At 39.0% G+C, this 576,716-nt stretch overlaps 22 protein-coding genes and 1 long non-coding RNA gene across 63 annotated transcripts; 13 read left to right on the forward strand and 10 right to left on the reverse strand.

Annotated features, from left to right (window-relative positions):
- Positions 1–16,530: 16,530 nt before the first annotated feature.
- Positions 16,531–47,331, reverse strand: CEP152 (centrosomal protein 152). 4 transcript variants are annotated; one of them, XM_090148914.1, is made up of 28 exons: positions 47,143–47,330; positions 46,490–46,612; positions 45,781–45,881; positions 45,220–45,286; positions 44,675–45,019; positions 44,031–44,202; positions 43,570–43,710; positions 42,196–42,335; positions 41,722–41,922; positions 39,312–39,459; positions 37,823–37,914; positions 37,007–37,170; positions 35,854–36,061; positions 34,347–34,460; positions 34,101–34,231; positions 33,808–33,936; positions 33,531–33,666; positions 33,106–33,285; positions 32,250–32,522; positions 31,734–31,802; positions 30,739–31,386; positions 29,582–29,747; positions 28,205–28,384; positions 27,708–27,789; positions 27,519–27,625; positions 26,833–26,989; positions 26,435–26,581; positions 16,531–16,585 (listed from the first exon to the last, which is right to left on the reverse strand). In XM_090148914.1, the coding sequence occupies exons 2-28, from the start codon at positions 46,574–46,576 to the stop codon at positions 16,531–16,533; spliced, it is 4,440 nt and encodes a 1,479-aa protein (XP_090005040.1). In that variant the 5' UTR covers positions 46,577–46,612; positions 47,143–47,330. The 4 variants fall into 4 exon arrangements, with proteins under 4 accessions (XP_090005040.1, XP_090005041.1, XP_090005039.1 ...); XM_090148913.1 differs by lacking the exon at positions 16,531–16,585 and adding an exon at positions 21,891–26,176 and having other exon boundaries at positions 26,439–26,542; XM_090148915.1 differs by lacking the exons at positions 16,531–16,585; positions 26,435–26,581; positions 26,833–26,989; ... (1 more) ...; positions 27,708–27,789; positions 28,205–28,384 and adding an exon at positions 16,794–17,313 and having other exon boundaries at positions 47,143–47,331.
- Positions 18,889–20,450, reverse strand: LOC149916270 (uncharacterized). The gene is made up of 3 exons (XR_016470392.1): positions 20,198–20,450; positions 19,886–19,943; positions 18,889–19,155 (listed from the first exon to the last, which is right to left on the reverse strand). It is a non-coding gene; the product is annotated as an uncharacterized LOC149916270 (long non-coding RNA).
- Positions 47,332–48,972: 1,641 nt separating the features above from the next.
- On the reverse strand, positions 48,973–77,284 carry SHC4 (SHC adaptor protein 4). 3 transcript variants are annotated; one of them, XM_031587631.2, is made up of 13 exons: positions 76,953–77,282; positions 76,022–76,624; positions 70,320–70,390; positions 64,535–64,598; positions 63,592–63,711; positions 61,990–62,043; positions 59,197–59,248; positions 58,510–58,636; positions 56,444–56,621; positions 55,334–55,394; positions 53,869–54,048; positions 52,112–52,365; positions 48,975–51,409 (listed from the first exon to the last, which is right to left on the reverse strand). In XM_031587631.2, exons 2-13 carry the CDS (start codon positions 76,580–76,582, stop codon positions 51,254–51,256), a joined length of 1,878 nt encoding a protein of 625 aa, XP_031443491.1. In that variant the 5' UTR covers positions 76,583–76,624; positions 76,953–77,282; the 3' UTR covers positions 48,975–51,253. The 3 variants fall into 3 exon arrangements, with proteins under 3 accessions (XP_031443492.1, XP_031443491.1, XP_090005043.1); XM_031587632.2 differs by lacking the exon at positions 53,869–54,048 and having other exon boundaries at positions 48,973–51,409; positions 76,953–77,284; XM_090148917.1 differs by lacking the exon at positions 76,953–77,282 and having other exon boundaries at positions 76,022–76,942.
- Positions 77,285–82,547: 5,263 nt separating this feature from the next.
- Positions 82,548–105,448, reverse strand: SECISBP2L (SECIS binding protein 2 like). Of its 3 annotated transcripts, none has more exons than XM_031587635.2 (18): positions 105,212–105,448; positions 96,775–96,953; positions 95,147–95,471; positions 94,480–94,615; positions 93,822–94,051; positions 93,708–93,732; positions 92,856–92,971; positions 92,475–92,606; positions 92,022–92,105; positions 90,911–91,078; positions 90,622–90,763; positions 89,693–89,862; positions 88,361–88,493; positions 87,472–87,634; positions 86,542–86,762; positions 85,784–85,938; positions 85,089–85,308; positions 82,548–84,623 (listed from the first exon to the last, which is right to left on the reverse strand). In XM_031587635.2, exons 1-18 carry the CDS (start codon positions 105,227–105,229, stop codon positions 83,950–83,952), a joined length of 3,291 nt encoding a protein of 1,096 aa, XP_031443495.2. In that variant the 5' UTR covers positions 105,230–105,448; the 3' UTR covers positions 82,548–83,949. The 3 variants fall into 3 exon arrangements, with proteins under 3 accessions (XP_031443495.2, XP_031443493.2, XP_031443496.1); XM_031587633.2 differs by having other exon boundaries at positions 92,856–92,989; XM_031587636.2 differs by lacking the exon at positions 105,212–105,448 and adding an exon at positions 102,285–102,431 and having other exon boundaries at positions 92,856–92,989.
- Positions 105,449–112,798: 7,350 nt separating this feature from the next.
- On the reverse strand, positions 112,799–134,745 carry COPS2 (COP9 signalosome subunit 2). Of its 4 annotated transcripts, none has more exons than XM_031587638.2 (13): positions 134,239–134,745; positions 124,647–124,760; positions 123,571–123,648; positions 122,862–122,987; positions 121,394–121,483; positions 121,204–121,281; positions 120,137–120,311; positions 118,941–119,119; positions 118,720–118,772; positions 116,299–116,396; positions 114,787–114,869; positions 113,931–113,989; positions 112,799–113,552 (listed from the first exon to the last, which is right to left on the reverse strand). In XM_031587638.2, exons 1-13 carry the CDS (start codon positions 134,743–134,745, stop codon positions 113,408–113,410), a joined length of 1,785 nt encoding a protein of 594 aa, XP_031443498.2. In that variant the 3' UTR covers positions 112,799–113,407. The 4 variants fall into 4 exon arrangements, with proteins under 4 accessions (XP_031443498.2, XP_031443497.2, XP_031443500.1 ...); XM_031587637.2 differs by having other exon boundaries at positions 121,394–121,504; XM_031587640.2 differs by lacking the exon at positions 134,239–134,745 and adding an exon at positions 133,709–133,866.
- Positions 134,657–184,480, forward strand: GALK2 (galactokinase 2). 4 transcript variants are annotated; one of them, XM_090148920.1, is made up of 11 exons: positions 134,657–134,796; positions 136,920–137,008; positions 138,128–138,251; positions 142,925–143,015; positions 145,845–145,991; positions 158,304–158,402; positions 160,984–161,136; positions 162,713–162,799; positions 166,043–166,253; positions 175,415–175,616; positions 182,036–184,480. In XM_090148920.1, the coding sequence occupies exons 1-11, from the start codon at positions 134,744–134,746 to the stop codon at positions 182,241–182,243; spliced, it is 1,464 nt and encodes a 487-aa protein (XP_090005046.1). In that variant the 5' UTR covers positions 134,657–134,743; the 3' UTR covers positions 182,244–184,480. The 4 variants fall into 4 exon arrangements, with proteins under 4 accessions (XP_090005046.1, XP_031443501.1, XP_031443502.1 ...); XM_031587641.2 differs by lacking the exon at positions 162,713–162,799; XM_031587642.2 differs by lacking the exons at positions 134,657–134,796; positions 162,713–162,799 and adding an exon at positions 135,002–135,189.
- A 6,423-nt stretch (positions 184,481–190,903) lies between these two features.
- Positions 190,904–255,520, reverse strand: LOC149916271 (protein FAM227B-like). Its single transcript, XM_090149281.1, is given in 4 exon segments — positions 190,904–191,071; positions 191,988–192,106; positions 252,975–253,109; positions 255,340–255,520. Coding segments are annotated over 4 exon segments (603 nt in total).
- Positions 218,947–249,168, forward strand: FGF7 (fibroblast growth factor 7). 2 transcript variants are annotated; one of them, XM_031587643.2, is made up of 4 exons: positions 218,947–219,171; positions 220,040–220,278; positions 246,385–246,488; positions 246,947–249,168. In XM_031587643.2, exons 1-4 carry the CDS (start codon positions 219,008–219,010, stop codon positions 247,139–247,141), a joined length of 702 nt encoding a protein of 233 aa, XP_031443503.2. In that variant the 5' UTR covers positions 218,947–219,007; the 3' UTR covers positions 247,142–249,168. The 2 variants fall into 2 exon arrangements, with proteins under 2 accessions (XP_031443503.2, XP_090005052.1); XM_090148926.1 differs by having other exon boundaries at positions 218,952–219,171; positions 220,084–220,278.
- Positions 255,521–258,472: 2,952 nt separating the features above from the next.
- LOC116225321 (protein FAM227B) lies at positions 258,473–343,888 on the reverse strand. The gene is given in 15 exon segments (XM_090148927.1): positions 258,473–258,897; positions 260,304–260,348; positions 260,697–260,761; positions 261,411–261,660; positions 263,284–263,376; positions 265,387–265,460; positions 267,535–267,580; positions 272,523–272,659; positions 282,514–282,677; positions 283,973–284,104; positions 293,410–293,498; positions 294,027–294,121; positions 296,484–296,605; positions 342,992–343,094; positions 343,571–343,888. Coding segments are annotated over 5 exon segments (504 nt in total). The 5' UTR covers positions 263,335–263,376; positions 265,387–265,460; positions 267,535–267,580; positions 272,523–272,659; positions 282,514–282,677; positions 283,973–284,104; positions 293,410–293,498; positions 294,027–294,121; positions 296,484–296,605; positions 342,992–343,094; positions 343,571–343,888; the 3' UTR covers positions 258,473–258,804.
- On the forward strand, positions 264,372–270,148 carry DTWD1 (DTW motif tRNA-uridine aminocarboxypropyltransferase 1). 6 transcript variants are annotated; one of them, XM_090148925.1, is made up of 6 exons: positions 264,372–264,584; positions 264,742–264,883; positions 265,721–266,007; positions 266,737–266,880; positions 267,439–267,712; positions 268,450–270,147. In XM_090148925.1, exons 3-6 carry the CDS (start codon positions 265,750–265,752, stop codon positions 268,677–268,679), a joined length of 906 nt encoding a protein of 301 aa, XP_090005051.1. In that variant the 5' UTR covers positions 264,372–264,584; positions 264,742–264,883; positions 265,721–265,749; the 3' UTR covers positions 268,680–270,147. The 6 variants fall into 6 exon arrangements, with proteins under 6 accessions (XP_090005051.1, XP_031443506.2, XP_031443507.2 ...); XM_031587646.2 differs by having other exon boundaries at positions 264,445–264,637; XM_031587647.2 differs by having other exon boundaries at positions 264,445–264,637; positions 265,744–266,007; positions 268,450–270,146.
- AFG2B (AAA ATPase AFG2B) lies at positions 343,873–350,399 on the forward strand. The gene is made up of 8 exons (XM_031587648.2): positions 343,873–345,044; positions 345,551–345,736; positions 346,343–346,501; positions 347,012–347,221; positions 347,607–347,834; positions 348,339–348,473; positions 349,116–349,241; positions 349,831–350,399. The coding sequence occupies exons 1-8, from the start codon at positions 343,980–343,982 to the stop codon at positions 349,981–349,983; spliced, it is 2,262 nt and encodes a 753-aa protein (XP_031443508.2). The 5' UTR covers positions 343,873–343,979; the 3' UTR covers positions 349,984–350,399.
- A 250-nt stretch (positions 350,400–350,649) lies between these two features.
- Positions 350,650–354,243, forward strand: COXFA4L3 (cytochrome c oxidase associated subunit FA4L3). 3 transcript variants are annotated; one of them, XM_090148929.1, is made up of 5 exons: positions 350,652–350,870; positions 351,012–351,100; positions 351,797–351,857; positions 352,496–352,586; positions 353,711–354,243. In XM_090148929.1, exons 1-4 carry the CDS (start codon positions 350,829–350,831, stop codon positions 352,562–352,564), a joined length of 261 nt encoding a protein of 86 aa, XP_090005055.1. In that variant the 5' UTR covers positions 350,652–350,828; the 3' UTR covers positions 352,565–352,586; positions 353,711–354,243. The 3 variants fall into 3 exon arrangements, with proteins under 3 accessions (XP_090005054.1, XP_090005055.1, XP_031443509.1); XM_090148928.1 differs by lacking the exon at positions 352,496–352,586 and having other exon boundaries at positions 350,650–350,870; XM_031587649.2 differs by having other exon boundaries at positions 350,654–350,870; positions 352,496–354,243.
- A 9,726-nt stretch (positions 354,244–363,969) lies between these two features.
- On the reverse strand, positions 363,970–377,835 carry SLC30A4 (solute carrier family 30 member 4). 2 transcript variants are annotated; one of them, XM_031587651.2, is made up of 7 exons: positions 377,382–377,835; positions 372,740–372,886; positions 369,114–369,267; positions 368,663–368,870; positions 368,279–368,384; positions 366,945–367,079; positions 363,970–366,290 (listed from the first exon to the last, which is right to left on the reverse strand). In XM_031587651.2, the coding sequence occupies exons 1-7, from the start codon at positions 377,758–377,760 to the stop codon at positions 366,136–366,138; spliced, it is 1,284 nt and encodes a 427-aa protein (XP_031443511.1). In that variant the 5' UTR covers positions 377,761–377,835; the 3' UTR covers positions 363,970–366,135. The 2 variants fall into 2 exon arrangements, with proteins under 2 accessions (XP_031443511.1, XP_090005047.1); XM_090148921.1 differs by lacking the exon at positions 372,740–372,886.
- Positions 377,836–378,913: 1,078 nt separating this feature from the next.
- Positions 378,914–384,159, forward strand: BLOC1S6 (biogenesis of lysosomal organelles complex 1 subunit 6). The gene is made up of 5 exons (XM_031587652.2): positions 378,914–379,404; positions 379,741–379,885; positions 380,944–381,031; positions 381,979–382,065; positions 382,847–384,159. The coding sequence occupies exons 1-5, from the start codon at positions 379,353–379,355 to the stop codon at positions 382,964–382,966; spliced, it is 492 nt and encodes a 163-aa protein (XP_031443512.2). The 5' UTR covers positions 378,914–379,352; the 3' UTR covers positions 382,967–384,159.
- A 2,668-nt stretch (positions 384,160–386,827) lies between these two features.
- On the forward strand, positions 386,828–399,590 carry SQOR (sulfide quinone oxidoreductase). Of its 6 annotated transcripts, none has more exons than XM_090148931.1 (10): positions 386,828–387,353; positions 391,682–391,933; positions 392,254–392,424; positions 392,928–392,981; positions 394,649–394,843; positions 395,766–395,975; positions 396,476–396,659; positions 397,604–397,671; positions 398,602–398,780; positions 399,146–399,590. In XM_090148931.1, the coding sequence occupies exons 2-10, from the start codon at positions 391,700–391,702 to the stop codon at positions 399,201–399,203; spliced, it is 1,353 nt and encodes a 450-aa protein (XP_090005057.1). In that variant the 5' UTR covers positions 386,828–387,353; positions 391,682–391,699; the 3' UTR covers positions 399,204–399,590. The 6 variants fall into 6 exon arrangements, with proteins under 6 accessions (XP_090005057.1, XP_031443513.1, XP_031443514.1 ...); XM_031587653.2 differs by lacking the exon at positions 386,828–387,353 and adding an exon at positions 387,584–387,699; XM_031587654.2 differs by lacking the exon at positions 386,828–387,353 and adding an exon at positions 387,806–387,986.
- Positions 399,591–400,054: 464 nt separating this feature from the next.
- LOC116225330 (nicotinamide riboside kinase 2-like) lies at positions 400,055–402,593 on the reverse strand. Its single transcript, XM_031587655.2, has 8 exons — positions 402,286–402,593; positions 402,039–402,129; positions 401,794–401,839; positions 401,486–401,672; positions 401,228–401,299; positions 400,632–400,738; positions 400,334–400,425; positions 400,055–400,229 (listed from the first exon to the last, which is right to left on the reverse strand). Exons 1-8 carry the CDS (start codon positions 402,309–402,311, stop codon positions 400,224–400,226), a joined length of 627 nt encoding a protein of 208 aa, XP_031443515.1. The 5' UTR covers positions 402,312–402,593; the 3' UTR covers positions 400,055–400,223.
- A 462-nt stretch (positions 402,594–403,055) lies between these two features.
- LOC116225331 (CDC42 small effector protein 2-B-like) lies at positions 403,056–409,277 on the forward strand. 5 transcript variants are annotated; one of them, XM_090148938.1, is made up of 5 exons: positions 403,056–403,396; positions 403,978–404,481; positions 405,915–406,089; positions 406,538–406,657; positions 407,274–409,277. In XM_090148938.1, exons 3-5 carry the CDS (start codon positions 406,036–406,038, stop codon positions 407,346–407,348), a joined length of 249 nt encoding a protein of 82 aa, XP_090005064.1. In that variant the 5' UTR covers positions 403,056–403,396; positions 403,978–404,481; positions 405,915–406,035; the 3' UTR covers positions 407,349–409,277. The 5 variants fall into 5 exon arrangements, with proteins under 5 accessions (XP_090005064.1, XP_090005065.1, XP_090005063.1 ...); XM_090148939.1 differs by lacking the exon at positions 403,056–403,396 and having other exon boundaries at positions 403,404–404,168; positions 404,277–404,481; XM_090148937.1 differs by lacking the exon at positions 403,056–403,396 and adding an exon at positions 403,404–403,618.
- A 7,983-nt stretch (positions 409,278–417,260) lies between these two features.
- Positions 417,261–444,998, forward strand: SPPL2A (signal peptide peptidase like 2A). 4 transcript variants are annotated; one of them, XM_031587659.2, is made up of 17 exons: positions 417,261–417,448; positions 419,981–420,100; positions 421,251–421,433; positions 422,116–422,205; positions 425,253–425,386; positions 427,590–427,741; positions 430,955–431,051; positions 431,283–431,384; positions 432,038–432,119; positions 432,443–432,517; positions 433,241–433,297; positions 433,455–433,508; positions 433,927–434,026; positions 434,910–434,987; positions 435,231–435,391; positions 437,514–437,547; positions 442,032–444,994. In XM_031587659.2, exons 1-17 carry the CDS (start codon positions 417,395–417,397, stop codon positions 442,061–442,063), a joined length of 1,605 nt encoding a protein of 534 aa, XP_031443519.1. In that variant the 5' UTR covers positions 417,261–417,394; the 3' UTR covers positions 442,064–444,994. The 4 variants fall into 4 exon arrangements, with proteins under 4 accessions (XP_031443519.1, XP_031443521.1, XP_031443520.1 ...); XM_031587661.2 differs by lacking the exon at positions 433,455–433,508 and having other exon boundaries at positions 417,263–417,448; positions 442,032–444,993; XM_031587658.2 differs by lacking the exon at positions 437,514–437,547 and having other exon boundaries at positions 417,380–417,448; positions 442,032–444,998.
- A 9,000-nt stretch (positions 444,999–453,998) lies between these two features.
- TRPM7 (transient receptor potential cation channel subfamily M member 7) lies at positions 453,999–507,220 on the forward strand. Its single transcript, XM_090148930.1, has 40 exons — positions 453,999–454,131; positions 474,755–474,834; positions 477,118–477,156; positions 477,656–477,854; positions 479,535–479,748; positions 480,233–480,357; positions 480,919–481,090; positions 481,650–481,824; positions 483,041–483,164; positions 483,999–484,071; positions 484,320–484,420; positions 485,062–485,196; positions 485,334–485,387; positions 485,921–486,061; positions 486,598–486,732; positions 487,330–487,610; positions 488,071–488,299; positions 489,466–489,621; positions 489,743–489,886; positions 490,463–490,591; positions 491,350–491,637; positions 493,090–493,264; positions 493,802–493,934; positions 494,747–494,931; positions 495,674–495,806; positions 496,258–497,390; positions 499,015–499,091; positions 499,981–500,040; positions 501,025–501,106; positions 501,410–501,480; positions 502,005–502,042; positions 502,729–502,754; positions 503,051–503,101; positions 503,191–503,256; positions 503,909–504,192; positions 504,446–504,528; positions 504,852–505,057; positions 505,704–505,755; positions 505,844–505,950; positions 506,993–507,220. Exons 1-40 carry the CDS (start codon positions 454,129–454,131, stop codon positions 507,121–507,123), a joined length of 6,090 nt encoding a protein of 2,029 aa, XP_090005056.1. The 5' UTR covers positions 453,999–454,128; the 3' UTR covers positions 507,124–507,220.
- A 233-nt stretch (positions 507,221–507,453) lies between these two features.
- Positions 507,454–515,436, forward strand: USP50 (ubiquitin specific peptidase 50). The gene is given in 8 exon segments (XM_090149282.1): positions 507,454–507,494; positions 510,235–510,259; positions 511,325–511,602; positions 512,199–512,284; positions 512,287–512,390; positions 512,722–512,831; positions 514,221–514,348; positions 515,162–515,436. Coding segments are annotated over 8 exon segments (1,047 nt in total).
- A 562-nt stretch (positions 515,437–515,998) lies between these two features.
- Positions 515,999–538,999, reverse strand: USP8 (ubiquitin specific peptidase 8). 5 transcript variants are annotated; one of them, XM_031587664.2, is made up of 21 exons: positions 536,504–538,999; positions 533,478–533,585; positions 530,336–530,489; positions 529,800–529,944; positions 529,136–529,221; positions 527,669–527,813; positions 527,295–527,352; positions 526,408–526,552; positions 525,932–526,094; positions 524,991–525,135; positions 524,604–524,824; positions 522,871–523,443; positions 521,559–521,648; positions 520,854–520,934; positions 520,218–520,480; positions 519,433–519,645; positions 518,849–519,059; positions 518,438–518,674; positions 517,668–517,810; positions 517,152–517,284; positions 515,999–516,951 (listed from the first exon to the last, which is right to left on the reverse strand). In XM_031587664.2, exons 3-21 carry the CDS (start codon positions 530,437–530,439, stop codon positions 516,766–516,768), a joined length of 3,342 nt encoding a protein of 1,113 aa, XP_031443524.2. In that variant the 5' UTR covers positions 530,440–530,489; positions 533,478–533,585; positions 536,504–538,999; the 3' UTR covers positions 515,999–516,765. The 5 variants fall into 5 exon arrangements, with proteins under 5 accessions (XP_031443524.2, XP_031443525.2, XP_031443526.2 ...); XM_031587665.2 differs by having other exon boundaries at positions 533,464–533,585; XM_031587666.2 differs by lacking the exon at positions 533,478–533,585 and having other exon boundaries at positions 526,408–526,549; positions 536,504–538,997.
- A 74-nt stretch (positions 539,000–539,073) lies between these two features.
- Positions 539,074–558,065, forward strand: GABPB1 (GA binding protein transcription factor subunit beta 1). 3 transcript variants are annotated; one of them, XM_031587669.2, is made up of 9 exons: positions 539,074–539,222; positions 544,947–545,054; positions 545,944–546,111; positions 546,567–546,761; positions 547,323–547,434; positions 547,811–547,924; positions 550,382–550,567; positions 551,336–551,451; positions 556,255–558,065. In XM_031587669.2, the coding sequence occupies exons 1-9, from the start codon at positions 539,220–539,222 to the stop codon at positions 556,405–556,407; spliced, it is 1,155 nt and encodes a 384-aa protein (XP_031443529.1). In that variant the 5' UTR covers positions 539,074–539,219; the 3' UTR covers positions 556,408–558,065. The 3 variants fall into 3 exon arrangements, with proteins under 3 accessions (XP_031443529.1, XP_031443530.1, XP_031443531.1); XM_031587670.2 differs by lacking the exon at positions 539,074–539,222 and adding an exon at positions 539,261–539,453; XM_031587671.2 differs by lacking the exon at positions 539,074–539,222 and adding an exon at positions 539,942–544,629.
- Positions 558,066–558,162: 97 nt separating this feature from the next.
- Positions 558,163–571,387, forward strand: HDC (histidine decarboxylase). The gene is made up of 12 exons (XM_031587668.2): positions 558,163–560,857; positions 562,124–562,296; positions 562,814–562,927; positions 564,047–564,169; positions 564,969–565,103; positions 566,050–566,193; positions 566,438–566,504; positions 566,787–566,949; positions 567,058–567,148; positions 568,310–568,408; positions 569,086–569,187; positions 569,374–571,387. Exons 1-12 carry the CDS (start codon positions 560,830–560,832, stop codon positions 570,130–570,132), a joined length of 1,998 nt encoding a protein of 665 aa, XP_031443528.2. The 5' UTR covers positions 558,163–560,829; the 3' UTR covers positions 570,133–571,387.
- Positions 571,388–576,716: the final 5,329 nt, after the last annotated feature.

The raw sequence follows: 576,716 nt of genomic DNA on the forward strand, positions 1-576,716 counted from the left end.
GCATGCTCTGCTAAGGCTGACTTAGAAATCTCAACAAACCCACCACCACCATGGAATGTAGGAAACTGCAGTTCTGAATGAAACATCCGGGGGGTGTTGGTTAATAGTCAGAACTCAGTCCCAGATTAGATTCTCCAGACAAGTAGATACATATTAGAACCAACCCCTTCCAACATACAGAGAAAAGACAAAACCAGCAAAAGCAACCATCGTGGACTGAGAATAACTGATATTTATGCATTCAGTTGCTCTTCACTTATTAGCATTTTGGCAGAAATAGCTGAGCACCAGCACGCCTGCCAAGCCACTGCCAAAGGTAATGCTGAGTGTGCTGCTGGTGCAATGCCTTAGGGAAAAAAGGCCCATGTCAGACTCACTGGTATGAAGCTGTTTGCAGCTTAAGTATAACGAGGAAATAAAATGATAGATGCTATTTTAAAGAAGATGTTTAAATCTCCTTTTATAGTATTATTTGTTTTACATATATATACAGCACACGTGCAATATCCTTCTAAACATTCACAGAAGCATATAAGCTACTCCAGGAAATGCTGTAGCTGCATCTGCTTGGCACTGTAACAACATTCAAAGTGTTTTGGCTGATTTTTATCATAAAGGAAATCGGCAGTCATTTGATTTTGGCCATTCTGGTGTCACTGATTGACGTGGTAACAGGAAAACACAGGTACAATATAGACATGCGGTGACATAATAGGAGATACTGATGAAAGAAAGAAGTAATGCTGTTCAGAGCATAGCTGTTTGGTGTGTCTGAACAGGCCGGAGACAGTAACAGCCCAAACCCTGTACCACTGTTTCGTGGGTTGTACAGAATATTACTGATTTGTAGTCTGCATCACAGAAATATGAGCGAGGTCAATAAATCTCAGATGTTCATTTTCCTGCTACAATCGATATGGATAAATAGGGATTTGATGTTTCATGCTTTTTTTCATGTCAGCCTACCACAAAAGGATTTTACAGAGCTGATATTTTCAAGCCAACCTTATTAAAGTGACAATATAGCACTGTGCAAAGGATTTTGCATTTCCTTAGCAGTGGCAAAGTAAAATTCATTTAAAATAGCAGAGACCAGGTGTTAGTAACTCTTCTCGCAGCTCAGAAATCTCAAAGGTGCAGAGCATTGATGTGCAGTTCTCTTCCTCCACCTACCTGCACGTACAATGAAATCTGACCATCTACTTCATGAAGATAAAAGGTCAATATCTTCAAACCACACCATTGCAAAAAATAAAATGCTGTTAGATATCTACCAATTATGTTTATAGAATGTACCCATAAGCAAGTGTAAGTTATAACAGGAATTTTGGTTTACTATCTATTCTAATGTTCTCTTGTTTGCAGCGTGCTCAGTTGCAACAACTTTACTTTTCTAGATGAAGAAAGAAAAAATGTTCACCCTATATACCAGGCTAAGAGGATGATTTTCTCATATCTTTGAGGACATTTAATGATGTATTATTTGGTATCTTGCATGGCTGCAGAAATATGGATTACACTATATGAAGTAATGTTACATGATATGTGGGCTGTCCGTTAATTAATCTAGTGAAATATGCAGCACATCATCAACTTGTGATGTGTCATTTTAAATAATATGTTTACATACTAGAAGTATTTAAATTATTCACAGCTTTAAAATAGTGCCAACCTGCGTTCTTCAACCGCTAGAAAAATACACTGTCACAGGCAAAAGATTTACAGCAATTTCTGCCCTTTGCTGCTAAGCAGAATTATGAATAAGGGTTATCCACACACTTTCCTACAAGCACTTGAGTATGTTCAAACATTCTGGACTTTGAAGAACATCTACACAAGTGGATTTCTATTCAGCCTCCGAAGTACTCGTACACTCACAAGTTTCACTCAAGAAAACAAAGCAGTAACTCTGATGATCCAGTTGATCACTGGCCCTAATGGCAAAAAGCTGAACGCTTAGATTAACTGGGATCGAATCCAGAACTGAGAGATGCTGGGAACAAAGCATATAGCATTATGGTTATGTGCCTAGAGGGATTTGACATCACACATAATCAACTGCTTATTCGAAATGTCGATTCTTCCAGCTGATTGTCAGTGACAGTCCCAGAGGATCTGATAGCATTTCTTGGAGGTTGAGGGTGGTATGGATTACAACCAGAGCCCAAAAGCAGGGGAGAATAATCATAGTTAAGTGAGTTATATCAGGGAATGAAGACAGACCATCTTTGTATCCAAGCTGATACCCAACTGCAGTGATCCAAAATATTTACATAGCAACTCCCCCCCACCCCTCTAACCACACACACCCTTTAAAGCAAATCAGGTGCATTCCTCTAATAAAAGATACTTAGCAAGCCATGCCACAGTGCACTGCCTCGTGCTTATAAGCATCACAGATAGAAATACTTCATTCTATACTGTGACTGCATTACTTACAGACATACCTGTTCATCCTGCTATTCTATCTTCATAAAACCAGAGAACTGAAGTTTTTGGTGCCAGTGTTCTGTGTCCAGCAGCAGTGCTATGAAGCACCATCCTTCCCTTTTCCTGCCCTTCAGTGAGCTGGTCCTTTTCATGTCAGGCAAACATCCCTCCCTCTCCTTCTATAGGATGCTTATGAGAATTTGCATATTCATTAAACATTTATAGACATTAATATTGGTTTGAAGTTTGCAAAATATATGTATACATATGTATATATCTTACTGCATGTAAGTACTATGGTAGAGCTGGGAGTTTATTTCAATTCTATGAATTCTTGCAGTATTTTTTAGATCTGTAAACTTACCCACATGAGGAAAAATAAGTAATGTCCATTGTACGTATTTCTTAATAAAGAAAGCCTAGATTAAGCCAATACAAACAAACACTGTGGGAAAATTGTGGTGTGTATATATTTTTTTTTAGGTACATTATAAGCACAGTGAGTGATTACATCCAGACAAAAGTTGAGACCAATTAACTGGTTTAAATCTAAATTATATTAAAAAAAAAAAAAGTAACAAAATAAAACAAACTATCAGCCATTTTTCTTAATGCTTCTTGGTCTGATTAGCTGTGCTAATTAGCTGTGAAATCCATTAATGATAGGTCTGGGAGGGGGGGGACAAATTTCACTCAAGACTTCTATTTTTACAAAATAAATAAGTAAGAGATTTACTCTGTCAACTTAGTTTATAATGGAGGAGAAATAAATCCAATCCCACATCAGAATGTAAATTCATAAATTGATAGACTGTGTGATACTAAAAGAACTGAAAGAAGGGCACTTTTAGTGCAGACACTGGGGGTCTGTGTACCACTGGAGAAATTCTGGCTTTTTACCTCAGCTGTATCTTAGATGACCATAAAGCTACTAATTTCATACAGGTTTGGTACGTCTCTCTCCTGCTTATATGTGTGGAACACTTTTAGTATAGAAATCATCATCTTAAAGAAAACAATTCTTCTGATTTACAAGAGCAAAGCACATTTTGGTATAACCCCACCAAAATTTGGACAATTCAAAGAATGAGTGGACTTGTCTCCACAAGGGTCTAAAGGAAATGGATGACCTTACTCTGCTAAAACACCAGGATTTTTAAGAATCAGTGACAAAGAAATCACAAGGAGACCAGAAATGCCCTGATTCAGACACACGTTTTTCTCAGGACTGCTTTAAGGAATTTTCAGTACACATTCATAGATATTTTCTTTCTAAAACTGCATTTTAAATCAACCTTCATCTAATAAGAGTGACCCTGTTATACTACATCTCCTCATACTGAAGACATATGAGATCACATTAACAGCTATTCATGTGCTCTGAAGAAAAGCTAAGTGAACTGGAAGAAAACCTACAATTCCTATTCTGTCTTCCAGGAAGGGGAAGCACAATCTGGTTTTATAAGACTAGTGCTGAATAGAAATACAACTGAAATATAGAGGAAAAAAATAATTAAAAAAAAAAATCTCAGACCAATACAGCACACTTTGACATACATTCAATTCCACACATAGAAATTTTAAAATAGCAGTTGTTTCTTTGATTTAAATATGTAACAGCCTTAGTGCAAGCAGAGGAAATACACATTCTTGTTCTGTCAGCTATAACTCTGTCAAATTTAATGGGAATTTTGCCAGAGTAACAGTTGCAAGACTACTTCCCTCAATCTTACATTTGTCCCAGGTGACCTTTTAAATCCCACCTGTAAGCACAGAAGTAAAGTGAAAGAAATTTCATGGCTTAGCATGAAATGTCAACTGCTGGGTGATTTTCCAGGCTAAGGCATTGAGCAAAACGGATACAACTTTTTATGAGAATTAGTTCATTCCAAGTGGGTGGAAATCAGTAACTAGCCTCTTCTTGTAGATCTCATTTATTCAGAACTCCCTACTGACTCAAACAAAGACAGCTGAATCAGGCCCTACATTCCTTCAGACATTGTGTCAGCAAGGGATTGGGTGTCTCTGCCTCTGTTTTCCATCCCAGTGTTCCTCTAGCTATGAGATGTCTCAGTTGATAGGGAGTTTCCCCATGATGCAGTTGAAATAATAAAATAGGTAATAGGAGACCAGGGATTAGAGTCCGAACCCACCACATGTCATATTTGAGAAATAATACTATGATAGCAATGCTTATGGATTCTGTGCAGAATCAAACACAAATGTATGCCGTGGAGCTCATCTGGTACCAACGAATGAGCAGCGTGTTCAGGCCTAACCCAGCAGATTCCTCAGACAATTCCTCAGCCTCTCTGGGACAACGTATTGCAGCGTTTGAGGACTCTCATTGTTGTGAATTTTTCCCAGTGCTCAGTAGGAGTTTCTATTGTTAAAACTTCTGCCTGTTGTTTCTTATCTTCTCACTGCTCACCACTCAGAAGAGTCAAGCTCTTTCTCCTCTGAAAACTGCACTGACGTTCTCCTTAACCTGCCCTCAGAGGTCACTTCTTTAGCTCCTAACCATCCGTCTCCCAGATGCCAAGAGGGGAAAAAAATCACTTCTCTCCACTGCCTGGTTACGTTCCTGCTAACGCTCCTGTCTGCAGTTGGTCTTCACTGCGAGGGCACACTGCTGACTCACGTATGATAGTGATTAGTCTCCAGCCAGTGAAAAGTTCAGTACAGCTCTGCTCTGCTCTTTCCTTTGTTCAGTAACTTTCCAAAGGCTGACTTCATTTCCTCAGCTTTTCTAGATACCAGTCAACTCAGTGAGACAACCTCATCTGGAGTCTGGGACTTCTTACTGGACATAAAATTATTCTGGGACGTTTTTTCCTCCATCCTGTCTGTCTACAGTGCTAAAACTCACTTACTGAGACTCAGCGCGGGGGCTGTTTTACCAGGCTCATAAAGCATCAGCAGGCGGCCCTCATTGTCTCAAAATGCCTGTCAGCTGCGAGGTTCTTTATGCACCACACTGGATAGAATGTAATCCAATTATTAGCACATACTTCCTGAATATACTGCGTACCACGCTGCAGTGCTGTTACATGGCTGTATTCATCCCACAGAAGTCAATATGAAATTTCCTGTTACCTTTAAAACTCTTTCATTTCGCTATCAGCCCATTCCCATTTATGCACTGGCTCAGCTTGCAACAAGCTGATTGTGTTCTAAAACAAGTAGCTACAAAGCGTATAAAGCAAATGAATCAGGTTGCATTTCATGTTAAGGAAACATAGGAAATAATAATTGCAGTTAAGTCAAAACCGTATTATTTTTAAAATGAACCAAATGAAGTTAAGGAAACCATTTGAGTAGGAAGCTGCAATAGATTCCAACTACTGCAGCTCTAATTGGGAACAAGATGGGACGCAGGAGGAAACCTTTGCATGCTTTTCTTTTGAAATCCCTTTTAGGGTTTCAAAAACAATTAGGGTTAAAATATATGGATAATTTAAAATTCATTTTTTAGAACTCCTGAATTGTGAATAAATTGCACCTGTGTTTCTAGTATAAATTACTCAGACGTAAGTAGAAGAAGAGTTTCTAACAACAAATACATTTAAACCTTATTTTGTTTGTCCTCTGCAAATCAGCATTACCATACAGAGAGGAGTTCAGAAGAGACTGCACTGTTGCATATATATATATATATATTTTTAAAGGGACAGGTTTCTGACATTGTAAGTTTTAAATAAAAACGTTGAAAATCATTTCTAGCAATGTGAAATCCTTCCCATACCAACAAAAACACCACATAACTTCAGAAAAACAAGAACAGAAGTCATACAGGCACGCGGTCAAGTAGAGGAAATGTCATCTGACACCCATAAGGGAGAGCCAAGGAAAAGTACTTATGGGTGGGAGATGCTTGGGAAAATGGGACCTCTATCTATCCATCTATAGATACATGGATATAGGGTAAGGCTGACTTTTCCCACTCCTGTTTGTCACTAAAAGGAAGGAAGTCTAATTTTATGGATAAAACAGTGGGTGGTGTAAATAAGGAGATTCAAGCTGCCTTTTCAAGATAAGTTAATCTTCCAGAGACTCCAGTCTGGACGCATTTTATGATAAAACTATTGGGAAAACAGAGTTTCTCTGCACTGCAGTGAACTGGAGAAGCTTCATTTGGCAGTACGAGCCCAGTCCAAAGCCTGAGATCATTTTTTTTCCCCTTCATTTATTTCAGTGGACTTCAGAACATGCCCTTACTGCAGTGTTGTGAGCACTATTCCATCAGTTAAACTTAGATAAAGCGATGGAGTTCCTGACAACATTACATGGATTCTGATGCATTACGGAGGACTGGAAACAATTCTTTTTGTACAGTTGGCTACGATGCCTTTTCTCCTTTTCAGAACACACAGTCATCACCATTACTTGGCTTACAGATGAGGCTTTTTACTTATGTGGCTGAGTTTTTGTCACTAATAGTGAAAGAGCAACAAGATCTTGCAGTTTTGCTGGCTAAATATTCAGATAACGCATGATGAAAATAAATCTTTGCAACGTTGTGCGAAACAATAAATTAACACTTCTTGAATTTACTCCAACTCATAAAAACCAAGTCTTCAGAATTCACATACGTATCATGCTCTAATACACAAGTTCAACAGTAACAAATTCAGAGCTTTATGTGTTATAAAAACAACTGCGCTATTATATCAGTTCATTGGATCCCTGACATGCATATGTGCTGATGAAGATCATTCTCCATGGGAGGCTGGAAAAACTTGTTTTTCCAAGGGAATCTCAGCAGCTGAAATATTTTCAAGAAAGGACTACAATTGATGACTGAATCCCATAGCATGAAAAAGATTAGCTCTATGCTTAACCAAGTAACATTCTGCAGCTCTTCTGGCATATCTGGGCCTATTTCTGTGTTCTCTTAACTCTAACAGAAGGACCAGAGTAGAAAGAAAACCTAAATAACATCTTCCATTTGTGTTGAATGTAGGTGGGATTGAGCCCAGGCAGACTCTAGGAAGTACAACAACGCATTAATTCAGGAGTAAAAAGCACGCTGACGTAAAAGGCATAATCTGTAGGAAGGAGGCATCAACTGTTGGGGTTGGATGTTTTGTAGAGGTCCCTTCCAAACATTCTGTGAATCTGGTAGGAACTCCTCTACTAAATCTAAGTCTGCCCAAAATAAATAGGAGCCCTTCTTACCTCACCATCTACCTGACAAGTGGATTCTTAGCCGAGATGAAACCTTCTTGAACTATTAAAGAGATTCTGAGAAGGTGACTGAGCACTAGAACAGGTTACACGGATAGACTGTGGAGTCTCCTCCCTTGGAGATATTCAAAACCCTGTAAAACTGACTCCGGCTGGTCCTGCTTAAACAGAGGTTGGACCAGATAACCTCCAGAGCTCCCACACAAACTCAGCCATTATCTGATCTGACGAGTAGGGTTATAGGGATGGTGAGCTTCATACTGGGATACATCCAACCATTTCTTCTTTGATATTTCTACTATGGTACAGTAGATTTTCTCTCCTTTGGAGACCTGGAGTCTTTGAGTCTGAATCCACACTGACCGAGATCCCACTTCCCCCTAAGCACAGAGACACAAAGTTCTACTTAGACTCACATGCTAAGTTGCAGAGCTCTTAAATGACCACATTTGCTTTTTGCAGGAGGGTAACTGAAGCATACACATTCCTGAAGTTGAAAGCCTATGGAACTCCTGCATGGATTTGATGCAGAGAGCTGCAGAAAAGAGTAACATCAACACCAAAGGAAGCAGAGACATTTCTTTGAACTATCAAGCCCAAGTGCCCACATTGCAATGTTGGAGTGACACAGCTGGGAAATGCCCTTCATCCCCCACAGGATTGCCAAGTATCACACAGGACACCCAAAATGGCAGTGGATCCTTCTCTATGCAGGCTTATGAACATCCTCAGGCAGAGCCTGTTAGCTCATTTGAGTAAAAAACCTTCTCCATCAGCTGCCTGCTGCGTGCTTTCTACAGCTAAGGAGATGACTTTATATAACAATACATATCTTACCTGCTTCCTACATGTGTACATGTGATTGATTTTGATCTTCTTTGACTGTTGACTCTGCTGTCCAAGAGGAGAGTTGAGAACAAGTTAAACTCTTTGGCTGATGAATTGATCAAAGGGACTGCTCAGACATACAAAATGATAAGTAGACTCAAAGCCTCCACTGGCTCAGTTCCTGTTTATTAGAACTATCTGTTAATGACCTAAAAGGGAACAGCATTGAGAAATATAGGAAATAGTTTCCCCAGCTATTGGTTATAACAACATGCATCACTGACAGGCAAAACATCTCTTGCAAGCACAGAGCAGGACGACAAAAGTTAATTTTTATGATGGATTTTATTTTCAGATTTGGCTTCCTTCCAGCTTGGAAGGAAACTGAGATATTTAAGTTTTCCACAAAAGAAAAATCCTGGAGGAAAATTTTAAAAAGAAAGCCAGGTTTGTATCTCCTGTACTGTTTCATTTTGATTTTGTCTTTTTTGAGGTTGTAAATTTTACAAACTAAGACTGATTTTAAAACAAAAGATTTCACTCACATAGTAGTAAAATGTGTTCATGTTTGGAATGCTGCTGGTATTTTTCCATAGCTAATACGAAGACAAATACAGATTTGTGATGTATTTTAAGATAACATTATTTTCTAATTGTAAATACTCAACCTTTTCTTTATTGACTCTACACCCTTCTTTCCTTTTCTTCCAAATCATACTCCAAGAAAAAGAAGAGTTCCAAACAGATTGTTTGAGAGGAGCAGCTAGCTTCTGAAAAACAAATTCTCTATGTACATTGTTCTTAATAAATTTCTGAGCAGAAAAAGGAGAAAGGAGCCATGCATCTTATGTTCTCCAAGCATACTGTATTAGCAGCTCATTTACAAGCCTTTTAAACACAGATCCTAGAACACGAAGACAAATTTGGCAAAAAATGTAACTGCTGCTTAACGAAGCCCGTGCTGCATACCTCCATACTGTTGATTACAAAATCAGTAATATGAGCAAAGAGCCAGGGGGATTATTGAAAAGTAGCAGTTTCCATTCTGATGCTGCACGTTCTCATCTGTTTCCCAGCTAGTAGAAGCTGCATCCTACACAAAGTGGCCAATTGGCAAGCTTAAAAGGCAGATCCCAGTCATTCAACAGCCTCTGTATGTCCCACAGCTTGCAGAGGCTCAAATGACATTAGGTGCACAATAAAACTGACATATCTCACGGAAGAAAAATAGAGCACTACAGATGTGATTAGTTTCTGCTGGTGTTTCTACATCCCTGTTGCAGTTTGAGTCACTAATGTTGAAACTAAAGTCCCTTTGAAGCAGGTTTGAAGGCGTATGGAAAGAAATGGTTTAGTACACAGCTTTAAAATGTTTTAATGCATGTTGATTTTAAAGCTGTGGGTGCAGACTGGGTTTTAATAGAGTCAACATAAAAAGAACAGTTTAGTTTAGGGAGTTACATTGGCGAGTGCCTGGTTTCACTGCAGGAAGAGATAACAGAGCAATGACTAGTTAACAGTAGACTTTTTTTTTAAATAGATTATTAACATCATCCTTAAATCTATTGCGATTAGATGTTATATAAAAGTACATATGGTATAAGACCACTAGAGGGGAGTAAAGTAACTTAAAAGTGAACATTTCCTCTATTCAGTATTGCTGTATAAATTGCATTTGCACATGCTAATTAACAGCTATAGTAAAACTAGAGTATTAAAGAATTTGCTTAACATTCTAAAGCAAAGTTGATTAGATAATTACAGTACTTCTGTACCATTGTCCTCTCTCACTAGGCTGCAGGCTTGACAGGGAACATTCATCATCTGGATGAAGCCAGAACACCAGGGATGGCATCCAGCCAGAACATTTGGCAACAGACATGAATTTCTTTACTTGTATTTGGATTTACAAAAACGTATCATTACATGATGGAAACAGACTTATTTTATCAAGTGTTAAAAAGCTTGCTTGGTAGGTAAGCATATACAAGAGGCAGGAAAACAAGAATCTTTGTTCTCACATAGATCACTGCTCCAACTCTACACAACACTGAAATATTTGCCCAAGCAATGAGAACAGAGAGAAAACCATGATTAATTTGGAAGTGTGAAGTACTCTGCAACAAAATGCTGGGTGAAATTCTCACTGCAGCTGCAAGTAATGTGCTCCTGTATCACTGCCAGGTTACCATCGTCTCCATTGTAACCCATCTACACTGTGGGAGACAAGACTGCGCAGTGAATCTGCACAAAAGAACAAACATTTAAAATAAAATTCAATGGGAAATCTTAGCAACTCCCACAGAACAAAAGGAAACATGAGAACAGAGTTCCAAGAGCAGAAGAATGGCTTTGACAGCATATTTTAAGGATGAATGACTGAAACATATATATGTGTCTGTGTATCTGAATACTTCAGGGAAGTATACCCAGCTTGAGATTTTATGGGAAAAGAGGCACTATATGGTAGCAAGCAGATCTCCAAACTTCAGTGGGAAGTACCAGCTTACAACTGAAAAGTAAAAAAAGAGATGAGGGCTGTAATGAGATATAAAATCCCAAAGGTGCTAAGCAGAGCCTGGAAACACAAGCCAGAGTTTTCCTTTGTGGCATATCCACAGATTAGACTTACTGAACGTTGATTTTATCATAGCAATCTTAAAATACATCCATAATCACAGACGGGGTGTTGTACAAATACTGTAGTAACTCTGCAGAGGAACTGACCAAGAGTTGAACGAGTCTGAAGACTGTCAAGTCTGGTTGGACCAACACTGTTGAGTCCAACATTTTTCCCCATTGACTATTTGTGGTCCTTCAGACTCCTCCTACATTAACATGCAATAACAGACCTATATATCTTAACAGACATCTTATACAAGAAAGATTAATAGAAGTGTTAATTGAAAGAAAATTGACGAGACTGATAACAGTTTTTTAAACATGCAGATAAAAGAAATCCCTACTCCACACCTTTGGTACATTGCAGAAGTAGTAGTGGGCTTAAAGTAAAGAAAAAGAGCTCAGGTAAGACACAAAGGGAGTGGAGAATTAGACTTCAAGCATTAAGAATAATGAGATACTAAAAAAGATTTGTCTGGGTAGTTGTTCAGTGTCCATCACTGGAGCTCTTGCACAACATAATGGACAAACAACCATTAGGACTGGCATAAGCAGAGCTGACTGCACTGTGGCAGGAAAAAGAATGGTATGTCTTCTTTAGAAAGCTAAAGGTAGAGAAGATCTGTGGTATTACATAATAGTAATTCATGAATATCACATATGAATCAGATAAGAAAAACAGTATCTGTCACTCTGGTGAAGAAGTTTATGACAAATCAATATTCCCTCAGTGGTCAAACAACAGGACAGAGGGGAAAACATTCTTAAAAACAACATGATCTTCAAGCAGAGAAAAAAAAAAGTCCATGCAGAGCCAAAGGGAAACAGAAGCTAAGATTAAAATTGATGAAGAAACAAAAAAGTGGCAAAAAGAGGCTGAGTGCAAAGGCAAATAAAACAGGCCAATGTAATGACATTTTTCTTTTTTTTTTTTAAGAAAAGACAAGGGGATAAACTAAACTAGAACAGATCACAAATGAAAGAAGTGTAAAAGCATAATAAAGTCATCAAGTATTTAAAAGAAAAGTAACTTAGTGTGTAAAGTTCAATCCTACAATTTAAGAGACCCGTTTTTACATTCCAGGCTTCTGAATTTAACTTAAAAAGCTACCTCACCTCTCACAGCCTCAGTTCCAACTCCTAACTACTCTTCTGCACAGGAACTTGCTGTGGAAGGAGACAAGGTTTCAAATGTGCACATACGACCACAAAAAAAAAAAAGTGGGAATTCAAGTCTTGTTATTGCTAAATCCGTTCTGAAGCATTTTCATTAAAAGCTACAGATGTTGCTCAAAGATGCCACTGTAGAGATGAAACACTGAATGTATCCTCAAAATATGCATGAGTTACAGAGAAACGCAGTTACCCAGCATCCCTGTTATAGATATCGCAGAAATACATTTTTCATGTATTTGATTTGGGAGCTGAGGTCCCACGGTGATGAGAACAGTTCTGCATAACTGACAGCTCTAGAGAAAGGCAGTGGTGAAGCAGGTCAATTACAGATACCAGGAGGAAAGCAGGGGGTGGTTGTTTCAGGAAGCACATTTAACCATGCAAAAGATGAGAAAGATTTACATAAAAGATGGATTCTAATTAGCATCTAAATTGAGTATGAAAAAATGCATCTTGGAAATATCTATTCTGTTGGTATTTTAGTATGAAATTGAGTGACACGTTTACAAACAGGTTATTCTAAGAAAGAATGTACAAACATACTATAACTGCAAGATAAATCACCTCAGTAAAATACAAGGAACACAAACAGCAGCAGGAACAGAAGTACCACTGCACTGTGCCACTTTGGGGATGAAAGTATTAAACAGGGCTTGAGGAAAATAGAGCTGAACTGCAACATCACTTGAACAAAACCAGAACTCTGGCTACCATACAGTACATGCAGTATTAAAACAGGGAGACATCTGAATGAAAAAGGCATAACAGCACATGAAGAATTCTTGAACAAAACAGATAAGTCATTTCAGAGTATAACCCACTTTGTGAAAACATACGGCCAATTTATTTTAAGATATTTTGTGGCTATGCATAGTTGAACCAAAAGTAACAAGTGCTACCGCATACATTACACAATGGTACATCTTGCAATCCTAAAGCTGTCAGCTGTTCAAATTCAGGAGTTGCCACATCCTATGCTAACTTGTCATTGCTTCTTTTTTCCTATGGATGTCAGGAGGAGGACCAAGCAATTCTTTTGGGACCTGCTGATTCTTAGGCTAAGTATTTCCTTGATCCTGCAACATTACTCACCAGGTGCTGCTTGAGTATGGAGCTTCACTTCAGGCCTCTGGAGTTGATTTTCCTTATGGAAAAACTGAAATTCCATCAGAAGCCTCAGAATTCTCTGGAGACACACAGCAAATAGGTGAGCAAGGTTTTAACTGATTATTGTGTATTCTCACACATGCATTGATGTTCAGGCCATTCATGTTGCATGAAGCTAGGATGCGATAAAAATAACACAGCAACCACCTAGACTTAAACGTTACCCCTCTTAGTAGCAGTGATTAGAACAATTTTTCTTGCCCCTCCCCTCCTTCCTCTTTCATCAATCTGCTTAACATCTTCTACCTGGTCCCACAAGAGAGGATGAACACGTGCAGGAGAACCTTTCCTTACAACACATAAAGGAGCATCCTGAAGAAACAACATTTCTGAACTAGCCCAGGGAATAGCTTACTGTGATAAATTGACTTAAACACCTGTTCAAGTACCACTTAAACAGGAATAAACATACTTAATTTTTTGCCTTGTGCTTGTGTGGGGGAAATGTTTGAACAAACCAAAAAAGCCACTCAGTATTGAAAAAAGAACCTCCCCATAGGTTTAAAGGACAACCAGAAAAAACTTTTACCCTGCACGCAAGGCCACAGTTATTTCCTCAGCTTAGAGATGGGAATTTGGACCTCAAACAACCACAGCTCATGTTTGTATAGGCACAAGCCATCTCTCATGGCCTCATTTCGCTCCCACTGACGATGACAAACCCCTCCTTCACCAAAGGGGAAGCGGGGCTGCATTTATGGGCAACGTTAAAGGTCACCAAGAAATTTAGTGCTCTCATTCGACCACCTGACCAAGCCTCCTGTCACAAAACAGTCTTGCTGACCAAGAACCATAATGCATTCTGCCATTTCAGGCCAGCTGGCCTGAAATACAAACAAGCAGCACATTTTTGTAAAGGAAGCTAAACACATTTTTCTCCCTAAGATTCCTCCTGGATCTTACGCTCTTTTCCTCTTAAAGGAAAAAGTAAACAGAAATCTATCAGTTGAGCACACACACGTGCCATGCAGCAGTGTCTAATTGAGTGACATTGGTCATGTAATGGACTCAAGAAAACAGTTTTTCTCCATTTCTTTTAGTTTTGGTCTTTTACTCCTTTCAAACCAGGAACTGCTGAAGAACTATGCTCTTGGCTTGTTAGCAGCTGTAGCTCTTTTTGTATTGAAGATATTTCCATTGCCTTTCATAAATTATCTCCAAGGAATAATAATGCTTTCTGCAGTAAGAAATGACTCTATGTAAGGATGCTCTGCGTAGTATTTATCACTTCAAAAATCACCGGAATTTTTATTCCTAATATGAATATTTGAAGTTTCTGTTTCAGTCTGCATTGTATCAAATTATTGTTTCAAGTCACATGATACACGTTTCTGAACACCTTTATCATTAGCTTTTTCAGGTGTATTTTCACCACAAGATTTGCTTTCCATATGGTTTGACCTAGTTTGAGACAGACAATCATTTCTTCAGTACTCTACTCCAGTAGGCAGGTCAGAATTTAACAGCAGAGCTAGAACAGGAGGGAAGGAAATAGATGGAATGAAGGAAATGTTAACAATGGAAGAAAAAAATAAAAGGGGACGTAGGTTGAGCTTTTTTAAATAATACACCTGCATTTTCATCATAGAATCACCTGAGTTGGAAAGAACTTTTAAAGGCCAACTAGTCCAACTCCCCCATAGTAAAAAGGTACACCCACAGCTAGATCAGGTGCTCAGAGTCCAGTCCAGTCTGACCCTGAGTGTCTCCAAGGATGGGGAACCCACTACCTCTCAGGACAACCTGTTTTGGTGCTTCGCTACCTTTACTGTAAAATAACTTATTCCTTATACACAGTCTAAATCTCTCTTTCAGTTTGAAGCCATTTCTCCTTGTCCTATCACAACCCAGCTAAAGAGCCTGTCCCCTTTTTTCTTAAATCCTCCCCGTTGATACTAAAAGGCTGCTATCAGGTCCACCCAGAACTGTCTCTTCTGCAGGCTGAACAGCCTCAGCTCTCTCAGCCTGTCCTCACACAGGAGGTGTTCCATTTCTAGGATCATTTTTGTGGCCCTCCTCTGGACGCCCTCTAACAGACCCACATTTCTCCTGTACTGAGGGCATCTAGATGCAGTACTCCAGATATGGTCTCACCAGTGCAAAGTAGAGGGGCACGATCACCATCCTTGACCTGCTGGCCACACTTCTTTTGATGCAGTCCAGGATATGATTAGCTTTCTGGGCTGTGAGGTCATGCTGCTGGCTCATATCTAGCTTACCATCCACCAGTACCTGTAAGTCCTTTTCCATAGGGCTGTGCTCAACCTTTTCATCCCTTGTATTGATAGAGGGAGTTGCTGCAACCATGTTTGCACTTTGATTTGTTGAACTGCATGACAGTCACCTCGGGTCCACTGCTGAAGACTGTCTAGGTCTCTCTGGATGGCATCCTATCCCTCAGGCATGTTGACTGCACCACACAGCACGACATCATCCACAAACTAGCTGAGGGAGCACTCAGTCCTACTGTCAGCGTCACTGATGAAAATATTAAACAGCACTGGTCTCAGTACTGACCCCATGAAGGACTCATCATTGATCTCCATCCAGACATTGAGCCATTAGTCATCACTCTCTGGGTGCAATTTTGCAACTAGTTTCATGTTCATTGAACAACCCAGCCATCAAATCCATATCTTTCCAATTTGGAAAGGACATTGTGAGGGACAGTGTTCAAGGCCTTAGTGAAGGTAGATGGTATCAGTGACTTTTTCCTTGTCCATTCATGCAGTTATGCCATCGCAGAAGGCCACTAGGTTGACCAGACAGGTCATTGGTGAAGCCATGCTGGTTATCCCATATCACCACCATCTCTTCTGTGTGTCTTAGCACAGCTTACAGAAGGATCTGCTCCATGATCCGTTCCAGCACAGAGGTGGGGCTGACAAGTCTTTAGTTCAGTGCACCATTCTTTTTACCCTTCTTGAAAATGGGTACGACACGGTCTTTTTTTCTGTCACCAGAGAGTTCACATGACTTTCCAAACATTGCTGAGAGTAGCTTGATGACATCATCCAAATCCCATACAAATCCGGGATGCAACTAATTGGTTTCTCAGGTGGTTGCAAACCTCCACAGTGCGAGGAACATGGTTCCACCTACACCCAACTTACAGTGTAATTACCGCATGCTTTTAATAAATATGGTAAAAAAGCAAACGGATAAATAACCCAACCTACTTGAGCAGGTAGTTTTGCACTGCAATGTGTTTCAAAGAGGTGTTTCAGGTCTTTTAGCCATTGTAACAAGCTTGCTGGCAGCATTCATTATTTTCTTTTCCGCTCTGCCGATAACCAGAGAACATGAAAGAAAATTAAAGATCACCCTGCACCTCCATCAGCATTTAGCTCATGGAAAACACAAGGTGCAGGGATTTGGGACGAATGCTGGTTGGCACATCCAAGGCTTGTACCATCTGAGAAACAGAAATTAGTGCAACAAAGCAGGGACAGCATGACAAGGCTTCATACCACACAGTGAAGCTTGCCCAAGACTATGGCAACATTCCCACCAGTAAGAAATCAATTGGGCATTCTTAGGTGACCTGGCTGTCAGACTCCCAGGCAAGTTAACTGAAGAAGGAAAAAGTACCAAGTAAATGACTTCGCTCTCCTAACCTTTTAACCGAACCTCCTGTACTTATTCTTCGTCTTGCTCACAGCTTTAATGCACTGAGCACACACTTCTTCCAGAGATGCTCCTTTCACAGAGCAACAGGATCTACGTGCTTTTGAGACACTGCCCTTGGATAGTGACCTGAAAAGCATACAAGTCACACAGTGAAAGAGCAGCCTAGACTGTAAAAGTCCTGGCACACAGTCTCTTTCTTTTCCAGCTCCTGGCTGCAGTGTTTGCAGCACAAAACTTCCTGAGACCAAAGGTTCTTTCTTGCTCCTTGCTGATCTGAAACAGAAGATACTAGAAGTCACCCATCACTCAAGGGTCCCAAATGAATCATATTCAAGCTTGCTATTTCCACTCTACGCTAAGGAAGCAAACCGTGTATGAGTCCAATGTAAGGAATCACAACAACCTGGATGCCACTTACAGAACCTGCAGCAGCTCCAATCAAGTCACACAGCCTTCCCAGCCTCAGCACGCTCCCATCAACAATCAGGTGCAGAGGTCTCAAAACAGGCAGCAATCCGACACCGGGAGGCTGAACTGCCACTTATCTATCCCCTTACTTATTTATTTTTAAAGCCAACAGCCAAGCAGGGCCTGATGGAGACAGCTGAAGGAAACTCGCCCAGCTGGGAAGGCTCACACATGGCTGCACTGAGTTAAGTTAAGAAATTTACAAAGACTGGGCTACTTCCAGGGGAGCAATGGCTGCTTCCTACAGCCAGCACAGGGAGCTCAAGAGCCAGAAGGGCTGTGCTGCCTGCATTGTTTTGCATTTAATAGATGGTTTGTTATTTTGGTGGTGAAGGAATTCAAGCCGCGTTATAGGCACAAAGCCAAACACTCTCTGGGGCTTTCTCCCTTCATGTTTTTTGGTTGCACAACAACTCAAATAAACTAAAAGCCCCAGAGACATTGCTCTGCCTCCCATGAAGCTCTTCCCTAGCTATGCAGTCCCCAGTCCTGCCATAGTGCATGGGACAGCTTTGGGAAAAGCTACAGTGCTCAACTATCAGCACACTTCAAGGGCTGAGAGGGAGGTTGGAGCAGGGAGGAGGAGGAGAGAAGCATCACCCAGGGGATTGTGTGTTACCTGGCTGACGAGACATCTACAATATTTGCTTCCCAGTTCTATTTCAAGCTCTTTTAAGACCTCTTCACTTTCCACTTTTTCTTTCAGAATATTCTGGATCTGCAGCTTCTGACACTCAGCAACAATCCTTGCTAACTCTTCAGTTGAAATATCATTCACACATTACTCTGTTTGTATAACCACTGCAGTCCTTATGTTCAACCACAGGTTGTTCTTTTTTTTTTTTTTTTTTTTTTTTTTTTTAATTTGTTGAAGCCTACTTTACCATTCTTCTTATGTTTGCAGTGACTTGTTCTTTCTACCAAGGAAAAGAAAAAATGATTTAGGACAATATCCCTACTGTCTGAATATAAATAGCATTTCACTGGCATTTAATAACAATAACAAAAAACAGCTTAAACCAATAACCTTGCCTGACAGCTGAACACCAAAATCACACCCCGTGAGCAAAGAGTTTCTTCCTTGCAAGACAGGGCTCTACACTGCCAAAGAACACCACAACCTAAGCCCCTCGAGGCACATTTTAGCATCCCTGACACTCCTTCACTCCCCTGCACTCTCCTAATTACACCTCCCACTATGCGTTTGTTAAAGGAGTTTATTTTTCTTCCTCCTCCTGGCTTGCCTCCATTGGGAAGCACGCAGAACAGACTTTCATGAGATGACTGAACCAAACAGTATAGAAAGCAGAGCCATTCACTCTCAGAATGAGGTAGATAGTATTTTTTTTTAAAAAAAGGTTAGTTAAAATGAATGTTTGCATAAGTTTATCATATATTTAAGTCCTCCTCCTGAAAATAAATAAATTCAAATTAAATCAACAGTAAACTTGGAATTCCCTGTGATATGCTGACACCTCTTCTTCCTTCTCAAAGTGGACTTTGAGTAATGAAACTTCCTTTTCAGCCTGCTCTTTGTTTTCTTTCTGCAATTGTCTCTTTATTTTGGTAATAGAATTGCTGCATTTCTCCTTAGGCTCACTCCTCAGAATATTAAGATAATCTTCCTTTTCTTCTAGAAGCTCATCGCTGTGGCAGGCAAAAATGAATAATAATAACAATAGGGTTTGTTTGTTTGTTTGTTTTAAGAAAAGGATAGTAATTTGAAGTGTATATATGCATAAACCTACCATACATGCATACATACAAATCCTCCTCCTGAAAATAAATAAGTTAATCAAATTAAGTCAATAAAAAACTTGAAATCCCTTGGTACAAACTCCACATCATAATAATCATCCATTTAAGTAAAGAAGAAACCAAGTCTACAGTTACTGCATTCTTCCAGGCATAACAAATTGCTCCAGTGCAAAGCAGTGAGAGCTCATGAGATACATGGTACGCTCCTTGGAGTCTGTCCACTGGTTTTGGCAACAACACTTTGATTGAAGATTTCGACTGCATGAAATGGGTGACTTTAAGACTCAACACTAGAAGTTATTAATAGCTGTTACTCTATTACTCTTTAATAATTGCAAGGTGGTTTGGTTTTTTTCCCCAAAATTGGAAAAAAGAATAAAGAAGAAATATACTGCAGTGGAAATATACAAACAGTATCACTTGGAGTCCCCTTTCAAAACTGAGATTTTTTTTACCATAATTTTTTCTTCCTGGGGTTTTACATCATCAAATGAATAGCAGAGCACATTGCCTACATTAAAACTACTTCTTCAGTGAATTTCAAGAATATTTAGTGTATTTAGTGTATTGTCATCAATGAACAGTTCTTACTCGTACATCATTGCTTACACAAACTTACATTTTGAATATCAGTTATTATAAGATGATTGTTCTGCTTTCCATCTGGCTTCCAAAGCCTAGATTTAGAGAGAAACAAGAAGTTTAGTTATGGTACCTAGGACCTCAGGTTAAAAAACAAAACCAAAAACCTACTGAGGCCCACTTCATTAAATTAAGTGATACCTACTTTGTCTCTCAGGGGCCCCAACCACACTGCCAGTGGCAGTACAGCACCCCTTTTATTTAGATTGCTCTCCTACACACAACCAGCTGAGATTTGGTTCCACTCTCAGAAGTACAATTTAAGCACTAATAGAGCAAAAAGCCTTACTGCTCTTCAGTCTCATGAATGCTAGTCTGAATGCTTGGAGAGCTGGTCTTCACTGTCCTCCAAGAGCTGCTGCAACCGAAAAAGAACAAACAAGGTGTTAACTGCTTTTCAAATGAGTGCATACAACTTCCTTCAAAGATAGGCAGGCACAGATGAAACAGACTGCCTGCACAAAAATCATGATTTTATTTCTGCACTGAAAAGACACCATTCGTTTACAATGCTGGAATTCACTAAAGAGATTTACACCACGTAATGCTTATAAGACTACAGTTACTAACCTAAATATTTTTTCCTGGCAGCCTCTTTTTAAGAAATGAACCTCACCAAAAAGAGGTAAGGGAAAATTTACCAGATAGATGTGTCATAGGGTGGACAGCTTTCGAAGAATAATCTGCAAAATTACCATGCTGAAATTCCTCCCTGAATAACATGCAAGAAAGGTACTGAGCATTCAAAACCTGCTCTCAAGAATCTGCATTAAAATCCAGATGAGAACACACAAGTCTGTTTTACTACACAGAAGTCATCACTTAAATGATTCACTGTCTGTGTGTTCAGAAAAGCCATCAAGCAACTGGACCCAAACAGAGAATAATGCTACCACTTCCAGTTCATCAGCCCCAAAGCAAGATAACTAGCACTCAAGATTATTGTACATACAAGGACAGAGTGAAGTTAATATTGCAAGTGAAAAATAGATACTCTGAGAACTGTGGTTACAAAGGGGATATTCTGCATCAGTACCCCGATGTCACTTGTTCTTACAGATGGCAGGAGTGGAGCACATTAAGTAGATCTCCCAAGGGAGATGACTTAGAAAGAAAGAATGAACACTTAATATTTTTGGCAACACCAATCTCTTTCAGGTCAAATGCGCCATTCCACAGAAAGAAAGCAGCTAAGCATGAAATATGTGTTAGGTGCACCTGAGCAGAAAATCTGCCCAGTGTTCACTGGTGTGTAAGAAACAAGCAGGTCATGTTAGATAATAACTCCTTGGCTTGGAACTACATTTTGAACTTTGCTGAGGGCAAAAACAACTGTCTCAGACTGCTTGATTGCACTTACTAGTTCATATGGACTTGATAGGCAATATGTACAGTGACAAATTAATAAACAATTTCAATTTAATAAATTAACAACATAAACCAAGATTAAGTAATTTAATTTTCTTCTGAAAGCATATAGCAGTCTGTTGTGGTTTAGCCCAGCAGGTGGCTAAAGCACCACAGCACTCCGCTCACTCCCCCGCCTTCCCAGTGGGAACCAAAGAACATTTAACTGCTGAGAACTCACAGCTTTTGTGCTTCATAGAGTTATTCAGGGCTGATAGAAACTTATACAGTGCTTTCAAACTGTCAGGAGCACATCTGAATCACTGCACCAAAATAAGACGACTTCATTTGTTTTAAAATAGTTGCCATCTTTGAGAAAACAGGAGCACTTTGGAGGCATCATTTATTCAGGATCAAGAAGCAAAGCTATAAAAGGAACAAAAAAACCAACATCTTCAGTTTGCTGACAGACACTGTGTTCCAGAGCAGCTTAACCTGCCCTCCAAAAATTTAGTCAGTTCTTTTTGTCTACAGAAGTTATTTTAAGAAACAAAGAAAACAACAATAATTGAAATAAATAAAGACAGACAACTTATTAACTGACTTGTACCAATTCCCATACAGAATGCAGCTCTTCTCTCAAATTTTCAGAGAGGCTTTGATATGTGGCCACATGCACAGCTTCTTGTACATCCCAGTAGTCCTTTCTGGCTTCTCTATTTGACAACTCAAGAACTACACAATGTATTCAGTTATTATTTGCAGTATTGGTACCACAGCCCCATTTTTCTCTATCCTGTCAAAGCACGTGTTCACTGGTGCAAAAACATCAGCTGCCACATGTTAAATACTTTTCCTGATTTTCAGTTGCAATGTCTAACACGTCATCATCTACAAAAAGCTTATCTTAATGGTATCAACATTCTCAAAAATTACTTCAAATATTCTCTAAGATGCAACTCAAAAGGTGAAAGCATTCCCCTAGTACATAAATCTCTTTAATTTTCAACAAAACAAAGTTTTGCTGCGACTAAAAAATTACTGCAAAAAATCTTGGAATGAGTATTGATTGGGGGCACACAGCAGAGCCTCCATTCAGTGAACTCACTAAAAGTCACATCCCCACTTCTACTATTACTTACTCATGAAGATGCACAAAACACTTTACTGATTATGATTACAGAACACCTGAACATTTTTCAGTAGACAACAGCAATAAAATTCTACAAATGTACTTCAATTATTACACATCCGTTTTTATTTGGGCATGAAATCACTCAACTCCCCATTCCATCAAAGCAGCCAACCTTCTAGAGAAGCACATTTTCTAGTTAACTCAACCACCACATAATTAAGACACAAAAGGCCCCTCTGGTGCCAGCAGTGTCATCTCCTGCCAACCCCAGCACTCCAACACCTCCTCCAGCAGTCACCAAAGGTATCAGTTCCACAATATGGACTGTTTTGGTATACACCCATTGCCTCTTGTCACACCATTAGGCCTAAGAGAAGCCTGGCTCAGTCATCTTTCCATCCTCCTTTTACATTCATTGATGAAATGATCCTTGAGCCTCCTCCTCTCCAGGTTAAGTGGCCCATCTCCCAGACTTCCATCACAAAAGAGATGCTCTTCTCAGCTCCCTACATTTATAACCCTACCTCCACACACATGTGGGCATGATCTCTCTGCACAATAATTATTTCCCTACAATTATTTCACTGCTTGTTCTCCATTGTGAATAAAAGCACAAAGTTTTCAGAGAAGACACTTTTGGAGCTGATACTAGATCCCCCACCACATTTGCAATAGCATATTTACAAGTTGTACAGTTGTTGATTTACCATACATTTCTGTAAATACTTGTCTTTACATTAATCTCTAGAAAGTGATTCTTTAATCACCTTAATCAATTCCTTAGAGCTCGGGGAGGTTACCTAGTATGAATACCACCCCATAAGAAACAACTCTGTACATTCACATTAAACACACTTTTGCAAATTGCCCGTAAGAAACAGAAATAGAAGGAATTTCTTCTTAAAAAACTACACTATATTCTTGTAGATATTAAGCATATGTAATTTATAATCTGAATTCAAGGAGGGTGCCTTATTCTTTTATAAATTAACTAGATTTTCAAATGAAAGACAGTTGTTGCTTTGATAATGATAATACTTAAGAAAAAAAAAGTGGAAAAACAGCAGATTCAGAGCTCTCTGAAGCTGTCAGTGCAGCAAAGGATACAATAAACATTAGGTTAGCAAGGAGCATGTCTTTTTTTGCAGATGCATACTTTCTTCATCCAGCAAAGGTTTCTGGCCTAGCCCAAGGAATGGGTTAATCTGATAAAGTGGTTTAAACACCTGTTCAAGCACCACTTAAGCAGAGTTTACGCATTATGTTTTTTTTAGGAGTTTCTTTGTTGTTAATAAATCTTGTGCTATTTGGGGGAAATGTTTAAGCAAACCAAAAAAGCCACTCAGTATTGAAAAAAGAACCTCCCCATAGGTTTAAAGGACAACCAGAAAAAACTTTTACCCTGCACGCAAGGCCACAGTTATTTCCTCAGCTTAGAGATGGGAATTTGGACCTCAAACAACCACAGCTCGTGTTTGTATAGGCACAAGCCATCTCTCATGGCCTCATTTCGCTCCCACTGACGATGACAAACCCCTCCTTCACCAAAGGGAAAGCGGGGCTGCATTTATGGGCAACGTTAAAGGTCACCAAGAAATTTAGCACGCTCATTCGACCACCTGACCAGTCACAAAACAGTCTTGCTGGCCTGAAATACAAACAAGCAGCACTTTTTTGTAAAGGGAGCTAAATGTTTTTCTCCCTAAGATTCCTTCTGGATCTTGCGCTCTTAAAAACTGAGAAGATTCTGAGATGAGACAGTGCTCTTTGACTGTGAAAGATCACATAAGCGCATTCTTGTAACAGCTAAACATTATTACACATGAAATGTATACACACCTCTTATAAGGAAAATATTCAGCCCTCTTTTACTGCTACTGATATCACAGAATAATAACAGGCCAAGTAGACTGTCTTGTTTAGTTTTTTTTTTTACTGTGTTCTGTATTACTGTTGGTGTGAATTGCTGACCAAAAACCAGGCAATTAATTGCAACAAGCATTAACCACACTAGGCAAGCAACACAAATGAAGCCAATAAAGCAAGCAATATAATGCTTGTTTTTCATTACAGTATCCCTAGAAAGTAAAATCGTACCCCAAGAAAAACAATGCATTTCATGGTGCTCTTAAATTCAAACAGGCTCCTAAAGGCAAGCTTTTAAACCATCAGGAAAAGAATTATTACACTTCCATTTTAAATTTGTAACTATTTAAAGAACATCTGCAATATGTAGTTACCTTCATCTGTATCTTCCTCTGCCCAGTACAATCTGTTTTTTGCTGCACTCAAAAGAAAATACTTGAAATTTCATTTATGATAATATCAGTATTTATACTTATTATGAAGACATACGCAGGTCTAGAGAGTGTCCTTCAAAATAGGTAGACAATTGAAAAACTCATTTCAAACAACACCTCTCATTGAGCTCTGAAGGAATATTCATAACCATTTCAAAAGATTACCACAAGCGACAGTAGGTTTGTTTTATATAAACACTGTACACTTAATTTAATATAAAAATAGATTATTTTTAATAAAAGTACATAATACACTACAAACAGCTATGAAAGCACTGTTACAGAGGTAAACAAAAGTCTACGTTAATATTTCAAGTGATTGCATAGAGTTTCTTCATGCAACAGTCTAAACTGTAACATTGGTCATGAAATGGACCCAGTAAAACCGGGTCATTTCCTTTCTTCACACTCACATTTATACTCACTTGAAAGGGAAAAAAAATGTGTTATCACTGATATTGGTTCAAGTTGTTTTTTTTTTACTTTACTTTAAGTGGGCTACCAGAATCAGTGCCTTGCTGAAGAGACTGGGAATCCCATGCCATTCTTTTCAAAGCATTGTTGCAGTATCTTTCTGTATTTCAGATTGGCAGCGTATTAGTTTGCGTGTTAGCAGAATTTGATTTGTCAGACCCAAGAGATGAAATACGATCCGAGTTTGACCTCAGTTGGTCTCTACTGCAAACTATAGTGCTGTTTTTTACATTGAGATTCTTGACATTGCCATTAGTGAGTTCTCTCCAAGTACCACCAAAATTTTCATGTCCTTCACAGTACACACTCTGCCTGTGTTAATTAGTAGTGGGCTCTTCTTCAGGATACACTGCAGACTTATCAGAACCATCCAGATGCAAGCTTCCACTCGCAGAACTCCATTCACTGCAGCTTCCTTCATCCCTCTCAGGAGTTCTGGGAAAATCAAAGTCCTGAATTCTTTCATACGTAGTTTGCCAGGTCCCACGTGAGAGGATACATTTATCATCTTTCAAGGTTTTTCTTTCATTTTTACTCTTAAGCACGTGATGAGCTGACCCTGAGATGGCAGGGCCATTTTTAAGTCTGGCTGTATCTACATTTTCTAACTGTCCTTGACAAGCAAATGAAGGGACATTTGGATTTGCAAAATTACTAGCTGCACACAAAAGTTCTTTGTCTATGTTTACAATGGGGCTGCATTTTTCTTCTATATTTGGAAGAATCTTTGACAGTCCATCGCTTTCAGCATTAACAAGACGTTTATAGATATTCCTATTCTGAAGATGTGAAGTATCTGTTTCATGAAGCGTATGTTGTGTCTCAGTTTGTCTTGCATCAAATTGTTGTCTCAAGTCACGTGGAATGTATTTCTGAACAACTTTATCGTTAGCTTTTTCAGGTGTATTTTTGCCACAAGATTTGCTTTCCATATGGTTTGGCCTAGTTTGAGACAGGCAATCTCTTTTTGAGTATTCTACTCCAGTTGGCAGGTCAGAATTTAAGAGCAGAGCTAGAACAGTAGAGAAGGAAATGGATCAAATAAAAGAAAAATTAACAATGGAAGATTAAAAAAAATAATAATAAATGAGGGAGGGGGTATTGGCCCTTTTAAAATATAGATCAAACAGCATTCTCAAAATAAGCAGCCTATGCTTACGTATCCATTCACAAGCTCATAAATACTTTGTGCCTCCCTAAACACCTGAATTTTAATTACTATGCACATTACATCTACGCGGTTAAGAAGAAAATAGACAAATAATCCAACATACCTGAGCAGGTAGTTTTGCACTGCAATGTGTGTCGAAGAGGTGTTTCAAGTCCTTTAGCCATTGTAACAAGCTTGCTGGCAGCATTCATTATTTTCTTTTCAGCTCTGCCGATAACCAGAGAACATGAAAAAAAAATTAAAGATCTCCAGACTCTGCATTTTACATAAAAGTAACAACAGCAAAAGTCAAAGAATACTGAGAAGACAAGGTGTCAGACAGCTCAGCAATTCTCTGCCATCAATCTCAGCAGTGACTCCACACCTATCTCATCAGATCAGGCCTGACTACCGCTTGCGCCAACATAGGATGAACAGTGCTATTGGACAAACAATGCTATACTCAAGTTGACACGATTCTTTCAAAATCAAAGATATCCAGTCATGCTGGAGCTTACCCTTCCTGTTTCCCATTATCAGTAAGAAGCTGTTGAAGACATGTCAAGTAGTACTTCCGCATTTTCCGTGCTGTCTCCTGGCGCTCTCTAAGAACCTCTGACTTAATCATTGCAGCAGCTCTCTCCTTACTTTCACGGATATAACACAGCATATCACCTACAGAAACATACTGCATTAGGTACAGCTCTGCCACAGAGGGGAGAGAAAGAAAAACACCACAAAAAGGACTGCTGAGTAGACCTGCAGTGAGGGCCAACATTTACCAGCCAACCTCCTGCCCAAATCCACAACCTGCTGTGGTCCACAGGCTTCACATTGCTGAAAGACCCAGAGCCAGCCTCTACAAAGCATCGGACACAACAACCTAATTGGCTCACCCTCCACCTCCATCTGCATTTAGCTCATGGAAAACACAAGGTGCAGGGATTTGGGACGAGTGCTGGTTGGCACATCCAAGGCTTGTACCATCTGAGAAACAGAAATTAGTGCAACAAAGCAGGGACAGCATAACCTCACAGTGAAGCTTGCCCAAGACTATGGCAACATTCCCACCAGTAAGAAATCAACTGGGCATTCTTAAGTGACCTGGCTGTCAGACTCCCAGGCCAAGTTAATTGAAGAAGGAAAAAGTACCAAGTAAATGATTTTGGTCTCCCAATCATTTAACTGAACCTCTTGTACTTACTCTTTATCTTGCCCACGGATTTAATGTATTGAGCACGCATTTCTTCCAGTCCTTTCACAGAGCCACAGGATGAACAGGCATTTGAGACACTTCCCTTGGACAGCAACCTGAAAATAATACAAGTCACAAGGCCTAAGAGCAGCCCAGACCTTACAAACACCCCCTTGTTCATATTGCTTTTTGAAATACCTTGGTGACGTGCCCATGTCTTTCAGTTTAGCCTTCATCTCAGTGTTTTCTGCAATTAGAGATTCCACAAGCTTCTCGTTTTCTAGAAAAAGCCAGTAATGAACCATAAAACAATGTACTTCCCTACATTCAAACAGAGTTCAACATAAAACATCACAAACTGCTGCCCTAATGTAGAAGACCTTAATGTCAACAAGCATTCCCAGTAAACAATCAGCTGTGCCAGAGACAAGCATATAGGAATCGAACACAGCACATTTTGCAGAAGTCTAAGTAAATGAACCTACTGGACTTAGCTTGAGCAGAACAACAACATGCAAGGCCCAAAGCAAAGACTCAATTTACAGCTATGAGAGCAATGGTTCCCATTTCACTTTGTTAAAGCACGCGCAGACACACCATTACATCCACAGAAAACTATCGAGCAAGAAAGGAGATAAATGCAGCCAGTCAGGCCAAGACATTCACAGTTTTCCTTTCTGACTCACCATCCTTACCTTGGACCTGCTCTGACATTGCTCTCTGCTTCCTTACAGAGAGATGAAGACGCTTCTGAGCAGTCTCCAACTCTCTTTTCAAGTCCTGGCACACAGTCTCTTTCTTTTCCAGCTCCTGGCTGCAGTGTTTGCAGCACAAAACCTCCTGAGACCAAAGGTTCTTTCTTGCTCCTTGCTGATCTGAAACAGAAGATACTAGAAGTCACCCATCACTCAAGGGTCCCAAATGAATCATATTCAACCTTGCTATTTCCACTCTACGCTAAGGAAGCAAACCGTGTATGAGTCCAATGTAAGGAATCACAACAGCCTGGATGCCACTTACAGAACCTGCAGCAGCTCCAATCAAGTCACACAGCCTTCCCAGCCTCAGCACGCTCCCATCAACAATCAGGTGCAGAGGTCTCAAAACAGGCAGCAATCCGACACCGGGAGGCTGAACTGCCACTTATCTATCCCCTTACTTATTTATTTTTAAAGCCAACAGCCAAGCAGGGCCTGATGGAGACAGCTGAAGGAAACTCGCCCAGCTGGGAAGGCTCACACATGGCTGCACTGAGTTAAGTTAAGAAATTTACAGAGACTGGGCTACTTCCAGGGGAGCAATGGCTGCTTCCTACAGGCAGCACAGGGAGCTCAAGAGCCAGAAGGGCTGTGCTGCCTGCATTGTTTTGCATTTAATAGATGGTTTGTTATTTTGGTGGTGAAGGAATTCAAGCCGCATTATAGGCACAAAGCCAAACACTCTCTGGGGCTTTCTCCCTTCATGTTTTTCGGTTGCACAACAACTCAAATAAACTAAAAGCCCCAGAGACATTGCTCTGCCTCCCATGAAGCTCTTCCCTAGCTATGCAGCCCCCAGTCCTGCCATAGTGCATGGGACAGCTTTGGGAAAAGCTACAGTGCTCAACTATCAGCACACTTCAAGGGCTGAGAGGGAAGTTGGAGCAGGGAAGAGGAGGAGAGAAGCATCACCCAGGGGATTCACATTTCCTCAGCAACTAAACTCTTCCTCAAAAGAACTAGAGAAACTATCTTGCCAGCTGAAGAATCATTCCTGACACAACAGTGCCCTTGATTCAAAGGCACAATTCCTTGTATTGCCTGACAGCTGCAGCAAGCAGTAGATTTTGGACTTCAAAGCTCTGCCTTAATACTTACCTGCTCCAGTATACCATTTAGTCCTCACCCTGCTCACCAGGCTCAGCGCTGGCTTGCATACAAACTTTTAATCATCAAAGCTGAAATTGTTCCTCTGTCTACAACCTTACCATCAGAACAACTCCATCTCCCTCTATCATCAAGTTCACAAGTTCAAGCCTATTAAGCCTAATTGGATAACATACAGCTCTGTCAGAGTGAAAACAAACTCAATACCTCCATCTGTCCCACTTTTATGCCGTCTCCTCAGCCTTCTTTGTGTTTCTGCTTGCTGTCCAATGTTGTAAAAAGGGGATCTTGCCATGTCCCCAGTTTCTCCATCACCTCCTTGCATGCAGGAGCACGTTTCTTTATTTGCAATATTCAGTAGCTTTTCATTTTTCTGCAATTGAAAGAACACTGTCTGAAAATCCAACAAAGAGCCAAACAATGTGTTCCACAACATACTACTTATTAAAGCTAGTATGAAGATGAACGAGCAACCCAAAGGACTGTATTAGTTCTGATTCTTGCACCCCAGCTGAACTAGAACTGAAGAGAGCAACTTGAATAGCGATGGAAACAGGTACTCTTGCATTGAGAATGGTTACTAAGTGTAATTCCCTGTAATAGCACTACCTGAGAACACACAGAGTTTGACTTTGGAACAGCAGTTGTGTCAGAACAGAATATTCAGAACAGAAAGAGTCTACAGAAGGCGTAGTAGTGGATATCTTTTCAGGAAGCTAAAAAGTACAGACAGGGCTCTGAATATTCTGCATCAGACGAGATGTACACTTTTAAATTTGGTTTATTTTTATATTAGCTTGACTTTCCCTGAGGGCAGTTAAGAACATTAGCCAAAAGTATGCCACTGCATCCCTGAAGATGAGTTAATGAGTAGAAATGCAACATCCAATCGTTACTGTACAGTTCTGAGTTACACTGAACTGTAGAGCAATGCCTCCACATTTATTTGCCTGTCCACTCTGACATATAGAAAGAAATTTCTGAATCACAGTACTATAAACCTAAGAAGCCACTATGAGTTCTTAAGATGCTCCTAACTTAAGACTGTGGATGCATGTCCTTAACTGATCAATGTGTGCATTAAAATATATAAATAAATAAATCACACTCCTAACCTGGTTGTCTTCTATTACAAACATTGAGAGTCTCACAACCGTACCTTACCACATCCTTTAAAATGCTGGCCATGGATTTAGCCCTCTCTCAGAGCTCTAAAGGACTTGTTACAAATGACTGCAAACGATGGATTCCCCAATTCTCTGGATCAGGTGGATTTTACATAGTGAGGGAAACAGGTATGAATCACTCATCTGTTTTCTCACATCTCTTCTCTAGCTATTATTTATAATTCCCTGAAATATTACCTCTTTCCACTCTTGCTCATGCTTTTCCAGAATTTTGTAAACTGTCCTTCTGTAGGCCTTTTGTAAGCATGCCTTCAGTTTGTCCTTGTGATGATTTAATTCAACAGGAGCATCAGAAATCCTCTCCTTCCAAGAATGCTGACTATAGGTGCTTTTAACTAGCTCTTCATGGACTTCTCTCAATAAACACTCAAGCTCAAGCAGAGTCTTCTCCTCGTACCGATTAATTTCATCCTGAAGTCTTTTTGTTTCCTGAGCCTCCCAATCTCGCTGCTTTTGGTCTAGTAACATCTTCATTTCTGCCTCCTTCTGAGCAGAGAGATCATTCACCTGCTTTGCAAAATCCTCCTTTGTTGTTGCAAGTACCTCTTTAATCTTGTTTCTGTGGTCATCTAAGAACGATCGGTAATCTCTCTCATTTTGCTCTTGTATTTGTGCAATTTCTTCTTGCTTTTCTTTGTTCCACTGAGCACGGGCTTTCGCTACTGCTGCTTTGATAGTCACAGGGATTTCTTCTTCCTTTAGCTCTAATTCTTTCTTGAGAGAAACTACCTTTTCCTCAAGTTCTCTAATTATCGATCCAGACTTCTCTGTATTCTCATGCTCATTCTTCCATTTTTCTTCATCAGGAGAGAATGCCAAAGCCAACTGGTTAACAAGTAAAATAGAGTCATTATAAAGATATAAATGGCATATATATTATATAGCTATACACACACACACACACACACAAAAAAAATAAACAGAATATATATAGTTCACTGAGAAGTTCCTACAGCCTTTAATAAAAACATCATTATTAATGCAAAAATAGAAAAAAATATCAACGTAATACTACACTAGAAACATCATTGCTTGCTAATTCCCTACATACATGCATTCACCCATTCTATACAAGATTTGGAAATCCTATTCAGAGCTACACTTATTTTCCGCTAACAGCTTTGCTGCAGTTTCAGTCTGTTCCCTGTTTCTTGTTCTGTCTCTAGATTTACCTTGTACTCTTTGAGGTCTGTTAATTCCTGCAGAGATCTGGCATGTGCTTGGGTTAAAGCTGCCTCAACCTATAAAAAGATTAAAAACAAGAGTTCAGTTGGGACAGCTCATGTTTAAAGAAAGTAATACAATCAGACTAGCCACACCTAATGGATTTCCAGATGCAAAAGAAGATACCAAAATGATGTGGATTAAACTATCTTCTTTCCATTAAAATGGTGTAAACAAAATTCAGCTTTTCTCAGTTATGTTCAAAATTCCTGCAAAGCTCAACCAGCTGTGGTCAAGTGATAAGTAAAAAATTAGAGCTAGAGAAAAAGCTATATGATTCTAATTATTATTTCTAATATAATGAATATCAACTACTGAGCATGAAGAAAATTAGAGGAAAAGCATATTTTCTAAAAAAAAAAAAAAAATAAGGTTGCCCAGTGGCGCATATAACTAGACCCATTCAGCATACTGGCACATGAGACTTACACAAACTCCAGGCAAACAAGACAGTCATTTGTTACCTGGCTGGCAAGACGTTTACGGTATTTACTTTCAAGCTTTATTTCAAGTTCTTTTAAGGCCTCTTCAGAGGCCTTTTTTTCTTTCAGAGCCTTCTGGATCTGCAGCTTCTGATCCTCAACAATCCTTGCTAACTCGTCAGTTGAAGCATCACTCACACATGTTACTCTATCTGTTTGGCTGCTGCAGTCCTTACATTCAAACACAGTTTTTTTAACTTCTTCCAGCCTAGTTTGCCATTCTCTTTCTATCTTTGCAATGATGTCTTCTGTCTTCTAAGAAAAAAATATAGAGATAGATTTAAGACATACTTCCCCAGCATTCTAATATAAATAGAATTTCAATAGCATTTAACAAACAAAGCATTAAAGAGCATCAAAACCTAAACCCTTAAAGTGGCACAATACCTGGACCCCTCATCCCCCACTTCCTCCTGCACCCTCCAAATTACACCTCCACTGTGCATTTGGTACAGAAGGAGCTGTTTATTTTTCTTCTTCTACCTAGCCTCCATGGGGAAAGATGTGTAACAGATTTCCATAGGAGGGCTGAGCCCAGCAGAACAGAAAGCTGAACTTTTGACTGTCAGATTAGGGTAGAAAACTCCAGTATGTTACAGCTGTGATTACATGCTGCAGTGTTACTTTATAAAACCTAATTTTCCAAAGATCACAATCAACTGTAAAACCTACAGACTTCAGAGGCTTCTGAAACAACAGCTCCTCATCAACCACTTCAAATGCCAGAAGAGCAATACATAACACTACCATGTATACTTAGAATCCTTCTCCAAAAAATAAATAAATTCATCCAGTTAAATCAATAAAAAACTTGACATCCCCAGTATAAGCTTCACACCTCTTTTTCTTCCTTTTCCCAGTGCACTTTGGCAAATGCAACTTCTTTCTCAATCTGCACTTCTTTTTCTTTCTGCCACTGCCTCTTTGCTTCAGCAATAGAATTATTGTATCTCTCCTCAAGCTCACTTCTCAGAATTTTAAGTGATTCTTCTTTTTCTTCTAAAAGCTGTTTCTTGAGCTAGGACAAAAACCACCAGTAATTAATAACAATAATAATAAAATAAAACAGTTAAAGCAAGCCTTCACCAGTGAATGATCTGTCTTTAGGAGCCAATATTTTGGGGAAGGAAAAGGAGTAGCTGCAGGAAGAGTTACCAGTTCTGTATTTTAAACCAAGTCTCTGCACTGAACCATTACAAAGTTGGAATACACAAGAGTGGATTTATCTTAAAAATACTTTAGTATGATATGATGCATTAATACCTTATCTTCTTTTATCTGCTGCTCATGTGCAAACATCTGTCTTAAAGTAGTTTCCAAGGTGTCCTTCTCACCACAAACTGCAATGTAACATTCCTTCACTGTGGTCATCTCTCTGTGCAGCTCCTCTATGGTAGCCCTTCACAGTACAAATCACACATTAGCAATCCATCTTTAAACTCACACAGGATACTGTTTTGAAAGACCACTTTAAAAAGCACAAAGGTCCAGACCTCAAGCACAAATGTTTTACAGCACTGAGAAAACTGAAAATGCTTGCCTCAGCTGCGAGACTGTCTCTTCATAACTCTGAATCAGCTGCTGTTTTTCTGCAGCATACCTCTGCATCATGTCTTTCTCAAACTGGGCTTTTGTATCCTCATGGTGTTGCTGATATGTTCTTTCACACCTATGATTTCAAGAAGGAAAACACTGCCTATGTGAAGAATCCTCTTCAAAATGGGGTTCAGCTTTTGTTTCAGAAAGAAGCTACATTTCCAAAACAGACTCTTCTCATGAACACATGAAGGATCACAGTTCACAAAAGGAACTAACAGTGTTAACGGACTTAACCTGTCAATGGCTTCTTGTTTATCCTCATCAAATTCTTGAACCATCTTTCTCATCTGACAGCAGAGATCCTGGTTTGAGCTTTTCAGTTTTTCCTCATTTTCTTTCAGTTCTTCAATAGTCAAAGCATGGTTCTGCACAAAAAGGAGTAAAGTAGCAGGTGAATTTTAAGGCATCTTCTATAATTGCAAGTTTTGGGTTTGTTTTTTTTTTTTTTTTAAATAGGAGTGCAAAGCATTTTTGTCTCACCTGAATTTCTTTAAGCAAAGTTTCATTTGCCTTTCTGAGTCTCAAAACTTCTTCCTTAAGATTATCAGAATCTAACAGACTGGTCACCAAAGCATCATTTTGATTTGTCACTGGCTAAAAAATAAAATTAAGATGATAACTTCCAAAGGTACGCACACTCTAGAAACAGATTCCTCAAAGAGTTACAACTGTGTTTTACTTACAGAAAGCAAAAGCAAGCAAGAAGGAAAGTACTGCAGTGCAGTAACAGTATCACTGTTGCCCTTCAAAAGTTTCATAATGCTATTCCTAAAAGTATATATTCGACATTGTGTTTGTTAGCTGACTGCTGTTATCCAGCTGAGAGACTACACCCTGAAGCAAAATGTATTTCTGACCCACATCCAGGTTAGAACACATAGATTACAAAAGTGCATGTTACAACTCCAATCACATCACAATTTGAAGTTAACCACGTGGTCAAGAGACACACAACATTAAAGAGATTTTTCATGGATCACAGATTTGTCTGAGTTGGAAAGGACCTTTAAAGATTATCTAGTCCAATCCCTGCCATAGATAAGGATACTTGCCACAAAATCAGCCCCATCTAACCTGACCTTGAATACTTCCAGCAGTGAGGCACCCCCAACTTTCGAGCAGCTTGTTCCAGTGCCTTGCAACCATCATAAAGCAAAGATTTTTTTTTTTCCTTATATGTAACTTAAATCTATTATTTTCTCAACTCAAAACATTATCCCTTATCCCATCACTACATGCCCTTGCAAAAATCTCTCCATCTTTCTTATATGTAACACTTAAGTACTGAAAGGCTGCAACAAGGTCTCCTTGGAGCCTTCCTTTCTCCAGATTTAACCCTGGCTCTCTCAGCCTTTTTTTTCCCACAGAGAAGCTCCAGACACAGGTGCTCCAGCTCTGAACGTTTCTGTGACCCACTCTAACAGATCTATGCCTTTCTCGTGCTCCCGGTCCCAGAGCTGGATGCAACACTGAAGGGGAGGGGTCTTACAATGGTAGAGTAGATGGTGAACAATCACCTTTCCTCAGCCTGCTGGCCATGCTTCTTTTTATGCAGCCCATGAAAGGACTGATCAAATTAAAGAGCGAATGCCATGAGAAAGCAATCTGTTTTACATCCTATCAATTACACCACCACTGGGATAAAGAAAACCTACTGCCCCCAGTGAAATTTAGGTTTAATTAAAAAAGCACAGTGGCTTACTTGCCTGCACTATCAGAACTGTATCAGAACTCACTTAAAGAGACATATTCTGACCAACTTATGATATTCAGTTTCTTTCTTTCTCACCACAGATACAAAACAAGGTATCACCAAAACAACAATATCTCCCCTAAGATCAAAGTCAAATCTACTTAATTGCTATGAATTGCTACATAACTTTCATTAATTTTTTTTGTCCCGTTTTCATAAGAAATTTTAATGTTGCTTTGGTTTACTAAACCACAGTACAAATTACAAGGACTTGAAAAATGTGAAAGAACAAACCTCCAACTCTTTTGATGCTTTTTCTGCTTTCAACAACTGCTTGAATTCCTCTAACTTCTTCTGGCAATCTTTAAGATCATTTTGTAATTGAGTAATCTGGTTTCTCTTCATTTTATTACTGCTCAATAAGCGTTCCAGTTCAGCTTTTAATTCTACAATAATTTCATCTTTAGAGAGTTCTTTATCCATGTCTCTGTTCTGTATTATACTATTAGGGAAAACATAACCAGTTCAGTATTTAGAAGACATAATACTTATCCAGAAGTCAGTCTTAGCAAGAAGAGCAAATGATACTACCATAAATACAGAAGTTCAGCTCTAAGATGTAAAACTAAAAAGAATGAGAGAACATGAAAACAAGAGTCTCATGCTTTTTCATTAAGCTGCAATTAATGTACACAAAACACATTCATTCTGCTGTTTCCCCCAGAAGATTCATTCTCATAACATGACACAAAGTACTTCAAGTACTTCAAGATGACTTGCTATAGAGACAGCATGGGCATGAAGTAGTCATATGGAATCTTTGAGCAAAACCATTCACACAATCCATACAATTGGTAAAATAGTTATCAGTAAGCTTAATCCATGCAAGCAGGAAAAGAGAATTTTTTCATGTTAAAGATATGTCTGCCTGTTGTCAAGAAATTCAGTGGCACTCCAAATGCAGATCAACTACTCAAATATATTGCTACATTCCCTATGACATATTTCAGATTTTACAAGAAGATTTAATGAAGCAGAATTCAAGTCCTGAAGAATACAAGAATCTCATGCCATGCAACAGACTGCTGCTTAAGCATCATAAGTGAAAAAAACTCCTTACTTTGTTGCACATGTTTTAATATGCTTTCTACTGAACTCTCCTGGCAATTGATAAAAAAAAAAAAAAAAAAATCACTCCAGAAACACCAAAAAGGAATCACACTCAAGGAACAATAACATACTCCTATGAAACCTGAGTATGCATTAAGCAGTGATGAGGCATTCAATGTACATTTTAATTCAAATTCCTATTTCCCCAATTACCTGGGGATACAAGCAGTATCTATTACCAAACAAAAAATAGGAAGTAAAAAATTGAATTTACACATTACTTATGTAAGTTATAGAAGATTTTAGATTTTTTTTTCCAATCAGAATTACTCAGTACCTGCAGAACCTTGAATTATTCATGGTGACTTTTTTAATCCCCAGATCTACACAGGAATCACTGAGGTTCATATGCAGCTCTCCCCCTGTATCATTCAAAAATACTCCAAGTTTGGCAGCAGATTCATACAAAGTTATTTCTTCCTTCAGTTCCATTAATTCATCCTTAAAAGAACAGACAAAAAGTTACAGAGCAGAGAAACTCCAAGCAAATGTATCAAGGCTATGATACTTACAAACAAATACATGGAGTTATTCTTTCTATACACTAGCTATTTTCTTGAATGTTCTTTTTCCTTTTTAACACCAATCATTTTGATAGCAAAGCATAACATACAACAACTACAAATTAATCAGTTAATATTTTCTGTTGCTCAGTACATTCTATTGATCTTACATGAAATTAAATATTACTACTACTTGTGATGCCCTGTTGTTCATTTTACCATACAAAAAGCATACACAGTTTATTTCTCCAGTATCTATTAGGGTTCCTTGCTTTAAGACGACAGATTTAAAAGAGATCACTAACTAACATCCAGTGGTATTTAAGAATATTTCTTCTTGATGGCACATCAAAAAATTTCAGAAAATAAAACCCACAATCTTCCCTATAGGCCAACTTATGACATTCCCAACACATTGAATTTATGTGCTTCCTTTTCCATAAGCGGGTCAGATGCACAATTTCAGACTTGTGCCTACACACACACACACACAAATATATATAGGAAACCATCAGCCTGTCAGCTATAATGTGCATCTCTCTAAAACCAAAACCTAATTAAAAGTGAAATATTTAATAAAAGAAATTAACCTGCAAAGCCTTGTTCAGGTTATTGCTTATCATGTGCGCAGACTGAGCCTGTTGCAACTGAAACCGTAACTGATTTGCCTCCTGTATGGAGCCTATTGCAGGGAAGAAAAGAAATAAAAACAGAAAAACAGCAAAGCATAAATATGCAAGAAAGACCATGTGATCTAAAAAATAAAAATAATTTAAAAAAAATACAAAGAACAACAGCAAGAATATTCACTGCACCAAACAGGTGAACTTGGGCTACTACTGTTCTCCAATTTAAGTGACAATTTGAATTCAACTTTGGGAACTATGCTGGCTTAATTTTTTCAGAATTTTTATTGTAGCTTTAAAACAAATACCATGAGAAGTGAGATGTGCCAAAGGTTTGCTTTTCTGTGTAGCTCATTAGAATTAAAAAAAAAAAAAACAAAAAACGAAAAACCACAAAACTGTGCAAAGTTAACAGGAACAGGACAGCCTTGGAAAACAGGATACTTTTGGGTCCTCCAGAGATAAGGAATTTTGTTCTAAGAGTTTGCCAATTCATTATTGGTGTAAGGCTTTTGATGAATAAGGCATGGAGGAAAAAGTCATGATTTTCCAGCTGGCAGTTACACTCTTAAAAATCATTTATATAGTTTCTACGTTATACAGAGCTAATAAGTTTTTTCTCCTTCTCCATCCCCACCACCATGCTCTCTCTGGAGTGACTTTTCTTCCAGATTACCACAGTTCTCAAGCAGAACATACACTTAAATCCAGGATCTGGTAAGAAAGGCATTTCAGTAAGTTATGTTGTCCTTTCCTAGAAAGCAAACAACTATTAAAGTACTTCCATATCTAACGGGAGGCACAAGACATAACGAGCAGAAAATTCTACACACTGTTCCTACTGATAGAAATTGTCAAGAAGCAGTCTCCAGCTATAAGAAAAGTTCTTAAACATTTGCATTTAGAATGGCAAGTCATACTGAATTTTTTATTGTACGACAGTAAAGCTCTGCTTCACAAAGACCTAACTAGTGAAAACCACATCATGGTTGTTCATGCTGAAACTTCCCAAGAATTAAAAGCTTTAGTTCTGCAACTACTGTATTTTTCTACACCAGCTTTTATTTATTTGAACTACAGAATTTGTGAGTAGACATCTACTTCAAATGAAACTTGAAAAGGCATGTAAGAAAGATGAATAAATAGATTTTAACAACACAAAATAACATCTACCCAAGTTTCCACTGATTTAATAATGGATATGTTTTAATGTGCTTGACAGTACAAGGTACTAAGCATGCAAAGGCAGAAATTGCCAGGTACATGCTGACAGATCAGCTACTATTGACCAATTCACGTCAGATAACACTAAAGTATTTCTTAAAATACTTTTAAATGAAGAAAGCATCTGTGATAGCATAACATTTGTTTAGTGGTCCACTATACATTTAGCTTGATGTTGAACACAGACTTGTTTCTGTAAGGAAAGATATGGTGTGAAGAAAAGACTTACCTGTTTGCAGTAAGTTTGCACACTGCTTTTGGCTTTCCTCAAGACTTCTCGTCAACCGATTTATTATTTCAGTTTTTTCACATTTGGTTTCTTCCAGCATTTTTTCAAGTTCCTTAACACGCTCTCCTAGATTTTGGCAAAGCTCTTTCTAGGAAGAAAAATTATTTTTATTCATGCAACAAACACTGAACCATCCAAGATAGACAAGTGACCTCTCAGAGCAACTAAGTTTCCACAAAGAAACACTAAGTATACCCATATAAGAACAAACATGGATGCAAACTGTCCTGTGCTTCCTAGAGCAGTATGTTCTTAGCACACAGATAGGCCCTGTAATTATGACATGTACTTAGTTCTCAGTCCAAGTTTAAGTCAACAGAGCTTAAGCCAAGTCAGTAAGTTTCAATGCAGTATAGAACAAGAAATGTAGTTTTTCACATGATAGAAAGTCTTCTGTATGGCAATACTTAGCTAGGTGTAAAGATGAGATATTGTACCTCCTTTCAACTTTTTTTTTTTTTTTAAACCAGGAGCTCGCTATAAGCAGTGCTTTCTCTTTTGCAAAATAAGATAATTAACTTTCCAAATGCACAGCCCATTTTCATGCATTTTTATGTTAAGATTCAAAACTACAGGCATAGAATGAAATTTCTTTAATTCTATTTCCTTTATATGAAAGAAGACAATTTATCAAAGTTTGACTAGAGTGCATTGTTTGAATACATGAGGGCAGCTCCAACAGTAATACCTATTTTATTATAGGCTTACAGCAGAGGCAGATGTTGGTGACATGGCAGTTGAGGTTGAAACCCCCTGCCAGTATTCCGTTACATTTTGTTATCATGTGACAGATAGCAGCAGAGGGGCAGTATGGCAAAATGGCATCTGATGTGGAAGAACATATAAAGCAAAGGTGTGTCACTGAATTTCTCCATGTAGGGAAAAAAAAAATAAAATAAAAATCACAGCCAGTGACATTCATTGACACTTGCTTAACATTTATGGAGAACAAAACAGTGGATGTGAGAACAGTGAGTGCTGCATTTCAGCAGTAGCAACAGTGACATGAAAGACAAGCCATGATCTGGATGGCCATGCATAGCTGTCACACCACAAAACAAGGAGCATCTCAATCACATCATCAGCACAGGATAGTGGTTTACAACCAGGGAACTGTAAACGGAATTGAACAAATGCATTGGAGTCAAAAGGTGGCAACTTTAGAATACTGCAGAGTTTGCACCACGTAGGTTCCATGGATGCTCACACAGGAACAGAAAAAAACACCATATGCAAGTTTGAAGCAATATGAGGCTGAAGGTGACATTTTCCTGAATCACATCATTACCAGTGACAATGCATACATGGTGTCACCACTACAAGCTAGACTCAAAAGAGCAGTCCATGGATGGGGGAGATCTGAATTCCCCATCAGAGAAAAGGTCTGAGATGCAACACTTAGCAGGTTAAGTAATACACACTCTCTTTTGGGATAGGAAAAGGGTAATCATTCTGGACAAAGCACCAAATCAGATAACAAAATCAAAGTACTGAGTAAGCTGAAGCTTAGTAAGCTCTAGCCATGCAGAGAAAAAAAATAATAATAATAACCTTTCCCTTGCAACATGATAACACCAGGCCCCATTCAATTTTGAAGTTGGTTGAACACATTGCCAATCTTGGCTACACTGTCCTACCACACTCACCACATACTCTGGGCTTGGCACCTTCCAACTTCCATATGGTCAGGCCAATGAACGTGGGTAACATTTTCCTAGCAATGATGCCATCATAGCATCTGTGAAACAGTGAGTCACCTCCATTGGAACAGATTTTTACAAGCAAAACATGTAGTTGCAGGCAGTTCATCACCTGCAAAAATGCATAGCTAATGGTGGCAACTATGTTGAAAAACAGCATTTGGTAGCTGAGAATTTGCTCTACCAAAGTGGTGTTGTGCTCTCTGTATCTGCTATAGTTTCCATGGAAATAAACAGGAGACATTACTTTCAGAGCAACCTGTGTTATTTTATGGCATAGCAGATGGTTACTGTGTATCAGATAACCACATGTTGCATTATTATAAAATGGACTCTAAGTAGTATTTCTCTTTCCCAAATTCCCAGGTACGCAGTTCAAGACTATGCATGGGAATAATGTTCAGGAGGGACATTAAGACAATGAAGTCTTGCCTCCTCTGGTAAAGCAACCTTCTTTGCATTGTTACATAGGCCGTTGCAACTTCTAACTGTTTAGTGATGTTTATAAACACATATCACACAGGCTTCATAAGACTGAGACTTGCACAGTATTTTCTTCCCCTTTAGCTAACACCTTCCATATGGAGCTCTTGAGATTATAAACCCAGAGCATTCAGAAGAGTACTAAGTACCCTATAATAATTTCTCACCTGCTCCTGTAGCGCAGATTTTGTAGTATCAAGTTTCTGCTCTAATGATAATACTTGCTTCTCGTGCTTCTGTTTGAGTGCTGTAACAATAGCATCATGCTGTTCTCTGGCTCGCTGAAGAGTGTCTGACCGCTGAAGTTCTAACAGCTGCTTCTGCATGCTTTCCATGGCTACTTCTGCCACTCTGGATTGCTTCAATATCTGTAGGAATAGTATCAGAGCAGCTCATAAACATTTTACCTTTTACTCCAATATTTTGCGTGTCAGTTCAGTTCTTTTGTGCAAGAGTTGCTAAAATTCTTGATGCTGTCTGGATTTGAATACAAACCAAGTTCCACCAATACACCCCATTGATTCACCCGCAATCATCACACACTGCACGCCAGGAAACTGGCACTCACTTTTAATGTGACTGCACTACAAATATTCTGTAAAGATCTTTTACAATAAACAGTTCAATAATACATACAGTACCTGCTCCTCATTGGTAGTAAGAGTCTGAATTTGAGTTTCAAGCGCCTTTATTTGGCCTTCAAGATACACTTCCCGTTCTTTTCCATTCTGATAGAGTTTTTGAGATTCATGAAGACTAACAGCCAAACCTTCCTTTTCACCTTTAGAGAGAAGAACAATAACTGTGTGAGAAACACAGCTGAACACCCAACAACTTCCTGGAACATGAGTGTTCAACATCCCTGCTCTACAGAACAATCGTCTGTGAGCCTTCCATCTCATACTGTAGGCAATAAACAGAAGACAGAAAAGTTCATTTGGGCTCTGTCCACTGATAGCTGGATGGACAGTGATATAGCACACTCAGAACTCTCACAGAAACAAGTCTTATTCTGTTAGCATGAGGAACTAGCATGATCCCTTAAAACTTATAAAGGGAAAAACAATTCCTTTGAAGGAACAGTCAAGGCATCAAAATGGTTGACAGCTGAAATCCTCCCTCCTTTGCTCCTTTCACACCCTGAAAATTACATTCTTAATTCCACACGCTCATGGTCCTTCTTTGTGTACTCCTATATGAAAACTGAGGCAAAAATAACCACCAATCTATAACATAGCTTTGATCGTTTTGGAAGTCTTTCTCTATAAAGAGAGGAGCTTTTGGAGATGGTCCAGAGGAGGGTCACAGTGATGACCAGAGGGTTGGACTACCTGTCCTACAAAGATGGGCTAAGGAAGCTGGACTTGTTCAGTCTGGATAAGAAAAGGCTTTGAAGAGGCCTCATTACAGCCTTCCAATATTTAAGGGGAGATTATAAACAGGATGGAAACCAACTTTTTACATAGGTAGATAGTATGAGGGCAAATGGTTTCAAACTAAAGGAGTGGAAATTGAAATCAGATGTCAAGGGAAAGTTTTTCCACAGGGAGGGTGGTGAGGTGCCACCACAGGCTGCCCAGAGGGATCCTGGAAGTCTCTCCCAACCCAAGCTGTTCTCTCACTATGAAATTGGGTTGTTAAACCAGACACCAGCTCCCTTCCCACAACAGATGCACATTTATCCTGCTTTTTGGTTGTTGTGCTATTAGCACACTACTTAGGCAAACTTATCATTTTTCTGCATATTTGTGATGCCAAACACATGGGAATTCTGCAATACGATGGTGGTCCTGAGAATAATGCAGAAAAAGTTAGGACAAGTTAGGCAAATAGGCACCCATCAAAGGAATTTGTTTCAAAGGAATGATGGAAAAGAGAGGTAGGTCCACAAAATCCCAAATCAAGTTTATGAAGACATTCAGTTCTTGGAGAGGTACTACCTAAGTCAAAGTATGAGAATAAACAAGTTAGATATGGATAAAATCTAATAATCAGATATCAGTACAATATTTTACCTGTGACCATTGAAAGCTGATGGCTCAAATACCTAATCTGCTGTGCACTCTTTTCTAGCTTTTCATTAAGTTCTTCCACTCTTCTCTCTCTTGCTTTATTTAGAGCTTTAAGTTGAAGAATCTGCATATTCTCAGAAGAATCTGCCAGAAGTTCAAACAGAGTGTACTGATAAGTTAGTGCAGTCAATTAAACAGGTTGGGATCATAAGCAATTCTTGACACAAAACAGCTTTTCCATAAAGAGCCAAATTCACTGTTAGTTCAGAGAAGTGCATTATTTTCTACCCATGTTTGATTCACATCACTCAAATTGCTCTGTTGGGTTTGAACTCCATTGTTCAGAGAAAAATAAAATAACATATTTATGATCAACATCTGATATGTATAACCTGCTGTTGATTTCCAGTGGACTTTTAACACAAGCTCCAATTCTCTTTCAAGTCTATATAGAAACTGCTTACTTTCATCATTGCCTGAGAATTCATGCTGCAAATCTTCAAACACTTCATTTCTTCTCATTCCTTCTTGGGTTACTGGAATTTTTTTATGAACGTCATTTTGGTAAGGTTTATACATCACTTTGTAAGATTCTGCTGACTGGCCACTAACAGCTTCAGATGTAACAAACGGCTGCTGTGACAATATATAAGAATAAAGAAATGAGACCTACAACTGTAGATTCCTCAATTAAAATATTTTTCCTTTTTGTTTTACTGGTTGACATCAAGAAGAGCTTTATAGCTCCTCTTCTCATTTACAGGACTCTATGCAGGATATCATTCAACTGTAATAGAAATCGTAACGAAGGATTCTGCTTTAGCCTTCAATTTCAACTGAGTAAACACATGCTTCAGTGCATCACATTCATTCCTCCTCATGGACTTCTGGCTAGCCAACGTGAGGAAAAAAAATTGTAACATGGACATATAAAAATTCAGATGTTTAACACTTTTCTGTTTTAATACACAAAATTGACTACAGAAGCCTTATATTATTGTTTCAACTGATAATCACAGATTAAAGGCATCTGGAAATATTACTATCAGCAGCTAAAGCCTATGAAAACTTTCACCAAGTCAGAAAAATACATCAGTTTCTAAAATACCTTAAGATGTTCCTTTGGAGCATCAGGAAAGTTTATTATTTGATTCTGTTGACTGTTAAATTCTGGATTATGGCCATTAGTGTATGGTCTGAAGTTCTCAGGAAGATGATATAAATTGCTCTGTTTGTAGCAACCTGGAGAACTAAATCCATCTCTATCAAGATAGACATCGTCTGGATCTTCTTGACTGTTCTGGCCAGAGTAATCTTCTTTCACATCATATAAATGTTTCATCTGCTCACTATTATGTAGGCCATTCCAATTCTTGGCATGTTTTTCAACATGGTCATTTTGCTGGTCACACAAGAATTGGTCAGGGTACAGATTTTGTCCTTGCTCATAATCCTATAAATGAATAAGAAAATTAACATTTGCTCTCTGAAAATTCAAAATTTTTCTAACTCTCAAGGTAGAACTACTTCAGATGAATAGCAGAGCATGCTGCATATGGTAAATCTACTTCTCCAGTGAATTTAAAGAATATCTAGTACGTAATCATCCACAAGTACTCTCTATTCATTATATCACAGTTTACACAAGCTTACGTTTTGAGCATCAGCTATCAACAGATGATCATTCCACCTTCCATCAGGCTTTCGACCTTCCTGTGATCTAGAAAAAGACAAAAAGCTTAGTAATGGTACTATAAAAAAACACCAACACAACAACAACAAAAGCCCACTTCATTAAATTAAGAGGTGCCCCAACCTGCAGTACAGCAGGCCTTTTACTTAATTGCTTTCCATACACCTTTTTTAATAGGGTGTATGATGATAGAACAAGTGGAAATAGCTTCAAGCTCAAAGAGAGTAGATTAAGGTTGGATAAAAGGAAAAAGACTTTTACAGTGAGAGTGGTGAGGCACTGGAACAAGTTGGCTACAGATGTGGTGGATGTCCCATCCCTGGAGGCTTTCAAGGCTGGATCAAGCCCTGACCAACCTGATCTAGCTGTGCGTGCCCCCATTCATTGTAGGGGAGTTGCACGAGATGATCTTTAAAGGCCCTTTCCATCTCTAAGAATTCTATGATCAGCTGAGATTTGGTTCTATTCTCAAAAGCACGACTTAAGAAATAATTTTAAAAATGTAGTACAAAAAGCCTTACTGCTCCTCAGTCTCATGAATGCTAGAGTCCGAATAGCTGGAGAGCTGGTCTCCACTGTCCTCCAGCATATCATGGGGAAGGTCTGTCAACAGCTGTTGCAACTGAAACAGAACAAACAACATGCATTCAACTAAAGTCGGGCAGACATATATTAAATAAGCTGCTAGCACAAAATCCTGTTTTTCTCCCTTCATTGAAAAAGAAGTCACTCGTTCACAGCACAGGAACTTCCCCACCAGGAATCACAGACTATTTATTAACCTAGGGATCTTTCTAGCAAATTTTTTGGTGCAGATCTTTTCCTAGCAAGAGATAAGTGAAAGGCCACCATGTAGACATAGTGAATAGGGAATGAGGAAGTGGTTCTTCATTTTTTTTTCTTAGATTGTCAGATTACAGTTGTTGCCAAGTAATTACAATACATGAAAAAGCTATGAACAATGCAAAAAGTAGGTGACAGTAGCTTTCAGCATTCTATCTACTGCCTGGGCAAGAGATGAGCAAGGCCTTCCAGCCTCCACATGTAACATTGCAGGGCTCGTTAGATGCATCATCATCTCATCTCTTCAATTTTTACATCACTCTGCAAAACACAGCCCGCACTGTTCTACATTCTCTTTATAAGAGTAAAACGTAAATTAAAAAATAAGAAGGACAAGAAATGCTGGGATACTAGTTACACAAGCCTTCAGATAAACTTTTGTTTAACCTCTTGCTCTCTCGCATAGTCCTCTTGGTCATAGTCGTCATCTTCATGCTGAGTCTGTAGAGCTCCACTATCAAAGTCGAGAGACATTGTGCTCTAACAGTATTTTCCAGTACCCAGGAAAACCTATCACAAGACAGGAAAATATCACACGTGAGGAAAAGGAATGAAATACATTCCAAAAAGCTCCTAAATTAAGGAGCCAAACAGACAAATGTTTTTTTGAAAGTAACGCTGCACGTTACATGTATCACCCGCTTGAATTTGCTTTCCAGTATGAGCAATACTTCTTATTTCTAAGAATTCACCATTTAAAGCCAATTACCCGGGCGCTTTCATCACGAAGTCGCTATACCTCTCTTAAGACACTCGTGCTTCACTTATTCCTAGGCACCGATCGCGCCCTGCTCCAAGCAGAAGCGCGCTACAGCTCGGCGAAGGGCCGGGCCGCTCCAGGTGAAAGCGCTTCGCGGTGAGAGCCAGCAAGCCCAGCATTACTCGGCACCGGCTCGGGCCCGAGGCTCGGTTCCGCCCCGCAGGCCGGCCGCACCCCGAGGCCCGGCTCCCCCTCAGCGCGGCGCCGGCGCCCCGCAGCCACGCGCGGCGGGAAGAGCTCCCTGCCGGGAGAAACAGCGGGCCCGGCCGCCGCCACTCACCTGAGGCGCGGGGAGAGACGGCCGCCCGCTTCCCCTCCGACTCGACAACGGCGGCTTTTCCGCATGACAACCGAACGTGCGCCCGCCGCTCTGACAGACAGCCGCGCGCGCCAACCAGCAGCCGGAGCAGCGCCGGATCGCGGCGCAGGAAGAGGCGAGAGGCCTCCGCGCGGCGCCCCGCCCCAGCCGCGCTCGGCTGCGCTGCAGACCCGCCGGTCTGATTGTTTGAAAGCAGGCGCGCGTGGCCGCGGGAACGGGTCCGGTGCGCTGATTGGCTAAGCGGCCGACCAATGGCTGCGGCCTGTTTGCGGAGGGGCGGGCTCTTTCCGGCGATGGGGGAGTGCGCGCGCACGGCGGGCGGGCGGCGGCGCCATCTCGCAGCGGGACGTGGCGGTTGCCGGGCAACGGCGCGGTGGCGTCATCGGAGCGGTGCCCTCGTGACGTCACAGCCCGACGGGACGAAGTCCCGCGATCGTGACCGCGTCACGATGCGAGCTGGCGGCAGAGCCTAAGCGTTTCTCACCGTAGGGTGTATTTTGAGGGGCTGCTGTCGCCCCGCTCCTCACACAGCCACGAGCTGACGCCCTGTCCCCTCGCCGTGCTGTGCTGGCAGGGTGGCGGTGGCACAAGATGTCCGCGTTGCCAGGCATTGTCACCTGAAGCCCTGGAGGGGCACGGCCAAAAAGTGGCTGCGCTCAGGGAGCTGTGTGCAAGGAGTCACATGGCCTCCGGGCCTGGCCACAGTCTATTAAAAAACAAAACAAAACAAAACCAAGTTTCTGTGAGGTCACAAACTCCTTATGCAGAATAGCCTGCAGCAAACATCCAAAATAAATTTAAAAAAAAAAAAAAAATCACTTTTTTTCCGAACAATGAACGCTTTGTTCAGCGATGAGGAAAATATGTAATAGCTCCATCTGGTGACACTTAGCCTCAGCTGTAAAAAGCATCCTGCCCAGCAGCTGAAAATGGAAGCTGGGGTTGGGGAGAGGCGTCTCAGTCATTTCTTGTAGTATTTTCATTGATGGAAGCAAGCAGATACGCGTGTTAATGTGTTTCAGTGAAATTTATAGGCGCTTTGAAATGGAATTAACATGCTAAGCCTTGTAAATGGGGCTTTATAGGCAATATTAGCTGTTTTTCCCAGGGGTGCTAGTAACCATTACAACAGAGATTAACCAATGCTTGCAATTTCCTCAGCGTTTCCACTAGTAGTTTTAAATGAAGTCTAAATGAAGTTACTTTAAAAAGAAGTCTGTGTGTGCCAAAAGTTCAGAGTAATCTCCTCAAGATGGAGATTTTGGAGAAGTTTCCACAATTCAGATAATTTTTAATTTGGCATAACTGCACGGGAGATGGCATAATTTACAGGAGGCGATGCACAGAGGAGATAAGCAGCGTTAATAAGCAAGTAGAGGCACATAGGTGTTAGAAACTGAAAACCAAATTCCTGATCTCCACTCCAGAAAAAAACAGATGCAACCCACAGAGGAACCCACAGTGCAGCAGTGGACGTGGCCTGAAGGAGGCTGCAGCCTATGGAGAGCCCATGTGGGATTAGTTCAGGAAGGACTGCATCCCACAGGGGGGACCTCATGCTACAGCAGGGGCAGAGAGTGGGGAAGAAAGAGTAGCAAAGACCAAGTGTTATGGGCTTATCACCGCCCCTGTTCCTCTGTGCCATTCAGGAAGGAGGTTAGAAGGGGTGGACGGTGTTTTTGTCTTGATTTTAGTTCTCGCTTCTATAGTCTGATATTAATAGACAACAGATTGCATCAATCTCCTTTACGCCGAGTCTGTTTTGCCCACTACAGTAATAGGTGAGTGATCTCCCTGTCCTTATCTCAACCCACAAGCCCTTTTTCTATCATATTTCACTCTCCCATTCTGTTAAGGAGGAGTACTTAGCTGTGATCAGTGTTAAATCAATCACCACACTGTTGCACCAGAACCCAGTTAATTCACTCTTCTTCCCCTTTTCCTTCATAATTTTGCTTCACATACAAAAGATTCAGGAGCAACAAAATAAAGATTCTGGTCTTACTTTTGTTTCAGTTTGTGGTATTCATAGAGCGAGACTTTGACTGTTACACAGTGTTCCAGATGTCACATGAACACTCTGGATGTTTTTGCACTGGTAGAGTGAAAATTGGTGGAGTGAAAAAGTCCTTAAGTCAGTATCTTGACTGCCAAATTAATACAACTTTGAACTCAAGCTATCCCAACTTGAAACAGTATTATTCTAGTCATCAGTAGCTGTGATTTGTGTTATAAAATAAAGTTCTGCACATTTGCTTTCTATGACCTGTCATAAAATTCACCTTCGATGTAAACATCAAAGCCACCTTATGCAGGTCTTCCTGTCCCCTTGGCGTTCCACAGAAGTAGCTATTTTTGCTTCACTTTGCTCAGTGAACTCACATCAAGCATTTTATACTATATGAAGTTTGGCAAGACCTAAGAATAGAAAGGAAACTTAGAGTTTCTGACCATCTGACCTTGCACTGGTACAAAACTTTAGCAAGAACTTCTGTTAGGGGCCTATTTTTATTTTTATTTTTTCTCCTCAAAGAATGAAACATATTTTGTGCCTATTAGCTGAGGAAAAGAGTAAAGCTGATTATGGACTGCTCTAAATGTGGCTCTTTACATCATATTCTCTAAGAAAACTTATGCCCTCAATTTTTATTTTTTTTTTCAGTCCAGATGACTCCTTTTGTTTTCCAGAGGACAGAGCTCTTACTATACTGTCCCATTTAACGTGAAGATAACTTTTTCTTAATAGTCAAATATTTTCTTCCACTAATTGGTCAAAAATTGTCTGCCTGATGGAACTATGTTGGTAGGCTAGGAGACAGAGAATGTCCCTGCCAGTGCCAGAAGACATTACTTATCTTAAACATACAACTTTCTCAGGCTATTACGTGGACTTTCAGTCTAATTTCCCAGATTCTTCTTCCCTTTTCTTCAGTTACTTACGAAATCAGTTTCTTCAACAGGAAGCCCAAGAAACCTCTGTGAACTCGGAATATACGAGTGTTTGTATTGAGATTATTTATTGTGACCAAACAATAGATACGTTTCCTTTAAAAGACTTGAGGAACAATTGGACTCTACATGAATAAAGGGAAAATCATATATTGTGTTGGAAAGAATACTGAATAAGGGCACATGCAAAGTTCAAACAGTCTTTTAAATAGTTTTCTCTCAAAATGTATCATTAGTTTTGTTCGGCTTTTCTAGTTTGTAAACAACTATGTAATCAATGAAAATATATTTAGCCTACCTTTAAAAAGAGATGACTCCGGTATTAATTGGTAATAATAGTAAAATTTTATGCAAGACAAAAATATTAGGATCTAGCATGCTTGCCCCTTAGTAAGTTCTATTCCAAAATAATATTACACATATCAATTTCAACTTTGTAAATATTGCATAATCTCAGTCTTTGACTTGTCAGACGGTGATAAAAAATAATCAAGAAACCATACAATCTTTTTGTATTGTGAACACCATTCATTTCAAACATTACTTGCTAGTAAAGTGCTGTTACAAGCAAAATGAGATTGTTAGTGTCTATCGAAAGCAGATGATATTTTAGTAATATTCAAATTGCATTTGTTTTGGCAAATAGCGAAAAGGTTAGACATGTTTGTTTAACCATCCAAAACTAATTCAGTATAAATAATATTGGTTTCCAATAACTCTACCCTAAAAGGCACGTACTAATGTTCCAGTAGTTCATTCAAGTGAGCTTTTACATGTAGAGGTTTGATTGTGCTTTTAAATAGTTACTGATTCAGTATGACCTTGAAAGTGACATTTGTGCATGTCTAAAATATCCTCTCACAAATGAATCTCACACTCTGAAGGTGTAATTTTGTTAAGATTATATATATCTATATAACTATGCTTATTGATCTCTATAGATCTACATAGATATACACATATACATATATTCATATATACACACACACAAAAGGATATCTTCTGGAACAGCAGTAGAAAGTGCAGTCTATTCTTTTTGAATTGTCTTCGTAATATGAAGTTTTATAATAGTCAATGAAGTTTCCAGATACAAATTGTCTTGGGGTTTGTGAGATCCAAAGAATTATTTGTGATAATGCAAGTGTCCCATATTACTCTCTTTCCTTACAGGTTGTTTCAAGCTCACTTCACTTCCAGAAGAGATGATTGGCAAATTATTTTCCATGTGATATTGAATAAGATGACCCACGCTATCAAATATGTGGTCTTTGGTTCTCACCTGATGAAAGAAGGAAAAGATTGTATTTAAGGTTACATTCTGCTTATAAGTGGTTGGATGCGAGCCTATTCCATTAAAGTCAAAATGCATTTAAGCCACTGAGCTCAATGTAGCAGCATCATTAGGCTGTAGACAGCAATTCAGACCTATCCTTTGACTCATCAAGAGACTGGATGTATAAAACTAGGCTGGTTCTGCTAAAGAGAACAAAATAAACCTTTTTTTTTCCTCCACAGGAAAGAGACATTTTTCCCTAACTCCTACTAAGAATTTATTTTTTGATTTATGTCTCATTTGAGGATTTTCACTTAACAGTGCTCTTATAGCTCCAAGCAGAAACAAGTAGAATTCAGCTGACATCAAGCCAGCTCTACATTTTCTGTATCTAGAAGTACGTTACTAATCAATTTCATTATTTAATGAAGGGCTATTTTTCCAGCAATATACTGACAACTCAAAGGATACATTAAGTGTGCACACTAATTATCAACACCTGGAGTAACACCAATATTTAAGTACCTCACTTCTATTTCCATGGTGCTTCAGTGCTTATAAGTTCTTGAACTTTAGAAGCTAGTGAAGTCACCCACTGGCTCAATTTAAATTAACTTGAAGAAATCAGATCAATTCCATGTCCAGGAAAGCACTTTGCAGTGAAATAGCTGAGCAGCTCTCAGGTTTCCATATATGAAATGTTCATACCTTGCCCTCAGGATCCACCAAGAGAAGATGCTTTGCTTGCCCTCCCTGAAGTCCACTGAGGACATACTGACCAGGTGACGTTGTGCTCTCTCGCACCAAAAAATCCCCATCGTTGACTAAGAGGCTCTCTGCTGCTTTCCTGTTTAATTTGCCATGGTAACAATCTTCATTCCTTAGCTGTTGTTTTATTTGTGGCAGAACACAGAGACCAGCTGTGTTGCTTGTGGCACTCTGCTGCACAGTTTCTGGTAACTCTGAAATGAAATGAAAGGGAACATACTGAACACTTCTCCTAGAACTTTATCCTAAAAGGAAGAGAGAGACTATTTCCATAGCCTTTAAAAAATTCTAATGATTCCGTCTTGAAGCTGTGATCAGACCAACCTTGCAGACTGCAACAGTATTCAAACATAAATGCTCACAATCCTCAAGTGCATTCTGTAAAATTACCATATGATCTCCTCCCCTATCTTAGATGGATAAACATTGGGTTGCTAGGCAACAGGGTTTGGAAAACATGCATTTTTCTGATGCTCTACTGTTTTGGTTTTGTATTTCTTTGGTTCTATTAAAGTCAAATCTTCCCTGTTTAAAAAAAAAAAAATAAAATCAATCTTTTCTTTTTAGCCTTTAAGATGTAGTCTTTCCTTCTTCCTTAACAAGCTCTGAAGAGGTTGTCATGGCTCATTGGGAGAATCATGTTGAGTGGCTCCAGCTATGTGCAGGAATGTAAGACAACATGGCCAATGTAGCCAGAAGGATTACAGCATGATGCATCTGCTGTGAAAAAAACGAACAATTACTGAATGTACTAACAAAACTGGGTGGTTTGGGATATAGCCAGTCAGACTGCAAATGATTCACAAGCAACAATTTTTCTAAGGAAAATAAAAAGGATACCACTTCTTCAATGAAATTGTGCAACTCAAGGGTCCTCAGGATATAGTCAGTTCCTTTTAGAGCATAATGCATGGCTGGGTTAGAAATGTCTCAATGGTTACAGATTTCCTTTACAGTGGATATGATCCAGCCCTCAGCCCCCTCGTTTGTGTGTGGAGCCAACACTGACAGAGAAAACACTCAGTAGGAAACCATAAGATGTGATTAAATGAAGTATTTCCAATAATGAGGATAATCAGCAGCAACTACATAGCCACCTAATGGATATCCACCTCTGGCAGTCTTTAAATCAAGACTTAATTGGTCATACATTTAATAGATAGTACTGATCAAACAATCTGCTTTAGATGCTATTGGATGAGATTCAGTGGTCAGATCACTTGTGCAAGAATTGAGAAAAGGCTGTCCTCACGTTCCTGCTTTGACCTTGCATGCTTATTGCCTGTGAAGCAAAAGCATTTGAGGTCATTTCCAGCTTAGAGTGGGTGAGATATGACTGTACACGAGAACCCTCTTCCTTGAGGCACAGTATAGTCCCAAGCTTTCATAGTATCTTAGAGACTTGTTCATTACCAGCTGAGGAAAATGTGATACTACTCACTGTCACCAATCAACTACAGAAGATAGAAGGTTATTCCATATGCTCATTGTCTGTACTTTTCACCTTTAATCCCCTTTGTCTTGAATTTAAGAAACAAACAAAAAACAAAAACCAACAAACAAAACCCACTAGGAAGGACTGCACCCCCACTTTCTGTATTTCTTATGAGGAAACCAAACTCTTTCTCCATGCACACGGCTGCCAAGTTCCCTCTTTTCAAAGCTTAGAAAGACGCAGCATCACAAGAAGAACCTACTTGTGTGACTCAGTGGGCTGCCAGGGATCTGTGTTGCTGCTGTACCCCGGGCTGTACAGACTGCAGATTGCAGGGCCTGCGTGTTGATGTAACATGGATCATCAAAAAGATCTGTTCTGTAGGCAGACTTCAGTAATGTTGCATCTTTCTTTGTCTTCTGTGATCTTTCACCACAAGAACCTGCAATTAGTGTATAGTCTGCACAGATGCCTTTTTTATTTCTAAACTCAAAGTAACTGCAAAAAAATGAAATATGAATGTTGCTGTTCTTGTATATCCCATAAAAGTCCTTTGGAAGGAAAACAAAAATTGGCAGATGAATTGTTTTTTCCTATGGCACAAGGTACGCTATTCAGAGTTAGAATGAAATTTTCGAAGATGTTCCACACTGGTTCAGTTCTGCTTTAGTTAATGTCAGCACTAAATCCCCTGCTGATTGAAAAGAAATTAATACATATGACTCTACAGAGACACAAGCTGTATGCATTGTTTGTTGCAAAGCCCCTTCCTTCCCCTCTGTACCACAAGCTTTGTGGGAAACTGAACAATTCTCTCTTGCTATTCTGGTGGAGCAGAGAGAATGGGGAAGTCAGAGTTTTGTGGCACTGCATGGAGAGCCAAAGCCACATCTGTCAGGTTAGAATCCTAGCCTAGAAACAAGTTAACAGAATATTCCCTGCAGGATATGAAAATAATGCCACTTCAGCTAGCCAAATAGCACACATATTTTTGGTCTTTAGCAAACATTTTAGTCAGAGATCTATTCATTTATTCTTTTATTTGTTCACCCTCTCGTTGCAAGAATCATTTGGTTCTCCTTTCCTGAAATCAGAAATAACACAAGGAACTGAACCACCCTCCTTCAGCAGTGTAACCCGTCTCTTTATAGCAGTGCAGGTGGGTATTCAAGAAGGATGTCACCAAGCAGAGGAAGAGATGAGTTGGGGAAACAAACTCAGGGCATCAGCTGTAGCAAATAAAGTCCAGAAGGGGATGGAGGGTGGTGATCCCCTGGGGTACCAGAGAGCAGGTTTCTCTAAAGTGAGGCTGATACGGGCCACAGAGCTCCCCAGGGAGAGGGATGGGCACAGTTAAACAGACAAGCCACAGACTCCACTGGAACAGAAATTCAGTATTTGTAGGGGGAAGGGATATCTTCAGAGACTGTTACAGCAAAGAAATATCTCCTTCTTCAAGGCATATGAAAGAGAATTAAACAACAGAGAGCTACTGTACAGTATCATAGCAAGTAAAATGAGTAATTCTGCCAGCAGACACGACAATGGATTAGTGCCCTTTTGAAAATCTGTAAGGCTTTCTTGTCTGCCCTCCATCTAGGAAACCAGAAGTGACCTATTCAGTGACCACTTTTCAACACTGTATTGAAAGCAAAGGGGCATCCCTCACAGCCAGCCTGCTTTGGTTACTTCATGCATGTGCATGTGAAGGAAAACAGAGCACATACCCATGGTTTTGCTTTCTTCTGGGCAATTTTCATATATGTTGATGAATGTCGGGCTGCCTGTCTGCAAAGAAATTGTAAAAATGGTCACATACAATAGTTTCTTAGAAACCTCACGTAATGTTATAACATCTGTGCACCAGTTAATTGGGATCCAAGCAACTTAATTCTTCATAAAAAGACCAAAAAACTTTCCCATCTCCTACGGTAATATTTCACCCCATGGAAAGAAGGCAAATGCAATTACGTGTTGCAGGATAATTCCTTGTGACTCTGGAGAGCTGTAGAAACAAACTCAGGATTGTGGAGACTACCAAGCCTACAGCAGGAATTTAAGATAACACTGGAAAACAGATGGAGCACAGGACAGAGCCTGGGAATGGCTGCCTCCAGAGACAAACCACACCTGGGAACAGCAGCCTCCTGAGCAATACCAACCAGATGCCAGGAGGCATTTTTGAATGTGCACCCTGTAAGCAAAGATGGTGCCTGCTTCACTGAATGAGGAAATGCTGGTGTTTCTAGGAACAAACAGAGCGGACTTTGAACTCTGTACAGCAAGTCTGAACTCTGCTGGTTTTACTTCCTAATGGTTTTCTATTCCTGACTACCATGAGCAAAAGCCATTTTTTTTCCTACCATTTTTTGTAGCTCCTGCAGCTCAATGGAGTCTCATCAAAAATTCCAGACATAACTAATGCTGCATATACACTGCAATCAGCTAATAGCGTATGTGTAGGTTGTAGAGCATAATGGACAGGAGGAAATATTTATTGGATCACAGAACTGAGAGTCAGAAAGTCCCAGATTTTGTAAATGTTCTCTTAGACATGCCATTCAGGTCTGTATCTATTTCCTTCTCACAGATAACAAGTTAACAAGGGGATATGACTCCATCTCCTAAAAGTACTCTAAGGACAAACCAGTTAATCTTCTGAAAGTGCTTTGGGACTCAATTATGTACTAAGCATGATTAAATCTTGCCTAAAAAACCCTTTCCCAGCATAGTCAGAACCTGGTTCTGATGTTAACACCATGCTTTACACCACTGTAACATATTATTATTCATTTCCATAACAGGCAGTGAATAGTTCTATCAGAAGATATACTTACCAAGCAGTGCTGCTTTTTGCACTGTATAAAACAGCCAGACCTTTGGTCTGTTGGCACTTTCATTCGCATGTCTAATACTCCACCAGTGGGAGGCTCTTTCCCTGGAATTTCGTTGTAATATTCATGATCCTCCCTCTCCTGTAAATTCCCAGCTGATCCATCAGCACTCACTGCCTCACTGAAACAAATGTGGAAATAAAAGCAACTGATGTTATCGACTGCTTTCGAGTGTAGGCAAACATCCCAAGCGTTCGTGCATCACACAGTGCACAGATCAGCCATACAAAGGTCGTAACGGAGTTTGGGCCTCAACTGTCAGAGTTGTTTACTTTAATTCTCTCCAAATTAAAAACGGAATCACCATGGTTCAGGCTTCAGGGAGATTGTCTTGGCACTAGACAGCCCAGGTCCCTGGGATGCCAATGTGCTGTTCACAAAGGTATCCAAAATGTCAACCATAAGAATGATTCTTCTGGCTTCTTGTCTCAACTATATAAATCTAGGGATGGGGGCAGGAGTGGGGGGTGACATGACTTACAAAAGAAAATTAAAACCTTGTGTGGCATTTAGGAAGACAAGCCTGCAACTGTTTCAGAAAAACAAACATTGCTACAAAAAATGTAGTCATCCTAAATGGAATGCACTCTGATTTTAATAATCAGAAACAATACGACTATTCAGTTTCAGCTTGAAGAAAACAGTGAATGACACAAAGGATGGTACCCAACGTTTTTCTTGAGCTAAAACAGAATGATGATAGCTTAAATGTACAGCTGATACACTGCAAAATAACTAGGTGCTTCCTGTACTGTCTCCGGTCCCGAAATAAAAAGCTCATCTCAAATCTTACTTCTCTGTTTAACAAGAATATAATTGGATAAAAGACCTCGAGCAGGAAAGAGATAAAGTTCAAGTAGTTGATTATGTGATATGCAGTGCAAGTATTTGATTATGTGATTCATAGTAGTTGGAGGTGGGTGACTCATTCACACAGCAATATCCGAGCTCTGTCTGAGGACCATTCTCCAAGACTGGCTGCGGTTGCAGCTCAAGGAGGGAATTAAATTAGCATCTTCCATTTCTCCTTTCTGTGATTTACTCCTGGCATAACTTTGCAGAGTTTCATAGCAAAGACTCTTCCTGTGGCTATTGTCTCCAGGGTAAACTGAGTATTAGCAGTGGAATGCCAAGAAACACTATATTACAAAATAAATATAACCTGGAGGTGGTACTGCTGCCAAGGAGTAAAACCAATTTTACTGCATTGTTTCAGGCACTGTACCAGTGACACTGCCTGCACACTGATTCTGGTTTTCAGGAAGCAGCTAGGTGGTTTTACAGCTTTACCTGTTTCTGAGGGGTAGCAAGGGATCAAGTTCTGCATCACTAAAGGAAAAATATGGCTCCTTAGAGAGAGCCGTATGTCAGACCAAGAACTGTGTGTTCAATGCACTGGAAATGGGGAACTGCAGTCTGAAAATTAACCTAGGTCCCACAGTTTGAGCAATGGGCTGAAGACAAGACTTCATACTTTAAAATGCCAAGTGGTGGCTGTGTTGATTTCGGTATACGAGGCTGACTCAACTCACAGCAGGTGGAACTGCAGGCCTCTGCCAGGTCACGAGCAGAACAGCAGAGAGGTGAATTACAACTGCTTGCATCCCCAGCACAGACTTTCCACAGCTGCAGCGAGCTTAAACTTGGCACAGCTCAGGACTGAGCTCAGTGTGCACCATATTTATAGAGCAAAACTTATCCACTTCATTTACCCTCCCCAAGTAAGGACAGGATAATTTGAAGATTTGTTCCATTTGCTTTCATCACTTGAAATACAGCAGTTTTAGCTAAGCACCTGTACAAATGTCACTGGAAACAGTGCCATTCACTGGAATAAGCTAATGTTACTCTACTACTCTATGTACATACAGCATGTGTTACAGTTAGCATACGTCCAGAATGCATCACTTAAACATGTTATTTATGGATCATTGTTTGGAGTGCAATTGTTCTCTCAGAAGTCCTGAAGAGAAGAAAACTGTCAGTGAAGTGACTGAGAACATGCTGACCTTCCATTAGAAGTCACCAGGCTGGATGGGTTCTTCAGGTACTGTTTGAACCGGAGCTCAAAAGCCTGCCCTATGGTGTTTATCACCTCCTGTGCCATCCCATTGGGACACTCCAGTATGTGGCATGCTGCAAAGAGACACCTTGCTTTAATTAGGTAAATGTCCTTTATTTAAAAATCAAAACAAAACAAAAAAAAACGGAGTCAATCTCTATTCTTTTCAGCAGAAAAGTTGAGCATGAGACTATCTAGGCAGCCTTAGGGCATTAGTTAGGACTGAGATTATTTGACGTGCGAAAGAAGTGCTCTGAATATATTTAAGGCATAATATCAACTCAATGAAAGAAACTCCATTTCTGATTCCTGCACAGAACACCCCTGTGTCTCCTACTCAGGCAAAGCAGAACCCCCTTCTGTCTGTGTTGGGAAAGACCCTGTCCCAGTGCAGAGCCAGCAGATGGCACAAGCTTAGTCTGACCTACAGATCCCCATTTAATGGCACAAAGAACAAATGACACTTAGAGCCACAGCCTGCATGCAAACTGTCACCCCATCCACACAGCAAAGTTAGAAATTGTATAGAATCTTGAGCTGCTCAGTAACTCTCATCACAAAATTCAAGCAAGTCCTTGGTACAGATAAAGCAATTGTAAAGACATACATAATGATTTGAAAATTGCTTCCATACCTCTCTGATTAACAGGATCTTTTGCTACATATGCAACATAGTCTGTTGTATCCTTCAGGAAAGAAGAAAACAAACGTTTTTAAAATTATCATTATGAACGACCTTATCACCATAACAAAGCAACTCAGTACACAGACAGATATTCTTAACTTTAAAAATAGGTTTCAGGAAACGTGGAGGTGCTGCACAAGGGAATAAGGGAAAGATCAGTGATGCAGTGGTGGATATTGACATATATTGACACAAATAATTGTGCAATAATGCTTGTTCTTGTGATAAATGCAGGAGACCATTTCATGTTCTTTGGGTTTCCAGTAAACTGTGTTTTCATACTCTGCAAGGGAGAAAAAACTCAGCTGGTGCCTCATCAGCAGAGAGTGCTGAACACATCAGGGCAATGTGACTTCCAGCCACATCTTTTAGCTGGAACAGCCCTCACTGATGTCCATGGAATACTTAACAGTGTGAAAAGAGACCAAGTAAGAATTTTCACCATTTGTGGCATTGAAATTGATTTCTAAAGGCATCTTAGAGAAAAGATGATATTTAAAATATCGCAGAAGGCAAGAGGGATTCCATCTCAACCACTGCTGCCTATGTCAGTGTGGTTAACATCAGGTTAAATTACTCCGGATCTGAAGGCCACTGCTGAGATCAGACAACCTCAGTATAAATCAGTTGTCTGTTACAGATTCTTTTCACAGCTAGTGCCGAAATAATAATCACTTTTTCTTGTGACACTGAAATGGGATCTGAAATAGACAGATTAACATTTCTAGTCATATTGCAAAAGCAAAGAGTCACTTGATAATTTGGCGTTATAGTAACAACGGTGAGGTAATGAATAACATTCTTTTAATTATTAAAGATGTATTTTGTTATTTTGGATCTTTATGGGGATGGGGAAAACACAATTGGCAGCTTAAAGGCACGGCTCTCGTGGGGAAAGATGCAGTCAGCTGGCAGGAAACAAAGGCCCCATTTGCAATATGCACAAGAACAACCATTTAATAATTCACAATGAATGACACAGGAGGCACATCTTAGGTCAGCAGATCTTGTCCTAGATCATTCAAAAAAAAAAATAAAAAAAATCTCCCAAGGTAATATCATTAAAGCAAAGAAAGCTAAATATTTCTCATGCACTTAGAAAACTCAATTTCCTTTCTTTTCCTCCCAGGTTTTTCTTAAGGTTTATAAATATTTTATGATATTTTACTTTTAAAATAAATTAGGTCTTGACTGTAACTGGAAAACTGAAGCAACTGGAGCAGTACCTGCTATTTTTATACCTTTACAACACTTAACTGTCTGCATGGATGACTGTGCTTTAAAATAAAGCCCCCTACAGAACAGAATCCTGCCATTCCTTAACAGTGCAGAGCAACACAGAACTGTGCTCAGACCTTGAAAGTAGGGACAGTTGGAGAGACATGTCCTATGGAAAATAAAGCCGGAAATATATCCCTGCCTGAATTATGCTGAGATGTTATATAAAGACAGATTTAAGAGAGCCAGCATCTAGGGCACAGTACATACTTCAGAGACAGGACAGTTCAAGGATATACATATAAACTATTTAACTATCAGGAAAGCTGGAATTTGAAATGAAGCTTTGTGATGCTCAGCACGACAGCGCAGCAGCACTTGGAGCTACCAGGAAGGGTCTGCAAAGCCGAAGGACTGTATTGCGCAGTGCAGTGTGTTAGGATAGCATGAGCACCTCGTGGGGAAAGTCAGACTTCTCAAAACGCCTTGGTTGCTAGTGGGATCCTTACGGATCTCATTCTTTGGCACCAGCTCCATGCGGTGCCTCCCTGCTGGGTGCAGGACTGGCAGTGCAAAGCCTGCACACGTGTTCCTTCCCCCCATCCCTGCTTCCCTCCCCAGCTCCAGGGAGCTCCTGCTCTCAGGCAGCTTGGGCAACACCTCACCGAGCAGCTGGGCTCCTTACATCACCCCATGGCCCTCCACCCATCACACAGGGCTGATTCTCAGCTATTTTCCCTTGCCTGGTCCTAAATCCAAAGAGGCAGATTTGTCATTTTCCAGTCAAAGCTAGATCTGGCTTCCACTCCTTTGTTTCATAACACAAGAACAAGGAGACATTTATCAAAACTGAAAGGCAGAAAATTCCAAACTGATTAAAAAAATACAGTTTTCATAACACACAGAGTGTGAAATTCAGAACGCTGGGAACTTGCTGACACTGGGGAAGGGAATAGGACATGTTTATGAATGACAAATTCCTCACAATAATTTCAATGAAAGATTTGGAAGAGGAAAGAAAACTTCTTGCATAATAACATCAGTGAGTTCATAACTATTACAGTGGGAGAAAACCCCATATCTGCACGAAAAATAACGTCATGTCCATCTTACAGGAACTTGGTTTATCTTGAAATTCATCTAAAATTTAGAGAGGCTGATGCTGACCTCTTCCGTAACAAGGCATTGGATTACAGGGACCTCAGAACTGATGCAACTCCCATGTTGGTATATTCTTATTTTCAGGTCCCCAGGTCTGTGGTCTTGTGAGTGACCTTAGTCTCACTGATGGGCAGTGGGAACAATAACTCTACCTAGCTATCAAATCCCCACTGAACCTCCATTGAAAAACTCCTCTCCCAGACCCCCTATCTATCTATTTTAGACTCCTGGTCATGATGCAGAAGCATGGCATACTCTGTTAGTGCTTGCAGATAAGAAGGAACGAAGTAAAGTATTTGCAGGTATTTCTATTCTCATAATAATTTCATTATACCTGCAGAAGTCTTACAAATCAATACTTACTGGGTCACCTCCAGAAGCAAATGAGATGGACTGCATGTGATGGTTGGCAATAATCTGAAAAGCATGACAAATTAGTTAAACATGCTCACGTGCATTTAGAAAACAGCAGAGCAAGCAATTCAGTTCATGACAACCCCATCTATTAATAAACACATGGGCATATCATTTGTGAAGGAAGAAGCTAAAAATAGGAACATTTTTGGAGACTACCCGTTCATGTTTGGTAATATCTAGATCCTGAAAGGGTTTTCAGAATGAGTTCAGACACCATTTCTAACCCAGTGAGTACAGCTGCCTACATGAGAGTTTCATAAGAGAATAATGGAAGATACTAAATGCATTTATAAATTCTTGAGAAATTAATTCAGTTCAAAATGACCAGTAGTCTTATTTAAATGCACGGTGTATGTAACAGTGGCATTTTTACAAGCTAACAGTGCCCACTGATACTCAGACCATCTTCTCTCCCAGCAGTAGCACCACACTGTTATGTGGCAGGAATTTTGCTAGCCAAATCAAGCACAAACTTTGTTTAAAACACTCCTTCATCTCTGGAGACAGGCTGTTTTTTATTATAAAATCAAGTGCAAAAGATTATGCAAGTGGGAATACAATGAAACATGGTGGCAGTGCAGGAATGGAACAAACAGGATTTTCAGCTTGGAAAGGCCTAATAATGAAAGACCTAGGAAGAATTTCAAGACAGTCCTCCGAACACCTGTGTGTGTGCTAACAGGACACGTCAGTGCACTTGGAAAGAGATCTGTCTGTTCAGATTTTAGTCCTGTATCAGAAAAGGAAGAGCTGAGAGGGCCAGACTTCAGTTGCCAGCTCCCAAAGCTTCCTCTAGTATAGGGAAGCTGCTTGCTGTAGCTGAAAGGACAGGAGACATCAAGCCATAGGCCCTCCCAGTCCAGGAAAGCCACAGGAGCTTCCCAGTGCTCAGGACAGCATCAAATCAGTTCAACAGGTCCTCAGAGCCAGTGAGCTGGAACTACCTCCCTGCTGCTCCCCTGCTTGTAAGGAAACCCACTGCTGGCCTGGCAGAGACCACGCTGGAGCTGAAGGAGGAATTTGGTGGAACAGCACAAAGCTCCCAAACTCATCTGCCAAAGGAATGCACTCCAGTTCCAGAGCAGACCCAGACTCCCAGGACTGTGCCCCTGCAGAGCCCAGGGAATCTGCTCAGTATAACTGATGATGCACATATATTACCCAGCTGTAATGTAGCTTTGAACAACAGCAAAGCTAAGCTCTAACTCATTTTATATATATTTTTTTTTACTGTAAGACTGTCAGAAACCCTAGTCAAGATTAGCACCTTGTTTACTAGGCACTGTACAGAGAGTGACAGAGAGAGAAACACTTTGCCAAGTGCTTAGAGATCCCTGGATACAAAAGACACCATCACAAACAAAAATATATGTCACATATTGAATTTCCCCAAAATGCTCCCATTTTAAAAGTCAGCCTTAATGGGCGTCCATGGGAAAACACTGGGTGCTGCTTTCTGATCAAGCACCCTGCGTATCCTTCAGATGTCACAAAAAGAGGAGAATATGGTAGCAAGGATAGAAAGACCCTGGTTTACATGTAGCCTACCTGCTGCGTGTCAGTGTTAATCAGTGTGAGGCTGTTTGTTGAAATGGTCAGCTTTATGTTCACGCCAGAAAACTGAAGGTTACTTTTGCCAAGTACAGAAGACAGAAACTTAACTGGAGGCTTTAAACACAGAAACAAAAGAAAGACATTGTCAGCTGGCTTGGCTAGCAGCAGAAGTATATCAGAGTCAAGTAGAATTTTACAGCATCTTATTGAGAATGTAATTGGAACAAGGATAACGGCTTGATTATGACAAATAGACATTCTGACAAACATCAGCTTTGAATCACACTTGTATAAATGCTTTTTACGTCAATAATAGGGAAAAGAAGTGTTAAAGAAACAAAATCTCAGAAAGTTACACGTTATAGCTAGCTAAGGAGTTCAGAACAACTAATTTTGCCAGTGAACTCTGCTTCATTTCCTGAGGATGAAGTAGATCAGGAAATCTTTTCGTGTATTCTTCAGCAGTGTGTTTGCACACTCTGAGTCCACACTTACTGAAGGAAACCAACTTCCCCTAACACTGCCCCACAGCAGCGCTTCCACTGCCCCCCTCTGCACGCCAGCCGTTAAACAAATGACAGACCCATTCAACGCTGCCTCTCTCCTTATTTGCAATACAAAGAACCATCAGGTAGCCTTCTGATGAATTAGCTCCCTTTCATTATCCAAAAGGCCTCCTACACTTTACCGATCAGAACCTTAAATCTTAGAAACCGCTGAGCATTGCAGAGGTTGGTAGGAGCAGAGCTGTAACCCTGGGAGAGGAAGGTCTTGCACAGCCCTGCCCCCAGAACACAGCAGGCCAAGCTCTGCAGCACGCTCAGGTGAATTAACGCTCACTAACTCCAGCACGGCCTGAACCTCGTTGGGGAATCACGTATCCAGCTTATCAGAAGCAGGTACAGAAGAGCAATTGTTCAGCTGAGGCGCTACTTACCTTCCGCTTTTTGATCGCTCCATTTGTACCTGATACAGCTTCACACAGTCGGCTTATTGCTTCCCTACAAACAGAAAAACACAGCACAAACTGTTGGATCATTTAACATGCATCAGCTGTAACGGGGCCAGCAACCTCGTGATTTATTGCTGTAATTCCACTTAGAAACACTTAAATCTTCTGCTAAGTCTTTCACAGTTGTTTTTTCTTCTTTCTCCCTCTCAGCGTTAAAAAGAAAAACCTATTTAATGAAACACAATAATTCACCAGCCTGCTTTGGATTCATTCCTTTTCTTCATAAAATATACGAGTGTCACCTAATGACAATTCTTTGTTCCTAAATAAATAAATAAAACCAGCTAACCACAATGAAACTCAAAGGACCTCATGCCTTCGAGTTCTTTCTCTCAGGAAGGCTGGCAGGCAGCATTCCTACCTGCCTTAATCCATCTTCCTTAGAGCACCAGGGGTGTGCTGAGTAAGCCCAGCTGGAGGCCCTTATGGGCTTTCTGGTGTTCAGGGAGGTGGGGGGGGTTTCTCTTTTTAAAAAAATAGAAAAGAGAGAAATCACAGAAGCAATGTTTCACCTGCACTTCAGCCAATTTCCCACCCTTTTATATCACAAGAACATTCTTGCTGCCCAGCCTACGCTGTTTCGGAGTTGTGATTGAACATTTCCCAGTACTGCCCTTGCTAGGCGTGACAGTTCTTCCAGCATTTGATACCTAGGCTGTGCAGAGCGTGTCTCTTTGCCAAGCTGTGACATTCTTGGCCAAACCATGGGTTAGATAGCTACAGCAAAGAAAATGCTCTGAGTGTCGCTGCCAGCAGTGCTGTATCCCTCTGGGCAGGAGGTTTTTCTCTGGGAATGCTGCACAGACCTCCTCCCCCTTTTCAAGGTGCACGGTTTGTGCAGCCATAGCTGGATTGCAAAGCTGCTGCTCTTAGGCAAGGGGTTCTGTTGTAGTGCTTTGTAATGCCACAGCTCAGAGGAGAGGTTAGGAGGTTCAGCTTCTCGACATTTTTGCCAATCAGAGCTCCTAGCTCATCTCTAGCAGGGATTTCCCAAATCAGGTATCCTATCCCAGCAACTCAGTAACCTCTATAGGTGCCTCTCACCTCGGAAAGCAGAAATGTAAGGCAAAATGCACTGATGGGCTGTATCGAAGACAGCCATATTTCTCACTGAATGTAACTGTTACAAGCTGCATCTCTTTTCCAGGCTTCAACAAAGCAAGTTCTGATGTATGATCAGCCAGGTGATGCTTCCCACAAACAGAGCAGCATCCTGAGGGCAGTTAGCACAGCAACTGGAAAAAAAATCTTTTATTGGCAGCCATCGACTTTTCCCTGACTTACAGTCATTGTTTTGAAGCCAGTGGAAAAATGGTGACCAACGGGGTTGTGGTGTGCTCAGCAGATTTCCTTAACATTCCTGGACATCCTGGAGATGAGGGAAGGTCAGCTCTGCTGCAGCATGCCACGGATTCCAGGATCCGATCCGACAGTCTTATCTCAATAACCCAGCAATCACAGGTGTTGCTGGGGCAAGTTTTCCATGTGCTGTCCCTGCAGGATGTCCTGGAGACACTGAGCCAGGCTGGCAGGCAGTGGGCCAGGTAGGCCCCATGCTGCAGGACGGCTGGAGCAGGTGGGCTGCCAGCACCTGTACCTAAAGCACTGGGCAGCACTGATGTTAAAAGGAGGCTTCCTGTCAGAGAAGGTCCTGAGAAATGAAACCTGGAGCCTGTCAAGTGTCAACAACAGCAATCTGAGTGAAACCAGCTGGGAAGAAGAGCAGCAGCATAGTGGACTGCATGAGATAGATTAGATTTAGTTTACAAACACAACCTTTTAAGCACAGCCTCTTTTTTTATCTTTTTAAAACAAAGCACTTTCCCCTACACAACCGAAAACATGAAGTGAAAGCCTGCCATCTCTCTCGTTTAGCTTGGTGATATTATTTCGATGGTAGAAAGGGCAAAACTAACCGAAACAGGAATGGCATCCTGCAGGATGATCTTGCAGATTCCAATGATGTATTTGGAAAATGAAAGCTCATCTTCTCATTCAATATTAAAGGAAATTAAAATCAGAGACAAGACATTAAGGCTACCTGGAGCCTTCAAGTCTAGCTCTACCTAGAAAGAAAACCAGAAACTGAACAAACTAGAAAAACAGGGAAGTGTTCTATTGTGGTGACAAAAGAGTTCCCAAACACTTCAAGCATCCTATATGGAATACTCAGTTGCAGACAAAGCTGTCAGCAGCAGATCCCATTCTGGTACAAGCACACCTTGTGACTGCCCAGTTCACCCCACTGCTATGCAACTGTTCAACAAACAGGAACAAAAAATAGGCAAATCATTTCTAATTAAGTTTCTATTTCCTCTCTTTCCTAAGGGAAATCATCTTCTCACAGCTGTTCCTTGCTTCATATCATCAGATGGTTTTCCAGATGACTTAATAGACCTTCTCATATATTAAAGGGGTGAAAAGCAGGCATTTGACAACACCTTGCTGATAGTACTGAACATCTCTAATTTTCAGTCAGTTCCATGGGGCAGGTGGACCAGATCTGGAACCTGCACCATATACTAGGAAGAAAAGAAACTCTGGAAATATCCATGATAAACTGAAATTGGATTTACTGTATCCATGCCTTCTTCCTGGAAACATGCTCTTAATTCATTCTTACAGCCATTCACTGTCAGTCACTTGCTTGGGCAAGTCTTCTAGATCTGCCAGACAGCAAATACCTTTGTAGGTCTCATAGCTAACCTATGGATGAACATGCAGCTCTGTGGCTTCTGGGATTTGCTTCTCCATTTTCCATATGCCAATCAGAGGCAGCAGCAGCAGATGTGGCCTTGTTATTCCAATCCTGTTGCTCTTGTCCCTTTCTCTCCTCCTCGTCAAACATCCCAAGGCAAAGCACTTTGGTTTGGTTTTTTTTTTCCTTTAAATCACACTGGCTGAGAGAACTCCACTGTTGCACTCTGCGGCAGCTCCTCTCACCTCTGGGAGCTCCAGAACTAAATGAGGAAAGCCATGAGGAATTTAAATCGATTTAGTTTAAGGCAAAGAAAATCTTGCTCCTCAACAACTCGGCAACTTCTGCCATTTGAAGTGAGGTCCCTGCCTGCCAGTCCTGCAGTGTCCGTGCAATTACACACACTGACCACTGGCAGCCAACACAATTTTTGTTTCCATAGTGAATGGGAGAGATTTGGGTCAGCTCCTGTGCTGGGTGAGCTGCACAGCTGCGGGGCTGAGCCGTGGAGCCCCGTGCAGCCAGCCAGTGCTGCAGGGAGGACAGAAGGAAATTGTGGTGGCTCAGCAGCCAGCAGCAAGGTGGGCAATGAGAGGTGACAAAGACAGGTGCCCCTTTTGGCACCTGTGAGCCTTTAGATCATCTCAGCAGTACACTCAAACCCAGATTTCATCCTCTAGGGCTGCACCTCTGCAGTAAGCCCTGCCACAGAGGAGGGACTGGTGCTGACAGAGAGGCACTTTGTTGATTGTTTCCCCAAATGAGAGCAAAAGAAGAGCAAGGGGCTGATGTAAGCGAGCAAACATGCTGCTGGAGATCTGCTTTTAAGCATCGAGGGCTCTGCCTACACCATCGAACAGAAAGGGATTGTGTGTCTCAACAAAGTTGAAATTAATCTTCCAAACAAAGTCAGCTTTCTTCAAGCAGCCATCCCACCAGCCCTTTGCAATGCCCCTCTCCCCAGCCATGCTGCCTGGCCATTCCCAAGTTGGAGAGCTATTGCCCAGACCTGGGACACAGAATCCCTTTTCCCATACATGCCTAGATACAATCACTGAGCTTGATTTAACATAAGTGGGAGGTGGGAAAAAGAGCCAAAGGGCTCTGGCAAGGGGAGGGCATGCTGGGCTCTGGGCAGGCATGGGATGGGCAGCAGGACACCTCCAAGCACAGGGGCTCCAGTTCCACTGCTTCATCAGAATGCAAATGACCCATGGTGTACTACAGCTGGTGCAGAAGGGAGAAGGGACTTTGTTAAACTGACCTTCCTTCTACATCACTTTCAACCAGAGCACGACCCTTTGTTTAGTGAAATGTCGTCAGAGTAAAAATATGTTTTTATCCCCAGTAAAAATAACACAGATTATTAAAATGGAATCATTTCAAATAACTCCTTGACTGTTGTGTTGTGGAAGGCATCCATAAAGTGACTCGCCTGGGAGAACAATGGGAGAATAATCGGAGTTATTGTCACCCAGTCAGGATGTAATCGACCGAACTTTAAAGTTAGCATGCACACAGCCCTTCAACAGGCAGTTTGCAAGCAGCTTAAGTTTTGAATTTCTCATACACAAAAGAGTCTCCCAAGGTCAACAGTGGCATGGGTTTTTTTTAGGTGGTGGAACTATTTCCATTGTTAAGTTCTCACATAGTCCTGGTTAACAAAACCTGATCATTTGGGTCAAATTTAAGTTGGCAAATTCTCTTTAGGTAGTAATTCATATTCAGTATTCTCCAGATAGTCTGACCAATGTAGCAATGTGCACAGACCCAGCCTTGCAAGTGGGAGGTAACCTCACTTCTTGGCTGGTGCTGTTGAGGAACACAGTGCATGTATCTGAATTCACCAAACTGATTTATCTGAGCAAAGTCTACTGTGTTTCTTCTTTGGGTTGGTAAACAATTAGGCAGGGGAGTGGAACTATATTTGTATCTCAGGCACTTCTTCATAAACGGATGCAGGAACTGGGTAAATGCATGCTTGTGCTGACTAAATGTAAACAACTGCTGACTTTGAATCTAAAACAAATCTGACTGCTTTAGAGTGCAGTATATAAGCATTTAAGGAGTCAAGTTGTACAGATTCTTCCTTTTAGCTGATAAGTCTGGGAGACAACAGGTAGATGTTTAACACTTATCTCGTCATGCACCTTTCCTGCCTCCAGACTCTGATATGAGCACTTGAAGAAGCAAAAGAGCATCTGTAAATCATCTGCCAGCAGGAAGGAAGAGCCAGGCAGCCACAGGAACCCTAAACCACACTTCTGGCATCCTCAGCATGAGCCGAGCCAGAAAAAAAGGCTGAGGAGGAGGAAACACGGACACAGCTGGGCAGAAATTCTCTGCAAAGAGCATTTGGGGCCAGGGAGCAGGGAGCTGTGCTGCAGGACCACGGGTGCATTCCAGCAGCCCCTTTGGAAAAGCACTCGTGCTTCCTCATAAACACAAGGATTCTGCATACAGGGCAAGACTAAAGGTAAAAATAAGGCAGGGTTGTTCTCTTCTGGACATGCCAACAACCAATTGTGAGACGACCTCACTAGATGGAGGGACCCACAGCACCTTGCATCAGGTGTGAAGCAGGGAGAAGGCAGCAGAAGAGATGCCTGGAGCGCCCAGGCTGTGCCTTGGCCACAGCAGCAGCAGCACGGCTGTGGCACAGCCTGCATGTTCACCTCGTGCCCCAGGTGAGCCCAGGCTCCTGGCCCAGCTGCCACTACCAAGCACCAGGTGTGCCTGTACCATGCTGCGACTGCAGGGGGATTCTCTCTGCATCCAAAACAAGGGCTGGGCAATAAATTCAGTCTGTGGCTGAAACGATCAGTTTCACAATGGAAACAGCCTATTGTAATGTCCACGTAATTCAAGTCATCGCTTGGGAAAAAGCAAAGCAAACCATGCAAACTTCTATTCAAAAGAGTTTGAGGGTTTGGCACGCAGTGGTGGCTTTATGCAGAAATCAGAGCTCAGGCTTTTCTTTCTTGTGCTGAATTCCCATTCAGCAGCGCCTACCTGGTGACTTGTGTTCGTGTGCCAAAGTCCAGGGACCTCATTGACTGCAGCACTTCAATACAGCCCATGTACTGTGGAGAACAAAGAGAAACAAAGGATGGCTACGTTAATACCTGCAGAACAGCTGAGAGGAGGTCAGAAAAGAAAGCAAGCGTGATTTCAGCCCACTGAATTTATGCAGAACTACAATCTATGTGGAAAATCAAATCAGCCCTTCTAAAGCAGCTTCCTAAATAGATCAAGGTTTACTGAAAAGTGTGCAGAACAGCAAGGAAGATACCAGCAACTTCAACAACACAGTACAAAAAAGAGATGAAGCCCTCGGGGGACACAAAGTCCAAACCTTCCTCCTTCCTAATTCTGCTCATTGTCACTGATTAACTTGTGCCACTGAGCTGGGAGGAACACATCGATGCCGCTGTGAAATTCCCCCATGTGCAGAGGACATGTGCAGGACTGCTGCACTCAGGGGCCCTTTGGAGCAGTGGGAGGCATTACCAGGCATGAGGAAAACCACCGGTCCCCTGCTGATGCAGGTCTGATGACAAATAACCAACCTCTGCAGAAGATGGAGGAGGCAGACTTGCAATTCAAGCTCTTAGCAACAGCTCTTTAAGAGCCTGCACCACAAAGTGACTGCTTTAAATTAGAGGCTGAGTCCCACCTTTCTGTTGTATGGGGCACAGCTGAGGGCTTTTTCTGTACTTATTTGGGATTTGCGCAGGACAAATTTTCAGAAACATCAAGTCTTGGACGATCTGTGACCATACAGAACCCTCTGACATTTTGCACAAACCTATGGAACATTTTCATCTCGATCAAGTGCACCAGGCCAACTCTAGCCACTGAGCTTACTTCTCTCCAAAACATTTTACTCATTCCTTTATCATTTCTGCTGATAGCCATCCCTCTGCTATTCAAGTGCAGGTCTCTGCTTCCCACCTGGCATCCCCTGTTTGACTCTGCAACAGTCACCTGGGAACAGAGCATCCTACAACAGCCCGGCCCCACTGAGCCCTCCTGCATGGAGTCACAGCCTCTGGGATCCATCACACAGAGCCCCAGGCAGGGGCTGCATGCCCTGTCCTCTTGTTTTTCGGACAGAAGCAGCACTGTGTGCAGAGAAAGGCACCGGCCTGTCTGTGAATGGATTCTCCTGCAGTGCTCAGAGATGAATGCAGGTGTCTGCTCCAGCTTTACAGACCTCCAGAAATGACTGTGTTAAAAAGAGAACGTGTGCGCGCAGTCAAGCAGGGATTCCACAACAATGGTATTATATCCCTGTTTTGGTTTCTTTCCAAATAGCAATGCAACCCTTGGGAGAACTCCAGAATTAGGTCAGAGCCCTGGAAGGACATCAATAAGAATCTGAAGGGTTTGCAGAACTGCCTCCCTAATGAACATTTAATGACTTTGTAAAGGACTCTGAGAGCTATCTTACTTGTTAAAGATATTCCTGCTTAACGGGAACAAAGCAAACGTGGAAGATATGCCTCAAGCCTCAGCTCACAGCACGGCAGAGACCTCTGGTCCTACAGGATAAGGTCAAGCATCCTGTGAGCTGGCGGGGTGCCCCTCGATCCTTGAGAACAGCAAGATTTAGAGGAGGAGGTGAGTCATGCGCTGATAAGCGAGTCCCTGCTGCATCCTGAGCAGATGCGTGGGAAGCTGCTCTAAGCAAAGATGAAAAATCAATATTAGGTTTTTGCATAAGTGACCCTGAGTGAATCTGAACTTATCAATGATTCACAAAAGGCTTTTTTTTTTTTTCCTCTCTTCCTTTCTTTAAAAGCCTGAGTAAGGAAGTGCATTAACACGGCACCTCACTGTATCCCTCATTTATTTTATCTGAATGAGAACGGTCAGTAAGGCTGAACCCCCACATCGCTGGGCAGGGGGAAGCAGTGGAGCTGGGAGGAGGGCACTGTGGTCACAGAGCTGGGAAGAAGCCCAGGGAGCACTCAGAAGGGACAATGGGATGCTGGAAGCCTGGTAGAGAAAACCAAAGATATCTCCAAGGAAGAAAAAAAGAAGTGAAAATTACACAAGGGTGATTAACCCCTCCACTGAAGAAAACACCAACGCAGAACAGAGCCAGCTGCTAAGGACCTGACCTCACTGATGAGGGTGGATGCTGAACCCACAGATGCCTTGCCCAGTTCCTGTAGCAGTGACCCGTGCCAAACCGTGCTCCCATCTCCCTGCAGTGGGATGGGAGCGGCTGTCCTGCAGGAGCTCCGTCCCACAGCATCCAAAGGGGAGGGAGAGCTGGGGATGGATTCTGCTTCCCTACACTGCCGGGGCTGGGAGAGAAGGCTGCTTACTGAAGATGCACATCTTTTCATCTCTCTCTGCAAGAGATGATGGAGAGTGACTGCAGACAGGATGAGGGACTGCGTGGGAGGAGATGTGAATGCACCCGGCAGGGCTCGCGTGAATAAGCTTTTGAGGCACCCTCTAACACAGCCCCACGTCTCATTGCATTCCTTCCCACAACGCAGTGAGTGGCTCCGGCTTCAATGACAGCCAGTGATTCACCAGCAGCAGCGATACAGCTCGTGGAGCTCCTAATTAAACAATACAGCTGCAGCCTCACGATTTGACTTATTAGTTAACAGGCATTAATTCACGTGTAATGCCAAGGGCAGCTCCTACAGACCCCACAGCCATCGAACAAAGGATCCAGGTGGCAGGATTTGCTAGTGGAAGCAATGGTGCTGCTATACAGCCTCTAACCAAAGGCATGTTAGATGCTGCTTGGATTCCCTAAAACATTACAGCTACCTGGGCAAAAAAAAAAACAAAAAACAACAACCATTAAAAAAAAAATCACGAGCAGCAGTATTGTGTGCAAATGAGGGTGGCAGGAATCCTTCTCCCATCCAAGCACTTAATTTTCCCAGCACCTGCTTTAACAAGGCACTTTTGAAGTAAGGGGAAAAGATTTCGGAGCCTCCCACCCCTCCTTCCTCCAGGGCTGCCAGGTGGGGAGCGGGGAGCTCTGCTTTGATTGCTGTGAATAACACCTCGATGCATGGGGCCATGCAGCAGCCATGAGCACGTGGCACCCACACACCATGGCAGGGCCTGAGAGCACAGGCAGAACGGCCTGGAAAGCAGTCTGGCTTTTGCTAAACAGAAAATTTCCAGGAAGGGTCTGACCCTTTCATTTGTGAGTTTTCAATTTTTAATTCCCCATCCCTGGAGGCATTCAAGGCCAGGCTGGATGTGGCTTTGGGCAGCCTGGTCTGGTGGTTGGCGACCCTGTGCACAGCAGGGGGGTTAAAACTAGATGGTCATTGTGGTCCTTCTCAACCCAGGCCATTCTATGATTAAACAAGTGTTGAGAAAAAAAACAAAAAGGGAAAAGCTCCTCATTTTATGTATGTATGTATATATATAGACATATGTACACAAACACATTTTCAATGAGTGTATACCCACAAACATATACACATGCACACTTTCCCTTTCTTTTCAGTTTTGATCTGAAAAACCCATCCCACACCACTGCACCAGGACAAGGGCTGTGGCAGATTTGGTTCAAAGAGAACCCAATGCAGCACCTGCAGCTGTAGCACACGTGAGCAGCCCACAGAGAACTGCTGCCCTAATGCAGAGGCGGTGACAGCTGTGGGATGAGGGCTGCCCAGCACCCCAAGCCCTGCTCACCGCTCACAGCTGTGGCTCTGCAGCCACGAACCACCAGAGCTGATCTCCTTCCTGCCAGAGAAGTGCAAGAACAGCCAGGCCCTCGCTCTGCTCTTAAAGACAGCGGTACAGGGATGAGCTCTGTCCTGGCTCCTGCTTCAGTATTGCTATTTGGGCTCTTTGGTATTCACACAGGTGGGCTGTAGGTGCAGGCAGGTAGGGGGCTCAGCATCTTGCACAGTCCAGGTGATGTGAGACACATGTGGAACCTCCAGCTGCTGTGCACAGCTGCAGTCACACCACAGGGCACACAGGGAATCCCACTGCTGGCATCTCTTGAAGCAACACCTGGCAGACAATTTCTGCCTCCTTCCAATTTATGTGTGACCACTTTTGATGTAAAGCTTCTTATCACTTCAGCAATTACTGTCTTTCTGAAATACCTGGTCAAAAAGCCAACGGGTTTGGACACAGCACATCAGGATGTGTCTCAGCGGTGCTCCTGCAGCCCTTGGGCTCCTACAGCAGCAGAGCTGCAGGAGGACATCTCCCTGTCGTACTGGGAGGCCCCTAACAGTCAGCCCTTCAAAGATATTTCCCTGTGAAACAGCCTGACCTCCACAGCAGGAAAACACCCTGGAGCAGCAACCTGAGGAGCAGCAGAAGGGGGCAGCCCCTTCACTACTTCTCCGGACCTTCCTGTGACGCTGGGCCTTGGTTTTGCTTCTCCTTTTCCTTTCTGGTCACCGTGGCTCCCAGCAGGTAACACTTCACTGCCTCTGCCCACGAGCCCACACAGAACCTGGGAAATCCCCCTATCAGGGGGCATCGCAGCCCTGTAGGAACCTCAGAGCCTTGGCTGTGACTGACACCGTACAACAGGCAGGTGCCACAGGCTATGCACTGTGACACCACAACACCAGCACACCACCCACCAGCATTGAGAGCCCCAGCAGGCACTGTGCTGTCATGCTGTGCCACCTGTGTGCCCATTAACCCAGTCAGCCACCGCTGGTGCCAAAGTACCAAGTGCCCATGTCAGCACTGGGCCTTACAGGAAGCCAAGCACAAGAGGACAGGCACAAGGGTAGCTCAGAGAAACCCACACAGTACAAGCTCCCTCCTGCTGCTGCCTTTAACAAGACAAATGAAGATGACTGCACTCTGACTTCCATTTCCACAGCTGATGACCTGACTGATGTCCATCCCACAGCTCCCACAGCCAAAGACCTCACCCACAGTAGCTGGCCTGCTTGGGAAGGGTGGGCACAGCCACGGCCCCATTTTGTTCTTTTCCTCTCTGACGTGCAATGTCAGAGGTTTAGAGTGTGGAGAAGGAAGCAATGGCCATTGGCTTTCCAACTGGCAAGGTCTGGGCACAGAAGTAAAACATCCAGAGAGGAAAAACAGAAAACAAGAAAGCTTCTGGGTGTGACGTGGGTGGAAGAAGCAAAGCCCTGAACCCGGGGACTCACCCAGCAGCACAGTCTCCTCAGCCAGCAATTGCTGACAGCAGCCAGCACCAACAGTGACGGCACAGTGTGAGAAACACCCGGAGCAGCTCCGGTCAGGTGTCCTCTGGAGGAACAGGCAGTGCTCTCTGTGCCCAGAGCAGTGGGTGCAGCCCACCAGCACAAGTGGAGGGCAGCCTCGGCACCCTGCACCACGCAGAAGGGGCTGCAGGACCAATGCTGGGCCCAGCACTGACAGATGTCACAGTGTGAGCCAGCACCTGTCTGGCACCGGAGCTGCTGGGAAGGATGGGATCTTGCCACAGTCCTTCCCCTCCAACACACGTTTCAGAGTGACCTCATTTGCAGCACAGCTCAGCTGCGCTCCTCCAAGAGCCTAAGGACAGACTATGGCAATTGATGTTGTCTACCTCTGGGGATAGCTGTGCTCCTTTTAACTCCCTCGGGCCCTCAGCACAGCCCTACATCCATCATTAAACATCAGATACACAGGGTAAGTCGGTGACCAGAGGCTGCAAAGATGGCAGTACAGCCTGCAGCCCCCTGTGCCAGCGCCCGGTCCCCGCGCTCAGTACTCACCCTCACACCGTAGCTTGTGCCCGGCTCCTCCGCACTCTCCCCGCTGGGCACGAGGCTCCCTCCCAGCCTGCCCACCGCCTCCGCCGCTCCCCGCCCGGCGCAGCCGCCCGCGGGCCTCGGGGTCTGGTGTGGCCCCTCCGTGCCGGGCTGAGGGTACGAGGCCGAGAGGCAGCCGAGCTCAGGCGAGGAAGGGCCGCCGGGAACGGTGACGCACTCAGTCAGTTTGGTCCTCGGCACCTCCTTGCTCCCCAGGCAGAAGCTCTTCAGGCCGGGCAGAGCGGAGGGGTTGGCGAGTTTAATGTTGGCCATGCGCGGGATCAGCGCGCACAGCGTGGTGCAGGTGTCCTGCGGACCCAGCGGGACGTCCTCTGCCAGCAGGCTGGGTGCTGAAGGGTGGGAGGAGGAGGAGGAACCTTTGATGTTTTGCGGCCCTTCGTCCAGAGACGTTACGGAGTCGTTCCTGAAGCGGCTGTACTTGGCCCTGTGCAGCATCCCCGGGTGTCGGAGCAGCCCCACGTACAGGACGTGTGCACCGAGGCTCTGCGGGCCGCGCTCTCTCATAGCCCTGGCAATTCGGTAACCGGAGCCTTGGGCACAAATCGCCTTTGTGGATAAATCAGACGGAAAGCAGGCAAGTCAAACAACGTTAAAAACAGAAACGTGACAGAGATTTCTGCCGATTCCCTCCCAAGCAGCGTATTTTCCTCGATGCGGGAGGCTTCCAGCCGCACGGCTCCGTGCCGTCCCACGGGCAGCGGCGGCCCACGCCCAGGAGTGCCACCCGAGCCCCTGTCCCCCCCTGGGACCGCGCACCGGGCGCTCACTGTCGCTATGTCACCGCCAGGTCTTGGCCGCAGCGACAGCCCGAGCGCGATCCGGGCAGAGCAGAGCAGAGCAGAGCACAGCAGGCGAGCCCCGCGCTCAGCCGCACCTCCAGACCATCCCGAGCCCCGCCAGGTGCGCGGCTCTCGGTGCCGTCATCCTCAGCTGCCCCCGCGGGGAAGCGGCAGCCCCGCGCCGCACCGCTCCTGCCCGCACACGCGTAAAGCGGAGCCCTCCCAGCCCGCAGCAGCTCTCAGCCTCGGGCTCGCCAATTCTTGCTCCAAAATCCTTCAGCGCCGGACGGCCGCGGGCTCGGTGCAGCCCCGCGCACGCCGTACCCTCGGCACGCAGCAGCGCCCGAGCCGCTCCCGCCACGCCGAGCCCCGGGCGCCGCCGCCGCTTTTATGAATGAAGTTTTTTTTTTTTTTTGTGAATGAGCCTCGGCGCGTGCAGGCGGGCAGCGCCGTGAATGGCGCTCGGCGGGCGGCCGCGGCCCGGCGGCCCCCGGGGTGCTCCCGGCAGCCAATCGCCGCCCGCCGCCGGCTCACGCGCCCTCAGCGCGCGAGTGCGGGGGGGCGCGAGGCGGGAGCGCGGCGGGGCCGCGCGCGCCGGGACTCCGCATCTCCTGCGGCGCGCGGAGCGGTCACGTTGCTCCCATTGCTCCCGTTGCTCCCGTTGCTCCGCTCCGTGCTCGAGGCTCGGGGCGCTGACGCCTTTGTGAGCGGCGCTGCACCTGCAGCCCTGACCTGAGGGCTGAGGGCCTCCGAACGGTGCTGCCCCGAAGCCGGTGAGAGGGGCGAAAGGACGCCCCTTCTGGGGTAGGGCGGGAGGGGACGTTAGGAAGGAAAAGAATAACACGGCGGCCCGTCCATCACCAATAGCCTCAGAGCTGTAGCCCAGGCACTGCACGGCCGCAGCACCAGCGGCCCCGCAGAGCTCTCGGGGCCCCGGCTGCAGGCAGCGGCGTGGCGCGGGAAGGGGCTTTTTTGCTTACGGCAGTAGGATGCACATACAAGCGTGAGAACAGAACCAGCAAAGAGCGGCATTGTCCGAGGAATATTAGCCAGGGAGGGGGTGGAGGGCAAAAGAAGAATGCCTTTGTCGATTAAAAAGCTAATTTTCTCAGGGCTACAAACAAGATTTCTGCTGAAGATGCTGGGAATCCAAGCTCCAACCGCCCTAAGAACAAAGCGCCTTTAAGCACCGGCACAACCGAGCCTCCAGAAGCCGGGCCTCTGCCTTGTGTGAGGCCCACACGAAGCCCGTGGGCGCCGCTCACGCTCGGTCTGGCTGCCTGCGTTGCTCAGGGCCTCCGAGTGCCTGCACTCTTCTGACCCCATCCCACAGTGCTGCCCCGCGGGGGAGCTGCCCCGCACCCACTCTCATGGGGCTCGGAGGCAGCAGCTCCGTGCTTCTGAGCCGGGCCTGCACAGCAGAGCTCTGCACCTCCCTCAGAACATATGTAGCAAATGGAGGATTCCCCCCACCCCATATAAATAGCAGCGGCAGTGTTAATTCATGCAGACGAGCACCGAGCTCACACTGCACACATCCCCCTTGACACACATGGCTGCAGGCAGAAAGGAGCCCAGCACTGCTTGCAGCCAGGTGTGAGAAGCTGCAGGCAGCTCTGCAGTGTGCTTCTGTGCGTCCCACTGCTCTGCAGCCAGTGGCCACGGCCTGGCTCCAGCCCTGCGGGAGGAGGGAAGCAAAGGCAAAGCTCAGCTAAGCCCAAAAAAGCCTCAAGCTGAATCCCTGCAGAATTCCCCTCCCTACAAACAGGTTTCAGCAGCACAGAACTACAGCCAGCTTGAAAGGAAGTTGGAAATGATCACGCTCTTATAACATCAGGGGGCTCAGTATTTATGTGCCAGCACACAGGGAACATCAGCTCCTGTCGCATAGCTTAGAAGTGTTTTTCCAGAGGGCAATGCACTGGCACACATTTGGAAGGAACAAACGCAGCAGCACCACTGGGCCATCCTGCACTGCCTGTCAGAGCCCCCAGGCTGGGCACTGCGCTGCCATAGTGAATCTAAAGGGAAGCTGTGGTACAGGGACAGTTTTATTGCCTTTTCCTATGAATGTACTCCATCCCTCCACCATCAGCAGCACTCCTCCATGGGCTCAGCCCAGTTCTTGTTAACCACAGCTTCACCTCACCACCCCTAAGTGCCCTCGTGGTGAAGAGGCAGCGACACCTCAGCTGAAAGTACCATGCTGGAGCTGACATTGCAAATACGGGCAGTGCAGCCCCCTCCATGCCCCGATCCATCCCCACAACATGAAGGGCAGTGATGGCTGCATGCAGTGTGGTTTGGGTCAGGTATTTTCACCCATCACTGATGAAGACCCATCAGCACAAATCCGCCATGTGAGAGCTCCCATTGCTGCAAGTATATTTGCACTTAAGGCCTTCAGTGCATCACTGACAGAATTTTTTTTGCGGTGGTTGTTCTGCTCTGTGCACAGCGCTGCAAAGCATAATCCCCACTATGGTGTCATTAAAAATAACCATCAGTAGAAGCTGCTGAACATTTCTCAAACAGGGACAGAGAGGGAAACGTCCGTAAGGCTTTATGGTGATTAGCCTTGTTATTTCCATAGTACAAGTTACACAGGTTTCCAAAATCTGTCTTGGGTTGAGAAGATGTATGCAGAACTCAGGTTTGAGGAGCGATTCTGAGAGCAGCATTGCCTGCTCTCTAAGGTTTGTCACAGCAGCACTTTCAAGAGAGGACAACTGCAGAAGCAGAACTGAAAGAGGAGGCGAAGGCACAGAAATAGAAAACTCAAAATTACAGGATGAAGCCATGTCCTTTCTGAATTGCTACAAATATTCTCACCCGTAGGAGTTGCAAAACCAGCTAATGACACCGTTAGTAGCGGAAGCGTGAGCAGTGCCAGTGAGTCACTGCAGAACAGGGGGCAAGGTGCTCCAACACCCTGCTGCTTCCCAAGGTAGTGCAGACACTGAGAGAGCAGCAAAGGGAAGGTGACTCCAATTCTGGGAGTGCAAGAAATCCTAACTTGGGGGGAGGTGACTGCGGTGAATTCCTCTTAAGTAGGAATGTTACTTTCACTACCATATCCTGGACCTACGTCAGCCTGATGATCTCTGCGGGACGGCAGGTTCTTCTGTATTACATTTCTCTGCTTGCTGCACAGGATGCTGTGTGACAGAACGGAACTGAGCACCGTGCTGTGGGAAATCCCCCGCTCACAGACCACACAGAGCTGGGTGCCAGGGCTCCTGCTCACCACCCCAACCCGCCCCACCTGACCTCAGGAGAACCCAGTTGCAAAAACGACACATCACCCAAAGCCATCAATTTCTACAATCATTTTTATTAGTTATGGAAGAATCCCCACTAGTATTTACATAGTGCAAAAAAGCTGTTATTACTCCAAAAAGTACGGTAGACAGAACAATTATCCTTCATACAGCAAAAAAAGAAATGGAACAAACCCCTTCATATTGTATTTTATAATTTTTCTACTGCTTTAACCTAAGTATTACCATAAATCTTTTAAGACATTAAAGATTAAACAGCTTTCCTAATTAGACTATTTAAAAGTAAAATATATGAACTATTGAACATTGAGAAGGTGGGCTGTGCCAACTGCATTTCTATTTTCACTGTTACCATTCATTGGAGTGGAAGCTTGGGGTTGAACATTCTTACATTTCCTTACATAGGCAGGGTGGGGCAGAGCCCTCTGTTACATATTTTTATGGCTTACATCTGCTGGTTTTTGTTTCATCAACTTATCGCCACGTCTCGCCTTGACATGGCTAACACTGAAACCAATTCAGTGGTTCCATTAGTTGGCACAACTTCACAGAAAATACTTAGTGACAGTTTCAGCAAACAGCAGCTTCTCAAACAATAATACTTTTTACAAATGCGTTTAAGGTAACATCATTAAATGTAAGCTCGTGTTAAAGAACCAGACAGAACCACACTGTGTAAGCTCCCTCCCACCCAAATGAGCATTAAGGACCCCTCTTACCTTTACCATAAGAATACCAACAAGTGCATCTTTGAACATTTTCTATAATTTTTAACACACAGGTCAATACCCTCAGTCACTGCTCAGCTCCAATTGTACAAATACCCACACGCAGTCTGAGCAGAAGTGTCAGACTTCAGCCAGTGGCAGCAGTGCTCTTCAGTGCGTGCTGACAGGATCAGGTCCTGAACCTCTGTCATTTTTACTTGGCCCAACCAAGGACAAAAGCTCTTCAGTATTTTTCCCTTTCACATATTTGCAATCCACATTTCATGTCAAGAGATACTTGAAGTATTTATATAAATAGGTTGCATACATAGCCATCTCTATCAGCTTTAAAGATCCCTACCCCTACCACAGATACATTATTTTTGACTTTACCAGATAAATTAAGTGGTGAAATCATCTCTATAAAGAATGTCTTAAGAAAAGTAGATTCATTTTCTGGATAATCATTTTCACAACAAAAATATCTATATACCTATAACTACAGAAACACCTTCTCTTGGGAACCATAACAGCCTGTATAATAAACTGTGTACTTGTATACCAAATAGAAATTCAGCTACTTTAAAAAAAAGTCATGGTACTGTAAAACATTTTTATGCTTTTTTTTTTTCCCCCATTCCGGTGGCAATAAAAATCAAAGTTACCACAGTGAGATACTCTTCTCAAGTGCTTCAAGTGGTAAGGAACTTCCCTAAACTTAGATGCAAATGGATCACTCCCAGAGGAACTGCAGTTTCATTCCCCATTATTGCTCATTCCCAGCTTATCGAAAAGGAAGCACTAGGACCTGTTTCCTTTGCACCTTCTGTTTGCTCCTCCAAGGGTGATCTGCCACACTGAAAGAGACTAGTTCCTTATTTGCTGGCAAGTTAAGAGATATTAGAAGTGCTATGTCACCTTCAAGAACTATTAAATCTGTAGCAAAACTGCAGTTAAGTAGTGGGCTGAATATTACAAGTTTTTTCTTTTAATATATATAAATGTCAAAAAATCTTAAAATGACAGTCCAAGTTCAAAAAGACATACAAAAAGATGCATTTGATGCTAATACTTCAAGATCAAAAGTCATTTGAATCACTGGCACTGAAAAAGCAAATGGAAAAGTTACAAACATCTTTTTTTCTCTTCTGATGTTCTGCTTTGCCCTCAGTGTATACACCGATCCCAGCTGATGCTGAGACGTGCTTACACATCCAAGGGCAAGTTTTGCTTGTCAGCAGTTCAAACACCTATCATTTCCTAAAGCAAGAACTCTTTGCAAACATACAGACAGAAGTCTGCCATACAGAGAGTGAGAAGTTTAACATTCAGGAGGCGTCAATCCTCAGTCTTTGTTTTCCTACAAAATGCCTGTTCTAGCATCTAGGAAGATTACATTAAGGAACTAAGAACACGACAGAACAGCCAGTTGTCCAAGCAGCTCTCTACACTGCTTATGTACACAGCATTTGCTATGCCAGTATCTATCAAAGCTTTATTTACATAACACACAGATTCCATTATTCTCATTAGCATTCAAAAACCCAGGGGCAGACCATTTCTAAACCCAGAGTCTTTTTTCCCAGTGCAACTCAAGATGCCAGCACTACTACTACCACAAGCGCTGGTCCCACGTTAATGAGTGTAGAACACCCAACTAAGCCAACTACTTTTGTGTTTCTCTTTCAGCTAATCCAGAGGGTTTAAAAAAAAAAACGCATTTTGATACAAGTGATAAAGAAAAATGAAGTGGATTTAAAGTGTATTCATGTGAATTACTCTTTGGCTATTCTTGTAGTGAAGCTCCTGCTGCTGGCAGTTTCTTGCCAATTTAATACAAAGATGAAAAACTCTCCTTGCATGCAAATTTGAACATACTCCAATCTGAAATAGAATCATCACCAGTTAACAAATTTCACAGAAAAATCTCTACAAGTGTGTGGTTCAAGGTGGGGGGTGCTTCTTTCTTGTACCTCAGAGCCACTGAAACACCTCCCCAGACTGCAGAGCACTTCCCCCTTTCCTGGGATAACAACTTCCTTTTTTACTCTAGAGGTCAACTCCTAAGGCTGCCACAAATGAGAACAGGCAGAAAGAGGTCACATTTGGAGTACAAACTGTGAAGATCCATCCTGAATTCAACAAGAAGGTGGCCAGGATCAAAACATGCAGATGAACTTATCAGTAAACTGAGCCACTGCATCATTTGTTACATAGGTTACAATATGCAGAAACAGCTTTCCTGAGGTAAGTCAGAGGAGAAAAAGGAAGTCATCAGTTTATTGAAAGCCCTGGATAGGGATTACAGTTAGTGATCTACTCTATGGTTTGGCAGACAGCAACTGCTGAGAGCATGGGCAATTTTCCTTTCCTGTTCTTATGCAATATTGCCAATTCATAAATAAAATAATAATAAATACAGTAGTTATATCCCTCTAGTTCAAAGTTTTTTCTGAAATCCAAAGTTGGCATAGCTTATCGTAATCATTTCATCTAATCAGCAGCTTTGTGACAATGCTTTCACCAAGGCCAACAAAGAACTTGCATTTATGTCAGCGTAAGAACCACATATAGATTTTCTCTATTTACTTTTCATAAAGACTACAAATGGGTTTTTTTCCAGATTTTTTTTTTTTTGAAAACAAACACCTAAATCCTGCTTCTATTTCTAGACAGAACTAGAAAAAAAAAATCACAGCCAAATACACTGACACACCTGGCATAACACCAGTGAGAAGCACTGGTAACTTGTCAGTCTTAAAATGCACGTTATCTCTTTGAGAATGAGCTAAATGGTCACATAAAAGAACTCTGCTTAAAATTGGTCAGTTGTAAGAAGTTTCCTTTTACAAGATGTCAAGTGATTACTTACCAAAAGATTTTTCACACTGTTTCTATTCTGGGAAATAGATAGTGATTAAAACCTAAGCTCATTTTTAAATCAAACAAGTAACAGACAGCTACAAAAATATTGTGAATTAAATAAGCATTAGATGTTTAACAGTGCAAAATGTTGAGATGAAGCATACAGAAGAACGGCTGCAACTTTTACAACAGTTAGTTTTAATACAATTTCTAAAAAGTTCCTGAGTTGCTGCTGATTTTTACGGCATGTAGATGGAATCTGTATGTTCCTTGTTCAAAGAACCACAGATGGTGGGCTTATGCTGAATGTTACTTCCATGCTTATCGTTTGTCCATTCCTCACTATCAACAGCTGGATCGACCTGCTCAGAAGTCTCTATTTCTTCCTCCTCGCTTTGTTCTGCATTGTCTTCTTCAGCACCACTAAGGGTCTTCCCAAGCTGAAGAGTCTCCATAGTTCTCTGGGTCTCTGAAACCCAAGATTCAATTCTGCTATTAAGCTGAACCTCTACAGAAATGGGTTCGTGGGCATAATCCTCATCATCTTCCTCGTCTTCTTCATCCTCCTCTTCTAGCATTCCTGGTACAAGAGTACTGGTGGTACTGATCATGGAGGAATTCAGAATATCTCTGCAGCTGCCATCCAGTGATCCCGTCTCTGTACTCTGCTGTGATGCCCACTCCAGATTGTCATCTGGTTTCACCTCTTCTTTCTCACCTGGTGTGGCTTTTCCATGACTTGTTGCTGAGGTAGTGCTGGTTGTAGCCAGGGGTGGCTGTTTATTAAGGGGAGATTTTGCAATTTGACCATTGCCAGCTTTTTCTGGTACTGCAGTCTTGGATGAGGATTCTCTCTCATTTTCAGAGGTTTCTAACCCATCTGATGTCTCTACCATATTTCTCCAGTTAGTTTCTACAAGTTTCAAAAGAAATTTGTGTAGGAAACAGATTAATATTTTTTTTTAATAGAATTATTTCTTCCAAGCATCCTGGAATTATTTAAATAGCATTTGGAAGCAATCATTTTAAATATTATTCTGCATTTTCTGTAAAAATTTTAACTAGATAATCAGTTGTGTTTGGTACAGTCTTACTACTAGGCTTTCCTATGCAAGTTCAATAAAACTTGAAAAATCTACCTCCACCAATGCAAGTTAGTTAATTTAACACTTAGGAAGAGTGGAACGTACAGTTATTATTTCCTGTATTGTTCAGGAGAAGTGACAACATGAATCAATTTTAGTATTATCCCTGACAGCTGTAGACTACTAATGAAGAAATGCTGTATTTTTAGCTGCATTTTCCTTTAAGTAGCATTTGGAAATCTCCAGCTTCTGGTTACAGAAGTAATTTTTTTTTTTTTTTTTAAAACACTTACCATATTCTTTTTCGTTCACTTCAGATATGGGTTCAGAAATAACACTACAGAATGAGATAGCACTTGCTGCAGAGGGATTACGAGAATGACCCATGTGATGAGGTGCCTTCTTGACATTCTTCAGGGCTTCTTCTGCCTGTTCCTGTTCCATTGCAGCAACCATATCTCTGTATGCTTTCCTGGCCTCTTCAGTCAGTGATACCAGCTTATTAAATAAATCCTGAGTATGAAGACAAGGTGGGATTTGTTTACTTTTTTCACCTTTTTTAGATAAATCAAATTTCTGCTTTTAATTAACAGTATACCACGTAATGAAGCTTAAGCCTACTAACACCAAACACCTTTACTTCAACCAAGGACTAGCTCTGCATTAAATATAAACACCACTGCCCATTTACAAGGCTTTAAGATGTCTTTACTTGAAAAATACTGTTTTCTTTACAATCTTAAGCCTTCCAGAGAATTTCACGTGGTCTTTTAAGTCTACAGGAAAGTTACAGAGCTGTCATGGACAAGCGTTTCAATACACTGGCTTTCAGATATGAGAGAAAAACTGAATTTCAAAAGAACAGAAAAGAGATCAGGTCAAGGCCATTATCAAACGTGTTTGATGTGCTGCTCTCTGTGCTAAAATAATTCTCAACTATAAGGAACGTAACTGTTCATTCCAGCCACATACTAAGTGAATTACTCACCTCAGCACCTGAGTAGTTGAAGATACCCACTACACTAACAGGAACCAGCTTGTTCACACAACGACCAAGAGCTTTACGTCCAAGAGCAAAGACAAATGGAATTTCTTGTTCCCGTGCCATGGCTATTACATTATACAGAGCTTCATCCAATCCACCTTGAAGAAAGAAATTTAACAAGTATCTAGTCAAAAGTCACAGCATGGTGACACAGTCTGTATCCCAATTTTAACTTAAATTAGCCAGTAAAACTTCAAGAAACACTATCATAAACTACTATGTACTACAGGATAATGAACTGTAATCTGAGTGCAGCCAGTGAACATACATCGGGGTGCTTCTACTGTCACAGCTCTCTTACTGAACAGAGCTTTGCTCTTCTGGTACCTCAGAAAACTTCTATTTGTATTTCGGGCAGGGGCAGAAGTGTCTTGATGGCTAAAATATTTCCTTTAGAGCAATACACAATTCTCCTTAAGAGGACCCAGAGCTCAAGATTTCAAGTATATCATAGACACACTGGAATCAAGTTGAAGTCTACTGCACACATTATCCGCTCATCTTCAGCTATTTCACTCCTCATGAAGAAGTTTATTTCCAGAACAGAAGAGAATGAAATAAATACAGACTGGCAATTGCACAATTGATTCTAAAGTGTTACATCATGGCACAGCAACTGAAAAGTGGTACTAACCTTGCTAATCAGTGCTACACAGTGACACAAGAAAACCATAAATGAGTTTTGTTTCTATAATTTATACCTTTTGACTGGATTTTTTCACAGTTGGGAGATATAATTACACACTTGATCTTGTTTAGCTTCATATGCTTAGTAACCTCACGCAATCCCATCACAAGCCTTCTCCTTGCTTTAGCTCTCATGGGATCTTTTTGATAAATTCGTTCCTGGAAGCTGACAAGCTCTTGCAATAACAGAGTCACACATTCATCAATTTCTTTACTCAGAACTTGGTTACAGTATCTGTCAATTCAAAAGACATCAAATATTAGTATAGCACATACTCAGTTTCCGCTGAGTCTTTCTTACTAAAGAATTGTATTACTTCAAGATATTTGAAGAAAAAATAAAGAAGCTATTTGAAGTTGTTAAAAGGGACTGGGAAAAAAAACAGACTGCATATGCAAAGTTTAAAAAGTACCTTGAAGAATAGTTATTTTTTCTAGTAACATCCCTTGCCTCACAATGTTCAGCAAAAGTATTAAAGTGCATAGAAAAACTCCAGGAAGTGCCAGAATTACTCTTTTCCTTAATTTAATGATCTTAAAAATAAATACAAAATTAGTAAATAACATAGGAAGAGCAAATACTACAGTATTTTCAACATTTGTAAATATTGCTCCTCTTTTCCACCCACAAAGCATACCCAGCCCTCCTTTTAAAAATTTCTCAAGATTACTTTCATCTAGTTTTTGTTCCAGCAAAGAAACTCCATGTGTGTGTATACATACACAATATACATCCACATATGCATGTAAGTGCATATGTATTTACACACACCAAGATACGTATGTAGCTATTTATCTATAGGAAGACAAAGTAGCAAGAAAATACTTGCACAGACTTGCACTGATTAAAGACTAGTTTACATTGATTCACTAAATCTATCCACATTTAAAAACGAAGGGGACCTAAAGTGAAAAACTTAAATTCAATAATGCAGAGCTCTTACTCTCTGAATCTCTTGCTGTGGATTTTGGTTATTGCAGAAGATGCCATGGGACTACCTATCCCAGAACTAGCAGGTGAGCCTTGGGACACCGGGGTCATGCAGTATGGAGAATTTTGACTTGCTGGTGAGAGTGAAGTATCACTGGGCATACTTAGCCCCGTTTCTGAAAGACAGGTTTGAAACACAAAGACGTCTTCATGTAAAAGAAACAGCATTACAATTCTTATGTGCCTCTCTCACTTTCTCCACATTATATTCTGAAAACACTAAACAATATTTTTCCCTGGAAGAGTAATTGAAATGTGGCAATGAGACATAAACACACATCAGACACTCAGCACCAGCTCTGAAGCAGTACACTGGAGTCCTGGTAGACACCCTCCCTCCCATCGCCAAAAGTCTCCTCACACCAAGAACACAGAAAATTCTTCGGAGCATTCCAGCTGCTTACAGCTCTTGCTGTAAACTGACAGTCCAGATACCACAGTTTATTGACAAGTGTTTTCTGTACATTAGAAAGTTATGTATATTTAAAACTTCCACACCTGGATTACTTCTAGTTTGCAAATAAAACCTAAAAAAATGTAATAAACATAGCATCTATTTATTAACAGTGCTAATTAATTCCACAGGTTTCAAATAACCATTCTAGCTAAATGAGTGAGGATTGTATGGAGGTTGTGTACCTAGAATATACACTGCACGAGTTTTCCACAACTGAGGAGAAGATAAGACATCTCAGGAAAAAAAGATCTAGCTTCTAGTATTTCATAATGCTAGAAAAAAAAATTACAAGAGAACACCAATAGACTGCATTGCATAAAAAGAGAAGATGAAGTAGGTTAGTCAAGGTGCAGGGGGAGAAAGCAGGAGCAGAAGGAAGACTGACCTTCTTGAGAGGCCAGCTCCTGAGACTGATCAGCAGGTAGGCTTATATGAACTTCTTTCTGCTCATCAGATCCCAAAATGCTATGATCTACTGATAATCGGCCTTTCTTCTCTTCTCTCTCTTTCAAGATGATCTAGGAACAAAACCAACAACATTTAGAAGCAATGACCTTTAAAGAAAAACAGCCATTTGACTGACCAAGGCACAAAATAGTAAATGTATTTCAAACTTTCCTATTCATACCAGGATAAATAAACATGAAATCATTTCAGCTCTCTCGTGGATCACAAACAGTATTTTATTCTAGCATTTTACAGACTGTATACTCCATTCTCTCATACTTCCACATAAGCAGTGCTTTCAACAATTTTTATTGCTAAATACTTGTACAGCTTCTTTCCGGGTACGTGATACTACGAACTCCTAATCCCCATTTTTTGTAAAGACATCTTATGCAAGAGTAAGAAATGTCTTTAAGCAGCATCACTGTATCAGACAGAATTCCTCTCTTAAATAAAAAAATGTGTAAAGATAACAGCAGTATATCTGTGGTGCTTATGACAAATAAGACAAAGGCCTTAATAACAGATGCTTAAAAACATTTCTGGACAGGTATTTGTGATTTACTTGAGTTTGAAGTTCACAGCTAAGTCAGGAGAGAAGAGGAAGAAAAAGATCAGAAAAGGAAAAAACAGAAACCCACATGCAACTTAATCACAGCCAATCTTTGCACAACACAGCTTTATCAGATTCTAACTACTCATGCTGTAAGGTGGTCTTGAAGTTGCTTGCTCTGCTACAGGTCTTTACCATTTCCTATTCTTTATTTTTTTCTTATTGTCTTTTATTTTAGGGCTAGTTTTTGTATTTTACCTTTTAATTTCAGCATATACTTCATTCTCCCTGCATGCACACATACATAAAAAAACAATTAGTTCCACATTCACTCAAAAAAAAACCAAACATGTTTTGCTTCAAGTTAGATACACTCCGCTAAAAAAACAGGGTAGGGAAATTTAGTACACTACATGTAGGATTCAGCAACATGGAAACTATGTGAGTGTTTCCATATGTTATAATGCTTATAGTTTAAAAAAAATCCTTGAAATCCCTATTGAGATAAGTTTGCATGCCCTCACCTAGCTCCAGGGCTAGAAGAGTTATGTACTAGTGTACTACATGCCTAAGACAAGGTATCAGTGTAACAAGAAACAGAGAGAAAAGGTCATGATTCCTTACCCTACTGTTATGATCACTAGTTCTTGGGTAAGAAAATAACAGTTCTTCTTGAGTGCAGATGCGAGTCAGAACACACTATGGCTGATCATTTACCTTTTTAAGTGCTGTAGGGCGTTTCAGTTTTGAAATCTCTCTCTCTTTTCCTCTTTTCACTTTTGGAGCAGTTGAATCCAAAGGATTAAGGCAACCCATAGATGGCTGTCCCTTTGTTAAAGACTTTCTGTTGGCAGACTCTTTGGAATGAAAAGGAGCAGCACTGCCAACTAAAAATGAGAAAGATGTTAGTTTCACTAGAAGACATGTCAGCTTTTATTCAACACTGCTTTCAGAATTTCCACCGATGAATTCTTAAAAGTAAATTTTCCTTCCTTGGAAAAAAGCAGTTCATAATGACAGGAAAATTACATCATTTGACATTGTCACTTCCAGATGGTTTTAAGCTTTCTTTAGTTTAGCCTCATGTTTTCGGAAGTTACGGATTCCAGGAAAATAACTACTTGATAACACTGATAATGGATCTCTCAAATGACTGCATGTAACATCACAGTAGTAAGATAAATTGCAACTATTTATCCAAACAGTGCCTTTTCCTTCTGCTGTCAGAAGCTTAGTTAGCTGAAGGATAAAACAGATGAGAGCGCAGCACGAAATTAACTATCTTCCATTTCTCACAGAATACAATAAATACAGTCTCAAATGAAGATATTAACCATTCTTTGTTGAGCTGTTCAATATAACTTTACTAACTCTAATGTTTGAACACAGATGAAACTCAAAGCAGGTAAATGAAGCAACACACATGGTAACTATGCACAACAATGGACTCTAGGATATCTACTACTGCTCAGGAGTGAGATTCAGGGGTTACAATAGATGACTATGAAAAGTGTCAGTTCTGCGCTCAGCAACAAGCTGAGAAAAAGCTATTTTTTGTGTTAAAGTATGACAGGAAAAGCATACTTAAGAGAACAATCACATTTTCAACTTATATTGTCACAAAATGCATTTAGTGTTAGAAATACCTGTGTATGAAAGAGGTCTGGTATTGGTGATCTGACGTGCCTTCATTGCTTGCTGCTGCTTTTCAAGAGCTGCCAACATGTCCCCTAAATCTAACTGGACAGGAGTCTTGCTCTTCTTTCCAGCAGCTTTTGATAAAGCCTCCTGTAGGACAAACATCACATGCTGATAAATAAACAGCACCTGCAAAACTGTCTTTGAAAAGAGATTCTTGCTTTTCCAGAAGGAGGCAGCTGCTAAAAGATACTCCTATCAACTGCATGCATGGGAGAAGGGCAGAAAACTACATACCTGGAGTTTTTTCTGTTCCATGCTTATCTCTGAATACTCCTGAGCTGTTGCGAGTGCTGCTGCCAAGGCCTTCTTCTTCTGACTTTTCGCACGCTTTGGTACAGAAGTTGTAATGGGAATTGGAGTCTGGACTATACTGATTGGAGAATTCTCTGGTAAGTCATCTAACTGAAACGTTAAGACAGTGCATACAACACAATTAAAGACCTATCTCTTGAAGACCACAGAAAGCATTAACATGCTAGAAGCCAAATGAGTAATTATTTTAGTCATCAGTAGGACCCAATAATTAAGTTCATCTAGATGACCCAAGTAAGGTAAGAAAACTAATAAATCTTAGGTATTTATTTTTGATAGGAAATTTTTTTTTCCTATTTTTTCCAATTATCTTCAGAGTGCTTTCCAGTCTGATTGCTAAATGAGGGTGATTTTTTTCCCCACTCAAAACATTTCATGCAGGACTTGCTTTTCATGGACAGCAGCCAAATAGGTTAAGTAGTTTACACAGATGTGAAACAAAACATTTAAGTAGATCACATAAGTGTTGCAGATATGCTCTTTTATTTCTACAGTCTCAATGCAGATGTTGAGCTTATTTTCCTTTCAGAATAATCTAATCAAACTAACTACTTCAGGAAACTGAAATACTATGTATTTGAAGATTTAACAATTCCACATCAAAGCATCAGTCCCATCATTCCACATCAATGCAAGTCCCTCAAGTCAAAAAATAACTAGGATGTAATCTAGGTATTAATACAAATAAACCCAGATAACCCTCAAAATCAATCTCAGGAATCCTTTTGCATGTACTATTCACTCAAGATTTAGCATACAATTTCAGAAAAAAAAAACCATGAGAAACAATCAATGAAGATATATATCGTACAGTTTCTCTCATTAACAATCTCATTAAGGCAAGTTCTACGCTCCATTTTTTTTACACATCTAAAGCCAGTAATGCAAATATCTTAAGAAGATCACAATTGAGACATTGCATAAGTTTGTATCTTTTTTAAAATGGATCTCTATTACTATTACAGTATTTTGTTTCAAAACAACTTCTGCTAATTTAAAAATAATTTGCTTTTGTTTTAGAAGAATTACTTACTACTTTGGGTGAAATCTTCTGCTGGATGTTACTACTTTTGCTGTTGCCACTGTCACTATTTAGTCCTGGAAACTCATCTTCATCCTAAACAGTAAAAAAAATAATAAGAGCACAGAACAAGAAGCCACATTAAAGTACCAACTGAAATAGCTGAAAGGACAACAGCAAGTTTAATCTAATGCTGAAGACCCACATAAACTAGATGCACTTGAGACTGACACAGAAAATGACAGAAGTAGTTAAAACAGTTCTGTATCTGTATAACTTTTTTTTTTTTTAATTATTACCTCTTCAAATAAGTTCTGCTATATTTAGAAAGGAAAAAAAAAAAATCACAGAACAGTAGTTTTTATTCGCAGGCCGAAACAAAATTTTGCAGCTTCTCCTTTTTGATAACATCACTTGTTCTACATTTATCTCACTAATGCATTAACAGTTTTCATACAACACTACCTCAAAATACAGAGGCTCAGGACTCTGCTCTGCTCTACTTGACTGACTTGTAGTTAGAGGCTTTTCATGTCGTTTCTGCAAATTCTGTCTCCTTTCTGAAGACGTGCTGTGGCCTCTGCATCTGAAACCAGACTACAAAATAATGAAGGGGGTTGGTATTATGCAATTTCAACTTCTCAAGACACGTGTATGCATGTAAGACATTCACATTTGTTAACTAGCAATGAAGAAGGCATAGTTTATATGGAATTATACTTAACAAGCTGACTATTTTAAACATTAAAAAAGCATTCTACAGTTACCATTGAATCTATTCTCAAATTCCTTATTTTCATATTACAAGAAAGAGAATCCTTAAGTTTAGAACCACTAACAACATACCTGTGAACTATTTCTTTGCTCAGCTTGTCTTCCACCTCTAATAAATGTCTGTGTTTTCTCAATCCAAGGCTTTTTTTGAGTTGCCTGGGAATTTACGTTAGTCCAACTTACACCAGCTGAAAGGAAAGTGCCAGCTATAAAAAAAATGAATCACTATGACAGAGTACACCATAGTGACATGCATGGAACCAGAGCCAGGAACTACAATCTGATACAAATACAGTGCTTCGTGTAGTTCTAAACTTCGTACAACATTTATTTCTGTAGCTATTTACAGAAGGTACCTGAATCACTTTTATGGAAGAGTCACATGACAGATATTCAAACTGTCATTATCAGCAAGCAGTCAGATAAAGGAAATACTGAATGAACACCCACAGCAATTTCAGTCCAGCCATAAATAACAGCCACTAGCATTATCCACTACTACTGAACTAATCACATCTGTTCATGTCCTTAAAGTATGAGTGCTTCTCAAATAGAGAGTTCTTTACTTCTCAATTAAGAGCAACGCAATTACCATCCATATACGAACTGAAATCCAATAGAGTAAGGAAGTATGAAAATAAAGTACGATAAAATTCATGCAAGGCTGTGCTTCTTCCACTGCAAGCCCTGGACTTTTTCCCTCCTTTGAAGAGAGAGGGGTTTTTGATAAATTATTAGTAATAGCTACTTATATACTTCCATTCAACAAATCAACAAGGGAGTATTGATGAGAATGATGGATATCACAGTAAAGACAAATCTTCAGAAGTATCTGATGAGTTACAGCAGAGCCCTGGAAGCAGACCATTCCCAACAAGACAAAGCAAAAATAAAACATACACAGCTCACTACAGAAATGCTTACTTGTATTTATTGATGGCTCTCCAACCTGAAAAGGAAAAAAACTGTTTTAGTAGTCTCCTCCTTTTGGTCTGCAGGATACAAATATAGTTAAATTACTCATTTATGTCTACATACATTCATTGCACAAGAATCTGCACTTCTTGAAGTCACAGCTGCAGCCTGGTTATTGCCATGCTTAGGACTACAATAGCCACTATCACTGTCAATGTCTGCTTCACTTGCACCCTGCTCACTAGAGGACTCTGCAGCAGGGTGAGAAGCTCTTCTACGTCTGCCTTTTGACTTCCAAAGCATTGTAGAGGTGCTCTCAGAAAGTGACTTGTTGGCTATATCTGAAGGAAAGTCTACAAGACAGATTAAACAAAGTAATTAGTTATAAAGACACAAAAAGCCCACATGATAAGAACAAAAGGAAGAAACAGTCCTTGCACATGACAAAAAATTCCCTTCAATTTTAATGACACCACCTTTTTTTTCTTAAACAAAAAAAGATATCTAGATCCAACTCCCTCAACAAGATAAAGGTGTTGTTGGCAATAGCAACATCTCTGCAGGAACACCACATCATTACAACACTGTACTCTGACAGATTGAAAAGATTGCTGCAAATACCAGCAGCCTTTCTTCATTATCTTCTTGATTTACAAGATATCTCTCTCAGAAAGTACTCCTTAAAAGAAGATGGATCTGTTTCAGAAAGATTGTAGCTGAAATATAGTTCTAGTTATCTTGCACTCCCCTTCTCCCGAAAAACAAACAAACAAGGAATTACCTGTCTGCTGTGATGCATCAACCAACAAAACAATCTTTGATCTGTTCTCAGGACCTGATGAACTTGTCTCCTTTTGAGTGGCTACATTTTTCACTGGAGGACGTTTATTTTTTATGTGCATCTGTAACTGCTGCTGCTGTTTTAAAAGATTAGCCAAGCATACATTAAGCCACACTGTTTGTCTTCATAGTTGTAATCAAGCTAAACAAAGTTCTAATGCTCCCAACAGAAGCCACACATTTGAAGACAAGGGGTTAAAGGAAATATTCATAAAGTACTTCTAACAATCTCATACATTGGATTTATTCACCTTTTCAAAACATTTTCTGTAAACTTTTTTTTTGCTACTTCCACATCCTAACAAAAGGTAGAAGTATGAATATATTCTGTTCTCTTGGGACATAACTCAACTCGGACCAAACAAGCAGTAACAGTGGGAACTCCCCATATTGCACTTACAGATTTTAAGCTCACCATGTATTTTAGCCCCAAAATATCTCCGTATACAGTTACACAACACTCCAGTTAACATCTTTTCTGCCCACCTTCTCTTCCACTGATATTCTTCCATAACTGCTCTTGCTCAAATGAGAAGCATGTTTCTGCACAGGTACTTTATTTATAGTTTTACTTTTGCCATTAAAAAAACAGACTGTGCCATACTTACTTTTGGTATGATTGGTCCCCTGTTACTGCTTCTGCTTCGCTGGGTGGATATTGGGAAGACCTGGCCTGATGGGTTGGGACGCTCGGTGCATTCTGTAGTAACTGTATTTACAGCATTTGCTGTTTGAAAGGGTGCTGAATAGGGAGGAGGAAAAGGATGATAGAAACCCATGACCTGAGCACAGGGTGCTGGCATCAGCTGATAGTATGTATATTCTGTAGAAACAGGTGGTTGAGCAGATATTATAGGATAAGCAAGGTACGGTCCTGCAGGATTTGGGTTGGGTTGCTGCCATCTGATGTCATTGTTATATAATGGAAACTGTCTGTAAAAATTCAAAAGGAAAGAAAAAAGATTGCTCAGTAAGTTTTTCCCTGTCAAAAAGATTCCGCACATCAGAAAACCACCACTCTTAGGAAAAAAAGCCAAAACCATTTCACAGACCATTAGTTTTTAGTAACTGAACTTAAATCTTAAAATTCCAATTAAATGATGTTCAAATCTCCAATTACATTAAAGAGTAAAAATATAGTTTTGTTTAGAAATAAGTTTGCATGTGACAAGATAATGTTAAATTCAGAAATCAGAGCTTGGCATTTCTCTTGAGAAATTCTTGGAACCAACTACAAACTAAAGTTTTTCAGCAACTTTAGAGGCAAGCTTCCACAGGTAAGCTAGCAAAGAGATGACAGTGTCATGCTTGTTAGCTTAAAATACCTGAATATTTGGCCCTGAATAAGAGGAAGCAGTCAATTCATCCTTGCTCAAAATGCCTATGAAAATGCAGGCCTTAAGAAACACCTGTAAAAGCCAGCTTCTATTTGAGAAGCTCACTAGTAAATGAAGTGTGGGTATTTCTTCCAGCGTTTATCTGAGATACAGCATACCACAAGACCACTCCCAGGGAAGCTAGAAGCCCAATTACTGTCGCTTCACACCTCAAGAAACGAGGAGACCAGTTACATAGAGAACGCCCAAATACTAAAGAAAGCAAATGACAAGTAAAGAGTCAGGATAGTTTTACAGATTGCTGTGGGCAGTTGCTAAAGGATTCTTTTTGTTTTTACCTACGCAAATGCAGCAGTACTATAGAGTGCTATCCTAAGTAAACACTGAGTACACTTATCAACATCAACTGAAAAATACATGTGTATTTACACAATGAGCACAAAATAAAGAACACTACAATTATGTATTCAATCAAAAACCTCTGAGCTAGAGTGATGAGATCTTAAACTCAATGCATTATAACAAGTTATTCAGGAAACTGGATACAGCTACATTGAGTGCAACAGTGTCAGGTGTTCCTTCATAGCAGGATACCAGTTGCACACCTGGAGCCTTGCTTCAGAAGTAGAGATTCAAACACAAATCTCCTGACTGCCTTGGAAGGCAGCAGACAAAAGATCTGTATCAAACCCCCAAAGCAAGTGAAAGGAAAAGAGAAAAGAACACCAATTGAGGAAAGCAAAAGGAAGCAAACAAGTGAAAAACATTTAATCCTCACTAATGAACAGGGGAGATTAAATGCAGCAAACAATGAGTATACAAGCAGTTGTCACTGACTTAAAATTTCAAACTCATTCACAGAGTTTTTCTTCCATTAAAACCACAACCACATGTATTACCTATTGGATTGATTTTCTTGTACAAATGGATAGCAAGTGATCAGGTAGCTGGGGATAGGAGTTGGTTCCACGCCATTAATTCCTCCACTGTCATTAGGAAGCGCCATTGGGATCATTAGTGTTTCTGGACCCTTCTTTTGAGGAATAAATGGTTCTACTTCAGCTGACAGCTTGACATTCTGAGGAAAGAGAAAGTGTTGTAATTAAATACAGAATTAAATCATTTAGGAAAACTTAAGATTCATAAAGTTGAATGGCAATCATCACAAACAGCAGGCAAAAGGGCGACAAGGCTACAAGCCTTCTGCAGTCAACTGAAAGAGGTGGAGAACAGTTGGTAAGTGGTTGTTAGATCCTTCCAGTCAACATAGGCTGTAACACAAATCAACATCTAGCATTTATATTAACCTTTACAAAGTGCTGTACAAACACCAATTAATTTAAAAGGAACTGAAGTTCTGATCTTGCAGAGGAAATGCTAGTCTGAACACTGAAAGAAAGAGACTTGCACTGTAGGCGGAGCACAGTTGTGTAGGCTTGCATAATTGAATTCAACATATGGAAGATGTAGTAATGCCTGGTGTGCACTACCAAACTGACCGTGTTCCTAGGCAATTATAGAACAGACTTTTCAGCCATCATACGTTTACTGCTAAAATAGATGGAATGTGTGTGGGGTTTTCTTCTGTGATACACCATCTGCACAATTTTAACATATTTTAAAGCGTTAGAAATATGATTACATTTTGTCATGATAAGAGAATTAAAGACTGCTTAGAGATAAGTTTTAAACTGTGCTCTCAAAGGAAAAGACCACCCCCAGCCCCAAATTCATCCTTAACAGCTTCTACAGCTTTTTTATGCACAGCTTTGGTCTGGTAATAGATTAGCTGGATCCTATGTTTCAACAATGACAAACGCTCCATTCAGTCAGCTAAAGAAGCCCTACTCTGAGATGCAGAGCCATTATAACCTGAAATTCCATATTCTAACAGAAGTTACATTTAGCCAGAAGTGATCTAATTTTCCAAACTTCTCAGCTTCAATTCCCTTGTCTCACACTAGTTACCAAGTCACTTCTTTCTAAAGCAGGCAAAGGCTCCACAGCTGTTTCTTTCCTTTGTCCAGGAAACTATTCCAGAAGCTCCACACAACCTGTAGGAGGACATGCTCTTGTTTTAAAAGAGGTGAACCCTGGAGATGTGCAGTGGACAATCTTACGTCCTTGCCACTATATGTTCAACACCCTCAAAATCAGGTAAACAACACTTCTGAAAACACCATGACAAGTAGTCACAACTACCTTGCGATTCTCAGTTCACATCTTTGCTTTGTCAGTCCCACAATCCATCTAAAGACATTTCTGTTACTGCCCAGAATCTCAACGTAATAGCTTGTTTTAAAATTTATTTTTGAAATAAAACACACGTGCAAATCACATGCTTCCTTTATCAGCATGGGGTGAGGAAGTAGGGAGAAGCTGGAAGGGGAAAGTCCAAAAGCATTTTGAAACTGCAGTTGTCTGATGTCAGTAAGGAAGTTGTTCTTTTTCTTGATGAACAGGCACTTTTAACACAGACTGAACAGGAAAGACTCCCAGCTTAAACATTTGTTTGAGCAACGATGAAGTCAAGACACTTAAATAGAAGAAAATTTAATTGATCAGTAAAAGGTAGAAAATCATAACTAACAAAATGACTAAGATCCTGTGTTGCACTGTAATTTACCAAACAAATAAGCTGAAAAACAGCAGTTACTTAATTACTTGGTCACAAAGAGAACTGAAAAGAAGTTTGGACAGTAAATGCTCCAGGGCTTCACTTAGGTATTAAGCTTACTCTCAAGTCATCATAACTGCCAGCACTTGGTGCACCACTTTTATTATATTGAAATATTTTCCGTATGTGTACATGTAAAACTTAATTGCAACATGGGATGTCTGAATTCCCCGCTAATTTCAGAAGAATTCTGCTCATTGAATTCTGTTAAACTCCATTTGACACCCAATGCTACGTAACTGCAAACACAGCCTATAAGAGCCACTGTAATGACTTGCTTTTTAATACGCATTTGATACCCGTTGAAAAAGTTTGGTTCCTGTTCTGCATCTGCCTGTTTATTTTATCCTTTCATTGTCAAATCTGCTCATTTATAGTTCTTCCATGAGATTTTATGTAGTTTTAGTTCAAATTTCACCATTAGCTAGTTCCTGTATACACCAATTCACTTATCTGCAGAGCCAGGAGGCAACTCCCAGGTGCAGAAGTGCCCTGCTCTACCCAGGGCTCCCTCTCAGGCCTTGGGCTTATCACTGAGCTCACCAGTGACTCACATACCCACCTGTGAAATCCCGAGTCATCTGCTTCAATACAGCATCACACAACTATTTTTTTTATATACATACATAGAAAGTCAACTGCTTTCAAACAGTGATCATGTTGTAAATGACTGAAATACCAACACTCTGAAAATGAAGAGATTTTTTCCATGACATGTAAAGATAGCCCTGCAGAACTGTTTGCAATAGAATTCGGTTGTGGGCTGGCCTACAAAACCAGACTGCATAAGTGTTAAAGCAACACAGCTAAGGCTATATCATCCATAGAAGATTCAAGAGCATAAGTAGGATGAGCTCTGTAGAAATACAGAACTTTTACAAAGCACTGGAAGCTCTCAGACAACTACACCTAACCCGCTGCTCAGTGCCTTCCAGCTGCACACTGACTGAACTTTGGCCAGAACACCAACTGTAAACCACTTGAGAACTGACTAGGAGAACAGTCAAAACATCTGATATTTGTGATGCAGGTCATACAAGATTCTCTATTTTAAGGGGCTTCCCAGTCTGCTCTTTCCCTACGTTGTTTTGGCAGACTGACGTGGAAATACGAGAAAAATGACTAGTATTTAATAACCATTCACTTGTAGAGCTCTCTTAGTAAAGCCATCTCTGTGATAACAAATCGTATCATCATTATTACTCTCACAAGGGAGCAGTCTTTCACATTTCACTTTTAACAATACTTGATAAGTGATCAGCACAGGAGCTGAATGACTCCATCAGCAACACTGCCACAGCAAAGGCATTTCTTGCCAATTGGCAAAGATCAACCCTACCTGTTAAGGTACCAATAGTTTTGAACAGAGGCTTTAAATTATGCTGAGATTGCAGAATTCTTGATTATTCTAGCTGTAATATTTTCAAGACAATGCATTACCCAAACTGCTTCTGCAAAATTATAAAAGTTACCTTAGTTTTCCATCCAACTACTTCTGATCAAATGTATTTGATTTCTTTATCTCTTTACTGGAAAGACAGAATTCTCTTTTCAAATTTCTTCAAGGGTAGCAGGGGGAAGGACTTGGGTATTCCATAAATCTAGCAAAACAAACTTATTTTGCTCCTTCCATAAAACACTGAGATACATGCACTAGAAGGATAACTTCAATGTTTCCTTCCCATTGCCCTCTCTCTCTTATACATGTAATATTAATTATTGCTATGATAGAGCAATTGGTTACTATATTTGCTACACAGCTTATAAAGTATTGATCTTATTTATAGTACTGAGAGAAAGAATATCCTGTAACCATGAACAGGTAAGGGCATTTGAAAGTTAATACCTTTTTTTGCCTACAGAACTTTAACAGTGTGTTAAAATAATCCAAACAGTCCAGAAGTCTCTTACATGCATTATACTATTAGCCCTTGCACAATCTGTACATGTAGACTAATTATATCAACATTTCTAAGATGTTTCCTTCATCCTACTGAAGCAACTGTTTTTTTTAATTTTGCATTTATTCTGCAGACTACGTATACATATGTTAGCAAAATAGCAATCTTAGCCTTAAGAACGTGTTTCAAAAATCCTGCAAGCACAGAATAAAAGACCCCTTTTTGAAGTGGCATGTTGTTCCATAGGTAAATCTAAGCAGACAAGCCAAAGAGCACAGAGATGTGCAGTACAGCAATTCCTCGAAGCTGGCAGTCACACTGCACAGAGCAACAAGTGCAGATGCACAGAACCCTGCAGGACTGATCACAAAGCTGACCTGCAGCCAAGAACAACAAAAGGTACCGACAAGAAAGATGCCAAACGCTAACAAGCTTTTGGTAATCTTTACAACAGAACACTTGTGATACTATTTAATGCTATGATTGCTCTCTGACCATTTACCCTGCAGCCAATAGAAATCAGCACTTTGCCACTGACATCAGCAAACAAGGAGCTGGGCCTTACGTAGTTAATATTAAAAAAGTATGTTTTGATCAGGCAATCCAAAGGCAAACATTGCAAGACCTAGTTTTACTCTGGCATGCAACTTTCTTATGTTTATTCAACCTTCCACATCATGAAATTGAACAAAGCTTTATCGAAACTGACCTTTGATAACTAAACTTGTTTCAGCATGACTTTAGTTTATATTTAGAATCCTCAGATTTTCACCCACTTGCCTATCAACAGAAACACATTCCTTCAAATGAAACCAGGACTCACACAGAAGTCTCTTCTGTAGATACCCCTAGCTTTAATTTGTAAAATGCTTTGCACTGTCTCATTACATATTTCAGTCCAACAATTACAACTCTTTCAAGACAGCGTATATATTGAAGAGATCCTTTGTTTCCTATATAAAAGCTACTGTAGTCATCAACAGCTGCAAAGACAGAGGATGACACAAGCAGGAACAGACTGGTAAACTTTGTTCTATAGTTATAGCACTGTATGCTTAATCTTAGAAAAGTTTTTGTTCATTGTATTTAATGCCATTCAGCACTCTGCGTTAAATGGGAGCACTGTCAGCTTGCTTTCCTACTGCAGAACACTTGGGTATCTATCTTACCATTTACAGGGTGAGAAAACAGACACAGATGCTGCATTTCAGTGGGCTAGAATGAAATCAGCTGTTTTACTGCCACAAAGTCTGGAAACTAGAAGTCTCATCACAAACATAAGACAGAAAGCATAGCTCAAATAACTGCTTTTAAAAACCCTGTTTCTTAATTTTAGATCTCAAAATCCAACAGTACCACACCAGGTGATATTTCATTTATTTTAGATAAACTTTACCAATATGGAAGTCATTGTTTCTATAATTAGCTGCTTCTAAGTGGCAGATGCTTCAGGAATGGTAAATATGCAGTCTGACTGGAAACACCAGCAGTGCCGTTTAACAGCACGCACCATTCCATCCAGCCTTATTTAAACACAGTAATTTTGATCCAACACTTTAAGCAAATATACTATTGAGTTGGTCTTTTCCCTAAGCTCCCATACACAACTCTCTTTCCTTTCACAAAAGAAAATACCCTTATTCAGAAACAACAAATTATGAAGAACTAATATTTTAATGGCACAACAGGACAAGTTAGCTTTTGTACCATTCAATAACAGAATATGCTAGGAGAAAAAGTGGGAAAAACTAAAATACAGTACTTGTAGTCACAAAGGTTGTCCAAAAGATAAAAAGCTACAAACAGGATCCTCTTCACTTATCATACTTACAGCACTTAACAGTGCACATCAGCTTCTGAATTCATGCTGTCAACATGAAGTGGGAGTAGGAGTGCCTTGCAGTCTGCACACTGGAGGTGTCAGAGCAAACCACTCACCTGCCTGCTTCCTCACCACCACCAAACAGTCAATGAGAAACATCTGTGATCAGAAGACCTTCATGTATCACAGCATTAATATTTTAAATGCATTGAGAAACACATTCTATAACAAAACAAAAGCCCTAATAAAATCCAAATTCTTCTGTACTTCCAAGGTTCAAAAGAAAGAAACATGCAAAACCTAGGACCGGGGAAAACAGTTCTTTTTCAGTCTGCCACGAAACAGACGGAAATTAAATAGGATAAAGAACATGCAGATCTAGACTGACTACCACAGCAAGCACTTTATCAGGCCAACTGTTGAACGGTCGAGAATAACAGAGGCAAGCACACCGGGCAGTATTTAAGCAACAGCAATACAAAACACAGGTACTTGATTTTGCAACTTCACCTAATTTCTCAACCGCATTAAAGAATCAAACACCTTAATCACAGGGCTAGACAAGTGCCTAGCACTTACAAACAAGGCACAGCAGTACCTGCAGAGGAGAAGTGGGTTCTCTACCATGACCAGCTCAATAGAAAGACTGCTGAAGGTCACATACTGCATTTTATCTCACATGGAGAAAGTCTACATTTAACCATTGAAACTCATCCACTTCTAAACAGAAAAGGGGTCAGTTCACAATAAATACTACTATAAAATATTTATTTTTGAGGGTTTTTTTTTTTTTAATGTTTTCTTCCCCATTAGCTGCCAAAAGATCACTGGGCACATCACAACAAGCAAAGCCACACCAGAATGAAGGTAACAGATGTCAGGAGCAGTGCGCAGTGACGCTATTTACTCGTACAGGTGCCCACATGTTCTTGGTGCACAATGTCTCATCCGGATTTACTCATCCAGCACCCAAAACTGTTCAAATACATTCCCCACCAAAGGCGCCAGCAATCCTCCCTTACTCTTGAAATAAGAATTTCTACCATGGCACGGTATTCCTACCTACCCATGTTCTAATTCCACAGTAATTATTCCTATCAACAGGAACAGTTACTTTATTGTGGTTGGGTGAGTAATCTGGGGGAAAGGGAAGAAGAGAATTAGAAAAACTGTTATCGTGCTTTGATATTCCTTTATCAGATGTCACACAATACAGGTGCTGAAAGTAGACCAAATGGAAGAAATCATAGAACAGCCCCCAAAACTGATGCAATCTTACCCCACAGTTACACTGATAATGGAGATTACAATCTATCTCACTGCACTAAAGGTAAAAACTCAAAGCATTTAGGAACCTCTTAACTTGTTGCTTTTTTTCTCCTAATTATGCAGTAACAAGGCAGTTGAGCCATTTTAAAAACTTAACAGTTATTAATTTGCCTGTCTAGAAGCCTGACTAGTGGACAAGGAACTAACAGAGCTAGATATGCTGCAAGCAGAACAAACAAGATGATGGTTCCTGCTTCCGAGAGCTCAAGTTGAGGTATTGCAGTTAAGATAACTACACCATCAGATCCAACACCTTACACTGTAAGAGCTCATGAAAACTGAGAATCACTATTTCCAACAAATAAAAAGAACGGTTTGATTGTGATACGAGTATAAACCTTACAGTAATGGGGCAAGAAAGAGTTCAAGCAACAAAGAATAAATATTTCACAACTCTACCACAGTCCTACTTATGGTGGAGCCAGAAAGGAAAAAAGTACAACATTTTAAAATTAAGAAGATGAATTAAGTAATGTATTGTTCTCTACATTTTAGATCATTAAGACAACACACTGAGAGCCATACCATACTTCTTTAGAAGCAAGAACAAAATGAAAAGTGTTATATCCGTACAGTGCTCTATTCTAAGCTCACGTTATTTACTTGACTCACACTACTACTAGAAATCCCTGGATATAGCAAGGCTCAAAGTGACAAAAAAGGAACATCTGAATTCAACATAAGAATTTCCAAAACATTCTGCTGAACTTGGAGCCTAGAATTACAACGAGGCCACAATGGAGGGCAGCGCTCACTTCAGACGGACCATTCAGATCTGCCTCCTGACCATGGAAGCTCTCATTGTGCGCACGTAAACAACCACACAGACACTTGTGTTCCAGCACAACCTTCTTTATAGTTAGAAGTAACGCAGACCAATCACTTGGAGAAGAGCAAGTTCACTATTACAGGAAAAAGATGACTTCCAGAATTAGTGCCCTATATGCCCAAATCTCTCCCCGTCAGCAACACCCCGGTGCTGAAAACCTCAGCCAAAGCCCCGCACGTATTTCCATCACTCCAACAAGTGCCAGGTCGCACGCACCGCAAAGTTCTGGTGAGCACACAGCCTCGAACCACCCCTCACAACCGCAATTATTCCACAAGCTTGAAACCGAGTCTATCTATAGAAACCCGAGGGGGAGGCCCAAAACAGAGGGCACGGCCCCTCTCGAACACCAAGGGGTGAATCCCACGGCCCTCGAGTTAACGCGGGCAGACGCAGCCCGGGCTCCGGAGGCTGAGAAGGGCGCAGCCCCACGCCTCCCGCAGGCCGGCGCCCAGCCCCGGGCCGGCAGGGCAAAGGGCCGCGCCACAGCCGCTCCCAGCCCCGACCCGGCCGGGGGGCTCCGCCAGGGGTGACCGCCGTCCCCTCCGGACCCGCACCCACCTCAGCCGCCGCCGCCGGTCTCCGCAGGCCGCGGGCCGCGCCCCGTCCCCGCGCACGGCAGCCCAGGACGGCACCGGCCGGGCCTGACAGCGGGCAGCCGCCGCTCCCTCCCGCCCGCCGCTGCCCCCCTCAGCGCGGCGCCGGGGCGTCGCCGCCACCTCCTCCCGCCGCGGTTGTTTACGGCTCCCCAGCGCCGAGCCCGCCCCCCGCACCGCACCTTGTCGGCTTTGTCCATGGCTCCAGCTGGGCTGGGCGGCGGCTCTAATAAGGGCGGCGGAGGCTCCCAGCTGCCTCCTCCATGGCGCTCGCTCCCCGCACCGGGATCGCCGCGCTCCCGCACACGCCCAGGGCGGCGCTGGCACCGCGCGCAGCTATCACGGAAACCGAGCCCGGCTACGCCACGGCCGGGGGCGGGGAGGGGAGGGGGGACGGCGGCGGGGCGAGGGCGGCGGGGAGGGATCATCTGGGACGGAAGCCGGGCGGGCCCAAGCCGCGCAGAACGCCTGCTCAGCAGCGGTGTCCTTGAAATTATCTGGAGCGGTGAAGGGGAAAAAAAAAAAAATACAAAACCCTACCATTTGTTAAGAGGGAAAAAAGCTAAAAATGTGGCTGGCACAAGTGACCTGAGCATAAAGATGGGCTGTGAAACACTCACACCGGGGTTGGGCTCACCTCAGCCTGGCCAGACATCAGCCGAGCCGGGGCTCCCAGATGTGGGCAGGGCTCCTGGACGGAGCCAGGGCTTCTAGGTGAGAACAGCACCCTGTCCCGGCCTGGCACCGGCAGCTGCTGCGGTGGGCCGTGCAGCTGCCACATCGCTACCTTTACACAGGGAGATTTCAGGGTGCCCATCTTTGGGCTTGTGTGACATTTATGTTGCTGCCTTGATTTCTACCTGAGTCGTCCTGAGCCATGGGACCACGTTCACCCGCCTGCTGACCCACAGAGGATGGGAAGCAAGTTCAGCCTCACAGGGCACCTGAGGGATCGCACGGTGCAATCGCACTCGTGGGCTCGGCCTCGCCACTGTGCTGTTGCCTGGGGTTTAGTGAAAGCCGAGCACTGTTTGTTCCCTTCCTGCTTTGTTTCTGGTGTTTTTATTGAATCCAGAAGGGAATTGAGTAATAGACTCAGTGCCTATGTAGAAGAGAAAACACAAAGGGTAGTCTGAGTGCTTCCAGTTAAAATACGTTTACAAAGTGTACTAATGCAATAAGCAGGCTTCTGACTGAGCTGGGTTCTGGTGAGAAATAAACTGTATAGCCAAAGGGATAAGCAAGCAAGCCTGTGTCTTAATTTGACAGAATTAAAACTGAAACCACCACTGTCTCTACAGAGCGATCTTGGTAGAGCTTCTTCAGCCTTTCCAGATTTATATTCAGTATGCAGTGTAACAATTTGTTAGACTTCATAGAAGTTTATTTGTTGGATTAGTCCATATAATCTCTTTGTATATAGTGGTGCTCCATTAGAACTTTCTGACATGGAATTTTGAAGATGGTTATTACATTGCAAGATAACATCTCATCTCGCAAACTGATTGTATGAATATGGAACTTGCACAGAGACTGTCACTGCCTTATGTGCTATTTCACAACAGCAGGATTGCTGTGTTACTTTTACCTGGATGCCTGTAACGTTACCTAGATTCTGTCAATTAAGTCCTCATGGGGTTGCAGCCAACAAAATAATAATTCCTGTGGATCATGAGGGAAATGCAACATTGTAGTCCCAATGAAATGTAACCATAGAATTTCTGTCCACTTCAGTGAGCTCAGTGTTTTACCACAGATGAAGAGAACAAGATGGCTGCTCCTGACCTAAAACTGCTATAGAAGCTGCAGCACTCGTACACTGGGTTTGCAATTCTGTGTCTCAGCACTTTCCTTGATGAGATTAATAGAAGTCTTCATCAACAGACACCAGCTGTGCACAGCTGACCAACAGGAATTGGTAGCATGTAATGGGCTTCAGCAGAATGAACACTTGTTCCTAACCTTAGGAAGCCATTTGAAAGTAGCAGTACTGATTGAGGTCATGATGTTATGCTCCCAGGGGCTTTTACACAATGACATTTGTTATTTCAACACAAGAAGTCAGGAAAGTAAAACCAGGGATTAAGCTGGTTATATCAAGAACTTTCAGCTGATGCAATTGAACATCATTTCATCAGTCACTCATGAACTTACATATGAGATGTAAATCTACAGGATAAATAAATAATTATGAAACATTAAATAAGCAACCTAATCTTTAATCTCCATAAATCAAACAATGACCGAAGTGTATTTTATTCCCAATAAAAGAATGTGTTTTGCTTATTTTTGCAAAATTATACTGACTTTCTTAAAACCTAGTCGCTTTTCATGTCCTCAGTAATGTGGGAGAACTGTGAGCCGGTCTGGAAAGAAAACAGTGAAAAAATCCCACTGGAACTAGTATAACAATTGTCTTCTTGTATTGGTACACCAGCATTTTGGTGTGGAATGCAGCTTAATTTGTCCAAATTGGTGCTGACCATGGAATATATATTATGACATTTGTTTAAGATACTTGCTGTATTTTTAAAAAATAATGACTCTTTATGGCAAGGCTGTTCTTTATGAAATCCTTCTTTTGTTCCCAAGATACATACCAACAGAAAGGTCACACTTGAAAAGGCTGTTATGCATACTTGAACAACAGTAACAAGAAGTTCTAAGATCTAAATTGGGCAGTGATTAAATAGACACAAATCTACAAAATCTATACAACATACATAGAACAGAAGGTTATGCTGGCTGACCTAAGTGGCCACTTGAACTCAAGTCTCCCATAAAAATTAACTCTGTATTATCACCCAAAAGAAAAACATGTGAAATCACTTAGAACCAGTTATGTTTGATCCTCTGTCCACAGCTATTACAACTACACCAGGCTGCTATCTGGTTACACCATCATCATCTTGATCAAGTGTTGTGTAAGTGTACTCAACAGTGTTACAGTCTGTAAAGAAGCAAAAAAACAAACAAAAAAAAAAAACAAACAAAAAAAACCCTCAACCAACCAAGCAGCCAAATAAAATAACTGCTTAACATACTAGTAACTGCAGCAGCTGCTTTTGAATATTCAGTTCTATGGGTCCAGTTCTCAAACGTGTCCATTTCTAAGCGATTATTGCTATTTTTATTGCAACATGGAAGAAATAATTGGGAAGCAAAAACGATGCTTTAATCTAGTGGGTGCTCACTGCAGTTTGGTAATAAACTATTGGGTTTATTGCTACATTTGCAGGATGAAGTTATCATTTCTGAATACGGTGGAGGACACCAACCAAAATGAAGACAATCTCAGTACACAGAAAAATAATTCAACAAGGAAGTCTAAACCAGAATACCTTAGCAATATGGAAAGGTACATGATAATGACTATGTCTGAATCAAGATCACAGAACTGTAAGCAAGTCTAACAGCATGTATGTGGTCACTCATGCTCCCTACTTACATAGGGTTTATTTACATCCAGTGGATAGAAAGTCCTGCAGAATGTTTAAGGATGCGATTAAGCACATCTCAGTGAAATCAAGGCAACTTCTTATATTGAAAGCTGAATCTATGTGCAAACTTAATTGCACAGTAAAGTACGAAATAAAGGTTGCTCAATAACAGCCTTCCACCTCCGTGGTCTTAGCAGGCTCAGCCTGAGCTCTGCAGCAGAATGACCTCAACACCAAGTGCAACCAACACTGGGTTTGGAGGCTGCCACTGGAAGAAGGGGAGAGGCAGCAGGAATGAAGCTGACTCCACAATGATATAGCTCTACTGTACTGGAACTATAGTCTTCAGAAAAATTACTGAAAAAGACTAACACAAAAAACAAACAAACAAAAAAACCAACAAAGTATAACTTGGCAAACAAAACATTTGCATCTGACATGGGGAGATAAAACATGTCACATCCTGCACAGGTAGCCAAAGGCAAACACAGCAGTGAACACTTCGAAACCAAAGTGGGAAGGTGAGCTGGGAGCTCATCTGCAGTCTGAGAACGACAATCTGATAGCAACATGCAATTGATTCCTGGCAGCAGTCAGAGTGAGCAAGGTGGCATCAGAGCCAACCAGGATGGATCCTGCCTTGCAATTCTTTGTAGCACGGCCAGGAAGGGAATTAGCCTTCACTCTTGCCATAAGGCAAGTTATTACATCTAAAATTTAGTGCTAAATATGCAATTATTATACTGCAGTTGTAGTTTGCAATCTACCTGTGCACTGATTTAGAAATATTTAAGGAGGCAATAATCCTTTTTGTAAAGATCTTTATTAACACAGCTATTTAGCCGTAATGCAGTATTTTTTAAAATCTAGTTCTCTAATTTAGGTACATTCTGGCTCTGAAATGGTATGTTTAGCAATTTGAAAATGAAGTAACAGCTGAACTTCTATAAGTCAGTATTGACACATATATAAGGAACTTTAGCTCAACTAATCGCTGTATGTCTACAAAAGCCTGTGGTACTGTCCAGAATGGTATCATTTTACTGTTAATCCATGCAAACACCATTCCTGCTCAAACAAATTAATTCAGCTTCTCCTCCCAGCCAAAAAAAGTAAATGTGAAAATATGATTTTCAAACAAAATTTACAGCTGACCATTTCTGAGTAATTACAAAAATGACAGTGTTAACAGACTTCAATCCAAATGCCTTTGTTATATTATTCTGCCAGGTGCATTTCAGCTGCCTTGTCTTTTTTTTTTCTGTTTTTTTTTTTTTTGTTGTTGTTCAATAAGCTTCTAAGCCTACTTAATGTGAAAAGAAATTAAAATCCTCACCACGTCATGGTTTCAGATCCAACTCAGAAGAGAACCTTCAGAATTGAATGAATTCCTCCAAAGTATGTTTGCTAAATATTAACAAAAATATCTAACATGCATGCAGATATAGCACCCAGATCCTCTAGGATTTCACTTGCATGACGCTCAGTTTTAATGCCAGCAACTTGAGTTGCCAGCAACTCAAATGAGGGGTTTATATGCACAGCTTAAGCACTATTGTAATCTTTTATAAAAGAACATTACCGTTTTCTTTTGTAAATAGATAGTTATTGGCACTAGCTAAGGCACCGGTTTATCTTGTACCAACAGCAAAAAAAATATAAAACCATCCAAAATTGTGACAATTAATGATATTTGCATAAATTTAATAATTGGAACTGAGACTAGAGAATGCAGTGAGGCCACTAGTCGAACCTGCAGTGCAACCTTTCTCAAAAAAAAAAATAAAAAAAAATTGTTCACCTTCTTCCTTTCAATTGTTTGTTCAGTTTTCCCAAGGAGGTGGAAATTACATCAGAGATAGATCTACCACTTGGGCTATGGCAACTACTAGCACTTACTGGTGTAGCTTCATGACAAGACAACCCCCCCTCCCATAGTCCCAAAGATAAATTTCATCTGTGAGGTTAACAATGACGTGAACACAAAAAGATACAGATTATATAAGCCTTCATTGTGTATCTGGAGCTCATACGCAAAGTAAGAGCTAAGCTATGAGTGCCAATAACAATTTATTAGAGGTAGGCTGATATTCTTCACTTTAAAAACACAGCTCTCACTGTTCAAGCTAGTAGTCCTTCACTAGATAGTCTATTCCTAATATAATTAGTATTTCATAAGCAAAACCTTACAAAAGGCAACTGCCTCTGCAATACATACCTGGGACGGTAAAAGTTACATCACTTGAAACAGACAAAGGTGGGAATACTTGCCTTTTTTTTTTTTTTTTTTTTTTTTTTAAACTAAGTTAAGCACAGTTCTTTTTTTCTTCTCTCCTTCAGAGGAGAGTGGTTGTTCCTACCCACAGTAAGGGTGGCAGGAAATGGCAGAGAAAGGAGACATGCTGAAATAGCTGTTGAGGTTTCCTGTCCCAATGGGAAGGAGAAACTTACCAGGCTGCCTATCCATATGAAAGCCTCTGGATCTGTAGATTTCAGGAGACTTTCAGAGGATGATGCTGACCACCTGTATCACTTATTATGAAGCATTATACACCAATTGGATTTTGCAAAGTTCAATTTGACACTGCCAGACCTTAGTGGAATTTTCAAAGGAAAAACTGATATACATCACAGCACTGTAAGGAAGCACAGTACAAATAACATCCTTCAGTAAGTGTTACCTATGGATTTTATGAAGGTAAAAATCTTTGTTTCTGCCTAAAAACCTAAACTCAATTTACATTCATGGTTTGAGTGGGTAAATTAAAAACATGGATTTGTTAAAAAATGCATCAGTGAAGGAGAAATCCAAGATCTAGCACCATGCTATTCATGCAACACGTTAAGTTTTAATGTGTAAACACAAGAAAAAAAAGAAACCACTCACTTCGACAACTACAAAGCAAAATAATTTTCTAAGGGAAGTAACTATCCTTCAAATGAAAGCTACTTTTATCCCATTTAATTGTATACTGTTACCATTTAAGTCCTGCTCTAGAACATTTAGTTTAATCATGCTGTCTTGCACATTCATGACGGACATGTCATTATAGGAGCTTTTTTTTTTTTGGTGCTAATTGCTCTATTTACATATTTTTCCTTCCACCGTACTAATGACTGTATGTGGTACTGCTTTGTGAAAGACTATATCTTACCCTTAGCTTTAAACAGGAGGACTTGATGTTATCTCAGACAACACTAAACAAGCTGCCACAGGAAGACAGGTTGATGTGGCAAATACTACAGCTCAGTATTTAAATGGATGAATCTCAAATTTTAGGACATGAGAGGCATGTGTCTACATGTTGTAGGACTTCAGGACTTCAATAGACTACAGTAAAATCAAATAGTTGGGAAATAATGTATTCCGTTATTACCAAGTTTACTGTACTGAGTTCCCTCAGAGTGTCTTTTTGTATACACTGAATTTGGTCAAAGACATCACCGATTAGGAAATGAGATACCAATCTCTTAGAGAGCAACAATCTCTTTGAAACTGTTATCCTTTGATAAGGGCAACAAAGCTTGTGAAGGGTCTGCACACAAGTCTTAGGAGGAGCAGCTGAAGGAACTGGGATTGCTCAGTCTGGATAACAGGTGGCTCAGGGGAGTCGTTATTGCTCTCTACAACTCCCAGAAAGAAGGCTATGGTGAGGTGGGGGTCAGCCTCTTTTCCCAGGTAACTAGCATCAGGATGAGAGAGAATGGCCTCAAGTTGTGTCAAGTCAGGTTCAAATTAGACATTAGGAAGAATTTCTTCTCAGAAAGTGTGGTTTGGCATTGGAACAGGATGCCCAAGGAAGCAGTGGAGTCACCATTCCTGGAGGTGTTTAAAGGAAACGATAGATGTAGTACTCAGGGACATGGTTTAGTGGGCAATATGGGTGGCAGGGGGATGGTTGGATTAGATCTTAGAGATCTTTTCTACCCTTAGTGATTCTACAGTTCTTTAATCAGAGTCTGCATTTCTATTCCCAGGGTACTGTCTGGAAAACTTGTATTCTTAAATACACCAAAATAAAAAAAGACCAGATTTTTGATCAATGCCAAATTAATGTTCACCAACACCAACCAGACAGCAATAATAAGTTTGGTATATTGCAAGATAAAAATCAGTTAACTTAAACTGCTAAATGCCAGTTTTTGAACTTCTTAGTATTTATGTTTAGCTACTTCAAGGAAAAAAATAAACAGCACAGATACCAAAGTTTAGACTTAAAATCTCCATACTGTCCTTTGTCAGTGAGGCAAAAATGAAATAATCCGTCTTCCTTTAAAAATAATGAAAGTAAAATCAAGTATAATGAAAGAACATCAAGAAACAAACTGTACAATCTCTGAACTGCACTGTTTATTTTGCTGCTTGAAACCTAAGTGACAGTATGCCACTAATTATGGGGTTTCTTCTAAACCTTTACTACACTGCAGGTACAGAAATATACGGACACATTTTTGGAGATTTGACATTTTTCAAAATGCAGCAAACATTTCAATTTATACATGAGAAAAGGAAGTGTTCAAAAGGGTATGCATTTCAAGTTATTGCAGGTTATTTCTGTGAGAATTTCTGCAAGTAAAACATGTTTTAAATTTAACCAACAGTAATGTGTCAGTGTATTTAAAATCATGACAAAAATCTTCTCTCTGGTCATTAACTGCCCTTTGACAAATAACTAGGATGTTGTATGTTTAGGGCAAGATGTCAATACAGCATAAATCCCGTGGCATTTTGGTTTTCTTCTGGAGATTAAAGCTGTTTTTTTTCTTGGGATAAATGCAGCAGCAAAACACAAACCAGCTGATCAAAAAAGCACTTCTGCCATAACTCCAATAATTTCAGGGCACACCAACCGACAGTAGTTTTGCCATTCCCAGTTCTTTTAAGGTTTACATCACTGCACTGTTGCCTTAAGTACGTTTGTAAAAGCTTGTTTTCTGTTAGGCCAGTTTGCTGACTACAGCCTGGTTGAGAGAATTTAGTTGGTTGGTCCATTTATCTAACGCAGTATACCGTGCACCACCTCTCTTCTGATGATCCAGTTCTAGGAGCTGGTTGACTTGATCAATTCGGCCATGTATAGTGCTGGAAGGGAACAAATAAATAGCTATAGTCACTAATGCACATAGCAATAGGAGCTAACAATAATCAAGAGGTAAAGTAAGAGGTCTTCTTACATAAGAGGGAGACACTGCCTGTTTAGTTGTCATTATGGCTAGAAAGCAAATTAAGTCACTGAGCAATTAATTCATTGGACAACCTGCCTAGCCGTGTAAAGTTCTTTTGGCTCACAAATTACACACATACTTTGCTTGTAAGCCAAGCAAACCAGTAAAGTCAGCATCATTACCTTTTGGGTTAAAAGTCAAGCAGTACTGTTATAAAGCACAGAAATGTTGTTTTATTGCTTCTTATATACTTTGATTATTTTAAAGATCAGTAAACAAGAAAAAGAATACATACTTATCCAATATGCACTGCACAAGCAAGCTTTCCACATCAGCTACATCTATGTTTAATTCCTAAAAAAAAAAAAAAAAAGAAAAAAAAGAAAAAAAAAGATACCATTGTGTTGGTATTCTGTTTTGCAGCATTAAATCCTTCCAGTGTTTATTTGCATATATATAATTTGGTTAGATTTCTGTTTCTTACTGTTTGAAAAAAATAATTCACTAGTGATCTGTCAAGCAAAAGATCTCCAGCCAAAATAAACATGGCAACAATCTAGAGATCAGTAACCTCTCAGAAAAGGCTGAAGAAGATAAAGAAGAATTTTTGGAAGCTTCAGAACAGTTCCTTCGTTGATTGTATTTAAAATAAATACTTTCTGTTTGTTTTGTTTTAGATTTTGTTCTTTAGAGGTTAGAGAATGAAATCAATAGTTCCAGTCTTATAATTTGTTTACTCTGTTACCACAGTTTTCTAACTTTCATAACAGATATTTGAAAATTATCTCTTGAACCAGAGAGATTAAAACTTGGATTTTTATATCCATAAAATTTCATAAATATGCAAATCTAACATTTTATATTTCTCTTCAGAAATGTTCTTTTCTACACCATGTAGAATACAGTTACTGTGTACCACAGAAATATATCATAGTACACATTATAAAAAGCATTGGGAAGATGCCTAAAATTTACACTTTCACACTACAAAGCTGCCAGCAATACATCAGTATGACAATTTACATTACATTATATATTTACAGTATATTTACAATACATTATATTTTAGATGTTCTATTCCTAGAATTGAAGTGCTTTTATTCACAATTAATCATTTACTTAAGCAAATATAAGGCTCCACTCACACATACCTTAGAAATAAAAGGAATATGTATTCTTGTGTAAGGCTTAATTAATTTTATAAGCACTTGTGTTCTGATGTTTCGCAAAAGCTCTGTAAGAAAAAACAGAAGTATAATAACATCAGTACCTATTAAATGAAGATACAATGAAGAAAGAAGGCCTAAATACTGTGATGTAGGTGGTAGGTCGCAGGAAAGCACAGCAAAATAAAGATCCTTTTTTCTCAGGGGACAGCATGGCAATACATAACTCTAGGATAGAGTTGGATAGATAAAGCTGAAAATCCTTTAAATGGAGAGCAATATATTCGTTGGTAAAAACTTGAATTATTCAAACTAGCTGTATGTCTGCCCCTCTAATTTGTGGCTGTATTGTTTATGTTGTACTAAAGTAAAAAAAAGGCAAGCTTAAGGCTCTGAAATGGAAGCCTGCATACATTTAACTTAATGAGTTACATTCATATTTTAAGTCAAAGGTCAGAGCCTAATGGTATCATTACAATGAGGAACAGAAGAATGATAAAACATAGCCTGTATGAAGTGACTGATTGTGGATAGGTACGATACCACAGTCAATGTTAAAGAAAATTTGTATAAAATGAAAGCAGGAATTATCATTGTAAATTAACAGAAGCTAGATGGAGCCTTACCTAACTGACAACACCAGGACATTTTATATGATGTTACTGAACATGAGATTTCTCAATAAAACAGAAAATATTAAAACAACAACAAAAGGTACATGAACTCTGTAACTATGAACATACAGTCCATATCACTACAGACTGAAGAAAATGAGTATCTTTTTCCCTGTGTATCACTAGCAGATTTCATGTAAGGGGTGAAACTCAAATTCCCTCCAGTCCTTGAATTCAATTGTCCTCCTTTTTTTGCCTTCCAGTTCTGTTAGACTCCTTCATTAGGCATTCTTTTATCTTATCTCACTGAGTTTCCTTACAAGACTTTGAAGTTCACCAGTAGCCTGTACGTAACAGCAGTACAGGTGTTATATTTAGTTTCCTCTGCTGTTTGCCATGTTCTCTTTTACAAACAAGAAGTGCAAGAAAACCAGGTCTTTCGATTTAACTCTCTCTCTCTCGAGTAGCTACCCAGCTAATTGATCTGGCAATACCAGAATTAGTTCTACTCTTGATGAAAACAAAATAAACAGTTGAGACTGGACACTACGTTCCAGGGGAGAAGCTTTTAAAAATCTCAGATACGTGACAAATGCAGAGAGTAACTTTTTTTTATCATGTTAATGGAACTGATAGCCATGTGTTAGTGCACTTCAGTTTTTTTTTTAAATATAGATAACTATAAATTCAACCATTGTTTTCAACATACACCTGGATGCATGTTGATCCTGATCAATATCAAGCTTGGAAACAGTAAAGGAATTGTCTGTTGAGTAGCAGTAACAAAGAATTCTCATTTTGTTGAAGAGAAAGTAAACCATAAAAGTTTACCAAGAAATAATAATAATAATAAAAAAAGGACTGAAATGGCCTGGAAAAATACCTTCAATGTGTTCCCTTATGAAGGGATCATCCATGATGTTGCTGTGATTTGTTTTCAGAATCTTCTCAAATTCAGTAATGTCGTTATTCTGATAGGCACTTCAGAAAAAGTGAGAGATTAAATTAATATTTTTAAAATTAAAACCAGACTCATTAAGGCTTCATTCTTCTTAAAAAAAAAAAAAAAAAAAAAAAAAGTATTAAGCATTGGTGAAAAATAACTACATTCAGAATCCTTATAAGGAAAAAAATATTTCAAGATGAAATGCTCCAGAAATGACCTTTCTCTATTTTCAGTTTAGCATTTTGTTAGCATTTACAAAACTTCACTAAGAACATTTAGTTCTTCTGTAAGCGTACTCTGTTTTCCAAATCGTTATACTTGAAAACAAAATAAACAGAAAGCCCTAAAGCCTAAAACCAGCCAATTTTGGACAGTATAATTACTTGAAATTTGGCTTAATGAATCCTTATATTATCTAAAAACAACTACAAAATAAGTAAAGAGATTCCAGTTGTTGTTTTTTGTTTTGTTTGTTTGTTTTTTAATTCTTCCTAGAATGTCTTCATTAAATTGAATTCTAAAAATACTGGAAGATAGAAGAAATGCCAGACTTATCAGGACTAATCATCACTAATTTTTGGCATATTACTGTTTAGATTCTTATGTATAGTGAATTTTTAGTTTAATTGCTCAATCTTGTTATCCAAGAAAAGGTTACAAAAACAATGTGGATTCAGACACCAATTATTTTTCAGTAGAGGCATCTCAGCATCATTTAAAGGTAGGAGTTGTAACCACTGAAACAACATTTGTCTTGGAACATAATCATCTTACAATTCAAATCTATCATCTTTTCTTAAAGGAACAGTCAGCTGCAACTGGGACTACCCACCGAAACAATGATACTTAGTTAAGTAAGCTACAGGTTAGCAGTATTTAGCATGAAAGACAAACTGATCGATACAGGCTTCCAATTTCTGCTTAAGATCTACACCAAACATTTTATGAACAAATTCTAATTTGCATTTATGGTCTCTGCACGTTTTCAAACGGTAAGAATTGACCAAAGAAGCCACCCCTTATTATCATTAAAAGGGTAACACAAAGACCAGTGACATTCAAGGTGGAACTTCAGGTGTTTATGAAGAGTTATGAGTGGACTGGACTGTATCACATGAAACCAGTAACTGCACTTCAAAATTAAATGGCATCTCAGTTAAGCGTATTCTATTGCTTATTTCAAAAGTCTCTTTTTACCATATGTAACACATTCCAGTTACCAACGTAGAGTACAAGAAGAATTAAAAACATAATTGTAGTGCTTGGAAATGATTTTTATCTTCTGCACATTTCTTATCTTAATTGCATTATTAAGTTTATAAAAGCAATTATACTCAAATGTCAAGATAAAAGATAAAAATTAGGAATATGAATAAAATCAGTCTGGGGAAGGCCATCTGGAGTTCCTTCTGTCTCAAACTCACACGAAATTATGAAAGCAAAATAGAAAAGACATGTCTGAAGTGGAATTAATGGAAACATTCCCTTAATGAATTGCCAAACCATTTACTTATCATTATGTCAATAACGGATGAATATCCTCACTTTCAGAAATGATTTGTATGCATACACTGGTGCAGCACCACAGCAATATCACAGCAAGGTGATATGAGACTGTGTATTTCAAGATGTGAGCAAGCATTACTGCTTACAAGTAAAGGTGGGAAGCTTTCCTATGTGGTGCTTTCTTTTTTTTATTATTTGATAAGGCAAAGAGCAGATGGAACAAGTTAGCTTCATATAGCACAGTATACAAAGGCTGCCTCGGTTCAATTTATTTTCCATGATGATGTCAATACCCTAAAAGTTCTCAGTTGGCAGCTGTCTCTAAGAGGTAAAGAGGCATGCTTTTGATCTTCATGTGTATTTAAAGGATGCCAGAGAACACCTGAAAAATTAATTTATATTCCTAAATTATGAATGTCCTTTAGTAATCACGAAACATCAGGCATCCACTTATTCTACTGGCTTTAGCATGAGATGCCAACCACCTCAGTTTATCACAAAGTCAGCCAAGCCTGGAATTCAAGTCACAGCACTAGGCAACAAAACTTAAAGGGAATTTGCCATTGCAGAAAAAAAAACTCAACTTAGCAGAAGATAACAGATTCCATATCCCTACCTGGTACAGTACAGATATCTAGGTATGTCATGGCAAACAAACGTTGCTTAAAAAAATAATAATAATAATAATAATAATCACAACCACAAACAACCAATCTACAAGTACTTTCCCAGTAACTGTTATAAAGTGTTAGCTGTACAAAGAAAAGCCACCACCAAAAAAAAATTATTCCATTGCTGTCTGGATACTACAGGTGTTTTTTTAAATTTTCTCTGGAAAAATTAAAACCTTACCTTACTAAATTCGTCATTGCTAGAATCTCTGGATCATTTTTGTATGGTTTAGCCTACACAGAACAGAAAGCAAAACATGAATGTTCAGATTTTAAATATTTTTTATTCCACTGTCATCTTTTGGATAACATTCCTATAAAGTCAGAAAAGAAAAAAAAAACGACAAAAAGAAAAAAAAGAGGCAATAAACCTAAATGATTTAATCATATCTTTTGAAGTACCTCCTGAGAATCAAACGGATTTATTCCAGACTTCATCAGCATGTTTGCCAAGACCAAGTATTTTAAGCAAGTGGTTCTTCTGGGGCTCCCTGATTCATCATAATTCTTGAATGCTTCAAAAAAATCAGTATGTGCCTTTTCAAACTCTCCTTCTCTTAAGTGCATTTTGCCTCCACATTCTGAAAAGAAAACAGAGATGAAAAGAAAAAGGAACACTCTGTGCTTGTTGCTGACTGCAATAATTGTACTCAAGAGTTCCTCACTATTTCTAAATAGATTACTGAAATATTTTCAGGAGTCTTTTCATTCTCCAAAAAATCACTAGGAAAAAAACCCAAACACTAGAACCTTCACATAAAGATTTGCCATTTGAACAAACATCTTCTAAAGTAGAAAAATACAAAACCAACCCACACCATCTAAATCTAAAAGAACCCTAATCCTCACAGTCAGTAATTATTTTAACCTTTTGTTAAAATATTGTAAAAATTGAATTTATTTCAACTTTAAAGGTAACGTACTTTCTTTATTTCTGGAATTTCCTCAGTATGTTGAGCAAAACTATACATAAAGATTGAGAAACACTTCATTTCCCTTCATTTCTGAAGTACCCACTACTGCCAGATTGCCTGCACGACAGTAAGGAAGAAGGCACACCAGCACTGTGGAGAAAGTTGTTTTTCTTTTTTTCCAAAGAACAATTTTCCACAGAACAATTTAACTGTAATTCACCTTTACTGATAGTACCATTTTCAAACATATCTTAAAGTTCTTCAGCTTCTGACAAATCTTAGTGGGGCAAGACAGTGCACAAATTTACAAAAGGTGACTACAGAAATAGCAATCTGCCAAGTCCTGTGCCTTTGTCCTTTGTTGTCTGCCATCAGTTCGAACAGATCAGGTCTTCCCCATGTTCTTCTATTGCTTCACTCCTACCCTCTATGTAGTCAACTGTCCTGCCTGGCTGAGCAGTGCATCTGGTGGTTGGGCACTACAGTAGCAAAGCTGGAAGTCCTACAGAAGACAAACATTAAACTAGACTATAGTCACAGCACTTGTAGTCCTTTATTCCCATTGGGTTTCCCTGCCTACCAACCTACAGAATCCCTTGTCTTTCTAGTTCAAGCTGAGAAAATACTAATTATCAGATTTTCATTACACTACTCTGCAACAAGTTAAATGAAAGATTCACTTGCCTCTGATAACTCCCATGATCAGTGGATGAGGAATAGCTGACTTGATGTGCAATGACTGTTCGTATAGTGCTTTAAGTTTTTTGTTATTTTTCTGTGCTGTATACATTTGAATTTCCAAAGCATAAATTTCCAATAGTTGAGTACCTTTTTTTAGATCATCTTCCCCATCATCAGTCTAGGACAGATTAAGTAATAAATAATGTGAAGTTTTCAGAGAACAGCAATTTCAATTTTATACTAATAGAAAACTTATTAGCAAATACTGTCAGTAATTTTCTGTGACAAAGATTTGCCTAGAAATTTGCAATACTGATATGAATACATATATAGAAAAATCTAATACTGAAGGAAGTTACAGCAGGCTGAATTCCAATGCTTTTTCTTTATTAAAAGGCAGTATTTTTGTTTAACTGTTTTTCTTATAGCAAATTAGTTCCTGAGTTTTACTCTTCATTCTTTTCCTCTTTTCTTAAAAAAAAAAAACACCAAAAAAACCCAGACAACCAAACCACAACAGTCACTTCAGTATACAAATACAATGATTGATGTAAATAAATAAATTCTTTTACTGCCTATAACAGAACCATTTAACAGGTATTTATAACCTATTTTCTAGGATATAGGAAGAAAAGGGGACAAACAGGCAGAGCAGGCTGCATGGCTGTCTTTATTTTTCTCCCCCTTCCAAATCAGAAAATAAGTGCTGTAGTTTCAGATTGCAATAAAGCTCCTTTGGAATCTTCACTGTTTTTGAAACTAAACGTCTATGGTTTTAGATTATTCCTACATGCTTCTTCTTGCACCTGACTAAAATGAAATTTAATCAACAGTAGTTGTGTATTGCTTTTTAAAAATCATCCTTAAGCAAAGGATTTAACTTTTAGTTTTTTAACTTTTAGTTAATGTTATTAAACAAATAGCAAATGAGAGCAAGCACAGAATTTCCTTTCTCTATACTAAAAAAGCTCAGCAACACATCTCAAATACCAACAAAAGGTATATACAAACAAACAAACAAAAAAATCAATGCTGTTTCCCAAGCTAAAGTGATTACAGTATTAAGGTACCTGGCATGACTGATGCAGCTGGCGTAAAATCTTTTGTAACTTCCCATATTCTTCCCGTTCTAAATATAATTTGCCAAGCTGTAATAAAAAAAAGTTAAAGTACTAAGATCTATTAAGATTTCATAATTATTGTATAAGTTTAGCTGAGGGTATCACAAAGAAAAGCAAAAAAATGAGTTACTTATTTTACCTTTGTATTTGTCTTAAACCACAATCTATCGTTCTTAGCATCTTTCAGAGCTTCAAGTGTTGTTTCATAGAATTCCTGAAGCAAATCCATCTGACATAAAAAATCAGAATTCTATAATTGTAAACAGCAAATTTGTACCTGTTAATAAAGTTAATCTGAGCAAACTAAAACTGCATGCTTGAACTTCAAAATAAGAAAGATCTGCATCTTATTGAATTGTAAAGAGCTTCTTAAATAACAAAACTAAGTAAACTTGCTTTCATTATATCAAATAAATAACATTAGGAAGTAGTCACGTTTCAAAATTTGCAGTCATCTTTCATGCTAAATGAAAGTGAAAGCTACCTTACAGAAACTCATCTTATATAACCAGGCAATATAAATTCTTACATTGTGTAGCAGAAGACGAACAATAACAGCCATTGCTGCTACTTAAAAGAAAAAAAGTTATATATCAAAAAGGAAATAAATTTCTAAAGAGAGAAATGTACAAACGTGCCCTCTTTCTAAACTACCGACTCTGAGTGACCAAAAGCTCTACAGCACAAACTATTGATTTGCTTAAAAAACAAACAAACAAAACCCCAACAACATCCAAAGTGGAAATTTAAGTACCGAGTGTGACATTTAACAAAGGTTCTACAGAGAATGCATTAGTATTGTTTACAGATAGTATTCTTTTTGGGCAAACAAATTTGCAGCTATTAGTGAATTTGAATTGAAGTTAACAGTTCCAGATAGTCCTTCCAGATTTGGCTCCATGTGCACTTAGAGCAAACTTGCTGACCTCTGCCAACAAGGTTACAGTCCAAGCCAATTCTTTAGACTTCAAGAGTAAACCGAATCATTCATCTATTAAACCTCCCTTTCCTATGAGTGGCAGGACAGGAAGGTTTGTGATGACAGAGGAATCATCCCTACTGACCAATGATCCTCCACATGCAGGTATTGCTTCAAGGTAGAGCTCTCTCTTAATCTGTGCCACATCATAAAAGAAAAGGAGCTCAGCTGTGTATCTGTAAACATGTACTTAACTTGCAGAGAATTCTCAAAGATAAATTATATTTAACACCAGCATTTCACTGCAAAACTCCTCAAAGTGCTTCCCCCAATAGTAAAATACTACAAATTTTAATTGGAAAGGCAAAGTGTGTATTCACAAAGCTAAAAAATGTATTTACTTATCAGCATAGAAATTCCAATTAAATAACATACACACACACACACCAAAAAAAAAAAAAAAAAAAAAATCAATCTACTTTAATTAGAAAGACAAATCTATGAAAAGTTGTGTGTTGACAGAATCCCTCAGATGTGGGAAGTACATTCATAAAGATAACTTCATACTGTAAATCCTCTCTAATACAATTAAAAAAAACTCCAAAAAACAGAGCACCATATACAAAGAAGTCCACAGCTAAGAACGCAAGAAGGAAAACTACCAAAATGAAAGAACTGATGATCTAACCTGTTTTGAAGTTGAGATATAATCAAGAATAGAATTGATGGATTTTTCAGAGTAATTCCTTGTGACTGCACTTCGTATGTAAGTCAGTAGCTGTTTATATCTGTTCATCATTTCAGGAAAGTTAGTCTATGAAGAAAAACACAATTACATCATTTTTGCCTTAATGATTAAAATCTGGGTTACATCTTGCACACACACATATAGGAAACAAAGCCTAGCAGACAGATTATGCGATTGTGGTTGCTGTGAGGAACTTTTACTTCACTGCTTTATTCTTAAGTGGCAAAATTAGGAATAACTTGAGTAAGGCCCCATAAAATAGACATCTAAAATATTTGTCTCAATTGGGAAAATAGAGTTGGCCGTACAACTGTTTGAATTGTTGCATATGCACCATAAAACATTTTTCACTTATTTCAACTGGTGAAGTACATACATGGAGATACAAGTATTGAGATACAGTGTTAGCAGTCTGAAATGGCTTGATACCCCAGGATAGCAATGGCTGAGCCTCAGACTCTCAAAAGAGTCTTAGCAAACAACTGTACTTATTTTACATTCATTTTGCCATTGACTTGCAACCACCACATATACTGAAGACTACAAAAAGAAAAGTTATGTCACAGTCATAATTTTGAATAAGACTATAAGGCCTCCAGATCAAATTTGTATTTATGCTATTTATTCAAGCAATAGCTGTAATCCCTACCAATTTAAAGTTTATTTTAATCATCTGTTTCAGAGCTTTGAATCCCCATTCTCCTTTTTCACCTTCGAGCTCCAAAACCTGAAATAGAAAAATTTTTTAAACAGTATTTATTAAAATTTTATTGAAACGTGAATTGACTTGCATCCCTTTTAAAATGTACATATCCCATAAAAGCATTTCCCCCCACAACGTCATTCTGCACAAAGTAGTGTTTTATTCTCTCCTGTTCTTCAGTTCTACTTTTTCAATATTACTGAGGAAATTAAGAGAGGATACAGGTCTCGTAAAGTTTCACAGCTGATGCATGGATGGCAAATTGTTATTTACAGTCGTGCTGCTGTTGTCTAATGTCAAATACTAAACTTTACTGCTATTCCATGAGAACACACAGACAAAGTTGTAACACACACCGAAACGGACTCAAACTATGCTGTAACAAAATTACTTAAAAAGTGTTCACTTGGAATTGCCATATATTCTTCACACATCATGAAGATTTCTAGGCAGGAATCTTTAACGTAGCATAATTAACTGAAGGATTTGCAAATAAACATTTTATAAATAAATAAATACAATTTTTCCAAAGTCATCTAATGTATTGCTTCCTGGTGACAGACTGAAGACTTAAAACTAACACCAAGGAAAGAAACTCTACGTCATTCAGAATTTATACATGCAAACCTTGGATGCAGACAGCAAACCAAAAACAATACATTATGTAAGACTCTGGGGAAAATGCCAAGTCATTTAAAAAAGAAAAAAAATAGGATTTGTTTTTTAAACTTGGCATACAAAACAACACTTAGGATTAATTAACTGACTAAATTCTGAAGATTGGTGCTGTAATTAAATAGGACTCTTCTGTCCTATGGATGCTCCCTAAGCATGATCCTGAAAGGAAGTCAGCCAGGAATCCAAGTAGGCCAATGATAAGCTTAGCACATTAGAAAGTTAAAATATAAACATGACCCCTGTAATTCCAGAAAGTAACTCAAATTGTAAGCAAGTATTTTAAAATACCGTACTTGCAGGCTAAATAATCAATGTAAAAGAGATTAAAATATATTTTAAAAAACCTTCTGAAAACTGCTTAGTGCTGCTTTTGGATCATCTTCCTTCAAGGCTTTGGAATTGTAGTATTGATTCTCCAGATCCACATTGGGTTCAGAATTACTGTCTTCTGAATATTCCTACATTAAGTTAAAAAAAAATAAAGAAATTAGGATTTGGAACATTCACTGAAAAAGAATAACTAATAGTGAGATGGATTGTTCAAACTGACATGGAATGACTACATATTAAAATCTTTAGTTCCAAAGCCTAAGTATGAACTCTGATGATGATGTTCTCTCACCCCATTAGCAGGCCAGCCTCCCATCCCCCAACACTTGCTGCTCAACAGATTTGTTTCCAGACTAATGAACTCACAGCTCCACCAACTTTGCCTTTATGACAAGAACAGACTGTATTATTAAAATTCAACTAACTTCGGTGTTTAAAGACAGACACCTAATAGCATGTGTCATTTCTGTATGGGGGAAGCAAACATGCTGGCCAAGGCTGCCAAGAGGTGCCCCATTACATGACCTTTGCTATCTGCAGGGAAGACGCTGGCTGAGCTGCTGCTCAAATAATGATTCAGCAACAGAGGGTATAAAAAGCTTCTGTGAATCTCCAATCCGCCTTTTCACATCCTGAAGATTCATCCTCATTTCAGGAAATGGTAATGGTAACACCAGCTGTTTCTTCGCTGAGAAGCAGAAACTGATTGGGAAAAATGCTAAAAGACTGCCAGTGCAGGAAAGGATGAAGCAAAGGAACAACAATTCAATCAAATAATTAGCCACCACTCACACTAGCAGCAAGTAAATTGTAAAACTTACTTCTAACGTTACTTTTTTTTTTACACTAACAAAGTCAAATCTCAAATCATAATTTTGAGGTTTACATAAGTCAATGGTATCTGACAACTTTCAAGCCAACTTCCTTCTAAAGAGTGCTCAGCTACCAGCAGATGAACTGTTTAAGAGAATCTGTTTAAACCACAAAAGTTACTGCCATCAGAGTAACTTTCCCTTTTAACAATATAAAACACGAATTTGGTTGCCCTTCTTTTAAGCTGGCATTTCTTCTTTTATTGTACTTGTTCATCTGCACTAAACATATTCTTCCATCTATTCATATATTGTTAATTGCTCCTTCAAAACTACAGAAGTTCTATAGAAGTTTTAAGTTCGCTCTCTAGTTTCCTTAAATTCCGATGGAAAAATTATGGAAACTCCCCACTGACCCAAATGTTAACAAACACAGGCCTTGTGGAATTTCTCCTCCAGCCTTCAGAACACACAGCTAACGTTTCCATTTGTTACATGGTGACAAGTTGCTCACATACGCACTTATTTACACTTACCCCAAGCACAGCACTCAGTAATAATCAACAGACTGAAAAGGCTAACAAATTCTGCCAGCCTGTTTTCTGAATTCCCCTGCTTAATACTGACTATTCCAGAGAAAACAGTAAACAAGTAGTTTATTTCATTGGTGAGACTTTCCTTCTGGTTTGCTTATTTCTACCAGTTCTTCACCCTATTGATCCAATGCTGAAGGAGCGACTGCAGGAACACACGAGGCCACCAGCTGTGGCACCTTCTGAAGGCTCCTACTGCCAAAGCTTAAACAAGCTGGCATTTAAGATGCATGCAATCAGTTGATGCCCTGTTTATACTAAACCTGAACAAACAGGAATATTTTTGGCAGAAGTATCTATTTATAAAGATAAAAGGAAGGCAAACTGAATTAATTCATTTTAGGAAGCTACGTGCTCTATAAGCCTACAGCCAGAAACATCTATGTTTCCATCTGGGCCCTGGCAGTGATTCTAGGTGTGGGCTCAAGCACGAAGCCCCTTCTCACATCACTTTTCTTAATGCTACTTAAATATTCCATAAAACTATTTTCATTCTTTATTATGTATTAATATTCTAATAAGTGGTAATTTTAGAGATTAACTTCTCCTAATGGAATCACTTTGAAATGCATCAAAGGAAATGTTCTACGCTCTCATCACTACATTTTTCCTTTACTTGGATGACTCCTCGCCTCATATTAAATTTACGATCTTGATATTGCCTCAAAGCTCTAAGGGAGACAGAGCTTTCTGATCTCCTGAAAAGCACTCTTCTTAATGGCACACACTCCTGAAAACAGCTGGTGGAGGCCCTGCATTGGAATCCTTCGCAATCTAAAAGTGAGAATTCACACTAGAGTTCATGCTGGAAGCAGTGCTTGCTCCTGAATGTGGTTCAGCTTGTTTTGAAGTAGTTTGCTAGCAGGACGCATCTATCTGTGAAAGCTGCCCTAGGGAGGACGTGGCACAATGGGTTATGTACACCCTGACAGGTATTCCAGACAATTTAGCTCCTACAGGTACACCCACAGGTTTGCCTGCTATTTCATGTGAATTAACCTTACTGAACACTTTCAGAGTAACAGCTCTTACAGTTGTCAGCAGTAGGCATTAAGTACCACGCTTTAAGAAAGACAGGAAAAATGCCATCCCCACATAATGAGTAAGGGCACTTAGCATTCTGTAAAGCCAAGGAATAACACAATAAAATGCATTTATTGGATGCTGAACTTAACAACAAGATGATCAAGTTTCATTAATACTTGTATTATTGTTAACAGCCTTAGAGTGAAAACAAAAACAAACAAACAAAAAACCCAGCAACTAAGGCACTTACTTTAAAAGGTCTATTTACAATCAATGGTTGTGAAGAAAACATTTAAACCATGCTGAACTAAGTATGAAATGATAGAATGAACCTATAGACAATCAGAACTAAGAAGATCAGCCATTAAGATGCTACATCTTAATTTAAACATCAGTGTTATGCTGATCAATTCAGAAGGAGAAACACTGTCTTCTTCTGATGCAGAGACGGTTTAACGGTATGGAATGAATGCAAGAACATTCAGCCTTTCCCAAAAGCAGAAGTGTGAAGCTGTCTCTTCAAAGTTCAGACTAAGAAAAAGATACATTTTCTTCTCAATGTCAGAACCAGAAACTTTGAATTCTTTACATAATAAATTCAAATACTGAAAACCCAACCTTTCCTCACCCTCTGACTGCCCTGCATTCTACCTGAACTTCCCCAGTTCAACACCTTGCATAGTAAAGGACGTCCATCTTTGTAACTTCCAAGATACAAAAGCACTCGTGTGCTACATTTTAGCTCCAGTCAGTGTTAAAAGTAAGCCTAAGAGTTTTTCAATGAAGATCTTGGTAATATTTTTAAATGGGCATTAATATTATCACAACAAATAAAGCAAATGAAACCTGACTATGCAGGTTTCTAAGAACTGATCTTAGAAATCCCCTCCTGTGAGGAACAAAACAAACAAGTGCTTTATTAATTATTACTCGTGAGATTATAAAGCCCTGATACAGCTTAAAAAGACCTGCAGCTAAAAAATAGCTATGGTATTACTAAGTATTGTCTATAACTGACATTTGTAGTGGAACAATCTGATCCTATCAACCCACTTCTTAGTGAAGAAAAATTACTATGTCAGTTCATTTGTAATGTAGATAAGACCTCTCTGCCAGCGATGCAGTTCTTTAGTTTTAATAGAAGTTATACTGGTACCAAGGAACTAATCTGATTTACAGGTCTTCACTGCACTGAGTTTTTACCAAATTCATCTCATCACATTTTTAAAAGGCTAAGCCTTGGCTTCTAAGATGAACACATGCAGAAGACAATTCACCCGACAGCTTTAAATATTGTGTTTACAGCACAGATTCATTCTCAATTTCCCCAGCAGCAAAGGCAGGTTGAAATTAGGTTAGTGCTTCACTACCCTCTTTTCATTTCTGCTCCCAGCACTCCCTTTCTCCTTCAACATTTTATGTTGTGTAAGTCCTGGATGATGCCTCACTCTGCCTGGGCTCAGAGAACAGGTCCACTGATGTTCAGTGGCCAGGGATGGTGAGAAAATGAGCCGTGGTTGCAGCGGGAGCCTCAGTGAATGCAGGCTTGAGATTCCAGCAAGCTCCCGAAGCACAGTCCTGCTCCTCGCCGACAGCATGCACACGAGTCTGGGGACCTTCACTCCGCATCCATGACTTAACAGCTCTTCGTGGCACACAGGCAGCGACACACTAACCTGACAGCTAAGTGTGTACAAAACCAAAGAAATTGGCATTTTGTGAAAACAGCCTTTAATTAGTTACTGATTTTCCTCTCTTGCCCAAGGCACTTCTCTACACTCTACTTGCACAGGTGGAGCAACAATCTGAGCTTTTCCTTCCTATACACTGCTCAGCTAGCTGCATGGGGACCACACTCCTGCTCTGCAAATCTGTTTTTGAAAAAGGGAAAGTCGCTGTGTGGAGAATTACTTTCCACACACACACACACACAATACAAAGACTTTTAGTTCTTTAGTTCTGTAGAAATGTGTCGTTAAGCATTGTTAACAACAATGTCCTTCTTACTGTCATTTTCAATTGCTGGTAACTTTACCAAATTTTAACCATTGGACTGATTCAAAGCATTCTTTTTTGTGAAGTTCAATTGTTTCTGAGAACAAGTCTGGTAAAAATTTGATTTTACTTCAACTAACTCTGTTTCATAACCATGGCATTTAGGAGGTCTACAACTCATTTGGAGCGAGGATCTGGTATTTCACAACAGTGCGAGTGATGTGGGTTCGGTTTGTTGCTGCTGTTGCCCTTTGATTTTGTTTTGTTTTGTTTTCCTTAAACACAAAAATGCCCAAATGAGGCCAACTGAAGAAAGCCTTGAAAATAACTACTCAATACATTATTCTCTTAGCTTGCCAGCAAGATTTTTTGAACATTTAATCTAAAATGAACACAGAGCTCAATGCACCCACCCCAAGAGTGATCAACCAAATACAGTGGTCCTCGGCACCAGGGTGACAGGCAAAGTACAGTTTCTATGTGCATCTGCCAGAGTGGGCACTTGGATATAAAGAAATAAATGAGAATGGGGGAAAAAAGGAAAAGAAACAAAAAACAAAAGAGAGAAGGAGGAAAAAACAGAACAAAGCATGAAGGTAAAAACAACAATGATTTGTGCCACAAGTCTGCAACTGCTCAACCACGCCATTGGCAGCCCTGCTTTTCTTTCCTACATTCCAGGTCTGTGAAATCCTCTGCTCCTCCTCGCTACCTCTGCGAGCCATCCAGTGCCTGCTGGCTCACACCACAGCGGGTAACAGCCCATTACTGACACCAGGAATAATTAGGCTGTGCAGCCAGTCATTTGCAATGGGGTCAGTACAGCTTTACTGAATGACTGCTTCTGCCTTTGTGTTATCTTTTCAAGCAGAACTTGAGAGATGAGCAGAAACGAGACAGGAGACTGCAGAAAGAAAAAATGGCATTACGACACGTAAACTGTATCTGAAATAAGTGCCTTTTTCCCTACTGCTATCACACAGCTCTCCTCTAATTCTGGGCATCCTTTTCTAAGAAGCTGGCAGCTAATTTCCTTATGTTTAACACTGAACTGCCCCTCAGGTCCTGGGGAGCTCACTTCTCAGCAAAGTGCTAAATACCTTCTCTAAAACAGTAACCATAATAATAATCAGAACTCACATCAAGCTTATCATGGTTCACAAAGAAAGAATTTACTCACTAGTTATTCTCATCCTCTTTGACATCACTATAAGACATCATAGTGATGAGAAAAATAAACCCTAAATATATTGATTCTGTGCTTACGAATGAATCTGAAGAGAATGCATAAAATAGAACATCAGGACACACACTGAATCCACATAAAATATGAAATGGTAATGAATTCAAAGAACAGTGAATCCCATGTCATTTGTGAAATGCACTGAATGCTTTTTTAAAATCACATATTAATGTATTTAAATATAACAAAGAAACAGAAGAGTATCAACAGGACCTGCCCAATTTGATATTTCCCTAGTTATGCATGTTTGGTTTTGCTACCTCTTGTTTGCATTATATACTGACACATATATACAGCTTTTTAAATGATGAAACACAAGGACTGGGAAGAGGTGACTATACACGCAAAATTTCAACTCTACCTATTAAAACTACATCAAAGTAAGGCAGAATATTTTCCATCTGCTGATGAGATTGCTTATAAAGTTTGATAGCATACAGAAATTTCTTCTGAAACAACTTATGCTTCCTAGAGCTAAAAAGAAAGAGTGAGCCAATTCAAGTTCACTACCTGTCTGACAGCCTGAAATAAAACGTACAACTGCAAACTTCTTAATATTGCCACAGTCTGAAAAGGGAATCTGCATGTTCCCTGTATCTGAGCCACACTGATCCTCATGAATCTGTAACAACTTTCCTGGAACGAGAACAGACAGCTCTTCATGAATCTGTACAGAGCTCTTCTGCTGAAGTCACTGAAATAATACAACAAACATAAACACACAAAGTTGCTCAGCAAACAGATTTGGCTACCTTCCCCTGATTAATTTTTAAATTGAATTTCAGCGCACAATAAGATCTCTCATTAACAGCATCACAGACAAATCCTTCTGCGTTTAAGGCAAAACCAAATTAAAGAAGAGGGATTACAGTAACTGTCAATGTGCTGTCGTTGTGCCTCGAATTATCAGTTTCTAGAGGAGGGCTGAGTTCAGCATCAAAGTCAATTCTAAGCTTGCTGTCAGGGACTGAGAACAGAAATGGTGGTTACAATGGTCCTTCCTTCTTCCTCCACCCTTCAGCTGAAACAAGTAAAATGAACTTGGGCTGAAATCATGTAAGGCCCCAAACAAGCAATTAAAATTCAGTGGCTTTCCTAACAACCAGTAAACATTATCCTGTTTATTGAAGCATAAAGTGCAATAATCCGTGTTATAATCAAAGCTGTCAGCGTACATTATTAGCAAATTCTGAATCTAGCTTCATCCACCCATAAATAATTTTTTTTTTCTTCTGATCTACAGATCGCCAACAGATAAAGTTAACTTCTATGACTGTGTAAGGTCATCTACAGGAAAAAAGTTCACTTTTAACCCAGCAGAACTAAGCAGAAATAATAGTAATGTACTGTTATTGTCATGTAATAGGACAGCCTTCAGTTGTCTGGCAGTGCAGCAATTGCTCTGATTATACAAAACTTACGATGAAGTTGGGAACGAGCTCAGCCTTCAGAATATCAGTTCACGTTTCAGTTCGAGTGCAAAACATTTGCATAGTTCAGGAAACATAACTGACTGTTTCTATACAGTCAGGTCAGAGCACATTTAAAGAGGAAAAGTCATAATCACCTCTGACAAAATCAAAAGTTTTTAGGGCTTTTCTTTCCTCCTTGGACGTCTGATGTACTGCATTGTGACAACACAGCTGTGTGTTCCTCTTACCAATAATTCTCCTCAATTCCTGCCTCTCTTCCTACTGGTAACAAAATACTAACACTCAGCTGTGCTCTTTTGTTTTCAATTCTGTACTATTCTGTACATTGCCCTGTACTGTGCTCTTCTGCTTCTAAACTTCCTGCAGCAGCACATACTCTGAAATGAGAGCTATGTCCCCTCGTATAGCCCTCTGTTCATTATTCATATCAACATGAAAAGAAGAAACGAGTCCCTGTCTTCATAAGAGGTTTATTCAACCATTTTCCAAAACACTACAATTACAGTCTCAAGCATGTTTGAAAACAACATCCAGTCACAGTTTGCTAGTGTGAGAACAGAAACTAGTTCAGCTGAAGTATCTTTATTCTTAAATTCTGGGTTTTCTTTCCTTCATCCATTACAAATCCAAGCCAAAAGAAAAAAGAAAAAAAAAAGTTTTATTTAAAGATGCAGCTTAAGTATTCTTTGACATTCTACCTGAGAGTTACACACTGAAAAGAAGTAGATATGCTCTGAACTACTATCAGCAGTACTTGTAAATTCCAGTCTAGAGACAATTAATGACAATAGAAATGTTCAGTAAGGGGCCACAAACAAGAAGCTTTTCCAGTAATGAAGAAAGCACTTAACATGAGAAAAAGCATTGAACCAGCAACTATCCTAAGGAAAAACTGACATAACACGCACGTTGTGAGCACAGAGCTGCACTCAAATACAGCGGGTGGCTGCATTTAGAGACTGAAAAGTGTACCTCCAATGGTTTCTCTACACATCCAGTTCTCACGTTACGTATATTAGACACAAACTCTGCTGTTTACTGTTCATTTGACAGCATCACATGAGAAAATAAACAGTTTAAAATTGGTCAGCAAATTTAACCATAAAGTCTCCCATAAGCAGTGGTGTATTCAGTGAAACTGCAATGCTGCAAATATAGGTTTAACTGAAGTAAATGACCTATCGACTTGCAGTCCTCTGCTACAGAGGTTTTGGAGAGTGTCTCAGTTCTAAAGAGCCACGCAAAGTTCAGGAAAGCAAAACAAACAAACAGAACAACCCAAATGAAAACCAGAAGAAAAACAGCAGAACCTCAAGCCCCAGTATGTGATGATGATAACAACTGTAAATGACCAGAGAGCCCAGAACATATTTTGTTTTGAGTGACCACTATTTAGTTTATTAACCTATCTCAAAATGTTTTTTTTGTCGTTGTCGTTCCCTCGTTTCAAAAAAGTGCTTTAAGCAAAGGAGAGCCCATAGAACAAAGCAATCCCATCGCATCCCCATTTTTTTTTCCTGGATAAATCGGTCCGTCTGTTGCTCACCGTGAGCGGCCTTCTACTGTTATTTCCGTTTCAACCGTAAAAGCTTAGAATGAGACCTGATGTCAAAAGGCCACTAAACGCCCCACAACCAATCGGACTCTCTGCAATTAGAGGAGCGAGCGGCTCGGCGTCAAAGCGAACACACCAAGTTTAGGACGGGCGCACCCCGGCGCGCTGGGGCCGCCGAGCGCCGCGCTCCGAGCCGCGCAATTCCGCATGCGGACACCGAAGCGAGCACCGGGGCCCGGCCCCGCGCCGTCAGCCCCGCCGCCCGCCGAGCAGCGGCCCGCACTCGGCGAGCCGGAGCGGAGCGCGGGGCCCGGCAGCCGCGGCCTCCCCGGGGAGCGCGGCCCCTCCCGCCAGCGCGGGGCAGCGCCCGAGGCCGCCGAGCCCGCGAGGTCCCCGCGCTCCCCGCGTCCCGCCCTTACCAGGTCGTAGTCCTCCTCATCATCGCACATGAAATCATCCTCCATGTCAGACATCTTGGCCGGAGGACGGGCGGGGGGAGGAAAGCGGCCGGCCCCTTCTCCCACAACCCCGCGCGGCGCCGCCCAATGCGGCTCCACTCCGCCCGGAACCCGGCGCCGCGCAGGGGCGGCCGGAACGCGCCGGGCGCCGCCCGGCTTCCTCCGCGTGCGGCGGGCGGGGCCGCTGTGCGCCCTGCCGGGTGTGAGGGCGGCGGGCGCCGCAGCGCCGGGCTTGAAAGGCGCAAACTGAGGGCAAAAAGGAAAAAGAGCCTCAGAGGGCGCGGAGAAACCGGGGGGCCAACCCGGCGCTCCGTGTGTCTGTGGTGTCACTGAGCCCGGCCGTTTGCGCTGCGGGCTGCCCTGGGGATGTCGGCCGCTCTGTTTGTTGTTGTGTGTTTTCGTTTGGGGCCGCTTGTCCTTAACGCCTCCCTTCCGGCTCTGTGACCCTTGCTGACCTGAGGTGAAAAAGCGCCTCAGCCAGGCCTGCTAACCTGCGACATCTGGGCGCGGCGCGGATCGCGACGTGCTTTTCCTCGGACCGAGCATTTGAGCCTTCCTGAGGTGCCGTGCGGGGCACTCGGACAAAAGCGGCAAGCCCGGGGTAACCGCCGCCGAGGGGAAACGGCCTGAGGCGCCCCGGCCGAGGCGAGCGGCACAGCCGCGCCGCACAACCGAGGCACAAAAACGACGCCGCGGAAAGGCGCCGCCCGCTCAGGCGGCGTTTCGTTACACGCGCCGGAATCCCGGCTCGCTTGGCTCGCGCCGGGCCCGGCCCGTAATGCCGATCGCTGCCAGCCGAGCTCCCATAGAACCGGCGCCACGCGCGCCCTTCCCGCGCCGCGGCCGCCTCGACACCGCGCCGCGGGGGTCGCGCGCCGGGAGCGGAGGAGGCCGGGCCGGCGGCTCCGCCACCCGGAAGGACGGCGTCCGCCCGTCTCGTGACCTCCGCGGCGACCGCCCGTCCGCCTCCGCGCGGGGCTTCGGGGAGGGGCCGGCATGGCGGCAGACGCCCCCGGCACCGTCCCGGTGCAGCTGGTGGAGCAGCCCAGGTGGGTGCCGGCCGGGCGGCAGCCCCGCTCCCGCTTCCCGCCCCCCGCTTCCCGCCCGCAGCGCGAGGCCGCGTCCGTAACGGGGGCGGGCGGGGCGCGTGAGGGGAGAGCGGGGCGCGGCCGGTTGTGTCATCAGCCTCGGCGCGGCGGAGCCCGGGGGCGGCCGGGCCGCGTGGTCATCGGCGGGCGGCGGCGGGCCGCGCGGACCCCCGGGGCTGCGGCCACGTGAGGCCTTTCAGCGCGCTGGCCGCCCGCTGCGTCCGGCCGTGCTGCTGCGGCAGGAGGGAAAGCACCCTTCTGACGCTTGTCGGGGTTTGAATCACGCGGAAAGCAGTTCAGCGTTTCCAGAGTTGAACGTGTGAAGCTGTGAGGGATGCGTTTGCTTATCCTGATGTAGGTGCTTACATTGCAGCACACGTGTTGCAACAAGAAGGCCGAAGCCCGGGAATGGCCTTTCATGAGTGGTTGTAAAACCCACGTCAGAAAACCACGATCAGTCAGCGCTCGGATCGACGTGCCCCTGTGGCTGCTCTGCTTGGTGCTAACAGCACCCTACACGTATCTGTGACACAAGCATACTGACAGAATAACATTAACATCTAGAATTCTGCCAACTGATGTACTTTACCATGGACTACAGCGTTATCATTCATGTGATTTAGAAAAAGGGATTGTACAGTGAAATGGCAGAAGTTGCAGCTGTTAGTTGGAAGTGATAAACTAGTCAATATTAGGGAAGATCGTAAGCAAATCAAAGAGGGAACACAGTTTTGTTGCTGGGCTCCAAGGCAGAAAAGTGCAGAAAGATCTGTTTGAAAGCTCACAGCAAATATTGTTCTGTGGCTTTTCACCCAGAGAAATCTTACAAAACATTGGAATATATATACTGGGACAATAACACAGCTTTGACAAACAAGTACAAACTAAATAATTGACTGTGAAATTTTGTAACATCTGTTTCTCATTGTTGTCTTCTTACTTAGCTTTGCATTGACCAGGCATCCAATTCCAGTTTTAATCTGAATGTAGAAGGTTCCTGTTAAAGGATTTTTGTTGGTACACAAAAAAATTAAATAAATGCTATGTGCTTTAAAGTCACTAGGGTAGGACCTGTTCCAATGATTAGTTTTATTCTTACTGCTTTATCATTTTAGTGTCTAGCTTAATGAAAGTTAATGAATCAATGTGTAAACAAAATTGCATTAAGGTAGTTTTGAAGTGCATCACAACATCAAACCACTTATGCCTCAGTAAGATAATGGCTTAATTTCATCTCTGTCTCTTTTTATGCACTATTCCTGCACGACGCATGGAAGCATCCCAAGTTTGCAAACACTGAGTGGAAGTTAAATATCTTTACAGTCTCCTGAAAGACAACAATATTTCAAATCTTTCTCTGTTCTGGAATTTTGATGCATCCGGAACTTCTAAGTGGACAATCTTAAGAACCTTCTGTTGCTGTAAAACTGTAAATACTGTCTGAATGAGGCACAGAGATAATCACGGGTTTGGAATTTGAGTTCTGCATATATGTATTGGTACTGAAATGGTGCAGAGTCTTTATGAAGTTTGAAAAAGTCAAAACGTAGAAGAAAATCTTGCTGAGTATGATCAGATCCATTTCTGAAGGGAGTGCCTCTGTGTTTGTTCTTGTGACAAGCCCTGATGCCACGTATGAGCCATCAATCCATGTTACCAGACTGCTGTAAAATAGTTTTAGAGAGCTGTGGCATAGGAAAAGTAGGTGAAGGCCATGATATTTGGCTGCCACAAGCAACAACCTACTCTGCCTTTGGCTTGAGACAAGCTAGACAGGACTAAATAAAAGTAAAGCCCCTTCCATCCTTTTCAAGAGGACAAACAAGCAGTAGTCACCTTTGGACTCCTGAATTTGTTATGATTACTTGTATTTTAAAACAAATTTCTTACTGATTCAGAAGTCATCTCTGTAACTATGTTAGGTGAAGAGCAGGAATAAACAACTTAATGTTGCTCCTGATGTAACGGAAAAAACTCCATGTACTTCAAAAAGTTGCATCAAATTTACTTTAGAAACAATTTAGGCTGTAGACTTCCTTTTATCCAACTGTTGTCCCTCTGAAGGTTTCCAACTTGCCTTTCAGATTGCTGAAGCTGAAGGAGAGTTTTATAGCAAAATTTGGATCAGCTCCCAAGTTTTATGTTCGTGCACCAGGGAGAGTCAACTTAATAGGTAAAAGAGCAATATTAATCTTTTGTTATTTTATCTGCTATCACAAAAATATTGCAATTTAAAACATATAATCTAAAATATTTTTTGTTTTTTTTTCCTACATAAGTTGCTTAAGTGACTTCAGTTACCACATATAAATAGCCAAACAGCAATATATCTATCTGATAAGGCATGAAATGATTCTGCCATGATCTCTTTTTCACTCAGACATAGAGATGTATCCACTAAACAGCTGGTTGTGATTCACTGGCTGCTTGGAGAGACACTATTATTATTTATCTAAAACTTACCTTTGTTTCTATGGCAGCCTTATTTTCTTTAAATTTCTCAATCCATGTTAGGTTTTTGCTTTCCCTAGAGCTCAATTTCTTGTATATTTATAAAGTAACCATATGCATTTGAAGACTTTGTAAGTTAAAGAACTCTAGAAAACAGAGCTTTAAAATTAATTAGTCTTTTGTGCAACTAATGATAGTTTTTATCTTGGTGTTCTGTGTACACCTAAACAGCATGTGTTAGCTGTCTTGTTCATAAAAGCACGCATTCACTACATGCATTTCATGTCTGAATGCTACCTTGTGTGTTGTATGTATCTGTGTTAGTTATTATTTAAACATAACTATAATTTTCTTGGAAAAAAGTTCAGAAATTTTATGGAAAGAAAGGCCTCCACTAGCTTTATCCAGCAGCTAGTGAATCTGCCACATGTGCAGAGGAAAGCACATGCTGGGAAGTCGTGTACTGACTTTATCTCTTCCAGTCATCAGTTAAATGTCACAATTAGAATTATTTTTTCATACTGACACAAAAGTGTACAAATAATGTAGTTGTTCTCATTCTGAACAATAGTATTTGTAGAGGCCTTTAATTTTCATAACCCAATGTTAAAAATGAAGATTTGAAAATAGATGCAATAGATAAAGTCACTAAAGAGCAAAGAAATACAAAATGGAGGAAATATACCCCAAACTATCAGATGTACTTTAAATAGTAAGAATTGAGACCATACTCAGGAGTTGTCTAATATAGTAAACAACACTGAAGTCTATACAAGCCCTGTTTCTGTTACTCTAGAAAGACTTATGCAAAAATATCTTTAATTCTCTGTCTCTTTGTCAGGAGAACATATAGACTACTGTGGTTATGCTGTGCTCCCTATGGCTATAGAACAAGATATCTTGATTGCAGTAGAACCTGTAAAGACTGAAGTTGTGCAATTGGCCAATACAAATTCTTCGTACTTGTAAGTAATTGCTTTGTTTATTCACTATTTCTTATGAACCTCTTTATGCAAGTGTATCATAGGTTAACTTTTCAGAGTTTTGACAAACTTAGATTGCAATATGGAGTTTAATTGTGTACGTGGAGTGATACAATCAAATGGACTCCAATTCGATCAACGCTGTACATATTAGTTTAGAGCAATAAGTTCACTGCCCCTGTCTCCCACTCATTTTCAATCACTCTGGAAGTGCAACCCTCTCCTCTATTAGCTCATCATTCTTGATGTAACCTTCTCTACTGGCAGCCGTTCAGTTTCTCCTGGGGAAGGGAGTGAAATGTTTTGTAATCAATTACTGCATATATAAGCTATCACTCCCTTGCTCTGGAGAACCTGGGGCTGTATTTTCACAACATGAGGGCTTTAGCAATGATCCTGGATAAATACAGTATATTCCCTCTTCCATTTCATCCACAGCTGCTTGTACACAGAATCATTGAATAATTTAGGTTTTATGGGCCCTTTGGAAATCTGTGGCTGACTGAAAAGTTACAGCAGGTTGTTCAGGGTGCTGTTAATTAAAGTTCTGAATACCTCCAAAGGTAGAAACTCCATAACCTCTTTGAGCAACCAGTTTTCCAATTTGGATGCTCTTGTTGTGAAGAGTATTTTTTTCATGTCTAATTGTATTTTTTTGTTGCTGCTGTTTGTCTGTTACATCATTTCTCCATATATGTCTGAGAAGAGTTTGGTTATATCTTCAGTGGAGCCATGTGATGAGTGGGCAAAGACACATTAGATTTTTCTGTAGAATTTTCTTCTGCAGACTGAATAAAACCAGCTGTCCTTGCCTCTTTTTATAAGCGATGTGCTACAGTACCTTTGTAACCATCATGATGGCCTTATGCTGCACTCTGTACAGTTTGCCAATGTCTTTCTGTTACTGGGAAGCCCCCAAACTGGAGAGAGTATTCTAGATACGTGCTCACAAGTACTGAACATATGGAAATATTCCTGCCATTCCATTCAGTTCCAGCTGCATTTTTTCCACTTCCTTCTTTGTAAAAGAACTGATATTTTTGTGGTTGCTTGATAGTTCAGATCAGGTCATTCATCCAGATGAAATTTCATGGGCATTTTGCAAAAATTAAATCAGCACCAGCTTCATTGGTTTAAGCCAGTAGCAAATGACTCCTTGAAAGCACACAGCGTATGACAGCACAGGGACAGGAACACAGTGCTAAGAGTGGCAAGTAGTTATGTGTGTATTCCTGCTTAAAGCTGAAATCTTACAAAAATATGTTCTGAACTGCCACTTGCAAGTTAAGCAGTTAAAAGGAATTTTCACTTCCATTCAACGTATAAATATTCAAATACTTTACCCTCACTTTGTGGAGTATATTTTCACAATACGACTGGGCTGAATTAAAGGTTTGCCACTCCCAAGTGAGTATGCCCTGGTTTTGTTTATTTTATCCCCGGTTTCTGTGTCTGCACTTCTAACATCAATACACCCTCTGACTTTTACCAGGTGAAATACTTCTCTGCCCTTAGGATAAAGTGCACTCACCCATTTTTTTGCCTGGCTAATTTTCTGTCATTTATTGCGTTGAATGGTAATGCACTCAGCACAAAAAGCTAACTCAGGGCTAACTGTGGGAACATGCAGTGGTGAGCAAGGGGGAGGGAAACTGAGTGGAACTTTTACCTCTTAATAGAAGAAACCTGCTATATTGCAAAACCATTCTGCAAGACAAAGTTCCAGGACTGCAACAGCTTTGATTAGGGAAAGCTGTTATAAAGAATAGTAAATAAAGCAGTAACTAAAAGGTATATGTTTTTACATGGTCTTTGAGATTTGGCACATTACACAACAATTGAAATGGTGTTCAATAGCACACCAGTGCTACCAGTGCTTTCAATTGTACATAAAGTTCCTAACAGATCTAGAATTACAGCCTTTGTATTCAAATCGTCTGCATAGTCACTATTTTTATATATCTGCTCTGGTTTCAGTTTGAAATCATACATTTTAAACCATAAGCCAAGAAGAAGTATCAGAATATGGCATTAAGCATTCTCTATTTTGTTGAGACACTGTTGCATAAAAACAAAGTGAAAACATGCCCATAATTTCATAACAAATATTTTTCAACACTTGTAATGTTACATCATATAACAAAATTGTTGACAGTGTATCTTTTCCCCAGACTGTTGCACTGGCATAAACCTGTGGTGAATGCCTTCCACTAACAAGGACCAACCATAAGGCTCTGTAATATCACTGTTATCTATTTCATTCTTGGTTTTGAACTGGTAAAATATGTAACAGTTCTGTAGCTCTCATCCACTGCCATAGCTGGTGTTAACTTCAGGAAAAACAAAACACTGTTGTGTTTGCTTTTCGTTGTAAAGCGTCCCAACTGATCAAATGATTGTTAAATATTACTTAAATTAACAGTTAAAGACATTTGAAATTCTGGATACTTTCCTTTCACATAGCATCTTTTTAATTGAGAAATACACATACAAAATGCCTTCAGAAATATCAAAGGATGATAATTATCCATGAGTTTCTGTCTCAGTATGACCTGAGAATCTTCTTTAAAAGGTCAGATAAACTACAAAACATTGAGGGTCTGTGAGAATGCCAAATTGGTCTTCAGTACTAAGGATTACTTACTAATCAAGGAAGGAAGAACACATCACCCACGTGTTTTTTTCACATTATTTAAAAAACCGATCGCTTCTAATTATGCAGACCAATTAAATGTCTCTATCTAGCACTGGAGGAGGGGATCCTCATGTAAAATAGAAGGTGTGGAATAAACAATATCAGAGTATTTTTTTACCTTAATGGTAAATTTTGCTTACCTTTTTTTTTTACAAAGTACTTATATCAAGCTCCTACCTGCCAGTATGAGGACAAAAGGCAGGATTGAAGATTTACTGATTTAAGATAAAGCTTGGACGTTTAGGAATGAGCTTTTATAACAAATGAATGTGATAACAAAAAAATAGACTTCAGTATTCTGGGGACCTTGCCAGTTCCACATCCTGTGTTTGTATGAATTATGTGCATGTGAAACTTGCCAAATTCAAAGCCAACTTTTCTTTCTTTTTCTGTGTGAGAAGATTTCAGAACTATGCAAAATGCATTTGAAGAAGTCATTATTGTAATTTATCTAGAGAGCCGGCAACTATATCCCATAGTGTGTTCATTTTTGTTCATTTAAGCTTAACTTTGACTGATTGTATAAAAATAATTATGCAGATAAAATATTTTAGAACTCTTTTTCAAGGAAAAGAGGACTTCAAATTCATTTCCTTTTAATCACTCCTACACATTGTTTTCCATCATCTTTGCTTTTTGAAAACAACCATCATTGTGTAAAACGAGCATAAGCAAGCATAGGATTATTTTGTTCTTCATGAATTTTGACAATCAATCGTATTTTACTGTACTTTGTTTTTTTCCTTTTGTTTAAAAGACATAAGAAAAACAATTCTGTTTTATTATCTGGAAGACTGCTCCAAACACACATGAATCAAAATTGGAAGAATTTACTGCTGCTCTTGAACTTTACTTGTATTGTAATTGTAGCACTCCTTTTCAGATCTTCATTGCTCTGCAATTACCAATAATTTGCACTTTTCTTTGTACAACTCCTCAGTGCTGCACTGTTGATGAAGTCCTGTAAGTGGCACTATTCTGAACCCTTCTGATTGAAAAAGAGCAACTTATTAAACTGTACAGCAATTTCTGATAGCTTTGTACTGTACTGAATATAAGTTGATACTTGAAGTGTGAGATCCGTAGGTTGTATGCTGGCAGCTAGCATCAGACTGTAGGTTAGCATGAACACAAAAATTGCAGCCTGCCAGGTTTGAATAATTTTTTTTATCTTTTTCTAACATTCTCAGTGCCTTTACTTTTTCTTTGCTGGACATTTGCTGTACTGGCTTCAGGTAGATACAGTTATTGGGCGTTTGACAATACAGACTTGTAAACAATCTGCCTTTTGTGATGATTAACACATGTATCTCCAAGGCACATCACTCCATGTACATTTCCAGAGAACCTATCTGTAGCATTGGTTCCTTTAGCAACATTCAAGTTTACCATTTCAACACTTTCAAAATTCTTTCAAAATTCGGTAGGAAAACCATTATCAGTATTATCCTAGAGATAGATAAAAAATCCTGGAAATGGATAAACTGTTATTTTAATTAAATCCTGTAACATACATAATAGAATTTTGCAGCAATATGCCCATTTTAGTGACCTGCCATTCAAAGCAAATGAAGATGAATTCCTGAGCAAGGATCACAGGAAAGCCTGAAGAATATTTATCTCTATTCTAGGTTTGACAGGAGTGATTACTTAGATTTATGTTTTTCAAAGAGATTCAAGAGAGCTTATACAAATGTGATGGAAGGCATGCTGCCTTGATTAAGGGTGCTAAGGGCAGTTTATTTTCTGAATTTATGAAAAAAATATATATATATTAGAGAAAATTTTATACTTCTATCTAAAATACTTTAGAACTGTCTGAAAAACCAAATGTTGTACTGAAACAAATGATTAACATAGAAATGCTTTTGTGCATCAGCAGGTGGCAGTAATAAGCCATGACTTTTTCACACTAAAGGTACTGACAAGTTAAAGCCACAAGGTTTTTCTGTTTTTGCAGGGATTTCAGTACTAGTGTCAATAACATTCAGATTAACAAAACCAAACCTCAGTGGCATAACTACTTCTTGTGTGGACTGAAGGGTATTCAGGTAAGCCAACTTCATTTAACTTACAAAATTAATGCAGAAGTAAAATATGAAAAGTGTATCTATTCACCTTCAACATACTTCCCTGCGTTCTCTTTTTTTTAATATACAATTATTTGAAGAGAAGATATGAGTGGTTTTGTTCTAAAATATTGCAGACTGCTATATTCATATTTATTACATGCATTATTATAACAAATAGTTTCTTATTTAGTAAAGTCATGATCAAACTCATGAATCAAGATGGCATTTCTATATTTCAGTGTAAAGAAGAATGTTTCCCAGTGGAATCACGTTATTAAAGTTTGCTTTTGAGAGGTTCAGAGGCTTGTCTGCCAGGACACAAAGGTCATATTTTAGTCCTTTTCCTCTCATGGAAACATTTTAAAAGACGCAATTAATTTCCATTAATGTTGGAAACCTACAACTCATGCTCAGCAATGGAGTGAAGCTCATACAGTAGGCAAAAGAAATCATAAAAGTAAATAAACTGCATACAGAAGGAATAATCCAGTAAGAATCATCACTTATTCAAGACTTACAGTGTGAAACCTGAATGGGAATTTCAAAATTTCCTAAGTGAGTTAAGAGTACAGCTATGCAGGAAACGGCACACGTACGGTAAAGGCTGGAACACTGAACAGACAGACGTTTTCCTGTCTGCTCACTTGAGTTTTATCTTCTCCTCTGTGAGCTAGCCTGTCTCCGGACTGCCTTGAAGACTGAACTGCTTGTGAAACCAACTGCTGATCGTCAGTATTGTCCTGGGAGGCAGCCTGAACTTAGAACTGCGGCTTCTTATAAATCTCACCTGCCCTTTGCAGGTGATTCATGGCCCTTTGAGTTAAAAAACACAGTAACTTCTCAACCTAGTGTCAGTCCAGTGACTTTTCTGGAGGGGCAGATGGGATAAACAGTGATGGCAAGGTCAGGTATCCACAGCCAGCTCAAATTATGGAAAAATGTGCTTTTGAAACTTGCCTCTAGATGGGCCATCTAAGTTACCCCACAGGATGGGCCATAGATAAGCTGCAAACAGCCAAGAAAGCCTGCATCAGACCTGGCACTTACATTTTCCAAAGAAGATATTTGAACCAAATCTCTTTATCATTATCCACAGCTCCTAAGTAGACCCCCCCACCATGTTTAGCATGCCCCTGCCCCCCATAAATTACTTACATTCGCAGTAACATGAGTGTTCTCAATTTTGTATAGCACAGTAATATGCATTTAAATTGCATTGAGTCTAGAAGTAGAGATACAGATTAAGTTTCTTTGCAGTGTATCTTTTCTTGTATTAAGGCTAGCATGACGAATTGACTTGTTTTGCAGTCTGCTACTGAGATTTGTTTCCTAAGGACAAACTTTTACACTTGAAGGTTAATTTGCAAAGCAGGTTTTCAGACTCTAATGCTGGCAGAAAATAAGCACAAATGTTACAGACTTAAGAAACACTGAAATACAAGTATTTAGAGGGTCCAGCGGGATAATCTGTTTATATTAAGTTGAACATGCTATCCTTTTGGGACAGAACTATTGCAGAACTTGGCAAAGTCCATTTTCATTTTTGAGACTGAAGTACATTTTCTATTTAAACATCGCGTGATAAGTTTGCAAGCTTGATTCACATTCAAGACAGTCCAGAAACTGTGGATCAGTTTCTGGTTACTCAAGCATTTTCTGTTTTTGAACAAGCCTGTCTAGTGTTCTTCATGAAGGGCAGAAGTAGTATTTCAGGTATGAATTCCCTTCTATTTGTAGAAAGGGATATTTTAATCTGAAGCGATAGCAGAAAAGATTAAAGGAGGTGCTTTGTGTTTTCTGATCTCTACCTTTGGTATTTATGGTTAGGAAAAGTAGAAATCTTTTGAAGGTGGGCATTTCTGTACAGAAACACAGCCATTTCTCTGCATTTCTCTGATCATTGACAGTATTTTTCTGGTTATTATAACATAGTTTATCAACATCTAAATCTGTATCAGAATGTAGCTATTCATATATCCTCTATATATATTCAAACATTTTTTGTATGTATTTTGCATGTTTTCTTCAAAGTAACGAGTAAAATTTTAGCTATGGTAAATTAAAAAAAAAAAAAGTAACTAAAGAGTAATGAAAAAATATGTGCACAGGATTTATGACTTCTCTGTTGAGTGTATCATCTGTGATAATTTATTATGTATGTAAAAATGTTTCACTATTTATTCTAGAAATAGCATGACAGATACTATCACTGCTGGTTCCTTCCAAAGCATAACATCTTTCAAGTACCACTGTGGTTTTCTCAGTGCCAGTACCATGGGTAACTCAGGAGATAGGAGTATTTGCCTTTGAACTCAGGTAAATGGCTACTAGTTCCTGATTAGCATGATGTGGCTCTCTAATACCACATGCCTGAAGTAAGGCATGAAGTGGACTTTACACATTTCAGGATGCATAAAGTGAGGAGCTAAGGAGAAAAGGACAAAAGTAGAGGTAACCTCTGGTACTGTCACCACAGCAGCTTAGAGCTGAGCCAGTGCTGTAAAACCCACCCACGAAGCTTGGTAAATTCTTGGACATTTAGCCCACCCTGAATTCTGCTTGGGGTACAGTTCTGTCAGCCCATATATGTTTGTGTACAGGAATTGCAGACATACCTTTGGCTGAAGCCCTACCATTGGCTTTGTTCTTGAAGAATAGAATGAAAATTTTGCTTTATTTTGAAGATACCAGAAGCAGGTCCTTGGTTCCAGCAACTTAGCAGAAAGATTCTCTTTCTAAGTATCAGATAATTGCAAGCCTGAGCCTGTCTGTACTTGAAACTGAGATTGTTTATTTTTTCATTGTTAGGAACATTTTGGTCTTAATAACCCAACTGGAATGAATTGTCTGCTAGATGGAACCATCCCTCCAAGTTCTGGTCTTTCTAGCTCCAGTGCTTTGGTGTGCTGTGCAGGACTCGTGACCCTAAAAGCTAATGGAAAAACCCTCTCTAAGGTAATTTACTGTAAAACACAAGAGTGTCAGCAGTAAAATTCTACTTAAAATTAAATATTGTTAATGCCTGTAAACATTAAAAACACGATGCAATTGTTTTTGCAAAGAGTTGTTGGATATAAACTTAAGATATTGCACAATTGAGCAAATATCTTTGGCCAAATTTTGGCAGGATTTGAATTTGGCAAGAAAACAGGCTTACATTAAAGCTGAAAAAGGAGCATTATTGTAAGCCTGTGTTTTGGACAACCATCAGGTCCATGCCTGGACCAGATGTGCTATCTGCAGGCCAGGACTGAGGATATATGTGCTAAAGGATGTGGACCACACCCCCGAGGCCTTTACCCTCTCCCTGAATGACTTTTCATGGCTCTAACAGCAGAGCATCTGTTGGAGGCCTGTGGAACAGTTTTTTGGTTGTTTTTTGTTTTTTGTTTTTTGATAAATTATATAATCAGCACAAAGTAGAGGTAAAATTCTTCCATCTGATTCTCCTTATTCTTTTCACAGTTTTTTTGGAATGAACATTCTTATAATCCAAAATGTATTCCTCACTTTTTTAAACAAACATTAGTCTAAAAACAAACCCCAAGTATGTGACCTGTTACCAATACAAGTGCTAGCAGAATTTGGCTCATGTCATAAAAATTTCTGGAGGAGTCATGGTCCTTGAAAGTGCCGTATGGGAATGAAGTTCTCTCCAGTAAAAATGTCTGGTTAAGTGAAACTAGGATCTTAAATTAGAACATTGTCAGGAAGAGAAAAGAACAGATCTAAATATGACTGTTATGCATATTTTTGCCTATTGTCTAAGTCAGAAATTCCCAAATTATGGTATGAAGCCAACTCAAAGTGGTACACGGTGATGGCAGCTGTTAACTGTGCCTGTATACAAGCACTTATCTCAGCCATAAGGTGAACAGTTCCACACAAAAAGTTTTTTCTGATCAGTTGTGGCTGGCTTCTCTGTGTGGTTGTAGCTCCAATAATCTGCTCGGCATTAAGTTCTCCAACTCACACTGCACAGCTCAACGTGGGTGCTTCAGGAAGGTATCAAGTAGGGCTAAGGCAGCATGAAGCAGAGTAAATAAGGTGGGGTGGCTTTCCAAGAAGCAGGATGCAGCCACAGTCACTGTCACCTTGCTTTGTGTTGGTGCTATGTATAGTCAAAAGGTAAGTAAGGGATTAGATATTTAGCAGAGGCTGTAATTTGTAAGGTGAGACACAGTGCAGCGGTAGATGAAGATATGCAACTGGGGATCCTAATTTGATGGGTGAGAGGTTTGCAGGAATAGGTTGGAGGTGACAGATGTGCTTCTTTTATACATGTATATCTGGCCTGCCAAGAAGCTTCTGCTTTTGTGTAGGTGCTCATATCACAGGTCAGCAGCATCTCTGGTGGTGGTAACCAAATGAGCTAAGCTTGGGAACTCCTGATCAAAGTCACTGGAGAGCATGTTTTCAGAGAGAAACTGGGTATCTGCAAAGTCCATAAAACTGACAGAGGTTAGAAAGCCCAACTTTTACTATGTAATAGAGATCTATAACTGGAAAACCAGAAGCCAGGTTTCATTATTCCAAGAAATATTGCAGAGCTTTCTTCAGAGAATAAATGATACAGTGTGTATCTTGAGCTGAATTTACCCAAGGCCTGTGAGTAATCAGTGGAATTATTTCAGACTTGTTCTAAAAAAAAGGTGCAAAACTCTCTTTAGCATTTTTATAGGAACTTGCAGAGGAACAAAAGGAAGACAGGGAAACACTTAGTGTTTCCTTGTCCTCATGTGTCCCAAAATCTCTTTCACTTGCTGGTTGAAAAAGGTGCTAAAAGTTAATGTTGTGTCTCAAATACAGTTGTGCATACACAAGAGACACAATCCCACATTTTTGCCAGGAACTCCTGCTGTCTGCAGCCAAATATTTTGTACCTGTGATGAAAAAGAGAGCAACTCATCTACAGATGAGGATTCCCAGTAGTCAACATAGCAGCAGTCAAGAATGCATCCAAGGTTTTGTGTGCTTAGATAGACACAGAAGGAGACTCCACCACTTCCCTGGGCAGCCTGTTCCAGTGCTCCATCACCCTTACTGTAAAGAAGTTCTTCCGCATGTTTATATGGAACTTCCTATGTTCATAACTGCACTGTATAAGGCAGTGCTTGTGGGAGTATAAATTAGAGCAGCCTAGGTCTGTCAGCCCTCAGAAGCATAAAACGTGCTCTGGTGACTTCTACGGTTCCTAATGCATCCTGTGTCAAATGTAACCCGTGCAGGATCCAGGAATGCTGTCTGTGTATTGGCTGGGAGCTCTCCCATGGCAGTGGACTTCTTAACTGATCAGAACTGAGGGCAAGAAACCAAATCAGAACCTTGCATTTTTAGGGCTCTGGATATCTGTTTGCTTATTTTTATGGAAGAAATAATCACTTTACCTCTGCCCCTCAATTTATTTTCAGATACTTACATTTTCAAAAGTTGTAAATAATAGTATTTATAAGTAATAACATTTGGTCATTGGGGTGTACTGTCTTAGTAATTTTATGAGAAAAGATTGGCTTTTTACCCCTCATTAGTCTGATGAACTTTGCAAAATCTTAATACTACGGTCCACAGCAGCAGGACGTAGAACTTTTGGCTTTGGAATCAAATTTGGCTGAACGGTAGAGCTTCTGTAGCCAAAAGTATGAAAAATTGACCTTTTACTGAATGGAACATTTATCTGTTTTGCTTCTATGAAACTATTTTTATTAGAACATTTGAGTTATGTGCTCTCTTTCCTGATAAATGTAAGTTTTAAATAGCAGCTGCAGAGTAAAAGTTGTTGAAATTCAGAGATTTTATGAGATAACACTTCCAGTGTGAAGTCTGGGCCTAGGAGATTAAGAGGCCTGAAAAAACCAAGCCCCAACACAAAAAATATTGTAAAAACATACTTAGAATTTCATGGTGGCTTAATTTAAAAATAGCACATTTTGACATTGGAAACAAAATCAGGAAAAAAATATGCTCTCTAATTATTGTGTGTAGCAGTCTGCAATAGGGCATTGTTTCAGTCTGCGTACAGTATTTTTTAAAAAACCCATCACACACATACACAATAGTTTAGGGAAAATACTAGTCTAAGACAATTCAGCCAGATGTGCAGTGCTAACCAGTTGCAGCAGTGCAATAGCATTCAAACAGCAAGATGGAAAATTTAGAATGTGATCTTTAAAAAGAATCCATTTTCCTTCTTCAGACAGGATACCGGTCTGAGACTGCTGGCATCACTTAAACAACGGCAATGCTCAGTACTAGCATTTGATTTTAAAGTGATTTTTATTTTACTGTTACAAAATCAATCTTTTGTATATCTTTTCATCGAGAAAAAATACTTTTTGTAAAGGAAACAGAATAATGCTCTAAGTTGTCCCAGCTTTGTGTTTCACGGTAGGAACTAATGAGTACAGAAAATCAGTTAGTACTTTTGAATAATTAGATTTACTTGAAAGATGTGATGATAGCATTGCTGTCCAAATGTTAAATCTTTTGGTCCTAAGTTCTCTTCAGGCACCCTAATATTTCTTTTCTGTTGCTCAAGCCTGGGCAGCTGTGCACACACTTATTGCGAAAAGTACATCAAAACTAAATAAGGTTTATTTAATTTAATGTAAAACGTTGAACATAGGAAGTCAACTAGTTGGAGTGGGGGATTTTCAAAATACTCAACACTGACCTGTATTTAAACAGTTAAATTACCTGGTAATGTCATTGATTTCAGTGGGAGAAGAGAGGGGCCATCAACTCTCTGTCTTGTTCCTGAAACCTGTGTACAATAAAGGAAGGATACGATAATTTTTCTGACACACTATGTGGTTTTAATATCTATGTGTTTAACAAGAAAATCTGAATATTCATATTGAGAGTGTGACTTTGAAGTTAATAATGTGTGCTGATAATTCTGATTAGGATCATTTTATAATGTTGCTGCACCAAAAATGTTTGATGAATCCATACTGAGGTTATTTCTATAAGAAACTCAAGTTGCTTACACAGAAAACGGTACGTAGCTGCTGTATTTCAAAGCACTGGCAATACTGAGAAATGCTAAAGATCCATTCTCCCTATGGATTTAAAAATCAAGGTTCTTTGTTAAATTTGACTCTGTGTGCTTGTAATCAAGGGGAAACAAAGTACTTCATAGCAGTGGTAATCAAAGGCCGTAATCTCTCATCAACCAACTTGATAATCTTTTATTTGAGCATGTTAGAGGGCAGAGAAAGTCAAGCTAAGATTGCTGTGGTTATGAGGACATTCAGATGCTATCTGACAAATACTTTCCTATTTCTGAAAAAAAGTATGCACAGTTGCCTTGCAAAACATATATGAACTTTAGCTAATTGGGATTTTGTATGCAAACTGGAAGCAGATGGTAACTTCTATCAGGCTATTCCTAGTCAAGAACAGATATTAAAAATAAGGACATTCCTGGTAGTAGAAATAACCTCAGAATTGGAACATCACTCTGTAATAAATGGTGCCGTATATTTCAGAAGGTATTTCATGCATATATACACAAATAAAACATGCAAAGATTGAAAAAAATATCATATCTCACTTGACTTTAAATATGCCTTAAGTGACAGAGAATGTTTTCTTACACTTAAATGGTGTCTTCTCACCTTTCAGCTCAATCCCTGTAGGATTTCATAGAAAATCCACTGGGTTGTAAATTTGCCATGAAATGACCTCCAAGTCAGAGTTGTAAGGGGAAGTAGCAGAATGAGTCTGACTTTTCAGATGAAACCAGACAAAATATTAATGAGTACCATTACTGTATTGCCACAGAGAAACCAAATGTACATACAGGACTTTTGGCTCTATAGGTATTGAAATATCAAATTAGTTAAATCTCCTCGCTGAATTGATTTTTTTGATCACTGAAAATGTCACTTTAAAAATAACTCTTGAATGTATTTTCTCCATAGAGCTTCCCTTCATGAATTGTAAACTTTAAAATTGGTCTTTCATTTTAAAGATTAGCAATCACAATTCCTGTCTTGTTACATATAGAAAATGTAGCATGTTTAACTGTGGCTGGAATGAACTTACAAAAAATCACTGAGGTAGATGTAATTTAATACTATCATTTTATAGAGAAGGCTGCTTTATTTTGGTTGCTGTCATTCTGGGTTTGTATATATCGAGTTTCTGCGTAATGTAGGATAAGCTGTTCCAACAAAGTACTAAGCAACACTAATTCTGTTTTACTAACAAATATATGCCTGTCTCCTACTCACTAATTGTCTTACTCTTTCAAGGGGTTTAATCTTACACAAGTTTACTTCTTTAAAGGTCTGTGTGAGATTGAAAGGGATTGATCACTGGTATGGAACATATTGACAGTGACAGTTATATAGGGACAAATTCTGTCACAGTTTACATACTGTCCAGACCCATTGCACTGAGTGAAAATCAGAGCAGTTGGCCCTTGGCCTCTTTGGGAGCACGGGGACTATTAAAGTTGAAACTCCCTTATCTGTTCTCACTCAGATAATTCTTTAGGAGGATTCTATTTTTGGGAAAATGTTTGTAAGTGAATTTTGTTAATTTTTATTACACATTTTATACCTGAACACCATTTAGGCATTCGTGGACATTATTAATAGCATCAAATTGAAATAAACTAAACTAAATTATGGGACAACAGAGAATCAAGCGAGCTGTGTTGGGTGGTTTGTAAGTTATCACACAGCTGAATGGTCAAACATAATACAGTGTTGGATCGTGCCTGGAAATAGTCAGAAAAATACTTTTATCAGTTCTTCAGCATTTTTGAAATACTCAGTTGAAAATTAAAACCTGAATGTCAGGTGTTTCATATTGAAAAGTAAACATGCAGAGAAAAATACACACTAGTGAAAAGTATCACTTTACTGACAATCCACTTTTGCCATTAAAAAAACAAAGAAACTAACATAATGCAGAGCTATTGATGAGTTCTTATTACAAGTAATCTCTCTATCTAGAGTAACTACACATAAGTCTACTAATAATAAAAAATCACAATCCTTCTTTGTTGGACCAAATTATATACCCACTAATATGATTTCCTAGATAGACTTTCTGCACTCTGGATAGGAAATCTTGTGACTCAAAGATAAAACAGGCTTAAGTGGTAGTAATTTCTTTCCTTGTAACCCAAGATTGACTTGCTCCTTATCAGGGAGAACCTTAAATTGTTTCAAACAAAAAGCAGAGGTAGGTAGTAGAGCTCTTAGATCAAAGGCATGGCTAGGCCTGCACAGGGAAGCCAGTTGCCTGATAGACAAACTTGTAAGTGCTGCCTCCTGCAATAGGATACATTCTGAGCATAATTTAGAATTAAGCTTCTGAAAAGAATGAAGAAGAGAACAGCCTGAAAAAGATACGTTTTATGTATTGTTAGTTTTCACTTTTTCCAAGTGCTCCAACTAAAGTTGTCTAAAACCTAATGGTTCAGTTTTTAAACTCTTGAGAGACAGCAGCTTCCTTAAATAGATTACTGCTTTAAATATACCTTAATGCTCAGTGGTTTATCGGGTAAGTGAGTGAAAAGTATGCACTGACTCTACTCTGACTGTTGTTGCTTTTTATTGTTTTAGTTAAGCATATTCTCATTTAATGTGCTGTATCTTTTATGTTGGATAAACAGCAAAAATGTTAAGCTTAGTATCTCATGTAACTCACTGATACTAAACATTCCCCACTCATGCACAGCCAATCTGGCATATGTACTTGCCAACAGATATAAAAGTACTGCTTGTGTTTGTGTGCATCATATTGGGTCTGGCTTCAAAAGTTGCAATATTTTGTGTTTCCTGACAGATCAGCAGAGAAATTGCAAAATTTAACTACTACCAGCTACTACTTCTGCCATGTTATGCTCATCCCTTCTCACATGTTCAGAGCCTAAACAGACCAGCTGTACAAAACAGCTCGATATTTAAGTGCACACAGCAGGTATAGGGAAAGGGACTTTGCATAGTAGTGGCTGACATGGTCACAAGCTCAGTGAAAGAGGTGCAATAATAGTACTGAACTGGGTGAGGCTGCATTATCCTATGTCTGCATAAGAACATATTGACACATTTTTTGTCGCTCATTTGCCACATTAAAATTACAGAGGTGCAGTGAAATTTTGTCTCTGATAATCTTAGGAAAACTGGAAGTCTGCCTCTGTTCTTTCTTAGAAACCAAGGTAATAAACCTGAAAAAAAGTTCAGGGAAAAGTCACGTGGATGATTACAGGACAACAGAATTACCTGAATAAAAGTGCTAGAAATCTTGGAAAGATTGTGCTTTAAAAAGAGGTGAGAGAAGTCCATAAAATATTAATGCAACTGATGTAGTGGATAGGAATCAATTGTTCATTGTCTCTCACAGTGTAAGAGCCAGAGTTCAAATGAAGCTAGCCAGGAGCATGTTCAGCATTGACAAAAGGAGATGCTTCTTTACCTGAGAAGTTGTGGAAGTCTTTGTTACTGGATGTTCCACGTGGGAAAACTTTGGATGGGTTAGAGCGGAGTCTGGACAAGTTCATAAATAAGAAATCCATCACTGGTTAGTAAGAGTACAGACCTCATGTTCAGCTCAGGAAGCTGCTTATCAAAAAATCAGGCACTGGCAAAATGTCTTCTACACTCAGCCTTTGCTCAATACTAAGAGCCCACTTTCAGATACAAAATACTGAACTAGATGCGGATTTGGTCTGATCCACTGTGGTTTTTTTATATTAACATATGTTATATTTGTCTGTATTTTTATTCTGAAACAAGGTTTTAAATTGGTTTTAGCTAACTGAAAACCTGGTAGTAACTCAGGAGCATTATGTTATACTTCTTGGCCAGTGTTAGGGTTTGGGAGGGAAAGAGGAAGGGTACATTAAATATATTGCTTTACTTGTTGAATAGTGCAGGTGACAGCTTAGGATTTATTGTCTATGTGATATATATTATTCACAAATGAAGTTCTGGTCTAGTCTGTCTTGTTAGAACAACTTTCCTGGGAGAATAATAAATCCAGAGGGCAGTAGCATATGGATCACAGAACAGTTGGGACAAGGAATTTCTGATTCATCTGATGAATTAAGTCATTTGTTTTTAGTTGAAATGTTGCTATTCAGACCCAACTGTACTTTGATTTCAGTATCTTTTTGATCCACTTTTCATTACCATCACCTTAAAAAGATTTTAAGCCCAACCAGCAGACATTTCCCTGATACCATTTTCTTTAGAGAAATAAGCTGTAGTACTGGAAGTGGGGAAGTTTTTGAATTCTTATTTCAGCTTTGTGACTGATTCACATGACTTTGAATATATCATGTAAATATCTGTACTGTGTCTAAATTGAAGATAACAGGAATTATAGGAATGCTTTTAAGGTAAAGTATGTAAAATTCTATGAAGACTTAAATTAGGATTTATTAGTGTTTTTGAAATAGTGCTTGAGGGATGGGAAGATCATGCTCGTGTCTTAGGTGCACAGAACTATTTATATTTTGTGGTTAGCAGAAATTGACCTCACGTATGGATCAGAATACATGGGATGGAAGTATAGTCTGTGTGCAGATGGGGTTTAGTCTTTCAACAGTATTCCTTGTAGTACCTCATGAAGAAGAAATGTCTGCTTTTGCCAAGCCCTACAAGAACAGCTGATCAGGACCTATTCCTACTACTGCAGAAATCAGTAGGAACGGAACTGTTTATTTTATATGCATTGTAGTTGGTTTTTAGCCCTAGTGGGGAGCAGCTGCTGCCTCTGAGCCACTGCCTGGCAGGTGGTGCTGTGGTGTAGCCTGGGGTGAGTTCCCCCAGACCTGGCTGTGAAAACACCAAATTAACTCCACAGCAGCTGTGGTACAGCCAGGGGAAAGAAGGTCATGCATGCCTAGCTACTGTTCAGACATACACTTGGGATCTTGAAAATTACGCAGTGAAATCTGGGATCTGAGAAATTCTGTATTTTTACAGGTGAGACCTACCTGTAGTGAGAGATGAATAACAAAGGATTGAAACAGCCCCTGCCCAAAGTGTGGGTGTTGTGAGTTGAATAGAAACAAGGCATTGCTCTGAGACAGGCACACGTTAGTTCCTCTCACTGCAAGGTTCTGGCACTTTTCTTCCTTCCTTAAGTCAGAGAACTCAAGTACCAAGATATGCTCTTTTTTTTTTTTCTTTTTTCTTTTTTCTTTTTTTTTTTTTTTAGTTTCTAGGAATGATCAAATGTATTTATAAGAATCCCAAGTAGAAATTGCTAATTACCAAGAAAGGGAAGGTACTGCTCATTTTATTGAGGAAGTAGAGCCATGATGAATTAAAAGGACTTTTCCTGAATCACAGGAAACTTAATGTGGAGCTAGAAATTGAGCCCAGACTTCCTGAGGTTCAGTTCACTGTTTTAGTCCATCCTTTTCCAAGTATCAAGTATGTACACAAGACTCTCCAATTTAATCTTCATATTAGCTTCCAGTGCTACAATTCAGTTCCTCTGAACTTTGCCCTCTCATTCATTTTAGCAAAAAGGCAAACATTTGGCCATTTGTTTCAATAGTGAGTAGAAGCTGTTTTATATACAGATGACGCTTTCCCCTCCATTCACATGCTTCTCATCCTAGTATTAGAAGGCCTGCTTGTGTCAGCAAGGGCCTGTTTAAATTAGAAACCAAATTATGTTTCAGGGAAGCCTTGGGCTGTGTTGTGGAGAGGGTTCTTCTCAACCCTTGCCAGTTACTACTTGGTGGTCCTGCCAATCCTTGCTGAGTTTCAAAACAAAAGTTGCTCAAGCTCAAACAGCACTGTTAGTCCAGCATACACAGCTGGATGGCTGGTGAGTTGGGATGGAGCAAGGCCCAGTGCTTAACCAGGGACAGCTCACCAGGCCATGTAAAGGGACAGGAGAGTGGCACTGTCCTAATTGTTAACATTCCTCCTCTGTGAGACTTTTCCTGATATTTATTTAATAAACCCAGGCTCATAAAGTCTGAACGATTTAAGCAATCAAGTGGTTGCCAGTTTGGATTTGTATATGAAGCTTACATGCAGCCAGGCTAAGAGAAGGCTGAAATGCTCCTCTTCTGACTTCTGCAAAAGCAGCTGAGCCCAAGAGTGGAATATACAGTGGCAGTGCTTTAGGAGATGTGCTTCAGGCCAGGTTTTGCAAAGCCACACCTCCTATTTAATTGTACATCACCAGTATGCTGGTATGGTCTTTTTCAGCCACCGTGAAGAAGTTACTGTTACTGCCAGTGAATAATATTCATCAACTCCAATTTGATGTCTCCTGCCAGTTGCTGCAAAAGTCAAGGATGTGGTAATGCTCTGTTCTCAGAGACAGGTTCTGCAGAACTGTCTGAAATATGCCTGCATTTCCATGTCCCAGCAACAGATGCTTGTAAACAGGCACTCCTTCACATGTAGGAAGGAATTCATCTAGAGACTGCTTTGTGTAAATGTTTATTTTTCCTTTCTGTGGAACCTTGCTGAGAATTTTTGCATAAATTGGAGAAAAAAAGCATCATCACATGCATTACCATTGCAGAATTATTTCCAACTTGTAGTGAAGCAGAGACAAATGCTGAGTGGACGGAGAGGTCTAAAGTTCAAACTGGAAATGGGACTTCTTGCTATGGATGTGGCACAAGAGAGGAAAAACAAATGCTGATTAACCTGATCTTCAATAAAAGACAGAGAAATTGTTTTCACTAAAAAGTAAAAAATTAAAATGAGTAATGTTTTTGTATGTTAGGAAAAAAAGTATGATCTCTACTTCAGTTCATTTAAAAAATACACAAAGGAAAGGCAGCACAGAAAAGAAGAGCATTTTTGCTGCTTGTACTTCCCATTTTTTGTCATTAGTGCTCTTATTCTTATGAGTGGTCCTTTACCCTGTGCAACATCCATATGAAGTGAACAAACTCTTTTGGTCTTTTCACCTGTATAAGGGGATCTGCTTAAACAAAAACACCAGCATGAGTCTCTGATGACAACTCAAACTCCCTTGATGTTTGATTCAGAGAGATGTAGTCTGCATAGTTTTAGAGTAATTTGTAAATGTTCTTTTGATAACTTTTGCTTATCAGTTTGAGGTTTATTGACCATAACTGCATTGTGATCTGAGTAAAATGGTTGTTACTGCATTTGCAAGCAGCTCAGCCTGATTACACTGATCTAAGCACCACATTTACAACTTTGTCTGTGGTGCCATTACAGAAATTAAGTGAGCCAGCAGAAGGCACACTGCATGTATCTCACTCTCAGCATGCTGATTTACTGCCTCTGTCTGCTGTCTTTTACAGTTCTGTACTGGCTAATGTCCCTGCCTTGCTGGTTAGCTTGTTTAAGTCGTGTGATGCTTCATCTGGAGTGAGGAATCTGAATCTGACTTTGCCACCAGACTGAGAAACAGACAGCAACTTTATTTCAGAGTTCTTTTTTCATCTTTCCTGTGGTTACCTTGCACTTAGAAAAACAAACTGGTACAGGTCATGGTACGGGGATGTGTGTGCTTTCCTTTGACTTTCTTCATTCTGAAAAAGTCTGTTCTTCAGCTATTCTCCACGGCTTCTCTGGTGTTCTGTTTTGACTTGGCCTGATGGCTGAAAGCTTTCCTGTAAATTATTACTTTTGACAGTTACGATAGTGATATTCCACACTCCCATAGTATCCTCTGACCTGCAGGGATCAGAATGCACAAAGATATGCCTAAAATGTCACAAAAGAATGTGAATCACATATACTTACAAATTATGTCAGATAAACAATGTAAGCGGAGTACAGTATCTCAAAGAGAAATGACAAGCATCACTGATTAGAGTATTTACAGTGAGAAAGGGTTTCTGAGTTAGGTTCAATCCATAACTTCTGATTGTTGAGTCGGTGCATTAAAACAGTGTAATTTGCCATAATTCTGTAAGCTAACAAGATAAGCACACATATGGATTCAACTAATAAGTCAACAGAATATTAGTTATTGGTGTGGAGGAGTGTGAAGTGAATGAGGAAGGTGGGTGAGGACAGCAACTAGTGTTAAGAATCTAAATAAAGTTACTCTGAAAAGCTGGCTGTGGTGGGTCCAATGGAGGCTGCATAGTTGATTCTCTTTTTCTTTAGAATAAAAGGAAAAAGAGGCCATGTGGCATCCTGGTTCATACCAGCTTCTACTACTCAGTGTGAGAATTGTCTCAGAGCTGTCATTATCTCCTTCACTTTCGCTCTAGTTCATATGCAAGCAGTGCAAAAGTATCACCATTAATGTTGGCTGAAGGTTCATACTTAATGTTTGGTTTTTTTTCAGGTGGAACTTGCAGAAATTTGCACCAAGAGTGAACGTTACATTGGCACAGAAGGTGGAGGAATGGACCAGTCAATCTCTTTTCTGGCAGAAGAAGGAACTGTATGTGAATCTTTGTAATCTAAGCCAACAGTTTAACATTAATTAATGTAAACAACGTCTTCATATGTACCTAACAGAAAGACAAGAAACTGGAATACCTTGGCAAACAGGATAAGCACCACTGCAGATGAAATAGGAATGACATGTATAATCTTGTGTGCAGTTGAGTATGACAGTTTAAAGGAGTAAGATGGTAAAAATTAGAAACGGAGAGAAGGAGAAAAGATGTGGGGAAACATGCATGAGGTCCAGATTCCACACTATTCAGCTAATTGATCACTGAACTTAGAACACTTCCCATATAATGAAATCTGAATAGTCGGTATGCCGTGTATTCAGTGCAAATGGGATAATTATTACAAAAATGCTTTCTTGAAACTTTTTGTAACCAAACATTTCTAGGAAGTTTTGCCAGGTCAAGTTAGAAAGACAATGGAGATTTTTTCCCCAGTTCTGCTAATTCCAGAATTGGCTGAATTCTGTCGTAGAAGGTATTTAGCTGTCTTAAACACAGTGACAGAAGGTGGACTAGCCACAACATACAGGACCTGCCAAGTTATACACAAGAGCTTGCAGTTGAATTTACAATGGTGTTCATCCATGGTTGCAGAAGGCACATAGGATTATGAGTGTTCAAACCTAAAGTGTGTCAAAATACATTTTCTAAAAATAATGTAGCCTTTCATAGGAGACCTTTACTTTGCTTATAAAGTAATTTTATTATCTGTACAGATTTTGTGCCCTAATGCTGTATCTTGAATGAGTTTACACAGAAAATAAGCTATTTTTGGTGTAATTCATCATGACATATTTCTTTTCAATTTCACATTACCTGTGCCTATGCTACACTTTTCCTTCACACCTCATACTGATCCTAGTAAACTAAAGGAAGTTGCATATTTTCCTGGCATACACACAGAGGATCATGTAAGGGGCAATTTTCCTGTTGTATATTGGTGGTGGTCAACAAAACAGAGGAAAGATTAAAAGAGAAATTGTGAACCAAGCAGAAAACATCTTTGCTTCAGTACAGTTGCAGATGAATTTCTGGCCACCCATTTCAAAGAAGTTACACTGGAACTAGACAAGTTGGAACATTGGCTGAAAAATTTAAAACGTCACCTTGGAAAAACAGTTTCTTGGAGGGCGGTATTTTGAAGCTCTGTAAAATACTGAATGAACAAGAGAAGGTAAATTGAGAATGCATTGTTTTTCGTAACCAAAGAACTAATAGAAACACAATGACATTAACAAGCAGCTTGTTCAAAAACAAACAAGGAAGTTGTTTTTTCAAAGCATTCATTGTTAAATTGAGAAATACCATACATTCTGGAAGACAAAAGTTTAAAAAGGGTTCAAAAAGGACCTTCTTGGATGTGCTAATAGAGCATTGGCCTATGTGTGTCTATTAAACAAAATGTGATGAATCTTCCAGTAGAACTGCCATAACTTTTACTTATGGGAAGCTGGAAAAATACATCAGAAGAAAAAAAAAAAAGATTGCTTTATATATGTCTTATTTTCATTTTCCTTCTAAATATCTATTTAAGGCTGCTGTCAAAAACAGAAGACAGGACCAGCTCAGAGGTACATTCTGAACGTAGTAGTAGCCCTTAGAGGGTATAGTGAAATGTAAGCAAGCCTGTCTGTCTTGATAGTAATTTTGTGACGTGGTCCAGAATCTCAATGGCAGGGAGTAACGCACGTAATGTACAAGCAGATTTGTCATTGTTTATTCAGCACTCTGGCTGCTCAAGGAACTCTCTGGGGCTGAAAAATGCCAAAACCAGTAAAGACATCCTTGCTTGCAGAGTTACAGTCTATACTAAGTAGCGAAAGCAGGGCACATGATTTACAACTTCTCCTAATGAGAAACCAGATGTGAATTTAATCTCTTGATTACATTACATCCTGAATTATTTAATTAATGGATGCCTAGCTTATTCCATGAAAAGGTCACAAAATGTTGGGAACATCTTGCACGGCCTATGTGAAGCATCTGTGAGGCAGGACAGTCTCTTATCTCAGAAGAAAGAAGATAGTAACTACTTTTAATATAGTTTTATTTCATTTCTCTGATTGTTGGTATGTAACATGATCACCATCTCCAGTCAACCCTACAATTTTGGTAATATGTTGTACCCCAGTGAACTGAATCTTTTTGATTTAGTGGAAAAATAGAAAAATAAGGGGGAGGGAAGGGAATGTGAAGCTACTTGATTCTAGTAGCACACACATTAGCTTCAGCCAGGTCTGGTACTTTTCTGTAGATCAAAGGAAAACTGTTGTCTTAAACAGGCAAGAAAAATAGGTTGGGTGGGGTTCTGTGAAATGCTGAAGAAACCCAAAGACTTAATGGAAACATTTTAAAATCCAACTACAAGGGAAGGGGTTGAAATGTATGTGCAACTCAGCCAATGAGGTTAAATCTCTTTTCTTGCTGTTTCATGTCAGTTTCCTTCATTAACTGTCCCTGGATTTCCAAGAGAAAAAACATGCAAATTTGCATTTGATTTATAGAACTAAGTGCACTGTTAGCTAGTAGTAAATTAAAACTAACCAGTCATTTTTCTTTCGATAGGCCAAGTTGATAGAGTTCAGTCCTCTGAGGGCAACTGATGTTAGACTTCCAAGCGGAGCAGCGTTTGTTATTGCTAACAGTTGTGTTGAAATGAATAAAGCAGCAACTTCTCATTACAATATTAGGGTAATGGAGTGTCGTCTGGCTACAAAGGTAACGTATGGCTTATGTCAAACTCTAATGAAACCTTCATCTAAATATGTGCTTTTCTCCACTTCTGACCAATCATATCTTTACTTTAACACCTGGCTAGATGCTATGTTAAGTAGCATTTTTCTTTCCAGCACCAGACACTTCCATCTCTGCAGAAACAACTCTGCCGAGTTTAATGGAAGTGCAAGGACTATGCCCTTATATAGAAGATTATGTGATTTTAATTCTATTTAATTTATTTTGTGTTATATTTGAATGGAGGAAATAAGTCTATTTTTCAGCAAAAAATACTCTGAGTTAATGAGATAGACTGTTTCTAATTAAAGCTGAATAATGACAAATAATGGAAAGCAACCAGTGTGGTCACATGTTTACATGTATATATGGCAATAGATGTGTATTTTCGAGGATTTAGAAGACATCAAAGCTACTAGCTGGAGGCCTGGAAGTAATATTGGAAATGCTGAATAGCAGCGTGTATGTTAGTGTAAAACCCAGCATTTAAGTTAAACTGCCTGTTTACAGTTGGCAATTATCTCTAAAATATATGGAATCTGAGCATGACAAATCTAAGTTCTACTTTAATTGTGGATTTTGTAGATCATACATTTGGGAATATGAGCATGTAGGGTTTGATTTGAGTCTGATATAAAAATACAGTGGATTTTTTATTAAGTTAAATGAGGAGTAAGCATAAAGATTCACTGCAATTATAGCCCACATGGAGAGCTGTGTTAAAGAAACAAATTTGGGTCACATAGAGTAGATGAAAGTTTTAAAAAATACAGTGTGGAACTCCTTGTCACAAACCATTAGGCCAAAATACAGGTTAGACTCTAGTGCTCAATCTAAACAAATGGGTACTTTAAGCACCTGTTGGCAGAATGGTTCTGTGAAAGAAAATACCATAGTTAATATTAAATAATGAAAAAAAAAACGTTGAATAGCTTAAAAGATACTGACAAAATGTAAAGTAAAATATGATAGTTGGGATATTTTTACAGGAGGGAAGTAAAACAGGAGGCTTTTAAAATGGGATTTCAACTCAATATGAAAAACAGCTACATTTTAGGTGTATGTTAGATATGGTAAAAATAATAGCACCGATGAGCACATTTTAAGTTGTTTTCATTGAAGTTAATAAAAACTTTAGAAAACTGAAGATAAGGACCTCTCTATGTGCTAGATCTTGCATAACTGATAAACATCAAATTTAGGATAACTGAGTGACTGGATCTCTTAGGAAGAGTTTATTTTGGAAATTATTACACATAAGGCACAAAAAGCCTTTGGAGATGATATGTTTTGAAAGGCAAACTGTAACCATAAATGCCTTAAGTTGGAAGACCTTTTAAGGTATTGTTCTATATGCCATTTTTTGCAAATTGAATCACAGTTTTCTAAATTGCTTTAAATCATTGAGTCTCTTTATTAAAAAGATGGCAAGGAAAAATTTTAATTTTTTTACACTACTGCTAGCTATGATGCAGTCTTTAAATGTGTACCTTTAGCAGATCCATAACTTTAAGTAGACTAACAACATACACCTGTCTATTTTAAAACATATGCTACCCAGATGGAAAGTTGCACACACTACAAAAATATTTTGAGTCAGGAAAAGACTGTCTTTAGGAAGAGGTCACAGTGGGGTGAAGGAGGGCAGGTATGTAAGTGGAAGCAGGGAAGTCATTTATGCACCATTAAGCTAATGGAAATATGAAATAACATTCTGGGCTTCACAATTGTGCTTTACAAGAAATTCTCATTGGGTTTTTCTAGGTTGGGCTTTTTTTTTTCTTCTTCCACTTTAGGTCATTCTAACATTTCTTACTTGTTTGCAGGAAGCTCTCTGTAAATAAAGATGCCAACACCATGTATGTCTTCTGGCACTGGTGCAGAATATTTTGATATCAGTCTGTCTTACAGTAAGCATCCTGAGCATCCTAACCTGTCCTTCTCAGGCTCTGCACCCTTCCCTTCTAGACTGTCATTCATTTGCTTACTTCATTTGTTCTGGGGAGCATCTTCTTTTTCCTTTTTTGCTCTCATCTCTCAATGCTTTCCTGTGCACCATTAAACAGTATGTTTAAAGTCAATTACGTTCCTTAGAACACTCTCAATTCTACAGGAAATTAAGTTGTACTTTATGTATCAGAGCACTTGTGCAGTACACACTGCAGGATGACTGAACATTAATGCATGCTCTGCAATCCCCGTGCTTTACAGTGTGTGGTTCACTTCAGTTTCAGCTAGAGTGGAGCCAAGAATTTCTGCAACTAGGATGCCATGTACTTATTCAGCTAATGTTTGCTAAATGTGGAAAAACACTCAGATGGTATTACAGAAATGTAAAGTATAAGAAAGGGATGTTGCTATATAAGGGCGAAGCATTCCTATACTTACTCTAGTCAGGCTTTCTTTTATTTATATTTGTCCCATCATTCTCTTAGTTAGTACAGTGCTCCAGTGTGCCTGTGTTGAACAATAAAAGACAATGATGACTACAGATGCTATATCCTGACAGTTAAGAGCCAGCTGGATGCTGTCCACATCTTTAATCCATCTAGTCAGAGATCAGCAAGAAAATATCCAATTCTGGGATTAGTACTGGGTTTACTTTTGTACATAAAATAGATGGGACTGTTCCCATCTCTGTTCTGCGCCCATTACAATTTGAGCTGCTGCAGATACATATTTGTTAAAAACAAAACAAAACAAAAACATTTCTTTGCTCATAACAGCAATTACAATGCTGTTATAGTTGAAACTTTGTTATAAGCAACATGAAACTTTTCCCAGCAAGGCCTGCTCACGGAGCTGAAGGGGTCAGTTTCTGTTTGGAACATTTTACCTGTAAAACTCAGTGTAGTTAGCTTTTCTAAACTGCAGCATCTCCACTGAAGAATAAAAATGACAGTAGATGCGACAGAACATGTGACAAATACTCTAACTGGATTATTTATTTTACAAGTAGAAACATTTTTCTTGCCTTGTAGAACATCATATTATTTTTTTCTAAATTCTTATTTCTATTTAACTTCTGATAATTAAGTCCAGGGGTTGCTGAACATTAGGATTACAATTATTAGGGAAAAAAATTTCATGCGCTTAGCATCTTGAAATACTTTTAAATTCATATCATAAACACACACCAACACAGGAGTTACCAAATATTAAATAAAATAACTGAAGCATTAATTGTCATTGTAACTGATCCATAAGTAAGCTAACATACCGTTATGTTGAGACTATAGAGTTCTAGAAGCTCAGTGTCTTTAAAAGTAGGCCAGAAACAACTAAATCAGTCTTTCACAAGAAGACTGTCTCACCTTCATTTCTGCGTTAGTCACTACGCACCGCTGCTTCTTTCACTACCACTGAACACAAAACTGTTTTAAATGGTGTCAGAGTCATACGATTGGGATTTTGATTGGATTTTGTCCTGCCCTATTAAGTTTCACATAAATCTTAGCAAGTCACTAGATGGCACCAAAAGTAGTTAACTTTTATGTAACATAATAAAGCAAAACTGGAAAAGTTCCTGCAACAGTACAGCTGGAGGAGAGCAGGAGGGTGAGAATCTACAGCAGATAGCTGGGCAGTAGATCTGCTTAAACAACCACCTCATGCTCCAACTTCAGACAAAGCAATGTAGATGCTTTTCAGGCATGTATGTGAACCCCCTGATATTTTTAATACAGGAAGTTACACATGTGCTAAATTGCTTTGCTGGACTGAGACCTAAATGATTTCAAACCAATCTTACTCAAACCCACTGTTTATTGAAATGAATAACAAGACACACTGGGTGAAGTTTGGGCTCTGTTGATGAGAAGTTTTAACATGGATTTGAGTGGAAAAAGGATTCCATTCTCTGATTTTGTTGCAATGCTTTAAACTCTCTGCAAACATTCAGCCTGATCTGGTACACATAGAAGCATAAATCTCAGTTAAAATGATGAAGAATTAGAGGCAGTGAATGCAGTCAAATGATACTGGCACTTTTCTGCTAATCTATCTCAGTACTGATCTGTTGATACTAGGGTGTTGGGCTCCCACAGCGACCACTTAACATGATTCTATCATTAATAATGTTAAGAACGTTCCACCTCATGAAAATATGAGGCAAGTTGTTTTACTTAAGTTTTTTCATTAGACACAGGGGAACATCATCGCATGCCGCAACTTTCTAGAGAAAAACCTCTTTGACGTATTTCCTTTTAGGATTCTGGTGCATTAAAGTAACTGCCTTCAACTGCCAAGAAGTCAGAAAGATACATTATGCATGACCTCGTTATCTGGAGTGGAAAAAACAAGTGTACCTATGACTAGTTAGCACAATGGAAATCATATAGGAATGGAACAGATTCCAACTAACACATCATAACCTTCTTATAGGGCTCAAAACTTTAACTTTTATGTTTAAAAAATGGACTTATTTAAGTTTACATTGAACGCTGCAGAATGGGAAAGGCTATTGTTAATACTCTAGTACAAATATATAGTTTATATTTTTAGGGCTATTATGAGAACAGTTTGTAGCGTCTTCTTAGAGTTCAACTATAGGAGCATCTTAGTTTTCAATGCTAGAACAAATTACAACAGTATAGAAGCAGATTCCCTGGGGACCTGCACTGTTACAATACTGTAGCATTTGTATCAGCAATAGTCTGAATGTGGCTTCGAAAATGACAGCCAAAGAAAAGGAGGAATCACTGATTTGATATCATACGACATCTCACTCACAGACCTTTTATAAATAAATATCTACTGTGCAAGGATAGAAAGTGGCTATGGATAATTCCCAATTAATACGTGAAAAGAGCACGTGGCTCTTAAAGCTGCTAATGGGCAATTTAGTGTTAGTTTTAACCTGGGAAGCACAACATGTTTTTTTAAATTTCAGCTTCTCTCAAAGTCAAAAAGTTTGGACTGGAAAAAAATGCTGAGACTCCAAGATGTGCAGGCCAGCCTAGGAGTTAGCCTGGAGGAAATGCTGACCATTGTCGAGGAGGTATTACATCCGGAGCCTTACAGCACAGAGGAAATTTGTAAATGCCTGGGAATTAGCCTGGAGGAACTCCGCTCTCAGATCCTGAGTCAAAACACGCAAAATGGTAAGCATATATGAAATACTGTTCTTTGCTTTACAGTGTTTGTGTTATATAAAATAGCTCTTCATTAATAAGTGGTGCACAAGTCTCGCCAGAACACTTCTCCAGAATCTTGAGAATCTAAATAGTAGAATGGGTACACAATGGAAGAAATAGCAGATTAGATTTTAGATTAGTTTGTACTAGTTCAGAGTCTAGATAGATTCAAGAAAAAAGTCTTAAGTTAGGCTTCCTTTTTAAGCCGAATCTCTAACAAAACCAGACATTTTGGCTGGTTACAGCATCAATCAAATAAGTCCTGTTTTCTCTCTCTCAACTGGTGTTCAGGGCGCATAGGTAGAGACTGTGGTTCTATTTTTGAACGGACAAATACATTATCACTTCATAAAACCTACATGAGGATCACAGAATCACAGAATTATAGGGGTTGGAAGGGACCTCCAGAGATCATCGAGTCCAACCCCCCTTCCAAAGCAGGTTCCCTACACCAGATTGCACAAGTAGGTGTCCAGCGGGTCTTGAATATCTCCAGAGAAGGAGACCCCACAACATCCCTGGGCAGCCTGTTCCAGTGCTCCGTCACCTCACCGTAAAGAAGTTCTTGCGCACATTGGTGCGGAACTTCCTATGCTGCAGTTTCTGGCCATTTCCCCTTGTCCTGTCTCCACACATTGCTGAAAACAGTCTGGCCTCGCCACTCTGCCCCCCACACCTTAGATATTTATAGACCTGGATCAGGTCCCCTCTCAGTCTTCTTTTCTCAAGGCTAAACAGACCCAGCTCACTCAGCCTTTCCTCATAGGAGAGACGCTCCAGGCCCTTCACCATCTCTGTGGCCCTCTGCTGGACTCTTTCCAAGAGATCCCTGTCTTTTTTGTACTGGGGAGCCCAGAACTGGACACAGTACTCCAGATGAGGCCTTACCAGGGCAGAGTAGAGGGGGAGGATCACCTCCCTCGACTGCTGGCCACGCTCTTTTTAACGCACCCCAGAATGCCATTGGCCTTTTTGGCCACAAGGGCACACTGCTGGCTCATGGCCAACCTGTCATCCACCAGGACACCCAGGTCCCTCTCTGCAGAGCTCCTCTCCAGCAGGTCATCCCCCAACCTGTATCAGTGCATGCAATTATTCCTCCTCAGAGGTTGCAAGTCTTCTAAGTCACTCTTTCCTGAGAAAGAAGTTCCTGTTACTGTATATACATACATATCTATCTATCTATATCTAGATATAAAAATGTTGGTGCAGGTAAACAATTTACTATGTAAAGTATTTCCCATATATTCTTACACATGATTATACCATGTAGTCTTGATTATCGGCACCAATGACTTCTAAAATAAAGCATTGTCTTAGATGTATATAGTAGGGTTGCTAATAGTACTTAATAATAGAGCATTTATGAAATCGTTAATTCATAGTCATTTCCAATTTAGATTAGAATCTTGCTTTATGAATTTTAAATAACCTAGACTTCTTTGTTTTCACTCTGTGGCTTTAATGCCAACACTGTTTTCCACAGCCAAATTATATCCTTGCCAACACTGGTTTCAGGGAGGTATATATTTGTTGCATGTAAATCAGTAACATATATATACATACTGATGCATATATTTTAAAAATATGCACATCTGGAACAACTGTAAATGTTGGTGTAGGTATAGAAATACATTGACCAGGAACCAGGTCCTGAACCTATAACCTTTTTTGCAAGCCAGTGATATCAGAGAGCATAAAATTATCTTAGTGTCTAATTACGTTGCCAGAGGGGTACAGCATGGAATATGGTGTCTTAACCCAGCTCATTACCTTCATTGGAAGAGCTCTGTTAATTCTGTGCTGTACATGCAAGAATAGACTGATCTATGTGTGTGCACTCGGCAACATTTTCATGGGAAACTACAAAGTTCTGAGCGTTCTAAAGTTCTAACTCTCCCCTTTATGAAGATGTACAAAACTCACAAAGATGTTTATAATTCCTATACCTGGTTTATAAAACACAATTCTACAGTTCTGTTGAACTGAATTGTTTTTTACAGATTGTGTTTTTCTACACCCCTTCAGAAAAAAAGGTCTGGATAAGAAGTTGAAACACAAAAGCTACAGAAGAAACTGAAGGAAATGTTATACTGGGGCTCTGAATAGTGTTTGCAGATGTTTGCTGAATGGAATCTCTTAAACTTGTATGACCATGATTTCATTTGATAAGGCCAATTACAATGGGTTATGCTGCAAGTCTCTTTGCATGTACAATATAAAATTAAATAAAAGATTTCTGTAAAACTATATACAAAAAAGAAACAAGACAGACAAAGAAATAATCTAAATACACTGTTGTGTTTTTTGTTAACACACTGGACAAATTGCATTTTATGTTGGCTTTGGAAAATCAGAGAGTGTTTGACAAAAATATTTTTATCTCCCCCCCCACTTTCCCACTGTTCTTTAACAACAAAGCCTCGCTTCTTCATGTGAGAAAACCTACCAATAAAGTAAGTCATCTCTGCAGATGACTTTGAACTTTTGCTCAATGTGAACAAAGAGCCCTAACAGTTAAAGGTACCTTTAACTGTTTGTAAACAGTTTCCTGTTACAGGATTTCAATGTTAAGTGTAAAATATTTGCATAAGAAACACCCGGTAGATCATTTACTGGATCCTAAGTTTTCTCTGTGGCTGAATTAATTCGTTTGTATTATTCAAAGCCCAGAGCGAATGTTTCGTACAATGTGTCTCATGCTTAAGGATATGAAAGTGCTACATCTGTTACTTTAGCCTGAAGTCAGCTTTCCTTTGTCTGCTCCTCCAGTGATGACACTGTGTGCTTGTCCAAACTTCTGCATATATGTAAGGCTGACCAAAGAAAAACTCCAGATGCAAAAGAAAAGCTATATGGACAGGCTTTGGGCAACTCTCAAGCTGTGGCTGGATAGACAACAACTTTTAATCTCTTTTATAGGCAGGTACTCAAGGATTCCTGCAGGGTCTCACTGCACAGCTCACTTGTTCCCCAGGTTTGGAGAGATACAGGTGCTGTATAATCTCTATAAAGCCTCATGCAGCTGTTCCTTGGCCAACTCACAATCCTGAGTTTAAATCCCCCTTCCAAATGTTTACACATGGATTGCACTTGTGGCTTCTGAACATCTCTAGAACAAATAATATTTCTTATATTCGAAGGTTCGCTATACCATAATTTTGTCTTGGAGTTGAAGGCTTCACAGAACATTTAGTGTGTGGTTATTGTGGGACGTGAAGTATTTATAAGCCTCACCACAAAAGGATACTTGCTTGTAAAACAATGTATTCCTTTAACTATTAGATGTTTTTTCCTTCTTAGGAAGGAAAAATGAGGAGTTATTTTTAAAACATTTTTTTCCTTTTCACATATAAAATTATAATCTAATTTTGATATTTAGACCTGGGAATGAAATCATTATCAGAATAACAGGTATCTGTTTACCATCAAGATTTGGCTGTGTAACTGCCCTCTTGTTTGTCCCCTGGGAAGACAATGGATCTAAAACCTTACTGTACTTGCAACGGGTGGTGTTTGAATAGCATTTCATTCCCACTGCCAAGTCATCTGTATTAATGGTGATCTCAGTGCAAGAACAATTTTTACTTTCTTTGTGCAGAAAATAACACATGGCTTTATGTGAAGGTGGACACAGATGTGCTGCTCAGCAATTCATAAAGCTCTGTCATGTGCATCAGTGGAGTGCCCTTGTCTTACAAGAGCAGAATTTATCTCCACATTGGTGAACCTCAGAGCGCTTCCTAGCTTGGGGGTTGGGGTGACAGCCTCGTCCTGATCCACATCATGGAGGAAATTGAGCACATACCATTCTCCTTCCAGAAAGACATGGATTGCTTGGGATAAGCCCCAGCATGTGGCTGCTCCAGGCAGACACCATACAGGTAGAAGCAGACATTTTGGGTGGGCCATAGGTTAGGCACAGGCACTGAATAGTCTAGGTTAATTGCAACAGTTTTACTAAGCCTCACATTTCCCTGGAGAATTACTTTAGGCTGGTAGTTACTGCTCTCTTAGAGCAGGTGTCTGCTAAATGGGTCACTGAATCCAGCAATGACTGGTCCTTTCGTTTATTTTCAGAGAGCCAGATTACAAACAGTTATTTGAGCAGTCCCAGCAGAATAACTGTTCCCCACTTTGAGGAGGGGGTTCACAATCTGGCTCAAATTAAAGCCATCTGGCAGCATTTTCTTATATACATTATGAGCCAGAAACCTTCATCCTCTTCATGTTCAATCAGCAGGATGCCTAACAGAGAAAGGTACAATTCCATGTGAGTAACGCTGGTAGAAACTGTCCCCTACATGATTTTGTATTGGTGAATTTTTCCTGTTGTAAATTTCTAACAGTTCCATCAGCCATGTGTAGCTCATTAATCTACGCTGAAGCAGATCGTAAGAACTGCCAAAGCAGCTAGAAAAAAATACACAGCCTGAAGAGGCTGGTCTTTTGCTAAAGGTCAGACAGAATTGTACAGGAAGCCCCTGAAGAAAGGAATCTGCTGAAGTTGAAGTTACAGCAAATAATGTGAGTTGCTGGGAAGCCACAGTGTTTAATTATAAAGAAAAAAAAAAGCATCTAATTGGAGAGTACAGGTTTACACAGTTTTCATTAAGTTTAAAAATAATATATGACCATACAGTTGTAAATGCACAGTAAACTTTTCTCTTACATTTAACTAACATTTGCTTGGGACAAATAGCCCAAGATTTTTGTTTGTTTTAAGAGACTTTATATGGATTTTGGACAAACTTCCATTAACATTAGTCAGTTGTCTCTTAACAAATGTCAAGGTTCTCCCTGCAGTGTGAAACATTATTGCACTGGAAAATGTCACTGCTTCTTTCAAGGGCATTTAGTGGCTGTAAGGGGAACTGGATCTAGCTGCTCATAGGTCCTGTGTAGAGGAGCAAAGCGAAGGTGCACAGAGTACACAGAGGGTCAGCAAGAGTTCTGACATTCTGAAAAACAGAAGTGGAGTGGTAACACAAAGCAGTTAGCAGTGGATGAGATTCCTTGAGGATCATGTCTGCTTTTTTTTGCAGAAATGCAATTAGTGTAGCAATGACCTGAAGGGGGGTTAGTGACAGTGACTGCAAGTGAAATGTGCTAAAAGCTTTAAAACTGGTCTTATTTTGACTTCTTGTGTTTATTTTCTCTGAGCTATATGTGTTCCAATTCATAAAAAGCACAGCTCACCTTCACTTCAGTCCACAAGAAACGTTTTTTACATGTGCAGCTGATACCACACAAAATAAATCAATCTCTATATTGTCTCTTCTGAAATAGACAAAAAAAACCCCAAGGTTCTGGTCGTACCAGCATGCCTAGGTCTAAAATCAAACAGCTCTCTCTTGCATGACAGTGACACAGAAAGCAGCAGACAGAAAATACATGGTGATTTTCAACAAACAACTTTTGACAGCATGTTTCTAGTAAGAGGCTGGATCCTTAGCTGATACAAATCTCCATCACTGCAAATGGTGCTACATCACTTTAAACAAATAGAACATCAGAACTGGATACTGCACAGATCCTTTTATGGGAGAAGCATTACTCTAGACGCGTGCTAGACAATTGCTCTCATTCCAGCGTGGCATAATGTCACTGCAGCAGGGATTTTACATTCCTCTCCATTCACCAGAGAAATGGGTATCAGATGGCAATTCAGGCCTCAGGTGGGACAAACAGTTCTGCAGGCTGCCCTTCCACTGTTAGGAGAGCGAGCTGAAGATGTCTGCACCCCTCATTTGGAAATTAAGTGGGAGAAACCAGGACATAATAATTTGCTGTATTAGGAAAATATATGTACATTTTCAGTTAGGTTAAGCACCTGATTTCCATAAACAATAATAGATTTAAGGATCAAAATGCTTTTAAGAATCTGGCACTGCTTCCCTAAACCCTGCTTTTTTGCTGTCCTCTGAGCCCAAGAGGGCAAGAGCTGATAACCTAGTCCTGAGTAACACTGCATGCTTTACTTCTAGGTCTTCAGTTTCTCTTCTTTCAGAGCCCTGCAGCCCTAGCTCAGATATAAACTAATCATTTGTGTACACTTAAATTTTCTTCGAACCGTGACAAAATGTGGCTTAGGAAATCTCTCTCTTTTAATTGTAAAAGATGTGGTAGTTTTCCCATGAAGCACACAGATTTTGATCAGCTCCCGCACCCTTCTAAAATCATGGGTTCCACAGCTCCTTGGCACGGCCTATCAATTCACTTAGGTGGGTCTGATATACACGCAGTGATGCAAGAAAGTTCAAATATAGATGTAATTTCTGGAAATAATGTGTGCTGTACTATCTTTTATTATATGGAGATGGTTTGTTGGACTGCCCATCCAAAAGAGATCCAGAGTTTCTCTATTACCAGAAGCATTTGGTGTTGATAGCCGAAAGTATGCGAATTGTTTCATTGCTTTAGAATAGGACTTGCAGAGAACAGAAGTGTTTGCTGTCCTGAAGAAAATTCTACCTGAACAGCAAGTATGCTGCCAGAGAGAAAAGCAAACTATACTAAACCTTTCCAAACACAGACATTGTTTTCTGAAATAAAACGCTGTCTGTAAACAACCAACAGCTAACATAACGATAGCAGACTTTACCCAATACTAATTCTGTAAATATCCACAAAGGACAAGTCTGAAAATAGCACACAGCCACTCTTTCTCATTTGAGAACCGCTTGCCAGGATCGCACTCACACTGTGAGAAAGCCAGTGTCGAGGCAGCAACTTCTCCCCTACACCCACTGACTCTCCCCCAAGCGAGCGCTGCCCAGGGCGCAGCTCAGACCTCCGGCGCACCGCCAGCACACGGTGCCCACTGCAGCTCCATCCGTAACACGGCCAGCACAACACAGCCCCAGAGATTTTAAAGGTAATCTGGCCAGTCGAACATTGCTCTACCAAAGGGTGGTCTCTGAATCAATCACAGCTTTTGGCAAGTCTCTTGCCTTACAATTGAAAACAGACACGTTTTCAGTTCATTCTTTGGGTTACTACTGTTCAATGGTGATTTACAAGAGAGTGTGAGCTATGGCAATCTCTCACGCAACTTTAGATATTCCCTAAATGAATGCACATTTAGAAATCTCCTTGCTTTAAAACAATGGCTTATAAGAAAAGCATATTTAAAGAGACACCATCCTCAAAAAATGCCAAGCAGCCTTTCTAACATAACAAACACCAAGGCATGCTCCACAGAACTCAGCACCAGTAACTCCAGCAGTAACAAAACCCAGTGTGATGAAGCACACCTCTGAGCGGGAAAAGAGAACGCTCTTCCCCTCACATACTCACAAGATGTTTCTTGGGGCACCCAATTTTGTCGTTTCTGTTCTGTTCATTCTGTGAAATGCAGTAGGAAGGCCTGCTCAAAAAGCAGGTCAGAGCGTTTCTCAGTTGCAGGCTGCATTAAGTTACAAAATACATAGCACTAGAAGCATTATCACCAGTAGCAGAAAACTCCTGTCTTCAATATTTCTCTATCATTTTAGACTGTTTACGTCTCTCTCAGCACTGTATTTTCAGCATTTACAGTTGTGATTTACACTTATTCTGGAAAGATAAAAAGAGGTCATACAGACACTGTTAAGTTTTAGTAAGGGATGCAATCTGGAGAGCACGTATGCGAGTCTTCACACTGGACAGAATTTTATTTTCAGTCTATCAAGAAAGACTTGAGTGTACAATTGCAAATGTTGATTGCCACAATCACTGAAGTGGTTCCGGAATTTGACTGTCTCCAGAGAACAGCCCAGCAGGAACTGCGTGTGTCTGGGTCAGAAGGCAAGTTCCAAATCTGGGGCTCGTCTGTCTCTGTTTGCCCTTTTACCTCTGTTGGAGTGTTTCATCAGCCATCTTAAAAAGTGAGAGGCACCAGAAACCAATAGCAGGAAAGGGTCCTTATTCTGGAGAACTGACATGTAGAACCAAACTGAGGGATACTCTGAGGTGCCTGAGCTGCAGTGATGAAACATACTACAGCAGGTGTTCCAAGTAAAGATTTACGTTCACTTATCTAGAATTTACAACCCAAAAAGCTCAAGTAAACCAATTTTATCATCAGTTGTCGTACATGCTTCTGTAATACTTCTTCAATAGCAGTTACAAGTCCATGGTATTAAAATAAACAGAAATGTACTGAGCAAAGAAAAACAATGACCTACAACAGCCTAACCCTCCTGTAAGTCACAGTAGTTTGATGGGCTTTTAACCACAGACATTCATTCCCTTTACTGCGCCTCACTGTCCAGGCTTGGCAGGAGTCCCTGCCTTGATGGCCACACAGGTTTGAGCTCCCTCCCACCCATCCCAGAGGAACTGCTCCATTTTTCATGGCATGATTACAAAATGTTAGCCAAAGTCTTTGCACCAGCCTTTGATCTTAGCAGGTCAGTGCGAAGAGGGACTTGTTTGGGCTTCCCTCTTTATGTCTACGCAGGCAGCACTGACACTGGACACTGGTAACATACCAAAAATAAACCACCAAAATCAAACTGAAAGCACCTGCTTCCTTCAGCATACCATTAACGCAGAATTATTTGCAGTCAAGGTGAGACTGCACTGTGGAAATTAAAGAGGGCTTCCTTACCGAGGCACCAGGAAGAATGAATAATGCCATTTTAATTAATCTCAGTTTAAAAAAAAAAAGAAAGAAAGAAAAAGAAAACCCAACTCTTAAAAAAAAAAGAAAAAGAAAAAAAAAGGACAGGTCTACCTGCACTGTTAAATAATTGATGCAGAGGAGGACTGGAGAAGTTGCACACAGCACCCAGGCCAGCAGGTGCAGGCATTCTGCAGGGCACCAGGCACCCTCCAGAGCTCTCGTGACTCCTGTATAGTTTGAATCTCATATTTTTAAAATGGCTTTCTGATATGTGCATAAAGTTATAAAACTAGGAAAAAACACACATTATATTTTGATGAAATCTAAATACCACATTATTTGGGCTTTTAAAGATGTGGGTGAAGTTTTGGCAGAAGCTTTTGGCAGAGTTTCAGCATAGAGTGTTCTAATATGAAATATTAATTCTAAAAATAATTCTTTTACTATGTTTTTATATTTCATTATTCCTTTTCTAGTAAAAATTGATAACTGTGCTACTTCGTATTTTCATTCTGTTTAGTTTCCACCTTCAAGTTATACCAGCGTGCAAAGCATGTGTACAGCGAAGCTGCCAGAGTGCTGGAATTTAAGAAGATATGCAGCGAAGCACCTGACAATGCAATCCAGCTGCTGGGAGAATTAATGAACCAGAGCTTTATCAGCTGCAAGGAAATGTATGAATGCAGCTGTCCTGAACTGGATCGGCTGGTAGACATCTGCCTGTAAGTTCTGACCACAAGGAAGAGTAATCCCTTGTTGAGAATATTGTTTGAAATGATGAGAAAAGATGACATTGTTGGCTATTGCAATTTTAAAATGAAAGTATTCTTGTCTCTTATTACAAAATTAATCTCCTGCAGGGACATTACATGGTCAATTGTTTCCCTACTGACATCTGTGTAATACTTTCAGATGAAAGCTGCAGTTTATGGCTTTATTACAGATTTTGCTTTTGGATTGATTCATCATCACAAGTGTTATGTTAGAATGTGTCAGCTATTCGTTTTTAACTTGTAGAAGTCATAACTGGTTTTCTTTAAGCATCAGCTTAGTTGCTTTATTTGAACCCTCCCACTTTTCACATATTACTTAACCATTTCAGAACTGTCACCATGGGACTTCTAGAGCATAAGTTAACTGCTAGGCTGCTTTGAAATCGTAATGGTATATTGTTAAATGCCACTGCATTTTTCCCTTTTTACTTGAAAAGACATTTTAACTAATGCACCAGATAGGCTGGAAAGTTTAAATTCATTTAAATGATGAGCGTGCTAACCAATGCAGTGACTGACACAGCTTCACCTGAGCCTTCACATTATTCAGCCTCCATCCCTGCCCCAGCCTCATTCATTTACTGCATTCCCTCACTCAGTTTGGCCGCAGTAAAACAAGATCTCTCAACTCTAAAATACATTCCCTGTCATTTGCCCCTTCTCTTCTCTCTTTACTCCTCCCCAAGAAGCAGACCATTATTTTCATAACTCTTCTACAGTGGATGATAACATCTGGTATAATTGTGTGAAAACAGAGAAAGTAAAAATGAATACTTAGTACTCACATTTGATATGGTATTTCGTCCACACCACAGCAACAGCACAAAAGGATGCACACGCTTCACTTAATTCTCTTTTTTTTTTTCTTTTTTCTGGTATGTTTAAATCACAGGACAGACAACTTATGCTAACTTTGATCTAAATTCAGTGCCCATGAAAAGAAATCAGTGGTTGGTAATCAAGGGCATACGGGAATAAATAGCTGCCCAGCCAGGCCATCTCCCTGCTACTTTGTCCCTGCCACTGCTCCGGCCATCTCTCCTAGCTGCTGCCCTCATTCATTTCATCACAGATCCTGGAGATGCCACCTCTGTACTTCTGCTCACCTTTTACTTTTCCTGTTCTCCATGGAAAAGGGCATGCATAGTTTGGGAAACTCTGCCCTAAGAGCATTAAGAGGTTACTGCTGTTCCAGGAAATGTAGTGTGCCATAAGTGTTTGCAAGCCTGAGGTCAAGGAATGTTACTTCCCTGTTGTGCAGAATTAGAGACTATAAAAGTATCATATCTTTTCTCCAAATCTCTAAATCTTTGAGAAAACAGAATCTGTTTCAGTTTAACATTAATAAAAGGAACACCTTACCATTTAAAAATGAAGGTTACAAAAGCACTTCCTTACCAGCAGTCAATTATATATATATATATATATATAACTAATACTCATCAGTCTGGCTTATAATGAAAATACGAATTTTACAGAGAGGCAATATGCCATATGCATTCTTACTTTTATAGTCATACACATTTATTAAGTTGTAATACCCATTTACCAGGTTTGTAAATTGATACAGTATGATACTGATTATTTAATACACCAGGTTAGTCTCATTAATTTGGCAGACAAGACGGAAAGCCAAAAAACCACAAACTTAAAAACCAAATGCAAGACTTTTGGACATTCACAGATTGTTTTGCATGTGGGATGCATATGCTGTTTTGTGATAAAACACAGAAGTCCTGATAGCCATTGGACAGTCTGGTAGTAATTTAACAACATAATTTTTGTTCCTTCTCTTGGGAGCCATTCCTGTATGCAGTGCACAGGCCGTGTTCAATCTGTTATATCACACGGCAGTCACATAACAGAATGAGCTCTGACAGTCCCTCAGTTAGTGAGGTGATTGCAGCATGGCTGTCCCAGCTACTCAGGGCGGGCTGTCTCCATAGTCAGCTGAAGACAGGAATTGTGCTCTATGGAGTTATGAAAAAGCATGGGCTGCAAAGACCAGATCTGGTACCAGCTATGAGCAGCCTATTCTGTGACTCCACAGACAGAGGAAAAGCCTTACAAATTAACCCCTGTGTTATTGTTAGTTACAGTAACTTCCCAATAGTGATTTCTTGGTCAGTGGTACCGGATAGCTGAGCTCTGCAAATGTAACCAGCCACGTCAGGTATCTTCACTAAGGTGTTCTAATAGGGCAGGTTCTCAGAAATGCTGAAAGAAAACTACCATTTCAAGTAGGTATAAACTAACAAGTTCTACACTACAGCATGGAGTTACCTGTGCTACATGGAGTAGGCCAATACTATGTTTGGAGTAGTGTACAGCAGAACGAATCCCAATACAGGGATGGAAATTCTGTTTCTCATTTGTGCTGAGCTCTGTGCTTTCACAGCTCTGCAGCCTAGCTTGGGTATCGTGCCACTAGCTTGTAGGCAGCAGCACCAACAGCCACACACCAAAAGGAAAGGAGTATGCAGTCAGGATTTCACTAAATTGAATTGAAATTAATCAGACCGTTTCAGTTCCATGGACCAAAATATAAATAGCAAGGAAAAAAAGTGATGTGTGTGCCCATGTTACATCAGGTTTCTAACTTACCACCAGAAATGCCCATGGCTAGTGTGATGGGCATAGCTGCGTGCCACAGCACAGTGCCATTTGAACTGGTATTTTTTAAATGATTGCAACTGTTTTTTATTATATTCATTGCAAAAACCAAATAAATTATTAGTTTATTCTTTACAGTGGGATACCATCACGGATAGTCCTTAAGAAATACCTCCTGTCTTAGAAGTTTAGTACTCAATAATGACTTTCTGATTAGAGTTGTAAAAGCATATAGCTATTGTAGATGCACACAGCTTAAGCCAGCACGTCATTTTGAAAACTATTGGGAAAAAAACTCAATTTTTCTCAAGTTGTGCATTAAAAAACGAAGGCATGTAAAATCTCTAGTCACTCTAGGAAACCTTGGCTGATGTGACTACAGGAATGGCCTGCAACTACATAAATTACATTCTTTACTTCAAATGATATACAGCTGCCCTGTAACTTTAAAAAGCCCTTCCAAAAATACATTCCACAGAATTGCCCAAGTCTACTGCTGCTCTCTCCTTACAAGGTTTAAACTGTGAAGAATAATCTGCATATCCAGATGTTTTCTGTTTTGCCCAGATCTTTATGTTTTACTGTACAACATCTGCCAAGAAGGAAAGGGATCCATACTTGCTGTGGTTTGTAGTGCTGAAAAGCGTAACCGCCAGTGGGTCAGTGTTTTATTCTTCGTGCAGACAGAAGATTTGTACTTTGTCTAACCTCTCTCGTGCTATTAATAGCTGTTTTACCTGTTGGCCTTTTAAAACACAGGTGGTTTACTAAACAGTTAAGGGACAAAAAGCTGAAACTGAGCTTGCAAATTCCTTAGGTGCTTTCTCCCAGACTGTTTGAATACTGCAAATAACTTTCATTCCTCTATTCTCCATCTTTTGGAGGTATAAAAGCTGATAATTTTTGTTACCTGCCACGCCTCTTCCAGCTGAAGATGGCCGGATCCTCTATGATCACTTTTTAAATGGTACAGTTCTTATGTTATATCCAGGTGCATTATTTTCTTAAGCCTGGAGCTATGATACAATTTGAAAGATAACTAACAAAAACAACCAACATGTTTGCAGCATTTTCAGAGACAAAAAAACCAACAGAACTTAAAGGTGTTACTCGAATGCACGCTGAGCTACAAAACAAGTACACACCACATCAACCCTTAATTAATACTGAAATCCCATCATCACGGTAACTCCATGCTTTCTAAATAGCTGGTTCACAAATGTGAGCATTTTGAATTAACATTGCTCAGTGTTTTACAGCTCTCCCAACAGAACTGTTTTTAAAATGTGGTACTTCTGTGTCTTACCTATCACTGCTATATCCCAAACCGTGTGACTTCTATTGCATTTGTTTTCACTCATACGCACACAGTTCTCTCTTTAACCAGTGAGCACTGGAACAAGGTAGATAAGCTCTTCAAGAAGCATAAAGGACTCAGCTGAGTGCCCCCAACACTGGATGACTGACATCCATGGCCTTTCTTTACGTGCTTCTTCTCACTTCCACTACTTGTCCTTCTGACTGCCCTATAGCCCAGGCGGTGCATTGGGTAATTTCCCACATCTTAAATCCACTTTGCCCTCTGTGTGGGTGAGTGCTCCATCCGCAAGATTATTGTTGAAAGAGTCACTGTTTGCTCTTACTGCTCCTTTCTTCATAAATGCATACTTTAAATGCTGGTGCACAAGAAAAGAATGTGCGGCTATGAATCCTACTTTACCAGAAGAGTCTAACACAGGACTGAGCCGAGTGAGAATCAATGCAAGAGGCAGTTTCAGACTTCACTTTCTCATGTGCTTCCCCAGCATGTGCAGTATTAGGTGCTGACCTCTGCTCATCCCAGGTGCCCAACATCCAGGTATCAGACTGCCAAGGCCCTCAGTGTTACGCCCTCAGCATCAGATCACATCACATTTGAAACTGGTAGCCACAGTATTTTGAAACACAGTGACTTCAGCTCTGAAACAGGCGTATTTTCTGCCTACATAATGCTTTATTTCAACTAAGTATTTTAAAATGACTCAGTAAAAATGAGGCATGATCATGACCGCAGAGAATTATGAAATCAATGAAAGGTTCAGAACAATTCTGAAGGGATTTCAGTTGCCCACCAAAATAAAAGCCAGACACCATCTGAAATACAATGTTCTGACTGAGGTAACAGACAGAATGAATACAGACAGCTGATTTACCGCTTTGAAAAGAGGATTGGGCTTTACAAAGTCAATGGGAATTTCCCTATTGATTGCAATTGAGACTGGATTGGATCCTGCTCATTTTAGGAGGTTGCTCCATGGACCATAAACTACAAAAAATTGCATCAGAGAATGAGTGGCTTACAGGAATAATAAGTAAAATAAAACACCAACAGGAAATAAAGAAGGAACATAAAATCGAGTCAATATGCAGGGTGGCACCACACAGACACACTGAAGAAAGTGTTTCTATTCAGGAAGATATGTAAGCATGTTTAGAATGAAACACATATGCAAGTACTTGCTTGAAATATGACCTAAACTTCTACTAACCCAGCAGTATACCACATTCATTTAACATAAAACGCACATACAAAAAATCACTACAGCCTATTTGGAATGAGCTGTCATTTTCTAATTGTCATTGTTCACATGATGCTCACTCTCCTAAAACCAGTTCTAAGGCCAGGAAGTCTCACAAAAGCATGGATCTTAGAATCACATCACAAGTACTTGTTTGCAAATCAGATTAGACCTCCCACAAGAATAAAGATTTCGAATGAGTTTTCTAAACCATCCCTTTCTGTGTTAGAAATGTCCCAAAGAAATTCATTGGCTGCCATGTGGTATTTTCCTACTTTTTTGAATCTAACTAAAGATAAGCAGCACACGTCAGCAAACTAATGAAAGTAATTCATCCAAATTCTAATGAGGTGGCATCTGAATGTTGCACAGTGATGGCACAGGATTTGCTGCAGGACATTTCTAGCAGGCTTGTATCTTGAGACTAGGAATGGTTTATATTTCCAGTGTTTTATTTGTCATTGTTCCCTCTCCTCACCCTCCTTATTAAGGACATTTTTCTTCTCCTTTTGACAGTATATTCTTATTTTACCTTTACTGCTGCAAAATCTCTTAAATTCACGTGGCTCCTCTAAAGATGGATACCTATCCCAGTCCTTTCAGCACTGACAGATGTTTGACTCTGCGTATGACTTCTGAGGAGTTTCTGAACTCTCCTTTTCTTGACTGGCCCTCTCAGTCGTCCTGCGGAAGAAGCCTGTGAATCTTCAGAATGTTTTAGATCTGTCCTGGAAGAATAGAGCTATTTGTCTTTGACACATTAGAAAATGGCTTGCATGCCTACATCCTGTGCAATTAGCTTATGAACCCTCTTTTGTTATTTTTGTCATTTATTTCTGTTTTCACTGCTGATGCCTTATGAATGTTGCTAACAAAATCCCTTTTTCTTCCCCTGCTTTCTTCATCTCAGCTGTGCTGTGATCCTTAGAACAGCTGATGTTGAAGCACTGTAAAAGAGGATGACTCAGAATTGACAGAAATTACTACATTGCAGTTTAAAGGGTTAGAATTTTGTTGTCCAAAATGGTAATTACGAATTGCTGGACTATCACGTGCAACCAAGTGAACTTCAGCAAGTCAGATGACACTGGTGTATTTTGAGTTCAGTATTCACTAATTTTCTATAGGAATTTTATATATGACAAATCACCCCCTTCTGGTTTATTTTTCATTATTTTTTCTATTATTTTGTTTTAGGCAATCTGGGGCCGTTGGGTCACGTCTGACTGGAGCTGGATGGGGCGGCTGCACTGTGTCAATGGTGCCTACTGACAAGCTGAATACTTTCCTAAAAAATGTTAAAAAAGCTTATTACCAAAATGATGGCCAAAGGTTAGCACTGGAGAATAATGGTCTCTTTGCTACCAAACCTGGAAGAGGAGCTTTGGTTTTTGTTGAGGCCTAAAGAACATAAAAATTGTAAAGAAACTATGTAGAGCATTTATAACTGGCAGGACTTCCCACGCCACAATAAATGAAAGCCTTTTCTGGGTTTTATTATGAGTAGTTGCTATTATCAGAATATATTTCTGAAGAAGGAATTAATCAGGAACAATGATTACAAAATCTATTTTTCCCAATATTAAGATATTTTTCAGTGTAAATGCTAATTTACCAAAATCTATTGACACACTGTGATTGAAAAAGTGATGATTGTTTATTACAACAGATCTTTTCTTTTCCTTTTTCTGCCATAAAAGTAAGACCAAGTAGAGCTGAACTATTCTCCTGAAGGGTAGGAGCCTTGCCATGTGTGCAGGACTGCTCAGTGCTTACATCAGTGGCCAGATGTTGTTTCTGGAATCCTATGAAAACAGAAGATTAACCTGATGAATCAAGAAAAACAAGAACGGATGGGCCTTGCTGCACATGACATGTTTTATGCTAGTCTCAGATACAATTATTACTGTTGCAATTAATGACAATATTGGAGAGGAACTGCGGGCCAAAGAAAACATTGGGAACACATTGTGTTAAGAAAGAAACCTTAACTTCTAGCTATAGTTCTGTATCTTGGTGTAATGGTGACTTATGACTGTGTCAGTAAGAATGCTGTGACCTGTACAACAGGACAGTGTCTTACCAAATCAATGAACAAAGAGCAAAGTAAAGTTTGGCTCTGAGTGGTCCAAGTACCATATACTCATTGTTCAGTCCTAGCTGCGTGTTCACAAGGTAGATGAATTTCCATTTTCAGGCAAAACCGCTATGGAGGATTAAATATAGCCACAAACTGCACTTTCCTTCAATTCATGCAGTGCCTGAAGGCTCAGGTTGTAACCACAAAGCACCGGAAGCGAAACACCCACAGTTCAGTGCCCTTCTCAGTAGGAGAAATGATAATGGTCACACAAAGAGGTGATGTACATTAAGATCTACCTCTGCTTCCAAACAGAAGATCAGCTTCCTGTGCCCTGTTTCACAGCACACTAACTGGCACTTCTCTGCTATCTACAATGAAAATGCAGAAGTTTTGCTCATGTCGTAACCCTTTCAGCCATAAAAGTCATAACATGTGCATATTTTTATGATGCTAAGCACATGTGAATGTCCAGAAGTCTGCATCATATTAGAGATCTCTCAGAAGAGATCATCTGTACATTACCCACACTAAGTCAGGCCAAAAATGAATTCTTAGAGGCTACTAATTTTGTGAGAGGACTCTGCCAAATTTGAGTACAGTAGATGAACAAGAGCCAACGCAGACAGCCAGATCTTTTTAGGAATCTCAGAGGGGACATGTAATGGCAATAGTATCACTAAAGAAGATTTTTGTATTCTGACAACCAGGAAGAGTGGAACAGAGAATGCTGTAGATCAAGCAAATCTTGAGAGAAAAGGACAGAGTTTGGGCACAAAGCAGAGAAATGAAGAGATGGGATTTAGAGGGAAGACAGTTAAAAGGATACAGTTGGGAAGAGGAAGGCAAGGCATAAGGGAGACAGTAAAGAACAGGAGCTAGAATTACAGAAAGGTTTACTCTCTAAACATTGCTAACACTATCAATGGAACTGTAATATCTTGTAGTCCGTTTGTAATGTACAGCAGATGTGCTGCGTTTGCAACCAAAGCTGTAAACATAAGACTCCAAAAATGAAATAACTATTGGTAAACACCTTCAAGAAATTCCAAGTTAACAGAGAGATTTCGAGGAAAAATAAAGCCATGGCTTTACTACCACCTGTCTTAATAAATACCATCCTTCGTTTGAGTGAATTCCTCCTTATTATCCTCTCATGGAAACGGCGTACAACACAGTGCACACCAATTCATTCAGTAATGCATCTGAATTGAGCTTCAGCTGTATTAATAGAAGCTCTAACCACTGTATGAGAAGAACAAAGATATTTTAGATGCTTTTCTATTTCTTGAGAATGTCACACACTGTCATGGTAGCTTCCCAAAAACATGTGGGCAAGTTTATGGGCTGCAGTGCATTTCTGTGAATCGTATAAATGATATTCTCATAAACAAAGAAGAGGAAAGCAGAAAACTGGCACAATGTAAAACAGTAAAAAACGAACCTTCTAAACTTCTGATTCATTTCTTTCCTTTCTCTTTTAATTGCTTCAATGTTTTTACCATAATTTTGCTGTAATCTGCAATTAATAAAAACAATTTTTAAACAGAAAATTGAATGAATCCATGTCTGTTTTATTGTTATTTGCTTTTTAAATCTTTGAATACTTTTTTTTTTATATAATTGTTTTACAAGGGAAAAAGAGCATAAGAATGAAACACCAACAATGTGTAAAGTAAGCAGCAGAACTTCGGTAGCTTTTCTGAGAGTAAAGCAAAAAGATTTCAGATGAGAATTTTTGCACATAAAGCAGCAACATCTGAGCACGTTAAGACTTTCCAGATCTGTATTTTAAATCACTTTTTGTTCCTATATCTCTTTTGCAGTTAAAAATAAAATTATATAAATAATAAAACTTAAAAACAAAATAATAACACTTGGAAAACAAATGAAATCCAGTGTCAGAGAACGGATGTAGAGGTGACTCATACTACTAGCACAAGCCATGATTATCACTGGAGTGTGATTTCTTTCATTGTAACGTCTGACTGTAATTCATTCAATCATGTGTTTAATCTTACTGTGCAGTAAATGGGCCCTAAGCCTTTCCAAAAAGAATTTGGAATAGAGACACTGTCAAACATCCAACTGCAGCAACTCTGCCTGGTGCCATATTAATACTCTGTAGTATCTTAATCCCATTGACGTGTACTTCTTCATCTCAGTATTTACTGACTCCATTATCTTTATGTAGGGATACACTCGTGATCTCAAATAGAAGAGTAACTTTACTGTTCACTTGATGGGAGTGGATCACGACTGTCTGTTTGACATTAGCTTCCTGGGAATTGCTCTGCACACAAACGCATAAAAGTACTTGATTAAAATGTAATATAAAGCAATTACTTGCATAACACCTTCAGGAACATTAGTTTCTAAATGAACATGATCTGAATGTCAGCTTTTATGTTAGTAACTGCTGTGCACTTACTCAGTATAATCCTTCTGAAATTCCTGAGTCCATGTGCCCCTTTCATAACATCTTGATAGGTCAGAGCAACTGCTGTGCTACAATTTCAGTCAAAAGAAAGGTTTGTGTTTTCAGCTTAGAAGTTGTTTGTGTGCTCAGGCCCAAGCAGACACAGCCATACACACGCTGAACAATATTCACAAGATCTGTTCTAAAAAGAGATACCATACAAAACATTCCTTATGGATAGGACTGAAGCAGTGCTTCCTAGTTCTTGGGACTATTGTGCTTCAGCAAGAAGAAAGAGCTCTATGAAAGGACTTAATGCTGCAGCAACAGCATGAAAGCCAGACTAGGAAAGCTTAACGTCACTAAACCTGCGAGTCCTACAGCAAATTATATTAGATTTCAAGTGCTAATTTTGAGAGGGAAGCCTTGCTGTGGACAAGTCACTGGTTCACACTGTGGCTGCAGTGCAGAAAGCAGGATGAGGGGATATGAAACTGGCTGAGAAGTGCTCCCTGTGAAGCACTGCCAAGCAGTACTGCTGTCACATATGCACTACTGCAGCTCTTCCAGCCTTGCCAGGCTTTTTGCTGCATGGTTGGAGATTCCGTATCACATAAAAGGAAGACAAAAGTTGAATGGCATTCTTGATCACCTGTCTTATAATTTGCCCTCTGGTTTGGAACTTGTATCAAGAGTAGTTAATAGGATTCTGCAAGACACCACCATCACAGCCTGTGATAACAGCACTGCATTTACTAAGGAAAGGAATCTTCCACCGCCCTATCAGCAGGACCTCACGCCTCTGCAAGCTGTGTCACCACGACTGCACTGCTCATTCTACGATGGGAGGACCATGCTGTAAATGATACCCTAGGAATTGGTGCTCTTGGGGCAGATTTTTTTCCCCTCAGGTCGTCCACTCCTACCAGGAAGGCCTGTAAAGGAACGTTTCCTGGAACCACTTTGGTCTCTGCAACACCGAGTTCAGCAGAACCTGGCTTCGACCCCAGCCCATCCGCCCTAGTGACCACTTCATTCTGTAGGGTAACACAGAGCACAAGCTTACATGTAAGACTGCCTTACCCAGAATCTTACATGCTGTTAAGGAACACATTCCAAATTTATGCTATGTGAAAGACTTACTAATGGAAAAACTGCAAAAGAGTGTAAAAAAAACCAACAAAAAAAATAAGTGAGAAGACACTGAGAAGCTTTCGGAATTAACAGACAAATAAATTGTTTGAAATCCATTTCCAGTGGCAGCGTTTCCTGCAGAAGCAACAAACTAGATGAGGATTTATACTAAAGCATTTGGTATATTTATTGGATTTTAACTCCAATGCATTTAGAGAATTGCTATTGTCTCCTAAGCTCTACTCCGTTGGCCAAAATCACACATTAATATTAAAAGAAGAAAGAAATTCTCTCTCCACAAAAGCATGCCTTTCTGCACTTGGCACACAAGGCTCAAATAACTCAATAAAGATTAGATGTACTTCAAACCGAAGCACACTAGTGCCCAAGCAGCTGTCGTCTTTCCAGCCAAGCTGCGTGTGATTTGGGATGGGAGTAAGCATATGCTCTATTAGCCAACAACTGAGCCAAACGTAGTTGTTTTTTTAAAACCAAATTCATTTTTCAAGTAACGCTGAAGCAGGTTTGTGTGAAACTCTGATTGCAGAACCCAATAATTATGGAAGGCTTTTTTTTGCCAGATATCATATAATGGAGGATTTTCTAAATGTTTGGGTTTGTTTTTTTAAAATTTTCCAGCTTCTTACCTGTCCCTTACATGTCATACACATGTCTAAGGTTGGCTGAGCTGCTCTGAATTCAAGGGGGGTTTTGTGTATGTCTTTCCACTGATTAAACAGCAATAGCAATAGAATTAAATCATTAAATGCTGAAGAGTTTTCCATTGTTTTTCTCCCAGTGAACATCCATCCTTTGTTGTAACCATTCCCTTCTTGTCCAGGCATCCATCTTAATTCTTCGCTGTACAAAGGTCTTACAAGACCCTCTCTCTGAGGAAGGATTCAGAGAGCCACTTCGAAGCAGCAACAGCAGCTGCACAAATTATACATATATTTTGAAGGTCTAAGCCTCATTTTATGATATTAAAAACATTCAGCTCTAATTTTCATAGCTGACTTAGAAGGTCAAACAAGAAACAGAAGCTGAAGTCAGACCCCAAAGAGTGTAGAAAGGCTTTTGCAGAACTTCTGCCTGAAAAACTTAATGCTCCACAGTTGAATCATGAACTTAATCAGAGCCAAATACTATGAATGGAAATATTGGGGGACAAAGAGTTAATGATCGATGTAGATATCTCTACTGAGCTGCTTTAAGTCTGTTATAGGCAGGCCTGGACCCTGTAAAGATATATTCAGTTACATTCCTGTGTAATTCTGTGTAGAGCACATCCAAGTGTAGCAGCAGCAGAACAGATGATGTGCTTTCAGAAAACCTTTCCTATTTTTTTTTCCATTTCCGAAGGCCTTTTGAGAGAATGAGAGGAAGCCTGGGCCTTTTGTTTCTGAAGATCTATCATCTGATGATGGCCAATGGGGAGAGAGTGGGGCACTGTCAGAACTGATTTTCAATACTTCCTCTAGAGGGAATATGATGGCCCGTGTAAGTGGCTTCAGAAGTCAGACTTACAGGCCTCTCACTATTGTTGCTGAAAAATTCCACAATTTATTGTCTTGCCTGAAATTCATAAAGTATCCAACTTCCTTGACTACGAGATTTTAGGGTGCTGCCCTCCAAAGCTGCTTTCTTGTAAGCCCTTGTTAGGGGCACAGATCAAATGGCCGAGCTCAGCCTCAAAGGCTGAGAAAGCAGGACGAGGACCACCGAGACAGCAGCTCCACGTGGCTGGACAGGCAGGGCTGGGACTTCCTGGGGACTATTGGAAAAGCAGTTCTGTAGCCGCTTCTCTGACCCACAGGCTGTCTGAATACTCTATCCGAAATTCTTTTCCACCACAGAACTGTCAATACTACGAAAATAATTTGTTGGTTACTCATAATAAATTGAGATTTCATTTCTGAAGATGAACTCTGTGACCTGTGTCAGCTAAGTAAACACAATTTTACGGACAGAAAAACAATGATTTGTGAGATTTATTGGTGTTAAACAAAACTAGCGCACAAGAGGCCTTGCACAACCAGCTCTTGGCAGCCTCCTCTCTCCGTGTGCTGAATGAGTACACCCAACAAGAAAAATCTCTTCAGATCCTCAGAACAGGGCAAAATCAAACTGTGAGGCCAATGCCAAGAGATGCACACGAAGAAAACTGCAGTGCACTTGAGTCGGTGGACGTGAGATGGCTGTACACATCCTGCGCTTCTGTTCCATCACTAACAAAAAGGCAGCGATTTTGTAAGCCTTTTCATGCAAGCCTAAGGGGCTTCGTTAACAGAATCTGAATCTCAACTATCTGCTTTAGCTCCCCTAATGAGATCTTTTTTTCCCCCTATGTAGGTGGTCTTTCATTTCTTAAATGCAATTAGCATACAGTTGTTGCCTGATGTTTTTATTTATTTTTGAAAGTGCCGACTACTGGACTTAGTTTCACAGTTATAATGTTTCCAGAACTGACTTTTGTGCTCCACAGCCTATTTTCAGGAAACATGTTGTAAGAGGAATGATATTTGGAACTCTACTTTTATGGTCGCAAACACTTCTCCGGTTTGTTTTTTTTTTTCCTTTATTTATTCATTTATTTATTTATTTTTTACTCCCTTTGTTTGTTCATTAGGGGCCACTTAATTCCTAGATGTGTTTTTTGGAGGTAAGTGCCTTTCCTTTGAAATCCATACACTAAAACAAAACGTTAAAAATACGTCTTTAGACAAGATACTGGACTTCTTTTCTGTGATTCTGTGCAGTGTTCTGACAGTGCACTGAAGTTTGAGAATTTGTCCATATTTAGATTTTCTCTAGACACTTGATGACATGTTCATTAGCTGCCTTTAGTTCATTACGGAGAGGCACTGAAGAACCTTCTGTTTAGCTGTAAAATGAATACAAGGTTTCAGACTTTTAATCAAACTGTGAAAATTTTCAACCTCCTGTGTTTTTTGGTGTTGGTTTTGTTCTTTTAAAAGTGACACAGATGAGTTCTGTGTAGTGCTTTCAACTTTTAAGTTCTATTCCAGTCCTGCTTTCTGTGATTCATGAATTTATAACTCGTAGTCACGAAAAAGAAAATGGAACATTTTTGAAAATCAACATCAAGCATATTGCAAATGACAATAAACACGTCAGCAAACATGGGTATACTAACAGTTTATGCTGGCTGCTTTGCTAATTTGTTCATTTTACATAAATGGACAAATTATAAATGCCCACTGTGGTCACATTAAAGGGAGAATGGTGTGGAAATTTCTATTCTCAATCAACCCATAAAGAAGTGGACACGACTTATTTTTAGACATAATTTTGCTGTGAAGAGTCACCTAAAATCTGCTGAGAAAAACAATCTGTTTCACAAGACGTCTAAACTTCTCTTTTTATCCCATTAGTCAGCCTAATAACGAGTTTTACAATTCTTTCCTTGTAAAGTTTGTAAAAAGAATTTGACAAATATAAAAAATAACACACTGAGAACTTGAAAAGAACTTTTCCAGTCTCCCATACGATGATTTGCTAAAGGCCACAAAGTTAAACTACTGTAACGGAGAATCTGACACCTAAATTCATGGAAATCCTGGGAATCGTCCTCTTGTAACAGAGCTTTGGCAGCGTTCTTCAAGCTGTGATTTCCCTGCACTGAACACCTGGTTCCAAAAAGCAGTGGCAAACTGCACGCACATGTTGTGCACAAACACCTCTGTACACAGAGAATAACAATCCTGAGAATTCTCAACAGAAAATATCTGATGGGAACTGCAGTAAATTTTAACTGGATGCACAACTTCATATACATCAGGAAGAACACAGAATCAATTAGGAAATCTCTGATTTTGAAAGGCCCGGAATATCTGTGCTACACAATAGATAAATCCCCTCTATGTTCAGAAAGATAAGTATGTCCAAATTCTGAACAGACATTAAACTTCCCCAAGATTTATACAGGTTCAGATGCACAGCAGGCAGTTCAGAGCGATAACAGAACCGAGTCAATCCATAAACCTAGAATCCAACTATCATAGGAGCTCCAGTACATTTGGTGAGGTCTGATTTACGTTTCTCATTCAGCCCCATTCTCCCCCAAAAACAAGAAACATAAAATAACTAAGCTGAACTGCAGTCTTACTGAAGACACTTTAATACTTATTTTAGGTTAAAGGAATAATAAGATGAAGATCAAATCTTTTTGTTGTATTTCTAAGGTTCTCTCTTTCAGGCAAAACACTTGCCGAGACCGTCTGCATTACTGTGGTCTGCCTCAGTCTAGAAAAGAGAAAACCATCTCAGCTGTTGTGAGCATACCAGAAAAAGAAACGAAATAAAAGGGTGAGATTTTAGAAATGCATTCTTCTCCTTCTTGCCCCAACTGGTTTAAGCCAATTTGGCAAAAAGTTTTGAAGAAAGGTCTTAAAATGCTACATTTTGGGAGTCAAAAAGGATTTGGTCGTTTGCAAGCTTTAGTACGATCAGTTCTGCCACTCATGGAATGTGAACCAGCATTATCTATTTTATGCTTTTTCAGACAGTAGGAGACCAGAGGACATCGGCCACAAAGTCTGAAGAGCACATGCTTGCATTCTGAACCAATACAAAAGGACTAAAAATGAGAGAAAAATCTGTAAAGCTTATTTCAAACTATCTGCAAATAATAGCAGAAGAGAAGAGAAACTTCTACGTATATATTAACAAATATCTCTGCTGAAAATATGCTGCTTAAAGGAACTGTAGTTTAAAGGAGTGCATCATTATACTGGTGCTAGCCATCAAAATAGGGACCAGAAACTGACAAAAACTGGTGATGTTCTTATCTCAGAGGTTTTCTCTCTTAAGCAGGAAAACTGCAGACTACAACAGGCATGAGACCAGGTCTTCTACATAGAACAGACACACCTGCAAGTCATCTTGAATTATTTTAAATCAATGCAGCATTCTACACAAACCAATGTTAAAAAATAAAATACAAATCAAGGTGTATGATAGTTCATTGAGAATACACCCCGTAAATCTCATTGTAAACTGCAGTTCACCACATTAGAGATGTCCCCATAACCTGACTCCTTAACTCTCGTGTAAAGCTAAAGTATTTTCCATTCATGAACACTTGAAAGCCTTAAAATGCAATAGAAAGGAGAGCTGAATTAAATAAGATACGATACAACCTAGCATAAATACATTTAATAAAGGGGAAATCCAACATAATGCAGCAGGATTCGAAGCCACCAATAGTATCATCTATACAACTTCAAGATTACATTTCTCTGACTTTGTCTTTTTTAAAAGCAAACCACAGCTAAGATCAGTAGAGAAAAATCCTCTCATATTTCAGCTCATTTTCTCCAATTATACATGTTTTCTCTCTATGATCATCTATGTTCTGTTGTTACCACTACGCAGATCACTGTTGTGTAGACCATTTTATTAATGTAGCTCATAAATATTAACAGAAACATGGCTCTTGTTAGCAAGCTACCCTCAGTGTGCTCCTTTTAACATCAGAAGTAAATAAAGCAAACCTCTGTTACAGTTTCAGATTCCTTTGGCGTATCATTTATATGTTCACAGTCCTCACTTATTTCTTCATCTGCCATATATTTCCTATCTTCAAGCAGATCTTTGCAAATTATGTCCTCTGCTAACAAAAACAGAAAGAACATACTGTTCCATTTACTGGCCATACGTAGATACTGCTGTCTTCCTATTCTTCTGACATCCTTTTTCAACATGCAGCATTTTTTGCTACTACAGGATACACATCACACTCTCTGTGAAGTGTTTAGCAAACCCATTATCCCTTTAAGACACCAAAATGTATTTTCCATACTTTTTTCCCTATTAAAAATTCTACGCCAAAGAGATTTCACTGCCGATAACAAATCAGTTAATGCAAAATGGCACTGAGTGACTACATCACTGGAAACATACTGATCTGCCAATTCACTGGAAACAAGACAACATCTTACTAATGGCAGCAATAGAACATGGATCCCTAGCTCCATCTCGTATGTTTTAGAGAAGTATTATTAATAATCCTAGACTGCTATGCTAAGGTGGCACAAGGTGGAGAGTAAATATCCAGTCTCACCAGACTGATGCCCTGCTCAGGTGCAAAAAGAGGCTGTAAAACATGAGTGTGTGAGTATTCAGCTTTGGGCAGCTTGAACAGGAAGCTGCTAATGGAATTTTGACTGTGCACCCTGTAGAAACATTACACTTCATGTAATGCACACGTTTTCCAAGTGCAAACCTTATGTATTGCAAAGCTCCCTTTATCATTTTCTGTGGCAGAAATAAATAAGACGACTATTGACAAACAGAGTACATAAGAATGACATGCTGAATTTTTTTTAGATAGTTCAGTGCCCTCATGTCCATTTAGGAAAGCTGCTAAGGAAGCCATATGCTTCTTGAAGGACTCTAAAGCAACTCACAGTTTTACAGTAAATAGTCAGGCATCCATGAAGACAAAGCCAGATCTTAACTGGGCAAGTACGTCTTAGCCACAGGTTATAAAGCAGACACAGATGTACAAAACTATCAAGACAGGAAAACAAAAGTTTGGAAGAACAGTGAGAAAAGCTTTACGTTTTTGCATAACAGGAAATCCACTGAACAAAATAAGAATTACAAATAACCACTAACATGCCTCATTTGCCTTAAAGAAATACAAAAGCTCCTAAAATGAGAAATAAAATCACCAAATGAAAAGAACCACAAAGTGAAGAATTTTCTTTAAGAATGAAAACAAAACAAAAACCCACCAATTTCTCTTTGAACACAGCTACTCAGTACTCAGAAAAGATGATGGAGAGCAGGACGAAGAACTGCCAAGCAAGAAGTGAAATGAAATTATCTCCTCCGGTTCTGATGTTAGCAGACAAATGCCATTCAAAAATGATTTCCTGCAATGACAATTATCTCACAGGCCTTCAGAACAACTCATCTACTCACAAGCAGATGTGCAGAAGAACGAGGTTCCAAAATCCTGAAAATTAGCAGAAGGGGAGGATGATGTATCAAGCACATCCATATCAGCTAATCTGAATTCTGAGAAAGAAAATACAATACTAATAGGAAGAATGGTTACATAACACTGAGATATGAGGTTTATGGGCATCTGCTCAAACATCCACGTCAGGACCTTGTGCATCAGGAGTTTACTTTCTACCCCAGTAGCACACACAGATCACACAGAGTCATCCACCTTCTAAATGCTACTGCACATAGCAGGGCTTGCAAGAGAGACTTGTAGAAAATGAGAAAAAGGACTGTGGGTAGTGAATGTGACTTTTGGGCATCACATCTCAAATCCGCAGTTACTGGAAAGTATTATTTATTTTAACCTGTCCTTTTCTACACTGTTACTGCAGAAGCTCAGTAATAATTTCAAAGGATGTCTGAGTTGTCGTAGCAAAGCAAGGATTCTGGGACTGTGAATAAGGCACCGTACCCAAGTGCAGAGCTTCAAGGAGGTGTGAATGGAGCTCTAGCTAGGTCTAATCATCAATGAAGAAAACTATTTTGATTGTCTCGACAATTCTTTCTGTGGCCTGTCAGTTAAGTCCACATCCCTTCTGCACAGATATGTACACTCTTTATGTCTCAGATTTAAAATCAAATGAGAACATAATTGAAAAGGCTTGGTTTTACAGACAGCTTAAGACTTTCTGAAACCAATAAGCACAGCAACATTTTAGCCCTCAGATATGAATTTAGGAAAGAAAATGAAGAAGTTAGTCTCCAGACTCAAAGTGAGTATGATCTGAACCCTGTTCACAAAAAGGTGGCAGACGTGTGCTATCTGGGAATGACATCTGTGTGCCATAAGTGTGCCACTTGCAGAAGTGACAAGCACAAGCAAAAATACTCTAATGGAACCACGCAGCAACAAGCAGATGGACATGGGCCTGAAAGGCTGAGCCTGAGAATTCACCTGACGTTGAAATCAGATTTTACTGGTGTGCAGTGCCTGTGAGGAACAAATAGCGTCACACTGGGAGTAGGAAAGACTGGGAGCTCTGAGGGTGAACCAAGGCCAGAAGTTACACTGATTAAAATCAGGAGGGATTTCAAATCCTCGTGGTCTCCTGCCATAGAGTAAAAGATTAGCAACTGTAAAGTACAATGCCAAAACACTGGACGGGAGGAAAAACAAGAGAAAAATGATGCCAAGCACCACAAGGACACTCTCTCCTCCTACCTTGATCCCCAAAGGATCCCACTGTGCTGGTGCAAGTGAGACAGAGACAGACAGTGCACATGCCAGCTCAGTAGCCCAGCAAGAAGATGGAACACAGCCATGGAACAGCCACATCTCAGAACGTGGCCGAGCCCTGCAGCCTGAGATGGCAGCTGTGAGGTCTTTGTTGACAAGATTTCAGTACGTGCTGAATGAACGCGTATCTGGCAGGAACAGGAAGGAGTGAAGCATTACTGCTGATAACGCTCACTCCTTTACTGCAGTGACCCAGCTCAGCAGCACTGTCACATAAGCACTGTCTGAGGCCACACTTACATTAATCTCAACGTCTGTTGAATTGCTAGCTCTATTCCTGATAACATCTCATTACAGCTGGATTTAAACAACCTCACATCTGAAAGCTGATGTATTCTAAACTACATCATTTGATTTAATTAAAGTACAGCTCCTTCCCACAACCTTTTCTCATTTATGCTACACATGAATGCTAGGTACTCAAGCCTATGAGAAATCTGCCCTCACACCACGGTCAGTAAGCCAGCAGGGCTTTTGCAACTCCTGTCACCTCACCCATGAATCCTTAACAGCAATGTGAAATTAATAGCACAGCGGGTTATTCCTCCTCTTTCAACATTCCTCCACAGTAGGTAGGTCCAAAAGCCATTTCAATAGAGGTATTAAGAAGGAATTAATCACCAATAATTAAACAAAATTAAAATTCATTTACAGTCCACTGATGGACAGTATAACTAAAAGACAATATACCCTTAAGCACCTTTTTATTGCTGACAGTAATAGTTGGGTTAGAATTAGCACAGCATGGTTTTTAAATCTCAAACTGAGACTGCAGAGAAGGCAGTTAAAAAAGGGTTGTTTGTTGGCGGGTTGGTTTTTTTGGTGTGTGTTTTTTTGTGTTTTTTTTTCCCCTTAACTTGCAAACTGAGCAAACTCTATCTGGAAGTCATTAACAGATAATAAACATAACCTTCCCCCACTCACTCCCAAGATGCCATCTCAAGAGTCACTTTTCAGAATACAGTTGTATTTTTACAACATGTCATCCTACAGAGAAGAGCCCCACAGACATTCATTTTATCTGATTTCTCCCTTACCGCTAAGGAATTAGTGCATTCTCTACAGCAGGACTCAGATCCTGGCAAGGAAAACGAAAAGGAGTGAAAGGAGAAGGAAGTTGGAAAAGAAGTAAGAGACATTCAGGAGTAAGTTACATCTTTGCAAAATTCTCACACTGATTCTTCATTTTGACAGGTCTTTAGGCATAGCATTCGTACACGTTGGATGCATTTAGCGTGACAGTAACTCCATGCTGACTGGTTTTGTTTCATCGTTGCATATGCTAAATCTTTACAGTTCATAGAGATAATAGTAATGGTGGCAGATATGAATCTAACACACACACAAGAGGTTTCTGGTCTGCCACGTTGCATTTACAGATGTGTAACTACAACACAATAGTGAAAAACACAGAACTATTATCTGTTTTAAAAGAAAATCGAAATCATATTTTAAATTTTGAATCAGCTGAAACAGATTAAGTCTTGCTGTTTTCATTAACATCTAGCTGTTAAGATTATTACAGTTTCTTTTTTACGGCTTTTTTTTTTTTTTTTTTTTTTTTTTAAAGTCCTTCTTCCAGAGGTCTGGATAATGAAGACCTTACACAGATGAAACTCTCACCATCAAATACTATTTTGTCTGGATGGAGTCATTGCTCTTTTGTTACAGTTTGTGCTCAGGTGTTTTGCAAACGATCACCGTAATCTTTCAAACTTAAAAGTTAATTGTTCTCGTCTTCAACACCAGTGAATTGTTAGTGACTGCCTAAATTAAGGCTTACAAGCATAGCTATCAGCAATTGTGAAAAGTGCAGGACTTTCTCTAGTTTTCCAGTCCTTTGTGGTTTTGTGAGCACAGACATTATTCTTTTTTGGAAAGAACTTCATTTCAGTCGTCTAGGTGCAAACAGAGTTGTATTTTAAATGTAGTGTGTAGAATTAGTTTAGTTATCCCTTTTCTTTAGAAACCCACCTTTTGCTTTTCTATATGCATCTCTGTAACTGTCACTCTTCAAATTAACTTCTCAAAATAAAGTTAAAATATGTTAATGCTGTTTTATTTAAACTTGCCTCAAAAATTCCTCTGATGGTGCTAATTATGAAAGTTCTATAGTTTTTGGAGCACCCTGATGCCTCTCAAAAGGTCTCTATGCTTGTTTGTGATTCTGAATGGAACCAAACATCGTATTTCAAAAAGATTCCCATGAAGTGTCAACTAATACAGTTTTGAAAGTCAGTGAAGTTTGTGCATGTACGTTTGTACATAAGTATATGCGAAGTATAGAATCGGAACAAACGCCCATTTTATATTACAAGCATTACAAGCATTTATATTACAAGTATTACTGTACTGTGAAACTTCAACAGATATATTTGCAACTTAGTCTGAAAATAAGGACTTCAGACAGCTTCTCATTAACAAATACTACATGTTTTTGAGATGGAGGAGAAGCAGAATGCATACACATTCGGAACAGTGGAGAGGTTAACATTTTCTGTATGGCTCAAAATTATTTGCCAACAAATTCATGTTAAACGGACTCAGCTTGTAAATGAAAGTTGGTTTGCGTACTGAAATATGTCACTAAATTCTCTTCAGGATTACAAAATTCATTCTGAAAAGTGAAAAAATATAGCAGGTCGACTTTGAAGAGTGCAGCAACAGTCAGTCTCAAACCGATATCTAATACAGCCAGACTGTTATCTCATAGACTTGGTGATAAGCAGAAAGACCAGCTGTTCCTTCTTAAGAAATTAAAGAAGAAATCTTTAAAGCAATCTTTAAAAGCACGTTTGGAGATTTTTAACTATTCTCATTCCACAGAGCACCTGCATCCTTTTGGTGCTCAAAAGCAACTACCATACTTGGCATGACAACCTCCCAGACTAAGCTGAAATCTGTTTCACTGTTTGATCACGATTGGCAATGCACTAATATCCAAATAGGCTCAGAGATGCACCTCTTTTCACTCACTATTTCCCAAAGAAATAATTTGAAAACAGTACCATTAGTAGGCTTTTTAACTGTTCTGTTAACTCTTGCAAGGAACCTCGTGACTGAGATTTGTGCAAGTTCTTGAAAGCCAAGGCAACATGGGAAAAAATCAGTCCAACCTTTGCCTTTAAAATAAGAAACACCGCCTCTGATTAGACAGCAGTGCTGCTCTTTGCTCAGATGAAGTGTGGCAATTTCTAACTTTTGAAGTTTTCTTTTCCAGATGTGAATGAATTACAAATAATGCTTTTCAAAATCTGACTTCAATTTAAAAAGAAGGAAAGAGAAGATCCTTTGAGAAGTGGTGCTCCTGCCATCGTGGTCAAAGGGTGTGAAGAAGGGTTTCTACGGAGGAGAGTCTGTTCCACCTCATTGAGATTCATAAGCCTGTATTTTGTCAGTGAGGAAAGATGCACAGCTTATCACCTCCCTAATTAAAAAAAGGAACTCAAAATCAGGCACGGTACAAACACAACGAGACCTGTTTCAGTGAACTGAAATTTTCTACCTTATTGGTCCTGTGAGCCTTGGAGGAAAATGGATTTGTTAAATAAAGGAAGACCTGGTGACCCACAGAAGATTGCAAGGAAAGATATCCAATACTAAAGGGATTAAGCACAGCATAAGCAGACCACAAAACAACACATCAGACAGAGACTGGAGATCGAAAAATTGGACACTGAAGAAGTCAACGATGGAAAGATATTTCAAACTGTTATCTAAATGTCATTATAACATCAAAATTAAGAACAGAAGAAGAAATCAGATATTTCCACTGACACTTCTCAAAAACTTGCAGAGAACACAAGAAAGATGTCTTTCTAGGCAAGCCTGTGGAGTTAAGAAGTGTGGGCTATAAGAATGGAATTAAAGAATTAAGAAAAAAAACAAACAAGATTTGCTATTGATTCTTCCTTATTTAAATATAAAAGAAATCTATGGATTAGACTTCCTGATGTCACAAGAAAATTTTAAAAGACAAAATGAGAGCCTGTAAGAATATCAGAGAAATAATTACTGTATCTGATATACACATAATGATTTAAATTCCAACTTCTCTGAACAGGAAAAAAAACAAGACAACATCTGGATGATTTCTTTGTATAACAATGTAAGAATAGCTCCCTCAGTCAAACCAAAGGTACACGCAGTGCAATATCCTACTTCCAACTCTGACCAATATGAGATGCCTGAAGATGACTGTAAGAGCATGGCAAGCACAGTGATATTTCCACAGAAGTCTCTCCCGGCCACAAGCATTTTGTGGCTCAGGAACCATAGAGGTGGTGATGGTATTTTAGAGTTCTCTATGACATTTTCTACTAACCAACTCTGGAATCTTTGAAGTTTTAAAAATGTGGTATTTAACAGCGTCCTTTGGTGCTTATGAAAAATGTATGAAGAGCCATTTCTATTTTGTTTTCTTTTTTTAAAACTTTAATCTGATGTTCTGCAAGTCTCATTTGTTTTAAAATTAGAAAGTAATCAGAGAACTCATAACACATAACATCTTGCAATAGATAGCTGAAGGCTTTTGTATATTAAAACATCTTGCAAGCAGAAAGCTCAGATGACATTCTGCGAGAAGAAACTGAGGTTCCTTTTCCCAGTTCTGCTCATTTAATATTCCCAAACTACTGCATAACAATTCCTATTTTCTGAATTCAATATTTTCAAGTATATATACTCTAACAAAAACTTCTAATATAAGTTTTGTAAAACATTTTATATTACATTCTGAGAGATGATTTTACAACACAATTTAACCAGATGAAGGTCAGCTGTGCTCCCTCTTTTCTTTAAATCATTGGAAAAATGAGCTTCTTTACAGACTACTTCTTTACAGATACCAAGATGTTCAATAGAGTGCACTTCACATCTCAAACCTTAAATAAAACAAGTGCACCTCACTTGCCTCAGTCCTTAAGCAAAACAGATACCTTAAGGTTAAAGTAAACAACTTTTCTCAGTAGTGATGTATTCAGACAACATCAGCATACAGCTACTGAAATTCTGCTCTCGGTAGAATTCTGCCCTAGTGGAAGGAAGATGCAGAAAAAGCAAATAAATTCTACCAGAATAGCAGAGCAACATATTAACATTGAAGAGTTCTTACGTGCTGAAATAACATTTGAGAAGTTTAGTTTCCATGATTAGTGTTAGCATCTTCAGAAGCACATTTAGATAGTTCCCTTCTGCTGATTGCAGGGCACAAGCTTCCTCATCCATCAACTTGTGCAAGTATATGCAAAAAAAAAATCAGATCTCATTTGTACCCTCTTGTGCGCCTGCACATCAACAGAACATCACAAGTAAGGATATGTTTAGGGCTTGTTGTTTTTGTTTTTTTTTTACATGTGCAAACTATTACAATAGCGTTAATTTCTCTCTTCCTCAGATTACTTCAAGCATTCTGCTCTGACAGCTTTAACATACCAGCCAAACTGTCTGGTTTCTGATTTCTTTGCTTTAAAGTATTTTTAATTAAATTGCATTATTAATATATTTGGCTGTGACTGCAACTTGCACTGTTACCACTGCCACAACACCTGGTGTGCCGGACACGCTCCCAAGTGGAGAGTGGTTTTAAGAACAGGGACGTGGTTCTGCAAGAAGCCTGAAGCTGTCAGACACTGCAATCTATACACAGCATAATGTTTAGTTATTCACATGAGCAGTTCATTATCCTTACCTCACAAATAACTGTTTAAGCAGACACATAATGGCTGTTTATCCCTTGATCACACTGGCAATATCAGTAATAACTAGAAGTGCATACAGTTTGCAGTTAGCACGAAGTGTGTTGAATCAGCTGCTTCTGGTGAACAAGCAATGATTTGGGGAGTTCCCGTTCTTTCAATATTATTTATTGTATAGCACCTTCAGTGTTAGCTTGGAGGTGATTAAGAATTACAGTTAGGAGGCAGCATGGACATTTTCCAGATAGCTATATTTTGTCCGTAGAAAATAGAGCAGTAACAACAAGAATTTTAGAAGTCTGATTGTATCAGCTCAGATACAATCATTCTCAATATCTTGCTAACATCTTACCTCACCAATCTCTTAATGTGTAGTGGGAAGGGACGACATCTGCTGCTGCTAGCTCAATGACCTGAAAGTGTCTTGAATAGGATTTAAAATATATCGGCTGAGAGAAGACAAGCAGGCCACCCAGAAAGACCAAATGTCATGACTGGCCTCCAGAATATTTCTCCTCTTTTGCAGTGCAAGGTAATAATTTGATCAGTTTGGCTTTAACATCTGCTGCTGGTTGAGATCTCTGACAGGCTTTTCCAACTGAGATACATTTTGAACATTATTAATTCCCATGACCTAGTGTCAAAGTCTGATAGAGAAAGTGATCTGGTTGCCTTATCTTCCAGTATTTAATAACAGTACTGGGTAGAAACAGCTGGAAACAATATCACATTAGCTATAATAAATTTTCAGAAGACTTCGTTGAAAATAGCTCAGATCTGGTGGAGCCAAATCAGAAAACAGCCTTATAAACCAACAGCATGTAGAGGAACAGCCACACGAGCACACTGCTCGAGATGCTTCCCCAATCAGGCTATGCAGGACACAATCGGAAGTAAACTGACATCTTACAAAGTCATATGGAAATCCAGGTACAATTTTGTCCTAAACTTAAAATCTCATTTTTTCCTCAAATAAAATAAAGTCATTTATTTAGTACTCTTTAAGCTGTGAATGGGCTCTGCAATACCTCTTCACATGCAGCTTCTGTTGATTTTCGTAGAAGCTTTGCATGCAGAAACTTAGAACAAATTCTGAGCCTGCTCTGATACCAATCACAAACTGCTTTACTGAAGTTTTTACTCTGCTGTTGTTTTCAGCTTAAATAAAAGCACTTAACCACAAAAAATATTTTTGATCATTTTGCTAAAAAAAAAAAAAATAGTGTCTACACAATCATTAGTTATCATGGCATGTCATGAAGTACTTACAAACGAAAGTAGAAAAGGAAGAATTGAAAGTGAGGCTGTATCTATAGCTAATAGTAAAAAAACAAACAAAAAAACCACCAAACCCAAAACACAAAGAACACAATGTCCTCCACTCCCCAGCTATTCTATGAGATGGGGCAAATTATTACTGCATGCACATCTAGGAAATTCCACTAGTGCTGTGTGCACTGTCAGAGAGATTACATGGTTGATGAATGCTTCCAGAACCTTTCTGCCTGCACGTTGGAAGAAAACAAACTCTCCTTATTTTCAGCTATGGAGATGCTAGCTGAATATGTGAACAGCCTTGAGCAGTATATTTTAGGGAACAGAAATTGGCTAAGTACACAATGAAAATAAATCTGCTCTCTTTTTTTTATTCATCACCAAAGAATCTAACTCGAAATGTTTTGAAATTGCAAAACTGTTGTGTACTGCAACTGTTCTCTAATTTAAATACTTACACATTACTAAAAAAAAATATTTTCATTGCACATCTAGGTGAGGAAATTTTTCATTCATATCGCATTTCTGCGTGGAAGAGTTGAATATATGTATGTATACACTTTATCTGCCTTTCTGATTAAATACTGCATGTAATTATGACTAACAACAGTAAGAGTATTGGCAGAAAAAAGCTGATGGTGGCAAACACTTGAGAAATGGATGTTGATATCTCAGTCACTCAAACTATGCACCCACCACCAGCAGCCAAACACAGGCACAAATACTGTTTGCCATTACTGCTCTTCAGATTTCAAGATACACTTAGCTGAAAGAGCAGATTTCCAAGAGGCTTTAGGAGTTCAGTTTGCTTCCTCTCCCCCCAATAAATGATTAAATATTTCAAGGCCTTTCTACCCTCCATTCTGGTTCTAATTATTACACTAATTTTGAATACAGCAATCAGGTGGTGATGACCTGATAAGCACTTAAATATGTTACCCAATATTTCTAAAATGGAGCTGTAAATTTTTCTGAGATTCTGACATGAACACATTAAAATAACTAGGAGAACACATCACTTTCCTGAAATATACAAATTTAGCTTTAATACTTTAATTCCTATGTAACTCGTTATTGAATATTGACATCAATACGTGAGCAAAAATAATACACCCATCTGCATCAGTATTACTGGATCTTGTGCTTGAAAAGCGTTAACACTTAAAATAAAGCACTAATCATATTTGTGTTCAGTGTCTAACTAAAGGAAAAACACTTTAACCAGCAAAGATTTACACACTTGGAAAAGACAATGTAATGGCTGTGACAATTAGCAGCTTAATTAGTCAGTTATCAGCAGGGAAAACACAATTCCCTAGAGAGGAAAAGGACTCCTCCCTTTGAGCTCTGCTTTGACTTGGACACACATTTCAAAACAGCAGCATTAGAAAATGCTTTTACCAAATGCTAGCATCAGTACCAAGAAAATAAATTAAAATCCATCACAATAAGACTATGAATGTATCCATACAAGTTTCGTTACACTGAACTGCATGTACTTTTCATTTCCCCAAGTTTCTTCTAAATGACTTTTCACAGCAATTCAGGATATCAATGTAAAACTGAAAGCAATTACAGTATGCTGATTATACAGTAGCTGATAATATTCATAAAAGCCTTTGGAGCACAATCATTCGTATACAGTTAATATACTTATGACTCAATTTTTGTGAGGCCCTTTACACAGCACATTTACCTACCAGAGAAAAGGACTAGCAAAGACATCTCCTTTCACCTATGTATGTTACACCAAATTCACCTTCATGCACATTACTGACATAGTTTTCAGCTAACCAAGTTGATGGTGAGTGGAGGACGTAGTAACTCATTCGTATTATTTCCTATCTGCTTAGAGTCAGTCTGTTTTATTGTGTTGAGGAAACTAATGCTATAGAAAGATAGGCTGTCTTCTTTGTTCTCATTGCTGCACTGGTCACTATCAGGAATGTTACTGGGTTAGATGTGAACCTGTATCTTCTTCTCACAGTTCCCAACTTTTATTTTAATACTCAGGAACCCTCTCTTTGTCCTTATTTCTGAGTTGAATGGAAAGTCAGAACTGAAATCCTCCCAAAGATGGGTTATAAACCACAGATGATCCTTCTTGGTTGACTTGATGATCTTTAAGGTCTTTTCCAACCTGAGCAATTCTATGATTCTTTTCCCCCTCCTCCAGATGTCAGTATGCAAACCTGCATCTTACTTCCAGTTACATAAAATACATGTCAGCCATATTTTTAATTAATAAAAATGAATGACTAAAATTATGAGTAAGAAATAATTTGAGCTTTTCACTACTTTAAATCACAGCTCAAAAAAATGTGGTGCTCTCTGTGTCTCTCAATGCACTGATCCCTGGTGCCCAGAAGGCACTAGAAATTAAAGTTTATTTAAAGAACTGCCTGGGTGCCACACACACAGATGTATTCTCAGAATAGCAAAAAGCTTGAACAGGTGCAGGCAGGCAGGGAATTGCGTGTGAACTGCAGGCATGTGGTGAAAGATATAGAAAGAGCCCAGCTCTAAGATACCAGGCACATTCCTACATTTTGAAACTCCATCTCTAAATATTCAGTTTTCACATTTACACCTACCTTTTTTAAAAAACAAAGAAGCAAAACTGAAACAAAACAGAATGACTCATCTCTTCAAAAAGGTCCTGGAATAATTTATCCCAGCAAGCAATACAATCAACTGAATCCACACCACTCTCAACTTATTTGTTACTAATGTAAATAGATTAAAACCAGCAGAAAAGAAAAAAATACAATATTTTGCTGGGATAAATGTTCCTTACTCTGTGAGCGTGGGCAAAGGTGGAATTTAACTTCAGTTACACAAGACTTCCTATATTATGAACTATGCAATAAACGTGCAATGAATTCTCTATCAACTTGAATTCCTTGGACTAAGTATAAAAAATAATACATCGATTTTAGGAACTCATTCTAAGCCGATGTTTAATTTTGAGGTAAATCTGGTTTATTCCAAAAGCAGTTAAGACGGATTGATTTCTGACAGCTGTTACTGTTTGAAACTTTAATATCCAGGAATTTTTTTATATTGATTTGAAAGGGCGTCTGTTTCTAGAATATGTAAAGTTTTGATAAAGCAGAGATCATTTCTCTGCTTTCATTTTGTACAATAAAGCTGCTCTTAATATTCTTATCTTCTAATATTGATTGCTAAATAGAGTGACTTTATCATACCATCAGTTTTTAAGCAAATCATTGAAGTCAGATGGGTTTTCTATTCCAGAATGGAGGAATCATATGATCCAGTATAATCTCCATCTTTGTTGCAGTGAGAAAATAAAACTAATGATTTTTATCTATACAAGATGAAGAAGACTGTATTAAATCATATTTTTAAGTAGTATGCTTATTATTAAAAGTGAGAAATTATAAATTTAGCTTTAGTGAATTAAGTAAGTTTCATTCTATTACGGATTTGGTAATACTAACCTTGTTTGATGAACTATTGGAGATTCATGCCAAAGATTTTTTGCAGCCTCTCTCCCACATGTATCTTTTTTACCCATCTATGCTGGAAAATTCCAGATCACTACTTTTGTGAGCCCTCTGTTTTGCCAGCCAAAGGTGTCATGGTTCAGACAGAAGGCAAAAATTGAACTGCCTTCTCTAAACAAGACAGCAGCATCTTCCAAAGTGGAAGGTGGATCTTGTGATTGGTAGTGGGAGAAGGTGGAAAGGATGCATGTTGACAAAATTTGGCAGGAAAGAGAGCACTTGTTCTGGTACTGATGTCCAGGATAGAGCTGTGAGAAACTACAAGCTCGAGTTCCAACTAGCTGAGAAATGAAATGGTGGGAAAAATACAATGATAAAATATTGCTCTTAAAAATCAAAGTAGTTCTATGACCCCTCATCATTTACCAAGATTTTATCTCATTCTGGGAACGTGTTTTATGTGACAACACATACTCTGTTCCTAAAAATTCAATAATAATACAAGGAAAATCATGTGCATGTATTGGCTTTTTTGTTGTTGTTGTTACCTACACAGTTATGCTGTATTTTGAAAGCAATTACACAGCTCGTGTAGAAGTTAAATCATAATGCACGCAGGATACATTCCAGAGGAAAGAACTTGCAGTCAAAAGAATATGGAAGTTAAACAAAGAGCACTGACAGACAGATGTGCTTCATATTCGGGATATAATTTCAACACTGAAAGCAGTAGTCAGTGCAAACCATTTATGTCCTGAAAAAACTCCCAGGTTGGAAACTCGGTTTAGTACTCAAAGATTGAGATTGGCTATTCAGGAAATCTAAGTATGCCAAAGAGACAGTGAAATTGGATTCTCCACCCCATTCCTTCAGCAGAAGCAGAAGTATTTTTGTCTCAAGAAAATACTTCCAAATTGGAACGTTCTAAAGATGAGAACAGTTTATGAAATACAGCTGAAATATCTCAAAGAATAGGAATAAAGGTCAAGCAAAATCCAATTCACCAAAGTAACAAATCAGAGAATCTTCCATTATTTTATACTTTTCCATTATTTACAATTCTGTAATTCTACTCCCCCTCCCCACTACACAAGAAAGTATCTCTTAAAGTTTTTTGTTTTTATATAAATAACTGTCAAAGAAATATAATAGCTACAAAATAAGATGGTTCTAAAGGAGCTTTGTAAATAGTGGCTAGTAATATTTCCATTCATCTACCACTGAAATGCATCCATGTCTGGCAGCAAGGTGGGATCACTTCAGACGTGTGCAGCAGAAACAATCAGTTCAGTATCAGTGTGATGAATATTCTACCTCATAGATGTTATAAAAAATTGGACTCAACCAGCAGAAGGAACTGTATCATTCTAGCAAGTTACTCCTTGATGCATAACGCCAAGGAATGGCCGTTTACAATCTCTTTCATGTAAATGGGAAGTTAAAAATTTAACATTTCAACAGCCTGACTCTGTTGCAGGATAATGGAACAAAGATATTCAAAGTATTTCTTCGGCCAACAAAATTGCAATAGCATTCATGCACTTGTTTCTAGATTATTTAAAAATGTAAAACAAAAGCATCAAGCAATGAGAAGTATTGTGGCTTTTCCAATTTAATGTAGACACTGGATATCCATCACCCGATATTCTGACTTGAGATATATCTATACAAATGTATCTATATATATAATCTATATGTATAGATTATTTACAGAAGTTCAAATGAAATTCTAAATTTTTCTGTTCTGCAAGTTCTAAAGACTCCACTGCTTTGCTTTTCATATGATTTGCTCCTTTAAACCTGTGGAAAAAAAGAAAAGCTTATTTTGCCCTCAGGAATGATATCATGGAAGTGTTAAGAAATTAACCATTTGTTGCTCACTTTCCTATATTAAAACTGGCAATTACAAAATAAATTAAGAGTGGTACTTCTTAATAAATTAGAGACACCAACTGCTGAATTTCATTTCCCTACCTCCTTCATGCTCTCCTACCAGGAGCACAGACCTTTAGAAGAATTCCACTGATGGTGGCTGCAGTCACATTGCTCTCAATTTAACTATTCCTATCTAAAAAAGAGAATTTGCAAAACTTTAATTTTTTCTTTTTATTCCAGGCTTTAGCTTTCCTTAAAACCAGGTTAGAACAGAAAGGACTACCGGTCACGAGCCACAACTTTCACATGGAATTTTAGTCTCTAAAATAATTAATATCATCCTGCCAAGAATGTCACTCCTGATTGAATCACACTGATATTAAATTGGACCATCAATTTTAAAATAGACCACATCCTGACCCAGTGAGGAACTTTACTGAACCAGAGCGAAGAAAGAAGCAGGAATATATTACAATGACAATTCTAAGAAATATTATGAAGGCTTTATGAAAAGGTTTGATATTCCAAAATTAGAGCTTACTCAGCTCAAGTACACATTCTCTCCACTTGCCAAAGTTATTTCTAAAGGAGAACTTCTTCAGATTATCCTGCAATAATGTGAAAGCCTAGCATGGAGATGGCACCAGTGGTCATACCAAGGAAATATATGAAATATAACAGGGAGCTCAACACTTCAACAAACCTTACCATCTCACATTAGGTGTTGGAGACTGCTGTTTTACTGACTGTTACAAACTCATAAGAATTTCAAAGGTATCATGTTTCAGCATTATGTAGATGCTTAAAGTACGTATGTATGCATGCATGACTCCAAGAAATGATAACAGTCTCTCCTTATTGTTGCTGACTCAAAGAAATATGGAAAAAAAAAACGCTACCACCTGAAGGTTGTTTGGCACCCTAGCTGAGCTGCTATCACACAGCCTTGTAATAAAATAATCACTGTCACTTTCTGGCAGGCTCAGTGTATAGGCCAAGTACTAAATCAATTAACAAAGTAAAGAAAAAACATGGCTAAGACCTCCAATTCTCCAATCATCTCTAAAAACAAAAGTTCACCAGTAAACAAACACAGGGGCTGCTTTACCAATTTTCTTTTTCAACAGATTGCTTTGGTTTCCACAACCTTTGGTTTGGCACTTTCCATAAATACTAAAACATTCAGACATTTAAAAAACACCAGGAATTCCTGACGGTTCGCAGGGTTTGTCTATGTGGATGTCAGACATTTCTCAATTATTAGGACACAGAGTGAGTTTAATCTACAAAGAGATCAGTTGGCCTACATCATTAACACACTTTACAAACAGTGGATAAAACAGTTTTAAATTACCAGAAGTTGCATCATTATGGATTATTATTTTAGCATTGTTAGTCTTCTATAATATGATGTTGCTCCCCCTGGAATACTGATTAAAATAGGAACCAGATGTGCTTTTCATGACCAGATCGAAAAAGATAAACATCCAGAAAATCAATTCAAATAAAAAAGATGCCCTGAGGGCATTTCTCAAAACTGAAGAAGGAGAACATATGTATCTTCAGAAAGGTGGGGCAGGAACTGCAAAAAACCCTCAAAACCAGACCTCTCCTCTTTTACAAAAAGACCTAAGAAACACGGAACAATTCTGGTCCTTCAGACACCTATTTTGGTTACAGTCCAATGCACCATTATCTTAAAGCTCTGTCTACTGAAATGAAGAGAAAAAAAAAACCAAAAATCAGTATTTTCAGTTTTGCTTACAAATCTACGGGAAATAAAGCTCATAGAAAAAAAAAAAAAGAGAGAGAGAAAAAGAGTGACTGCTTTATATCTAGATCTCTATAATTTACAGTAATACTGCTTTGGTTTACTAGCCTGTAAATATGATACAAAAGTTCCAAAAATAATCTCCCGCTCCAGAGAGCCACTAAATGGAGGCCTTATCTTCTTGCCAATCCTGATGGGAACTCTTTTTGTGCTAAATGCAAGCTAGTATCTGGAATCATAAAAACTGTGACTAAGACATAATGGCACTGTTTTGCAGAATAGACCAGCTGTTTTCTCCACATGCATTAGAAAAGATCAAGATTTCCATTCACAAAGAAACAAAGATCACCCATCACAAAGGGAACTTCAGGATCAATCTTCAATGCCTAAGTTTCTACAACAGATTTCAGTGTGACCATACTAAAGCCAGATACTTTCCCCCCTACATCTCTGCATCTAGGAAAGGATCCAAAGACCACGCAAAAAGGGAACTTCTCTACCTCCTTTGATAAGCATGCAGTTGAATGGGTTTCTCGAGCAGGAAAACAAAACAAAACCACCAACAACAGCAATACAAAACAAATCAAATCAATGTTTTTGTCCCTTATCTACCTAAATTTCAAGAGAACTAGAAAAGAGTCCCAGGTTGCTACCACCCTGGTTACCTCAGATGAGAGGAACTTCCACTGCGAAAAGCACAGGTCTTGCAATTGGATCAGCTAAACTTGACTTGAAATAGTTTATAAAGAGAAAATATTTCTGGCTTCTATGAACAAATACTTTTTGCATGAACAAAGCCTTTTCCCTGCATAATGCTACAGACTTTAGAAGTCTTACTGCACATCAGTAGAGTCAAAATACATCGAATATTCAATATATTTACACTAAACCTAAAAATGATTCCACACAGTAGAGCTTCATACATATTTGATTTGTCAGATTATGTTATTTCTTTTCTAAGTTTTGAAAGAAAACATTAGACAGGAGGAGAAGGGATTTGTATGAGAAATTCCTTGATCCTTCCCTGCACTCTGGTAAAAGGACCCCAGGCTATTTGAGCATACCGCCACAGAATCCCCTATTTTGTAGCTCTTGTTTCTTTTGACTTACTTTATACATTAGGAGTTCCTTACTTTCTTCTTTCCCAGTATTTTTCTATTATTTCTCCTCTTTCAGTGAATTTAATGCCATTTAGTTTTCTTCATCCTATAGCTGGCTCTCTATTCTCTTCCAATGCTAACACCTGTAGGTACATTAACAGGCCACTTTGGATACTGAAGATGCTCAACTTTCTCCTCGTGCAGAGGCTCACCAAGCTTACCGACTCAGACAATAAGCTGAACAAGAAGAATGTGGATGTTGGAAAGACTGATATTTGATCAAAGCTGCATTCTTTTGAGACATCTGCTGTGTCTGAGATAAGTGCCTGTAACTATTACAGAAATTGTTTGGTTAGAAGAGTCTAAAGTAAAGTTATTCGCTTATCACATTGTAGAAAGAGGCAGAAGCACCTTGACTCAACGCTGCAAACATCCCTCTGAAGGCATAAAAACACTTCCACAGTGCAGAATGTTTCTAATAGAGTAAATAAGCTTTTGCATATTTTTCAATGTTTTGTGATTCTACATTTCCTACTGCTTCACACTACAAATTGTGGAAATCAACAAGATTGAGTTTTCTTCTGATATCAGAGTAGTTGATACTGACTGCAAAATCAAAATCTCTAAGTCTGGTAAATACAGCATTAACATTGTTTGTGCAAACTTACTTCATCTTCTGTGGGCATAATCAAGTGCTCTTTCCACAGCAGTACAAATAGAGATTGATCAATCACAGAATCTCACAGAATCATAGGAGTTGGAAGGAATTTCTGGAAATCATTTATCCACCTCCTGCTAAAGCAGGCTCTCTACAGTGGGTTGTGCAGGCAAGCGTGCAGGCAGGTTTTGTGTACCTCCAAAGATGAAAACTCCACAAGTTCTCTGGGCAGTTTTTTCCAGTGCTCTGTAACCCTCAAAGTAAATAAGTTTTCCCTTGGTATGGAACTTCCTGTGTTCCAGTCTGTACCCAGTGCCCTTATTCTGTTTCTGGGCATCTCAGTGAAAAGAGCATGGCCCCATGCACTTGACCCTCACCCATTTAGGTATTTCTGAGCACTGGTAAGATCCTCAGTCAAGATTATTTTCTTCTTGATGCTGATGAAATGTCCATTAAAGTCATGTTGGTTGCAAGGCCATGGAAAAAAGTAGACAAGTAAAGGGCATTACTGACAAAATTTCACAATCCTCATACTAGGATCTAAGAATTGTAACAAGGTTTTAGAATACTTTAAGATAACTATCTTTTCTTCCACAAGCTTCTCAGTCAAGAAGAGATGCACATTTTAGGCACCAACAGGATTTGTCAAGAAGGGCACAGACCATTACTTGCATAGAAAAATTCATCTGTAACTAAAGATTATAGAATACATGGTAAATTTGATAAACTATTCACCAGAGACATCTTAGAAACCAAGAATTTATACTAGATGCTGCCAATGTATTCTTCATTCCTAACAATGCTATGAAACAAACAAACAAACAAAGGCATGATCTTCGGAGAAGGATTTTATTGCAATGTGGTTAACTAGCAAAAAACTGACTGTTAAAATTCTTTCAAGTAAAGAAATAAATAAATATTTGAGAAAAGAGTGATTTTATCTTCTTACTCTGTGTTTTCTTTGAGAACTGGATTTAAAAATAAAACACACTCAGCTGGCTCCCATGTTCAGCACAGTAACATTATCACTGGAGCTGATACACCTACTTTCATCTTTGTAAAACATTTTTTTCATATGTATCAGAAAAACCAAAATCTGGTTTGTATACACATGGGAAAGTTTTAAAAATGATTTTCAGGGTACTGGATATTTACAAGACGTCATACGCACTTATTTTTTGTGCTCATAGTCTCCAAAAATCACATCATTCCTATACGAATAATGAACATTCTTATGAACATCATCTCTCAAACATGATGCTTTTTTTTTTTTTTTAAACATATGCCACAGTTTTATCTGTAATGGAGGAGGAAATTTAAACATTGAAGCAGAAAGGTGGTAGTCATACATTCTTTGTAGTCATACAAAGTCAGTTCAAAACAATGTTCTTTTAATACAGAAAAGATCTGCAGTAATGCATGGTCAAGCATGGCATAGCCAAGAGATGCAACACCTAGAAACTAGGCAGACACTTCAGATTCATTTACTCCAATATCGTAAGTTGATAAGAAAAGCTGCCACTGCACTAGACAAATTGCTCTCAAGGCATCAAGTTCTCTCTCCTCTTTAGTACTAAAGTTTAAAATGTAGCCTGCCATGGGAGAGAACAGAATATTCAGGTGACTTAGTCCTCAGTTGGTTTCCCCTCTGCCTCTTTATCACCTCCCAAACATGCTGCATTCCAATTACACTTAGCAGTAATATTTAGGTTTGAGCAGATAAAATTTATCTACAATGGACAGCCTTTGTCAAAAGTAAGTGCAAAAAAAAAAAAAAATTGCAACTGAAATGCTATTAAAGCATAGAAATTACTAATTTACTAACTCTATATTACATATACTAATGTAATAATTTGATGAGCAAAGCAAGCCAGGAGTGAAGAGGCAGATCAGACCTATATCAGTTCTGATTCAGATCTGTTTTAAAGCCTGTCCTTCATCAGCTGCTGACAAAATTCTATCCTTGCTAATGCCATAAGCCCAGCAAATGACTACTTAACAGTGTAACAGCTGCAGTGGGAAACATTTAAACCTCAAGAAAGTACAGCTGTTCACCAACAGAATGGATCACTCCTTGAATGTACAAAAGAGCTACGTGTATAAAGAAGCAGGACAGTACCTTAGAATAAAAACTACCATTCTAGGAAACAAAATGTCACATCTTGTCTAAACTCTCTTTCTGGAGCTCTGAAAGGAACTCAACAATTCTGACATATTCTCCACGTCCTCTGAATGCAAAGGCATTCTGAAAGTCTACTCTGCTTGTTATATTCAAGCCACAGAAAATCTGGTCCACCAGTCCATACCCATGCTAGATGCCAGGAACCATGCTGACACACCTGCTGTAACCCTGCACCTGTGCTTGGCATCAGAGTACAGATGACAGCATCTTTACATTCTCCTTTCACACTCTTATCAAATGAGTGCTCTCACCCGAAGCTGCACAGATGTAGTAGGATGTTGTGGACTTCACCATCGAAGAGGGAATGGAGAAAAGTGGAGAAAGTGGTGGAGTACACACTGTAAATCAATTATTAACACAGTTTCTTTATTAAAGGCTCTCTTAATAAGTTCACTCAGTTCTGCAAAAGCTTATTTGTCATCCCAATGGTAAACAACTGGAAAGTACCGTAACTGTGACTGAACGGTGTCCCTGTCTCTGACAGATATTTAATAGCATACAATTATTACAGATAATTGCTCTTTTTTCTAAATTTACTCATGCGTTTTTAAGTCCCTGCAAACAGCATAACCTCGCAGGGGAACAGGGCCCTTTCCTCCCCTCTCACTGTTATTTTGCTATTTAGAACATATGTAAAATAACACAGCCAAATAGTTAACTGAAGGTTAGGAAAGGTCTTACTGTAGCTATTTCCTGAACTCAAATATTAAAAATAGTACTAATCCAGTAGCCTTTCTGCCATATACAGTCCCATATTTTGTTATATTGCATTTGTTTTTATTGATGATATCAACCTTCTTAGTTGCCTACTTTGAACAGAAAAAGGCAAACCACTGAAGAAAAGTCAAGTTAAAACTTGACTTAAAACACCTGCAAATAACATAAAAGAAGGAATCCATGTTAAAGCTCGGGTGAAATCCTGGACCTGCTCAAGGAGGTTGGCTAAGATATAGCCATGCCCCTTAAACTGGAGATGTCATAATTTACATCAGTGTTACTCTGTACAGTGGCACCTTCAGTGCACTGTATGGGCAAGTGTTTATTTGAAAGTCTAAACAATATAAACAGTATACTAAATGAAAATATATGAATGATGTGATTACCCACATAGATATTTTCTATTCCTTTTGATGTTCATTTATAGATACATCAGTTACAGATCTTGCTGTTAGGTGAGTCTCAGTGAGAAGACTGTCTTTTCAGGAACTGCATGAGAAAAATCAAGAATTTGAAGAAAGAAAATACGCTTGGAAGAAAGGGAAAAAAACAGAAAACAAAAAAAGAATGAAACATGTACTTTGCAAGAGCAAAGGCTAGGAACAAACTCCAGAAAACCCATACTACCTACTCAGAATACATTAATGTGATTGAAAGCCAGATGTTTAGCTGTGTAAATCACTGCAGTATGATAGAAATCTGACTCATAAATCATTCTAATTTACGTAAGAATATATTACCCATAATTTTATATCTTTAATGTCCATTTAAAATGTAACTATTAGTCAGGAGATGACAAGACACTTTATTACTTTGATAATATTAGTTTGACAGTCTCCATGAGTATGCAGTATGATACAGACTTTAATCTGTGTCATCATTCTCTTCCTCACAAGTTCCCTCCCTAACTTAATGCACCAGATAAATTACTGGTGTTTTGTGCCCTTGGAGTATGTTACCCCACAGCACCAGTAATTTTTCAACATGGAGCATGTACGTGCATGTGATTAAGTTTTTAAAATTCCATCCCAGGAGTGCTGTTGCATCCAGAATACTCAGCTGGAAGCAGTACACTTCACATCTATCACCACTCTTTGATTACTGAAACTGCCAGCTAAAGCAGGCTAGAAGCAAATTGAAGTCCCTCATATTTTGGGCCACACCAAAGATTTGCATTGCAGATTCATGACCAACCAAAAAACTGCTTCTGTGAAAACCTTGGTTCCGCTTTGTGTTTTGGAAGTATTCCTGTTATACTTTCCTTGCCTACTGACTTACTGTCTCTGTATTTCGGTCCCCATCCCTCGCTCAGATTTTTGCAGTAGCCTTTCTGAATCAACTTCCTCTCTTCAGTGCCAGTTCCTCCTTCCCCTGCATGTTCCTAGCAGAGTTCAGTCCCACTCTCCTCATTAAATCCTAGTGCTCTCTCACTCAAAGCATTTTATCACAAATTCAGACCACTTGCTATCTCTACTCCACACAGCCAGCTTTCAGATTACTTAAATACTACAGATACATACCTATTAGATTAGCCACTGTTAAGTGACATTGCAAGTCCTTCAATTAAATACAAGTATATATCCATATAATTGCTGTATGTTTTTACTAATCCTTTCTTTCTGACTTGAACTGGTTATATCTTCACCTATCAAAGGTGCAGTGCTTAATGCACCCCGTCTTACTATGAGTAGATGCCAGAAGGTAGTTACTGGAAATCTACTAACCACAGTATCTTTATTGTGCTTTAATCAAAGAATGCAAATTGTGGTTAAAAATCAAAGACAGGACCATATAGTTCACACAATCTAGTTCCTTTCCACAATGAGATATTAATTAGAAATATAAAGAAATATTTGAAAAAGAGGATAACTTTTCATTCTCAATCAACCTTTGTTCAATGAGGTATATATGCAGCATTAGAAGATGAATGAAGCCACAGTTAGAAAACTAAGAAAAAAATAGGCTGGAAAATGTCCTCCAAGTCTGCCTCTCCAATTGAAAGGAACTAAAATTGTTTTTTAATATTAAAAGACTTGCAAATAGACAGACTAATAATGGGTACATATTATTGTGGCAACAAAGTTTCATTCTTGCTTTAGACTTCATTCACAAATTATATTTTTGTTACTGTTAATAAAATGTTTAGCTATCAAGTAAACCGCAATAATTAAACTACGTATGGGTCAAAAGTGGCTGGCCTGTCTGAGTACTTAAAAAAAAGAAACACAAAAACACACTGTGCGTGTATTTCAGTCTTGGATATCTGTGCATAGCTATACTCTGAGTTAAAAGCAAAGTTTGAATAGATCATTTCATATTTATTGCTAATAATATAAAATTTAATAATTACAAGTGAATTTCATAAGACATTTCCACCCCATTTCAGCTATTGCTACAGGGTCCTAATATCCAGCTTCTTAGGTTAAAAGTCTGACAGTGAGACTATCTTCTTACTGCCTCCAATTCTGAGACATTTGGCAGATGTTCTAAAGCAAATTGGAAATGGATTGGGGAACAAGGAGCAGTAGAATATCAGGTATGTGTTGCCCCGAAGGCAAGTTGGACAAAATGGAGAGTTTTCTTGTTGTGATTTTTTTTTTTTTGTAAACTGCCTTTATGACCCAATGCAAAACTTGGATGGCACATATTACACAATTGCACAATTTTCATAACTAAAAGCAAAGTTATTTTCACTTTCTTCTTTCCGGTATGTGCACTGCCCACAGCACTGCTGCAAGCGAAGCCAAGTAAGCACGAAACAATGTATGAGTTAATGGAGGGCAGGTTTTAATATTAAAGCACATTTTGCCAATTTTCACGTGGCCACGATACTTCGATTTATTTCTTCAAATACACTCTTTGCTAGAGAAATACAGAACTGCTAGCATCTCAGGTCAACAATTTCTCTGTATCATTACAGACTTGCTTGGGATTCGATTTGCAAAGCCCTTTGTGTGCAAGTTTGCAAGAAGCTAGAGGAAAAAGTGCCAGTCAAGCTAAATATTCCATAGAAGTAAAATAATTTGAGAAGGTTATTAGTTGTGCTTGACTTAAAAAGAAGCGAGTTAATTCATGCAACAAATCATGACTTGCATATGCAGATCAAGATGGCATCCTTTCATTAGAAATTAAGCAGTTGTACTTGTGCAACAAGACAAATCTGTGTGATTAAATAAAAATACAGTAAAAAGATTTTTCAAAAACGTTATATAATTAGAAAATGTGAGAATGTTGAAACTATCAGCAGTAATTAAAGAATAATTACATTGTTCACTGACTAAGCTTACAGCTTGTGCCTTATTTAAACTTCTTTTATTCTAAACAAAACTTCATAAAGATCTGAACTGAAACACAGCATAAAAACATACAGAAAATGGTTTATTTTTCAGACTCAAAAGAAATACATGTCTATGGCTGGACCGTGTGCAGTTCCAGCTTCCTAGATCTGAAACCTCAGGTACATATCTTTCTCCTGTAACTAACTATCAGAAACAGTAAGTTAGCAAGGAAATTATAAAATTAAAACTAGTTTGGATCTGAAAGTGAAAGCTGCTCATAAAAAAAAATCCACACAGAATATTTTCAAAACCATTTCTACTTGCATCCTACTTTGCTGAGTAAAACACAGTTTACACGTTACCTTTGGTAGCATTCTTTTTAATACACAACAGATAAGCCTTTTGAATACCACAGATTTTTTTCATTGCTATCATTCTGTAGTCAGACTGTGGAATAGATCTGAGAACACACCGATATAAATCCAGCAAATGTACTGGCAAAATTACAACTGGGCTAAATCATTGCAGCCCCACTTCTGGTCAGAATGGTAGACGTGGGTTGACAAGACACAGAGTCAAGGCGGAAACAGCTGTAATCACAATTTACAAGGGTTAACTTAATGAAAGTCTCTTTGCGTATCTACTGTGGACATTCAGCCTTTGGATGTCACACAGTGTCATGCACATACCGAGCCCTAGCTGAACTAGGAAAGCTAGGCTGAGTCACAGAATATGGAGAACAGTCCAGTATGCTCACATGGAGATACTAAAAAGTTGATTACCCTTGGATTGTGAGTGAAAACGGTTATAAATAAATGAAATTAGTGACAAATGGGATTAATCCAAGGGAGCACTAACAAGGAAGTTGAATACTTCATGGAAGTAAACAGCTCATTCTCTGTATTAAGGAAAGGAAGTGTAATACAAGGTCAGGTAGTCACTTCTACCTTTAATGTTTACTTAGGATCATCCTCATAAAAACCCCTCTGTCACTTGTGTCCCCCTTACCACAAGGTGGCACATATGTACTCTGCATGGTCTTTAGCTGCTTCTGTACAGCATTTCTATTAATTTCTAAGCAGTAACCGTTATCCATTTCTATAGAGTTGCCTGAGCGGCAAGGGAAGCAAAGCAGGTAATGAAAAACTGCATTATTACATCAAGTATAGACAACTAAATAATTACTGATTCATGAAATCCAAGCTTTCCTTCGTACAATTATCTACAGAAGGGTTTGAGATGTATTCTCATTACGAGCGCAGAAGTTAAACAAGATAGAGGCATTTTAAAACCTAACTTCTGTAAGCTTTAAAAATACATTCATCAGATCCTCAACAGATTTTACAGGTGAAGTGGAACACAGACTTTGGATAGCAGACTGATGCTACAGACAGATACAAACACATCAGCAGAAAGCCAGGAACACTGACCCATTACTCCTATTCTGGGGAATGGAAGTCTGCTGGCCATCCACTGGCTGGTGCAAGAGAGTTTTACTTGCATTGCTAGAACTTCTCCTTCTCACATTGCAAGTTTCAGGAACTAATAAGCACCTATGCTAAGGAAGGCTGATCCCTAATAGCACTTTTCCCTTGATGTTGATAAAGATTGTGCTTTGAACGTCAGTCTTTAAAACATCCAAAAATATTTTCATTTTTCCCCAGTGGAAGATCAAGTAAAATCTCAGTGATTTTTTTTGTTTGTTTGTTTCTTTGAAAAGAGTGGTCCCTCTTTTCAAGTCTATGATATAAAAGCAAGCAGCGCAATTTGTAACACAGCATACTCTCTCCACAGTACATAATGAATACACGTTTTCTGTGTCCATCAGAAAGGCAATAAGCAGAGTATGAATCCACTGAGCTGCAGAAAAGATTCGAAAGAAAACTGAAATAAGTGTCTGTGTCTAAAAGAGAGCAGAAATATTTTTTAAGACAGAAAAATACTGACCTAAACCAAAGCACAGAAACACTAACTAGCACGCAAAGCAATTCTATCCACACATCATGGGATCTGTGTTTTTAGAAAGTAGATTCTTGGAGATTTGAAGTATAAACTATGTACATAGCTCCCTCTGATGACCATTGGACACGATACAATGCAAGCCTCCTTTTATTTTTGTTCGTGCATTCAACTGACAGCTGACTGGTTAAATTCTAATTGCTTCCAAGTGAGGTCAGCAAAGGTATTTATCGAAAAGGACTGAACAACAGGCTCTACACACACATGCACGCACACGCATATGCACACATCTCTCCAGAGTGTTGATTTATGGAAACAATTATTATTTTGGTGGAGTCTTTCTGAGCTGAGAAAGTTTGTAGCTGCAGTGGTGTGTCTCATGTTGCAAAAAGCAGACAACAGAAATGGAATACTTGGGTATCCAGCTCTTATCAACAGGAACAAGTAAGTTATCTGTCCTTTACGAGAACGTTTAACAGTTTCTAACAGTTAATAGGCTTTATCTTTGTCTGTATATGCTAGGTGCTAAAGAGCATTAAGAAAACTGTTCATATTGATAAACTAAAAAAAGTATATAAGGAATAAAAACACAGGCTAGGACTGAAGTCTGTCTTGAAATGCAAACTATGGAAAAGTTACCTGATAATCGTGCTAATAGCAAAGATATATGCATGAAGTAATCAGCAAATTTTACCATGCATGAGAAAGTATTTCTACTTTATCAGTAGGGGATTTTCGGAAGGACTTAAGAGTGAAGATAGAACAATGTTTACAATCAGTTTAAATGCCTGTTTACGTAATAAATAAGTTATGTGAAAGATATCTATTGTATATACATTTGTGTATTTGTAAAAGTCAGCTTGGCATGTCATACATTTATGTAAAGTACCTTTCAGTAGCATAATGTATCCTTGCACGTCTGTAACAATTGAGCATAAAGACTTACACATGCACCTTTTCTCACAGATCTTTTACTTTCAGTGCAAGCAGCAAATTCAAGTAGTACAGAAGGTTACAGCAACAAAGGTTTTTATAACTTGTGTCTTTAAAGGATATTCTGACTGAAGAGATATTTAAGAAGCTCTTCTATTTCGCCATTAACTATTAAGGAATAACGATCAGAATTCTAGAAGAGGGAACAATCTCATTTAAATGAATCTGTAACTCGTAAAGACAGAAGGCAGGTCGGTGACCTAAGAGCAACAGCCTACTTGAGATTTAATTTTCATTATGTTGTTCATGAACACCCAGAACACTGCACTATAATGCACAAATGGATACTGACATGGATCCTGCCAATTTTGCTCTACAGATCATACTTTTACATTATCTTTCTAATGGGCACTATATCTTTAGCTTGCAATGACATGACTCCAGAGCAAATGGCTACAAATGTGAACTGTTCCAGCCCTGAGCGACATACCAGAAGCTATGATTATATGGAAGGGGGGGATGTAAGAGTGAGAAGACTTTTCTGTCGAACTCAGTGGTATATGAGGATTGATAAGCGAGGCAAAGTAAAAGGGACGAGAGAAGCAAACAACAACTACAGTAAGTAGTATCTTTGCTTTTCCTATTTGACTTTTTAAGAATTTACGCACCATTGTTTCCCTATTCTTGATTTATAGTAATTTCAAAAGAATTTTGTACAGTGTACTGACCATTGTATAAGATGAGTTTGCCAATTAATTCTACAGCAGGACATTTGTTATTGATTTTGAAATGCGTCATTTTAAATACTACATGGTAGATCTGCTTATGTATTAGTTACAGCTGGTAACTATTAGCAAACAGAGAGCCTATTTTAACAAGTGAATTAAGGTTGTAAGTATGAAAATGTATAACCACAAACTCTGCTCATAAAATACTTATGAAACATTAACCTATGCTTATACAGTCTACAAACTACTTAAAAGTTTGCTATGTTTGAGTTAACAATTAAAATATATGCAATACTAGAAAGTTCAATGGAAAGAATTATGTAAACTGTCTTGCAAAATCTTTCAGAGAGCTTGCCAAGCCAGGGATCAAATCTATTATAGTTTCTGCAGTTCATTATTACGATGATCATGATGATCAAAAAATATTCTCTCCTCTTTCTTCCAAAAAGATGACTCATCTAGAGAGAATGGACATATAATATTTTGCAAAGCTGTAGCAAATACAACTTCAGTACAGCAATTCTTTTGCCAGTTCAAATCTATATTTTTCACACATACACTATATATCTCCCATTAATGACTACTGATGGCATCAATTTTACAATCACTATTTTTCATATCTTGGCTTTCATGTTATTATACAGATTGCATACTTAAATGAATATGACATCTACTTTAAAAAAAAGTAATGTCTTAAAATACAACAATAAAACACAGAATTATATGGCATATTTCAAAATAAAATTAGAAGGCAGACATGCTGGTCTAGTGTTTATATTCATCTGAAAGATCAAATTTCTTTCCAATGTGATGCTATTAAATACAGTTTTAATATAGGTTCCTCATACCATTGCACGAGCAAAATAAAAAAAGTAAATTAAACAGCCAAACTATAAGAATTATAGTGCAATTCATCTTGCAAGTGAAGCTGACACTTCTATCTATAAAAACAGCACATTTCAATGCTAAGCACCTAGACAGTGGGTTTCAAAATTTATTTATTTCATGACTGCATTAATTACTTGTCAACTTGAGCATTTAAAGCTTCATTGAGTAACATTACCATTTCTTTTAAATTCTGTTTCCATATGTCTCTTTTCTTCCTGTCCTATTATGTAGTGAACAGCTATATTGCTCTGAAAGACAACACATGGCCAGCAGCCAAATAAATTATTTGGTCCATATTCAAGAAGACTCCCATTGAGTTTCAGGAGGACATTGTTACAATAGGGATCCATAGTGCTAGCTTGGAAGTGAAACGTAGCTCTCAAAAATAACTGGAAGAACTATTACTGGTGGTTGAAACAGTTGCTTCTGATTTTCGCAGAGAAGCAAATATCGGCTGTATCCATTTTTTTTTCCTATTTTTATTTACAAACAAGTACTTAAAATATTATGGCAGCACATAGAGCTCAGTAGTTACATAAATTTGCCTTTTGTGTTTCTAGACTGCTTAACTAAGAACTCTTTAGTAATTTAGCATTATTTCAAATTCAAGTAAGGTTTCTCAATTATCTGCAGGATTCCATGCTGCTGAAGCATACTAGTGATATCCTGAAATGTTTTGTAGTAAAAGCAGCAGAGGATACCAGATCATCATGTGTCAAAGGCAAACCACTTTCTCGTAGAATTCCTGAGCACTTTATGAAGATTTACTGAGGGTAATAAACAGCTACAAATTATAGAAACACAACCTTGAGTTATTATACGCTTACTTTTATATTTAAAAAAAAAAAAAAGAGAGAGACAAAACCAAAACACTGAACTCTTTCTGGTAAACATAATGAGCATCAGAAGAAAATCAACACTTGAAAGGTTTATCTGGTAACTGAGATGCACTGTGATGAAATGTCATCAATAAAATTACTAAAGTATATGGGAAGTTTCTCAACATCTTAAACTTGGGTCCCTCTCCACAGTTCAGCTATTGTACAGTAGGAAATAGTATCTGTTTCTGTTAGATAAGTAGAACAGGGAAATATAGACAAAGGGAAACAAAAATATGAGCACTGAATTTCTGAGAAACTCAAAAATTTTGCCTAGTTTGTTTGTTTTGCCAGATACTCTAGTCAACAGTAAGAAGCCTTTCTGAATATGTGTTTATGGCTCTACACTAAAATATGGCTCTACACATAGAGAAAATGATGGGGGGGGGGGGGGGCGGCAGGGGGGAGAAGAGGAGAAGACAACCTGAACTAATCTGCTTTCCCTAAGCAATTGTTTTGTTTGGTTAACATCAGCAGATTAAACTGGCTATTTCTGAAAAGCATCATTTGCAAATTGTATCCATTACTAAACTGGATTATTCTGAGTGTTCAAACATTCCTGCTCTGTGAACTCTGGTTCTGGAAGTTTTATATTAGTAAAATGTAAATCAAACCTGTCTCTTAGGATGGAATCCCAGTACAGTTGCAGCCAAATTAATCAACAGGTATGAAGAACTGCTCTGAGAAGCATCTTCAAATTTTATCCTAATTTGCCACTAACACATTCTCTCTCCACTGAATCATCACTAACATGGACTACTAAAATGAAAAAAAAAAACAAAAAACAAAAAACATTTTTCAACCAACATTAAAGAAACTGCATTGACAGCCTTGCAGAGTCAATGACTTGTTTTCAGCCCACAAACTGTGGAGCATGAATACTGTGAATTGCAATCTTCACAATTAGAAATTGTGAAATTAGAAATGTCTGTAGAATGATACCTTCATCATTCTACCTGATAACTTGGGTAAGTGCCAAAATTCACACAGCTTTTCTCAGTCAAGCCTACATAGTAAGAATGCAAAGATGGGGAGGAATTAGGGCTTCAAATTTCTCAAGTAACTTACAGAATAAATATGCGCCATATACACAATGCATATTCTCTAAAAGTAACAGCTGAAAAAAAAAATCTTAAGATGTTAATTTAAAAGCTGATGCATTAAGGGTGTGTGGATTGAAATTCCATTACATAACTCTGGAATAAATCTCAACTCACTAATAGTAATTAACCTGTATTCATCATTCACTTGTTTCAAATTGCATTAGAAGTCAATTGCTTAGTTCAAGAAAGGTGTGTACTGTATCAATGAAAGCAAACTGATGAATCCCATAACAGTGATGACCTTGTTATGTACCCAAAGAAAGTTATTCTGTGTATGTTTAAGAAAGCAAAGGAGCCTTTTGGTGGACACAAAACTGGTAACTCAAAAGTAAAATAAACAAATAATACAAGAGTAAACTTAGTAAATTTTCACTAAGTGGAGGAAATCACTTTGCACCTCACAGAAACAGCTCTGCTTTCAGACTGAAGACTAAAACACAGAGTGAGAAGTGTCACACATTGACAAAACTAAAACAAGAATTTTAGATCAGCCAAAAGATGAGAGCATCCAGAAAAATCTGTCATTATTCATAACACATTTACCTCTGACAATCACTAATTATACTTTGCCCAAGCATAAACCATTGGTTTTATACTGAAAAGTAAATTTTGTATCTTGTTCACATAAAACAATCTAAGCAGGCACTAAAAACAGACCTCCAGAATTAATGACTGAAAGAAGTGAGTGATGGAGCAGATCATGGAGATAACACAGCATTTTGTTAACGCCTCATCTTTGACAGAAAATAACTCTCTCCTCCATACTGCTTAGTTTTTAATTCGAGTTTGTGTCTACGAATTTCATGAGATTTTATTTTTGTTCATAAAAAAGGAAAGCAAAAATCAGAGTTCATACTGACTTTATCCAAGAGGATTTAAAACTACAACTGGATGATGCTTTAGGACTTTCCACGCTCTGTTGCCTTTGGAATCTCATTTTAAAGACTTCAAAGGGCCTCTTAGTTACAAGAAAAGCCTTCCCGGAACCTGAATCCTAACATGTCTGATCCTATCATATTCCATGTGCACTCTAAACCCAGAAAGTGTCTGTTTCCTCCTCTTTTCAGTGGGTAAAGAGGACCAAAAACATGAGGAGAAAAAAAAAAAAGATAGCCTAGTGATATCTAGGCACGAAATGGCTGCAATCTCTATTCAAATTTTTATCCTAAAATAAACTTCTATTGGAAAATTATTTCTATTTTGATCAAAATCCAGAATCTCGTAGTGTTCAGCAAAATTAAATGAAGTCTAACTTGGTTTTGTGCAAATGTAATCTGTTGACAAAATAAACCTTATCTGCATCTCAATGATTAAACATTCAAATGTGCCTAGAATTCCAAAGTATTTTCAATAGTATTTTTTATATGCTTCTTGGGCAAAAACAGGTACTGGTATGCATACTGTGCTTTCACATCAAATTTTATTTCTATTGTTTATATACACATTAAAGAAAGGAGAAGGTTCAGTATTTGAAAATTGAATCCTTTAAGGCAGATATTAATGTACCAGATTCATTTGAGGTTTATTGTGCTCCAGCCATGCAGAATGCCTGTCTTTACAACTGCATTCTTGATTTCTGAAGAGTTTGTTGATTCAACCAATATGTTGGCCTAAGTAGAAAATAAACCCTCACTCATGTGAAAGTTATTTTGCTTCATATTAGTATGCTGCTAATCTTTTTAATTACTATAACAGAAAGATTTCATTCAAATAGCAATTTCTGCATATCTTTTAGAAATAGCCTACAATGCAAGTGTGACTCTCTAATGGGGTATTAACTGGATCAAAATACAAAAAATATCTTTAGATCTTCCCAACCTCTAGCTCTTTGTCCAGCACTAGTGATAATTACTGACCCTGAAGTTGAAACCTGTGATAGAGAGTCTGCCTATACTTTTATCCATACCTCATTAGAAAGGCCAGCTTTTCACCATCAACTGCTGCTGATGACATGTTTTAGCAAAGATGCAGTTAACAGAAACATCTGAGATATGTCTGTCCTCCAGCTTCTACTGACTTTTTGCTAACAGTGCCCTCTGGGAGAAGCAAGGAGTAAAAATGAAGGGAATTAAGTCTTGAACCTCTGCAGCAAGGTTCTTAAGAGCTCAGCTATCAGTGCTCAGATCTAAGCTCAACTGAAACAGTGACAGGGGTTCTAAAAAGTACAATCAGAAAAGTCTTTATTACTTTTCGAATTTACCTCTTGAATCTATCTGCATCATCTTGTCCATTCTGTAGCATTTACCACAGAAAAAATAGTAGCAGTTTATATTCAGTGTTGTTCCCACTCTGAGCACAAGGTGATTGCTTAAGTTCTGTAAGGAGCTCTGGGCTCAGTGCAGTCAACAGCCTCAGGAGCTCACATATACCAACAAGGCTGTACCTATCTGTGTGCTTCAAAACCAGGGGATGAGCTAAGAGAAATGTGAACAGTGGAAAACAGGCTGAACCTACATCTGTTGTGCTTGAACCGATTCATTTGACTTGATATCTTTATAATTCAGCTGTGATGCAGTTTTTCTGAATCACTCAACACAGGGACTTATCAGAAATGTGCAATGTCCCATTTTAAGGGAACCATCAATCAAACCCAGCAGCTTACTGCAGAAGTAGTTGACAGATAAATTGAAAATGATAAAATGAATTCCTTCTAGCCCACATCTTTTCCTCCATTATCTATAATTCCTCAATGGAAAGAAAAAAAAATGTAATAATCAATGCCGTATGTCACTAAGCATGTTAATTATCCATCCTATAGAAAATTTACTGAAGTTGCCCTGACCTGAGGCTCAAGAAGCTTGAAGCTAATCCAAGTTTTTAAGCAACTTGCTTACAAGCTCTGGGAAAATTCTTCTAACTCTCCAGGCCCTTGCACACAAAAAAAATAATAATTCATCTATGTGTAAAAGAGCTTTAAAAAAAAAAAAGATCCAAACCTACAAAAATATTGTGCTAATATTATAGACAATAAGTACTTTTATAATAAAGTACAGATTCATAGAATGGTAACTAGAATAAAAGTCAGCAGCTCGACAGAGAAACAGAACTCAAATCTTAATAAAGCAAATTTGCATATTGGTAAATAGAATTTGGTAGAAAATTTAATTTGTTATACCACATTTGCAACACAAAACAAAAATCAAGACATATCCCTTCACAGCTTCCAGCTTTCTGTATTGTTTGAGTATTTTAATGTGATTTTTTAGATTTCGAGGATCCTGGAATACTGTGCAAAGTTATTTCTTCCCCTGTATTTTCCTTAAAACTCAGAAAGATCAAGACATCCTAAAGCATGCAATGATACTTCTCCACATTGCAAGATGTACCAGCTAGTCATATATTTTGGAACACTTTCTTCATGAAAAATGAAGAAGTTCAGGCCAGTGAAGGCTGTTACTCTCCTTGGGTGGCACAATGGTTTCATTGCATAATTGACTGCCTATGACTATATTTGGCAACAGTATTTCAATTGTTGGTTTTTTTTGTTTTTTTTTTTTTTGACCTCTGACTTTATTTTTAATTTTTAATTCTGGATATGAGCTGATGGAAAGGTCAAGTTAGCCTCCTGGTGTATGTAATTTAGAAACATTATTAAGAAAAAGTTAACAGTGAAAATTCCTATGTCAGTAACAAAGGTTAACAGTCATAGCACTGAATTGTCACACTTCAAATCTTCCATAACACATGACATCATTTATACAAATGGAAATTTTTTTTTTTTGTAACAATTGGTGTTGAAAAGTTGGAAACGGATATTCACAGATGTGGCCCACAACTCCATGCAAGCACACAAAAAGGCAATAAAAATACCAATGCAATCAATACACTTTCTTGGCTATTATGTAGCTTTGGAAAGAACAAATGAGATGAGGATTAAATCATAATGGATTTTGTTTACAGCATTCACACGCTGCCTCTGCCATGAAACCAGTGCTTGAACACTTCATCAACAGAAGACTAAAATCTCCTAAGCTGAATTAGTCAAACAGACAAGTATATCCCAGTTAACAACAGCAGAGCTATGTCAGTTTGTTCCAAGCAGGCACTTGCTCTTTTCATTTTCTAGTGGGAATCTGACAATTCAAACTAAAAACAACAGACTGAAACGATAAAAGAATCCAGATATTCCATTTAAAAACCAACATTTTACATCTGAATGCTATCCTTCAAATTTACTTACAGACGGAATGCTGATAGACGAATACAAAACTAAATGAAAACACAGATAAGAGATCTATTTCATGGAACCTACTACCAAAATAACTTCTGAAACAGGGAGAATAATAAACACTACTCAACTTCATCACTTCAATATTCTGTAAAAACCCCTATTATCTATGAGGAGGCTTGTGTTTTTTGGAGGAGTCTCTTAGCATTCTTAGCATTACTACTTCTAAAGTTTAATAGTATATTTGTCATATTCCACTTCTATTTTTGCTAAGATGGTTTGCTTTCATCTGAATGTGTTAATAGACACTGGGAGGTGCTATAGACTATAAAAAGAAGCTGATCAGACTTGTCCTCAGTCATTTTGTTACCAGCAATTTTGATATTTGTCTAATTAGAAAGTAAAGTCTTTTAAAATAAAACCAACCATGCTAACAAGACATGCTAATATGTTCCTTAACAACCTGTGCTAACTTTGTAAGTTTTTATTGTGATGTTTAAATGTCAAGTGTGTTTTCATATTTCAATCAGAGGTGGCTGTTCAGAGCAAATACACAGATATAGTTCTGTTAAGGACAGAAATGATTAAGGGTGAACACACAGTCTAGAGCTGAAGATACCGGGATACTTACAGTCAACAGGAAGTTTTGAAAAAGTTGCATGTGCATCTGTGCTGGGCTCAAATCCCAAGGCTGCACAGGTGCCACAGTTCTGTGGACTGTTTGTATGCACAGCTGTAAGCAACGTGGTGGTGAATGTGAGGTTCTACCTGCTAGTCAGGAATGCATAAATACCCACTATCCGAGCTTTCTGGTTTCTTGAATAACACACTTGCAAAGCTGCAGGATGATGATAGATTTGCATTTGAGTGGTCTATACGAACTCTACTGGGGACAATGTTCAGGCTTTCCAGCTAGCCACTGAGCAGCTGGTTTTGGGAGAAAACATGGGTGTAGCTAATAAGAAAAGAAGGCAGCACAGAGCAGGAAAGAAAACAATTACATTTGCTGTTCGTATAGTTTCTGCAACAAAGATTTTCTGAAAACAGCAGTTGTATTACCTGATAGAAACTTGCAAGGAAAATGGAAAAGATAACTGAATCCCAGAGGATGCAGCCACTACCAATACAATTGAAAAATGCAGCTTTCACCAACAAAACTCTACTATGCTAATACATTTCCGTTGGTTAGCCTACGGACATCCAAGCAGTTGATCACATATTAGTGAGATTTTACAAGGATTTAGGAAAACAGGTCTGTAAATCCAGCAAATAATGACTCAAGCAGTGAGACATGCTAGTTAGGGCCACTTTGCAAAACAAACCACAGGTTTTCACCGTGAGAAAGGACACTACAAGATCCTCCTAATTAGCAGTCCTTCAAGCTTGCTTATACAGGGAAACTGCATCTGAGAAGACCTGAATTCACCATGGACGTGTAATTTCCCAGCACTACAGAAAGAAAAATTGTAATACTACCATGCTGTAAGGACAGGGACAAGCACCTGTGTCCACAGTGAGATTTATGTTATGTCCACACAGCGCAGTTGCTTCTATTAGTTGAGCACATCTTATCAATATCATTCAATAACACCAAATTGGTGCAAAAAAAGAAAACCCCTACAACATACTAAGCACTTGTTGACAACGTATGAGCTGCAAGCGTGAAAAATAATTAAACAATATTTGTGGATAAAGTAATGTTATTAAGCAAAAGCTAAACTGGATACAACTCTTAAAGGCTACATTCAAACTACAGGTGAAAAAAAGCCTTTTTCCTATTTCCAGTAGCTCCACTCTTCTAACTGAACCTTCTACATCTTTAACCGACCATGGACATGCTGGCCAACATTTCCAACACAGTTTTAAAACCAAAAGGAAGGTACATTACATTCTAGGGCAAGCAAGCACTTCCTTAGAACACTCTAAAACACCGTATGCAAGTCAGATCAAAATGAATGAAGTACACTTCATCTCTAAATTACAATTTAAAAAAAAAATATTCAAACACTCAGGAAATAAATACTAGCACTCACCTCATCAGGTGAAAATATAAGCAGTATGAAGAAAATCACAACAGGAAACAAAGGGAAAGCCTCTTCACTTTAAGGAACTCTCCTTACTCAGTGTCGACCAACTAAATTGTGCCAGCTGTGCATCTTACTAAGGTAATCAGTACACAGGTGTTCTGAGACTTCTACTTGTTCACGTCCTGCTACCCCTACAGCACCAGTGCTGCTATTCAATCTGAGCATGTGCTCCAGCAGTTGTTCTTACTGGGGCTGTAAAAGACAAGTGGTCTGGCTTATTATTCTACCTTTTTACCAGTGTGAAGCCATACATTTGGGTGAACAAGTGCTGGAGTTTGTACTTAACATTCATTAGTTCAAAGGAAACCAAATGATACAGGAATTTTGAGTGTAAGCTGAGGAGAGCCTGCATAAAATATAAAACTAAATGGCAAGAATCCTAGGCCACTTACACTTGTCCCTTTAAATGCCTCATAAGTTGAGCAACAAAAATAATACAACCATTAATAAAACCATTCTTTGAAATTAGTACACACCCACTTCAATCAGAATTTTCAAACAAGTAAACTGGTGCCCAGACTACTTGATTGTAAATATCAAACTAAAATGACTTTGTATGACTTCAATTCTGTCTGCTTCTTTGTGTGACTTGAGAAATTCAGAAATGCAAATAGCTGTCATGCAACAAAATTAAAGAAAAAAAAAGATTGCTACATTTTTCTAGGAAACTATTACCACATCTTTCAAGGAAATCATGCTCTGCTAATTTTTTTAACTAAGTAATCAAGTGTTTTGAATTTGAATTCATCTATTTTAATCATGTTGTTCTAGGGCATGTTCTGAATGATTTAATGACAATTTGTGCAATGGTACTTTCATCCAGATGGAACACTGGAAGCAAAACTAGTCCATACTGTGATGATAAAACGAGCACCAATGAGACCCAAAGCAGAATTTTTCATGTGATTCTGTAACACGTTTAATAAGGTGGTGAACAGCCCAGCTCTGATCCAACCAGATTATTTAAGAGAATATGATGAGAGTTCCAAGGCCTGTATTATTTAAGCAGAAAATGATCTAGTGAGAGAAGAGATATTTATCATAATCGTTGTGGGAAAATATTCAAAATTGTTTATTATTTGGAACATAATAAATACTTGTCTTTGTCAAAAGATTACTGAATTTTAATCCCAATTTTCTTCTTTTACAACAAAAAACAGAAGCAGGTATTCTGTACATATCTTATCCTTTTTGGGTAAGATGTGTGGACATCTCAGAGACAATTTTCTAGAAATGTCCACAAGCACTCAAGTGACATTTCAAGTTACATTTCCAAAAGGAATACTTACACCTAAACCTCATAGCATATATATGATGATTTCTAAATTACCTCAAAACAAAAAAAAAAAATCACCATTTCCTTTCTCCCTCTTCACATTAGCTGTTCATTATTTTTCTGTCTGTGATACCTTTCTGTTCAGGGTATATGAGAAAGTTAACAAACTTTAGTTTTACACAATCACACAAGAAAGTAACTGTTCTTAGTTCCCCCAAAGAATTAGCTATGTCTATTCCAAAACTAGAATGTGTATTAATCCCACTGCAGTTGATGAAAGAAAACGCATGGCACTCTTGCCTGCACGCAGCACTACAGATACTGATAGTTTGGGATCACAGATTATTATAATGCCTTCTCATTCGTACGTCAGCAACACAGCTATGAATACTTTCAGATGAAATCAGCTCAGTAAGTGGAACTGCCAGTTATAGTTCCTGTTCGCACATCTAGGAGCTAGCTACAGCTCCTCAAAGAAGTTTGCTCTTTTCCAGCTCCATACCCATCCCAGTGGGTCTTTCTTTGTTTTCCTCTTAGCCTCTGTTGGAGAATTATTTGTATATACCATCTATGGTAATCACATGTGCTGCAATTTATCACAGTGGTATTGTACAAAAAGCGCCTGCTTTGAGCTGTGCCAGACTGTGCCATGTTTATTTCATTAATATAGGTTTTGGCATGAAAAAATACTCCTTCATTAATGTGCATAGTATTTGATTGAAAACTCAAAAACACAAAGATGTAATCAACATGAGAAAGTAGTCATTGGGAAATACAGCATTAACTTTCTTTTCAACATATACTCAAGACACGGGTGTTCTATTCCTATTGACTTATGACAAACCATAAAGAACTATAATTAATAGCCTAAATAGCTGCTTTTGAGAGTGAAAAAAAGAGTACTGTACAGCTGTGGAGGAGTTAAGTTACTGACTAGTGGAAAAGCTATCTAGTGCTGTGATTCATCAGGAAAAGTTTGCTCAGGAGTTGAAAGATCCATATTAGGAGAGAGAAAAATACAGATGGTTTGTAAAAGCCTGGCTCTCCTGAAATCAGTCTAAGTTTTGTTATTGATGCCTACCAGAGGGCAATTAAAGGATGCCAAATAGTAACTCTTGCTTCTGCAATTCCATGTTCTTTTACTTCAAAATACTTTTTTGTAACATCAGTGGTACAGATTGGGCATAAAGAAAAATGAAATTCTTGTTCCATCATTAATCTCTTCCTGACTTTCAAGTCAGAATTATTTATCTGTATTTTACCGACAGCTATCACAGAGTAAAATTCCTATTTCTATCTACTCTACAGAAGGTACAGGCTTAAGGGCACAATACATCATGATATACTCAATTTAGGATGTTCAACTTGAAAAATAGTTACCCATTACTTCTCAGATTTATGCGCAAATAGAAGATAGAAATAGAAGTTTATACTAAGTGTTTTGGAGCTATATTAAAACCATAGACCCACATATCTATACTGAGTAGAAAGTAGTTGCCTTGCTTACTCTTATATTTAAGTATATATATTTAATAGTAGAATTATAAAAATCTATTTTTGCAGAACCTATTCTACAGCGTGCATTGCATTCATATATGAATCAAGAATACATTGATAGTCACAGAGGAATTCACATCTCACAAAAAGAGGATAAGATGCACTTTGTTTCATGCTGTGTGGTAAAAACAAACCTTCTTGGTCAGTTTTGCTACTTTATCTCCAGCAGCGTTCTGTTGCAGTACAGCTGGAGTCACAAATATTTTAAGAAAGAAAAGGTTTATTCACCACATTAACTGCTTGGAATACCCATAATTGCTTTAGTTAGAGCAAAAGCATATCAAATTCTTTACCAAGAACAAGTTTTTTGTATATATTTTAATACATACAGAGCCAACCTCTGTACAATAGAATTTTGTGGTCTTCCAGGCTTCTATTGAGTCTAATATTACACAGTAACTTTTATGTTATGAACGCCAGGTAAGAATAGTGCCATACAGAGAAGAAATATTCATAGAGTATTTATAAACAGGCAAACTGAATCTCATCAGTTCAAATTTGTAAAAACTTGATGCAAATCCTCCAAAGAATAAAAATGTGAGGAAAACACTGTTTGTACATATACCTTCTGCTACTCAGCCCATAATCTGATAAATCCACTGTCATGTGAACTCTCTTGCTCTGTGATCCTGTAGAAGAAATCGCTGCCATATTGCTTTACTCCTTTACAGAGAACATTCTAGTTTTCTTGCTTGAACAAGGTCCTAGCTGAAAGTCATTTTCAAACATCTACATTTCATAGACCAGCTGCTTTCCAGATTTTAAAGGAGTCCATATAGTCTGCTACAGATTGTTTATGTATCCCTTCTATAGAGCCTGTCAAAACTTCGTGACATCAATGCATAAAAAAGCAAAATAAGAATTATATGAATTGTCATAGAGAAAATAAAAAGTGAAGCATTCCCAAAAGCCCCTGTCTGAAGTTGTTATCAAATGCTTGAGTGGTATGAGATCTTCCATTTGTCTAAAGATCAAGAGGAAAGCCTGTCTTTATGCTTATGCCAGTGCACCGCACTGTAGTCTATCAAATAGGCTGTTTGATTATTGTCAGAGATGGAAATTTGGAATGCTGCCAATATAATAATATGGCTGTTGGGATGGATCTGAATTTAAGATATTAAATATTTTAACAGACTGGTCACAGACAACTTTATTATAAACAGTGTAGTGATAACGTAGTACCTGTGCGTTGAGAAACACGACAACTGCTGCAGTTCTCAGGTACAGAAAAGCTCACATCTTTCCTTCTGCAGTTCAGGGCCTATAACGTATTACTTATTTGGTAAAGAAATTAAAACATTTCTTTCACATTTTAAATAGTTTCCTATGGCTACCTGAGAGACTACTGCTAAAGCAGACCAATTTTGCTCATGTTTTAAAATTGAACTGAATAGTGTTGGGTTAATTTCTATCAAAAGATTCTTTAATCTTTCTAAAGGACTTGGTCAAGGTGTTTAAGGAAGGCAGAGTGAGGCAGCAGTGTGCACAGAAGATCCCCTCTTAAACTGCCCTGTAGGGTGGCTACTGGGGTAACAAAGAACAAATGGCTGACAATGCAAGGAAGCTTTCCAGCTTCATAGTTTCCCTTTCAGATGTTCTCCTTACGTACCCTTTGCCGACTTAAATGATTATAATGCAACTGAAATAAACATAACTACACTGATTTACACTTGGGGGTGTAACAATTAGAACAAAAGCTAGAGAAACAGCATTGTGTATGCAAACCAATAACGCTTAACAAAAATGTGCTTTCAAGAAACTCTTCGTGTTATTTGGCTAAGGCTATGCTCTGTTAACTGTTTAGTCTGCTGTCTTAACTCCATGACATTTCACAGTTTAGCTGGGACTGATAACTTCTCTTGAGAAAATAACATTACATTATTACATCACAACACACTGGAAGTAGTTCTAGAGCCCATTTCTTCTTCTGGGGGTACGAGTTAACTCCAACTAAAATGCTGACCAGTATTTCCACGTTACACTTGAGAAAAGCAGAGCGCAGAAAGGCTGTAAGGCTGTGCACCAGTGACAGATGGTGCAAGGTGCTTATTGCTGTGTGCAATGTGATGAACGATCCCAGTTGCTACTGGAATTGGGTTTCATGGCCATGACCACCACAAGTGCAGTTACGACAGAATCTTTCTAGAAAAGAAGATCTGTCAGCACATACTATGAAAATGAAAATAATTAGCTATACACCCCAGGCATGTGTGCACAAACCCATCACATTTCAGAGTCTGCTGCGAATAGCCACAGATGGCATTATAAGGAATCCACTTTGGGAAATACATACATGACATTAGCTGCAATAGTTTTCTCGCTTACTTCACGATAATTACACATGTGGGCAAAACTAAGTGTATGCATAACTACTTCTGTCAGCAAACTCAAAATGGTTAACACCTGATTTCCCCTACATCCTAACATTTGATGTGAAGACTGAAAAAAATTATAAATGACTTTGAAACTGGATAATTCAGCTGCATTTAAAAGGCAGGTTACAAATCACACCAATAAATAAATACATAATAATTGAGACATTTGGCTATAGCTCCCACAGTATATTTGCTCTGGCGACACTAATTGGTCCTGAGTCAGAGAAACAACTTTCCCCACTGCTGCTGCAGCTGTTTTTCTCAGTTTTGCTGTGGAATCATAAAGCTAGAAGAATACTAGAGATTAAGATGAGTAAAGTAACTCATCCATAAACATCTGGTCATGTAAATAAAAAGAGAGGTTTTTAAAAACCTGCCTGTGTGTAAATCAGTGGCAAATATCATACTGATTTTCATAGTCAGCTTGATATACTGGACAGAATTTTTAGAGTAGTGAGTAACTAGAAGTAAATTAGTGTTATCAGATGAAATGAAGACAAAGATTTATTAAGCTATTTTTTTTTAAAGACAGAAAGACTGTTGGGTAATTAACACACATTTTGATCCCTAACGTGAGTTAAGACAGAAGAAATATCAGGTATAAAATCCTTATTTATTTATAGGAATTAGATTAGATCATATGATCAGTTTTGACTCAAAGTTTGAGTTTGTTGGTTTGTGGGATTTCTTCCTCCATTTTTCTTTCCATTAGCTTACATTTCAGTGTTTGCTCTAATATATTTTTTCCAAATTCAACCAAAATCTAAATTATTTGTCGGCAGCAAACAGAACAATTTGAGACACCACATCATATAAATATATGTCCAGCAATGTTTTGAAGGCAGAAAGAATGAGCCAGATGGTTTCTATCACTCCCCACTCTGGTACAGGAAGGAGTTAGGATGGTTTTCTTCGCAGCTTCTTACATTTTGTACCTTGAAAGGAATTATATACTGCTTGCTTGAGTTCTTCTGGACAATGTAATTGATGTAATTAGATGTTTGTCTTAATCTGTTCCTACCCCAGGTAGCAGATCCAATTTGAAAATCTAACTGAAATGGATTCAGTTGGGTCGCATTGGCCCTATATTTAACTTCAGTACTTAGAGTACAAAAAGAGGTATCTCTACCCCCGGAAGAGATTTCAGTGTTTATGAATTAAATTTTCTTAACTGTGTGAAACAAAATTGTTCAGTCCAAAATTAAAATCAATTTAAATTACTCATCCCTATGCCAGCAGCTCTTCAGTATAAAATTAAGCTCTAGAATACTGTAGCCAGCTTCTTCTTTATGTGTTCACTTTCTGAGTTTTACTGATTTTAAATAATTCAGTTATTAGCCACATCAGGGAACATTTTTACTATGGAAAAAAATGCATTTCACTGTATATTTAAAATAATAATATAGTTTTCTGCCCTAAGACTGCCATTATGATCCTTCTGTGAGCGTTTAAGAATGGATCTCAGTAATGTTTGCCAACAATGTACAGTTATAAATATTCCTGAGAGAATAGGAGGGGAATTTTTAGACTCTTTTTGTTCCCAGCATGCAGCTATGCTATTTGTTTCCCAAGCCCACGTCAGGGACCAGAAAAGCTGGCACAGAAATGGCTGGAGACACTACACTATGCAGAACAAAACAGCCAGTCCTCGTGAGTGAGGGGATACTGCACACGAAGAAGAGCAAATTCTGGTTCAGCTGTATTTTTGCCTCCTGTAACTGGATGAGCCCAGCAATGCTATGATACATTTATGCCATCTTTCTGACTGCCTGCAGCCACCTTATCTGGGTGATAAGCTGTAACATCACATGAAATGCACCTGGAAATGAAATTCTTCAGAGCACAAAACAGACAAGTAATCAATTTCTTATACGAACAAAAAATATGTGAATATGGATTATTCTTCTTAGAAAAACAGATGAAAAACTCTCCCCATGAAAAGACAGGACTAATTTTACATCAGCTATGATGGCTAATTCTACACAGGAAAGGGGAAAGGAAATTTAACCCGCAGTGACACTGGGGAATATTTCCAAGACAGCAGCTCTTTATTACATGAAAACATGAAACAGGATAGTGACAAATACTGAAGAAGAAGTTGATTTATTTATAGACTTTTGCATTATATAAGAATGTGGAGAGACAGGACGCTCTGGTCTAAAGTAGAATTTTATAAGTTTTAGATTAGTAATATAGCAGAAGGGACTGAAGCTCTGAATTTGAGAAGTTTTGTATCACTAAATGAACACATCTCATTTTGCTGTGAAAAGGCTAATCAGCAGTTTCACACAGTTTTGCTGTTCTGAAGCTAGATCCTAAAAGTCTCCAAAACCAAAAGAGATTGCTTATTCTAGTGAAATTACCACAGGAGATTTAAATACTAGAGATATCCTTGATGTGACTGTGATTTGTTGTTCAGCACTAAACAATTTTTATAGTGCTTGGAAACACTTACAATTATTTTGTAAACAGGCATTCCATTATCCTTTTTTCCATTTTTAATATCAATAAATTGTTAATACTGTAATAAAAGAGTGCTTTTTCAGATTGGGAATTAAGATTTGGATTTTATAGGACACTATTAACTTAAAAAGATACACTGTTTTTTCATTGAACCATACATTTAGCTCCAAGGCAATTTTTATTGGAGGGAAATTTAGTTTCCAAAACAAAAAAGAGAAACAACAACATACTATATGAGAAGCTGAGCAATAAAATATTTGTATGCACAGTGGAGATCAGCAAAATTGAAGGGTTCTAAATAAGTTTAATGAGAAAGTGAATGACTGATTGGGACAGCAGGTTATTCCACTGTCAGTACTACATACTGCTGTTCACAATCAGGCCTTGCAACTGAAATGTTCCATAGTTTTACAATCTACAACAGAGAAAAATGTCACATCCTTTTGATTTTAGAGATCAAATCAACAGAAAAATTGCAAAGAAAGTGGTTGCAAGCACTAATGTTCCCAAGAGATGTTTGTAGGAGAGGTGATTTTAAGTCTAATAGCTTAGCTCAATTCTTATTATGCTGTCATTCAGAATGAAGAAGAAAGCATTTGATTTGCAAATCTGACCCACCAACATTAGCAGAAAGTCAACATAAAAACAAAGCAAAACATACAGCAGAAGGGAAAATACTTTCAGAAATCCTAAGCTATTTCTCTTCAGCAGTAATTCACTGCAATGCAGCTACTGAAATCCACACTACTCCACTGCAGTACTTAGTGGAGGTAAGACTTAGTGAGTGTTGCAAAACAATGAGCACTGTTTCACATTTATCACTCACTTTGAAAAGTAACTAGAAAATGTATTTTGGCTTTTAATATTTCTTACTGCAGATCAAATATGATAAGTTTGTGAGTAAAAAGGCTAGATATTCAAACCAGACTTCTTGTGCTGTGATACCAGTACTACTTATTCAGACGGCCAAATTATACCTTTGATGATGCATGTGAAACTCCAAATACTTCACACAATGCAGACTTAAGAGAGGAACTTAGCTTACTCCTTCCTTTTCTGACATAATGGTAAACACTCACAAGTCCAAGTACATATTTTGTAAGTAAAATAATGACATTTCTAAACAGTTATTTTAGGAATACTTCTCTATCATTAATCGTGATCCTTTAAACAACTACGGTTTTCTTGCCTGGAAATTACAAAGAGAAGGAAACCAGGAGTTCTAAGTGCTTTGGGTATTTGCCCATGGTATCCAGATGTCTGGAACATCACTGAGGCAGTAGCTTCAGCTGCTCCACTGAAAATTCTTGACAGACTTGTACAATGTTTATGTGCAGGCCATTTTTATAGTCATGTGCATATCTAGAATGCTTCTGATAGTCTAGGCATGCACAATAAATGTATGCATGGATATGACACAAAGTCTCTAAATAAAAACTTCTTTAGTCTTTCATCTTGGTCTCTGCCATAATAGCAAAATATGTTACATGTTTCTGCCATAAAATCCATATTTTGACTATCACAGGGAGAAGCAAGTACATTGCAGTGAAAAAAAAGGGAAGTGATAGTGAATATACATACTGCTGAGACATGTCTGGCACCTTGCTTTCTGTTACCATAAGTAATGGTTTATCCAAAGCATATTTACAGACAGAAAATTCCTGAGAAGGGGGGACAATCTAATCTCTGCTATGAAAATGTATACTTTTTTGACCTATTTCTACTTACAGAGCATATGATCATATGTTCTACAAGGTACCACCTAGTAAACACTTTCCCTCTCTTGCTAAAGAATATAGAAAATAGAAAAGAAAATTTGACATTCTGTCAGTTATAATTTAACACCAGGGGATGGTAGAAAAATAACTAAATATTACAATATCTCTTAAATCAATAACATTATTTGTTACCATTAGATTTGAGAGAGAACGAGGTCACACATTTGCCTACATAAATACAAACTTTTAAATGCATAAGTTTAAAAATAGTATTAGGAAATAAAATAACTTAAGCACAGTAATACTTCATACATACACTCCCATGGGTTACCATTTTTTGAAGCCAATGACTTATAAAACTACCTAACTAAACTACTCATATGCTTTCAGAAATCAAGTACCAACAGATTTCTCTGGAAAAGCATTTCAGTGCAGTATGGCAGCTGATGAACGTATTTATCGTGCTGCCTCACACAGTGCACACAGGCACTAGCAACACTGAGAATGCTTTCTGAAATTCTTTGTGATTAACCATAGTGATTTGTATTTTCTTGTTTTAGGAGGTACAAACAAACATTAAATCAGTAAAACCCAGATCAAAAGAACAAATTGCATTAACGACTGTCTTGTAAGCAGTGAGTTCATTCTTCTTGGCCTTGAATCATTTTTCGAAAAGTCACTTGAATTCATAAATATGTACTCCAAATTTAATTAGAAACACAAGTCAGACTATCTTAAAAGTTTCATTTTGTTTTGACTTATTCTCCATCCAAGTTTTTTCTACCTTCTGTTTCCCCATTTGAAATTTCATGTTTTATCTCAAAATGATCCTGACTCGGAAAGGATCCACAAACACATTCGTCACAAGTTTTAGCTGTCAGTGCCAGCCTCCTTCCCTCAAAAATTAGCAATAGAATGCTTTTTCAACTTTGGTACTCAGGTGCCAGTTAAGTACAATAAATATATATATTATTTTAAAAAATATATATTTTATGTAAGTATTCTAAAGCACTTACAACATTTTTAAAAATAGGTTTAGATATATTGTTAGCTTTCTGGAAAAAAAATAGTAGAAATATAAAATAACAACTAACAACTGGACATTTTATTTTGCTATTCTCTATTAAAAACCCTATTTTGCCTCTTCTTCCCTTCTTTTGAGCATTTAGAAGAGTACAGAAGTCTCCATAGCAGTAGGCAAAAACATCTGTACCGAGCAGAACAGGAAAATACTGGGATGAAATTGCTGCTGGCCTTGCTGAAAAATCTACTGGATGTAAACACTTCTCTTTGTATTAATGCCTAGAGACATTCTGATACTAACAAATAACAGTAGTAGTGACCAGAAATACAATGGAACACTCAGAGGATCCCACAACATATGACACATTTGGGAAAAGAGTCAACTGATGGTAGACTGAATACAACGTTCTCTAAAAGCTCTTCAATCTCATCACCCAACATTTTGGGGCAGCTCCCTAGCATGTGAAAAGATAACTTGCTGATTATTTTTGTTCTCTGTTCTTTAGCAAAGAAACCCAAGGCGATTCAAAACAAAACTATCAAATAACACCAGAAAGGAAAAAGAAAAATCTCACAGGAGAATGCTCAATTCTGTACTAGTAATGTAGCTAAATGCCAATTTTTCTACTTAAATTTCCAGCCCAAGGCACTGTCCTGTTCGCCAAGTGACAGCCATGAAATAAGTTCCCAGGTACACAAGTATATGTATAAAGCACTGAGCAATTGCCATTCTAGACCAGAACGCATTTGTCTCCAAAAACTGAAGTATTCCACACACTAAAACTGCTGTGTTAACTTACAGGGTTGCTTTCTGTCTTTAGTTTTTTTCTACTGGATTTTGTATCAACTGTCTGATGTCCAGTGGTTAAAAAGACTGCTGCCAGCATCCATAGTCAACATCCTCTAAAGAGAAATCATAGCCTATCTCAGATGAGTGTCCTTTAGGTACACCAGACAGATTTTCAGGCTCTGGCAACTTTGAGCTATATTTGATACACTGACCGTACAACCGTATAAAATTGTGTGGAATTTCATGCTGATTTAATAGAAATTACAGTTGTTTTCAGTTTTACATGCCCATTTTCAGTTTTGTTTTATTTTTTTTTTTTCTCTTTCTGGCTCTAATTTGATTTCTTTCCCAGCTAATTTGTGGTGTATTCAAGTCTTCTTTTAAACCTTTCCTAAATTTTTACATGGATTCTTCAGACAAGGCAATTGGAAAACATAGTTTACATTTTCATTTTTAACTCAGTCCTGTGTTTGAAGTTTCACTTGTGAACTTACTATCATCATCATCTTAATAATTTAAGCATGTCTTTAAGTAATTTTGAAATTATTAGAATTTTAAAAGCGTACTTGGATGAAACAATTCTCAAAACCTACGTACAAGAATTTTCTCTTTCCTCTCCTGGCTTGGTGAATTCTTCTTTTTGGTGAACACAGATTGTAAGGATTAGAACTTTTTACTTCAAAAGGAAGCCTCAAAGAATGGACTTGCTGAAATAAGACAATGAATGCTGTACTATCATGTTGAGGAGAAGAGGTTATCCTTAGCAGAATTTCTGACTGTCCATTTTAGTTCTTCATAATTTCTTTGAAGCATCAGGTGCTAAACTAACATTTGGGAACAGATGATGACAGACCACGTGTTAGACAGCTCACTATTTTTTCTAGACATTGTGGTTTATATACACTTTAGGTATAAAATTGCCTACAAAAAACAGCACAACATAGTAGGTTTTCTTTTACTACCACTTTTCTGCAGTTACTGAGATTTACCTACTTCTACTGACTCAGCTAACAAGAACTAAGCAGAAAAACTTAACTTCACAGTGGAGGACCAATGAAACTAGCACATTTTCTTTCACATAAATTCATGTCTTAAGTATTGTTAAAAATGGTTCATTAGAATGGTAAGAATTGCTTGACCGAAATTACTATCCACATAAAGCTAATAAAACTTTAGGGTAAACTGCTGTATTGTTGCTGATTTTAAATTTAATAATAACATCAGTTACTCAAAATCAAAGACCTTCCAGCATTTATAGAACAATGAGATTTCTGGGTTACTTTCCAGTAAAACAAATGTTCTTCCTGGTTTGTCCTATCAAAGACTTAATAGTGGTACTGAATTTCAAAGCAAAAAAGGAAAGAAAAAAAAAAGGTGAGTTTATAAAACAAGAAAGAAAGAAAACCTAAAAAGGCCTCATAAAAAGACCTCATTCACAGACTTGGCTAAATGTAATAATGAGAACTGTATTATAAACTATAAATGTTAAGAACATAAGGATAGCCATATCAACTGAAATGCTGATTTATTTTTGCTCAGCATCCTTTTTGCAAGAATCACCAGTTACAGATGATTACAGAACTGACAGAAGAAACAGGAAATATCTGTAGTTGACCAAAATTCTGTTTGAACAGCTTTCTTAGCTCATGACACCTACTGGTAGCCCAGGTTCCTATCCACAACAAAAAACCTTAGTATCCATTTGCCATCATATAATTTCTCTTGTAGTAATGGAGTATCAGGAACACATAGAAAAGAAAGACAGACCAATACAATTATAATGCCATATACTGTAATCTTGATATCTTCATATCTTGACTTAATACAGACTCTGAATGGAAATTAAATAAGGAAGGACAACTAAAATGCATTTTCTCTATTTTATGGATGTTATTTTATTTTTTTGTATATCCTCTAGCAATTTCCTACTCTGGTGCTATAATAGAGAAATTCATTTTTGTATCTATATACATTATAAAATTATAATCTGAAGAGACAGTGATTTAATTATGCATTTCTCTTTAACCTCAGAGTTTGTGTTTAAATCAAGTTGCATATTAAAAAAAAATAAACAAACAGAAAAGATTATTGGATGTTTTCACAGTGATATTACATTGCTTATAAGCATTATGATTCCTTTAATTATTTAATAGGTGTGGAGGGAAAAACTGGTCACCTTATGTCTTGTGTGCTCAGAAGCAACTTGTAAAGCAATAAAAAATGTAATGAAAACTCTGTCCATATTAAATTTAATATTACTCAAAAATCATTGCTCCTGGTCTGTGGAAGGCCTTTGATATTAAGCACAAAATTCAATCATGTGACATAACTGTAGTGCTGGTACAGATAAATGAATAAACCTTCAGCGTATGACTTCCCAACCTGATCAGCTTCTTTGCATGGTTTCTATATAAAGGAAAAGTTTTTGATTTCTTAAGTGTCCATAACATCTTGTAATGAACAGAACAAGTGAAATCCATACAAAAGATAATATGTAATGTCTTAATTTTCCAAAAGTTTACTAGAAATCTTTCCCTTCCCTATGTGATTTAATTAAAAATTGTGATTAATTGTAGTAATGATTTCTGAAACAAGTAGATGAGTTACTGAGGCAAAGACTCTAGAAGGAAGGAAGGTTTACAATATGCTGTCATCTTGCTAAGGAATTTCAGTCATATGTCTTAAAACAGAGTGAGAAGCTTAGTGATGATTCAAGTTAAAAAGTATATGTGAAATGCTGCCTCAGAGACCTAAATCTAATAAATGCTTTGCTAGAAAGGGAAAATTTCTCTTTTGGGGATTGGTTAAGACACAACAGAATAGCAATGATCTACAACTAGGAACAGAAAAATGAGTACACGCACATTCTGTGACAGGCCACGAGATTCTTCAAAGAGAATCATGAATATACAAGCAGAGAATCGTGAATATACAATCACTGTTTCCAGAGAACTCTCATTGATTTCTTTTCTTTGTCTTGAACGTTGCCAATAGTACAACATTTTTAATGTGACACAATTATTGCATAATTACTTATGTCATATTCCTTCACTAAAATTTATGGAGAGATGCACAGATGGATAGAATACTTTAGAAATGTGCCATTCAAAGGCTTAAGAACATCTTTTGGTGTCTCATCATCTCTGAGTCAGGGTGTCAAATGTTATTTATGTGAAGCTAGCCCTAATTCTGGAGCACACAATTGCTTACAATTTTGAAAAGCGTACAATAATATAGCTAATAGCATCACATATGCATAATTTATGAATGTAAACTTGTCTTTAATTATAAGTACATGGCTTTTTATGCACAAATTGTAAAACAAATACAATGTAGAGCCCGTTAACGATCTCTGAGTACATCTATCACATAAACTGTCATTTCAAAGAATGTACAGAATATAATTTTGATAGACAATGCTTGTCATTCAGACTTTCTGTGCAAGAGGATTTTAAAATCTTACTGCTTCCCTTATTTCTATCCTGAACTCATCAACAGGAAAAACTATTCTGAGTTTTATTTAGATGGCGTTAAGCGTCCGCATAAAAGACATTTCTATCTGAACTGAATATAGAGTAGAAAAACAAATACCCAAAAATGAAATAAAGTAATTCCTACAGGTTAGTATGTCAATATCTACTTCATTTAAAAAAAAAAAAAAAAAAAAAAGCTAAAACAACATAAAAATTCTAATAATAATATTGCCTTAGGCAAAAGCTTTTGGCACTTCCTTTTTAAAGCAACAGTATTTCTTACTCCTGTAACTTCAGCCAACAGCAGCTTACTCAAAGAAATCTCCATTCCTATTAGAATGACTTGCTTTACAAACTCATTCTGAATCTTTCATTTTTTTTTCAGTTCCGTATAAATAGAAAATTCAAACATAAACTTCAAAAAAGAAAAAGCCCCCTCCTTAAGATAATGGCTAGCATAGGCAGAAGAACACATGGATATAAACTGTCGCTGAAAAAATGCAGATTGCAAATTACTACAGAGTCTGTAGGCATTAAAATGAAACAAGCTCTGGAACAGCCTTTGGCGGAAACACTGGGGGCAAAGAAATAACAACTCCAATTTAGTATTGGCAACATTTATGACAAGAGAATTATCTGATGCAATTCCCAGACTAGCAGAGCACTGGACTTGATGACCCAGAGATCCCTTCCACTCTCATATTCTTTGTTTGGAGAGATGCAGATGTTCATCTGTTTTTCAGCCTTGCTGTGGTTTCTCTCAAGTGAAATTTAAATGAAAGTTAATATAATTTTCGCAAGTTTCAGTTAGAATTGCCCTTTGTTAGAATTGTTGTTAGGCCTGCAGCACAGTGAAACTTCTCAAAGACTTCTGAAAGCTTTACTTAAAGTTGGCTTACACTAAGAAGTATAACTGCTCAGAGAAATGAATGCCCAGCAGGGCACACACCAAGAGAAGAGGTAGCTGGTCTACTGATGGGGAAAACAGGAGTGAAAAAAAGTAATAACAGGTTAGGACTGATACAGTGGTAATATCAAGGAAGGGAAGAAAGCATGACAGCAAGAAAAAAAAGCAAAAAATATTAAGATATAGAGAAAGTATAGGGAAAGAAATATCAGCAGCATTCATGCCTTAACAAATAACTATTGACAAAAATATTATCATGTGAGGTAGCTGAAAAGACTCCATAGAAATTTGAAAGGAAAGGTTTTGTTCAAGAGTAAGTGACAAGCTCACACAGTTCTCTCCTCCTCCCTCACTCCTCTCCCTGTCCTTAGCTATTGAGTTTCTGCCTATAGTTGAAATGGCTGTGAAGGATTCCTTTTCCTACCAGTCACAATAAAACACTACTGCATAAAGTCCTGTATGTGACCCAACATGGAGAAAACCATCTGAAACTCAGAAATGTAAATCTAAACCACTGCTTAAAACAATAGCAACATTTAAGCTTGAAAACAACCTGACATCCCTTAATTCCTTAATAGCTTAATTTAACCTTAATATACTTTTACGTTGCAAGTAACTTAAATGTATCATAGTGACTATAGAAAGCTATTGCTAATACACATCAGCCAGATGAAGTATTACACAAATATATAGAAAAACACTAAAGTTTTTCTGGTTTTGAATAAATAAGCTCTCAGTGCAATTTTTAATTATTTTCAAATACAGGTATCTTTGCCCATTCCTATCAGTCATAAAAGCATGCAAAGATCAAACAAATACTTTATCTTACATAAGACACTGTGGTCTGTTTCCTATCACTTGCAAGTTCTAAGGTTTACACTTGTTCATTTGTGATACAGCTACACTTGCCTTCAAAATAAAGGCTTTACACAAATTCTTTGACCCTTGATGGCGACAGATGTAATTCTTCTAAATGAAGCCCAGAGTCTGATGCGCTCTAAGATACACTGATTCTTTGAAAATATAAAAAATTTTCATATTAGCATCTCAATTTCAGTAGATATTTAAAATGTATCATACAAATTGTAAGTGGCTGTGTGCAGACATGATCACATACAGAAAATTTTAAAAATCTTTCTTCACATGAATAAAGGAATAAATATTTTTCCGAATAAATGCAGATACGGATTTTCATTAAGCACAGAATTATACGTGTTTAAATAAATCATACAGGTTGACTGGAAAACAGATATTTTGCATCAGTGTGATTTTTCCTGTGTACATTTGCAGGTATTCTAGAAATCCGAACAGTGGCAGTTGGAATAGTGGCAATCAAAGGAGTGGAAAGTGAATACTTCCTAGCAATGAACAAGTCAGGAAGACTCTACGGAAAGGTATGGAAGCTAAATTCTCCTCAATCATGTAAGCAACCACCACGCTAACTTCTCTAACAAACATCATGAACTATCTTAAAAACATATGCCATATTTTGTGTGAAATAGTTTGTCTGAAATAAAGTCGTACAAAATTAAGATGTACCCCATGTGTGTCTGACTTTCATACTCACTTTGAAAATTCAGTGTACTTTTTTAAAAGGTGAAACGTTAACAGGGAGTATATAAAGTTCAAATATTCAATACTCAGGTTTCAGAAGCATAATTTATTTGTTATCACTGTTAATATTATTATTTGATTATTACTAATATATCAATTTGTTTAATATTCATCATATTAAAAACGTTTAACTTGTGTGATGAACCTTTTTCTCCCATCTCCCCCAATCTAAGTATCCTCTGATTGCATTTAAAAAACACTTGTACTAATTTTATTCTAAATTATTTATTCTCAACAGAAAGTATGCAACGAGGATTGCAACTTCATAGAACTAATTGAAGAAAACCATTATAATACATACGCTTCTGCAAAATGGACACACAAAGGAAAAGAGATGTTTGTTACATTGAACCACAAAGGTGTTCCCATGAAGGGTAAAAAAACGAAGAAAGAACACAGAGCATCCCACTTTCTTCCTCTGGCAATATCCTAATCTACATGATCTGTACAGAACTAGTTCCAGCAGGAAGATTATTTTTAAGAAGATTATTTGACAAGGTATCAAGAGAGGCTGGAATACTACTGAGAAACTGAACAAGCTGGACTTGCGCATTTATGTTTATTTTTAAGAGACTACATGGAAAAGATTTGAAAATATACACAAAACCAGATTTCCTAACTAAAAGCTGTAAAAAATTCTAAAGAGTTGTACAATCATTATCTTAGTCATTTTAACTGGGTAGTTTCTTAAATTAATTTACCCTGAAGAATAAGTCATGACTTGATTATCTGATAATATTTAATTTAAATGAAAAAAACCACACAAAAAAAAACCAGAAAACAATCTGCTTCTTAAATATGGCTGCTATAATAATAATAAGCAGATGATAATGTTGTGTAAAATATGTCAGACTTTAAGGCTGCTGGAACGAGTTGTCAGATTATCAAGTCAATAGTAAGTGTGGAGGCTGAGCAGTATTTTAAATACTTCCCCCAAGAAGCCGATATCCTATACATAAACTATATGATCAGAAAAATATATAATCTTGTAAATGTCTATTGTTGCATTCAGATAAAAGAGTTAGTTTGGAAAAAATAAGTTTACTCTACTACAAAAATGTTCCTATCTATTAATGAAACAAATACTTAATGCTGCTCTAAAAGATGTTTCAAAATAGTGTATGTAAAATAATAGGAATAAATAACGTACTTCATCTCACTTCTCACAAAGTAACAATTTATATAACGACGAAGCAAAAATTCAGACATATTAAGGTATTTTATGTAACATATCCTATCTTTTGTATAATTCCTGTTAGGGCATACGGCTTTTAATATTGTTCTTTTTTTTTTTTTTTTCCAACCTTATACATGCTTTTTCTGTTGTTACAGCATTAAACTTTATTTTAAGTTGTATTTGAACTTTATTGTTTTAAGTTATTTTAATGTTATTTATAAAAAAAAAAAAAAACTTATTAAGCTGCATCTGTTTCATATGCTTTTAATTCTAAAGGAATAACAAAATGGTCTGGCTGAGATGCATGAATTTTTTTCTGTGACCAGACACAAAGTCTAGTACACAACCCTCTTGCCAACATACGTTGGATGGCAGACAAAAACGACAGCCTGCAGCAAATCGCACAATGGACATCTCAAAGGAAACAATGCAAAAACGTAAAAAATCTTTGCCACACGCTCAAGTTGATTTAATAGCAGCTCAGAGTTATACTAGGTAAAAGAAAGTTGCAGAATAAATCCTCAGATGGTGGAACCGATCCTCAGAGAACAGTGTAAGAACCCATATGACTAATGTGAAAGACCAGCCAAGATCCACGTGACGTGATGAAGAAGAGATACATTACTTTTCTAGGTATGAAAGTGTTTAAGTAAGCCCTACATGACTGGAAAGTTACTTTATTCTGTTCAGTTTGCCTACAAGTTTTCTCAGCATTGTGATTTGTGCTCAAAGATCACCAAAATTTAGCTAAAACAGCTGTTGCATGATCATTACCAACTTGAGATGGAGTCAAGTGGAATTAATGGACTTAAGTGCTCTACTTTTCAGCACAGGTATCTAGACACAAGCTTTTTTTTCTACATATTGAGACACCTTCTTTGTAACTGCACTCACAAAACTGCCTGCAACAATTCTCTTTAAGAAATATATATATATATATCCTGTAACAACTATTTGCTTATCAAATACTATAACTTGGAAGTTACTTGTGGAGTTTGACTTAGTATTATCAAAAATTGAAGTGTAGATATGAACCAGACCATGAAGAAAATCTGTCAATACAACTACATGGGTAAACACTCACTGTGCTTCTGCTGCTTGATCTATTGCTTGTTCAGGGAAAAAATAGACTGTACTATCAAGGAATACTTCTTGCTGGAAACTGTCTGCACTTCTCTGTGAATATATTAACACTGAAATAAAGTCACTATTCACAATTAACATTAATATACTAGCAAAAGTTTCTAGATATAAATTAGCTTAGTTGAAGCTTTGAAATAAAAATGGAAAGAGCTACATCTCCCAAAGATTGTGTTTTAAAGCTCAACTGAAGTTTAAACTTGTGTGCAAGTATGTATGTTCATATGCAAATATATGCAAAATAGTGCTTAAATTAGATACAGATAGGTTCTTCTAAAGATCTTTTGATTATGTTGTTCAAGAATATAAGCACACAGTCAAGCAATTCTTGAGTCCCTAAGGTAATTTGCACATACTGATCTACGTTGTATACAATGGACTATTACACTACCATCCTTATTAGTTAAACCAAAGCTGGCTTACATTTTATTGTTATATCTGACATATAGTCTACAGGTGAATGGTTTAGGAAAAGATGCCCAAGCTCAAATCCCTGCAGTAGCACAGAGTCATACAGCCTAGCATGTTGCAATACCTTCCTTATGCTGACCTAGCAATGGAGGTGTTGTAATCGAGAAAAAAATCAGATTTTTCCCTTTTTTTCATGGTTTCTCTTCAATTATTTTCTGGCACTTTAACAAACAGTCTTAAAAGCTAAAACACATCCCAGTTTGTTCTATTCCAGTACAGAGTGGAAAAGATTAACAGAAAGCAATATAAGATCCATCCAGTGTATCAAATCTGAGAATACCTTTAATTTAGAACTGTCTTCTAAGCAGAAATCCAGAAACATTTAAACAGTCTTATAAAATAGAGCTGCAGAATTTGATTAGAAAAATTTGCAAACCAAACTGACTGCAAATTGATTGATTTGCAAATCAGTCATATAACAATTAAAAACCACCACGTGTTAAAACCTGAGCTCTGTAAATGACTTCACAATACCTGTCTGAGGAAAGCTAGCTTGTAAATCTCAAGCATTCCAGACTATTCTAAACCTGCTTACACTCCAAACATAAAAAATAGGTGGTTTTCTCCAACTCTGTTTAGAAGGCAGATGCTAGTTTACCAAAATAGGTTTATTTCATTATGAAATGCTTTTACTAAGAGTCTTGGCACTTGACAAGACTGACTCATAATATAGAGGAGAAAAAAAGAACTAAACTCAGAGAAAATTAATTCCTGATGAGAATTAAGTATAATGCATATACTTGGCACAAAGTTTACAATGTTTTCAAACTGAAGCCCAATCACAGATGACAGAATGGTCAAGGTTGGAAGTCACCTCTGGTCCAAAACCCCTTGTTCAGCAGGGCCACCTAAAGCAGGCTGCTCAAAGCCACATCCACATGGCTTTGGAGAGTCTCCAAAGAGAGATACTCCAAGGAGAGTTCCATTGCTCAGTCACCAGAACAGTAAGGGTTTCCTGATGTTAAGATAGAACATATGTTTCAGTTTGCACATCCTGCCCTGGCACTGGGCACTACTGAAGAGATTAGCACCAGCTTCTTTGCATCCTCCTTTCAGGTTTCTACAAATATGGATAAGATACCTTCTTACTTTCTACTTCTCCAGGCTGAAGAGTCTCAGTTCTCTCACAATTTATTATTACCTTGGACAGCATCAGTTTTGAATAGACATAAAGCAAGTCATCAACTAGTGACTGCTGAATTATCATGATTAATCTACTGGCCTTTGAAATTTGGTTCTGCTATAAATTTCACACATAACTTTAAGAAAGCCATTGTCAAAGTCCTACTCCCTACGTAAGTAAAAGAGGTACAAGCCTGACGCATGCTGCTAATACATTAAACATACTTTCATGCTAGTTTTAAATCACCATAATAATCTCAGCAGGGCACAAGTCAGTAGGGGGGATATTGCTGGATTTATGTCTAAATTCACAGTGATTTGGTCACAACACAGGACACCATATTGTCATGGTTAGATTGCTGTCTGTGTTTAAGCAAGCTAACAAAGTTAGCTTGTTTATGTCTAACTGAGTTGCTGTAATATTACTGCATAGCACAGGAACATTACATGAGACCTCCAGATGAAATTGAACATGTGGAAACCATGGATGCTCAATTCTTGTATAAGATACAACACACTGACAGCTAACTTGCCTGTACACCCTTTTCCTAGTGATTTTACGGGACATTATACACCAAAAAGGATCTGGGCAAGTAACAAGCTTCTCAGTGTTCATAAATGAGAACAAGAGACTATTAAACAAAACTGAGAGTGCCCTGAGAGCCTAAAGCACTGTGGTAGAGCACAGAATAGGATAATAATAGGAAAACTAAAATAGAAAGGCTTCTCCTTTTATTATATTTTCATAGGAAAAAAGAAGTCATTCTATCTTCTTTTGCAAAGAAGCATTAGGACCACAATAGCTTTAGTGACTTCAAAAAAGTACTGTCAATGAAACAAACTCAGGCCAGAAGTGTTATTATAACCAACAACTGAGGTGATTTATTGAACCTGCTCTGCAAATAACCACTTTCTACTGAGTTTCATATACTTATTTTTCATGTACTAGCAAAATACTGTAATGACTGAACTTCAAAAGGCAAAGGAAACCTGATTATACCAGAAGAAAACCATTGGAATTTATAAAAATCATGCAAATGTTTCCACTGGCTTTTGGTTTTGTAAAAGCATATTATATTTTAAACCCAAATGTTCCTCTGACGATTGTTTTCAACAACATAATACATTTCTGTTTCTAAAACCTGTACTGCAAATAGAGTAACAAACAAAAAAAATGGATTTTATAAACAAGATTTTCCTTCCCAGACTGTAACACGAAGAGAGTAACACTGACTTTCAATTTAAAAGAAACAGTGGTTGTTTTTTTTTCCCCTTCAATTATACTTGAAAAGAACTACTAAAGGAAAAAAAGGAACATTATTCAGGAAAGCTAACAGGCAGTATATAATGACAGTGAACTAGTTCGTTTTATTAAGCCACAGAGGTGTGTAGCCAATCCACACACAGATTCTGCAAAGAATTCATTTGTAGAGAACAAATCCTTCAGTGAGCTCTCAAGAGCAACTCTTCCTTGTTGCTCATAGCGCACTGCACCCATAAAAAATCACACAGTTGTCTTACGTCTACATTACAAGAGCAAGTTTGTGGGGAAATGATGGCACATGCTAGAAGACTTCCTTGCCTCAGATATTTCTGCAGTATTTCACTAATTTAGGATTTCCTGAGTACATCATGCTCCATTCTCTCCTTAACATTAGTAAATATGAGAGAAGCCTCTATCTTTTCCTAACCATTTAACTGTTGGGAAAATCTGTCAGAGCAGTATCCTTGAAAACGGTAGAGGCTGGCGATCTGCACGCAGACCTCTTATCCCATTCAGGTTGATTCCATCACTAAGGAATTTCTGAATTTTTTCTTCAGCTGCTCTTTAAGAACTGGCAAATTTATAAGTTTTCGCACAGATGTTTTCCTCTGAGTTGTTTTACAACAAAAATCAAGTTTCCTTACCTCGATCATGGTGGAGTGATCTAAATCCACAAAAGCACATAATCACATTGAGCACATGAAAAAAATGATAGGAAAAAAAAAAGGCAAAGCTTTGGGGGCAGAAGGAAGACTAAGAGTAGCAAGAAAAGACTGGCAGAATAAAGGAGGAAGAAAAACAGAAACTTCAGGACAGGGAAAAAAAAAAAGAGGTAGAAAACAGAATGCAACTCAGAATGAAAATGAGAACCCTGTGCTAGAGAAAGCAGTAGCAAAAGAACAGCTGTTAACAGGATTAGAGGAAATGACCGATCAATTTATTTTTAACTGCTATGACATTTTGATTCTGTGCAAAAATAAAGTGAAAATATTACTAATAATATATGTTGACAATTAGATTTTGCAACGTACTATAAATTACATTACAATATGTATAAACATAAACGTGCATTGTGAGTGTAAAAATATTTACAAGACTTACGAGCTGCTGTGGCAGATTCACTCACTGGTACGTCAGCAGTAGCACCTTTACTGTTACGAATTACAGTGGTAACCTTACAGCTTTCAAGACTCTATTTATTCCATACATGCTTCCTTGGTTTTAGATCTGAAAAAAAAATAAAATAAAATTTAGAAAAATATTGATGGTACTTTGAAATGTGCCCTGTGATTCATCCCAATTTAAATTAAAATTACTTTCTCGTATCCAGTGTAAACAGTGTTATGCTTATGGTCAACCTTAAGCTAAGGAACAAAGCCCAGTAACTGAAATAACTATATTCATATATTTAAACTCAACCAGTGTCTTCACAGAGATTTTTTTCTATCTTCCTTCTACTTCTGCTTCATTTTCTACACGGATAAATATCCTTACTTTGTGGTTCTTCCAATTCCAGTAATTTAATACATTTGCATATTTTTTGTGAGGTTGTGAATTATTCTGGCAGCAATACATAATTTACTTTAGTCAGTGGCTTTCAGTATTCATTCCAGTAGAATTCTGCACAGCTCCCACACTATAAATTTCATGCAGATACAGAATCTCTGCCATAACAGCAATATCCTTGTTGGTTTTTTTTTTTCAGTCTGACTAAATTTCAGTTAATTCTATCCATTATCTATTTTTACACATTACAGATTTTACTGTGGGTTTATGCAGCTCTTTCAAGTTAAAGGCCCACTTGAGGTTTGGTGCATATAACCTTGAAATATGTAAACCTTCTCCAAATTAGATTTTTCAGGGTATTTTTATTTCTATACATAATTTTCTCTGTCTGTAACTAAAAAGAAAATTCTGCTCAAGAAACGCTGACTGACATAGAGAAAGGTTTTGAGAAAATATTTTTGTATTTTGTGCCTACTTCAAAAACACATTTCTATTGCATTTGTCAATCAGCTTCAACATACAAGATAATGAATTCCACATTGCCATGAAATCTAAATAAACAAGAACTAAAGATAGAAATCTGCTCTAAATCTAAGTTTTGAAATGGATATTAAATAATGTGTACGATCTAAGAATCATAAACACTGTTAAGACATGGTGATATTTAATGGTAATGCCATTTCCAAAGGAAGCTTCTAGGACAGGTACAGTCAAGAATCCTGTACGCATATTTATACTTTTCTTCTGGTTTGGGGTTTCTAATAGAGAAATAACTTCAAGGCCTCCTACAAATAATCAATGGGGAAGACCTCCTAGTCTTCTGTTTAACCAAAAAGCAACCTATGCTTACCATGTTCAGCAGCTTTCTCAGAAATACAGTTTTTCTTGTGCTTTACTTGAATTATATGACTTCTATCCTGGCTGCATTTATGTGCTTACTGTAGATTCTTAACAATAACTCTTCTATACTGTATCACAAAGAAAGCACTGAAATGATCAGCATTCATCAGTTCAATTATGTCTCCAGGTATGATTACATCCTCGCTGGCTAATTCTATAATATTTCAGTACTTTTACAGCTACAGGAGCTATGCCAGAACAGAATCACTGCTGTAAAGCAATAACAGGACTGGATTAGAGCATATATGTAATCTTCAAAATAGTATACTTTCTTTTCAGCATTATGCTGATAACCACCAGCTCTAAAGAGATTATCAGTTGCCACTCACTTGGACTCTGAGACACACAAGCTTTGAAACACTCAGCGACATCAGAGCTCTCACTACACTCATAGTTCTAATGCAACATTCATATGGGGATTTTGCCCCAGAAATAGCTTAATTTAATGGGGAACAATTTTTAATTCTCAATCATCTGATACAGAAATAGTTGCAAAACTGTAGCTTAATTGTATTACAATAGAAAGATAGAAAGGTAATCTGGTTGTCTGAAATTTCTCATAATTCACAGCAAGACTTCATCATTATTAAACACTGGGAGGTCATGCCCAGCTAATCTCACTGCTCAAGTAAATAATTAGAATGCAGAATGCTTCCACAGTATCAGCTGACAACAGAATACTAAACTAAATTGCCAAGGCATTGATACAGCACAGCTTAGCAATCAAAGTATGTTGCAGACATAGTTTGATACATTTTTGGCAAAAGCATTTTGAAAGGTCAAATCCAGTTTTATTTTTTTGACTAAAGAAAGAGAAATAATGCCAGAGATAAACAGCTCAGATTCTTTGTTTCCTTTCCAGAGTACTGTTTTACAATGTTTAATCATATTCATTTGCCAACAATCAGAAGAAAGATGTTGCCAGCTTTGACAATAGTATTTCCATTTTTTTTTATATTCATGTATCTTTCTACAAGGGGGGGAAAAACGGAGCTATAGATTCTCACTGAAATGAAATCTGGTGGTCTGGACGAAAACAGAAAAACAGTACCTGATATCCATTGAAAAATTAAGTCTACCAATCCGTCCATAAAATCATCATCAAATCTTCTAAGGAATTCAGGAAACGCTTCACAGAAAGTGATGTAAAGTATTTGTGACAAACAATCAGGATACACCAGCCAATACGAGAATAACACTGTATCTAACAGAGCTACGAAAAGAGCTTTCATACTACAATCTTTTTAGCTAATGTAAAAATACTCATTTGCAGTAATTGCAAAGTCATCCTTCTAAAAAAAGAATAGTGCTCCCTTCTATTACTTGTGTGAAACATCAGGCAGCTGTACCAAGTGAATGCACTTCTCTATAATGTGCTTAGCCAATATCAAAGCTCCCAGTTAAGATGGAATTGGAGGGCAGTGATTTAAACAAATTATGTACTTTCAACAAGACACTAAGGCCTAAAATTAGGATAAAGTATTCTTTAATGATATTGAGCTGATCATGGTAGCTAATTAAAAACACGAAATTTACAAATTTCTCATCTTTTAACACTGTTTTACTACTCACACATTATATGAGCCAAAAAATCAACTTCGTGACAAAGAAGTGATAATTTCTAGATCCCCTCAATATTTCTGACTGCCCTCTCTCTTCTTGCATACATGCACTCCCTTGTGCAGCCAAACACTGTCAACCTGGATATGTGTAAATTTGTTTATGTGACATGCTAATACTTTTATGAGCCACAATACAGCATCTTTCTGTATATATACAATACTGAAATATATTCTTAAAATAATTCCACTTCTTATTCTAATATTTTCTTCTGTACTGACAGATTTTTTTAAGTATACTGCAGTAGATCCTGATTCAGAAGCATACTTAAGAATGTCTATTATTTGAAGCATATGTGGTGTACCAGCCAGTAATTAAGATGGAATCTAAGTGCTGTACTGAATTGAAGCCAGTGTATATAACCACAATCTCCAACCATTTGAATATTTTCCTTCTCTTCTTAATAAAGAACACAGTGATCACCTGAGGTAATAGAATATATACATTTTTAATCTATATTCTTAACCTAAATACTGCTAAATCATACCTTATGCAAGTCCTAGCATCAATACACAAAGTAAGCAAAGTATCACAAACAATTCTGATCTAAATGCTTATTATAGGCATCATGCTATAAACCTGCTAACTAAATTAGCTGTTTGTGTGTTCAACTACTGCTGTTTAAAGTTATATGTCAGTTAGTCTTCAGCCTGTAATTGATGTACTGGTCTTCATCTATAACCAATTTGAAGAATCTACAGCTTACTTCTTTGATAATAACAGACGTAGGAATGCATCAAATTCATTTATACCTTTAAACTTTTGGAGGAAGCAGCACGAAAAAAAAGAAATCCTGAAATGCTGCAATAGATAATTTCGAGAGAAACAAGTTTCTCCAGACTTCAAGAACTTCCTTCTGTCAAACCAACAATGAAATATTTATTATGCTGAGTGCTGCAATTCTAAAATCTTAAAACCACAGAACAAACTGAAACTAGACAAGGACAGGAAATGCAAGGATTTTCATTTGGAACACAATCCAGAAGAAAATGGGAGCTTTCTTTCAGATTGAGGAAATACTGAAGGAAAAAAAGCTTGCAGGGAAATATTCAGCTTCCACTGAGAACAAAAGCAGATTCTTTGGGCACCTCACCATTAGGTCATCATAAATGATGGGGAGACATCTGCATTTGCTGGTTACCAACAACTCTCTCAGCTCTTCAGTGTTTTTTTGTTTTATTCTGTTTGAGGGTTTTTTTTTAGTTAATTTTCACTAAAGTTACCACAAAATGTTTAAATATATAGAGTTAAAACCACAAAAACTAAGTTACACAAAATTAACAAGGCAGCAAATCACACTTGTTGCATTTAAATTTTAAATTTAATTTAATTTTAAAAATGCAAGAGCACAAATAGTGTAACTAATCCTAGCAACAAAGCAGATACAGGTACCAGATAAATTTCCATTTGGACACAAGCACCGATTCAAAGTTGTTCCAGAACCAGTGCAGAAGTGCTAAAAGGTTTTTGATATTACTTGTACCTTGGCTATCTGGCTATGTTTGCATATATTTAAGCAAAAATAGCCAAAGTTCTTAAACCCATCAAAATTTACCAACACTTGCTGAACATTTATGGAGACCAACATTGGATGTGAGTGCATCCCAGCAGTGGTGGCAGTGACACTGGGTCACCTCCACAAACAGACTTTCCCAAGGAAAATGTAACCCTGGGTCAGCTAACAGCTTACAGGAACAGAGATCACCATCTAAGGCTGATGACAAAGACAGCAGAGACATAGCTCTAAATTATCCCTATCTTTTCAACCACGGATTAAAGTACTGGCCATGCAAGAAAAGACCATGCCTTTTCATTTGTCTGCTAATGAAGTAACCAAAGAATTTGAAGACACTGCTAATTCCCACTGAAATAAGTAGAAAATTAGAATAGAAAGGTTACAATTACAATAATACTTCAAACTGTCAACTGCAATTTTCCTGGCTCATTTAGTCCAGATGCAGGTGTGAAAGCTGTAACTTCAGACAGAATAAGGATCCCTGATCAGTAGTAAAAGATGAGTGCACACATACTGAAGGAATTAGCATAACAACAAATAAATCTTTCTTCGCCTAATGAAAAAGAGCCATTAATTAACAGGACACCGAGAAGCTCCTGAATACTGTCTTCATTTTTCTTCTGTGGTCTTATGAAAGAAATAAGGAATATCTGTCTCCAGGTGGGAGACATGAGCATATAGTAGCAACATGTGTGGTGAGGCCCTGTTTGATATGCTAATGCAAGATCAGTTTCATAGCCATGAGGTTCATGCCCACCAGCTACAGAATACGAGCATATGATCACACAGAAGAAATTCATCTGGAATTCATTTGCATAATAGCATTCAAGTGTTTTACATACTTGCTGCAAATTCATACTTAAACAAGATTACAATTCCTGCAGTAATTAGACTGAGGTGTTACAGGCAATCCTTTCTCTTTGTGCATAATGTTCAACCATTCCCTGAGTGCTATGAGATACAAGTAGTCAATGATACAGTAAAAAAGCAAACAAAAAAACCCATGTAATTCAACATGATGTGTAACACACATGCCAAGGAGTCTGTAAAAGAAAATTACATGTTCCCTGAGCTTACTTGGTTTTTGAAATTCTTTTTAAGTTTAATATGAATGTTAGATTACTTGTTTCACTACTTTAATTACTGGCCAATTGCAGGACACAGGACAGGGCAGCTAGAAGAATTCTTCAACAATAATGAGTTAAAACTAAACAGTTCCTAGATCTGGCAATTTTGTAACTTCAATCAATGCTAATAGTGATACTAAAACCTGTCTGAAAGTGGAACATACGAAGATGAATGAGTCAAAATATTTTGCATTACTCTTTATTGGCAGCTTGTGATTAGGATATTGAAGCAAAGAGTGCATACTTGGCAATATCATTCTTTTATAACTAAGTCTCGAAGTTTTGAAGCTTCCAAATGTCTTGATAATTCTAAACGTTGGTTTTTGAAACGAGGGTAACTACAGCTCTAAAAAGAAAAGAAAAATCTTCAGTAACTAAAGCTGATAATTACGTTCCCTCAGTGATGCTGCGCTGAGAAAACAGCATTTCAAACTTATAAGCAGTTTTTTTCTAAATTAAAATCTACAAAGGATTCTTCAACAGTGCTGGTGACTCTATTTTATAACACTTTCTTTTGTAATTGTTTTCTTTTTTTTTTACCATAAGTCTGTCAAAGTACATGAAATGATCGCTTCAACCTTTGACACACTTTGTATCTTGCAAGATTTCTCAAAAAAAATATTTTCTATTAGAAAGAATGAGTAAACCCAATTCAATTTTTCATACTTGCTGGGCTTTTTGCTTCTTTTAACCTATACATATTATTTTTTTCAATTTGAGATGATACTGTTTCTTGGCCATTTTGGATATATTTGGCATATTTGCTCCTCTAGTAGTTTCCAGTCAGGTACAAACTTCTGACTGGCCATACAGCATATATAGTGACTTTCAACATTACACTATGTGTAAGAGTCTGCCCAGTGAGTAGCATTGGTTTGAAATGAGCTGATTGAGTTATTTAAGGTATTTTCTTTAGGCTAGAGTGTCCAATGCAGAATGTACATTGTCTGTATTACCACCATAGTTACTTGCTTTCTTACCAACTGATACCAATATTACAGGAGCATTGGCTAAATCAGGCTGGAAGGGACCTCAGGAGAGAGACCAGCACAGGTTCTCAAGGCTTTATCTTGCATTTTCAAAAATGAAGACTGCACAAGCTCTTAGAGAGATCTATCCCATTGGCAGATACATAAGGAGCAACCGTGCTTTGTATTTATTATACTTCCAAGATGTCCCACAAGAATCTAGCAGAGAATTTGTTACATTTACATATCTCAATAGTTTCTTTAACTGAATCTTTAGTTGAGTTTTAGTAGACCAAATAACAAATACAGTATAGTCTTTTAGGTTTTGCATCACTCAGCATATTAACTCACTAGCTTATTAGTAATTTATGTCTTAGTTCTAAGAGGATTCACATTAATATTAAAAAAAAAGAATGTGATTGCGCTTAGCATCCAACCATCATTCAAGACATACCAGAGTCAAGATATTCCAAACTATGACAGACATCTTTTCTTCAGGCCCCCTTTCCTTACTGGAAAGTCACAAACGACACTCCCAACAGTTGATGATAAAATCAAATGAATAAAACTACCCAGTATATTTATACTGTATTTGGAATTTCCATTATGAAATACACCTAAATTCAAGTAGTCTAGAAAATTTAATACTGAATCTTGAATGAATCTCAGTTTTTCTTCCCTTGGGTTGGTATCAGAGGTATTCCTTTGACTTACAGCTCAAAACATGTTTATAAGAAAGAATGCCATATAATTTTAAAAATGTAATTAACACAATAAAGCTCACCTCTACATTTCAACCCTTTGACTCCTCAGTAATGCGTTTGGCAGCCTGGAAGTTATTAAGTTCACAATTCAAAATAAAGGTTATTCCACACAATTGAATAAGTAATATTTTCAGCTAGGAAAATTCATACTATGAACTTTGAGTGTGATTTAGATTAAGAGCAACTGTCTAAAACTGAGACTTTAGGTGATGTATATTACAAAATACCCTTAGAGATATAAAGAAAAAAATACTTCAAATGTGGCTGTTTGTTTTGTATAGTTTTTTCCCCACCCCAAAAATATACAAAGGTAAATGTAATCTAACTTCTAGATCCAAGGAAAAGACTTGCAAATTTTGTCTTCCTCATCTAACCCACAAAGAGAACTAAAAATACATAATTACATAATATACCTTTGTTTTCCTCGTCTCACTTTCCCAAGTCAGAAGCTCTGAATCAATTTGCTCAGTAGAAATCTCTTTAAAAAAATTAGCAAATGTATCAAGAAATAGAATCTGGATTGATGATTGTAGGGACTAAAAGCTCTAATCAAACAAAAACTTTTCATTTATCCATAACTATGTCTAAATGCATACATGCACAAAACAAGATGCTGCATCATCCTACTGCACTACTGCAAGGACTGGAAGACTTGAAAATCACCATTTTTGTCTTTCTACACGTCTCATCCTTACTTTATAGGGACACCAAGATCTGTGGAGTACATGTTTTCATAGACACTTTGTTACGTCTGAAACAAAATGTTGCTATAATCTAGCCAGAACTGGGACTTCAGCTTGTTAGGTTTTTTAAATTATAAAATTCATACTTCGTACTTGCAAATGAGGAAAAGCTGTAAACACTTCTCTGGAACAGTATCTGTGTTTTAAATGGTACCTAGGAAACTTCAAACATGCACTGTTTACTTAAATTTCTGGAATTTTGCAAACTCTAAACCTACAAATTCTATCTACATTCACATTCATTTCTTTTTTTTCTATTAGTCTACACTGTTACCAAGAAGTAGGCAGAAATCACTAGTTACGTACATCTATTGAAGGCATTAGGGTTTTTTTTCTCATTTTCTAACTACAGTTTCTACTTTAAAAATGTGAAATGATTATTACTCTGTTCAGGGGCAATTAGCTGTTCTTCTAGAGATGCTGGTCCACACTGTAATGAAAAGATTCTTTCAGCATGTTTCTCTAGTTCAATAAGGCATGTATTCATTCTCCTCTCCAAATCTGAGAGTGAACTGACGGTCAGTGGAGCATGTTCATACAGCCTCTTAGAGACAGCGCTGAAGGAACAGTCTTTTCTTAAGTTATCCACCAAAGAATAAGGCTCATCCAAACAGACATATCTTGGCCAGTCCTTCTGCAATCAGAACACATCAAAAATAATTATTTCTGAACACGATATAAATGGAAAGATTAAATTTGGTAACCTGTGAAATTTATTCTGGATAAAGAGTTGCAATACCAGTATAAGCACGTTTTACTTACAGTTTTCTAGAACATCAGATCTTGGCAACATCGCTAACATCGACTGCAATTTCCTGCTGCTCCATGTGCCACATTCAGAGATGATTATATCATCTCAAAAAGAGGGAAAAACAGAAATAGGCCAAGGAGGCCCATTATAGCATATGCAGAGCAATTAAAAGCACTATAACTTTTTAGTTAGAAAAAGAGATAACTCAGGGAAAAAAAGGGTTGTTATGTTTCTAAAGAGACAAATAAAATCATGTGCAATTTAAGTTCTCTGAAAGGACAGTAATGTCTTCCATCTGTTGAGAACAGCCTTGGAAGCGTAAGAAGAAACTGCTCTTTGCTCAGTGAAGAATTAAAACTAGTAGCTTAAACATTTGAACAACCTGTTGAAACCGATTTTAGTCATTTGAAGTCAATCATCAAATTGGTTACTTCCCTGAAATAACTTTGTGTTAATATGGAACGATCAATTTGTTTTTAAAATCCCTACTAGAGCTGAAAAACAATGACATGTTCTACCACAATAGCTGGACAGAAAAACAAATTGTTCTCTCCCTTCTCCCTGCCAAATCAAATGAAGAGCAAACCAGTAATACATACAAGCATTTCAGGATAGAAAAGGAAAAAGCAAATAAAACCAAGTGAAAAACTAAAATATATTAATATTTTGTTTTGATATTATCCAGAATTATAATGTTTCCATCCAAAATTATAATGCTTCCAATTTTATATCAGATTGTTTCTTCAAATAAATTGTCCTTAAGTAAAAATTAAATTCTTATAATGAAATGTTCCACTTGACAAAACATTTTTAAACATTTTTCTTTCGTTGTTTACATGAGATAAAAAGCTTTGGTTCAGTGAAGAGGAACTATTTTCCTCATAGCTCTGCAGTTAGAGGCTTTGAGTGAGTCAGTACTTGCAGATTATGTAGGCAGGTCAAAAGGAATTTTCTGTTTCCTTCAAGAATAGTGTAATTTTGAGGAATCATTGGTATTCACATTATATTAAATTATTTAACAAAATATAAAAGCATATTGAAAGATTTCCCTTAAATGCTTCCCAGTACAAGAAAAGAAAGCAACCTCATTAAAAAACAAAAGTAGCTAGCTGTTCACCCTGCCATACTCATAAGCACATTTTGCCTTAGGGTTCAGCACTTTGTGTTATGTTTGTAATGCTGTGGTCTGATCAAATATTTTAAATAAAGCGTGGGTCAGTGTCATCATTCAAGCATGCTTCCAACAATACAAGTGCTTACAGCAGACAAAAACTTCCTCCGTGGTTTACCTTTCTGGAAAAAGGAAGCTAACAGAAAGGCCACTCTTGATGGGCTGCCATTGCTGCAAACCTCTTATTTCCAATGCCTGAGGGTTTAGGAAATACAATCCGTGTTCAAACTCAGTTCTCGATATTTACATTCACGCGGCTTTGCTCACGACCCCACTTCTGTGTGTTCACTCCGCTGTACACATGGGTTATTAAAATAACAAGCAGTCAGACTCACCAAGTCCTGAGACCGTAGGAATTCTTCAAAAGTCAAAGGAGGCTTTTCCATTTTTGACTGACATACAGTAAGAATTGTTCTCACCAGAATGCCCTAAAATCCATAAGACAACACATGTGAGCATATATTTAAACTCTGGATTATCAAAACTTACAATTAAGGCAATCACTGTAGCTTACACACAGCTCATTCGTAGTCATTTCTGCAAAAAGCAGAAGAATCACATTCCTAAATGTTAAGAAAGACGCTAAAGAAGAGACAATCATAAAAACAGAACTTCCCTTTTCTTCTAGGCATATCCATGCAAAGTAGCAAGATATTTATATCATTTATGTACTTTTAAAATATATACAGGGAAAAAATGTGAAAGTTGCATCACCAAGTAGGTCTGCTCTGCTTTTATATGTGCCGGTTTTGTTTACAAATTGGAAGCAACGCGAGGATTGTAAACAAGCAGAAGTCTGACAGAAATCAGTCGACTCGCACATCCCAGGTCGAGCACAAGAAAAAGCTCAACTTACACTCTTATTTGCAAGCACAAACAAGACGTAAGAAATGCTAATTCTTGCCCTAGGGCTCCTGCAACTAAGACACCACAGACTGCCTTTGGCTCAGTCAAGATAAACAGCTCTTATACCAAAATTACAGCTTTGCACAGGCAGCTCAGCCTAACGGCGCAGCGGTGACCACGGGACGCCACAGCAGCGCAGCGCCCGCACTCAGCACGAGCTGCGCGGAGAAGCTTGCAGCCCTGTGGAGAGAGAGATGAAAAACAGCAGCAACGACAAAGAAGCACCGTGACAAAATTCTCCAGCCCTCGGCGTCAGCCGTAAGCATGGCGTTACGCGCACCGGGTGGGAAAAAAAAAAAAAAAGTATGGGGTAGAACACGCCGAAGAGCTGAAGACGGGCGGCCGCGCGCTGCAGGCCGGCGCGTGCCGTTGCTAAGGGCCCCTGGCAACCATTTCCCGCCAAAGCGCGATGCCGCCACGTCCTTCCGGCCCCGCTCCCGCGGCGCGCAGCCCGCCCTTGGCGTTCCGGGGCGTTCCGGGGCCGCGGCGCGCGCTGGGAGCCGGCCCGGCGGGGCGGGGAGCGGCGGGAGCTGCGCGACCCACGGCGAGGGCACGGCGGGGACGGGGGCCGGGCGGGCGGCGGGAGCCGGCGGCTCTGCAGAGGCCTTTGCCGTCGCGGAAGCGGTGCCCGCTGTCCTGCGGTGCGGGCCGGGTTCGGCCTTTTCGCTCCCAGCTCCCGAAAAGCAGATCGCAGCAAGGAACCTGTCTGCGCCTTGGGATTGACTGTTCAGTGGGTTTTCCTGACCTTTAAAATGTTAAAGCTTGTCGCTGCGGGAGGGAGAGGTATCGAAGCATGCACAAATATTTCATTTCTCCGGGATTTATTTTACATTCCTATCGTAAAGGAACGCTCGCTGAGCGTTTTATCTTTGTTGTTTTTCAATTAGATTACGCTTGGTTTTATCGAAACGGCTTCCTTCGGACAGCTGGGGAACTGCTGTTGGTTTGCTGTCGTTAAGCGGGGCCGTTGGGTTACTTCATTTCTCAAGTGCGATCCCCGACATGAAAGGCAGCCTCGGTTAGGCAGAGGTAAACACGGGATCACTGCTCTGTGTGCGTGTGCAGCTCGCAGCTCCTGCAGGCGGCTCCTCCCGCACGGGCTGAAGAGCGGCGGGACCGAGGCGGGCAGGCAGCGTCCCTGGAGCTGCGCACAGCTGTTGTCCCGCCTGGGCAGGCAGCGCTACTCAAAGCGAAGAGGAAGCTCTGCACCGACCGCTGAGCCTGTCGTGAAGAAAGCCTGCAAAAAAGGCTGTTCCCTCAGTGTTCCTGAACAAAACGTTCAGCTGCAGAACGAGTTTAGACCGTCAGTGCTTACCAGCTAGCACCACAGCCCTGTTTTAGCTCTTCTGAAGCGTTAATCTAGCCTCAGGCTTTGTTCCTGGAGCATTTCCTTTCTCTCACAAAGCTCTGTCAACAAGAATTTAATTTAGTTTGTTTGCCTGCCTGTGCACAATACATTTCAGCACAGAGATCCCAGTCTAGTTACAGTTAGATTTCACAGCTCTCTGTCCTGTAGACGTTTAATTCCTTACCAGTAGCCATGCTGAAAACTGATGGGACTGCTCCTGCAGTATCTGTTGTTACCTTGTAGACACATATCCTGCCCCTAGGAAAAAAAAAAAGTGATTAGGCTAAGTTATCTGGGTAAAATGATGAGCATATGTGCAGTAACAATACACATCTCAAGTTCTCTCTGGCTGTTTATTTGCTCCTGAAATCTGTTTGGAGTTCTTGGTACTGCTATAACTGGGTCAGATGATTGTGCTATTTTTTGTTATAGAAAATACATTTGTTGATAGGATCATATGTAGGATCATATAGAATAATCTCTTTACAATTATACTGTAACGGATCTTTATTTTACAGGTAAATCACATTGTCTCTTTCAGCTAACCATGTCTTTAAATTCGTCTACAATTCTAAATGAAGAAAACTCTCAGGGACCAAAAAGAAGTCTAGAACAGCAGACTCCATCATCATTTCAAGATAACCCGCTTCAAAAATTACAGTTAGCATCACAGGAAGTACTTGAAAAGGCAAAAAAAAGTGGGAGATCAAAATGCCCACGATGCAGTAGCTCAAGGATGTTTTATTGTTACACATGCTTTGTTCCTGTTGAAACTGTCCCTACCACAGAAATCCCAACAGTGAAGGTTAATATTTCTTATAAATCTTTTATAATATTATTGTGTCTTTTAGTTTCTAGGGACATAAAACAGATGGTCTGTGATCATTTCTTTTCTAATTCATTCTTTACCAACAGTAATTTTTAACACAGAAGTGATAATGAATGAATAAACTCCATTTAGATAAAATTATTGTTCTTATTTGAAAAATTACATGCACAGGCACTGACAGTGTGCCACTCTTCACATAAATGTTTATGTGCCTAATTGTTAGGAAGATAAGCAGAAGTCACTCATAAGTGTTTACTTCATTTTTAAAAGTACCTTCTTTACCTTCATTCAGCTTATAAGAATTCTGACTTGTACAAAATGTACTGTGAACAAGGTATGATTTGTCCATAACCAAGGGTGAATATGTAATACAGATGAGTATATATTTTAAGACCATTATATTGCTTAAATTAAGCCCATATCTTATCTATCTGTTGATACTATTTCTCAAGCTTCTTTAAGCACATAGTGCTACAGCATTCCAAATTGTATTCATTGCATACTTAGGTATTTACATGAAGTCAGAGAATGTGACAGGTGCTTCTTGTCACTTGTGTCTGGTTTAGTTCTAAACATGAAAAAAATAATTGTAAACTATTTGAAAGAAATATGTCTTAATTACATATGCATAAGGATTTATCCTGAATTTTGTATAAGCTTTTGTATATGTTTTTTATAATATATTTTTTTTCTTCATTGCTTTAGCTACCTTTGAAGATTGACATTATTAAGCACCCAAATGAAACTGATGGCAAGAGCACTGCTGTGCATGCTAAGCTCCTGGCACCTGATGATGTTACAATTTACAAGTACCCTTGCATTCCTGAATACAAAGAAAAAAGACATGAAGTAAGAAATTCCATGTAAATAACAGGGCTTCGCACTGGGAAAAAAAAACAGAGCTATCTTCCATGCTTCCTTCTGCAACTGATACCACTCTCCTCTGGGAGAGAATGGGAAGCACTATTCTGTTAATCCAGTCCATTCCATCTTGAACATCTCAAAGCATGGGCCTACAAACGTATAATGGTTATGGTCTGTCCTGCAAAGCTTAAAGATATTGCAGCACCATCTAAGCACCTTAGGCAGCAGATAATGTGATACCATGTACTGTAAGAAGTGTTATATCCAGATACTCAAAAATACTCAGATGGGTATTCTGCTCATCCTAGTCAGCATCTGCCAGATTTAAACATCTTTAAAGTTGTCTTTATTCATTATTTTAATGCAATCCTTTAGCTTACTAGAAAAATACGTATATAAAATATTAATACTTAAAGAGAAACTCTCCCTCTCTACTGACTTAAATGCTTGTGGGCGGGGATCGAAAGTTTCTATTCTTTAATTAAATAATTGTTATTGTTTCATTAGCATATTGCTCAGATCTCATTTATTTTCTTAATTTAGGTGGCACTTATCTTTCCCGGCCCCGATTCAGTTTCAGTAAAAGACATTGCTTTCCATCTCCAAAAGTACTCCAGGAAAGGTGTTGGTGACACTTACAATGACGGTTCCAAAGAGCCATTTCTTAAGAAAGCAAGAGTAGAACCTACAGAAGAAAAAGATATAAATGAATGCATCTCAAACAATATGAATGAAAGCACTAAACTGAAGAAAATAATATTTATTGACAGCACCTGGAATCAAACTAATAAAATAATAACTGATGAAAGACTTCAAGGTAAAAAGAAAAAAGTTGTTATTGCTACAGAAAAGGTTAAATGAAATACCTGTATATAAAATCATAAAAATTCCCTACATCCACTTTGGCTGATCAATCTCTTGTCCTTTTCATCTCTCACTTTACAGTTTGGGTGACAGCACGCTAAAGCAGACTGCCCAGAAAGATGGTGGAGTCTCCTTCTATGGAGATGCTCAGGACCCATTTGGACACCAACCTGTGTGACATAGTGTAGGGAACCTGCTTTAGCAGGGGGTGGGACTCAAAGATCTCTTAAGGTTCCTTACCACCTCTGCCATTCTGCAAATCCAACTCTGAAAGTTACTCATAAAATTTGGGAACACAGAAGATTAGGGAGGGGGTGGAATTCCTGCCTCAAACAGCATTTTCAAGCTGCTACTAAGACCTCTTCAGAAAATTAACAATATAGTTATAATAACAACATGCACAGTACTAAGACAATAGAATTCCTAACTACCATAGGCACGAGCCATAATTACTCATTACTTAACATTTTCTGCTCTGGAGTTTCTTGACTTGTTCCATCAAATTTCAAAGTGAACCACAAAGAAGATATTGTCACCATTTTGCAGCTGAAAAATGAAGGTGGAGGAGGGAAATTATTTGCATATAGCAGGCTAGCAGCAAAGCCAAAACCAGAGCAACTGAAGGCTTGTTCGGCATCCTATCCCCTAATCCATCTTCTCTAATCCATGTCAATTTTTTGTTCTTGACAGGGTTACTACAAATTGAGTTGAAAACAAGGAAAACTTGCTTTTGGCGTCATCAGAAAGGAAAGCCAGATACATACCTTTCCACAATAGAAGCAATTTATTATTTCTTCGTGGATTATCACCAGGAGATTTTGAAAGAGAACTACAAAGGACAATATGATAATCTGCTTTTTTTCTTTTCATTTATGTACACATTGATTAAAAATGCCAAGTGTGGCACAGGAAAAGAATAAACTGTCTGTCTATAGGTAACAACCTTTTATTTTTTTTCTTTTGTAATGATGATCTATCATAATAATGTAATTTTACCTGACTGAAATCTGGAAACAGATGGTACTCTTAGTCATGGCTAAGGGTTTTCCTCTAAAAGTAACCTTATGTGTGCATCACATGTACACATAAGGCTGCAGAACTACTCAGATGAGCAGTCTGATTTAAATTATTTGAATAGAATTAACAGTTTACTGAATACTGTACTGTAGTGTTTGAACCTGATCTGCTAATCACAATGAATTTCTTCAGGTGGGGATTGGAGAGGTTTGGCCTTTGTCCCATATGGATCTAACTCTAAAAAAGGATTTTGCATGCTAGCTTCTTTAATTATTTATGTTTTGGATGTTTCATATGTTTTATCTAGTCAGATTGATTTCAGTTACATGACCTCAAAAACATCCTTAAGTTATTAGAACAGTATTTAATAGAGGATTGGGGACAACAGTAAATGAAAAGCCACATTGAGTAAGTGGAGTATAAATTACATGCTTGATGACTGACTCCAAAAATTGTCCTTGTTATAGAAAAGTGATCTCTTTAAATATCATTGTACTGTGCATGATTTCTATAGTACCATTCACGTACTGTTGTATTAAAATTATTCTCAGTTTTCTGGATAATTGTAGACTCCTTCAAACAGAATTCAAGTGTCAAGTGTATAAGTTCATTATTGTTTTGGCGAACACTAACTTCTATCATTATGGGATATCATGGTAAAATTTTGTAGATGCCATCTTCTTATATTCTAAGCAGCAGAAAGGGCTCATTGCGCACTTGGAGTTATCTGAAAATGTAGATCTTTTTTCAGGACCTAAGCTAAATATACAGAGACAAGAAATATGATAGATTGTGGTTCTGACCTCACCATTCCTGACAGGACTTCCTTAAGTTAAGCAGACTGAATCCACTGTGTTATTTCTTTTGCAACACTGTGCAAATTCGCACGGCATAAATAAGACTGTCTTTTCTGATTTAATTTTTGCTGGTATGCATAGGACTGCTGGCAGAGTCATCATGTGTGAGTGTTTTTGTGTGTGTGCCTTTGCCAAGCGCTAGCAGTAAAGGTAGTGCTGGCAAAGGTACTGGATCTGTTATTTTATGAGCAAAATTGTACAAATATATTTTTAATCATACTAAGTTGTTCTGCCAAATAAAATTATGTTGGTAAAAATTATAGCCTTAAGATATTGACAAATGTGGTGGAATATAAGGTGGATACATATTTCTGATTTCATAAGCTTTACTGACAAAAAACTAAATCTTGTCAAAGTGACACAGATTGAAGAACTATAATAGATTATTTTTTAACAGAGGTTCCCAAGTTTGTTGTATATTTTCCTCCAGAAATCTGATTAAATTATCATCTGTACCATACTCTCCAGAAGAGTGCCCTCATATCCTAGTAAGCATAGAGATGCTACATTGAAAAAAAACTTCAAGAATTTTTTTTTTTTTTACTATTACACAGGAATCCATGCAGAATCAAACAACTGATTTGCTGTATATATATGTATATATACATATATATATATTTTTTAACGCATCAAGATATTCATGAAATCCAAGTAAATACTGCTTTAAACAAGCTACAAATATACTCCCTGCAGGTTGTACTTCAGATTTGTAATCTCATCTGCAGAGGTGAATGCATATAAAATCCCATCTCAATGGACAGCCAAAACATATCTCCATATGCAAGAAGAAGTGTCAGTTAAGTTATATGAGCGCATATGAAATATGCAAGTTACAAAAGCACTGCAAGAAGCATAGGTTTGAAGTCAGAATAAGAAAAAGCGTTTTTAAATGTGTGTATTTATGTATATGCATGAGTATATAAATATATACACATACATTGCAAAACTGTAAATGACATTGTGAGTTCATGTGTACCAAGCAGTTAGAAAAATCAGTCATGTCTCAATGCTACTGAAGCAATACATTTCTTATTCATTTTATTGCTACTGAGAGGTTACTGGGGCTTTTTACAATGATTAATGCTATCTCTTTTGGTTTGAATTTTGATAGTTTATTGACACCTTTATCTGTTCTTATTTTGTGATTTAAAAAATATTACAGCAATCTTCAAAGTGATTTTAAATCACACAAATTTGAGATGAAAACTTTCATTCACTTCAGGCAAACAAAAATAAAATGAACCCGCTGACCTAGTGTTTTACAAGAACCAGAGAGAAAAATCTTGGGGGGAGGGGAAGGTACTTCCAAGACACATTTCCCCGAAAACATGTTTTTTTTATTTAAGAAGTAGAGGTCAGATAAAAGCTTATATAAGCTGCTCTGTTACTTTCAGAAAATAGTTTCATAAGGTTAAAAATGGCTTCCAAATTTAAGTTTTCTGTAGCTCATTTTATTTGAGCAATGGGAATTAAAATTAATTTACTTTTGAAATAGATTCTTAATTCCCAAGTGAAAACAATGTGCAGAAAGGATTTTAAATCTGGACTCCGCATCCAGGAATTGGTTCAGGTTCTTCTTCATCTACTGTGACTCTTGCATTACACTGAGGTTCTCCTCATACCAAGTGATACAAGCACATCTAATATCCATAATTAATATGTTGATATTCCTGTGTAAACCTTTTATAAGGCAAGAAAAAGGAGGTTATTATCACTCCTGCTCCAGGTCTGTTCTGAGCACCAGATGTACTTCCCCATCTTCTGCTCTCCCTTCTACAAAAAGATTTTAATCCTCTATTTAATTTCAGAACTGGTATAAGCCAAACATCTAGGTCATCAACCTCACACTGAAACTGTCTTGATACCTCTGATACATTTTTTCAACTTTAAGATTAATGAATAGTTTTTTTCCACCAAATGAAAGCAATCAAGTGGTTAATCCTTTCAAGTGCAATTAGCAGCACTGACTTCCCTGTTCTTTAAAATGAAGGTCACTGGGAGGTAAAGGCCAGTTCTGGGCCTTTCCTTTCATATCAGAATACCCCTTCACTAACTATCTCTTCTCTTTCCAAAAACATCAGAGAGTAAGGGGGAAAAACAGGCTTCTTCTTCCATTAGCAGTAACTTAAACAGCCATAAGTTAAAGGGGGAGGAAAAGGAAGAGCATCTCTATCTATCTCCTTTCACAACAGAAGACATCTGGCCTCCTGTGGGGAGGCCCCAGATAACAAAGAACCTGTCATTACAAACCTCTGAGATGTGTTCAGAAAGCCATTTTACCTGCAGTCTGGCTCATTCATTTCCTGCCACTGAAGCCATCTGCTTTTGCTTATTGTGGGTATTATTGTTCTTTGTTTGGCCAGGAGCATGAAGTGGCTTCACTTCAGCATGCCTGTATGCTTGGTCAGAGGAAAGATTTAATCCTTTTCTCAAAATGAGTAAGGAGGAGCTGCAAAAAACAGTTCCTTTCCTGGAAGGTAGCACAAAGTCATCCAAGCTTAGGTTGAATAAAAGGTCATGTCAGTGCATGGGGTAAAGATATATTGAGATTGAAAAGAGATGACAACTCTGAATCTACAGCAGAAATGTTCCAAAGTACTTGTAATCCTACCTGATTTAAGCTCTTTGCCACTGCTTCTGGCAATTTTTTTTCAGCTCAAGTCTCTCTGGTTTTTTAGTTTCACTTAGGCTTCTGCAGATGCATAATTATCCATTTGTACTTTCCTTTTACACTTAGTTTCAGTATTTACACTCTGCTTTTATCTCAATGGTTTGCTTTAAAATTTATGTCTCTTAGCAAATGAAGATCTTAGCATTTTATATATTTATATAAATTTATATTTATCTGTTCATATAAAACAAGTTGATGTGAAAATCCAGCCCACCTACCTCTATGGTAAGTTTTCCATCACTCTCAGGTACCACTACTTCTGTGTCTGAAAGGGCTGTGCACCAGCAGAGATCGTCCAGATCGTTTTGCAGCAAAATGGTGAATGGGGCAATGTAAAAACAGGAAAGCTCTCCTGCTAGAATGAAAAGACATGCCATTAAGATACTGATCTACTGATACTAAAATAGCAGGTTGCCATTAAGGTACTGAATGACTGTCAACATAATCTCTAAGTGGCTATCTCTTGTTTTAAGAGGCAGTATTTCAGTTTAATCCCAATATTTAAAAATGAACACTGATTTTGGTTGGTGACACTTTGCAATACCCACATTCAAAGTGTTTACTGTGAAGAAAATACAGCCTTCTGCCTGCTCCCTTGTTGTGAAGGACCACATGTTACTGCCATGCTTAATGGCTTCTCAAGGTAAGTCAGATGCAGTAGAATTTTCAAAATTATGTAACACAAGCTTTAAAAACACCCATTACTGTATGGTGTCTTCACCACTACCTGCCAGAGGAAAATATGAAATATTCCTTAAGCCTCACAGCAAGAGGTGGAAACTGGTTCTCCAATGCAAACTAACTTTGCATTTTCACCTCACTGAAAATGGAAATTTGTCTAACTGCGCAGCATCTTTTCTGCAGAAGAATACTACTCTGAGTTACAGCAAAAATTTGATCAAGCTAGAACTACAGACTTCATATCAAATGTTGCTGCTAATGCTAAATAAAAATACTGTATTTCAAAAACATTAAAAAAATACTTTAAGCTTCATTTTTGTGACTAAATTGTTTGCCAAACACAGCATGAATTCTGGCTGACCTGAAGCTCTGTTTTCCAGTGATTGCAGTGCAACTGAAACATTCTATCTAGCTTTTTCTGTTTACAGGCTTTCGGACAAAAGCAATGCTGCAGTCTATTATTATTATTTACAGCAGACAAGCAAGCTTCAATTTTCAGAAACTTCATGTAAAGCACCTCAGTCTACATATTCAACAGAAGTATTGTGATACTTCCTCTCAATCTTATAAAAGTCTATTCACAGTTGTTGGCTTCAGTTAGTATATCTATGTCAGTTAAGAGCACAAAAATGCTTGCATTCTTTTCAGTCAAAATTGTGTTGGCAAAAAAACATAGAATAGAAATCTTTGTAGTGCCAAATGCTTCCTCTTTTCCTTGAATATGGCTTATTCTATCTGGGGAACTGGTTCAAACTTAATGATTGGAGCAGCTGCCAGGGTATTTGACAGTAAAACTATATTGCTGAATTCTTAAATGCACAATGTCTAATACAGGCACAGCCTAACGGTGACTTCGCTCGTTATAAAAAGAGAACACATTGAAAAAATATATTAGAGTAAGAAACAAGATAATCTTGAATCTTTTCTAGTCCACGAAAGCTTAACACAGTACATTCAAGAAAGGAAGACAATACATGATACTATAAACTCCTCAATCTATGGATGGTCCTATGGAAATGGATGGGATTTCTTTTCCTAGGACCCTGCAGTATTCTGTTTTCTCTCCATAGAGAATGGACATTTTCAGTTAAACTTGTGCTTATGTATATTCATCTTGCATATGAAGTGTCAATTCAGAAAAGACATTTCTTGTTTATCATTCAACGTGTTGGCACTTTTCTTGTGAGCAAGAAACATCCTGTAACTAACGCTGTAAGAGTTCTGCCACTGTTTTCTAGCAGCCTTTTCACTTTCCAGAGTTGTAGTACTGGCATGACAGCAGTAATAGGACTGGGATCTTCCAGTGCTGCTGAGCTCACTGGACCTCTTGCACCAATGAACAGAGACAAATATGCATCTGAGACAAAAATAAGTACAATAAAATGTATCACTTATGAAAGAAAAGCCAGTGTTTCAAGTTATCAAGACAACACTGAAGTACATTAATCAAGCATACAATAAATTATGGCAGTTTGTTGTTTCATCTAAATAAAAAAAATTAGGTCCATGTGTTGATATTCAAATCTAGAATCACATCATGGCAGTTACGTATGCTAATATTAATATTTTTTGTACCTTTTCCATGTAAGATATGAAAATAAATACTCTTAAGAGGCAGTCTAACACAAGGCCCTTGTGAGACTAAGTAGAGCACATATGTGGAATCTGAGGATGACATCCATTATGTTATAATACATAGTTTATTTCAGTACTCACTTTTGCTCCAAATCTACAATCTCTATTTTGCTTAGTTCCTCAGTTCCATGGCTCTGTACATGAGAAGGACTGAATTCACACACAATCCATTGTAGGTCCAGAAATTAACATTTTCAGTAATCCAAGAGATTCCACAGCTTGGGTTCAAACGGTAGAACAGAGCTCTAAAATTTGTTAGTAATTCCTAAAACTTACAGCCGCAGTTCTCATGTTTAGCTAGTATATTTCTATGTTAACTCTACTAATAAAGAAATGGGGCTTAGTTTGAAGGTACAACAGTGCCAGTAATAGCAACTAGATTACCCTTATTCTCATGCTCATTGAATCCATCAAAAACTCTTCCTGGGTTTTTGAAAACTGACATTTGCAAAAGCAGCAGTGATTCTCTGCCAAACACACTTACCCACACGCCTGCCAATTCCTTTTATTTATTTTTTTAATAGTTCTACACATTTGCCCAGTAAAGTCAAGCTGCCTTGTTCTGTTCATTCTCCTAGAGTCCTTATTAAATCAACATCACGTTCTAGTTCCCATTCCTCTAAACCTTTCCTACCACCAGATCACACCACCAGTGACAGTTCAGCAGTTTCATATTTGAGCACAGGTAGAACATCTAGTCAAATAACATCCAGTCCTAGAATCTCATTGCGTGTCCATTTAACTAATTTGATCTACAGCTTATAAAAACCTACAAGTGTAGAAGCATATTTGTGTACCAGCAAAGAGAATTAAACATGATTAAAAGTACTCCTAACAGACATTCTTACAATGAGAGAGAGAGAAAAAAAAGAAAGGGCTGAAATATTTTTAAAACTTTTTTAACCTTATCCTTATTTCTCTACCTTATCCTTACCTTTTAATAATTATCTCAGAAGTTACTTGAGGAAATTGTTCAATGCAGAAGGCCCTACATGGATCACTCGTGGAGACCATCTGACATGTATATTATACAGACAGAGCACAAAAATCACTTAGAGCTGAAGGCAGAGTTTAAATCTACGGCAAAATAAGGATTGTTTTGAATAGCTAAGTTATGGTTCAGTCAATATGTGAAGGAGCCACTCTACCGTGGAATACAAAGGGAACACAGGAAGCGTAAATTTCTAATTTACTCATCTGCTCAAGTAAGTGTCCTTATTGTTACTGCATTGATAACAACAGGGAAAAATAACTCTGAAAAACTTATTGATATTTTCACTTTGATTTCTATATTTTATGAAATAGTTATATTCTCCTTCTTCAGTAAGGGTTTTTATCTTGTCAGCAGTGGCATATTTGACCTTGTCTGACCAAAGGCCCACCTGAACCATTACGATTATACAAAAGCAGCTGCTCATTTCCCCAGAAACACCACAGAGCACTGCAGTAACATATTCCACTGACATAGTAACTAAAGAAAAACAACACAATTCAGATGAGGGCACATGAGCAAACTACATTGCAAAGAGGCAGTTTAATCCAAAACTTAAAATGTATATGCATCCATGTTAGTTGTTGTTTTTGTTTTGTTTTGTTTTTGCTTAGTGTTGCTCGTTTATTTTGCTGGCTTTATTTTAAGAGAACTGAAAAAGTTACAGATACTGGCTTCAATCAGTTTCTCTGTAGAGCCACATTTCAATCATTACCTCCACACATGGCTGGCTATGGCTCCCCGGAGCCTGGCAATTAGAGAGAGCAAGGATATTCTGGCCACACCATTTTTATACCTTCTGGAAGAGCCCTCCAAGTGACTGAGAAGCATGAGCCAAAGGAATTTAGTGTACCGGTACACAGAGAACAGCCTTCAGTTATAAGACAACCATAGGTCTGCTTTGAGAAACTGGGGTCTGATAAAAGCAATCTTAAACACAGATGTCTGTTTTCCCTGGTGCTTCGAAGAGATTCTAAAATGCAGGCAAACACAACAGCAAACTTGCAGTGTTGGATATAATCACACAAGCAGATTAGCTTCATTTACAGCAGTGAAGCTACACCTATTTTAGAAAACTTGATGAAACACAGATACATCATCTTGCCTTTCCAAACTGGGTTTATAGGATGGACAGTGAGTCAAAAAACTTAAAATTGCTGAAAAAAATGACTTTGAACTCTTGTATTTATTGTCTCAGAGATACCATAGTACTATGTTTTACTATATTTAGCTTACAAATCCTCTTTTATGAACTACCATCTCTGATTTTGCTTGGACCAAAAGCATTTGAGTTTCAATCTCACCCTCTATGCTGGGTTCAGTGAAGAAGAGCAGCCCTAAAACAAAGTAGTGAAGAGTTCTCACATGAAATAAATACGGCTTGCACAAGGTGACTCAAAGGTGCTGCTGCCTATATGGCCTCTGGAACCTCTGGTTTAATAGTCAGCAGCCTCAGAGCCATTTTGTCTTTCTCTGGAGATGCATGTGATCTATATCATCAGGAAGAAATGGCCTTACTTGTGCATCATGGAATCTATTTAGAGAGATTACCCATCTTCACAAGCTCAGGATTTATACAGCAAAATAAATAAATAAGTGAAATCTAAAACAAACAACTAAGTGAATATTAAAACCACAAATCGTTAGCACCCTGAATATTGCTTTTTTGTCGTTGGGTTGTTTTTGTTGTTTCCACCCCTCTGCTCCCCCCCCATGGTTAACACTGCAGTGTTCTATTTAGAATTCACTATTTTATTGCACATAAATCCTTACCCTTTTAAAAATAATTTCTTTAATCTTCGGGGGAAGAGATATAAACATCTTGACTAATAACATTTCTTGTACTTGAGTGTTTTCTGTTGGACTTTTTAATGCGGCTTTTCAAAAACAGCAGCACTTAACATTACTCTCCATAGCATTCTGCTTTGCTGAAGGAGGCAATTTGGCAGTTCTCTTCTATTTTCTCCCTACCATCTCCTCTCCTTTCAGAGGCCCCTTGTCATGATGACCCATCCATTTGGCTAAGGGCTGCATGCAGCTGCATATGAAAGAAGCCAACTGTATTCTTGGGTCAGCTGGGGAAATTTGCTCAGTTACAAATGTAGGTACATACCAAGCTTTTACCTGCTGTAACTTCAGGGAGAAAAGGCCAAGGCCTCAACTCAGGTTCCAGCTGAGGCACAAAGCAGATCCACTGGCTACATTGCAAATGCTCAGCAGTTTCAGAAAATCCAAAGCATAAAAACTGTTTTATTAAAGGATTTTCTCCTACATATATGGAACCACAGACTTTTGTTCACTGAAGTCCATGAAGTGCTATAACGCTTCGCAGTTTATTACAGTGAAGGAAGAATGATTAACTGACATGTTAACTCACCACCTATGCTATCCTATAGATATGAGATGTGCAAAGACAGAGCTTGTGTAAGTTCCAACAATTTGCATAGGTTTACTTCCTGCAGCAGGTGCTGGGCCATATCCCTTCCCCCAGTGACATTTGGCAGAGACATGCCCTAAACGTGAATGTATCAAATGAGCGTATGGGTCAAAAACAATAGTTTTGATTGCATTAAAAGAAAACCAAAATAAATAGTTTTCATGTAGTTTGTTTAGGAAGGCAGACTGTATTATTCTTCAGCTCATTAAACTTTACTTTAACAAGCTGTGAAGCCAATACAGTGATGGTTCAACAGTTCAGTATTGCTTTTTTTTTTTTTTTTTTTGCAAAGCTTGAGCACGTCACTTGGCATAAAAATCACATTTTGAAGCTTTTGAGAAAAATCTTGTTTTTCTTCCATTACAAAAAAATCTTCCTACCCAAACTACCTTAATACTTTTCCTTAGCAAAACAAAGATGTTCTTTGTTTAAATAACATCTCCCTTCTCGCTTGTTATGAAACAGCGCATTTCTCGTTTCCCCAAAGGTGGTTGCTGGGTGAGATCTTAAGTAAAGACCATCCGGTTTTTTATTATTATTTAATAAATATTAAAGTATAATGTTGGTTTTACCAGTAAATCATATAGCTATTATTTCTTCTAATTGCTTTTAAAGTTCAAGTGCACTAGGAACAGTTTGCATACAGAATGGCTACAACTCCTGCAAAACCACACAAGCTCTTTGATACGAGACCTCCACTATGATCTGACAGCATCAGCTCTCATAGGCAGTAGTTGAATCTCAATGCCCATGTGTGAGTATGAGTATCAGTCCATGCCCATTCCACCGTGCCTAAAACCAGCAGGAAATGTCTGCAAGTTTACACAGTATAGTGAAGAGCCATGTGCAAGTGCCTGAGCTATTAGTAAAATTACTAAAAAGCAGGATAAAAATGTTCAAGTGCTGCTCTAGTACACTTGTACTGCTTGCAATCCTTATGTTAGCTAGACAGCTCTGCACAGCTCCAAGCCCTGCACACCAGCCATCCAGTCTCTGGAAGCATCTTATTTTCAAGTTTTCAAAGTCTGTGCTCTAGACTCTTACAAAATAAGGGTCCAAATTCATAGTACTTCCTTCCTTTCCCACACGTCGTGTGACAGGAGCTCCCTCCAGAGGAACCAATCAAGGTGCTTTTAACTGTGAAGAGCTGTCAGGAAGAAATTCTGCACACACAGTTCAGCCAGTATTTTCTTGTTGTTTCACTTAATATCTACAGGCATACCTGTCCCACCTAAGTTACAGTCAGCAACGCTCCCTGCAATTTAGTAAAAACTAAAGGGAAGAAAAATGAAATTTGTATACAATTCTTAAAATATTTTTTTTAAGTGGAACAAAGACAAGTTGATTCATACACCCAGTTAGCAGAAATTGGTTAACCATTTTCACTATTCACATTTTGAGCTTGGTCTAAAATCCTATAGAATTTTTGCTGAAAGGTTATGCAGACATTATGGAAGCTGAAATCATTTGTTACTTTGCAGGATAAAACTTATTTCTTTCCTAAACTGGCCCATAGTTACAGCAGTGGCTAGGAATGCATATACATCTGACTAGTTAAACATCCACAGCTTATTTTACAGCAGTACTGCTGGCTAAAAAGTTTTGGATCTCTGAAGTGTGGTTTGTGGGATCCTGCAAGGCCTTGCAGACTTGTTAGAGAATTTCTATAGGGCTAGATAAACATTCTGCAGAGCGCTTTGTTGATTCCTCATAATTTATGCCAATTTTTTCAGTTAACGTGCAAGATTACATTATGGCTAGCATTCAGCAAGTGCTGGATATGAATGCAAAAAAATCTTACATTACTTTTATTTGCAAGTAAAGAGGTTCAAGAATTGCTCTCTTGTTCCTATTATCGTAATTGAATATAATGTTTTATCACCAAATCTGCACAGTAATCCAGCAGTATAGCTCAGATCAAACAAATAAATTACCATACCAGCCACTGATGCTGTCAGGAAGTCAGCATCTTAAACTTATGGTGCCCATCTAGAAGCATTGTCAAGTTCAGCAAACCTGGAAGCAAGTTTGGCTGCTGTATTGAGTTTAGCACTAAAATATTTTGATGTCAATGCACTGGAAAATAACACAAGCTGTAGATACAGAATAAAAATACTGAAGATACTGGTCTCCAGGGAAAAACTGGTCTTCCAGTTTAGCTGGAAGAAAAACATATACTGCAGATGAAAGACAAATGTAGGATTTTTTCTTTTTTAAGAAGTTCTCAGAAATGAAAGTGCTTCAGTTCCTGCCATACTCCACAGTTCACAGAATCACAGAACGGTTAAGTTTGAATAGAACATCTGGAAGTTATACGGTCCAACCCATCTGCTCACACAGGGCACCTGGAGCAGGCTGCCCAGGACCACGTTCAGGCAGTTTTTGAAGATATCCAAGAAGGGAGACTCCACAACCTCTCTATGGAATTTAATTGAGTCTCAAATTCTCTCACAAATCCAGCAATAAAGATCCTTAAGACCAATATCAATCTATTTCCCAATCAGTGCTAAAGTCAAAATCACTATTGTTCTCTTCTTTGTTTTCTAGGGGAGTGATCTAAGGAATTTCATCCACAGTTTCATACAACAGAGTGATTACCTAACAGTTTCCATCAGTCACTACACAAGCACTGAAACAAACACGCCAGCATAGTGCCCAGATTTTGAGAACACTGGCTGAAAGGTGAACATCAAGGCTTGGATATGCAATCACGTACTCAACAGTACATGAAAAACCCACTGACAGACAAAGCAGGCTGAAACGTAGCTACAGTCTGAGGAAGATCAGACATTTAAATTTGTTTCGCAATGATAAGACCTGCAAAATGAAATGATTTAGATCCAAGATAAAGCAAGCATCACATCGTGTTTCATACTCAAAGTATAAACAGACTGTTGAGCAAGAAAGGACTGTTTACTTCCTAATGTTGTTTTCCTTCCCTACAATGAAATAGAAATATAATAGTTATAGGAAAATTTAACCTAATTAAGTATTTTCCAAAAATGCATTGCTAGAACATTTTAGGATGACAGTTTGTAAGAAAGTAAGCCAGAACTGTGCTTTTGAAGCAACAGCTTTTTATGTAGGGCAGAGTTTTGTGGATGCATCCATCTGAGTTTCCAAACACATGTTCCCTACAGGGAATCAAGCATGCAAAATGCCTCTAGAAGCATCAGAGAAGTAGCACAATTCTAATAGACAAAGTGGCTAAAAAAGTAGTGCCTTTCCCTCTTCTCTCTTACCAGATTTCAACCTCAATTTTTGAGAATTTCTATGGGCCTCCCACAGCATCAGATAGAATATCCTCCTCAGAGAATCAGCATTAAAGCTGAGCTTTTCAAATATTTATTTTCCTTTAAATTCAAGTTCACATCAACTGAAGCAGTTTACTGCTATAGATACTTGTGCAAGCACTTCTGGTGAGGGTTTCAGTGCTCCTGCTGTTGCTTGCACCTGACCCTCCAGCAATACCAGAAACTCCAAAGGCAATTCCCAAGTCCAGAGCAGAAGCTCTGTGGCTGGATGACCCTGGCAGCACACTTGTGCAACACACATCTCAGCTGAAATACATCATCCAAAAAAAAAAAAAACCAACCCAACAACAACTGTAAACAGGTGTACAGATAGCATAGATATGCTTCAAGCTTTATTCTTTGAAAAGGAATATAAGGACTCTGAAAGACTAAGAAATAATAGTTAATATTTTACATTTAAGGATAAGAAATTTCTTGCTTGTTAATGCAAGTGAATATTCTTCTCTGATTATACAAATTCTGCACAGTGCTTCTTTCAATATTTTCTGGTTTCTATATTTCTTTATGACACCAACAGAAACCATGGAACTAATTAGCATCCCAGCAACTCAGTTCCAGGATCCATTGAAACACATTTGAGTATGTTTTTAATTATCACAAACATTGATGTATTGTTTTCTAATATTAGTCTACAATGCCTCAATTACTGCCTTTTTCTTTTTGTTCTCATGCTTAGTTCCTCATATCCTGTCTTAAGAGAAAAATACTTATCATATTACTTCAAGCTGAAAGATATCTTACCTTTGGCAGATTTGTGCTGGTCTGGACAAATGTAAAACTATTTTATTAAGATCCTTTATAAGTAGAAAGAGGCTTATTTAAGTCAAGCTAAATACAAACTTCCATTTTGTATTTTGAATTTTATAATATTTTGTTACAAAAACATCTTGAAATTCCTCTATGACCACATTTAGTGAAGTCAGCCTTTTTTCTGCTAGTTAAAAGGTATGAGATGACTTTATTTCAAATAATATATTGACTATTAAGCTGCATTGCTGAATGAGTTGAAAGTATATTTACTATACTATTTTGAAATATATACGTTTATATGAAAGCATACAACTGATAGGTTTAGCCATTCAACAATACCCTTCAAACATTCACAAAGGCCAAAGATCATGCACTGGCTGATATCTTCAAGAAATACTTACAGGCTTTTCAGATGTCTAATTCCAAAGACTGAAGTGTGACAAAAGGCAAAATGTCACCTAAAGATACTAACAACACTCGAGTTGAACCAAATTGGTAGATACTGCATCCTGAGAAGATTTGGTATTAAACAGAATAGCTGAATGATTGTATAGCTGTGGCTTGCCTGTGGGAGAGAAGCAACAGAAGGAAACAAGAAACAACAATCTTCCCAGAACACACCTCCGAAGTACTCAAGTATGTGTTTTTACAAGAAAAGAGAAAAGAGATCAGCTTCAGCAAGCCCACACTTTATCTTAAGGGAGCAACACAGCATACTGTTTTGAACTAGTATTCATCTGATTGTTAATCCAAGCCTCACAATTAATCAGGTAAAAGTCTAGGAATTAGTAAATCCATAATTTGTGTGTAACGCATAAATTGAAACTATATGCTACTGTTTTCAGTATTTACTTTTTGAGGCACTTACTGCATATAAGATTGAATTAGTTACTTCAGTGTGTTATAGTTCAGAGGGAAATATTTTACTTAGGTTTTTTAAAATATACATTACTGTTCTATTGTGTCAATATAATACCATTACAAAGAATGAAGATTCCATACAAAAATGTAAAACAGCAGTTTGGCAGATAAGTTTTGTTATTACCAGTATCAACTGCCACATAACCTTCTTACAAGTTCCAGGACATACATTAGATTTTTCTTCAGAGATGATTTCGTATTTTAATTAATAAATAAACAGGAACCAACTTTGAAGAATAAAGAAATGTGACAGCTCACTTCTTGCAGAGTTGGTACTGAATGGTTCGACAGAATGTCGGAAGCCTGAAGGGCAGGTGAGAAAACCAGTTCAGGTCTGATTATTATCAGATTGTTTTCTTCCTCAAATACTTCCTTTCTCTGTCTTTACTAAAGATAATTGCCAGTGAAATTCTGCCTCTCATAAGAAATAGCTCAGTTTTAGTAAGTTTTGAACAACGCACGTATCTAGAGGCAGATTTAAAAATAACCAGTAAAAGTAAACAGGGTGACTTTCCTGATGTTTTTATGCTAGATACAGATTGGTACTTCTGCAATTTGTTATCACTTTCTAACTGACTGAATACCATGGAATTGGAAATGCAAAGCTGTTTTCTCTTGAATTAAGCATAGCAAAGTCACAAAAGAATATGCTCTAATAAGGACAGTAAAAGACAAAAAGTCTGTAATATTGTCTCCCTGGCCCTAGGGATAAGATATTTCATGACCCTAAAAGGGATGACAAGTATTTGCCCATATAAGTGAATAATTTTCCTAGTTGGTCTGATTCTGCACATGTCCCTTGTTCCTCACTGCTTAGAGCATTAATGTCTCAACCTGAATCAGGCCCTTTACTTGCTGGTGTGATGATCTTTATTATCCAAGACCACCCTGCTAGTTTTGGATTACTTATCTATTAAAAAAAAGAAAATATTGACTAACCTGTTCAGCATTACATCCAATGGATTAGGTGTGATATCCTCTTCTAAACACTGCTTCAAGGAGAAGGCAGAGATAGGAAAAATGCAGGTGGTTTGAACATGTGCAACATTCGCTGTGTAATTAGGAAACTACCTGTTTGGAAATAGATTTTACACGTCAGAATGAGCAAGTAAACTCTGTGAGGGCATTTTCTTACTCTGCATATCCCTTTGTGTTAAAACTGGTGTGACTGTCTCATTTTGTATTCTGCATCTTATTTCAGTTGCAAATGCAGTTCTAATGCTGTGTCAGACATTTTTCTTTCAGTAGAAACATTCTATTTCAGTAATGACTTGTCCTTCTGTAGATGGCTTTCTTATTCTCTTTCAAAGTCAGGCCTTCCTGATTGATTGCATTTCCTGATTTTGTAGCATGATGTTGTGTATGATATATTCATTTTTTTTCCATGTTCTACTTAGAAGTCTTTGAGTTGACTGTAAATGTTTTATTATTTTACATTGTTTATGAAGTTTGCCTCATCTTTCTTCAGAGCTACAGAACTTCATTTTAGATTATGTGATCTGTTTTCTGTTGTCTTTAGTTTTAGAAGCTCCCCTATTAAACTTTGCAATAAGTACCAACAGTCTTTCATCTCCCATTATACAGAACCCACCCCTTCTGTTGTAAGCTGCATTTATTCCATAAGACTCCCATTTCCTAATAAAACTAAACACTTTTTAACTCCTACCCACGCAGATTTTATCCCTACACATGGTTTGTGAAAGTATTCTGGAATACAAAGATTGTCTTTAATCACTGAAAAAAGACAAAAAAAGCTGTGGATCCAGCATCTCTTTTCTTTATCCTGTCATTGGCTGAACACAGTTGGCTACTCAAAACTCACTGAATCTGTCTAGTTAGTTTATAAGGTCTGTTACATTTACACTTGCAAACAAGATGCTATGAGTTCCTTAGCCAGTGTGACAAATATAGTGATTGAAAGAAAATAACAGATAAACAGGTAAACAAATTATCTAGAACTAGAGAGGCTTCCAGCTGGAACCCCATCCGTGGAGGGGTAATCTCAGTGCAGATATGATCAAATTAAAACAAAGTGGGATTTGTCGTCATTAATTTTGTTATACATAATATCTGGTCATCCTATTGCTCCCAGAAATACATATATTTAATATAGCTGCTGTGGGTATAAACAAGAAACTAATGTTTATGTCAGCTTCCCTATATTTAAAAGCAGTGATCATTACACAACCCTTTGGTTGGCAGTAAAATTCCTCTATATGAGCACACATCTAAGTAAAGATGAAAACAGCACTACTTTGTACCTGGAGCAAAAGTTCTGGGACACAACCCCTTATCTTATTTGTAATTCATTTTGGGTAAGCCATTAATCTCTTTCTGTTCCCATATGTTTCTCCTAATGAAATTCAACTAAAATCTGACAGAAGGAAGCACAAAAGAGAAGAAAGAAACAGCACATTTAATAGAAGTTACATTTTTAACTGATATGAAAGGCAAACAAAGGGCAGATGGGACTCCTTGGGTAATGTGATAAGCACTGTTTCAAGCAAGAACAAATATGGTCATCGTTTCAGTAAAAGCAGGATTAGGAGAAGCAATAAGTCAATCCTAAAATACCTGCCAAGCCTATTAAAAAACGAGACATTGAGAATAAATACTTTTCTTCATTAACAATAAAAGAAAACCAGGCACAGAATCCAAGCTTTCCTCTGATTGAAGCTGTGTTACTGACACTCATGGCAGCAGAAGGCATTTCCTGCCCATGTTTCTACATGCAGAATTTGTATACCTCGTTGTTGCCAGAAAACTAAGTTTGGAATAACAAAATCATTGTCAACCTGGGGATGAAGTGGGGACACCAGAGTCCAGCAAGTGCATTTGGGACTACAAAATAATGTTTCTTAAAAATAAATAAAGAAATAAATCCACTCGAGCAAATATGGAAAAACAGTTAATTAAAAAAGAAACAAAATAAAATATGTCAAATTCCCTAGTGACTTCTCACAACCTTTACTGCATTAGTAGGAATACAGACCACAGCGTAGCATCTGAACACTATTAAAGGATGCAGACCACACAAACAGTTCAACAATGCTTCCTTGGGATAAAATATTATTGCTCCCAGTACTAGTCTTTCTGACCATATGTGCTGGGGGGTTTAAGGAAATGTTTTTCCCACTTTAGGAAAAGACTAGATCATTTCATTAAGCCAAAAATAAATAAATAAATTTTGCTTGGAGACACATTTTGTCATCACTTGCACAGTGTTTTGTTAAAAGGTACCCAAGTAAGCACTGAGCAAAATCAGTGTAGCAGTATGAATTTCTCTAATCAAGAGAAAATCTAAGGCAGAAAGAATATCAGCCAGGCTCCTAGAGCTCACAGGAGATAAATTTTCAGTTTGATTATCGTTTTGGGAAGCTGTTATAAAAACTTTAAAACTTGTCCACAAATTGCCTAACAATAATTAAAGAAAATAGGTCTTAGCACTAAGGTATTAAAAGAATACTTTGAAACATTCCAAGTCAGTGACTGCAGGTGGAGGCAGTACAGAAGGTCCTTTGGATGCTACACATAATTTAGATATGGATTGTTCCCTAACTGAAGCAGTCTTCTTTCTCTTCTTTATTCCTTTAAGAACAACCTCTTGTATTAAAGGAAAAAAAATGTTTTTCTTGAACTAATAGATATTTTTACTGTTACTTACTTTGTAAAAAAGTTTCCAAGGTCATAAACACTTGAAAAGGTGAGCTATCTGTATCCTTCCCTGTTTACATTTGCATTGCTCTTTTTTCCATTCTATCATTGTTTTTAAAGATAGTTAAATGTGAAAAGCATAATCTTGTTTGTGAGGAAAATGTTATCCAACATAATCAAAACCTTGCTATATGATTCATTTTCCATTTCAGACATATATTTCAACACAGACAGTGACATCTGGAGTTATACAGTACGCACAGGCCCTGATCCAAAAGCTTTTGAGAACAGACTATGTTAATTTCAATTGGCCCCGGATTGGGTCCCTAATCTATATCATATTGGCTCTTTATTGCATGTATAATTAACATCAGAAGTTTCTTTTTAACATAAGGTATACAGCGATTCACCAAGGATCTTAAAAAGTTGAATTTTAAGCCTTTCATTCAATTGGTAAGCAACATGATATATTAGTAATCATGGCTTACCACTGCCTGCTACTTTTCAATGTAAAGCCATACTACCTTTCAGGAGCTTTCAGGAGCTCTTTTTTTTTTTAATATTAATTTAATATTTTTTTAATATTCTTAGCATCATCTAAATGCCACATGGACTACAACACATAAAGGATAAATGAATTTCCTTGCACCTTCTATAAAAAGATACAGAAATGGTCACAGAACCTTAGAACATCCTGAGTTGGAAGAATGCGCAGGGAGAGCTGAGTCCAATTCCTGGCTCCACAAAGGACTACCCAGAATTCTAACCATATTTCTGAGAATTATTAAAATGTTTCTTGAAATCCAGCAGTCTTGGTGCTGTGACTAATGCCCCAGAGAGCATGTTCTGGTGCCCGTTCACCCTTCTCAGTCAAGAACCTTTTCCTAAGACCCAGCCTAACATATCTCCACGTCATTCCCTTGGATCTTATTCCTGGTCACTAGAGAAAATATCTTCCTAGTTCATAAGAAAGTGGTTTTTATAATTCTTTTTTCACCCCCCTAATGGGAATAGAAGGTGATGTTGTTTGAAAAGACGACTCTGGAAATCATTCTCTACCTTTCTGTTACATCTGTTAAGATGGATTTCTACAGTATGTTGCGTTTCCTTATGTTATGACAGACTGATCCTTCAGATAAGGTAGTCATGATTATCATCTGTTCTTCTGAAATTAGTGGGATATAAATCAAGTAAATGCAATGGTATTTGAGCCTTACTTGATAATGATGATTATAGCCCCTTGTCTATAAAATAGTACTGTCAGTTGTAAAAAGTATCTTGGTGTTCCTACCATACCAAATTCCTACCAACAACCTCTACTCCCACCCCTCAAGGCTAAAATAAAAAACCCAAGTCCTTTAACAGTGTAAGGATTCTTTAAAAGCTGATCTCGTAAGCTTCTCCTTACAAACACTGGAATTACTGTTTGACCAAGACAGTCTGCTAATGTTTGTTTAGCAGGAACGTACTTGGGTTTAATACTACCTGTGGGTAGATATGGACTCAATCTTAACTCACCGTGACAACAGAAATTAATCCTTGCTCTCTACTATATCCAAAATAAACATAACTCATCAAGACACTGTTAAGAAATATCTGCATACAGAAAGTCACAATCACGTATCTCAGTTTTCATATATTTCAAGGCCACCTCGCAGTTTCACTGCCTATCTAGCTCTCTCCCCCAGAATAAGTGGCCAAAGGGTAGATGGTTACTGCTACTACAGAGACTATGCAGAATGTAGTCTAATGTTGTCATATCAGGCTTGAAATCCATTTCATATTTCGAGGCTAAAAAAATGCTTGCTTCAATAGAAAGCCTGTGTCCTTATAAGCAACAATGCTGTACCTCTCCCATCGTTGGCTGAAAGACAAAGTAGTACCAAACTATTAAGTACTGTATCTAGTACTTAAATTATTCAAAATCTTTTTGAGTCTCACATGCAGCTCAGCTATTCCACTGCACCTTTGTTCAGCGCATTCTGATGAATCCATAAGCAAGCTGGCCAGTTCTTATGGCACAGTTCAGTAGCTCAGCAAATGGGCTGATTCTCACTAATGCATTCTTTAAAAAACAGGAGGTAAGTGTGCAACATTGATTTTACACTACCAGTATTTTTATAAACTTATGTTAGTCTTATCAATGCCTTGTCAGTGCTTGAAACACACGAGAACCTCTGTTCACATTACCAATGTAGATATTGAAAGACAGGCTTTCATCGAATATTGAAACTCACTAAAAAAACCTCTGCTTTCACATAATATTTTATTTGGAAAAAAATGTTTAACTGGTGTTGAAACTCACCTTCACCACCAAAATTTGTCTAGTGACAAGATCAATAGTTCCATAATCTAAATCATCCTTTTGTTCAAAGTGAAAATATTCTGTCAGGAGAAACAACTTTAATAATTTCAAGATGTTATTGGAATAAATGCTACTGGCTTGAATAGCCATTCTACTTGGCAAGTTTGTGTAACCAGTGTTCACCACACCCTGATGAGAAAGAAAAATAAGTAGTTGTCAAAGCTTTCATGTATTATCTTGGAAACATTTCACATGTTCTCCGCAGATTCAATGCCTGTTTTATACATGCTAGTAAATCAAATTTGCATATTACTGTAGACATGAGTTAGTAAAGCTTTGTTTCACAAGTTAAGGGTTCTGTTTAAAACTAATAGCTTACTCCAATGCATGGCCAAAGAAAGTCAACAGTTTTGTCAGGAAGCCAGAGACTAAATGAGCAGAGAGGCCAGTCAGGGAACTAGTTACAAAACCATATGGTGCTTATTTTTGAGAATAAGAAATCAACTACTACTTCAAATTTGAAAACACCTCATGACTGTCTGATAAGAGTCACATTGTACCGTGTGTTTCACAGTTTAACTGTACTCTGCTCAATCCCAAACAAGGAGATATAGATACCTTTAGACTTAAATTCTTTGCAAGTACATCTAGAGAAAGATCAAGTTTCTTTTACATCCTTTCATATTATTACAAATGCAAACCATCAAAAAAAACCAAAAGAATTCTAATGCCAAGGTATGAAAACAAATCATATTGAATTCTGATCTTGAATACTGTGCCCTAAATGATCATTTCTTTTCACTGCATCATTCCAAAATGGCTATATTGATGCGGCAGTTGCCAGTTCATCCCAATTTACAAGGTAAAATTGAAGCGCTTTTAGTTGGAAGGTTCTTTTCATCTAGCTTTCCAGAACAGGACAGAGTATTTATTTACTGTCATGAGGAAAATACAAAATGAAAGCTGCGAGTATTCTGTTATTACTTTATGCCCATATTCACAAGTTGGTTTCTAATGAGATACCTTGCCTCAGAAAAATTCTTGCATACTTACTGAATTACTGCCATTTTTATTGCTTCAAATAATGGCTCTTTACAAAGGAACACAAATGACAGTACTGCAAGAGAGAAAGGTTGCAGCATTACACTTATTACTAATGAGGGTAAGGCAGAAAACTACAGGTGCCTAGAAGGTTTTTCTTATTGCGTATAACAGAATTTGAATTTTATGCTGCAGGAATCTCACAACTTTGGTAAGTTTTGCCACTCTGTAAGCTATTTAAATGAATAGGTAGAACAAATCTTTGAGCCCCACACAGGTCTTCTGCATGCCTAAAAAACCTTTTGCAACACCAAAGCAGAGCAATGTGGAGCATGAAGTATAGAAAGAAAATCTAGGCAGGGCACATAGGGAAGAGATGTAAGCAATATCCAAGCTATTGATTATACACAATACTAGATAAGCTTTGGCAGATACAGCCTGAATGAGAACAAAAAGTAAAAGGAATATTTAAGTTTGGAAACAGATGCATGAAAATTAAGTATTTCAAAATTTCAACAGAAAAATAATAAAGATTTCTTTCCCTTGGAAAAAGACAAAAATGTTTTTTTTTTTTCATTAAATTAAAATAATAATTGCAAAGTTCTTATTACTTCTGCAAAGTGTAGAGTTGGAAATTATGCAAACTTTGCTATTTTTAATCAAGACCCAAAAATCCCGATTTAAAAAAAATTTGGCAATTAATTTAGCAAAAATCTCTAGAGACGCAAAATCAAGGGACAAAAATCAAGGTTCATCAAACAGAGCATCACTTTAAACTTGCAAGTTTATGAACAGTCTTGATTTCAGCACTTTTATTATGTTTCTCAAACCTGCCAGCATGTTTTGCCTTCTAGAATTAGATCATTACAGAAAAATAACCTTCCATTTAAATAAGAAAGTTGTCCCTGTAACTAAGTTGGAAATGTAACACCTGAAGGACATCATGAAAGAGTAAGCTGATTACACCTGCATATATTTTTAAAAGAGTCTCACACTTAGGACTGCACTGTTTTGAAGAAAAGAAAAATTGTATTACTTGAATTGCTTAGATGGCATTTCAATATACATTGATTCAATATAATATTCTGGCAGTAGCAAAAAAAATTGGAGCTTTGTAATACCGTTATACACTGCATGACTTTATCAGATCACATCCAAACTTAATCTTCATCTAAAAATGATAACCTTGAGTTTAATTCTACCATGCCTATTGTAAAATAGTGACACAGGATGAGATCTTTTAAAAATATTGAAAACAAATGTCTAAATTGAATTCCCTCTTCTGTAGTTGGAATGCTCAAAAGTCTCGCTAATAAAGCTCTAAGGATGATTTCAAGGGTATGTTTGGTATTATTGTTAAAAAATGATGTTACCATGCTTGTAAAAGTCATAACACATGAAATATTCAAGGATGGAATGGTGTCTGGATAACATTCTAATTTGTGGTTTCATTAGTTAAGAAAGGAAAGACTCTGCTTTAGAACTCCACAACACGTTGGTAAGAATGCCATGACAGACATACAGTGTCTTCAAGGAAAAGACTGTCTTCATTATTATAACACAGGTTACTTTTCCTTTTTTACAGTAACGTTGGTATTGTTTATATTTCCCCTGCACCTCAATTTGCTGATTTTTAATCTACACACCTAACAAATGTGAAACTCTCCAGGATAAGTCATTTTTTTGGTTTACCTTCATCGTAGCTCCCTAATTACTTGTCATTCTTTCAACGATTCCATCATGCTGTTAGTAATTAGAATCTTAGCACTATTTTCCAACTGCACATTTACAAAATTAAATGAAACAAGATCAATAATTCTAATTAGAAAAAAAAAGGAGTAATTGGGTAGATATATAGTACATGTGACTTCCTCCAAAAGAAAACAAGATAATAATCACATTGTGTCTGAATATCTAGATACATGCTTAATTTGGTATGCATATTATGTTAGTATGGACATATGTTTATGCTCTGCAATAGTTATAAGTAATATATAACTTGGTATAATGGTATAATATCCACCTCTTTAGGTTGTTTGGCAAACATAAAACCAGTCCTGCTTCAAAACATTCTTGGGACATTTCTTTTGAATAACTTCTAATACTCTTTTCTGTTTCAGCAGTAATTCCTTTTAAGGTTCTTCTCAAAGGAGTTTGAACTGCTCCAGTGCTGGAGGCTTGTGCAGAAAGAGTGGAGATTACAATCATGGGATTACATTCTGTTTTTCTAAAGACAGTCGTTGAAGTATTAACAGAGGCAAGGCAATGATGGTTAACAGATTCTCTCATCATAACCGATCTGTTAAAGAAAAAGTGACAAACCCATCAATTCTGCATAAGAAATAGGAAATCAGGCTGCGCACACTCACCAGCTTTACCTAAGCAGCTTTAAAATTTCTATTTGAAAGAAGAATTTCAAAAACAAAATACAGTTAATTTCTTAAATTCCAAAATAATTATCTGGGTGTTTATTTTACTAAAGAAAAGCTGAAGTTAATTAGTCCAAACTAGAAAAAGGCTGTTTTTGTTAAGAAGTCATTTTAAGGACAGACTCCTTAAGCACTATTTCATCATAAATTCTCCATTGGAAAACCTACCTACCTTCTGAAGTAATCACAGTTACTGTTCTCTTAGATAAATTAATTAAATTCTGCAGCAACTAAATGGCACATTTTCTCGTTGGAGATTAAAGTACATTATAATCCATTATGAATTACTCAAGTGTTTTTACACTGCTTCAGTTTTCTGCTACAGATACTGTGGTAGTCAGTCTGTAATAATTCTATGTTTCAAGTTGAAATGCTACTCAAGACAGAAGACCTGAGATCTATAAAGAGGCATGAGGAGCACTGAGGAGACAGGCAGCTGGGGACACAGATGCTCTCGGAAGAAGCATTGCACACCAGAGTGCAGCCCTGAGGGATGAGCTGCTCTGGGGTCAGCCACATGGGGCTGCAGCCTTTGGGCAACCCTGGTAGACCAAACTGGTTGCAGGTAACCTCATCCTCAGAGGAACTGAGGAGGATCAAAGGTGACGTGGGGAAAACAAGGGAAGTTGAGACTAGGAGAGGAATGGGAGGAGGGAGGTTTCTTTGGCTAAAGTTGAGCCCGAGGACTGGAAAATAAATGCATTCAAGTGTTTAAATAATTTCTTCCTTTTTCCCAAATACCCAAATAAGCAATCAGAAGTTTATGTTAATTAGCAGTACATTAAATCGTGATAAAATTCTTGAAGTCAAGACTTTTGTATGTAACACACACGTGTACCTGACAAATTATTTTCAAAGGACATCATTCAGTACAAATAACTGCATACATTTGACTGTAATATTTTATAGTGTTAAGCAGTATTCTAGATTCTAAGCTGTTTTCTTACTTTATCCTCTAGTGAATCCTCTCTAACACCCCTCACTTTGTAGCTCCTGCTGCAGCCACCTCAGTAATGTCACCAGCAATTATCAGCATCTAGAGAGATCAAACAGATAGTAAAGTGCATTCTATGTATGCTTATTCCATCATATGCTCTGTTTGCAATATGCTTTATCTTCAAAAGCACCTTAGAGTATAAGCAGCTACAACCTTCAGGGAAGCAAAAAAAAAAAAAAAAAAAAATCTTTTCTCAACAGTGCAACATAGTTAAACAGCTGATTTTAGGCAGTAAGAGTAGGTGGTCATCCATACAATGTGCCATATTTAAATAAAAATATAGTTAAATAAAACATCACTAGGGCCCACTTTCCCATTCCACAGCATATAGACTTCAACTCTGAAACTTCAATAACAATAAATGCTAATCCTGATTTGATCAGCTACATAGTGGTTCTCCTTTAATATAGCTCTTCTCAGATATAAATTCTGACAGGTGCACTGAAATAGATATCAGAATGCAGAGTTCAGCCTCAGAATTAAAATTATATATATATTGCTTGAAGATTCTTCATACATGTTTTCCAGCACAAAAATCTACTGTGTAAACATCTGTAACAACTATACCTTCACAAGCAGAACTTGTCCTGACAGCATTATCTGACCAGTAAAATAGCAGCCAAAATGGTCAGCAGACCATACAACCGATTTCTATCTATAACCTAAAAACAAGAGATAGTAAGTAGTTATGTTCTTAAAAGAGAGAACACTCAAATACCTGCATCAAAACTGTGCACACAAAACGTTACAAACTCTAGAGCTCAGATGTCAGTACATAAATTACAGAAGCAGAGTCAAAACCTCTTGAGGTAAATGCAGAAACCAAGTTAATTAGATAATTAATAGAAGCCTCTCAAACAGTAACTATAAAGGACAGATTAAAGCAATAAGTCTTGAAACAATACATTGAAGCACCATTCCAATTTATACCAGTAGTTTGGAAATTTAATGCTTGATGAAGAACAAGTGCTGGGAAAAGAACACATATCAAAGGTGTTGGGACACAGCACAGGTAAAGTACTACCTGAATCTGCAATATCTCAATTATTTTTTATTCTGCAGAACAGCTGATATGCCTATACTTGACTGTCATCCCACTTCACAGAATGCAGACATTGCACAGAGCTGCTCCCAGCTATTCCAGGAATTCACAGAATAGATTCCATTGTTAAAGTAACCAGTTGATGATTATATGAACTTTACATGAACTAGGAAAAAGGGTAAACCTTTCAATTACCTCCAAAAGGAAGCAAATGTTTGAAATGTGTAAGTTCCATCCATAGATATATGCATCTTAAGCACTCTCCTGTAACTTATTCTTCCCAATAAGCTATTGCTGAAAAATCTTTTCAGTTTATTGGCTTTTGTTCAAAGAACAGGAGGTAGCTCAGAAAATATTCATTAAATTTTTTTCTCATCTTTATTTTCAGTCACTATATGGACCATACTGGAATAAAGATCATATAGAAAAAAACTAATACAGCAACAACATCTAATACTTGTCTTGACTTTTTGTTTGATTGTTTGACTTACTGGCGAATTAAGGAAAGAATTCCTGACTACTTCACAGTGCTGCAAATACTTAGTATTTTGAAGGGCGAGTTGAGGGCTGTTGTTTCATAGAATGGCTTTGATTGGAAGGGACCTTAAGGATCATCAAGTTCCAACCCCCACTGTCAAAGACAGGGTTGTCAACTGCTAGATCAAGTATTAGATTAGATTGCCTGGGATCCCATCCAACCCAGCCTTTAACACCTCCAGGAATGGAGCATCCACAACCTCTCTGGGCAGCCTGTGCCAGCACCTCAGCTCTCTCACTGTGAAGAACTTCCCCCTGACATCTAATCTAAATCTCACCTCCTTTAGTTTAGTTCCTCCTCCCTTCAAAATTTAAAATAAAACTAAGATCAAGAATGAAGTAAAACTCTTAAACCAAAGAGTAACAGATATAAAATCAAATTCACGTAATTGAACTGACTATTATAGCTAAGTGCACTCAGTGCAACATTTGATTGTCCAGATACAGATGGCAGAGAAGTTGGCCACAGTCAGGTCTGCAGGGCAAGATAAGCAGTCATTCTGTGAATTCCTACAAAACCATACAAAATAAACAAGTACAAAGTGATAATTCATCCCCATTTAAGTTAATGGCAAAATTTGTACTGGCTTCACTGAAATGAACTTTTGCCCAGAGGAAAACAAGAGATCAGTGAAAATTAGTTATTCATCATGTCTTGCCCTGAATCAACGTGTATTTCTGTATTAGTAAAAAAATATTTTTCTTCTGTGGGTACCATTTGTTTAATAGTTGCAGACATACAGTTCTGAAATAATAACTGATTTTGGTTCAAAGAAAAATGTTAAAAACAAATATTTCAAGATAAGTTTATATAAAAAAATCAGCATTGTTTAGAGCCCTGTGTTAGAAGCACTGGATGGAAATCAGAGAGCTTGACACTAGGTTAATTAGATTTGAATCGCTTCACAGACAAAAGATAGAATGCATAACAGGAAAATACTATTCATCCCTGTAACCAGATTGATTAAATTTACTAGAGTTGTCATCAAGACCTTTTGGAGATTGCATTCATGATTTTGTTTATGGTTCTGTAAAAAGTAACAATATTGACTGCTGACATTATCACGGCTTGCAATTTTTTCCCCCTTAATTTCACTGTAGCTGAATACATAAGAACTGATGCAACTTCATCTCCTTCTGAAAGCAAAACAAAACAGCAACAGCTGCTTTTAGTAAGGTAGGAAGATGCATCTCCAAGGCACATCTTAAGTCATGAGGTTCAACGTCCTTCAAAGGCAAACGCCACAAAATCTTTGCCATGAACTTAATTTGCCTTTGGAGATATGTAAGCAGGAAATGTTTCCTACTGTAGGCCTTACACAGATACCAGTGAAGGTACAAATCTACTGAACCAAATTTTAATGGTGTGGAAGATATTTCTTTATCTATACTTAAATCCATTTTTCTTCATCTAACATTAAAAACTTAAAACATAAGGTACTAACCTTATCTGCTCCCTACCACAGTCTTCACACAGCATGCAACTCTCTCAGTGTAGAGTGCGAGGCTGAAGGTCTCAAGAGAAACACTGGAAACTGAATCCTCATTGGAAACAAGGGTGATAACACTGTGATAGTAAAATAGGAAAAAGTGTAAAATGGCAGGGAAGTCTAAATCTATATTAGCTCACAGTTCTTTGGGATATCTAAGCCTGCACATACACAGCACAAAAGAAACATGGAAATGAGATAGATTCATAATCAAATTGAAGCAGGGACAGAGTGAAGGCTGATGTGAGTACTTATAGTACTATTTCAAGTACTTACAGACTATTTCAAGCAGTAGCAGCATGAGAATATAGGTATTAGAATAGTGCTCTCTCTTATCAACAGCTTAGCTTTCACTTCTAGTGTGAGAATGAAGGCAGAACAAACAGCAGCTCTGCAAACTGCAGTAAGTGCTGAGACACTGTGTTGAGCAGATATTCTATAAAGCAATATGAGATCTTGGTTTGAATTGTTCAGATTCATGAAAGCAAATTAATGGTTTGATTCAGCTCAGTTCTTTACACGTCCCCATTGCTGTTTTGTTAGAACATTAGCTTCTGAGTATCAGACCACTCTAATTTCAGATTAAAATTAGGCAAGGTTTGACAAAAACCTTACATAAAAATACAGGTTTGATAGAGTTTAACCAAGAAGTTCAGTTTAGTGGTTTTCAAGAGATATCTATGTTCTGCACAAGTTTTGCAGAAGAAAGAAATTTTTGCATGTCTGATAAAACAGGAATGGCCCAGGGACAGGCCAAGCATCCTTCCTCCTGTGAAGAACTTACAACCTTTTTGGATACGCAGAAAGCAGAAAAGAAATGCATAAATGCTATAGATGCTATACACGATGAGGAAAACACTGGATGACATTCATACTATACCTCCAAAATGGGATGTTATAGTATCATAAGAAATATAAAAGATGCCTACAGATGACTTTTGAACAAAACATCAGTGGCAAATAAGTGGCAGTGAAAATGCCTTGTTCAATGAAGCACTTCTGTTTGTTATCTTTACCAAATTGTTTCTGCTTGAGATTAACTGGTTCAAATTTTAAACCATTTCGATATATAGTCTATGTACATAAATAATTGACACAGAATTTAAATTAGGTTTTCTTAATGAGTTCCTTATATAAATCTAAATGGCCTTGAAATAATTTCCAAAACTGAATTGTTTCAAAATGTCTCTTGCACTGAGTACTGACTCGATGGTTTGGCCAGTAATGCAATGGCACACCACGCACAGAGCTGAAACTCGAAACTAGCAGGGAGAATATTGCACCTTCGCTTGTCAGAGGCTGTAAGTTTAGTAGCAGTCGCAAATTCTTTTACTCAACTCACACTGTCCCTCAAAATAAGCACATCAACTTCAAAGACAGCTTGGAGTGGAACCCATAATCCCAAAGATAATCCTGTCTGCATTTTGTGACCGGTTCACGTTTTCGTTTGCAAACAAACTTATGTTACACTTCTATTTACATAAGAGATTATCATAGAAAAATAACAAAACGTAATATGTTAAAGCTATGACAAATATAACACATTTATCATGCCACCAATTGCATTTCTTACCATACATTCTCCTGGTAACACCCACAACCGGGTCTTTACAGCGTACACCTACAAAATAAAAGACAAATACAAAGACTTCTCCCTCTAATTCATAGTCACTTAATTTTTAATCTGGCCCAAGTCCACAGATAGCATTTCAACTTTCAGTGAAAGTCAGTATATACAAGTTATAGAATCATAGAATCATTTGAGTTGAATGGCAGCTTTAAAGGTCATCCTATCCAACTCCCCTGCAGCGCACAGGGACACCTACACCTCATTCTGGTTGCTCAAAGCCCTGTCCATCTTCACCTTCAGTGTTTCCAGGAATGGGGCCATCCACAACCTTTCTGAGCAATCTGTTCCAGTGCTTCACCACTGTTATCATAAAAAATTGTTTTATTTAATCTAACCTAAATCTCCTGTCTTTTAGTTTGAAACCATTTCCCCTTGTCCTATCACAACAGACCACGATAAAAAGTCTGTCTCCTTCTGTCTTATAGCCCTCCTTTAAATAATGAAAGTCCACCATCAGGTCTCTCCAGAGCTTTCTCTTCTCCAGCCTGAACAGCCCCAGTCATCTCAACACCTTACAGATTTTTGAAAACTCCATCCATGTATCAAATCCAGTAAAGTTTTATGCACGTAAGTAATCCTTACAGAAATATAATCCCTGGCTGACCTTAGTGGGTTTGTTAGCGTGAGAGAAGGTGGCAGGATTGGTCTCTACGTTTTCATAAATAACATAGAACATCTCCAGATGAACGTTCCGCTGTTAGTTTTTATAGTGTCTTCCACAGCCAGCCCACATGGTCTCACAAACACATTTGTAGCTGCCAAAACAATAACAAATTAAAGTTCCGTTTATAAAAAGGCCTTGGCCCAGGCTCTGCATATACAAGTTCACATGCTGTTTACTCTGAAAAAGGTGTGGAACTGACCACAATGAGGTGACAACCCCAATTCCACTCACACATGAGGTGGGAAAACCAATAACACAACTGCACAATGAGGAAAGGACACTTTGTTTTTCCTGGCTCACGCGTGAACAAGCTGTGTTGTGTTAATAAAGAAATGAGGTCATTTTGTAAAGCAGACTGTAGAACCGCTGCCTCTTCCCCCTTTGTACATATCTACATGTAAATATCTATTTATGTATTTCTACATAAATACAGGGTTTGATCAAAAAGCAATGCCTCCTATTTTACTATGTTGACCTACAAAGCAGAGGCAGATAGCAGTGGTATGGCAATAGAGACTGAATCTTCCTACCAGTAGTGTTTTGTGCTCTTTGTATCTGTCCTAGTTTCCATGCAAGTAGGAGACAATACTTTGTTTGACCTACATGTATATGTGCACATTTCCATGCTATGTTCCATGTTGTTCAATATACAACTGCACGAATGACCACACATTTTAATTCATTCAGTTGACAGTTTTGTTAGTCAAGAAAAAAAGCCCTGTGGATCAGCGTTCCACAAAACATGTATGAAGGAAGGTTCATGATCTTACCTTATTTGCACTAGAATTTGTAACTGAGCATCTCCAGTTCTTCTTCTTAAGAAATTTCATATTTTACACGTCTAGAGCTTCAGTAAACATGGTATGGCAGGTGTAACTTAATTGCCAGGTAAAACTTAAATGCCAGAGTATCCTAGATGTAGTTCTAAATTCTTCATATTCTTCTACCTTGCTGATTACAGGATTACTTGTTTGTGTAGTAAATGTACACGTTGTCAATTTTAATAAAAACACTGCCAGATTAGAAAGAGTTTCATATTAATTTTTCAGAGGCAAGGCTAAAGGAACCAGGTCAGTAGGCAATACTGCCAGCTCATGTGCACGAGACAGATTTTATTTGAATATCAATTCCTGAAAAAGTCTTAGTAAAGTGGTGGAAAACTAAAGTCTTACACAAGAAATAGGAGCAGCATCTCAGTACTGACACATTCAAAGGCGGCTGCAGATGGTAAATGCATAAATGGAAAAAAGTTTCCTAAAATATGAAACCTGCTGGCTGTTGTTTGATTTTGTCTCTTTTTTTTTTATTAAAGAATATATTGAGGAATTTTGACCATTCAAATCTCCAGCATTTCTTCATACTAAAATAAAATAATCAGAAATGATGAATAAAGGCACTTTTATATATGTTGGCTGGCCACCTATGTATAACTGATTTTTATTTTCTGTCAATTTAAGAGGTGCTGGCAAAGGAACTTCTGAGATTTTTATTTGCTTTGGTTGCTCAAATAGAAATTAAAATTCCTTATAGTATAACTTCCTCTATAAATCAAATAGGTTACAGGTTTTCTAGAAACTGACATCACTGTCAGAAAATTACAGTCAGAAGCACCCTACTAAAAAGGCAAATAGGTCAACCTTTATGTGCATCTCTAATGCATTCGTGCTGTCTGTATTAAGTATATTAAATAAGCTATCACAGAATTTGTTCAGAGATCTGCAAATTGGGATTCTTCACTTTCCCAGATAACTGCTTATCTTGATAAAACCTTTTGAGAAAAGAAAAACATACAGAATTAATTTGGGGCTCTTACCATTAGACTTTCATCTTTACCATCAGACTTTCATCTTTACCATCATAGTTGTAACGTTATGTTCAAGGTAATCTAGGGATAAGGCATGAACTTTGTAGAGTCAGATTATTAGACCAATAGGTATAGCTGAAAAAATGAACACCCAGACACTGACAACCCACATTTCAGTCTGAAATAGAAGCAAAGCCCATGCAAATGTTTGTGTATTAAAAAAAAATCCTAAAGAGGAATCCTAATCTCTAGTGATCACTTCCCATAACTTAGTTTTAAAAAATCTTCCATTGTTTCACATACATACAGGTTCTAATAAACATGATGCAAAACTGAACCACATGAACACATATACAAATGCAGATATGAAGTACTATTTTGCTTTTAAATGCCAGTAATTGCTGCTATGTTTCTACTGTACAAGAAGTGACCTTTAGATAGCATTTGAATTTATATTCAGATACATTCTGTTAAAAAAAAAACAAGACAAAATTTGTCTTTGTATTCACCATTATATCAGACATAACGTATGTTTTGTGCTCTGTCAACTTCACAAGGTTTGGAAATTGCTTAGATTGCCATCCAGTTTCTGGGTGTACTATCTCAAAACTAACACTGAAATAAACACTGAGCAACTGAAAAGGCAATGCACCCATCCTGTTTACTGTAGCCAAAATAACATTCTTCAGTGCCCGTTTTGTTGATCCAGCTATCTTGTAAGCATAAAAACATTAATTAAAAAGCTACTTAGTTAAACCAGATCACACCTATTTTGTGGCCAAAAAACATATGCTACATGGAGATAGGAAAGAAGGGAAAAAGCAATCAGTTATCCTTTGGAGGAATGAATGTCTGTGAAAAAAAGGAAGCACACACTGAAAATAATTGAACAATGAGTACTACATATAGTACATATAGCATTCTTCATCTGAAAGAACAATGTGAAGATACAAAGCTTTGTTATAATACAACATCCCGACACTTAAGATGTCATACAGTAACTTCTTGAAATGTTAATTTAACATTCTTAATGCACCCGTGTTTCTCTAAGAACCTATGAGTACATCCACAGTGAAAGTAACCTCTTAGAGAGCAGTATTTCTTCATAAGGATCACCAAAAAACCATGGACAATGATTCTGAACAGAGATTTTAGACATGCGTTGCATACAATAGATTACTCAGCCAACGGAAGACAGAACCAGAAATCAGTCTGGTTTGCATAGAAATGGGGAACTCTTGACCTACCAAGTATGAGACTTGGTTGTGGTTTGGGTTTTTTTTGTTTTGTTTTCCAATTATTACATTGGAAAGTCTGAGAAGAGCCTTGACCAAAGACAAACGAATAGTGCATTACTACAACATAACCACATCCTGTGTATTATTGTACAGTCTAACTTCTGAGATGTTGCGCATATATTTTATGAAAGTGAATTATAGCAAGTTTTTTGTTTATTCTACAAGTAACTTAGCCCTCCAAAATATTTTAAGTATACAGATTTCATAGCAAATGGTCAAGTTAATATTTCCTGTGGGTGCGGTGATGATACAAATATGTTAAAACCAAAAATATAACTTGCTTATCCACTATAAATTCAGTGGAAAATTTTAATATAAATCAAAATGAAAAAACAGTGCAAAATGAAAAAACACTGCATTATTTGATACAGTGTGCAAATGATGTTGATTATGTATTTATTTTTAATTTACCCTAATTTATAAGCAACTTTTGGCTAAAGCTGTTATTTGGACATCCAGAAGCTGCTAAAGGTACAGCAAGGTTACAGGATTGAGAATGGAAACATTCCAATGAGCTGTACATCCTATCCATGTTTCTACTGACATCATCTTTTCCTCATTCTCAGGTTATTTACAGTATTTCCATCAATTGATGTAAATATTTTACTTTAAGGAATTAATGAGCAAACTTGGCACAGTTCATCTTTATTTTATTTTAGCTAGCACCCCAGATCTTATCCAGATGTATACTGATACATCATACAGCTATGTATGTATATCACAACTTAAATGTACATTTTTTCACCTGGTAAGCTTTGTTGCATATAAATCATCATCACTAAAGGTGTTTCTTGCTTTGAAATACATAAGAACCATCAAACATTTCCATATGAAAAAGTTTTGCCAACAAAAATCACATTTGCAAGATTGAAACCAACTGTTAACCAGCAAAATCAATAAGTAAATAAACCAGTTTTTCATGGAATCTTAGGACTTGAAAGGATTAACAACTTCCTCTAGACCTTCTACCTCAAAATAGTATAAGGTCTACCTAAAAAATTGCTGGCAATGCCAAGAATGACTATTCCACCACCTGAGAAAACATACAGTTCTCTATTCTCTTCATTTACCAATCATCTAATTTGATTCAGCTACAATTACATATACCCTATTCACAATTGACATGAAAAATCAATTTCTGTTTTCAACAGCTTTTTACATACCCGAGAGATGATATCAAAGTTCAACTTTCAGTGAAGAATACTCAGTTTCACCTCTCTTTCCTTTAAGTCATGCTTTCAAAACATTTAATTATTCTTCTCAGTATTCTCTTTTCTATTGAGGGTCTGCACTGACCCTCAAACGTAACAAATAAAACCAATCATACTAAAGTTGAGGATATACTGGTCTTAACAGACCGGATAGATTACTTGATATTGGACTATCTTTTTAAGCACCTTGAATAACGTCTCCTTTTCTTTACAACTTCATTCCCTTTTAACTCACATTAAAATTTAACATGCTATGGCACCAACATCTTTTTCTATAGAACTGTTACATGCTCAACTGTTTCCATCACTGCATTTAGGCAAGAAATCTCCTAGACTCTGAGAAAAGATTTAAAGACACAAACGGGTCTTTAAACCTTCAAATTGAATCAAACCAAAACTCTGGAAAAAAAAACAAAACCAACACACTCATGTACTACATTTACTAAGGTGAGCCTTAGTAAAAATATCCATGTGAAGCATACTGTTTTTTCTAGCGTTCACCAGAAGCTTTCCAGTACTACGTAATAGTAGAAATTGTAATCAAAGATTTAATTGCTGCACTTATTGAAAGACATCCCCTTCTACAGACATGGAAAGGTTATTTCCCAAGGCTCAGAACACTAACATATTTTCACAATTATTCATGCTTTTACACAATCCTTGATTCTCTGTTTTCTGGAGCTGTGCCAGCAGCATTAGGAGCTGTTTCCTCTTCTAAAGTTACCACTGTGTGACTTTTGGAATATGTACTGCAGCTGCAGTTCAAAGTTTTCTCTCAATTCCTCTACCTGGTTGCAGGAGTTGTGTGTGGACAGAAAAAGCTACAATTCAAGGGATTCAGGGAATACATCTCTTTGCCTTCCCCCTGCCTGCCAGATCAAACCACCTCAAAAGCCAAAGCTATCTACTTTTTTCTTATCTACTTTTCAGCATGAGGAGATTGCAATCAGCTTTTAATTTATCAACAGTAATAACTAGACTACCAATTTTCAGCTGAACAAGAGGTGTATATAGAAGATAGCTAAAAAATCATAATGATTACAATGACATGAGCTAAGGGGCATTAAATGGAAGTAGCAGACAGCAGGCACAACAGGGAAAAGAATATTAATTTGTGAAACTCCGTGCTGCAGAATATTGTAAATGTTGGAAGACAAAGCCTTTGACAGGTATTAAAGCACAACCTTTAGTTAAGAAAGTCCATCAGCTGTAAATTGTTGGAAGTGAGGAAATTAATGTGAGAAAGCAACACTACACACTTGCCCTAGCTTTATAGTCTCTATAGCTGTTTGTTGTTGGACACTTGGGACAAGGTTCCTGACAAGACAATGTAATTTGTCTGGCTTGTTCGGCCATTTTTAAGACCTAGTAGAAACTTCCAAACAGAGTGTGGAAGATTTTACCCAAAGAATTTACAAGAGACAAAACTGAATTCTGCCAACACATGTACAAAAAAAAAAAAGTTGTTAAACTAACAAAGATTGAAAAGCTGACTTTTTTCCTATAGAAATATATTTTTCACTAAGAAATTTGGAAAGGAAGAATCTTAAGGCTCATCAATAAGGATGATGAAAAAGATTAGACATCATAGTTCTTTAAGTCATCATTCTCAAAATATTTGAGGTACTCAAACAGACAAAGATCAGGATTTGTGCATTAAACAGCTCTATCATCTCCCCCTCTAGTGTCCCTTAGCAACATATTAACTTAAAACATGTTCAGCTTGCAAGGACTCCACTTTCAACCACTCACAGAATGGCCAGGGTTGGAAGGGACCTCAAGGATCATGAATCTCCCACCTTTCTAGCCTCTTGAGGTCCCTCTGAATGGCATCCCTTCCTTCAACCGTGTCGACTGCTCCACTCAGCTTGGTGTCATCAGCAAACTTGCTAAGGGTGCACTCGATTCCGTCATCGATGTCATTGATAAAGATGTTAAAGAGCACCAGTCCCAAGACAGACCCCTGGGGGACGCCGCTCGTTACCAGCCTCCACCTGGACATAGAGCCATTGATGACCACTCTTGTCTGCGGCCTTTCAACCAGTTTCTTATCCATCAAGTGGTCCACCCATCAAATCCACATCCCTCCCATTTGGAGATAAGGATGTGGTGGGGGACCATGTCAAAGGCCTTGCTTAAGTCCAGGTAAATGACATTGGTCGCCTTTCCCTTGTCCACCGATGCTGTCACTCCATCATAGAAGGCCACCAGATTGGTCAAGCATGACCTTCCTCCTGTGAAGCCATGCTGGCTGTCATGGATCACACGCCCATTCCTCATGTGATCAAGCATGTCATCCAGGATGATCTGTTCCATGATCTTCCCAGGCACAGAGGTGAGACTCACCGGCCTGTAGTTCCCCAGGTCCTCCTTGCTCCCTTTCTTGTAAATGGGAGTGATGTGACCCTTCCTCCAGTCATCCGCGACCTCACCTGACAGCCACGACTTCTCAAATATGATGGAGAGCGGCTCGGCAACCACCTCAGCCAGCTCCTTCAGAACCCTGGGATGCACGCCATCTGGCCCCATAGACTTGTACACATTCAGTCTCATGAGGCGGTCTTGGACCTGCTCTGTCCTCACAGTGGGGGGGGATTTACCACCCCCATCCCCACCCAGAGGTGTAGGGATGCAGGGCTCAGGGACGTGAGAAGTACTGGAATCCTGGCTGCCAGTGAAGACTGAGGCAAAGAACTCATTCAGTACCTCAGCCTTCTCTCCGTCCGTTGAAGCCAGTTCTCCTTTTACATTTACCAAAGGAGGTACGCTCGCTTTGGCCTGTCTCTTCTGACCAATGTACCTGTAGAAAGTCTTCCTATTGTTTTTCACGTCCCTCACCAAGTTCAGTTCCACCTGCACCTTGGCTTTCCTGATCCCACATCTACAAGTCCAGACGGCATCCCTGTATTCTTCCCCAGTGACACACCCTTGTTTCCAGAGCTTGTACGCACCTTTCTACGCCCTCAGCATGCCCAGCAGGTCCTTACTGAGCCATGCCAGCTTCCTACCTCCTCTGCCCACTTTCTTGTTCAGAGGGATGGAGAGTTCTTGCACTCTCGGGAAGGCATCCTTGAAGAGTAACCAGCACTCCTCAACATTTTTGGTTTTAAAGACAGCATCCCAGGAGATCCCGGCCAACAGTCCATTGAACAGCTTAAAGTTTGCTCTTCCAAAGTTCAGGATCTTGACGCCACTCTTCACCAGGTCCACATCCCTTGAGATCACAAACTCGCTCAGGGCACAGTCACTGCAGCCCAGGTTGCCTCCAACTTTAACACCATTAATGATTTCCTCCACATCGGTGAGCAGCAGGTCCAGCAACGCTTCACCTCTGGTTGGTCTGTCCAACACCTGGACCAGAAAGTTATCATCAACACATTCCAGGAGCCTCCTAGACCTCTTGCAACTCACTATGTGGTCTTTCCAAGAGATATCCAGATGGTTGAACTCCCCCATCAGGACAAGAGCCCGTGAGCACGAAGCCTCTCCCATCTGAAGCAAGAAAGCCTCGTCAACAGTCTCCCTTGATCACGTGGCCTGTAGTATACTCCTATCACCAGCTGGCCTTTGTTAGACCCATCCCTAATTCTAACCCACAGGCTCTCAACCTGATCCTGACTGTTTCCTCAGAGGAAGCTCCTCACAGTCTATCCACTCTTTGACATAGAGGGCAACTTCCCCACCCTTCCTACCTAGCTTATCTCTTCTAAAGAGCCTATAGCCCTCAACAGTGGTATTCCAATTATGGGAATCATCCCACCATGTTTCCGTGATAGCAACAAGGTCATAACTTTCTAAGCACGTCACGGTTTCCAACTCGTCCTGCTTATTTCCCAGGCTGCGTGCATTGGTATAAAGGCACTTCAGCTGGGCTTTCCATCTCACAGCCTTTATAGAGGATCTAGGTTCCCCTAGAACAGCAGCATCCCCAACACCCCCTTGCCCCAGTCCATCCCTTTATACTTCACCCATCAGGCTCGGCACGAGCCCTCAAATGACCTGCTCAACCCCAGCAGCCCTGATTTTGCCCCCTTCCCCCTTCATATCTAATTTAAAGACCTGTCAATGAGTCCTGTTTCAGGTTCCTCAGCTAAGATCCTCCTTCCCCTCAGAGACAGGCTACTTCCATTTGCTGCCATCATGCCAGGCGCCGAGTAAGCTTCCCCATGGTCAAAAAACCCAAACTACCCACTCTCGGCCCTTTCCACTGCTTCCTAAATCACCTATTGGTTTCCTGAGGAAAAAAGCCCATATATCAAGCATTACAAAAAGACAAGAAAATAGGTTATGTCTTTAAAAAAAAAACAAAAAAAAACAGGAAATTCCAAGACAGATTTTACCTTGGTATAAATGTCTATCGGCCATCTTTTTTGGTGAATATACTTTATTTAGGGGTAGTAATGTCAGTGCTTATCTACACACACCTTAAAACCACAAAGAGAAGACCTTTAAATCAGAACACATGGTTGGTTCTGTTTTCTTTCTAAGTATAAAGCAGAAGAGTATAAAATGATATAGCAGTATGTCTCAACCAACTTCAAAAATGAAAAAGATCATTCAGTGTAGTAACTGATAATTCTTTCTTTTTCGTAGTTAAATTTTTACAAATCTCAGTAGTTAAAAAAAGTAAATATTTTAATACTTAGGTATATTATATGTAAAAATCACTGTTTTCTTAATTTATAAGCTTAGAAAATACAAACTAACCTGAGCAGAGGATTCACAGAAGACAAACTAGAAATCCACCAATGGGAATGCATAGATTTCATGGAAGAAATAACACAAATACTGGCACCTTTTTAAATAAGGATACCTGCTATGAACAAGCTGGGGCTCCTGAAGCACTGGGCAAACAAAGCCATTGGCCAGAACTGTTTCTATTCCCTCCTGGCCACTGATGCCAAATCCTGTGTGCACACCTGAAAGCAAAGAGAGTAAATGTACAGCTACTGAATAGCTGAAAAACACCTGTCAGCTTATTCAGCTATCTTATAGACAGCATCAGGCCACAGATACAATTTCTGACAATGGAAAATGTTGTCCTAGACTAAAACAAACATGAAATAGAAGAGGGAATGGTCTCATTAACACTGGCACTCAGTGTTTATACAGTCCTTCCAGTGTCAGTAGGTTAAGAAACTCCCTGTGCAAACTAATTATTTTATTGTGGTTATTATATAATCAACAGTTTCTCTTCCTTATCCTTCCACATCCCTTTAATTTTTTTCCTTTTCTATCGTTGCCTCTAGAAGACCACTTCCCCATCCTCCACAGCAAAATAGATAAACAAAGGCATTATTACATATCACTAGCCAAGTTTTTCTGGGTTTAGATAGCAACAATAAAACTGTTAAAGTAAGTTGATCTGTTGTAAAATAATTTATTCTGTGAATATTCAGTGGAATCCTTTTCTGCTGTTTTCCTACTTCATTAACATGCCATTGGAACATAGGGTTCTGGGAAGTTACAGGACAAGGCTATTTACAGAAAGATGAAAATGTGAACATGAAACAACCATTATAAGGAAGTTATCTTACTATGAAATTTTACAATTTCCCATCAATTAATGAAAAAGTTTTTTTTTATTATATAGTCTCGCATAACTATTATATGTTAAAGAAGAATTAAGGAAGCACATAAGTTGCTCTTAAAGTAATATCACCTACTTATTTCCACAGAAACTACAACAGATGCAAAGAGCACACAGACCACTATTTTACTGCGCAAATTATCAGCTACAAAATACTTTTTTCCAAAATAGCCATCCGCACTAGCTATGCATTTTCTCTATGTTCAACCTCTACTGCCACACCAGCACTATCCACCTCTGACATTGTGGGCCATAATAACAAAATAGGAGGCGTTACCTTCAGAAAAGTCTTCAGACAACCAACTTGTTCGAGTCCTTCAATCATGTTCTATTATTAGTACTTAATGCAAATATTTTTTAACTATAGCAGCAACCATGCATTTTAGGAAAAAAAACATTTGGAGGGCATTGTGAAAAAATACACTTCCCTACAAATTTGAAAGATGACTAATGTTATAGGACAAGAAATCCATCAGGACCTAGTAAACACAAAGATAACATCTTCCTGAGAAAGAGGAATAGAGCAGACGAAGCAGTGCAAGCAATTTTGAATGGTCGCCTTATTTCTTCTGCTCTTTCCCAGGCATCTGCTTTTGGTCACTACTAAAGATAGGACCCTAGATTAGACATTCAGTCTGATTCAGGTTAAGTTCACCTCACACAAACAAATATATTTCTTTATCACAGTTCCTTTCAAGTGACAAACAGTGGTAGCAAGGCAAGTCTGATTTTTCTTCATCTTCAGAAATGGAAGTGTTTATCATTTTTCTCAGTAACAGGGCTACTATATATCAACACTTTACTTTCCAAATTTGCCATTACTTTTGATAATGCTGTCAGTACCTTCATCTCTTATTATCATCCTGTGTTTCCTAATCAGCCCTACAATTCATGCATTTTGTAAAGGAGTGACTTACCAGCACATCAGTTTTACACCTGTAGTCAACTTGCAAAAAATTTCTCCTAATTAGTTCTAATAGCAGAACCCTGGAAGTTTCTGATAAGCGTCATGGTTTTGTGATTTTTGGTTTTCGGTATTCCACATCATAACATCATGTGGGGCACTGGGAGTTTAACTGTTAATGCTCAAGTTCTGGGTACCTGCCCGGAAGAGAAGAACTACGTTCCCCAGGGGACTTTGTGGTCACAGAGAGGAGATATAACTCCTGGCAAGGTCACCGGATGCGCTCTTCTTCGTCCGCTCTTCTTCGCTGGCTCTTCTCCCGTCTCCCTGCTGCTCAACTGGACTGCACATCTCACCTCAGCACTTTGGTGAGGCCTATCCACCTTTCGGACATTCTGTCTCTCATTATATTTATTAGTTTCAATTCTAATTATATTGTATTATGGTGTGTTATCTTGCATTCTGATACTATATTTAGTAAATTAGTTTGTTTCTCCTCAGATTGTTGCTGCTGTTTTTAATTATTTTGGGGTCCCCTGTTCCCTTTTTCTGGAAGCGTGGATTTTGCAAAATCCCTCTGCCCCACTAGTCACAAAACTGGGCTGAACCAGCCCGTAAACCGTTGACAGCAAGTCAGCTGATTTTGCAACTGCTATAACGAGATGATGTGATGTTGGTCATTTCTTGCATTTAACGACTGGGGTGTTGTCTTTTCCAGCAAAAAAAGTCAAAGGAATTTTTAAGTAACTGAAACTTTTACTAGAAAATCTCATTCCTACTCGATATCACAACCCACCCTCTTACACAAATGTCATCACACATGCAGCATACTTAATCACAACGCACACAAGAAGATTATAGAATTCTTGCAAGATGATTTTATTTCACTTTTCTCTACTAAACGCTAAAAATAAAACTCTCTAAATTGGCTGTTCAAGAAAAACCATGAGCTTTCTAGCTGATACTGTGGATTAAAAAGTAAACAAAGACTTAATAAACAGAGCTGACAACTCAACAAGCATTTAGCACAGGAATGTGCATTTCTCTAACACATGGAAGCACATCCTATTGTTAGTTTCTACAATTGCCATTACATAACATTCAGCCATACCCTCCAACAGTTGCATTTGCTTTTATATCTCATACTGTAGCTAACCATATATACAATACAGCCAGAAACACAAGTTCTGCCTTAGCATAAATATCCTAGAATTTAATTTGTTGTGAAAGCTGTTATATTCCAATAACATAAAAAGAAAAATCTTTCTGAAATGAGGATATTAGGAATCTTGTGGAAATTTTGGAGTGCTATAAATCACAGGATACAAGCTGTGAAATATGAAGAAAAATACACAGAAACTATGAAAGCAGACTCAAAGTCAGAAGAAAGTCAGGTAGAGACTAATGCTACTAAACTTATGTCTTTTAAAGCAACGATATACGCAAGAACAAAGCTGAAGCTCTGTTAAATCAGTAGGGCAAAAAATTTTGATTTGTATTGAAGAGTTCAAGCCTCATCCACATAAAAGTAACATAAGTTACTATGACAGGAACCAGATTTTCTAAACAAAGCAAGTTGTTCCGGCATTCCCATAAAATGCTGATATTTATAAAATCCACTGGAGGTGATTTAATGGCATTAATTTGATGCAGTAATGATTTTAAGGTCAAGTTGTGCTTTCTTAACATAATCAGGAAAAACAATTGTACTACATCTGCCTACTTGTAGATTTACTTGCAATTAACTTACAGTTAATTGGCACTGATCCTGTGCTGCTCATCTCATACAGTAACAGTAATGATATACTAATTGAGAATAGATAGTCTCACTATGGATCTAGAGAACTTTAAATCTAAATACCCTTACACTCATGCAGCATGGGAAATAAGGAGGAGATAGAAACTGAGGTGCAACTAGAAAACTATGACCTACTTGCTATTACAGAAACACAGTGGGACAAATCACAAACTGGAATACTATGAGGGCTACCAGCTTTTTCAAAGGGATAGGCAAGGTGGGAAGAGCAGGGTAGTTTCTCTTTATGTTAAGGAGTAGACAGACTGAAGAGCTGTCTCTGGGAAACTCTGGGAAACAGAGGCATTGGGTTCAGACTAATGAAGGACATCTGGTGGACAGGGTCTACTACAGGCCACCTGATGCTTTCTTGCTTGAGCTACAAGGAGTCACCCTCACAGACTCATCCTGATGGGGAATTTCAACCACCCAGACATCTGCTGGGAAAACAACACAGAGAGCTGCAAGCAGTCCTGGAGATTCCTTGAGTCCTTTGAGGATCACTTCCTGGTCCAGATATTGGACAGACCAACTAGAGGTGTAGCATTACTGAAACTGGTGCTCACCACTGCAGAGGAGATCATTAAAGCTGTTAAGATTGGTTGCAGATAGCAACCATGGCCTGGTCAAGTTTGTGATTTTGAGGGAACGTGGGTCTGGCAAAGAGCAGAATTAAGATCCTGAAGTTCAAGAGAGCAAAACATAGGCTGTTTAAGGAATTACTGGATTAAACTGCCTGGTGTTACACTTGGGTCAAAGCAATCCCAGGTATATGTATGGACTAGGAGAACTCAGAGCAGCCCTGCTGAGATGGACATGGAGTTCCCAGTGAATGAAAAGATGAACGTGAGCCAGCAGTGTGGCATGGAAGGCCAACAGTATCCCAGGTTGCACCAAAAGAGGGATGGCAGGGGAGTGAGGGAAGGGATGGTCCATCTCCACTCTGCCCTCTCATGAGGTCCCACGCTGAATACTGTATCCAGGCCTGGGGCCCCCAGCACAAGAAGGATGTGGAGCTGATAGTGATAGGAAAGGGCAAATGGTTTGAAACTAAAGGAGAAGATTTAGATTAGATCTTGGAAGAAATTTTTTTTTTTTACTCAGAGGATGGTGACATACCAGAACAGGCTGTCCTGAGAAGCTACAGACAGTCCATGCCTAGAGGCTTTTGAGACCAGGTTGGATGGGGCTCTGAGTAGACTGATGTTGTGGCTGGCAACCCTGTCTGTGGCAGGGGGTTGGAGCTAGGATGGCTATAAAGGTCCCTTCCAACCTAAGCCATTCTATCATTTACAATTTTGGGGATTTCTTCACTTTTGCTTTTAGAATATTCTACAAAATCATACTGATACAAGTTACAGTGATACTTAGAAGCCTTCCCTGGATGAGGCACTGATACAGATGAAACATACATAAGCCGGTTGTTTTTTTTAATTGTTTTCCAAATACATTATTCCTATTGTATAAAGGAAAAAGTAGTTATTTTAGGTTTTTCATGGTATATGCTAGACAACCTACTATAAAGGCAAGTACTAGTATAATATGATAGTAGTAGGACACATTTGAGAGTCTGCTCATTTATCTCATGAAGGCAGATTCTTTATTTAAAACTTCAATCAATGTTTGTTTCCCCCCCCCTTTTTCTTTCTTCCTTTTTGGTAACTGTAAGAATAACTAATATGTTATACATAACTACTATACATAGTTGCTTTAATTTAGCAAATACTCAACTTAATAGAGTTGAATTATTACAAATTTATAATTGTTTATTATATAATTAATAAAATATAATTGTTAATAATAGAGATAAATTATTCTCAGCACATCCAAATTGTGGAAACAGACAGTCCAATATAAATATGATTCTCATGGTCACTTCTGCTGTTTTAGAAAAAAAACCAAGTATGCTTTTCAAAAGATAGCACAGTTACTTGTTCAAAGAATAAGCTCATACAAAAAAATACATGGTGCATTAATAGCAGAAATCAAGAGCTCATCAGTAGTGAGAGTAGTAACAACAATCAAGAAGCCTTAAAATGAACACTGGTGACCAGAGGTGAGCTGCTGCTTTCCCCTTCATATCCTCACAGCTGGGATAGAGCCACCACCCAAGGACAGGCCTACTTCTGCTCGCTGATGGCCACCTGGTGGTTGAACTGGTAACTCAAGATAACAGTGCATTCCAGTTAAAAAACCACCTGAGTAAAGACACTGTAAAAAAGAGAAGTAAAGGCTGATCTCTGCATATGAAGGTGAACAGTTAGATATGCCTTGCCACAAAATACTGCACCAAGATTATTAACCGAAGAAGGAAACTAACTGAAAAAATATTCACTTAATTGAACAGGATTAATAAAATACTGTCACAGTTCTTTGTGTAATTTCACATCCAAGATGTACATTCATTAATAATGAGTTTGAGATGAATAGTTTAGTGTGAACTAAACTGTCTTCATGGCAACTGTGAAGCAGTGTAAATAACTACAGAATTATAACCATTAAATGCTTCACACAATCCTGTATGTGAAGCAGTTGATAAAACAGCCATTCTGATGAACTTTCCATGTATTCTGACATTAATTAAGGTCTTACATATCACATATCACAGATACACTGCTTTGGCTGAGAACATAGCTTTATTTATCCTAACTGGTCACTGAGTGTTGTAGGTAGAAATTGAGCAGGTTTTTTTTTTTTTGAGTAAGAGAGTTTTATGATCCAAATTTATGGAGGAGCTGTGACAAATAGCTACCACACTGAGAATAAACCATACAAAATCACTTCAAAACACCAAAAAGTATTTTGAAAAATGCCTGCATACGCAGTAAGCTGGGTGCCTGCCAACTTACCCTCTGCTCAGAGGCACAGAATTGATAACTCATAGTTGTTACAAACTCATAAAAAGCAAAAAAATACAACTCCCATGAATTTGCATAACTTCTTGTTCAGAGTTTCACATGCAACTTTACCTGAAAAAATTAAACAGAGGAAAATAGTACTTACAACATCCAATGTGAAATGGATGCAAAAACTTTTTTTAAAACAAATATTAGACTCTAGAATAATATTCCCCCCCCCTCCAAAGAGAAAAGGAGCAGTTCTCTTCATGTCATAAGAATTAAGTTACACTAAAATATAAGAAGTGTCATTCTGTAGATGCATATGTAATCATGAAAGCTATTTTAACAGTAGTGATGGTGACAGATTTTACTGAAATGAGCCACAGCATGTCAGGTGGGTTACATAGTCACAATGAAAAAGACAGCAACACAAATACACAAATGAGAAGCAGGTTTAAGAAAAAAGAGCTGGAAGAAACTGTTGAGTATCATGGAAGTTCTGCCAGTACGAGCTACATTAAAACTTCAAATTGCTCATCACTTACGCTGGTACTGCTTCCTCTCTTTATCTCACTTCATGAAGTTATTGTCCTGTAACAGAACTGATTTGGCAGTCCTCATATTTCAGCTGCTAGGGGATCATAAACAAGCTTAGTCTCTGTGCACAAGAGGAGAGAAAGGGAAATCTCAACTTTAAGCACCTGAACTGAACACACAGATTTTCCAACCTACAACTCCAGCCAGTAAAGACAAGTCAGCAAATAAGAGAGATTTGTCTGAATCGTTTGTTAGAAGACCTTACAATCCCACCGACTTTGGGGGAAAACTGGGGAAACTTCACAGTTAATCACATCACCTGCCAAACTCAACTTATGTGAACACCTCCAAGGCTGCTTACACAGGCTGGCTCAGAGAAACAAGACATCCTTTTGCACTACAAATGAAGAGCTCTAACTAAATCCTCAGATAATAGACTAAAACAGAAAACTAGCCAATAAGATCCTTATCTTCCCTTTAAACAAAGATTACACATAGGGAAGAACATGACTCATTACACTTTAGAACTAAGGTTCCAGATTCACCTGATAAGAATTGTTTTTCTCCCCCCAGCAAAAACCCAATCTTAAGCTATCACAATAAACAACCTAATCTTAGAGCGGGAGAATCAAGCATGCATCATTTTAAGAGTGAAATCATGCTACCTATCTTTTGAAACATCCATCCACTATTTCCTTAAAAAATTCACAGTGCAATATCTAGATTTAAGAAAATATTAGGGGAGGAGAGAAAAATTTGTATTTCCAGTCTGTTGCTTATGATAGAGCTCCTTACTGTCTGCTGTGTCATAAGCCAGGCTGCATTTTCAGTGGCATTATGACAGTATACTCTTTATTTCTGTAAATGCTTTGGTAAAAATAGGAATGATCTTCTGGTTAAATACTGTGTACTGCAGACAGAAAACTGTGGCTCAAGACAAGTACAGTGCATGTTTAACCACAGAACACAGCTTGTGTTTATTTAAGGAGTGTACTGGAATGCCAGTGATTCTTTTCAGCTGTCCCATTGCTTTTTGCCCCCCTCAATTTTTGTTTAATTTTTTCCATGGATGTAATTAAGCAATGCTCAAATTTGGAAAAACCAGCAAACATACAGTACTGTACAGCAGATGACTAGATATTCTAAAGAGATTCCATTAGCAGTGTCTTGGACATCATATGATGCAAGACAAAAGCAAGCACTTGTAGCAGCCAACTGGAATTAATTCTTCTACAGTGACAACAGAGGTTGCAACCTACAGCTTAGAGAAACAGAAAGCTAAGAGTGAAATCAGAGGCCACCCACAAATACAGAGGTGATATAAATCAAGTGTCCTAAGCTTGGTCACTGGTTCCAAATTAACAAAGCATCTGTCCTTAATTCACATACCCTGAAGGTTAAGAGTGAAGCACAACATAAAATGTCAAAACTGAACTGCACTGGTTAACATAAGATTACCCAACTCTGTAGCTTGCTGCAACATGCATAATTATCTGTTACACAGTCTAAAACACATTTGGTTTCACCCAAATATACATTTTGCTTTGATGGAAGAAAAGTTTCTTCAAATTATAACTGTTAATAGAAATATCATCTGAGATCCTGACAGGCTGCAATACATCACAGAGATGTTTCTCTTCCTTCCAGATTTTTGTTTTCACTTTGAAAAAACCCCTCTAGCATGAGCTGTATGATTTGTGTTATGCCACTACACCAATACTTAGAATAACAAATGCGTAATTCACATGAAATCTAATAAGTAAATATTTAAGAAAAAAATGAGTAAACTTTTAGCTGATTGATCCGATTTACCTCTTAGAATGAAGTCACAAGAACTCATACAATCACATTGGTTGGAAGAGACCAAGGAAGGCCATCTGGTTCAACTCCCCTGCAGAGAACAGGGACACCTACAGATCAGGTGCTCAGAGACCCATGCAGCCTGACCTCAACTTTCTCCAGGAAAGGTGCACCCACCACCTCTCTGATACAGAACTGAGTTGTTTGCTCTTTTCTCCACAACCCAGGTGGCTCAAGTGAAAACAGCAAAACAGAAGATCAGATCTGATGGCTTCCTGTTTTCATCTTACACCATTTTATATTCTCATACAATTTGGTTTTAGACACATGCAATAACGTCCCTATCTTTATAGTCTCCATCTCTTCACAAGACAAGACAGCCTGTCCTGGAGAATGAGTGCTGCCCCAGAAGTAGTGCCTCCTATTTTATGTCAGCCCATGATGGCAGAGGCAGATGTTGGCAGTATGGCAGTAGAGATTGAACCTTCCTACCAGCATTCCATTGCACATTGCTGCCATGTGACAGATGGCAGCAGAGGGCAGTCTGACATGGAAGTGCGTATGAAGCAAAGGAGTGGAACTGAACTTCTCCAGGCACCTACCGATATTCACTGATGCTTGCTGAATGTTTCTGAAAGCCAAAGAGTGAATGTGAGCACAGTGAGTGGTGGGTGGTGCATTTCAGCAGCAGCAACAGCTGATGCAGATTGTTCCGAGTGCAGTACACACACTCTTGTTTAGCACTGGTGAAAATGCAGTTAATAGCAGTGACTATGTTGAAAAACAGTGTTTTGTAGCTGAGAATCTGTCCTATTCTAACAGCGTTATTTTGCCTGTTGTAGTTTCCAGGGAAATAAAAAGGAGACAGCTTTCAGAGTGACATCAGTATGTTCAGAAACGGTGCTTACCCTGTGCGCTCTGAACAGCCATCTGGAAGAGCTTCTTTTGTTTTTGAACATACAATTAATCTACAGAGCAGAAGCAACATATTTTTATGAACTTGCTTTGGCTATCCTATAGGTATTTGTCCATGCTGTTCAACCTTTTAAGATATCACAATATTTCTCTTAGATATTACAATTTACACCGGATTACTACAGTAAAAGAAAACCAAAGACTAAGAAATCACAGGATTTTTGGGAAGAGGCAAGTGTTTCACCCCTCAGTAATGCAGATATTTTGTCACAGTATAGAAGAATCTTAATTGTAAGCAACTGTCATTAGACGTACAGAAACAAGTTTATCAGTGGCCCATTTTAATACCAGCTCAAAACAAAATTTTAAGATCCTCAACACTTGAAGATTTTACAATATTATCATACATGCAATGGAGCCTGTTCATAGCTACTCCAAGCCTATTGCCATCTAGAATTCCTGGATTATAATACATAAGAGAAATGGAGTTGTAAGACTAACCTATTTTTTTCTTTAACTGTATACTATTCATTTGTAAAATGGTTTTACTACTTCATAGCCCAGAGACACTGAGCACTGAAAGCTAAGTCTTTTACAACAGAAAAGCAAAGAACCAACAATGAACTCTCGCAGGTTAGAGAACACAACACCAACACAGAGTAGCATTTGTATATTTGCATATGTCACAAAATAACAAAACACCACAGTGATTGATGATAACAGCATAGGGATCATAATCAGGTAGTGAATTTGTGATCAAGTCCTTGCTAAACCTACGCTCGAATTCAGCTGCTCTATGGTTTCATTTCTTTAAATAGGATTTATGTTTGAAGTCTGATTTCAGCTCTCCATTTCATTAACATTTTAAGCAAAGATAAACATGCACACACTCCTAGTCCTTTATGCTGTCAAGAGAATTATGTACTAAAACATGTAGATGTTTTGCTAAACAGGTTTTATTTTTATCCTTTTTCACTTCCTGATAAGCTGTCACAATGACCACATGGTACTGGATGTTTTCTTGTAAAGGACTCCTAAACCTTTTCCTAGTATAGAATTTAGTATTAACAGTCATGAAAAATATGTAAACTTGCCGTAAGTTACATAAAACAGATCACAACAGCAGTCAAAAAATCAGACTGCTAGGCAAGACTATTAAATGCAAATGGCCTATACAGTCCTTTCATTCAGAAAAAAAGACTAAAATACACACAGCTTCTGATATTTTTAGACTATTCTTACTTGGAAAAATTGTAATGACTATGAAGTTCTAGTAATACACTGAAAAAATGAACACTGTCTCAGCATAAACATTTGTTCCAGTGTTAGAAGTATTTGCATTAGTTTAACAACTGTATAAGTTTAGGCAAAACTACTCTTATTTAGTAGAGCAAAGAATGAGTTCTATTCAAAGCAAGCTAATATTTTCACCTTTATAAGCTTTTAAAGGCACTATTATAAAAAGAATAAAAAGAACCTCTATTCTGTCCAGGACAGCCTCTGTGCTTGCTAAGTCCTAAAAACTAAAGTTCAAAAACATTAGGGGCTTAAATTTAACATTCTTCCCACAAAATTTAATTTGTGAAGTCATGCATGAGTTTAGAAATAAATGCCATGTAATGTCTAAACAGAGCACTAAGAAATCCCTTTCCATATACCAAGAAAGGAAATAATATTCTCTGAAATTCATCCCAGTCAGCATCAAGTAATTTTGATGAAAGTATGGTAAGACAAATGTTTCATTCAAGCTACAAGCAACCCCAGTTATAAAAGCAATTATAATCTTCATATCTACAACCATGTATTCAGGACAATTTTTTTCTAGATTTGACTTATCTGTATGAGAAGTCCTTGTATTCATAATAATTGATACTCAAATATGTAGTGAATTATCATAATTCAAGTGAAATTGAAATTTCACTTAAGACAATGTTCTACCCCTACATCCTTAATTGCTTATTAAATACAGTTTCCTGTTTATCAAAATACACAAGGGAACGAAAATAAATGCAGATTAAATGGCATGCTACAGCTTAATAGAGCTTAATTGGCTTCTAGTTCATATGCAATGACTCCAGATAGATAGTTTTAGGAGTGTTCACTCATTTGAATAGATTGAATAGAAATCCTCCTCCAGAGAAGGAAATATATCAAAACTTCCTGTGAAGGCTTCTAGCATCTTCTCCCATTAGTACAAGGTCTGATAGAGAAAGCCTTAAGTCAGCTTCAGCTCTAGAATTATCACACACTTCTCATTGGGCAAAACTCTTCTGTTTCTGGGAAAGGAAAATTAAAATGCAGATCTTTGCTTAGTCTTTAGAATAAAATTCCCTGAACTTCCCTGTGGAAACAGGTGATTAGTTAGTGCCTCAAAAGAAAAGTCCCTATCCTATAAAAAATAAGGAGGAAAACAAGGCTTTTTTTTAAAAAAAAAAAAATTAAGACTTAAAAGATTTGGTAGAATTTTAAAATAAGAAAAAAAATGATGAGATGTTAATAAGCTCCTATTGTCAATTACTCTGTAAGAAGTGCCTACGTGGCAATCAGTCCTTCCCTGTACTCTCTGATGGGTACCTTGACTTTCCCAACTCCTCCAGAGCCAGTATTTTCCTATTCTGGACAGGGCCTCCATGTTAGGAGAAAAGTTTAATACTCTCAGGCCCCCTCATACCTATCTATTGATCCAGAATACATGTTCATAGTGATCTACCTACAACAGTATGACAAGTGGGATCAATGGAGAGTCAGTATGACAGTCAAACTAAGTGATTTCACTGGCATCTTTATCTACCTAGAAACACTTGCAATTTCCTGCCCTTCTTCTTGGCAGCTTCCAGAACAATGTTCTTCATTTGTCCACAACTAATAAGCAGAAGTGTTTAAGAGTCAGATCTTATAAATCTGATTTGTAACTGTTTTTTAGATTTTTGTAACCTGGCTCCATCTAGAATAAGACAAAAAACACTTCAGGAAGGTGGTGGAGTTACTTTAGTAAGTTTTTTTTTTTTTTCCTATATTCAATAAAGATAAGATATAACCAAGGTTTACAGGAAACTTAAAATGAATATTTGAAAGGGTCTCCACAGAAACCATCAAGCAACGAGAAGTCTACCTTTTGCATTTCAGTGTTTGGGGAACAAGTTTGGGAAATGATAGAAGGGCCTAGCAAATACATCTCAGGGAGAGAGTAGCGGTGCAAGAGCTATAAAGGGAACTCGCAACATTTTTAATTTGGAATTGAACAGTGGGAATTGAATCATGCCATTTCCTGGCTTCGGAGGGTAAATTTTCAAGGTGTTCAAGAAATCTAGAGAATAGCAATATCCCAGACAACAGGCACTCAGCTAAGTGAAAGATAGAGATGAAATGAAAACAGAAATAAGGCAGTGGGCTTCAAGAAATCTTCCTTGAACAGCTTTTCATGTTGCCAGCATTTGCAACAGTATTCTATATAGCATTAACTAAAAACAGGGGAAAAAGCCATGCTCATCAATAAACATTACTTTAACAACTCTAAGTACAAGTCTGTTGACATTTTTACCTGAAGGTATATCGGGTATAAAAATTGCAGCTTTGAGGGGTTTCTAAATATTAAATAGAGCAGTGTTTCACATCTTGTTTCCCAAAGTTAAGAGTTAGAGTGCTTTTCTGTAACAGTAATACAGCAGTATTGAGCTACTGGAGTCACTTTCAGACGAAAAACACTTAAAAACAGGCTTGCTTGCTTTTAGCTAGGATTCTAATATACTTGTTTTATGGACCAAAAAACAGTTTAGGTATTTGTGTAACTGTGAAATATGCCCTGCACTATCAATGTGCTAGGTCATCTGGCTTAGACATTCACAATAGTTCTCTTTAATACCGATCCAAGTACATGTTGTTCTGGAAAAAGTTCAACAGCAGTATTTTCATCTAGAGCCAGAATGCACTGGTTTTCCATTTCTATCGTCTTCTGTACTTTATCTTCAGCAGGGAAACATATATTAGTTGCAGCTTATTTAACTTAATTTTATTTAGTTTTACAGGTGTGCTAATGCATTTGGATAATCTTTAAAGAAAACAGTTGTAGGAAATGTAATTATCTGCAGCATTTCTCCAGATAATTTGTACAACAAAGCTTAGGTCAAGATACTAGATGATCGAAATGGAAGTTTTAATCTTTACTAGCAATCTAAATGGAATCTTAGATCCGCAGTCTTCAGAGTTTTATAGCCCAAAACAAATGCTGTATATCATAGTTCATTCTTGCATCTGAATCATACTGCCCAGACCATCTATTGTTTGTGAAGTATGAAAGCAATAATTAAAGAGTATTAATACCAACAAGAGCTTGACTACTAAGTTGTGTTCAAAACAAAAATCAAATATAAATAACCCTGTTCCAGTTAGTCAGTATGAAAACACAGACTGCAAACTGCCTTCCTGAGAAGTAATGCAAGTCCCCATACTACATGATGCAACACTGAGAAGGTACCAATAAATAGGACTAAAATCCCAGCTACTTTCTAGAACATACAGCTGTGACAGATTTGAATAATTTTAATTTGTGGTTCCATAATTGGTATAGGAATTTTTTTATGGATGGAAAACAAGACATCTTAAGCAAAGTGTCTGACCTTGCATTAATTATTTGTAAACAGTAATATATCTGTTGTATAAAGCCTTTTGATTTCTAAGAACTGTAGCCTAAGATCTCAAAAAAGGTTAAGGTGTATCCATATAATATTCTCCCCATATTCCTGCCTCAAATCCTACATCTCACTAACAAGTGAAAAATGTGTTATTTGCCAGAGCTGTATGAAAAATGCTAAAGTTACCACCCATCCCCCTCTACACACAAACATTTTAAAAGGTCTACAGTACTTCTGCCATTTTGCTTGTATTGGTTATAGGAAAAGCAGTAACACCCACTTAACTGTACAGACATTTTAGGTGACATTTCATCCACAAGGATTGGAGTTGCAGTGTCACTGTAATTTAGATTCCATAATAAGATGACCCTCCTGTTTCCTGGTGTGCTGACTATACATTTCTTTTGACATCAATAGCCTGCTCATTTGACTAAGGAAAGAAGCAGTAGGAACTTCAGGAACATTCTAGAAGAACGTTAAGTGGTGTGAGCTGCTCTAAGTGGGGCAATATCATGGGGCAGAAGTGTCAGACATAGGTTTGGTTGAGACTGAAAGCCATTAGTAATTCAGATGAAAACAAGACCACCGCTCCTGCTAAGCCCCAGGGAGCACCACTTTTCCCATTGATACAAGATGGTTTGCATGTGTAAGTTGGGGAGGGGCAGGAGGATTTTATAGTATAGTAACCTCATTTCTGTCTCCCAGATCAGAACAATGAAGAGAATCTCAGTTTCTGAAGCAGCAGCTGAACTCCAGGTACTCCAAGTCATTGGACAAAGCAATACAGTCCTGCTTCTTTCCAAAACCCCTGATGTAATTCCAAAGCTATAAAGGATTAACATGTAAAGGAGCCTGATAGTACTTTCACAGAAATTGGAACAGTAGCAGTTTATGCTACAGACATCCTAGAGACAGCAATATAAAGCTGAATCGGGAAGTGTAAAATTTAACCTTGTTTTCAGCTAGCAAATTTAAGTGCTACCATATGATTGTAACTGTACAGAGTAGCTCTGCCTCTCCCATCTTCTCTATTTAATGAAGTCAATGCAATTCATTTCCAAACAGTCCTAGAGTCAGTCTGCATGATCTAACAGTAGCAAAAGCAATGATCGTTGTTTATATGGACAGCTGGTACAAGATGTTTAAATTCATTTGTAAAAGACCATAGCAACAGAATAACGATGAACAAAATCACATTCACATATTACACTCCTGCTGACAGCATAATATTTTTTTCATTGCAAACTTCATTTTGTCTCTATCTGTAAAATTGCTTGAGGTTTATCCATTGTTAAGTATCTTAGGTTACAAATAATCCTTTACATGCTGAGTTTTAAGCTGCAATGCCAAAGCCTCTGAAAGTACACATGAAGCAGGACTCCTTAAAAAGATATTTAGTTTTAAAATAGTTTCCATTTTAAAAAGAATCTCTGAAGTCAACATTTTCTTATGCAACAAAGAACAGAGATCAATAATTACACGACTAGCCAAGCTAGACCATTAGAGGAGCTATTCAATTTTATCTGGTAGAGATCTTCATTTGTATCTGACAAGGTCAAGAGACCGCAAAATATTTGTAGAATGTGAAAAATTAGTGACCTTTTTCAAGGAATATAATGCCACCTGTGATACAGGAAAAAATAGAACAGTGTTTCTCTTTAGATTTCTCTAGCTGACAAAGCTAACTACTCTTATTAGAAATCTTAAAGCCGTGAATTCCTGTTGGGTAGTGAACAAGCCTAGACTTGGGACTTGGCCACATGCAGAATAAGCAGTCACCTGAACCACTGCTTCTGCGCTCCGTCTGTCTACACACACTTATGCCTGAAGTCACCTCATTAATATCTTCCTAAAGTTTGGCACAGATGGGGGAGGATTGAAAGGTAGGCACTGAGCAACTATTCATACGTTAAATAATTTTATAGATACCTAAATTTTATGAAGATGTGGCTTCAGCATATATAGAATTCCAAATATTAAATCAATTTCATAACATCTTGTTTTCCCTTTATAATGTAAGACTCCACAAAACAGTCCCTGGAAAGCACTGCATCCATTTTTACTGAGAATAGAGCCAGACCTGGACACAGAGATGAAGTAAACAGCAAATGAGTATTCATGCATGTGAAATACCAAATACTTTGAGTTTTTCCATGCAGGAAATTAACAGGCTCTTGAATAAGACACTCATAGCTCAGTATAAATCATCCATTACTTTTGGTAAGAGACAACACAGCAGTGCCAAGTAGAGATACCGTAATTGGCTGCTAATGTGCTGACCCATATTTAGAAGCAGTAAAATTAAAATAATCAGCACAGGCCAATTAGCCTGTCTGTAGCACTGTGCTGTGTACCTACACTGCTCCACAAAGTATTTAGTTTCCCCTCTTATGGGTTGGCATGATTTTTTCAAAGCTTCAAAAGCTTATTTGCTTCTCCTGGCTGTAAAAATTACAGGTAAACTGGTTTTCAATAAGTGTTGTTTTGTTTTTTTTTTTAAAAACCATGTACCCCTAAATCATCAAGAAATACACACACACAATAGTTCCAGTTGGCAAGGACCTACAAAGATTAAATCCAACTGTCTGACTACTTTGAGGCTAGCCTAAAGTAAAAACATATCATTAGGAGTGTTAAAAGTGTCTCTTAAACATGGACAGGCATAGGGCATCAACCTCCTCTCCGAAAGCCTCTTCCAGTTTCCCACTATTCTCATGGCAAAGAGATTTTTCCTCACATCTAGTCCAAACAGCTTCAACACAACTTGGTAACTATTCCCCCACATCCTGCCACAGAAAAGATGTGGGCACCTCCCTCTTCTCTTCCCCTCCTAAGATGGAGGTAAAGATCACCCTTTCTCCAAGCATACAAACACATGGCATTCAGCCTCTTCTCACAGCTTTGTTGCCCTCCACTGGATGCACTCAACTATCTTAACCCTTTCTTGAAATTCTAGAGCCCAGATCGCACACAGTATTCAAGATGAGGGTGTGCCAACGCTACATACAGCATGACTATCACCTCTTCCAGCTGGCTGAGTACCCTGTGGTTAATGCACCACAGAAGTTGGTTTGCTCTCTCAGCTGCCACAGCACACTGCTGGCTCACGCAGCCTGTCAGCCAGGATCCCTAGATCCACCTGCACAGCGCTGCACCCCAGCTTCTCATCTCTGTCCATACTTATATCTGACATTACTCTTAACCAAGTACGCAGTCATGGACACAAGAAGGCTAAACAAGCCTTTAAAAGTCAGCCTAAGCACTGGGACCTGTGACCACTAAAGACTTGTCTGCTAAACTCACATATTCTTTTACTGTGAAAATTGTTAACCTTTGGTATCATAAACTTTGACTGTTTTACAGTTAAAATACTGTAATGCTAAGGGGCAGTAACTATATCCAAGAGATTCTGAACTGTAATCTTGCTCCATTTCTAAACAGAATGGAATCAAAACTGACCATAAGAACTTCTGTTGTCTACAGCTGGTAGATAACACTCAAAATTTTAACTTCCTTAAGAAACACATGGTAAGTTCCAATATTTATAGCTTTTAACTAGCTAGATATATATTAAATATATACAGCAGACCACTTCTGAAATCATTCATCTGTTCAGCAGTGATCTTTCTGAGATTCCACCAGAAAGAAGCAGTAACCTAAATAAAGTTTCACAAGTGCTCACAAAATGAAAAGGTCCCTGTACCTAAACAGTCAGGAAATTATTAGGATGCAAAATGACTATTTATTCCATTTATGGTAAAGAAGGAGGCTTTGTGTACTTTATATGGGTCTATTCTCATTCACAATATAAATATAATTCCTCCTTTTCCTTTGAAAAAAAAAATGCAGCAAGAGAATAGGATCCAAGTTTACAGCAGAAAGCACAACTTTCCTAAGAACAACAGTCACCTAAGTTTCCAAGATAGAATCCATTTTCTCTATTTCATTATTAATTCCTCAAAGATATCTAGATTCCATCAGCCTCCTACAAACCATTAAAGTAGGTCCTCTCCTCCAAAAGAAACAGCAAAAGCAGTAGGAGACAATACTAGTGATGTGCTCTGTCCATGATAAAGTTCTTCTTTTCATTCCTCTTGTAGCATGATCAGTCTAAAGCTGTCAGGGAGTTCCAGCCCATGAATGAAAACATAACAGTTAATGTGAAAATGAGAAGTGTTCATGTCTCATGAGCTAAGAATTTGGATCAAAGAAAACTGCAAAGAATCAAAAGTTGTCTGCCTGTCATTAAGACCCCTAGGAGCAGATTCTCAGCTGGAGATCTGCTCCTTATACTTCACTCTGCATTCTAAGTAGACGCATACAGTGGCTCTGTCTTTCCCCAAAGATGATCTTCCCTAAAGTCAGAAAATTATGGCAATGAATTCTTAATCTATGTGAGAAGTCTCAAATTACCATCCTTATATAAAAATGGCAATCAAAACAGGACTGGCATTGCAAGGCATTCAGGACCTGGTAATACAAGAGCAAGATTTAACATTTTACTTTACTATTTAGAAGCCACAAATACTGAAAAATTAGGATCTTCCAGTATGAAACCAGACAAGTCAGGAAAATATTGCCATCTGGTATTAGTAAGAGAATCTATTCAGTGCACACTAAGAGCCGAAAAACCTGCAAATAGATTTCTTTTTCCATGACAAAAATGACCAAGACAAATTACAAAATCACAGTGGAATATGATATTTCAAAATGCAAGCCAGGCTTTGCCAGTTCAGTAATCCATTCCAGATTGAATCCTCTCACCTTCCTTCATTTCTCTAATATGTGCTTTACAAGACTTCGCAGACAGACCACGAGCAGGACATTACTTCAGATTTCCTTTTTTGGGAATAATATCATAGACAGAAGTTCTAGCTACATATCCTGAATATTTGTTTTAAGACAAAGTAAACCTAAAATAGCATGTTAGAAAAGCTCTGAGATATGATTACAGAAATGTTTCTAAAGCTGCCAATCTACTTGTCTTTTGGAAAAAGTCTTTTAGAATGAAGTATCATATTTAGAGATAACTTTTTATGTTGTGGTTATAAAAAAGATGCAATTCTAAAAAGAATAAAAAATTAAGTGCAAGTCATCACTACAATTACTGAATACAAATACTGGGTGCTGTTCAGGAAAAGCCTAAAGAAATTGGTGGCCTGCATCTCTCACTAGGGACATCCTTAGCAAAGCAGAAGTCCCTTAAGTGAACAACCAGAATTATCTCAAAAACTGAGCTTTCATGTCCTGATAGATAAAATTATGGAGTTGGGAACAAGTGTAAATTCAATAGTTTTTCAGAAAAAACATAGTAACTACTACAACAGCAGAAGTACAGTGTTGCAGATAACTGATAAGTTAGGGAAGAAGTTAAGTCTCACCTTCTCAATAATAGCAGTCAGTTAATCTGTGCAACAACTGTCCAGAAAGTTTCAGATCTCTACATCATATCACCTTTGCTGTGTATTAAGCCCACTGGTAGCATCCCTGTAACATGGACATTTTTCATTGTAAAACAACTAATTTATCCTGCAGTTTTCAACAATTTTTAGAACAATAATAAAAGTGACAGTACATTTTACAAGATTTGAAACAAATGAAATTAGAGTTCTGGCCTCTATGCTATGTTTACATAGCAACTGTGTTGAATACAGAATTAAGACAGGAAGAGAGAAATACACTTGGACTGTTCACAACTGGAAAGTTATCTCATTCTAGGGAGCACAAGATTATTTTATAAAGTAAAGACTGACTGGAGACTCATCAGGTCCTTAATGCTGTACTTCTGTGTTTGGAAGGAAGAGCTGAGGAGAACCACCCTGGCATCAGGTGTTAATTCAGTCAGAACAAGAACAGGAAAGGAAAACTGAAATGCATGGCACAAGTCAGACTTTATGTAATCTTACTGAACTTGTGCATCTAAAATACTGCAGGAAAAGCAGCTTTTATTTTTAAAATTTGAACAATGGAATAATCTGTACAAGACAACAGAAATAAAATGAGATAGTATCATTCTTTGTGCAAGAATGACTGCACAAAATGACTGACAGTTATGAAGGAAACAAATCATTCTGTCTTAAATACATGGGCAAATTCATTTACATTATGTGTATGCATACAGACATATTCAAACACAGAACTGCTTTGAAGATTGACAGTTACCCACAAGGTTTACTATAAAAGGACAGTGGATCTAAGCTCTGTACTATTAAATTTCCAAACTATTTAATAACAAACTGTCATTAATGAAAAAGTGAATGTGTTGCCAGTGTTGTCAAATCCATTAGAACAGATATTTGAGGAACACTCAGGGGAAAAAAAATGAGTACATTCATGGAGGTTGTCTGTAATTTCCTTCTCAGTAAGGATCTTATTTATTCAAATTTCACTTGTATGATAGAAAGTACATAAGTGTAATTGTGACAGAATCCAAAATTCAGAACAGACTGGACTGCTTTTCATTACTGCTCTGTGTGACTTACATGTGTCACTAATAGCAGCATGATTTTAACATGGTGTGCTTTGCAAAGACATTTTGAGCAAAGACTTGAACTGTTAGCATCTGGTAATTTTAAAAAAAATTAGAGAAAAGCTGAAGATACCAAAAATCAGGAATTTTTATCTCACTTATTTGGTTATGACTAACTGCACTGATGGATGCTCTGGGGCATGTGGTGTACAAGTGGTGAAAGATTAAGGGCAACACATCAGAGAGGATAGAAAAAAAACTTACTGAGCATCACACGGTCCATCTGTGTTGGCTATACAACAGATACTATCAAGTAACTGACTGGCCAAATTTAAGTCTGTTTCAGCAATTGGGTCATCTGAAAAGCAGTTTCAAATTAATTCACTAAAGCACATTTAAGACTCCTGTGAATTGCCTTCAGATACATTGTCTCGCTTAAAAGACAGCCACACTGAAGTGGGAGTTCATGCTTAAGCCCTCCTAAGTACCACTTTAAGATGGGCTGTTTTGAACTTACGAAGTTACCTAGCACAAGGAATTTTGCTGACTATGAATCTAACAGTACATATTTAGGCCTGTAATCCTGCTCATTTTCATCTCCTCTATTTAAAATAGATGCCACTATATGCTATAATTATTTATCTAATATCTTATTTACTAGTCCTCTTTAGGTGAGCACTAACATCTGTTATTACTGTCATTCTTTATCAGCTGTCTTTAATTCTTAGTGACATCTATTACCTCCTTTGAGAAGCCTGCTAAGCAACTTCTGAAAGTTCTCCTTCTCAACACACAAATCCTGCAGTTTAAGTACCAATACTGTATGGTACATTCTGAGATCTACTACCAGATGACCAAAAGCTCTGTAAAAGTAAATTATTTAAAATAAGAGCCATCTGTGGCATCTTTGCAATAATCACTAATACTAGGGCTAGAGGCACAACAGTAGCAAAACAAGATAGGAAGGATTCTAGTAGAATCAACTGAATTCTAGTGGAATCAACTGAAAGGAGGCACAACTCCAATTATAAAATATGCAATAAAGTTCCATTATATAAAAATCAGTAAGTATGTACACAATTTCTTGGTGTTTTCATCTAAAACGTGCATAAAGTGATAAAACAGGAGACTGAGAAGAGAATACGAAGCAGAAAAGTAGATCTCAAAATAAAGGGTAAAAAAAAGAGGCAGGATAAAAATGATGTAAAAAGAATTCCAAATCAAGTGAAAAAAGATAGAACTCAATTGCAGTATAGGAATCAAGTTCTTAGTATGGTAAGAGTTCTCAGTGTAGAGTAGTTGTCCTAAAGGAGAAGCACTGATATATTAAGGCAGAAAAAAAGGCAAAAGGAAATAAAATACAAGATTTAGGGGAAAATTACATAAGATAAGCCACAGTAAAGATCCAGGTGTGCTGCATTTAATTCTGGCTCAAGAAACAAAAATAAAACTGTCAGAAAATAAGTGATAATCATGCAAAAAGGAGACCAAAAATTAGCAGGATTTCAGAATATATTTGTAAAAGGAACTAATCATGATCTGCTTATGCAATAGTGATTTTTAAGTATCACTTAATATATTCCAGGCGAGCACTGCAATTTGTTCAGATTTTCAACCAACATATTATATTGTAAAGCTAGGCATGGACTTCAAGGTTTCTTATCCAATTATCACTATATTTCCATCACCTCTTCAACTCTACAGAAATAAAAAGTGATTTCTCATCTATATTTTCTCCACTTTGATTATTTTCAGTGTTTATATACCAAACATAAAACCAGAAGAGAAGGATAAGTATTTATCTGGAACATCCATCAGTGTGACACTTAGAATACTTAAATCACAAGTTTAGCATTACGAGTATTTAGTAATTATTCCTTAGTACAGCTACATCTGTAATGTTGATAAGACAAAAAGATAACCTCAAATGTAGAGTGCAATTAAGTTTCATTCCAAAGTGCTGCAATTACAATAAAGGCTTCCTGCTTCTCCCAGCAGATGTCACTGCAAGGCAGATGCAGTGAAGGCACAGAGGTTGAAATAGTAAAAATGCAGCAACAAGCCAAACAGGCTCACTTGCCCACATAACAAGAGCACTTTTTGGATCATTTAAATTCACAATAGGAAAATGCAGCACTAAATTTTAGCTAAACCACTACAAAAGCTGGAAATCCTTGTACAGAATGAAGAAATCTGAAAATAAAACTATTTCCTTAATGAAGTGTACATTCTATACCTTATTATTCTACTACACACGATCTCACTACCGTGAATCTCTATTTTTCCTTTCAAGTTTTTAAACAAGGCCATTAAAAAAAAACCAAAAGTGTTAGGGACAAAATAAATCTGATCTCATAAGCTCATTTTCAATTCTTACAAAGCTATGACTTTTACCATGTACAAAACACAGCTAAGTTACTGTCATGAAGAGGAAACAAGACACAGGAGCTCAAGACACGTTAAGCTCTCTTGGTGAGACACCCACATAAATCTGAGGGTAACACTGCATCCTGTGCATTCTTGGCTCAAAAGAAGCAAACAGTGGCTCTGAGCTGATAGACAACTACAGTGTTCTGTCAGACTTTTTTTCCTCATGGATGCCTTCCCTTCAACAGACTCCTTAGGCCTTAAAACATTTTCCTATTCCATGTCTGTTGCACAAAGGATGTTATGCATGCAAACCCATCACAGCATTTCATTTTCAGTCCCCAAACTGATGCCACACATTACAGGGGGCAGAGGCAGGGGAAGCACAGAAAAGTTTTTCCTGGAGCCAGTTGGCAAGAGAAGTGATGGGAGTTCCCAAACAGCCACCTTCCTCCAGCATTTTCTCCAGTGCAGCAGGAGATGGTGACAGGGACAGATTCACCATGCCTTTCCCCATTGCTAAAGCACCCTCTCAGGCTCTCTACTGCATGTTCTTGCTTATTACTGTTAACAAAGATTGGAGAATACTTCATTAAAGTGAAAGGTCTGCACATCGTCTGCTTGCTAAACATCATCCATGTATATTATTGAGTAATACTTACTGGAAAATTAAATGACTTGAAATATTAGCCCAGCAGATCACTAGGGTTAAAAGAAAAAGAAAAATCAGATGAAGTACAAGAAGAAAGTTTTCCTTGCAAGGATAGGGAGAACAAATCTGACAGCAGAACATTTTACTTCAGCAGCTGAAGGGAGTCAGGATATGGGTGAAGGGTACTGTGACTTCTAAAGCTTCAGAACACTCCCACTGTGGAGACATTTTTCCAGAAGTCAACTGTAGATGGCTTTTTTTTTTTTAAATACTGCCTTCTAATTTCCATTTTCAGTTAATTTTTCTGAAAGATGACTTCATAAAGGTCTGTTTTAAATTAGTCTCAGATAATGCAATGCACCACAAAGGCAAGTTATGTAAATGACTCTGAAGTGTTTCATTTTATGTAGCAGAGATATTTTTCAGTCAAATATTGAGAGACACAGGAGAATCTGAAGCTGGAAGACTCTGTACCTACTCCGTTCCAAACCTGAGCTGAAGTAAGAACAGACACCCTCTGGGTAGGCGTTCTCACAATGTTTGTACCAGTTAGCTAATTACTCCCCCTCTCCCTATTCAATGGCTTACTTCCATTAACCACATAATTAATGGAGCAGATCCTCAGCTCCTTTTGAAAAGCAAGTACATGAGAGCTCTTCCATCACCTCACATCCCTGTTAACAACTCTATCAAGAAGAGCATTTCTTCTTTGGAAGGCAGTATCATTTTGAACAAAAAAAATTAAACCAGCAAGTAGAGGACAATACATTTAGCAGAATAGAAAAATCTTGACTGCTAGTTACATTCACAAACATCAAGCATTCTAGCTAGATATTCAAAGCTCAAAGTCTAGAGCAAACTCCTTACCAGAGCAAGTACTTAAAACAGTGCTCAAAACTCAGTACTTTAAACTCAGTCTGAAAGAGTACTTTGATCAGCAGGCAATATTTGAGAACTAAACACAGCCACTTGCACAGGGAGCTCACAAGCCTCATGCCAACATGACTGGTTACGTACTGTTCTATGCAATGTAGGCATTGTTCCTGGATTGGCTGTCAGGGTTCTGTCCAGCTCTCATTGAAGTCAGTGAGATTTCTCACACATTCTCTAAGATAATTTATTACCAACTGAGCTGCTATTTCTACTGTACCAAAAAAAAAAGTTGTAACTAAGCAATGGAGCAAATAGAATGTCAAAGATTTTGACCTTGTATCTCAACCTCCTGCTGGGTTTGGTAAAGGTAAAAGTTGGATATAAATCTTGAAAGAACTGTGGCAGCCTGATCCTTTGTTTTCTCAAGAGAAAATATGAATAACAATCTCTAACTGCTTTGAAAGACTAACAAAGCTTTAAAAGTAAAAAAAAAAAAAAATCAAGTGGATAAAACAATTTGCACGACTGAGGGAAAAGTGTTTCTACAGAGATCTTCCCATTCAGAAGAGTGGAAAGAAGTGAAACTTCATTTTTGACTGTTGTTTCAATAGCCATATCTACTTAGATCATCCAGACTAAAAGAATTAATCTTCAAGTTCATTCAACCATCACTTTCAGTACTTTGGATCTATGGTAGAACATTATCACCTGTCTCAGAAGTATGAATTCCTGAGTCAAGATTCATGCAGGTTAATACACTTTAAGGATAATTTCTAGTCATTTTCACTCAAAATGACTTCAAAGTGTTCTGAACAACACATCTTGCTCCACTGGATTACAAATCTGGACTTTAAACTGTAATTCAGTTGAAAGCTAAATACAACTTGCAAGCTATGTAGCTGAAAAGTTCTGGCTCTTTAGGACACACTGCAGAAGAGGCTTCCTTTGAGACTGAGCTGCCATATAGTTTCTTTCTTTGAAGGGCACAAACTTTGCCAAGAATTTCCTGAACTAAAGGACCTGTCTTATTCAAATGAACAGGGCAATGGTAAGAAGCTCATATTAACACATCAATAATTTTAGTATTGATGCATCTAAAACTTTGTTAGTACTACTTTTAAGGCTACATCTTCAAGCAATAAGAACTATATGTTTTAACCGATTTATTCCAGAGATCAACACATTCTTATTTTGCTACCATATACAAGGACATTTGAAGTCAAATTGAGATCTGCTGTGACTGGATGCAGCTCTGCCAAGCTCAGCAGGTGAATTTCTCTAACATTGCTTCAAAGACCATAGTTCAGCACAATGGTAACAAACAGCTGCTTACACTAGCAAGACTATTTGACAAGTGACTTTACTACTTTTTTTTTTTTTTAAATCACACACTTTAATCTTTCACAAACTTTAAGTTCTACATTCAATTACAGTTGAAGCTACTCTCAACAGGAACCTCCTTTGGGAGAGATTCTGGAAATAAAAGTGCCTTTGGGCTAGCAAAGTTCAAGACATTTTTCAAGTTGCCAAAGCAATTTGAGTGATGTTGCAGATTACCCATGAGCTAATGTGGTTAGCTTGATAGATGAAGAAAACAGTCCCCATTTTCATTTCTGCTTTTTTGTTTACTTCGATATAATAACAAAAATACAGGATGTACATATGTGCACTGTCAGTTACTATTAAAGTAGTCATCCACAAATGAGTTTGGAAGAAAATTCTTATGCTTTTGACTTTCCAATTCAAAGGAATTATTCATTATACAAATTAAACAGACGCTTTAAACTCTGAAGGAGAAGATTTCTCTTGCAAATACTTTCAGCCTCTATAGTTCTCAAGAAGAGATTCTTACTTCCATATGTGGTTAAGAAGAGATCTCAAAACAAGGTAGGTATCTGAATCAAATCATCTTTTGCATGGGTTTGGTTAGCTAACTTCCTGAAGCACTTTTAAAGAACCACACCAGATCTCAAAGCAGACTCACCAAAATGGTATGCAGTCATTTCAATGAAAAGGTTAATTCAGATCAAAATCTGATTATGACATTTGCATCATTGCAGTAAGTTTATCTCACAGAGGATGAATTCAGGATTCAGGAAAAGTTAAAGAATAACAATATTTTCTAGTGGGGAAAAAAGAGATCCTCACCACAATTATTTCTCAAAGTAAGATACGTCCATGATACTTGCAAAAGAACAGAGGTGACCTTGATAACATCTGAAAGCTGATGTAAACAAGGCAGTTGCATTCTCGATCCCTTAGAGTAATCAAAACCTCTAAGTTATTAAAGCACGTAATAGCAGGAGAATCACCTTTTCCAACTGCCTGGCTATACTGGGTTTAATGCACCCCAAAACATGGTTTGCCCTTTGCCTGCCAGGAGACACTGTCAGCTCATACTGAACTTGTCAGCCAAGACCTCCAGATCCCTTTACACAGAGCTCTTCTCAGTCTGTACTGGAATCTGACATCATTTTATCCCAGATGCATTACCAGCCATTTTTCTTCTCTGAATTCCGCACCACTGTCAGTTGTCCATGAAGATATACTTCCAATTTAGAAGTTATAAAATTCAACTTAGCTCCCACAATACTAGCCAAAGGATTGAGGAACCCATTTTAAGGAGCTTCCCCTTTAAGAAGCAATGAGTCTGCCAGAACATTTATACTTTGGTAGCAGACATTGCTAAACTATGCTCTATGGGTTCAGTTACATCTACTACAGATCCTACAGTTAGAAATTCTGTAACTAAAAGCATTACTTCAGATGTTAAATTATATTTAACACCACCTTTAAGCTTGATAAATCTATCCTATGCTATAGACATTTCTACAAAGAAAAGCTTGAATGCTCATCTCAAGAGAACACTATGTTAACAGATAGAATATATTCCTTTAAGTTAAGTTGCATACTATGCAATATACCAACAACACAAAACTAGAGAGATTGAAAACAGAAAAGAGAAAGCCATTTTGACACAGAAGCATCACTTTGTTCAGTGTCATTTTTACGTTAACACTCTAAAAGCTAACTGAAGGTTGCACTGAACCTAAGTTGCTCAGGTTTTGCTGAGGCCTGTTTATTTACTATATTTCTTTCTTTTTTTTTTTTAAAGTTTACAATGAAAGATGCTCAGCTAACTCTACCTACCCTAAAATTAAGGCACAAGTATGCTGCTAATAGAATCACATTATTACTATTGGATGGGTTTGCCAAATATCTTGGAGATAGTGATACAGTAGTAAGAAGGCTTTACCACAAATCAAAAAGCTCCGTCCCTTGTCTTACATACTAACTGGGGGAAAACGAAGTGCTACAAATACTTCTCCTGCTGCTGTAAGCTCAGTGTGTAAATATGGTTCTATCCCTTTTCTAATATTGATATCAAGCTGCTTTTGAGCAGCTAGGCTCATTAGCTGACATTTGCTAGATGTTGGAAAAATTCAGCTGTCACATTCTCAAAAATTATAAAGGAGGAAAAGCAGACTGTAGCAAGCAACAGATGCTTTCATCAGGACAGCAAAACATTCATGACAGTACTACATAGTCTGAGAAACCAAACGCCCAATTTTCATCAAGAGACTGGCAATTTAAACCAGTTTTTAGATGTGAGTGTATATACGACTTGTCTTATCTACTTCATCATTTTCCCTGCAACGCCCTGTTCTAACAAAGCAACAAAAACAGTAACAAAATTCCACAAAATGTTTTTTGAAATATCAACCAATTAGATATATTTGAACATCCCTAGAGTTCTACATTAAACAGTAGGAAAGTTGTAAAACATTATTTTCAATTTTCCATTTAATAATTTGTTGTTTAGATAAATCTCAGCCAGAGATTCAGTCCCTTGGAGCCCATACAAAGGATTTTTAGAACAATAAAAACCAAACAAAGTTAACCATTGAGACTGCTGGCTTATTTTTCAGTAGAAAGAATTCTGTTAAACAAGAAAGTGATGTTCTAACTTCATTAGAGTATTCAAATTTCAATTTTGAACATCTGAAGTTGAATTTTTCAAGTGATCTCTTTTAGCTTTGGATCAAGCTAAAACTAGAAGTGTTGGTTTCAGTTAGTTTGGCATCAGATTAAAAATAATTTCTGATGCTTGGACAGTAATAGAACTGTGTCAGAATACCTGAAAATCACTGCAATAATGAAGCAATAAACGTAACTCATTAGTTGAGTCAATGGATTATTTTGGTATCTGCAATATTCATTGCTCTGAACTTCTTAACAACTGAACTTTATAACAGAACAGGAATAATACCCATGTGAAACAGTAAGGAAACAATTAGCACAGATTACACTAATTTCATTAACAGAAACCTGTTTTAATGCAAATCCTAAAAGCACAAACAGAAACAAAGCCAGCAATGGTGCAGTGTGGGCAGTAACACAACCACATTCCACTCATGCCCAGTCCAATAGGCTTCAAAGTTAGAAGCATAGAAACACGACTTAGTCATCGTAGTTTTGTGACCCTTCAACACTGACTTCTTTAAAAAAAAAAAAGAATGCCTCACTTCCATGCATCAACTAAGGAAGTAACCCACTGAAATTTCCTGTTATGATCTTCTTTCATTACTATTCATTTAAGCCCCTGGGATACATTACTTAACTGCTAGCACTTAAAAGTCAGCATGTTTTAAAAGAGCATTTAATTCTGAGAATATTCTGCATTGCAACATGAAGATATGGAACTCTTTTGGCAGTGTTGCAATCATTCCACTTCCCCTGTAAATCATAACCATCTCACTTTGGTAAGCTCAGCAATCAAAGGTTGAGGTGGTAAGTAGAAAAGGTGGCTCATTCCAGAAGTATTCGGAAACAGCAAGAAGGGAAAATGCAGCAGCTTGAAACAGAAAGGCAAGAACAGAGTCAAGTGACAATTCAATTCTTATCAAGTGACAAGACCAGAATAATTTATCTAATTTTAAGCAGTGATGACAAGGGAAAAAATGTTGATATTTGGGCATGATTGTGTTCCAAGATCTTTGTTTTAGGAAAGAAGAATGCTGAAGGCATAAGACTCCTCCCAAAGGCAGAAGGAAAAACTCATACTACTAAGAGACAATCACTCCTACCAGCAGTCAGACAGATTGGGTCTCCAAGGATTTTCAGAAACTTCTCTTGAAGTATAAACTGAGCATAAACATGAAGAAAATATATAGCAATTTTGATGTTTCATATAAAATAAAATCTGTAGAAGTATTCACATCCCTTCCCATAAGAAACAGACCACTGTCCAAATGACTGCTAGATTTCTCTTCAGATGTCTTTTCTATTCTATACTATTCTTCATAAAAACTTAGCCCAAGATTTCTGACCTTTCTTTGCTGTATTGGTCCCTTTCTACTTAGGCTACTATTTGTTGTTCTTGAGGAACACAGATGACTGCTATTAATACTGTAGAATACTTGATGCCCAAAAGACGATTGGTACAGCAGAAAAACCAAATACATTGTACTTAGCTCACAACACAATAGCCTAACAGAAATCAAGACTCACTGCCATATGTGGTATATCTGTGTCAAATAACTGGTAATAAGCTCAAATCAGATTTTCTAACATAATTGGCATTTCTTAGGTAGCGTCAAGCCCTCAGTGATCTTCGGAAGTTGAAGGTGCTTGCCCATCTCCCACAGTTAGGCTACTTGCAGTTGTTTTTGTTTGTTTCCCATTTCTGTCTAAACAGCATGCTTAATTCTCTCTCTGCAGTAAGCACGCATCCTTATGGAAATGAGGCCACAATGCCAGCTTTGCAAATTTTTATTTCCATCCCTCTGACAATAGGCTACTGAGAGTTGGGAATTAACATAATTATCTCTATTCAAGTATGCTTGTGATTAGTATATTGAATATTAAAAATATTTATATAACTAAATTCTACTATTAGTTCTCCTAGAGTTCTTGTCCTTTTTACAAGAGAGAACAGAGAAAGCATATGAAGGAATCTACTTAATCTCATGCAGTTTAGAATTATTCTAACATTTTAATATGTTCTCATGTGAACCACAAATACAAGAATGAGGGAAGTAATTTATAAGTAATAGAATTTCCAAGCAGTAACAAAATAGTTTTTTCCAGCAGTACATTTCTGTGATACAATGATCATTAAAATCAAATCATCTACATTAGCATTCTCAGTCAGCCTATTGTTTTATAAAAGAAACCAGCTTATCCAGTTCACTACAAATACATAACAGCAATAAAATTAACGCCTACCATCTACTTATTTAAACATAAGACAGCATTTGTTCACTCTATACACAATGTGAACATGTGAAAGAACTTAAGTTTTTTTTTCTCTCTAAGGTATTGATACATCAGGTTCATCTTCACAGAGCAGGCCTTACAACTTCCATAAATGACATACAAAGCTCTCTGAAAATTTATTAAGTAATTGAATATAGCGTTATTCTTCTGCATCAGAACTTCAGATGATGAAATACATTTTTAAAGGCACTTTAGAGATTAGGAGCTAGAAATTAAGTTGCCCTACAGCATTTAGAAGCAGTTGTTTTAATACCATTAAGCAGATGTTCTTGTCTTGAAAAAGTTTATTACGTTATCTGATAATTCAAAGAGAAGTAGAAACAATTCTGTAGAACTGCACATGTAATTAGAGTCAAGAAGTGAAGAACATTTACACACACAGGCAAGTCCTGCATTAAAGTTGTAGAAGTTGTATAGCTGTAAATATAAACAGGTTCAACAGAATAGACTATCCTATGTCCCATCCAGCATTTATTCAAAATAACCATCACAGAATCACACAATCATAGAATGGCCAGGGTTGGAAGGGACCTCAAGGATCACGAGCCTCTAACACCCCTGCCACATGCAGGGCCACCAACCTCCCCATTTAATAGTAGGCAACTTCTGATTACATGCTCTGCCTTCACAGTATCATAGTCTTAAGTACAACACGTGATTCTTCACTTCAAGTGGCTGAATTACAGTTTATCCCAGCACTTTTGAGTTTTACACTAAGGAAAATAGAGCTCACAATACAAAAAAAAAAATAAGATAGCCAAATACATCATTATGCCATACTGTAACTTACACAGATCAGCCACAAAAAGTAAGAAGGAAAAATCACATAGAACCTGGCTTTCACAGCATATACAAATAAGGGTACTGTAACACTATTCATGCAATGGAAAGCGTAGTAGTGACAGCAAAGCCCTAGGCTACAGCAAAGAATATGCTCAAATGCAGCAGCCATAGCACAGAAATAAAGGAAAAATATAGGAAAGAATCTCCTTACCCTCAAAAGACCTCAAGCACATGCAAATCTCCAGCAAGATACCTTCATCTCTACTGTTTCAACCCTTAAATGAGGTCTGGGAAGGGATTGATCCTGGCTCCACCTCTTTCAGTCACTCAGGTGCATTGCATTGCATGCACCTGAGCTCACCTGGGTAGGCCCTGCCTTCCCACCAGGTGCTCAATCACTGCTTCAGGCCATGACTTAGTATTTCCACTACAGGCACCTGCTTACTCAGGAACTCAAAAGCAGTCAGAGACACACATAACAACTGAACACTGTTTATTAAGGACTTAGGTAAGTTAAAAAATGAAATCTTACAAGTCAGGTTCTTACAGAAGAAAGCCCATATTCATAAAGAACATTTCCAATGCATGTATTTCCACATAACAGTGATATACTAACAACACTATAAAAAAAAAGTTTTTGTCACAGCACAAAGGCTATCAGCTCTATAAGATGAAACACCAAACTTGATAGGCTCAAGCCTATGCTACCCAAGTGATGCAGGGGAGAAGTCTAGGAGTCCAACTCACCGGACAAACTAACAGAGATGAAACAGACCCACAGGCAAACCAGTCTAGCATGCCTTAGGGTACAGCCTCACCTATAAGAAGCATAGATGTAGTAGTACCACCACTTCTGAAGACGAACACCAATAATATAGCTCAGACAGTAAAGACCAGGCATTAAATAAAGCATCACCCATAGGCACAGGTGTGGTTGGAGGCCCCAGGTGAGAACAGGGTAATTAATGCTTCAGTGCATTCAGAGATCTGATAGGTTTTAGGAACTTTTTGAAAAGTTTTTTAAATCATTAATGATTTTTCATTAAGTTCTACTCTTTGGAATGAGGTTCTACATGTTACCACCAGGACATCACCAAAGGAAGAAATATTAATATCTAAGAAATGTCACTTCTAAAAGATTAGATATAAATTCTGGCAACTGTCTTTACTGATGAGGTAGCTGTATGGGAAATATTGAATCACGGCCTGAACCTCTGATTGATCACCTGAGGCAAGCACTGAGTCATCAGCCATGGGAGTACAAGTGAAGGCAATTCAGCTGCGTGACTGGAAGGGGGGTGGAGCCTGGCTGCACCTCTCCTAGACCCCATTTAAGGGCTGACTGCCATACAGGAAGGTTCTCTACCTGGAGATTGCTCCCTTTGAGTTTTCCTACAAGTCCAGGGCACAGGTGAGTGTCTTCATTCATTTTCAATTATTTCTTTCTGCTATGATAATCTTTTCATTTATGTGCTCTATAGATACTGGCCCAACCACTCTGTATGCTTCTTGATTATATGGGTAGTGCAGAAGAGCATTCAGAAACAAAATGTTTTGTAGTATATTAAATGCTTTAGTAGAAAAAAGTCACTTAAGTCCCTTTTTATTTTCTTCAAAGTTTTAACTTACTAATTGGTGCTGCTACTGGTGACATACACAAGTACTGGACAAAGATATGATTAGGTTTTCCAGTTTTGAGAGCTTGTATGAGTGATTTAGAAAAGCATAAAAACATGTTCTTACCAAATGAACACTATCAACAATGATATACAGAGTAATGTCGGATATCCAGTGTATATAGTGGTTATGTATTTGTATGTTTCCAACAGCACTGTTTCCTCCAACAATGTTCCTGTTTGCATTGGGCCAGGAAGAAGAAACAGTAATTAACAACTTAAATGCTTCTGTCTTAAATAGAATTTACTGGCAGCAACAACATTCCAATGAAGATGGCATTAGTAATATATGGACAGCTCACTTTTACATGAATGAAAACGAAGGATCTGCTATTTAAATCAGGCAGCAACTCGTATAAACTTGTGAGGCAAAAATAAATTCTTCAGCCCAATGGAAAGCTAAATCAAAATACTAAATATTCCTAACTTATGAGATATGCTTTTAAAGGAAGTACCAAAAATGTTCCTAGAAGGGATGCTCAGAATTCTTAGAAGGCTTGGGAAGATTTCATAGACAGCTGAGCAGATTGCTAGAAAGAACTAGGAATGTTCTCACAAAGAACAAACAGAATGCCTAGAAGGCAAGAGACTTTTTAAAAAGTTGGAGGAAGCCCTAGAAAGCAGGGAGCGCTCCTGGATGCACTGGAAAATACCAAGGAAGTACGGGAAAAATACACATGTATCCCCAGGAAAAATTCTAGGATACTGTATGGGAACTGTTGAGTCACAGCCTGAACCACTGATTGAATGCCTAGGGAAAAGACCCGATCAGCCCTGACAGCACAGGTGAAAGCAATTCAGCAGTGTGACTGGAAGGGGTGGAGCCTGGCTGCACCTCTCTTAGATCACATCGAAGGGCTGGCCCCCACTGGGGAAGGATCTCTTTCTGGAGATCCCTTCTTGGTGAAGCTTTTCCCTGTGAACCTAGAATCTTCTGATGTGTGAGCAATCGTCTTCCCTTCTTTTATACACCTTTCTATTGTGCTGTTCCTTCTGTCATCACACCTCTGTTGTAACACCTTTCCTACTGTATTGATTTGTCTGATAGCTATAGACACAATCTGTATTTCCAGGAAAATCCTAGAAAGTAGGAGAAAATGTAGGAGACTTCGAGGAAGCAATTTTCCATGAGCTTCTTCTCATACAGATCTTTTCAATCTTGAGAACTCTTGTGAGCAGTGTTCTTTTCTAAGTATTTGTCCAGTTTCCCTTGACACCTACAAATAATTCTGCAACCATAGTATCCTTCAGTGAAGTTCTACAGAACTATCACCCACCTAAGATTCATTTTTCAGTTTATAGATGTTACTGTGCATTTTCAAATCCATTTGCCTTTAAGAAAAAATGTTAAATACATTGACAGTTTTAGTTAAAAAAAAAATCTGTTTGAAATATATTCAAAGTTACCAAAAACATATATTCGGCTTAATAGCTTGTTTATTTTGAATGCAAATAATTATTAAAACAAGACAGTTTTTTTTTTTTTTTAGTTATAGTGAATTGGGAATTACAAACAATATTTTATTCTACCAAAATAGCAGGTATGGCCAAAAGTCAAAAAAGCATTCCTTCTCTTTAGACTATTACTGAAGTATTGCAGGTGCTCTTTAAAAGAAGTATAGCTGGCCTATGAAATACAAAAGCAAACAATGAGGGAACATTCCTCCCCATAAATTAGTAGCAAAAAACTGAACATAAAAAAAAAATCCAAAAGTAATGAAGCTGGAAACAATCTGAACACTCACTGTGCTGGATTTTCAGTTTGATATTTGAAACACGGCAAAGACAATGATGGGCAATGTTGGAGTTCTCTAAGAGCTGATGTCTGCTCCCTTGGAACTGTTGGATCTGCAAGGAGAAACGAGTCATTCTTGAAGATCAGCTGCCATCTAGCGAATACTGAGAAAATTGTGTTGGCTTTGTTTTGCTTTTAGTTTTGTTGCTGGTTTTTGGGGAGGGTTGATAGTTTAAACAAGATTTTTGGTGGTAGATATTTTTGCTGCTTTGTCAGTATTAAATCTTGGGTCTCACTCAAAGGTATGCATTCCAATCCAGGGCAGCCACTCCAGCAATGCTTCCCATAAGAACTCATAAATAAGGTTTTAATTCTGCCATTCTCTCTGTCTCAAAGAAAAGGCAATTCCGCAAGCTTTCAAAAAGCTGTATGGATGATTCTGTGGCTCTGCTTCACTTTCATGAGTTCCTATGAGGTATTTAGAATTAGCTGAACTAACAACAGTGCCCCTTTTTGTACTGTTCTGTGTACAGCCCTTGGTTCACACAGGACCATATAAAGCAGGACGCCGTCAGAAGGATTTCCTTACGCTTTTCTGCAGCTTCCAGCACAGACGCTGCGCAGCCCTGCCCGCCCCGCGTGGCGGAGATCCCAGCTGTGTGAGGGCTCTCAAGTGCCGTCTGCGCGTATCGTTTATCTCACAATCAAGCTATTCGCGAGACTGAAATTACGCGCTATAGATCTCACAGATGACGGTTTCATCTTGCATCCTAGCAGGTTTTTGCGGAAATACCGCTACAGCTGGCTTTGATATTTGAAACACAGGCCCTCCGCCGAACGAAGCTGAGCTCCGCCAGCGCTCACGGAAGGAGGCGGGGACGTGTGAGGGGAGGCGGAGCCCCGCCGCGTGCGCGTGCTCGCTCTGCGGCGCATGCGCGGGAAGCGCTGCGGGCTGCGATCCGCGGGGGTTGGCGGCGTGCCGCCGGCTGCGGGCCGCCATGGAACCGGCGCCCCTCAAGCTTCTACCCCCGGACCCCGGGGACGAGGGCACGCAGCGGTGCAGGCTGGGCCCTGCCGCTTTCTCCTCCCTGGGGATCCGGCTGGGCGCTCCGCTGCGGATCTCCCTGCCCGCCGGCTGCTGTCTGTGCACGGCGTGGCCGCGGCCGGACCTGGCGGACGGGTACGTGCAGGCGGACCCGACCTGCAGCACCGGGCTGACGGCGGCGGCGCTGCGCGGGCTGACGCTGAGCCCCGGCCGCCTGCAGCCGCTGTCCTCCCGCCGCCTGCGGGCAGCGGCCGTGCGCGCGGTGCTGCGGGGCGGCGCGCCCAGGCGGGACGCCGGGCTGCGGGAGGCGGTCCGGGACCTGCTGACCAACCTCTACGTTTCCCCTCGCTACGTTGTTGCCGTCGGCCCTAACGTCCGCGCCCCCGTGGTGCGCGTTGAAATCCTCTCCGTCGACCCCGTGACGGACGAAGCCGGGCTGGTGACCCCCCAGACGAGCGTGACCATTAAGGAGGTGATGACGTTAGAGCGGTACAGGCTCCTAACGGAAGACGCGGCAGAAATTCCCGTGGCGGGGCTGGACGATGTGGGAGAGGCTCTGAAGGAGATGGTCGACCTGCCGTTCCGTTTCCCAAGGACGTTTAGGAAGCTGGGGCTTTCCGTCCCCAACGGGGTGCTGCTGGTCGGCCCTCCGGGGGTGGGGAAGACGCTCCTGGTGAAGGCGGTGGCGAAGGAGGTGGGTGCGTTTCTGCTGTGCATCAGCGGCCCTGCGCTGTACGGCTCCAGGCCGGGGGAAAGCGAGGAGAACTTGCGAAGCGTCTTTGAAAAGGGCAGGGAGATGTCCTGTGAGGGCCCGACCGTGCTCTTTATTGATGAGATCGATGCTTTGTGCCCGAAACGAGGGACCTCCAGCAGCGCTCCTGAGGATCGCCTCGTGGCTCAGTTGCTGACGCTGCTGGACGGCGCTGGACGGAAGGATAGGATGGTGGTTGTGGCAGCAACAAACAGGCCTGGCGCCTTGGATCCTGCGCTGAGAAGGCCGGGCAGGTTTGACAGAGAAGTAAGCAGGCATTGCTATCCATGCTCAGTCCTCTTTTCCCTTTCTGTTTCGGGATGTGGTGAGGGGGCAGTTAATAAAGACGAGCCCCCAGTTCACGTAACCAACCTTGAAGTTTCTTTTCCTTTTGGCTTGTATTTTACATAATGCATTCAATTAAATAAACTATCTATTCAGCCTTTGTGAACAATGAAATAATAACCTTATTGCTAAGTCAGATGTTTCCATTTCCTTAAAACAGGATTTGATGGATGGTGACTAATAGTGTCTTATGAACAACTGATTGTACAACAACTATTCACTTGGAAAGTAGGTGTAAAGTGAAGATGCTTTAAATATCTGTAATCTATAAACTACTGAGTTTCTCTTAAATTCTTTGGTTGCAATATAAGTGTTTATAAATCTTCAGAAGTTGGTTTAAAGTGGGGACAGACTTGCTTGGCCAGTTCTACAAAATGAGAGGAATATGACGAAGTAACTACTTGAAAATTTTATCTTCTTTGGGTTAGGTTATTATTGGGACACCGACACTTACGCAGAGGAGATCCATCCTGCAGATGCTCACCTGTAATATGCCCATTTCTACAGACGTTGATTTGGTTAAGCTGGCAGAAATGACAACTGGGTATGTTGGAGCTGACCTTACAGCGCTCTGCAGAGAAGCTGCTATGCAGGCTGTGTTCCACAGCTCTTTGGTATGATTGCAAATCAATCAAGAGGAAAGACATGATTATTATCTATCACCCTTTCTCCATTAGCACATAGTTTTACTTAAAAATTTGAACAAGATGAAGAATTCAGAAATTAGGAAAGGAAAATAATTACTGAAAAAAAAACCAAGTGTTATAAATGTAAGCCTGCTGTTTCACTAGTCCCTTAAGTTCTTGTCTTGAAAGTAAACTTACTTCTTTGTGGGTGGAAGGTTTTACAGAAAGTTTTTTTTATTACATCTTTTTGTGAATGTGTGAAAACCTGTTTTATTTGATGATTCAAGAGAGTCTAGGAATTTGTATATAGTAACCCTGAATTAGCATCTGTTTGACTTAGTTGGAGCTATGATTTAGGGAGAAAATTTTCTGCAGAATACTTAAGTCTTAAAGTTGTTCTTTTCTTATAAGAACTTGTCATGAAGAGAATATGTTCTACCTTGTTACATCTTTGTGTGTGCACTGCTTAAGCTTGTTAGGGCAGGAATTTAAATGATTGAGTTGTCTTTGGCCTTTTGTGTTTTGTATGCTAATACAGCATTATAAATTGTGATGTAAAAATGTTGCTAATACACCTTGTTTGTTTTCCTTCAGGATTCAGCTGAAGTGCTAATTAACATGGCAGATTTCCAAGAAGCTTTTAAAAAAATTCAGCCATCCTCTTTTCGAGGTGCAATTGGAGTCAAAGAGTGTAAACCCATCCCTTGGGAGCAGATTGGTGGTCTTGAAGATGTGAAGTTGAAGCTAAAACAGGTAACATGCAAATACATTTAGATCCAAGAGGCAGTTTCTGATGACCTGTTCTCCAAGGTGTTCTGTATGTTATGTTATGGAAATGCATTATCTTGCAAATTACATGGCTGTACATTTTATTTTAAGCATTATTTTCTACTACATTAAATGACAAGCACTGTAATAATTTAGCATCACAAGATAAGAGCAAGCATAGTACAATGGAATAATTAGTATGCTTCTCAGTATCTGATAAACTCTGCAGCGGTCCATTTCTGAATGTATAGCCAGAGGTGGCTCTTGCATATCATCCTTCAAGAATTGCCTTTTATTCTGTTTGAGGCTGAGAGGGAAGTTCCAGAAGAGTGGCTATATATGTTTTCTACCAAGGAAGGCTAAATTAGCATTCTCGTTGCTTTCAAATTAATGTATGCACGAAAGAGTGGAGTATTGTACTCAGCTATTTTATTGGTTGCCTTTGATCTTTAGTTCTGTTACTGAAAATTTCATCCCTTGTTTATGTATTAACAGAGTGTGGAGTGGCCCATGAAATTTCCTCAGGCATTTGTGAGGATGGGCCTGGCTCGTCCAAAGGGTGTTCTTCTCTATGGGCCATCAGGGTGTGCCAAAACCACGCTGGTGAAAGCTGTGGCCACAAGTTGTCACTGTTCCTTTCTCTCTGTAAGTGGTGCTGAACTATTCTCACCTTATGTTGGAGATTCAGAGAAGATTTTATCTCAGGTACAGTTTTCAATTTGTATAAGGTGTAAAGATGATGCGAAAAAATGATAATTAAAACTCTGCCCTGATCATGAAATGGATAACTAATTTACGGTTTCCCATGTATGTGAACAGGAAGTCTAGCCCTAAAATGATACCAGTTTTAAGCTTTGAAAGTATTTCTAACCTCTTGTTTTCATTTCACTTCAGAATTTAATTCAGAATCAGGATTTGTCTGTGGTGAATAGAAGCTGGAATGGCTTTTTGAATAAATGTCTTGTCTTGTGTGTCAATAAATTTAAGTCCACATCACTAAGTAAAAATAAGACTATATGTAAACAAGTGGTTTTACCTTATCTGAAAGAACATGTGCATTAACATTTTATTTTAAAAATCCAAAAAACAGGTTTTCCGCCAAGCGAGAGCAAATTCCCCAGCAATAATCTTCCTGGATGAAATTGATTCTATCCTGGGATCTCGATCGCACGGTAAAACTGGCCATGGTGTCTCAGAGCGGGTGCTGTCTGTTCTTCTCAATGAGTTGGATGGTGTTGGACTGAAAGTCACCGAAAGAAGAGGAAATAAACTACAGCTTGAGGGGAGATGTGAGGAACTAAGTGATGAGGAAAGACAGGTATTTAAGTTCCCTTTTCTGTATGGTACGAATGATAAGTGCAGCCCAGGTGTCAAAAAATTTGAATTGTTGTCATTCATGCTTTTAAACTTAAAATCCTCAACCTTAAAAAGATGCTATTCTACTTCATCATCATTTCTGATTTTTATAAAATACTGTATGAAGGCTGCTCACTGTTTTTATAAACCTGTTCCTCAATGAAACTATTTGAACAAAATATCCACACAGGCTCATGAACAGAAATAGCCTGTGTACGTTTTGTCACAAATCATCTTGCTTGACAAATTCTTTTAGACTGTGTCATTTTTGCTGTCATATAGGTTCATTTTTCATCTCAAGGAAAATGAAGTGCTGATACTGAAAGGAAAAATCATTATATGCAAAGATGGTTTTTTCTGTTCTCCCTCCTCCTTTTGTCACTAATAGTTAACAAATATTAACCTCTTAACCTCTCTCTGTCTTAACTGTGTTGCACTAATGCCTTCATACCGTCTCTTTGTTCAGCTAGAGTTTCAGGAAACTTTGAGCAAAGATGTCATGGTAGTTGCTGCAACAAATAGACCAGATATGTTGGATGATGCCTTACTGCGCCCTGGAAGATTAGACAGAATGATCTATGTTCCACCTCCGGATCTAAAGGTGAGGTATCACAAATCCATACGTGGTGTTAAATGGGGAGAGAAAAATTGCCAGGATATTTTCTTTTAAGAACAAAAAACACAATCTAATGTGTTTCAGAACTGAGGGATGACTCATTGAGATGAGTTGCCAAACTCAAGGTATGTGAAGAAGGGAATAATTATATTTGTAGTTTAAATACCAGTAATATTTGAACTGATTACGTAGATACACTACTTGTAGAAAATAGACAACAGTCTGAAATAATTATCTATTTACAAAAACAAACTGTAGGAAGTATCATAAGAAGTTGGCTGACCTTTCTTCAAATCTTTATTGTTTTCTGTAAATGTTCAGTGGTATAAATGTTTTGTCCTGAGCTTCCCTCCCCATCCTAAAAAGAGATGACCCAAAGCAGTCTGTATGAAATCATATCTAAAAATAGTCTCATTTCATGAAGTAATAAGTAACTGTGAATACTAGACATGAATGAGATAACTGTAAGAGTAAATATCTCCATTAATAGTACTTTACTCTTTCACAAAAAACATAATTCTGTTTTTGTATTTCTCTGTATTTTCCTTAGTTCTAACATTAAATTTTGAACTGTTTTGAAGTGGGAGTAATTGTTTGGTTTTCTCATCAATACCTGCCGTCTCACAGGGAAGGCTTTCCATTTTGAAAATCTGCACAGAAAAAATTCCATTAGATGCTGATGTGTCACTGCAAGATATAGCAGCCCTTACAGACCTCTTCTCTGGAGCTGATATTGAAAATCTGTGTAAGGAGGTAAGAAATATTTTTATGGTTAATCTGTGAAATGAACTATAAATAAAGGCTTTTCATGGGGAAAAAAGAGAACTCATACATATTACCAAGCCAACTGTAGTACAGCTTATTCCACAATTGAAAATGGAAGGAGAATGAGTAGAGCAGGAGTGAGTGAGTGAAAGTTAAAACTTAAGATAAAAAGCCAAATCAGTATAAAGGCTTTTTCTGATTTCCAGGCAGAAGTAGATGATCCCACTGGTAGAAGTAGTTATGCTACCTTCTGTATCGCATGGCTTTCTAATTCAGGCTCAGATGCAGAGAAGTTTTTTCCATGTACTGTGAAGTGACAGTGGCATTTTTAGCTGAAAGCAGCATGTATTATCAGGGAAAAAAAATCTAAAAGTGATAAAGGATACATTGTCTAATCCAGACAACAGAACTAAATGTGGAGCATGCATTGATCTGTCATAAATATCGTAAGTTGTACAGTGCTGTTTTCAGATACTTGGTCTAAAATTTGGTTTTGCGTAACATATTTGAATTACTTGCAATGACTTCTATGCAACTTAAAGCTATGACACATTTCTAATATTTTCTTTTTTTAAAGGCTGCCTTGCTGGCATTGCAGGAGAATGGACTTGAAGCAACTGCTGTAAAACAGGAACATTTTGTGAAATCACTGGAGACTGTAAAGCCATCTTTAAGCATGAAAGACCTGGAATTTTATGAAAGAATTTATAGTCAAGAATTAACCTCTTGAATCATAAAGGAATTAAGTGGCCTGAGTGTTATTAAATATGTAATAGAAGAGATAAGAGACTGCAAATCTGTTTCCGCTTTTTCATATTGTATTTATTACTATTTTCAATTTGTATGCAATACAGTAAAAGTTCACTTTTGGAAAATCTATGGTGTCAATAAATAAAACTGGGGTTGCTGAGGCTGGGTTGCTAGAGGCTGAGATACGTAATTGAGATACAGTAAGTACTAAACAACAGCTCTGTTTTACTACAGCTTCCTTCATTCTAATTACAAACACAGGCACAACAACGTTTGACTTATTGTGAAGTCTAAAAAGCACAGTGAGTACTAAAAGGATAGAAGAACATTTCCTTGGGAGATGGGAGATGGTTCCCATGCAGTGCAGAAGGCAAGCTGCTTTAGATGGGAGTGCTTACAAGCTGGCTTTCTCGAAAGCACGTTCCAAAATTCAGCACCGGGGCAAGGGTTAGGATGCGGGTTAAGCTTTCCTCGTTGTAGCTGGAGCAGAGGGTCAGCCGTTTGCGCTCTCGAGCCTATAGAAGTTCCGTTTCAGGCCGGCGCAGGAGCGCAGTACCGCGGCCGCGTCCCGCCGTGCCTCGCCCGCGCCGCCCGCCAGGGGGCGCCCGCGCCGTTTGCCCCGCGCCGCCGGTGTGCGGGCCGTGGGCTGCGGGGCGGTGGGCGGCGCCGCGCGTCTCCACCGCATAAATAGGGCGCAGAGCGCGCTGCCCGCGCCGCTGCCCGTCCCGTCCCGACAGTTAACGCGCTGCCGTTTCCGCTCGGAAGCCCGGCGGTGCCGAGGAGCGGTGCGCTAACGGGGCCGTCTGTTGCAGGTCCGCAGGCAGGATGAGCGCGAACTTCTTGCAGCTGCTGAGGACGAAGAAAGAAGTAAGTGTGCCCTGCGGCTCCGCTCGGGGCTGCCGCTGTGCCTGGCATCGCAGCGCGGGGGACGAGAAAGCAGCGGGCGTCGCTTCTGCCTTACCTGGTAACCTCTCCGGGCGGCTCACCTCTCCTCTCGGTGTCTTTCAGCTCATCCCCCTGATTGGAGTCGTGTCCTGCGCTGCCGTTGGGGCTGTTGCTTTTTCAGTCTATTCCCTCGTCAGCAAATCCGACGTGATGTAAGCGAACGCTGCTGCTGGAGCAGCCTGGCGCTGCCCCGATCCCCGCTTTGTGGGAAGAATCAGAAGTCCGAGCCAAGTTCCAGAGCACCGGGAACGACAAAGTTACCGGCGCGTTTTAAGTGCCGACGAAGTTAGCTCCTTTAGGCTAAAGCGAATGGTTTCTCAGCTTTGAATATGTCACGTTCTGTGCTTTAGCTGTAATTGGCTTTAGATGCCCCTACAAAGGGACGCTGCGGGCTCAGGGATGCAGGCAGGCAGGCTGGTGCACCTGCACAGCGTGTGATAGTGTGCCCTGCCTGTAAGTCAGAGCTCCGATGGCTCGGCCATGCCTTGCAGCCATGCACAGCTTATGGGAAAATGTTTACTTTAAAGGGACAGAAAGGAACGTCTTTAGCCACAGGGATTAAAATCCCGTTATTCGCTTCTGATTCTCAGCTTTCTTGCCTTAGGATGGCACGTTATACTTGAAGGAGATTGGCTGTGTTTGGTGCTCTGGAAGCCACAAGGAAAGCAAGCATAATTGATTCCTATCCAACACCAAAAAGAGAAATTCCCAAAGCTGTATAGATGTGTTTCAGGGAACTGCTTACCCACAGGAATAGTTGTGCTGATCGTAGATTGCTCATACAGGAAAAATGCATGTAAGTTCACAGCCTAAAACACAGTACCTTATTGCTTTATCTTCTCTTAAAGCATTAACAAGAGTGCCAATCCAGAGCCATGGGAAACCATTGATCCTACCCGGCCTCAGAAGGTAATTAACACAAATAATAGTGCCAGTGGTGTGTATTTCCAGCACGAGGAGTTCACTTAAGTAACTGTGGGAGAATCAGAAAAAATATTAATAAGAGAAAAAAAAAAAGAAGCTGACACTTTTAAATAAGTGGGGCTTATTGTGTAATGAATCTCATTGCATTATTCAAAAAGGGGAATTCAGGTTTTTTTTTCCAGGCCTGCTTGGCCCACAGCTGCCTCTTACCCCATTCTACTGCTAACAGTGGATGTATGGGCACAGAGGAAATGTTGGTTACACTCACTTGGTTCCTGAATTACAAAATTGACTATGGATGTTTCTGAGTACTGCAGCTGTAAGGAGAAACATCTTAGTTCAGTAGAGCACCTGGGGTGATGAGGAAAATAAAATTATTTGGGGATAATAGTTGAGTTCAATATTTGTTTCATATCAGGGTGATTCTGTTCAACAAATTATTGATATCATATCCCTTGTTGCTTTTGAGTACTTTTAATAGGCTAATGTAAAGCTATTAGAAATCCTTCACTAATAAATTGATCTGTGATATTGCAGGAGGGAAGACTAATATTTTATTGAGAGAGAATTGAATACCGGGGTTTTGCTGATTTCTTTCATGTTTTGCTTTTAATTTCTTCCAGCTATTAACAATCCATCAGAAATGGAAACCTATAGAAGAGTTGGAAAGTGTCAAAAAGCTTACGAAGTGACAAGTTTCTGTTGCCTCTAAAGGTACTCTATGAATCTAGTGGAATCACTTCTGCACAAACTTGACTACTGAAATCAGTGTGCGGAAATGCTTCTGCTACATTTCTAGGGTCTCCCTCCATTTTTTGGGCTCTGGATGAGGAGTTTCATGTTGCCTTAGAAGTTGGCATACAACATCCACTTAGTCCAAAAATCTGTGTCAAAGCTCATTTTCAGTAGGTGTTTGATATCAGATGTTGAACATTCAGATGGTAATTGAATATGGAAAAAGTTTTCACACTTTTAAAAATAGAATTTTATAGTTCATTTTTCTCAAAATTAATATTGTAGTTTTGTCATAATAAAATCTGTTTAACATTTTGCAACATTCTTTGTAAATTCTGTAAATGGAGACTACCTGTAAGCTCTTCTAAAGTATTCCTGGTTTGCTCCTTCTTTATCCTATACTTTTATGTTGTGTGTGCACTGTATACAGACCAAATAGTCACTGTAGCCAGAAGATGTCTATGTATGGCAGCATATGTTGCCAAAGATACGCTTGCATTTATTATTTCCTACATTAGATGTAATGACAGCTTATGTCCAAGTTAAGTTCTGTGGCTGATACTAGAACTTACATGTGCATTCAGCTTAGACTACCAAGGAGTCTAATAGATGAGTCAAGGCTATATTTCGGAATGCAGGGTGCAAACATAACTTCAGCATGCCTAAAAAGGAATTAAAAATGAGAGAGTTTGCTACATTTGAATGTTGTTCCTGTTTAAACTTTTAAAAAGTTACTGGAAGTAGAAAATTTACATTATCCGAAACTACTTTAATTGTTAAATTCTTCATCTTCTGCTGGGTAGTTCACATGCAAATTTAATTTTACTGCATAGCTAGCAGGGCTTTTTTTAACATTTTAGATACAAGCTTTGAGGGACTTCTTCAACAAAGAGAAAATGAAAGAGATTAAAAGCAGAAATGACTCTTCAGAGAGACACTTCCTCTTTAAGCATTTGTTTTCTGATAGATTGTCTAGGGAAACGATACAACAGGAGGATCCTCACCAAGCTGGTGAGGGCGTATCTGCATCCAATGGTAGAACGATCCTTTTCTGAGTTCTTTCTGTAGGCCTTCCATTCCATGCAGTTTCACATGCATTACAGATTTCTTCTACATTGGATAATAAGGATGCATGTTACTGGCTGAGAAGAAGGAAGAAAACTGAAACAAATTAATTTGAAGAAGCCCCTCCTGCTGGAGGTTATGCTGCAGCAAACACCTCACAGGTTAGCAGTGCAGCTTCGGAGGATTTATGTTTTCTTAAAAGTGTATTTGATGCTGAGAAGAAAGCGTTAAAATGTTATTTATCACACTTGTGCTATGTTGCAGCTTAAATTTTGGATAAGTAAGTATGACTCAGCAGCATTTAGGAGTGATAGGAATTAGAGGACTTCAGAGTACAAGCTTGGCTTTCATTTTGTGGAATGACGCTGTGAGATAAATTGGGTGGTATGTAACCACAAAAACCCAGTGCTCTGGGGAATACAACTTGTAAGCATTTAAACAGAAGCATTGTAAACTATTTTTTGTAAGTTATTGCATATTTCCATATTTTGCTTGTCTGTATCAATACAAAAACATACTGTGCTGTGCTCTGAGTTGATACATGAATTAAATGAGTTTGTCCTTCAGTAAATCACTGGTATGGTCTTTGAATACCATTGCCTCTTTTGACCTGAGTATCTCACAACATCAGGGAAACAGATGTGAGTCATTTGTACATAATTTTTTGTACTTAAGCAGTTCTCAGTGGTGTCTACCAGTAGTGCATCAGGCAGTGTGCCTACCATCATTCACAGGTTGTCGCTTCTCATTTTATCCTGAGGCAATAGTAAAGGTAGTGCAGTGTTCTGCTTTGTTAGCTGGTTTTCAGTGTTTTGTTGTTGTTGTTTTTCCGTAATGTAAGAAATCTCTTTCTGCACCTCAAAAAGATGATGAGGAATGCTCAAGTTCTCGGGACAGCTTTCTGAGTACTCAGGCTGTCCTTGAGAATGTTCTGTCTCCTACACCGATGAGATCGCTGTAAGTAAGGTAACCCTGGCCAATTACTGTATCCACCCCCCAGAACTACTCAACGTGTATCCATAAAGCAATATACAAACTATTTCCTTGTTCTACAAGAATCAGAGTTAAGACAGTAAGGATTTAATCCATTGAATTTTATGAGCTGAGTTTTGTGAGAACAGTAGGACTTCCATGTCCCACGTAGTGCAAACCCAAGGCTTTTTGTTTCTTGTGCAATTTAGAGGCTGTTGAAATAGACTTCACTTCTTTCTTTCTTCTCTCCATTCTCCATTCTTTCCTTGTTCAGTCTTCTACTTTCCTGTCTTCTAGGCTTTTAAGTTTTAAACAATCACTGTCTTCACTCACCCTCTCTAGTATTTTTTCAACTTACACATGAATTACAAAGTTTCATTATAATTTTCACTGGCTTGTTAGATTTTTTTATTATGGATTATGGATTAAAAGCCATTTGAAATATGGCTATGCTTTTCTAGCTGCAGCTGGCTGATAGTTATTACAGTCTTTTTATAAAGAGTTTTCTGGAAGAATAGAAGGTTGCTCTCTGCAGTATACATGCAAACTGAAAAAATATTCTACCTGAAAGTGGAAGTTTGATGAACTTTGTAAATAAAAGAGTAAGTGCACCAGTTCAAACAATCAGCAGAAACTTATAACAATGATTAAAAATAACTGCTTTCATAAAGCAGTGACACACAGCAAAACCTGAGTGCTGGTGTCTGTTCTGGGATCTGAATCAGGCTTTATGAAATGCCAGCTCTTTCAGCTTCTATAACATTTCCTTTTTATTTTAGGAGTCCTTTTTAAATTCCTGATCTGAATTTCACTTACTCTGTCCCAGCCTATCACTGACATATTTACTTTTTTTCTGAGTTAGTGAGAGATTTAGGGCCTGAGAAGGATGAAACATATTTGCCAACCTTCTTTTAGCATCTCCCCTTTCTCCAGCTTATCTGATGCACAAGTGAATATATGTATCCTGAAAGAAGCCATGACGTGAAACAGGCTTGGTAGCCTGGATGTAAGGACCTTCATTTTAGGTATGAGCTTCTGTAAGTTCACAAGATCTTTGAGCAAAATTTCAAACACTCTTAAATTAAATGCTTTTTTGCTTTCAAAAAGGAATGTGAAGCTTGACAATTAAAAAAAACAAACAACAAAAAAAACCTAATAACTTTATATTCCTTTTGCTGTGCACTTTTGTTTTAACTACAAATCTTTGTTATTATAGTAGTACTTAAAGGCCTTACCCACAATGATATGAGATTTGCAGGATCCAAAAGCTGTGCTGAGTTCCTTGTTTGGTTTTCTTTGCATGTGATAGCCCATGTCAGCATTTCTCTGCCTGATGCTCTATGGTTCTCTGCTGTATTTTACTACCTAGCTACTTCATTGGTACATGTGGTTTCTGTAGCAAGTGGTAGTAATAGAGGGGCCTGGTGCAATCATTAAAGGAAATTGTTCATTCTCCAGCTGTCATCTGTCTCAGAACACAGGGCTGTTGCCCCTAGGACTAGCTGTAGAAAACAAACACAAGCGGTGGGGACGATTCACTGATTCTGGGCAGTAGCTGGTGTTGGATGTTTCCCAAAAAAGCTTTCAGATTAAACAAACGTGGCTGCACTACTCAAAGCAGCTTTAATTCATTGTCCGAAGTCTTCAGTGTACAGCACATCTCTATCACACAAGCAGCAGCATGAGATAACACAACCTAAAAGCCAAACAGGAATGAAAATGAAAAAGCATTACTGAGGAAATGGACTGTGGGAGTTGCAACTGTACTCAGCAGTTGCTTACCTTCAGGTGCTGATTTGAATAGAGAGCAGGTAGATTATTTGCTGAAAGCATTTTCCCCTCATAAACCAGCCATCACAGCCAAATAAACTCTTCAGAGGAAGCCCAGTGGAATAGGCACCAATAGGCCTCACCCAGTTCAAAGATCAGACACTTCCGCAGGGCACTTCATGGAGGCTGTATAAGCCTTACCCATGCTGTACCTTGATCTAAGGATCAAAGGATTCTGGTTTAATAATCTGTTATTTTCAGATAACATTATCACATAATCATAAAATGGCTTGGGTTGGAAGGGACTTCAAGATTGCACAACTCCAATCTCTGCCGTGGGCTGTGTGCCTCTCAGCTCAGCTGCCCAGGGCTGAGCCTGGCCTTGGGCACCTGCAAGGATGGGGCACCCACAGCTCTGGGCAGCCCATGCCCGGGCCTCAGCATCCTCTCAGCAAAAAATTTCACCAACACATAATTTAAATCGTGTGTTGTGGGATAGATGCACGGTCTCCCTCTGTCCCCATGCCCTTTGCTCCATGCCTGGCAGAGATCTGTGCCACTGGAGCTGCGTCCTGTAACGTGTTACTGTGACCCCTGCCTTGTGCGCCTTGTGTTTCCACACGAGGTGGCCATGCTGCGTGGCAGCCATGTTGCACAGCAGCTGGTGATGGCCTGGCCTGGCTGGAGGCAGCAGCCCGCTTCTTACAAAGCCTTCTGTGTGAAACTCCTTTCTCTTTCTTCTTGCTGCATCCCTTTGCTGCACCTACCGAAACAAATACATCAGAGCACCTTGGTCTAACTTATTTACGTTGTTACTTCTGTTTACTCATACAGCAAAATCTGACCGATCTCTGTTTCCTGACAAGAAAATGGCGTAGTAATTTACTGATGTTCTGTGACTCCAAACTTGAAATGGTCAGGCAGTTTCTAATTCCTAAGTACTGTGAATCATCTGGATTCCTGTAGCCTTATAGAACATGCTACTGGCAGTCCAATCAAGGGCTGTGAAACAGCTTCCTTTCTTTTTGTTTTCTTTTCTGTTAATTTTTTAAAGAAATTGGGAGATGTTATTTCTTCAAGTTCAAATTCATTCAGACAGACTCTGGATGGCTTTGCTGACTTCTTCCTGCAAGTGTTGCTGAAGCAGGGGCTTTTAAATATGAGACTATAACAGCAACTTCTTTTTTATTTATTAGTTTACTTATTTTTAAAAGCAGTATTCTCTGCTGTAGTGAATGGAAGCTCTGAACAGACACTGATGATACCAGATGGTGTCAAACTGAGCATCTACAGACTCAGGACAAAATGTCAATAGCACCAAAAATAGACTGGGGATCAGCGTGTTGCCTAAAGGTACATCTGAGAAGTGATGTGGTCACAAGGCAGTGCTGCCAGCTGTCCCACTTCACAGATACAGCTACAAACCACTTCCTGCCATTTCTGTGCTTCGTATGGCACTTGCTGTGTCTTTTCTGATAGGCCAGAGGTAGGCTACCAGCAACTGAGTGCTTGTGTGGTTCATTGGCCAGAGCTGTACTTTGCCTTCTGAAAGGGCTGATGCACGTTGTGAGGTGCAATGAGCACCTGCCTTGTCCCACTGGATTGTTATGTGGATTAATGGCCTGCAGTTCTGACAAGCTGGAGTTCCTTGTATTCCCATTTCAACATTTTATAATGTGTGGATTTTTATTTGCAGATTTTATGTAGGGTCAATGCAATGCAGTTTGTTTAAATACATTTATTACATGATGTGATGTGTAGAGAACAAATGGGGCACTTATAGATGCAAACAGATTAGCTGAGAGGTCAGAAAACCACACCAGTTTGAAAACCTATTAATTATAAATAATGTGTTTAAGCTTTCATCTTCAGCAAGGCTCTTTCACTCCTGGTTGCTTGTTGTGTTTTTGGTGGTTTTTTTTAAAATAATTATTATTTTATTTAAACTGTATTTGCAGTAAGTAAATGCCATCCCATACCAGACTTGATGCTGCTGCAGCACAAACAAGGAAATAAGGGCTGAAAAAACATTACTTGTAATCTCTGCTAGTTACAGGAAAATAGTATCGAACAGCCAAAGAAAAGCAAAGTCACATGCTTGTTGTGAGTCACTACCTGACTGCATAAAAACAGCCTTCCATTTTTCATACTGAAGCTGTTCGTGTTTCATGTAATGATGCATCTCTCTCATTTGTAGGAAGACCTTCTACAATTCAATAAAGCCTGGAATGTTTTTTTGTCCTTTTCAAGTCATGCAGATTTTTAGACGAGTCAGGTAGAACTTGAGCAAGACCTTAGCTCTGTGTCTGGTGAAACGTTGGCTTTATGCTGCCTTTACTGCATTTGTTTTTCCTCTTGTGAAATGCTTTGAATGAAACACAGTTAGTCAGAATAGGGCACTTGGCTTAAAGACTGCCAGATCCACCTTACTCCCAGAAGCAGAAGTATTTACCAAAATCCTGGTCATAATGACTTGCAGTTCTGTTCATTGCCTCATTGCCAAGCTCTGAGCCGTAATTTTCATGGTACAATAACATGTTATGCAAAGTAGTTGTAATGTAGTTTGAAGTTATGGATGTCAGAGAGACGTGGAATTATTACCACAGACCTTGTGTGTATGTATGAAAGTAAGTGTCTGCTCATTACATTGCCTTCTTAAAAGAAGAACATTTAAGAATTGGGCATGTCTCATGTTCCTTTGGGTTCAATAATTCGAAGAGGAAGCTTTTGTTGTATGCAAAGCAGGGTGGTGTGTGGATATTTCTGTCTGAGCTACGTGCTGAGCGTATCACTTCTTGATACATGTAAAGAACAAGGAGAATACGCCCTTATGGGGCAGCACTTCAAAAAAGCAAATTCCCACCTAAGTTATAGATGTATTTATGGAAGAAAAGCTGAGTTTGACTCCTCAGTCTGTTCTTCACAGCTGTGTCTTGGGCACTGACATAATATAGGCTCCTCAGTAAGGAATACTAAAGCACAAGGGTATCCTGATACTGTAGCTAGAGATGAGCATTTTGTCGAAGCAATGTGTAATCAGTTATTGAAATCATGAGTTAAGGGAACTTCCTCATCTATTTTTTTTTTTTTATTCTTCACTAAACAGATGAAAGGATGCATGGAGCCCAACAGAGAACAGACACACGGGCAACACTTCTCTTTATTATTATATTATATTCTCTTAATTGATCCAGAAATGCTGGTGTGTTCCATGGTTGGCTGCACGGTGATGTAAAGGAGTTCAAAGTGTTTGGGTTGCAGTATGGAGCTCTGACTTTATCTGTTTTGTTTGGCTTTTAGTTGCCAACTCCCTTTTTACACAAACACACCTCGTATCACCAACAAAGTATGAACTACTTTAAGGAAAGTCACTGCAGTATGGATATCCCCACTGAGCCATGGCAGTCGGTGGCCCAAGCAGTAAGATCTCGTCTTGGTGTCTGACCCTTGCCCTGTGGGCTGCTTCTTTCTAGCTAACTCTGTAAGAGGTAGAGGGACTTCCCTCTAGGAGAGGTGCAACCTCTCCCCTTCCTCCAGAGAAATCTCAAGTGTAATAATTCTGAGAGAGAAACAGCGATGTTCAGGTGTCACTGCTCACTTACAAAGACAGCTCACTGATCTAATGGAGTAAGATACAATGTATGGCTATCAACAAGTGAATGTATCTGAAACCTCTCTTCATTTACAGCTTGCCATACGCACCCTTTAACATTTGATATACAAGGAGTTGCTTGCATTTATATTTTCTATGCTATGCCTTGACCTTTGCTCTATGGTAAGTCCAAGCAGCAAGGTTACCTTAAAACCATCGTAATTTGTTCCATCGAGGTTAAATTTAAAGCAATTATCAAAGCACTAAGAAACCAGTCTGTGCAAACAGTTGGGCAGTTTCAGTTTCTGATCGATGTTGTGTTCTCTGCAGACGCTTGGAAAATACAGAATTGCTTAATAGGTTGAAGAAATGAAAGAAGACTTACAGGAAGGAAGATGTGGTTCTGAGTTGTTCCGCCTCTGTGTGAAGCCTTTTGAGCTAGATTAAACAACACTAGCAATTGTAGCAGTGTAAGCACTGCAAATGATGCTTCATGTTTATCTCTGTTTCTCCCTAATTTGAAGAAAAATTACTACTCTGTGTATGGCTTTGGTTCAAAGTGTCATCGGATCATTTATTTTAATAATAAAACTTCTAAAAGAGTTGTTCAGGTAACATTAATTCAGCACCCTGTAGGAACTGATGGCTTGCATGATAAGTAGTGTTGTTTACATTAATGAATCTACTTTGTTCTAATTGCATTTGATAGCCTTACCCACGGTCAATTTCCAGTCATAGAAAAGTTTTATTGCACACCTGGAACTGCAGGGAGGCAATTTTCTGTAGTCTTTGGGTATTATTTGTATAGAACTTTAAAGAAGTATCTTTAATCTTTCCCAGTACTCAAACAGCAAATCAGCATTACACTTATGCTTTTCCTTATTACACCCCTGACCAAGTGACATCCCATTAAACAGCACTCCTGTCCTGATGGCTGCGGGCAGGGCACCATCTCCTGGGGAGCTGGGGAAAGGCCTCGAATACTTGCCCATGCTGTTTAATGTCAGACGTGTTCTTATCGTGGGCTTGGAGAGAAGAACACATGGAATCTGTGAAAATAATGAGTACCTGTATCCTAGGTTCAAATATTCACCAGCATCTCAGCTGTGAAAATGTTTCATCATGGTATTTTTCCCCAAAAACTCACTTTGAATTTAAAAGGCCATTTACTATTATCAAGTATCTATTTTTATTTGCACCTCATCAATTCCCTTGAGGACTTATTAGCTAAGTTCTGTGTGTGTTATAGGAAAAGGAAGAGACTTGGGGTCTATCTGTGCACATGAGCCCAAAGAGAGTGTTGCTGCTTGGCTCCTCACATCAATTATTCTGCTGCACCAAAATCCCTGCATGCATCAGTACTGCCCAGAGTCTCACCTGCCTTCACATACCCCCTTGTTTTGGTGGCTCTCATCCCTGAAACTTATCTTTCTAGCAGGCATCACAGTAAGGAAACGAGAAAGCTGACATATGGACAAGAGTGTGCTTGTGTTTATAAAATGGCTCATTATTTCAACAGAAATGGCTGCTGCAAAAGGTGAGCGTGCTTCACAGCTTTAACAGAACGGTTGCCTCGTGCATTTAGCACTGGCAGTTTCCAAAGAAAAAAATGATACTGAGAAAAAAGCAGACCAGGAAAAACTAAAGGAGTAATAAAATTGTTTTGAGTTGTCTTTATTTTGCAGCTGTAAGTACGGAAAGCAGGTGTCCCTGCATTCTAAGAGCAGAACGCTGTGTTATCTGGATTGCACTGAAAGGAAAGGAGCAGCGTTTATTTTACCAGCTTCTAAAGCCATCAGGTACTTCACAGGTGGAAAGGACACACAGCATCCCTCCTGGAGCCTTCCCTTCCACGAAGCAGAGAGAAGGGGGTTTCCCAAAGCACAGCAGCATTTAGCATCTAGTATGTCCTCTTCAAAGAGGGAGGAGGAGAAGATGGGAGGTGGATTTAGGGAGATTGAAGGGATGGGGAAGACCTACTTTGGTTTTTGTGTACAAAGGAAATCAAGAGGCTTCAGAGTAGCTCTTCCATATCAGTTTGCAACTTGGAGGCTAGAAGATCAGAGAGCAGAGAGGAACTGGACTTCAGGTGAGCGTGTTTATCAACACAATGGGAGAAAAGAGGCCTTGGAGTTGTTTTTGGATGTTTCGCACACCACACAAGCTGCACATACACAGGGTGCTGACTGGACATTAGTGAAGCTGTGGAGACTGCAGAGTACTGCAAGAAAATTGAGTGAGAAAAGTGACTTAGGGGCAGCATAACATAAGCTTGAGCTAGGTGTGCTAACCTGGGACAAAAGAATGTGCTTGGAGCAAGTAGTGAGAAAAGAGATATGACAAAGTACATGGTAATTCTGCTAGCATAGAAGGAGATGTAGTCAGTAAGGTTTAAATGCCAACACAATTTAGAAAGGAAAATCAGGATTAAGCAAAAAAAAGCAAATGAGTTTCTGTTAATTTTCTTCAGGTAATTGAGCACCTGGTGAGAAGGCAGGGCCAACCCAGAGGAGCTCAGGTGCATGCAATGCAATGCAATACATCTGAGTGACTGGAAGGGTTGCAGCCAGGATCCACCCCTTCCCAGACCTCATTTAAGGGCTGGCAGTGGAGGCAAGGGAATCTTGCTGGAATTTCTTGCCTATCTGATGCTTTCTGGAGGTAAGCAGATTTTTTTTCCTTGTGGCTGTTGCATTTGAGCAAATCCTCACTTGCTGCAGCCTAGGATTTTGCTGCTCTGCTGTCATTGCTGTGTTTTTTATCATGTTACAGTTGTCATTAAAACTGTATCTGTGGTTCAGGATAGGATATGTGAAAATCACAGCTCCAGATAAATTTCTTCTAAGTAGATTGCAATAGGTGGCAGAATTCTCACAGGATTTCAGCTGTTTGGTCACCTATAGCAATCTAGCATAGTTCTGGAAAGCAGAGAAGCTCATTGTGGAAGCCTCTGATCCTAGGCATCTATTGGTTAGACTAATCATAAAAAGTAAATGTGTTCTTATTTCCCACAGAAGGGTTTCCTAAGGAGACAGAGAAATATAGAAACACGTAAATGGTTTTGTGATGGTCAGAGGAAATAAACTGGATGTGCTGCAGAGCTGGTTGGAAAGGCACCAGGCCTGATTCTTATTCCCAATAACGCTATGCTTCTCTAAGGTGATACTCAAAATGACCCTTCGATATTTATAAAGATAACTTGATTTCTTCCATAGACACCTCAAGCTTCCTAGAGTACAGGTGTTAATGCATATTTAACCATGCATTCCCAGCAGCTACTTTGCAAAGTAACGTTACTTTCTGCATACTCTTCTGTTCCACATAAGTGGAATTACTAATTACTCTTACTTGGTTAGATTTATAGTGCTGCTGTGTGCTCTTCTATCACTAGGAGCATTACAAATTAAGTGTATTCCTTTTGATGTTGATTAGTAAGAAATTCAGTGTGAAATGCAGCAGTGCCAGACAACTCTTGCCCTTTTGACCAAGAAAACAAACTAGAGGTGGACCACACAGATGTAACCATCCATATGAGTTTAGTTAGGCCTTAAAATAGGCAATCTACATTATCAGAATCTCCCCAATAGCTGTATTGATTCTTGTCTCCTAGATTCAGATTTCATATTGTTGTTTTTTCACTGAAGTCCTTCCAGTCAGTGTGCAGGCTGTGATAACAAGGGCCGTTCAAGCCTGACTGAAGGGCCTCAGGAATGCCTTGCCAGTTGCTGTATAACTGCTCCTTCACCATTTGTCAGCTCATATTTTCTGAAGTTCTGTTACTGCATGGGAAACAAGAAAAATTCAGTTTTTCTACTGAAGAGGGAGCCATTGCTCACTCTAAGCGGTGTTACCATGCTGAGTTAAGATTGTGTGTTTGTAGGCACTCTGAAAAAGAACTGCTGTAAGAATCAAAGAAAAAGGCAAGAGGCCTCGATGCAAATAAATAATTCATAAGACAGAATGTGAAGTTTAATAACTGATTTAATAAAACCCACGATAAAGCAACACATTTCTGCTTTTTCTTCAATTAAACAAAAGTGTAGTAAATCATTACAATAAAAAAACTTCAAATACATTACATGTCTACCATACTTCAACTTCTAATTACATCAACTGTAAATCCCAAGTTAATTAAAACCTGCTTGAGTATTAGAATGTGCAAAATACCTGCTGTGGTGGGAGGTTTTTGCTTGTTTTTAGGGAATTTCTAAGAACAGGATGCACGTTTTTCATGAACTCTGATATGGCTTAATCAGTGGTAATGTTTGTATTGAAGCATTAACTTTCCAAGTACAGTGCTCCTTTGTGTCCAAGCTGTATGTACTCCCATGCTGTACTCAAGTGTTCCCATTTCTTGCCAGAACAAATGCAAACATAGTCCGGTGTTACTAATACTGTGTTGTGAGTTTTCACCTCTGCAAATTCATCATGAGGTCCCTGTCTTAATTAAAAGAGAAAACAAGCCAAGACTGTTGCTACCAATTGCAGATATAAATCACCCTGATGAATATGTGAATCCCTATCAAGTTTCAAGGCAATAGCTTAAGTATTCACAGCTGAGTGTCACTATATCCATTACTGGTCCAAAACTTTCCTTTCTGTTCCACATACAGAAATACTTTTGATGTCAGTTGAAGTTTTGCGTGAAGACCAAAGTGCAGAATAAGCAAAAAATACTCAAAGCAAAGTTCTGTCTGTCTGTTGAACACTGCAGGTCATTCTTGTTGCCCTTGGCTTCAGTGCTGTTAATCTCAGCAACAGCCATAAGCCTGGATGTACAGTAGATTGGCAGCAGGTAGAAGGCTTGTTTTATTATCCTGCATACATTCAAAGTACAGGGATTAAGCTATGAGGCAAAGCAATTCAGTTTAGTGGACTTTGAAGCGTCGGGATGAAAAAATCTTTTCAAATTGCTTTGATTCTCAATAAATAAGAGCATACCTTTATGCCTCTGTAGGTTGCTGTGATAGCATTGTCCAGTGTGCATGAGGTCACTGAGCTTGCTTGGATTTCATCTTATTCATAGAGCTCAGCAGTGCTGTTGTACTGGCTGTCCTGGGAGAATACTGCCATCCTGTTCTCACAGCAAAGATGAATAGGTCAAAGATCCAAGAGTGAGGGAACACTAGACCTAAAACTTCTTTTCTCCCCTTGCCTTTTAGTACATTTAAGTATTTTGCACGTCTGTAGACTGGATTTGAGAGTACCTTCATGTCAAGCATAATTTCTATCATTTTATTTTTTTCAACAAAGCAATCATGGAAAATGTTCACAATCATGGAAAATGTTCAGTTACAGCACATGTAATAATTATAATTAGAATGCATGCTAATTAACTGTCCTTCTAATGTGAATCAAATGCTGGTTTAGACATTCAAAATTATTAATAAATTTAATCTTACAACTCAAAAATTTGTAAAATAAATAACCTGCTTCTAAAGTATAAATTCTATTCTAAAATACACTACAGATAACCAATCACTGAGAACACTTTGGGTCCAGTGCTGGGTCTCCAGTTAAACACCAGAAGTTTGGGCAAAGATCTTTCTGTCTGGATCTCTGAACATCCAGATTAAAGCTAAATTTCTGGTCTGATTATGGTAAATCCTGTGTTTTGCAAAGTCTCCAACAAGACAGTTTAGAAAAGAATTCAGCTAGCACTGCATGCATTGTAATTTAAAATACTGTATGAAAATGACTATTGTAAAAATACTGCCTGATGAGTTTGGAGATCATAATGTATGGAACCTGGCATGATCAATAATATTACAGATGTTAATTGAAGTACTGAATACTCGATGCTCCATTTGGAGTGCAGGTACTTATGTGGTACACAAAAAACGATTTCTAACTGTAATTTGTGAGGTATCTGCAGAACCATGTTGCAGTTTGTAAACAATCTGAAAACAACTTTGTCTCAAAACCATAATAAATTTAATAAACCAGCAAGAGGGAGAGAATGAAATACATGTTCTGTAGGGCAACCACTGCACTTCTTGCAGCACCAGTTCTCCCTGCTGCATGTTACATGGTACAAATCCACATATTATTATCATTCACTTTGAATTTATTGCTCTCAGTCTTTGACTACAAGGTAAAGAATAAGGCAGCAGTTCCCAAAACATGAGATTAGGCACTGGAACTCTGACAACTTGCGCAGGTTTTGCTTGTTTCCTGTTTGTAACTCTGAAGCTGGACAGAGCACTTGTACATTCCAAACGTGTTCAGCAGTAGTTGTCTGGCCTTGAACTGAACTTCCTCCCATTTAGATGAGCTACCAGGAACTGGAAAAACCAGGAAAAGATTTCATAATTTTCATAATATTCAATCCTTAATAAAACTGGACAATCCAAATGTCTTTGTATTTAGCACATGGTCTTACCAACTCACATGTCTTTATTCAAGCTCCCTTACTAATTTTCTATTGTTCTGTGGCAATGATACACTATATATACATCTTTATCTTTTATCTGGAACCATATCTAGGTAAAACTGTCTCTATTAAATAGGGGTACAGAGAAAGCTTTCTTTCTAAGAATTGATACACATGATGTTGTATTAGATGTCAATATCAGCATGTTTTGGCAACATGTTCAACTTTCCACAAATCAGATCCTTCCATTAGGGGATTTCTGAAGAGAAGTACTTAACTCTAACAAATAGGGGAAAAAAAAAAAAATCCTCTACTGGATCAGTATGTCTCAGCATAAATGTATTTTCTCTCTTTGCCTAAATTTCACTTACACTTTGTCTTTGTGGGTTAATGGTTTCTATATCTCACTGTACAAAATCATAAACAATAGATTTTTTTTCCAGAATGCGATTTCCTGAATGTGAGTACATAAAAAATATAAAGATGAGAGAGAAAGCGGTTTGAGTTTTATCATCTGCCCCACCTCTGGCTGGACTGAATCTAAAATTGTCATATAGCAGCTTACCTAATTGCAAGTGGACTATGGCAGTTGTTTTTCCTGCAGTGAGAGACCAAACGTTTAAATCTTCTATAGAATAAACATCTTCAATTTTCATCAAGTCTTCTTTAATACGATCCACATTTAAATGCCTCGGAACTCCTGTGAAACCGAACATAAGATAAAATTAACTGTCTTCCACAAAGTCTGTAGTCTTTCAAATCAAATGTCATGATAACTTTCAAACATTAGTAGTTTTATATATTATATATTTCTTGCAAGCCCATTCTCTGGAACTCCTGAGTACTAGTTGGAAAAGCTCTGTAACATGCACTAAGACCACCTCTCATCACTTTAATAACACCATTAATTTAGATATCTTTATAACAGCTGGGATGCAAACAGGTACAACTCAAACATCTGGAATTCAATACCCCATTAGTTTGCCTTATCTATTCAGCTAAATCTCAGCTGTTGCCTTGGAGCTAAATGAAATTTCTTAAGTGTATTTTACCATTTCTTGCCTTCATAGTGAAATTCCATTTTTTTTTTTCTTTTCCTAAATGACAAAAGCATTTGGCATTGAAGATTTTGAGATTTTTGGATTGCAGAAGTCAGCAATAATTCATGTGAAACAGACGGGATGGTACAGGTAAAAACAAGGATTTTTTTCTCATCCCTACATGAAAGTACTGGATTAAGCAGTGACATGGGCAGGTTAGTTACAATAATGCAAAGAATGTTGCTGGCATTCTTCCCTTTAAGTTACCACAAGAGGTCAAAAGTTAAGCCTATGAATGTTCTGCTGCTTTTTTTCCTTTGCCTCTTTCCTTTTCATATTGGTTTTTACTTCCAGTCTTATCTGATGTGTAAGCAATACTATGAATTTGTCTCCTCCTTTTACATGTGTTCACATTAACTTTACAAGTAATTAAACAAAGCGTATAGCTGAGACCAGGCAGACCATTTCCTTATTTTAGCTGAAAGTTTTATAAATTCTACTGTCTCGTGATGGTTAACTGTGAGCAGTGCTAAGACCTGTGTCATTCTGGTAAAGGTCAAAGACTCTTGAAGACTGCTGCAACTTAGATGAGCCAGCAAGAATTGAAATCCTAAAGCAAGATCAACAAATTCCAGACACAGCCCACATTGCTGGAGATGGTGGTTGTGACATCCAAGTGCCAGTGCTTCATTTGACATATAGAATCACAGAATGGCCTGGGTTGAAAAGAACCACAATGATCATCTAGTTTCAACCCCCTGCTATGTGCAAGGTTGCCAACCACCAGACCAGGCTGCCCAGAGCCACATCCAGCCTGGCCTTGAAACACATGAAACACTGCACGCTGTGAGGATCTTACCTTCCAAAATTATAACTCCTGTATCACACAGAATTCGGACTGTTGTGAAAACCACCAGTATGGAAAACACGTATGTACAAATAGGATCAGCAATCTTGTATTCTGGCTGGAAAGGAAGGTTCCAAAGTGTTAAAAAGATACATGAAAATAAGTTCATTTCTAAAAATGTAACTCAGAAATACAGTTACTTAGAGCTACAACTTCTGTGAATATTTCTTTGAGTAATTACATAACACATAAGTCTCTGCTTATTTTGCATGACTATATGGAGATATAGTAGAACATAAAGTGTATCATTTTCATTGCTTAGAAAAATAAGTCCATTTTAATAACTACAGCTGAAACAAAAATCACACCTCGCTTCAAAGATTAGCCATTCCTTACCTTGAAACGTATGATGTATGCAGCTACAAGCACACCAATGCTTTGTACCAGGTCCCCAAGGGCATGCACAAATGCTGCTCTCACTGCAAGGCTGCTGTGTCCATGGCCACTGCTGCGGGCTGTGCTAGGAGAGTTTGACTGAGGTACGTGGGAGTGAGGATGGGAGTGGGAATGAAGGTGTCCAGATTGATTCAGCAAAAAACCCATTCTGAAATTGGAAAAAGAAAAATGCTCCAAGAAACAGGCTAGAGATTTGAATGGGTGTTTTTTGTGATTGTTGTTTAATTTCTTCAGAACAAAACAAAAAAAAAGGAGGTATCATTTCCTGTCTTATTTTGCTGGATCTCTTCCTTTCAAAATGACATCCCATGAGAAAGTTACAGGCCATTAATGAATTAACAGCTTATTCAAAATATACTTGAGTGTCAATGGAGAGAAAGGGAGATCTTACATTAAGTTAACTGCAACACCAACAGCTGCTGTGATCAGCATGATATCGCCATTTATTTCATAGTCCATATGGATGGTTCTTTGAACAGCTTCATACAACAGGAATGCCATAAGGATATAGACCAGCAACACACTGATGATGGCTGACAATACTTCTGCAAACAGAAAGGAAAGAACATCATAAAAGTGAGTCTCGAGTGTACTTCTATTTGTACTATGCACAGACTTTCATGTGTCCTACAGTGCTAATGAACAGCTAGTAAACCATAAGTAACATTCACAAATAAGATTAATCATAGAACCACAGTATTAAGCTAGATTTAAAGATGACACACATCCTTTTGTGTTCACTGTCACTTACCGGATGGATCACTGGGATCTTAACCTTCCTCTGTGAATTCAAAGATCAGTGTTGGAATTTATTTGCACTGAATTCTAACTGTTGTTCTCCCCTCTGGTCCTACTCACTTTGCCCTGATACATTCCCCAGGAATCAGCTATTAGTCAGCCCATAGTAGAAAGAATATTGATTGAAGAACTTTATTCATCGAATAAAGGCATTATTACCAATACTGAACATGCATTTCACAGCATCAGAATGATTTGATCCACAGACTGAATTGGTGATATCATTGTGGGAGAAGAAACTCGCACCAGTGCAGTCAGCTGCTCAGCAGTGTGTCAGTGCCTGGATGAGTACCAGCATTACCAGGCAGTAACAAGGCTTTGAAAGGCAACTATCATAATCCCTGATTTCAGAGTAATGTGGAATCCTGGAAACATCCACACAAGTGGAAGCTTTCTTTACAAAGCAGGCACGTTATTCAGGGCAACAGCCATCATTTATGTATTTTAAGGCATTTCTTTGCAGAACATTTGTTGTTGGTTGAATTTGTTAAACTGTAGTACACTGGTATTTACCAGAGAAATAACATACTGTAGTTTTATAACCTAAAGCAGATTTTCTGCAGTGGAAGCCAGTGTGTTCTTTGCAGTAGCTTTCACAGAGTCATTATCACTTTGATATAGATTTGTGCTAAGATCTTTCACTTGTGAAATGAAGTATGCACTGTACCAATGGTCTGATGGATCTGTCATTACTGATGCTGTCTCTGCAGCAGTGGAAAGATGCCAAGTTCCATATCTGTGTTTAGATCTGCTCGGTGTCTTTCTGAGAAGGAGGTAACTCCACTTGGTGAAACAGAGCTATTTTTGGCTTTAGGAATATAATTCTTTTCAGATAAGACTGCAATTTTCATTTTTTTCATCTTCACTTCTCTAGCTCATTCCTGGATCTGTCAGCTCCCCTTTCACCATAGAAAATAGAAGAAACTAAAGATGGAGCATACGTATTATATATTCAGAAAGATAAAAAGCAGTGCTTTCTGCTGGAATTTGAATAGGCAACCAATAGGCCTGCTGTCTTTACAAAGCAGCATTTATGGTACTACTATGACAGTTCATGGTTCTGCAAACAAAAGTGAAAAGGAGCACTGGAAACTATTTACTGGCACATTTTAGTGCTTAGTGCATGTACGGATTACCTTAAAATGCAATGCAAAGCAGACTGGTTATGAGGCAGTTCTAGTGCATACTCCCAGCTTTAAGCAGATGCATGTTTTTTTCTGTGACAGATGCTCTGTCAGTATCCTATTTTTAACATGCTGTCATGTTTTACCACCTCGTGAAATTCGGGCTATTGATGAGCTCACATTTTGTTGACAAGCTTCTTACTGTACATGATATTTGGAAAAATGTATTACAGCAAACATGTAGCCCAGACTCAGCACAGTTCTACTGCCAGTGTTCACTGATGTGTGAAACTGCGCGCTCAGGCCACAACGTTCAGAAAGGGTGCCTAAAATCATGCAAATAAGCTTCTCAAAAATCCACCCATGTACATCATTTTTCAACCATCCCATCATCAGTATTCACAGGGCCCAGACCAATGTTTTGAGGGTTTCTTGCTGAATCCTTATCAACCTCTCCTTCCTCACTGCAGCCACAGAAGCTCTCTTCCCACTCTCACAGGCTCTAGTCCTTTTCTTCCTACACAGATCATTATGCTAATGCACTGTGTTGCTGCTAACACAGAACGGATGAGCAGAAAGGGGCCTCCGGTCTAGTCGAGTGCCCTGCCCAAAGCAGGACCAACGAGAGCAGGCTGCTCCAGGCTGCTGGGTCTGGGTAATCGGCTGGTGCTTGACAACCTCCTGTCACTGGGCAGCAGAAAAAGAGGAGGAATTGCTGCAGAAGTGAGAAGTCACTCCCTCTATTCTCCAGGGAGAAAATGATGGGTGATATAGATACAGGCCACCACTGGATCAATCTGGTCAGTACTTTCTTTGGCAATAAAATGAAGAAAAAAGTTGGGGATTTTTTTGCTGGTTTGTTTTTAAAGTGAGGTGGCAGAAATCCAAAGGGACTCCTGTTTGCAGAGTGCTATGGAGATCCTGAATTATTAAGTGAAAATTTATAAAACTGAGTAATATATGATAAAACTTTTTTTTTTTTCCTTAAGAACCATTTCTGTTATAAGGCTATGTCATGTTCTTTCTTTATACTATTTGGTTTTTGAAGAGTTACAAATACATAAACTGCTCGAACTATTTTTAAATGAGGTTAAAGTATGTCTACATGCTAGCAAACATCCTTGTGGAAAGCATGAACAAATGCCAGGGGCATACCTGCAAGGTCAGGTTTCAGTATTAGAGGGAACTCTCAACACAAAATTAAAACTTCTTGAAAGAAAAGTTTGTAATAGGAAATGCTGGCACTGTTAATGCTTTCTTGCTAAAGCCCAAAGATCTTTGCTGGTGTACAGTTATGCATTCATGCATTAGTGACTAACTGATGACAAATGACTAGGAGTGATGGAGTTGTTGAATTCTACTGCTGTTCTGGCAGCCATCATAAGAATTAACAGTAATGGCAGCACAAGAGTTTGAAATTCCTTGAAAAAATACCATACAGAAAGCATAAAGGTAGCAAGCCATAACATCCAAAATGATCCATTTCATGCAGCATACATTCAAACTTTTGGAAAAATGACTGCAAGTCAAGACCTTCACCTGTATATTGTAAATTAATTAATTAATATCCAGTACAGATGGCAACCATGTGAAAGCACCCTTTATCATCATTAAGCTTCTAAATGTGAAGTAATGAGTCCTGAAATTACCCTTCCAACATTTAGTACATATTTCTGCTGACGTTTCTTTTTACAAATACCCAAAATGGGCACAAGTTAAGTAATTTTCTGTACTGGACATGAAGGGACATCTTGATTTCTTCTTTCTGCAAGAAGCATAGTGATTTATGAGACTTCTTGCAGAGCTATCTGATCCTGCACTCTATGGAACTTTTTACTTCTGGGAGTTAGCTCAGGATTATTCATTAATCACGTTTCATTGGACTTTGTTTCCAGATGTAGCATTTGTACTGTTCTGTTCAAATGATTTATTCCCCTGTGGCAATACATCCCATGTAGTGGATACACAACAGACTGTGAAACCTAAAGTTACTTTTAGGTTTGTTACTGATTTCTTTCCAGTTACCTCTTCTTCTAGAATTACATATTTTTAGCATTATTGCTTAAAATACTAGCAAAAGCTGATATCTACATACCTAGGCGATGAAATCCGAAAGTGAACCTCTTTGTAGGAGACTTTGCAGACAGCCAGAGAGCAAGTAGGGTCAAAATAATACCACTAAGGTCAGTTAACATGTGCAGTGCATCTGTCATAATTGCTAGACTGTTAGCAACATATCCACCTGAAAACAAAGTTGGAACAGTCAAGAGAGATAAGTGATTCTGGATCCTATCCTCATGGCACAACTTTATTTATTTTCAGAACACTGCACTAAGTGCATGAGAGTACCACTTATCACTGAGCAGGACTATCTTTTTGCCATTATAATCAACATGCCATGCTATAATTTAAGGTTACCATAGTTAGAAATGCAGTGAAGCGTGCTTTCCATGAGAGTAGCATAGAAAGGAGTTAGTCCTGTTATTCTCACTGAGACTTCTTGCTTGATAACATTTGCAAACTAGTTTAGTATTTTTTCTGTGTATGTTATTGTATATCTTTAATTGGCTGATGCTTTTTATTTGAACTACAGTTGTTAAATATTTTCACATAATGGAACAAGGACAGAAATCCAGTGACTTGATGGCAGTAATTAACCCCACCCTCTTCTTATTTTTACTGCATTATCTTTTTACCTTCATCATTCCCTGTCCTGGCAGAGGTGTATAAATTCTGCTAACGTATATTGTCGACAATAACTTTCACAGCATTTTCCTTTCTTATTTACTACCATATTTTTTTTCATTATTATGAGCTGTATGGAGAGAAACAACATCAGATCGAAGGTCAATATCTTTGTTCCAATTCGATTGCTAAATGCTACCAGTAGATAGATGGCTGAGAGAGACTTAAACAAAGCACCTCTCTCTCAGACAACCCTTATCCAAATGGGGAGTCAAGGACAGGCAGTGTCGTCTTCCATCTGCATGAAGATAACCCCATTTTCTCAGAAAAGATTACATCTTCAGTGTCAGCTCAGCTATTATTTCTTTTCTCATTTTACCTCGAGATCATTCTAACTGTAGATTCTAGCAAGCAGAGCATGCAGCTGGTGTGCCATTTGGCAGACTTCAGGCTCCAGCCAACATATCTTGAGTAAAGGTATCTTTGTAACAATTAAAAGCCTCTTAGTGAAGAAGCTGACCATGAGGAAGGAGCTAAGGGAAATTCACAACAAGCTGACTGCTTTCAAGATCAGTGAAAAACATGCGTGCATCCAGCTATCTGTGAGTGCCCCATCTGCAGAGCTACGCCCTTCCTCCCAGCCACACACAAACAGCAGGGCTGACACTGCAGGGGTTGCTTGTGCCTCTAACTACTGACTGCACTTCTGTTCCACCTGTTCCTGTCCCCCAACCCCTTTATTTAGATGCCTGTAAGTCTCAGAGTGAAATTTTTAGAGGTTGAAATTCTCCACAGGCCATCACAGCCCAAAGCTAATTTGCTTTCTCACATAATTTCAGAAAATACACTCTAGGAATGTGCAACTCAGCCTGTTTTATTGTCAGCACAGAAGAAAACAATTTATGTCTAAGGACATTCACTTCAACGCTTTCTGTATATGATCATTTACAGCACATATGTTAATCCATGAGTATGAAATTGAGAAGTGCTTCAGCCCAAGATAAGCCAACTCCATTTCAGTTAGTCTCTCCAGAGATTACATAAACAGAGAATTCAGATATTAAAAGTAGTCTTAATGGAGCATGTGGATTGAGAAAATATCATTGAGATGAATGCAATTCTGAATTTGAAGGCCCTCTGTTTCCAACTATATTGGTTCACTGCTTGGTGAAGCACTGCCCAGGGGCTGCTATAACACAGTCAGCAACTTGAGGGGGAGAAAACAGGAAAACAGACATCTACGACCTTTATGAATTGAAGCCCTGAAAGCTCACCACTGTTTTCACCAACCTGTGAAGGACAGCAGTCCTCCTTGTGAATGATCAATTAGAAATCTCTGAACATAACTGAATGCATCAAAAAGCTGTCAAGAAAGGTGACTGGATTTGTGTTGTTTTCTGTTTCTTCATGCAAAACGGTTCCCACAAAGTGATCTGACTTCTACAGTGACTGTTCATCAAATTAAGCAACCAACACTGGTGTGGGCTGGATTCATGAGCTTGGAAAAAAACATATGCTAATTGAGATTTCACAAAGCAGCTGCTGGAACACAATTCCCTTCATCTTCACACTAGTACCAGACAGCAGAAAGTTTTCTACCAAACAAATTGTCTGACAGGCTCTTCTGCCTTTCCTGCAGAAATTCAAATCTGGCAAAGATAACAGGAAGAGGTCTGTTAATGTCCCACATAGCCAAAGTCTCCCAAATACTTTGGCTATATGTTTGTCCAAAAAGTGCCAACATTTCAAACCAAATGGGTCAGAACTCAACCCTGGGCCAGAATGAAATACATAGAACAGGTAGTGTGCTGACCCAGGGCTTGCAGGCTTCTTCACTTATTCTGCTGCTGATTGCCTGCCCTATGACAAGGTATTCACGTCAAGACCCACAAAAGTGCACAGATACCCAAGTCCTACTTGTTCTCTCTGGAAGTTGGATGTCTGAATATTTTATGGGTCTGGGCCTCAGCACTGTCTGCCGCAGTGCCCAAATACTGCACCAGTACTGGTAACCGCATACAGGAACCTGAGAATGATGAGTCCACACTACAGCAGCAATGCTTCATAAGGAGAAATCAGTCACTCTGATCTGAGCCTGCAGAAACCCTGGTTGTAAGGGAGAAACAGTGGATAAAGTGAAAGTGATGAGAGTATTTTTCCTCTCAACACCTATTATTTCTGGAGCTGACCAGGCACTAGATATGGAGATATCTACACAGTGTGAAAACACACTCTGACTTCAGCATCAAGCTGCCAACAGCTTGGGAACATTACTCAGCACCGTGCCCTTCGGATGGACTAAATTCAGTGTGCATCAGAACACCAACATGAGTACAATTAAAGGAAGTCACGCTTACCACAACGATGTCCACAGCTGAGAAGCAACACTACACTAACACTAATCCCTATCAGATTTACCTGAGTTCACACTGCACCAAAATCTCAGCCAGAGGAAAAAGAACCAGAGGGCAAATGAAGGCATTCAACCAGATCCCTGCAAGCCTGAAGCCGAGTGCTGATCTGTGATGAGCTGATGCATTGTGGCAGTGTTACTAATGACTAACCACACACTGAAAGCGAGGTGTTGAGAGACAAAGCCACTGTTTTCTCTTAACCCACATTCCTGAAAGAAGGCCCAAACAAAACTACGGTGCAGATGCAGTCAATTATCTGCTCTCTCTCTGAAAAAAATGACCATTTCTCATACCACTTTTTATTTTGTTCTATGAATGGGGGATGAACGGTATCATTCTGTGGTACAGTATCTGAGGCATCTTTCCTTTAAAGTTATTTACTTCTGGTTTTTTGGCTGGTGAATTACAGCCACTAAATTCACTAAATTTTCTATTATTTGGACCTGTGTGTTAAAATGTGAGCCATTAAAATGAAATTAGTTGTCAATCGTTGTCTGCTGCTAAAAAGATTGGGCTCAAGTTAACAGACTGTCCAATGACTGATGGGTGCAGTGCATCCATGTGCAGGCACTGTGCATTGCTCCCTGCTGCTTCAAACCAGCCCAAGTGAAGGAGTTTCAGCATCCTTCAGGTGGCTGAGCAGCCCCAAGTGCTTACGCTGAACATCATGGGCACATCCAAAACCAGGTGGTAACAGGGCACTGATACTGCATTGGTAAGTGACCAAAGATAAATAGCAACGGGCAGATAATGGCAAAGGCATTACATTTAATAGCTTAGTTACACATCCAGAAACTTCCAACTTTAGATTTTATGTCAAGCCCTGTCACTGTAGCCACTAAATACAGTCATGTTTTGTACAGACTGCTCTATTACACACAGATTCTACTCAACTTTAATAGCAAATGACAGCATGCCTTTATGAGAGAGTAAAAAAAGCTGAACTTGAGCACCAGACTCATTCTTCCAGGTAAAACCAGCAGATCTTTTCCAAGTACTAACGAACAAAAACCACAAAGAACATGATTTAACCAAGGAACTTGCACTGTGCACTGCCATACTAGAAAGTGTTAAAACGCTGTTTTAACTTTGATCATATGCTTTATGTGTGGTTGGAGCATGCACTGGTCCAGAGCACCATGGGACATCAGGAAGTTGTCAAGAGAGCGCTGTGCACTGCACTGTCGGGCAGGTTGTCTTCTTGGGTGCAAAAAACAGAGCCTATCTCTGGATCTGACAGCTAAAGATAAATCCCAAAATTGGTTTTGTCGTTATGTCAGTGTCACCCTTGGAAACTCTATTTGCCCGCAATAATTAAAAAACACCGGAGGTGAAATTACCTGTCCTTCATGCATACCCGTGTGACAGCACGCAGTCCTCCCTTGCCAATCACACCTCAGAAACTTATAGAACAGGAGCAATACAAAGCTGCGAGCCAACAAAATGCCCACTTTGTGCCATTCCGGGGAGGCGATGAGCTTCAGGTAAGGAAGCCCAAGTTCCCCTTTCTTTCCTCGCACGGAAAGCACGGCTGGACTTCGCTCCCGCTCCCCCCGGGGCTTATCGCTAATCGCTCCGACCTGCAAACGGCTCCCTGCGCAAACACGAAAAACCGAGGCCGGAGCAGCACCTACTCACCTACGAGCTCCCCCGTCATGAAGAGCAGATAGAGGGCGGCGGCGGCCGTCAGCCGCTTCTTGACGCGCCGCAGCTTGCACAGCTCCCTCCGGCTGCGGCAGCGGCCGCAGGGCTCGGGCCCGCCGCGCAGCGCGATGTCCCGCTCGGCCACGGACTCGTCGTCGGACGGCGGCGCGGGGTGCAGCCCGTTGGCCGGAGCCTCGGGGGCCGCCTCCGCCGCGTCGTCCGCCACCACCACCCGCAGCTTGTTGAAGCGGGGGAAGTCCTCGTCCCCCGCCTCGTCCGAGAAGTCGAAGGCACTGGAGTCGTTCAGGAACAGGGGCGGCTCGCTCCTCCGCAGCGCGGACTTGATGCTGCTCCACAGCCCGGGCCCGGCCATAGCGGCGGCGGCGGGCACCCCGCGGCGAGCGGCCGACGCTGGCGCGGCGCTCCGCGTCCCTCAGGGCATGGCCCCCGCCCCGCGCCGCCGGGCCCTGCCGCGGCCCGCCCGGGGACGCGGCGGCTCGCGGCTTCCCCTGCCGGTCGGCCCGCGGGCGCCGCCGGCCGCGGCCCGGTCCCACGCGGCGCGGCTCCCCCGGCTCGGCCCGGTCACGGCGCGGCCGGGCAGGCGGCGCCGGGCGCGGGGCCGCCTCCCCGCCGGCGCAGGGGGAGCGCCGCCGCCACCGCCATGCGCGTCACCTCGCTCAGCGCCGCGCTCCGGGCATGGCGGCCGTGCGGACCGCGCCTCGACCCCACGAACCCGGGAGAGCCGCGCGGAGGACGGCGGCGGAGGGACGGGCGGGGACGGCCGCTGGCATCGCCCGCCGGTCGCCGCCGCGGCACTGCGCCTGCGCCGCTCGGCCGAGGGACGCGGGTTCGAGCCCCGCCGACAGCTGTTGTCATGTGCGCTGAGCGCCCGGACTGTGGCGTTCGGTGCTGCGGTCGCAGGTTTGCAGCGTGCAGCCTCCTGCTTTCCCCTAGAAGCACCGCTCCTTGCACCCTGCCCAACTGCTGCTGGGTGGTGCTGCGCCCCAGGGGCCGCATCGCCTTTCTTGACATTCCTAAAGGATGGAGGGAGAAACAAGCCACGAGGCCCGGCGTCATCTAAGCTGTCCTCTGGCTTAAAAGGGATTCAAGTTTTGTTTCGACAAATTCTGACACAGCAGTGTTTACCTGCTGCCATGGCTGGTAGTCTGACTGCCAGCCTGTACGTACTCAGGGCCGGTCTGTGCCCAAACGTTGTCACTGTTCTGTTCCTGACCAGTAAACCTTCCTGGAGAAACACAGCAGGATGAGGGAGAGCACACGCTCTGTTCTTCTGGGCTGGCCAAAGAAGTTACCGAGTAAGGATCAGAACGCTGCAGAAGAGCTGAGAGGCAATGCTAGTAGAGCTTCTTCACAGCTCTTGAGATGAAATATTTAGAGCAGCAGGTGAGCGTGCCTCTTAACCAGCCCTTCCACAGTAACAGAGCTCCTCGCTGAGCGACACAGGATCGCTGCGCACGGGAAAGGGAGAGACTTCTATCAACCTCATTTTTGGGGCGCTGTGTTCGATAAACAAGCTTTAAGCGCTCTGGAGAAACAGGCACCAAATGTAAGTTCCCATCCATCTATTCCTGCAGGGCGCGGGACGCCTGGAACAGGCAGAGCACAAATCCGAAACGCCCACGGCTCCAGCACGGCTATTTCAGAGGGATTATCTCACTTTTCTTACCGAGCCCCATCTGCGAGCTGCGCAGCCCTCAGACACAAAGCCTGAAGTTTCCCACCCCCCCCCGGGCAGCAGCTCGGAGCGGGAAGCGGCCTTTCCGCGCAGGCCGAGCCCTGCGCCACTTCAGCCGCTCCCCACGGCCGCCCCGAGCCCCGGCAGCGGAGCGCTCCCACCCCGCGGGCCGCGCGTCGCTTCCGCATCCGGTGAGCGCCGTGCGGTGAGCGCCGGCTGGGCGCGTCGGAGCGGACGGCCGGGACCCCGCGCCTGAGGGACTGGCGGCCATGAGCGGCGCCGAGGAGGAGGAGAAAGCGGCCGGGAGCGGCCGGGCGTTGGGTACGCGAGGAGCGGCCGGGCGCGGAAGGCCGAGTAGCGCCGCTGGGCAGGCGGGAGCGTGCGCTCCGGCTTCGAGAGCGGCGGCCGCGTCACGGCTCCGTGCGGTTGTGTGCTGCGCTGCTTGCCGTGCTCTCACGGCGGTCTCACGTTCTGGCGCTGCCCGGCTGTGAGGTAACCGCGCCGGCGGAGCTCGCGGGGCAGGGCGAAGAAGAGCGGCACGGAGAACCGTGGGCTGCGCTGCTGAAATGCCTTTATTTGTAAGCGGGGAAGTACCGCTGCTGTCGGGGAGGCGATGGAGCGCTGCCCGAGCGCGCTCACCTTGCTCCTCTCCCGCAGGTGCCGGCGATGCCTCCCCAGATGAAGGGGTCGAAGCAGATCTGCCCGTTATAGACGAGAGAGCAGTGGAGCAGCTGGCTGAAGGGCTGATTTCTCACTATTTGCCCGATCTTCAGAGATCCAAATCAGCTCTGCAGGAACTTACGTAAGCAGGTTTTTAAATGCAGCTCCCTTTATATTCATGCTGTTTGCCACTTTTTTTTCATGTGATGTCCTAGCTTAACTGGAAGGCAGTTTGTTGTAGCATTTCTACATTCTGACTGTACCATTTTGAGCAGTTCTGCTGCTCAGAGCACAGGGAGGTGTACAACCTGCAGTGTTGTCTGCTGAATTTTGTTTGAGGGGTGTCCAGCACTGGAATGTTAAGTTCCCACAAGCCAGGCACAGCAGATGGGCAAATTTCTTATATACTTGTTCCATAATGCAAAGTTTGCTGAAAACAGTAGACATATTTTGTAGCAGTAACCTTCGTGTTCAGAGCTGCTTGTAGTGCAATATATTGTTGCTGTGCAGTTCGTAAACTGTGTAGCAGAAAATGCTCTAAGAAAATATTGCTAAGCAGATATAAATTCTTTATGCACTGTTATCTCACTGATAATTGAGAATAGTTTGTTTCAAATGTAGGCTGGGTCTGCCATATGAAGTAACTGGAGTAGCTTTACACAGAGCCGTCTCAGCTCTGTAGGGTACACTGCTTTGAGTTTCATGATGTGTAATGTGGTTATGCTGCTGCCAAGGACAGCTTGTGTCTGGAAGGAATTCAGCTGATCTGTGTGGGATGGAAGATTCTTGATAAGCACTGTGGATCCACACAAGTTCTATGCAGAAATAATGTTGTGCTGCAGCATGACTCAGAAGCAACTGAGTAGAAAGACAAGAGGAAATTGTTTTCCCTTCATTCAACCTGTCCCTGCACAGAGGTATTCAGTTGCTGAAACTTCTCTAGTGCCTCTGTCATTGACGGTTTTTAGATGTCATCCTGGTTTTCTTCTCATCCTGTACAATATTAGGCAGCAAAAAAAAAAAGCAGAATTTTCTCCCCAAACTTTCTAAGTATAACACTATAAGAACTTGCCAGTATGGAAGCTCCTGATTTACTGAGTGAGAAATATCTGCTCTGAATACTGAACTTTTGTGGTATATCCTTAAACTCCTTCGTCTGTGCTGCTTTACTCTATTTTTATGGATCTTTTCTTGTTTCAGACAGAACCAAGTGGTATTACTAGAAACACTAGAACAAGAAATTACAAAATTCAAAGAGTGTAACTCCATTCTTGACATCAATGCCTTGGTAAGTACTATTAATGCTTTTATAAATCCCTACTAGTATGGATTCTCCTGCTGAAGTATTAGTAGCAACTTAATCCTTTTTCATTATAACTTGCAGGAAGGATAGCAACTAGTTGAGATACGTGGGACAGATTCCTCCTGGAGAGGATGCAGAACCAGCAGATTTCCCTTAAATAGAGAGGGTACTGAGGAGAAAGAATAGAGTCAGTCTAGTTTTCTAAACCAGTAGCCAAAGCAAACTTATTCATTTATTGAGCAGGACTGAGGTTCCAAGGTGAGCTCTGTGCCACGTCCAGTCTACCAGAAAAGATGCTTGAAACACATGTGATACATAAATTGGCAATACTTCTATTCCATTTTGATGAATCTTAATTCAGTAGACTGCCAGGTGTACCCACTGAGATATGATAGTGTAGCAGAAATGCTGAGTTATGGCTCAGTCACCAGGTGATTGAGCACCTGGTGGGAAGGCAGGGCCAACCCAGGGAAGGTCAGGTGCATGCAATGCAGTGCAGTGCATCTTAGTGACTGGAAGGGGTGCAGCCAGGATCTACCCCTTCCCAGGCCTCATTTAAGACTTGGCAGTGAAAGCGAGGGTATCTCGCTGGAGATCCCTGCCTACCTGAGGCCTTCCAAGGGTAAGTGTATCTTTTCTGTCTTTCTGTCTGTCTCTGTGGCTGGTGCATGATGTTAATCCTCACCTGCTGTAGCCTAGGACTGTGCCAGCCTGCTATGATTGCTGTGCTTTCCATCAGACTGTAGCATTGGAGATAGTATTCGTGTAGCATGTAAGCTTTAAACATAAACTTGAACATGTTTAATCTATTACCAAACTGTTCTGGCAATGCTATGTTTGTACTTACTGTTTTGATGTGTAGCTTTATTAAAAATAAAAAAAACTGTTTTTTCAACTTGACAGTCACTGCCTTAACTGCTATGTTTTTGAAGTTTTCAGAAGCTAAACACTATCACAGCAAGTTAGTGAATATTAGAAATGACATGATGATGCTCCATGAGAAAACATCTAAGTTAAAAGTGAGTTGAGTAATTTTTCTTACTTTCTAACATAACAATTTAGTTATGTATTATTGTCTTATGTTTTATTTTGGATGCATGCTGAAAACTCTGGTGAAAATAGAATCTCTGTTAAATACCATTCATATATGTTTTTTCCATGTTTTCAGTAGCACCTAACCACCTGTTCTCAAACTTCTGCTTACTGCTTTCTATGTTTAAACAACTTAAGTTTCTTAATTACTAGTAAGTCTCCGAGTTGTCCTCATGGTTAAGCAGTACATTACAAGAATCATGCTTTGTTCTGTCTCTTAATCTGCTCCAGTCCAACTAGTTCTCTCCATTGTTTCAGTTTCTGTGCTTCTTACAATGAGAACTAGACTGTCATAAATGTAAGACTTCTTTCTGTTTAATGTACTGTTAAGTGGCACGGGTTCATAGACTTCATGCTATGTAAGCAGTTGTTAGTTAATTCTGGCAAGATCAGTGTTTCAGTATGTTCAATTAAAAGAACACATTGCACAGTACACACCTTGTCTGATACGTGAAAATATAAACTGTTTTCCCTTAAGTCTCAGTAACTCATCCTTTACTCATATAGGTTAGAGTTTCTGTTTGTTAGAAGGATGGAGGTGGAAGAGAGGAAGAACATAGAAGTGGTTTACAGAACATCCAGTCATAACCACTGTGAATTGGAGAAGAGAGTGTTAAGAGGGAGGAGTGTTAAGTGTTAGGAGGGATTTTGTATTAGTTCCAAATCCCACTGTAAGACTTTTTTTTTCTTTTTTTCTTTTCTGTTTAGAAAAGAGCACTTAAACTACAACAAAAGAGGCAGAAAGAAGAACTGGAAAGAGAACAGCAACGTGAGAAGGAGCTAGAAAGAGAGAAGCAGCTAACAGCAAAACCTGCAAGGAGGACATGAAAGCAGAACGTGCAACAACTTGTCCAAATTAATAATTTCTGCATTCTCTGGAGCTAAGGCACACTTTGATTAAACCAGGCTATAGTTATTACTAACAGTCTACTCTGGTGTTATAAATTCCAGAATGTTAATGATCAGTAGGTAACATTCAAATTCTTCACTTCAGTCATTCAGGTTGCCTTCTTTTGTAATGCTATGCAGTTTGATACTATTACAGTATAAGTTAATTTTATATATAAATATATATATGTATATTGGAGAACCTAGGCATCGTGGGTATTTAAATACCTATAACTTTTTAATCTGTTCTTCTGGTGCTTAGAATTCTGAGAGCTGTTTGGTATTTGGCATATATATATTTTCCAGACAAAATACGGAGTTGTAGTTGTTGAAGTTCAATTCTGGTACCTGGACTTCAGAGCCTGTCTGTTACACTGAATCTGCATTGATTCTGGCAGTTGTAATTTCTTTTCAGTGCTGTAAATCAGACATACAGACTCTTTTTTTTTTTTTCTGACTTTGATTTAGTTGGTTATTCTTTTTTCCTTTTGTGTGAGTAATTGAGCTGAATGATTTCATCTTTATGTGGAACTCAGTTATTTGTAGGAAAAGTTATTTCCATCTATTCATGTGCATTTAGGGGTCATGTGAGCTAGTGTTGTATGCTGTCCTTACTTAAAATGATTATTATTAATGAACGTGATGATAAATATTGTATGGCTGTTGATATCCATTTCTCTGAATTGAATTACTTGCAGCACTTCATGTGAACTCCCTGGACTCAGGGCCTGGACTCTACTGTGCTATATTTTTCTGAAGTCCTAATTTCTACTTCTAAGATTCTTTTTTCTTTGAAAGATCTACTGTTGAGTAGTCATCAAAACATTGCAGTTCACTTTGTGTGTTTGGAGCAAAGAGAACAAACTACTGAAGTAGTCTGAAATGCCTTTTCTGATGTAGTAATAGGTAAAAACTGAAGTTGGCTTTTGTTTTGTCTTAATTGCCAGTGGATTGTTGACCTGTGCTGTGGTCTATGTGTATTTCTAAAAGAAATGTTAAAGAATTTCTACAGTCCATTTTTGGAGCAAAATGTACATAACTGAATATTGTTTAAGGTTTTTTTTATTTTATAATGTAACTTCAGAATTAGTTTTTAGGAATTTAGATAGTTCTTATTAAAGCATAACATGAAATGAGATGCCTCATCATTAATCATCAAGATTAATTTCCTTTGATATTTCTCATTTGATGTTACCTCAGCTGGTGTCCAATTTAGTGTTTCATGTTGAGCTCTGTTGTGTGTTGGTTGGTAGGTTCTGTTTTCTACTTGTTTTGGGGGAAAGCTTGTGAGTTGCTTTGCTTTTTCCGTCCTCCCTGTCCCCCCAAAAACCATGGTCACTTCTACTGAAAATACAGAATTCTAAGCAGAAAAATCGATGCTTTTTGCTAGACTGAGTAATTTTATTCCTGTATACATTTTCTTACTTATTGTACCAACTTGTTTTTGAACTATAAGGTCATTGCAGTGGAATTAATTCACTTAAATGTGCAGCACCATTTTGAATTTCCATTTTCTAAGATTATACCAATATATGGATTATACAAATATATGGATTATATTATATTATTATATTATATATGGATTATGGTTTCCTGTGCTTTTATCACTAGATTTAACGTGTGCATAATTTGGGTACCCATTTCCACCACTGTTCAGGTTCACATTGGCCAACTTTTTAATTCAGTGAAATTTGACTTTTTTGCTGACAGTGGTAACTTTGCTTTATAAGACAAATATTTACTATGCTCCTATTTTCCTCTTGGAAAGTAATAACAGAATATGCTACCTGGTTTTAGTCTGTGTGCCATGACTTCAGTGATAATAGGCATAAATAATACTGTGCAGGTTGCTTATGCAGCTGTTCTGTTGAGATTCTTGTTTGGGAGTCCTCTGGCTGATTTATTCCCGGTGGTGCTTCAGTAGACGCTTTCTGCCACCTACTGTTTGCTTTGCAACACTGCTGGTTATTTTAATTCTGTGTTTGGATTTTCAATGCTCTGACCCTGTTGGAGTAATTTTTTTTTTTTTTTAATCTAAGAGGTTTAATTGTTGTGATTGGTTAATTTTTTTTTTTTCTATTGTATTTTCCCCTCTTGGATTAGTTGTGCGAATGCATGATGTAACGTGGTTTATATAAAGATATCTGGGCTGATAGAACTGTCAGAGAAGAGCTATAAGTTGGGACCTAAGGGGGTCACAACAGGGATAATGTGGAGGACTTTAACTGTTTTCCTCCAGACAGCAGCTGCTGATAGTGGCAGTTTCCCACTCTGCCTCCAATCCGTAATCTAAGTGTTTCTCAGGATGTGAGCACAGATGTTGGCTGTGCCTGCTAACTTAGTACTTCCATTTCTCCTTGTTTCTGCTCCCATCCATCCAATTTATGTGTATGATGTCAAGTCATGGGGTTTAAGAAAACAAATCAAACATCCTGCCTAGAAAATGTGAGGAAAAAAACAGCAAATAGAAGAAGAAAATTCTGTGGAACTGTTGCAACAAGTGGATTGCAACTTAATGAAGCAAATCAATTAAAGCTTGATGTAGAATAACTTTAAAATCTACACGTTTGAAGACATTAATCTCTAAAACAGTAAAAGTAATTAGTTTGGCACTGTCACTGACAGTGAGTTGTGAGAGAAAAGGTTGAGCTACTCTGTCTAATGTATTGTAATAAATATATGCCCCTGAACTGCTGTGAAAACAAGACTGTCTGTTCATATGTTGGTCAGGAAAACACTAGACTTGTAAATTAACAACCTGGTGTATTGCCTTGATGAGCAAGACTTGTGGGGTTTGATTTGTTTTATTTTTTTCCTGTCATCTGGGACTCAGTCCCGGGTAACGAGTAATATCCTGAGCAAATACAGCCTGCAATAGTAATTACAGAACAGTTAATTGGAACCTGTTGCTGCCCGACCGCCTAAAAGCAGTGTTCCAGTCCTTCAGCAGCTCAACAGAAGTTGCTGATTTTTTCCAGTCCTTAAAATTGGATAGAACTCATGCAGGTACACTATGTATGAGAATGTATTTTTATTTCTGCTTCTGCTTTGCTTTGCTTTTACTACTGCTGCTCTTCTGCTAGCCATACAGATGCTCTGATTTAGAGGTATGCTAGAGGAGTATCTCCAAAAGAAAACATCAAAGATGATGTGAAAGGATTACTGCTTTTCTTCTACATCGTCTGGTGTTACCAGAATTCATTTGAGATTGTACTTGCTGTCAGGTAGGCACTTTCCAATGGAAAATAATATGCACTTTGGAGAGCTCAATGTTGAAGTCTAGACAAAAACATATATAAATTGCATTTAGAAAAGTAAAGGGAGGTACAGTTCTCTTTGAAGATGCGAGCTGATAAGTAACACATTGCTGTAGGCAGATATTGAAATGTACTTGGCTGGGCAGATCCAGTGCCATGCTGGGAAAGCAGGGCTGACTAGAAGTGTGTTCCCTTACCCACAAAGAGCAGCTGCTTCAGTTCAGCTGAACTGAAGCAGATGGCTGTGGAAGGTCATTACTTTTAGCTTAGATTTCACCAAGTTCTCCTGTGGAGCATCAGCTGCAGCTCCCCCTGCAGCCACAGGACTCTGTGTTCAAGGTACCTACCTCGTGTTTGGTCTGTGTGTTATCAGTTGTTCAAGTGGTACGTTTATTTCTTTAATATTGCAAAATTCTGTAAGAACTCGGGGGGGGGGGGGGGGGGGGGAATGAGGAAAATATTTTAAAACTATTCTAAATATATTCTGCCAAAAAAAGAAATAGAGCTGAGCATCAACAACCTTTTGGAAGAAAGATGTGCGGAAAGCAGTGCTTGGAGTACAGCTGGGCAGCTGCAGTTGGGAAGCAGGGAAGCACCCTGCAGGTGGCCCATTCCCATCTCCTGTTTCTCTCTTGCACGAGGACTGTGGAAAAGCTTCATGGTATTTTCCAGTTTAAGTCCTCAGCACCTTTGCCCCATTCTTTACAGCTTCACACAAGTGCTGTTATCAGATCAGCAGTTCTACCTGAGCAGAAAACGTGCCAAGAGGGGAAGGCCCAAGCTCGAGAAGGAAACGTTTGGCACACGATTTGGTTCACTGCTTTTTCGTTTTTCTAATTCCTACCATGATTTCACATAAGTCATTTTGTCTTTGCATGCTTCTCTCAGCTCTGATCTTTGCATGACTTTTCTTGGCTCCACAAACATGACTCAGTGGATTAACGACTGTTGCTGCTTCACCTCTCACCATGCCATAAATCAAAGGCCCTATAAAGACTGGGGAAAACGCAGCGAGACTGAGCTCAGCAGCTTGTAGCGGGCTGAGGGGATCCTTTGCCGGGTGCGCTGAGGTGAGTTACAGCTTGGTTTCACTCTGAGGCTTTGATGGTTGTTTTTTCCGATTTTGGTGCAGGAAAAAAAAAAAAGCTACCACGCGAAGGTTACCAGGCGAAGCTGCTAGATAACGAAATCTATTCAGAGCCGGAGCTACGGGGCAGGCTCGGGGCCAGCAGCAGCTCGCTACGGCTAACCGCCTGCCCGCCCTCCCGGCCTTCGCCCGCCCGCTGCCGTCCAGCACCTGGCTGCGCTCAGCTCCGCCCCGCCGCGCCCCCGGGGGCAGCGCCCGGCGCTCGTCGCGTGAGGGGCGGCCGCGCGGCCCGGCAGCCCTCGGGGCCCCGCCGGCGGAGCGACGGGCAGGCGAGTGCGAGGCGGCGAGGGGTCGCGCGGAGCTCGTGGGCCGCGGTGTGAGGGGGGCGGGGGGTGCGCGGGGCGGGCCCGTGCCCTGGCGGCGCGTGAGGTGCCGTGTTAGCGAGGTCGGAGCGCTGGAAGTTAATGTGTTCAACGCCGGCCGCTCGGGGATGGCTGCGCGCTGTTTACTTCCAGCGCTGAGACTTCTCTAACCCGGCTCCGTTCGGCTCCCGGCGTCAGACGGCTCGGAGCTGGCGGTAACTGCTCCCCTCGTGGGTTCTGCGGAGCTGGCTGAGGTTTGGGCTCCTTCGGTCTGCAGTAGAGAAAGATCCGGGGAGAGCAGCCTTCCAGCGCCTGAAGGGCGCCTGCAAGCAGCGACGGGAGCGACTTTTTTCGCGGTCTGGTAGTGGTGGGGCAAGAGGGGTTGGCTTAATGCTTAAAGAAGGCAGACTGGGGTTACATGTGAGGGAGAAGCTCTTCACTCAGAGGGCAGCGAGGCCCGGGCGTGGGCTGCCCAGAGCGGTGGGTGCCCCATCCCTGGAGGTGCCCGAGGCCAGGCTGGGCGGCCCTGGGAGCTGAGCTGAGCACAGCCCACGGCAGAGGTTGGGGCTGCAGGGCTATGGGTGCCCCCTGATCCAAGCTGTTTTGTGATTTGACTTTAGGAACACATTTGACTCGAGGAACACCATTTCTGTTCTGCTGAGTTTGCTGTTTTATTGAGTGGGGGTTGGAACTGGTTAAAATGCATGAAAACGTTGTGATGCGTTGCCTGATAGGCCCGTTTTCAGCCAGGTTTTTCTTTAAAGCAAAACTTAATAGAAAGTTGGCAGTGATTTTCTCTATTATACTTGTGAAAGTGTAGTTTGCTTGTTTTTTTTTTTTCAATGGCAGCTTAACGAGGATGGTTTAGTTTTGCGTTCTCAGTCCCTTAGAGGTCTGTAAGCTGCTGGAAAAATATTTCCTATATTTATTTTTGACAGGAAAGTCACCATTGTTCTGTTGATGTAATCTCATTAATGGCATTCAGGCACTAAATAATACTGAGCTCTCCTGGTCAGTCTAACTGTGTTTTTTCAACACATTTTCTTTGGCATTAGGCACTTATTTCAGAATCATGCAGTATACAGTCTTTTTTACCACATCAACGCATTTTTTCTTTTCTGAATCTCCTTTTTCTACTAATAGTCTTACAGTAAAAGATATGAGAGAGTTATAGGTGGAATCAGAGATTATCTTCAAGCTAAGATTGTTTTAAAAAGGCTTTTAAATGCCACCCCTCCTCACAGTAATGCCATTTTTGGTGAACTTGCTATGAGTCACATTGCGACCTGATTTTTATGTGGTGCTACAGGAGTTGTGCTGCAGTAGCATTACACAAGCTTCCGTCACTGTAACAAACCACGTCCTGAAAGCATTCACAATAAATTTGCCTCTCACAGTGACAGAACTAGTTTTAAACTAGTTGTCATGGGTGAAGAGTAGCTGTCACTGAATGGAGGAGTGCTGCAAAGCACATCAGCATGTGATTTCATGCAACATAAGGGATGTTTTGTTGTGTGTAGTTCAAAGGATGCTTGGTAAGAGTGCTGTATGTTACAGTGGTCTTCTAAAAGCTTAAGACTTCAGCTCAATTCAGTAGACTAATTAGTGATTTTTTCTTTCAGTTCTGTTATTCTCTTTCTCTCCAGTTCCCAAATCAGAGGACTGGTGTAGTTGATGGAGTGCAGCTGTTAGTTTGAGAGTTTAATACCAAGGATTTTGCTGTTTGTTTCTGAACATCTGCCTACAAATGACGTTTCAGGTTGTTGTTTGTGTGTGCTCTAAAACAGCTTCAAAGCAAAGAAATGCTGCACTCTAGTCCATTAGATGGCTGTTAGTTAAGGCACATCTTGTGTGTGTTTATAAGCATGCTTAATTCAAAATCTATTTAGTCAGAGAGGATAATTATCCCTTATTTAGCATTACAAAAATGAAGTCCTGTTCCATTGGTCTGGGCATGCTGTGCGCTGCTGAACAGCTGGTCACTGCGCCTGTTTCGCTTGCTTAATAAAACCCAACCACAAACCCTGGGTTCATGAACTTCCAGGAACAGGCTGTCCTTAAAGCTGTCACAGACGGAAGTTGCAGAAATTATTCATCCTAAAAACTCCTCTTTCTTGGAGGGAGTATGAAGCATCTGCACTAGGTAGATTTTACTCCTAGGGCTAGACCAGCTCCTTCCCTGTGGCTGAGTGAGGCTGTTTGATACAAATGACAGCCTGCTCTAGGTAAACAGCAAGCAGCCTTCTAAAGTGAAACTGACGTACCCAGAGTTGGTGTTCTTCTGTAAGAAAGAGGATGAGAAGAACATGTCTATATCTTGGAAACTTCCTTTAAAACAAAGTGGGTAAAATAACTTATACTGAGGATACTTTCCACATTTCCTCTTCTCCTTCCTAAGCTGTTTATGCTTTGGGGATAATAACATCATTTCTGAAGAATTTAGGATACTTGAGTGAAGGATTTTAAGACAGCACGTGAAGGTGCAGAATGAGTTGCTCAACTACACGTATGATTTTGTAGAGAATTCTTGATGTTGACCTTTGGAACTTTTCTTGAAAATATTTGAATTCTCTGATTTAGTTTTCAAATTCCTCTCTGTAAGAGTCATAAACGAAGTCTTCTCTTCTGAAATGAAAAAGCTGGAGTTCCTGCACAATGATTCAAGGAATTAAACAACAAGATGTAGGTGAAAATCCTGTCATAAGTTTCTTTTCAAGTTATAACACCTTATTGGCAGTGTTGCAATGAGGAAATGAATTAAAATGAGTTTATACCTGTTTTACTGCTGAAAAGCTTCAAAGTGGTATTCATCATGTGCAAGTAATGTATTCATAAGGGGGAAGGATCTTGTTCATTGTAACAGAGGGAGGGAAACATATTTATGGGGATCAACTTTGACTTAGGGCAACACAATTGCACTACCCAATGCTGCACTTCATGGTTTTAACTCTTGTTTGTCAAGTGAAAAGTGTAGTTGTAAGCAATGATAAATAGGGATTTTTGGCCTTTGTTTGCAACTGTTTTACTGTTGTAAATTTTGGGTGTACTCAAATATCCAAAATCAATAAGGTGTAAACTGCTGTTTCACATGAACTGTCTTTTCCTGTCAAGTCTAGGGCTCAATACCTCTCCTGCAAAAGTAGGCTAGCCCATGTGCCCTTGCTCAAAGTGCTGTAAAACTGTCTTGCTAACCATGATGTCTTGTAGCCCAGAGAGCCAAGAGAGGGGGTATGTCTGAGCTGTGCATATGCTGGTATACGTTAACATTAAAATACTAACACAGTTATTCATTTGTCTGGTGTTACAGTCAGCAGAATGGCACTTGGTATGTTTGCACAACTCACATTTGCTGTTTCAATGGTCTACAACACAAGATCCTACAACCTAGCAAGTTCTTTTCTTTTTTGAGACGTTAATCTCTTCAGGTGGTAATGTTACAGCAAATGTCTAGCTATGCTATAGGATCAGACGTGCTTTCCTGCTAAGATAAGGCGAAAAATATATTGTAATTTGTTAGAATTCATTTGCTTGTATGAAATTTTAATTTTTTGGCAGAGTCCGTGGTCAATCAGTTTGGAAATTTAGTGTTTTAGCTGCAACAAAAGTTTAGTGTTTTAATTAATCACAGAATCACTAAGGTTGGAAAAGACCTGTAACATCATCCAGTCCAACCATCCACCCATCACCAATGGTTCTCGCTAAACCATATCCTTCAACACAACATCCAAACATTCCTTGAACACCTCCAGGGTCGGTGACTCCACCACCTCCCTGGGCAGCCCATTCCAGTGCCTGACCACTCTTTCAGAGAAGTAGTATTTCCTAATATCCAGCCTGAATCTTCCCTGGCGCAGCTTGAAACCACTTCTTGCCTTGAAGACATATCTGGCCATATACATAAATAAAAACTGCCTTACGTCATTAACTGGTACCTTTCCTTATCTTGCAGCTTCCCATTTATTGAAAGATGTCACCATTTGGAGCAGCATTGTGCTGTTCCTGTCTCCGTCCTGGTGTATGGCTGCTGAAGCCAGGCATACAGAAGAAGAGCTTCCTTGGTTTGCACACAACAGCCAGGCATGCTGCCAAGGATTATTATGAAGTACTTGTGCTGGGTGGAGGCTCTGGTGGAATCGCCATGAGTGCTCGGATGAAGAGGAAAGTGGGGGCAGGAAATGTAGCTGTGGTTGAGCCAAGTAAGGTAAGTCTTCCTTATGCTGAAAGAGAAAGTATTTGATGTATGTGATCAGTTTGATCTGATTCTCATCCCTTTCCAGCCTCACTTACTGTGGAGAGGAAGCCAATGGAGTTGAATTTAGTAAGCTTGGCATGAGATTTTTTTTCTCCCATCACAGAGATGCATACATCCCTCCAACTTTGTCAGGCAAAACTCTTAGTTATTTGTATACTTTCTTTTGTTAAGAATAGAATGTTAATAGACATTGTCTCCTATTTGGAGAAATATGCCTTCATAATCAAGTGCAAATTGTTCTTAAATGTCTGTTAAAATATTTATTTCAGACTCATTACTATCAGCCTCTGTGGACACTGGTTGGTGCTGGCGCAAAGCAGCTGTCAGCTTCTGCACGTCCAACAGAAAAGGTGATGCCTGAAGGTGTTGAGTGGATTAAATCTCGTGTTACAGCATTGGATCCAGATAAGAACTGTGTCAGGCTGGACAATGATGTCAAGGTAATAATTTTAGAAGAATGTTATTCTGTGTCATGAGTTATCTGTCCACATGCAGATCCCCTTGGAACTGCCAATGGAGTAAGGCCTTTCCCAGCATCTAGGAGGCTAAGAAATTTGCCTAGGTCTTATAAGAAGTATTTGATTCTGAACTCTATTTCTAGTAATATTTGCAGATAACTGTATGAGAATGACTACAGCTTAAGACATCACCATCATCAGAAGTCTTTTCACTCTTTATAGAGAACTGAACACAAAAGATGGAATACCTTGCTCAAAATATCTAGTTTTATGTGTAGCAAAGCTTGTGTGTAACTTCTCATGCAATGAATATTATGAACAATTATAAAACAATAAATAATACTCAAACTTAATGCCAACTTTTCTAATGCCTGCCCTTATGAAACTATTGCTGTCAGATAATTTAAATTTGCTTTGATATAATACTTTGTTGTGTTCAGTTGTCTTATTTTTTGTCTAATTTTTTTTTTCCCCTTACTCAACAGATATCTTACAAGTACCTGATAATTGCCCTTGGGATTAGTCTGCATTATGAAAAGGTATTTATTTTTACAGTAATCATGTTTTTACTAGTTTTAATGGCATCGCTTGCCCTCATGATTCACTAAAGTAAATGGCTTTTTGTACACTTTTTCTACTTCAGGATACTGAACACTAATATGAAGTAAAGAATCAGAAGGCAGCCTAATGACTTAAGTACGTTCCTCCATAGATCTGTATGTAACAAGCCAAATTACCCTTAGGAAGCTCTTTTAAGGTAGCTTTGTGGCATTTTTGTGGCAACATCAGCTAACGAGACAGCAAGTTAAATCTGGACATAAATGCAATCTAATAATGTGAGTGAAATATGCTGGTAGTAGAGTGAGACATCTCTAACGTAAATGGAAACACACAGCAGTTAGTGAAGTATGTCCTGCAGAATCAATTTGATGCACTCTCTACCACCTCTTGAAGGATACACTTTAAAAGGAGCCAGCTGAGTTACATCTGTGCTTAATAGGCCCTGGGACCCTTCCCATCTCTGTTAGTTTTCCTGTATGCAGGAAGTATTAGTATAGTATCTGTTAGTATTCCTGTATGTATTCTATAATGGCACTTGAAGAAAGATGTTAGTGCTGTTGTATGGTGCAAAGATGATTGTAGCAGAGCACAGGAAGAGGAAAACTACAAAGGCTGGATGTTTGTGGAGTCTGACCCTGCTGACTTTAATGTGACCTGCATGTGATGTAGTAACTAATAATATATTTGAGTTTCTTTTTTAATAGCTCCCAAGGCACCCACAAAGCAGGAGTTAATTAACAAAAGTCACACCAGATGAAATTCAGCTGATGAGCACAGCAGAATGAAGAACAGCGCTGTGTTTTAGTGGTTTATCTCAGTCTCCATATAAATCTCTACAGTACAGCTTAAAAAAAAAAAAAAAAAAAAAAACAACTCAGTACTTGGAAATTCAGAATTTGGCACTGGAAGCCATGTAATACAGTCAGTTGCTATTACTGTGTAGTGAACTTAGTAAATAAAATTCAGTTATAGATTGGTATGGCATTAAACCCAAAGTGGCCAGTTTAAAAAGGTTGATTTCTCTTATTTGTCTTCACTAACAGCATAATTCCTGGTGTAGGCTGTAATGTCTCAAACACATTGCAATGTACATAATGTGACTCAGTTTCCTCTTAGAAGTTCTGCAAACTGTTACTTCAAAACAGAGACAACTGCTTTTCTCAAAAACAGATGCTCGAGCATAGCAGAAGTAGTGAGAAAAAAATTATTGGAGGCAGAACCAAAGCAGAGTATCTTTAAAAAATACTTCAGATATCTGAAACTGAGCACTGAAAATCCTTCTTCACCTTATGAATTTTTGTAATGCATTTTTAACGTGAGTTTTTTCCTTCTGATGATGCAGCAGTGACTTCTTGTTCTTACTCTGAATTTCATGCTTTGCTCTATACTGAACACTTACGGTATGGATGTTGCAGAACTGTCATTTCAGTAAATATTGCATCTATTAAGTCATCTACTAAGCTCTAATGGAAATACTGATTTGATTAGTAAACATATATTCAAAAATACCAACTAACATATGGACTTTTTTTTAACTGTGGGCCTCTTAAATTGTCTCGAGAAATCTCAAGTCTCCATTTAATACTCGATGATGAAGACAAAATTCCTGCTGTCTATATGTTAAACCTTAATTTTGTCTTCTTAGATCAAAGGCTTGCCTGAGGGTTTTCATCACCCTAAAATTGGTTCCAATTATTCAGTTCATACAGTAGAGAAAACATGGAAAGCCTTGCAAGATTTCAAGGAAGGAAATGCTATCTTCACTTTTCCAAACACTCCGGTGAAATGTGCAGGGGCTCCTCAGAAAATCATGTATTTATCTGAGGCCTACTGGAGGAAAGTAAGTATTCTGTTCACTCTTACAGTGGCTGTTCCCACAGTTGTAAGGAAGGTCTGTTCTAAGGGGTTTGTTGTATTTCTTTTATGACAAATAAAAACTGCATGAGATAGATAAATATGATTCAGAATTATTAAATGAAAATGATTGAGTTGCTTCTTCTGTTATTAATGTGTACTAAATGAAGCTAACTGAGTTATGCGTAAGTATCTTAGAAATTTCTGGAGTAACTTTCAGAATTCAGAATTTGTAAGGGACAAACTGCTTAACCTGCTTGGAGAAAACTACCAATACAAATGTTCTCAGCCTCATTTACAACTTAGGTGGAACACTAAAATCGCATTGGCTGAGTGTTCATTCTTGTTGCTTTAAGTAGTTAATACTGATGCGGATTGTCTTTCTGCTCATCTGAGAAGCGATTATCCTCACTCCTCCTGGCACAAAGTCTCAGTGACAGGAGAGGTTTTTGCTGGGCTGGGAAAGTGAATTTAGTGGAAACAGAAGACAGCTTCAAGTGAAAGTGTCAGACTTCATGCGTGCTTTAAATTTCATGAGCTGTCTACTGAGTGAATATCTGAATAATGCATAGAACTGATGGTTTCAGAGTGCTATGTAGTGCTAAGCTATTATATTTAACCTTTATACAGTATTGTTGTTCAGCTTATTGCAGCCACCTCTTCTCACTAGCAATCTGTGTGAAGCATCTTCAGTATCTCACTCTGAACGGATGAGGCATCGAAAATATCAAAGCACAAGGATGTATCTTGTCTAATGTGCTGTGAAATAGCTGTTTCTCAAGAGTTCTAATGTTAATGCTGCATTAAGCACCAAAATGCACTGATAGTTCTGTCAACTCTGGTAGTGTGCCATAATTCTCTTGTTTCTGCTAGCTTATCAGACTTAGTAATTTGATCTTTTCATGCAGACAGGAAAACGACCCAAAGCAAACATAATGTTCAACACTTCACTTGGTGTCATTTTTGGTGTTAAGAAATATGCTGACGCATTGCTTGAAATAATAGAGGAGAGGAACATTGCTGTTAACTATAAGTGCAACCTTGTTGAAGTTCGAGCAGACAAGCAGGAAGCTGTGTTTGAAAACCTGGATAAACCTGGAGAGACTGAAGTTCATCAGGTTAGGAGATTTAAGGTCTTGACTTCGATCCTTTCTCTTTGTATAGGCAGCAATGTAACTGCTGCATTATAACAACATAATTGCTGCTGCATTGTAAACTGCCATTTCATCCTTCTAGTACCATCCTCAATTTTCAAAGATGCAAAAGCTTGAAACTGAGGTAGTGAGAAGGGATGGGGAAAGTGGGGTGGAGGTAACAAACCATGCCTGGAGCTCTGTGGACCTTGTTAATGTAACTTGGAAATGTCTCAGGCTATATGGGAGAAAGCAAATTGCTATTATGGCAGCTTACATGGTTTATATATGGCAGCTAATGAGGTTTCTGTTAATAAAGAACTTGGAGCAGATGCACCTCAAATTTAAGAGCAAATTTTCACTCTATATGCTTGTTTTAAAACAAAAACAAACAAACAAAATCATACTGTTCTTATATCCTAACATCAATATAGCATGATCTGTTCTTATTAATTAGTCATTTAGTTCTTTTTCTTTCTGTCTAGTATGAAATGCTTCATGTCACACCCCCAATGGGGCCACCTGATGTACTTATCAACAGCCCTGTCTCTGATGAAGTTGGCTGGGTAGATGTAAATAAGGAAACTCTACAACATAAAAAGTATCCTAATATTTTTGGTATTGGAGATTGCACCAACCTTCCAACATCAAGAACTGCTGCAGCTGTAGGTAAAGGTGTATGTGTGTTTGTTTATGTAATGGAAAGCGTAGCAGTGACAGTAAGCTTTCAAACAAGACGTTGCTTAGTTTGTTACTCTTGAGGTCTTAACTCCATTTTTTTCCCCCCATCTTTCAGGAAGACTTCATTTCCTTGGTCTAACTAACTAGCTAGTGATTATACTGATGCCATCAATCCTTCATTTTCTTATTCCAAATGCTTAGCAGTTGGACTAGTTCTATTTTATGTGTTCTCAGAATGGTGTAAAATGAAGTTGTCACTGAATTCTGGAAGAATGCAAGGGTAGCAAGTCTTTCTGCTCTGTCTTAGAAGCTGATACATGTGTCAGCTGATAAGTTACTGCTGAAGACTTGTGTGTGTTCTGTACTTGTAGCCACAGGGTCCAATATGAAAATACTCCAGGTATATGATATCATAACTAAAAATAAAAAGATAAATCTGAGGGTGAAAAAAAAAAAAAGGCTGTATAGTATATTATTAGTCTAACAAGAGGAATGATATAGGCAACTATTGCGTTAGTCTGGAACTTCCCTTGCAGCATTAAAAATGAAAGAGAGCAAGCAAAACTTCCGTGCTGGAGTCTTAAGTGTTTGGGAAGACCAAAAAAGTGTAACTTAGCATAGGAGAATAGATACAGGCTAAAAACATGCAGTTCAAGTTCTGCCAAACCTTTCCATATTGGAAGCAATGAGGCCAAAGCATCATTTCAAATATGATTTCCTTCCCCCAACCCCTCCCCAGTCTTGGACTGTAAAGTTCCCAAGCTGATTTGACACAAGTTCAGTTACAGCTGAATTATCCAACGTACACTGTTACTATTGTTTGCTCCAGTAATGACGGTAATTGCTGTCTAAAGCAAAGTCTTACTATATGTATATATAGATATATTAAAAAAATATAAAGTATTTATATTTTTCTATTTCCTCTTATGTAGCTGCCCAATCTGGAGTGCTTGATAAAACTATTTCCCTGGTAATGAAGAACCAGTCACCAACTAAAAAGGTACCTACAGATCTTGTTTTAGTGGCAATGTTATACACAGGAAGTTCTGCCAAGACAAGCTGTTAAACTACATGAACTGAAGATAGAAAGGGCTTTGTGTCAGCAATGGAGGTGTTAAATAGCTTCTTACTGTATATCGTATACTGTATATAATAATAATTTTAATAAGCAATTGTAGTACTACTATAGTACTCATTAAAATAGCACAATTATATACAATTTCTTCAGAAACTTCTATTTAAATCTTTATGAGTTAAAAGAAGTTGGAAGGCTGATTAGGTTGGGTTCTTCAAGGTGGATTTTTACTGTAGGCTACTATAACCTCTACTCCAAGAAAACCCTCACATACTTTACATATCTGTGCTATGTGCATTGTCTCCCCTGTACAGAAAGCTATCTTTTAAGGAGTTAAGTTTTTGTACTACAGAAGCTCTTAGGCCTGTGACTTTGTTCAAACTTCTCTTTGAGATCCAGTTCTCATTTTATGCATGGCTTCTCAGTTAATATTCCTGGAGTACTCACCTGAGTTTCAGTCCATACTGCTGTGATCCCCTGCAAATTCTTACAACTATATTTGAGATAGTTTATATGCTGTCTGTTAACAGACTAGCTCTCATTCTCTGCTATTGTCACCTATTCTATTGGTCACAGTAATAGCCAGCAATTAATGACACAAAGCCCTTTAGGCAGTAGTTGAGGTTGACTCCAAGCACTGTTAAAATGCCAATCTATGATCTGCAACTGAAAGAAAATGGCTTAGTTATGATCACTGACCCAAATTGGCAGCGTTTTAAACTTAATATTATTAACACTATAAATGCAGAAACCTAGAAACTTATTTTGAAATAAGAATGTTAATCATATAGCTTGCAATACTTCAGCATTTAGCCTTTAATCAGAATAATGAGAAGGGTGTATTCTTTGTTGTAGTATGATGGATATACTTCCTGCCCACTAGTAACAAGCTATAACAAGGTGATTCTAGCAGAATTTGACTACAATGCTCAGCCTTTGGAGACCTTTCCCATTGACCAAAGTAAACAGAGGACAACAATGTACCATATGAAAGCTGATATGATGCCCTTTCTCTATTGGAATGCGTTACTCAAGTAAGTATTTTAAGTCAGGGCAGGCATAGCTGCTGTGATTTTTTTCAAGGCAAAGCCAGGTATCTGTTCTGGCTTACAATTCTTCATAAGAACAGAAGTTGTTGAACTTATCCTGCAAATCTGGCAACTGACGTGTATGTTTAGTCATGACTAAGTCCTCAACTTGTTGAGTGTTCTGGGTGCTTTGCCACGAATAGGATTTTGTGCTAGAATATTTCACTTTATACCTCTAGCACTCCACCTTAGTAAATGAAAATATCATATGAAAGTAAAAAAAAAAAAAAATTAAAAAAATCCTTCCTCATGCTGTGATAACGTGTGCAGATAAATGTCTTTGACTTGATGAAGCAACTCTTCCTTTCCAGGGGATACTGGGGAGGACCAGCTCCTATCAGAAAGCTGATGCATCTAGGCTTGAAGTAAACGTTGGTTCTCAGCTCAAGTTCTTGAAGAAATAAGACTGGCCTCGTGCTGGATGAGTATGTATACTTCCTTTTGGACACCTCCTCAATAGACAAACTTCTTAAATCAAATTTTTGTCCCAAACTTTAGCTTTCTACCTCCTAGGGATTAAGCCTTACTACTTTCTTCTGTGTGATCCGAGGCCTTGCATTAATTCTGTACGTAGATAGCAGTTTCAACTCAAGTATGAGCTTCCTTCAGCTGCAAGCTACTACTGAAACTTCCTACAGTAATCAATGCCCTTAAATCAGTTTTGTATGTGAGGAATTTTCTGTGACTGTACATCAAATTCCTTGCTTCCAAGATCTAAACGTGCACTTAATAAAATAATTAAATGCTAGTAAAACATCCTGACCAGCTCTTGTTCTGATTTTTGAAATGCCTACTCCATACTAATTTCTTCAGAAAGAAGTATACTTCCTACTGAACTGTGGAAGGATTATAGAACTCAGAGCAGGTTAGTAAAGGGAAACAGCTGGCAGCTTTCCCATTGCTATTAACATCAGATGAAGCCCTAACACTTTCTCTCAGACATGACTTGAAAGCAGTTGCATTATTCAGCTTTTCTCACACCTGGCTTTTTTGTAAAAGCCTCATCAGTTTTCTAGGTGAAAAGCTTTGTGTTTGATGTATAGTTATAGTGAACAATGGTGTAATGAATGCATATTAGCAGAGTTGTGCCACCTAACATCAGTTCTGTTATGTGCTTTACTATTATAATTTAAGTACATGCAAGTACAGAAGACTAGATGGTGATGGCTTAAAGCACATGAGGTCAGCTACTAGGCTCAAGCACAAATTAAGATGACAGCTTAGGGGGAAATGCTTTTTAATGACCGTATGTAACTCAGTTTTAGGAGAAAACTCAATGAAGCCAAATTCAGGAGTTGAGTCTTCACAGAAGCTGGAACTTCAATGGCAGTCAGGTAGACAGCACAGAGCAAACAGGAGTCATCTTCAGTCACAAGAATCAGTAGAAGCTTATTTCTAAACAGAAAAATACATACGTTTTAAGTTACAGCTTCATGCTTTTTCAACATAGCCTTTAAAAGGTTTGCCCTGGAATTCCAATTAGAAGCATGAAGACGTACCTGCATGTTAAGTAATTCTTCAATCTTATTTTGGATCTCTCCATACACCTCATTAAACAGTTCTTCCTTGGATTTTGTTCCATTCAAGTGCACTTAAAATAAGAATGTAAAATGAGAGCTATAATAGAATTATGCTTCTCTAACCCTGTCAGATTCTAATTTGAAGAGCATGCATTTGCCTTACTGGAAAAAACATACTCTATCCAACAGTTTCAGGTAGTGTGTGTATATCTCCTAGACTTTAAAAAGCTTTTTCTTTAACAGCCTTATAAAAGTGCTTCAGTTACTAAAGACTTACCCACGTCAACACCAAGATCTTCCATTATCTTCCTGTGCTTTACATACATAGGCCAAACGTGGCCATCAAACAATCCAGGTGGATCAGGTACAGTGTAATTCCTTGAACTATAAATTAACACAGTGTTATTCAAGAGTAGTCTAATTAAAGTTCAGGCAAGTTATGTAATGTACACTACGTTTTTCTAATCTTGAATTTCATTGTGTATATTCTTGTATTTCATTCAGTGTAGTTTTAACCTTATCAACAGTGCTACCACCAGCAAGCAGAGGTGCTAAAAAAAAAAAATTGATGTGCAATGGTTTGTAGTGTGCAAGATGCAAAAATGATTCCTAAATGACTGATAGTGGTATTCACGAATAGTCTTCTGCTGCAGGTTTAGGAGACGCTTGGGTGAAATAGTTGTCTGTCCACAATAGCCTGATTAAAAACCTGTAGGGTTTGATTGCTGGAAGGAACTCTGGTTTTTCAACATAGTAACTACATTAATGATTTGCCTATCAAAGGAAGAAAAAAAAAAAGCTTTAAGGAGAAACCAAGTCTTGAGCTGCTGAAGGTGTTACTGGGCTCACAGAGGAATTTACAAAGAAACTCACCTTCTTCTCCTTTTACACTCCTCATATGGAATGGAAAGAAAGTAGCGATGGTTGAATACATCAATCAGGGGCCTGAAAGAGATGTGTGCTGAGTTACAGCTTGCCTGTACCAAGGAACAGAAAGGGAAAACTACGCCTGTCTCTTCTGGCTGGCGCGTACTTCAGGCCTGTGACACCTGAACTCCCATCAGTCAATATTGGCACCTTTGGTATTATGTAAAGTCACAATCAAAATACATGAAGTCGTACTGCATGTACCTGTAGGTGTAAAGCAGGAAGCCCTCGATAATAAGGATGTGGATCACTTCATCTCCTCCCTCCCTGTCTGGTGAGATCTGGGCATCCAGCGTGTTGTTGATCCCATGGGAGCGTTCAAACTTGACCGGGTTCTTTATCCAAGCATTTATGGTACTCATCATCGCCTCCATATCTAACGCGCTGATCACTGAGACAGAATGCTATCGTTAGCCAGTAACTGGGCACCAGCTGGTATCACTCAGCACCAAGAAGGATCACAGTGTTAAGTTGGAGCTACGCTGTTCAATAATGCTGGGGAGAGACCTTACCATCGTACTGCTTAAAGCCATCTTCAACTTCTATTTCATCTTGAGGCTGAAACAGCAATAAGAAAAAACCGCTTGGTCGGGGCAGCTGCTGGGATCGGCACCGTCACAAAGCAGAAACGCAGAGCGGAATTTGGAGGGCGCCCCAGCCCTGCAGCAGTCCCTGCGCGCAGATAACGGGCGCCGGGAACGAGGGACGATAACGCAGCCGCCGTTCCGACCGCCCAGCCGGCCGCGAACACACTCACCTTGAAGAAGTCGTCCTGGTGCACCACGCTGCAGTTGGGCAGGGCCTGCATCAGCCTGCGGGTGAGGGTGGTCTTGCCCCCGTTGGTGACCCTGGGAGGGAGCGCGGGCCGTCACCGCCGGGCCGGGGCGGCGCCCCTCGGGCCACGTGCGCGCGGCCGCCCGCGGAGCCAGGCGGCGCCTTCCAACCCCCGCCCGCCGCACCCCGCGCACTGCGGCACGAGGGAGCGCCCCGCCCGCCGCGCTCACCCGCCGATGCCGATGATGATGTTCATGGCGCGGCCGACAGCCGCCCGGCCCGACTCCTACAGCCCGTTCCGGGTGGAGGGGGGGTAGGAAAGGAGGACGGGGACGGGGACTCGGGGTCGCCGGTAGCGGCCGCCTACGTGCCTGAGCCGGGACCCGGGGAGGAGAGGGGCGGGGGAGAGAGAGAGAGGAGATGAAAGGGGAGAAGCCCAACGTCAACTGCCGGGCAGCGCCATGGCCGGAGGAGCAGGGAGCAGCAGGGCCGGTGCGCGCCGCGCCGGAGCGCTCCGCAAAGGGAGGCCGGCACCCGCTGCATGGGGCTTCCCTGCGCTGCTGCGCGCCTATTGGGCGGCCGCCGCCCCGCCGCGACCAATGGCGAGCTCGCGACGCCGTGCGCCTGGCGCCCATTGGGTAGGGCGAGCTCGCCTCGCGTCCGATAGGGCCGCAGCGCTGCAGCTGGGTGGCGCTTATTGGCCGTCGAGCCGAGGGTGGGCGTCGCCACGGCGGCGGCGCTACCGCGCCCGGGAGGCGGGGGGGGGGGAAATCGAGCCGCGCGGCGCCGCGCGGAGGCGCAGCGTTGCGGCGTTGAGGCCGCGCTCTCCCCTCGCGCGCTCGGGTGGTTCCGTCCGGCGGTGCTGACGGCCGCGCTGCGGGCAGCGAGGGGCGAGCCGGCACGGCCGGGCCGCCATGCGGCGCCGCTGTAGGCCCCGGCGGGACGGGGTGGGGGGCAGAGCGCGGCGGTGCGGGGCCGCGCCGTGCGGCCGCTGCCGTGCGGCCCTGCTGTCCTGTGCGGGAGCCGCGCCGCCATCCGCTCCAGTCAAGGTCACGGCCCGCCCTCGGGGCCCGAGCTCAGCTCAGGCGGGCGTGGCAGGCGGCGCCGGCCCTGCCGTGTAGCCGTGCCGGGTCGCGGTGCCGGTGCCGGTTTGGTGGCGCAGGTCGTCTGCGCTTTGCGACGGGCGCAGGGCCTCGGACTGGCGGTGCCGGCGGCGGCGCTCAGGGAGCCCCGCGCGGAGCCTCCGTGCCCGGTCTGCGGGCGGCGGTTGCAGAAAGCCGGCGCAGCACCGGGCCGCGCGGTGCTGTCACAGGGCTCCGGCGCTGATCCCAAACCGCGTCTGTAAGACACGTCTGTTGGGCTCTGAGCTTCTTCCACAGTGTAGTTTCGTGCTGTTATTTCTGTTCCAAATCTCATTCACCAAGCAGAATAATTTTGCTGCTCCCTTCAAGTTTCACATCGTGCCCAAAACCCGTTTTTGGTATAGAAGCACGAGGTGCTGCCTCTGCCACACCTCACCACTCAGATATCCAGCATACGGCCATTGGGGGACGGTAACGCCTCGTGAGTAATAGCTGAGCAATAATGCGCAGCAATGGCAGGGCGAACTGGATGTTATGCTCAGTAAGGGGTATCTGGAATGCAGGCACTGTGGGCTCAGCACGGCCATGCCCTGCCCCTCGCATTCAGCATCTGTGTCTGCGCGTGCTAGCCGCTCCCCCGGCCCTTTGTCTCTCTCTTCTTGACGATAGTGCTGCTGTGGGGAAAAATAGAGGGAAAGAACAACAGGATATTGTCCGCTTCTGGCCCCTGTGCCAACAGTGACAAAATGTTGTTTTCTCTGCGGTGTCGGGATTCTGGTTGGCTTTTATTACTCACGGGTGCGCCCAAATGCGTGAAGATGTGTTTTTAAATTCTTGCAGTTACTGTGGAAACCTTGAGTCCCTGGGAGGAAGGTGGTGCCCCGTGTCTGCAGGCGGACGTTCCTGCTCTGGAGGATGACCCCCTGACCCGCGCAGAGGAAAAGAGGAGCTCAGCTGTGGAGCACAACAGGAAGGCGTGCGGTGCTGCGGTTTGCTGGGATGACACCTGCAGAGCTGCCGCAGGCGTGGAAGTGAGCCACGGGCTGTGTGGTAGTGCTGAGGGAGCTGCGCTGCTGCACGAATCTCCTGCCAAACCACAGTGCCGTTCTGGCTCCCATTCCCTTTTCTGACACCTGTAGTGAGTCTGAAGCACGCTGCAACACAGACTTCTGCGGCAAGTTCTGAAGTGAAGAGGGCACGGAGCAGCACTGAATAAGCCCTTTTAGCCATCAGGATTGCAGGCCAGGGACACGAGCTGCAACTGCACCGGGGCTGCCAAGCCAGGAGCTGGCTGCACACCGGCACTTGAAGGAGGACGAGCAGTGGGACGCCTTTGGGGCACAGGTATACAGCGAGCGCGGGGCTGATGGCAGGGGTATGCTGCAACTGCAGGGGGGGCTGGGAGGTGTCCCCATCTGATTTGATGCTGATCAACTCTCAGTAAGCCTGATTTCAGAGTAGGTTATTGGTGTACAGACGTGCTGTATGATTTTTAAGAAGACTGTAGATTTGATGGTCTCCTTAACATGAAATAAACCCAAACAGCCTTTGATTAATGCGAAGTGTAGGCAACAGCTTTGATTTCTGCATGCTCCTGTGGGGTCACAGTGCCTTTGCTGTGCTCACACAGTAGTGATAATGGCCTGGGTGAGAGAACCAAGTGACTGAAATATGGTAATTTAGCCAGAGAATGAGTTGTATTAAAACCATCCAGTATAAAATGGAAGCTTTGCATTCTGCAGTAATGTATCATATAGGGCACCTACAGCTAAGAGGCAAATGTAACAAAAGCTCTGAAGGATAAATGGCAGAAATTTAAATCTGCTTGAAGTGTGAGAAGTGAGGAGGTGAGGGAAGGCTCCGGGCTGAAAGAAATAGAAGTGCTAATCACACTGCTGTGGGACTGTACAAGAGATGCTTGTGAAGGGGGAGTTTGCACAGTTTGTGGAGACTTCAGTGTTGATTCAGAATGGCTGCATTTATGATGTTGCAAATTTTGTTAAGCTGTAAGCCTTTTAAAAAGCTTTTAAATAGATTAACCTGTTACTGTCGTGCTTTAATAATCTGGAATATGAAAAGGTGGTTATGAAAGGCTTTTCCAGAGCCCTGATTTTTATTTGAAGGAGCTTATGAATCCCTAAACCTAGAAAGTTGGGTTTTTTCACAGCTTTAGGGTGCATACAGCCAGGGAGATTTCCTGTTTGTTCCTCTGGCTTAGGACTGCTGTGTTAACAGTTCTGTGTTCTGGGAAGCTCTAGGCTTTGTCTGATTAACAGGTTTTGTTGCTGATATAAAGAGCTAAAAAGCTCTTGTGTGTGTGTGTAGTCTAAGGGCTTTTGGGGGTTCTCTTTAGTACAGAAGATGAAAGAAGACTTTCTCTTGCAACTGTTCATAAAGCTTAAGCATTCAATCTGTTGTCTCTTGAGGCTATTATCTCTGGAAACACTAAAAGAGCTGAGCAGCTTTGGCAAGCTCTACCTGCACAGGGCCATCAACTGTTGAAGGGGACTTGATGTAATTCTTGTGTTGCTGTAATTACACTTTTGTCAAGAAACTGGAATATATTCTACTGTCTGTCTGGGAATAAACATGCACCTCCCAGTGCTGATTTCCGATATGAACGTACTGATCTTTAAATTGACCCCACTTTTCTGTACAGATATGTTTAAACCAATTATCTTATGCTCTTGTTTTAGTCTTGTTGAAGTGTTTATATCTCAATAACTGCTACAAACCTTCTGCATTTTCATATAAATTAAACAATAAACTTTTTCCAGGTATATCTGTCAGGTACTGTGTGTGATCTTTACCTGTGGATCTACAGAAGCGATTCCTTCCTAAACTCACTTCAGAGAAATAATTCAATAACAAGACCTTACAACCTACTGAAAAGATACAATGACTGAGTTCCTGGTTTGTTTTAACTGGTGCAACGGTGAGCAGCCCCAGCCGGTAGGTAGATGCACAGCTGTCATCTCTTTTCTGATTTACAGATTCATAATTTTGTCTTTTGGTTATATGGAAAACGCTGTCATTGTCATGTTCTCTTGATTAACCGAGATACGTAATGTAAATGCTAAAAATGGATGTGTTATGCTGTGTTTGAACTGCATGTATTTTAGCCAGAAGCGTTGTCTATGTGACTGCTTGCAGTCTCAGCCCCTGCATGAAGGGGAATGACTTTCCCAACCTTTTGCTGAACATCAAACAGCAGTAATAAAGGTGAGTTTGAGCCTACCCTACTGTGAGCAGCCAAAAACTTCAGCTACATTGCCATAAGGAGTCACTTAAGGGGGACAGCACTGATTTTGTCGTTGTTTTTTAACTGGCTGCTTGTTTCTGCCTGACAGCTGCCTCATATTTTGTGAGTTAGAAACATGAAGTATCTTCTTTCTCATAGAAGAGGCGTCAGCGATTGGACCGGAACATGATAGGAGAACCAATGAACTTTGTTCACAATGCACATGTGGGGATAAGAGAGATGAGTAGTGACTTTTCATCAGTAAGTGCGCACTCTTGGGTAAGCAGAGATCTCAGTTCAGCAGCCCGTAAAGCTGGTAGATCCTAAAATATGAGATGATAGTATGAGAGGAAAAAACAGAATTGTCCCTTGGTTTGTACATGTTCAGCACTATGAGAGGATATGTTCAGCAGGAGAATCTGTATTCCCCAGTGTCACTGTATCTGATAGGAGCCTGCTGGGATAATGATTCTGTGGAAGCACTTGGCAGGTCCATTTCACATCAACAGCTAAAGTTGTGTAAGGATGAGGGATGTGAGAGTAGTTGAATTTGGGACAGTGAGACCCATTTCATGCACTGACTTAAAATAATATTTAAAAGTTCTGGGTTTAGTTGCTACTTCTCCCCATTACTGTTGGAACCCAGCACTGTAATCAAATGGCTCATCTGCCTCTTTATCATAGAATCATAGAATAGCCTGGGTTGAAAAGGACCATAATGATCATCTAGTTTAAGCCTCCCTGTCACGGGCATGGTCGCCAACCGCTACACCAGGCTGCCCAGAGCAAATTGATTAATTAAATTAATACTTCTAAAAATTGCTCTGACAACCAGGCTTTATAAGATGAATGTTTTAATTCTAAACCGTCTTTTTCTTTTTTCTTTTTTTCCTAGGCTGTATCAATTCAGGACCACATGAAGTCTAAAGGTGGCTACACAAATGGCACTTCTACAGCTGCTGAGCTATAGGAAATTGAAAGAAGGCTGACATCTGCTCTGTCTTACAAAAGTCTTCTGGACTGTGCTTTCAGATTCACTAAAACCTCTTTATCATGGAGTATAGCGAGTACTTAAATTATAATAGGTCAGTGCAAGCTTTTGCATTCTTTGCACAATAGCTTCTGAAGGAGTTACTGGAAATTATCCTTAATGTGTTCCATGATGGCGGTGCTGTAGTAGCAACTGTAGTTTGTCACTGTGGATGACTTCCTAGCTGTGTCCCAAAAACCTCAAAGTTGTCTTGTAGGAGGGGATAGGAAGGTTATTTGAATCGACTGGGGTTTTGGTTTGTTTTTCTCTTCTCTTCAAGAAATGCAAAGATTGATTTTATTTGAAAGACAAGATGTTTGCACTTCTTATGTGAGATAAATTGAATTTCTAGGTAGGATCTCATAGCCTGCAATACAACTTTTGACCTAATTTTTTGATGGTTTACAACCTGAGGCATAATTCTACTGAGCAGTAATTTGGAGGTTTTTTTTGTTTCTTTGTTTTATTTCTCCAAGGCTTTTGATAGTGAACAAACTCTAGTTTAGTCTGCAAAAACCAGTGAAACTTCTGTCTTCTGTGATTAAGCTTTTGTAGCTAAAAAATGCAAGTTTTGCAGACTGACCCACTCAGGAAAACAAGTGTTTCTCTCAGCTACTCCCCTCCATAGTGTAACTGATGGGTGTTAATGCAACAATGCTAATAACAATATACTCACAACTGCATGCTAATTTTGCACAACCCCTATTGAATTTTAAATAAAACCTACTCTAAGATCACTTTCTATTATAACCTATCCATAGCAATAGCTTTACAGAACTTGAAGAGGTATCTCCAGATTCTGCCTTCTTAATTTCAACATTTTTTCCTCGGATGAAGTCTTTCTTATACATGGTTTTTACTTAAAGTATGGTTTAAGTGACAGAGACAGGAGAATATTAAATGGAAACTGCCTATTACAGACTTCCAGCACTTCATAAATACAGATATTTAGACATACCCAAACTACAGTTTTTCACTTAGTTCTTATTAGTATTTCTTTTAAGTGATATGCTAAAACTACTGAATTAGAGCTAGATTTCTCTCTTATCCAATCACTGACAGCTGCTCTCTGACAAAATTATGAGTGAGTATTGGTGTAGAGACTTTGAAATTTGCTTGCTGTCATAAGTAGATACATTAACTAGATACAAGTATTTAAATTTCTCAAAATCCTCACCAGTTATACCATAAGTTACTGGAACTCTTCCCCTCTTGCTCTAGGCTGAAGGTCAGTTATCAACCTTTTTTCATTAAAAATAAAATATCTGCCAGCTAGATTTTCTTGTAAGGGAGATTTTTAACTAGTAAGATTCTGTTTACAGCTCATGATACTTCTTAAGTCTGAATGCTTGGCTTTGCTGAAGTTCTGCACTGCAAAGCATGTAATACAGTATATTAGGGAAGTCAGAACATGAAAGGTAGTTCTGTGTTTCTGTGTGTGTTCTCAAAAGAAACTTTTTCCCCATGCTTCCTTCCCATATTTCATCTTTAAGGACTAAAGAGGAAGAGAATGTTACTCTCCTTAATAGTCAACAGCTGATGGTCACATTCAACCACATCAAAAAGAATTTTAATATCCGTGTCTTGCTACATCCTTACTTTTGAACTAGAATACATGTGATATTTTAATACTATTTAAAATCAGAGTGTTAACCATAAATGTAGCTTTTTAAACACTTTCATATTTCTGACTTCTAACCTCAGACTTATTCCAGCAACCTAATTAGGATGCAGAGTTCAAAGAAGCAAAATTCTGTATACTGTTGAGAAAGCATAAAGTGGTCACGTTATTTTTAAAAATAAATTCTAACTGATCTGCTATTAAATTGAATTCGTGTATTCATTAGTCTGTACTTACACAGAAAGAGCAGTGAGAGGAGAGCTGTGATGAAGAAGATGGGTTGTATTTTCTTAACGTTGGAAGGTAACAAGCCAGAGAAGAATTAGTACTTCCTGAAGACCCATTCTGTATATTTTTAAGATCAGGGTGCAGTGTATGCATAACTAGAAGTAAAGAAGTTGGGGATCGTGTCAGTTCTCATGGCTGAAAATACACAGACAGATAATCTTGTTATTAAACTTGTAGGAAAATCCCAGTCTTCATTCTGTAAAGCAAGCAGTGCTATCTGGTACAAAACCCATCTTCATCACACCGTACAGTGTTAACAAGGACCGTATACAAGTAAACTCAGTAGTCCTGTTATAAAAGGAAATGTTTTGCTATTGCATTAAAGGTGCCATTATTTTTTAAATGTAAACAAGCATAAAAGCATGTCTCAGGCATTTTCTTTGTTGTATAATTAGAAGCCTTATTTAGCTGCAGTCTCTCATGTGACGCAGTATAAACCAAACTAGGTCATAATAAATCTGTTGAAAGAGGCACTGCACTCCTTTCATACTGTGAATTTCTTGGTATTTTTCTGTGCACTGAAAATCTGTTGGTCAGGTGGATGAATCAGCATGGCTTGCAACTTTACTGCACAGAATCACATTTCTCCACTAGAGAGCACAATTTGCCATCGAGTCTATTCTGTCACTGCTCAATACAAGTTATTATGCCAGTGTGGAGTGGGTTTTTTTGTTGTTTATTTTATTTCAGTCAAGTTAAAATGTAAAAGAAAAAAAGAATGAGTGACACCAAGGGATCACACTTGTTGATCTGTCTTGTGATTAAGTTACACCAACAATGCAAAGTGGCATTGAAAGGCTGCTGTGACTCAATGGCATTTTTATCATTTCTTTTTCATACTCAGAAATAAAGTAACACGTGAGTGGAGCAGGATTAAATCTTTCACATGAAGTCTGTCAGAGTCTCAGCACTGTATCTGCCTTCTTTTAAAAAAAAAAAAAGTGGAGGAGAGCTGTGATTTCAAATACTGTCTGTCCATCTTGTGACGTCCCTGCTGGGCTTTACCGACAATTCCATGCTGTTGACTAAGCTTGCAGTCAATTTTTAGAAAAGGTATTTTGCTTTTCTACGACCTAATATGTCCTTTTATCTCTTGCTGTGGCCTTATAAAAATTGCATGGCATTACTCTACATTCCAAGTTATCCCGTAATATGGCAACTTGCAACCCATGCAGTAGGGCTATTGCTTTGTATGGCTTTGCTATATTGGACTTCCACGTGGTTCTGTAGCTTCCAGTCTGCACAGACAAGAATTGCTTACTGTACCAGCAAAAATAAGCAAAATTTAGCAATATGAAATTCCATGGAGGCATGGTTGTAAAATTTATTACATGCTACTAAGTACAGTAACATTACAAGAAATGACACCCGCCACTTGAAGATGATTGCGTGGCTGCTTGATTGTCTTTGGATGTACTTTGTTATCAGCACTGTGACACTGCCATAAAAACTTAACAGTGAATGATAAGAATGCTTTGTCTGCCTCTTATAACTGCTGTGGAGAGATGAGGTGAACAGGGGGAAGAAACAGGGTTGTGTTACAGGTGTGTCAATAAGATGTCCTCTGGTGAGTGGGCTCCTGTAAGGCTTTCAGATGCTTTGTGGTTCTTAAAGCACTATGTTGTAAAATCATTCAGGTACAGTTAGGCAGTTGGATAATACGAGGTAGAAGCTAGATCTTCCTTCCTAGTGTTTCTTTGTATTTTCTTTTCTCAAGAGAGCAAACTCTTCAGAGGGGCTGGTTAAAAGGAATACTGGCTGTGAGCTGACTTGCACAGTTTACTAGATTGTGCTTCTAGTTTGAGTCCTGATGGTTGGCTTTCAGTTCTGAAATTCCTAAGACAGAAAGGGAAGAGAGAACAGCAAAGGTGTGGAGTCCTGAAATAAAAACTGGTTCTTTATGCTGCAGATTGGCAGCAAGGCAGAAAATGAAGACTAACCATAAATAGAACAATGTTTTTAGAAAAGTAAGGCTGCTTGGAATAAATCACTTATAATACACATATTTTAAAAAAGGGGAGACTTTGCACTTTAACTCCTTGCAGTTGTTGTACCACTCTTACTGTGTATCTTTTTATGTTAAAATATGGGCTAGCTCAGTAGATTTTAGACTCAGAGTGGCATTTAATGATTGAAATTCACAATTTTAGATGCTTCTGTCTATACCCAAAGTCCCTGTGCACCTAAGGGACTCTGGGTCTACAGGCAAACTACACAGTAATGGCATGTAAGGCCAAGCACGGCCTGGCGCATAAGGCCCAGGCTGTTTCTATGGGTGGTTTCCCTCTTTCATACTCATGTGGTCACAATGTGTATATATAAGAAGTTTCCCAGTACCATGCAGAATGTGATCTTTCTAGGAACGGGCCTGTTGGAGTATTGTTTCTTCAACAGAGCCTTAAGGTAGGGACTTATCACAACATGCAGCTCTGAGCCAATGTTGTGTTTTGCTACACGAAAAAATAAAGTCTCTGTTTATTGCTTAGTTCCTTATATTCTAGAGAAGGAAGTGGGAGAGGCAAGTACAGGAACCACAGAAAAAATGAGACAGACAAGGGAAGCAGATTTAGAAGCCCTGGAGAAATGCTCTGGTGTATGTATATGAGGAATGAGCAGAGAGCAGAACGTGTGCATGTTAACGTTCATTTCATATCACGCACAGGACAGCTTTCTTAATATCAATGTGGAAAATTGGTAAGGTGTGTACAATTAGTATATGGAGGAAATTGGGCACTTTAATGCATGACTAAGCTGGGACTTTATACCCTTCACTTGCACTGTTTAATGTGATGCTGACTGCCAATGCCACGTCAGTGGATTTTGGTATGCCCTTTCTGCAGGTCTTCAGATTGTATGGAAGATCCCCCAAATGCTAGCTCTATGTTCAGCAGTTGCTGACTGATGGCATGTATGAGTTTGAAAGACAAGGCAACATTTTTTTTTCTGACAAATGTAAGGTTGCAGCTGTTGTAACAGCTGAGGGAGAATGCTGAGGCCTGATGCACCCACCACAGCCTCCATCAACACCAAGCAACGAAAACTTAGAGTTAAAATGGTGGTGCTAAAGTGTATTTGGCTTCAGTTCACAGTGCTGCCAAAACCTTAGGGAAATTAACTGGATCAATCTGGTGCTCACTCTGGAAGAGTGTGGACAGGTTGGAGCTGAAAGATGATGGAGATTTCCTCCTGTCTGAGGGGGTCTGAGTGATTTTCTGCACTCACTGCAGACTGAGATACCAGGAGGTAACCTGCAACAGCTTTCCAGCCAGACCTTTGCTCCTGATGCTATGCAAAGAAAGGAAGCATGAAAGAAACCAGCAGGAGCACTTCTGAGTAGGGAGGGGCATTACCACTGTGTGTTCTTGTGCCAAAAGAGCACACAGCGTGAGGTGCTTATACTGAACTAGGACTGGTGTCTTCTCCTGGGAGCTTACAGCTGAGCAAAATCATGTTATAATTAAGACTTATGCCCTTTCAGGAAGTCTGGGGTGTCCTGGTATTCTTAGGGCTCTGTATCACCTCAACTCAGTGCTAATGAACTTGTTAAGCATTGCAGTATGGTTACTGAACACCTTGTTCTGTTTTTGTACACCCTGTAACATGACCGAAATCCTGAAATGTGATCCAGAAATGCAGTTCAAATGGGAAGAAGTTTTCTTAATCTAGTTTCAATGTGGTTAAGATGGGCAAGGTGGGCAAGAACACCAATTTTCAGCTCCAGGTCATCATCTGAATTGTGAATTCAAAGGTGAATGGAGACTATACAGATAATGAGTAATTAACCTCTTCATAGTTAGCTGTCTGAAACAAAGTGTTTGTAGACCAATCAAAACAATCCCATTTTCTGCACATATGAATCTATTAAAAATAATATCTGTAGGGTTGAAAGTCAAGTCTCAACAAGGGCTAAAGCAGCAAATTAATAGTGAAAGTAATATGCTTTTTAATGCAGTTATCCATGTTTACCCTCACAGTCTCTACCATCAGGGAATATTAAAACCTGACTCAATACCTTTGAGAGTATGACACAAACTTGAAAATGTAATTCAGAAGTAAGGCTTACAGTGCTTCCTTAATGCATGCTAATGTGACCTTGCTGCATAATGGCATGTGAGGAAGGCTTTCCCTAGTTTCTCTTAACTTCTTTAAACATTACCTTTGAAAATCCCATTTGAATTGGCTGTTCTCTCTGCTGTATAATGTCCAGCAAACTAAGGCACCTCTTGATTGTGTAGATTAACGTTATCTGATGCTCAGATAAGGCTGTTAGCACATGGGGAGAAGTTGATAGATGTGTGTTTGAATGAATAAATAATCCTTAACTGCCAGTATTACTGTGTGTTGGATCATTTTCTTGAGGGGAGATAGAAGACCGTCAGGCTGTTGCCATGTGGGTATGTCTCTCAGAGATGGCATCTTTCAGAAACAATGTTCCCTGTGTCACTTTAATCAAAAGGTTTCACTGTGAAAGAGACAAGAGTTTCTAGGGTGGTAGAATTTACTTTGGTTAAACCACTTCCTTTTTCATGTCACCTGCTTTATTTTGCCCTATTACTCTGCCCTCTACTTAATTTTCCTATGAATATATTTACATTGAGTGTTTGAGTCACTGTTCTCTCTTAGTTCTTAGAAATTAACACATTAAAAATTCCTCAATCCTTTTGAAGCTTGTGTGTTAATTAACCCCGAATCTCTGCATTACTGATTTCTGTATGAAATAACTGTTCAGCTTGAAGAGTCTAGTCTCTTAATTACAATGTTAGTCCTCTAAAAATCATGCATTTTATTTTCTTTTGAATGTTTGATGCTGACAGCCACCCTTGCAAGCTACCTACCTAACGAGGCAACAATCTTCTGTTTACAGTTTTTCACTCAAAATTAGTGGATAGTAATTCAAAGATAACAGAAAAACAGATTGAAATGGATAGAGAGATATAGGAAAAGAAACACAAAAGACAAGTTGGTTGGGATAAGCTTATTTAAAAGCTAAGCTGATATGCATGAAAAAAAGTACCCCATAAAGTAGTTCCTAGTGCAATTGGAGAATCAGGAGAATGGCACTGGAATGGAAAATGCTTCACATGCGTTTCCTAATGCGCAAAATAGTCTGTGTTTAGAAGTGTGTGCATGTTGTGAAATACAGGCAGATGGAAGGAAGGGATAATTTCATAATCTCTTCAAAAAGGATTTCAGTATATGCATATTATTATTCAAACAATTTATTTTCTGTGCTAATGGCTATTTAGCTTAGTTTCTGCTTTCAAACGAATGTCCTCAAAGCCTGCTTTAAACGTGTGTGTTCCTAAAGCTTTGAAATGCTTTAGGAATGCCTGAGTCATTACAGGTTTTATTTCATGTTGATGTTTGGGTTAGGGAAGGGGTTTTTCTGAGAGAGTTGTTTCTGTTATTTTCTTTGATGGATGTAATTATGGCAGTTCCGGAAGGATGCAATTCTTGGGATGGTTTGTTGGTATCTTATGCTGCTTAGGTAGAAGCTATGGGTAGGAGTTTCCCTCCCTACTACCTCCAAAATAAAGAATTTCAGATTGAAAACTGGGGGGTTGGGGGGGGGGGGGGAGGGAGTTACTTTTTAGACCTTGAAGTCATTCTCCAGGTTCAGAAGATCTTTGCAACCTAATTGTCTTCTGTCTGGGGTTGAAAATAAAATAACAGGTTTTCTGTTTTTTTCTCATACTGCTGAACTTTGACACTATGTTACTTGCTTTTATATCTGGTTAAATGTTAAAGCTAACATTAAAAATTAGGGATTGCTTAAATTGCCAATAAAGATTTCAGAGGAGGATATATGGATGCCTAGGTCATGAACTAGCATTAGGGCTCTTCCCTTTCTAACCTGCACAGTCCTGCTGGACTACAAGGAGCATATTTAACATTTGAGATGTTGGTGCAGCATCCTTCAACATCTATCAGATCACAGAATCTTTAAGGTTGGAAGAAACCTAAGATCACTTAGTCCAACTGTCCACTAAACCATGTACCTCAGTGCCACGTCTATACATTTCTTGAAAACTTCCAGAGACTCCCACCACTGCCACAGGCAGCCTGTTCCAATGCCTCACCACTCTTTCTGACAAGAATTTTTTCCTAATATCCAACCTGAACATCCCCAGCACAACTTGAAGCCATTCCCTCTGTTCCTATCACTGATTGCCTGGGAAAAGAGGCCAACCCCCAGCTCACTACAGCCTCCCTTCTGGTTGTCACAGAGAGTAATGAGGTCCCCCCTGAGCCTCCTCAGTTCTCCAGACTGAAGCATCCCAGTTCCCTCAGCTGCTCCCCACAAGACTTGTATTCCCGACCCCCCATGGCTTTGTTGCCCAATTCTGGACACACTCCAGGGTCTCAACGTCTTTCTTGTAGTGAGGGGCCCAGAACTGATCACAGTACTTGAGGTGTGGCCACACCAATGCTGAGTAAGCTCCAGCCACTCTTCCCCAAGCCTGTAGTGATGTATGGGGTAGTTGTGATTGATGTGCAGGACCTGGCACTTGGTCTTATTGAAGCTCATACAGTTGGCCTCAGCTGAGGGATCCAGCCTGTCCAGATCCCTTCGTAGGGCCTTTCTATCCTCAGGATACATCATCACATACACACTCTTTTATCTTTACACAACTGATGGACTTATTCAAGTCATCTTTAGTAATCTGTCATTGAGATCTTATTAGATTCAGAAGAAGAGGTAGTGGACAGTGTAACATGTCACAGTTATTCTGACAACAGCATCCATACAGAAACACACAGATGGACACAGTACTCCTTACTATCAGTCTTTTAAAGACTAATCTTTCATGGAACATGAGTTGTTAGTTGTGCCACGGTGTGCCATTATCTTGTACTGTTTTAGCACACTGAAATGTTAGTCAGACTGCTGCAGCCTCACAAACCTGCAGGATGCAGAAGCTGTTATCATCAGAGTGCAATCGAGACACAACTTATTTAGCAGTATGTGAACATTCTGATGTTTGCAGCAACAGAGCTGGTTACTGAAAATTTGCCACGGTGCAGCAGGGAGCGTTCCCTGTAGATACTTGACAAGGCTTTGTCCTTCAACTCACACAGAAGGAAAGGTACACACGCAGAACTTCCTTCTCCAGTGGTCGTAACAACCACGGTTGGTGCATGGCTGACTCAAGCAGGTGCCTTACTCTGCTGAGACGTTCATTTAGTGCAGCGGGACCACAGCTTACCTCTCCTCTCTCCTGTTTTCCATTGCTCCTGTGTTCTTTCCCATGGTCACATCAACCTTATCTTTGTCTCTCCACTTTCCCACACACGTTGGGCACAAGACAGGCCCGGGCCCTTTGGGAAGGGCCTAAAGCTCCTAAAAGCCTTCACTGAAAGACGTTGCACAACTTCCTCAGTGGTAAATCACTGAGCTGCTTCGGCGTGCCTCCTTCCTGCGGCTCACGTCGGTTCTCGCAGGGCGCACGGCACAGCCCTAGCGCTCTCAGATCTGAAGAAACCCACCGTTCCCGAACCACTCTTTATTCAGAGCCCATTCCTTCAGGCCGTGCAGCCCGCCGCCCCGCGCTGCTCTCTCACGGCTTCGTGTTCGCACCCACGTCAACCAAAGCGAGCGCAGCGAGGCGAAGCGCTCCGTCTGCGGAGACACGGGGCGAGAGCGCTCGTTCCCTTTTATTTGCAACGGCAGCGTGAGGCAACAGAGGCCCAAAGCCTTGGGGCTGTCAGGTGGAGAACTAGCTGCCGCCCGCACGGAGTCACAGCGAAGGCGCGGGACGAGAGGAAGCGCTGCTGGGAAGGCGGGCGGCGCGGCGGCACGGGGCGCTCGCGGGGACCCTTCGTGCCGCCCGGCCGCCGACAGCCCCGAGCCGGGCAGCCGGGGCGGCGGGCAGAGCAGCGCAGCGCAGCGCCGCCCTCAGGCCGAGCCCGGGGCCGCCCGTCCCCGCCGCGCCGAGGGAAGGGGCCGCGCCGTCCCGGCCGGCGGCGGCAGCCCCCGGCGGAAGAGGAAGTGGAGCCTCCCCGGCAGCCGGCGGCCGAGGCTCCGTGACGGGCGCGGGGCGGCCCGTAGCCGAGCGGGCGGCGGCGGCCGAGGAAGATGAGGGCCGCCGTGCTGCTGTGGGCCGCGCTGTGCGGATCGCTGCTCCCGCCGGTAAGGGAGGAGGCCCCGCGGCCGGGCTCTGCGCCGGGCGGGCGGTGGCGGGGCCGGGCCGGGCGCTGCAGCCCCGCGGGGCTCCGGGTGTCCTCGCCGCGGGCCCGTCGCTCTCGCCGCCCCCAGACGCGGCGGGCTCTTCCTTCGGCCCGGCCGCGGTTTCGGGGCTCGCGGCGCTCCGGGGGCGGCTCGGTGCGCTCCCAGGTGCTCCCAGGCCTCCCCAGCGGCCTTCCCCCGGGCCAGGCCCCGCGGCTCCCCGGCGCGGCTCCGGGTGCGCGCAGATACGGGCCGCGCCGGGCGTTTGCGGCCTGTTGTTTTGCCCGTTCGTTGTGCAAATGACGCTTCGTGGGGCATCGCCTCGTGGATGTACGGGGAATGCCGTAGGTAACCTCCTGCCTAATGGAGCCGGGAAACGTGGCAGCGAAAGACCTTCATCGCCTGTTGAAGCTGTATGGAGGGTACACCTGCATTATGTACCGCTCTGCTAAGATTTTTTTCTTACTTGTTTCTTTTTTTTAAAAAACGTATTTTCTTTCTTGCTTTGGTAAGTCAGGACCCAGAGTATCCTGCTTGATAGCCTCAAAGTAGGCACAGTTTTCTTTATCACTGTGAGTGTGGCTGTGGGTGAAGCAGCTCGTGTCTCTGCACAGTGCTGCCTTGCTATCTGTGAGCCCCATGAAGCTGCTGTCAGTTGCATTGGAGTTTTCTGATGTTACTCCTTGGCCTTAACCCTATGGTTTGCTGCTACTGACAGCAGGTGTTTCCTGGCAGCCTGTGCAACTCCAGGCCATGCCCTGCCTCTTCCTGTGCTCTGCATGTGTCTCAGCAGGCTGGTTCTAGCTGAGCTGTTAGGTCAGCTCACCAGCCCTGAGAGCAGTGCCCCTGAACTGGCAGCACGAGGAGCCAGGCTGCTCAGGCAGCAGACATGCAGGGAAGGACCACCGCTGCTCTCCAAGCACAGAGAACTGTTCCCCTGCCCACAGCGCCCAGAGGGAAGGAGTGTTTGTGTCGCAGTGCCAATGGAGAACTATGAATGTTGCTTGTTCTGTTTGTGCTGAGTCTTTCTCACCTTCTTACCTTTCTGTGAGGTTCATGTTGTTACTTGCTGCCTGTAAAATACCTTTCTCATATTCTATGCGTTTGAGTTTCTTGTATGTTTTATCTCGATGCTGACAATGATGGACCTTATAAACAGGCTTGGCTTGGTCTCCTTGCCCACTGAATCCCATCAGTAGAGGTGTTCTATGTGGAGGGGTTACCAGTGTGCTTGGAAGCAGAACAGTGAGCCCAGGCTTATATCCCTGCTGTACCCGGATGCATAATAGGAAAAATGAGGATTGAAAGATGTCCTATTCTCTATGAAAGATGAGGAATTATACATGAAAGGCTAAAGACAGTAAAAGGAGGCATGAGGAGGGAACCACCGGTCAAAAACAGACAACAAATTGTTTGAGAACCATTGAGAATTGTCTTCATTGAGAAGTGTTTTCAGCCAGGGGCAGCAGCTGGGCCCTTTTCTCGGGTGGGAACATTTTTCTGCCTATGGGACAGTCCTTCAGTCCCAACCTGTGGCCTTTGTCTTTTGTGAAAGAGGAAAACTGAAGCAATTGCAAAACAATAAAAATTCACTTGGATGCAAGATTACTTCAGTTGGGATGTTCCAAATAAGGTACAGCATGCTGTGTTTCTCTTTGTTTTTTGCTTCTAGATCAGAGCTCAGCAATGAATATATCAGGTCTGGATCCCTCTCCTGCCTTGTGAGCAGGAATTGTATTCCCTGATTCATCCCTGGAGCAGGAAGCCTGCCAAACACAACATGCGTATCAAATCAGCAAGTAATCACTCCTTTTAGGCAGGCTTGTGCTAGTGTAGCATTAACACTTGATTTTCTGGAGCACAGAAAGTACTACTTATTCTCTTTCAGGAAGCAGAAGGAGCTTTAATGGATGGAAATGTCTCGGTTTTGCACCTGTTGAAGTCCCTTATGCTTTTAATTTGCCATTAATTTGTACTTTCAGGTGGCTGCATTTAAGAGGAAGTCTTGGTAGTTCTGTACTAGTGATAAATCATGAAACAATGGTGTCTCGCCAACGGCTGAGGAACTGCTTTGTGCTAAAGAGTTAATGTGCTCAGGCCCTTTGACACAGTTCTACCAGCAGATGTTCAGGCTCTATGGTCAATAGAATGGATTCCTCTGAAGAACGTTTTTGCTATTCAAACCAGGCAGACATAAACCTCTGAAACAATGTCGTCACATGGCTTTCTTTTCTCAGTAGGTCTCACTTGCTGTAGAATACTGATAGCCAGTCTAGCGAGGGAAACTTCTGTAGCACTCTCATTGATTAGCACAGGGCATCTGCCAAATATTTGAGATTCTATCCTGTTACCCAGCTTCCCATCTCTCATAGAATCAATCCGTTCATGTATTTCTGAAAAATTCTGGAGGCACTTTCTCTTCCTGACAGATTTTTAGGGGAACATCTTTACAGTGATAATCTAAAGCTTAATTCAGAACACCTTGGTTTATTGCAGATAAATGCAGATGAAGGAATCCTGCATGCTTCTGGAAATGGTGTAACTCCCTTAACAAAGGATTACTGCATAGCTTACAATTCTAACTGGATAACTCTCCCAAGCAGCCTGGACAATGCTGTAAGTAGTTTCTAATCATACTTTATAAGAAAACTAGAACACAAGATGAATCTGGATCAGCTATAACTGATCTTTGCATCTTTGAGTTAAATTGGTGCTACACTGAAAAAAAAAAAATTTCTGCAGTGAACATTTGTATCCCTTAACAAGACTTTTCTAAAGTTTATAAAGGTGGTACTCTCTCTGTTTAACACTAGTTTTAAATACATTATTTTTTTTTCTTCAGTGTCATCACCATGTCCAAGTTTTAGATTTGAGAGTAAAATTTTTTATTTGTTTATAAAAAATGTTGTAAACATGTGAAACACTTTCTCCTATTTGTTTGTCAGTTTGATCTCCTGTTTAATTGTCTTGAAACCATGTGGTGGAAGAGCAGACTGCCTGGAACATTCATCCTGCCACATTTTTGAGAGTTTTTCAATCCAGGGTGTAAGGCAAAAGCACGTCTTCTTCGTCCAGCATTTTTGCTATAAACAGGAAATGTTTTGTGTTTGGAAGTGGTGAAGGCAGTTTTATTCTTCTCATTTCTCTCCTTTCCCTTCTGTCATTCATTAGCAGGTTAACTCTGTGTAAAACAGAAAAAAATTACCTGTCTTCCCAGCCATCTCTGCTGTGCTACTTTGGGCACTAGAATCACTAACTAAATCCTGACAACGATTTTAAAATCATTGTCAATCTTGAATTCAACTTTAGAATAGAAATATTTTTCTGAGGTGCCAACAGTTTTTGAACACTTGTTGTGCCTCAGAACTCTGGTTATATTGCACTCATTGTTTTTTGTTTTTGTTTCTGACTCATAAAGCCTGAAAATACTACAAAACGTACGCTGGATTCTCCAGAACTACGGGCAGTAGTTTTCCTATGTAGTATGATATTTCAATGGAATTTATATGAATATAATATTTCTGATGTCATATGTTTACATTACAGCTACAACTGCTGTGAAACTTGTTACCAGCAGCCAGATGTTTCAGCTACGCACAGCTACCAATCTCCTTCAATACTGTGGGCTGTAGAAACCATTGCCCTGATGTTATGTTGCTAAATGTGTGCTCCTTTCTGTTATGCCTTTTTGTGGGAAACCTCAGATTAGGAATTCCAGGTAAAAGTGAGTTATCAAACTGCTTTCTTTCTGCTCTTCTCTCTGCAGACTTTCAGGTCTCTGGAAAACCTAACTTCTACGGTACTCTGCGATTCTTCTGAAGTTCCTGCTGTTGTAATGAAGGACAAAGCAGTTGTTGTGATGAGAGGAAACTGCACTTTTTTGGAGAAAGCAAAAATTGCTCAAAGTTTGGGTGCTAAAATGCTGTTGATTGCCAGTAAAGCTAGGCTGGTAAGTTACAACATATGATTTTCTTCTGTACTGCTGTAACGTCTTATCTGTTGGTCTGAGGTAGTGTTGCTCAGAGATAGCTCAGAGAAGTCCCAGAAGCAGAGGACCATGGGGATGTGTGGAATTCCAGTGTGAGTTGTTAATCTTCCCTTCTGAGTGCAGTGCTACTGCTCATGTGACCAGAGGGCCATGCTCCCTGTTGTCGTAAGTAATATTTTGTTTTAAACTCACAGTGAGAAAAAATAAATCAGGAAAACTTCATCCGAAACTGAAAATACAGAAGGCATTGACATATCTTTACAGATACTCCTGTTATTTCTTTTTGTTCTCTATTACAGCTGCAAAGTATAAGTACAAATATTTGCAGTTTCAGATATTGTGTCATCACAAAAAGTTGATCTTTGCTTTAAATGCATAGGAAAGAAAAAGCATGTTTTGTTTATTCCTTATAATCCTGTGAAAGCACAAGGCCTTCATGAATCCAGATGTGTTGGTTGTAGCTCCTATTTTGACTTAAATACATCTGCCTTTGTTAACCTTTTGCCAGAGGTGATGAGCTAGCTCTATTTTCCTCCCTGCAAGTTTTATTTAGATTTAGATGAAATCTAAAGGACAGTCTGCTTATAGAAACCTGCTTGGCAAACAGACACAACGTATGAACCACTGACACTTTCTCTTCTAGTCTCCTCCTTCAGATAACAAGACTGATTTTGAAAATTTATCTCTACCAGTTGCTCTTATAAGATATAATGACATAATGGATATGCAGCTGGTAAGTAATATAATTTCAGCATGTAATGGTATGTATAGTCTTAAGATTTTTGAACAAATAAATAAAATAATTTCAAATCAGATACGAATGTTTTCCTGATTTGAATGTGAATAGATACTCTTTCACAGGATGGATATTAAGTCAAAATTAGGCTTTCTTCTTCAAGATAGTTTGAGAAAACGTTTAATTAGATCACTAAGAATGGGAAACAATACTGGAGGGAGGGTCATAAATAAAAATCTACATCTTAAACAAGATAAGTATCCTTCTAGTAGAGTTGGACAGAATTGCGGATGCCTGACGAACGTCAGGAGCTGTAGTGCAGAAGCAAGAACAGCTGAGCTGACATCTAGCAGTGTGATATCTTGCAGGCACGCAGTCAAGGTGGATCTTAAACCAAGTGTGATTATTTTTTTAATTATTAATATTATTTTACTTTTTTCTTAATCTTTCCAAGATGATATGTTCTTTTCTATAGCATGACAGCATCCATTATGGAGAAGTTAGTTAGTATAATTCAAGTTTCTGTGGATGAATTCATGGTCAGATGCTGAATGCGTAGCATTGAAATCTGGCAGTTTGGTATCTCCTACACTTCTATTCAGGGGGATTTGTTTTTGTTTGATTTGTTTGTTTTATTTAGTGTCAAATAGCTTTGCTAGGCAGAAGTTGCACTCCACGTGTTTTCCAGTAAATAGCAGAGGCTTGCAGCAACCTGTGTAGTCTTAGCTCCCTGGATTTTATTTGCAAGCTCATTTCACCATTTCTGCTCTTAACCTTCAGAGCTGCCATGGGAAGTTGTAGTAGGTAAGTATGTAAACTGAAACTGTGCTTGGATATCTAGGATTTTGGTTATTTTCTCTGTTTTCCTGTTAAAGATTGTTCTTGCAAAGCATTGATACGCCGTACTCATGGATGAGTAGTTTTGGTTTAGGTTGTCCTCTGTCCTGAAATGTCTTCATTTAAGCAAGAGAAGATAATGATTTTTGCTTAGTTGAGTGACTGTAATATATGCCTTACTAACCTGGAGGGAAAGTAGGGCAAGGTAAGATCCCTGATTGATGCAGACAAGACTCAGAACAACTTAATTGCCTAGTATTGTTCTGTGTTGTTTCTGTGCAGCTATAGCAGTTCACCAAGTAACTTTCCTAGTAGATTAGTGTGCCAGGTGATGTCTCATACTACTGTTGAATCAAGGAGAAAAAATACTCTTTTTGTCTTAGAAAGAAGCTGTCTTCATGAAAGTAGTAGGAATTAAAGCCTAACCTTGAAGTGACTCGTTCCTAATTCTGTTGTGTTTTTTGCCAAAGCCTTCTGTCGCATCACCAGCAGTAGCTGTTCTGAATGATATGTGCTGCTTAGGTGCTGTCAGCCATCGTACTCTTCCTATTTCAGCTGTGTTTGTTTTATTGCTTTTCAAAGCTTCCAACTTCTTTTTAATTAGAAGAGTGACAGTACCAGTCTAAGGGGAGCTGGTTGGTGTTTTCGTATAAAACTTCATTTCTTTTAGCTTTCACCATTTGAATCAGGTGCATGAGGAGTGTTGGTTGCAATACAGTGTCACAGACCTTCTGGGAAACGGGCAGTTCTCGTGCTGTGTTTCATTCTAGTGCTCTGCAGTGGCAATTGAGGCTTCACAAGTTCTCAGTGAAGAGCAGAACAATAGTAACAAAAGGAAATAAGTGCTCTATACTCTGATGTGAATTATGCTTCTTAAATTTAGTGGAACTGAAAGGAAGAACTGGGTTTAGACATAGAATCATAGAATCATGAAGGTTGGAAAAGGAGCCACCCACCTACCACCAATGCAGCCTGCTAATTTGTAATTCACTACTGTAAATGTGTAAGTCATTAGTTTTTTGTTTGTTTTTACATACAGGATGCAGTAATTAGAGTAAGACTTCTTGCCTTTATCCAATTTGTTTCACTTCCTACAACTGTAATGTTTCAGCTGTTTTTCTTTTGTATTTTCTAAAAGTCTGATAATCTGTTCCTCCGTAACTTGAGGCAAAGGAATGACTTCTGACTTCTGTAGGCTGCAATAAGGTTAATTTCTGTAATTATCTAATTCAGGTGCTGAGATGAATCTACTTTCTTCACAAATGGCCAGTGTTTTCCACTGCACTATTCAGCTTCCCATTCAGTCTCTCCACTGCCAGTTTGATCTTCCTGTAGCCCAACTTGTCTGACACATTCATGTCTGTTTTTATCCCACATGCAGTCTGTTAGCAAATCTGTTCTACCACATCTCTGGAGTCTGTTCTCATGTGGGGCTGCTATAGGTGCCCTGGCTTGCTTCAGAGACAGCAGCAAACTTTGCCCATCACCTGTCAAATCATCATCCTTTCTCATCTTTCAGTCTAGTTAAAGCACATTGGTTTTGCTTTGAAGGCTTCTATACAAACTGGTATTGGTTATGCATCTGCTCCCTCTCACCTTTTGCAGTCTTACGTTTTTTAAGTTACATGAAATTGCTTTCTTTTCTTTTTGAATCCATCTCAAATCGTGTTTGTGAAAACTTTCAAAACTTTCTGTTGCTGTGAGTTTTCACCATGTCCTGTCTGAAGCATCCTGCCTGTATCTGAACTGCGAGGCTTGTGGTTTCAGTAGGGAGAGGCAGACCTCTGCTCATATCTCAGTGAACGTGTGTCTGTTTTTCAAGGTAATGCACTCCAGATATGTTTTCCTGCAGAGCTGAGGTCTTTGCTAGCAGTTGGTGTATTTGGGGAATGAAAAATGTTTGAGCTACAGGCATAACTTCTCAGAAGTGTTGTAAGATGGCAAAGTAGTACCTTTTTGCCTTGTTCTATCTATATGTTGTCACAGCAATAGTAATAAGGCTGTTTTCAAATCTGAGCATCCTGGAAGGTGGCATGAAAGGCATCAGTGCTTTGTGATGATAAAAGCATGGGATATGTTATACAGTAAGTTAAAATTATGATTGCTACCCTTGTCTAGGTTAAGAGCAGGAAATTGTATTGTGTTGGAAAATAAGTAATACAGTTTTCTTCTAGTCCCTGTGAACCAACTTGTTTGTTGTTTTTCAGACTCTTGGAAATGAAATTAATGTGACTCTCTATTCACCACCTTTGCCCGAGTTTGATTGCAGTATGGTTGTCATCTTTGTAATTGCTGTGTTCACTGTGGCACTCGGAGCCTACTGGAGCGGAATAGCAGAACTGTAAGTCTGTACAACAGAACTGATTAAATTAAATGGACTCAAACTCTGTGAAATCTGTAGCTGTTATAAGAAACAATATTCTTTTAGGGTACTAAAGGGTTAGAAGATCCAGGTGCAGTTAGATGCTTTCCCTTGAGCTTCTTCTCTGTATATGTAACACTTGAAAAATCATAAAATTGTCGTGACCTAAACTGCTTAGAGTTTTCTGCTTAAAATAATGTTTGATTAATATGACTATATTTCTGAATAGGAAGAGTCTGAAGGCAGGCATGCAAAAAGGCGTAACACAGTGTACGCTTTCCTGGTCTCTTCCTCTGCTGTATCCCTCAGTAGGTCCTTGAGGAACCCTAAGCAGTAGATTGTACAAGTCCCTCAGGAATAATGCAGCTCTTGGCAGGATGAGTGAGAGTTAATGTTTTGATAATGTTTTGATACCATATACCCCATAACTAACATCATAACACTCTAATATCTGCGGCAAAAAGTATCATGAATTTCAGTGACACCTTCAACATCCAGTGATGCAGGAGGTATGTATGCATATATGGTCTGCACAGGGACCTGTACAACTGCCTTGTCCCCACTGGCTGGGTGGCATCTTCTGGGATGTCTGCACTACAATTCTGTCACTGGGAGCACTCAGGAATACAATTCACTTGTGTCTGGGTGGCTCCAGCCAAAGTCCACCCAGGCTTATCTGCCTCAGCTCTGTGCGTTATCTGGTGGATGGCAGCAGAGCCAGGGGGCAGAGCAGCTCTGGGCCTAGGCAGGGGAAATGAGATGTGTGTAAAAGTATGGTGTGTGGCCAGAGCAAGGAAAGAAGTGGATAGGAGGGATTTCTGCATGGTGTTGGAAGACTGTGAGCTTTAGTGAATGAAATAAAGCACACTAGGTGCACAGAACTTGTTTTAGTCTTGGGTTAAATTGGATGTAGCTGGTCTTGGATATCTGTGCACGTAGCAGGGGCCAGCATGCTTTACTGCATACAGCTTCACGCTCTCTGTTCCAGTACTTTGTTCCCCAGAACTCAGAGTGGATTGCATGTGATAACTATGGCTTCCTCTTTCCCACTGGTTGTTATGCAAATAGTAGTGATTTTTTGTTTTCTAAGGAGATTAAAGAAATAGAAGGGGGGATTCTTTCTTAAAGGTTGGATGTGATTATACTTCTTTTTTGCCCCACAGTGTTTTAGGGTGTGGCTGCGCTGAATACTAAAATAACAAAATGTGATGCTGTCTCCCATTTTGGAGGAAAAAAACCTAGATGTAATTATATTAAACTTGTTAGACGTGCACTTTCATAAGTCTAGGCTGAGCTTTTTTTTTTTAGCTGCTTATTTAAAACATGTTTTCTAAGAAGGTGATTCATCTTGCTCCTATGGGCTTTTTTCTTTTGAAGGTAGTTGTTTCAGTGCTGAATTCAGCATTTTGTTGTAGGTAGGCACTGGGATCCGTCAGGAACATGCTATCTGATGGGCAGGTTTCACTAGTGTCTGTACAAAGAGTAGTAGTGCTATCTGCTCAAAGAACAGAGAAAAACACAACAGTTTGTCTCCTTATTTTGCATGTGAGCTATAAATATGGAGTATGCGTGCATAGAAACCTGACTTCTGGTGAAAATGTCTATTTTATGTCCCCCCCTTCACTTACTCTGTGTTTTAAAGGTAAAAGAATTAGTTTCTAGCTGGCTTTGTTACTCTTATGTTTGGGGGTTTTGCAGAAGCTTACTGTCTGTAATTGAGGTTTCAAAACCTGCAATTTGCATGGTTTTAATTTATCATAGAGATTGTCTGTATTCAAGATATTTTGTAGTCAGAGGTGATGTGCTAATAAAGCTGAGAGCACACATCCTGAAAAGGTTAAAAGTTTTGATATTAGATAGCTTTTCCTCACACTGATCAGGATTTTGATTGGGAATTCTCATTAAAGTTGACAATTCCCTTACTGTTGGAAAGGAAGGTGGGTAAAAACCTTTTTCTTGTGAAATGTGCTAAGTTACAAGTGCACATCTTCATCAAAAAAGTGGAGAGAAACTCAATCAACACAGTTGCAGCTTTTCTGAAATCTTTAAAGCCTGATAGAAATGAGGTTTAGGTCTAAATGCTATCAGTTTAAATGCTTTATAACAAACAATTCTGATCACAGTAAAACTTTTTCATAATCTGTCATCTGAAATAAATGTGTTTGTCATTTTCCTAATATAGTGAGAATTTGAAAGCAACGGCAAGTCCTGGGGACAGAGAAACAAGAAGGAAGAAGGAGGAAAATGTTACTTTCACCACTCTGACAGTTGTCTTGTTTGTTGTCATCTGTTGTGTCATGCTGATTTTACTTTATTTCTTCTACAAATGGCTAGGTGAGAAACAGTGGATAATTTCATTTGATGTATTTTTCTGTGTGATCTTATTAGGTGTCTAAGTCTGAAAAGCTAGATTTCTAACTGAAAATAAGACTAAGACAGGGGAGGTTTAGGTTAGATACTAGGAGGAAGTTTTTCACACACAGGGTGGCGATGCACTGGAACAGGTTGCCCAAGGAGGTTGTGGATGCCCCATCCCTGGAGGCATTGAAGGCCAGGCTGGATGTGGCTCTGGGCAGCCTGGTCTGATGGTTGGCAACCCTGCACATAGCAGGGGGTTGAAACAGGATGATCTTTGTGGTCCTTTTCAACCCAGGCCATTCTATGGTTCTCTGATATGGTTGTTATTTTTTTTATTCTACACTCTGTCATTGAGGAGAAAACTGAAAAAATGCAGTTACTAATGAAAAAAGAAGAAAGCTATCTTCTACTGGCTTAGAGTCTGCCTGTACAGTGCTCATTCTGAGTGAAGTACTGTGGAAGAGAGGTGACTGGTGAGGAATTTTAAGAAAGAAAGAAATCCTCCTTGATAAATACTGATGCTTCTGGGAGGATGACAATGAGTGATATTCTTTGAAGTCAAATTTTTTTTTTTTTGTGTATCACACACAGCTGACCTTGGGTTTGTGGTTGCAGTGCCCTCATTAAAGTATCAAGCTAAATGGCACTCTCCTGATAGAAAGCACTGAGGCACAGTAGCAATAAGGTAGTTTCTTGAATGATGCAATTTGATTAAAGTCTTGTTTCCGACCTGTTGATTTTTTTCCTTCTGCAACCAGAAAACATGCACTTTTTAAAATGGTGCTTTCTAGTCCAAATACTGTAGCTTTCATTCTGAAATCAAATTCCTTCCAAATTCAATATTTCTTAGAATTTTTTTATAGTTCACCTTTCTATTTCTACAGAAGAACCTTCACAACGCTCATGTCTGGCTTTGTTTAGTTTTGGTTGTCTTGACTATATGGGCAGTGCTATGCTGGCTAAACTTGTCTAAATAGAAGACTGATGAATCTTTTAATTTGATCAATAGTTTTAGCTTAAAAATTTCACCTGTTTACTCAGTTTCAGGAGTTGTAGGAAGAAGTGAAGGAAGAGACCTCTTAAAGGAGAAAGGGACAGGAGAATGAAGTGGAGAGTGAGGCCCTTTAAAGGAGGAGAAACAGAAGGGAGTAATAAATTAGGGAGAGAAGAAAATGTGAGTTCAAAGAAAATATGTAACATCTTTTTCGAAGAAGCCTTAGTTCTGTGCTCTTTGGATCAGACACAAACTGTTACCATGGTATGATATGCTGTTCTAGGGAAAATTCTGTATTTAATTAAAAACAAACAACCAAATAAAGCCCCACCACGCTGATGTGATTACCATAGCATGTGAATGTAAATCCTAACATCAGTACTTGACATTAGGATCAAGTAACCAGTAAAGCTATACAATTTCCCTTAACCAGCTTCTCTGTGTAGACTGAATTCCAGATATTTCTAGATTTCTAAGTTCCTTGTGTATTTCATACCTAAACATAAATAATGTCTTAAGTTTTGGGTTATGGAGTTTTCTCTGTTGTTGCTGGTGTGATGCCTTTGTGGTAGCTGGAATTAATTCTGAGCAGGTCCACGTTAATACAAAATTAAAAATCTGAGGGTACTACTCATACTAAACTAAAGGGTGTGGAGGAAAAGTAAATACTTTAGGGAAAAAAAAATCCAGACACTCCCTCAAGTTTTCTGGCTTTTATTGGTTCTATTGCTTTCTTTGGTTCACTTATAAAAGGTTAAGCATACTTGCAACTTCACAAATTAAAAAAGGGATAATCTTTAAAGGGCTCATACTGACATAGTACTTTAACTTAGTGTTACAACATTACTATCTTGAATATACAGTACAGAATTGCACAAAGTATGCATAAACTTGTGATAGACACATACTATAATCATGGTCTTTAAAGCAGAACAGTGCTGATGTGTGCATTTTTTTGTTGCCTTTCTAGAGGTGCTAAAAGCAATTGCCTATTTAAATTTACTTCTCAAATTGTGGCATAATTGTGTAACTGAAGTGCTACAGGGAGTGTTTCCAGCACAAAACTGCTTGTTTGCTCCCCTGCAGGGATGTGGGGGAGCAAAAGTGAGAAAACTCGTAGGTTGAGATGGGATTTTACAAGTAAAGGAAAGGCTGTGAGCATAAGTAGAGCAGAAGGAGGAATTCGGTCACTCCTTCCCATCAGAAAGGCAGATGTTTAGCTACTTCCAGGCCTGCATCATGTATAATGGTTACATGTAAACACAGATGCCTCAAATGTCTTGGGACTTCTTGTAGTCCTTCAGCCTACTTGCAGATGGACAGAAGCGTGTTATCCGGGCTGCTTGGGTCGCAGTTCCAAAATGTAGCACTATACAGGCTGCTTTGAAGAAAATTACTATAGTCCAGCCCAAACCTGCACATCTGTCTTCTTCTAGATATTACAATTACTTTCTAACCAGACCTATGTTGTAATCAAGAAAAAACCCCAAGCAAACTACTGTTTCTATTGTCTGTCTGTATCTCAAGGAGCTTACTGTAAGTTAGGATTTCCAGTGTATCGCAAGTTGGAACTCAGAATATAAAGACACTTCCCAACCAGGTAGTTTATAGCTTAATAGAAATTTTGGAAGGGGCAGGATGTTTAGAACCTTAACGTGCCACTTAAATCATCCGTCTGATCTTGGAGTTGCTGAAATTTTTCTGCACGAACAGACAAAATGTCTGCAGGAAAATTTGATGGGAGGAGTATTAACAGAAATTGAGAAAGCTGATAGTTCTAAAAAATACATTAATTTTAGCTATAACCAAAGAAATGCACCTCAAAGCAGTATCAGATGTCATGTTTTTTCTTGAAGAAAAGAGAAGAAAAAGGTTGGGTTTTGGTCTTTGGTTGTGGATGTTCCTTTGTTGATTTTCAGTTGTTTGTTTTGTTTTGTTTTGTTTTTTAACTGCCATTTGGAGATTTCAAAACTGGTGTCTTGAAGAGAACTAATTATGGCAGAAACATTTCAGATTTTGGCCCTTTTTTTTTTTTTTTTTTTTTTATAATCTGTTGACTGTGATCTCCAACAATGGTGCACTGAGTAGTGCTACAGCTGTTAACAGTTTACATCACATGTATGGGTTTCTGTTTGCCATGCTTTTTCCCCACTGTATTTTGTCACTGACTCTTATCTCTCACTCTTTTTATCTAGTGTATGTTATAATATTGGTCTTCTGCTTGGCATCTGCAATGAGCCTGTACAATTGTCTTGCTGCATTAATAGGAGAAATCCCATTTGGGCAGTGCAGGTACTGTATGCCTCTCAATTTTTATAAGGTGTTTTTTGGGTATCTTCTGGTTGCTAGTCAGGGTAGTGTGAAAATGTTTGATAAAGTCTGCAGTTTCAAAAACTCCTGAGTGTTGGTGAAACAAAGGGATGGATGAGGGGGTGTGAGGATGAGAACACTTTGTACTGCACAGCACAGGCATGTGTTTTGTCTGTTGTGGGCTTTCCTTTCACTCAATTACTTTTCTTTCAGAATTGTGTGTGGCAACAGAAATATTGAAGTGAGGCTTATTTTTCTTGCTGCATTCTGCATAGCAGCAGCCGCTGTCTGGGCTGTGTTCCGAAATGAAGATAGGTAAGTGACGCATTCTGACTTGAAAGGGTAATATGAATAATTGTCCTCAACAAACTTCCTGTTGTGCAACTCATTCTGGCACATGATGTCCTTCTGAACTTCAGTGCTGATTTCAAAGAAATTATAAAAGTATTTATGAAACTTACCAAGTATGGGAATAATAGAGAACAAAGCTATACAAATGAACCGTGTGGTAATTTGGAGTTGCAAAAAAATTATGAAGGTGAGGACCAACTAGCTTGGTTGTTACTGATCACCATGGAGTAGAAAGATGTAGAAATGGGAATGTAAGCATAAGGTCATAAATAAAGAAATACTGTAGTAAAATCCTCAGTAGCATCTAAAGCCATACTGCAGGCAGGGCTTCTGCTGCACTTGCTCACTGAGCAAATGAGCAGCCGTACAAGTGAACGGCAGGAGCCTGCACTGTCCTCTGCTGAACTCATTTTCTGTGTACGACACTGGGATTAGGGAATAGCATAAAAGCTACTATATTTTTGCAGTTCCTTTAGCAGTGCTTCATAAAAAATAGCTTCTTGCTTTTTGTTCCCTTTTGCGATCTTGCTATGTCCAGCAAAATCCAAAATATCAGTGTTATATATAGATTCCATGAGTAACATGGACAAGGTGTAAACGTGTGTTCTTATGTTTAGGTGGGCTTGGATGTTGCAAGACATTTTGGGAATTGCTTTCTGCCTAAACTTCATTAAAACACTGAAAATGCCCAACTTTAAGGTACTGTAAGTTACAGGTTTTTTTTTGTTTTGTTTTGTTTTGTTTTTTTTTAATAATAAAAAGGTGTTATAATGCCATATATCCATAAGTTTAACATCAGGAGATAGCTTTTCAGTACTCAGGAAGGACTGGAAAACAATAATTGTTTACTGTTTTTAATAATGAAAAATAAAAAATTGGTATGATGTGTTTTTCCTTTTTTTTTTCTCCTCCGTTCTTTATTTATTTTTTTAACATTGTGTTACAGTAATTTTAACAGAAACTAATTGTGTAGTCTTTGAAAGCCAATAGTAACAGTTCTTTTGTTTTTTTCTTTCTGCCAGTCCTGTGTGATACTTCTAGGCCTTCTCCTTCTCTATGATGTGTTTTTTGTCTTCATAACACCGTTTATCACAAAGGTATGTCTGTGAATTTCTCTTCAAAATAAAAATAACATCTGGTCACTGTGGCAGTATTTTTGTCAGACAGATCAGTATTTTGGTATTCTCGAGGCAGAAATGCAGACTTCCTTTTCTTTCTTCCCATTTAAGACAGCAGTGGTTTAAATTCCTATTTTATATGGGCCATAGATCACAGTGCTTGTTCAGGTGCCATAAATTTCTTAAATGAGTTAAATCTTCTGCAGTCCTAGAGCCAGAAATACTCTGGCCCCAATTGTGTGACAGGGTGATAATGAGAAATGACTGTTCTCCAGTTTTCTTCCTTTTCTTCCTTCTTTTGCTTTCCTTTTATGAAACATGCTCATTGCTTTCTACAGTGCTCATTTGCAGTATGCTACGAAATTGTATGCAGGCGTACTTTCTCTTCTTTAGAAGCAGAAAGGTCATGGCAGAAAAACCTGGCACGTCTTTATCTGAACTTTAGCTATGTGTAGTGGATTTATGGGTTTGATGTTTTTCTTTTCTTTTTTTTTTTTTTAAAGTCATCTTATGCTGAACAGCATATTCTTACACTGAAAACAGTACCATGGTAATACTGCTTTCCTTTTGATGTTCAGGATTTTTCCTGAAATTTTCAGGAAAAAAATTGTAAGATAAAGTGCAAGCATTTCTTGTAGATGTAGTATAAGAATGCTTTGGTATATTAAAGTGCTAACATTGGAAAAATAACCTCAATTTCAGAATGGGGCAAGTATAATGGTTGAAGTTGCAGCTGGTCCCTTTGGAAACAGTGAAAAGGTATGAAGTTTTGTTTTAATATTCACAGTGTACAAATACTGACATTTTGTAGCTAATTCATAGTGTGCTTTTCGGCATAATTTTCTCACAAAATATAGACAGCTTTTGCTATTTTCTTGTAAGTATTAAATACCTGTTGACTTGGGTTTGATCCTAGAATGATGGAAACTTGGTGGAAGTCCCTACTGAACGCTCAGCTCCCCATGAGAAAGTAAGGATTGTATTTCAGATACTGGATTTTTAAATCATTCCCTCTGAAAAGACTATTCTTTTGGGGAAAACCTGACTATCCAAATTTCTCTTCAGGGCCTGGAAGTCATTGATCAACATTGTATTGTTAGGATAATAATCCAGACTTGCTATTCTCATTATATGATTGAATGCTGTCTTAAGTTGTTTTTAGTGTGTGCATATTATTTGCAAATCTTAAATTCCAGTTTATCTATTGCCTTAGGCGTTATCCACTCCCTGTTGATTTCTGGTTTTTGCTTTAGGTTCTACCTATTTTGAAGTCCTGCATTAGCGATACATTAATGATACTAAAACTGCTCATTCATTAAAAAAAAAACACAGAACACCAAGATACTTTAAATTAGATTTATTTGGGCTTCTAAAATACTGTTTTACAGTTACCTGTGGTTATTAGAGTGCCTAGACTTGAATACTCAGCAGCGACACTGTGTGACATGCCTTTTTCATTGCTGGGTTTTGGAGACATTATTGTCCCAGGTGAGCAGATATTTTTGGTGATTTTAACTTTGGTTTTGATTCTCAACTGACTTAAATTAGGATTTATTCTACAAAGTAATTATTAAATCACATGCAACAGTTTGTGTTGCTTTTAGTATGGAATACAATGAAAGCCAGAGTAGAAGAGAGCTTGGTGTGTTACAGTATACTTAAATAATGAACAGGTTTTTTTTATTTATTACTTTTCTTTAGCATTGCATTTTTTGACCATGCGAGTTCCATAGATAAATCCAGTTGTCAATACTAATGAAATCTCACTGAAATCTGGCAGAAAGCAAGGATTCTGTGACTTAATAGCATTTTTGTGTCATAGACTGCATAATTAGAGTTGAGGTAATGGAAAATGTATCATCAAGTTTTTCTGTCTTTCTCAGAAGATCTGAATTTGGCCATAGCTCAGCTTGGAGTTCTGGGCAAATTACTTAGGCACAAAGCACCATCTCGTGATGACTCTCCCTTTTCCTGTGATCTGCACTGAGGCAAAATAGCTGATTGCTAAGAGCATTAAAATTCTATTGAAGAAAAGTGTTAAAACTAGGTTGTTACTTTTCCATCTTGGTGCCTTTGAAGTAGCACTGAAATAACACAGAGTACTTAGCTTGCTTAAACGTAAGAAAAGCTCTTAATACCCATCTCAGTGACATATTTGTGCTATGATTTAGATTTTTCAATACTTACTTTAGGATTTCTGAAACCGGTTCTTGGCTTCCCTGAAAAGAATTGGGAAGAAGATAACACACAGTGAAGGGAACTCTTACTGTAATTTCTTTTTATGCTGCTTTGATTTGGAGAATTGAGGAGAAAGGAGTTCAGGGCTAAACTTCTTGTTAAACTATTAAACTGTTTTTCCTCTCTGTTCAAGGCCTTCTGGTTGCCTACTGCCGAAGATTTGATGTTCAAACAAGTTCTTCTTCTGTATACTATGTTTCCTGTACAATAGGTAAATTGAGATTTTTTTTCCAACAGTACTAATCTTCATGCTATTTTTTTAAATGGCAGAACTACATAGTTTTCTTCAAGTAAAGGTTTAATGTTGTCAGATCTTTTCATCAATCTTTTTAGTGTGGCTGCCCATGCTTTAGGTGAATATTTTTATGATAGCTGCTTTGAGAAAAAAATTTCCTGGTTTACTACATTGCTGGCTTTGTTTAAAAATATACTTGCTCTTGATTGTGTTTTATAGCTTATGCTGTTGGTATGGTGCTGACTTTTGTTGTTCTGGCATTAATGAAGATGGGACAACCTGCCCTTCTCTATCTTGTACCATGTACACTCATTACTAGCTCTCTTGTTGCTTGGAGGCGCAAAGAGATGAAGAAGTTTTGGAAAGGAAGCAGTTACCAGGTAGGGTGGATGCCTTGATATATTTTGGTTCTGTTAATTCCTTTGTATGTATGCTTCTCTAAGTACTTGGTAATACCAGCAATCCATTTATTTTTTCTAGTCTTAATGGTTAATCTTCTATAAAGAAAAGGAAGAAGCTTTGACTCTTTGAAAATCTTAGCCTTGTACATGGTATGCGGAATGAAACTTAAGGAAAATGAAATAGCTGGTTCAGTACTCATAGAAGGTCATTTCTTCCTTTTTTTTTTTTTTTTTAAACAGTGCTTATCTATCATCTTGATGTGGTATAATATGAGTCACTGAGTTGAGCATGCAGATTCCAGTCTGCAATAGTAGTCCTGTGTTAAGAGGTGGTTCAAAAGGGTTGGTGATGTACAAGAATCTTAGACACTAGTTCCTGTGTGTCACTGGTGTTTTACATTGTCAGGATGATATGGAGTGTTCAACAGCAAAGTATCTGGATGGTTATCTGTTCCTATCCCAGTGCATATGTACACACCTGTGGGATTCAGCATTTCCCCTGAGATAATCTCTGCCACTACCCAGGCACTGCAGTACTTCAGTACCAGCAGCCATCTGCCTTTGACTGTGGACACACACAACTTGCCCTGATTGTGCCACAGCTGTGGTAACTATGTGTCAGGAGCCCCTGCCAGCTGGCATTTATTCTAAGACAGACTGATCTCAGCATTGCTCTAAATTTAATGCTGGAGACCTGAAATGAAATGTTGTTTGAGTTCAGAAGCTATCTCCTGTATGTGGGCTGTGTTGAACTCAGCTCAGAGAATGGATAGAGAGTTGATTGTGAAAGCTGATGATGCAAAGGAGCAGCTTCTGGTTACTCAGTTTCTGGATTGCAAAGTTGCAGTGGAGCAATGGAAGCCAGGTGGTGGCAATTCCTCTAAAAGTAAAACAGGTAGTCATGCAGCTCCTAAGGTATTGTCAGTTAAGCATTGCCTCCTATTGATGTAATCAGTGTTTTGCACCTGTGCCTGCTGAAGGCTGACTGACTTTACAATTGCTCAGGAAAAGATTATCACTTGAACAGGATACCATTGTATCTATGTCTACAAAAAGTCTTCTCTTTTGTAGGTCTAGCAAATAGAAATGTATCTCTGTAGGTCCTAATGAGTTCGGTTTACCATCCATTTGAATATAAATTGGTGACTATTTGCTATTCTGGAATGTGTTACATATCAAAATTCATCCAATCGTAACTGACTCTGTTGGGAAAAGAGCTTCACTGTTTATCTTCCTCACTTGAATTCTGTGTAAGATCAGCCTATTGACCTAAGCAAACCTGGCAAATCTCTTTAGCAACAAAAATTTCGTGCACTTCTAATAGCAAAACTCATACTTGGGAGAATTATGTTGCCATAGTAGTTACTTCACGTCCTTAAAACTGGTTCCTTGAAGGATTAAAACTGCTCTGAACTTTAGCATGTTTTGAGGTCAGATGATCTCATTTCTGGCACAGTTTAAACTGTTGATTTCCACCCCCACTACTCCACCCCCAGTTAGACTTGTCTCTGACTGAACGCTTTTGTGTAACTTTTAGAAAAACTCTTCCTTTTCTATAATTTTCCAAAGATCTTTTCTATGTTTTCTTTTCCTGAGGATGTTATTCAAGCTATGCTCACAGAATGTTGTCATGGTCTTTTTCATATGTTGTCCTCCCAACATAAGGCTGTAATTTGAACTGCCCTTACTGATGCAAACAAACAAACAAAAAATCCATGCAATCGCAATGTCCAAATCTTCAGCTTTCAGTGCTTGTTCTGAGGAGGGAAGATATGGAAAGGAGACAGGATTACCTTTAGCTACCTTGAGCCTGCTGAAACCATGGTAATTTGGACTTGACTAGGAGTGCTCCATGGATAAGGGGTGATGAGACATCTGGGGAGCTTTGCTTTGTCCTTACGGGAACGGTGAAACCTTGCAGACTTGTCAGGGCAAAGCATGCTAAGATAGGGGTACAGCAGGATGTACAGGGTATCAGATGACTGAGCTTCATGAATGCTGCTATTTCTTGTAATCCACTAGTTAGCTTTTTTTTTTTCTAATTTAAAAATAAGTTGTCATTGTTGTATATGATTTTAATAATTGAATGAATTTTATTTAGGTATCGGACTCTCCCAGGACGCCTTTGCTACAAGGTGTGCTTATAGCCTTCTTTTAATGCAATTTGATTAATCATCTTATGGGATTTTTTTGCTTTTTGTCCCCCTCTGCTTCATCTTTTCATTCTTCTTCTCATCTATTTTCCTTTTCAGTTTTTTTCAGAGTAATTCATTAGAAAGGAGTTAGCAATGAAGTCAAGTTGTAAATCTGCTTTTATTCTCAGTTGTTGTTTTTTCCTTTAAAGGAGCACAAAAAAACTTTATGAAGTGTGAATAGAGCCATGATTCCCAAGACCGTAGGAAGACTTTGTATTCTTTTTTTAATTCTTTAACTACTCAAATCCCTAGGAGTAACTTCAGGTGTTTAAAAGTGGTGGTATTTGTGCTGTTATTAAATATGTGCAAGTTCCCCTGCTAATTGTTTTATGCTGCTGCATTGGTCAGAAACCTTCCTAGAGCTAAACAATTTTATTGTCTTCTGTCTGTTACAATGCTAAGCATTTTAATTTGTCTTTAGTAACTGCTTCTTCAGTCTCTCTGTAATCCTCCTGCTAAGCAATTTACTTCGTCCTCTACTATCTGCAGTGCTTGCAGCAGGACAGGGAGTAAGGATTCAGACCAGCTTTTGAGGTATTGCTGCTGCATGGCTCCTAGACCATAGCAAGAAAGTTTCACCTTGGTAGGCTGAAGCTCATGACTGCTGACACAGACATGGTTTTTATTTTCACTGCCCATTTTTGCAAGCACAGCGTGTAGAGAGCAAGGCAAGTTTCCAAATTTCATGTTTTTGCAGAATTTAAGCACCTGAATATAAGCTTGAATTACAGACAGCAGACTAGCTGTGTATGTATGTTTAAAGAGCATAACTTGTCTGTTCTGTGCTGAAGAAAATTTTAGATAGTGAGCTATGGCTGAGTGTATCTTAAATTCTGAACTGGAAAGTACTTTTCTTGTTAGCTTCTCTCTTCTAATAAGGTGTACTTTAACAAGTTAAGTTTGATTTAAAAGCCTTTGTAATAAAGAAACTAGATACAAATCCAAGAGGAAGCTAAGAAGTGGGAGGGATTGGGCACACATTAAAATCAGGTGGCCAGACTGCATTGCTGCTGTGAAGTTCGTAGTAAAGATTTTTCTGAGTCTGTTAGTTTGCTTGTACTCCTCACATATGTCTGTGTGATGATGTTTGATACTTGTTTCTAGTTGTCAACTTGAAAATACTGTTCAGTTTTGATTGGTGCAGTCTATGAAATCATTTCAGTAATGCCATGGAAAATCCAGCAGTTGTAGAATTTTCTAAGTCTTCAAGTTGTGCGAGTAGTCATGCCAAATTTTACAGCCAGTCAAAGGGAAGTGCTTAGAAATGTTTCTTACCTTTCTCTGAAACAATAAATCAACAGATTGGCATGTTACACAGCAAGCATCTGCTGTATTGTCAGTTTAAATTATGTTTTCAAGATGCTTGTGAATTAATCACAGGTGTGGTTTAAGAATTATGTGAGTGCAACGTTATTGGAGTGAATCTTATTTTCTAGTGTGCATAGGTATTATGTACTCTTGTATCTGTCATGACACCCCATGAGCCCCCCAGGAATGTCAGGAATTCAGATGTAGGAAAAAGGCTGATGAATTTGTTCCACTTGAAAAATGTTTGTCAGCTCCCCACAATGTACAGTCTGATTCCTGTGGCTCTTCTAGGCTTGAAGCAACAATTTGTCCAGATTTTAGTACTGTGCCTTCATCTTGCTGCTGGCTGTTATAAAGATTCATGTTGCTTCAGCATTGGCTTTGAGGATGCAGTTATTCTGAAAGAAACTACAACTGAGATGAACTTATGGAAGAATCTACTTAAGAGAAGTCTACATGTTTAGAAAGGCATCTGTTGTCTCTGACTTCCAAGCTGTGGGCTACCCTTGTCATATATTGTGGAGAGATTCGAAATAGCAGTTTTTTTTGATCTTGTGAAATTTATGTATATCAGAAAGCCCAAAATACCTTTAAGTTTAGAATCATCGTAGAATGCTGTGGGGTTGAAAAGGACCACAGTGATCATATAGTTCCAACCCCCTGCTATGTGCAGGGTCACCAACCCCCAGACCAGGCTGCCCAGAGCCACATCCAGCCTGGCCTTGAATGCCTCCAGGGATGGGGCATCCACAACCTCCTTGGGCAACCTGTTCCAGTGTGTCACCACCCTCTGTGTGAAAAACTTCCTCCTAATATAACCTAAACATCCCCCGTCTCAATTTAAAAACATTCCCCCTTGTCGTATCACCATCCACCCTTGTAAACAGCTGTTCCCCCTCCTGCTTATACGCTCCCTTCAAGTACTGGAAGGCCACAATGAGATCTCCCCGGAGCCTTCTCTTCTCCAGGTGAAACAAGCCCAGTTCCCTCAACCTTTCCTCATAGGAGAGGTGCTCCAGTTCTATGAGCCGTTCTGGTTCTAAAGGGATCTCAAATATTCATTAAGCAGAGACTTTAAATATTAAATACATGTGATGTCATAACCACATTTTGTGCTGCTTATCTGATGCAGAAAAGAATCTTTCATGTTGGGATGCAGTCAGTTGTTGTGAATAATGTTAACTCTTCCTTCTGGAAGCAGTTTGTCACTTTAATGTGGGAAACATTTTACAAAAATACTTTCCAACACTGTCCTCTCTATGCCAGCTGTTGGATGATACTCCCTAGGGTAAAGGGGAAGCCATATTCACCATACTGGGTGTAATGTGGTACTGATTGGCTTTCTTTTTTAATTTCTTGTTTGTTGTGTTTTGTTTTTCCTGGAAACAGATAATTGAATCCTCATTTAAAATGACTGTTTGGTTTCTGTAATTGTAGGGAGTGTTTTGCTTTGGTTGACTTTTGATGTGGGTTTTTGGTCACAGTACAGGGCCAATATTCTAGATATACTGAAGTGAATGTAAGGCTGTCATTGGCACAAGAGTTTGGTATTTGCTGCTAGACTGCGTGTGTGCTGTTGCTATTTTTAGGTGTATCAGCAAGCCTTAATTCTCCTAAATTCTGATGCGTGAAGATAAGAGGTGTGGAAAGGCCTCTCTTGGTCAATATCAGTTACCCTGATATTGTGCCCACTAGACTCTCCCAATTCCAGAACCTTGTTTCTGCCTTGGACATGCTGTCTCAGATTGCTGTATGACACAATGGTGCATCTGGACTTAAAACAGTTTAGTTAAAATAACCTAATTTTAATAAGATATGTTTGCATACCTTGCATTGACCCTGCTATGTTGGTATAAAAGGACGTGGCACAGATGTGGGTCATAGCTAGAGAAGAGGAGAGATTAAGAGAAGACTCTTTTTTGCCCTATCTGGAGAGTCATACTGTGCTTAAATGCTTTTGATACAACAATGTTGAAGTTTAAGGGTAGTTCAGTGGGTGCCTGTCAGGAAAGTAATCTTGTCCTCATCACATGGAAATCTACCCTGCTTGGAAGCCACGTAGCCAGCAGCTCATTCATCCATGTCTTTGTGTCCCTTTTACTACTAAGCAGGATGGGTTACTCTGGAAGAAGCTATGTACGTTTTTCTACCTTTTGATGCTGAAAGTATTATGCTTTTGCCCTGATAACCCTGCCATGCTACTCAGGAGCTCCTGACATGTTCTGTTTTCAGCAGAACTACTGCTTTCATATTTTCTGTCCCTGTGTGTCAGCTGTTAAAACTATCCAAAACTTCCCAATCTTTGGCCACCTGTTAATGATGAAGTTCTCCAACTGGTGGATCTTGGTTTGTCATGCTAACAAATGTGCCTGTTACCTTTGTGATCAGTGCCTTGTCCCAGGAATGAAACCAGAGCCCTCGTTCTTCTCTAACAGTAGAGCAGTGGATAGGGAAACAAGCTGCTTTTTAGTCAGAGAAGAACAAAATTGTCCTGTGTTACTCAGGTGACTTTTAATCAATTGCATTAATCTGAAGTTAAAATTGGTTGTGTAGTAATCTAGTCCGTGTTGACTTCTGTGGCACGTCTTTACAGTTCCATTTCCTTTGTTCTTTTTAAGATAATAGGAAAATTTACAAAGAATGCATTTGGAGTGTACAGTCCATAGCTAGCTTGTACTGTTATGAAAAAAAGGAAGTCTTTTCTATTCAAGTTATTGCTTACTAACTTTAAATGTTAAGCAGGATCTAAGCTCTATTTCCAGTTCTCCAAAGTGTGTCTTTGAAATTTTTTCTTAACCTGAATCTCTTTTTTTGTTTTTCATTTCAATAATTGAGACACTTTTGATGTGTATGCTTAATTTCTTGAAGAATACTTGAATCTTTGGACAGTAAATGCTTTTATAGTGGAAAGCATTAACAAAGAGAACTTTGATTACTTGGCTTGAATACTTTTCTGATCTACATAGAGGACTTCCTATCTGTATGCTGCTAAAACGCACTCCTAACATATGTTTAATTATATTTCTCTTAGCTAACAAATACTTGTACCAGTGGGGGGAAAAGCAGTATTTCTATATAAAGAACTGTCCTCTTTTTTTATTACTTTTTGCACCTAGATGATGGAACATCTGGATTACCCAGGAAATGAAGAAGGCACAGCACCAGCCAGTGAGCAGCCTGGAGGACAATAACATGTAGGATTCTGGCTTAAAATAGTATTGAAATTTTTTACAGGTGAATTGCAGTAAATTTGGTGAAATTTTCTAGAGTATTTCATGCTCTGTGTAGAAGGGTTTTTACTCATGCACCTATATTTTTATGAAAAATATTGTTAATAACATAAGAGTAATCAAAATAGATTTGCATTTTTACAGCCAAAACATATCTAATAAAACTGTGCCTTATTTTGGTTTGAATAAATGGATATTTTCTATGCAATTTTCCAATGTTCTTCTATACAGTGTATTTTTATAAAATTTTCTTGCCCGTATCACTTTGCATGAGATGTTTTGTTAATTTTGAATAAGGCTGATCAAATTTAATTTAAAAAATAAACAGTAATAGCAGAATTCTTCACAGGATTTCTTTCCAGATTTTGAATGTGAAGACAGATAGTAATGTAACTACAGAATGAAACTATAGATCTGCAAGTAATTGAAGAAACAGTGTGTATGTCAATCTATGTAGATCGTAAGCCATAAAATAGATAACAGGGCAAATTTTAATTTGTAGTAGTGAGCTTTCTTTTTTTGTTTTATTTTTCTTGGTGGGGTTTTTTGTTTGTTTTTTTCTCTGTAGTTTCACAGGCTTATGCCTCGATCATGAAAATTGTTAAGCTTTGATGCACATCTTTGGATTATATGCATTGTCAACCATCAAAAACACTAAAAGTGTGTGTAGGAGGTACTTACAGGGTGGCACTGGAAACTTAGATGCAGCTCCTGGAATAGCTGGCAAACAAGACAGTGTTAAAGGCCAGAAGTTTTTGTTCAACAAGTGTGATGTAAATCTTTGAGAGGGGAAAAAAACTAGAATTTTATGTCTGGACTGGTTCTTCTCTTACCTGTCAGGACTTGATCTATATATGTGGTCTTCATTTGGCTTTGCATCAGTTCAAAGAGGTGGGAGATGAGAGGGCAGATGTTTCTAGCTTTTGTATCTGTACTGCAGCTTTTTTTTTTTTTCCTTTCTACATTGAAGAAACAACTGTTTTTGAAAATCCGTTGTGGTTGATAGACAAACAACTGGTTTGAATAGCATTAGCACTGCTTGTGTTAGTTAAGGCCACTCAGTGCCTTTGTTTAACTTGATTAATCCTAATTTGTTTTAGTGTTTTAATACTCTAAAGTTAAGTACTCTTAAAGACTTGGAAAAGGAAAATTGGTTTGAATCATTAATTTGCTTTTAGAAGAGGTTGAGTTTGAGTGCTTGTTTGATGCTGCTTTTTTTTTTTTTTTTTTTTTTTAGTTCTTCTGTGGGGGGAACTGCAAATTGAGGGGGATTAGGCATAGAAAATTGGTAGAACTGCAATGCTAATAATTTACACCAAAGAAAATTGGAGAAGTCATCTACAAGGAACCACCGAGTTCACTTACTGCTACCATCAGGTAGTCATGAAAACATTTTTCCTATTTTTAATTGAATGTAATTCCTGTAGTCAATACAAGTCCAAGAACCATACAGAAAACAACCAAATAAGCACATGCTGGGCAATGGCAGTGCAGCCCTTTCTGCAGTGCCTCACATAAGTGCCTCAGTGTTGGTCTGAAGGTCACCTCTAGACACTGATAGTTAGGGGCGTGTTGGCTCAGGAGAACTTACACTGGTTAAATCTAGTTTAGCTAGATTTACTTTGGAAGTATGCTAATTAAGACAACTGTAAAACTATATTGTCAGTTAAAAAAGGCTTACTGCAAATGTACTGCTTGATGTAACTTACATCAAGTTTAAACTGTTTTGTTCTTGAGAGTCCTGATGTAAACAAACTTACGGTCTCAGTGTCAGTTATTGCTCTTCACACAAATTGACCATGGTGCCAGTTGATACGGGTAAGATAACCACCTTGTTTGTAGCTTTGCAACTTCTCTAAGAAAACAGGAAGAGTTTTCAAGTTCCTATTTGCCTGTCATACCTTTCTTGATCTAAGCCTGAGCTGGCAGCTTTACAATTAAATGATCTTACACACTATCTTTAATTTTTATTTAATTCAGGCAGCTGTGCTAGCTGACACTTAATCAATTACAATATTCCTTGGTGTTCTGACAGACAGAAAATTCTGTGCCTATTTGCTGTCATGGTCTTTGACAAGCCCAGTATCTGCCAAAGCTAAGTGGTTATGAAGAAGTGTTTGGAAATTCCTGAAAGACATGACACTGTAACTCACTGCAAGTCAGAGTACTCAAAACTCTCAGAACCTTTGCGAACCTATGTGAAATGACTTCTTTTTCTGTAAAATCTTCTGTGTAGAGGATTTATTTAATTTTTGCCTGGAACTGATAATGGTACTGATAATGGACTAGTATAAATTAAGATGATTGTTGTCAACAGAAGTGTGTATTCAGCAGCTGGCTGTGGAAACTCTGTTGTGTTCTGTGCCTAATTATGCTCCATGCCTGGAAATTCCTGAGGTTTCACACATGTGCTGCAGTTTGATGGGATGTAAACTAACTTTTTTCTTTTAAATGCTTAGGAGCTTTGTTTACAAAAATGATGGAATTTTAAATTTTATACAAATAACAAGTTAGTTCTGACTACTGAAATTAAGTTTTTATAAGCTTAATAGAATTCATTGCAAGACTTTTAGTGATTTTGAATGTTTCTAATGTTAAGTTTGGTTAGGCTAAACACTATGTTAAAATCATTTTTAATAATATAAAAACCTTGCTATTTACATTGTATGTTTACTGACAACAACCCCCTTTCTCATGACTCTGAATTTATCACTTTAAGATTGTTATTAATAAATGTTACATGTGTTTAAAAAACAAAACAGTTGAGCAGTTGCTTTGATTCATCTTATTGTGAAAAAATGGGAAAATAGTTACAATTCATCATACCAAGTGAATTAAAATGCATTTGCAGTGTAGATGCAGTTTTTATCCATCCTGCCTTAGGTATAGAAGTTACGATTCCATTTGTAAATACCTACCTGCTGGCTTGCTTTTTTTGCTTTTTTTTTTTTCCTCCTTTTTTCCCTTTTCTTTCATTCTTCCTCCTTTTTTCTTCATTTTAAGGTTGGTCTGAATAGAGGGTGAGTACTGATGTCTGTGAATTAAACATCAGTTTTACTGGGCTAACTCAGCAAATGCTTGTTGCACAGCTGTTAATCATGGGGCTCTGTGAAAGTATACCTGACAAACAGTGGTGAGTTAAAAATTTAACGCGTGCAACTTTTTAATTGTAACAAACTTATTTGCAAGCAGCCTAGGAAACAATGCTGGAAAAGTGTTGTTGAGTGGAATGCACTTAATCTGAAATGTGAAGGCCAAGAAAAAGCCACGCTTCAGTATTGAATACCAGGCTGGGTAAGAAATCACTGAACATGAATATGTGTTATATGTGATCCTTGAGACATCCTTAGAACTCTGTTATTCTATTTGTATTAAAAGTTGAATGGATTTTTAAATATTTCACCCTCTTCTGCTCGTGTGTTGGAACCTCTGGTAACATTGATTCACAGTAGTTGAGCATTTAAATAGGAGAAAACTCTCCCAGACATTGTCTTCTTTTAAAGTCAAAGAGAGGGTGGTTGCCTTGTGGTACTTTCATTTGGCATTGGAAGCTGTCTTGCTTAAGCTGTGCAGGAAATCTCTCTTCCCACTCAACCAAGTCTGCAGGGTGGAGGAGAAACTCAGCTGTTGTATTTCAGTCATGATTAACAGCATCTTAACTTGTTCTTCCGTAACTTTTTTTTTTTCCACTAGAGCTTGAACTGCGAGATGACTGAAGTGTTCACTGAGTTAGGAAAGAGGAAACTTAGGCTTCTGAAGAGTTTGTTCACGTGTGAGTAATTTGAGAATAACTCCCAAGCACAAACTATGTAGGTCAGGAATAAGAGTTGAATGTTAGAGTAATTGTTGCAGTTCATATTATTATTATTTTTTGTTTAGAATAATGTGAATATGTAGGTAAATCCTTGAACAGCTCTCCTGTTTTAAAAGGTCAGCCACAACGTAGGCTACTGTAAAGAAAAACAGCTTCTAGCTCTAATTGTCCTTCCTGTTATGGAATTCAATCTCAACTGCTGTGTAAAGTCCTGCACTTGCACACTTTGTGTATGTGTTGGCTCAGATTCTAGGAGTTATGAAAATAAATTACATGGGAAGTGAAATGAAATTATATTGAGGTATTTTTGACTAGAATTTCACCTACTTGCACATCAACCCAAGTCATAGGTGACTCTCTTTTTTTGGCAAGTGAGCCAGGTAATCCATAGAGGAACCTTCCAGCCTGGCTTAGTAAGGTATTTTTCTGCTTATTTTCTAACCTGCATTATCTGTGATTAGTTATTTTTCCCTTTGTAGAAATAGTCAAATTTTATCATTGCAACTTGAGTTTCACTTTCAACTCTTTTACTTCTTATAAGTCTTGGATTTAAGTGTATGTAAAGGTTGGCTTAGGATTTGTAATACTTTCAGAAATTAGAACGCTGTTTTATTTTCAAATAGATGATAAAGTACTTCTACTTTACTTTTGTCAGAAGTGACTGATCAGAGTTCAAGGTGTTGCATTCTTGTGAGAGGTTGATGATGGAGACACAGGTATCTCTGGAATTCCTCTTATTTATAAAGAATGCAAGATCCTGTTCCCTGAACACAGAGGGCATCAAATAGCTGAGAACAGCTGAAAGACCTTTTAACCAAGACTGCATTTAGATCAAAGAGCTCCCTTTCAGCTTTTTCTTAGGAGTGTACTCACAGGTATTCTGCTCTCTGGTTTAACTGTTCCCCCTTCTTGCTCATGCACATACTTATCTCCTTTCTTTCCTCCCCTTTTCTATTCAGGGCAATAGCAGCATATGTTGAAGTGCTTTTGCATATTACTTTGCTTTGGATAATAACATGTGCCTCTGTTCCAGTGTGGAGCCTAGTGTTTATGAGGAAGCTTAACCTTTTGGACTCTCTTAAATCAAATGCAGCAGTCATGCACACCAGCTCATTCCACCCTGTAACAGTAGTTTAAAACAATAGCTTCTTTTCTGTACATCCTTATCTGTGTTCTTGTCCCACTGACTTCCAAGGTTGCGTTAACGTTGGTGCAGTAGCTTGACTTAGATTTGAAAAACAAAAAATGAAGCTTTTCACAGTTTTATCAGAAGCTGAAGCGCAATTATGCTGGCTCCATGACTTCTGTGGAGAGATTACAGAATATATCAACTTCTGTATTGTAATACCCAAGAATACAAGGAAATACAGCAGGTATTGGTACACTTAAAAGTTCAACAGTATCTCAAATCCAGTATCGAGCTTTGTGCTGTATTCTCATCATGGCTTCAAAAAAATTGGGGTATTTATATATTAGAAACAGGCAATTTTCTCTGATAGCTGATTTTAAAAATAAGTGTTAGCAATGAATTTAAACTCTAGTAACAATGGAAAAAAAGGAAATGCATGCCGATTTGTACTTTTTCCTCTAACAAATGGGACAACAAGCCTCTGCAGACAAGACCACAGAAGTTAGTTCTGCTCTAGAGAAACAGGGTAAAGGTTTGGCTGAATTAAGGAACTTGAGAAATAAATCAATTTATTTTTATTATATTTTATGGGAGCCAACTTACACACTGTAAAACGTATGTACATGTTACTATAGACAGTTGATTCCTGCTTTCCAAAGTAGATAGGTGCAAGCTGAGATTTACTTCCGTTTCATGTTTACGTATTAAGAAATTGCTTGATGGAAGAGTGGAAGCAGGTTTAAATATCTGAAGAATTCACTGATAATTCTCTTGCTTGGTATGGAGAAGTTCTCCATTGTACTTCATGTGATTTAACGCACTTAAAAAATGTGTTTGGATTCTTTAGGTCCCCACGTTTTCAGGAACTTCACCTGCAGAATTCCTTTTTACAGATGGAAGTGAAGTGGGTGAATAAGGTCTTCATGAGCTACCTACAGAAGGGCTAAGTTTAGGTCAGTAAATTCTAACAGCTGGTACAAGAGCTGAAAACAGTTTTTATTGAACTGAAATAGTTTTCTGTGGGAGGAAAAGCAAGCCTTGAAAAATCAGTTCTTGAATCTATGTTGGTGGCAATACAACAGGAAGAAATTCAGCCAGTCATATTTAAATGTCCTTAAAATAGGTATTTTTCTTAAAATCAACTATTCTTTGTGGCCTTAGCTTGTAGTACTTACGATTTTCTAATGTTCTTTGACATGTTAAATGGGGCTTGCTTAAAAGCAGTAGAAAGTTTTATGACATGCTTATAGAATTGCTGAAGGGAGCACACCTAACTTTTAAACAGACCTGCATATGCAGGTTTTGTAGAATAAGGATAGGAGCTCGAGGTGTTGGAAGTGTGTCGAGCAACTCTGAACTCTGGAGTCTGCTTTTGGCACCACAAGAGGATGACTGTCAAATACGAGTTCAAAGATGGATGATTAATACTAGTCTTGTGTTGGGTCTGGTGAGTCTGGACAGTGGAGGTATAGAAGGAGATGCTCCAGCTGTGCAAGAAGTGGAAGTGCAGAATCTGTGTGCACTACATGTCCACCATGCACCAGCTTAACGGCTAGCAAGTTAAAACAAGAACTTGTAAGTCTGAAGATTGCAGCAAAAACAGTTTTCATAGAGAAGTTTAGCAAATCGTGTAGAAGATACAGGGAGATAAAGTTCAGAAGGAGCAAAACTGACAAAGTTGCTTTAGGGTTTTTGTTTGTTTGTTTTTTAAGTCAGAAATTGATGAAATTTTGCAAAGGGTCAGTCATTATAGTGCAATTGTCCCTGTACTGCTCCTGGCAGCTACTGATTTTACGCATGTAAGTAGAGACATTCAGAGGCACACCCTTGGCTGTTTTGTGCAAGACTTTGGCCTGTGTTTGTTAAACTATGTATTCTGAGCAATAAGTAATATATCGTATTCCCAAATACAGGGTTTGCTCATATTATACTTCAGATGATAGGTTGGGAAATGTATCTTTCTGTATACTTCTGGAACTTGTATAACAAAAAACCGCTTGCTCAGAACTACTGTGTGTGTTCAACCTTAATTCGCTCATCAGCTTGAAGATCCCTTCCTTCTCTTGGAATATCTTTAATGCTGATTTCTAAACTGGATAACCCACACCCTCATTTGCCTAATTTGGATGTGACAAGCCATACCACATAGCTGAACTTGAGTTACTGGTTCTGCACTCTGAGTTTGGAGTGTTAGGTCATGGGGCACTTTGCACTGCCATCAGAAAACCCACTCTACAGTCCTTTCCTAGTGTTGTAAATAATCTGCCTGTCTCAGAAAAATCAGTAAGCACTGAAAAACTAAATAGCCTCATATAACTTTGGTTGCATGTGCATTGCAAAGTAGATAGCTGACTTTGTAAGTGAAATAATGCTCTAGCCCTAAGATAGCACACTAAATACATGAAAAACACCCTCATGCTTTTGTGATGGTTCTCCTCTTAAAATGGTAGCTGAACTGCACAGCTGGCCTTTGGGTAATAGCACATCAGCACTCTTTATTCTCAAAAGATACTCTGTGTCCATGCTCCTTTTTGTAATTACTCCCTTTGCACAGAACTTAATGCTGCTTTACCAGTTTTAATACATGAGAAGTTCTGTCACTGTGAGCTAAATCATACATGCACTGCTTGGGATATTGGAGTCTAAATCAGTTGTTAAAGGGGATAATTTGTTTTATGACTTTTTATTAAGTTAATTTTACGTACTCATTTTTTCCTGATATATTTTGAAATTTCTGTAAATTTTATGACCTATTTCTTGAATGTGCACAGGCAAAGTACTTGTTCTTTTGAGGGAATATTTTCTCAGATGTAAAAGCTAACACACTGTTCAACTACTTATCTTTAAAATGCAAAGTTTTAAGAACACTGGTACGCGGCAAAAAGATGACTAACCCTTTGGGACCTCTTGAAAAGATGATGTGTGACTCTGGAGTGTAACATACAAACAAAGTGATAACCATTTCTGAACCATTTCAAAACTATGCAGGTGCACATTTCTTGAGTTTTATTTTCCCTATCTTCAACAGAAACAGGCCTCCTTTTGTTATATTTGCTAAGTTTTGTAGTTCACAGCAGTAAACTATTTCTCCTTTACCTCCTTTTGAAATAACACTTTTGAATCCTTGAAAAGTTCAGTGTTGGCAGTGTTACTTGGTGCATTATCTGAGAGATAGTGAGCAAAATGTTTCCACAGAAATGTCAGAAACTCTGGCTTTAGAAAACCCCTTTGCAAATAATGGGGAGGACTTGTGAAGTCCCCTTATCTTGTGTCACTTTTTTTGGAGAATTTTGGGTTTCGGGAATTCACTTTCAAAAGAAAAGTGAATCAATAATCTCTCTTTTATGCCATAGGTGACATCAGTAGGAGGGCAAAAAATATTGCTACAGAGAATCTGTTTGACGTCAAGTAGGATATTAACTAGATATCCCAATCAGTTGGCATTTGCATCTGATTTAACTATATGCATTCTAACACACATTTTGAGAGCTTATTTAAAAGAGCAGCTGCAGAGTAGTAGATCTCATCCCTGGGAAACTTCATAATGGAGTCAAAGAGTCAAAACCAATTACTTTTGTTTAATGGTTACTCATATCATTTCTCATAGAAAGGAATGAACTTTTTTCTTTCTGTATATGACTCAATAGCTCATCTGCATGGGAGTGAACAGTCAAATAGCTTCTTCATGGCTACTAGATTTGCAGTAGTGAGATAAGGATTTCCTTAAAGTGGTATCTTTATCCTTGAGCACTTACTGTGGTAAGATCAAGTTACAGCTGGTTTAATTCAATGTCAAACTTATTAGGTTTGTCATTGCAAATTTTACTGGTTCTGGTGATGATTACATAACAAATAATTACCCAATATAAAGTGCTAGTGACAGATTAATACTTTGCTTTGAGATATAAAAATGAGATACAGGAACCACATAGCAAAAGAGTTCTGTTTAAAGCAGTTGTATTCTATTTTAGATAACAGAAACGTGCTTCAGGTAAACGTCTTCAAATACAATTAATTTTAAATAATGCTTTTATTGTTATAATTCATAGCTGACAGTTATTCATTTGGAAGAGATATTAGAGGAATTTTGAGCTGACTGGCAGTGTGGTTGGAAGGTAAAACAAGTGGGATGGATGTGGCTCTAGGCAGCCTGGTCTGTGGTGGGAGAGTTGAAACTGGGTGATCATTGAGATCCTTTTCAACCCAGTCCATTCTGTGATTCTGTGATTATTTATCAAATATCTGTTCTGCTACTCAGTCCTCTAATGTTGAAGTTTAGTGATGGGAAAAAGATTTAACATCTGAGTGTATCATAATTCACTCTTTTTGGATGACTAACACTGCTAGCCTAGGGTCTAATCATGTCATTTTTGTATGACTGAATAATGTAATAAAAGGATATAAGGTGACTTCCTTATGCCATGTGCCATCAGTTCCAGGTCATGGGGATTTATTTCACTGTGGTGCTATGTCCTGCCCCTTTTCACAATGCTCTTTCTGAAGGCTGACCTCCCTCCCCCCCTCAGACAGAATGAGGCAGAGAGGATGTTGATGACTCATTTTCCCTGTGTTTTCTTCACAAGCTGTTCCAGTGAAACAATGTGCTGTCTCTCCATCTGAGCTTATCACAAACAGTTTAACTCTCAAACAATTTGATGTCAATCTTTTTACGGTTTTGCAGGGATCAACAGGAAAAAGGGCGTGGAAAATTCCTCACCTGAAGCACATTCTCCTGAAACAATAGAGAAAAGTCTCTCATCGTGTCCAGGCTGGCCTCCAGCTACTTATTCTGAGTTCCCTTGCTCCTTCTAGCTCTTGAATTTACAAATGTTAAGCCTGTGAGAAGCAAGTTAGTATAATCCAAATATTGCTGTGAGATGAAAGGAAGGTCCTGGTCATTTAAGAACTTGCCCATAAACTTCATTTGAGATCTGAAAAGGCTTGATTAATTAACTAGGAAAAAAGACGAATAGAGGAGGCTGTGTTGTGGTGCATTGATAGAAGTACTTCATATTGTTATCTGAAGAATTCAGAAATCCCCTGTTCTCTCTGCTTTCCTTTTGGAAAATTCTTGAACCATCTCCAGCAAATCTTAGTGGACTTCCACTGCTCCTTCTGTTCCTGCTCACTAAGCCAAGAGGGCACCGGCACAAGTGAATCTGGACAGGAACAAGTGGCTGTAGATCAGCAGGCTTAGGTTTTTTTCTACAGTAAGATAATTTAACTTGTTTGTTGTGAGATGTTGTATTCAGAACTAATTGAAGTGTCCTGAATTGTCTGTCCTCTGGAAACACTTGATCCTAGGAGCCTTATTTTCATACTTGTGTAAGATACCACAAATTCCACTGAAGTTAGCTGAAAGCAAGCATTAGGAAGTCCCTTGCAGCAACAAAGTAAGGTGGAGCTGAATGTCCCATGGTTGTATCGATTTTATCAGATTTGCACCTATTGTCTATGGCAAATGGGTGTTTCTGCCCAAGTTTAATGTTCAACTCTGCCCTGTTACATTGCTGTTAATGCAAAGACACTTTGTCTCTTAGTATCTTCAATTTAGTTTAATTCTGTTGTATATTAAAACTTGTGTAGTACTCAGTTAACATCAGGTTGAAGTGTTAGTTTCATGTGTGTATGTTTCAGTCTTTTTCTTGGGGTTGCTTCATTGTTGGTGCCTAATTGCGTTGTTGGGAATCTGGTGCATCCATCCAGTAGACCACATGTAAATCTGACAGTGGTTGGCATCTAGCTGCCAATTCCGCTGCTTTTATTAATGCTTGATTTAATGATCTCATTCTAATCATTGGAATCGATGCAGTAAATCTGCAGTGTGCTGAACCTCAGGCTGTCAGTGGCAGATGCAGCACAAACTCAGAACAGGGCAGACAAAGGGTAAGGCCTGATGAGGAACATCCACATGCCATGATACTTAAAATGAATTTGAACCATACGAAATGAACACTCTTGTAAGGCTGTGGTATTTTATAAACAGTGCCAGGGCCTTTGAGCCAGATTTAACTCGTTTTTGAACCATGTTGTGTTTGCAGAGGAAACAGGGAATTAACTGTGAGTGCCTTAAATAGAAGTTAGCAGTCTAAAGTGATGTTGGACATCCAGTTCAGGGGAGAGATTTCTTTTCTGGGAAATCTTTATTTTTCATATTTAGGATCCACAAGTAATTTGAACCAAACTCAAATAATCACTTGTCTTCCTTTAGGAATTCTGATAGCCGGTTTGCTTTAGTGCACAGCTGGATGTTAAAGATGAGTGATGGAGCGGCAGTGGGGTTGAAGCACGAGGCTTGTTGCTTAGCACTGCTGATCCAGGGCTGGTCACGGTCAGGCTGGGCCCCGTGCGGGCTGCGGTAGAGGTGGAACGGATGCAGCCCGCTCTGATTTTGCTCGTACTGAGCTTAAAAACGCGTTTGTCGCTTTGAAGTTTTACAGATGGTTGCTAAAGCTCGCGTATTTACATTAAAAAAGGTTCAAAAAGGTGTCGAGCTCTCAGGGTGAGGGGGCGGGAGGGCCGGGCCGCGCAGGGCCCCTGCCGGCCATTTAACGCGTTAGGGTGCTTCGGGACGCCGTCCGAGCTCCCGAGCCGAGCGGGAAGGCCGAAGCTCGGCCCTCGTCCCGCCCCCGCCCTGAGGGCGGCCTGAGGAGCCACGCGGCGGGCGGGAAGCGGCGGGCAGGGCAGGGCGGCCCCTCTCCCGCCTCCCGGGGGCGGTGCGCGCTGACGCGGCAGCGCCGCGGCTCTCCGCCGGCCGAGTCGCACAATTATGAGAAAGAGCTGCCGGGCCGAGGCCGCCGCCAGCGCTGGGTCCCGGTGCGGAGCCGAGCTAACGCCGTCCTCCTCGCCCCGCTCATCCCTCCGCCCCGGGAGCGACGTCCTCGCCCGGCTTCTCCCCACCCGGCCCTCCGCAGCCGCCGAGCTCAGCCCCGATAGATGGAGACAGGCCCCGCCACCGCCGACGCCGAACCACGAGCAGGAGCTGCCCGGCGGGAGGAGAGCCAGAGTCGGCGCCGAGACCCAGCCCGGCCCTGAGGAGAATGGTGAGGGGGCGGCGGGGCGGAGGAGCGGGACCCGTCCCCGTCCCGGTCGCTCCGGCGGGGCGCTCGTTCCGCGGCGGGGCGGGGGATCCCGGCTGTCAGCTCCGTGCCGGAAGGGGAGGCCCGCCGATAACGGCCGGCACCGCGCCCCGGCCTCGTCCCCCTCAGCGCCCGCCGGCGGCCCGGCCCGGCCCTGCTCTCCCGCGTTGTCTCGAGCCGCAGGGTGAGGCGCCCGCCGTTCCCGCAGCCGCTCTACGCGGTGCCCGCGGGTCCGGCAGCGCCGCCCTGCCGCCCTCAGCGCCGGGGCTGCGCCTCTCGGAAGCGCGGCCTCTGCGCGGGGCTCGGAGAGCGGCGCCATCCGTCATAATGGCTTTTGCTGATAGAGTTCACGTGCTCGGTTCTCCGGAATGCGGCTCTTCTTTCGTCTTCCTAGCGATTCATTTTTAAAGTGTTTTTAAGCGTTATCGCGTGTCCTGGGCAGCGTGCACCCTTACAAAGAGGTGCGTGAACCTCTGCGAAGAAAACAGTTTTAATTCCGGTGCTGCTTCTGGCACTGGAGTTGAATTCAATTCTTCATCTTTATCAGTTCATTTCATAATCGATATTTACTGAATTTGGAGTGAGCCACCGTGCAGAGAGTGCTCTCACATCGTGATGGGAATCTGAGTGTGGGGAGAGACCCGTGCATTTTGACACTGCTGGAACTTCTCCTCAGATGCTTTGTTTGATGTTAAATGGAGCGGTGCTTTATTTTGCAGTATATTGCTCAAAACCACGCGGGTTCCCACTTACAATCTGACCGTATCTGTCAGCTACACAGAAATGGAGGCTTTTCTACAGTCTGAAAATCTGAAGCTCTTTCAGAAGGAAGCTTTCCGTCCTTGAAAGGAGCACTCGCTGCCTTCTACCTGAGCCCTGCTCTGCTCTTCGGCTGCGGGATGTTGGCTTTTTAAGTTTAGATCTGGCGTTCTGCTGGGGCACTCTTGACCTAGAAACATACTGATGGGTCTTAGCCACGACAGATTTGTAAACCGATCCTTTGTAACCTATTTGCAGTGTTTTTATGCTTCCCTGGCGGTTATCACCTAATACGTGATATTTTGTAACTACTTTTCAGTCAGCCCAGATAAACAGCCTGTTACAGGACATCCCACGGAGGTTTATTTTACTAAAAGTTTTTCTGCTGCTCCGTCACTTTGTAGCAGCTTTTAAGAACTTCTGGACTGTGTCCAGCCTTCAATCAGGGTTTGTTCTGAAGAGTGAGCAGCTCAATGTGACTGTTGAGAGTTGAGCTTTTTTTTTTTTCTTTTCTTTTTTTAAGAGTGTGTGTGTGAGATAAGTGTGTGCTGTATCATCCCTCATACCTTCTGGTACGATGCCACTCTTGACTTTGCTATTTAAAGTGGGGGGGAGGGAGAGAACCTTTTGTGCATGTGGAAGTATTCAGGCAGTTCTTGTACTATTTCTATTTCTGTTTCCTGATATTTTACTTTGATTTTTTTTTTTTTTAGCTTGCTTGGAAGAGTAACTTACATTCATTGTACAAATAGAAGCATCTGAAGGTACCTTGAAATGTGACCTAACCTTTAACAGATATCTCACTTATATTTAAAAATTTTGTCAGATCGTCCCCCATGTGGATTACCTCTTGGATTGCGGTATTGCATCTTAAACTTCTGCTTTTCTTGTTCCTTGACATTCTTTGTAGCTCTAGTCTTGCCATATTCACCTTTTTGTCTTATCGCCTTCTCCCTGCTTGCTCTGCTGTGCTGGTGATAGACTTCAGCATCCCAACCCCTCTCCTTTCTCATGGTTATCTTTAATCTTTGCTGTGCTTCTTTCTTTCCTGGAAGTTTTCCACTAAGTCTAGAAAATTGCCTGCTTCTCTTTCATGTTCCTCCATGTGATGCATTCTCTTAATGATTTTACTTCTCCTGGACCATTGTGACAGCTGAGTATTTTCTAACCAAGCCAACATAACTCATACTGACATGGTTGGATTTGATGTTGCCCATTTTACACCTGTACTCTCTAAGCAGATGTGTCAAAAAGTGTGTGTGAAGGGAAGGGAGATTCTTTTATAGTCTGTGATTTATATGCTTGACAGAATTTTGCATTGTAAGTTGAATTTTCTTTCACCCCCCAATTAGTCTACTTAGGAGTTTAATACCTGGTGGTATTAAATTGTAAGTGGCACTTTTAATAAACTGACAATGCCAGCATCTTGTCTGAGATAAGCCCAAATTTGAAGTTCCAGACTTTAAAGACTTAGTGGCTTGTGCACTGCAAAATCAAGAGAATAATATTATATACTTAACCTGAAAAATGTATCTCCATTTTTTTTTTTGAGAGAGATTTTTATTTCTTTTGGATTCTCTTTTCCTTTAATTGTGTCTACTTTGGCTTCAATAGTTGTGTGCCATACTAATTTGCTGAAAGAAGTAACATTGGTTCTATTTTTTGTTCCACTTCTTTAAAGGCAAACAGGCAATAAGATAACGTGTGTGTTTTCCAGAACTGAAGTTTTACCTTTGAGGTCATATTTCTTCAGTTTCTAATCTGAATAATTCTGTCTCACAGGGAGACACTCAGCAGGAGAGGTGAACTCCTTAATGTTACATGGAAAGCTAAGTCTTCTTAGGAAAGTTGTCATTTTATTAGCATACAGCAATAAAATTAAACCTATTCTGCATTAATAGGTATCAAACTCTGATAGTCATTGTTTGGAACAGCATTTTTATTAATTAATCTCCATAGTTCTCTTCAAAAGCTGAGTTTCAACTGCTGTCATCTGATTCAGCCCTTGATTTTCATGTTTGGTTTATCGTAAGCAGCTTTGTCTTTCTTACCTTTCTTTTTCTCTTTTCCTTATGTATTCACAGCGTTCAAAATTGTGTAAATGTAACAAATACTGACTCCAGGAGTCTCTAGGCTAGTGAGTAAAGAGACATTTGGTGCTTTGTAGCCTCCCTGGTTGAAGTCACGTCAGCTGGCTTTTCATTAGATAGATTATTGAGTGATGTCACTGTATGTATTTGGATAAGACAGTTTTATGGTCATTAAAGATGATATCCCTTTTTCCCCCTGATACTCCTGAGTAGTTGTGGCCTTTAACAATGAGAATATGCTCCACAATTTCCATAAGGAACAGCAGGTAGCACTGACTGACCTGGGGACGAGCTCTGAAGAGGTTTGTTGCTTTCTTCACTGGCTCCAAATGTTTCTTCTTTACCACTGTATTCCCCACAGTCTTGTTACTGTGTTTTATTTCCTAATAGAGTTCTTTTGCAGTCTTAATGGAATGTGATCTTTTTACACAGAATTTACAGCTTGCACTGTGCTGTTCAGTTGCACTTCTGAAAGATTTTTGAGCTCTTTTAGGTGATTTAGGGATGGAGGAATAATAGCAAAACCTACTCACTTAGCAGCATCCCCCAGCTAACGTAATTGATTGGGTTAAGGTGGATTTCTTTTATACTTTTTATTTTTGCTAAACATATTGAAGTGTAGAGGAAGATAGACAGTAATTCTTCATTACAGAGTTCTGAAAGTTGGCTTTTTTACTGGCATGCGAATCTCAAACATTTCAGAGGAAGCACTCGGTTTTCTATCTTGGGGTTGTTTCTTCAGTTAAACTTGTCTCCATCTGAAGGCAACTGGAGTAGCATTGATTTTTTTTTTTTTTAAATGTATATGTTTAAGTAAATGCATGCTTTTTTAAATAGCTTCATTGACAATGACAAAAAGTAATAACAAAGTCAGAACAAATGTTGCTCTCTTGATTGAAGGTCATTTCCCCTCTTCCCTCTAATGAAAGTAAAAAGGGAAGATGCAGAAAAGATGGGCGCACACCTCGATAATTAGAATGTGCAGGTCAAGGTGAGATGTCAATATATCATCTTCAACCCCTCCTGAAAATTGTCTAACCTCCCCACCCCCCCATTTTTTTTTTCCTCCAGTCTCCTTTACACCTATATTTTGGTAACACTAAAAGTGGAGGCAAGCTGTTTGAAAGCAGGGGTGTGAAAGCAGGGCTGTGATCCGCTTGCTTTAATTCCCAGCTTTGCTAGAGCCATGGTGCAGCTCAGCTGAAGTTTGTGGTTTCATTTTGGTGTTTTTTTTCCCCCGGCTGCTGTAATTCTTGCACGGAAGTAGGGAGGATGCAGATTGTGTCATTGCTGTAGGCAAGCAGAGGAAGTTCTTTGCCCATCTGTTCTTTCCAATGAGTGGGCAGCATACTCCTGAAGGGATAATGACCTAAAAAATCAAGAGGAAAACTCAGCAGTAAACACAGTTTGCTTATCCTTTTCCTTCTCAAGAACTGGGGGAAAAGCATTTCAAATGTATGAGAGATACAGGTAGAAAGATAACTGTGGTGCTGAGAGTTTTGCAGAGCTGCCTTACCAAGGGGCTAGAATGTTCATACATGAAAAATGGTTTGACAGCTTACGATGAGAGGACGTTGTAGGAATAGTCTGTAAGATAAATGTAGCCTTTAATTGCTAAGGAGAGCAGCAAGTACAATAGCAACTTGGCAGCATTTTAGAGCTGATTTAATTTATAAGCCAACTCATGCATTTTTTTTCCTCTTAACTAAAACAAAATTCATGTTATTGAGGTGGTAGGTCTGGATTAAACATTAATTCTGTTTTTAATTTTTTTAAACTTTTTTTATTCCTAAAATAAGATTACCTATGGAATTTCTTTAATAAATTGTTCTGGTGAAGTCAGATCAGTGTTATGGGTTACATACCTTTTATGTTAAGAGCAATATATTTTTTTTCCTATTCACTCTTATGAACTTACTTGAAGGAGCATTTTCTGAAATGTTTGAACCCTATGCGTGCAAAAAAGTGTGACTGCTGAGTTAGTGCATCGCAGACCATCTTTATTTCAGTTGAAGAAGGATGGTAGGTGACATGTGCTAGCACACATTAGTTCAATTTCTATAGCTGCAAAGTCACAGCTTTGTTCAGTAATGAAGTTGGCTCTTTCTTATGTGTCATTTGACAAGCGATGTCTTCACATGATGATCCGACTTGAAGATTATTTTAGAAACAGCCGCTGTGGAACCTGTACAACCTTATTGTGACTTCCTTTGCAACCTGTCTGTTGAGAACACCAGTGTACGTGCAGTCCAGTATGGAGTGCTGATTTTATCCCAATTCATATCATGTGTTTTGCAACGTGTTCGCAAATGATTAATACATAATTTTAAATAACGTGGGTAACTGTGTGCAAAGACTTTGCCTACACCTGGAAATTATAGATGTGAATCTTATCAATGTCTGGACTTACTGCTAAATCACACTTTAAAATATAGAATAACAGATCCAGAAAAAGTATAGTCAGTGGGAGGTTTGGTTTAGAGGGGCAAATAGAGAAATCATTTTTGAAGCTTTTCCTCAAGTGCCACTGTTACCTCTAAGCCAGCAGTGCTGCCTGTGTTCTTTTGAACTCGTCTCCCTCTTAAGAGTGGTGTAGAAAATGCCCAGATGCAGGATTAACAGGTCTTAAAATGGGTTGGATATATTTTTTTTTGAAATGCATGAACTGGATTAAAACATTTTGGGCAATTGAAGAAGAATTGACTATTCTCAAAATTTAACCCTGGAAGTGGTGAAACATCTCCCGGCTTCTCTGCAGCCATTGAATGACATTGAATTTCCTTTTAATCTCTTCCAACAGCTGGAAGAGTTCCCAGATATGTGACTGATGCATCCTCCATCATATGGATTGCCATCTCCTCTTTTCTATCTTTTTTTTTTTTTATCCTCAGGCTGACTTAAGACTTCACAATGCTTTGCAGCTGAGCTTTCGTTACGTTAGGGTGACTGTTCTGATGTGAGGCTTTGTCGTGGCCTGACAGGCTCTGGAGCTGCAGACCCTGGAGCTTCGAGTGTTCCTGTTAATGGGGCAGTGCTGGTGCCGCGGGCTGTGGAAGCTCCGGGTGTTCAGAAACCCCTTGATGTGGTGGCACATGTGAATGCAAGAGTGAGTGTGTGCAGCCTCTTTCTGGATTGGAGAACATGGGAGCTATTTCAGGGGCTCTGGCAGCCTGGTTCTTGGTTACTGCTTGTATGTATTTTCTCTTGTGCACCAAGACATTCCTTTCCAAGAACAGTTTCTCATTTACAACTATAAATTAATCTAGTTGAGTCTTTCACCGTGATATAACTCTGTAGTTTTTCAAGCCTTGGGAAAGTGTCAGTTACAGCTTAGTCAGTTTTAACACAGTAGTTACTGCAACTGAATACTGGCCTTTGTTTCACGCATTGTTCCCATTTCTCTCTTTGCCAACAGGTACTTATTTTCTTAATCTTGTCTACTTGATTCTTGCTGCCTTAGCTAAGAGATGAACAGAAACAGTTCTCGCTTTATGGTCCTCTGTATTGGATGTCCATGTTTGACAGTTTTTATTCTGATACCTGCAAAGTTTTCCGCCTCCTAATCTTAATACTGTAAGGTGTTAATTGGTTTTTGTGGAATGCAGACTTGACAAACTTGTCTTTTAAAACTTAAGCTTATACCTGTGTAAATGAATTTTTAGTTGCTCTGTTGGGAGAACTGTATTTCAAAAGCATTTACTGCCTAAAAATCTCAAGATTCGGGGCACTTTTAGACCTAGTGTTAGTTAACAGTCCACATCTTCCGATAATTCCTCACTACGTTGACAGTTTAATCCCCTGGACTGTCCTGGAGTACCTGAGGTGTGAAAACATGTATGACAGAGAAATAATCTCAGGTAAGGGATGAGGTTGATGTTCAACACCATAACATCTTAAGTAGTCGCTCCTAGATCTGCTAGAATGCTCAGGTGTGGTTGCAGGTCAGTCTAAACCAGGCATGTACAACCTCTGGGCCATGTGTGGCCTGGCACAGCCCCAGGCATGTCCCAGCACTCAACAACAACCAAACCATTGGTGTACTGTTAATGTTGTCTGGGCTGAAGTCAGGGCACGGGGTGCAGTGCAGTTCTAGCTTGAGTTGTGGCAAATGATTTTATGTGTTTTGATATGCTGGCTAGAAACGCTTCTGTGAATAGTGAAAAATATGCAGTCCTGCTTTCCTTCTTTTTTGAGAAAGGAATTTGAGAATAGATTTCAAGACTGCTGAGAAAAATGATCAGTGTTTTGGTACATTTCTGACTCTGTTGTTAGTTAACATAAATACATTATCTGAGAATTTTCGAATGGAATGTGTAGAGTTGCAGTCAGATATTCAACTCAAAGAAGACATCATATCTCTACTAGACTTTTGAGACCTCTCTTACTAGAGAAGAATATCCCTCACTTCATAATCACGCCTTATTGATGCCATTACTTTTTGGTGGTACATACATTTGTGAACAACAATTTTCAGAGATGAAGCATAGGAAGAGAATTGCAACCACTTCTACTGAACCAGACTTAGTTTCACAAAAACAAGGTCAGTTCCCCACTAGTTTTGTTTCTGTTGTTCTTGTAATGTTTTAATTTAAAAAAAAAAAAAAAAAGAAAGAAAGAAAAGAAGTTTTGTTAGTTATATACATTAAATGTATTTTATATGCAGCCCAAGATAATTTCTCTTCCTTCAGTGTGGCCCAGGCAAGTCCAAAGGCTGGACATCCGTGGTGTAAACCCTTCTCAGCCCTAGCTGTCATCCTTCCACTCCTCCCTTTGTGCATCACCCTGCTCAGTCAGTCAGCTGTTTCCAAGACCTGAATTGAATAAAAATCTTGTCACTTTGTCAGTTGTTTCCCTGAATCTGCTCTCCACATGACTGTGTAAATGCTGGCGCTGGTATGAGATATGGTGGGATCGTGTGCAGAGTCTTAGGAAAATGGAATTGTTTCACCTCTAACTTGACATCAGCTGTGAATTTGCTGTGGAAGCTTGTTCTGAGAGTTGATCTGTGCCATCACACTGGTAACTGTTCTGATTACTCTGCATATCACCTTCTCTTCGGGATTGTTTTCTAAGTCTTACAGTTTTGTGTGCTGACATGGATGGAGCTGTGTCAGCGAATCAGGTTCTGTAGCCTCATCAAAATATAAACCAAACTGTGTTGCAGACTTTGTCTAATTGTGCTGCAGGCCCTATAGTAGCTATGCTTGAATCCTTATGGTTTGGAGAAGATGTTTTCCTTGACCTTTTTTTTTGAATATTCTCTACCAAGTGTAAGTTAGCTAACGTTTTTTTTCCTAAATATTGTTGTGCTGCAGTCTTTCTTTGTGAACTGAGCCTGCATGAAGGTGGGTTTGAATCCCTCCCATCAAGCTATTTATAATGGCAAATGATGCACTACTGGTAACAGAACAAAGTAACTGCTCTTACAAAACAAAATATTTCTGTTTTGTTTTTTTTTTTTTTCTTCCTCCATGATGTTAATGTGCTTATTTGCTTTTTCTTGCTATTCCCATCCTTGTTTAAATTTCTGAAGAAGCTGAACCAGTTCATTTGGGGTAGGAAAGAGTGAAGCTGTGTTCTGCTAATGAGTTTAATAAAGCTCAGCACTGCAACCATGTGACCAAGTTCAAAGACAGTCATGTTGATGTACCACATCATTAAAATCGCATGTCTAATTAGCTTTGTATAGTAAGCTCAATCCAGCAAACTAGTTTGTGGCTAGAGCCAGTCTGAAAAAGCCCAGCTGCCTTTCAAAGCCTGGCCCAGTGGTGGCTGTGATCATGCAAATACTGTTGGGCATAACTTCAATCACCTAAATAGGTTATGTGCCTAAGTGACATGTAATTGGAGCCTAAAAATACCAGTTGTGTAATTGCAGAACTGTTAATCAACTTTCTCTTCAATTACAAAAATTAGTTAACCTACAGAAGTGGATGCAGCTGATGATATTTTAAATTACAAAGTATTGCCAGTTTCTCTTCTGTTCCCCAACTGTAGTGTTGTCCAAACAGTAGATTTCAGAATTTCAGAATAGCAAGAGTAAAAAACTGAACTGAAAGCATTAAAAGGCTGCATGGCTGAGGGTGAGCTTCAGCTCAGAAAGTTTGGAAGGTGTTTATCTTGAAGGAATTCTTGCTCATAGGAGTAATCTTGTTCTAAGGAAAGAGTATTGAATTGCTGATACCAAAGCTGACAAATATTCTAGACAACTTTCTAGGAATTTTGTACGGTCTCGTGTTGCAATACCTGTGGATGCAGAGCTAGTTGGAAGGGGCTTGTTCTTCCTGATTTCACAAGCTATTGTTTGCTGACTGTGCTGCTGAAAACTTTTGTGTTTCACAAAAGTTCATGGGGCAGCCCTTTGGGCACTTACCTTGGCCTGGAAGAGAGGCACTAAGCAAAGATGTGGAGATAGGGGTGGACATTAACCTCCAGAACTGGCATTGTAGCCAGAGGCATTGAAAAGTGGAATATCCCCTTAACTAACCTTTGTCCTTTAGTTTGTTCCAGCTTCAAAAATGCTTTTGATGAGGATTTATGTCTTTGCCTGGTTGAGCAATTGACCTTACTTTTTCTTCCTTTTATAAAAATGTTATGCAGAAAAATCCTTTGATAGTTTTTAAGACATAAGAAAATCAGCTTGTATGCATGCAGTTTTATTCTTAAGTTCTACCTCTGTGTAGAACTCAGGGACTCTTCACTTCTAAATTCTATGTAGTTGTTTCAAATGTATTAATAGAACAGTGTGGTGTTGTTAGGTTGGTTATGTAGGGAAAAGGCAGAAGGCACTGATCATGCATGCCCTGGTTTCAGCTCCAAGCTAGTGTTACAGATGACTGTTCTGCTAACAAACAAATCATTGTTTGAATGCATCAGTCTGGTTGTATTTGCTGGTTTGTAGACCATGAGAAGTATTTGCTGTGAAAATAATCACAGTCACTTGCTAGACAACATAATACAATAAACTTTCGGCTGTGCTTTCTTCCTGGTGTAGAAAATGTACAAGACTTCGGGAGAGCAGTAGATGTCATGGAGCTTGATGTCAGCAAGGCTTGTGACACTGTCTCCCATAACATCCTGGTAGGTAAGCTCAGGATGTGTGGGATATGAGAGTGGACAGTGAGCCAGGTTGAGAACTGGCAGAGCTCAGAGGGTTGTGATCAGCTGTACAGTCTGGTTGTAGGCCTGTATCCAGCGGTGCTCTCTGGTGGTCAGTCCAGTCTCATTCATTGTCTTCATCAATGACCTGCATGAAGGAATGGAATGCACCCTCAGCAAGTTTGTTCCTGATGTGAAGCTGGGAGGAGTGGCTGACAAATCCGGAGGCCATGCTGCCATTCAGAGAGACGTAGACAGGCTGGAGAGTTGGGTGGAGACAGCAAGGTCAAGTGCAGAGTCCACACTTGGTGAGAAATAACCACATGCATCAGTACAGGTTAGGGGCTAATCTGCCCTGTAGAGAAGGACCTGGATGTCCTGGTGGACAACAGGACGGTTGTGAGCCAGCAGTACGCCCTTGGGGCTGAGAAGGCCATACAGAAATGAAGAACTTCTTTACTTTCAGGATGTCAGGGCACTGCCTGCCAGGAAGGCTGTGGAGTCTCCTATGGAGATATTCAAAACCCGCTGGGACGCTTCCCTGTGTGACCTGCTGTAGGGAACCTGCTTAACAGCGATTTGATCTGCATTATCTCCAGAGGTCCCTTTCAACCCCTCCAATTCTGTGATTGTGTGAAGTTATTCTTAAACCTAGGGTATCTGCTCACCTAATACGTGACCTTAGGCAATGTGTTCTTCCTTTGTTGGCAGCTCTCCAAGAAATAAGGCAACAGCAGCTTAGCTTTCCTTCCTTCCTGAACATCAGGAGGCAGTTGCTTAAAAAGAATGCCTTTTTTCATGACAGATCTGTGATCTTTCCTTGAATGCCTAGACTAAGCATGCTCTGGGGGATTATTTTGATGCATCTTGACAGTATCCTTAGATCAGCTGTGCTGTTTGCCAATGGGGTTGCCTTGATTCCCTTGTTCCCACTCGCATCGTGACCATGTGGTTCTTTCCACTGCCTTAGTTTTTGCATCTGAATCAGTTAATCCTGACGTCAAAGCTACTTGCTATCTGCTTTCCTGGAAATAATGTTATGCAGGCTTGGGGAGCTGGGTGACCTCCAGGGAGCTGGTGTGGGACTTCCGGTGGGAGGAAGAGGCAGGGGCACATTTGGGGAGAGGATGGAAGGGCACAGTGGTGATTTGCTCAGCTTGTCTTCTCTGATGGTGCCCGCACTGTATGATTTTAAGGCTTGCATCTGTTAAGACAAGTATTTCTCATGTATCTTTGTTTTCCTGTTGCCAGAATGCTGCCTCAGTACTCTTGACTTTATTCTGGAATTCTAGTCTGCCTTCACTCCTTTCCCTAAGTGAGCCACTGGTTCAAGGCAGTTTAGTCCAGCTTAGGCAGGGCTCTGTGCCTCATATCACTCAATGTTGGTGGATTTAACTGGAAGTGACTAGCTGGAAAAAAATGAAAATAAACAGCAAATTTTCCTGAAGTAGCGTTGTGATCTTACAGTACCATTTAGATTAGCCTTCCCTACACCCTGAAAAAAAAAAATAAAAAAAAAATTGTGCATTTAATTTGAGTGTGATTATTTAGGCTTGTGGTATTTAACATACCTGTGTTGCAGGTAGCTTGTTTTTATATGAAGCCTGCAATTCTGCATTAACACTGGGTAGAAGAGCTGTAAAATCTTTAACATCTTCCATCTCTTTCAGCAAAGGATGACTGGATCATTGTGCATTTAATAAATGCCAAGAGAAAAGATTGAGTCTGCAAATTGTACATCCTATGGAATTACTGGCATTGCTTTGACCTTCTTTCAGTTAGGGAGCAGCCGTTTGGAATGGATCTCTAGATTAGCCCTGTGAGAATCCAACAGAATAAGATCAAGTAGCTTGAACAACTGATTGTTCATCCCAGAAACCGGATGGAAATCATTAGAAGTATGCCTATAAATGAGGATTATATATCATTTCTGGTTTATAAAAAAAAAAAACAAAAAAACCTGCTTTTTACATTTGCCTAAACACAGTTAACTTTTTTCTTTGTGTTTTTCTGGAATAAACAGAAACTGCCCACATATTTTTAGTGAGGAACTTTATCTTCTGATAAGAGTTTAGGTCAGTGGGTGTCTATAGAATGCTGTTGCGTTACTTTGCCTGGAGATTAGGGTTGAAGTCAGTGTACATTCTTGAGCAACCACAGGCTTAGCTAGCTCTGTTATGAGAGCTAGTTCTCTGTGCTGGCAGGCAGTGAAAGCTTAACTGAGTCTAGTAGCAATTTGTTAATGAGCTGAATGTCAGAATACTGAAATCTATAATTCTGTATCAGGTGAGCTGTACCATAGCTAATTCTTGTTTTCTCCTAATTTGCTTCCCTCTCATTCTACTTTCTCTGTCTTATTTTCATCTCTAACAACTCTGCTGTAGAGCTGACCAGAATGGTAGCTACTGTAGCTAGCAAATAATGTCTTACTTGTGTGCACAAATGTACAGGCTGGGGGAATGTAGAGAACAGGAGTGAAGACTGTACACCCTACCACAGCTCCTGATCTTGCCCATGAATAGCACATGTGCTTCTCTTACCAAGGAAATAAAGGCACTTCAGAGATTGTATGACTAATTCCTGTCTCTGTCAGACCACAAGTCAAATGCTCATATTTTAAAACTAGCCTAATATCAATAATTTCTCTGATTGAGTTGACTTGTGTTGACTACATAAAGTGAGTTTTTATTAGTACTCACTGTAAAAGTGAACAAAATTCCAGATCTGTTTCAGGCAGCTCTTTGACTGCTGATGGGCCTTGTTCCTGATGCTGATAGTTCTGCTTGTAATCATAAATTGGTTCTCCTTGTTACTGTGTCTAAAGACAAATTTTATGAAATTTCATCGTCCTTAACAGTGATCTAGTACTGTCACCTACTTTGCATCTATGCTGGTATGTTCTTCTGCTCTTCCTCTCGCCTATGCTACTCAGAAGTAGTATAGATCTGTAGTAATTTAAACATGCGTGCAAGCCTTTCTTGTTTGTTTGTTTGTTTTTAATTTTAAGGTATTTTTAATTTAAAGGTACTGACAGGGTTGTCTGAGGCCAGCTATGTCAAACATTGCTTAGTGATAACAAAATTCCAATGCTCTAGTGAGTTAATAATAGCCTACTTGGGTCAGCAGCACCAAAATCCAAGCTGTGATGATAGAGAAGTCCCTTTCTTCATATGACATTAAAAATAAGTCAGTTATGTCAACAGAGCAGGGTAATAGGTGGTAGAGCAAGACCAACAACATATGCCATTGATGTTTGTTTTTGTCATTCTAATGTGCTTTAGCATATAACTCATTAATCAGATGTTCTTGCACTTCACGAACAAAAAAGGGAGGACCTTCTTTAAATCTGAAGCTCAAATAGAACTGAAATGTGTCTTTGCTGCATTACATGAAGTCAACTTGCAGCCTCTATACTTCCTCTGAATAATGGCAGCCAGAGCTGAGCTTATGATTTGAAAGAAAATTTGAGGGTTGGATTAATTGTTTGGATGGTGGCAGGAGCCCTTCCTCACCACTGTATCTCCTGAGCTAACTCATTTTTCACATCTGTGGTTGTACTCCCTGTGTGATGGGGAAGGGACAGCCAGCAGATCCAGGCTCTACAGATTGTTTTACCTCTAATAACTTGCTCCAAACTTCATTCCTTCCAAAAATAAACCAGGGGTTAATGGGATGCCTGTTCATACACCCTGCATGGCATACACCAAGTGAGCCTTGTATTTGCGAGAAGTGGAGTATGAACGGAACTAATTCTCTTGTGCAGTAAATCTGGTGAGGCAGAAAATGCAGGGCTTGTAGCAGATGTGCACAGAATGGCCTGCTGTGCCCTACAGGAGGGGACCAGGGAGAAGTACCATCCTTGATACTCACAGAAGTTAACTGACCCACTTAAAAAAAAAAAAAAAAAAAAGCTTGGCATCGTTTCATTAGTGTGTTGGTAAGTGTGCTGACTTAACTTTACCTTCCTGCTGGTGTGTAGACTTGTAATGTGCAGGCAACAAGAAGATAAGAATGGCTGTGGACTGCAGATAAATCAGTGCTGAGAGAGGTGAAAACGATGCAATTTTATCACTGTGGTTGAGGGAGGAAAAGTAGATTGTGTATTTAAAAATGTACGCTGTTTGGGATTGTCTTATATTGGTGTCTGGGCATCCTTAAAAATGAGTTTTGAATGAGGGACTGGAAGAAATAAGTAGGGAGTATTCGATGGGCTTGAAAGCATTTCTGTGCAGTTTTACTATCTTTTTTTTAAAATTTATTTATAGAGTCACTCATTTGAACAAAGAAAAGTGGGTATTAAAGTTAAAAATGCAGGCTGTAAAGCTGTAGCTATATTTTTCCTGTGGTTTCCTATGTGCTCCTTTTCTGTCCCTTTGTTTCACCTGTCTCATCTGAAATAAAGGCTTTAAATTTTGGGTTTGAAGGAATTCCTTTCCTTTGAAAACTCAGTGGAATAATTCTTGGTTTGTTACTTCTAGATCATAGCTTTAGTGTATGAGCTATTTTGTGTTATACACTGAGATTTGTTTGATCTAGGAGCTCAATGAAAACCATTCTGATTCTTCAGAAGAGCTGAAATGTTGTTTGCTTATTTCATTAGTCTGTAGAATTGTGAATGTAAACAATGCTAAAATCGATTTATCTACCCTGATTGTCAGCAGCAAAACTGGTTTATCTTCAGTTTTCTTAATAAAATTCCAAATTCTGTAGTTCAGAGTTGGGAAACAAAGACAGAATGCAGTGTCTGCCCCTTCTTCCCCTGCTCTCTTCTCCCACGTAGGATATTGCGGTTTTGAAACAGCTTCCTTCATAATGGAGGAAGTGGATTGTGTCTGAACGTAAGAAAAATGTCCCTACATTATGAGATATGTGAGTTTTATTCTGATTTATCAGAATGATAAATAGAGGCTTTGGAATATTAAGTTCTGTATATGAACTTGTGGTTTTCAGACTTAAGTCTGCAAAAGAAAACCCAACTCTTTCATTCTTTGCGCTTGTTTGGTAGAGAAATTCCCACAGGAGCTGCCCAGGATCTAAACAGCATGTTGGAATCATTTTCATCAAGTTTGAGAGAACAGTGTAAAAATCGCCTTTGACAAATCCCAAGTATTCTTTGCATCCAAAACTGCAGACGGATTTGGTGAGTTAAGTGGTGGCTGTGTTACGTCAGAGAAGAACTTGACAAAACAATAGCTGCTCTGTTAGAGACCTGGGCTGCTGTGAAAACTGTTCAGAGCAAATCTCCTGAACTGTTCCATTAAGAATAGGATTGTTGAAGATTTGTTTTCAGCACTAAGGGAGCCATTGATACAGAGATGCGTATCTGTGCTTGCTGGCTCAGTTGAGATTTGTTTCTGAATGTGCCGTGCAGTAGAATTGACAGAAGTTACTCTACCCTTTTTTCTCTCCCTGCTTCCTCAATAGTTCTTATTTGAAATAAAAATATTTTTTGGCTGTTGAGGCCAGCATTTTCAGGTCTGTAGTACTGCTTTCACTGGCAAAACATTTCAACCCAGAGAACTAAAGCTGCTTGGTTTCCTACAAGTGCAGTGTAAGCCAGGTGAACTGTTCTGCTCAGAACAGGATCTTCAACATAGCGAAGATACCTGGTGCAATGGGACCTGCCTGTGTCTGTGCTGTGCAGGTTCTGTGACAGGAGATGCTATGCTGTGTGTGGGGAAAACATATATGAAACCACCTCCTCGTGCAAATGAGACTTGTGGTTGTTTCAGAATAATAATTTAAAAAACCCAGATGTGGACTGATGGTAAAAAACAAAACAAAAAACAAAAAACAAAAAACCCTTCCAAAAAAAATTAAACAAGGATTACAAGTTAATGCAGCAATGCAGTATCCTTCACTGTTGAGAGTGACATTTCGTATTCTGTTCTCTGTTGTGATAGATGAAAGCACACTTCATAATATGTTTTGGCATTATGATAATATCTAGGCATGTGATTTTTCTAGCATTGCACGTTACGACAGACATTACTTATAAGTTGTTCAGGTTCACTGGTATCTTAATTGATTCAAGAACAAATTTTGTGGCTGTTTTGTGTGTGTTGTGTATTCTGTGGACAACCAGTGTTACTTTTCTTCAGCTATCTTCTAAACACAGTTTGTAATGCTGACTAAATGCTTTGTTTTTTTCCACTCTCCTTTAAGAAAAAAAACCCAAACTAACAAACAGGCAGCCAACAAACAAACAGTAATTACAGAGGTATGTAATTTCAAATTGCAAGGAAAGCTGGCGAGTTGGAAGTCTGAAGATTGCTGAAGCCAAGAGTTTAAAATGAACGTGAGGCAGTTTGGTGCCATACATCTGCTACCTTTCTCACTTCTGCTCCCCTCTGCTTACGTACTTAATGTTAGTAAAGAAGTCCTGAGGACTTTCTGCAAGTTTCTAGGTGTTTTCTTGAGGAAATGGGCTGTTCTCTCAGTATTTTTCAATACAAAACTTTTCTTTTTGATATGTATGCATACCTGCCTCTCAGGTAACTCAATACTGCTCAGTTAGATGGTAGTGAAAGCAAGTTTAGCACCATGTTTACTGTCTGCTTGAAGGTGCTGGAAATATTTACAGTGAGATCCAGGATACATCTTATTTATGTCACCTCTTGCCATAAGTTTTATGAATTCCCAGCTATTTGATCAGCATTACCTTAATTTGATCCCATATTCATTCTAGTTTGGATTTATTTGGTTTTATTCAACATGATTACAGAAGCAGTAAGATAAAAGTTGGTCTGGAATTTCTGCCTTTCAGCTGTATCTGCAGCAGCCCGGTGCTCAGCTGTGTGTTAGCTGAACAGAGATCACAGTTCAGTCCCATGATACAGCACATGTTTGACCAATGGAGTGAGTTTCTTAGATAAGAGTGTGTGTATGGTTACATAAGAAGTGGTAACTTATTAGCAGACAGTTCCTTGAATAGACAAGCTAAAGGACGTTCTTGAGTACAGAAAGTCTTTCTACAAATGTTTTAAAGTTATTTTATTGGTTGTTTGAGACATAGGCAGATAGGGCTGCTCCATGGCAGTGCTGGCATGCATGTTCCTGCCATGGTTTCTCTTGTTTCTGCCTGTTTTCAGGCTTGCTGAAACTATCCGTGGTTGTTCTTTGCCCAGATGGAAATCTCAGCTTTTTGGAAAACTGGAGGCAGTTGGGAAAGAATATATAGCCCTCTTATTTCTAAATGAAGGACAAATAAGATTGGAAAATCTTTTCCTTCAAAAACTGTTGCCTGTATTGAACTACAGTGTGGTATAAGCAAAGATTTGAAAGCTGGAATATGAGATGCCATAGAAGGTGATATCACTTCTAAATTTGAAACTGAGGTCTATGAAATCTGCGTTACCAGCCTTCCACAGAAGTCATAGTCTGAAATATTCTGTTTATTTATTTATTTTTAATCCAGATCAGTTTCCTGATTCAGCTGTTTAATTCAATAGAAAAAGGTTGTTAGATGAGCTGTTGGGTTGGTATGCAGCATTCGAGTATTAAGTATTTAGGATAAGTTTAAACTTAGTTTTGTGACATACATGCTATAACTGAGAATCCTTCAGCAGTATAAAGTATCATAATCAGTAGAAAGAATAAACTGAATTTTTTTGCACAAGAACAAGGTTGTGATTATCAGCCATAATAGTATATTTACTACTGCTATATTTGTGTTCCTTGAAAGCGAAGTTAAGGAATCTTAAAAACACAAAACAACTGTGCAGAAAGTAATCCAGACCAAATTGAGATGAAAAAGGAGAATTTCAGAATAGCTTGGTGAGGTGTTACAGTAGCTCTGCCACTACTTAGCTGTCATCTTGCTGTAGGACGTTGGGTAAGGAACTCTTACAAAGCACTTAATGTGAGATGAAGGGAAGGCTGGTAAGCTCTTTTTTTTTTTTTTTTTTTTTTGTAAGAATAAACAATTCTTTATTGTAGATTGATAAGTTCATAATTATATATATATATGTATGTATTGTATATATGTAAAAAAAATATAAACCCAGTCCCTTGTTTTAACTTAATCTTTAGCTGACAAATCAGTGGCAGTCATTACCTCTAAGCAATACTTCCTTAACTTCAGTGTCCTCACGCCATCTTCCTTCTTTGTCTGGCCATCTCAGCATCGTTATGTAATAGTTCTCATTTACAGGGAGTATAACACTATGTGTCACTTCTCCCTATGTTTTTTAACACGATCCTTACCCAGCTATGGGAAATGTCTCGCTTTCTGTTCTTTTTTGTTCCCTTCCTCCCCCTGTCCTTCTCCTTGACTGTAAACAAGACTGAAATCAGCAGGTTCTTTATAAAATCTCTTGAGATAAGTATTCAGTAGAGCATAGGAGTGCTACTGAAGAAGGTCTGTTTGTTTTAATAACGTTGTAGACCCTCCTTTATGTCAGCAGTACAGGTGTATCCATGTGCTGCTGTGAATTCTTTCACTGCTGAAGAATAAACACAAATCTTAGTAGAATGATTGAAACTGTACTTTCTTTATGGAAAAAAAGACCAAATCTAATTGGTATTTTACTTTAAATTTTCACATCCACGTATTATGAGAATTGCTGTTGTGTCATGAATGTGTTCCTTGCCCCCAGCTTTGATGACTTTTTATTAACAATAAACAATATTGCTTCGGAGTGATTGACGTAATTACATGTGGTTTCTGTACTTCTGATTTCAATAGCTAGTGTGTTATGGCTGTGAAAGCTTGCTTCAAGGTATGGTTTATGCCAGCTGACTAAAACATTTCCGTATTAAATTGCTTTTCTCTGTCTTTGTATGTGCAGAGTTCATATGCAAGCTTTAACTATTGCAGTGTTAAAATAATAATCCACTGAAGACCTCAGTTATAAGAAACAAAGTACAGAAATACTCATGTAAACAGTGGGGACACTTGGCTAAGCAGAAAGTAGCCTTCAGAACTGGGATTCATATCATGAAGACCAAGATGGGAGCTTGATAGTGTTCAAAAATAGAGTATGAGAAGTAAGCTAAAAACCCATGGGCTACCTAATATATATTTGTTTTCCATATACTATGAATACGTATGTAAATGTATGCCTACATATATATGAAATTTATTTTTGTATCACTGCTAATCATCTGATGAAAGTTAGAGAAGAACTAAAGCTGTACTGAGCCCTTGTGTGCAAGTCCTCTGTCCTCCATGATTCTTTCCCAGGGATGTACCTCTGCTGTTCCCCTGCTCTTCTCCTTGCTCTCCTGGGAAGTGCTGATTCCCTTGCAGCTTCCAGTCCTCTTGCAAGGGACTGGTGCCTATCCTGGAGTGAGGTCAGAAGATGGAGCAGCAGTTTGTTGCTGCCTTGACAGATCTGTAGTCTAAGTTCGTTAAACAAAATGTTGGAGGTCAGTCATGATGAGCAATGTGGGAAAGCTCTGCTGAGTTTAGAAAAGGTTTCGAAAGAGGGCGGGCAGTCGAAGAGCAATTTTCCATGGGCCGAGCTAGCCGGTACAGTCCTACTTCAAAAATTTGTCTGCGTTATCTTAAATTGATCTTGAAATTGCAGTGGGTTGAAAAATACATCTTTACTGAGCCTGTTAGTAAAAAATGGAAAAAAAATATCTTGATTTCTTCATAGATGCCACAGAACTCTAACAGGTACCTGTGAATAACACATACCTGTCTTTTCCTTGATAGAATAGAGCAAGTATGAAGTTTCTCAAAGTTTTTGAAAGGTAAAATGTAAATGTAAAACAGAGCAAGCTGTCTACAATGAAGAAATCTTAATGTAATCTTAATAAGGGTTTAAAGTAATATTGCATAAGGTGCAAACTGCTATCCCAAAGTTTATCTTGTTTTGAATTGCTAAAAATCCATCTGAGTTCCTTTCTCAATGTGCTGCTGAAGCCTGACGCAGACAGCACATAATCTGGAGATTATCATGGAACACAGTTGTAACATACACAATGTAATGTGGTTTCTTAAGCTGAATTGAAACTCTGACCAGTTATTAGAACAGGTTAGCATTTGAGGAATAAAATTTCCTTAATTCTGTGCTTTGGAATGCATTTCAAGTTTAAGCTTAAAACTCCACTTAGAAATGTTAGTTAAGTTTTCTATTGAAATAAAAAGTTTCTTGATGAAGATAAAGGTTATGACCTGATTACAGCTACCAGAAAAGCCAATTAGAAAAATTCCTCACCTGCAAGATACAAATTTTACCCTACTAAAAGAGGTAAATAGATGAAACGACTGTTATCTCAATTATCCTTTGTTTTTTTAAATGAGCTTTTTTTTTTTCCCTTGGCAAACTAGGTGAGCAGTACATTTTGAACAACTGTTTGTAGTGTTTTACGTCTTTACTTGCAGACTGCAAATTTTTGCTATTAAAATTAAATAATAATTTCAAAGCTAACATTTAAAAAGATTTGTATACAGACCGAGTTCGTGTTACTTCATGATTCTGGTCGTCTCAAGTTGTAGGCACTGTGAGATGCTGTTAGGGCTGTTCTAGGGTCATACATGGTCTTGGTAGTTTTTGGGTGATAGCAAAACATTCAACGGTAATGCAGCTTCTTTGTTAGATGTTATTTGGCTTAGTCTTAAATTAGAAGAGTTGTAATTCTTGTTTGTTCAGAAAGCACTTTTTCAGTTGTTTACCTTTTTTGTTTTTCAGTCACAGAAATCCTGGATAGAAAATACTTTCACCAAGAGGGAGTGTGTGTATATTATACCAAGTTCAAAAGACCCCCACAGGTAAGAAGAATGCATAATGTTATTAGCTACTCAATCTCTATTAAGTACCATTTTCTGTTTTCCTACCTTCACTGTTTCTTGTCTGGAACTTGTCATTCTATGTGTCTAGATTGGATTTATTTTTTCTTGAATTTATTTTGCATTGCAGAAATCTCTAATCAATGTTCTCCGCTTGTCTTTGTTGCTTCTTACCAGTCCTAGTGATGTCTGTGCTGTCTGCACTCTGGGCTGATGGTTTTTTTTTTTTTTTTTAGTTCTTTTTTGGTGGCATAGTTCTGAAAAGTGAGAAAATCTCAGAGAAATACTGAATTCTAAGAACAACAGTCTGACTGTATGGTAACAGATAAAAGTAGACCTGACAGTGAAATAAGAAGGGATGAAAAATTTGTAGAAAGAATAAAGAGAAATGAAGATCGTGATGGGGACAGAGGTGAAGGTGGGAGTAGTTCCTTCCAAAACAGGGAGTATAAACAAAAGAAAAATAGTTCAGGTATCAAAAGATTCCATATCACTTCTAGTTGTTTTTCATTCTTTAGGATCTGTAAGGAAAAAATGAATTTGGAAAATGGGGAAATACATTTCCAGAGGGGAAGCTGAGACTAATGAAGGACATCTTGCATATATCTGGTTCTGTTTTACTGTATACTAATTCAGAGATATGAAATCAAGCAACAGAAACATAACTTTTACTTTCAGCAATTGTTATAAAGATGATTTCTTTATTCCTACAATACGTGAACTTGATGTGCACAGTCACAACATCTATGTTGCAGATGAAAGTCAAGTAGATTCTAAGTTGGTATTTTAGGCAGTTTTTGTCTAATCAAAATATGAACTATTGCCCCTGTCAATTTCACATCAGCATTTTCTTTTTAACAGTTGAGAAACTGTTCCTTCTGAGCTATAGAAAACCTCTATTTCAGTCTTTTCTGTGGAAAAAAGTTATAAATCAGCTTTTTTCTTTTGGGAACAAGGTATTATTTTATGTCTAAGACTTTGTTTTTAGGAAGAAAAAGAACAAAGTAAAAGCTTTAGAATTTTGAAGTTAATGTAAATAATTCATTGCGTTCCTTGAAACCATGTGATGTGAGAAGCATTTAGAATTTATAGCCATGATTGTAGCACATGGAAAATTTACAAATGCAAACAAAGTAATTAGGAAGCTGTTAAAATTCCCAGAGCATTTCCCAAAGAACTAAATGATCTCCTACACTTGCCCTTTTAGGTTAACTCATTTACAGTATATAGGGACTTTACAACTTTCCCATCAGATGCCCTTCAGACTCGACACACTGCTTGCTGTTGTTTTGCTGCTGTTCTGAGTTGAGCATAAAAGAATGAGATGCAGATGGGAGAATTCTGTAGCTATCCTTGATCCATACCTTTTAGCATAGATATTTATGCTTTCATAACTGCTAGAGAAGGTCTAAACCTAAAGGGGCAGTATGAAAATGTAGATGATTAGTAGCCCAGTGTACCTTCTAAAGAGGATGCAATTAAGAAATTATTTCTGCTGAAAGCCTGAATGTTATTTAAGTTATTGTGTAAAATATGTTGTTCTATGCTCTTGCACACCAGCTCTTAACCATTGTGGTTAAGTAAAAATTGTGGAAAACAGTGATAGAATTTTATATCTGCTATGCTGTTAAACATTAATAAAACGATTGTCAGGAAAACAGAAGAAATATTTAAGATGAAAGAGGGTAATAAAAAAAGATTTGTTTTTGTTTAATAAACTTATTGTGTAAAGACACTGTTCTGTGAGATTTGTTCAAACATGTCTTTTTCTGTAGGTGCTGCTAGGAAATGATGGAATAGGCTTCCCACATAGGCAGCTCAGCTTGAATGTGTTAGCAGTGCAGAGGCAATGATGTATTGTTAGAATTTGTCAAAGTAAATGCCAGTCTAAGTAACTTCTTGGCATCTGGCAAACTGTTTCCATTTGACTACTGCATAATCCAGGCTGAAATGTTCTTGGACTTCAGATACCAATGGTCCAAAGACTAAAAACTGATTTGAAAGCTCAGAATTGAAGCTTTCACATTTATGCATTTTTGCTTGAGATGTCTACAGCAGTCACATAAATTAGAGAAGTTACCATGTTTAAAATGGGCAAACTCTTGCAGCTTGTTTTCCTGTTACTGTAGGGTAGTAATCTTTTTGTAAGCAGGTGAAGTGGTATGAGTGGCATTTGATCTGTGTTTGTTTGTTTCTCCACCCACTCTCACTCATCCCTTGAAATTTAAGCTGATGTTTACTCATGTATTTAAATACTTCTTATAGATGCCTTCCAGGATGTCAGATTTGTCAGCAACTTGTCAGGTAAGAGTTCTTTTAATTAAGATATTTACAAATACTTTTTTTTTCCATTAAGTAATCACTTTTATAATAGTGATTTTATAAGTCTTGATCAGTATTGCAAGTGACAAAGCAGTGAAAGGTTAGATATAAAACAATACAACTAATGAATAAAGAACTATCTGTTTAATGTAGATCATCTGTTTATATAACTTTAATAAATTACTTAGGTCAAATAATCAATTTCAGTTTCTAGTGTCCTGGCTACTTATAATTACTTCTGGATTCCTACTTTCTATCACAGTGTTCAACATTTTGCATAGCAATTGTGTATATTATTGTCGTTAATTATCTCAAATATTTATGGTAACAAGGTTTGCTCTAGAAAAGAGACTTATATAATATTTAGCATCTTTCCTTTCTGAATCTAACAAATCTCTGTTACAGATAAAAGATTTATTCTCTCATCTTGTAATGGCGTATTTGTTCAAGTATTCTAAACGATTGATATGGTTGGGTGCAGGTGCTGCTGTGGCCGCTTGGTCAGACAACATGCTTGTTTTACTGCAAGTCTCGCTATGAAATACTCCGATGTGAAGCTAGGTGAGAACTGTAATCAGGAAATAGAAGAATGGTCAGTGGAAAAACATACAGAACAAACCTCTACTGATGCTTACGGTGTCATCAACTTCCAAGGTGGCTCTCATTCTTACAGGGCCAAGGTATGTTTGCAATTAATTCTGAACTATGACTTCTTACATAAAATATCTTCATACAGATGGTGGATGCTTCATTTAATTTCTGGAAGTGGAGGCTGAAGGATGGAAACGATGATTGTCATATTGTGGCAAAACAATGCCCTCTGTTATCATAGTATTTTTATTGTGATATGAACTCTTTCTAATTTCCTTTATTTTTATAACAAAAGTCTCTCAAATCTATCAAATTAGTTGAATTCATGTACGAGTTTGCCTTCGTGTTGCAAATGGTGACAATTCCTAATCCTTTCAGCAAAACATTGCATTAATAATTCAGTGTCATTGTTTCAGACATCATTAAAATACAGCTTACTCATCAGTGCTGCTGCTTACTCATTACTGTTAAATGTTTATAGAATCTGCTAAATAACATCTGCTATCTGAACCCTCCTGAAAAATCATTTACAATTATGGACAGGTGAAATACATGATTTTTCTAGTAGATTTGAACAAAATTATTGTAGCTTAATCAAACCTATCAGAATAGCCAAGTTTTTGGGGTGAAAGATTAGTTAAAAACAGGTATGCCTGTGAATGAAAATGTTGGTAAGCAGTTCTTAATTCACAGGTGCACATTTAACAGAAAGGCTGGAAAACTGGAAATTCTGGCATGTGCTCCACAACTATTTTGTGAAGGGTTTCTAGTTGTGATGGAAATTAGTTAATGCTCATGCAATTTTATCCTTGCAACTGATACAGCGTAGCTCCAGAAATCCAACTGAAGCCTTTGTTAAGGAAGCTGTGTTCTTTATGCAGCCAGCAGAGCCCTCAGGGGCAGTCTGATGCTCTAAATGAGATCATCTCTGGAGAGAAGGGCTCTTGGCAGAATTCTTTTGTGTTGGTAATAGCAATGTGTTTGTTCCTCATACCTATAGTATACCTTATTCCTTCGTACCTATAGCATACCTTAAAATTGATGTAAATCCATTTTTAGGAGCACAGAAATATCAAGTTTCTTGTGGTTGTTTCTGATGGCTGCTAATGGGGTTGCTAAAAAGAAAGTTATTGGGATAGTGGTCTTTTTAGTTAATTATCCAGATTGGGCTTAATTTCTGTCTGTTATCCCCCTCCTCTCTTGTACAGTATGTATCAAAGACGCAGAAGTATTTTTAACTGATTGATAATCTACTTAATCTTACACTGATAAGCACAGCAAGTTACAAAGCTCCTGTTATTGAAATTTCCCGTTAAAGAATTTAGATTTCCTTCCCATCAGGAACAGGGATGGAAAAGCTAGCAACTGTCTTTCTGTAAGACTTTTCACAAGAAAATGCAAGCCTTTCCCTATTAGATAGCAGAACGATTAATATTTCTGAATTCCTTTAAATTTAGAGATGATCCAGCACTTCCTTTTTTTTTTTTTTTTTTCCCTAGGAGGCTGTGCAAATGAGATGGAATAATGTGATCTTTCTGTAGTTATTAACTTTCTAGAACTTGCCTTCAAAACTGTTCATTGTCTTGTCCTTAATTTTGAAAGGCGTAAAGTAAGAGTCCTCATTTATTGCACCTGCCATGCTTTGAGAAAATAAATTACATTTTCCATACCCACAAATAGGGTAGTATATCCTGAAATACATCCTGATTCTTGTCTTTACTGTGATGGTTTCCTTTAAAAATATTTTAACTCTCTTCTTGTGCCTGCAGTATGTGCGATTATCATATGACACTAAACCTGAAGCTATTCTGCAACTTATGCTTAAAGAATGGCAGATGGAGTTGCCAAAGCTTGTTATCTCTGTACATGGGGGCATGCAGAAATTTGAACTTCACCCACGCATCAAACAGTTGCTTGGCAAGGGTCTTATTAAAGCTGCAGTAACAACAGGAGCCTGGATTATAACTGGAGGAGTGAACACAGGTACAGTACAAGTGAATGTGCACAGCTAAGAAGATTATAGTTTGTAAAAGCCAAAAGACTAAATGAATGAATAGCTACATCTTGAAGTAAATGTGGAATGTGATTAAGAGAAAACTAAAATAATGCTTTTTGAACATGTAGTAGGAAAAGCAATGTGAAGGATGGTGGTGGTGTTGGGAGGGTTGGGTGGTTTGTTTTAGTTTTAGAAACTGTAAGAAGAAAAACTTGATACAATTTCAACAAGTAGATTAAGGTACTGAAGACTCTGTAGTTCTTCCTGGGCTAACACTTGCTGTATTGATTTACTAGTACACAGTACTTTGTCCTATTCTGATGGGTGTACTGTGGGCGTTTTTTCTTTTCTGTTGCATAAAATAGATTCCCAGAAACTTACAAGCCCAATTAGCGAATGAAACAGTTGTATTTCTTAACAAGATGTGACATTTGATACATTGAAATCTTTTTTGTGTTCAAACACTAACAGGTGTTGCAAAACATGTTGGTGATGCTCTAAGAGAACACGCTTCCAGATCATCTCGAAAGATTTGCACTATTGGGATTGCTCCATGGGGAGTGATTGAAAACAGAAATGACCTTGTTGGAAGAGATGTAAGGATAAATTACCTAACTGAAATGATTATTTGCCTGCTTTATTTTTTGACAAATCTGCTCATGAATTTTTTTTTATTGCTTTGTATCTTTGAAGTGCTTGCTATAATATTAAAGTACATTGACATATGTGACTTATTGCAAGTTCATTAGTGTAACAAGTTGCAGACTTCTAATGCACTAGAGGAGGAGCTTGTTCTTAAGTGTGGGATCTTGTTTTTTCCCCTACTGGTATTACTGAATCAAGTAACAAAAGTGCTGAAGTATTACAGAGAGCTCACATTTACAGAAGGTGATAAATTTTGATGTCTTTAAAGCTAATTTTTGAGAGAGCAATTTTTCACAAAGACACCTTTTCAAGGTATTTTTTCTATGCGCTCTTTCAGAACAGAATTCTTTTGTGATAGTTGCATGCTTTCTTGCATAAAACGAAGCTGCTGCAGCTCCTGGTGAATCCAAGCTTACGTGTGTCATTTCTTGCTGTGTCTAGAAATATTGTTGAGTTTTACTGAGACAAATTTGAATCTCTGCAAATAAAATGCATTGTCTGCTTGTGTTTAGGTGGTTGCTCCATATCAAACCTTGTTAAACCCATTAAGTAAACTAAACGTGCTAAATAATCTCCATTCCCATTTCATTCTGGTGGATGATGGAACAGTTGGGAAATACGGAGCAGAAGTTAAATTGCGGAGAGAACTGGAAAAAACTATAAATTTGCAGCGGATCCATGCAAGTAAGTAATTCTGCTCTGAGTGTTACTGTGCTTTAATGAATAAGGTGCTTTCATCAAGCATTTAAATTAAAAGAAAAAAATACAAAAATCAGTCTGTTTTGGATGTTTTAAGTCTGAATGATTGTTCTGCACATTTCATCTGCTGCTTTGGTCAGAGCTGAAAAAGCAGTCAGTGCAGATGAGTAGCAATAGTTGTCCAGTGGCTGCTCAGTTTAAATTTGTTTAAATTTGTTTTCTTTTATTTTAAAGCACGGGAATGATATTCTGACAGTATTAACTTTTTTCAAACTTACCGATGTGTGAAGCAGTGCAGACATAATATCTACCATTGTTACTGCTTTTATGTAAATAAAAGTGACAACTTTGTTAACATTTGTGTGAATCTATAACAGTCTCTGCTAGTGTCTCTCCTGAAACTCTGGCACTGAAACTTCTAATGCTAGACCTGATAAAATGCTTTCAAGTCTTATGCTTAATTTTTTGTTGATGCTGACAATGGTGAAAAAATGTGACTTAAATATTAACACTTCTTTTTTTTTTTAAATGCACAACTTTATAGGAATTGGCCAAGGTGTACCTGTGGTAGCACTCGTATTCGAAGGGGGCCCCAATGTCATACTTACAGTTTTAGACTTCCTTCATGAAAGTCCTCCTGTGCCAGTGGTGGTATGTGAAGGAACAGGCAGAGCTGCAGACATACTGGCATATGTTCACAAGCAAACAGAGGAGGGAGGGTAAGTCCTAGTACCGCTAGCCAAACCAGCAGTTACACATAGATGGGTTTCAAGAGCATTCCTTAACGAATTGGTGCAAGAGCTTTATCCATGCAAAGACAAAAGGTGAACGTGTAGAGCGTAACCTTGCATGTGACGTAGAGTGTAACCTTGCATGTGATGTAGCTTTCCAGATTTGTTGCAGTAACAGCTTTGGCTGAAGATCAAGACTTCTTTTCTAGTTCTAGGCTCCTCCTACGTACTTTGTACCAGTTGCACTAAGTACTTGAGTATACTTACATTAGCAGTAGTTATTAAAGGTTAGGAAAAGCGTATGCACCTACGTCCTAAACTAGGGGAAATGTCTCGTGTAACTGAAGTGTGGCAATTTTGTTATACCACTGTGACTAGAAAGTCCCACTCTGTTCTAATGATCTGTCTACTTCAACTGGATTTTAATTAAGTAAGGCACAGTAGCTCAAGTGAGAAATAAGATTAAGTGTATGCAGTAGGCTTGCTCAACAAAAGTCAGAGCTGACCAGGCCTTCCAGAGTTATGAGAAAAATACAGAGAATAACGTTAACCAAACTGCTTGAAAGTATCTCTTGACTACATTGAGTGGAATATTTTCATCCAGTTAGCTGTTGTTTAGTAACAACTTTTCTGGAAAGGAGTTTGTTTCTGTACTTTTTCTTCTGAGTAGTCTTTAAACTGAGCTTTTTACAGACTTCTGTTTAGTGTAAAAAAACACTTATCTGTTTAAGTATAGGTTCAACAAATAAAAGGGATATACTTCCATGGTACCTAGTGGCTTCTAGTTGGTTGTCAGACTTGCGTTAATCCTTATATGTAAATGGGTCTTAGTTGCAGGGACTGCCTTAGAACCAGGAATGTAGGGCTGAGATGTAGCACAAAACCAAACACTTTTGCTGTAATGAGTAAAGTCAGAAGCAGATCTGATTCAGAGGGATGAGTGTGCAGTATTTTTTGTCAAAATATTTTAGTCAGCAGTGTCTCAGGTTTGGTTATGGGAAGGAAAGTGAGAGAGATTAGTTACTTTTAGGAAGCAATATTACAGTCATTGGCTAGGCAACCTATGCTTCTAAAGGTTAGCCAAGGTTTTGACACTGGAACAACAATGAGCTTATAGATTACAAGACTTTGAGTGGACCTCTTGAAACTAATATGTTGTCATTCCTACTGTTCATGTGTAACATGTTTTCATGTTCAATCTCAGGAATGTTCCTGAGGGTGCAGAGCCTGAAATTATTTCAACTATCAAAAAGACATTTAACTTTGGTCAAAGTGAAGCAGTTCATCTGTTTCAGACACTGCTGGAGTGCATGAAAAAAAAAGAACTTGTAAGTAGATCTTGCTATAGAAAAATCTTATACAAGGTAATGGCATTTGTGGATATAATAGTAAGTTGTATCTCAGTGTTGTGTATGATCAAGTGTTATTCAAAATCATTACTGGTAGATCTCACCAATTATAGAAGATAGTCATTTTTTGTGGGTAATCTGTCTCATAATCAAGGGAGACTTTAATCTTTTAATTATTCCTGGTAATTCAAGTTTATTATTGTTTCCACGCGTGTTTGTTTTCTGCATACTGGATTCTGTTTCATTCATAGCATGTATGTATTTTGTATGTGGGATATGGAATACTTTCTCATTTCGATTTTTGAGAGCCTGTGATATTTTTTTCCTCTTAATTATTACAGTACTAACAAAGAACCCCTATCATTTTATTATTAAAGCAAAAGCACTTAATAGAACTTTGTATACAGCCAAAATTCAGATATTGATGTCTCATTTGGACATCATAATGTGTTGTTCTAAGGTTTAAAATTGGCATAATCACCTAAATGCATTTGTTGGCAGGTTAATCTCATAATATAGGGTGAACTGAAGAAGTAAATAGAACACTAGGTGATGTTTATAGCCAGTGGAATATTGTAATCATATTGAGGGAAGAAGTTCAGATTGGTTGAAAAGCGTAAGGAATTTCTGCTTTGTTTTTTGTCAGCTGATTGTCTTGTGTTGTCCTGTACTGCAGAGTGCACAGGAAAGGTGAATTTAAATGGAGTGTAGACTTAAATTGCATTGAAGATAGACATAAAAATTCGGAGCTAATCACTTTCATCTGAAAATGAATTTTTAACATTTTAAAATCCATTTTACTGTTTTTAACAGATTACTGTCTTTCATATTGGGTCAGATGAACATCAGGACATAGACGTTGCAATACTTACAGCACTGTTAAAAGGTGAGACTCTTAAGTGCTTTTGGAACCTCCAGCTGTTCTTTCTTGGTGATTACATGATTATAAAAATCTGTAGTAATCTTTACTTTTGAAGAAAATAATTAGCCACTGTTCTCTCATTTTTTAGTACCATAAACTTTCATAACTGATGAAATAAACTGCATGACATTCAGATGTATTACTTATTTTACAGGAAGAATGAATGTATATTACATTTTAATTTATTTTTTTCATTGTTCTTGCTTCTTAAGGCACAAATGCATCTGCATTTGACCAGCTTGTTCTGACGCTCGCGTGGGATAGAGTTGACATTGCCAAGAATCATGTTTTTGTTTATGGGCAACAATGGCTGGTATGTAAATGGCCTGGATTAAGCAGAACGGTATTTTGTAAGGGAGAAACTTAACTTGCTGTAAAGAAAGAATCTTTTGACTTCTGAGATGCTGTAAAATATGGGCAGAGTTATTTTTAGAACCATAATTTTTTTCATACTTCATAGTCTTATAGCTGTATTGTAGTTGAAAATGGCCCAAAAATTTTAGAAATGTGTTAAATATTCTGAGCGAGAGAAGAAATGGTGCTGCAGAAGTTGAAAGCTGAATTGATGTTAGAGGTATGCAATGACAGTTCTGACCATTTGTCTTTCAAAGCAAATGGTGGTGTAAATATTTGATGTCTTCATATGTTTCATCCAATATCAATATGTGAGAAAAGCTTAACTACGTTAAACCAAATTAGGCCAGTGTAGTACTACTGAGTGTGTCAGTAAGAGATATCTATGGAAGAGTATACGATCAGAGAAAACACTTAAGTCCTCATAATATTCTCTCATCCTGTAATTGTGTGAAGCTCAGGGGATTTTCTGACCTGAATGTGGCCTTTGGTTTTTTAGACATATAGGGTTTCCCTGTTCCAACTCTGGGGATAAATGAGGTTGGTTTGTAATTTAAATATGCCTATTTCTGTGGTATGTCTGTGGTTCTGTGCTTGTAGGTTGGCTCTTTGGAACAGGCTATGTTAGATGCCCTTGTGATGGATAGAGTTGCATTTGTGAAACTTTTGATTGAAAATGGAGTAAGCATGCACAAGTTTCTTACAATTCCCAGGCTGGAAGAACTTTATAACACCGTAAGTGAATTGTTGCTCATTCTTTTTGTATTTTTATTTATTTTAGCTAACATTCAAAAATATTGGGCTTTTACTGTGGTATACTCATGTTGTCTCTGCACTCTAATTTTTTTTTCCCCTCTTCTTTTTTTATAAAGAAACAAGGCCCAACCAACCCAACACTCTTCCATCTTGTTCGAGATGTCAAACAGGTATGCTGTAATTGTAAAAATCTATCAAACTAAACTAGATTTATTATTATTATTTATTATGTTTGACTGTCAATTTAATCTTGGCTTTACTAATTAGGTTTTGCTGAAGCAACAAACTATGTCTGCTGTCATGCTTTTGTTTCCAATATTTGTAGTTGTGTGGAGAAGGTGGTGCCTTGCTGCCACACAGATGTGTGTTATATATGATAAGTATTGTCTTTTTCATCTTAGTTGTGATTGCTTTGCTTTTTGAGAGTTTGGAAGCTGAATAAAAGACAAAAAATCAATACATGACGACCCTTCTGTCCTAGCATCTAACCTCATTAGAGAAATTGTACAGAAGAGAAGTTATAAGCTTGTCTTTTCTGAAATTGGTAAATATTGAACCATGTAGATGCTTTGTGTCTTTTATATTTAAAAGTTATTTTGTTTTTATTTGTTTATATTTAGAGTTGTAACATTTAGGAAATTTCTAGGCAAGTTTAAATTGAGATTATAATTTGCAAAACTGAAAATACCTTTTGTATTCTTAGGGAAATCTTCCTCCAGGGTATAAAATCAACCTGATTGATGTGGGGCTGGTTATTGAATATTTGATGGGAGGAACCTACAGATGCACCTACACAAGAAAACGCTTTAGAGCTATATACAATAGTCTCAGTGGGAACAATCGGGTACGTGGCAACTGGGTAACAAGACATGCTGATTTGTTTGTACATAATTAAAAAAAACTAGATATTTTTGTGAAAAATTGGAGCTATATTATTTTGTTCTTTTTATCAAGGGCCTGATTCTCTTACAGGCTATGATACAACATATGAGGGCAAATGGTAGCTATTTGCAATTGAGAACAACAAAAAAGTTTTATCGTTTTCTTTCTTACTCCAGCATATCCAAATTTCTTCTGGTATTTTCTCTCTTCCTAGAGGGGAAGAATGGGTGCCAAACACGCAGATTCCCTTGGGCGTGGGATGCAGATACTGTAACTTCTTGGCAGTTACACTAATTGCTTTACTATTTTGTGAGTTTAAAATAAATAAATAATCCTTCTTATGTAACCAATGAGAACACTAATTGTTGCTGTTATATAAATTCATCACTGTTTAATTGCTCAACTTAGTATCTAGCTGTAAACAGCTTGTTATATGCTGTTTAATAAGTAGATGTAAAGAAAACAAGCCAAACCTCTTCCTATTATTTTTTGCTACAGCGATCTGGACGAAATCCTTCAAGCACTACTCCTCAGCTGTGTAAAAGCCATGAGTCTTTTGGTAACAGAGCAGACAAAAAGGAAAAAATGCGACATAATCACTTCATCAAAACAGCACAGCCATACAAACCAAAGGTACAGATGTTTAGGGGGAAAGTATTAGATTTAATTTTAAGCAGTTAAGAGTGGAGAGTCTGGTTGAAATCCAAGTGCAGTAGCAGCAGTTTTACTTACTTTAGCAAAGCTGGAATTTCAGCCTTTTGTCCTTGCTTATAAACTGTCTAGCACACTTATAGGATTCTGTTAGTAATGTCTGTATTAGTCTTCCAAATAATTTCTGATGTGCTAGTGAGCAAAAAGGTCGTTTTTGGAACGGTTCTGTCATTGGGGGGGAACTTACATGATTTGGTAGATGAAGCAGGATTTGGCCAGGATATTTTAGAGGAATTTTCATGAGCTGTTTCTTTTCTATGTAGGTATGATAGTTACTGCATTGCATTTGATGTATAAAATCAAGGTAGTCCATTCTCTCTGTTATTAAAAATGAATTGTACTTAACTGAAGTTTGAAGCTGCAGAAAAAAAGTTCTATCTGCTTCTGAAATGTTTAGAAATTCTTTTCTTTTTTTATAAAGGAATATATAACACTTTACATTAGAGCACTCAATATTTTAATTACATAATGATCAAGTATAGTGATATAAAAATGTAACTTTCTCGTTTTATTTTAAAGATTGACACTGGTGCAGAAGAGGGAAAAAAGAAAAGAACCAAAGATGAAATAGTAGACATAGATGATCCTGAAACAAGACGTTTTCCTTATCCTCTCAATGAGCTGTTACTTTGGGCGGTGTTAATGAAGAGGCAGAAGATGGCCCTTTTCTTCTGGCAGCATGGGGAGGAGTCCATGGCAAAAGCCCTAGTTGCATGCAAAGTGTATCGTTCAATGGCATATGAAGCAAAACAAAGTGACCTTGTTGATGACACTTCAGAAGAATTGAAACAATATTCCAAGTAAATTACATTTATATAATTAAACTCTGTTCTTGGAATTTCCAATAAAAACAATGGGCTGTATTACTAGATAATAAAAACAATTCCATTAGCACACTCATAGGAAGTTCCTTTTTGCAAAAATGATTCAGTGGTAGTCTAGTAAAAGTTGGGTATTAGATATTGCTCATTCAGAGAGCTGTTAAAATCAGGTTTTATATTTAAATTAAAATGGACTGAATGTGCCACTTGGAACCATCTGACCTTCTTGTATACTGTTTTAGCAGCTATATGTAGTCCGCATATATTTTATTTTTTTAACAAAAGTCACAAATTTATGTTAGAAATGCATGTACCAGAAGGGACAGGCAATAGTCCAGTCAAATTATGTTCTTGGGAACTTGATTACACAAGAAAATTTGACTCAAAATCTATGCATACTAAGTGTTTTTTGTTTTGATGCTTTTTCTTTTCATTGTAGTGAGTTTGGTCAGCTGGCAGTTGAATTGTTAGAACAGTCCTTCCGACAAGATGAAACTATGGCAATGAAGTTACTAACATATGAGCTTAAAAACTGGAGCAATTCAACTTGTCTGAAGCTGGCGGTTTCATCAAGGCTTCGTCCATTTGTTGCTCATACTTGTACACAAATGTTGTTATCAGATATGTGGATGGGAAGGCTGAATATGAGGAAGAATTCATGGTATAAGGTAAGTGTCATCACTTTTTATTGTTGGCGTAAAAATGATCAACAGAATATATATCTAGATGGAAAGGAAAATATGTGCTTAAATGCTTTCAGTGTAAAGCTTTCACCACTGTAACTTGTGTTAATAAATCCTGTGAAACTGTCTCCTATAACATAATCAAAACTGGAATTATTTATTGTTAACTCTTCTGTTGACACTCTGTTGTCTTTTCAAATAAGGTACAGAAATACAAAAGGCAAAGAACAGGCAAGTAGTCTTTGATCGTAGGCTTAAAGAGATCTTGTGAATACTAATCCCCTACTAAAAATATAGTGGTTAAAAAAAAAAAAAACAGACAGAAAACCCACTGTAAGAACATAGTTTCGTGCATTTTGGATTTTTACAGGCAACACAGACTTGATGTAGAAAAGCTTTCTATATATTCTATTTTGGAGGAAGAAGCTGAGCAAAAGAAGGGCACAGAGTGAAACAAGGGTAGGCAAATCGGGGATAGGCTTTCTGACAGTGCCTTTTGGTACAGATCAATTGAACCAACATGAGTGTTGCATATATCTTTGAAGTGCTCTACCAAAAACTTACTGCTGCTAGGAATATAGTGAAGTACATCTTTTGTACAAATTATCAACAAGCATAATTTAACTTGTGACCTACTAAAATCCTCCTTGATAACTGTTTAACAATCTTCTTGCTTGCTTTTTAACCAGCTAATAACAATAAATAGCTTTTACTTAATCCCTTCATTCATACAATAGCTTTCATTTTCTACCATGAGTTGAATGACAAGTCCCACTCACATGCTTCTAAAATATGCCTTGATAGTTTGTGGCTCCAGAGTTTCTGGGAGTGGGTTAAAGAAAAAGTTGAAATAGAATTGCTCTGGATCTTCAGGCTCAGAGTATGTTCTTTTTAGCTGCTTCTAGTTCTGGAGTTTGTTGGTTCTTTCCCTTTCCCGTTTCTAAAAGTGAAGGAACACTCTGTATATGTCATCTTAGCTATTATTACTTACATACAAACTTAGGAGGCTAATTAGTTCCTACACTTCTATCTTCACTAACAAGCAAGGGCAATCTGGCTAGTATATTTTCAGCAAATATTTTATGTATTGCTGTATTCTGATATTTTAATTTAACTGTGAACTATTTGAACTTAATCTTCATCTTTTTCAGGTGATATTGAGTATTTTACTCCCTCCTGCTATACTTCTGTTGGAATATAAGACTAAGGCTGAAATGTCACATATTCCTCAGTCTCAAGATGCACATCAAATGGCAATGGATGACAGTGAAAACAACTTCCAGAATGCAGCAGATGAAATACCAATGGTAATGGTGCTGGATAATAATAATAAAGAAATTCTAATTTAAAATAAATAATTACATTTTTCAATTAAACCTCCAAATGCATGCCTTTCTGTATGTGAAGCTAACAATCCTTTCATTTTAGGAGGTGTTTAAAGAAGTAAGGATCTTGGACAGTACCACAGAGAAGCATGATATGGAGACCCCAGCAAAACCTAAAAGACTTCCAATTACACAGAAGTTTTATGCATTTTATCATGCACCAATTGTGAAGTTTTGGTTTAATACAGTGAGTTTTCTACTGTGTAATATCTGGTTTTTTGGTGTTTTTTTTTTTTTTTTTTTTTTTTTTTGACAACTAGTGCAGGTATTTGGGTTCTTTCTATAATATAGTTCTGTGACTTGCAGCAGTTTGTGTTTTATAAAAACAAACAAAAAATCTTGCTCTGGTAGACTGGAAGTGAGAAGTACTTCATTCTGAAAAAAAATACAGGTGCAGTGCTTAGCATTTTTAATGTTCATGAGGTTGATTTTGAAAAACAGTAAATTTTTATGCTACAAGTAATTAGTGTAAAAATTTTATTCTGGCCTGAGTAATTAATTTCATCATTTGTTTGAAGGAATTCTGTATTTATTTATAGGATAAAAAGTGTTAATGCCCTAAGTTTTAAAAGTTATTCTACAAACTTCTATCCTAAGAAAATATGATTCCCATATAAATAATAACTTGTCTGCTTAAAGAATTAAAACATACTTCTGTAATTCTACTTGAAGCTGTTATTTTATACATAAAAAGAAAAATTCCACACATTTTTAAGGAATTCTCTTCTGTAATTGTATGTATAATTTTCCTTGCTGTTTTTAGTTGGCATACTTAGGATTCCTCATGCTCTACACATTTGTGGTTCTTGTAAAAATGGAAGAAGTGCCATCTGTCCAAGAGTGGATCGTTATTGCTTACATTTTCACATCAGCAATTGAGAAAATTCGTGAGGTATGTTTGTAACAGTCTGTGATTTTATTTTTGTGTCAATTATAACAGTGTGCTTCAAACTGATAAAAATCAAAACATCCTGAGAAACTTTAAGAATCTGAGTACATGATGCATAATACCTTTGCCCTGTCATGGTCATACTTTGGGAAATAAAAAAATATATTGGTGGGCTGATTTTTTTTATTTTAATGTGTATTTATTTATTGCCCCTGTGACTGTCTAATCAGGTTCTAACAAAAAGCCTTACTTTTCTGGGAAATTAAATATATACATGTCTATTAGTATAAATCAAACTCTGCCATTAAGACCAAAATGAAACAAAAGCAGAAAAAACTTTTATCAAGATAGATATATGCCACAACTACAGGATTGCTGACCAGCAAGAGTCTTTTGAGAAGTTCTATTAGAATTTTTAAATAGGAGAGGGAAAGCTACTTTGCTAGCTGTGCATTTCAGGTGCAACTGAGAGACAGGAAATAGGGCTTGTTTGTGCCTGGAGAAAAAACAAAAAGCAAAAAAATAAAACCCAAGAAAATAGCAAATAAAGCAATTTCTTCATAACTTGTGCAGATAGAAGGAAGCTTCCTGTCATAGTTAAGAAGCTGGCACAGTTAAACACTATTCTTTGGATTCCTCAGTGCAAAACAGTTGTCCACTCAAATAGGTATTTTACTTTTGCAAGCATAACATTTTCCAAACATGATTCATCTGTTCCAGTGTTGTTTTATTTGGACTAAATGTTTATTTTTTCATTGCAGATTTTTTTTATGTCAGAAGCTGGGAAAATTAATCAGAAGATTAAAGTGTGGTTCAGTGATTACTTCAATATTAGTGACACAGTTGCTATTGTCACTTTCTTCATTGGATTTGTTTTAAGATTTGGAGCAAAGGGGAATTTTGGTGAAAACACCTATAGAGAAAATTACATATTTGTTGCTGGAAGAATAACATACTGTCTCAATATAATTTTTTGGTATGTGCGATTACTGGATTTTTTAGCTGTTAACCAACAGGCTGGACCTTATGTTATGATGATTGGAAAAATGGTAAGTACAATTTTACTTTTGTTTTTTTTTTTGCTGCATCTGTTTATAACTTCTCAGTTTTCTTTCAAGACATGTTGCTTACCCTGTTGCAGTATGTCAACAATTCAGTGTGCAGAAGTAACTAACTGGAATGTAAGTTAATGTATTTCAAAACAAGAGCTGTTAGAAGTCATCTTTATTATGGAACTTCCTCTGTCATGGACCGGTAAAAAGAGGAAGATCTTCCTTCTGAATTCTGTTAAATGTTTGAGACTTGAAAGAATATCACAGTACTCCTTCCTTGGTTAATCTAGCATTGCTTCCCTTTTGGCTTTGAAATCTGTTTATACTCCTGAGGTTTTCTTGACTTTGTGTTATCTACTACAAGATTTAACTTTATAAGTAACTTAACTTCCCTGTAAGTGAGCTGTTTTAAATGTTTTTGGGTAGCTTTCCATAATTGCTCTTAAAATTAGATACTCCCCATGGGCTATCTTCTCATACAGTTGTGTATACTCTCACATTCTACTACATGTGACAATGCGGCCTTCAAATTTTCTTTCTTCCAACCAGGTAGAATGTTATTTGGTATGTTAGTTGATATCCAACATTGAGGTCTACTCCAACTGTTTTTATCACCAGTCATGTAGTGCAGTTTTGTTTTGTAATGTGAGAACTTATTTTTCAGGCAAGCAGTTGATGAGTGGTGGCTACCAACCATCCTTGAGATCCATTTTTGTTCAAAAACTTAGTAAATTTCTATAACAAAGGGAAGCTAATGTTAGGAGTTACAGACTTTCTAGTATTAACACGACTGGAGTGGAGGTAGAATTCTATAATAAGAAAAGTGATCAATGACAGTCATAAGAAGAGAAATGAAGAACAAGTGGCAGTGTTTTAAGCCCTAAGAACCATATATATGAAGGGGAAAGGGGTGTTCCCACCCCCTCTAAAATGGTTCCTGCAAAGTTAAATGCTGTCATTCTTTAAAAGGCAAGTGTCAAGCTGCTTATTTTCTCAGTTCGATTTCTTGTTACTAGCATAGGTTCTGTTTTTTCAGTTATTTCAGTCCTTCAGAAGCTACATAGACATTTTGTACAGCTATTCAGTGAATTCAGCAAATAATGCTGCTTCATCAGCTGCTCTTCCACGTAAAGAGTATTTGAGTTAAAAAAAAACAAAAACAAAAAAGAAAAAAAAACCTTTTGGCTAAGAATAGTAAACATAAGAAAAGAGAGGAAAAAAAATGAAATTTTGTACAGGGTTTGTTATTTAGCAAGATTTGCTGCCTGAAATGCATGCATCTTAGACTTTTCCTTAAACAACACAAAGAATTGATCAAACTTATGCTGTCAATGTAAAAATGTTTACAGTTGTGAAACCCTAATTTTGATTATGTGCATTAACTGACCTTTGTGTGTGTGTATACATATATATATATATATATTTTTTTTTTGTATTATTTCTGTATAGGTGGCCAACATGTTTTACATTGTGGTGATTATGGCACTTGTACTGCTTAGTTTTGGTGTTCCCAGGAAAGCAATATTGTACCCTAATGAGGCACCATCTTGGACTCTTGCTAGAGATATTGTTTTTCATCCATACTGGATGATTTTTGGTGAAGTGTATGCCTATGAAATTGATGGTAAGATACTGAAGCAAGTAAGGCTTATTCTGATAAGATCTTATTAAGATTTTATTTTTTGACATTAAATGCCCGGTATTGTTGATGTGGATTCCATTCATTGGATTATCATCTTTGTCACTTGCAGCTATGTAACTTCTTGATTTGACTCTTCCATTATACTTTATAAAGCTTAAATAGCATAGAATGAAAATTCTACTTAAGTGGGGTTTCTAATAAGGCTATTCCTACTAACAATAATTTGGAATTTTTCCACCCAGATACCTTGCCATAATTTTTGGCTGTTACGATACTACACTATTTCTTTTTCTTCTTCTTATATATATTTATTTATTTTAAAATTGATAATATAAATATACCATAGTAATAACTAGGAACTGTCTCCTGTATCTTTCTTGTATATTCCTAAATACATAGAGGTATTTTGAATTGCAGAACAGTGCATGTTGTTTATTGTGCAGTCTTTCATCTTTTTTTCTGTCTGTATCTGCCGTGAGTTCTAAAAGTTGCTCTATTATGCTTTTTTCCCCAACTCAGTTTGTGCAAATAATTCTGAGTCACAAGTTGCTCATCTCTGTGGGCCAGGAACATGGTTGACCCCATTTCTTCAAGCTGTCTACCTCTTTGTACAGTACATAATTATGGTTAATCTCCTTATTGCATTTTTCAAGTAAGTATATGGAATAATTACTTATTTTTGCTAATCCTTTCAGATATTAATTTCACTTTAATAATGGCAAGATAAGAACTGTTACCAGTTTGAGGCAATTCAATTTGGTGAAAGCTTTTTCAGGTTCAAAAGCTAGTCTTCCTCACTGCAAATCACATGACAAGGAAGGGAAAATTGTGGTATGACTAATATGTGTCACATCTACAAGACCAAAGTGAACCAGATTTTTATCATAACTTGAAAACATTTTATAATTTCTTTTCTTTGTGAAGAAACAAGGTTGTTTCTGGATCAGTATATTGGCTGGTGTTCCTAAATTCATTTAAATCTCTCTTCAACTGAGTTCAGTTGCAGAGTAGTTTAAGTCTATTGGAATTATCTGCAAGTATCTTATGTATGGGAATAAGCAGTTTGCTAACACATAGGAATGGTAGGCTGCAGAAATAATGTGGAGTGATTAAAAAAAAAATTCAAATTTGTCAAGAAAAAGTATTTGCAACTCAACAGTTTTGAAAATTGATCTCAATGCCTCTCATTTTCAAGGAAAAGTACTGAGATGATACCAGATGAGAGATCTCTAATTTTCTCCCTGCTTTAGAGCACAGTCTTTTCTTGAGTGTTTCTAGCTTCCACTATAATTACTTGTGCAGTGAAAAGCAAGTTTGTTTTCTTTTTTAACCAACTAGCCTTAAGACTCAAGATTGTTGAAGGATTTTTATTTTATTATTTGTTTTTTTTTTTAACACCTTGACAACAAGCACTAAAAAGCAACAAAACTTGAATTATCTAATGCTTTTTTTTTTTCCTTTCAGCAATGTGTATTTACAAGTAAAGGCAATTTCAAACATTGTATGGAAGTACCAACGCTATCATTTCATTATGGCCTATCATGAAAAACCGGTTCTGCCTCCACCACTTATTATTCTTAGCCATATGGCTTCCCTGTTGTGTTGTATATGTAAAAGAAGAAAGACAGACAAGACTTCAGATGGGCCAAGTATGAGCACTTACTATTAAAAAATAATAATAATAAATTATGATTCTTTTTATATGTTTAAAGCAGGAAAGTGCAGTCTTGATTAAAATGTATATTTTCAACAAAGTTGAGAAGCTGGACTTTGATGCTAGTGGGTCCCTTCTAACTCAGAAAATTCTATGATTCTAAGTAGGTCTTTATTTTTTCTTTAATCATCAGTATTGAATAAGACTGATTCTGTTCAAAGTTTCAGTGTTTTTACAAAGTATAATATACAGCCCCAAGAAAATCTCCAGTTTTTTATAACTAAGTTATTAAAAAAAAAACAAACAAGCCACCAAAAGATTAAATTTTCTGTTTGTGTTATTGGGACAATATATATTTATAGATATTGTGTGTGTGTATATATATATAATTTTTTTCCCACAAAAACTGATCTTATTTTAAAATCTTTTGAAAATTAAAAAAAAAAAAAAAAAAAGTATTTCATAATGATAAAATCCAGCTAAGAAATCTAAGGAATCTAGCCCCTGCCTTAAAGAAAGAAGGTGTGTGGGTATGGGTTGTGTAAACATCATTGTTCTTATTTTAGGCAAAATCTTTGACATTATCTACCTTTTGCTCTAGCAATGAGAGGAAGAGTCCTAGATGTCACTTCTTTGTTTTTCTTCTAACACCGTTTGTAAGGTTGTGGCTATTAATCTCCATTGTCTATACTGCTTTACATCGTATTCATCTTCTGAACTGTTTAATCTCTTTTTAGAACTCTTCCTGACAGAAGAAGATCAAAAGAAACTTCATGATTTTGAAGAGTTGTGTGTTGAGATGTATTTCAATGAGAAGGATGACAAATTTCATTCTGGAAGCGAGGAGAGGATTCGAGTCACTTTTGAACGGTAAAATTTTTACAAATAAAATTCTAAATAGAGAAGCTTAGAACTTCTATGATTTTTAACTGCTTTGAGGAGGGTAAATGCAATAAAATAGTCAAATGAAGTATTTGTGCAAACGTTAGATGATGCCTTTCCATTGCTATGCAGAAGCTGATAATGTGATTTGTTTCCTGATCTGTAGAATAGTATTGCTAGCACTTGGTAAGCTATGGCAGTTGTAAGCCAAAGCATTTGAAAGTGTTCTGTAGGCCCTCAGTTGATGTGTATGCTAATTCTATGATTCAAAAATATGTACAAATGTTGTACTATAAAGAAGTCTGATGCTCTAGTTTATAGCATCCTGAAATCTTAGGAGTTTTTTCCCTCAGATGGGCAGAAAAAGTTACAAAGATGTTCTGTTTGCTTACTGAAAAAAATACCTTTCATAGCTCCTTCATAATTTGATTTTTCTTAGGGTGGAACAAATGTGCATACAGATAAAGGAAGTTGGTGATCGTGTCAACTACATAAAACGGTCACTCCAGTCTTTAGATTCACAGATTGGCCACCTACAGGATCTCTCTGCTCTAACTGTGGATACTCTGAAAACACTGACTGCTCAGAAAGCTTCAGAAGCTAGTAAGGTTCACAATGAAATTACACGGGAATTGAGCATTTCAAAACACTTGGCACAAAACCTCATTGATGATGGCTCTCTAAGATCTTCTGTGTGGAAAAAGCACAGCATTGGAAATGTCTTCGGTTCTTTTCCTCAAGGAGGCCTTGAAAATAACAATGCTTTACTCTGTAGCATTTCGATACGTGATGACAAAGAAGTCCAGCATAAGACAATTGGTCAGGAATTGGCTCAAGTTGCCCGAAGAGAAGAAATGAACTTTCAAGAGGCAGGTTCCTCAGGCAGTGCCTTATTTTCCAATGTTGTTTCCCCTCCAGAACTTCGCCAGAGAATACAGGCTTCAGAGATCTCAAAATCCTCTAGTAGAAGTAAAAAATTAGGCAATTCATCTAACAGTATGCCACATGTAACATCCCCAACAGCTAAATTTTTTGTTAGCACTCCATCTCGTCCCAGTTGCAAAAGTCAGCTGGATTCTTCAACAAAGCATGAAGAGACTGTTTGTTCTAAGGCTACAGAAGGCGAAAATAATGTAGAATTTGGTGCATTTGTGGGTAAGTATAACAAAGTAGATTCTGAATGTCCTGAAGTCATAATTAGCTGCTCTTATCCTCTTGCTTCTGGCTCTGCTTGCCTTGCTTTCACTCAACCTTGTGTTGAAAATGGAGGATACATTAATTGTGGTTTTATTCATGATGAGAGTGACACTAATGATAACTACAGCTGCAGAGTTGACAAATGTGATCACCAGTCCTCTGTCAACTTATCGAAGAACAAACCCCAAACGAAGTTGTCTTTGTCAACTGGCGACTTGACATCAACAGTCAACGACTCACATGGAAAATTGAATGTTAAAGATGAACTTTCCAAAAGTCAGCATGTTCATACAATGGAACTACAAAACCAAGATTTATGTTCTAACATCCTTATGGGACTACTTCATAAACTGTGGACCAAATCTAAACCACAAGGTTTGACTTATCAAGAATTGTATGGTATTTTGGGTGTATTCCGGTTGCAGGTGACTTTATTCTACCATTTTGCTCTGCTTTTTTTGCTTTTAACATCTCTAATTTCCCTACGTTGCTTGAACATTATTATTATTTTTTAACTTAAAAATTATCACTTCTTTATAATTCTGTCACATAGACAATATTTTTCTAGAAAACATTAGCCAGTTGATGAGTATAGCAGTTTTATGCAATCAGCTGCTCTGCAACTTGGTATGGCCATTGTAGATAAACTTTGCAACTTATTATAAAGCTCTTTTCATTTCATAAATTTAAAAATATTGTCTATTCCTTGACTTAATTACAGAAGACTTCTTAGGCTGATGGAATCCTGGACAAATATCTTTGTGGTATCTGTGTCAAACTGAGGGATCCTCCTATACTGTGTTTCTAAACACTGTTGTAATTGGGATCTTCCACTGTTGCTATGTACTTTTTAGCAGTCCTTTCAGAAAGCTTCCAAAATTCTTTTATTAAATAACAGTGTTATGCCTCCCCTTAAATTTTGCTTACTACTAAAAAGTCGCATGTTTCTGGTTTGAATCTTCGTATTTGAATGGAAAAACAGTGGCAGATTCATTGCAAAATACAGGTGTGGGTTTACTAACCGATTTCTGTGAAATAGATAAAGCTTTAAGTAGGTTGAGTGTATGTGGAATTGTTAAGTTGCCTGTGGAAGTGTTGTCTTGCTCCAGTGCAGGGATGTCTCTATTTCAAAGATGTGTTGAGGATGTAAAATTTTAATTTTTAGACTAGAGTTTACTACTGTGAAACTTAAAATTCTATGATGATAGCTACATACATCATTTATAGATTTGTTACTGTAGGAAGAGTGTCTCTGCATTTGTACACACTAACTGTTTATAATTTTCTCCTGATTCAAAAGAATACCACCTCTCTTTTTTCTAATTCAGAAAGCAAGACTAAATAGATGTCCTGAATTCAGTGACTGTATAAATCTATCTAATCTGTGAATGTACTTCACCACTAATAACTTTAAGTACTAACTATACTTATTTTACTGGAGCCAAATTTTTAGTGTATGGTTCTTTGACATCTAGCATTTAGAACATACTCTTCATTCTTACTGTCCAGATTTTATAAGACTACAGGTGCAGAGCAGCTTTCCATTATCAATATAAGCTGGCTTTCATTCATTACAAAGCCACATGCCTGGTAAAATCTTGGAGATTATTTCTTGCAACTGGGAGGATGAAGGGTATATTGTAAAAGCTACCTCATAAAACTGTCTGCTTTTCCTTCATTTATCATGGCTGCATAAAAGCACTGAATACAGACTATCTGGTTCCTTTCATGTGAGGAACATACACTTAGGTAAAATCTGAAAAAGTTAATTTCACATTTAGAATTGTGGTAGTCCATGCAATGTGGGAAAAGCAGTAGTTTTGTATTAATATTTTGTCACATCGATTTCACTGTGTTTGGAAAATGTTCTCTGGTGCATTCGGGCACACAGAAATTAGATGGTTTGTAGCCCTTTGTTATGCTGCAGACTATTGCCATGGTCAGGACATGGCCAATTGCCATTGATTTTAAATACTTTTTTCAATTCACTGTGTCAAAGGTCACAGAGACAGCATGGAGTTGCAGCGGTTTAAGGAGGCAGCAAGCAAAATTAAAGAAAGAAGTGCTGATATTGAGGTAAGCATGGAAATTTTTTCTTGTTTATTTTTTTTTATTTTAACTTCACTGTGTATTGAAAACGTCTTACGAACAAATACAGTGAAGAAATTTGTAAAATGCATCCTGGAAGGAATGCAGCTCTCTTACTGTAAGCAATTGAGTGAAAACTCATGCAGCCTTAAGCATGCATCAGGTATTGTTGCTTCATAATATGAAGAGAAGAACTTATGAAGCTGAAGTGAAATAACTGTAAATTAAAATTAAGATAAAATAAAATAAAATAAAATTTAAAAAAATGTCCCACAGTTAGTGGATGATGTTTTCAAATGAGACATTTGACACTTGAAAATTTCAACAGCAGCATTTATTTATAGTGATATTATACAGAGCAAAATGATAGTGTACCTGATTGAAGTAGTGACTGCAATTAAGACAAAAATCGATGTGATTTGAAGAAAAAAGCCCTTTTTGTTAAACTTATCTTCAAATAAATGATGTGTAATTATAGTTTGCTTAAATAAAATACAAATAACTACTGTGAAGTTATTAATCAGGACAAATCTGTATTCCAGATGCTTATAGTGTATATGTCCACACATGCATGTTCATATAAAAACAAGGGTTTTTTATTTTAGTATTAAAATATTAAATCATTGGATCAACCATAGAATGGCTTGGTTACAAGTTAACTATTTAGTTACCCCTCATTTGGGGGGAGAGTCTGACTTGAGAAGTACCTAATGACCATTTGCACTGCCAATATTCTGCCAAGTTGCTCATTCTCTGCTTTCTGATAAGTATCACATGTGACCAAAAAGCTTTGTGTGTGTGAATTTTAGTGCTTCTATTAATAATGTTAATCATTTGCCTTTTTTTTTCTTTTTATTATTATTATTGTTTTTGATAGGAGCAACAGGAAGACTTCAAAAAAGCCATACTGGAGGGCATAGAGACTACCAGGCTGCAAGTAAGTAAAGAAGGTTTCCATTTATTAGAGACAGTTTTCAACAGATAGTGAATTTATTCTTTACAGTGAGGATGGGGAACTCTGTTTTTGTAGGTCATTTGTCTGTAAAGACATAATGAATTCTGGTAATTATTTAAAAAACAAAATAATGAAAAAGCAAAACTTAGGGGAAAGTTTGCCAACTGTGTGATGAGTAATTATAGTCTATTTTCAACAAAAAAATTGCAGCGTTTGCCTTTAACCAAGTGTCTTCACTTCACAAGTACGACACATTAAAGTTGGGATATCCAGACGTTATGCATGAGTAATAGAATTTATAAGGAAGCACAGGCTGAAGAATCTTAAATAAGTGCAAATGGGTGGATTTCAGGCACAATAAAATAATTTGTCATACCTGTAATTCTGAGCCTTAATTTCTCTTTGGGAACTGTCATTTTTTCCTGAAAGCTTTGCTGTCAATCATGAGTTGGAAAACTGTGGTTGAGCCAGATTTAGCAAGTAGATACTCGGAAAGTAGGTAACTAAGAAATGTGTCCGTGAGAAGATTTGGTTCATAAAATGTAGATTTTTGTGGCAAAACTTACTTAAATATTTTTCTTATTTTCAGTGGCTTCTTTAAACTGAACTTTAATTTCTGTCTTAGCCAAGTTTTCAAATGAGAATAGATAATTAATGAAGACAGATGACAGACCAGCTGAATGTGATACTTGTAGAGATCCAGCATAATGTACATTTCTGCAATCGTATCTTAACATTCTCCTTAAAAATATTCTTTCAGAATAGATCAGTAGTCTTAATAAGTACCTGGAAATGTTAGAGTTGATATTTACTGTGAAGAGTGTTAGCTGAAGTAAGTTTGACTTCAGCATTTTTGTGCAGCAAGGTATTTGAGGTACATCCAGAAGTTTACAAAGAAAACTAGGCAGATTGCATGCTGAAAGAGTAGTAGCTGTGAGCTGATGTGTGTGTGTATTTCTTTTGTAGGGTCTTCAAACTGACAGTGGTCTTAGACAGTCTAGTTCTTGTGGTGGGTTTACTGACCCTTTGGCAGTCCATTCAGGACAATGTAAGTGTGCCATCTTTTGAGATGACCTATTTTTTTTCCACTCAGTTGTGTTGACAATGTATATTCCAGGAGGGTACAAAGGAGACACAAAAAGTTATGATTTTATGATTGGTGCCATTTGTTTCCTTGTGATAGATGTAATTATGCCAGCTTAATTCCTGTTACCTTGAGGTTGCCACAACAAATAGCCAAATAGTTGTAATAAGGTAAGCAATTTAGTCAGAACTGTGTTGGAAATTTATAACAGTCAGGTAGGCAAGTAAATGCAAATCTTTATTCAATTATAAATCTTTTCATTTATAGTACCCAGCAAGAGTAGAAGAGCATCAAGTGAAGACGCTCAGCAGGTAGACTCTAAAGCAGCTTTGCTGACGGTTTGTATTCTCTTCCTTTTGTTGTTACTGCTGTTGTTGTTGCTAATGTTGTCTAACAGAACTAGAACTGAAGGAGTAAAAGAAAAAGAAACAAAAGAATAATACTGATTTGTAGTCTTGTTCAAGGAGATAACAGGAGGGGAACTGTTTTGACTGAGAGAAGTTTTGCATATTCTCCATTACGTACTGTGATTATTCTTACTATGAAAATACTTGTTCCTTCCTGTTTAAACAAGCCCTTTGGTTAAAAATAAAACTGTTTATATGATCTGTATTTAAAAAAAAAAATGAATACAGCCTTTTCTATTTTTTTTTGTCTTTACAATTCCTTACATCTATTTGAATATTTCCACCCACCTACAGTACAACCTAATGGAATCTTTCCAATAAACACACTGCACTGCAAGATCTTAAAACATATAACTCTCTCACCCCCCAAATTAAATATACTATGTTCTCCTTACAAAACTGAAACAAAAAAAGTTTATTTGTTTTTTCATTTTTTTCCCCCCTTTGATTTAAAGGATTGGTTGCAAGGTAGACCTTCAAGTAGCAGTCAAATGTAAGTAACTTTGAGTAGTGGAGAAGTTCCATTACTCTCTATATGTATTCTTTTTGGTTGTTGTCTTTGATTGTAGTGGTATTTTGTTGTGTTTAATGAAAAAACAAGGTTTAAGGATTTTTCTAATAAATAACTGAATGTGTTCACTGGAATGCTATGACAGGTTCTATTTAAATTAATGGGGTCACATCAAAGGGCAAAACATGTTCTTACATGAAAATGTTTGTACTGACACTTATTTGGGTGCTAACTTCCAGGTGAAGGTCTTTTCCCAACCTTTAGAACTTGTAAACCTTCTCTGAAATTGTGCAGTCATTGCTGTTGTTAACAATTATCCCCTGAGTTAACTGTTAAAACCATTACCTTATTAATCTGATAACAGAAGTGTTAACTGTTGTGAACACAATTTAATTAAAGCACTTCTGTGAAAATGAGCTTTTGTGATGCAAGCTTTGCGTAACGTTGTACGTGACTGGTAGTATTTAAAGTATAGCTCTAAAGCTGTGAGATTACTTAACAGCCTTCCATTACCATTTTGTAATTAAGCAGTAGTGCTGCCCTTGAAAAATGGGGTAAAGGCACTACTGTCAGCTTAACAAGGTGACCTAGGATGATGTGTTAAAATTGGTGAATGTAAGGCAAGTTTTTAACAAACAGTAACCAGTTGCTTTTTTGGCATTTCACAGGGCATCTGAAGAAGATGCATTGAATGGTATGTTGACTGTTTCTTCTATAAACAAGCTAGGAGCTTTTTCATATATACACCATGTGAGAATATTCTTTGAAGTTAAGAGACAGCTGTAATTACTTTTTTAACGAATAGCAACAAATACCAGGTACTACAGTTTCTTCTGATGTATTGAAAAGCTAAATGAGATACTTAATTTTCTGCATAGCAAATCTTTTTCAGACCCTAACCACTTGGAGAAAGTGAGCTTTGTGCATGGTTATTTTAATACACAATGCAGGTATCAGGCAGTTTCTCTCATCATTTCTGATCTCTCTCAGGCATTGCTTCTCCTTTCAAGCCTATCATGGATATCAACTACTATTACTCAGGTCAGTGCCTCTTATGAATAAATGTTCATATTTTTAATGACACTTATTAGATCATTAGAATCTGATGAATACTGTTATTTTTTTTCTAGCTGTAGAAAGAAATAACTTGATGAGGTTATCACAGAGCATTCCTTTCACTCCTGTGCCTCCAAGAGGTAAGAACTGTAATTCTTGCTAGTGGGTAGAGGGAAGAGGGTCAGAGTTCAAACAGCTGGCTTAATGTAGTCTTTTGGAGAAGAAAACAAAAAACAAACCATGTCCAGATTTCTTGTAATACAGAATGATCAAGCCAAATTTCACACTTAGTTGTAGCAACTTGAATGTAGATAGTAGATCTGAAATAGTACCTGTTTTGCAACACTCAAAAAATAAATGAGTGTGACACATTCTCTAGAGCAGCTTATTTGCTTATGAAATCTAGATCTAACTGTGCTTGTCTTCAGAAATGGTGGCAATTTTTTATGAAAAGCTATTCTGGAAGGACTCCTTATGTTAAGAATTGTTTTGATTTGTTTAAAGTGCATATAAACATTTGTTCAGTGTTCTTAATGTAGTTTGAACAGAATGCTGTTTAAATAGGGTCATTAGTAGTTCTAATCAGGGGGATCAAAACATTGTGCCTTTATGTTGCTGTATGAAAGAAATTGGAGAGAAATTCTGGCTGGCTTGTCTAGATTTTTTAAAATTAATTTAGAGCATTAGTAACAACTTCACATGTGTTGCAATCTAAGAACACAGAGATATTCAGTGCTTCAATTTTAAACTTTAAAAATTAAAGGTGCTACTTGCTTTTTGTATTGTAAATAGGTGAACCAGTCACTGTGTATCGCCTCGAAGAAAGTTCTCCCAACATCTTGAACAACAGCATGTCTTCCTGGTCACAACTGGGACTCTGTGCAAAAATTGAATTTTTAAGCAAAGAGGAGATGGGAGGAGGTTTACGTCGAGCTCTTAAAGTTGTATGCACATGGTCAGAATATGACATCCTGAAATCAGGACATCTTTATATCATCAAGTCTTTCCTTCCTGAAGTTGTGAACACTTGGTCAAGCATTTATAAAGAGGATACTGTGTTACACTTGTGCTTGAGAGTAAGTTTTATTCTTGTCATTTACTGAACATAGACAAGCATCATATTTCAGCTAGCTTGCTGTTCTCTGTGAGCTAACAGGCCAAACAAACACACAAAAAACTGCTCCATTATGGTTTAGTTAAAGCTAAAAATCTTAAAGTGTAAATGTAATTGAAAAAGCAATTTGGCAGTTACTGTTCTCTCTGCCTTTTTAACTGTATAATGTTTCCTGTTATATAATACAGCAATAAAATATGGGCTTTGAATTCTAGGAAATTCAGCAGCAGAGGGCAGCACAGAAGCTCACCTTTGCTTTCAATCAAATGAAACCAAAATCCATTCCTTACTCTCCACGGTGAGTACTCTTGAACTTCTATTTTTGATGTTTGATTGTTTGCATGTTTTTGATATAGAAAAACGCCTACAGAGTTGTGAACATGTCAGTCAAATATATTAAGGTGTTGATATGTGTGTATATATGTCTTTGTTATTAAGAATGTAACAAACATGTTTTTATTGATATTTTCTTGCAGTAATTCTAGGCTTGTGTGATAATATACGTGACTTGGCATAATAGTTTCAAATGTTCTAAATAAGTAGATAAAATAATTATCCATTAGTAATGGTATGCTTTTCATTTATTTTGGAAATATGTTCATTAAGTATGCTTTTTACTAGGTTCCTGGAAGTTTTCCTGTTATATTGCCACTCTGCTGGGCAGTGGTTTGCAGTTGAAGAGTGCATGACAGGAGAATTTAGAAAATATAACAACAACAATGGTGATGAAATAATTCCAAGTAACATGCTAGAGGAGGTTATGCTAGCTTTCAGCCATTGGACATATGAATATACAAGAGGGGAATTGCTTGTACTAGATCTGCAAGGTAATGTCCCTGTTTTGAAACTGGGGTCGAGGACCAGGGAAGATGTATATGGGATGATTCTCACAGAGTCATGGTATATCCTGGGTTGGAAGGAACTGATAAAGACCACTGAGTCCAAGTTCTGGACTCACTTGTAATTGCATTTTATTAAGACTTCATATGCTGGTAACAAATAATGAACAGTATTTAGTGTGTCTTGATCTAGTTAGTCTGGTGAGCTTATTGAGCATGGCACTGAATGCTACAGCACTAAAGAAAATATAAGTGTACACCAGTTTTACTATGATAAGCACCATAAAAATAATACGTTTGTAAACACATTTGAGTAATAGTAATATAGCAAGCTGTGCTTATACTGAATTGTGTGCCAAATATTCTGTCTGTGAGAAGTTCTATGTAAGAAATTTCTCTCAGGTGAAAATTGGTTAAGAATTGTAGACATAAAAATAGGTGAAGGAAACCTGAGAGGTACAAACTACTTAGGAGCAATTCATGTAAGAATAAAGAGTGTCCTATACCACGTGATTCCTTCTGCCTTCGTGCTTGGGAAAGCTGAGAAGTCATAGCTGACAATGCCAAGGCTTTTCAATATTAATGCACTGATGTAATATATAGATTTAACTGTTTCTTCCTGTGCTGTCTGAAGGTGTTGGTGAAAATTTGACAGATCCGTCTGTGATAAAAGCTGGAGAAAAAAGGTAAGATTGAAGAAAAGTTTAAAGAACAATTTTTTTTTTTTTTCCCCTGGAGAACACAGCCTATGTTTATATGCCCTTTATTTCGAAGGTCTTATGATATGGTGTTTGGTCCAGCCAATCTGGGAGAGGATGCGATAAAAAACTTCAGAGCGAAGCATCACTGTAATTCTTGCTGCAGAAAACTTAAACTCCCTGGTAAGAGTGGCTACTGTATTTTTTCTGAGACACTTATGTATAGTGTATGATGTATAATTAAACAGTTGTGTCATGCCATGAAAGTAGATTAAGTAATAAATGTCAGTTTTGTATTTCTACTTTTAAAAAGATATTCCATTTTAAGAAAAAAAAATCTGAAATTAAGGATTTAACAGTGTGCTTGTGTTCTGTATTTGTGCACAATATTTGAAGTAGGTAGGCTAGACTGATGTAGAATTCAGAAGGTAAAATAGAAAAGGTCATTTAAAAAAAAAATCATAGAATCATAGAACCATATTTTTAAGAGACTACTAAATGTCATCTAGTCCAACTCTCTCTACTGAATTGGGTTACCTGCAGCTAGATCAGGTTGCTCAGATCCTGGTGCAGCCTGACCTTGAGTGTCCCCAAGGAAGGGGCCCTCACCACCTCTCTGGGCCAGCTGTGCCAGTGCCTTACCACCCTTATTGTAAAATCTTCTTCCTTATAACCAATCTACATCTCCCTTCCTTTAGTTTGAAACCATTTCCTCTTGTCCTCTCACAACAGACCTTGGTAAAGAGTCTGTTCCATTCTTTCTTACAGCCTCCCTTTAGATACTGAAAAGCTGCTCTTGGGTCTCCCTGGAGCCTTCTCTTCTCCAGGTTGCACAGCCCCAGCTCTCTCATCCTGTCCTTGTAGGGAAGATGTTCTATCCCTTGGATCATTTTTGGGGCCCTCTTCTGGACATTATTTGAATTATAATTCCTGGTAAACTTGAAACAGATGATAGAAGAATCCATTTTCCTTTAAGAATCAACCTAATGCTTGCTATATAATATCTATAAGTAGTATAATTAAGGCCCCATTACTTTTTAAAGCAGAGCTTTAGACTTCACATTATATGTATGATAAAAAACATCCACTTTTAGCACTGAATGCATATTGAGGAATTCTTACTTACAAGTACAAGTCTATCCAGTTATGTGAAAGACTTTTATACTTCTTTGAGTCTGCTCTACAAAGAGATAGTAACCAATATGACTTCATTTTGTTTGTACAGATCTGAAGAGGAATGATTACACACCTGACAAGGTTATATTTCCTCAGGATGATTCCCCTGAACTAACAATTCAGCCTGGAAGCTGCACCAAAGAATCAGATTCAGCTAATTCTCTTCGTTTGATGCTCTAATGATGTGATCAAATGAGTGGCTTCATCCAAACTTCATGGAATGTCACAAAGCTGTCACTTATCTTTCCTTCACCACAATTAAAAGAAAGATGCATCAAAGCAAGGATTATTGTGTTATAAGTGAAATTTTGGCTGGTCCATATTCTAAGGACCTAACAACTTGTGATAACCACCTACAGAGAACAGATTGGCAGCTGGTTGTTTTAGAGGTTGAATTATGATGAGTATTTATGGTATGTTTTTAAAAGGGGCTTTTTAGCAGAAGGTTTATTTTTTATTTTGTTTTGGTTTAGTGGAGGATTTTCTCTCCGTAGGCCTGTGGTGTGCAATATGCCTTCAACCAAAAGGATTTTGGTAGCTGATGTTTTAAGGTAAAGCATTTGTCTGTTTGGCAGCTATCTTACTGTCATTTGGAAAAAGATTGGAGAAAGCACCTACCTCTGTGATGCCAGAGTATTCTTGGAGTGTGTTTGGAAGTGTTCCACTATCACTTTCTCACCAGATGACTTGTAATCTGGCCTTTTGGAGAGGGCAGAGCTAAACGAGGGTGTGTATGTGGTGCCATTAGGCTGAAGTTGAAGGTAGGAACTTGATCTGTTCCAATAGAGAGAGAGTCTCCTGGATCAGGATTCAGCTTTGTAGCTGTAAAACTGTTTATTTTTTTTTTGTGGAATAGAGCCCTAATTGTGCATAATGAGATTTCTTGTTTTATACATTTCAGTTTTCTCACATCACCATCAAATAGTAACAAACAAAGCCATGATAGACTGGTATAATCATATTTAATAGAAGAAGTAGTATGTACTGGTCCAAATAAGTTGCCTTGTGAGAACACAAGTTGGAAGTGCTTTTTGTTGTACATAGTGACTGCTTCAGAAGTTTTGCCTTCCAAAGATCTCATCAAACCAGTGTATCAAAGCTGAATGTACACGTAACTTTTAAATGTATTTAAAATTGTGTAGAAAACATCTTTAATGTTATGTTATTTGTGGTACTTATTTAAGAGAGACTAGGGTTGGATTAGCATTATGTAAAGTATGGGAGATTGCAATGCACCTTCATGCAAATAAAATATAATATAACTGTCCCAAATATTGTTGAGCATTCAGCAAGAAAAACCTGTTGTCCAACTGAAGTTTCATGCTGCGATTTTTTTGTTACATAGGTACTAATTTGTAATTTTTAATTAAAAGGGCAGTATACAGCTCTATAAATTTTTTTATTCAGTAGTGTATCTTATAGATACAGACTTAAGGCACGAACACAATAGCTGTTTAAATGGTGTTTTATGTTTGACGGGGAAAGGTAAAATGTTATAAGGATATGATACTGTATACATTTTGTATATCATTAAATCTTCAAAGAATCTAAAATAAATTTATTCTTGTTTACAGACTTCTGCTGTCTTTTTTAGTCTGAAAGGTTATTTGGGTGAATCTGATGGCTCTGTATGTGGAAACAGTGTTTGCTGTGCTGGGACACTTTGTCTTTGAGGTATCTGAGCTTTGGCTGACACCAGAAACTAGGGGAGTAAATGTGAAAGCTGTAGTGCACAAACATATGTAATAGGATTGATGAGTAAATGAGATAAAATATCTTGAAGTAGTTTATAGTGTTTGTTTGAAATTTGGAGCTCCTTATTGGGTGGTTGCTTGCATCCCCTTGTGTTGTTGTGAGGTGATAGGCATCTATTCAAGGCAGTAATTACACCTCTTTATTGCCAAATTGTTAGGCAGGTAGAAACAGCATACAGTGCATTAGTGAGGCTAGTTCTTAAAATCAAGAAGGATTTCTGGAGGAAACCAAAAGGGTAAATAAGGTCAGGCAATGTATGTATCACTTGGAGTGGTTAACAGTGGTTAACTGTGCATGTTTTTGTACATCTCCCTGCCATGAGTGCCAGCTTACTGACATTACAGCTAGAATTACATGAGAAACCTCAATGTAAACCAAGGAGAAAACAATGGCAACTTTTACATGCAATCTTCTCTTTCATGATAACAGAGAACAATTAAAAATGTGAGTGTCTTCCAAGAAAGGCATTGCAAAGATGTGGTGGCAAAGAAGTGTTGGTTTGAAGAGGTATCCTAACCCTCAGGAAAGTATCGTCATGGTCATGTTTTGTTTTCCAAAAGTAGGCTGTAGGACCACGTGGGTTTGGCTGAGAACACTGAGTGTCTTTAAATCTTACCAACCTTGACATGCATTTCCATGTTATGCTATTTGAAGAATGTCTTCCATAAATGAAAATTGGTAAGCTACGTTCTTTTCCTTGTTAGATATCTTAAATTCCCTACCACAAACCTCAGGATAATTTCACTGGTAGAAAAATCCACTGAATTAAACTGATTATGATGTACTTACATACTGGTGTTACTTGGTTATGTAATCTCTGCTTTTGGAAAGATTTCTGATTATTATTATTATTTTCTTTTTACAATTAATGTTTTTCCCGTAGGTGGCACAGATGCGAGTTTCTGTATCGTGTTAGTGCTAAGAATATAAAAATAAGTATGTATCTATAGTGTAATCAAGGTCTTCATTTGCATTCCACCAATAGTAGGAATAAGTACAGGAATAATGTTTATTAAGATTTCAGTACAAATTCTATTCTAGCTGCATGACAATTGTTATAGGTTAAATTTGTCTTGCATTGTTTCCCAGCAGTGGTTTCAAAAAGCATTTTCTTTTTCAGTGTTGTCCTCAGCCTGTGTATGACCACAGTACTTGCTGTTCAAGACATTACCCTGCTCTTGATCATTTTCCCTCTGTAACACACAAGTAATATACAACAAGTAGAAGCTGAAAAAGCTGATTAGTTTGTAGTAACATTGTTCCCAGAGCTGTATAAGAGGAATCAATTACTCATTTCTTCCTTCTATCTATTTTTCTCAGTTTGTTGTACAGCATTACATTTGTTTCTGTTGCTCTTAACAGCTCCCTGTGCTCACACTTGTCATTAATGGAGTGAGATTAAGACAAAATTCCTTCATATCAACCATGGTGGAGCAGAACTGAAGTGCATCAACTTACTGTGAAATACTGTACTTGTGTGCGCTCATGCTAAGCGTTTGGGGGTTGTAACTTATTTTTGTGTATTTGCTTTTTTAGAGCCGGGGATGAGAATGTTGGTACGGTAATGGGAGCTTGCCAGGAAAATCAGGGAGCAAGTTCCTGACATGGAGACTCCTGATGACACAGGCAGGAAGGGTAAGCTATGCAGGCATATAGGGATAATTGCTTTTTCATTACTAAATTTGAACTTTCTCTCATCATTACTTAACCATGTAGAAGTGTAAATATACATCTGTATGTGTAGTTACACTACTACCATAACTACTGCTAATACAAAAAAAAAAAAAAAAAGGTCTGGACAGTGCTTTTCCATGTTACACTGGATATTAGGAAGATAATAGCAATAAATTATTTACTGTGAGGGTGGTGACACACTGGAACAGATTGCCCAGCAAGGTCATGGATGCCCCCTCCTTGGTAGCATTCAAGGCCAGGCTGCGTGGGGCTTTGAGCAACCTGGTCTAGAGGGAGGTGTTCCTGCCTAGAGCAGGGGGTTGGAACTGGATGATCTTAAAGGTCTCTTCCAACCTAAACCATTCTATGATTCTTGGATGATTCTGTGTTTGTGCCGTGCTGCCATACTGTTGTTTGTGCTCAGCGTAGGATACAGGTGGTTCTATTAGTAGTAGCAGAAGTGGAAGCAAAAGTGCAGCAGTTGCTGAAGGGTGTTGTAGAGTAGAAGGACCAGGGAAAGTGGCCTTTTGGGCAGCAGCTGGAAAACTCCTCCTAGCAGGAAGCTTTGACGTCAAGACAAATGGCAGTGATTGTTTGCTGAGACTGAAACTTCTGACGTTCCCTTTTCAGAAGACGTGCAGCAAGTGGCAGCCGCCTCTCAGTGTCTGCACAAAAACGGAATTAACTAAGAACAGAAGCATCCCTTTCAAATTATGGTAGGCAGCTGGAAGCTTCCCTCCTGCCCTTGCTGCAGTTGAGCAGCAGATCTCATGTTGCAAACTTTGGCTAGTATTTTGTATCTTGTGGGTTTTTTTTGGCTTTTTTTGTTGTTGGTGGTGGGTTTTTTTTGCATTTTGTCATTCTCCAGCCTCTGCCATAGCTGCAGCTCAGCCCCTTCCATATGTTTGGATAAAAAGTCTGACTTCTGCCATCTCCCATTGACGTCCATTAGTATGGTCTTCTCTTGAGTCCACATGAAAAAATACTGTTTCTTCTAAGTAGGTCTGACTTAATATTTGTATTCTGTGCTTACTGTGCCCCAGTAAGGTGTTGTGCTGCAGGAGGAGGGAGGCTTTTAGCTCTGTGGAATGAGATTTCTGAGCAGCAGCCTGTGCTGGGGGGTCACGTGGGCAACCCCCATTGTGTGAATGCAATTCTGCAATGCCTCTGCAGCATGTCACTGCTCATGGAGTATTTCCTCTCAGGAGAATATGAAACAGCCCTGCACAAGTGAGTTGATTCACACTACTGTTATTTTTCTCTCCTTCCAAACACTACGTGTTGCAGTGAGGACGCTGGAGGAAGTCACCTACCAGCTCCCCACCAGCCGCAGATGTTGTCTGGCCACAGTCAGGTTTTGTCCTTCCTCCCATGTCACTTCCAGCATGTCACTGCTCCTCTGCTCCTCATCAGCTTCCCCTTTCTGTCAGCAGTGACCTGCACTGTCTGTAGACAGAACTGCCTTTATTTGGAACTTCCTGTTCCAAATGGTTGGAAATCCCAGACCAGAGCCAAACTCTTCTGACACTTCTGTGCTACTGAGGAGACTTGGTCCTGTTTGGGAACACTGCCAGAGCACCCTCACCTGTCACTGCTGTTTCCTTCACCCATCGTCCCTCATATCATCAGTACTCTGCCTCTGCAGATACCACCCATATGTTTCCTTGCTAGGTACCTTAAGTGTTTTGCTTTTTTTTTTTTTTTGGCCATTTTATATTAATACCAGTAACTGTCATCGCTGTCTTCACATTTTGTTACTTTCCAGTATCTGCAGTCTCTCAAACCAAATGACAGAGGCCATCTGAAATGTGTTTATTCTTCCCAAGAGAGAATGGCAAATCTGCAACCACCTTTGGCTGTTCCGTGTCTGATGTATGGCTGAGAGAGCTCAACTGCATTTCCCTGGAGGGTTTTGTTCAGTCCTTGGGGAGCAATGCCCAACTGTCAGCAAGAGGACTCAGTGGGATGTGCAGAAGTTCATATGCATGCTGAATGAGCTCCATGAGGCCCTCAAGAAGGTAAGAGTGCAGCTGTGATGTGTTGGAGGCTGTTAGTTTCCTCTGCATTTGTACTTCAGCACTTCATGTCATAATCACCAGTTCTCCTCTTCCAAACTGCATGATGTGGCTGCTAAAATTGTCATTTTCCTCCTTTGTTTCATACTCACATACACACAATAACTCATTAGCTTCTTCTAATGCCATGTCAAATTGCAGCCCCTCATCTAAATGCTAATGCTGTCTGTGCCTCTTCCCCCCCTGCCCTTTCCATGCATTAAGTTCTTCCTTTTCATCTGCCCACAATGTTCCTCTGTGGAACATTGCCTCTGTTTGCTCTTCTCTTCCTCAGGTCCCCTTAGAAACAGCTTTGCTAGCAGTTAAATCATCCCACCCACATGTCCGAAATATTAAATCTTACAGCAGCTTACTTGATGCTCCATATACACAGATTAAACTGAAGTAATAGCATTTCAGCTTGTCACAAAACTTGACTCTAAACAGCCTGTGGGCAGCAGGCAGCTGCTCCATTGCAAACCCACTCTGCTCTTCCACAGAAGTTAGCTCCACACTGCTTAGATGACCTGGTAAACTGGGCAGGCACCATGGGTCCTTCACCCCGTGTTGGACTTGGCTTGGTGCTATGAAGGGAGCTGGCAGGGCAGAGATCTCCAAGCTGCTAACACCAATATTGTAACAGTGAGGGGAAGATAATTCCCCCAACAGAAGAGAATAGCTGCTGGGTGGGAAGAAGCTTTTGTAGGGAAGGGTAGGCTTGAATCTGAGAAGACAAAAGATGAGATCAATTATTTCTTTCCAAATAACCAGAGTATTGCTAAAACTACAAAAAGAACAGGATTTTGTCCAGAGTTCATTGATGACCAATTATTGCATTGCAAATGAACGTTCTCCCCTGCATCACAGTAATGGCAACTTTCATTATGAACTGTGTCATTCAGCTGAAGTCTTGGCAATAAGCAGCACTGAACACTGCAGGTATAGCAGTACATGGAGATGTTTGCAGTGGTCCTAGCGTGATACAGATCTCATTCGTTCTCAGCACCTTTTGCAGGTTAAGCCACTTTAAACATTTGCTTCTCTTGTGACCTTAAATCACTGAAGGAACTTCTGAAACAGCTGGCTACTTTTTCATTTTTTACTTTTATATAGCCAAGCTCCCGCTGTGGAACAAAGGAAGAGTTGTAGTCAAGGCCACACAGCTGAGGTGCCAGAGGTAGACTGTACCTCTTTAAGTGAGAAGTAACTATATGGGGTGAGCCAGGGCTGTTTCCTGGGATTTATGAAATAAGAAGGATATTGTCAACTGCTCACGTTATGAAAAAAATGAAGAAAAAGTTCTCTGGAGTAGTTGGGCTTCACAGAACTGTTATATGAACTAGTATTTAATATCTTGTTCAGCATTTGCCTGCCCTGCCGTGCTAAAACAGCCTTCTGGTCCTCAGCTATAGCTTTGGCCACATTATGGAAGTTTAGAAGTATGCTGTATACTGAAAGTTACAGAGGAAAAGAGGGATGGAGTCTGGCAAGAAAGGAGAGTTGACAGTGCAGTCCAAAACATTCAAGGGATGGTGACAGTGACACAAAGGTTTGATTTGTCTGCTTTTAATACCTGTGTCCACTTCTAATAGATGGAAGGATCAGACAGCAAGATCTTTGGTTTTCTTGCCAGACATCATTTGCAGGCACGTGTGTTTGTCAGTTGATGGCAATACTCAATATTAACACAGATCTATTTCAGAGCCCAGCATAGCCATGAGGCATTCTCCCCCTCCCCCAGTAAAGCCAGTTTAAGAAAACACAATAAAAGAAGTTGAATGTTATTTAAAATAGTTCAAAATTTTATTTCAAGTTTGAGTGGCAAGGCAACTACAAAAGGAAACTCTTCACTGACATCTGCTATCCACTCAGCAATACGGATCTCTCTCCATATAGTTACCCATTTTTCTGCAAGAATTCAGGTACAGCTTGTGTGCTCTAATGTTGAGCTTTGCCTTTCCTACTTCTGTGTGTAACACCCTGTCCAGTGTAACAGATAAAGCCTGGGTTTGTTTGGACTTAGAGCTGCCTCTGATCCAGGCACTTAAACATCCAGCAGTTTGGAAAGCACACAAACATACAAAAACCCCAACAAAACACCCAGCACCTCCCACCGCTCCCAGTTTGGTCTACAAATACATCTGGTAAACTGAAGTTTCCTGAACAAAACCATGACTACCTGAACACATTTTTCATCAGGAAGTGGTACACCCTAATGAAAAAAGGGTGCTTGGTTTCTTTTAATTGTAGTTAGAGCACATGAAAGAAATGGTCCCTCTTTCCTTGACTAATCATCTACCATGTTTATATAGTTGATGTTGGAATTTTATTACTGACCACTGTCGACCTAAATTAAGCATCCATTGAGAGAAATGCACAACAGCAGAATCCAGGTAAGTTTCATCTTCAGCCAAAGATACAGTAGTCACAGTATGTAACCAAACAGAGAAGTTAGTTAGCACCTCTCTACCCTTCTCTCCACATCCCAGTTTTAAAAAGCACGTGTTCCTGGCAGCAGCCTCCTCAGCCTTTTCTGCACAAACTGATCCTATGTGCCCATAAATAAGGATCAAGTGGGCTCTTCTGTCACTCTCTGCTTATAGTGACCTGTACTGGGGGCCAACACCTGGGTTTCGCATTTAATATTGCAAAATAGGTAAGCATGATAGTAATCTATGAAGTGTTTCTTTGCTCTGTTTTAAAGCATTTCTTAGAATTAATATTCCTTTCTGCAGCCCCAAAGGATAATCTTCTCTTGCCTCCTTCAAGTGCAAACAAAAGACAATTGCCAAATCTCAGCTTTGCCTGTAAGGAGAGTTTTAACAGACTGTGCTGTATTTTACAGAACTACTCTGCATTCTGCAAGCACTCAGTCACCAACAGCTCACACAGCTTTGATAATCTGCAGATTACCAAGATCCTGAACTCCTCAGTGCAGTCTGACAGAGCTGATCACCTGCTGTACACCTGTCAGGCCTTTTCTGCACCCACAAATAGTCAACAGCCATGAAAAGCCAACAGTGAGTATAGAGCACTGCCGTTAGAACTCATGCAGTATTAGCTACATTCCATTCCATCATTAAATTGGAGCATTCATATTACCTCATCATCTGCTGCAGACTTCCAGGAAATAATTTCTTAAGAGAAGTCTGGAAGCTTCCAAGTGTGCTAAGGAACACACATCCATTCCCTTTGTCTAAGCTCTGATGTTTGTTTTTCTCAACAAACTTCACAGACCCCTCAAAAGAGTAGAACTGCTGAGCATGCACATGTGCTTACCTGAAGGTTCCCGTTTCTCTGTTGGTTATGTATGCATGTAGACAGATAGGAATTTGGATTGTAGGATTTAAGATTTTTGAATGCCAGTCTAATCAGAGAAGGAAAACCAACCCAAATCCAGACCAGGACAATGCACAAGATTGAAATCAAACAGTTTCTGAACTAACTAGTTCTACAAAAAGTAGCAGTCTCTTCATCTGAAGAGCCTTTAAACTGTGTGAATGACTCAGACTGTCATTTTGTAGAACCCTGACCCTTACAAAACCAGCAGAGAATGAAAACAAACCCAAACATATGTTTAACAGGATATATTTTTAAATCATTTCTTAAGGTTTTTAATGCATGTATACATGAAAATTTATATTAAAAAAATTAAAAAGGAAAGTCTTGTTTGTTTAAAGTAACTCTGAAGTGCACAAATATTGACAAAAGCTAACAAAAAAATACAGCTCTGCTTTTTTTTCTTTTAAATAAGTTGTGTTGCAGTTACTTAAGAGCTGGCAAATTAAGCAATCCTCTGAGTTTTAGAGTTTCTCACAAAAAGGACAACGTTTTATTATATACATAGTTCTGATGTGCAAGTATGCAATCAATATGTACACTTACATTCCTAACTGTTTACATCATTCTAGAGTATTCACAGTAGAATCAAGCTTAAGGTTAGAAATGTGAAAAGGCCATAACAGTGAAAGAATGAAGATAAAAATCAAGATATGCCTTGGGAATTTTAGACATTTTCAACTACTTGTTAATAGAGTTCAGATGACTAAGCTAGAATTTGATTTTGGAGCAGACTAAAAATATAGTTGTTTTTTTTTAATAAATGGTAATGCAAAGTATGCTTTAAATGGTTTCACAGATGGCAGTATTACCACAAGCATTATTAATCACTCATTTAAGCAGTAGTACTGACCATAAAGAGCTTGCTTGCAGAGAAGCTGCTGCAACCATCCCCATAACTTTAATGACTACATCTGCCATAGCTTTGCATGTTCATTTGCCTTCCCATAACTACTTTGTTCTTATAAAAAGAAAAACAGTTTTCTTAACCCATATTAGTTTATGTGGCCATATCCACTGCTCGTTGTTCGTAAGAAGTGTAGAAGAGAATGTATGCAGCTGAGGATTTCACAGATGATGCTGAGATCTCAGATACTTCATGGTCATCAAACTTAAACCAGCGCTGTTTTGAGGCATTTTTGCAGTAGGCTGTGTAGTGCCCTCCATCCAACCCACCATAATGATTCTGTAAATGGAAAAAGAGAAGGAAAAATTGATGGCTTTGAAAGCTTCCATTTCTTACCTGGTCAAGAAAAATGAAGTAGAATATGAGATTCTAAACTAAATACTGATCATTCATTTTAGAACATAAGTTCTTTTGGTCTCTATGTTTGCAAATAAAGTCTTAGCGCAAAGATTGCATGACTTGAAATGTGAATTACTTACTGATACTGAAAACAGATTGTATCTCTTCAAATTATTCTTTGGACCAATAACATACTGTGAAAGGTCAAGTGTTTCCAATGGGAAATCTACAGAGGTCTGAAGCTTTTGCTTCCATCTTCCATCATAGGAAAATCTATAGGATTAAAAAGCATTGTTATAAGTCACAAGTCATTCACAAGCTATTGAAGCACACATGTTAAGCCATATGTGAGTTTTCCCTGTTTTTAACCCAGGTATGGTATCAACTAAAAATTAAACTGTTTCACAAACAGCTTATGCTCACACATGTGCTTCTGAGCATAGATGAGAAGAAATTGCTTGTAGAAGTGCTTTGTGAAAACAGCCCAGTAAATCAGACATCAGGTGAAAATGCAGTTCTTGTGTCAATGAAAGTGGAAATTCAACTGGAACTTTCTCCAATCAAAAATAGTGAATGACTGCACTAGAACAACCAATCTTCATCAAATCCTGGTTATTTCATCCTAATTAATTTCCACTAATCATTATTTCACTTACCGTTTCAGGTGCACGAGAAGCACAGGTGGTAATTTCCAAATTTCTATTTTTTTCAAGGAATCCCTTCGAGTTTTGCAATGGCTACAGTAAAATCTGTTGTTATCGGTGAGCTTTTCCTCTTTGGAGAACAATCTAAGGCATTCCTTAAAACAAGAGAACACAACAAGTATGGATTGTGAAGGACGGGTATTTAAGATAACGGAGTTGAAATGCTTATTTCCTATTTGCTTGTTAACTTGCAGCACCTTGCTTGTTATCTGCACACCATGTTTCACACAGGTGATGAAAATGGAGTTAAATCTACCTGTGAAAGTTTTACTGCACGTGTTAATTGTTTGCCAGATCTTCATAGTATGCCTACAATATTTAAAGAAAATACAGCACAAAACATTTATAGTGTGACCGAGCAAATACTAGATGTCTTTTCTGACACTGTGATTTCAATATTTCCACCCTGCTTGTGTTTTAAAATACTTATGATCCTTTTTTTTTTTAATTTAGAAGAATTAAACAGTAATAGACTCAGATCTGTCATTGTTTCAGGTTGGTGTAAATTAAGCTGGAACACTGAAAACTCCTTTGGCAAGAGGCTGAGCACAGAATTAAAGAATGGAATTGAAAGGAACCTCTGGAGGCCATCAGGGCCACCTCCTGCTGGTTGTCCAGGACCACATCCCTGTCCAACAAGGGAGACTGCACAACCTCTCCGGGCAGGGTCATAGCAAAGTCAAAGAGAAATGTTTTAATGTTTGTCTCTAGTGTCACCTTACCTGCAGTGTGCATTTACTGGTGGATGCAAGCGGTAAGGACAAATACATGAAAGCCTCAAAGGTCCGGGACTTCTTGTGACATGTGAGACACTGCACTGTTGATTTGAACTGGCCTTGGAAGAGTGCCACAATAATGGATTCGTTGAGCTGTTTGTGCTTCTGCCAGGCTAGTTCTGCTGCTCTGAGGTCATCGAGATGATCGTTGTTTTCTTCCTTGTATCTTTTCCTGTTGTCAGCCTGTATAACAGATGTTGGAATACCTTAGCCATATATTAACGTACATTAAAAAAAAAAAAAGGAAGAATATATGAATGACATTCAAATGTATCAGGATAGCCATCTTCCACAGGTTCCTTCCACTATTGCCATCAATATTTAGCAGATCTACGACTTGTAATGCATACTGCTTACTTTATTGAGGTCTTCGTGCAAGCCATCCATTAGAAAGAGAAGCAGCTCCTGGGAGTCTTGCTGGCTATATCCTGCAAACTGGTCATTAATCTTCCCAATTGTAATTTTGAAGTCTTTTGGACTGATATATTTATACTGTCCTGTCCACAAAGCTTTCATTATTACTCCAAACTCTTCAGCCACTTCACCTTTATGCCCCAGGAAATTGGACCTATACAATTAAAAAGATTTGATAAAAACAAAAAAGCTGTTAGTCTGAGTTGAAATTTCTTCCTACTTTTATGTTATAATTTAAATATTCAATACTGGTCCGATGGAAGGTATCACTACTCCCAGCTTGTTATGCCAGTTGCTATGTAAGTGTACTGCAATCAGCTAAAAACAACCAACGCTTATCTATGAACGCACTTAGCAGAATTTAGTTCAGACTGCCCAGTAAAGCCTATTCTGGCCCACAGCTGAATTCTGAGAAATCTTTGGAAAAAATCTCCAGCTCTATTAATCTGACTTTACAATTGTTAATTAAAAAAATCACTTATTATCCTTCATTTGTAAATAAAAGCATGAGAATATGAGGTTGTTACCTGTTAATATCATCATGATACAAGTTTCTGTTAAAGTACTCAGCCAGGTGAGGTGCGTTGCACAGACACTGTAGTATGGAGTTCATATAGCAAGTGTTCCCTAGATTACGAAGTCCTGTAAGAGCTGGTCCCGATCCCCCAAACACAGGATTAAGGTTCCTAATCTGTGATGCAGAGAGTCTTGAAATTTCTGTTTTAGGGTAATAGACTGGTCTGTAAAGAAGGATTTATTTATTTATTTATTAGCAGTCTGACAGTTGACAAAACCAGGCACATAATCCACCAGAACCACCTTCCCTCACAGGTGGCGAAACATCCGAGCGCAAGGTCCCCCCAATGACATCACTTAGGGTGCTGAAGACAAGTTAATGAAACAGTGACGAACCTACATATGCTGGCCTGTAATTGGGCCGAGGTATGGGCTAAGTCAGCATTTATTTATTTAAATTTACTATATAATTAACAGCTAATTCTTCACGTTTAAAAATTAAACACACTATTTCACGGACTGAAAATGCCAGAAGACTGGCATTTAATGCGTTAACACAAATGCCAATACCTAAAAAGCAATTGTCATCCAATGATACTGTGATCCCTGAAATTCATGTTAATAAATAATTACATGAACTCTCAAAAGATATCTGCCCATGCATTAAAGTCTACAAAGAAAAACTCTCTTGTATTCTTTCAAGTCTACTTAGAAAATACAGATTTCAGTGAGTTAAAGGCAAAATCGTCCTATATGCTATAATTGCCTAAGTTGGGATGTAAGTTATCAAACATACTTATTTTCACGATTGACTGCAGGAGTTACAGGAATTCTTTTCTTCTCTTCCTCCTGAATGGCTTGGGTTATATCTGGGGACGAGTAGGAGCGCTTCAGTTTGGAGTGTTCTCGTTCTCGCTCAGCAGCCAGCTGTGGCTTGGGTTTGCGGGTTGGTGGAGTAGCTGGAGGTGTGGACGAGGGAGCCATTTCTGGTGGGTACATCTCAACAGTGTTTGTTGGCGAGTGATAGTAACGAAAGGTTCCAGTGATTGGATCCAGAAACTTTGGGAGGGAAAAAAAGAGATCTATTATGAAGCCTATCCATTTATGAAGCGCTGCAGGAACAATACATGAGTTTCTTAAGCACTAAGGAGCAGTAGTCCTCAATACTTAACGGATTAAATGTGATGGTACCACTTGTGAATGTGAAGGTACCACTTTCACCAACATGCATTTAAACAGAAACTCCTTAGTACTACAATCAGCTCATGAGCTTCCCTGATTTCATTACAGAAAATTCAGAAAAAAATTGGAAAACAACTGCATGTGGAAACTAAAGAGACAAAAATAAAGATCTGACTTAGAAATGTGACAACTGAAAAGCATTGGGATATTGCAGAAGCAGCTTGGTTATGACATCAGAATAGAAAGTTACCTTTACCCAACCTTCAGGCAGTCCTGGTATTATCCTCCCCATTTCTTCACTTCGGGCTCTGATCAATGGTTCCCGCTGAGACTAATAAAAACAGGAGAAATGTAAGGCATGTACAGTTACCTACACAGCAGCAAGCTGCTTGTGACTTCCCCATGTAGTTGCATGATTCAATGCAAAACTGTTCAATAAGAAATCCTTCATTGTAGCTGAAAACACAACTCACTGTAGGACTTAAAAATGGCAAATAGTACTGCCATTTCATACCACTCAGCCTAGACAAAAGCCATATGCTGACATGCTCCAGGAAAAAGAAAAGACAATTCAGCTTTGCAATAACCTGGCTACTCCATTCCTCCCCTAGTGAAGCCACTTTGTTAGAAATACGTGCTTTTGTTAAACACACAGCGAAGATCTTTTCTTCCTTCCCAGTTAATATGCAACAGAATACACATGAGATGACAAATGAGTGTGGAACACTTGTTAATGCCATCAGAAGCATGTGAAAATTTCTAATGACAGTCTCACAATTTTTTTGCAGATGAATATGACAAAATAAAAGAAACTCTAACAGCTATGAACATAGCACAGTCTTTTCTTAAGATTATGACTTTGAAAATTAAAGTGAGGTAGAATTTAACATGAAATAACAATCACAAAGCATCTGCACTTGCTTGTTTTTGGCTACATGAAACACAGTGTATTTACTTTAAGTCTTTCAGTATCTTGTTCAGAATCCTCTCTAAGGGGTCCTGGCTTTTGAGCTCCACTGTCTGGTTGTCCTTTAACCTCAGTTTGCTGTAAAAGATTTTGAGAGAAGGCTTTCAATTTTCATCTAGGCTGTCAGTAAAGAAGGCTGATAAAGCAAAATAGGGAAGAAGCAAAATTAAATTTTCTTTTCTCATTGCTGTTAAATGAAGTCATTGCAGCAGCTATCTACACATCACTTTTTGTATTACTAGCCCATACAGTGATTTTTTGGAATAGCCTTTGTAACTGAATGTTGTGTTATGTAAGACAGACTTAGTACTTTCAAGAGCTTAGGTTCCACATGCTCTATTTTCCCCATTAAAAGCTGTGGGGTTGTTACTTTGTTTTTAAATAAAGACTTTTTCCTCACTTTTGTTTGTACTTTTCTCTGCGATAAAGCCTCTCCCTGAATAGATAAAGCATAAATCCAAGATTATGAATTTCTTTTATTATGGACAGATTTCAGGATTACGTGAAGTCGCCCTGTCAGTAAAACAAAAGTTCAAGAATGACTGTGCTGAGGTTGTCCGGGACATTTTGGCTCCTTTGAGCGCTTCCATTACACAAACAATTGCTAAGGGAGAAAGAAATACCCCAATACATCTTCTTGAGAAATGTTTTTGAAGGCATCAGTTTCAGTAAGCTAACTTCATAAATGATTCCTTTCTCAGGATCAGATCATTCTTTCACAATCAAAATGAAATTCCGCAAATTTTTCATGAGTTGGAGGAAAGAAGAAAACATAACCCCCCCAAGAGCTGGAACTGGGCTGTTCTCAGCAAAAACAATAGATTGGTGCTTACTTCACTTCCAGTACTAACAAAATCCTTTACATCACTGTTCATGCAGCTGGGGGCACTATAGAGTTTGTTGTGGTAACGTGATTCTGTCCTAAGAATTTGTTACTCCATTATAGTGTATGTTACTAGAGTGGTGTGAGGGAAAGTGCTGCCATGGCTCAGGACTTGAAACAGAGGATGGCAGACTGTGAACCATCCATTCTACCTTCATGATGTAATTTTTATGATCTTATGGAGACTCCACACTGCCCACCTACAAGGAAGAACTGAGCCAGTTTAAGCTGTGCTGTGAAACTATTTGATTCTTGGTTTCAACTTTCTCCTGTACGTTTATGTAAAAACAGGCCTAAAAAAAAAAGCAGGCCTAAATAAGATTCCAATAGTGTATATATTTAAGATTCACACTGGCTATCTCACTTCAGAAGGCACTGCAATCATCCCAAACATTCCACACTCTGTTTTTCACTGACCTTGCTTGGAGATGCATCACCCAGTGCACGTCTCTGCGTATCTGGTGTTCGAGTGCCCTTTTCTCTTCTTTCTACAGATATCTTGTCAGTCTCAACCTTTGTTGCATCAATGCCTTCTAGTTCATTTTTATTTTGCTTTTTTGCTTCTATTGCTTCTTTGCGTGCTTTTTCTTTTTCCTTCTCCTCCTGTTCTCTTTTTATCTGCTCGTCTCTCTCCTTCTGTTCCCTCTCCTCTTTGGATTGCTTTTCTTTGTGTTCCTTTTCTTTCTGTTCTTCCTTTGTCTTTTGCTCTTGTTCTTCCTTTTCTCGCTTGAGTCTCTCTTTTTGTTCTTCCTTCTGCCTCTCCCGCAGTTCTTTTTCTCGTTTGTTTTTCTCCATCAGGGCAGCAGTTTCTGCGTGCACACGGCTTTTTTCTTCTTCTGTTAGAACACTCTTAGCATCAAGTAATGGCTTTGTGGACCGGTCTGGAACCACGCGGCCATTCTCAATAGGTTGGCTGTCACTGGGCGTACTTTCGGATTTTGGTTTATTATCATCAGGTATTTTTATGGAAGGCTTTTTAGAACGATCAACCTGTAACAGAACAGCACAGGAGAACAATTCACTACAGCTACTGGTGCTCTCTTGGCTGGACTTCTAAGTCAGATGTATAAAAGAATAAAGATCATAAAAAGTTGATATCTGCCAGACAGAGAATCAACCTTCAATTTCCAGTAGATCTGGTAATTCAGATGCTTTTTAGTAAAATCAGCTATTCATTTGACTTCCAGATGTGAGGTAAGAGTCAACAAGCCCTAAAGAACCATAAGCACAGCATTAAGCACTGCATTAAGCACAGCATTAAGCACAGCATTAAGCACAGCATTAAGCACAGCATTAAGCACTGCATTACTGCAATTTGGGTCTTTATTCTTGAGCTTTCAAAGGTGAATGTTTTAGGGCAATCAGGCAGCCTAATTTGTGCATGGCTCTTAATCACATGCTCTGTCACCTAATTAGGGCAGGTGTGCCTGATGGGAAGAGGTATTTAAGACTGACTTCTGCTCAAGGAGGAGAGCAGGTTGCTTTAATGTCAGAAGTTCTGAAAGAACAAGGACTAGTCTAGTTCAAGGAAGAAAATAAATAAGGTCTTTGTTAACTGAAATCTATGTTAAAGGAATTATCTAAAAAGGCAAAGAGTTTGGTATTTTTAGCCTTGTCTGCCAAAGAAAGTAAATTATTTTAGTGTAAGCGCTCTACAAAGGTGTTTTTAGGAAGTTCCATATCCATGAGAGGAAGAAACAAGTTTCCATGTTTTCACACTAGACAAGGAGATACATACCACCTAAGTGTTCTGCTGTTTGAAGGAAGATACAGTGGCTGGAAAGGAGAGCTTTGGAGTAGCCAAGGTAAGTCATGGTTTAACTGCCCTTCCTGTTTCATCATCTGTGTGTTTTGATTAGAAAAGCTTACTTATGGACTTTCTGAATTAATGAGCAACTGCTGACTTTTACTTTCTGCTATGTTTATATAGAAATCCTCAGCAAAAACTCAGAAATTGCATCAAGTATACTCAGCTTCATAAAGTTCTGTGGATTATTCACTATGGCTTCACAAACTTCTAATAGTCTCTACACTGATGTTCTTGTTTTCAAGGCTTAAACAAATACCAAGAACATCTCTCTGTGGATTTAGGCTTCTGCTTGTGATAGATTAACCTTGTACTAAATTTGAAAGAAAGGAGCACAGCTTACCTCAGGGATATTTCTTGTAATCGATGCTGGATTAACTACAAATGAGCTGTTGGGTTTTGGAACAGTAGCACCTTCTATACTTGGTCTGTTCAGTGATTTTAATCTCTCTTCCAAATTAGCTCCTGTTTCTTCATTTTCGACCACTTCTGTTGGAGAAGGCTTTATAGGGGCTACAGGTGGAGCAGGAGCTGGCTCTTCCAGAGATGGATATGTAAAATCCACTGGGATAGAAGGGAGAAAATACAAGAGACAGCTCTTACAACAAAGTAATCGTCAAGTTCCACCAGGCACTCAAATTACGATTTAGAGATGTAGCCCAAGGCAAGGCCATCTTAAACACAACTGAATGATGTTACGTATGTTAGTTACAGACATCTTGATACTTACAAGACACAGTTAGTGCTTCACTCCTGCCATGCTGGGGTGGAGTTACTTTAGCATTTGTTGTGTACTGGGGAAAGCAGAGGAGCCAGTTTTCATAGCCTCCTTCTAGAACCAAAGGTTCATTCCGCAGTATAGTTTTGCTTTCCCACTGTAAGAAAAAAAAAGCTTGAAATTAAATAATCTAAACATAGTGTGGAAGCTTTTCAATCTTAACTATGTTGTTGAAGTTTCTATTTCAAGTCATTAAAATAAGAAGTTACTTTTGAGACTTTTAGATAAGAATTAAACTGGCTGCAAAAACCACTTTGGGGAAGAGTCTGGAGAACTCCCAGCATTGAAGTTCCTGTCTCTACCCATAACAGGGCCCACATATTTCCAACACAGACCCACTTATTCAAGTGACAATCCTCTGTGCAGAAAAATATTTTTATTTGAACATTTACTTCAGCATTTTATCTAGCAAGCTTGCTCAGTGATTAGGGGTGCTGGTAAGCATCGTGTTAACTTTCTGAAAAGCCCTTCAGAGTTCAGACTCCATTCAGCCTCCTCCCAAGGCCTTTAGTATCGAAGGATATTGAAGAACGTGAACAAGGCACAGAGGTTAGGAACTATTCTGTAAAGCAGTAAACAGGGAGAACTGCCTGAACTATGTTTGTACTTAAAGTTTACCAGCTAACTGTTGGGGAGTTGAATCATTCTGCTCCTTGCAGTGTATACATATTATATATAATAATTCTAACAGTAGAATTATTTCTACTACTACAGCATAAGCGGGGGGAAGTAAAGCCTCAGTCCATGCTTCTATTAAAATAAGCAGTCTTTGAAAACAGAACCAACATGTTTACCTAGAATGTCATTGTCATTCATATACTTTGCAATTATAGGTGATTTAAGACCTCCTTATTTATTGAGATGAAATAATATAAAATATGAAACTTGCCAACCTTAAAAAGTGCATCTTTCAGACTCCTAAGAGTTGTTCCTAGCTTTAAGTCTTCTGCAGAACTAAACCAGTCCAGCAGTACAACATAATCAAAGTGTCCTCTCTTCTTCCATGGATCTTTAGAATCCTCTGGGAGTCTAGCTTCAATCCAACTAGCAGTAACTCTGAAATGTATCAATATGCATTTAAATGACAGATGCACAAGCAACACTTTGTCCAACAATACACAGAAACATGTACATTTATGTGCTTGGATAAAATATATGCTCTCTGTATTTAAACTGGTATATGCAAGAACAGAGTCCAGATAGATGTCAACAATTCATATGTATCAGGGACCCTGAAACTAAAGTGTAAGAGCTGTAAAAGTATATGATCTCTCTAATGTAGAGTTAGGTTTTTTGTTTTTAAGAGACTGCAAGAAACACTCATTCAGAGAAATCAAATGTTTTATTGCCATTTAACATTATTCCATACCCAGGACTGATAGCTTCTTCTGGGACACTGACAGATCTTGGAATACAGGACTCCTGGTAGTCCTTCAAGCTCCGAGCATCCATTATAATCAATTCAATGCTTTTGTCTGTCATCATTGCGAACAGTTTCTCAGCTGTGACTGCTCCTTGAAATACAAAAGCTGTTAGATGCTAAAAGCTACAATGTAAATGGAGATAGCTATCATCACTTCTGGAGTAATCAAGACTGCAAACAGATGACATAGAACAGAAAAGCGTATAGAATATGTTAACACACGTTCTTCCAACAAAGCCATGGAGCTGAGACACTGCAGAGCAGATTGATTTTTTTGCTACCACTACTGTAGTGATTAACAGCTAACCTGCTGAATTTGACAATACTGGATGTTTGGTGATAAATGAGTTTAATTTGTCACAGTCTCATCTAAAACAAGCTATATAGGCAAGCACTCATGAGCTACATACTGCAGATGCTCTCTAGAGTTCTCAGCTGAAGAGGAACATTTTCACATTTATTACAAGAAAAAAAAAACAGCGGACTGGGACAGGCAGGGGGAATTTCTTATTTAACTGAAAAAGCTAACGTGATTCAGCCTTGCCTAGATTTTTTTCATATCAGTTGAAAAGACATTTTTTTTGATCACTCTAGTTATTAAACTAAAAAAACCCAAACAAAACAAACCTCAGGTCAGCTTTCTAAGTACAAGAAAAGTAATGAAGATGTAAATACAGAGCTTTATCACTAAGTTGCTATTACTGAAATACAGGATAGCAAAATTTTATCCAAATATTCTGACAGTTAAATAACTTTAAAGGACTGCAGCAGTAAAAGCAATAGTGCATAGGTGTATGGAGACTTTTTTCACGCCTGTGTAAACATTCTCTTACCACTAAAACTCTCAGTCTGATCCTTTCTTTCCAGTGAATGCTTCGTCTCACCATTGATCTGTGTTGTTAAGGAGGGGGAAAAAAAACAGTAAGTTAAATTAAGACCTACTTAAACTGGTCAAACTATGCCACAGGAAGAAGTCTAGCAAAAGGAAGTTGCTTAAGACAGACTTGTAAAGAAAGACTTCAAGGTTGCTAGGACTCAACCTTTTGAGCTTTCCTTGGGAAGGTAGTGGGGAGCATAAATTAATTAAACAAAAACAACCCACATCAAAACAATGCAGTATGATTCTGAGCTGGAGATAGCTAATAAATATCAAACAGTAGATTAAAGCTGTAACTGAACTAGAGAATTCGCAGATATCTTCAATTACCCTTTGGCTTTTTCCTTTGCAATCTGCTGTAGTTTCTGATGAGCTTTTGGCTGAACTCTTTCCATCATCTTTTGGTTCTTGCTTGTTCTGCAGCTCTTGTCTGTCCCTTTCTTCAAGTTTTTTCCGTACTTCAGCTTCCTCATATCTGTGAAAACAAAAGTGTGTTGTGTTATTTTTCCCCTCTCCAGTATCGTAATATATATATATATATATATATATATATATATATATATATATATATATATATATATATATATATATATATATATATATATATATATATATATATATAGTAAGCTAGCCTTAGTTAATTACCACCAGCAATAGCAAGCCCTGGGGAGGATGGGTGAAATACTCCCCAACACCCGCTCCTTTCAACAAACCCCCATTCTCCTCCATGACTGCATGTACTGTTTTTCCTGCTCTTGGGATGACTTTCTTATTCTATTCCACAGCCATTACTCTTAAACCTTACAGTTTATTCCTTAAACTCACTGTCACTCAAGGCAATAGGTTCTTCATTTCATAGAAACAGGAGTAGAAACTGGTCACTTGCAGGTAAACTTCCATATACTATAACAGTCACCCAAGGTACTTAATGTGGTTTTGCAACAGAGCAGATAATAGTAATAGTTAGAAAGTTATCTCAGTTCTCTGAACTTCCTTTTTTTTGAGGAGTTGGATCAGAACTACCTGTATAGCAGCAGTCATTGTTAGGGTGTAAGTTGATATAACAATTCTGCTATGCCCTAACCATTTTCCCTGCTCTTTATTTCAAATTCTGAGACTACAGTGACATCTATGCAAGAATCACATGCAAATTTTTTTGTGAACTTAAGTCTTGCATATAGAAGGTGTTCCTTTCAGCCTTGAAAGTTAACCTTCCAGCCATTTGCCTTTGTAAGAACAATCACAGAACCATAAACCACAGCTTTTAGATCAACTTCAGGCTTTTATAATAAGTCACAATGTTGTTAGAGAGCATTCTATTATATCAACACAACTGAGATGAGGGTTACTAGTGTTCCACAAAACAGAAAGTGTTTGGAACTAACAATCTTGATGACTGTAACAATCTTGATGACTGAGCCATACGGTAAGGCGTATTTGGTCCCAGAGGACTGTGATGAAAAGGAGGAGGAAAAGGTCCTGATTTGCCCTAACATACATACAGTTTATCTTATGGTTTCTTTTTGAGTTGCTAAACAAAACTAGGAAACGCTATCAATAAATCATAGTCACCAAGAATTGTAACACAAACAGTGGCAAGTTACTGGAATACATGATGACAAAAAATAATCCATAAAAGCATGCTATTGTAGACAAATTATTTAAGCTGTCAGTAATTTCAGGTATCTAGGTGATACTGCAAGCACAATCCTCTACTACTATATAGCAATGAAAGCCTGAAACTGCATGCATAGGCTTCAGGTTTATTGAACAATATCATCCATTGTATTCACATACCTGAGTTTAAGGCTGTCTGAGAGTCTTTCAGCTTCTTCAATAGCTTTTTTTATATTTGTAGGCCCAAGAATGGAATGGAAATAATCCTAGAATTACAAGCATTAGCCCACATATTAACAGTACAACTTAATGATGCCTACTTCTGTGCATATCAAGAATAGCTAATCTATAGAAAAACTGTATTGTAAGGATGATAATGCCAATGAAAGGTATGGTTTTGAGTAAAATATGAGTTGGTAAATAACACTGATCTATAGCACTAATACTAACAAGGCACTTCTGCTCAGTAAAACATGAGCTTAGTTGCAGAAGTAAAAGCAAAAATGCAAATTCATGCATTTTCAGTGAAGGAGACTTGAATAAAAGAAACACACTCCACAATCCCCAACTCCTTAGTACTGTCCCAAAAGATGTTGGAATGGAAAAGATGAGAGGATTAGCTTTCCATAAGATGCATAAATAGATGTGAATATTTTTTATGTGTAAATGATAAGAGCAAACTACAAAAGCAATTAAGAAAAAGCCTTGTCAAAAATAGGAAGGAGAAATGTCAGTGTATGTGAGGCAAGTATCAGTGTAATCCTTTGAATGTGTGTAAGTATAATTTTCTGTACTTCTAGAATTACCACTAATGCAGAAAAGGTTAGACAGAAGGTTTTTATACCTGTTGCTGCTTAAAATCAGGTCTCTTTTTAATAAAATTATAAACAGCCACATATTTCATATACAGGATATAAGCTTTTTCTTCATCTCGGTCCAATCTGCTTTCTTCTGCGGCTTTGAAAATCTTAAGGGCGCTCTGCACATAACTGAAATCAAAGAAGAGGTGTAAGGCACGTGATTGTTGGTTTGTCTCCAAACACCATTTAATTCAAAGATACCATCTTAAGTGTTCACAGCCTCTGCCCATATATTGTTTGGTTTTTACCATCATAATACAAAGACCTCACTAAATATGAATTAGAATCGGGCTCCCTCTAAGTGATGTTTCTCTTTGCCAGTTTGTTCTCTAGCCTCATTTAAAGTCTTCTGTATTGAAAGAGCATGCTGTGATATGGGAAAAAGTACTTTTAAAAAAATATTTTGCCAAATACATAAGGAAACAATCTAACCTGCATAGGTATCAAAATTCTATTTACTACGTGCTCCTGAGAGATGTATTTTGTAAAGTTAATTCCAAATCACTTAAAACATAGATACCTCTTTGTACTGGTCTTTTCAGGTTTTATTTCTGTCTTCTTGTTGAGATCTTTCAATGAAGTACAGAGATACAGCTCCTTAGGTACAGATGCCACAGCAGGCATGTTAATGTTGTTATTTACCTCCTTTCTTACAAGATTCTACCAGTAGTTTTCTAGAAAAAAAAAGAAAAAAAAGCCCAATTATACTTAAGTATTTTAATACAGTTACTATAGTGAACTGTATGTGGTTATTGCCTAATCTAGCTCATGTTACATCAATCAACAGAAATATAAAACAACCTGGAATGCACAGTTAAAGTGTAAATTATAATTAATGATTCTAAATGTGAATTAAGCATAGGCAATCACTTGCAGCTCCAACGGTTGATCTGGCCCACTACAACCTGGTGACATGTTACTCTAATATGCTGGCACCTATGTCTTTGGCGTTTAATCTACATTACTGCTTTATAACCAGCATTTCTTATAGAAATATGCTGGTATTTAAACAAACAAACAAAATCTGATTCTTACTCTGGACAATCATTTCTAGCACAAAGCGTGAGTGAAAAACAATTCCAGGAGTATAAATAAATAGGTAAGAATCATAGAATCACAGAACAGCTTGGGTGGGAAGGGACCCTACAGCCCTGCAGCCCCAATCTCTGCCATGGGCTGTGCTCCCCTCAGCTCAGCTCCCAGGGCCGCCCAGCCTGGCCTCGGGCACCTCCAGGGATGGGGCACCCACTGCTCTGGGCAGCCCACGCCTGGGCCTCGCTGCCCTCTGAGTGAAGAGCTTCTCCCTCACATCTAACCTCAGTCTCCCCTCTTCTAGTTTAAAACCATCTTCCCTTGTCTTGTCACTACCAGACCGTGTAAGAAGTTGCTCCCCCTGCTGCCTGTAAGCGCCCTTGAGGCACAGGAAGGCTGCAGCGAGGTCTCTGTGGAGCGTTCTCCCCTCCAGGCTGAAGGAGCCCTGTTCCCTCCTACACCCAAACCTTCCTTGCCAAGAGGGGAATAACGTTTAAATTGCAACTATTTAAATGTTAATCATTCATAACAGTCCTTCTATCTATTGCATGTATTATTCATGCAAGACTGGCTGAATAGGTAACAATACAAATTAATCTTTCTCAATTGATAGAATTATTTGAAACAATGCTAGGTAACTTGTCAAGAATACAAGCAGAAGAATAAGGAAAAGGAGGAGGAAGAAAATGCTGATTTAAGAATGTTCAAACTCATCTATCCAGCAAGTTTATTCAACTATAAAGCCAGTAAATATATTTTCAGAAACCATCTGGCCTATCTGTACCATGAAATTTGTGCTGGATACTCATCATATGATGAGCCTAACACTGACCTCTGCATGCAGATGCTCTACCAATGGCAAGGTGACTCATTATGCCTTGATAAGACACAGAAAGGTTAAAGCAGACTGAAGTCTGCTCAAAACATCTTGGCCATGCTGAAGGTGTTGAACTCCCAGGTACAGCTGCTTTCTGTGGCCTCTAGGAAGTACTCCCAGGCAATGGCTACACATGTAAGCAGAATGGCCAGAAGAGAGTGTTAAATCTTCTCACCTGACATTCTGTGCGTAGCAGTCACAAAATCACAGAACTGCAGGGGCTGGAAGGGACCTCAAGAAATCCTGGAGTCCAACCCCCTGCTAAAAGCAGGTTCTCTATAACAGGTTGCAAAGGTCAATGTCCAGATAGGGCTTGAATATTTCCACAGAAGGAGACTCTACCACCTCTTTGGGCAGCCTGATCAAGTGTTCCATCACCCTTAGTGTAAAGAAGTTCTGCACGCTTGTATGGAACTTCTTGTGTTCAAGTTTTAGGCTATTACTCCTTCTCCTATCACTACAAACTACTAAAAAGAGCCTGGCCTCATCCATTTGTCCCCCACTTCCCTTTAGATACATACAAACATTAATCAGATCCTCCCCTCATCTCTTCTTCAGGCTGAACAGACCCAGGTCTCTCAGCCTTCCCTCACAGAGTGATGCTCCAGGCCCTCAAACATCTTTGTGTCCTTCTGCTGGACTCCTCCTAGGAGATCCATGTCTTTTTCAAACTGAAGAGCCCAGAACTGGACACAGTCCACTAAGTCTCATGCATGCAGTCTAACTACAATCTTTGCATATCTATACAGGAAGCTATTTTAGCCCTTGTGGATGGCAGGGGAAGAGGATGGCCTTCCCATGGCACACCATGCTAGGTAACACAGTGTTGAGACACAGATGCTGCCCGTGCTAACTTTCCAATTACAAAGCATTTGTCCACACTTAAAACCCTTGTCAAAAATTCTTCCTTAGGAGATTGCATTCCATATAATTCTAGGAAGTAAATGATAAAATCCTCAAATACTAATTTTAGCACATCAAATTAATCCATCCTATGCCCCATGCATCTTCCCTATCCCCTATGACGTGCCTATGCTTAGCTTTAACTTTCAGGAGGTATTTAGTTGCTGAAAACAAAGCAGACAACTAATCAAAAGTTCTATATTCAGTAGAAATGAAACAAAGCACATTCAACTGCTAACTAAAGGACCTTCCCAATCTAAACACATTTTTTGTCTAAAGCAAAGATGTACCCATTTTTTAAATAATCTTGCAGACTTACAAGGAAAGGCTTCACTTGTGCTAAGATCTTAGCTCTGCACGTCTAATCCTACCTTCAAAACACGTATTTAACTGGCAACCTCGAACTGCAAATAGACTTTTTCTTTGAAGCTCTAAGTCCTTTCTAAATATATCTTCAATGTTTGCTGTTATGTAATTGGTATTTTCTTAATCTTAAGTAGCAAAATTTGGCTGAGTTCTGTCAGAATATAACTAAATAAATCTTCTGAAAAAGATGTGAACTTAACATTACTGTATATGAGGAAAAAACAAGACTGTGGAAGATGAGAGCCACTTAATGATAGGCAGAAGGTGCCTGCAAAATTTTCAGCGTTGCTGACACACCTTGATAATGCAGCTCTTCTGGAACCTCATTTCTACAAATGCAGAATGAATGGATAGGAGATGCATCTGAGTTCTGGCTGAGAACAAAAACTGTCTTTCCATATTTTCCCACTCTTATTAACTAGAGTTATAACTAAAGGTTTTTAAATTGCCAAACACAATACTAAACTTACTTTTATTTCCTCACCTGGAGAAACTTTTACACCTTTTTCAGAAGATGAGCAGCTCCCCACAGCAGCTGATGGATGTGGTATTACTCTTTGACCTGCCAAAGCTCTGTAACTCATACATCATGCTGCAGTAAAATGAGTTTAGGATGGATTAGAAATAATACTTTCAGGAAGGGGGGGGGAGGAGGGAATCAAGTTCTCAACAGCCTACTTAATGGAATTACATGCAGCATGTATCAGATGTTAATATAAGTTTTTAATTACAGCTTCTAATTCATTCTTCTCTGTGGAAGAAAAGTTAGCTCCTTAACTGCCCACTATCAGGGCTGGCTGTTCAGACAGACCCTTAAAACTCCTCAGGCTTCTCCTGCAGTTCAATGCATGCTTGTACCTTTCTCGTTATATTATTTTTCAAAGCAGTTACCAGTCTGTGAGCTGATGGAGATTCACAAAGATAAACTTTTCAATGTTGCTCAAGTTGCTGAGGACCCTAACAACAGAACCTGAATGAACACATCTCTGAGACAGCCAGAGCTAGTGACCAACAAAGGCCTCCCACTCACAGTGACGCTGATCCAAACTAAAGTTTGTGTTATTCTTAAAAAAAAAAGTAGCAATAGGAAAATAATAACCAGCTGTTTCGGGGAGCATATCTGGGTCTCTTCTCTATTATTCAATACTGGGAAAAATAATGATCCAGTGCAATAGCATTCTTAATTACATTAGGCTTCTTTTCGATTGCAACATCTATTAAAATTGTGACACAGTAACAACCAGGCAGTATCTTCCTGTAGGTTAAGTAGAAGATGACCTCTTAGCAGCTTTTTAGCAGAAACTATCTGCTGTTACCACTGTGTTTTGGGTACAATGCTGCTAGAACACAATGGTTAAAACTCAGAGATGATGCTGGGTATTCAGCTGATCCTCAGCCTGACTCCGTTCCCATGGGGGCATGAGGCATTGCTACCCACCTGGAGAGACACTGATCTGTGGTCAGGCACTTACAAATACATGGATTAGTATGCAGGAATGCAGACAAGGGGTACCATACTTTCGTCAGTCGTTGTCTCCTCCACAAAAGAAGCAAAGAGGAAACAAAAAGTGGCAATTTTTGCAAATGGGCATGAGTGTACTTTTATTGCATTGTATAGAATATCATATAGGATTCTATAAGCTCTTACTACTTATACTCTCCAGAAGTTTTCCGAAGTATTCCTTTTGTCCACTGTATCTTATCTTTTTATCTATCTATACTATCATCAATTCCCCTATAAGAATAGTTCTGAAGTCAAATGCTGCTGCTCTTTACCAATAATTCACTTCCATTTAAGGAAAACTTTTCCTTGGCCTGATATTTTATGTTTGCAAAGAATTTAGGATTTCAGAATCATAATCAACTCCTTCATACAAAAACATAACCTGCTGATTTTGAACCTTGGTGTTCACAGATCAGATTCCTAACTGACCTGTTCTCTATGCTCTGTCCAGCAAAATAATTGCAAAAAGAAAGGAGAAACGTGTCTAGGAATAGTTAACAGCAGTGAAACACCTGGAGATTGCACCAGAACTTGGTGTAGGTGTGTTTGATCCCACTACAAGAGTTACAATGAACAGTACTTTCTTATCTGAACTGCATGAATTTTATCAGAATACACTCTTGCTGGGCTAGCACATATTGACTAGTCTCGCTTTTGCCTTCCACTGCCCTCCACGCTTACAGTCACTGCATCAATACAACACTGAGGAATGAACCTTTCATATACCTATGAGAAGTGAGAACATCTCCTTATTCAATAAGAAAACAAACCTGGATGATAAAATTGTAAATAAAACAAGGGACTGAAGAAGCCATGACAGCTACATTCGCTATTAGTCAACTCTGTGAGGAAGAGCAACCAACCTATTTCAGGTTTGCCAACTATTTTCCTTAAAAATGAAGATTAGACAAAACCATGGATCTATTCCCAGCTGAAGCTCGGGCCCCTTGTTCAGTCTCAGGAAAGCTAAAAATGAGGCCAACATCCCAAAAATATAATGGTAATCATGTTTGGGTATGTAGGGACGTTTAGAATACTTAAAACGAATATTTTTACATGGACGGGGGAAGCATACCTCTTGGTAACAGGTTTTTCTACCTCTAATTACCATGCCTGCTTTACTACGGATGTGAGTAAGCTTTAAGTGGAATGACAGCAGCAAGAGCGACGCGCAGAAGCAGTTACACTGCAGGCAGTGCACCGTGCCGCGGACTGGGAGAAGTGCTGGTGTTCTCTGTGAGGTCCTGAACTTCCATGCAGACTCCTATGCTCCCGCAGGCCTCAGCTCTGCAGTGTGGTGTGCAGAGGCGGCACAGGGCCTGGTGCTCACACCCAGCACCCCAACTGCTGTCCCTTGGCCGTGCCGCCCGGCAGGGTGTCACAGGGGTGCCTGTGGCCTGGCAGCACAGCAGTGCACAGGAACAGCTCCTTCTGGGGAACTGAAAGGATTTCTCAGTATGCTCAGCGTTTAATGGAGGGAGGAGGGGAGGAAGGCACTATGAAGTTAACTTAAAAACAAAGAAGTTAGGTTTTATATATTCAGCTTGAAAGTTCTTCAACCTTAGTAAAAACAGACGCATCTTTATGCCCTTAGATACCGAATTCCGGCCTGCGAGCAGCCGGTGCCATGGCGGTGACGGAGGCTCGCTGACGGAGGCTCGGCCCCGGCTCCCGCAGCGGCTCACCCCGCACGGAGGCCCGGCCCGCAGCAACCCGTGACGCCGCACCGCCCTGACAGCGCCTCTCCGGCCGCCCCTCCGCCCGTTCCCGGCCCCTCACGCCTCGGCCGGGGACTGCGGCCGCCCAAGGTCACCGCGGGGCTGAGCGCTGGGGCCCCCGCCCGCTCCTTTCCCTCCGCTCGGCCCGGCCCCGCACCCCGCCGCCCCCCGAGAGCCGCCCCCCCCCGCCCCGCTCCGCACGGCGGGCCCGCGGCCCCCTCCAAGGGCGCCCGCCGCAGCCGGAGAACGGCGCGTAGCGGTGCCCGCGGCGGCCCGGCCCGTACTCACCGCCGCGGGGACGCGCTGCCTCAGCCCGCCGGCCCGGGCCAGGCCCATGTCCGAACGCGGCTGCCGAGGAGACGCTACGCGGCCATGGCTGCTGAGGCGGAACTCGGCGGCGATCTTCCCTCCTCCTCTCCCTTCCTCCCTCTCTCCCTCCCTGCCGGTCCTCGCTCCCCCGCGGAGGCGGGGACTCTCCGCGGTCCTATCGGGGCGGCGAGGTGCGCTGTGGCTGCGGCCCCGCCTGGCCCCGCGCTGCCCGGGCCGCCCAGAGGCAGCGGAGGGCTGAGGAACGGCCCGCGTCGGTGTGCGGGTGGAATAGGATCGGGGGGCCGAGTGCGTGCTGGAGGGTCTGTGCTTGTACGCAGGGGAAAAAGAGGCAGCGGCCCTGGCACCATCCTGCGCTGCAGTCCTCTGCAGAATAAAGCCTGCAAAAGCCAGATCGTCTCCTTTAGGAAAGTCAGGCGGCTGTGAAACCACCGTGACGGCGGAGAGGATGGGAAAGGTGATGCTGAGTCCACGGTGGCTGCTGTCACAGAACCACAGAATGGCTTGAGTTGGAAGGGACCCAAGGATCATCAAGTTCCAAGCCTCTGCCAAGGCAGGGCCACATTCCTCCTCATCTGGTACCACACCAGGCTGCCCAGGGCCCCATCCTGCCTGGCCTTGAACACCCCCAGGGATGAAGCATCCACCTCTCTGGCAGCCTGTTCCAGCACCTCACCACTCCGTGAAGAACTTCACCCTGACATCCAATCTAAACCTTCCTTCCCTGAGCCTAAAACCATTCCCCCTTGTCCTATCACTGTCCTTTGGGTTCGGTCCATTTTGTTCAAAGGGACCTTTCATTGCTTCTTTTATGAAGAAATTGTATTAAAAAATCCTTTGGTTCTGCATGTACGTAGGTCACCTCAAAAGTAGTGCCTCATATTTATTGCCATGGAAACGATGACAGATACAAAGAGCACAATAACAGTTTCATACAGCAAATTCTCAGCTGCAAAACACAGTTTTTCAAGACAGCCACCACCATGAGCTGCGTGTGCGTTTTCACCAGCGCTGAATGAGAGCCTACATGCCGCACTCCCAACAATCTGCACCAGCTGAGGTGATCCACTGTCACCACCGCTGAAATGCATCACCCACTGCCTCCCTGTGCTGATATGCTCTTTGTCAGACTGCCCCTCTGCCGCCATCTGTCGCACGACAGCAAAATGTAATGGAACATCGGCGGGAAGGTTCAACCTCCACTGTCATACCACCAACATCCGCCTCTGCCATTGTTGGGCCAACATCATAAAATAGGAGGCGTTACTTTTGGAGCAGCCCTCCATGACATGCCTGTATCCGGCCATACAGAGCAGGGGGAGGACCTGCCTTACAATTAGTGCACCCCATTCAGATGCTTGTTAAAACACGCTGACACCTCCATTGCGTTATAACGAGCTGTGGAGTTGCCCGAAGTTAAAAGGCATTTTCCTACCAGCATGTTACTGTGTAGCAACAGTGCATAAATAATAGAAAAAGAATTTCAGCTGTAGGAATCAGTATGCTTTTTAATAGAACGTACCAAACTACTTAGACAAATGCCTCAAGTTTCTCTCCCACACACCTGGGTGACGTAAAGCAGAACAAACCATGCACTTCTCAGATGTGAGCTGTGCTCCAATCTGCCAGCATCAGGCATCTCTGCCTTAAATGTAATTTTGGTGAATTCTAACAAAAATGTAACTTTTTCCTTCACTACTTCACTAAGTTGTGATCATGATAATGAAACTCATCTGGTGGTAATGGAACTGTGACTACACGAAGAGCGAATTCTTCCCCCCAAGAGTTTTCAGCAGCACAGAATGCTGCGCTCATCCACAGTACTACAACAAATGCCACCAATGCACGCCTGTGAGGACACAGAAATGCTTTCTGTGCAAGCTGCTGCGTGATGACGACCTGCAGTGTGGTGAGAGGTGCTTGCTGAGGTGTGAAGTACGTGTCCATGATGGAAAAGAACTGTGAAGGCCGGCTCGCAGTGCCTGTGTGAATGACAAACACAGCAGCCCAGCAATGTCCAGGCTTGTTCTCCAGTGTCCCCTTGTCTACCAGCTGCATTCAGTGAGCTGGGGCAGAAATAATGCTTTTCTAAAGGCTGGTAGAAATGAAGGGAATCCAGGCAGCGTAATTATCTCCAAAACTAACAAAGGGGGAATTCGCTGACTGATACCACTTTCTGAAGGACGTAATTACGGGACTCATGCTTCACTGCAGCGCTTGCCTTCTGCTGCTCCAGCACTGCGCACCCGGGTTGAGCCAAGCTCGCAAGCGTCTCAGGGCACTGCGCACAGTCCGCAGCGCGACGCTGGGGCTCAAGGCCAGGGCTGCCCGGCTGCGGGCTCAGTGGAGCCGTCACGCACGCCAAACGCCCCGTCGGCCCCACGGCCCCCAGCCACGCTCCGGGAGCGGCAGCCCCAAAGGCGCAGCGGAGGAACGCCGGCCCCGCTCGTGGCCCCGCCTCCCCCCCCAGCGCAGCGGGCCTCTCCGCGCGGCCACGGGCGGGCCCAGCCCCCGGCGGGCGGGAAGCGGCCGGAACATGGCGGCCCCTCCAGCCCGCGCTTCCCCCGCCTTTTCCCCGCGCCTCCGCGCATGCGCGGCACGCGGCGGCGAGGCCGTATCCCTCCGCCGAGCCCCTCCGGCCGCGGATTTTTGTGTAATAAGATAAATCCCGCGCCCCATGGTAAGTGCCGCGCGCCCCTCCCAGCGCCGCCTCGGGCCGCCCGCTCCGCCTCAGCCCGGGGCGCGGGGCTCGCGCTGGCGGAGGGCGTCCGGACCGCGCCCCTCCCCTCCCTCTGCCGCCGTGTCCCTCCGCCGGGCGCAGCGGGGACTTTTGTGTGGGGCTTTTGGGCGCCGATGAGCGGCGGCTTCCCGCGCCCCTGCTCCTCGTCGCGGCGGCCGGGCCGGCGGCACGGTAAGGCCTCATCCCCGCGCCCCGTCTCTCCCCCACCCCCCCGGGCCGGCCAAGCTTTTCCAGGTCAGTCTGCGCCTTTGTATAGGGCCCTGTTACCGGATGTGGAAGTTGATCTCTTCGCTGGTAAAAAATAATTCCACTTCCCCCGGAACCCGGCGCCGCGGCTCCCTCCGCAGCGCCCAGCCCAGCCAGGATTTCCTGTTGGGGAGAGCGGGCGCGCTGGCCGGCCTTCCGGGGACCCCGCCGTGCGAGGGGCGCGGGCCGCGGCGGCGGGGCCTGGGCCGCGGCGGGGCCTGGGCGGGCGGCGGGCGCGGCCTGCGGGGCCGGGGCAGCGCCGGGGTCGGGGGCCGCCGCGCGGCGGGAGGGCGGGAGGGAGAGCGGGGCGCCGGCGGCGGGGCCGATCCCGCGGGGCAGCCGGACGGGGCCCGGCCCGGCCCGCCGCGCCGCGTGGGGCCTCGCGCGGGGCCGGGGCGCGGTTCTGTCAGCGCGGGGCCCCGCCGGGCCCGGCTTGGCGCCAACGCGCCCTGAGGGGAAGCGGCCCCGGCGGGGGGGAGCGGCTCTGCTCGGCGTTGCCCGCGGTCCGTCGCCTCGCTTTGTGCTCCTCGTCGCACCTGCGGTGGGAGCGCCAACACGGGGGCGGCGTGTCGGCTCGGGACGCGGTGCCGCTTTTCCCTCCTTGCAGTCAGGGCGGTTTGCGTTGCCGAGGCCGACGGGGTGTTGCTGAAATCCCCCGGAGGAGTTTTTCCGCGTTTACAGTTAGTAACTCATATCGGTTGCAGCGCCCTGTGGGTCCCTAGCGCGGTGTCTTTGAGCTGTCCGTGAGTTTTGAAAACACTGGTGAGACCGAAGCACTTTGGACGAGGCACGTATGCTGTGAGGACACAGAAATGTGCAGTGTGCTCAGAGCACACATGGCACAATCTAACTGCGCCACGGCATTCTTCCTCCTGACCAAAGTTCATTCCTGAAAGCAGTGTTTTCTGGGGTTTTTCTCAGCCCGTGTGCAAGAAATTGTTGAAATACCTCATAATAAAATGCTACTTTAATTAAAGAGACTGGTGACTCATTTCCAGGATATGTTTCCAGTTTCATTTAATCTGAGAGAGGTTCTCAGGTTGTGTTTGTGTTATTGTTCCAAGGCTGCACGACAGACCCTGGGGTTCCTCATGTCAGTCAGTTCTGCTGCATGCCACTGCCTGTTATTCGGTGCCAAACCTGTGTGAGAGCTCTGCAGTGCCAGCCTGATCTGCGTGCCAGTGGTTCACCCTTGTTGCATAATATTACTTCTTAGATGTTGCATTTGCAGACAAATCCACTCTCTTTTTTAATGGCAAGGCTTCTTTACTTTTTATGCTATTTGGTGGAGTTATTTTGATGGTTGGTGCTACTTTCAGTTAAGGCATGAACCTAAAGGAATACAGACCTTTTTAAAGGCAGGTGTGAATGCCTTGCCCATAAGCTATGCAGCCGAGCATTAGCTTTTCTGATCTGCTCTCTGTTTTTTTTTTTTTTTTTTCCCCCTCTGGTGCTTACGTAGTCCTACATAAAAGTGATAATTCTGTTTAAGTAAATGAGTGAGAATTTGGTTCTGGGCGCAGTACAATCCCGAGAAAAGCTGAAGGTGCCAGGATTAAAACAGTTTGCTCTTAGCATATCACTATAACTTTCATTATCTGTAAGTGTGGGTACTTTAAGCCTGTGGTATTTATATTGAGATTTGAGCTGTGACATGTGGAGTCTTTGCCAAAATGCATTTGGAGGGGTATATGATTCTGTTAGAAACCACTACGAAACCTCTTGAATTTATCCTACACGGGTCTCCAGAACCACTGTTAAATGGTATTACGTAAGATGGAATCCTGCTGACCCTCTGAAGAAACACTGCTGTATGGAGATGAGTGTAGGTTTAGTGTAGGCCTTTCAGTTCCCATAGGAGTTACAAAACTATAATTGAAACAAGAAGTTGTGTTTGAAGAGTTGTTCAGAGTTGAAGTATTCTGCTCAGCTGAAAAGAAAAAAAACAAACCACCTCAGCCCTGTTAACTCTTAATAGTGATCAAAATGGAGTTCTCAATTAAGGACTTAAACAGCACTATCTGTTTAAACTCTGTAATCATAAGTGTGTTGCTGTGGTAGGGGTAGGTGTAGAAAATTAACTAGAATTGCTGTTCTAGATTTGGTGGGATACTGTGCTGTGTTGAAATCAGTGGGCTAACAGCATTTCTGAAGGCTGGGCCTGGGGAAGTGGTATGGGTATTTTTTTTCCCTACCATCTCAAAAAAGCCTTGCTGAAAGGGTGGTCTTTTTTGGGATGTAAGTGGATGCCAGAGCTGTAAGTCTTGAGCTGACTTCCCATGCGATCCTGCTGTGTGTCACTGAGGCAGGGGAACCTCTTTCCTCGTGTCTTCTAGGACTTTGTTTGTTCTGGGGTTCTTGGAAACGGTTACAGATCGTTATCACACATTCAGTTCATGCTGCTGCAGTTTATGCTGTTCTGGCGCACCTGCGTCTCCTGTAGGAACATGCCTTGTAGCATTGTGTTGGCAGCTGCGTAGTCCCCCTGTCCACAGCTGTTTTGCAGCAGCTCTGGTTTGTGCCTGATGGCTTTGACAAACGTGGGTGCGCTGCTGCAGTGGTGGAAGGGGAGTAAGGGCCAGATGTGGTCTCCTGAGAATACCAGGCCCATAGATGCTGTGGTGTTTTCAGTCAAACTTAAAACCAATCCCTCTGCCTGCAGATTGCTGCTGTACCTGCAGGCGGTGCTGCGTACCCCTCTGAGAGAGTATTCCCTTTCAGATAACATACAACTTGAATATAAGACGGGATCCAAAATGTCGTGGCACCTGGCTGATGGCACTGCAGAACCCGTTTAACATTGAGATGTGGAAGCTCCGATTTTTAGAGGATTTTAATGAGAAGTTTATATAGAGAAGTTTGCTTTTGGTAGTGTCACTGTGCTATTGCAGTATCACAGAATGATCTTGGAGGCAGTCAGGCAGCTGAAGGATTTTTCTGGCAAAAAGAAATTCTGATTCTGCAAATCCTTCTTGGTAAGCACCAATGCCAGCAGTGAGAAAGCACTGGGGAAAGGGTGGGGGTGTTAACCTGAGGGTTTGCTGCCCTCACAGTGCTGGTCCCTGGGGGTCTGCCGAGTAGAAGTCAGCTTTGGGGTGAATGCTCCTATTTGTTGGTAGGAAGTGTCTGAATATGTGCAAGTGTTGTGTTGGAAAGGCAGCAGTGTTCCCTGTTGTAGTGCAGTGTTGGCATAAAGGTGATTTGTATCGAGTTCAGCAGCGCAGGGCTGTTGGCTCTGTAGCTCATCCACCAGGTGGCCCACGCGTGCTTCCAAGGACCCTGTGAGATGCGAAGCTTCACTGCTAGATGTGCTTGTGACCTTGTAACTGAAGTTAAAGCTCTATATCTTGAAAAATAAGGGAGCTTGTGTGACGTTTTGTGCTTGTTTGAGATACAAACGCTTTATAGCGACCAAAGAGCTTGTTGGTTAATGGCTGAGGCCAAGTGCTGGTGGGGGCTTGTCCTCCATGCTGAGCCCTGTGCTGCGTGGGTGCTCTGCCCACTGGGCTCGGAGGGGCCCGAGGGAAGGGTCCCTTTAGTCCCTGTAATTCCTAAACTTCACTATTTCTTTTCTGCTGATGTTCAAAAGCGAAATTAAGTACAAGGAAAAGGAATTGTGTTTCTGAATTAGTTTCTAACCTCAGTGTTTTTGGTTAAACTCTAGCTAGCCTCGGCGTGGTGTTAAACCTGAAAACATGTCCATGTGCGTGTTCTTTTCCCTTCTGAAATGCAGCCCCCATCCATAAGAAGAGTGCTGGATAAAGGGAGGACTGTGCTTGTTTACTTCACTGCTGCACTTGACAAATGCCTTCTGTGCTGTTGTTTCATACTGTTACTCCACAGCATCCCTGTCTAACAGGAACAGTAGATTTTTCTCTTATTCCTGTTTCTCTTTTTCTTTCCTTGGCGGAGAGTCAGTTGCTGTTTCTTCCTCTGTGTCTGTCCATGCTCCTTGCCTTCCTGCCCACTGTCAGTGTTTGTGCTATCCTGGCTGACTTCCTGCTCCTCTTCCCTTGTCTGACTGGACAGGATTCTGTATGCGGGCACAGATGGGGTGTTATCTTGGTGGAGGGGACTCTGAGGCTAACAGCAACTTCTGTTCTTCTTTGTGGCTCTGCTGACACGTTGAGGTTCTGCATTTGCATGTTTTCCTCCTTCCTGCTTTCTAGTTTCTTTTAAAATCAGTAGCTTTCAGCTTTTTGAGCAACGTACCACACAGATTTTGCCAGTTGACCCAGGTGCAGAGGACTTTCTTAACACGTTGGCTTTGTGACAGAAGCATAGGTTTAAGGAAAGAGATTAAGAAATGACCCTATTGGGATTTCTTTCTGAACTGTGTACTGTCAGTTTGTGTAGGAAGTAGGCAGCACGGCCTCACTGTTTTTAGTCACATGGGTTAACTCTTGCTTGGGAGTGGAAAGTAATTGCTGAACATGGTGCTGTTTTCGTCATCCTGGCGGTGGAAAATGTAGATACCAGGCCAAAAACTTAGTACTGTATTTTTTTTTTTTTGTAGCGTGACTTAGGGTTTTGTTCTAAATTTTATTACTGAACATATTTAATAGCAAACATGATAGTGGGTTTAAGTCTTCAGTGTAGTAGGAATGTAGCTAGGTGTCTTTTGTCAATGCATACTTTTATATGCTCTATATTGCATTGAACTTTCACTTGAATGTTGTCAAAAAGATGACCTAAAGATGATGCAAAGGTTTTCCAGCTCATGTGTCAGTGCTTTTGAGGTTCAGGAACTGTGCTTGAATGTTTTTTCAGTAACTGTAGGCAGCTGATGAAGGCAGTAATGTTTGTTTTCAGGCAGACATTTCAGTCTGGTGCAGGTAGTGCAGAAACATGTCTATGGCTTCATGCTCTAGGTAGGAACTCAGACGTTATTTCAGGGTGAACAAATGAAGTGATAGTGATGGATAAGATGTCAGAAAGGTGCTGTGTTTTGTATTTATTGAAATGCTTTGCATAGTGGTACTTCTAATATATATACAGGCATTTCTGGATAAGTGATTGTAATGTCCTTGGACATGTGGCATGGCAGCTCTGGCAGTACCATTTGAAAGCTGGACAAAGCAGCAGAAGGCTGCAGTATCAGGTGAGAGCTTCTGAACCACTTCTTATAAGAAATGTGTGTCTAGTTCAGTTTGCTGTAAGTAGGAAGCTGCATTGTAATCCTGAAATCTTCACCCTTAACATCACTTAGGTTTGACAAGAGTAACTGTGAGATCAGCCTACTTCTTGCAATCAAGAAAGTTTGTTGTCAGTGTTGCATTAAGTTTTTCAGTTTTAGAGTCCTAGGCTTGCAGAGTAATTAAGAAGGAGTCATTAAAAGCTACAGCAATACCTGTGTGCTTAAAATAGTCCTAATGTTATGTATTTTTTTTCTTTCTATTCCTTTATGTCCTTAACTAGATGTCACTAGTAGATTTGGGAAAGAAACTTCTAGAAGCTGCACGAGCGGGACAAGATGATGAGGTTCGCATTCTGATGGCCAATGGAGCACCTTTTACCACAGATTGGGTAATGGAAACTTTTGCAGTGTCTGATCAATTCTATTACTTTTCTCACTTCCTAAACAGCCCCAACAACCGGATGATTACATTTAAACTTTAGTACTGCCAGCCTTGGGAGTTCCTTTTGGATAATTTGCAGTCACATCATCTGATGTCTAATTCAAAGTTAAATTTCTTGTCTTTCTGTGATTTAACCTCCTACTAATTTTTATAACAGTCTGTGATGCCTATTAAGGTGAACTTCAGAATGGTTAATGGGAGAAGGAAGAAGTCATCCTCCTAGTTACTGTGTTTACACATCTAGAGCAGTAAGAGTCCTGAATTAAGAGAGCAGCCCCAGCTACTTTGTACACGTGGGACGATGTGGGTTGTGTTTTTGAGATTTGTATGCTTTGAGTAGATTGTGTAGAGAGACTTTGTCTCTCTAACTTAACTTAAAATTTTAGGGTATTTGGAACCTCTTAGAAGCCTTTATCTATTTAGTCACCAACTGTAGAGTTGAGCCTGTTTTGAACAGGAGATTGGAGTTAAATGACTTCAAGAATTCCCTCCCAGTGTTGGCTTGGTGTGAAACGACATGTTGACCAGCACTAAAAATGAGGTTAGGTCTCTTGAAACATCACAGCTGGAAAAAACGGGAGGAAAAAAAATCTATCGCGTACCTCAAAAAGTTGCTTCCAATGATTTGTTTTTAGTGTATTATTGAAAACTATCTTAAACTTTTTTTTTTCTTCTTTGTACTTTGTGAAAACTGCAATGGCTTCCTTTTTTGATGTCAGGAAAAGAAAATAATCTGAAGTGGTGGCCTAATACTTGAGTTTGATAGTTCTAGAAAAAGAAGTTCTTCATACTGCCATTTGTTCAAGGTCTACGTTTTTTTACCCATTAAACTGCAGTTGGGAACATCTCCACTTCATCTGGCAGCACAGTATGGACACTACTCAACGACGGAGGTGCTGCTGCGTGCAGGTGTAAGTCGGGATGCCAGAACAAAAGTGGACAGAACGCCGTTACATATGGCAGCTTCAGAAGGCCATGCCAGCATAGTAGAAGTCTTACTTAAGGTAAAGACTGCTGAAGCAAGGACTGAGATAGGGATTTTACAATGGCTTATGATAAAATATGTACAATTTTCTTTTAGTTATGAAACTAGTATCTAAATGATGTAAGTATTTATACTGTATGTATTGGGTGCTTTGTTTTTCTACTCAGCCGTGATTTCAGTATTACAGTCAGCATGATTTCAGGTACGTTATTTATTGCTGTTCCAAAAGAAGACTCCTCCTTAATTTGGCTTTGAGTAAATAAAAGCTTTTAGAACCAAGAGATGTCATGTTTTAGGGATCCTTTGAGATAAATAATTTATGGTGCTTAGATTGAAGTCCTTTTAAGAAGGCTGTTAGAATAAGGTAACAGGACATTACTACTAGAGAGATGGTTTTGGGCTTCATTCCACAAGCACTGTTGTTTAGTTCATATACTTCTAATGACACAGTTCATGCAATGTTTTTGTTTGTAGCATGGTGCTGATGTCAATGCTAAGGACATGCTTAAGATGACTGCACTTCACTGGGCTACTGAACATAACCACCAAGAAGTTGTGGAACTCTTAATAAAGTATGGAGCAGATGTTCACGCTCAGAGTAAATTTTGCAAAACTGCATTGGACATTGCAATAGACAATGGGAATGAAGACCTTGCAGAAATATTACAGGTAACTTGATTCATGATGCTGAAGGAACTGAGAGCAAAGTACTTGTTTAGATATGTGATGAGCTAAGCTTTTATAGCAAGCATGTATCAATTATATTAAGTAATAATGCTGGATTTTGGTTTAGTTTTTAGTTGGAAATGAGATTATAGTTAATAAACATCAGTTGGCTGAAGAGTATTTCTACTACCTGTAAAGTCAAGAAGTTTTCTTCACTTTCTTAGCGTGTGGTGTCTTCACCGATGAAAAATTTAACACATTGCCATAGCAGGAAGGTTTCACTGTACCTTATTATTTAGGTCCTGTGTGTGTATGATAAATGAAAAGGAGAGATGGCAGTGTGCTGTTATTCTCTCTCACATCAACAGACTTCTTTAGCTTTAAGACAGAAAAAACTTTCTCATTCACTTAACAGAGCACAAGGCATGACACTGCATGTATATTGCACAAGTATAGCTAGGGAGATGCTTCCTGCATGAGTGGCATGCACAGTAATTCTAGTTTTTGCAATGTAAATAACTTATGTCCACATCTGGAATGATGATTATTATCCTTGTCTCCTAGATTGCAATGCAGAACCAAATCAATACGAATCCGGAGAGTCCAGATACTGTGACAATACATGCAGCAACACCACAATTCATTATTGGACCTGGAGGGGTGGTGAACTTAACAGGTCTGGTATCTATTGCAAACACATCAAGTGGAGTGGGTATTTAGTTGTCTATAGGATAGCTACATTTAGTGAAAGGATTTTACATTTAGTGAAAAGACTTGAGGAACAATAATGGTACAAATAGAGTACTTATGTACTCTTCTTCAGTATTTCTTATCTGTTTCTAAACATCTTAGTACTGAAAACAAGTCTTCATACAGTAAATTAGCAGAAGTTGTCTTTGCTTGAGAAACTTGCTTACAAAATAGCACTCTGGCTTAGCAGAATATTACTAAGAACAGTGTATGTTAGTAACTCCAGTACAATAAAAATATAAAAGGGACTTCATTGATTGTTAAAACAAATTATCAGCTAACTTTTGTTTTCTTCCTATTAGATGAGACAGGAGTGTCTGCTGTGCAGTTTGGAAATTCATCGACGTCAGTATTAGCCACATTAGCAGCTTTAGCAGAAGCATCAGCCCCACTGTCTAATTCTTCAGAAACACCAGGTTAGAAAGCCATGTAATTAAACTTCATTTAATAAACTAAACTGAAGAAAATAACTCATCTTTTGAGATGCTGTTCATGCAGAAATGAGGATGCAATCTCATTTCTTTTTTCAGTGTGAACAAAAGCTTTCCTTTTCTTTCACTTGAAAGGTTGGTAGATATATGTGAACAATTATTTCTTAGTGAGGTTTCTGACCACGTTGGGCATTTGTGGGCCTAATGTTACTAGCATTCATTCTTGCTGAAAGCAAGCGTTATTCAAGAGACTTAATTCATATCTTTGTGAATGCAACAGTCCAGTTGCAATTGGTGTGAGAATGTTTTCTATGAATGCTTTTTTCTGTTAAGTTATGGGAGATAGCCCCTGATGTTCTTTCTATGTACTTAATCAGCACTTCTCTTAACATTTCCTCTGATAGGCAACAGAATATTTAGTGACCTTAACATGAAAAAAAAAAAAAACAACTGAGTATTCTTGCTTGGCTTTCATTTAGCCTTTTATTTAGTCTCCTTCATATGAGATTGTATACATTTGGATGAAGCACTTGGGCTCTGCCTCTTATGCTGTTTCTTTCTAGATTTTTCTCCCCTTTTCAGGTTAACTTTACTGTGATCTCTTCCTCTAGTTCCTTGTGACTTAAAAACACAGTGTTTTTATAAAATCAAAGAAAGGAAAATGCTTCTGACTGGAGCTGTATAGAATGCTTGTTTTAACTTCTACTTGTGAAGTGCATATGAGGAGATGGATGTTATGTATTAATATATGGGTCGTTACATACAGACCTCTGAGATAGAAAGAAAATTCAGAGAAATGTCTGGTTTAACCTGTGTTTTTGGTGTTGGGATGAGGCATGTGTTTCTGGCTGCATGCACTGGAGATCATGCCAGTATTTTTCATCATATGAAGGTGTATCAATTAGTGATTCTAGCCATGTTGATATAGAAAGAGAGCAAGGAAAGAATTAGGACCGTATTTCTGGGATGATTATTTTTTACATCAGTATCTACTTTTCAGACAAAATCTTGAAGGTTTTTATTCCAAAGTCTCCTACAGAAGTCTTAATAGTGTCTCCTTCTCTAAGTGAAAGCATGGTGTTAATTCTGAAGCTGAAAGATCGGGGCTGTTTGCCCCAGTAGCTAGTATTGGCACTTGCAACTTAGATTTTTTCTTTTTCACAGTAGTCTCTCTTACTGCTGCATCCTTACTTGGGAGCCAAATCAAGTTCAACACAATGCCACTTATTCATACAGGACTTACTGTTTTGATTTACTGAATAAACACTCTGTGAACATGTAAGCAGGGCTTAATCTCTGAACATAATGATTTTCAGAAGGCAATGACTGCAGTCATTTGTACTACACAGTGACTTTTGAGTGTGTTATATCATAATTTAAAAGATGAAAGCTTCAGATTTTTATCTACCTTCTCTCATCTGGAGCATCACAACATGGCCTATAGGGTTTTAATTGGATCTCTGCAGATAGGAAGCCCTCTAATGTCTCTTATTTAAATCAAAGGCTTTGCTTTTACCCTCAAAAATTGAAAGTGAATCACAGAGTTACGTATTTGAAATTCTTTGATTGCACTACCAGTCATCTTGCTCTTTGTCTCAGTATCAGTATCTTGTTTTAAAAAATAGGAGTGCTAGTGTGGGGCCCAGGTTACTGTGTGTATAGTGCATGCTGTAGTTCTGGATGCAGTCATTCTTTTAACTCAATTTGATTTATACATGTAATGTAAAAGAGCAATGAGAGTTCACTACTATATATTTGTTATTGAATCATGAGTATTCAGTTGAGCTGGGATTTTATTTTATTTTTATTTTTACCTATTATAAGTTATACTTGTACAATGTTTATTTTAATTTTTTTAGTGTTACCCTTCTTCTGAGGTTTAAAAATGTCACCTCTGCAGAACGTTTCATTTAGTTGTGTTCTGTGCTTTGTATTGTAATTGAAGTCACGTTTGTGGTTGAAGAACATGTATGGTACAAACAAAGCTGTAAGGCTCTGTAGAGGTAATTTAGTATGTTACTGTCTTGAAGTCCATTGTGATAGGTACAGAAGTCAGGGCTGTGTCCTGAGATACACTTGGCAAGGTACTTGTTGAGGAATGGCTGTGCTTTTCAGCCTCTTGCTGCCATGTCAGTGCAGAACCCAAATACTCAGTTTTGAGTGGGGTATGTCTATTAGGAACATTCTAAATAAAAACCTGATTATAATGAGCAAGGTAAAATAGGGCAAAATTGCATGTATATTGCAAAACATGAGTGTGTTGTATGCACCTGGTGAAAGAATTTCATTAACAACATAATATATAGAATATGTGGTATTGCATTAAATTGGGGAAGATCAAATTTGAAAAGATGTGGAAGAATTTTTTCTTGGCTAAAATGCATTTGAAACAATGAAACTTAATTTATAAATAGACTTAATTCCTTGTTTTTCTGTTGATAGTTGTGGCAACAGAAGAAGTGGTGACTGCAGAATCTGTGGATGGTGCTATTCAGCAAGTTGTCAGTTCTGGAGGACAGCAAGTTATTACTATAGTTACAGATGGCATTCAGCTTGGTAATCTGCATTCAATTCCAACCAGTGGAATAGGGCAACCAATAATTGTGACCATGCCAGATGGGCAGCAAGGTGAGTGGAAGCTTGTGCCTCTTGAGCTTGAGAAACCATTTCAGTTACAGTAATAAGTTGTTAAATGCAGGTAGCTTGGAAAATGCTGTATTGCTACCAGCGCAGATATGTTTTTGAATTCTTGCTCTGTAAAAGGCTCAGGCACGTGAGCTGTGTCAATTCATTGAGCTGCTACAGGTCAGCTGAGGTTCAGCATTAGGAGAAAAAGAATTACACTACATGTGTGAGAAATGATGTATCTAAGGCAAAAGTGATAACTACTGGCTTCATCTTCAGTAAGTTTACTCTGGAGGAGTAGTCTCAGAACCAGCAAAAGCAGAATTACACAGATTGTCTCTTCCTTTTGGACCACGTGTACTTTGTGGAAGCTTCTAGTACACTAAGTGCTGTTCTGTGACACGTGTCTTTTTGGGGGTTTCTTTTCAAGATGCTCTGCCAGCTCTGTTTAGATAAAAATGCTTCCCTCTCTGGTTTACTCATGAAGATTCCCAGTGTGGAGCATGAAGAGTTGTAAGTTGAAAGACAAAAGTTTTGGTCCACCATCTTGATGAATAAATACAGCTACTTATCAGATAGCATTATACAAATGGCTAAAGCTTTAATAAATTTTCCCTGCACTGGCCTCTGCAATTCCACTTTTGTAGAGCTGCATTTTCTTAAGGGAAAGATTGCATTTTATTGCAGCTTATAAAATTATGTAACTGTATGAGTTTTATTTTGTGTAACTATTTCTTGAAGAAAAGTGCATTTAAATATATATGTTTTTAGTATTAACAGTTCCAGCAACAGATATTGCTGAAGAAACAGTGATAAGTGAAGAACCACCAGTCAAGAGACAGTGCATTGAGATTGTTGAAAATCGTGTGGAGTCTGCAGAAATAGAAGTAAGGAGTCTATTACATGATGTGTGTTAACCAGAGTGTTCAGCACTGGATATGTGGTTGGCTGTCTGGTTTTTTAGAGTTAAGTTTCTGTGTTAAAGCAGAATGAAGAGTGTGATACAATAACTTGTTCAGTTTCCTCTGTTACTGGAATTTATCTGTTACAAAGTTGTTGTAAAAAGTACATAGGCATGCTGTTTGCTTCATCTGGTTGTGCACATACAAATGTTATTTGTTTAAGTCTTTATTAGCTTTTTCCCCCTTCTAAGATCACTAGCTAGTCTTTAAAACTAGATGCTGATAATGTTATCACATAACTCAACTCTTTCCACTAGCAGTGAATGAGAATGGTGTTCCCTCATCTGTCTTTTATGGCCATATGTTTGTCCTGATTGTGAGATCACAGTCTTTGCAATGTTTCCTTTCCATTCAAGATAACTGTTAATGGAAATATGAAACAGTAAGATTCTGTGTTGGTCAGTTTTTATCTCTTTTTTTTCTTCTTAATTCTGGAGCTGTTACTATTATACATCTCTGCGTTATAAAGTTTTTTGAAAATACAACATGGAAGACCAATTGATATTAAAAGAGCTTTTCATGTATGATAGATGCAGCTTTTCAATTTAAAGCTGTAGCTTTATTTTTTTCTAAATATATGTTAAGCCAAGTAAGTCAAACATCTCATTCCTCCTTCTGTTACTTCTAACTGTGCTGACTAGTTTTGGTCAAAAGTTTAAGGAAATTGCCGTCAGCTTTGGCTAGGCTGTGAGTTCTCATTTTGTCAACTCCATGATACTTCCATTATCAAAAGTTGTATTCTAACTTCTGTTCATATTACTGAATAACACTTTGTGCCTAATTGAATACTGTTTATTGTTCAGTTTGCGCTATGCGTTGTCCTTGTCTAATAACAGTAATTGCCACTTTCCATCACTGAATTTCTCTGTCCCTAAGTTGTCATATCAAATACCTTTGGCTTTTGCAGCTTTCTGGTCATTACATATCATCACAACACTTAATTTTCTTGCTGCATTTTTAAAAAATGTATGATTATTACAATAAAAACTTTTCTTTTGTTCACGTTTTTAAACATCCGCTTGAATTATTCCTACAGGAAATCACAGTAAATAATAATCATTAGCTAAAGAAAAAAAATGCTGATTGGTTAATAATAAATTGACCTGCTCCTAGTTGAAGATGGTCACTAAAACAATACAAATAATTCTCTGGGAGGACTCCAGCTTCAATTACATGTTTTGAAAACATTTCTGGAATCTTAAAAGTAGTTGGTTAAAATGAACTTTATCTGTTACTTCAGAGTGCAAGTTTTGAATACTGATTTAATCCTTGATTGGACAACTGAATGCACATGCAGACCTCTCTCTCTTTGTAGAGGCCAGCTGACTTCAGGAGCCTCAGTGTGCTCCACAAGTGTGGTGCTTCCTGTCTTTGGTAACTGGGGCGTTAAAGGTGTGCACATCAAATCACTTTGCTTGACAGGCTAACACAAGTATACACTTGAATTTGGAGAGAGTGGAACTCTTCATCATTAAAAAAAGATATTTAATGTGAAAAACCTCTATTATTGAAGATAAGTTTCTTTGCCTTGTTGGTGATTCATTCCTCTTATTTCATTACAAAGACTTGATTCAAGGCAAAGAGTGCTGTCTTCCAATGTTTTACATTTATAATTTATGAACAGTTAATTGTAGTTTGACGATCTTTTAAGTTGAACTCCCTCCCACTCATGTGAGGTGACAAATGTTCCTGTGAGAGTATTGTGAATGATAGTGATGATTTCTGACTTTCTCATCTGGGTCTGTTGAATTCAACCACTGCAGCTCATTTTCAAGCAGTTTCTGTAAACTATGTGATGGCAGCAACAAATTATCCTTGTCATGCAGATACAATTTTTCATTTTCACACACAACTCATTAACATACAGTGAATTTTATTTTCATTCTTGAATTTTACTGTCTTTTTTTTTTTTGCATGTTGGAAAGGTGACATGCTTTGGAAATGTTCAGGACAATTAGACTAAAAAAAGTCATAATTGTAAATGAGTTGTATTAATGAATTCATATTCCTTCCTTATCCTGCTTAGTGTGTTTTTTTAAATTATTTGTTATTTAAGTATTTGAATTATAGCTGTCCCCTCTCTTCAACATGTAGGCTGTTAAGGAAAGTTGTACATAGTAAAGAAAATTCCCACATAAAACAGAAGATTCCTTAAGAGCACTCAGACTTCTCTGACTTTTTACCTGAATTGATTTTTATATAGTTGTAAAGGACTTTAGGGAATTAAAACATTTCTTAGGATGTTCTGAAGAGCACCCTAAGAACATTTTCTAGATTTGCTGAAATTGAGAGCCCAATTATAGTCCCCAATTTTAGATGTCAGAGTTAAGGAACTAATTTTTACTGATCTGTCCACAGCAGGTATACATTGTTCATCCAGAAGTACTGATTTCTTTCACCGCTCAGTACATTTGGTCCCAGTTCCTCAGCTTATTCTGTTTATATTAAGACTAAATTTGTTTAAGAACTGCACCTATTAGTTCTTGGGCTAGCCAACATGCCGTGAGTTGCCAGTATGCCTGGAAGATACTGGTTTTACCTCTGCCACTGATGTTTTTCTTTTTTTTTTTCTTTTCTCTATCCTGCCCATAGTGTGCTATCATGCTTAGTGTGGCTGTACCCCTTGTGGGTACATGGCTCTGTTTCTCTATTACATGGAGAATGCACAAAGACTTATTCTGGGTTTTGGTCTCCACCCCCAAGTGTTTGCAGTTTGTGTGTACTCCATAGCAGTGGCGGAGCCTTGGTTTTGTAATGGACCACAGAGCCCTGGCAGGTGAATTGCTGCTAGTTCTCATTTTTCTGCAGCTTTGTTTCTTGACAGTAGGACATTTAATTGTGTGACTTTTGTGAGGCAAATAATGCTCAGGTCAGCATATGGGTGTGCTCAAGGGGGAAGGCCTGCTTCCTAGGTGTAGTGGGATACCTGTTCTGGCTGCTCTCCTGGGAGCTGTCTGTACTCCTTTGCCCTCAACTTGATACCTACGTGGCTACTTTAAGTAAGTCATATTGGTTCTGCTTAAATTACATAATAAATTATAGAAATAGCAGTATGTACAGGTCAGAATGGTGTTGGAACATGTCTGGTGTATTTCAGGTCCTTTGTGAGATGTGGGCTCTACCATTAATTTTGCCTTAGTATTTGGCACAGGTCAGCACGGCTGCTACAGGAGCTGCCTGTTCCTAATGCTGCTTTAACAAGCAGAATCCTGATTTTCAGATGTGGAAACTGAACTTCGTTTTCAAATATGCAACAAGATCAGATGAGCTGTTGTTTTATTAGTGCATGCTCCCAGTGGAGCAAACCCATCAACGCTAGCTTCCTTTAGCTCTTAAAGCCTTGTGTAAAATCAGATTTCATTTACAGTTTCATCTGTTCCGTATTATAGCTAGTCTTTATCAACCTGTTAATGGCATCTGTCCTTCACCTGTTTTTTTGCTATACAGATGCTGCTGCTAGCAGTGATCAGATCACCTGTGTTACTGTATTTAAGCACATTCAGTACAGCATGTGACTGCTAAATGTGGCTATGACAAGTACTGAGAACAGTAGCAAGTAGAAGGCAGGCAGAGTATTTTCTGTTTTCAAGCTGTGATCATGAAAATACGTGAGTTCATCAAAGATGTGAAGAATAGAGATGCTGTTCTGGGGGTGGGGGGGTGAAATGAAAACTATTTCAGTATTTAGTGGGAATGTGAACCTATATAGGCTGAAAAAGCAACTTTTTCATGGTCTCAGTTTTTGACAGCTTTGTTTTTCTGAGAGATGGATTGTTTCTCTGTCAGCCTCCCTTCTGTGGCTACAGAGAGCTGTAGTGGAAAGAACAAAGGGAAATCAAATGTACCTTACTCATAAAACATGATGCGCTTTAATGAAATAGTATGTGGTTGAAGATCAAAACTATTTTTCCAAGCAAATAGCTTTTTTTCAATTAGGCTCAGTACAGGATCAAACAAAATACCTATGTCAGAGGAGATAGGAATACATTCTCCTTAGTTTCTAAGGCAGCCTCATAAGAAGCGATATTTTCTGTGTTTTGTTTGGAAACTTTTACAGCTCTCCTCAGATACATTACTCCTTGTGTTGAAAAAGCTTTTCTAGCTAACTATCTCTTAATTCATAACAATGCAGTGTCCTTGGGGTTGCTGTTATACCTCTAGAAGTGTGCTATCAGTCACTCCAAATCACTTCATTTAGAAACCAGGTCTTAAATTCCAGTTAGTGAGCAGCTATTGCCTTCTGGTGCACACTGCTGTTAGGGAACAGTTTTTCTAACTACCTCATGAGAAAAACCTATGCAGAACAGAATGCTTAACAGAAAGAGGTAATCATATTGAATTGAATTCCAGTCCTATTAGAAGTTAACTAAAAAAAAAGTCACAGAGAATTGAGTGACTGGGAGAATGTTAATGATGTTTGATTGCTGTCATTGTCCATCCACTTTTGTACTTCATTGTTTTTCTGTGAAGGCTGGCTTGGTGTCTTTGCAGTGAAAGAGATTTGGGTTTGGCTTATTTAGACTTCAGACTTTATTGAGAGGAGTTGTCTGATGTCATGATTCATGTCTAATTTACTCAGCAGCATTAGTATAGATTTGCCCTGGTAAGGACCACACAATTTCTACATGATGCCCTAACTCTTGAGCTGCATGTAAAGAACAAGTATTTACCATTTTAACCTGCTTTGATACATGTTTGACAAAATGTTGCTGGTTCTGTTTCTAATAGGAAAGAGAAACTCTCCAGAAGCAGCTGGATGAGGCAAACAGAGAAGCACAAAAATACCGTCAGCAGCTTCTGAAGAAAGAGCAAGAAGCAGAGGCCTATCGGCAGAAGTTAGAGGCAATGAACCGCCTCCAGACTAATAAAGAAGCTGTTTAATAAAAAAGAACATACTGCAAAGCCTGTTACTTTCAAAAACCTGCAGTACAATCTTGAACTGTTCTCTGTATAGGTGCAGACACAGGATTACATGATGAGAAGATGCTACAAGTCGATAACTGGACTTAAGCCGTGAGCTCTGATGAATTTCTTGTAACATAAAAACTCTGAATTTAGAAATTGTGAAAAGTATTTAAAATGAAATACTGTAAATAGTTGTTTTTTTTACAGTTTCAAAATGAGTTGATAAATCTTTTTGAAGGGATCCAGAAACACGAAGCCAATGTTTTTGTGAAATTTTTGATTTTAATATGAATCTAACTTCTGAAAAACAGAACAGTTTTAAGGGTGATATTGATTCATCTGACAACTTGAAAATGAATTATGTGACAAAAGGAATTAACAGTTATTTCTACATGGTAACAACTTCTCTGAATAAGACATTTCCAGATGGAAATCTTTGTACAGCTTTAAGTAGTTGTCTCAGATTCTCTGAAAACCATTTTTTGGGTTTGTTGTTTTTTTTTTTTTAGGCGGTGAAATTTTTATATTTAATTTCAGGTATATCCAAGTAGATTTACATGTATATGAAGCTAATATTTTTTAAACTTTTTGGTTTGTACATATGCTGCATGTTTTTATAATTTCTACGCATACAACTTGCATAGGTATTTTTCAGCGAAGAGGAGGGCAAATTATGAGAGCAATGTTTAGCCTATAGGTCATTGGAAGTAAGCTAGCAGCTGGTTTTATTGTGGAAGGTATGTTTCTTGAAGAATGTAATTTGTAATTAAAAAAAAAAACAAAACCAAAATCTTAATTTTCATAAGAGATGATTTGAAGTTTGATGGTGGAGGCATTGCAACGTCACTTTGTGCGTCTTGCAGTTTTCAGAGACAAACCTTTTAAAGTTCAGAAATGAATAGAAAACAATGTCTCCACTGGAACACAACTAGTTATTTTAGAGTATTCTTATTGATCTGTTTTCCCCAATAGCCTTGAAATCATTTCAGTGATACTTTTTTTCTAAACAGACTTTGCATTTTAATTATGCAATTGGTCAAGCAATTTTTTTGTTCTAGTGATGCTGCTCTTACCCGGCATCATTGTTCTTCACTGTGATACTGTGTTTGTGTGTGTCTGTGCAGTGATATGTTACGCTTAGGATTTATATAGCACATTACATCTTCAGAGCATCGTAAAATCTTTTAAAGAACCCTTACTGTACTGCCTGAGGCAGGTAAGTGAGTGTTATTGTCTCAGTTTTATAACTGGTATAAGCGCAACACAGGGAGTATTAAACAATTGGTCTGAGACCACAAGAATCTGTGGTAGACCTAGGAAGAGATCTCAGGAGTTCCTGGCTTCTGGTCCTGTGCTTAGACTGAGCTGCCTTAAGATTGTTCAGTGCTGTGTTACATTAAATTTTAAACTACTGTGCAGGTTCCTTTTTTTTTTTTTGTAAGATAAAACTCTTTGTGCTTTGCTTTGTTGTTCCATGTTTCACTGCTTTTATGGAATTGTTTATATAAAGTTAAGCAAAAAGTCTAGTTTACCTATACTGTATACAGGACAATTACCCTTAAAACTGTACTCTGGTCTACTTTTTCTATTTTACAATTAAATATCTTTTCCACATATATGTAGTGGGGAATCAATTCTATTTCTGTTGTTTCGTATGCGTGCTAGAAGGTCAAAACCGATATGTTACATCTTCAGGAAAAATCTGAAAAAACAGTGTTAATCTTAGAAAATTAATCCTCAGAGATAGGAGGGAAGAGTGGGGAAAAAATTGCTTTATAGCATACAAAGTAAATCTTCCTCCTCCAAACTTGTGACTGAGTTCGTAGAATTGGCAGCTCTGGAAAATCTGGAAAATTGGATCCAATTTGGAAAATCTGATCCCAAAATAGTCAAAAGATCGTAGCAATCGAAAATTTGTGCTGGTAGTTTTTAGTAGGATTGCTTTCCAAGTATATTTGATTGTACTTAATTTAGTATTACAACTTGAAGCAAGCCTTCAGCAGTGACTAATTGGATATTGTTGTATTTTAGGCTTTTCTTGAAAACTTACTTTTACATCATTAGCAAATGCAGGAACAAGTTAATCAACTTAAAAGTGCTGGTTAGGCGTTACTCCAACTGAATTATTCCGTGATGAAAATAATTTGTGTCCTCACAGCCCACAGACTTAACTACAGTTTAATCTCTCTGAACTCTTAATAATGATAAGAATTTCAGCATCAGCCTGAGTGGTGATAGTGGTAATGTTCACGTCCACATGGAGAATTTCCCACGGTTTTGACAGCTTTGACCTTTGCAGCAAACAATGAAAAGAACCTTTTCTATTCGTTCTTCCTGTGGGCAAATATTCTATTCCTCGTGGTCTGTAACAAAATCCTTTCAGGTGCAGGGTAGCTAAAACAAAACCAGATTTATCTCCAGTATTATTTACCCTACCTGTAATCCGTTATCGCCCATCTTATTGTGGCTCCAAACAGGACCTGTTTATTCTCTTCCGTACTGAATGAAAAGCCAACCTGGTCAAACTGTCAGCTTGAGCAAAAGACATAGGATATATGTCACGTGGAGTATTTATTGCGTACTTCAGCTCTGAAAACATTGTTAAAGTATTGGTTCTTATTTGCTGTTCCAAATTGAAATCATAATTGTAATTAGCTGCCAGCTTTCTTTGGTCAGACTTGCTTCCTGTTGAAAATAATGTATTCGTTACTCATAACGACCTACAGTCACGGTTTTTGATCACTGGGCTCTTTTTGACTTGATCCTGCCAGCTCCTTCCCACCTGCTTTGTTCTCCTTTGTGAAAGCAGTAACAGTACAGGCAAGAGAGGTTCTGAAATTCATGTGAAGTATTGGGAGTGTCTTGTTAATTTTTTTTCCTGATGTTTCCTGAGGAATGAGAGATGAAACAAGTGACTGTGCATATAGTATGTTTCTCTGTGCTCTTCTTGCACTTCTTTCAGTGCCTTTATCATCTTCTTTTTTTTTATTATTTCAGTATATTAATCTGATGTGTGCATCAGCATCTTTTTATCTCTGAAACAGCTCTTTCTCAAATATCTAATCGCAGCATGAACTCAGAAAGGTTTTTACACTGTTCTACAGAAAGTACGCTGCAGGAAGAAGTAACAGCTTTTTAGAATGATGGAAGAATTCAGGCTGAATTGAGCTGCTCTGAGAGCTGGTTCCTTTCTGTATGACAAGAACATGGGAAATGCTGTGATGTATCAGACTAAAGGTCTGCCCAGCTGGCACCTTGTCCCTAGCAGTAACCCACCACAAGCAGAAGCCTGGGAAATAGTAAAAATAAGAGTGTATTATCCCATGTAATCATTTCTCTTTCTAGAGCTCAGTCGTTTAGACTATTGAGATGTTTAAGTCCTACTTCTCTCTTTTCCCAGGACTGCCTATCAGTGTAGAGCAAGTCAGTTGCTTCTGCTGAAGATGGTTAGTGCTCCACATCGAAGTGTCAAAGATTCTGCTGCCAAAGACAGGTCAGGATGTGTTTTCAGTTCTAAATGAAACTGGAACAACAGGAACTGTGTGGCTATTCTTTCAAACTGAGAATATAGGTAGAGGACTGAAGGAATTCTGGAAATATATGGCCAAGTCTCAGTGCTTGTGCATACCATGTGTGAGAAAAGCAAGCATGGTGTGCAAAGCTGTGTTTTCCCAGCTCAGCACTGTAAAGTGGTATCACTGGAGGAGTATAACTGCTGTATAACCTAGTCTGATCAGCAAGGGCAGAATTTTCATAAAGAGAATCACTGCTTTGTATCGCAGGTCTGGAACTGGTAGCGTTCGTAATGCCTTTCCTTCCAACAGGGTGAGTATGACAGTGCAGAGGATGAAGAGTTGTGGAGATGCTCTCTTAGGAAACTCAGTTCTAGATTAATTAATTAATTTATTGTTAAGTCCTTACCTGCCCGAAAGTGCAGTGTCTAATTTATGTGCTGGTCCCTTTGTTACAATGACTACTGCTAGTGCTGATTTTAGCCTGCAGAAGAAATATGGCTGCTTTTATTCATTTTTTAAAGCTCTTCAGCTCCTTCTCTTGCCTGATTCTGATGTTAATGTGTCCATAATATCCATGATGGATTACTGCGTGTCCTTTGAAAGATGCTTGCAAAACAAGAAAGAATTGGAGCCGAGGCAGCTCATCTCATAGATATACTATCTTATACATCAAAAGAGCACAGATGAGAATGTAAAAGCCCTCCATTGGGAGGAGTTAGATAAACACTCACCAATAACCTGCCTGCGTTAAACCTTGTGCGCAAGTCTGAGATAAAGAGAGCTATAAAGGGTGAGCAGCTAGCAGGGCACCAGACCAGTCTGCCCACAGCTCCCTGAGAGATTGAAGGCCAAGCGTGCAGAGGTGCTCCTAGGAGGAATCAGCATGGAACCTGAGGAGTACAGACGGAGAGGTGAGTGATCCTCTGCTCGTGGAAATGGGTAGCATTTGCCTCTGAGGAAGAGCTGTTGTTGGGCTGTGGGTGGTACCCAGCAGTGAGAGGGGGCTGTAGACTGTTTAACTGCCCATGTCCTTGGGGCTTTACATCTGCTGGAGTGGAGATGATGATGTGTCCTAGACTGAGTTTGAATTAACAGATTTAGAGCCAGTGGAAGACTTAGACTTTTTGATCTTACATTTGAAATACTGTAGGAAAGCTCCAAAGCCATGATTCTAAATAAACTTGTACAAAGGGGTTATGCACAATGGCTCTTCCCTGACTGACATTGAGCAGTTCTGGCAATGGGGAGCAATCTTTGGTCCCAAGGCTGGAGGAGGTTGCCTCATAATTAGAGGTATGGCATGGAGCTGTGTAGTTGTTTCCAGAGGTTGCAAAAGGGATTATGCTATAATAACAAGGAAGAATGGTGCATTAAGAGAACTGCATTTCTGTATGTTTTCATTTTATCTGTAGGTAAGAAAATCTATCCCATCTGTAATCAAACAGTCTGCATTTGCATCATGATCTTATTTTAGAAGTACATTGAACTACTGAGCAATGACAACCTTGTGAATCTGTTCAGTCTCCATGAAGTCTGTTTCAGAAGCTGTGTCCCTACATTATTAGTTGGCACTAATAACATAGACAAGGCATAAAGTTTGAGTAGTTTTCCCTAGATTATCTAATCACAGAACTAGAGATTATTTCAGGTCTCCTGATTGCTGCCCAGTGTTTCTCCTGATGAAGAATGTCTGCTCTGAATAATCAGAAACCTTCCAAAGGTCATACAGCTCCTATATGTGGGGTGCCATGTGCATATTCCCTGGTAAACAGGAACACTAATTCATGAGACTGGTTCATAATACATTGAGTGGAGACTCGTACTGTGAAATATGGCTCTATTTTCTTTGATAGGCGAAGGAATGAGTTTATTGTCAGAGTGCAGACTATTATTTTTTTTCCACTGGTGGACCATGTAGTGTTAAATGATGATTCAGAGGACTAGACTGAACCAAGTGTTGAGTAGAATTTCATTTTTTTCTTCTGTAAATTCTGTATCCATTTTAAAATTGTTAATAGATGGAGTAGGATGGAATTTTTAATGCAAATTTCTCTCTAGCCATCAGCTGGCAACAGGTTAGGCTGTGTCCAATGTTCCTGACAAAGTGCATGATGTGCCAGTACTGCAATTTGCTTTTCTCACAATCTAAACTCAAAGCATTGGCTTGCTTCTTCCAGGGAAAGAGATGGTGGATTACATTTGCCAGTACCTGAGCAATGTGAGAGAGAGACGAGTGACTCCTGATGTACAACCAGGTTACATGAGAGCTCAGTTGCCGGATTCTGCCCCAATGGAGCCAGATAGCTGGGACAACATCTTTGGAGATATAGAGAAGATCATTATGCCTGGGGTAAGAAATAAAAAGCCATTACTAACTGGGGTGAATACCTGGGAATGCACAAGTTCTGCAGGATGTGCTTTTAGATGCATGCTTACATTGGTGATCAGTGTGCAAGCTCTTTCAGGAGTACTGAGGAAGGCTATGTAATTGTGGCATATAGCTAAAAACAAGCTCTTTGATAAAATGAGCAATAGCAACTTGGTTGCAAGAATTCCCCATGTCAGGGTAAATTTTTTGGACTCTGTTGTGCAATGTTCAATTCTGTTCACAATCTTTGTCTGCCTGTTAAATTCAGATAAATGCTTTTGCTATAATTCGGAATTTATCTAATAACAACACAATTTTATCATTTGATAGTGCTGCACTCCTGTTGATACTGTCTCTGTAGCTTTCTGATAGCAATTCTATAATTGCACATATTATGCTGCTATGATCCTTTCCCATCATGAAACAGACACTAATCACTACATCTTGTGCAGAATTTTCTCACGTTTTCAGAATTGACTTCCAGATAATTTCATTCTAGGTGGTCCATTGGCAAAGTCCACACATGCATGCCTACTTTCCAGCTCTTACTTCTTGGCCTTCGCTCCTTGGAGATATGCTGGCTGATGCAATTAACTGCTTGGGATTCACCTGGGTAAATTACTGTTTTTATTTTGTTACTTTAGAAATTTTTCTGTGTATGTTATGGAGATTGCAGTCATTCCTTCTGGTTCTATGAGTCAGTATTAATTTTTACTGTAGACCATTGTAAGCTGTGTATAATTGAAAAATGTCTCTGTAAAAAAAGTAAGTCACATATAAAAGCAAGTATTGCCTAGTATTAAGAGTTTGAATGAAAAAATACACCACTTAGAAAGGTCTGTTTTCTAATTATTTGAATATCTCACAGTAAGCATTGTTCCCTGATCGTTTAGTCTCAGTACTAAGACTGTTGCACAAGCACTGCAGGCAGTAGAGCAGTCAGCACCCCTGACTGCAAACTATGCTGGGCTTCATTCCAGTTCTCCTGCTCATTTGGAAAAGCACATTTTCTATTTTTCTCCTTCTAAAATAGAATGTTTGGTGGCCTGTCCTATAATGTCTGAGTATTTGGTGTCACTCTTAAATATGTGTCTCCATGTTAAGAAAGCAGTAAAGCCCATAAACCTGTAAGAACTGGGGGGTTACAGTCTCTGTACTTGTATCAGATTATCATTGCATACACAGAAGTGTCCATTTCCATGTTCTCTATTTAGTTTGTAATTCTGTTTGTTTCTGTTAAGTTTGTAAGGTAAACTCACATAAACTGATTCTTTCATGAGCGGAAAGCTTGACACTGCAAAACAGCTTCAATCTTTTGCTGCTCTTTAAAAACCCACCTTAGCTGGAAGATGGATCAGTGACTTTCCTGCTTAGGGACTGTGAGCAGTGGTGGTGAACTGCAATTATGCATTTTTGCATCAAATAGCTTGCTACAGTCTCAACATCAAGGCCTGTGTTAGAGAACTCACTGAACATCATCATCATTTTTATTAAAATAGCATTGCGCTCTGCTGAATAGAAGTCATAGTTTTACAGGGTTAGTTGTTTATATATCCAATGTTACAAAGCTTGTAATCTGTGTTGTTGTTGCATCAAGGTGAGATTTCTCCCAAGGCAATTAAATGTTAATAGCTAAGAATTAAAATGTAGTGTGTGGCGTACTCTCTAAGGCTTAAACTCCTGCTGTGTTTGCCGAGTGAATTTACAGCCTCATTCTTGTTTAATTTTCTAGGCCTCCAGTCCTGCCTGTACAGAACTGGAAATGAATGTGATGGACTGGCTGGCTAAAATGCTGGGCCTTCCGAATAAATTCCTGCATCACCATCCTGATAGTGTGGGTGGAGGAGTATTGCAGGTAAAGAAGATCAGAGTTACTCCCATTAACATTTCTGGTTGCACTCAAGTAATTTCCTTCTTGGTGATCATTTTTCTTTGAGGCAAAATCAATGAAGTCTAAATGGAAAAAACTCCCATATTGACATTTCTTTCCCAGATTTTAGGTTTATATTTAGATGATAATGGAATAGGAATTGCTATTGCTTTTATTCGTTAATATGTTATAGACTAGGAGCAGGTATTCTTGTGAACAGACTTAAGGATAAATGAGATAATCAGACTTGGTTGTCTGTTGCTTCACTGAAGTTATTTCTGCGTAATTAAAGGAGAAGACTTATCAGTGTCCTCCCAGCAGTCCTCAGACACATATATTCTTTTTCCTTTATCTCATGCTGACTTTGTGTCTCTGAAAGCCCCAAGATCCAAGGCCTGAACCTCACCTTCTATCAAATGGTCTTAGCAAGTACTCCCTGGAATCAATGCTAAGGCTCTGTCTTCACAGAAACAGCTTTCTTTTGGCTTGTATTACTTATAGTAGATACTAAATTTAATCTGTAGAAGAACAAAAGAAAAATGTGGTTTATTTGCTCATCTCAGTACCGTACGTGAATAATATGTGGCAGTGAAAAGGCTTTGCTTTGTGTTCCTGGCCCAGAGAGCTGCTCATCAGCTAGTGACTTTCCACTGTGTCTGAGAAAAGTAATAGGAGAACCAAAAGACCGGGTGGGTAACTGGGCACTTGAACAGTTTTGCTAAATCACTGGCAAAATAGCAGTGAAGTAGAAAAATGTTGCAGTAAATGAGCAATGTCTTTGCAGAGCACCGTGAGTGAATCAACCTTGGTTGCGCTCCTGGCAGCACGGAAAAACAAAATTCTGGAGATGAAGCTTTCTGAGCCAGACGCTGACGAGTCCTCACTCAATTCTCGTCTCATTGCTTACGCATCTGATCAAGTAGGTTACAAATTACAAAGAGAATAAATTGGCCTTTGTCTCAGGCAGACCATCAGGTGACACTGTGAACTTGCATTACTGTACAAAAAGAAAAATACAAGCATGATCAAGTCACTCTAACGCCCTTTTCTTCAGATGGGGAAATGAAATAGATATGAGATGAGATTTTGCAGTGTTCCAGAAGTCTGAAAAGGACTTTCTCAGATGACTGATTTCTGCACTTCTTTCCTGTTTCTTGCAAAACCTTTCTCCAGAAACTTCAAAAGCTATAGCTAGTGCTGATCTCATGCTACTACAAGCTCTTGTTTCTTCTCAGTCTCTTTCTATTTGGAGACGGGCTCACTCAAGGCCTCAGTGTTGCTGTCCACACGCCAGGCCTTGTTCTTGGAGAAATGCCTACAGAATGATGTGACTCTGTCTACAAACCTGTTCTATATCCTAATCTGAACAATCACATTCCCCTGTGGAAGACAGCAGTGGGAGTCACACTCATGCTGACTTGCCCTTCATATAACTAAAAGGGCTTTTTCTTGTGAGATGTTTAAGTCTATGTGAGCCCAGAACAAGGCACGTTTCAAGGTTGTCTTACAACAGTGAGGAGAGCAAATGCAGAGACTGATCCATTTCTAGAGAGTCTTTTAAGATTTGAGTTTTGATAAATGACCCTTATACAAGATAAATATAGCTATTACTAGATTTTAGAGACCAGTGCCCAAATAAATGAATTGTATATGTTTCTTGAAATTACAATGTTGTATTTCTTTTAGCTGTTCATGATGAACAAACTTTCAGACTTACATTAATCTGGATTCCAAGAATTACCTTATCTATGGCTTTATTGCAACAAATGTATTTTATAAGGCCATAATTTATCATGTTTGTTCAGGCTGAGAACTTGCTTTCTTACTGCTCTGTTTTTTGTTGTTGTTTGTTTTTTTTTTTTAAGGCACATTCTTCTGTAGAAAAGGCTGGCTTGATTTCTCTTGTGAAGATGAAATTTCTGCCTGTGGATGAGAACTTTTCCCTTAGAGGTGAAACTTTGAAGAAAGCCATAGCAGAAGACAGAAAGAAAGGCCTAGTGCCCGTCTTTGTATGTTCAGTTTTCTGATTAAGAGTATTAATACAGTGTTGTATTCTTAATGTCAACATAAGAAATATCTTACATATAACTTTGCTGTGTTAAAGTGTTTTCATTGAAGGTGAAAATGTGTAGGAGAATTTACATTTTATTGAAATAAAACATTTTAATTTCATTTTAACTATATTGATAGCCTTTCAAGTTTTTAAGTGCTGCATCCATTTATTTTAACAAACTGCCATTTATTTCATTCCAGGTTTGTGCAACTTTGGGTACAACTGGTGTCTGTGCTTTTGACTGTCTCTCAGAGCTGGGTCCAATTTGTAAGTGTCATTTATCCCTTTATTTATGAGAATTTTGTTGTAGACCCAACTCTATATCAGTTAGCGTACGTGTGATGAAAGTTAGAATTCAGTGTTTTTGTGGTTCTGGTTCCACAGCCTTAGAATAAAATTAGATTTCCAATTGCTTGTCTTGCATTTTATTTTGTTGTCAACCTGTCCACTTCCTGCACAAGCATATGCATGCTTTTAAGAGAGGAAAATATGAGTTTAATTTAGGAGGTGCTTTGATTCATTGCATAACAACAGTTTCAATTCCAACAGGTGGTGCTGAGGGACTCTGGCTTCATATTGATGCTGCATATGCAGGAACAGCATTTCTGTGTCCTGAATTTCGATTGTTCTTGGATGGAATTGAGTATGCGGATTCCTTCACTTTTAACCCTTCTAAATGGATGATGGTTCATTTTGACTGCACGGGATTTTGGTGAGTAAAGGCAAAGCAGAAAGAACACCAAAACGATAATAAGAAAATTATTAAGTCTTTCTCTGCACATTTTTTTTTTCTAAATATAGTTCATTCTACAATTGATAGGGTTAAAGATAAATACAAGCTACATCAAACCTTCAGTGTTAACCCCGTCTATCTCAGACATCCCAATTCAGGAGCTGCTGTTGATTTCATGGTAAGTTTTTAATTAAGTTGATGTTTTAAATTGCCTAGAGAATGGTCAAATGATGAGTGAGAAATTCCTCTGGAGTTATTTTTCAGGTGGTCCTACTACTTAAAAAAAAAAAAAAGTCATATGGCGATCATGAGTAGATTGTAGATTAATTAATAAAGCTTTTGGAGATTTACAGAGATTAAAGTGCACATTTGTTACAGGTGGGGATCTAGCCTAGTCTTCTTAGTTAGAAGAATCGTTTTGGTACACTCTATTGTTCACATAATTCCTATTGATGGCATTTTGAGTGATTTTCTTGTATTTCTTCTATGTGATAAAACAGAAAAAGGAATAAGTAATGTAAACACCAGGCTCTGAAACAGCTGTAAAAGGAATTACATTTTCCTCTGATTAAAACGTACTGAAATAGGAGAACTGAAGCATTTCGCATTAGATCCATCTTAAAGCAGATTTCAGTAGAGTAAACCAAAAGAATATTCAACTGCCAATTGTTTCTGCTATGATCTCACTCAAGTCCTGAAAAGATGACTGTTTTCTTGAAATCAATGGTGCTTTTCACTAGGAGTGTGTGTAGAGAGTGGAAAAAAATAAATCAATGAGTCTCTCTTGTGGTTAAATAGGACCTTGCATGTTATTGGGTAGCTCCTTAGAAGTACACTTTTGTCACTCTTTTCCATACAGTAGGTGATATTTTCTCTGCAGGGATTTTTTCTGCACGATTCTTGCTATTGACATGGGAAGGTGTTCAGGATGGCATTTAAGTATGCAAATTACACAAAGTGAAGTGAACACGCAATCCTAAATTGTAAATAGACAGATCATATATCAAGTTAATAACGGTCTTTGACTGCAAACAAATTGTTAATTGCAATATGCTGGAAATTAACTAAAAATTCTAAGCATATCCATAGATTAACACCTCACTTCTAGATGAAGGGGAATAGACAAAAAATTATTTTTGCAAATAATTGAAAAAGACTTAGACATAGGATTTCCTTGATGGCTCTTTTCTAGGCTTACCTATGTTTCAGTAGTATGAAATTTATTGTGTCAGTAAAGATTTCTGAGTTGGGTGCAGGTCTAAAGCAACAGACCATGTTCGGTAAGGGGACAGCCCTTTTGTTGCTTTTGCTTTATTGATATGCTCTTGTGTTTTCACAGCACTGGCAAATTCCACTGAGTCGTCGATTTCGTTCTTTGAAGCTGTGGTTTGTGATTCGTTCATTTGGGGTGAAAAAGCTTCAAGCTCATGTTCGGCATGTATGTGCATTAGCGGTGCAAGCATAAGTGTGTTATGTTTCATTTACCAGTGGCTGAGTTTCTTAAATTCAGTCATGCAAAGATGAGTAACAGAAATTCACTGTGTGCGCTGATTTTACCCTTAAGTAATATGTAAAGATTGACTATGTTGACAAAACATTTCCTGTACACTTCTTGGAAGCAATTGGCAGTGGAAAGCAACTTGATAAACCATTGCACATCACTGAGTAAGTTTGTAAGAGTCTTTCTTTGAACTGAAGTGGTAGCTGTTTGGGAAGCAGGCTGTAATGGATGGCTGAACACACTGCTGTGACACTTTACAGGCTTAAGTCTTCAGTGGAACGTAAATACAAGAGATCATATTGTGAATAAATGGTTGCTGCAACAGGACTTTAATCTGAGAAAAGAAACATTCAAATTTCTAGCTTTATTTGAATTCCTATATCTAGCCCAGGTACTCTTGATCACTGTCAAGGATTTGGGCAAATAGAGGCAGCATTATCCATTCCTAGTTTTGTTGTCAGTCTTAAATTACCATGCATGTAAATGAATGGAATGATGCCTCTTAAGGAGGATTGTAGTTCTTTTTCTAACAACTCAATTTAGTGTCTTACAGTGGGTTTGTGATAAATTAGTGTATAACTGCTCTTTTTTTTTTTTTTCCCCCCTAACTGTAGGGCACTGAAACGGCCAAATTCTTTGAATCTTTGGTAAGAAGTGATCCACTGTTTGAAATTCCTGCCAAGAGACATCTTGGACTGGTTGTGTTTCGTTTAAAGGTAAAGATTGGGACGTTTGCATGTCCTTTTGGGATAATTTGACGACAACTGGTTTCTCCATGGGCATTAAGAACTATGAATAAGCTTTCACGTAAAATTTGTAATCCTGAAAATCTTGCAGATATTTGGATGACACTGGAAATTTTAACTGTTGTGTGTTTTTTTTCCTATCCATATTTAAAACAGGGTCCCAACTGGCTGACAGAAAAACTCCTGAAAGAACTGAGCAGTTCTGGCAGGCTGTTCCTTATTCCAGCAACCATTCACGACAAGTTCATCATCCGCTTTACTGTAACATCTCAGTTCACAACCAGAGAAGATATTCTGCAAGACTGGAACATCATTCAACGCACTGCAGCCCAAATCATTAGCAAGCATAATGAATTGCACCACATCTGTTCTGGTGATGAGGCAAAAATCCCTAATACAGTATCTGAGCCTAGTTCTAGTGTTATTAGTCATGCTTCACAACCCTATATAGAAGAAGGAAAATACAAAATACCTTCCAGAAAAATAGTAGGTCAGCCTAAGAAGCTAGAAATGAGTCCCAGTACATGTGTGATCAGTCAGCAAGTGGAAGGTCAAGGGGATCTAGATGATTGTTTTCCAGAAGATGTACAAGATGTTACCAAACATAAGTTAACCTCTTTCTTATTCAGTTATTTGTCTGTTCAAGGCAAGAAAAAGACAGCACGTTCGCTTAGCTGCAACAGTGTGCCAATGACTGATCTTCTTGAGCAACGTAATCCTAAGGCAACAGACACTGACAAGAAGGAGCCTCATGCAAATGCCAGAATTCTTTCCAGGCTGCCAGAAGAGGTGATGATGTTCAAAAAAAGTGCCTTCAAAAAATTAATTAAGTTCTACAGTGTCCCAAGCTTTCCGGAGTGTAGCATTCAGTGTGGTCTTCAGCTGCCTTGTTGTCCCCTGCAAGCCATCGTTTAACAAGTAAAAGAGATTGGTGCTTAAGAGCTGTCTAGGTAGAAAGAGAGCCAAAGTTTGCTTATTCATATGCAATACTATGTGAGATTTTCTTCAATATGTATGTTGCGGTAACAACCTCTGAGAAAATTCCTGTGCTTTTATTGGTGCAAAACTGTGTGTATTTATAGATTAAAATGTCAAATAAACCTTGTAGACATATAACATGAAACTCTGGTTTGTAGACCGTGGTAAAGAAAATGCTAATTTCTGCTTTATAAACCACCCTTTGCTGATGATCATAAACTAGAAACATTTTGACAAAATATGTTGGCCTCAAAAGGGTGTTAAAAATTCCACTCCCTTTGCCCTATTCTTTCTTTTTTTTTTTTTTAAATATCTTGCCTTAAACTCTCTAGTTTGCTGTGAGGATCGGTGTGTGCAGACAATGCCAGCATCCCTTCTGCATTGTGAAAAGAGGATGATATAACCTGAGATTTTACTGTACAGTAGTGCAGTTTTCCAACTCTTGAGTTTAAAAACAGCAACCCCGCCATTCCATCTGCACTAGTTAGCTAACAGTGCTTAGGAGGCTTTATGTAACTATGTTTCAAGAAAACAAGAATGGATTTGGCCTAAAATTGTGTGTGTGTGTGTGTGTCTGTCTCCATCTGGCTAACTCTGAATTGTCTTAGTGTGTTCTGTTTGCAAAACTAATTGAGGAAGGGCAGTACCTACTTACATACTTCTTATTTAGAGTGAAGAGCAGGACTGGACTGGTCAACGGTCAGAATTAGTCCTGTGGAGATTTGGAGGATGACAGCAGCAATACACTGGAGTATGGAGCACCCAAGCTGTAGAACAGGCAGCTTAGGAAAGAGAAAACTCAAGAAGCAAAAAGATTTTAGGTAAGAAATTAAAAGGAAAACTAAAATCAGGCTGAGATGTATCTAGAGAAGTTCTACTCTATTAAGTCAATCTTATATTCATGGTTTATTTCAAATACCAATATTTGCTAATATTAAGAAATAGAATTTCCTGGCAAGGTTAGAATAAAGATCCCTTAAAATGTGAATATTATAAAACATGGATTTTTGGACATGCTCACAATCTGAGGTCATGTTTTTTTACCATTATAAATGTTCTGAGTTGTGTGTATATACAGGTTTATTTTGTCACCCAGAAAATAGAAGCAATCTTTAAAGACTGCTTTATTGAAACCCTCATTCCATGGTTGTACTTTATGGTACTTAAAAGTTGCTGCAAATTCAATAGCACTCTGCAAAACAAAATTACAGCTCTGTTTATCAATGTCATCATATAACTTCCTATAATTTTCTAGATTTAAAGAAAATTGTATTTAAAAAAATCCATACAGTGCAAAAGGTGAAACCTTACTAATAGATATCTAAACACATCCATTAGATAATAATTGAACTGTTAAATGTGTGGACCAATAAATCTGGATGCAAGAAGAACTGGTAAGTGAAACATTACTGAAAGACTTATTGCCCTATTTAAACAAGGCAGGAAAACACTAATGACATTACTCATGCTGATTTCAACTTTTAATCAGAAAGTGTCAAGATTTTGATTCAGAACATCATTTTATCAGGTACTAGAACTCGGTTTTGAATTTAGTATTCAAATTAAAGTAAGATTTTGAGATCGCTAATAAGGTCCATTATCAAGTTCTTAAAGATTAATATTTCTTGATTGTTGCGGCCTCTGTGCAGACTGCTGACTCTATATGAAGGCCACTAATAGAAGTCAGTGCTACTAGCTTATCTGTATCTTGTTTTCAGATCAAAGAGCAGTAGAATTTGTTTTCAGAAAAGAGCAAAAAAATGACAGTTGAAGATTGGGCAAGTCTTGTGCTTCACGTGGGTTAACAAGGCAAACTGCTACCCTGACTGATCAATTGCTTTGTATAACTCAAAAATTTAAATATTGGTTGAATAATTTGGGATACTAGTATCTCCATGTTATTCCACTTGGGTAATATCAGTGAATATTCAACCTTTCTTGAAGGAGCAATACTTATTTTAATTAAATACCCTAAGAAATAGCACTAGAGTGACAATCCTGCAATAGTTTTCTAACTCAAATTTAGAATCAGTTTAGAACTTTGCTATTTCTTCACCGATACAAAACAAATCTAAGGCTTCTTGTGCAAAAGACACCTTTGTTTCAAGCTTTTATTTGTGCATGGGTATTTATTTTGAAAAGAACAGTCTGTAGTGGGAGCTGCATTAAACTGAGAAAACAATGCTATCATTGTAATTAAGGAATGCAACTGGAAATATATTTTTCACTGAGACCTTTCTGATTTTGTATGTTAAAATATGGTCTGTTTTTTTTCAAGCAGCTTATTTTTTCCAGTCCAAATTGAAACATCTGAACACAGTTCTGTGTTCATACTGGTAAATGACAAGAGCAAATGAGAGAAGTGCTGGTATAGTTAGAAATTCCTTAGTACTCATAGAAAAAATAATGCAGGCAGACATATAATAGCTACTTAGATACACTATTTTCCCTTAATCCTTATAAAATGAAGTCTCATGTGGTTTGGAAAGTGAGTGTTAACATGCCTGTAAGTATTTTCTCCATTAAATTTGGAGTTTTCCTTTAGTTGAATGCATGCCATTCCTACTCTGCCTTCATAACCTGGAGGAATCTGAAGGAATCATCATATCCCATAACTTCAGGATAACCTCTGTTTCTTGGGTGGTGATGTTTTGAACAAGTGAGTCATTTTAGAAAACAAACCTTCAATTAGATATCCAAATGATTTTTTCTTCAGGCTTCAGCATGCTAGATGCCAAACTGTTTTCAAAGCCTAGCATTGGTATTGTATTGCCATTAGTAGATGGCAGATATTTTGAACATTTTCATTCTTCGGAAAATCTTAAGAACAACTTTGGAAAAACGAGTCTCAGTATTCAGAAGTACCTACAGCACTATTTAACTATGCACGGGTGTTAATTTACTTCATAATGCAACATGGAAAACCTACTCTTATTTGTTATGCTGAAAGACCTATCCATGCAGACAGAGGACAGAAAGGAGTAAGACCCAGTTAATCGCCAAATGAACAATTAATTACATGCTGCGGGGTTCAGTACTTCAGATTTTTTACTTACTACATACCATGAGGGCTCCTTCATTCCCCTTTTAGTGACTGAAGGTTGGGACAGAAACTTTTTGTTGTTTTTATAAATTTCTGGGATTTTAGATCATGCAGGAAAATCAGATCTGTGTATGCTGCATACCTATGAATAACATTATGGTTATTTCTGTTATGTTTCTGTAAATCATTTGAGAAGGACAAGAGCTGAAGTGCTCGTCTAAAGCGACTATGTGGAAACATAATATTCTTATACAAAATTTCACATTAGAACCACACAGCCAGTGAGGTTTGTTTTTTTTTTCTCCCAAAACAACCGTAACTAATTTGAGCCTCCTCCTCAGAAGAGGTTGTAGCAATGCTGTGCTGTCATGCTGCAGCAGGCTTTCTGAAGATGAGATTTCCTATGCAACGTTCTCTCATTCAGATATGCTTATGACTTTTGTATGTGGGTTCTGGGATTGGTTCTATAACTCTAGCAGGGAATCATAATCTGTGGGCTGGAGAACTAAAAGCCTCAGGTTAATTGGTCATGAAAGTGTCCCAACAGCATTTTGAGGGACATTTGACCACCTTATTGTTTAGGACCAAATTTTTTGAAAACTTACGAATTGTCACCCAATAAATATTTGCTTTACTGGCCAGCTTTTCAGAGTACGTTGTTCAACTGAGATATTCCTGGGATGCACCTTTTCCACCCTCCTTCAATTACATGCCCTCATAAATGCTTTTGGCTCTACGTAGGCACTGATTTAAGTCACACACTGGCTATCTTGTCGAGGTGATGTCACATTTCCGAGGCAATGTTTAATGATGCTCAACCTGACAATGACAACTAGAATTCAATAGGAATTATGTTGGTGTTGCTAGGCATTTGGGTAGCCTCCAAAATAAAACAATACTTATGAGTTCCTATTAGTTTCTCTAATATTTACTGAGCCCTAGCTACATTTGTCTAGAATGTTCAGTCTAGGTATTTTTGATTTAGCACTAATATTTGTTCCCTAAAAGCTTCAGGCAAAGCCCATCTAGGAAATAATCTGTGCTACACACTGGGCCAAACTAGTTTTCTTCATCCCAAGGGATGTATGTGTGTTAATCCTCTGCTAGATACAGCTTTATTTCTTCAAGTATTACTCATCACAGAAGTTTAATAGGTAATTATCTGCTAATTAATATGTGGTTTTGTTTTTATGCCCTCAAGGCGGGCAGGCGGCAGTGTGGGTGTGCTGGGCCTTGCCTACATCTGCCCATACTCAGGTACTCTGCAGACCCCGCAGTCAGGCTGTGTGGGGACGGAAGCCACTCTCAGCTGCCTGCTACAGTTTCAGTGGGTGACCTGTTGATGAGTTTATGATTTCTCATGTATGCTCCCCTCCACAGTATCCTCCTTTCCAGCTTTCATCCTTCTGATGATTTGTGGAAGCACTTGAAACACAGATACCTTTCTGTGATATCTCCACATTAGTTGACATTCACAGAACTCTTCAATTTTCATGCATCAGTGTCTTCCAAGGGATGACATCTCAGTGTCAGCAGATTTCACACGGGAATGTTTTGGAGAAGTGGTTTTGTTCCCAAATTATGAGGTTATATTACGTTATTTTCAGCAATAACATCCACTTGTGCTGGTGAGTGTAGGTGTACAGAGGCATCAGACGAAAATGGCAAGAGAGCAGATGGTGAGTTGCTGTTTTTTAATAATAATAATAAAAAGCGTACAAGTGAGTAGTTATTTACAATGTTGGAGAATGCTGACTCAGACCTTTCCCCTAAAAGTTGCTGCCAGAATGTTCCTAATATTTGCTGAAGGTATTGTCAGAGGTCCTAAGGAGAAGAGCATTCTATTTTTGGTTGGGTAAGTGGTTAGTGTTAATAACGTAAGAATTTTTGTGACTAGCAAGATATGAGGTCCTGTTTCCTTCCTACATCTTTGGTACATACTATCGTGACATAAGATAGAATGTAAGTTTTAAGGACTTCAGCTATTTTGAAGTAACTGTTTAGTAATACATATTGTGGAATAAGTATGTCTTAGAAGGCAGTTTTAGAATAAACGTTAGAAATAACCTGGAAAAGATGTAAATGTTGGCTGATCACTCACATTATTAAAAAGAAGCTCTTATAGTTAAAGATTGTTGCCTATGAGAAGTTTTAATATTGTATTTCATAGGTTGGCTGTAGAAATTAAGGACATTGGCTGAAAACAGTGAGTATCATGCCAAGTTTTCTAGCTAGATTAATATAAATCAAACCATTGCAGGTGAAGTATCATGTTTATTTTACTGTTTAAGTTATTTTTATGTTGTTTATAAAGAATGCCTAAGTATTTGAAAATGGAGGTTCCAAAATTAAGCTTCCAAAATCAGTTAATATTTTTAGCAATGTGTCAGTAACCTTTTACTTTTCTTAGTGTCCAAACTTGATTCTGAGCTAAGTTATTGCTTCTCGCTTATGCCAGTGATGCACAGGCATACTGGGAGGATTAGTCATTTTTTGGGACACGGCTATGATTATGTGGTTCATATTATTTGCTTTCTCTCGCCGCTATTGCAAGCAGTGCATAGGCTCCTCTTGACTTGAGCTGGCAAACCCTCACTGCTTAACACTTTCTTACTCTCAACATTAGAAAACAGTTTCTCTTTATTAATAGAAAATGCACTTCAAGGAATTTATGCACTGCTATTCTCCTGGTTCAGTTTCTATGCTCACCTCTCCCATTTGGTTTTTTCTTGCTTACCTCTATTTTTAGTTCTTTGTACAGCTTGTTGCTATAGTAGTCATTTGCTCTAGCCATAGAGCAGTAAGGGAAAGGAAAAATAAAGAGAAGCTAAAATGTGTAGGATGCTACAGAGCTCCTTAGACTCGGGAAGAAGCTTCCCTCCACAGGTGCAGGCATCTGTGGCTTTGCCAAGTGAAGCGGTAAGCAAGGGCAGCTTGTTTTTATCCACAAGATGTCACTGGAGGGTAACAAGTAACTGCAAGTTTGTATTACGTTGGGATTCGAGCTCACTGTACTGTATTGTAAAAGGGAAAATAAGCAAGCAGGAATCATAAGAAAGCCGAGCACTCCTTGTACTCCCTAACCATAGAATGCTCCAGGCTGCAATTTTTTTTTCTGTTCATACAGTTTCCTTTCTTTTCTGTTTTCTAATTTTTTAATAGTTCGGTGGGAGATCTCGCTGTAACAGCACAAGACAGCACAGTCCATTCTAGCTATCTCAAGTGACAGTAACCAAATCACAAAATACCTCTTACCCACCTACTAATCAGTGGTAGAGCATTGGGGTTCAGAGTGTATGACTTGTGGTTTGTATGAATCTGTGTCACAGATCAATCAGAATTTTTTCTTTTCTTGCCTGCTTCATCCGACTTCTCCCACTGAAAGCCATAACTGGATAATCTTTAGGATTGACAAGATGAAATCTTCTATCTTCAGTTTCCAGTTTGAAATGTCTTTCTGACTGATTTTGTTGTTCAC

This window comes from Phasianus colchicus, chromosome 12 (genome assembly GCF_987193195.1).
Source record: "Phasianus colchicus chromosome 12, bPhaCol1.hap1.1, whole genome shotgun sequence".
NCBI lineage: Eukaryota > Metazoa > Chordata > Aves > Galliformes > Phasianidae > Phasianus > Phasianus colchicus.

What these genes read in the sequence shown, in the direction of transcription:
- LOC116225330 (XM_031587655.2), bottom strand. Translation starts at nt 402,311, where the DNA reads ATGAACATCATCATCGGCATCGGCGG. An exon ending in ACCAGGACGACTTCTTCAAG is followed by an intron (nt 401,840 to 402,038) that starts GTGAGTGTGTTC and finishes TTGCTGTTTCAG; the next exon opens with CCTCAAGATGAAATAGAAGT. An exon ending in TTCCTGCTTTACACCTACAG is followed by an intron (nt 401,300 to 401,485) that starts GTACATGCAGTA and finishes CATCTCTTTCAG; the next exon opens with GCCCCTGATTGATGTATTCA.
- GABPB1 (XM_031587669.2), top strand. An exon ending in ACCTTGCAGAAATATTACAG is followed by an intron (nt 546,762 to 547,322) that starts GTAACTTGATTC and finishes CTTGTCTCCTAG; the next exon opens with ATTGCAATGCAGAACCAAAT. An exon ending in TAATTCTTCAGAAACACCAG is followed by an intron (nt 547,925 to 550,381) that starts GTTAGAAAGCCA and finishes TTCTGTTGATAG; the next exon opens with TTGTGGCAACAGAAGAAGTG.
- COPS2 (XM_031587637.2), bottom strand. Translation starts at nt 134,745, where the DNA reads ATGCCGGCCCCTCCCCGAAGCCCCGCGCGGAGGCGGACGGGCGGTCGC. An exon ending in AGCTGCATCAGTCATGCCAG is followed by an intron (nt 120,312 to 121,203) that starts GTACCTTAATAC and finishes AATCTGTCCTAG; the next exon opens with ACTGATGATGGGGAAGATGA. An exon ending in ATCCGTTTGATTCTCAGGAG is followed by an intron (nt 118,773 to 118,940) that starts GTACTTCAAAAG and finishes TGTTCTGTGTAG; the next exon opens with GCTAAACCATACAAAAATGA.
- LOC116225331 (XM_090148938.1), top strand. Translation starts at nt 406,036, where the DNA reads ATGACTGAGTTCCTGGTTTGTTTTAACTGGTGCAACGGTGAGCAGCCC. An exon ending in ACGGTGAGCAGCCCCAGCCG is followed by an intron (nt 406,090 to 406,537) that starts GTAGGTAGATGC and finishes TCTTTCTCATAG; the next exon opens with AAGAGGCGTCAGCGATTGGA. An exon ending in CAGTAAGTGCGCACTCTTGG is followed by an intron (nt 406,658 to 407,273) that starts GTAAGCAGAGAT and finishes TTTTTTTCCTAG; the next exon opens with GCTGTATCAATTCAGGACCA.
- SQOR (XM_090148931.1), top strand. Translation starts at nt 391,700, where the DNA reads ATGTCACCATTTGGAGCAGCATTGTGCTGTTCCTGTCTCCGTCCTGGT. An exon ending in TTAGTCTGCATTATGAAAAG is followed by an intron (nt 392,982 to 394,648) that starts GTATTTATTTTT and finishes TTGTCTTCTTAG; the next exon opens with ATCAAAGGCTTGCCTGAGGG. An exon ending in ACCAGTCACCAACTAAAAAG is followed by an intron (nt 397,672 to 398,601) that starts GTACCTACAGAT and finishes TCTTTGTTGTAG; the next exon opens with TATGATGGATATACTTCCTG.
- GALK2 (XM_090148920.1), top strand. Translation starts at nt 134,744, where the DNA reads ATGGCGGCAGACGCCCCCGGCACCGTCCCGGTGCAGCTGGTGGAGCAG. An exon ending in TTCTGGCAGAAGAAGGAACT is followed by an intron (nt 158,403 to 160,983) that starts GTATGTGAATCT and finishes TTCTTTCGATAG; the next exon opens with GCCAAGTTGATAGAGTTCAG. An exon ending in CGGCTGGTAGACATCTGCCT is followed by an intron (nt 175,617 to 182,035) that starts GTAAGTTCTGAC and finishes ATTTTGTTTTAG; the next exon opens with GCAATCTGGGGCCGTTGGGT.
- USP8 (XM_031587664.2), bottom strand. Translation starts at nt 530,439, where the DNA reads ATGCCTGCTGTGGCATCTGTACCTAAGGAGCTGTATCTCTGTACTTCA. An exon ending in TGCCTGAAGGTTGGGTAAAG is followed by an intron (nt 520,481 to 520,853) that starts GTAACTTTCTAT and finishes TCCCTCCCAAAG; the next exon opens with TTTCTGGATCCAATCACTGG. An exon ending in GCAGTCAATCGTGAAAATAA is followed by an intron (nt 519,646 to 520,217) that starts GTATGTTTGATA and finishes CCTTCTTTACAG; the next exon opens with ACCAGTCTATTACCCTAAAA.
- TRPM7 (XM_090148930.1), top strand. An exon ending in ATGACCTTGTTGGAAGAGAT is followed by an intron (nt 480,358 to 480,918) that starts GTAAGGATAAAT and finishes GCTTGTGTTTAG; the next exon opens with GTGGTTGCTCCATATCAAAC. An exon ending in ACTTACAGCACTGTTAAAAG is followed by an intron (nt 484,072 to 484,319) that starts GTGAGACTCTTA and finishes TTGCTTCTTAAG; the next exon opens with GCACAAATGCATCTGCATTT.
- SLC30A4 (XM_031587651.2), bottom strand. Translation starts at nt 377,760, where the DNA reads ATGGCCGGGCCCGGGCTGTGGAGCAGCATCAAGTCCGCGCTGCGGAGG. An exon ending in CATGACGGGGGAGCTCGTAG is followed by an intron (nt 372,887 to 377,381) that starts GTGAGTAGGTGC and finishes CTTTGTTTTCAG; the next exon opens with GTGGATATGTTGCTAACAGT. An exon ending in CATAGTCCACTTGCAATTAG is followed by an intron (nt 366,291 to 366,944) that starts GTAAGCTGCTAT and finishes TGGTTTTTCCAG; the next exon opens with TTCCTGGTAGCTCATCTAAA.
- FGF7 (XM_031587643.2), top strand. Translation starts at nt 219,008, where the DNA reads ATGCACACATCTCTCCAGAGTGTTGATTTATGGAAACAATTATTATTT. An exon ending in GCTCTTATCAACAGGAACAA is followed by an intron (nt 219,172 to 220,039) that starts GTAAGTTATCTG and finishes TTTGCTCTACAG; the next exon opens with ATCATACTTTTACATTATCT. An exon ending in AGAAGCAAACAACAACTACA is followed by an intron (nt 220,279 to 246,384) that starts GTAAGTAGTATC and finishes GTACATTTGCAG; the next exon opens with GTATTCTAGAAATCCGAACA.
- DTWD1 (XM_090148925.1), top strand. Translation starts at nt 265,750, where the DNA reads ATGTCTTTAAATTCGTCTACAATTCTAAATGAAGAAAACTCTCAGGGA. An exon ending in CAGAAATCCCAACAGTGAAG is followed by an intron (nt 266,008 to 266,736) that starts GTTAATATTTCT and finishes TCATTGCTTTAG; the next exon opens with CTACCTTTGAAGATTGACAT. An exon ending in ACAAAGAAAAAAGACATGAA is followed by an intron (nt 266,881 to 267,438) that starts GTAAGAAATTCC and finishes TTCTTAATTTAG; the next exon opens with GTGGCACTTATCTTTCCCGG.
- AFG2B (XM_031587648.2), top strand. Translation starts at nt 343,980, where the DNA reads ATGGAACCGGCGCCCCTCAAGCTTCTACCCCCGGACCCCGGGGACGAG. An exon ending in TGAAGTTGAAGCTAAAACAG is followed by an intron (nt 346,502 to 347,011) that starts GTAACATGCAAA and finishes ATGTATTAACAG; the next exon opens with AGTGTGGAGTGGCCCATGAA. An exon ending in CAGAGAAGATTTTATCTCAG is followed by an intron (nt 347,222 to 347,606) that starts GTACAGTTTTCA and finishes TCCAAAAAACAG; the next exon opens with GTTTTCCGCCAAGCGAGAGC.
- SHC4 (XM_031587631.2), bottom strand. Translation starts at nt 76,582, where the DNA reads ATGAGAGAGCGCGGCCCGCAGAGCCTCGGTGCACACGTCCTGTACGTG. An exon ending in GAGCGATCAAAAAGCGGAAG is followed by an intron (nt 63,712 to 64,534) that starts GTAAGTAGCGCC and finishes CTGTGTTTAAAG; the next exon opens with CCTCCAGTTAAGTTTCTGTC. An exon ending in CAGCCCACTGAGTCACACAA is followed by an intron (nt 52,366 to 53,868) that starts GTAGGTTCTTCT and finishes ATTTCATTTCAG; the next exon opens with AGTTACCAGAAACTGTGCAG.
- COXFA4L3 (XM_090148928.1), top strand. Translation starts at nt 350,829, where the DNA reads ATGAGCGCGAACTTCTTGCAGCTGCTGAGGACGAAGAAAGAA. An exon ending in TGCTGAGGACGAAGAAAGAA is followed by an intron (nt 350,871 to 351,011) that starts GTAAGTGTGCCC and finishes GGTGTCTTTCAG; the next exon opens with CTCATCCCCCTGATTGGAGT. An exon ending in GTCAGCAAATCCGACGTGAT is followed by an intron (nt 351,101 to 351,796) that starts GTAAGCGAACGC and finishes CTTCTCTTAAAG; the next exon opens with CATTAACAAGAGTGCCAATC.
- HDC (XM_031587668.2), top strand. Translation starts at nt 560,830, where the DNA reads ATGGAACCTGAGGAGTACAGACGGAGAG. An exon ending in AGAAGATCATTATGCCTGGG is followed by an intron (nt 562,297 to 562,813) that starts GTAAGAAATAAA and finishes ATTTCATTCTAG; the next exon opens with GTGGTCCATTGGCAAAGTCC. An exon ending in ACTGCTTGGGATTCACCTGG is followed by an intron (nt 562,928 to 564,046) that starts GTAAATTACTGT and finishes TTAATTTTCTAG; the next exon opens with GCCTCCAGTCCTGCCTGTAC.
- BLOC1S6 (XM_031587652.2), top strand. Translation starts at nt 379,353, where the DNA reads ATGAGCGGCGCCGAGGAGGAGGAGAAAGCGGCCGGGAGCGGCCGGGCG. An exon ending in TCAGCTCTGCAGGAACTTAC is followed by an intron (nt 379,886 to 380,943) that starts GTAAGCAGGTTT and finishes TTCTTGTTTCAG; the next exon opens with ACAGAACCAAGTGGTATTAC. An exon ending in TTCTTGACATCAATGCCTTG is followed by an intron (nt 381,032 to 381,978) that starts GTAAGTACTATT and finishes ATGTTTTTGAAG; the next exon opens with TTTTCAGAAGCTAAACACTA.
- SECISBP2L (XM_031587633.2), bottom strand. An exon ending in GGGGACCAATCATACCAAAA is followed by an intron (nt 94,616 to 95,146) that starts GTAAGTATGGCA and finishes CTTTTAAAACAG; the next exon opens with CAGCAGCAGTTACAGATGCA. An exon ending in TGAAAAAATCCAGTCAAAAG is followed by an intron (nt 85,939 to 86,541) that starts GTATAAATTATA and finishes TCTTTCTTCAAG; the next exon opens with GTGGATTGGATGAAGCTCTG.
- CEP152 (XM_090148913.1), bottom strand. Translation starts at nt 46,576, where the DNA reads ATGTCTCTCGACTTTGATAGTGGAGCTCTACAGACTCAGCATGAAGAT. An exon ending in AAGCATCAAAAGAGTTGGAG is followed by an intron (nt 34,461 to 35,853) that starts GTTTGTTCTTTC and finishes TTTATTTTTTAG; the next exon opens with CCAGTGACAAATCAAAATGA. An exon ending in AAACAAGAAGCCATTGACAG is followed by an intron (nt 33,937 to 34,100) that starts GTTAAGTCCGTT and finishes TTGAAATCATAG; the next exon opens with GTGTGAAAGAACATATCAGC.
- SPPL2A (XM_031587658.2), top strand. Translation starts at nt 417,395, where the DNA reads ATGAGGGCCGCCGTGCTGCTGTGGGCCGCGCTGTGCGGATCGCTGCTC. An exon ending in TTGCCAGTAAAGCTAGGCTG is followed by an intron (nt 421,434 to 422,115) that starts GTAAGTTACAAC and finishes TTTCTCTTCTAG; the next exon opens with TCTCCTCCTTCAGATAACAA. An exon ending in TGGAGCGGAATAGCAGAACT is followed by an intron (nt 425,387 to 427,589) that starts GTAAGTCTGTAC and finishes TTCCTAATATAG; the next exon opens with TGAGAATTTGAAAGCAACGG.